The sequence below is a fragment of the Harmonia axyridis genome, chromosome X, assembly GCF_914767665.1.
Source record: "Harmonia axyridis chromosome X, icHarAxyr1.1, whole genome shotgun sequence".
Classification (NCBI taxonomy): domain Eukaryota; kingdom Metazoa; phylum Arthropoda; class Insecta; order Coleoptera; family Coccinellidae; genus Harmonia; species Harmonia axyridis.
The window spans coordinates 7,813,929-8,390,644 of record NC_059508.1 but is presented as its reverse complement, the minus strand read 5'-3'; the positions used below and the strand labels follow the sequence as shown (position 1 = coordinate 8,390,644).

The following is a 576,716-nucleotide window of genomic DNA, read 5'->3' as shown; positions in this document are numbered from 1 at the left end:
TTTCTGATTCATTCCCATGACTTTCAGGAGTTTTGAAATGGCTTGTTGTGTCATTTCCAATGATCCTGTCAATTCTTGTTGCGTTTGACACGAGTCTGGATCAAGTAATGCCTCCTGCATCTTTGAAAACCTTCTCTTTTCCATGTCAAAATCACCGTTCTTGATGCATTGAAACCACTTCCAGCGTGTTCTTTCACTAATAGCGGCCTCACCATAGGTATTATAGAGCATTCGATGAGGCTCAGCCGCAGATTTCTTCATATTAAAGCAGAAAATTAAAACCTCCCGCAAATGACGAGAATTTGGCTCGTTAGCTGATATGCTTAATAGAGAATAACTTTATGATGCAGACACAAATCGAGTAGTATTTCGATGGCGTTATGTTTACAAATATCTCAGCTTATTGTATGGCATCTACGATCTACTTATTTCGAGTACCACTTACCGCTACAATCTATTGCAACGGAGGAAGCAAAGTTGTACAAATATATGTCGGTTAAGCTTTTCAATTGGGTGAAATTCGTTAGATGTCTCAATAATTGATAAAATACGCATTTTATGGGATCGAATTCAGTTGCAAAATAGTGAAAATACAATGATTTTCATGAAATTGTGATATTTCAGTATGTATCGATAAGATTTCTCTGAAAATAGTGTTTCAGAAATTAAACGATAAAGTCAGTTATGTAGTTTTTACACGTGGAAAAATCTTCTGAATACAAAATATCTTTCGGAGAATGGAATTAATTGTTTTGAACTTTTCTATGTTCGCGTTCGACAATATTTCCACTATAAATGTTTTAAGGATATTAATTCAGTGCAGATCTCTCATCTGTTAAAGGAAGGCTTTCATGTTTTTCTAGGGTCTTTCTACATAGTTACAGTCTAATTATAGTCTACCTATTAAAATGTCTATTCGGAGATCCGTCATCTTATTCGAATTTTTTTTTGGTGTATATAACTCTTTATATTGTGGTGATTATTTCATATATCAAGATTTATACAATTTTTTGGTAAAAGCAACAGAATTAAAATTGTATTTTGTCGAATATGCAGTTTGCGCAAGCAATGGGTATAGAAAAAAACGAAATTGATTATTATTAATCAACATTCATACGATTATATATATTTTTACTAAATTACATGATATATTACAGAATAATCAAGAGAAGCAAGAGTTTTTGCCTAACTTGTGAAGGACAAATTTTCCATATATTGCACATTGAAAAAGAGATCATAGAATTCTTTAATGGCATTTGCCCCCTCATATAGGTCATAACAATTTCGATGAATAAACTGGCACAGGAGGACGTGAGGATGACGGCAGCAAAAAAGGGCTGATGAAATGGTGGATATCCCTATCTGCTCCATAAACAGAGCCTTGGGCGGGCCCTGCCGGTAGGAAGTCAGATTCATTGGTTGTTGATCCTTCGTGCAGCTTCCTCATGTGCTTCTTCAGATCGAAATTCCTGCAGAAACCCTTTCCGCAAACTCTACACGTGAAAGGTTTCTTATCATTGTGGGTGTGCATGTGGAAAGTGAGATTGTATATTTGGTGGAAAGCCTTGGAGCAAACCGTGCATTTGTATGCCTTCTCCCCACTGTGCGTTAACTTGTGGTTCTTGTAATTTCCCTTCTGGTGGAATCCTTTTCCACAATACTCGCATACGAAGGGTTTATACCCTGCGTGTATTCTAGCGTGGGTGTTCAGGGTTGAAGATCTGTTGAACGCCTTTCCACAAGTATGGCATTTGTGAGGCTTCTCCGATGTATGAATTATCTTATGTCTGCACAAGGTAGAAGCTTGCCTGAAACCTTTACCACATATCTTGCAAACGAAAGGTCTGGCTCCAGTATGGACCGGCATGTGCCTAGTAAGGTTGTAGTGCGCGTTGAACACTTTACCGCACTCTCCACACTCAAAACTCTTCTGTTTGGCTTGAGTCGGCGATGTGTTGGTCTTCTGCTCAATAGGGCTCGATCTCTTCATAGTCGATATTTTGGTGAGCTGTTGCGCAGTGGCAACTTCAGGAAATGAGCTTGAAGTCCTGACTTCAGAGCCAGGATATACTGATACTGATCCTAACATTAGCTGACTTGGGTGGTAATAGACTAGAGGGTATTGTTGAAGCAGCTCAGGTGATCTCAGTACGTTCGGTACGTATTTCTTGAAAGCGGACTCTAAAGGTGAAGAGTAAGGGATGTGGGCTTGCTTGATTCGCTCGTGGTCCGAAGTTTTCTTCAATAATTTTGCGTCGGGTTCCATTATTTTCGCAATTGAGAAGTTGAGACTCTTCGTTACTGGGTTCGGATCAGTAGATGGTGGATCTTGAGATAAGCTTGGTGATATTTCTGAAGCCATGGTTTCTTTTGGTTGTTGCTCTGGTAGTAACTGGAAGAAAAAGAAGGTTTTAGTTTGGATCAGTAATTGATCAGAAAATATCAATTGCCTTCTTGAGAAATCTTAACCATAAGAAGAGTTGTTGTGTCATTCAAACAACCGATTGGTGAAATAGGAGAAATATTTTATATTGGTTGCTTTTACTCATTGAGAAAAACAACACAATGTAAGGAATTTGAATCGTATGTATCCATTGAGTGTTCAAAAGCCAAAGTAACTTTCTGTTAGAATATTACTTCATCCGAACAGATTACGAGAGAGACAACCAACCCTACACTTGAAAGTATTATTACATGTCGTACGGTGGCGCTACGAGTCTGCGCGTGGCGAGGCCATCGAGGGCCATCGAGAGAGAAAACAAGAATGGATCTTCGATGATCGAGAGCGAATGTCAGGGACATAACCTTAGAATTTAAGTCCTTCCGTTCTGTCTTCTGAACTGTGCTTGTTAGAGATAGAGTTAGACTCACTAGAGTGTCTTGAGAATAAACGATTAATATCATCATCTGTGTATTAGTGAATACTCCGTATTTATATAATCCAAATATATATTCCAATACTTTCTTTAGTTGGAAACTTTTTTCTGGAGTATTGCGAATATTATGTGGATTATTGAAGGCCTCAATAATTAATAAGATAAACCTTTTGCGCATTTTTTCATTGAAAGAAGAACTCATTCAACAAGTATAAAAAATTAATTCCTTTAAGAATTTCGGAGGTATTGTTTTTTTCTTGGATGATTCCAAAGGTTTCTAATCGGATGTAGTCATTCAGTGAAACTGTTTACTGTCCAGCTCTCAACGAGTTCGTCGATGGAATAATTTGACATTTGGCGGGCAGATTGGGGGAAACATGTCCGAGTGGTGAAAATAGAAGGTAATTAATAAAGCTGCTCGAGCGTAAAGACGGGGCGTGCAATCCTGTGAAATTGGCAATAGTCCTGCTGCCAGCCTGGGTTCCATCCTGATTATTTTGATTAGCGGTGGTTGTTGGATCCGTATGATCCATGCTGAGCGAGGCACAGGTCTGGACTTGGATTATAATTCTCGTTCGACAGACACGAAATGTCTTTGAGCGAAGAAAATATTTATTGTTAATTTGGCAAATCATTGTTAATGTTACAGTTCAATTTATTATTCATAGCTTGGCTTGAATTTTGAGCTACTTGGCTTGAGCTTGGTTTGATTTCAAGTCAAGCTCAAGTCTGATTTTTAGCAGTTTTATTGTGTAGTGTCACATTAATAAAAAAATGATGAAATGAGAATGAACCTTGCAAAAACTCTTTTGTTCATTAAACTTATCGTGTAAAAGAACCATGAATATCAACTTTTTGAAATAGAAACATAAATTAAATCACTGTGAAATATAACAAAATAAAAGTTAATAAAAAATAAAGTTACTTAATATTGAGAAAACTACAGGCTTTGTTTGATCTCATAATTTTCCATCCAGGACCTAAGACACATGAGGCATTTTATAGATTTGTCGCCTAACCTATTGCGGATTTTTGTAACTGTAAGAGCAGCTCTGGAAAATTGTTTTTCAACAGGAGCTAAAGATGCTTGCGTTGATAAAAAATCTTTGGCTAAGATTTGTTTGGAAAGATATTTCTGAAACTACCTAAATCTACCAATAGATTTAATAGAAACGTGAGAAAATTACTAATAAAGTCATACTGGCGAATGCTTCAGTCTCTCGGCGCTCGAGGAATCCCCTTATTTAGTCTAAGCGCGCACGAGATTGCAAAAATATATGCCGTGCGACGTTTGCATATCAAGCTCAAGTAATATCAAGTCAAGCAATAAATATGTAAAATCAAGTCAAGTCAAGATCAAGTATGTAATTATTCACGATATTGATTTTCAAGTCAAGAAGTTGGTTGAAATGTCAAACTACTTGGCTTGATGAATCCCTATTCACAGGGTAAGGACCATTTTTATGGTCCTAACATTTCATTTGCAATGCGAAATTCATGAAGGATTCTATGTTTGGTATTTGTAGATATGTAAATAATTTAAATGACATATGCTGTTAAATTTCCGCATCAGAATATTTATAAGGGTTTAACAAATCGTTTCAACAACGATATTACCATCTTTATCGGAAAATAGAAGTTACTTCAATTCTTCAATTTCGGAAGATGATATTATTATTGATATAATATTATATATTATGATTGATATATGATGGTGAGAGTTTTGCTAGTTTTTACTTGATATTCTTGAGAATATTTTTTATTCGATGCTGCAAAAATGCACATTAGCTTCTCTTCAGTTTTGAATAAATTGATTGGAAATTTCGTTCGAATTTTTTTTTGGTGATTTTAAACCTGCATATTCGATCAAGATGAAAATTCTAATTGAGTTGTAGAATGAATTTTTGAAGCCGCGCGAGAAACTGCATGCCGATCCTTTGACTATAGTCTATAACCATAGAAAATTCAAGAGAAATGTAGAAAAAATTACCAAAAATTTCCGGGGTTTGGTTTAGCGTGTGTAGATATAAAATAGCAAGTTCAGCAAATTTCCTGTTATTACAAAATTCAAGCACAATTTCGAGAAAGAGAAAAGCACTAAGTTGAAGTAAGGAGCTTTCAATTGCTCCACATAACTGTATATATAGTATATATGTCTTCACTCAAAAGTTCTTGACTTCAGGTCAGTGATTTCTTCATTTTTTCAAACACAAACTTGAACAAATGTCAAAAATTTTTTTTTCGTCGGCTATTACGCTCCTGCAACTCGATCCTAAGGTCTCGACGTCGCGTACAATGCCATCGCCAGATCGCGCCACCAACAGATATCTCTCCAGATCAGTAGTTAATTGACCGTGATTAACTCCCTGCACTCCTCCTGGTCCCCCTTACCATGCCTTCTTCCGGGAGCTAAGCGCCCTCCCCCGGCAATAACCATTGTCATTTATTACTGCAATCTGGGGGGAAGGGAAGGTTTAAATCGGTTTTCACTTAGGATCAACACATCATTTCCATGTTTATACGTTTGTAATCGCCTTAGCGGGTTGGGGTCGGACGTCGGTTGACACTGACAATTTCAATTTCTTCGAGGGGCCATACAACAACCACGAGTGGTATATCAATTTGTCGTTTTAATTATATGTCGCTATGACAAAGAGGCTGAGATTGGGAGAACGCGTTTGCAGTTCTTTCCGATTGAAATTGGAATTCGTTTTGTTGGTTTTTCATCTCGATTGGAAAATTTGTTCTCATTTCTTTGCTTCTCTCTAAATCTCTAGGTATATGAAATTTGTTTGTGGCCGTCAAAATTGCACGATTTAAATTCGATGGACTTTTTTCTGTGTGCGGGTATGTGATTGGTTTAATGATTTAAAGTGAAATTGAAATTGTTGGTTTTCATCTCGATTCGGACAATTGTATTCATTTTTTTTGCTTCTCTCTCAATCTATATGACATTTGTTCGTAGCCGTCAAAATTATACGATTCAAATCCTATGGACTTTTCACTATGTGCGGGTATTGCTTCAATGATTTAAACTGCAATTGGAATTTGCTTGTTGACTTTTCATCTAGATTCGAAATTTTATATTCATCTCTTTGCTTGTCTCCAAACATATATCAACACATCATTTCCATGTTTATACGTTTGTAATCGCCTTAGCGGGTTGGGGTCGGACGTCGGTTGACACTGACAATTTCAATTTCTTCGAGGGGCCATACAACAACCACGAGTGGTATATCAATTTGTCGTTTTAATTATATGTCGCTATGACAAAGAGGCTGAGATTGGGAGAACGCGTTTGCAGTTCTTCCCGATTGAAATTGGAATTCGTTTTGTTGGTTTTTCATCTCGATTGGGAAATTTGTTTTCATTTCTTTGCTTCTCTCTAAATCTCTAAGTATATGAAATTTGTTCGTGGCCGTCAAAATTGCACGATTTAAATTCGATGGACTTTTTTCTGTGTGCGGGTATGTGATTGGTTTAATGATTTAAAGTGAAATTGAAATTCGGTTGTTCGTTTTCATCGCGATTGGGAAAATTGTACCTATTCATTTCTTTGCTTCTCTCTCAATCTATATGACATTTGTTCGTAGCCGTCAAAATTATATCTTTTAACTCCTATGAACTTTTTAGTGTGTGTGGATATGTGAAAGGATATGGCTTTAATGATTTGAAATGAAATTGAAATTCGGTTGTTGGTTTTCATGTCGATTCGGAAAATTGTATTCATTTCTTTGCTTCTCTCTCAATCTATATGATATTTGTTTGTAGCCTTCAAAATTATACGTTTTAACTCCTATGAACTTTTTAGTGTGTGCGGGTATGTGAAAGGAGATCGATTTAATGATTTGAAGTGAAATTGAAATTCAGTTTTTGGTTTTCATCTCGATTGGGAAAATTGTATTCATTTCTTTGCTTCTCTCTCAATCTATATGACATTTGTTCGTAGCCGTCAAAATTATATAATTTAACTCCTATGGACTTTTTTGTGTGTGGAATTCGCTTGTTGACTTTTCATCTAGATTGCTAAAATCTTTCAAACTACATTTTACCGGTGTGTATTTTGATATTTATTGTATACTTATAATTTTTCATTGGTGTGATTATTTTTGATGAAAGAGGCAAAAATAAGTCTTAGCGTAGAATTTGCAATTTTTCGTAAAAACACTTGGAGGTACAGCTGCTGGCTCACAATTAGAAAATGATAATTCATATTTAAGATGTTCATTTGGCTTTGGTTTTTATCAAAAATTATACGGGTGCAAACCCTCTTTGAGCTGATCGATATTTCATCTTCAATACCGGAATCGGAAGATTTTGAATACTTTTTATTGAAGCTTCAGCGTACCCAAATTTTCGAAATGCTTTCTTCATGTAGCATTGTTCTCTCAATGTTGAATTGACATTACAGAAATCCGTTCAATCGCCCTATACAAGGATTAAATTACGGGGTGTGATTGTAGGTGTTTCGGCCAGATCTAACAAGCGTCGAGTTATAAGAAATGAGGCACATCTGCAGTCGTCTTCCTGTAAGGACCTTTTCCGTTTACATTGTTCGTTGCGACACGCGCCTTAACAATAAACCTGATATACGATATCTCACGCATAGAATTAACTTCCTTCATATGTACTCAAGACGGTTATCAACATCTGCGACAGGGTAAATCACCTTATTATTAATTTTTTTTTTTAAGTTATTGGAGTTTGGAAAAACAGGAGACTTAAAGCGTATCTTTGGTTAGTAGGGATTCATCAAGCCAAGTAGTTCAAAAAGCAAATATGTATTTTTTTTTATTTTTTGTTTATATTTTTTTTTGTGTTCAGGGCATGTTTTCATTTTTGTATTTGTTTACTCAATTATAAACTTTATGGTGAATCATATTTGAATCATTCAAATGGTATATGCATCTTTGAAAAAATCCATCAAGTCATTGATATACTTATCAGAAAGTCATCTCTTGAATTGTCTTCCAAAGGTAGAGGAAAATTTTGCTCTATAATTTTCTACTCGCAAAATGCATATCAGACCTCCCTGAACAAATTTGGATTCATATATGTCTTATTGTGAGTTGGCTGTAGATTCCCGGGATTTCCATTAGGAATTCATCAAGCCAAGTAGCTTGACATTTTAACCAACTACTTGATTTGAAAATCAAGCTCGTGAAAAATTAAATACTTGAGCTTGACTTGACTTGATTTTAGATATTTATGGCTTAACTTGATATCAATCTATTTGTTATTAGTAGTTTCAGAAATATTTTTCCAAATTTGGCCAAAATGGCCAAGGATTTTTTATCAACGCCAGCATCTTCAGCTCCTGTTGAAATACAATTTTCCAGAGCCGACAAATCTATAAGATGCCCAATATGTCTTAGATCCTGGATGGAAAATTATGAAATCAAGCAAAGCCTGGAGGTTTTTCAATATTAAGAAACTTTATTTTTTCATAATTTTTTATTTTGTTATGATTTATACTGATTTAGTTTATGTTTCTATTTCAAAAAAGGTGATATTTTCGGTTCTTTTATACAATGAGTTCAATAAATAAGAGTGTTTTTTTCAAGTTTCCTTCTCATTTCATCAATTTTTCATTGATGTGACACTACACAATAAAACTGCGAAAAATCAAGTAGCTTGATATGACTCAAGTACTTGACTTGAGATTGACTTGAAATAAAGTCAAGCTCAAGCCAAGTAGCTTGAAAATCAAGCCAACCGTGAATCCCTAATGATTATTTATATTAAATGGTCATCTCGAATTCGTGGATGATTCAATTAATGAGAGAAAACGTAGGTTTTCGATTTTGTTAAATGACAAAGTGTGTATTTGGAAATGGACCGATTTTGACTGAAATGAGAAATTCATCTCGATTTGCATGCAAAACGAATCATTGGATCTGTAGTTGAATTTCTGCATCTGTTCCGGAACAAAGGCATCCCTTAATTGGAAATGACAATCCTAATAAATTTTTCGTCTTGGAAGTCTTCCGTCATCTCCGATACGAGGTTGTTCCGATGGAGGACGCCACTCGAGAAAATCAATTCGAACGAAATTTTACAACAGAAGAGAAGGAAATGAAGTTGTAATTCAAGAGCGCCACATCGGTACCCCAATGTTTAACCATCTTGATTGGGAAGTTGTTATCCAATGAACGAAAGCTTATAAGGATATTTCCTCTTGAATCTGTCTTACGGATTAAGTGATTTCGACAGTTTGAACGAATTACGGGGCCTGCTGTTATTTTTCGGGGATTTAATTTCAATATGAATTTTTGGCCCTCTGTTTCAATGAAGGATTATCATTTTTGACCACATCTGTGTGTACAACCGATAAAGATTTTGACAGTCGATTCCATTTTATAGGGTTTGGTCCAATCTGGTTTTTGATATAGATATATAAATTGTTAATTTTTATTACGATATAAAATTGGTTGAACAATTTTAATTGAATTTATTGCTAGTAAGTTTGGTAATTCATGGATCATATTCTAGAGCTGAGGTATAATAATATAAAAAATTACCCAATATGTTCGTGGCCACAAAACAGACGGAACTGAGATCCTAGGTTTTGATATGAAATAAAAAGTTTAAGCTGTGCTCAAAATTTCAAGCTGATCACATCATTGACAATATCGAAAAACTCGAAGAATATTAGAAAAGAAATACCCAATACTTCCATCATTGATGATTCGATCAGGTTGAGATTTCGCGTTTAGGTAAAAGAACAGTTCTGCGAACTTTCGTGTTGATAACGCAGTCAGAACATAGTAAATTCATAATAAATAATAACAATAAATAATACATAGGCGTTCAACTTTGCTTCCGCCTTTTTTTCCGAAATTCGAGGCTTTATTGTGAACAACTGGTTATACATTTATGATTTAAAGTATTGACCATCACTGGTCACTACTTTCTCACATCTTTCGGGCAGCATAGGAATCCTGTGTTGAAAAAAAACTGGTCATCTTCTGATGCGATCCACGAATCGATACAATATTTTTAGTTCTTCATGAGGCCGGAAGTGCTAATCAGCCAGGCGGTGTGCCATTGATCGAAACAAGTGATAGTCCAAGGGAGCAACGTCTGGAGAATACGGCGAGTGGGGTAGGACGACTTTCGCAACATGGTGTCGAGCATTGTCATGCTGTAAAATCACTTTATCATGTCTCTCGTTGTATTGTGTCCATTTGTCTTTCAATGCTCGGCTCAAATGCATTAATTGCGTTGGATAACGATCGCCTGAGATTATTACAGTCGGTTTTAACAACTCATAATACACTACGCCGACCTGGTACTACCAATTACTGAGCATGACCTTGGGACCGTGAATATTCGGTTTGGCCGTCGACGTGGAAGCATGGCCAGGATATCCCCATGATTCTCTGCGCTTGGGATTATCGTAATGAACCCATTTTTCGTTTCCAGTCACAATGCGATGCAGAAATCCTTTCCGTCTTTGCTTTGCAAGCAGCTGTTCACAAGCAAACAAACGCCGTTCAGCATCTTTCGGCTTCAACTCGTACGGCACCCAATTTCCTTGTTTCTTAATCATTCCCATGACTTTCAGACGTTTTGAAATGGCTTGTTGCGTCACTCCTAATGATCCTGCCAATTCTTGTTGCGTTTGACACCAGTCTTGATCAAGTAATGACTCAAATTCTGCATCTTCGAGAACCATCTCTCTTTGACCTCCATGCTGGTCTTCGACGTCAAAATCACCGTTTTCGAAGCGTTGAAACCACTCTCGACACCTTCTTTCGCCTCACCATAGGTATTTGAGAGCATTCGATGCGTCTCAGTCGCAGATTTCTTTAAATTAAAACAGAAAATTAAAATCTTTCCTGCAAATGACGAGAATTTGGCTCGTTAGCTTACACGTTCAATCGAGAATAACTTCATGATGCAGACACAAATCGACTAATATTTCTATGGCATTATGTTCACAAATACCTAAGCTTATGAATTCTACGGTATATTTATTTTGACTACCACTTACCGCTACAGCAATCTATTGCAAAACGGCGGAAGCAAAGTTGTACATTTCAGTGCCAACTGACCCGTTTCTCTTTGTTCAGAATTTCATATAAAATTACAATTTCAAGAGTTATGCAAAATTGCATGTTGATCGCGTCATAAGAAGAAAAAAAAATTCAAACAGATTATTGAAAAAAAATTAGGAAACCACCAAGTCAAAGCCAGGAGCTTTTGACCGCTTTTATATTCATGCACCAATCGCACCCTTGAAGACCATATATGTAGCGGGTTTTTCACCATAATTTGACCCCCCCCCCCCATTAACTTTGTTACTAAAAGAGGTACAAAAAAATGTTTTTCACAAAAGTTTCATGAAATCGACTAGTGTTTTCAAAAATGATTTCACAAAATAAAAAATATACAGAGTGGGCAACATATTGATTGCAACTTCATTTTTTCAAATGGAACGCCCTGCATATTTTTCTATATTTGACTAGCTCTTTTTCCCCTGATTTCGAATATATAACATATGTTTGGTCTATTTCTCTTATTCTGAGTACCACAGAGTTTCAAATTTTAAGAACCACCTGGCAAGCTAAGTAACCAGTTTTCAAGTGGAAGGCTGCGATAATTCAAAATGCTCTTTTTTGAGTTATCTCGTTGGCAACGATATACGTTTCATACACAGAAAGCGGAAAAATTTGAAATATTTCCACTTTATGTGAAGAACAATAAAAATAAGAAAGCTACAAGGGAAGCATATATGGAGTTGCATCCAAATCATCCAATTCCAATTTATAGTTAAAAACGTTTATCATATCGTTGAAAACGATATAACTAAAAAAAAAAGGATTTTGAGTTATCGCAGCCTACTACTTGAAAACTGATTACTGAGCATGCCATGTGGTTCTTGAAAATTTGAAACTATGTGGTACTCAGAATAAGAGAGATAGACCAAACATATGTTATATATTCGAAATCAGGGGAAGAAGAGCTAGTCAAATATAGAAAAATATATAGGGTGTTCCATTTGAGAAAATGAAGTTGCAATCAATATGTTACCCACTCTGAAATCATTTTAAAAAACACTAGTCGATTTCGTGAAACTTTTGTAGAAAACATTTTTTTGTACCTCTTTTAGTAACAAAGTTAAAGGGGGTCAAATTATGGTGAAAAACCCGGTACCTATATACAGTTATGTAGTTGACTAACAAATGAACGAACGCTCAAAAGTTCCATCACCCCCCCTCCCCCGAGTCAAACGTTTGTTGTGCAGCGGCGTCGGGACAACATGTACATTTAAAGCAATGTATTTTAATGATCGCAGATCCCTGGGATAATCAGAAAAACGGGTCGGGCGACGACTGCAGGGTTTCTTGAATAAAGTGGCAGAAGCGGGGAGAGAAAGAGGACGGAGCCGAGGGGTTAGTCGTTGTTTCTGGGCATTCTTTGATTCTTTCCGGTTCCGGAACAATGGGGGGCGGACTGGAAACGTTGACAGCCCGTAAGTCGTGTACTTAACGCAGTGCCAGAGCGGCCTTTCTGCCAACCACTATAATTTCGAGCGCACAATTATTCATTGTGTAGATGCGAGCACAGCCGCAGGATTTCTCCCCTGCGGTTTGCTACGATTTTCTGACATATGTCGTGATTATTGCTGACTCTGTATAAATACCACCGTTGTTTTCGGAAGCGTCGCCCTTTTTTGCGAAAATTCGATTTTATCGATCTGGTGTCCTGTGGGAATAAGTTTAGTCGAACGGTGTTTTAGCAGCTTATTAGGCGTTCCACAGGGATCCAAATTGGGACCCATTTTATTTGTTCTTTTTATCTTTTTGTGTGTTTAAAGGTCGGTTCATTGTTGACATCCATATATACCTACATAATATTGTTAGGGATTCATCAAGCCAAGTAGCTTAACATTTTATTCAACTACTTGACTTGAAAATCAAGCTCGTGAAAAATTACATACTTGAGCTTGACTTGACTTGATTTTAGATGTTTATTGCTTGACTTGATATCAAGCTACTTGATATTACTTGAGCTTGATATGCACGCGTCGCACGGCATATATTTCTGCAATCTCGTGCGCGCTTAGACTAATTAAAGGGATTCCTCGAGCGCCGAGAGACTGAAGCATTCGCCAGTGTGACTTTATTAGTAGTTTTCTCACATTTTTATAAAATCTATTGGTAGATTTTGGTAGTTTCAGAAATATCTTTCCAAACTTGGCCAAGGATTTTTTATCAACGCTAACATCTTTAGCTCCTGTTGAAAGACAATTTTCCACCATAGCTGCTCTTAAAGTTACAAAAACCCGCAATAGGTTAGGCGACAAATCTATAAGATGCCTCATGTGTCTTAGATCCTGGATGGAAAATTATAAAATCAAACAGAGCCTGGAGGTTTCCCAATATTAAGAAACTTACCTTTTCTTTTATTATTTTCCATTTCGTTATGCTCTCATTTTCTATTTCAAAAAAGTTGATATTTTCGGTTCTTTTTCACAATGAGTTCAATAAATAAATTTTTTTTTTGCAAGGTTCCTTCTCATTTCATCATTTTTTATTGATGTGACACTACACAATAAAACTGCTTAAAATCAAGTTGCTTGATATAATTCAAGTACTTGATAAATAAATACTTGATTTGACTTGAGATTGGAAAACTACTACTTGACTTGAGTTTCCTTGAAATCAAGTTGAGATCAAGCCGAGTAGCATGAAAATCAAGTCAATCCCTAAATATTGTAAAATTGCTAAATTGCACCTGAACAAAGACAGATCAAGCTATTCATTCTCTAGCTAAATAATTTAATCAGAAGTGAGATATTCAAAATGAAACTTTTTATTGGAAAACCCTTAATAAGAAATATTACTTCTACAGCCATGAAAAATCTGGGTTTTGTGATATGCTCTTGTAAGGAATTTTCTCCGTGTAAAGCGATTTCATCTGCATATTTAGCTCTTGTTGAAGGAAAACTGACATATTTGACAATTAAAACATGAAGTTTGTCTTACAATAATGCTCTAAGCCTATTCCAATTGAGTACAATGCATGATTTTAGATTATTACTGTTTCTTACTTCTCGAATTGAATGTCTCCTTTATTTCAGTGGTTATTAAGTTATAAAATTTAGGAACGTTGGTTAAATTTTGGGGCTATAATGTTTCTTTTTTGAACCTGTCTTGTTAGGAAAGCATGCTGGACAATATTTTTTTCCCATTTTAGTTTGATATAATAGGATCTTATAGGTGTAAAATTGTTGCATTGTTAGTTCTTCTGTGTGTATAAACAACAAATTAGATTGATACTTTTTTTTCCACTTTCTGAATAATTTTCACAACTGATTTTTGGACCACTTCAAGATGTTTTAGATAATAGTTATATACCTGAAAATCGACAAAATCAAAGCCTCTTATATCCAAAAGCCCGCCTTCCTAGGGAGAACATTTCTTGTATCATAAAATATCTAGTACACATTTTTCATCTAGAGATACATGGAACATTTTACGTATCACTTATTGAAGATCTATAAGGAAATGGAAATATCGTCCTGCTGTTTCCGTCATCTTTGTTTTGATATTATATTTTCTTTTTTGGCAATTTTGATTTCTTTTGGAATCTCGATGCCTATAATTATTCAAAATGAAATTAAATTCCTATCACGATGAGAAAATTCTGAAATATTTACGTGTAGAACTACGAAATGGAGTGAAATACTCTTCCCATGTTTCTACACGCTCAAAATACATGAGATCCCAAAAAATATCCATTTCATTTCTGACTCGGAGACTACACTCTTAAAATTTATTTTGAAGTTATAAACTCAACAATTGGATAGAAATTTTTAAAAATCTGAACTTTCTGTATGCCGTGACTCACGCGCTGTCATTTTCCCGTTGCTATGAATATTTTCCGGCTTTCATATTGTGATTCCGATTTGAATGAGCTGAGTAGCTGAGGAAATCGTGCATGCGAGAAATTATTTGTATGGAGTGCTTTACGGGACAACATAAAGGGAGTTTTTCAGGAAAACTTTACTTGGAAGCTGAGCGAGGCTTTAGACGAATTCCTTCGAAGGTTAGAAGGGAAAAATGGAAATTATTTTTGAGATGTATGGGAAGTGATATTTGAATTTTGATATAGTTGAAATTAGTGTCTTTCCATTTTACTTTCACGTGTCTGTGTATCCACACATTCTTGCACTTTAGACCTAATTCATGTTCGATTTTGAATAATTTTGTTAGATGCTTGTTCAGTTTGGACATCTTCAGCAGATAATTAAAAATGTGAAATAGCGGGGATATAAAGAGTTCGCGTTATACAAGTAAGATTTTGGTGGAATTTGGTACGGTTAGGATGTTGAAAATGAGAGTTAGTACCTAAACGATGGTGATGGAAATTAAATAATTATATTCCTATCCAAAGCGGAAAGATACATTCCGCGCAAGATAGAAACAATATTTTTTCTACAACCTTAGATATCATGAAATAAGAAAAAAATTTCTCTACGCCTGTTCAAAAAAGTGAGCATTTTGCTTCTCGTAGGTACCTCTCTTCAGATTTTCCAGGCAATAGATCTATAGTTGCTAAATTGACTACTTTTCAGAATATTTTCTGCTAGCTCCATCACATAAATACATTATTGAACAATCCAATAAGAAGGAACAACTTTGGCGTGTATTCATTTTGACAAAAGGTTTCTATGGAAAACCATAGACCATGAAGTAGAAATAAATACACAGATTCATGTGCGATAATCATATTTTTTTGAAGATTTTCAAGTTCTCTTTGAAAATGCGATAATTTCCAAAAGGGAAATTGTAATAATAATTGGTTCGACATGGATGAAAGCATAATTCAACTGAAGATATAAGTAAGTAGATTAGGAAAAAGGTTTTTTAACATGAAAGATAAGAGGACAGTAAAATATTCGAATTTTATCAATGTAAATTGATTCTGAAATCGAGAGCGTCGGCACCTATTTTTAAAGCTAGATTTACAGGGTGTATATCTGAATAACACCAAGAAAATGTAAGGGCTGATTCAATGGTGAAAATTAAGGTGGGTATTTGGTATAACATTTTTTGAAAAACCTTCTCCGAAAAAGTTACAACCCTCCGAAAATTAATAAGAAAAAATACACTCTTTTGACAACATACAGGTTTTTCTAACCGATATCGAGATTTAACAGGAATAGAATTTTTGCCGCCGAGTCATTCCAATAATTATTTTTTTTTATCGAAGCAAAAAAGCAACATGGCCGTCTAACCATTTCCAGTAGTATCGATAACAATGTGCTAATTGAACATAGAAACAGAGACGGAGAATATATAGCATGTTTCCAATGAAAAATTCATCGAATATTCGAGAACGAGCAGCGAATTTTTACCCCTCCGTGAATTGGACCAAACAAGAAATTGGCTGTATCCGAAAACTAGCCGGTTTGATCCGTACGACAGATGGAGTCGGTCTACTGGTGAGAGGGAGGAATAGAGCGAGAGCGCCTGTGAGCATCGTTTGGGGTGACGGAGGCGGCGGGGGGACGGCGGAGGGGACGGCGTCTGCCCCCAGAGACCCGGCGACGGCAGTCGCCGTTCCACGGCACGCCTCTCAGGCGCGGCTGTAATTATCTACGGCAAATATTTGCCCTGCATTTACCTTTTAACCATTCGAATCGGCTTTACCGATCGTGTACGTTACCCGGTGCTGCTGCTTCTGCTGCTGCTGATGTCGGTCGGATCTCTTCCAGTTCCTGCCGCAGAGAACAGGAGGGTATTATGGATTATTTCGCATGAACCGCCATTCGTTATTGTTTTACGGACGGTCATTTCGCTAGCCGATCACTAAATCCGGCTCTGGTCAATGAGGATTATAGAAGAAAGCGGAAAACGTGAACGTTTATTAATACTTAATTTTGACTTCTAAGGAGAGAAACGATCGAATGTTTCAAATTGACTTAGAATTGTTTCAATACGCTAACAAAATTATATTTTTGCAAGAAGCAAGACGATAATACAATTTTTGGCAATTCTCGAGCAGCATACATGGAAAATATTTAAAACTCGAAGATCTAAGTCATTTCTGTATTTTTCCAGGTGATATTGCATGTTTTAGACTGAACGTTTATTAACCTCCAAAAATAGTCCTGAACTGGTTCGGTCCAGGATTGAAGTGATCTAGTTCGAAACTAGTCTAAGGCTAACAGCACACTGCCAACTTTTTAGTTTCGGTGATTAAATCATTTAATCGCCCCAAAGTTGCTGGAATCAAGCGCCAACTGGACACTAAATAGTTGCTCCACAACACCGTTTTTAAAATAGTACGTTTGTGCTCAGTTCTTAGAGAGAGAAAGAAGTACTGAAAATATTGTAATTATGTATGGAAAATATTTGCCCTGCATTTACCTTTTAACCATTCTAATCGGCTTTACCGATCGTGTACGTTACTCGGTGCTGCTGCCTCTGCTGCTGCTGATGTCGGTCGGATCTCTTCCAGTTCCTGTCGCAGCCAACAGGAGGGTATTATGGATTATTTCGCATGACCCGCCATTTGTTTTTGTTTTGGGGCGGTCATTTCTCTAGCCGATCATTTAAACCGGCTCTGGTCAATTAGGATTATAAAGGAAAGCGGAAAACGTGAACGTTTATTAATACTACTTAACTTGTTAGGAACTGGATTGAATGCCGTCCAGTTCCGAACTGGTTTTTGACTTTTAAGAAGAGAAACGATCGAATTTTTTAAATTAACTCAGAATTGTTTCAGAACGCTAACAAGATTACGTTTTGGCGAAAACAGCTGATAATACTATTTTTGGCAATTCTCGAGCAGCATTTGAGGAAAATATTCAAAACTCAAAGTTTTATGTTATTTCAGTTTCAGTTTTTTTTTCAGGTTATATTGCATGTTTAAGACTGAACGTTTATTAACCTTTATAAATAGTCCTGAACTGGTTCTCAAGCAGTATTTCATCGGAAATATTCAAAACCCAAAGTTCTAAGTTATTTCTGTACTTTTTCAGGTTATATTCAATGCATCAGGCTGAACGTTTATTAACCTTCATGAATAGTCCTGAACTGGTTTGGAACAGCATTTAATTCAGTCTATCTGGGAACTGGTGTAAGACTTTCAAATGCAGAATTGATTGAATGTTTCGTTTGGTTTCAATCTGGTTTGGAACGGATTTAGGTTTCTAAATTGAAGGTTTTTGAAAACAGACAGCAGTTATTTCAATTTTCGGCGTGCGCCGAGTGTTACTTCGGTATAAGCTCGGGTATAAGTTCAAATAGAACGCTCTCACTTCAGATTTTACCTGACCTGTCAAATTATTCCAAGAGGCGGTCATTTCGATAACCGATCATTCAATCGAGGATTCAAACTGTTAGAGAGAAGCGGTGAAATGTATACCATGAACGTTCATTAACCTACATAAATAGTCCTGAACTGATTCGATACAGGATCATGTGATCTAGTGCGAAACTGGTCTAAAGCTAACCGCACACTGGCAACTTTTTAGTTTCGGTTATTAAATTATTTAATCGCCAGAAAGTTGTCTGTTGCTGGAACCAAGCGCCAATTGGCAACTGAACAGTTATAGTATATCCAAAGTCACTTGAACTAGTCCATAAAAACTCTTGGCCATAGATGTCCCTTCGAAGTGGATACCGCGATCCGCTAAATACTGGGGTTTATTTGAAAGTATTGTTAGGCAATAACAATAAGGAATTTCTGGAAACTTGGACAACCCTTGTATAATCGAAGTATTCAGCTTCCTCCAAGTGACTTTGGATATACTATACTTCACAACACCATTTCTAAAATCATACGTTTGTGCTCTTGTCCTTAGAGATGGAAAAAAGTAATGAAAATACTGTCATTATGTACGGCAAATATTTGTCCTGCATATTTACCTTTTGACCATTCGAATGGTCTTTGTCTAGCGTGTACGTTACCCTGTCTGCTGCTGCTGATGTCGTTCGGATTATTTCCAGTTCCAGCCGCAGAGAACAAGAGGGTATTATGGAACATTTCGCATGATCCGCCATTTGTTGCTGTTTTGTGGTGGGTCATTTCGCTAGTCGATCACTAAATCCGGCTCTGATAAATGAGGATTTTACAAAGTGAAAAAGGAAGCGGAAAACGTGGGTTAACCTTCTGAAATAATCCTCAAACAGTTCGAACTGTATTGATTTCAGCCTAGTTCCGAACTGGTTTTTGTCTTTCAAGAAAAGAAACGATCGAAAGTTTCAAATTGGCTTGGAAGTGTTTCACAACGCCGACAAGATAACCCAATAATTTCATAATCGTATGAATGAGGAAAGTTTTGTAAAAGATTTTTTTTTATCATCACGCTGGGTGTGATTTAATTGCTTCCATAAAAAATCCGATGTCTAGTGAGATGATTAAGAAAGGAAGAGACTGCAACTGAGGAACTGAGCTACTTCAAATCGCCAGTGTGAGGAGATAGTGGGCAACAATTGAGTTTCCTGGTGAATAGAGCGTGTTGGAATTTTTCAGTTGCGGCAACCTAAAAATACAAAAACGCTCCATTCGCCAGGTTATAGGCGCTTGGTTCCAGCAGCAGGCGACTAAATAATATAATCACCGAGATTAAAAAGTTGCCAGTTTGGCAACTTCAAAACTTTGAAAACAGATTATATTGAAAGTTTCGTTTGGTTTCAAACTAGTTTAAAACTGTTTCAGAAAGTTAAAAAGGTTCCCAGGGATCTCAGATAAATATCGTTATTGCTGTAAGAGATATTTAATACAATTTTCGACGAGCACTTCATATTAAATATTGACATCCAATAGTTTCAGTTGATTCTGTATTTTCCCATTAATTTTTATCAAATTGAACTTTCCAATTGAATTAATAAATAGTAACACTTGAACTGAGTACTAGTTTGGAATCCCATATATCTGGATTATGAAATTGTCCATTACTTATTGTCGTTTCAATATGATTCAGCTATCAGATTAGATTATGTACAATTAGGTAATATCTTCTATGAATTATGTTTGAAAGAATATCCAAGAAACTATTATTCTGAAAAATTATTAGATCAATTCGTTAAAAAAATTTTTCGTTTCACAATAACAAGTTTTCAATTTGGTTTTTTTGTTTTTGAAGTTTAAATATCTGACTAGTCCTTTTGTTCTTAATTTTGCTTTTGTTTCTAATCGTATCGAGAAGAATGAAAACTAATTTGGTTGTTTTGAAGACCAGAGCCGAAATCCGGTGTCATGTTCAAACATCTCGTATATCGGCCGTTGTGATCCCTTATCGGGAGCAGAGGAGGAGGGCATGAAAGTAAATATCTTATTATTCCCGATTTGATTGTCGGAGTCACCCCCGTAAGCACATCCGGGCACGTGTCTTATTTGCACCACAGCCAACTCATATCGTCATTTCCGACGGTGGCCGGAAAAAGAAAAGACCGCGGCGTACCTCGCTAATTATGCATTTACGCTTGCAGCCGGCACTCTGACATTGTTCGATCGACGGCCTTGTTTGGCGAGTTGAAAAAGGCCAAGTGGAATGTGTCTTAAACATCTGACGGACCCTTCAACATCTCAACGTAACGGACTGACTCTCGAGAAAAGAAAATAAGGGACACCCAGTAACATCAACTTTTAATAATTATATTCGTACAAATTGATTTGCCAACGGCCTTTTGTTTTTTGCGCGTCGATGAATTACACGATCAGTAGTTTAGTTGACGTGGTACATTCTAATATTCAGGACGTTTTGAGAAGACAAAGTTGGCACAGTGGCGGATTTACAAATTTGCCGCCTGTAGGCTCTTCAAATTTTGCCGCCTCTGAATTTTGATAACTTGCATCACAATTATATAATTTATATGATATCAATTTCATAACAGAATTTCCTTCAAAGAAAAATAAAATAGACAAAGCAGGGCGGCGAAATTTTATTTTAACGGGGCGCCAAAATGTCTGGTGGTGGCCCTGCATTTGAGTGCAGTAGCGGATTTACAGATTTATCGCCTGTAGGTTATTCAACATTTGCCGCCTCTGAATTTTGATACCTTAATTCACAATCATATTATTCATATCAATTACAAAACAGAATTTCTTTCAAAGAAAATTCAGATGAATTAGACGAAGCAAGGCGGCGAAATTTCATTTTGCCGGAGCGCCAAAATGTCTGGTGGCAGCCCTGAATTTGGATGCAGGGGGAATTTACAGTTTTGCCGCCTGTAGGCTTTTTCAACTTATGCCGCTTCTGAATTTTGATACCTCATTTCACAATCATATTATTTAGAGAAATTACATAACAGAATGCCCTTCAAATAAAAATGAATTGGACAGAGTAGGGCGGCGAAATTTTATTTTGCCGGGTCGTCAAAATATCAGGCGGCGGCCCTGCATTTGGGGTGCAGTGGCGGATTTAGAGATTTGCTGCCTGTAGGCTATTCAATTTTTGCCGCCTCTGTTTTTAATACCCTAGTTCACAATCATATCAACTAAATTTTCTATCAAAAAAATTCTAACTTTATGATTGGTGCTTCATCATCCTTGTTGCATTAGTTTCAATGAGAACTAAGGTACCGAGTCAGATCCTTGATTATTTTCACGGCAAAAATGATCAAAAAATAAAGTTTACACAGAAAATATACATTTCGCGAAGTTGGTATAGTAGGTATATCCAAAGTTATTTGAACTAGTCCATAAAAACTTCCCTTTTGAAGTGGATACCGCGATCCGTTAAATAGCGTGGTTTATTTGATTGATATTGTTAGATTATAAATTCAATGGCCCCAAAGGAATTTCATAGACAACCCTTGTATATACTATACATTACATGATTAATTACATCATCGTATAAAATCTTATGCATTAGTATATTTCACAAAGCGTGTAGCAATTGTTCATGTAGAGATCTGGAAATATTGAGTATTTGGCTCTGTACATGGGACTATATTTAGATTTTTGTTGAATATTCTAATTTTTCTCCAATATTCATATTTCTTACTATGTGTGTGTATAATATTCTTTTTTAATTCTGTAAATCAAAATAGAAATTGATAAACTCAATCTGCAGCCTCTTAAAATTTGCCGCTCTAAGCTTCAACCAACTCAGCCTGCTGGTAAATCCACCACATTGGCAATAAAACTGGCGTGAGGAGATATATAGGGTGATGGCCTATTAGACATTAATGTAAAACTGATTATAATTTTGTTCTGAAAATTTGCATATGCGGGTTTGAGCAAATGATCTTTCTAAAATCTTTTCAGACCTATATACAACTTCCGGTTATACCTAAAACAGACTACTACTTTCCTATTTCAAATGGCACACCCAGTATATTATTGCATCATTAGATAACTTATTTGATGACAATTTCAACAATATGCCATAAATTGGGTATAAACATAACGGTTCATGAGTTAATGATATTCTTATGAAGAAAATGGTTGCGAAAAGGACTCACATTTTTTTAATATTTCTGTAGAAAAAGTTTTTTCGAAATGCCCTTTTAATTTTCGATTCTACCAATACGTAGTATTACAAGATGGTTTGTTCTAAAAATGTACAGGTTTTTTATGAGAACATAAGGAACTTGGGCAATTCAAATCCATCAAAATTCAAGATTTTCAAATTATCTACAATCTATATTTTTGTGTGAAAAGTTTTCACGAATATTAATCAGATTTCAGCAAATAATTCATCGCGAAGAATCAAATTTTTGTATTTAAATAAACAAAATGATTCTGATGTTTTGATTATCGCACGAACTATGGAGTGTTAAGAATTTCAAAAATATAATCCTCGAACCAAGAGCTTCTGTGAGTACAATCGAGGAAAATGAAAATGCTCGACTCGATGTCAGTATCCCGTTTTCCATTTTCCAACGGCAGGGGTTCCAATTATCTCTGTCCGAGGGCAGGTTAAGCCGGACTTACACACGATAAATAAGCATGATCCTCGCGTGATCCTGCCAGAACCGACGGCCGTGTGTCCAGCCAAACACCGACGCTCAACTGTCAAGAGGCCGATATCTTGAAGATAAATGTTCACCTCGATGGTCAGCTCGCAATCCTCCACCGGACATAGATATTTTATCTTCAACTTTCGTATTCATTCTCGCGTGAGCTTCAAATCGGAATATTCATTTGGCTAGTAAATCACTCTGACTGCTCAAAACGATCCGAAAGGGCAAATTTGAATGTCTTTTAGACGATTTGATGCGGAACGAAGTTTCTGAAACGTGGAATTTTCACAGCCTTGGAAAAATTGAAAAATATAACCAGGATGCCTCAATATTTGATCCATTATTTTCTGTATTTTATCGTTAATATTCATTCTGCCATTTATATTCTTTTATACCTACCTTTGTATGAATTATTCACTTACTCATTACTTTTTCGTTATATTTTTTGCTTCAATAAACTTATTTATTTATTCATTTCATTTATTTGTTTATGGATGTTTCATTCAATTTTCATCTTATTTTTTGATCATTGCACTTCTAGTGTTTTCATCGCTGCATTGTTAGTTGGCGTGAATTAAAAAATGCGGCATTCCGTGTGAAAAATAATAAATAGGTATTTGAATGGATTTTGGTACGTTTCTCAATTGATATAGGTAGTTTCAGCCACATTATTATTGTATACAACTTAAAATTAGGACTCATTAAAAAAAAAAAAAGAAGACCAAGGTTTCACTTTCTTTTTTTGAAGTTTCACTGAAAAAGAAATGGTAATCAATTTGTGTGGTGCTCAATGCGCCACAGTGCAGCTTGTAGGAAATTATGCTGGTTACCCACACCAAACAAAAAGAAGTGCTAGACGCAAATGCAATTCATGAATGCCTTCAAGTCCTTCACACAGAAATCTATTATTGTTCGTTCCGATAACATGAATCATTTCAGTAGGGTGTTGTTGGTTGGGATCGAGAGAAAATGGCTACATTTGACCCCCGTATTTGGTACAAAATGGAGGCTGCAATATTGTCCAGTTCACCTCTCCTGTATCCTTGTGTACAGGCCAGGTCGATTTCACAACACAAGGGGGATAATTCGGATATTTCAAACCCTCGATATATCATGCAATTTATATGACGTCGGGTCAAATTTATATTGCCCAATATGAAGCCGAGCTTTCAACGGCCATTCAAACTTTTGACGGGTTGATGGATATAATAAACTTTTCAGCAGTGATTACAGCGATAGTCGGAACGAAATATCTACTAAATAAATACCGACTGAATATTTCAGGATAAATATGGATTTTGGAATGAAATTGGGCAGTTGGTTATTTCTGCTCTAATCGATATAGCAATTCCAAAATTGAAAACAATTTTGCTATTATTAAAACTCTATTCGAAGGTAATTGAAAATGAATTCATTGAAATGAACGCGAAATTCTGGTAATTAATACAGTTTACTGTTCGCTTGAACTTGGATTCAGTCATTTTTCTTCTTGAATTGAGAAATATTCAGTATGTTTGAAGATTTGATTGTATGGAACAAAGTTAATACTGGTTATATTCTAAAAGAAAATGTTTTATCTTTTTAATTTTTTGATCATATTTTTTTTTATATCTGTGGCTAGTGCACGTTTTCATTCTTGTATTTGTTTACTCATTTGCAGAATTGATATATGCATCTTCGAGAGAATCCATCAGAATCATTGTTATACTTATCAGAAAGTCATCTCTTGAACGGTCTTCCAAAGATAGGGGAAAATTTTACTTTATGATTTTCTGCTCGCAAAATGCATTTCAGACAACCCTGAACAAATTTGGATTAATGACTTTCTGCCTTAGTGTGAGTTGGCTGTAGATGGTCCCATACAAAATTCCAAGGATTACCATATCTCGAGTTCTACCAGTTCGATTTTGATAAAAATTGGTATAGATTAGTAGCAGTGAAGGGTTCCATAGACCAGCTCCTCCATAAATTCCTTATATACCTATACCTTGCACATGAGCAAACGTGAAATAACCAGGTTTCCAATATTTTCATACCAATTTGATATGGCTATTTGAGTTGGGACATTGAAAGCTCCAAAGGAATATACCTACGTTATCAGTTCCATATGAGTATGCATGGTGTTAGAAGAATTTACTGTGGAGTGTTGAATTTATAGGAGCGAAAGATATAGAATCATAGTGCCACATTTGTCAGAGTATTTTCACTGATTTTTCTTCTCAATAATTTTCAATTACCTTTCAACCTTACCTAATGCTATATTTTAGATCAATACTTATTCGATGAATATCTCATCCACCGGTATAAAGTCTTATTGTGGATTTAGATGATCAATGAAAACTGTTGAAATAGTCGGTTAGATGAACGGAGTAGAAAAATTTCCCTTGGAACGGTTTCCAATGTATACATAACCATAAAAACCGTTCGAACAGATGAAGTGTTTTGCCTGGATCGTTCAATTATAAACTTTTGTTTGGATATATACGTGGGAGGAGATAGGAATATAAAGATATTTGTAAACAGAGCCGCAAACTTGAGTGGAGGCAATCATATTCCCAGTTGAAAGACGGCATGTGTTCAGCCAAGCACAAGACAAAGCCGGGCTTTTGTGGGCTGAACTCCTGTGTATTTCGTCAAACTCCACCATCCCTCTCTGTGTGTACTAAAATCAGTAGGGGAAGCGTACTGCGATTTCGACAGTATAATAAAATCATTGAGGTAAAAGTTTTGTGATATCTCGTTTCACATCGTTATGAGAATGTAACTACAGTTTGATTCCAACGATTGTTTCAGTTAATAGTACCATTTTCTTATTTTACATAATAAACAAAAACTACTTTTTGAAAAATATAGATAGCATAAAATTTACTAGCACAAGAATCAGACCAATGAATAAAAAAAGAAGTATGCTTTTATTAGGGAAACGATTCCTTCATTATTTTTTCCTCAAAAAGCGAGGAAGTAAAAACTAGGAAATCTTTCTCCCTTAATACAGAACTTGGAAATTATTTTCGGATTCTTGAACTGTCTGTTCAATATCACCTTTTGACGTGTCAACCGTTGTACCAGAGCTCTTCTTGGAATTTAAATAATAGGCATTTGCATGAATTTTACAACAAAAATCTTTCGCCATACTTCCTTGATTTTTTCAGCTTTTAATCTCCTTTCCATAAATTTTGAAGTTCTAGCCCCAATTGCTTAGGAGTCATTGATTGAGATTTCGTGATCTCGTGGTAAGTGCAGTTCGAAGAGCGCATGGAGCTTTGAGTATTTTGTATCCGCATATAGGATGTATCTCCCAGTCCAAACTAAAAACGTACTGTGCGAGACTTTGCTCTAATCACAGTTCATTTATTGTTCATCAGTGTTTAGTTTTTGTCTTGATCAGGAAATCTATGGAATCAGGAAGTATGATCATGTATCATCATCATAAGCTGAAAGAACTGAGTTGGCTTTTGATGTTTTGAATTTCATGCTCTCTGTGTATTTCATAATATCATCTTGAAGATAAGCACACCTTATCTCTAATAGATTAGTATACGGAACTAATGTTCATAATATCAACATTCGTCGTAGAAATATATTATGGAGTCCTCAGCACAGGACATCTACTTTTAAGAGAAGTTTCAGTTGAAATATTTACAAGCTTCAAGGGTTTCTGATGAATGTTAGATCTAAATAGGTTCAAGAAAAAGATCAGAGATTATCTCCTCGATTCATCATCATCAGTATAATTTATTGATTCTCAGTGCGAATTGCGTTTGCTCACAAAAATAAAAATTTTTTTCGTTCTTTTAATTTCTTTGTACTTCTATTTTTGTTTTTTTTTATTTCCCCTTGAGATTTCTGGTGAAATAAATATATTAACTATTATTATTATTATACGCGAAATATCACATTAGTGAAATGTTATTCTACCGCATAATTGAAATGAAATCTCTTTTAGCGCATCCTCAGCTAATGCACTTCTAACAAGGGGCTCGTGTGTGTGCATTGAAGTGCCGGAAGTAGAAAATAACATAATTCATTTTAGGTCATTTGTCAGGGAGCTTCATTTATTCTATAATTCAATTCATGTTGCGGAAAATATTAGATCAGTAGATTACGCCACCCTCGTAATATGTAGGAGTTAATCGTTCATGGAAATTCTTGTTTAAACAATTAGTTGAATAAATTGGTCATTAGTGAACTTGGAGTTTTCCCACAGTTTGAGCTAATAAAGTGAGAAAGCACGCGAGGGTTGGAGGTAGGCAGTCGCCAGGTATTATGTGTTTTAATGCCCTCGATAAAATTAAACGAGTGGGTGCTAGACCTTAAGGGATAGGTATAACATTGTAGGCCGAGGGGTCTTACATGATAGTGAGTTGTTGCCATTGGCGTGTTTAATGACATTGGCTGAAGGTATCAGGCATAAGGAAATTCCCCCTATCTTATTTTCTTATTATTATTCTTCGTCTACTGAGAGGATAGGTCTATTAGATTGCAACTTAAAATACTTGCTACGATACAATCCTTTCAATTTATTGAAATTTTCAAAAGGTTGACTGAAGATTCGAAAAAAAATCTATTCATCTTTAGAGATTTTCATAAAATTTCAATTTTAATGTAACAAAAATCATAAAAACTAGCCATGAATTGAGGCTCCAAAATGTTAATACACTGAGCGATCGAGATTAGGTAGGTACATTTCTGGAACGGAATTCCCTAACGTGTCTCCCGATAAGGGTAAGTAGGCAGAAATCGTCACGTAAGGAATGAGCGTTATGGTCCCACCTTTTATTTCCTTCTGTTTTTTCTGCCTCTTTCTATTATATATACGAGTAAGTGTGCTTGAAAGTATCGAGATTGGCGTAGAAAGAATTGTGTGCAGCTATAAATCTCCAGCTGTCCATATAGCCTCTCGCTGCGCTTCCCGAAGCCCGTTCAGGCTCAATGGAGCTAGCAAAATTATTTATCAGACAGAACAGGAAAGGACTACACATCATGTAATGAATATGTCATTCGTTGTTACCACAAAACACATAAACCTTATGCACATTTTCCTATTTAGGAAAGTTCAATTATGATGATTGATTTCAAGTGAAGCTCAAGTCAAGTAGTAATTTTACAATCTCAATCAAGTATTCATTTATCAAGTACTTGAATCATATCAAGCTATTTGAGTTTTAGCAGTTTTATTGTGTAGTGTCATCAATGAAAAAATGATTAAATGAGAAGAAACCTCGCAAAAAACACTTTTATTTATTGAACTTATTGTATAAAATAACCGAAATCATCAACTCTTTTGAAATAGAAACATAAATTAAATTACAATAAATCATAAGAAAATAATAAAAAAATTTAGTTTCTCGATATTGAGAAACCTCCAGGCTTTGTTTAATTTCATAATTTTTCATACAGGACCTAAGACACATGAGGCATATTATAAATTTGTCGCCTAACCTATTGCGGTTAGGAAAATTGTCTTTCAACAGGAGCTGAAGATGCTGGCGTTGATGAAAAATCTTTGGCTATTTTGGCCAAGTTTGGAAAGATAGTTCTGAAACTACCAAAATCTACCTATATATTTCTTACAAATGTGAGAATACTATTAATAAAGTCTCACTGGCGAATGCTTCAGACTCTCGGCGCTCGAAGAATCCCCTTATTTAGTCTAAGCGCGCATGAGATTGCAGAAATATATGCCGTGCGACGCGTGCATATCAAGCTCAAGTAATATCAAGTAGCTTGACATCAAGTCAAGCGATAAATATCTGAAATCAAGTCAATTCGAGCTCAAATATGTAATTTTTCACGAGCTTGATTTTCAAGTCAAGTAGTTGGGTAAAATGTCAAGCTATACTTGGCTTGATGAATCTCTAGTAGAGCATCTTACAACCTCGCGAAACTATTCGATTAGAATCAGATGTGAAAATCCGTTTCAATATTTCACGTTTTGGTAGTTTTTTTCGATGTGAATTTCAGGGAATATTATATGTTTGGTTTCGTCTGCTTTATTCCACTTCCCATCCCAATATTTATTTTCGTTCTCATATACCTATCAGTATCCTATCAAAAATATACAAACATTTTTTGCCTATAAGCGATATATCTCCGTTTAAACCAACCCTTTTTTTTTATTTGCCAAAATATGGTTCGCTATTCCCAATATATTCCAAGGAGATATATTGCAGCGGAGGACATATTATTGATGTTGGTCCTGCTTTGGTATTTACGAATAGTTATGAATAAATTAGGTAAATAATTTAGAGTTTCCTTTGCAGTGGTGTAAGGATACTCAAGGAACATCGCGTTTGATTTAAGTTAATGTTTCATCTTCAATCATATTTTTCTGTTCTTTTTTCCTTATTTCTATTCAAATAATTATTCATAACAATTGAATTTTGAACTCACTTCAGATTTTTGTTCACAATTTCACAAAGCTGAATTAAACAACAAACAAAATTTTGTGGAAAAATTATCTGACTTCACACTTCAGTGTTTTTTAAAATTAATTTTAGATTTTACTATGTTTCTTCAGAGTGATGGAAAATTGTTGCTTATACATAAAATCATAACTATCAATGAGAACAGTTTCGATTTATATAAAAGACTCAGAGTTCTGATGGAAATTCATAAGGGCTAGGTCCTTGTGATCATGAACACTTAAAAATGTTGAATTATTCCTCTAATGTAACTGTTTCGAAACCTTTGCAACGTTTACATCATAACGGCTTAAGTTATTTTCTCCGGAGGGTTGTAAGTACCCTCACGTTACAGAAACAAAAGAATGTCTGGATTGAATCCCATTCGAACCCTCATAACAAACACCAAACACTCGAATAATTTTGAATCAATCAATACATATTTATATGAAGAACGTGTTTCCCCTTTCAACTGCTCATTGTTTTCGGTAAGCAAGAAGGTTAGTTTGCTTTTATAAACAGAAAAATACTTCACTATAATAACGTATATTTTGGTCGATATTTTTTCGAATTTTTTATACCATGCATACAAATCGATCGAAAATAGTAGTTCGAATTATGAATTTCCAATCTTAACTATGCATACAATACCTATGAAGGGCTTTCCAATGAGAGGTTTCATTTTGAATAGTCCGCTATCTGGGCAGCTGTCACTTTTGAAGCTGTAATCTTTTGACATTAGACAACTAGAGACTGCGCCATTTCTGAACGATTCAACGACGATGGTGAGTCAGTAATTTTTTTAAACTATAAGGCACCGATGAGAAAGAATTGTATTATTAAATACAAAAATTCCGAAACGCACGTATGTCTTTATGTTAATTTAGTTATTCAATTTGTTAATCGTTTACTCAATTTGTACAGTTTTAGTTATTTTGAAATTTTTTTTGGTTGGTTGATAATTTTGTAATTTTTAAAATTGGAATTGAATTCCAAGATAAAAATAAACCAAATATATCATAAAGATATATTATTGTTAAGGGAATGGACACAAAGTTGTCAATTTTTTGATATTCACTTTTGGGTCGTTGTGAAGCACCTTCTCAGCCGGCAAAAACATTTGAGCTCTTGGGGCAAGTTAGTGGAGCGAAGAATCGAAACCGTGTGCTTCACTCAAGAGCAACTGAGAATATCGCTGCTGTGGCCCGTAGAGTTGATTCTTGGCTTTTCCTTTGTTGATGGCATACCTTCTTCTTTGCAATCATATATTTGGATTAATAATTTGTTAATTTCCCTTAAAATACTTCTTTTTTTCAAATTAAAATGAAACCCTTCTTTGGAAAATCCTGTAGTATGAGTATGAATTCATGAGAAAGTCTCCGAAACTCTTTTATACAGAGGTCTCTGCATGAAGATGAACTTCTTAGAACAACATTGTTTTATCAGATTCGAATCAAATGAAAAAGAGAAATCGTCATTCAAAATGATACACAGGTTCCATTTAATGCCTCGAAATATTTTTGGATATAACAATTTTTGAGTATTGATAATGACTATTCCAAGAATAAGAAGCATTGTAGAAAAAAACAGGCCAAGTCCTGTCGTACGAAGAACCACATATTGTGGTTGAGAATATTCAATTTGTAAAGTTCCATGGATTATTGGGTATCAAATATAATAAAATGTGAACCATATCATTATCATCTATTGAAATCTCAATGATTTAATTCGGCAAATATCGAAAAACTATTTCAAATTCTTAGGTAGGTTAAATGCACTGGTTAGCCGACCGGTACTGGTTCTCGACCATTCCGTGATTTAAGATAAAATAATAATAAAAATATATCATGTAGTGCAAAATATTTTCGCGGTACGTGTTCTCGACCATTCTACCCTTCCAAGATAGTTTGCATAGTAGTGGTATAGGTCGAAGTTTTCGCGCTAAAAATTAGTTTATAATCGTCTATCATAGAAAAGGGTTCTTTCTCGTCCTCTCTTAGCAAAGTGCTTTGTGATATGTGACAAGAAAATAGTAATTATTTCTTATTTTAAATGAATTATGTGTGTATATTTTGTTCCATATCAACTATAAGATATATTTTCGAGTGTATTTCAATCAAAAAGCAAATAAATGTATATTTTTTTGTTCAATATTCGGCGGTCGCGAAGTGGTATTGGAAAATTTGTATCTTTTATTTCTCGACCAAAGTGGTCGAGATCATTTTCGTTTTTTTTCGATACCTCGATTCATTTATAAGTATATCTACTTCCTGAATATTATTTTGCTACCACCGAATTAACGTTGAAACACTTATTTTTTCCCTTTATTTATTCGCGGTCGAGAACCAATTTGATTGTACTTAATTCTCGACCACTGGTGGTCGGTGTTTTATATTTTATTTACTCATTAGTTTCTTAATAGATATTAAGAGAAAAATAACAAAATAATGTTGTATGAGTTGCTATTTTGAAATATTTATAGAAAGTGGAAACTTTTGCAAAATAATTTTTTTTTACGTTCCGAATGTTTCATACTTGATTACCTCATCTGAAACCCATCTGAGTGATAGGTAGTGATGTCGATGGTACGGTACGAAAGTAAGAACTAATCACTCAGCTCGCTCTAAAGTTTTTCATAAAATTTTTAAGTGGAGCGGCCACTATTATTAGTGGTCAAAAACTAACACAAAAATGATCGAGAACTCTGCGGCGTGGTCGAGAACCGAAGGTTATTGAGATTTTCTATAAATTTTCACATTTCAAAGGTTAAATGCGGAAAGAACGCTTAAAATTATAAGACAAATCATTTAAAACTCGCCAAAGAATCGATGAACACCAACACCATTAAAATTTGATAAGTTTATGTGTGAAAAAATCGTGCTCGAAATCGATGTTTCTGTTAACTGGTCGAGAACCAGTGCATTTACCCTATATAACTTAGTTTCAACGGATTTCGGAAGAGTTTTCCATCACCCAATGTTGAATACCTAAAATAAACTGAAAACTATATCTTCATGATCTCTTAATATTTTACAGAATTCAATTATTTCATTCTTGAATAATCAAGCGCCACTATCATGTCAAAATGTCCGGAAGTTCAATATAAAAACTGCAACACCTCATTCAGATCGAAGATAAGGGGGTGTTAATTTGTCAAGTCTATAGAACCGGAAAATGAGCATTTGATTTATGTCGAGTATATGACATTGTGTTCGATGAATGAATGTGATAATGTTTAACTCTTTCGTTTCCCAATTATCAGGAAAAACAAATCACAACAGGATTTGTATTATATTTTGTAGAAATTAGAGAATTGAAAAAAGAGACATTTAAATTAAAACAGTGGCTGTAAAATTCAATACAATGGACGAAATTTCTATCTGTTTCGGGATTTAGAACAGATTTGAGGCGTCTTTGTACACTGTGATTTTTTTTGTACTCGTGTAGTTGTTCATTTGTATGGTAAAAGATAATCTTGATGATTAATAAAGGTTTTTTACAGTTTATTGAATAAATATATGAATATTCATATGAAAACAAACCCTAGAATAACTGACATGAATAACGGAGTTTTTAAGCTCTCGTTTTTAATGCGCCAATTGCGCCCTTGGATACCACAGGACTATATGTATAGTTTCATCCGAGAGTGTAATTGACGCATGCATGACTTTACATCAGTGCTTTTTTTCATATTGTTCTTGAATTTTCTATGATTCCTAAAAAGCGATCAACACTTGCAAAATCTCAACTGAAAGAGTTCTGTTGTCACTGCAATATTAGGTTTATTTTCAGATTTTCTCCTTGAATATGCTATGGCTCTGATTGCGCTATTAAAACGAAATTTTGCATTAAGCTTGAAATTGATATTTCATACAAAATTCGAGAATTACGGATACCGTCACGAAGTTATAGAGCCATTTGTTTAGGGTAAGAACGCTAAAAAAAATTGTCGGGCTAAAAAATGTGAAGAAAAGGATGATCTTTCTATGTAGGTATTTGGCATTTTTTCAAAAAGAAATATTTAATTGGCAAATTGGATGCAAATAAATCAGATACATGTAGATTCAAAAGGGAGATTATTATCTTACAGGACATAAACTTTTAAAAGGAGGTATGAAAATACTTCTTGCCGCCGGATTTTCAAAGCCACATAGGTATAATGAACTGATTATTCAAACCCATAGCTCTAGAAGTGTATAACTAGGAAACTTCATAGTGAAATAACAAGATTAATTCCAGAAATGAAATTTTTCAATTTTATTGCTAATTTTCCAGTTCTTGAGATTGATAAAGAGCAAGTAGGAAAAGAAATGCAGTAAAGCAACTGATTTTGATACGAAATGTCATGCAATAAAGCCCTAACACCTCTGGACGGCCTTTGGTGATCCAGAACTTTGTGTACATTTGAAGCATTCTCATTTGAATTTAATGTTTAAAATCGCCACAAAGGTGATAAATAGGAAAAAATAGGGGTATATCTCAGAAATACGTAGATTTCGATATTAACAATGATGACATGGTATCAGTATTGTTAGTTTAGATCATGAATAAGCAGAAAAACATAAGTCGCTTTGTGTTTCAGAACCGACAAGGAAATTCTGGTAAAATTTTCTCAAGAAGGCAATATTATTCTTATAATAGGCTGACCCTTGTCCACTTTACGAAATATCTCAATGGGCCATACCAACAAAGAAAAAAACAGTCGCACCTACCTTTAAATGGAGGATTCTTTCATTAGTGTTTATCTTCAATCCGATATTTTCTGCTCTTCATCGCCAGGATCCTGTGGCCAATTTTCAACTATTTCACAATCGTACACCGAATCACCACTGGAGATTAACAGTTCTTATATTTGTTCACTAATGACTCCTAGATATCTCTCCTAGTTCCCGATGGATGCTGTAAGGGTGTAATTTTTTCGTTGCAAGCTGCGAGCCTCTTGGATTTGAACTGGCGTCAAAGGATGAGCCGAGGTGAAACTTCAAAGGGCCAGCAGTGACCGTACCTCTGTGCTATTGTGCAGTTTGCCCCCACTAGCATGGGCAAAAGCGCAAGCAAGAACTGATGATGGCAACAGTAGGTGAACCAAGCATGGCATTTGCATAATTATACGAATTTTGGCAGAGTACTCGGAAAGGAGGCTGTGTGATGCACCAATGACGACCTTGGCTTGTTGGCAGACCAATGGAAGATGAAGGGCGGGCCCTGCGAAGCCGCGGCAACAGAAGGACCCCCTGGGGAAGCAAAATAGTGACAGCTGCGATGTGCAAACGTAACGATTCCATCGACGTTAGACGAGAGGGTGCGCAGGCCCTTTCAAGGGAACAGCCTCAGTGTCCTGTTCGGAGCGCTCGCTCTCTCCAGTATCATTTCATCTAGTTTAGTTTATTAGGATGGTTCATTTACGTAATATTTAATGGGCCTGTTAATGAGGTTTAAAATGTCATAGTATTTTTCATTCCAAATCTAACTCCCTCAAATTTATTAGCAAACATTCTCATTGTGATGAAAATTAGCCTTTTAAAATATTTCGGAAAAAAATTATATAAATTGTAAAAAAAATTTCACGAAAATTGTATTGATCCTGACCGAATATGGCTACAATTTGAAATTTCAAATCCATAACTATAATTTCGGAAAATCAGCTTTTGCAAAATACATATAGAGCCGTCGCTAGATGGTAGGCATTCGATTAGGATGCCAAAATTTTGTTTGATCGACAAAAAGTATGAAATGAGAATGAATATAGACTGAAAAAACAGGAAGGAATACCGACAAATTTAATATCAAAAACCATCAAAGGTGCCTTTTATGCATTATACTATAAAGATAGTACTTTTTTACGTTAAAATTCTTGCACTCATTAGACTTTTCGGCTTTCTGTTTGATGAACTTTGTCGACTTTTATTGTGTATTTGCAGCTCCCCGATGTTTCAAAAATTATTTAAATTTTTATTTTCAATTTTCCAATCGAAATGTTAACTCCTCAGAGGAATGCAAATCAGAGAAAAAATTCTATTTCACCTTTTCCATGTTATCAATACATATAAATTTTTTACATTTTGCCGAGTTGACTTATTTTAGAGCGATAAATTTGGTCTGTGTCTAGGGCTGCAATTTATATAACGATGGCTCTGAAAATACTGTCGAAAAAAGTTTGTTTCGACTGAGATTCAGCACTGAAATTTTTAGGTATTATGATTCCAAAAAAATCATTATTCTCGCAGAAAAATTTATAGGGAAATCTGAAACTGAATGAAACATCGAAACTCATAAATTCTGAAGCAACTGAATCGGTCGGTCTTCATATTCTTTATATTTTGATTAAATCGTATGGTTTCTTTGTAATAACGTTTTATGTGGAGTTTATCTGATCGTTTTTCAATTTCAATTTTTCTGTAGAATGTGGACTGAGGTAAAAATAGATCATTCATCCAGACAAGAATTTCTCAACCCATATTTTTAATGTTAATCAGATCATCAGTAATGAAAGCTCAATTTGATAATTCTGTGAGATGAAACTGCATCCCCTATGTTCTAACCCTACATCGCTTTAGACGTCGATGATTTCGGCGCTTGCTCAGACACCGGGTGCCCCTCTATAGCCACTTGAGCACCTGCCGATGACTGCCATCCACCAAGCTAACTTTCCCTTAGCCATTTTCTGCTACTACTGCGCCATCTCCTCGGGTGTTTTGTCTACCTGGTTCCAAATGCAATTATTCCCACTCTTACATCCCCAAACTCATACAGCCTGTCGGCGTAACTTCCACTACCCCGAAGGTGCATCCCACGACAACATTTCTCTATCAATTAGAAAGGTTAACTCAACTGTTAATATTTCATATCATAATATAGGGCTCGTATTGATTCTTCGTCAATTTGATATGAAACAGATAAAAAACAGTATATAAATTGCTAAATCATAAGTCAGCCTCATAATAGAGCAAAATATATATTTCTCTAAGACCCTTTTCAACCGAGTAGATTAAAGGAATGGTTAAATCTTTTTCTCAAGTGTCGCAGGACATGTTCTCAAACATATATATTTGAAATTCAATAAAGGGTGTAAAAGGGTGACTCTCTATATGTACAACACAACACAAGTTTAATTTCCATACAACTCGGGAGTTCCACAAGGTGGTGTTATCGGATCACTAATATTTGGTTAGTTCAAGCTGAACCTCAGTTGGTCTGATCAATGCTATATCTCACTTTTCTCACTAAGAATTTGTCATTTTTTTCATATTTTTTATTGTGATGCCTATAACATGGTCGGTCTTCATCTTCGTGTCACAACTAAGTGATCTTTTGCCTCTTCTTAATCTCTTCAAAAATGTTTGTTTTTGTAATTATTTTTGTATTATTTTTTTTGTCAGAACCATCACTAAAGTTGCAATAAACTACATTGGTAAAATATAGAGATACAGAACGAATAAGATTGAAATCAGCTCTTGTCTTGTCATATGACATATGAAATTCCGGATAATTTCAAAACTCGTATCAATACAACTTTCTGTATCATTCTACAAATGTCTACAAATGGTTTGAAATCAGTTTCTTTCTGCTACGAGGTGCCAACCAGACATTTAGGTTTTGAGAAAAAATAAAGCCTTATTTTATACAATCGCATAATTGTTGAAGAAGACAAAAATGTTGAGTCTGGAGAGCAATGTATGCTTTCAAAATAAAGTCATTGGATGTGTTGACGAGTATGAACATCTTGGTCATACCATAAGGCTTGGCAAGGACAACAAACATGTGGAAATATCAAGGCGAATAAGGTTGGCTTGGCGGCTTTTGAAAATTTGGGACACATCCTGAAAAACAACAAAATCACAATAAATTTGAAATGGAAATAATACACACAAATTCATACTACCTGTGCAAATGTATAGTCTGGAAACGATGAAGTTAATTGACCAAAGCTTACGCAAATAAGCTCAGAACAACAGAAAGATCCCTGGTCGCTGCATGTTGGATATCTACTTACGTAACAGTATTAGTAATGAGAATATAAGGAAGCAAACTAAGGTAACGTTATGAAGGAGGTGGCTGATATAAGTGAAAATTGGGCTGGTCATGTGATTAGAATGACTGGAAAGAGATGGCTTTTTTGAATAACAGGGAACCCAAACCCAAAGGATGCGTAGGGCGTCCATAAATACGATTGGGTTCACGATATAAAAAAAAATTGGGTGATCTAGGCACAAGATAGGGAGGCCTATAAATGTTTGAGAGACCTATGTCCAGGAGTGGATGAATGAGAATGAGAAAGAAGGAGAAGAATAGATACGATCAATTAAGAATTACCCTTGTGATCTCTGTCAATCCTTTAAGTATCGAATTGGTTTGAAATGAGTTTGCAAATTATGTCTATCAGCTAGGCCTCTATATCTATCGGATAAAAAATATTTTTGATAGTGAAAAATTCCCCTATTTTAGTACCCCTAAGAAAATATTGCTGTGAAATTAAATTTTTTCAATTAAATATAACCATAATAAATAAATGTTTCCAGTCTATTTATAAATGTATATATCTCACAAAAAGGCTAAAAAATGTTATAAAAAAATCAACATGAAATAGATCCTAGTTTCCTATTTTGGGCCACAGGTTCCCTCAAATTGGACCATCACATTTTGCCATCATTCAAGAAAAAAAATTTTTATTGATATGATGCTACATAATTCTGAAATGAATTCATTGACATAATTTCACGTTATATTAAGTCCCAAACATCATATATGAGATCGCCGATGAATTTTCGTATGTTGAGCCAATGAATACATTCAGCGATGTGATGTATCATAGTATTAATATTTTCGCACATTTGGTAAATTGTCCCAACACAATGTATGAAAATTCGTTGGCCCAATGAACGCGTTCAACAGCTTTATTTCGATAAATAAAATCATTGTCTCAACGTACTTTCATTGTATTTACGTACACTCTTCGTTTAGTGTACTCTTCATAGCTACGGGATTGAAACCTTACCATAAAATATTCATTTCTGAAGGTTTTGGAAAAGAATAATAGATAGGAACATGAATAAAATATACACATATGAAGAAGAAAATTATTCATCAGAGAAAAAAGAGGTTAACAGCAAAATTTCATCATTTGGCATAAAAATATGTATAAGGCACGACCAGAAAACATATTCTATAAGCTATAACTATCACCATGGGCGCCCGCAGGGGGGAGCCAGGGGGGCCATGGCCCCCCTGAGATTTTGATTGCCTCATTTTTCAGCACAACACCCTCAATATTACTTTCTCAATCGAAAGGGCATGGAAAAAAGGAAACTGATGGATTCTCAACAATTTTCCGGTTTTCAAAGACAATCATGGACGCCTTATTGTTTTTCAATAATTCTCATTTTGCCCCCCCTGAGAAGAATGTCTGCGGGCGCCCATGACTATCACCCCACTGGCACAATTAATATTCTAAAAAAAGCGATGATCCAAATTCAAATTTGGTGCAGGTTTGGGTATTTTCCCCTACTAGTTTCTTACAACGGTAACCCGATATTTAAATGAAATCTCAATTGGTACACTATCAAACTAATAAATGATCTACGACAAACCTTAATTGATATGGAACTAGCATAGAATTCATTCAGATAAGTCTTCAAACAGTATCTAGTTGAACCAATACAAAATTCGTTTGATTTCGACCTGACAGTTTGCACCGATAACGTCCAAAAGGGTCCATCAGGGCTCCATTCTGCGGCCGGTTAATTTCCGAATCGATGTAGAGACCTGTTACCATGCCTGAAAATATTTGTTTCGAAGCGTCGAGGCGCTGGCATCGATTAGGTGGCAAATTGAATGGGGATGCGTGCGGGTGACGGTGCAAGCCATTCGGGAAATGAGGTTCTGTGGATTCCCTTTTAGTACGACCGTGTGCCATATAGGTCTGCTATGGTATCCTTTTATTCCGTGTTTAATCAAAGTTTGTGACTGCGCGTCACGCAACCCTGCTGAAGAGCCACCAGAAGAGGTGTGATCTTATCAATTGCGTATCACGGAGTTGATTATCCAACGTCGTGCGATGGGGGGAGGCAGTAGCGTCCGTCCGGAAGGGTGTCGGTTTATGATGCTAATTTATCTTACCATGAAAGTTTCAAATAGCGTATGATTTACAAATGATTTATAGTGTTTCATTTTTTTAATGGCAAACGTGGATTCAATAACTCCATCAAGTCATAAGAAGTTGATAAACTTTTATTTATTGTTATCATATCATAATTTTTTCCAAAGTATTCGCAAATTCGATTAGTCTGCCTGTTTTGCAATCTTAACTCTCTTATTGTCTTTGAGTGTTCACGTATATTTTTCTCTTTATCAAATCAATGGTAATCCTCAGTTAATAAAGGTTATAACAGGCCAATTGAAAAGTCCCTGGTCAACTATAGTAAAACACATTTTTTGTGACAAAATTCGATTTTATTATTCGACATAGTTGCCTTCAAGGACGATACAGCGATTATAGCGAGCTTCCAACTTTTCGATACCATTTTTGTAGTACGATTTGTCTTTCGCTTCAAAATAAGCCTCAGTTTCGGTGATTATTTTTTCATTGGCGCAAAATTTCTTTCCAGCTAGCATTCTTTTGAGATCTGAGACAGGAAAAAGTCGCTGGGGACCAGATCTGGCGAATACGGTGGACGCAGAAGTAATTCGAAGCCCAATTCATGCAATTTCGCCATTGTTTTAATTGATTTGTGATACGGTGCATTGTCTTGATGGAACAGCAATTTTTTTTTTTCAAATGGGGCCGTTTTTTAATGATTTCATCCTTTGAACAATCCAATAAATAACGCTTTATAATGATCGCTGTCGATGATCTGGCCCTTTTGGAGGTTATCAATGAAAATTATACTTTGAGCATCCCAGAATACTGATGCCATAACCTTGCCAGCTGACTGCTGTGTTTTCCTCGCTTTGGATTCGATTCATCGTGTGCAGTCCACTCAGCTGACTGTCGATCGGACTCCGGAGTGAAATGATGGAGCCATATCCATTGTCACATATCGATACAAAAATTTAGTTTTTTTGCACTTAAACAGCTTCAAACACTGCTCAGAATCATTAACACGTTGTTGGTTTTGATCGATTGTGAGCTCGCGCGGCACCCATTTTGCACATAGCTTTTTCATGTACAAATATTCGTGAATGATATGATGTACACGTTCAGATGGTATCTTCACAACGACTGCTATCTCGATCAACTTCATTCTACGGTCATTCAAAATTATTTTGTGGACTTTTTTGATTTGTTCGTCGGTTACAGCCTCTTTAGTGCGTCCACTGCGTTCGCCATCTTCGGTGCTCATTTCACCACGTTTAAACTCAGCATACCAATCAATGAAGGTTGATTTTCCAGGTACAGACCGCGGAAACTTCATCAAGCCAAGATTTTGATACAACTGTATTTTTTTCCTTCAAGAAGCAATATTTCATCAGCACACGAAATTTTTTTTCATTCTTTTTCAAAAGATTGTTTTGGCAATCATTAAGGCCGGCGCGAGTAATTTTGGCGCCTGAAACAAAGAATTTTTTGGTGCCCCTGCATAAAAACATCAATAACAATATGTGTTTCGCTGAAAACTGACAACATTTGGCAGTAACTAGGCCCTAATGCAAAATCGTAATAATTTTTGAATGTGTAAACATCGGCTTCCAAATAATTCGAAAGTAAAAGCAGTGTTGTTTTTCGTCTTTATGAAATACATGATAATTTTATCCTTCTTTCAATGAGCATAATAGAGAATTCTGTTTATATTGATTGGGCTGCCATATGTTATTTCGTATTCAGGTGGCTTAGTAAAGGCATTTTGAAGATTTTTATTGCAGGGAATATTGACAAACGCAGTAGAGCGGAACAACCTTATGTTGTTTTTAAAGATCAAGGATGTGATATGAAAAGGCAGCCAGCAAACTAGGCCGAATTGCCACCCCTCAAATAGAGGCGCCTGAATCGGTCGCTTCACTGTTTCACCCCTGATTCTATCTGTTATACCTATCTACTCAGTTCACTTCTCTTACAATCATCTGTTTTGTTTTCTTTGTTTTCGTGTACCCTCAATTCCGTTCAATTTTTCTATCATTGAAAAAAAAAATGACTAGTTTTTATTGTCTCTTATCAATCATTTCATTTTTCACTACTTATTTCACCTTCTCATTTCTTCACTTACGATTTTGATATTAGTTAGTTAGTTTCTTTAGATACCATCATATTGAGGGGATATAGCAGTCTAAAATAGCAGTTTCATGCAAAGAAAGTTTGAAAAATAGATAAAAATGAGACTTCTATTTCCTTCGAATCATTTAATTCAAAATAATTTTACATTAACTATTGTTGGATAAATGTTCACAAAATAGGCATAATAATTATAATCCCAATTGTTTAATGCAAAATTGTTCAGTCATTGTTGGAATTTTTCATGAATTCAGATATGTTGCTATGAGAAGAAGTTTATGAATAGCATAACAAAATAGTGCCTTCTGAGACGAAGTTCAACGTCAAAGTGAAGTTCGAATCAAAAGACATTTCTATTTATACGCTATTTCAGATATTATGTTATTGAAGTCAAGATTTGATTCACACATTTTTTTAAGTCGAATCAATTGAACAGATATTCCTCATTCCTGTAGATGAAGTTTATTACCCAATATTTTTCAGCGGAGTCGAAATGAAATTTTCATTTTTGAGGGTGGTGAGGCTCAAATGTGACGGCTTGAGAATGAGCATGTCTACGCCTCTGACAGTTGAATGCTCTTCCTCTGATTAGCTCGAGGATGAAATAAATACAGGGATTTTGGGTCCCTCTTATCCACTCCATCAGTATTGAATGCTTAAAATGCTGTTGGATTGAATATCTCAATGATGAAAGCATGTTTTTCATTTATTATCGAAGATCGCGTCGTATTATTGGAGAGAAATTCGGTATATTCAATTTTTCAACAACCCAAGCAGTATTTCAGTTAAATTAAGAGAAAAATTCCAATTTGGGATGGGAATCTGTAGAATTTGAAGTTAAAATTCAAATCTGGATACCGACTTGAACGTCCAATTTTACTGATAGATATATAAGGTGAAGTAAACAGAAATCCATTATTTTTGCATGAAAAACAAGGCTTCAAATAGCATAGTTAGAATTATCCGATTCAGGTCAATATAGGTCGATATCTTTGCCATTTTGAAAGTAATATCATTATGCCTCTCTCATAAAAGCACTTGTCCCTAAGTATTGGCAAAAATTGAGATAATCGATTTTCACAAGCCTCTGTGAAAGCCAATTTTCACCAGCAAAATTGTTCGCCATGGGCAGAAACAGATGGTAATAACTTGGTGCTAAGTCCCTGCCAATATCACCAAATACACAGCAAATCCTTCCTTGCCATCAATCCTAGCTTGGCCACCGCTTCCGCCGGATCACCGCGTTTCGACCACGACCGTTTTTGCTTGACGTTGTCGTAAGTGATCTACTTTTTATCACCAGTCACCAACCGCTTCAAAAATGGGTCGATTTTGTGGCGATTCAGCAGCGATTCGTAGATGGAAATTAGGTTCATGAGGTTTTTCGCGTGCTAATTCGTTTGGTATCCATTCATCGAGCTTTTCTTGAGACCAGCTTCATGCAAATAGTTTTATTCTATAGTTTATTTGTGCAATCTTTAACTGTTGGGCAATCTAAACAGTGCTCATATGATAGTTCATGGTTTTATCGCCATTTTCGACAATTGGCCTTCCAGTGCAAGGTGCATCTTCGACATCGAAATTCTCGAAACGGAATCGACGAAACCAGAATTGCGCATGATTGGCTGTTACAGTATCAGGATCATAAAGATTTTTTACATTTTCAGCCGCCTGACTTGCATTTTCGCCTTCAAAGAAAATCGATCGTGTCGATCTTTTTCGCGCGCTCAAACTGTAATGAGTCAACTAATCACAAAACTGTCAGGAAAGTTTTTGTATTACGAAATCTCATCTTTTAAACGTTATCTAGTGGATCCCGATCGGACTTATACAACGCGAGATACAGATTACTGAAGCCATTTATTGGAAAATAATGAATTTCTTTTTACCACACCTAATTTTATGTTAATTTGGTTAATACGGCTAAAAAAAAAAGTTTTGGGTATTCGTAGTGCGATTTGCATGTCAATCCACTGGGTAAAATATCAGTCCACATCGGAGGGAGTAGGAAGCAAAATGTCATGTTTTTTCATTTCTGAATTCCCCGCGTTTTCATTCATAACATTCGAACACAGTAGAATTATCCACCTCCAATATCCGACACTTAAAATATCGGGGAAGAACATAACATTGCTTTGGATGGAATTTTGTCGGATATTGAATTTAGCAATTTATTTCCATGTCTTGGGTTTGGAGTCGAGCTTTTGTAAAGAACAATATTTCAGGTTGAACGACCTATCGCCAGGTTGCGTATTTTGGACAAGCATGTAAGAAATTTTATACCTACTTTCTTCAAAAGATTGATTCTCCTTTTCATTCTGTTCGAGACAGACACGTTTTTGAAAAATATTCGTTATTCTTGTCTTAGTATTAATTTCCTGTTTACCAATCTTTTTTATGTTTTCTTGTATAGACATGGGAGAGCTGAATAATTGAAAATTACCCCTTCTGTGGAAACCCCAAGAGAAAGAAAATTAAAACACTCCATCTCATGAGGTTCCAACAGAAAAGTTAATCTCATCTTATTGGCATGAGGCTTATAAACATGTTGGATAAATAGTTATAACTAAAAAAAATCAATCAAATTATCGAAATATTGAACCCTTTCTACTACCTACTTCTACACACAACTAAAACTGGAATTTTCAATTGAATGCATACCAATTTGAAAATTTAAATGAATATTCAAAATGACGATATCATAGAAAAATATATTAAAACGCAAACAGAATATATTATAATGCAAAGTCACTTCTTGAAACATACTTTTATACACTCTTTATTTATTTCAATGAGGGCTTACAATACTCAATAAAAATGAACTGAAACAACACTTTTCTTTATGTAAGAGTAAAGTAAGTAAAGTATTGTCTCTTCCCTGAAGAAGATATAGCCGAAAGTTTAGAAGCATCATGTTTGATTAAACAATTTTTCCTCCAACTGGGTTTCAAGAAATATTTGTATCTTTTTTTCACTAATAATTCGGGTCTATTTTATTTCTATAGTAGCTACTTAGTTCATTCAATTTGAATTGTGCATGAAATTTTTCGATCAACTCAAAATCAGCAAACTTAATTTAGCAATTAATTGACTCAATCATTATGGTAAATCGAACTACATAATTATGTAGCGATCATGATGAGGGTGTACTCGATTAGAATCGAGTACGCATTACTACAATAATCCCTACAAGTTCATTTTGCATATACGCCCCAGGTTATATTATATGATTCAAACTCTCTCTCTTTCTAACTCGAGGGTTTAATAATTTCGAATGCTACGGCTATACGTTTCAAATTCTGCCCAATTTGTGGTACTCTCATTTTTGAAGGGGTGCATTATTGGAAAAATATGTGCTCATAATTGCGTCTTATTGAGTTGGAGCAACCCTTTTAATTACCTGAAAATTTAATAACAACATGAGAAGATGGTATTTTTCTTCACAGTTCGTTGAACGCATTTTTCATTATTCTGTTATTCAGACCATCGCTATTCATTTTCCATCAGGAGTTAATATGAATTGGTTATATGAACTGATAATCACAAATTTGAAATCATTTATAGTATCAGGTGTACAACTTTGCTTCCGCCGTTTTTCAAGAGATGGCTGTAGTGGTAAGTGGTAGTCGAAATAGATTGTAGATCTCATACAATAAGTTTAGGTATTCGTAAAGATAACGCCATCGAAATATTAGTCGATTTGTGTCTGCATCATTAAGTTATTCTCGATTAAAAATGTCAGCTCACGAGCCAACTTTTCGTCATTTTCGAGAGGTTTTAATTTTCTGCTTTAACATGAAGAAATCTGCGGCTGGGGCTCATCGAATGCTGTCAAAAACCTATGGTGAGAGCGCTATTAGTAAAATAACGTGCCGAGAGTGGTTTCACGGCTACAAGAAAGGTAAGTTTAACGTCGAAGACCAGGAAAAAAAAGGGAGAAGGTTTTCGAAGATGCAGAATTGGAGGCATTACTTGTCAATACTCGTGTCAAACGCAACAAGAATTGGGAGGATCATTGGAAGTGGCGCAACAAGCCATTTCAAAACGCCGGAAAGTCATGGGAATGATTCAGAAACAAGAAAATTGGGTGCCGTACGAGTTGAAGCCGAGAGATGTTGAACTACGTTTGTTTGCTTGTGAACAGCTGCTTGCAAGGCAAAGACGGAAGGGATTTCTGCATTGCATTGTGACTGTAGACGAAAAATGGGATAATTACGATAATCCCAAACGCAGAAAATCATAGGGATATCACGGCCATGTTTCCACGTCGATGACCAAACCGAAAATTAACGGTTTCAAGGTCATGTTCAGTATTTGGTGGGACCAGCTCGGCTTACTGTATTATGAGTTGTTGAAACCGATTGAAAAAATCACAGACGATCGTTATCGAACGCAATTAATGCGTTTGAGCTGAACATTGAAAGACAAACGGCCGCAATACAACGAGAGACATGATAATAAAGTGATTTCACAGCATGGCATGAGTGGTCAAGTCATACTTGGAAACGTTGAAATGGAAAGTCCTACCCCTCCCGCCGTATTCTCCAGACGTTGCTTCCATCACTTGTTCCGATCAATGGCACACGGCCGGGCTGACAAGCACTTCCGGTCTTATGAAGAAGCAAAAAATTGGATTGATTCCTGGATCGCTTCAAAAGATGACCAGTTTTTTCAACGTGGGATTCGTTCGGTGCCCGAAAGATGGGAAAAAGTAGAGGCCAGCGATGGACAATACATTGAATCATAATGTATATTACAATAAAGCCTCGAATTTCGGAAAAATAACGGCGGAATCAAAGTTGTACGCTTATGTATATCTTGAAGACTTTGTCAATTTTATGGTGTGATATTGTATAATCTGTCAGAAATACATTTCATCAAATTTCATCTCAAAGTCTGTTATTTTGGAATTTTGATTCGGTAATGCACCCTTGGAAACCATATAGGTACATATCTATATATAATTATGCGTTCTCCAAGAGGGCAATTTGCGAATGAATGAATGTGGCTCGAGAGCTCCTGACTCCACGGCAGAACTTTCGTTATTTTTAGTTCAAAATACCAAATTTTTCACCAAATACCAAAGTTCACAACTGTTCTGAACTATAAATTTTGAATATTATTAATATCTCTAATATTTTTGTTACAAAATCCAGCCAAGCTCCAACCATGATGTGTGTTTGATAAGAAAAGGTGAGTTCAAATTCAAATATAGTCATTTTTTTCTTTTATTTTGATGGAAAAATCTTGAAAGTTGTACTATTCGATGGGGAACTTGTCAGGCATGCAAATTTTCTCATTAATTTACTTCGTGGAATCAAATATCCTAATAATTTTCCGGGCATACAAAAGAGTTCTGACGCAGATCCTGAATTCTTTTGTGAAAAGATCGAGAGGATAACACTTCGGACCGAGAACTTTGATCCTTGGTTGGTTACCGACGCCAGACCGACGTCGTTATCTCGTCTATGTTTCCGTCGACTCTGGAAAGCGAATATGCTAATGCAGATGATTCTCGCAGAGTGACAGGGTAGGAGTCCAGGCAGATTATTCGATTTTAGTTCGTATTCGTGTAATTTTTTCGAATATTTTCTTCGATATACTTTATTCCGAGCTTTATTCAGTCTTCTGATCACGAAACTAAAGTCAAAACTTCCTGGTCCTTGATATACATTATGTAGATTTAGATTTAATTGAGGAGGTTCCGTTACACTGGGACCTAATGGTCTATTGTGCCCCTCATCAGAGCTATTCTCTTCATAATGTGATTTACTAATCAACTCCAATATCAAGGAGGCTAATTCCTCCCTTCTACAAGTTCCGTATCCGAAGCAGGTTTTGCATTGGCTAGTGATGGCGAGGCATTCCTTCACCAGGTGATCCGGGGTTTCTTCCTCCTCCCCACAGAATCTGCACTTGTCATTTTCTGTTAGACCCATTCTCATGAAGTGTTTCCTAAGACGACAATGCCCTGTGAGGAATCCAGTGAGAAGGTTTAGTATATTTTTACTTATAAGATCCAGATACTTCTTGAATCTCATAGAGTCAAAGTTTCGAAGGATTTTTTTGGAGTGATCCAAACCAGGAAGATTCCGTCAGAGTTTTTCTCTTTCGGTTTCTTCCTCCTCCTGAAAGTCTTTCTTGTAGGTACATTTGTCTACGCCACAGAAAAGTTCGGGCCGATGAAAGGAGTTTGTGCTCCTTTTATGGCAAGTGTGTGGGCCTCTTCATTCCCTGTTTTTTTCGGCACTCCAATACCATCTTAGAATCGATGATGAGTTCAGTGTTTTGATTGCAGCCTATACATCTTTCTATTGCAAGTATCTGAAAGCCTGAAAGACAGACAGCGGCCTAGCAATATTGAGCATTTGGTACCAGTCCCGAATACTCCAGTGTCAGTCCTCGTCGTGGTTTTGAAACCATTTGTGTAGTAACATTTGATGGTATTCTCTTCAAGAACTGGGATTGTGACTCCTTTTCCCAATCTTCTTTTTTACTTAGTATCGTAATGAAGGTTTTTCCGATGCTAATTTTCTTCTATCATCTTGTAACTGGGAAGGTTCGCTGATGGTATGTAATCAGTGAAGAAGGACCAGGCTCTCTTATTCCTAATTCCTCCATTGCCGGTTCCTTCCCTGAAAAGTCTTAGAGTGGCCTAATAGGCCACTCTCTCTATCAATAGATATGTACATATAATAACGTGAAAGTTTCAACATAATATCAAGCGTATTAAAATATATAGGCTTGTTTAGTAGGTTTTCCAATCTCGATAGAATCCAAAGATGAACCAAACTCCGGGTTCTCAAGGTTATTAAGAATGGAAGACAACGTTGAACGGGTTAATGGCTCTGTTCGTGATGTTCCCGACCTTTCCATTCGGAAACACGCAAGTGCTTTGAATGTGCTAAGATCATCGCTTCATCGCAGTTTGCACAACTTCAATTTAATCTCTCATTAATACATCGTTTCGAATCTTGCGTGTTTCTTTTTCAAGGCTGAAATGTCAAATAATGATTTTAATATAAATGAAACAGCCATAGAGTCGATTCGTCACTCACAAAACGTTGGCGATGTATTAATGAGAGATGAAATTGAAGTTGTCCAAATTCCTGTAATTTTTATTTAATTATTGAAAGCATGGACGTCCCCAATAATCAATACATTGACTTGGTATTTTTTTCGATATTCTAAAGTTATTTTTTTCACTTCGAAACTAATTGGACAAAATATTCTAAATTTCTCTACAAGAAATTGAATGTTGAGGATAGACTTTTCAAAGTGAACTTTTCGTGTACAAGAACTCAAATATTGCATAAATATCTGTAATTTTCGAATTATGAGCTGGGTGTGGCTTCAATCGATTTGGTTCAATGCACTGATGAATAATTTCTGAGTGAATGATCCTCAAATTGATGTACATTCACAAACATCTCTCATCTAGTAAGAATATGAAAAATATGTCTCCACTTGACCGATCCACTTATACAATAGTCTATCTTTGGAACAGAAATCGGATATTATTTTCATGAAATCTATAAGTACAATGTTATTCCTCTGTTTTCCCTAGAAAATCACAATTCGTGGAAAAGAATTCTCGTGAAATCGGATTATAACGAAACGACAAACCTCTTGAGAATTTACTACAACAATAATAAACATATGTAGATCCATGGAGTAACATTTTTGATGTAGGTTGGCGGATTAGCGAGAACAAAGTGTTATTTCCAGGTATTTTACAATCGTTCAGATTTTTTTTTTGCCAATACAATACTTTGTGAGGAATGAAATTTTCTTGGAAAACTATATATCCCAGCTTTTCTTGGAAAATTGGTGGCTGACATACATCTGGTACAAAAATCTATTGTTGACCGGTATAATTCTTTGAAATTCAATTGAATTGTGGAATAAGATTTTGAAACTGCAATAGTGATGGAAGTATTGAAATATTGAACAGAAAATAATTATATATACTGAATAATTTCAACTCCTCATAATATAATATATCTGCGACATTTTGGGAAGGCAAAGTGTGGGAAGGAATTAATCTGTTCATATATTTTCAGCGTATTTCCGTAAGAAAATTAACGAAGCAGGACATAGGTAAATGTTTAGGTATATATTTCGTGCCTTCAACTTTTAGTAGAATTGATGTCGTTATTGAAGTTTTTATAACCATACTCTAATCTACATAATGTATGTATGTATATCGAGAAAGGTGAAGATGAAAAAGTCGTTGACGAAACGTTCTTTGAACATTTGTAAAAGTTCTGTTGATTATAGAGTTGGATAACTACAATTTCAATAGAATGAAGGTAAACTGAGAGTTTCTCATTTCAAAAAGGAACTTAATAAACACGAAAGTTATGAAAATGTGAAAAAATGAAGTAGATACCTACTCTGATTTCCACTTTCCTGAACTCTCTTCATGACTCTTTATTTTGATATTAAAATTTACCGCATTCATGTTTGGCTTTCCGATAAAGCTGATCAGCTAGATGCCTGGTATTGCTTTTATATTCCTGCAAGCAGATGGGAACACCATATACGAATGATTAATTGTAAAACTTAATGGTATTATCAAAATTTATTTATGTATATTATGATTAGGGAACAGAAAAAATTGTCCTAATACATCTCTGTCGTAGAAGAAGTAGGAGAGACAGGGATGTAATATCGGCCCGATTGTTTCGTATAGTACAGGGTGGCGTCCAATTAGATCGGCGGTGCTAGCAAAGCTTCTGGAGGACACTCGAAAACCTCTTCGAGCCTGGAGGAAGTCAAAGCAGCCGACTCCATTCTCTTTGCCGTAGACCTGAAGCTCGTCCTCGTATTCATGTTCATTTCAGTACGCTTCGCTTATTTGGAAATTATACCAAGTTTATGTAAACTAATGTGATGTTAAGCTATGCAGAATTAAGTAGTTCCGTTTCACGGGGGATGGAGTTCTTCAATTCGGTATATTCTAACAAACGTGGCTACGGCAAATATTCTTTTGATCAACATCTATTCCGTTTCATTTTTATACTGAGTGTTTTTTATTTCGTGAGCAAATATGTCACCCTTCTTGATGAGGTGTTGAATCATTGAAGATGGCCGTTTTTATGTTAAGTAGGGACACTTTTATGGCTTTTCAAGAAGTGGAGGGCTTCAGACTTCTCTTCATTCCAAAACCTCAATAATGCTAGATGGTACTATCCGAAAATTTTGAAGAAATTATACATGGCACACCCATTCTAACGAAAGGTACCAACTTTTCGGTATTGACGGCTCCTAACCTAATAAAACTTGAACTTGCGATAGATTCCCAGAAAGTTGTAAATTTGTGTTGCTGTTGACTTGAGAAGTTCAGTTCCGAGGGGAATAATACTTATATGGTGAATTAGACTATCGATGAAAATATTGTAAACATAGAAATGATATTGAACTAGAACTACTGTCATGTATTTCGAATCGAAATGATAATCTAAATATTAGGTTTTTGGTTTTCAATATTCCCCCTCAATTTTCTATGGTTCTGGTTATGCTATCCACTCGAACAGATAAAAAATGATTTCTGCATTGCAATCATTCGAAAATAGGTATACAATAAACTTACCAGTTAAAAAATATGCTAATTTCCGATTTCCTCTATATAAATCGGACTTCAAATACTGTGTTTTTTTTGTATATCAATAAAATGATGCCACATGAAAGCCTCATTTGATTTATAAATTCCTTGAAATTGAATATTTTTGTAACTATGTATACTAATTTAATTTATAGATTACTTCAAATTGAATATTTTTTTTATCATATTTCAATATAAATTATGTATAGATGCCCTCCAAATTCGAATACTGCTGTTTTTAGCGATATCAATAGAATAGTTCACCATAAAACGGTTATTTGATTTATAAATCCATTGAATTTTAATTTATATCCTAGAGTACTTCAAAAGGTTCACCTATAAACTTCAAAGACAAAATAACTGGAAAAATATGAAATATTCGTTCGTATACAATTTCATTGAGTGAAATTCGTATTACAATCAATTGAAACTTTTTGTTGTAAAAAAAATTAAAAAAGGTTAATTAGAAATTAAAAATATCGGCCTCGTTATTTCATGAAACTATAATAGAAAATAAAATTCAACCAATTATGATTTTTTATGCAATAAGGATACCTGAATATAATCGAGGCTGCTTCATATAGTGCAGCCATCTATCATCAAAAGTTCGAATTATTCAGGTATTTTCCAAAATACCTGTACAAATCTGATTCCTAACCTATTACAGATACAGCTTTCGTAGCTTACGTCAGGGTTCTACTCTGTGGGTAAGGGTATCAAATACGACTAATAGAAATCTTTGCAAAGCTCAGCTTATCGCCGCAAGATGCCGCTAGTGAAAGCTCGGTGCACTTTGAACGTGCTATAGAATACCTCCGTTTAGTGTTCGGTCATTTTTTCGCCATCTCATTGAGATTCATATTTTGATTGATACATTCGAGGAGAAATATTCAATAGGTCTAGCAGGAGCAGAAAAAAAATAAACAAATACCTCTATATTTTGTATGAGTATGAAGGTTAAAATATTCTTATAATATTAGGTATAGTGAATGTGTTCAGATTTGTATTTTGTAGAATTTTTCAAATTACTCGAAATTTCGATTGTTTTGAAGTATCAATTCAAATAGGCCTTTCTGGAAACCAAAAACTATTCTAATGAATTCACTACAACGGAAAAATATTGAATCACCAAACAGAGGCGTACCCAAGGGGGGATAAGGGGGATATATCCCCCTCCCAAGAGGAATATCCATTATATGTAACAACCTTATATATCACAATCCTATTATGAGTAACCAAACTTCTTTGGAAAACTTCTTCAAAAGAATGGAAATTTGAATCTACAAAACAATTTGGCCAACACATGGTCAAAAATTTACTGTAGGAATATTAGACTGCCAAATAATTTGAAAAGCTCTTGTTTTTGTTGGGAGACAAAAAAACTTTGAACAGAGAGTTCCTTCGGGTGAATATAGTTTAACAACCGAATGAACTCGCCATTGCAAATTGTTCTTGTCTTAGAGGAATACCTAACTCAGGAAGTATTTCTGGATGTAAAATTCAACACAAGTTCGGTAATCGGTATCTTTTTTTAGTCTAATTGTAAGTCTTACATGAAAAGTTATTGAAATACAAGGCAACCCATTCTTTCATCAAACCATCACTTCAAATGTGTAATAACGTTATTGTTTTTTACTGATTTGATAAATACTTACAGAATTTTATTAGCGATAAAACTGTCATTTGAACCATAAATTCTTGCAAGAGAAAGAATACTTGAAGAAAGCACTCAGCCTTCTGAAGGTACCTTATTCGTCAAGAGAAAAAAATGACTCCTTAACGAAAAAAATACCAATGAGAAGAATGAGTTTACCCAATCATGATTTCTACTTTTCTCTCTTCAGTAACGTACAGAATACCTAATAGACGAAATTATTCTGTATTAATGTTGAAATGGGCATATCATCTGATGGTGCCTTGAGAGTGAGAGATAAATTATTCTGTCATCTTAAGGTACCAACTGAAGACATACCCTAACTTCTAGCATTGAGATCCACAATGATAATTAGTCTTCATCTTGAAACAGAGGTTGAAAGTGATATTTTTTTGTCGGTCTCTCAGATGGAATCTCATATATGAAGCACCAACGAAAAAAATAACACTTCACTCTATAAGTTCTGGGCCTAAACAGTAAATACACATAAGGAAAATAGTTTGTTGGCTTGCAGACAAAATTTCAATTCTGGAAAAGTACCTCCCCGAGCGGGACTTGAACCCGCAACCTCCGAATCACTAGTTCGTTGCTCTAGCCACTGAGCTACCGAGTCCCGCTTGGGGAGGTATTTTTTCCAGAATCGAAAGTTTGTCTGCACGCCAACAAACTATTTACCTTTTATGTATTACACAGACGCTATAATCAATTTCGAAGTAAATACACATTTATAGTTACCTATAATAGTGAAACATGAACTCCAAAAGCTCATCTGACTTTTCAGTATCTTTTAAGTAGAAATATTCATTTGTTTTCGAATTATGTATCAACCTCGGCAATCAACTTTTTTTCTGGAGCATTCTTTTGAAGTCTGCAAAAACCTGTAATCACTGGTGGACCAGATCTGAAGAACAAAAAATTGGAAGCCTAATTCTTTCAATTCGACCATAGTCTTCATCGATTTGTGATAAAAAGCATCGTCTTCGTGAAGGAGATTTTTTGTATTTGAGAATGTTTTTAATTAATTTTTAACGTCATGCCACAGTTGATGGTTTCACTTTTGTCGAGATAGTCTCTGCCATTACTTTGAGAGCTGATGTTTGAAATTTTTGTCGCTTTGGATGGCTTTGACCGACTGTTTTCCACTCATCTGACGATATGTTTGACTGAGGAAGTGATGAAGATGAATCCATGTTTTATCACTGTCACATTATGCGTTGTAGCTTTTGATAAGCGATTTTGAAGCGAGGTACCTATTTGGAGTAAAGCTATCTCATGGACACAAAATTTCGAATACACTGCCTTCTGATATCTTCAACTCCAACACTATCTCACGCAACTGTGATTTAAGATCGCTCAAAATCATTTCTTGGGCTTTTTTGATGTTTCCTCAAACATTTGCGGAATTCCATCGACCAGTAGGATATTGGAAATCATTATTGGTGATGGTACTGGAATGTCATCTTCTGCTGGCACCATCAGAGCGAAGGAGTGACTTCCTTTCCTCTGAAAGGTACCAACGGAAGACAACACCTTTGCTTTTTCCTGGAAAAAGTTGAACATAGATGACAGAAAGATGTCTGATTCCAAATGTTTTCAGAAGATTGATCATTCCGTTCTAATTTTAAGGGCTGAGGGACGCTGAGTATAATAAAGCATTAACTGGCTTCTTGATCAGATAATAATTTTTAACATATATTAACATATTTGTTAACTGGGTTTTGTAAATAAGTATATCCGTTTGAAATGGTGTCTTCCTGATAATATCAAACTATCAATTCGATTGAAAGGAAATATTAAAGGACAATGTTAAGCTTCTAAGTTCCATATTGTTGTTACTATAACCAGGAAAAATTGAAGGGGAAATCCGAAAAAAATGATCAAATATTTCAGTGACCACACATCCGACGGAATTGGGGCTTGATATGAAATAATAACTTCAAGTTCCGGCAAAATTTCAAGCTGATCACATTACAAGAACCATGGAAAATCCAAGGAGAATATTGGAAAAGAAATAACCAAAATTTTCGTAATTATAGATCCAATCTGGTTTCAATTTTGAATTGAAGCTTGATATTTTAGGAGTTTATATTTAGGTGTACAGTTTTTTGTACTTCAAGGACCCAATAGGTGCGTGAATGATGAAAGCTCAAAAGCTTCTTACGCCAAGTTAGTTCTTTCCTAGAATTTTTTGTTGGCCTTCTGGAATAATAGATCTGTGACCAACTTTTTATAATTTTTAAAATTTTCTATGAGAATAGACAAGCCCTGTCGAAAGAACATGGATGAAGATGACTCGAGAAAAATGTTCAAAAATATGAATATCAGAGCTAATGAGGTCCAATAAAAGCGGGTCCGTTTTTCGATTCACTTTTTCTGTCGGTCGAACAGAAACATATCTGGATCCTTGATTCGAAATTTTTAATGGTGCTCGTTAAGATTTCTTCACTGAACCGTTAGTGGGAGGATGGATTTTGTTCTGGGTTCAGTTCGTATTATATGTGAATTAGAAATCTAACGATCGGCCGTTGATATCGGTTATGGAATCTTAATCTGAAAGAAATGTAACAATTTAGGAGTGAAAAGTTTATCGGATGGAGTTTGGGCGTGCTCCATTTAGGTCACATGGGCAATACGATACGCGCAAGCAAAGCATAGCGCGGAGCAAATAAAGTACCGATACCATTGGCGTAACTTTCCTTCGGCATTATGATACACTGGAAATTAAATCTGTTCCCAAAAAAGTTTTTCTTAATTTTTTCGAAATTAACTTCTTATTTTATCACTAGACTTCAATAATTTTTTCGCCTATGTACATACATTTATGAAGTTTACGATCACAATATCAAATCAATCAAATCAATGGTCAAAGTTTCGAAGAAACTTTTTGGAGTGATCCAAACCAGCAAGATTCCGCCAGAGCTTTTTTCTTTCGGTTACCTCCTTTTCCTGAAACTTTTTGTTGTAGGTACATTCGTATACACCACAGAAAGGTTTCGAGCCGATGGAAGGAGTGTGTGCTCCTTTTCTGGAAATTGTGTTGGTCTCCTCATTCCCTCTAATGTTTTTTCGATGATAGATTTCTTCATCATCCCGTCACTGGAGAGGTTCGCTGATGGTATATAATTAGTCAAGGAGGACCAGGCTCTCTTATTCCTAATTTCCTCATTGCCGGTACCTTGCATGTAAATGTGTTTTTGTTCGAATGTTAACTTGTCAAATCCAACTTACCCTGTTATTACCTAGAACCAAGATCATTGTTTTTGGAGTCTTCAACATTTGATTCCCGTAATTTGTGTTTTATGAATACTCGAGGACCATTGCAAATCATAGAAAATTTAGGCTGGCAGAAAACTAGGAGAGTATTTGATTGCCAGCAACGTGATATGAGAATTCAAAGGTCATACTCGAGTCAAAACAACAACCCTGGATTTATAAAGTAGAAGTTGCCATTCGCAGTTGATGTTGCAGCTAAAATTCTTATTGTCCGTTCGCAGCATAGAATATCTCAAATGGTCAACATGCAAACGTCAACGTCAAGTTTATAAATCCAGTCTGATGGAGAAACTATGTCCTGGCCATTTTTATTGTTCCTATTGCATTTTTTACATCTCATTCATTCATTTCTCTTTTTCCCGAGGGAGAGTAGTTTTCAGCGAGATTTCCTAAGTAAATATTTGAATTTCACTGGAACGTATGACGTCATACTCGAGTACGAGTGAGACAGTTTCCTTCTGTCTAAAATTTTAACCTTTTATTCCTTATATTATGACCAGCAGCACCTCAAGTTTTCTCTTTAACGGTGACGTTGTTGATCAAAAGACCAACAAGATATGATTAAAGACAGAGATCTGTTTACATTATTTTTTGCACTTTACTTCTTGTTTCTTCAAAATGAGGAAATAATTGTATTTTCTGTTTGAAGTGAAGAAAAACATACAGGCTGGTCCTTATAGACTGATGAAATCGAATTTTTATTAGGGCTGGGAATCATGAATGAATGATTTGAATATTCGAATATTCATTGAATATTTATTCGAATAATTGCGTTTTGCATTATTCGATTATTCATGAATATTCACTGCATAGTCGAATTTTCAGTGAATAGTCGGGTATTCACTGAATAGTTGAATATTCAATGACTACTTTTCTATTCATGAATAATCAGTGAATATTCGAGTGTTCACTAATTATTCAGTGAATAGTTTTCTAATCAGTGAGTAGTTGGATATTTGTTTTGATGAAATTGATGTGGATGATATACATAGATAAACATAGATTTATTCACTTATTAGGGTTTCATCCATTTAGATAGAAATTAATATAAAAATCAAAAATAAAATAAAAAAAAGACAAGTGGCAATTACAATTGAAATTGCCATTTGTCTTTTTTTTATTTTCATTCAAATGAGACGACAGTAACAGTTACAGCCGTAAATACTTCTGTAATTTCAGTTTTGAAACATGAAACATATTTTGCCTGTTCTTTTTCCTATTTAAATCTCGAAAAAAATTTCAGAAAAATTTGCGCTTTCTTTACCAATAACAGCAACAACAAGGGTAATAAAATCTTCAAACATTCATACGTGCCGACAGTAACAGATATAGGTACAGCCGAAATTACATCTGCAATTTCAGTTGAAACACGTTCTTTAGGGACGGGGATTATAAACCTATTGATACGAACGATTCATTCATTTGTATGTAACCCTTATTTGTATTCTTATCTATTATGAAGATGGGAACTCGTTCAGATATAAATTCTTTTAAATAATCTGTCATATTTATGAAGTTACACGTTTGTGTACCAATTGAGTAATTTTTGTACACTTCGACGGAAAAGATGTGAAGTTTGTAATTCACAACTAATATTGTTATTGATTCATTATTGTACCTTGTCTACTTTAAACGCATATTAAGTGTTAGGTGGTTCCATTTTGGGAGGGTCATGACCCCCTTGATTATATATTGAATAATTACTGAATATTAACTGAATCTTCATTGAATAATCACTGAATACTCATTGAATAATCAATGAATAGTTGAATATTCATGAATAATCAAGCATGAATATTTGTTTGAATGAATTATTCGAATAAATTCAAGAATGAATATTCGAATACAAAAAAGGGGAAAGAGTCCCAGCCCTAATTTTTATCCGTTGAATGAATTTCGTCGTGTTGGCGAACCATCTGCGCCACTGTTTGCGGACAATGACCAAGCGAGCTGTTGGTAATAACAGGTTTTGTCTAGTGCGGGTGGATGGTCGACTGGACCACGCTGAAATGCGGCTACGCTATCCGCGCCACAACCGGACGAGATATTACGCTCATCTCCCCGCCCTAGACGGTACCGGAGTACTCCGGGTCCGTACCGTATCTATCCAAGTCGCCTTGGTGCGGTATGGAATGCGCTCTCATTCCACCAAGGAAAAAGTCCTAACTGGAGCACACCGACGTTGTTTGGTGTGGGAAACTTTCTTCATCAAATTCCGACCATCTCTATTATCTCTGATCTCTGCTTCAGCCCTTCGGTAATTAGTGGTTCTCCTTCGATCGATATATTTTTTGACGGCGGTGTCATAAGTTTATGACCTCGATGGCCCTAATGAACCGTTCGATAAATTGGATAAGAAATTATGACTTTCTCAATTACAAGATTGGAATTAGGGTAAATGCACTGGTTCTCGACTAGTTAACAGAAACATCGATTTCGAGCACGATTTTTTCACACATAAACTTATCAAATTTTAATGGTGATGGTGTTCATCGATTCTTTGTCGAGTTTTAAATGATTTGTCATATAATTTTAAGCGTTCTTTCCGCATTTAACCTTTGAAATGTGAAAATTTATAGAAAATCTCAATAACCTTCGGTTCTCGACCACGCCGCAGAGTTCTCGATCATTTTTGTGTTAGTTTTTGACCACTAATAATAGTGGCCGCTCCATTTAAAAATTTTATAAAAAACTTTAGAGCGAGTTGGGTGATTAGTTCTTACTTTCGTACCGTACCATCGACATCACTACCTATCACTCAGATGGGTTTCAGATGAGGTAATCAAGTAAGAAACACTCGGAACGTAAAAAAAAATTATTTTGTAAAAGTTTCCACTTTCTATAAATATTTCAAAATAGCAACTCATACAACATTATTTGGTTATTTTGCTCTTAATATCTATTTAGAAACTAATGAGTAAATAAAATATAAAACACCAGTGGTCGAGAATTAAGTACAATCAAATTGGTTCTCGACCGCGAATAAATAAATGGTAAAAATAAGTGTTTCAACGTTAATTCGGTGGTAGCAAACTAATATTCAGAAAGTAGATATATAAATGAATCAATGAATCGAAAAAAAACGAGAATGATCCAACAGAAATATATCAGTTGAAATAAACAATTATTGAAGTAACATATTGGTTCTCGACCACTTTGGTCGAGAAATAAAAGATACAAATTTTCCAATACCAGTTCGCGACCGCCGAATATTGAACAAAAAAATATACATTTATTTGCTTTTTGATTGAAATACACTCGAAAATATATCTTATAGTTGATATGGAACAAAATATACACACCTAATTCATTTAAAATAAGAAATAATTACTATTTTCTGGTCACATATCACAAAGCACTTTGCTAAAAGAGGACGAGAAAGAACCTTTTTCTATGATAGACGATTATAAACTGATTTTTAGCGCGAAAACTTTGACCTATACCACTACTATGCAAACTATCTTGGAAGGGTAGAATGGTTGAGAACACGTACCGCGAAAATATTTTGCACTACATGATATATTTTTATTATTATTTTATTTCAAATCACGGAATGGTCGAGAACCAGTGCCGGTCGGCTAACCAGTGCATTTACCCTATCTGATCTTGTGAGAAAACACAGAAGATTTGGAATGCATTAATTATATTGATAAAATACAATTCCATTGCGAAATATTGATTGTAGCTCGTTGGAAAGAGTTTGCTGAATATGTAAACGTGAAAAAAAAGTCGATAGATTCACGTATCAATCAGAAATGTTCCAAGAATCATGTGGCTAAATTCACAGATTGATCGTGATTCAAAATTTCAATCTAACCTTACTAAAATCTTCAATTAGGAAATTTGTCTCGATCCATGTTTAAAGCTTCAAACTAAAACAATCAAGGTGCTTACAACTAAGCAATACGAAATTCTCGTAAAATAAACGTAGAGAAACGAATAATATCTATTTTTTTCAAACGATTGACATTTCATCTTCGGTCACAAAATATCACTTTGTATGGAATTATTTTAGTTTGGTGTACTTATTTTGATATGTCCACATCATTATTAGATAATAACATGCATGCCTATTTCATCTTCCATTCAATGAATCTTGAATGAGCGGTTTCGTAAATTTTCCGCGATTTAACAGGCCAATTAAAAAGTCCCCAGTGTAACATTTTTTTTTTGGCAAAAATCGATTTTATTATTCAACATAGTAGCCTTCGAGGGCAATCCAGCGATTATAGCGAACTTCCAACTTTTCGATACCATTTTTGTAGTACGATTTGTCTTTCGCTTCAAAATAGGCCTCAGTTTCATGGGGCCGTTTTTCAAGGATTTCATCCTTTGAACTCAACGATCCAATAACACTATTTAATAATCGTTGTTGATGGTCTGGCCCTTTTGGGGGTAATCAATGAATATTATACCCTGCGCATCCCAGAATACTGATGCCATAACCTTGCCAGCTGACTGTTGTGTTTTTCCTCGCTTTGGATGCGGTTCATCGTGTGCAGTCTGCTCAACTGAATGTCTTGTGGACTCAGGAGTGAAATGACGGAACCATGTTTCATCCATTGTCACATATCGACGCAAAAATTCAGGTTTATTGCATTTGAACAGCTTCAAACATTGCTCAGAATCATTAACACGTTGTTGCTTTTGATCGATTATGAGCTTGCGCGGCACTCATTTTGCACACAGCTTTCTCATGTACAAATATTCGTGAATGATATGATGTACACGTTCAGATGATATCTTCACAATGTCTGCTATCTCGATCAACTTCACTCTACGGTCATTCAAAATTATTTTGTGAACTTTTTTGATTTTTTCGTCGATGACATCTTCTTTTGGGCGTCCACTGCGTTTGCCACCCACGTTTAAACTTAGCATTCCAATCAATGATGCCTAATTTTCCTGGTGCAGACCCCGGAAACTATTCATAATGCCAAGATTTTGCTTCAACTGTATTTTTCAGTATCAAGAAGCAATATTTTATCTGCACATTTTTTTCCATCTTTTTTCAAATAACAAAAGTAGCATCGCAATATCTCACAAACTAATGGTCGGACTGCTGTCAAATTTTGACACGTATCGTTTGAAGGTTGGTACTAACTAAAATTCATATGGATTCAATAATTTAGGACCGCCATCTCAGCCTCAGACCGGAGACTTTTCAATTGGCCTAATATACCGTCATTTTTCCGATGAGCAGAAACTAGTGTTCTTTACTATTGTGTTAGGAAACTTCATTTTAATCATCTTTCTTTCAATAGATATTTCAGTCAGGAAGGAAAATGAGTTATTGCCAAAATAAATGAAGAGAGGGTCTAATCTGTTGCATTTTTATTAGAGAAACCGTGAATTTTGAATAAATATTTTCTTTGAAATTACTTAGTATTTTTTAGTCACAAAATTGAATTATAAAACAAAATCCAATGTTTTGGGAGTATTGTGATATTCAATTTTTCGAAGGTGCCATATGGTTTAACATTGGAAATATAAATACATTAAAAAATTTTATCCCTTAGATTGCGATTTAAAAATTTGCTGATTTTTTTTATCTAAACGAATGGTAAACGAAATTATAAAATGGATCGAATCCTCCTCTGCCATAACGTTATAGGGGAAAATATCTCGTGCTAAGAGTCCGTCGAAGTAAATAACAAAATTTCCGAAGATTTATTATAAAGCTGCACGCCCAAGTTCCACCCCCCTCTAAAAGGTTTCAGACACCGTGTTGGACCCCACTTTTCAGTTCACATGAAGTCATTCTAATTACTATCTGTATAATTTGGTTTTTAATAAAGATCGACCTTCTTAATAACAAAAATTTTTACCTAGGAAGCAGACTCAATGATTCCGAGAATAAACACATATCTCATTCGATCAAAGAATTATGTTTTCCAATACGGAAAATATCGAAACAATGTGATACTTTGGAAATTCCGATAAATTCTCATCAAATTAACACTTACCACTGAACTTCATAAATGAATGAATCCATATCTATAATAAACAAAGCAAGAATTGTTTATAAACTAATCAATTAACATATTATTCCTATTATTCAGAGGTAAGTTAAGTTCTGTTAATCTTGGAAACTATAAAATGAAATTAGATTAGAACTGCCTTATCTTAATTTCAAAATGTTTCAGTTGGCATAAATTTTATATAAGATATGTTCAGGCCGTTTCTGCTTAGTGCATAAAAAAATAAATGAAAGGAATTGTTCTGAACTCGCATAATCGCCTGAAGATTCTAGGATTTTTCTGAGAAGATTGCAATTCATTCAAGTTATTTCTGACATCACCTAATAAGGTGATGTCAGAAATATCTTATTTGTCGCAATTTCGAAAATAAATATCTATTATTATAGATATTTATATCACAATTAACAAAATGAATGAGTCATAAGAACATCAGAAAAGAAGATATTCAACCTATAAAAACCATATTCTAAATTTTATTCTTGCAATAGGTACATTTCAAATTCTAATATCGAATATGGTTCATAGTCGATTGAAATTGGAGGTATAGTTTTTTGAACAAAGATTAATCTGAAATAGTTTTTATTCTTTCAGAAACATCATGATAGGTTTTAATGCTCCAATAAAATGTCCTAGTATGTTCAGTAACTTATGAGGAATATTAAAGTACCCATACATCCTTTTGGTAGCGTTCCTATTCATACAATTAAGCAAATGAAAAAATTACAAAATTCTGAATATACCTTTGAACTTATTGTGGTCATAATATAGATCCTACATGAAGATCTGTATGTCGTCTGATGAATCGATTATATGGTGTCTATTTTTTGTGGAAAACATAAATTGTATGTCGGTATATTCAAAATTTCATGAAAAGCCATACCATTTGAAGGTATTTTATGAAATCACTTTCAACCCGATCTTACAAAACGAATTCAATTGAAACTCGAACAAACAGCATGCTAGATTTGGGTATATCAGTATTTCATGTATGCTAATCTGGAAGGGCCTGAAATTTCTTTGGATTTACTTTCGGCCCAATATGAACAAACATCGGACGAGTGAGAATTTGACGTTTGCTCATTCTTTATGCGTATCCTATATCTTGAAATGTTGAAATTTCCATAGAATCATTTACAGCCCAAACTGAACACTCAAACAAATTTCCGTCAAAATTGGAGAAGAATTCTAGAAGTTGAGACTGTTACATGGGTTTACGAACACACACAGACAGACACTTAACCAATGTTGTTGAGAAATAGTATATTCTAAAACAAGTTGCAAAATTGGCTCCTATTCCAACACGAATGCGAAATTCGTGTTTCGAACGCATGAGTGTTGGAATTGCCTTCTGCAACGAGTATAGACGATATTTTCTCTATTTCAGTCAAATTTTGTGAAATATTGAGGGAATTGAATGCAAGATTGAGATTATACATCCTAGTGACTTTTGTATTGTATTTTGGCAGTTAGTGTGGCTGTTACGAAAATTGACAGATTACGGAATTTGAATTTGACTGGTACGTTTCGAATTTTGATATATTTTATAATTACGCATTGAATTCGTGATTTATGTGTGACGAAATCGATTTAACACAACCAGAATCAAGAGAAATTACGAATAATGTTGCGAATCATTTCACTATATCCAAATTATAGGTATTACTCATATTGACAATTATTGTAGTTAGTTGAAATTTGATAGAATCGGTCTGTATAGACAACCCCAAAACGAAGAATATATTTTAAAATAGGCAGCTGTAATGAGTTCATTACAGCACTGTTTTTAGTACCTTAATGAACTCATTACGATACTTAAATAGAGAAAGTTATTTTCTCTAATTCTGTGGTTATTCCTTTCATTCTTCCACATCTTGTAGAACAAAATCGTGCGAGAATATATCAGAAACGCACAGTTTTCATGGTTATATTTTATTATTCTATGTTGGCACTCCGAACTTTCCGCCACGGCTTTATCTGTCAATTCATCAATTTGCCTTAAAGAAATCAGTTCTGCCAACCAACATTTTTCAATGCTAAAAGCACTAAATTATATTTATGGAAATATTTCATTAATTTCAATGAAAATGCAATGAATTAGAGAAAATAATGTATAATACTCGTACAGAAGGCTCATTCTACCACTCGTTCATTCCAAAACTCGCCACTTCGTGGCTCGTTTTTGAATTTTGAACTCGTGGAAGAATATCAATGCCTTCTGCACTTGTATTATAAATAACTATTACGACCAAAATTATTTTTTATTACACAGAGAGAGTTCATTCAACAACCATGAATAACAACAAAAGGTAAAAATGTTTCGAAGAATATGTGAAGCATTGGAAGCTGACAACTTGAGTAATCAGTCAGCATATGAATGGCTAAAAAAATTGTCTAATTTAAATGAAATAATTTTTTTTGTCGTGGTACCTAATATTGGAAATGAATTCATTTCTTCAGGCACTCAGGAAACATAATATGAATATCTGGAGAATACTCGATTCCCAATAATAATTTTGTGTTCTGGATACTGTCCTGTCAGTGTGGTAAGAGTTATAAGTCGAATATGTCCATCCACTTTGGAATAATTCTCGAAGAACTTCATCTAGTCGGTTACGGATGAATGTTTTCTTCTATTCAAACAAATAGTTGAGGTCGCATATACATATCATTCCTCCCGATCAAACTAATTATATTTTCAGTTTCAATAAGTCGCGACTGGACTAGACTCATTATTTCTGTTGAATTGTTTGACAGCACCGGTTCGGAATGTCCATAATGATCTCTATGCTATTCGGAAAACGCCCCTAGGCAGAATACAAAGATATTTTTACGAGAAGCGGAGCTTTTCTGGTACAAATTACAGGAATTTTCTGTCTATTACCACCACCTGATAGTGTTAATTGCTCCGCAGCAAAACATATAATGTGAGAAGCGTATTGATTGATTTGAAGGATCAAATTAATATTTTAATACTCTCTTTCGTACCAAGTAGACTGTTGAATGAAATGGTAAAAAGGTTCGATTTTTTTTTCGACAGTATTGTGTTGATTTCATTTAGAATACTACCTTTACCTCAATGTTCATAAACATTTCTTTTAACTCCTAATAGGAGTAGAAGTTTTTGATCGTAATTAGGAAATTAGTAGATATTATCATCGTACTAATGCAATTTTCTAAGCGTCTTTGAAAGTTCCCTCTTATTTCAATTTGGTTTCTCAATTTTTGTACAGGGTGTTGCTAAATTGGAGGTATAAAAGAAAATAATAGTTACCTCGGATTATTTCAAGGAAAGAAAGTCGTATAAACATGGACCCACAAAGGCTTTGTTCTCAAGATACAAGGTGTTGAAGTTTCATTTTTTCCAGTTTTTCTCTCATAGCACATTCTCTTTGCAAGATATTCAACTTAAATTTGGCATAGATATTTTAATATAAGGATTTGATCATATGATATACTAATTTTGAATGCAAATCTTCAGGGTGATATTTTTTCTGGAGTACTGCCCAATTCTTTCCTCTAGAATTTTGTTTTGTTGGATCAAAATGTAAAAAGAAACTTTGGTACAGTACATACTACATTGTTTAGTTTCTTGCAGTGTTATCGTATCTGATTTCGAGATAAAAGTTCTCGGGTAATCCTCATATCAAAATTATTATGAAGATCCACTTGGTAAGCTGATGTGATGAATAACTCAATTATCAGTTTTGGTACTTATTTACTAAAATCTGTAGCGAAGATTTGAAAAGATTCTATAGACTAGTATAATCTTCACAAAAAATAAGAATACAAGAAACACCCTGTATCTTGAAAATAAAGCGTTTGCATGTTTTTAGGACTTTCTTTTCTTGAAATTATCCTAGGAATTTGTCATTTTCCTTTGTTCCTCCAATATAGGAACACCCTGTATATTTAAATTTATGAATAGCATTACCGTACAAGGAGGATCTATCCATCTACAGAATTCAAAATTTGTTATTATCAGGAAAATGTCTACGCGAAAGATTGAAAATTTGCATCCTTATCTACCGAATATTTACTTCCGGTTGTCTCCATTTCGACAATGATGATGGTAACAACATGTTGCCATCAAAACTAAAACTTCTAATTTTTTATCCAAATCAGAATATTTGGAAAGGAGTTTTGGATCTTTTATCAAAAAAGAACTCCTGGATAGTTAGTGGTATCCTAAACCCTAGAATAAATGATTTTTTTATACCTAACTCTTTCTTTCATTCATTTAATCCAAAGGTCTGTCGTTTTTGAATTTTGGGATGAGAATGTTCTCGACAACTCTCGAAAGTAATGTGCTAGACTCTGAAAAATTTCAGGGAAGATTAGAATTTTATATATGTAGGTATGGGTTCGTAAAGGGCAAAATTTGTTTGGTGGTTTTGGAGTTATTTATTTATACTGATGTGAATGTTTGTTCTCTCAATAAATGAGAAAATATCAATTCGATCAAACTAAAATTTAAAAATCGGTTGCAATTTCGTGAGAATTGTATGGTATAACACAATTTTGCTAGAAAACATGTTGAAATCTTGTAGCCTATCGGCCAGATTTTGTGTTTATTGAGTTTATCGATAGTTAATTATCCAAATATCCAGCTATGTATCATTTATACGAAAAGTAGGTTATTAATTTTTTTTATCCAATAACCCTCTGAGCCACTGAATATTTTCCGGAGAACGAACTAATTTATTTCTATGTTTTTCGATTATTTGCAGAGTGGGGGGAAGAAATGCCAATGTGGGAAGTTTATTGAAGGATTCAATTCTCGTAGAGTGTCGATATCATGGTAAGAAGACACAGGAGGCATTTCACCTCAAAAAATTTGAAATTTCAAAAGAGAGAATTGATTTCATCCGAAGTAACAAATTCAAATGCAGAAGGTTTTTCTTCCATTGCTAATATATTCATAATGGCATAAACTGACAGGGGAAATTTTGAAACTTGCAAGCATATTACCAATTGTGTTTTTTCGTATTTTGAAGAAAATTGTTCTGGAGTCACGTTAGGCTAGGTTTCTATATCATGTCGCAGACCTAGAAATTTTAAATTTGGGATTTATATTCAAAACATCGAAATAAATATATTGAAGCAAAAATGTAAATGCGAAGTTTCTTGAAAAAATTCACTGAACACGAATCTGAACAAAAGCGGAAAACCATTTCACTTTATGATTTTGCTTTTCTCAGTTTTTTATGAACATTTCTTTAATCTTCACGTATTGACAAAATATAATTAAGGATCTTCGATATAATAGGTACAATCCACAGAGGATTATGTGAAATATTTTCTCGAAGGTTTTAAGTCCTTTTCCATAACTATAGGACTTTCTGAATAACTAATTTTGGTAGCAACTTGAAACTTAGAAAGAAAAATTAAACATTTTCTCTCAAAATGAATCCTATCCACAGCTGAGTATATTACCTGTCGTTCAATTTATTCAATATCGTTAGCTTCACCACAAGAATATTTGAAAGCTGAAGGGAAATCCCAATTGAAATATTGTTGTCATAAAACCTATAAGCGGAAAAATAATATCGATTTTAGGGCCGACAGCTAGTTTCAAGACGTGCAAACCATCGATGGATCGAATTGTCTAGATGGCCGTTTTTAAAATCCGCTCGTGCAATGTAAAAATACTTTTTACGTTAAATTTATTTGAATATAGGGCGAAAACGCTATTCTTAGATGTTACGGCGTGCTCTCATGACATGAATTTCCACATAACCTTTGATTGTGTATTTCGTGTCTTTGCTCAAGTCAAATTCTGCTGCATCTCCAATAGGTGAGCCCAAGTTTTTCCTTAAGAAAGCAGGGAAGCAAAGAATAAAAAAAAAATCTCCTAATCTAACCCAAAGGGACACGAGGTAGGCTTATATCATATTTAGACATGAATGGAATATTATAACACATATAACAGTGACTACACTATATATGTTTATTAGCTATACTTAAAAATGACGTAATTCGCTGATTGATGTTTCAGATAACATGACTTATTTCTTATTAATCACAAGGTTCAAATTAAAACAGTCATTTTTCAAAATGCTCTCGAACACATATTATTCTCTAAGACCTCCAGTTCTTGGATTCTTCAAATACTGCCATCTATTATTCGGAAAAATCCATAGCGGTACCAGGGATGATCGCTCGCTGGCCCTCCATTGGTGGTAGATAATTTCATAAAATAACATGGTAAAAGGCATGGCGCACATCATCTAATAAGGCAATAGATAGGCAAGTGTAGCATCAGTTCATAGAAGGGGCTTGCGAAGTTAAAAGACGTTGGCTTAACCTTACGTTAGTCGAACCCGAACTCTTGCTTCTCAACCACGTGCTTACGTTCAACTCCTCACGGGACACACGTGCTGTTGTTTTGTTTTTCTTCGCGCCGATCTACTCATCTTATGTGTGATGTATGAATTGTGAATGTGTTACTCTATGACGCCACCTACAAACTACCATTATGTTTACACGGTAAATTTTGTCAATTATCACGGTTGTCAACCCTTTTTTTCTTACATAATTTCTTCGCCCAAAATTCGCACTGACAGCTCCAGTCGCTTCGAAGTCATACGAGCAATTGTAACCTACGATTCGTAAAGACTATTGAGGAACAGGGACATACGAAACTAGGTGATTTAGATGTGATCGAAAATTGGAAAATGTGAATTCTGTTTTGAACCATCGTTGAAGTCTCCCAGTTAATTACTATTAAATGACGTGTAATTATAGCTTTCCTATAACTAAACAAAGAATTATACACCATTATAATGCAGAGAATTGAATTGGTCATCTTGTGTTTTGTCTATTTGCGTATTCTATCGAAAATTTAAAGGTAGATCCATATGTTTATACCGGAGATATCGATGCGACGGTAAGACACTAACATACTCAGTGCAATTGTGGAACATTGAATGAGCCATAATTGATAATTTCGAAATTATTGAAATTTTTCCAATTAAATATCAGAAAGACGTTTCTTCGCTTGAGTATAATTTTGAAAGAATCACTATACGCAATCACTGTTTTGTTTTCGGAAACCTCTTTTCCCGCATATCCAGAAGGTTGTTTCTCCGTGGTTCCCATGAAAATCCTTCCTGGTGCCAAAACCCAGATGTAATCTTCCTCTCAAATTTCAAAGCACGTCTGCTTTACGAGTTCAAGTCCGCGTATCTCCAAAATTCGAAGAGATTAAGCGCTTAAATTAGGAACGAAGATTATCTCGTAATGATACGAGTAGAACTATGCGCATTTCTTGTTTGAGTTATTTTAAACGGCCGGACGAAATGTATTTATTTATGAAATGGAGAAAAAGATCGAACAAAAGGCATGTACAACTGAAATAATTCAGATGCCGAATTGAATATACGACACCTAAAGAATCGAATATATTTTGGATGGTATGTGCCATGCGACATTATGGCGAATGGCGATAGAATTGTTGCATTCCGATATTTTGCGCATATAGACTGTCCCGGAATTCACTCACGATTGTGTTTTAGCCGAATGCTATCTAGAAAATACTCTTGAAGTATATAGACAAATAATAATTCTTGCTGTGTTCATTCTGAGTTAAATTTGGTTTAGGGTTTTCTCAATTATGAATTCTCTCAAATTGACTTGTAGTTCTAAGTCTCAGATTCAACGGGACCTCCTTTTTCAAAACTGTATCGTTGATTAGGTGTAATTACATTCGCAAAAATCATATTTCAAACATCAATTAAAACTGCTAGCGAAATATTCATAGCTTTATTTTGAATACCTATACCTAAACTTGTTTGACATTTTTGCTTATAGTTCCGTTATTTTGTCTGAAATAAATCCACTTAGTTTTTTCATATATTGTTGTGATCTTCTGTTGTTTGATAACAACTAAAATCACTTCCCATAGAAAATAATTGTCTACAAAAGTGAACACATTGATCCTCCTTGTTTAATTCAAGAAATCAAATATGAAGAATGATTTTCTGGAAAAAGTTCAGAAGAATCGATCCTGTGATTGAAAATTAGTATTATATAGCACTTTATTCAATTTTTTCATTGCAAAATCAAGGATAATTGATAGGATAATCACCCGACGGTATGAACAGTATCACCTGTATTTTTTAAATAACTATAACCTTTACTAAGGAAATCTTTGGATCATTAAAATTACCAAATTCACAAGGTTTTTTCATTGAGGAAAATTTATCAATCGGCTCAAAAATCCCGAAACGTACGAAAAAAATAATTCAAAGCTTTCCACCTGATATAAACATAAAAATTTATGATTCTTTCAACGTTTTTTGTTTTGCAATCAATTCTTCGTAAGATGTTCCTGGTTTATTGACAATATTTACTGCAGATTACTCATTCTTCTTAGCTATCGTCAGTTCTAGGACCTATTCCAAAGAGGTCTGAGAAGAATGTTGAACGTACATCATTTCCGACCGTAACAAGTAATGTTATGAAATAAGAGATATAAATTCGATTGAATAAATTGAGTTTCAGCACGATATAAGCCAATTAAATGACTTCATCTCTTTTTCCAAGTAATCACATATTATGCTTTACTATGATCGAATGAAAACCGTTTTCTTTTCATCGCTCTATGTGAAATACATGATCGACCTGTTGAGGTCGAAGTTTGTACCTATCTAAACCTATACGTAGCTCATTTATTATTATTTTAATTAGTATAAATCTTTCCTCTTTAGAACTTACCGACTCATATTCGCTAGCCACGGTTTCTCAGTGCCAATAAATGATTTCAATACATTCATTTTTTTTTTTTAAAGATGGACGTAATTTACGACTAACGGTTTCAGTTCATTATGAAGATATGAAAAATTAAAAATTCGAATTATTCCAAATTAATATCAATCGATCTCCAAATATTTAAGACCTTTCACTGTATGTTCAACCAAAAAATATAAGCTAGTGCTAATTCTTTCTGAATTTTATAATATATTGTTTTCATTTCGATGGTAAACCTCATAAACCTGCTCTTCAATTGATATTCATCGATTTACTATTTACTCAATAATGGTAAGACCTTTTGAAAGTCGAGATACCCCAACTAGTTTTTCACCGAAATAAAGAATTCTGTAGTAGATTCATTTATTATTCATCTAGTTTTTGTCTTTCATTATGTGCTTGTACCATTAAAGTCGAAAACTATTTTCCTCGAAAAAATGTCATATGATTACTAGTTGTTATCTGACGTCACTTCCTTTGGTTTTATGTACCTATGACTATTGTCTTCCATTGTCTCATGTTAATTCTTCTCTTACATATACCTGCACATTTTCCATTATGGCATGTAAATGTATGACTGGTTTATCGATTACTATTTCCAATATCATCAGCTCAAAATATTCTGATTATCACTCATTTCCCGAATGTGATTTGCTGGCAAAAAAAGAAATTCTTTATGGATAGTTCTCAAGTTTCGAGAAGGCAGTTATAGACGTCCACTTTGAAGTATACGATAGCTCGACTATGCAGTGCTTTTTCGGTTTTAAAATACGAAATAAGCACTGAGTAGCCGAATCATCAGCTACTCTTGGTATATCTAACACTCTGATATTTTGATAATTCCAAATTGCAGTTTAGTGACAGTGAGCTGACAATCTTTTTTAAGAATTAATGTCTTTTTGTCATCTCCTGAAATGTATTGCAGACGAACATCATTTCTATTTGTGAGTGTACAATCAACATGGAAAAGTGTATGCTTGACAATGGACTCAGAACAACACTATCAAGACATACGCTTTTCCAAAATGATTGTAGGCTTCCATTCAAGAAAATTTTTCATCTCCTGAATTCTCCATTATTTCAGATCAATTGAATAAATGAAGATTGAAAAAATAAGGCCTTTCCATATCACTTCGCATGTTTCTTTAATTATTCCAAAAAGCAATCAACGCAATATCTTCCTCTATTTCGAATGAGTACCAGTGATATATTTTTATTACAAAACGTGGCTAATTTTATGTTTAAATTTCATACTTTATACGACGCGAATAGATAATCTTTACTGTGTTAGCTTCTGATAATGAATAATGGTGACCATTAAACGACCATAAAGACAGTAGTAAATAAAATACATCAACATCACTATGAATGATGGGCACTTGTCTTTCATTCAATTCTGTAGATAATCCAGATTCAATTTCATTCACTTTGCGTCGACTCAATATTCATTTGAATGATAATAAAACTGGGAAATTGACAAGAAAATGTAATCACGACTTCATGGGAAATACATTTTTCAGAAATTTTTTAAATTTGTGAGAATAGAAGTAGTTCAAAAAAGTATGATTGCTAACATCAGCTTTTGCTGTAATCCTGATTGACTGATCAATTTATATATTGATTAGATTGAATTATTTTCTAATTTACCGAGTTAGTCAATCATTCTCAATGATCATAAAATATACCTCGATAGTAATAATCAAACAGAATTGAATGATGAATGGCAAAAAGGTATACATCGTTTTGATAAAATCAACAGTGTAAACGTATGTGCGAATGAAACTATTTCGTTGTTCGAATCTGTGCCAGGTAAGAGGCTCTTCGTTTTTTCCTCTATCACTGACCGCCTGTGTGCATTTTGATTGATAATCTCAGTTGGTGGATGCATTGTTATAGCGCATGTTGTTGCCTTTACGGCACACGGTGGTTTCAATAGGCCTTCTGACTGTGAAGAATCAATTTTCAGGTCATAAAACAATATTACATTTCATGACGACTCGACAACGATTCATTTTCGATAGGATAGCACACACTTTTTGATTTTTTTTTTAATGATAATTGAAATTTATAGATCAGGTGAATATTCCTTCAGACAAAATTGAAACATTGAAAATCTATATTTTACTCAGTAAGAATACATGTTTTGCATTTTCTCAATAGATAATATTTAAACATCGCATTGTCACGTAATGTGAAACCAAATATAATTCTTAACTACAGAAAATTTTAAGTTTGTAGACTCCACCTTGAATAGAGTTGCAAAAGTTCGACTTGAATGTTTGAGATTCACTTGACTTGACTTGAAATTGAGTCAAATTCAAGTCAATATTTCTAACAAATGATTCAAGTCAAATCAAACTGGACAATGGTTACAGGTTTGAAAATTCAAACTGTTTGTCAAACTAGTTTGAAAGAGTTGAAGAATTATTCTATTTAGTAGATGTACCTTGAATACGTAAAATATTTATGTAAAATATAGTAAGTAGGTACAACAAATACCTACATTAAATTAAAACAAAAGTAAAATATATTAATTTAAACTTTTTTTTATCAACTTCAACTTGTCACCTGAAAATCTACGTGAAAAGTTAAGTTCTCACTTCCGTACTTCTTACAAGTAAAGTGAATGCTGTGAACAAGAAATCTGACACTAGGGCCCTCTGCTAATAAAAATTACGAGTGCAATAGAACAAACCGCATATTTTTATAAGAATAAAGGAGCTGTCGTGTTTGACAATTTCGGATCCTTCGTTTTATGTTGTTACTACCATAAATAATACTTGATATTGCTTCTTGCAAAAATTCTACTCCATACAATTTTTTGTACCTCTTCAAAGAATTAGTTCCACTTTTGGCATTTTATACCTTATATATACCTTATTTTATATCTTAATATTTACATAATTTTCTCTTTTCATTCATCATTGTTTTGGAATCGACTGCCGTAACATCAAAGAATCTGTATATTTCTTTTTCTTGTTGATTTATATTGCCTCGTTTATAGATTTTTTTCGTATAATTTTTGGAGGGGGGGGCTTCAAAATTAGACTCAATTTATTCTGGTACGTCTTCCGAGCTGCATTAGGTACATAAAAAAGTTCAGGTTCAGATATTTCGAGTTCAGACACAACGCACAACAAACACACTTAAAAAAAAACGAAACAAGCCAAGCGTATCTTTCTACATATTAACTATAACTAATTTGCGGAGTAGCAAAGTACAGGTTTAGACACGTTGCGCAATATGATATTCAAACTTCAAACTGTTTGAAGAAGTTTGATTTCAAGCCAAACCTTAAGACACAGAAGTCAAGTCAAAACTTTTTTTACATAAAAAGTTTTATTTTCAAGTAAAGTCAAGTTTGTGAGTAAATTCAAACTAGTTTGACTTGATCGCATCTCTAATTCTTTCATTTGGATGACAATGAAAAATTCCCGCTCCCAGATAAAAAGTATCTATACGAAAAAGTTCAAAACCTATATTCAACTCATCAGAAATATGTTTTATTTGCTGACCGATAAATTTTCCCAGCTGATTTCGGAATGCCACTCCATTGAAAATCAAGTACAGATTTCCCAACATAAAAAATTTAAAAAAGTGTACACATCCACCTTGTGAAGTATCAGCTGGGAAACTCTAAGAAATTTCAAATCGTAGAGCACTAGAAAAAAGAAAAACAATAACTTGTACTTCTGATTGTAATTGAAATTTCTATAACTCAAAATGTAATGCAAATCTGAATGATCGAAGAAATTCCGATTCAGTTAAGTCATGTACGCATATTCATTTATATTTATTCATATTCACAATAACAACATAATCTTAGGTTCCATCTTTCTCATTCCCTAGAAAGACATTCAATATAGCTTTCAGAATAAAGTCACATTCAACCCATTTCGAATGATATCATTATATTTCCTGACGTAAGAGCGCACGTAGCTCCCTGAGAACTCAACATTTCTAAATGAAATACTACAAGAAGAGACATTCCGGTTAGGCTCATTTAATAAATTGTCTCGTTGTCTTAATTTGTATGCAAGCTTTCAAGATCAATGGTTATTCCTGCTCATTCTGCCATATTGTAAGTAAGATGTAAACTGACTTACTTATTAGCCTTGTCTTTTTGTAGATTATTGTTATCTCATTAAGGTAAAAGGGCGATTCAGGATTAAGTGGATATACTATACAATGAGTAATACAAATACCTAAGTACAGTTTAAAAGTTCCATATAAGAACCTAAGTAAATGTTTCTACCGTTAACCCGATAGTCAATTTATTGTTGAGGACATTATTCTTCAGCAGGGAAATTTAAATTGAAATGCCGATAGACGTTTTTTGAAAATCGCGAAACGTTTCCTGTATCGTGATACTTAACGCTCATTAATTGGGGATCAGGTAAATTAGTAGTCCTTCTGATCATGTTCTCCACCTTTGGATGAGTCCTCTTCTGATGAGATTATCATCTAAAGTCCTCTGTGGATGTTTCCGCAGTAGATTCGTTATGACTACATCAATTTTATTTCGAAATATCTCGGAGAAGGTACTAATGAATTTTCATTGATATTGGAAAGTAATTATTGATATTTTTGTTCGTAGAGCGGAGGATTCCAAGTTGAACTTACGAAATATAAAAGAGAATTGCTTCAATAGTTATATTTCACATCAAGTTAATCAAATAATTGAGCTAACCTTCGTCTATTTATAAGTAATTACGTTACCGAAGTGCTTGTAATTATCAGATATGAATAATGTGAATTATGAAGAAACAATACTATTATCTCGTTCCAGAGGGGGGAAAAGTACCGCCCAATAAACCAACCAACGATCGAGATGAGTAATAATTTGAGTGTGCTTTCCTATAATTTAATTTGAATCTGCAGTATTTTTCGAGTCCTTGCAGTTTGTAATGTAATGGAATGCAATATTTATTCCTTCATTGAATCTTCCAGCACATAAATTGTCAATTCACCTGTCAGCTATTACTTAAGTGACGTTGCTTATCTAAAAATCGGCTGTTTCGCAACCGTACCCTTTGGCATTAGCACACTCAAATTCCATCTGATTGATCCGAATGAGATTAATTCTTTTGCAATTCTTCTTTTTTGCATTTGATCCAGAAGGATTCCAGTGACATTTTCGACTTATACTCACTGACCCAGAGGTTGAAATCGGTTCTGTCCGGTGGTCCAACGAATGTGAATTTATAAAAATATTGATTTTTGTTCCATGACCATGTTAAGCTTCGTGTAAAATTTTGCTTCATCAGAATCATAAAAAAATCAAGCAGAATATCGAACAAAGGAGTGAAGGACTGACGTGAAGTAATTAGCTTTTGTGTGTTTGTTATTCATGCGTCAATTACACCCTTGAAGACCATATCTATATTTTTATACCTTTATGCAGTTCTGTGTTCTTTAAGGGTGCAATTGGAGCATGGAAGATGAAGCTCTCCCGACTTTGTGACTTATCTAAGTAATATTGCGTATTCATTTAAAGAGAATAGGTATCAAAAAACTGCTGAACTATGAATAATAGAGTAGCTATTCCAATGAAATATGCTAGCTTGAAAATCCAAACCTCGTATAACGGAGATTGCGAATCAACAATCGAAATAATGCATCAATTGAAAATCACATGTATCATTCAAAAAATAACAATAACATTGAAAGAACTCTATATTGTTTGTCAACGACTCAGCAATTCGAGACGAGGAGAGTTAATCTTGAAAATGCATAACTGAGTTGCCATCATCAAAAACTACAGTGTACTCAGATGATGACAACTCAGTTGAAATATGTGTTAATCTGTTATCAAAATCCCGTGGACAAGAATGTGATACTTCAGCCGAGTTAAGTGCCGAGTCCACAGAGAACTACAAGGTTTCCAATGAAAGGTTTCGTAGCTGTCATCTTTGATATTTGAAAATTAATACTACTCCATTACTAAAAATAGAACGACAGCTTCAACCCATTGAAATTGTTAAAATTCCCTACAAAATGGTGAATTCACACAAAAAGCATTTTTGGATCGTCGTGAAGCGTCTTGGCCGGCAATAGTGAAACTGGTAGAAAAACTTGGGATGTTGGGACAAATTAGTGATGTGAAAAATCGAGACCGAGTGCGTCGCTCAAGAACAACTGAGAATATGACTGCTATAGCCTGTAGTGTTGATGAAAACCCAAGTTTGTCGATCTTCTTGTTCGATCTTGGAAATGAGGCTTTCCACAAACCACATTGCACCACATTTTGTATATAAAGAATTTAGTCTGAAGGATTCAAAAGTTCGGTTAATACAAGAAATCAAGCTGGTCTATAAAAAGCAACGTCGTATCTTCGCTGTTGTAAAGCCTCTCCACCCTCAACATGTCACTCTTTGGTTTGGTTTTTGGGCTGTTGGTGTGATTGAACCTTACTTATTCTAAAATAGGGCTGGTTCAACTAAGTGTTGCATTGAATGGATTTCGCTACCGACCTATGATTAAAGATTTTTAATGGCCGCCATTTGTTTTCAATAAGATGGTGCTACATGCCACACAAACAACGAAATAATCGCAATTTTGCCAGAAATCTTGTGATTTAACACCATTAGCGTTTGTATTTGGCGCCACGTTAAAGATAAGGTCTATCAAATGCTACCGAATCGATCCAAGAGCTTCAAAAGATGAAATTCGTGCAGTTATCGTGGATATTCAGCCTCAAATGTGCGAATTGGTCATGGAAAATTTCATGCAGCAACCGTATCCGTGGCGGCCATTTGTCTGATAGTGTTTTCAATCTTTGATGGCATACCTTCCTCTTTACAATGATATTTACATCCATTTATTCCTCTTGAAATATACTGTTTTGTTTTTCAATACTAAAATGAAACCTCTTGGTGGAAAACCTTTTATAATTATTGCATATCTTGACAATACGTTTCTACCAATATTTACCAATAACCTCCAATATTTGGGCATGAATTAAGAGCAGTTTTTGTCTTTATTCAATCGAAGCTGATCTAACCTTAATTGAAGACCAAAACATCGGCTGGATTCTTGACCAGCTTATCGATTCAGTAATCTAGAGAGTAATCGCTAACGAAATCCTTCTCCCACAATGAGCCAATTTCGCAAGAACCTTGTGAACTCACACCTCCTTTGGAGAACCTATTGATACGGGAACACGGACATTAACGTTGTACTTAATCGCTAGAAGCAGAGCACATACATAACTTAAAGCGAAAGGTCACGGTAGAGTCAGAAAAAAAAATCGAAAGTATATTGAAAATCATTCACTCTTTCGACAAAACGGATCGCTGAATAGCGCGTTGAAAAGCGAACATGAATCTTGTGCCTGTGAATGGGTGAATAGAAGAAAATAAATTTCGATAGGTGAGAACTGGTGGATGTACAATGTGTCCCATTGAAAATGGAACAGAGGTATTTCCGGATAGAAGATAATAATTTTAAAGAGGTCAGTTCGGTTCTTGAAGAGAGTTTTATTGGAAATTTATCATTTCATCGATATTTGAAAAGATTGTGGGATAAGTATACCACAATTTTTTTTCGAATGACAAAAAAAAGTAGAAAAAAGCATTGACTTGTCGGAGGAGCCATTGAGATGTGATTTATTGTCATTGTTGTCGATTGGTTCAGCTTATTTCTACTGCAATTAGGCATGAACATTCGAGTGATTCATCTGAAAACAGAATTTCATCCTCAGATACGTGAAATTTGGATAATATTTTTCTTGAGATTTTCTGCTCGAATTTTCTATTGTTATGGAGTAACGATAGATATAAAATTTTGCATCCAGCTTGTAATTGTTATAAGACATTTTCAGTTTCGACTGGGCCTTATCTGCTGTCAATGAGATATTAGTTTTTTCCCATATTCTGCTTGAAATTTCTATGGTTCTGATGAAGCAATCAACACATTTGACGATTGATTTAGTTAATGAGCAGAATCTGAGTAGGGGGTTTTGTAAATGTGGCGGTTCGAAATTTTGTTCTCTTGGCCCCTAAATATTTGCTGGTCCCTGATGATTGAAATATTTCATGAGTAAAAACATACAATATCAACTTAAAAATGGATATCTTGACTCCCCTTAGAAAATCCTGGCCCCTCCATGCTTCAATTCCCGTTTTATTCTTGCAAGAAACCAATTAACAAATTTAAACTCCGTACAAAATTGCAAGAAAATAATTAATAATGGAAACAAAAATATCTAATCTTTTGGTGATCACATATCCGATCGAATTGATTCTTCTTATGTTGATAAAGCCCTTCCGCTAAGAATCCAGGTATGTAGGTATACAAAATCACAGCCTAAATGGGACCATCTAGAGCAAAAATGACAAGAATAAGACTCCCCTCGAAATCGTCTCGAAGCCCCAGGAGAACTTCCAAACCTTCGCGGTTTTAGAGTATACTGGGCGGATTATTTGTGGGCAATTTGAAAGTACCACGACGAAAAATCTACTGAGGGTACAATCTCATATTTGATCAGTTATTATCTCGATATTTGAGGTTTGATGTTTTCCTTAATGATAGTAATTCTGGTACTCTTTCTTTCAACCATTTTTGTCATAATGAAAAGTTATTTGCATCAAATATTTTTATGTGCGACTATATTCATATAAACCTTCGTGCAAACTTTCTTGTTCATAGCATCATCAAAACAATAGAAAATTCAACTAGAATATCAAAAAATTCTAGCAAGCACTGACGTGGAAGCTTTTGAGCGCTCGTTAATTCATGCACCAATTGCACCCTTGGAGGTCACTAGACCTATATATACCCCAATGCTAAAATTGGCGAATGAATGACGAGTTTACGTCAGTGCTTTCCTCATTTTATGGAATGAGTAACATCTCAAATTCCATCTTAGGATGGTCAATGCCAATAGTTGCGGAAAGCCAAATGGAGGCCGTTCTATAAATTTAACACTGAAAATTTCAAGGCGATTGAGAAACATCTTTTCTTCGAACGATACCAGAACTGTTATCGCTGCAAATAAAAGAGAAAAAGCTTAGACAGTAAGAACAATGGAAGATCAAAAGACAAATCCTTCATAAAGTCCCAGGTCCAGAATGACGAAACCGAACGCTTTGAAAAATTGAACACATTTTATATTCGAAAAGTAGTCGATATATTGTCGTGTGTCAGCGAGACCGTGTCTGTTATTTACTGTATCGGTTTTTTGAACCGTGTAGCTAAAGCTCGGGTGGCGTTAACAAAAAGACACACGCATCGTCCAGGCTCATGATATAAATATCATTTGAAGTATCTTGAATGCAAATAGGTACGAGAAGGAAATAGCGCGGCGGTGGAGCAGCCGCAGGCCAGAAGCCGAACCCTGTGGCCGATTTCGATCGCATATTCATCTAAGGCTCGACATACACGATCCGTTTTACAGGTGGACTTGTCATCGATCCATTGTGTATATATGAGGACCGGAATACTTCCTCTATTTTATCTTTTGTGTTCTGAAGAAACATCCTCTAACTATGGTTCTCTCTGATTTTTTGTTTTGATTGTTATATTTGCATTTTCTTAGAATTTCCCTGAATGATTACTTTAATTTATTCTAATCTGTAGTTCTTTTTAAATGGTTTCTGATGAGAAGCCTATCGACGTTAGAAGGCGTCATTTAGTTGTCCAAGGACAATTAACTTTTCTAGCTTCTATTTGGTGTACAACTTTGCTTCCACCGTTTTGGAATAGATGGCTGTAGCGGTAAGTGGTAGTCGAAATCAATAGATAGTAGATGTCAGGCAATAAGCTTAGATATTTGTTGACATAACGCCATCGAAATATTAGTCGATTTGTGTCTGCATCATAAAGCTATTCTCGATTAAACATGTTAGCTCACGAGCTAAATTCTCGTTATTTGCGGGAGGTTTTAATTTTCTGCTCTAATATGAAGGAATCTGTGGCTGGTGCTCATCGAATGCTCTCCAATACCAATGGTGTGGCCCGCTATTGGAAGAACGAGCCGAGAGTGGTTTCAACACTTCAAGAACGGTGATTTTGACGTCGAAAGTAGGGAATTGAAGGCATTACTTGATCCAGACTCGTGTCAAACGCAACAAGAATTGGCAGATTCATTAGGAGTGACGCAACAAGCCATTTCATAACGCCTGAAAGTCATGGGAATGATTCAGAAACTAGGAAATTGGGATCACATCGGCGTAATATATTATGAGTTGTTTTAGCCGACTGAAACATTCACAGGTAATCGTTAACGAACGCAATGAATGCGTTTGAGTAGAGCATTGAAAGACAAATGGCCGTAATGGAATGAGAGACATGATAAAGTGATTATACAGCATGAAAATGCTCGACCCCATTTTGCGAAAGTGGTCAAGACATACTTGGAAACATTGAAATCAGAAGTCCTACCCCACCCGCCGTATTGTCCAGAGGTTGCACCTTCGGACTATTACTTGTTTCGATCAATGGCACACGGCTTGGCTGACCAGCATTTCCAGTCTTATTAAGAAGTAAAAAATTGGATCAATTCGTGGATCGCTCTAAAAGATGACCAGTTTTTTCAACGCGGGATTCGTACGCTGCCCGAAAGATGAGAGAAAGTAGTGGCCAGCGATGGACAATACCTTGAATCAAAAATTTTTAACCAGTTTTTCATAATAAAGCCTAGAATTTCGGAAAAAACGGCAGAAGCAAATGTAGTAAATGTACTTATAAGGTTGCGGTTTGTTCCAAACTAATTCTCTTAAAAATCGAGCCCGAAAGTATGACATTCATTTCTTTCAGCGATACAATATAATTTAACAGTGGACCCGTTACAGATCCTTGAAGCACCCTTGGTACTTAAATTATTTATATTTCGGTGACCATAAATCTTTTATTTTTCGAATAACATTGCGATTACTTTATAAAATTCGTAAAAATGTGTCTCATCTTCATTATGTATTTTGCGCGCGTTACATTTTATCATAGGTCTTTTGCATATCCAGAACGTTGGTGGATATTTCATATTTTCTTTCTCCTGTTATTCTAATCATCTGTCATAGGACAGACGAAGAATGCTTATATTTATTTGGATCCGAACAGAATGCTCTTGTAGTTTGCTCATATCGTCAAACATACAGATTTTTAACTGCTTGAATAACCAATTATTCGATTTCTCATTCGGAACCGTCATTTTGTTAAGCCTCAGATTCTTGTACCTGATTAAAACCAAAGCTTCTTAAATGAAAGTGAGAAGTAATATCTTAAAATCATCATGTTCTATGTTATCTTTATTGAAAATCATAATGCGTTGGACCTACTCAAATCTACCGGTATACTGTAATCAGGTACTGTTTGGGAATTCTAGCAAGTAAAATGTTGAAATGTATTTTCGATAACATCGTAATTATAATCGAAAATTTGTTGTGGATTCTGAAGAGCATGGGTATATTTATATAACGCTCAGTTTCAAACTTCTTCTCACCTTCAGAAGAAAGATTTAAGTTTTGACTGAATAGTATTGTTTACTTATTTTTGAAAAATTTTTTTGAAATTCTTATATTCAATAATCATCATTATTGCATTAATGAATCTCCGATGGAAACTAACTAATGATTTTGACAATTTAATTAGATTATAGGAAACATATATTTCTACATATACATTTCATTGGTCATACTTATAAGATGATTTAATTAGTGTAGATATGTGGAAATATGAAACTTAAAATTAAGTCTATAGAGAATAATAATTTATTAGATTTAGTTTGACAACAAGTTGAATATGCATTTGGACTAATCTAGATTTCTTAGTTCAAATATGTAGTGTTATCCTATTTATGACCGATACTGAATAGTTGTCAAGCAACATATTATCGAGGAAGCAATTTGATTAACCCATAAACAAGAGAAAAAGTTCTTCGTGGTTATATGTATGAGCAACTTTACTCGGTTTACGATGGTACGGCACATATCTCTTTAACTCCCCCGCTAAGCAGAACAGCGCATAGCGCATTGCGCATACTAGGTCACTTCCAAGCGCCAACTTTGCCATTGTAATAACATTACATCAGGATCCCTTATGAGCTTCGAAGACTCGAGATAAAACCACAAGAATAAGGATGAAGCCTGGCCCATTTTTAGGCTTGGAAATCGATGAGTCAATGATTCGATAGTTTCTTCTCAAACAGTAAATCAAAATTAATCACTACAATCGGTGTTTCTGAAACTTTTCCTCGATTATAACATCGGAGATCTGTATATAATGTCAATGACAGTAATTCCTGCGAAGATGTTCAACAAGGCTACATTCTAACATTGAATAACTTGTAGAGAACGAAGTTATTTATCGAGAATAAGGAAAAGTTAAACGTTGATTACAATCGAACCTTGATTTTTTTGGAATTTATAATAGACATCTATGGTATAGAGGATAAACTCTAGTGCAGCGTTAGGTAGTGAAATATACTCCCAAAATAACATAAAGAGTTTCCGATTCTAATAAGCTCTTGAAACGCTCAAAGAACCATACATACAAAATTTGATAAATCTGGAACTTTCAGATGGAAAATTAGAATATATCCATCGATTTTTTTTAAAAGCTGTAACAGAGCTATCTGCAACATTTTCAGAACATATTTATTCAAGTTACTTCCTCAAATGCTAGGTAAGGTACCCAAAATGCGAAAGCGTCATTTTTGGTACCCATCTAAGATACTATTGGCATCGATGGTACAATTTTTTGGAATAATAAAATATGTTCTTGCTGAAAAATAAACTTTTGACAAAAAATTGAGAAACTGAGAGACCGTAACTAGAGAGAAGTAATTACGTTACGTTAAGTTACGTGATATATTCTAAAGTAATTCAGATTCATTTTTCTAATAGCTCTGAAAAAAACCTAGTTCAAACCTCATTTCAATGACGAAAAATCGCGAAATTTGATTGTCTGGACCAATTGAAAAGTTAATAGTATTGAGATACCTTTACGATACTTTTTACCCTTTGAAATCAATCTGCTCTTGACTCTTTTATGCCACGTCCATGTAATTTCACGCTTCAGATTAAAGTAAACAAGTTAATTGAAGATTTAACCATGGCTTTTAACCAATTAGGGATGTTATACTGACTCGACAAATAATGCCCGGTATCGAATGTTATAGTCCAACACCGCATTAATGCATTTAGTAAACTGTTATTGCATGCGTTGAAGAAGTTTTTTAGTCTTCAATAAGATACGGATTTTTAAAACTCACTAATTTGCATGTTGACGATAAGTTTAAAAAAAATTGGAACATGAAATTTGAGTATGAGATTTTTCACATTCAATATCAAAACGCATGTTGAATGAATAGTAGTTGCTGGAAGCAATATAATTAAAGTTTACTCGAGAGAATCTGGATTACCTATAAATAATTCCGCGACGGAATGTGTTGGACATCTAGCAATGATTTATCATTTAATAGTTCTGAGGTTTCAACTTAACATTATTATATAACAATTTTCAAACAAAACACACATCCTTCATCCTGGTTTGTTGGTTTAAAAATTCTGATATTGTTGCCTTAAGAACTTATTCACAGCTAATAGATCTGTACGACCAATTTCTTTGATATATTTTCTCTAATTTGTTTAATCACCTGACGCCTGAGGATACGTGTATACCATGAAACGAAGATGGATCTAAAAGAAACACTATCGTGCCGACCAAAATTATCAAGGGACAACGCTATTATAATACCTACTCTGTTTTTCACACTGCGTTTTTATTTCATCCGTTAATTTATGTACAAAAACGATGTCTATTAGAGGAAAATAATGGACTCATCATTTACATTGTTACAACAGATCATTCCAGATGTGCTTTCTAGAAGAGCGCTATCAATATTTTATGAATTTCAAGGATTGCAACTAAATAAATAACATAATAAATTTTCCAAAGAGTATTATACAAAATTTGAACTCATTTTGGATTCGACAAAATTACATACAAAAAAACTCTCGTGAATTTGCACAACTTATGTCCTTCCGTCGAGTCGTCTGAAGCTCTTCTCAAAAACTTAGTAGTATTCACATGAAATTTGGAACAAAAATTGGTTATCCAGGAAACTAAATTAATAAATAATGATACTAACAATCATTTTTTGGCAAGCCTATCAACATTACCCTAGCTTCTATAGTTAAGTAGTTTATAACCTTTGAAATTCACATTCGAATTTCGGAATTGATGACCCCAGGTTCGAATCCTACTTTTTTGTCGAGATATTTCGTGTTGAAAGAGGAAATAATGAACAAATCTGTAAAATTTGTAATGTTTTTCTGGATGATCGGATAATGAAAAAATATTCCTTTGCTCTATTTGTGCATGTCTGAATAGATTTCATGTCACGTTTCAAATATGGTAGTTACAACTGTTGAGTGACATAAATGGCCAATTCAAGGTGCAATTTTGAAGCATAATTTAATGGTCTTTTTGAAATACAGCATTTAGGTGGTGCCAAATATATAGGTAGTTTGGAATTACCTTCGATACCAATATTCTCGTTTTTTTCTTGCCATATGTCTATGGGAATCGTGTAGGAAGAAGTCCATCTATGAGTTTTTTGCTCGGGAAGTTGATAAAATAGTAAAGCTGAGAATTTTTCGGAAAATTTATATCTATTTCTTTCATTTCATGCTTTTTCTGAACTTCACATTGTTAACTTTTTGAGAAAGGAGAATATTTATTGAAAAACTTTGCGAAAAAAAACTAGAAATGCTTATAATAAGAACAAAGAATTAATAGAAAAAAGCATAATAATTCTTAAACTACGAATATCGGGAAAAATACACGTGTAAATACTATTGGTGTAGGAGTTTTTTCATAGGATGAAAAATAATAACTGAACATTAATCTCTCTTGACTAATGTCTTATTGAATCTTCTATCCACCTTTCTGAGTGTTTCTGCTATAAATTCATGATTTTTCACAATTCGATCTCCATTTGCATTTCATTTTTTGGCGTTTGAAAATGGAATAATGATTAGGGAAACCGCATATTTCCTCAAGAAATAAGAATTCAGTTCATATCGAATATGACAGACAGCGAGACAGCTCTGATTGGTCTATCATTCTATTCTATAATATATAGAAATTAATTTAGTAGCTTGTCACGAAAAACTCCGAATAATAATCTGAAACACACCGTATATCGAAAACCGCGAGGTAAATCGAAGGTTTTGAAGTTTTCCCCAGGGTTTGAGACTATTTTGAGGGGGGTCATTTTTGCTCTAGGATGCCTCCTTCATGGCGAGAATTTGAATCTCTCGAAAAATCTTCCACGAGCGTGTTCATAATATATGTAGATGAAAAATAATTCAACTGAACATTAATCTGAAACTAATATCTTTCAATGAAAGCGCATGTTTCTTCCAAAATTTGTTTGGTGTCAAGTCTCCAATGCTTGACCTTAAGGCACATTTACTGTCCTTCCTCTGATGATCGTTTTTTCGTGACTTGGGAGCAGATCGGACTAGGTGTTCGTATTTGTAAGGCCATACCGTCTTACGGGTAGCATCGGGCTTTGTGGATATGTAACGAAACCCTAATAAATCCGCTTGTTAATTACTGAAAGCGTGTACCTGAGTTTCACAAGTTAGTACTTATGTTTTACCATGACAACCCTCAGACCGGCCGATACTGTTCGCTCTTCCTCTTAAAAAACCCAACTTGAACACGTTTTTCTAAAGCCGCGCCAACGTCTAAGTGACCTATAAATTCCCTTTACATTATAAATTAACAGGCCTTCGCAGTTCGCTCGTTACTTTCTTCGTCCACTTATCTCTTCCGCTGGGTTAGTTTTTTTTTTGGTTTATTTCGTCAGTGAGGTTCTTTGAGAGACGAATAATGTTTATTAGCGGTGCTTTGGAGAATCCTGCGATTTTGTTTTAGAATGAATGGATATCTATTCATTATTTTGTCACAGTATCATTCTTCTTCTCCAAGAAAGGAATGAACCAAAAAAAAAAAAAATAGGATAGCTGTTTGTATCACAATAATCAACTTCCCGAGGAAACTTTGAAGGATGAATTGATCAAATGATTGATTTGCTTGTGAAAATTTTGTTCAAAATATTCTTTTTTGCATAAACTAAATTATTCTTCAAAAAAACGCTGCACATAAATTCGAAATTTCATTATTTTGTCTATAATGCAATTGAAAGGCACCAAAGAAAATAAGAACTTCTTCGTCTGCTTATCTATTCCGCTGGATTAATTTTTTTTTTGGTTTAATTCGACTGTGTTTTCGTGTGTTTATTGGCAAGGCTTTGGATGATGCTGCGATTTTGCTTAAGAATGAATCAATATTTCGTCACAGTATTATTTTTCTTCTCCACAAAAAAAATTCAACATAAACAACCAAAAAATAGAATGGCTGTTTGTATCTCAATAGTCAACTTCCTAAGGAAACTTTGAAGGAAGATTTGATCAAATTATTGATTTGCTTGCGAAAATTTCGTACAAAATATTCATTATTGCATCATAAAGGAAATTATTCTTCATGAAAACCCTGCACATGAATTTGAAGTTTTATGATTTTTTTCTATGATGCAATTAAAATGCACAAAAAAAATTAAGATTCTGTTATTTCAGTATTTCATTATTTTTGCCGCAATATGCAATGAAGTAATACCCTCCAGATTCAGAAAACTTGCGATAATATTTATGTTCAAATTTTTCATAAAAGATATCTCATAAAAAAAATAATAAATGTGTTTCATTCAAGTTGAAAATGAACAGTTATACTTAATATAGCGATAATATTACGAAGTAATACCTGTTTAAAACACTACACAGTTCACTACCGTTCAATCAGAACAATGAGGAATTTATTCTTCCGCACTCACCAATAAGAGTTTAACAATTGAATTCTTATCAGTTATTGACGCCATTGGTTCAATATGAAGGCGTACGTACATTATTCTCTAGAAACACTGTTTGCAAATGGCGGATTTCTCATGATATTTTCTCACTTCAATAGAATAGATGTCTTAGAGACTGAAGAGTCAATGTTGAGAGAGAAGGGTACCTCTTCTGTTGACAGCATCAGATTTAGAGGAAAATAACTCTAAAATCCAAAGCCGTCAATAAAAGAAATCACTTCGAAGATTAACTTAATTACTAGGGATTTTGAACAAAAATGTCTTGGCGGAAACTTCTCCATCAATACAGAATATGCAGAAAAAATAGATGTTTTTTATTAGCAGCTAAATCTAACATAATCACCTTTTTTGTAGATCCGTTGTTTTAAATGATGAAAAGACTTCAACAACTCCTAAAAGTGGTAGTCATGAAGTTATGCACCACATATCGTTGAGGGGTGATCTCATGAATATCTGTATTATTTTTTGAACAGAGCAGGGAGCATTTGCTTTCAATCTAAATTGCATAAAATTAGCTCTCCAGTTTTTTGGTAATATACTCACTCCTGAATAAGGTTTGGATTTAAAGAATACTATATCAATTGAAAAATTTGAAATAGCATATAGGCATAGTAGAGATAATGAAGACGTTAAAAAGACAAGTTCATAAACGTTTCCAGATAAAATAACTGGGTTATCCTTATGGGGGGATAAATAATAATGGTGTTCGTATATTTCTGAATGTCTATTGAAGAGAGTGCGCCCATAGTCCTAGTACGGTTCCCATAACACGGCAATAAAGAATGGTCGGGTCTGAAAGAACATGAAAACGTGGGCATGGTGAACTGCTACCAAAATGAGAACAATAATAATAGGTGAACAAATCGGTTGGACTGTGATTATAAACAGTTATTGGTACAATTTTTTTATTTCGTCAGCTTTACCTTGAGTTATTGTGAATAACAGCTAAACTGCTTGTAGTCGATTGAACAATATCTATTGTTTCCGAGAATTCTCTAGAGCTGAATAAATAAGTAAATCACAAGTGGATAAAGCTTTCAAAACAAATAAATCAGTTTTTATACTTGTGATGTTATAAGTAACGAAACGATTGTGAATCCAAGTTTCGTAATCAACCATTGGATTATTCCTTAATGTCATTTCAGATATAAATCTATTATTCCTAGTCATCGGATGCAGATCAGACAAGAAGGTGTGAACCATATTAATTTCCTTATTGATTCAATCAAAGATTTCTGAGTCCAATCGTTCCAAATTCTTGAACATCCATGAAATGAAAAAAGTTTTTTAGTTATTTTAAAAATATTACTTATGGCAAGTCGGAAAACATTTACCGTAATCACTAATGAATTTCAAAAAATTGACGAGTTCCTTTCAATATCTCTGATCAGATCAAAACATTATGTATGATACAAAAGGAATTTCAAGACATGTATTGATAGATATGTTGCCCTTAATTCATTGATACTTAATTGATTATTACCCATCTTGTTCAATCGATTACATCATTCACTTTTCAATTATATCTCATTCAATAATAATATTTTCAAACCGGTTGACGATCATAAACATCTGAGGCATCCTTTTTTTCAATGGTTAGTTATTCCTTTGACTTGATGAAGAAGATAAGAATTTATGAATCGCTGCATCATTGATTCCAATACAATAAATCAGGTCATAAAATTTTTGATAACTTAAATTTGAGAGGAATTATTTCAAAGATATTATGCTAAATTATTTGAGTCATCGTGTTACATAAATTTATTTTATATATTCGGTTTATATGACAACTTACCGTCATTTTCATCCAGCATCATCTTCGTTTTTGCCGAAATAGTCTGAAAAATATTTTATTTATGTTCATAAAAAATATTTAAGAAAATAGGAAAATTTTCATAATGAGATTCATGAAAGTAAAAAATATAAAAATCGAGTCCATAACAAGATTTGAGAATAGAATAAGAGAATTACCTTATTTTCAATTCAATATCTATTTTTCAGTATTATTATACCAAATTTAGAAATTATAAAACAAAGGATAATTCTGCATAGTAAAAAGATTAAAAATAGGTAACAATAATAACTTCACTTCAATAAAATGACAGGAATGGAAGGTGTGATATCATAGAGCTAAGGCCACGTTCTGAATGAGTCCATTCTATCCACTTCAGGCCTTAAATATATGGCCATAAACGTGTATAATTGAAATGATCAAGATTTTTACAGTGGTCGAAACAGGATCCTCTCGTTAAAAATTCTAAATGGTACGAACCATTTTACAAAACAACAGTAGCTTTGTTATGGCTAGATGAAAAAGTCGTTATAAGGGTAGTATTATTATTTATGGCTTTGACACTTATGACCTCCAGAAAAATAGGTATGGGTGGAAGTGATTAAATATATCGCTAAAAGAGTCTCAAGTTGATAAATTGTGTTATGTCTCCAATCATCCACTAATTTGATGAGGCCCAAAAAGTTGCAATTTGAATTCTCTATACCGGTCCAAATTTTCGTTTTTTCTTACGGCCGGTTTCTGAAAGGCTAATCAACGTAAAATTCAACTCAACAGCTGTCAATTCTATGGTCAAACGTCATTTGGGTTGCTGAAAGTAAGGTTAACTCCTTTTATTTTAACATTCTGCCAGTTGCCACAGTGGTTTAATATTACACGTAAATTGTACGTCAAGCGTCATTTTGGGTTTCTGAAATGCAATTTGGCACATGGATTTGACAACGCTATTGAGTTGAATGTTGTATTAATTGAAAAAAGATTTGATCAGTCTTTCAGAAACCGGGGATTAATCTTTTAGTTATACCCACTATGAAGGCGTTAATTCGAGCTATATTTTTTTTGTAGTGGAAGAAACTTTGGTCAGATATTCAAAAATGATTTCGTTTCAGATTTGATGCGAACAAATCGACCAAAGGAGCTAGCAAACTTCGTAGAGACCTAATAAATGCCGAAATAGCAAATTTACGGGAGCTACTGCCGTTACCGCCTTCAACTAGACAGAGACTTTCTCAACTTCAGCTTATGGCGTTAGTCTGTGTGTATGTGAGGAAAGCTAATTACTTTCAACAAGGTGAGTGATCTATAATCTTCTTTCCCTCTGTACCCAAGATCTTACCAACGTCGTTAATGGTTTAGGGTCTATCCCGACACTGATACTGATGCAAGGGTGGAAAATCGAAATATTTTTAAGAATTGCTCAACAGTAGTCAATTTTGATCTTTCTTTTCGTTTTTTCTTGCAATGTTACATTCTCTCTTATGAATCCCTAGTAATAAGTCAGACCTTCAGTAATATCTTAACCAATATATGTAGTATGAAATGTTGGTGCGTGGTATGTTACGGATATATATTTTGGAAAGTAAATGAACTGTGCATGGACAACGACAAGTTCGGAAATTTCTCATTGATAAAACTATTAATAAGTGCGATGTAGCTATACTCATGTTGTTTATCTAAATTAGTGTATTTCCATCAGTTTTTTGTGTTGAATGGCATAGTCAAATACTGAAGGTTTCAAGAGACGAATTATTGAACAGAGTAAGATATTTCCGGGCTTTCTGATCATGGTAATAATCCTAGACTAACCACAGCTAGACTCCCAGAGTAATCTAACTCATTGTACATAGATTTAACGAGAAAAAAATTGTTGATTTTCATTTTTGTTAGCTGAATGATTCTATTTCGGGATGCCTACCCTCATGGGCTTTGGAGAAAAGTTGAATATTTTATCGAATGATCCAAGCGATGTTTTTCAGAATCACATAAACATAAACATCGTACGATCGCCCAATCGTCAATCGTTCATTTTCTATTTGACTAAAATCATTTTCACACGACCCAGTTTCGAGTGGAGTTAACATCGAATGTACCGTATTTTATCGAAAAAAAAATATATACGCACACATATCTTCCTCCTTCCTCTATATCATTTACAATCTGTTGAATAAGTCGAGACTCGCGACGTACATAAATATATGTATGTCTACGTATGTTCAGCACGATGAATATGAAATATAATTGATTAACTATTGTTATCTCATTTTTCTGTCGTACACCTTGCCCACTACATTGAAACCAGCGAATTTATCCCTTGAGGAAGAAAATTTTACTGTTCAATTATCCACATGCGATATGTAAGGTACGAGGTTGGCTTACGTTAGGATAGCTCATAACGATATGGTTAAGGGAGGAGTGTGCATTTTTTTTTGAGTTTACTTTCTCATCTTCATATTGCCGACTTTTTTATATTGTGAAATTCAATTTGAACTCTTAGGTCTTTAGGTCAACGTTGATCTCGGATTTTTGAGCAATGTTCTTTTCACTTCTTTCGCCAATCTGGTTGTATTAGGTATCTTCATTTCTTGGGGTAGTGTATTACAGAGTTTCAAACAATAAGTTTCGTCCTTGTTGGGGATTATCATAGGGATCAAAGTTTCTATTGGTTTTAAATTTTTCTGTATTATAATGGACATACTTTAAGCAGTATGAACACTGGTATAATATATCCAAAGTCACTTGAATTTGTCCATAAAAACGCTTTGGATGTCCCTCTGAAGTAGATACCGCGATGCACTAAACACCGGGATTTATTTGAAAGTATTTATTAGGCAATAAATTCACTGGCCCCAAAATAATCTCTAAAAACTTGGCCAACCCTTGTATTATCGAAATATTCTGGCTTCTTTCAAGTGAATTTGGATATACTTTATCACAACTCTCAGACTATTTCATTCTAAACATGGTTCTCAACGCTTTCTTTTATTGTCAAAAGACTTTCTTTTATCCCCACATTGACACCAAAGAATTAAACCATATATTGCTTTATAGTTTCATTCGAAATTGGGTAAAAAATTAACAGTGCAGTGTCTGATGGTGATGAGACACAGTAACAAAGCCTACAAGGCACATAACAGATTCTCATAATTCGTAGAAACTCTGGAGCTTCTAAGAGGTCCCACAAAGGACTAGGAAAGTCGAGATAGAAAACTTTGAAACATAGATTCTCAATATTCTAACATTAATCATTACGAGTGAAAAAAATATTGTATTCAGATTTCATTCCAGGCCATGTTCAAAATCATAGAAATCTATAGACAACAGATCTGACCAGGGTGAGTCTTTGACTTGTACATATATTTCAACCAAAGATTACTGAGGTCAAAGGAAACACTTTTTTTTTCACCATTTTTTCAGATTCAGCTCTGTTCGTTATATCTCGCAAATGAAATGAAATCGAAGGAAATGATTTTCGGAATATAGTTTTTCATTGATGTGATGAATCTTTTCCGAATATAAAATTCCATCGAAGACCGGTCAACTCCAAAATGCCTGCTATACTAAGTGAGAAAAAAATCGTATGGGATCGTAAAGGAGAAAAGTGTTTCTTTTGACCTCAGGAATCTTCACTTGAAATATATGTACGAGTCAAAGACTCACCATGTATATATACCATTATTTAGTTCTGTGGTTTCCAAGGTCGCAATAAGCGCATGAATAAATGAGAGCTCAATTGCTCCGGATGGCAAGTCCAGTACTTTCTTCAAAATTTTTCAAATCGTAAGAATTCTTACTTAAAAAGTAGAACCCTTATGAGCTGACTACATGGATGGCATACAGGAATAGATTCGAAAGGGTTGATCGTTGAATTTCTTGATAATTGATTTTCTTTTGAATAATTCACATTCCCCATAGTCCTTGGTCTTTAAAAACCCTTCTCTTTAGAGAATTATCAAAAATAAAATGGTATTGGCAAAACTTATATGGTTTTCGAATAGTTATTGAAATTGCTTCTGGTCTCTTATTAGTCAATTAGATCATTTTTACAGCAAAATCTTAATCATAATAGTTTTTACGATGAAGTGTTGGTGTTATCAGATTGAGTGTTAAATTAAAGAATGCTCTATCCACGAAATGTTAATTACTATCGTAAATAAAAAGTAAAACCTTTATGAGCAGACTACATGGCACACAGAAATGGTTTTTGAAAGGATTGATCGTTGAATTTCTTGATAATTGATTTTTTTTTGAATAACTCACATTTCCCACAGTAATTGGTCTTTAAGAAGCCTTTTCTTTAGAGAACTATCAAAAATTAAAATGGTATCGGCAAAACTTATATGGTTTTCGCATAGTCATTGAAATTTCTTCTGGCCTCTTATCACTCAATTTTTACAACAAAATCTTAATCATAATAGTTCTTACGATGAAGTGTTGGTGTTATCAGATTGAGTGTAAAATGAAAGAATTCTTCATCCTCGAAATGTTACTTACTATCGGGAATAATATAAAAGCGACTTATCAGTGAGAATCAAATAAATCGGTGGTATATAAAAAAAAAAACTGACAGAATTGTCACGCATATAAATTGACACTTGGTGGTTTAAATGGGAAATAATTCAAGTATTCAGCAGTCGGGAGTGTTGCATTGAAAGTAACTGTTAGGCCGAAGAGAAAATGCGTAAATTCCGTGGCGTATTTTGAGCGTTATCCAAACGTCAGTGATAGCGTCGGTAGTACCGTCAATGAAGCGCATAAAGCTGTCGAATAAGACGTTTAATTTAAATCTGGGAGGATTAAAAAAGAGCAATTGCGAATTGCAAGTAGATGACGCCAAGTAGACATATTCTTCAGTATTCCATAAACATTTCAGCGTCTGGCGCGGTGACGGACTGATCAGATAAGAAGCGTTTCCAAGCACGTATACATGTCTCCCAGAGAGTTAATTGACAGTCCAATCAATGGAGGATTTTGTCACTAGACTCGAAAACGACATTGATTGACTTAATATTCCCCTGTTCAATTTCTATAGACAATGGGCAATTTCAATCCTCTCCAAATATACGTGATCGAATGCGAGTCATTGTCGTCACACCGTTTCGGAAAATCCACGCTTTTACGCTATTTTGTTCCATTAAAGGGATCGACCGATGCGGATTTGCATTTTTTTTTTCTTCACTCCATCTATTTCTTCTTTTCTGTGTCTAATCTGTCGACGCTTTACCAATTTTCAATTCCGGTTCAATGAAGTTTTAATGAGCCTTATCCAGACCACCCATGCTCGCTCGCTTCTGATATTCCCAAGATTCAATCTACTTTCTAACTTCTTATTTATCTGATGCCATCTTTCCTTCTCTCAATAATTCAAACCGTACGACCAAAAAATCACGTTATTTAATGCCAATTAAACCGCACGGCACTGGAGCTATACGAAACTTTTTTATACAATCGGTTTTGGTACCTCTGAAACTGTCTTTTAGTTTTTATGTTTTTTGTAAGTATCCCTATAATACCTAAAAACGAATACTTACAAAAATATAAAAAGTACGAACTACAAGACAATTTCAGAGGTACGAAAAAGCGGTATATCTATTGGACGTTAATTTAAATGCCGCAGGGTTCCGTTATTGGGCCAATTTCATATTAGATATATATAACCAATTTTCCATCTACATTTTTCTGGATTTCGAAGGAAGTTTATCAACCATATGAAGAATAGTGTAAGAAAACTTATTTGTCAGTATCAAAGTATACGATGAACTTCTGAATTTACAATTTCGGAACTGTGAAAATATCGTCTTAGAAATTAGTGGAAGGGTATACATTTCTCATATTAGGTCAATTTCCCGGTCTGATGCACAGATGACGGTGCTAGTATTAAATCCATTGATTTTTAGTTAGTACCAACTTCCAAACTATACGTGTCAAAATTTGACACCAGTCCGACCATTAGTTAGATATTAAAATAAATAAAATAAATAAAAAATATTAAATAAATAATAGTATATTATTCAACGAGCGGTAATGTAGGTCATAACTCACGCAGATGAAGTTTGCAGCACGAGCCGCAGGCGAGTGCTGTAATTCATCAAGTGAGTTATGACCATTACCGCAAGTTGAATACTATACTTTATCTACGACTATATCAATAAATACTAAGAAAAAAATACAGACTAAGAATATAGACAGAAGGAACGGGAAATAAACATATGTGCTCCATCCCGACTACAAGAGAGATAAAATAAAATTTCAAAAGATTCAACTTGTAGCAACTTTCTTTTCTGCTTTGCCTTTTTTAGCAGGTTTCAAAGGTGATTCTGGTTCGCTTGAATTCTCTGTTAACCAAAGTTCTCTGTGGCAGGGGGAAGACCGGAAACTTAGTGTCACCAATCACAATCGAACTAGCTTCGGCTAGCTCGAATCCAGTACAGAGTACAGACATAGAACTATATTGAAAACTCTTAATAGTTGCCTATAAAAATGCATTAAAATATACCAAAAAACATTCCCTGTAAACGACGACTCAATGACCTTACTGCTACAAACTCTTTTAAATTTTTTTCGGGCAAGTAATTCTGTATGGTAACATTAGCTGTTTGTCTTTTGGAAATGTATAACTATATAATATTTCATCTTCACTATCTGAATCGTTTTCAGCAAAACATTCACAATAATTAGATATCAACTTAATTTGAAAACGTCAAAATTATTAAAGTGACATTCTCTCGGACATTCCTTCCCTCAATAACAATAATGGAATGTTCCCTTTCGGCCAATCGAATAGAAGCAGAGAAGTATAGAAGCACAGATCCATATTTTCCGATTATTTATAGTGAGTTATAGCAGTGAGTTATTATAACTCACGATGTTTGTTAATAGATACTATTAATTGCTCAAAAGCAGTTGAATAATGAATATATAATTCAATAGGAGTAGATAAAATAAATAAATGAATAAAATGAATGAATAAATAAATATTGCGTAGTGAGTGTATCTAGTTTTGTTATTTGAGAAAAGGAATTTCGTGATAAATGATAAAATATTACTTTTTGAAGGGAAAACATATAGTTGAAGCAAAATCTCGGCTTGATAAAGAGTTTCCGGGGTCTGCACCAGAAAAATCAACCATCATTGATTGGTATGCTAAGTTTAAAAGTGGTGAAATGAGCACCGAAGACGGCTAACGCACTGGACGCCCAAAGGAGGCTGTCACCGACGAAAAAATCAAAAACGTTCACGAAATAATTTTGAATGATCGTAAAGTGAAGTTGATCGAGATAGAAGAAATTGTGAACATATCATCTGAACGTGTATATCATATCATTCACGAATATTGGTACATGAGAGAGTTGTGTGCAAAATGAGTGCCGCACGAACTCACAGTCGATCAAAAGCGACAACGTGTTAATGATTCTGAGCAGTGTTTAAAGATGTTTAAGCGCAATAAACCTGAATTTTTGCGTCGATATGTGATAATGGATGAAACATGGCTCCATCATTTCACTCCGAAATCCAATCGACAGTCAGCTGAGTGGACTGCACACGATGAACCGAATCCAAAGCGAGGAAAAACACAACAGTCATCTGGCAAGGTTATGGCATTAGTATTCTAGTATGCGCAAGGTAAAATATTGATTACCTCCATTCGAAAAAATAAAAAGGTGCTGTTTCATCAAGACAATGCGCCGTGTAACAAATCGATGAAAACAAGGGCAACATTGCATGAATTGGGCTCCGAATTGTTTCTGCATCCACCGTATTCGCCAGATCTGGCCCCCAGCGACTTTTTCCTGTGCTCAGACCTCAAAAGAATGCTCGCTGGAAAGAAATTTAGCGCCGATGAAGAAGTAATCGCCGAAACTGAGGCCTGTTTGGAAGCGAAAGACAAATCGTACTACAAAAATTGGTATCGAAAAGTTGGAAGATCGCTATAATCGCTGTATCGCCCTCGAAGGCGATTGAATAATAAAATCGAATTTTGTCGAAAATATGTGTTTTACTATGGTAGACCGGGGGCTTTTCAATTGGCTTGTTAAAATTTATTTCTTCGATGATGTTTATGGTTTGCTGTATGGTATGCAAAAATATATGGATCTTGAAATTGCGAATTCTATCTGTAATATTTTTTCTATACGCCGTGTTTCCATGAGATAGTAATTGATTCGTCAAAAAGTGAGTTGTTCGAATGCTATAATTCAAAAGCAATATTCAAAGTATGTGACTTGATGAGATGTGTGATTATCAGCATTATTAACTGTTCGTTCCTTCGAAGAAGAAATCAATTTGAATTGCATCCCGATATTGTACCGAGAGACTAAAGACTCTATTTAAGCAAGAATATCGAAGCGTACTCGACGTTCCATGATTCTATCTATGTCATATGAGTAATGGACTTTCTGCGCCATCTCGCAAGTACTCATTTTGGTATGCATTGTTTTGATTAATCAGGTTTGCTCGCAACCTCTAGCTTTAGGCAGGTAATCGCCTTTTACCCAACCTTAAATGGAAACTAAATACAAGGGAATAACTGATTTTTGCTCATTTAGTAGCAGTCATTTTCATTTCCGTCAGTGGTATTAACGAGCATACACACATCGTCAAAAGTCTTGGCCCCCCTAGGTTTCTCAAGATATAAACAATCTATGTTCTGGAAATTAGATGAATAGGATAGGAAATCATTGTTGCTCTTTGTTTTATGCAGGATAAGGCAAAATAGGAAAAATGAGGAATAATCTCGATTTATCGATTATTTATTTTTGATTAATTATAGTTATTCCACAACTGAATCCAAATTCAATAATCCATATTACCACCTCTTCTTTCAATCAACTGCCCAATACGCCTAGGCATCTCACGAATCAAGTCATTAATGAAATTTTTAGGCATATCGTTCCATTCTTCCTGGGGGTATGGCAACCCAACATTATACCCTTCAGCACATTATTGATCCTCCTTGAAGGGCCACAACTTCTCGGGCGAAATTGAGTCGCTCAAGTCTGCCTGGACCTCTTCAAACCCTTTCTCGTCGACTATCACTTTGTGAACCGAATCGTGACTGGTCCGAAAAAAGTACATTGCGCAATTGTGGTGCAAGTCAGTCTTGGTGGTGTTCTGCTCATTGCCGACGGGTAGCTCTACGTCCAAGTGATAGCCAAGGTACTCTTAAAGGTCTTCTTGCTCTTAAATTCGAGAAATGCAACCGTCTCTTCATGGTACTGGTTGAGGCTGCCCGTCTATAGGTCCTCAAGAAATGACTTCGAAGGGGTGTTGCAGATTCCTTCGAGAAAAATTTGCGCTATGATGGTCTTCCCTTTCAGATGTTACTCTTGGTCGACCAGGCACTGGTATCCGGGCAACGCTGCCAGTTTCCAGAAATAGGGCCACTATGCGCCTTACTGAAGTCCGTGGAATATTCAAACGTTGCGCACTCTGGTGGTTCGACAAAGCTTCTTGATGTAGACTCTTCTTACCCGTTCAAACTGAGACATTGGATGTTCAGATATTTTCCACGGAATATTCTCAATATTACAACTCGCGTTATTCGCTGAAAACTGATTAATTTCGAATACACCTGTATTCTCCCGAACAAGAAACATTTTTTGCTAGTTTATTGTCTTCATTTAAGTGATAAGATAGTGAAGATTCCACACACAAAAAATTTTCAAGTTACATTCAACAAGTTGAGAGTTGATAGGGGAGGCCAAGACTTTTGACGATGTGTGTATATTGTAGTTTTCTCTGGGCCAAAAAAAATCCAGTGACAAATCGTATCCTTTTGGTGGTCATGGGACATTGCAAAATATATTTTTTTAATAAGGTTTATATTTTTAGGCTTATAGGATATTGTTGGCTTCTCTATTTCCACTATACTCTAATTTTTGCTATAGCTTAATTTGACGATATTTTATAATTTGACAGCATCAAGAAAAATCGAGTTTTTGTTGAAGTTTATCAGGTGTTTTCATTGTCAGTTTCAAAACGCCATAGAGCCTTACTAAGCATTAGAATGGGACCTGTATTGTCATTATCAACCGTATAAATGAGAAGAATGAACCTCGTAATGAAAGTCGAACAGAAATGGTTATATGCTTATACGTTAGGTTAATTAACCAGAAAATAATTCAAACTTATCATGCCTACTGCTCGAACTAAAAGGGCACAAGACAATATTAGGTAATTCAGCATTAACAGAGTCTGGCATTTGGCTTAGCATTCATGGAATAATCGACTTGAAACGCGACCGACTTCTTTGTTGTTCTTTGTTTCATCTCGCACTTCATCTACCCTCAAACGAGGCGTGGTGTGCCATAAAAAATTCATATGTTTATTTAATGTAGTCAAAACATTTAATTCAATCTTGGATGAATAATTATGTGGAGAGAAACAGTGAATGGAACTGTTCTCTGTATTAGAGAACTACGAATGTCGATGGACCACCATGATAGATAGACCAGACCTAGATTATCTCAATCAAGGATTTAACCACTCTCCTGAGATCTCAGAAATCGTGGTAAATTGTGTAATATACACTGTGTCCGTAAAGTATGGAACAAATTCATTTTTAGCTAAACAGACCATTTTAAGGAATAATCCTGTCTGTTTAGCCAAAAATGAATTTGTTCCATACTTTATGTACACAGTGTATAATATACATAATATTAAGAAATACAAAATAGTTCACATTTTGGAATGAATAGAATCTAAAAGATGAATACTTCGCTAAAAAATTGATCTGAAAAGTGAGTTATTACCAAAATTACAGAAAAGAGTGAAATGAGTTATGCATTTGATATTATGATAGTTCACAAGTTTAAATATTTCAAGTAAGGGAGGTCACTTCTTCTCCAACTGAAAAGTATGCCTTCCTTAACGATTCTATCAGTTGATAGTGTCAATATACTCAAGAGGAATATTCTTTTCCGTGGTAATTCAGATTGATGATTGGAAATACATAATTCGCAATGATTGCCTACCCTGAAACCACACAAAATGATTCCATTACACGTTATAACATCGAATTCGAACTTATCCTTCTCAAACGAACACCTGTAGCAAGAAATTAATTTTCTAATGTCTGTTTCAGCATTTAAATGCCACGATGTATCATTACACCAACCACCAACGCCCAATATTGGTTTCTCAAAGGTGAGTCCACCATTAAAACTGCTTTTCCGTATTTTTTCTAGCGCTGGTTTATTCCTTTCACATGTGTTTATAGACATTTGAATTCCGAATCGAACGGGATCAGAGAGCCTTAAAAATGTCATATTTTCTGTGGTGTGCAAAGTGGAGGATATAGAGAGTGTATTTCAAAACCTCGTTTCTTATTATTATCGTTAGTGAGATTCTCTTCAGGGAAAATTTAATATATTCAAGAAGTATCATCTGATTCAGCTCGATATTCACCTTCAGAATAAGAACTATTATGAATTACTAGTATTGAACTGGTATGAAAGGATTAAATAAATAGATTCATACGAATATTTTGTGAGAATCATCTGAATTAGTATTTAAGTTATTGAGCCGATCTATACAAAAATATTCAATTGCAGATTGAATTTTATTTTTGGTTAGGTACCCATCACCATTCCCTGAACAGATCATTGCGTTAAATTCTTTTCTGTCTGTCAGTCAGTAGGTAAATACGATAACTCACGAACGGATAGACCTAGAAGCTTGAAATTTTCTGGATAGGTTAGTATCTCGAACGACTCGGTGGAGATCTTCCTATCACGGATTCCGAAAATATAGACGTTCAAAATTTTGTTTTCCTCATAAATTAAAACTTCGGATTCAATCGGAAAGAAATATTGCGAAATTTCAAATTGATCGTATCCCCAGAGCCAGAGTGAATTCAAAAAGAATATAAATTTCTTTACCACAAAACCGACAGAATTGAGATTTCGAATGTATGTAGATATAAAATAACAATTTTAAACTGCATGCTGAATATTGGAAAAGAAATAACCAATAGGTAGTTCCGTTACAACAGATCCAATCAAGCTTTTATTTTGCGTGTATACAGGGTGGCCACTTTTTCAATGGGATTGTATTGGTAACTTTTAAACCATAAGAGTTAGAAGGTCGGTCAAATGGAGAAAAAGTTGCATGCATAGAAGCCTTATCAAGCAGTTCAAACAAATCGAGATTATCAGGGCCGGTTATTGAGATATCATAAAAAAAGTAAATTCTGTCATTTTGTTTTTTCTTTTTTCCCCACTTTATTTCAAATATTATCAAAAAATGTTACAGGAATTTTTTATTCGACAGTGAATTGTTCTCAATTTGACGTAATCAGATTTCCTATCCAACGTTTCGTACTCTCTGGGCCACCCTCAACCTCATTTTTTTCAATACGGACCTGTATATTTCATGACACTTTTCGAAATAACTTTTAACGCTGAATTCAACGATATATCATACAATGTCATTCAAAGTTGATTTTCAGGTGATTTTGACCCTTATCCAATTTTCTTTGGGTCGGATCTGTAGTGAATGCAATTCATCAAAAACTGCTGTTAATAAAATAGTCCAGAGACGCGAATACAATGAATTTAAATTTGAATACCAAGCCTTGCAAAACTTATATCGTAATTATATCAAAATAAAGTTCGATTCTGTAATTTGTTTCAACGGAACAAATGACAAATCCAACAATAGCGATTTCTCGCGAGAAGATTGAGAATGTATTGGAAGGTATTCAAGAAGACGAAATAAGCAAATGTATAAGAAGTATGGGTTCCAGAACCTTTAAATGCATTTTACAAAATGGTGGATATTTCGAACACTTACTTCATTCATTTTCATTTACTTTCGAATAATCATTCGATTTTTCTTTCATTAAATGATAATTCGTTTAAATATTATGAATTGAAATAAGTAAATAATTATTACTTGTTTCTTGATTTCATTCTGATATGCTCCATTTAGTTCAAGATGAGTAAGTTGATTTTCTCATCGAAATGTATTGCTTGTTGTTAATTAAACTAAAGGTACCGAAATGTAATACAGATCCGACCCAAAGAAATTTGGATGAGGGTAAAAATCACCTGAGAATCAACTTTGAATGACATTGTATGATATATCATTGAATTCAGCGTTAAAAGTTATTTCGAAAAGTGTCATAAAATATACAGGTCCGTATTGAAAAAAATGAGGTTGAGGGAGTACGAAACGTTGGATAGGAAATCTGATTACGTGAAATTGAGAACAATTTACTGTCGAATAAAAAATTACTGTAACATTTATTGATAATATTTGAAATAAAGTGGGAAAAAAAGAAAAATCAAAATGACAGAATTTACTTTTTTTATGATATCTCAATAACCGGCCCTGATAATCTCGATTTGTTTGAACTGCTTGATAAGGCTTCTATGCATGCAACTTTTTCTCCATTTGACCGACCTTCTAACTCTTATGGTTTAAAAGTTACCAATACAATCCCATTGAAAAAGTGGCCACCCTGTATATAGAATAACAATTTCAAGCTTCGTGCAAAATTTCGTGTTGATAGCGATCTCTAAACTAAACTATAGAAAATTCGAGCAGAATATCGCAAAAAATGAAAAAAGTACTGGCATTATCGCTCAGGTCATTAGCTTTTGATCCCTAGTTTATTCATGCGCCATTAACCCCCTTGGAGACCACAGAGTCTCTTGAAATGCCAAGTAGCTTCAACTGTATCTGCGATTGAGGTATTGTATTGCCTGTTGTTTTTATCGATATGTTGCATTCGAATTTTATTAAAAATTTATCGAAATGATTTAATTACATAGTAGATCGCCTATCGTGTCGAAATTTAGACGCCTCTCACAAATTATTACGTAAGTCCCGTTTCAAGCTGTGCGCAAATATTGGCCTCTTCTATCGTGGAATTAAGTATTCAGTGGTTGAAGTAATTGGTGTTTGCTCGATGGTTGATGCATTTTGTCTTTAAGACCGTCCGTGGGAAAAGACGAGTTCGGCCCTCAAATGAAACAATTACCCACTTGCGTGTTTGCATCATATTATTGAACCATTCTCGCAAGGTATCCGTTTTTATTTTTCTATACTTCATAAATTTCATATTTTAGATCATCCCGAGCGACTTCGATTTTTCACACGGTTCTGGAAGCTGCAATACTGAATTCTTGGCATTTCAACGGCATTATCGCCGATTTGCATATTGAATATTTTGAGGGTTATTCTGTTGCGATCCTTTTTTTTGCAGTTGCTAAGTATCCCAGATACGCTACTGGAACACGGAAGATTATAGTGCTCGGTCGAAATTTTCTTGTTTAAGGGTAATTCGTCAGTTATAATTTCAACAGATAGTTTAATGTTGAAGTACGCTACTATGAGAACAGGAATCTGCAATAGAAAGTTTGAAAAATGTTCACAGAAGCACTGGCGTTGGGCCAGAAGCTTTCTCGCGCTAGTTCAGAAATTGTTGAATAAGTTTAACGTTGAAGAATACGAGAATATTCGTTTTTATTTTTCTATACTTCATAAATTTCATATTTTAGATCATCCCGAGCGACTTCGATTTTTCACACGGTTCTGGAAGCTGCAATACTGAATTCTTGGCATTTCAACGGCATTATCGCCGATTTGCATATTGAATATTCTGAGGGTTATTCTGTTGCGATCCTTTTTTTTGCAGTTGCTAAGTATCCCAGATACGCTACTGGAACACAGAAGATTATAGTGCTCGGTCGAAATTTTCTTGTTTAAGGGTAATTCGTCAGTTATAATTTCAACAGAAAGTTTAATGTTGGAGTACGCTACTATGAGAACAGGTATCTGCAATAGAAAATTTGAAAAATGTTCACAAAAGCCCTGGCGTTGGGCCAGAAGCTTTCTCGCGGTAGTTCAGAAATCGTTGAATAAATTTAACGTTAAAGAATACGAGAATATTCTGAATTAGGTCAAAAAATTCCAGTGAACGTTGGCATATCAATAATGTGTTAATGATGTTGTTCTCAGAGAAAAAAATTTTTCTCTTGGCATTTCAACGGCATTATCGCCGATTTGCATACTGAATATTTTGAGGGTTATTCTGTTGCGATCCTTTTTTTTGCAGTTGCTAAGTATACCAGATACGCTACTGGAACACAGAAGATTATAGTGCTCGGTCGAAATTTTCTTGTTTAAGGGTAATTCGTCAGTTATAATTTCAACAGAAAGTTTAATGTTGAAGTACGCTACTATGAGAACAGGAATCTGCAATAGAAAATTTGAAAAATGTTCACAAAAGCCCTGGCGTTGGGCCAGAAGCTTTCTCGCGGTAGTTCAGAAATTGTTGAATAAATTTAACGTTAAAGAATACGAAAATATTCTGAATTAGGTCAAAAAATTCCAGTGAACGTTGGCATATCAATAATGTGTTAATGATGTTGTTCTCAGAGAAAAATTTTTTTCTCTTGTAATAATGCTATTATATAAGCTCATTTTTTCGATACCCCATACTCGAATCAAATTGTGGTGAATAATCTTGTTCAAATTTTTATTACAGAACTTCCTAATAAAATTTAATTCAGTCGAATCTGTATTGTTGGAGTTATTGGGAAATGATGGTTATATTCCAAATCGCCCGCCTTTTCTTTCGTCAATTATGAATTTTTCAAACAAATCAGACAGTGCAACAGAATACTAACACTTTGACGAAATTGATTAAAATGATCCAATTCTACAAGAATGTTAAAAATTGAAATTGCAATTAAAATTACATAGTCCAAGAAAATGGCCAATGAAATACGAATTTTGAGGTTAAAACTTGAATTTTGGATATAAGTTACTTTGAAGCATCTAAAAACGAACTGTGAAAGGTTTTTTCAAATTCACCCCCGGGAAGGGGTGAAAAAAAATTAAAAAAGGGGTTTTTTTGAAATTTTGGGGAAATGGTAAGTGTTAGAAAAAAAAGTTTCGAATAAAAGTTGTAGAGCGTAAAATTTTACATAAAAATGTTCTCACAACTTTTTTTCCTAAAATTGAAATTAACTGAGATATGGTAGCTAAAAGCTAGGGGATGATAACAGGAACTTTAAAAAATCATAAGTTGTTGAAAAATTGAAAAAACTCATAATTTTTTTTTTTAAATTACTTATATGATTATAAACTTTAATTCTAGAGAAAAATTTTTTTTTTTTAATTGTTTATAAAAAAGTTATAACAATTTAAAATTTTTATTTTCAAATTAAATCAACTTTAACTGATGAAAATATATATATATTTTTTTTAATAGATTAATATTTTAAGAAATTGACCATACGCGTTGAAATTTAATTTTTACCTGTTCTTTTCAAGCAGATATAAAATAATTTACCTGGTTAAAGATATTGTGTGGCGGCCATTTGCTTTCACTACCGACTTCGGTACCTCATGCGCATACGTCAGTTGTTCTCAATGCGCCAGTTGTTCTCTGTGTGTTTACAATATTCTCCATTTGTTTTGAGTGAATTGATTAGTGCTGTTAATTTGGAAAAGGTAATTATTTAAGTGATGTTCAATTTTATATTGAGAAACCGCATGGTCAAAACATAAACACATGCTTTTTATTTACTTTGTTATAAAAATCACCATCAATCATTTTATATTATTTAATTTTGTAAATACTATTGTTGAAGTATCTACCTAGATTAGTTGATAATGAATTAATTTTGTACTTTTCTTGTTTATATAGGTTGAAATTTCAACATGGATCAACAAGCATTATGCAGTATTTGTGACACAGTTTTGATCAATGACACCGACACTGTTGTTTCAGTGAAAGAGAGAGGATTAAAAAAGTTGATTGAGAAAAGCATTGAGAAGGAAGACAGAAAAAGAAGACAGAAAAAAAATTACTTATATGATTATAAACTTTAATTCTAGAGAAAAATTTTTTTTTTTTTAATAGATTACAAAATTGTATTACAATTAAAAAAATTTGAAGAAACTTCCTAAGAGTAATTGATTCTCTAATTATATAATAAATAAAAAAATATAGATTTTGCAATTCCAAAAATTATATTAAAATTTTTCAAAGTTAATATAAATTTCATCAAGTGGACTGCTGTCTCTAACAGTTGAGCTTCCTTCGTTTTCTTCTTCAGTAGGTGTTTCTTCGTCTTTATCGTTAGCTTTTGTATGTGTCTCATATTCACTATCTTCATTGGTATCAACGCCTGCATTTATACTGTTATTGCATGTATCACCATGACAAAACTTGCATAATTCATTACATTTGAGAGAACTTTTTCTACAACTACATCTTGCTGATGCACAATTGGTTCTACAACCACAAAAAATCTGTGAAGAATACAAGAAAAAAATTATCGTCCATAGCGTAAAAATTAACTAAAGAAGAATTTTATTTGATTGATATTATACCTTTTGTGTGGATACTTTTGAACGAGTGTTTTTAACAGTTTTACGTCCTGTACATATAGCTTCATTTTCTTGTTCTCCGTCTTCGACAGTAGTTTCTTCTTCACCATCATTTTCATCCTCATAAACATTTCCATCATCATCATTTTCATCATCACTATCATCTCTTTCTTCATCTTCTTTATCTTCATTTTCATCATCCTCAAGATTAAACGATCTTGCAGAAGCGTTATCACAGCTTTGGCCTTGGCAACTTTTACAAAATTTATTGCATTTTAAACCACTTTTTTTGCAACCACATCGAGCTGATAAACAATTCGTTTTACAGCTACAAGAAACCTGTTAAAATAAAATGCAAAATGAATAATTTATTATTACTATTGGATAACACTAAAATAAGATAAGTTGGTGTGAATTGTAACTTACTTTATCTATTAACTCCTTTGGTGCTGGTTCCGCGTTTGACATGATAGGTATCATCATAAATAAGGTTCTTCTCCAACCCCAATCGTCCGGATTTAGATTGTTGCCTAACCACTGTTGAATTTGATAATACACTCGTTTTGTATGTTCTCGTAGGGCTGATTCAGTCGGTGGTAAAGAAGCTAAGATAACTTCTTTTTTAAAAGCAGCAGCCGATAATGAAAATATCCTATATCTTAATTCACCAAGTGTCAGTTCATCTGTAATACTTTGACCATAGAGATGGAATATAATTTTTTCAGATACTGCGTATAATTCCTCAATTGAACGATTAGACTCATAGAAAACAGAAATTAGAGCTTGCAAATCAGGTTTTTTTTTCAATAAAGATATTATACTTTTTTTTCCTTTTTTAAAAATTGCACTTGTAGTGTCGCAACCTGCAAATGCATGCGCAAAAAGCAAAAAAGGCTTCAAATTTTTATCGTATTCCGTAGAATAAATAACATTAGCTTGTTTTCCTGGTGTCATTTTATAAAAGTATATTACCTCTTCGTCAGAGACAAGTGAAATCAAAATGATAAGTAAGTCAATATCATTACCAACTATCGTCACGGATTGATTTCTTCTTCTTTTTAAATCGATTGCAGTTTTGACAATTAAAAGATCCGCGTCTTCTGAAGCTATATTCGTGCTAATACCACGGTTTTGAAGATTATTACTCAGTAAGTTTACAAATTGTTTCTTATTTGCAATATTGGACAGGAACTTCTTTTGGGTCAAGGTCACGAGATTATCTTCAGAAATCTCAACATCTGCAGCAACACATTTTTCTTTTCTGCGATATCTTTCGTAGGACTTAATTCCTATTGTTTCCTTCGAGTAGCCATCGAATATGACTGTCACGTTAGATCCAAAATGTTTAATAAGATAAGAGTAGTAAAGGTTACAAATGTCTGAGTATTTCTTTCCATGCGGCCAAACATAGCTATGCAGAAGCCAGCCACCATCAATTACAAAAATTGATCCAGATCCAGATATTAAGGCAGGCGATTGAATGTATGGCTGGAAAACGTTATACAATTCTGATTTTGGTGTTTTTCTCATTAATCCATGTTCGTCGAATAAGCTCAGAGGAAACGGTGACAACTCGTACTTCAATGCATTGCGTGTTTCTTCAACATTGCCATGAAAAAATACTGATATTCTCTGAATTAACAAGAATGAGTCGACAGCAACAAAATCATCGCCAATATGCATACCACTTTTCGCATTTGCAAGTGTTTTCACTTTGAACGCGTTAGACAAAGAAACGTTATCAATATTTTTACCAACCATGGTAGCTATACCTTGCAATCCAACTTCTACTGCATTATGACAATTAATTGTTGGTCCACCTATGATTCCAGTAGAGAGTGATACTAATGAAGTTCTAACCTCAAATGGATTTCTTTCATCAAGCCAAAACAAAAATTTTTTAATTCCTACTTCATCTTTTGTGATTCTACTTCTTGAAATATCAACATGTTGTTCACTGTTGCTTGATTCAATCTTGCAATATGTCTCTAAACATTCCATGATATTGAATGCTGATGGCATTGCTACTAAATATCTTGTTACAACACTGGAAGTAACACCTCTTCCATGCTTCAAGTCAGTACCGAAGAAACGATTGAGGGTCTGTTCAATAACCATGTCTGACCAAATTCCAGCCCATGCTTTTTCGGATCTACGAATTGTAAAAAAACCTTCCTTCGTGAATTCGTCATATTCTCCTGGATCCATAATTAACTCGAGGTCAGCCATTTGTTGCAAATAAATTTGAGCGTATTTCGCATATGGATAATGTCCACTTGCATGGAAGAATGGTAACATCTCTTTGACGCTTTGTAAGTGTAGTTCCCAATTGCCTAATCGTTCCGCTTCTAAAAATTGCAATGCAATAATAATGCTTTTGAAATACTGGATCCATAATTTAGATGTTGGACCATTTTTTTCCATCACTGCCAGTTGCTGTACAAATCTTTCGCACATATCAGTTATTACTGGTTCGTCATCACAATCTGTTAGAAGTGGAGGTTCTGAATCCCACGTACCGAAAAACTTTTTAATAGAATCTTGGAATTCATCCGAAGGTTTCAAGCTTCTACAAATTATAATACCAAGTGCGGTGAACGACATGATATGAGCTCGCAACGCTCTAGCATAAGCATGACCAGTTAACATTTTCTTTACAGAATCACCTGCATAGACTGTTGTCCATAAATCTTCAATTCCACTCTCAGACATAATGTAACCGATTGCTCCCAGGTATGACATTAACAGGTGGAAGCCACCAAGACGAACGACAACATTTTTTAATTCTTCACTATTCGATTCTTGTACTATCGAAAGAGCTTTAGCATATAATGGCTGGTCATATGTGACAAAACATGTCTGTCTATTTAATTTACGAGTTTCAGCTGCTGCATAGTGTAAAGAACTATTTAATGTCGTCAAATTTGACGGTGGTCCATTTATAAATGGTAAGCAAACAATTTGCGACATTGTATAAGGAATCCCGGAAGACAAAACTTCCATATATCCTTTCCAAGATGGTACGTTTTTAACCTCGAAGAACTTGGCCCAAAGATACGCAGAATAATAAGTTGATATCACAGGTGATTTTCTCACTGGAATGTTTTTTATCGCAATGAATTCTAGTGATTGTAGAGCCTTAGTGTTAAAAGACCCGTAAGGTAATTGGGGAATAACGTGTTTTGATACTAATTCCTGAGGTTTTGGCATTTTCTTAAATTTAACAATATTTTCTTCGAAGCTTATAGACGATTCAGGCGTATACGCTACTATTCCACCAAGGCAATGAAAAGTCTCTTTACCATCTAATGTTTTAGCATTGTGATCAGTATTATCAAACACAAATTGTGCAAATGGCTTATCACTATTAATTTTAAGAGCTGGAGGATTAATAACTGTACAAGCTTCATGCAACTGAATGTGATAATATGAGGCACAAACACCTAATTTGCTCAACAGATCAACAATTAGTCTGGAACCAGTTTTTCTGTGGACATATGAACCAACTGCCAATTGGAGAGATGATATAAATTGTTTGGGACGTAAATAACTGACGATGGAATGTGCTATTGAATCTCTAACAATAAAATTATCACTGTATTGGTCACTGTTATCCTTGCATAGTAAATTTCCAAGGAACGAAGTTAATAATGGCGGAATTGATGACACAACATCGTCAAGAAAACTGGACGCAGGAGGGTACGATGTATTACGATAATCGTGTTTAATAATTTCATTACGGAGTATTTTGACAGCGACATTCAAAATTGTTTGCTTTTGTAAATCATCCATTTCATCGCCATCACCAGTGAACCAATCGCTACAAATTTTAGAAATATCGAATGTTTTATAATAGATCATTGGTTCCTTACCTCGATGATGAGATATGAAGATATCATCTTTATATTTTTCTTTCAACATTCGAAATAAAACAAAGTGACTCAAGGGATCATCTCCCATGATATCTTTTAGTTCCCGCAAACTAAATGTATACTGACAGCTTTCTTCAATGTGTTTGCAAATTTGATTAAAAATCCTAGCTGTTTGTTCTTTAAGGGTAGAGATTTTTGGTTCCTTCACGAGCTTATTAAAATTCACGTAGCATTTATGATGATAACTAGCTTTACAGTCAACTAGGTTGATGTCTTTAATGCGTTTAATCAATTCAGTACTAAACTCATCATTTTGCCTCCTGGCAATATCCAGTATCTGGTCTTGTGTGTACTTATTAGCTATCAAATGGACCCGTTTATGTTTGCGATCCAATGACATTTTACAAAAAAAACATAGATTTACAAAATCAAAATTCAAATTTGTTGAAGTTGACGCTGGTAGTATACTTGGTCCAACTACAGATGATGTAAAATGTGATGAAGATGGATCAGTAGATAATTTTGATTTTCTCTTAATTGAAGAGGTAGACATAGGATACGACTTCCTACATTTTTCATGAAAACTTACTTCAATCTTTCCGAGCCATAACTCGCTTTTTCTGTCTTCCTTCTCAATGCTTTTCTCAATCAACTTTTTTAATCCTCTCTCTTTCACTGAAACAACAGTGTCGGTGTCATTGATCAAAACTGTGTCACAAATACTGCATAATGCTTGTTGATCCATGTTGAAATTTCAACCTATATAAACAAGAAAAGTACAAAATTAATTCATTATCAACTAATCTAGGTAGATACTTCAACAATAGTATTTAAAAAATTAAATAATATAAAATGATTGATGGTGATTTTTATAACAAAGTAAATAAAAAGCATGTGTTTATGTTTTGACCATGCGGTTTCTCAATATAAAATTGAACATCACTTAAATAATTACCTTTTTCAAATTAACAGCACTAATCAATTCACTCAAAACAAATGGAGAATATTGTAAACACACAGAGATCAATTCACTCAAAACAAATGGAGAATATTGTAAACACACAGAGATCAATTCACTCAAAACAAATGGAGAATATTGTAAACACACAGAGAACAACTGGCGCATTGAGAACAACTGACGCATGCGCATGAGGTACCGAAGTCGGTAGTGAAAGCAAATGGCCGCCACACAATATCTTTAACCAGGTAAATTATTTTATATCTGCTTGAAAAGAACAGGTAAAAATTAAATTTCAACGCGTATGGTCAATTTCTTAAAATATTAATCTATTAAAAAAAATATATATATATTTTCATCAGTTAAAGTTGATTTAATTTGAAAATAAAAATTTTAAATTGTTATAACTTTTTTATAAACAATTAAAAAAAAAAAATTTTTCTCTAGAATTAAAGTTTATAATCATATAAGTAATTTAAAAAAAAAATTATGAGTTTTTTCAATTTTTCAACAACTTATGATTTTTTAAAGTTCCTGTTATCATCCCCTAGCTTTTAGCTACCATATCTCAGTTAATTTCAATTTTAGGAAAAAAAGTTGTGAGAACATTTTTATGTAAAATTTTACGCTCTACAACTTTTATTCGAAACTTTTTTTTCTAACACTTACCATTTCCCCAAAATTTCAAAAAAACCCCTTTTTTAATTTTTTTTCACCCCTTCCCGGGGGTGAATTTGAAAAAACCTTTCACAGTTCGTTTTTAGATGCTTCAAAGTAACTTATATCCAAAATTCAAGTTTTAACCTCAAAATTCGTATTTCATTGGCCATTTTCTTGGACTATACAGTACTCTCGATAATCTTCGACATTCAAAGAGAATATAAATATGGAAATAAATGAGCAGTTAAATCGATTATCTCTTCTTTTTTCATTTTGGCAATCTATAAATGCGACTGCTAACTCTAGATAATTTTTTATTTAACCTTTTGTATCGGTAATCGTAATAAGGAAAACTTTTCGTCATTCGACAAGTATTCGAGTGATATGGAAACAACTCCAAAATATGCATCATTAAATGAGTTAATAACAATTTTTGTTTATCAAACGTGCATGCTGCAGATTTCGCTAATAAAATTCCTGCTGAAATCAAGCTATTAGAGTTGAAAATACCGGAATTATTATGCACTTCGAGATAGGCATAATGTTTAATAACCTAGTATAAAAGCTGCTAATGAGTCGAGATATGGTAAAATTATGAATGATCGTAAAATTATAGCCTTTGAATCGAAATGAGCATAACAAATGTAGGAAACATTTCTATTGTTTTATGAAGAAATTACTCGATGATTGCTTATCAATAATTCGTAATAATGATAGAATTGCAATTTCAAATTATGACCTACAAATGAATGTTTATCCCGAAAATTCAAAGCAATCACAATCAGTGGATAGGATTTTCGATTTGAAAAGTAAATAAGCGAACTTCCACTATGAAAATGCCAGAGAATGTTCAAGTTCACACCTTACGTACATATTGAAAGCTGAAAATTAAATCCTGAATCTTCTATTGGGATCGCGTTAATGATAAAGGATATTTCAAGTAGGTATCATCAATAATATGCAAGTGACTCAAATGAAACCAGCAGTTATCGTCGAAGTATACCTGATATTATTCTTTATATTTATGTATGCATATGCTAGCAATTTTCTATGTATTGTTAGTTATCTTGGAGGATTTCAAATCTAGAGTTACGGTATTTCGTGAATGATATTTATGTTGAAGGCGTAACGATGTTGCAATTAATCAAGCATACAACATAAATTGCACTCAGTAATGACATATCGATTCCGTAAGATAGCATTTGATAAGGCAAACTATCAGAAATTCTGCTGTTGTGGAGAAATAAAGCAAAACGCTCAGCAATCATAATGCCCTTGATTCGTTATTCATATGGTAATTTATCTTGGAGTTTGAAGACATAATTCTGTATCTTTCCAACAAGATATCCATATGAGAAATACGTGTCGTGTATAAATCAAAGCGAAATAGGAATATGCACAATTTTCCTGGAAATGTGAAAAAGTACGAACTGAAGAGTTAGAATTCTGATACCCTCACCTTTAGATCTTTAATTTCATGTCGGTTGCCGATAAATCGGTCTGAACGAAGAATGTTAAACATTACGTGATTATTGGAAGGTACTTCAAACATCATATGCACGGTTCATTACCTCAACATGGTTCAATTCACTGAAAAACCACAAATCTTTCGTTATTGATGGTTACACGACATTTGTACGCCGTTCTTTAGCATAGACCCAGGGGCGTCACTTATGTATATCGATAATAATATAACGGGTCTCATAGATCGCCACATTTCTGAATTTGTCTCAATTCGAATCATTAAGATGTAACTATGTAGAAGGCTTGTGCTGACATTTTCGAAATTGGATAAATGAAGTCCAACTGTTAGCTTTCAATGTTTGGGCAGGAAACAATAGTTTAAAAATTGTAAAGAAAGAAATAGGTATCGACTTTGTAACTGGATAAGGGGAATAATATATCGGGTAGAAAGTCGCTTAAAGATCTTATTTAAGTTCTTTATTAAATTTAGCCAATCCTTAGACCATTCACATGGCCATCTTCAGGGGAATTCAATCCGAACCTAACAGTGCAAAGTCAGGCAGAAACATAATAATGAGAGTCAGATCTAAAAATAAAACATCTATAGGTCTCAAAATTAAAAATTATAAGGTAGCTATAATCCACAATTCAGGTACAAAAATTTGATTTGTGTACTTTAAAAGGTAATTGACGTATTGGATTTGACTAGCATAATTTCATAAATTTGTAGCTTTGACCTAAATTGTGGATTATACCTACCTTCTAATTTTTAGTTTTTTCTGGCTGTCTTGGCACTGTTAGATTCAGATTGATTTGCCCATTGATGGCCATTTGAATGGTCGAAAGCTTGACTGAATTTAATAATAATAAAGAACTCAAATAAGTTCTTCAAGCGACTTTCTACCCGATATATTATTCTTCTTTTTAAATAGTTTCATTTTTCTCATGCCTCTCTTTTCAAACAAATGACAAATTTCCAAAAAAAAATTTGTGTTAGATGCAATAAAAACCCTTCCGAATCCTACTGTTGAAAATACAAAATTCAAGTGCCACGTATTCCGAACAGATGTCTTTTCCACCCGCATTACTGCTTAATTTAATTTGTTAGAAAAATTTTCATTTTTAAGTCGTTAGGACGACTAACCATTATTCAAGTTTGTGATGAATTCCCTGTTTACATTAGGAAACTTAAATCAACAGTTAACCTGTTAATCATGCAATGTTGTTCACCCACCCTACAACTTAAACACATTCAAATTGCACATTCACTATATTTCCTGAAAAATTCGGTTTCAGATTGATGAATACAGTATTTATATCTTTCACGAAGAGTTAGATGCATTTAAGTTTTGAAACCTAAATAGTGCTTAATGGCTTGAACAACATGAAATGAGAATATTCATGTTCATTAATTATCCAAGTATCTTGAAATAGAGTTTGAAAGCAGATATGAATTATAATCTATTTAACACATTTCATTCAATCTTATTTATTGCATTCACTAACTGAGTGTTAGATGAAGTGATCAATCATAATGCATGGATTTTACTCAATTTTATTGATCTCTGCTCTTAATAAAATGTTCTCGGTATATTTTACGCTGTATTCGAATTCGAGTTGAATTTCATAACTTCCAAAACCTTGGACATTGTCGACAAAAGTTTTCTAGGGCAGATCATTGAACCATCGCTTGTTGAATTTTCTATGATTCTGAATGCACGAAGCTTGCAATGATTATTCTATATATATATACACACTGAATATCAACCGCATTGGATCTGTAGTCACGGAAATATTAGGTTCTTATTTTCCAATATTCTTCTTGAATTTTATGGGTTTGATGGTGATATCAGCTAGAAAGTTGGCACGGAGCTTTGAATTATCATATAAACACCCGTAATCTCAACACCATCCGTTTTGTGATCATAGAAATACATAGAAGAGCACTCCATCTGGATGATAAAACTGTTCTGAACAAACTAAATGGAGTTAAAACAAGAGTATGAGAACTGTTCAAGGATCATTGGGACAAGAAACTAGAGTATTGGAAATGGAAGACTTATTGTGGAGAATGGCTGCAATACTAACCGATAAAAGAGAAAAGTTTAACTTATCGCAAATTACTGATGAAAAAGTCGAATTGTTTGAAGATTCATTTGAAGGATAGCACGGTTCAAACAAAATCCAAATAACCAGGATAGGCAAGCAATTCGAATATGATGGACCGATCCAACAGAAGGGTTCCATTTATTTAATAAATTTAAGAGAGAAGAAATCACAGAGAAAGCTACTAAGGGGGCAATCGAAGAAATTCTAAGAAAAATGAAGAACAGAGAATTCCTGGAAATCATAACTCAATATACCATTTTGAATTTCGGAAAAAATACTCCACGGTTCCCGATTGGCGAGATTGATGAAGAATATAATGGAAGTTAATATATTGACATGCATAGGGGCCAAATTTTTGGACATAGAAAAAACCTTCGACAAGATATGGCACCTAGGATTGATGTGTAAAATGAAGAAACTCAAATACCCAACAAAGCTGGCGGAAAAAGTACTCGTGTATAGCAAAAAAGGAGTTCGTTGTCAACATACAAGGAGCCAGGTCGACAACAAGGTATACTGCAAGGATCTGTTAAAGGCCCCCTGCTATTTAATATTTTTAAGAGAAACATGAAAATTTAATTATACCTACTACAAGATGATGAAATCGGCTTAAAAAAAGAAGTCAACGTTTTACAAAACAATTAGGAGATAATACTAAAAGAACGAAAAGTCTGAAAACAAAGCATCAAAAGGAAAAAAAATTGTGTGGTATAGGATTGAAATTGGACAGCGTTGAGTTGATATTATGTCCGAACAGATTAGAATCACAAACATTCATTTGCATTACACTCAAATTACGGTCATTATTTTGTTTTTCGTTGCATTTGCAACTGTTCTGGATTTGTGAAAGATGAAATAACTCATTCCATAAACGATTTCGCGTTCAACTATTTTCTTCTTTATTATAATTATCACTCTATTGACAATGAGTTATTGTTTCATAATTTGACAGTACCATTAATTAATAAAAGTTTTTATTCGAAACATAAATTATGTTATAGAAGGATTTTTATTCAGGTCGAACTAATTATCGCCCGAAATCATATTTATGCGTTTTGAACACGAAACTATTATTAAACTGTCATTCTCTTTCGAAACTTACGTTGGGCGGTCTAGCACTATCTACCTCCCATTACTTTGCTCGAACTAGTCTAGTATCGTTTATCTATTACGGCTGTTGAACACTAACCTCCTGATCTTCCTAGGTTTTCGGTTGATTTAATTTTAATAAATAAGGTAAGAACTGAAGAAGTTGTTTGATTTAGAAAGTTCATACAATTCACATTTTGGCCAGAGTTAAATGTAATAATGTAAATGAAAAATTGATATTTCCTCTCCAAAATAATGTTGTTCAATGTTTGTGAAATATATAAAGGGAACATTTAAATAGAACAATTTTCCTTTGCTGTATTATGTAATACATTTGAACAGAAGAAACGATATCTACTAATGAAACTTCAATTTTCGTCACATGTCTCAACTTTTTCTTCAAAACACTATCAATTTCGTTTTCTGAATCAAAAAGGTTTAATTGTTTTCTGAAACGAAAAGCAAAAGGATCAAGGGCGTAGATGTTTTTTTCCTTGGGGGGGGAACAAAAAAAACTTTTTTCGACGACAACTTTTACTCATATTTGTAATGTGAGAAAAATAAGTTTGATTACGAAGTTTGAACCAAATTACTCGCACCAATTTTTTTTCATTACCAATTCGGTTGTTCTTACCTCATACTGGATGTTCCTAAATTAGAATTCCGGAGGAAAATGAGAAATTCCTTGGATAATTTTAAGAATAAAAAGTCCCATGAATATTTCTAGTGTGTCATAGTTTTTAATGATGCTTATATCAGTTTATCAAATCTTTATTAATCTTCGCTACAGAGTGGGTAAATAAGTACCAAAACTTATAGTAATATTCATTCATTACAACTTACTAGCTGGATCTTTATAATAATTTGGATTTTCCTGAGGATTAAAACAGAGCTGTTTGAACTTTTTTCTCGAAATCTATAGCAGGTACGATAAAACTATAACAAACCATTAATGTAGTGCTGGACCAGAGTTACTTTTTAACTTTTTCTGAACTACCAGCGGTTCACCAAAAATAGTGCTGAAGGAAAGAATCAGGCACCCTTCCAGAAAAAATATCACCCTGTGGATTTGCACTCTTAATTAGCATATAACATGATGAAAACTTTAAATTTGAATATCTATGGCCTATTCAAATTGAATATTTTGTGAAGGGATGGCTATGAGGAAAAATTTGAACTTCAACACCTGTATCTCAAAAACAAAGTGTTTGGGGACTCATGTCATAGGACTTTTTTCTTGAAATGGTCCGAGAAATCATTTTCATTTATACCTCCAATTGCGGAACACCGTGTAGGTATAGTCAATTCAAAACTGGTGTCTTTACAAATAAATTGTAATTTGAATGAAACACAATAAATGATGCAACACATTCCAATTCTGCAATTTTATATTTTTCAAATGTTGGGGGGAGTTGAGGGGTTGTAAAAACCCCCAGTACTCCCCTCATTTCTACGCCCTTGAATAAAATCGCATCATCTTGGTGACCATCGCATTTCTGGCCATTGCCAGGATATTTGTACAATGATTGGCTCTAGAAAAAAACAAATGTTTCTGATTCGATAAAAAATTGAGAAATTTGTTTTCGATAAAATTGGGGCATATCGATTAATACAGTATTGGCTTTTCAAATTCCCATCACTTGCCATCATTTCTGATAACCAATTCTAAAATTGTTTATGATTCATCTACCTACGGTACAGTAACCCCATCAGAACTTGCTCTCATGGCGTGATGAACTGAACGATTTCTTTGACCCCTGATTTATTCGTTGGATGCAAGTTGGCCATAGCGTCTTCGATGTACCTACCTGGCATTATACCAATTACGAGAGGTTATATGAAATAATCCAAGAATGCTCCTCAACTAACTTTTGTTAGGTTAAGTTTTTGTTGAATTTATAATATGAACACATTTTCTGTACCTACGATCGAAAATTTCAGAACCCAGAATATTTCAACAATAACATGAACTTGAAATTCACACATTATGAACATTAGTTCTTATAATATCTCTCATATTATTGCTTTATGAAAACTCAAATATTATTATTTTGTGAGACATTTTCATGGCTCTGAATGGTTAAAACATATTCTACTTCTTCAGTTTGAAATTTATTGTAATCAGTGCAAAAATTCCATAACATTGTGCGAATAATTTCTTATAAAATCGAGACAATAATTCACCCTCTGTTAAAATATTGTGCAGCATATTCTTTCGTTGTTCTCCTCTGCGCCACCGTTATCATCATTTGATTCTTCTGGCTCCTCGACAACAGTTTCCAGGATGGCACTTCCAAAGGGATTTCTACGTTGTTCTGGTTCTTCTTCTTGTTCTTCAACGTCATCGACTTCAGTGTTCACGCTAGGAACCCCATCAGATGAGTTCTCACCTTCCAAACTGCTACTTTTTTTCTCGTAAATCTTGTGCCAGATATCTTTAAATTTTTCCCTTATTGGTGTCAGTGAGATGCGGCTAATACCGTTGGAAGCTGTATCTTCAGGGATATCACAAGTACAGAATTTTGCATCCATTTCTGGAAACGCGAACACTTGGATGGTGTGTTTGGAAAGGTCTGGAGCAAGATCGGTCGACATATGCGTTAAGGTTTTGTTTCTGAATGGAACACACAAAAGAGCAAATTATGGTATCGGTCATTTTATAGCTCGTTTCGAATTGAAATCGAGCTGTAGTTGAATCATTTTATTTTCTCGATAAGGATTATTTTTCATTGTGATTCAACACTTTTCATACAGGCTGTTTCAAAATTTCTCCAATCACCATTACAAGATTCTACCAACCTGATGTCATAGATAGTCCCATGTCGTCTAAAAAAACTGTGGAATTGTTTATATAACATCAATTTTAATGATCTTCCTCATGGCATCGGAATGCATCAACATTTTTTAATCTGGATAACATTTAATTTCCTATATTTTAGCGTTGTAGAAGGTGATCTAATTAGTGCGTTGGTGTTCTCAAGTGATATAATAATAAGTTCAAGTGTCTGAGTGATCAGTGTTATATTTTCCTTATTCATTAAGCTAATAGAGTCACCACTTTAATGAATTGATACAACACCAAAGTTTTAACTGAACTAAGTAACTATGTTTCCACTCAATTTTAAAAACCAGCTATATGACTTTTGGATTATACAATTAACAATAATAATCTAAAAGTTATAGGGATCAAAGATGTCACTCTCACAACCTATATCTATATGAGTCATGTCTCTGTATGCGTCCGATTAGATCAATTAATAATGATGTAATCCTGGATTTTTTACATATTATTAGGGTAGACTTCATGCCTAAACCGTTTGATCAAAAATGAACATCATAGTCCAACTTGACAGTATGATGAAAAGGAAGATGCTCTTCACTAAATTGTTGGATCATATATAAGCAGGCAAGCAGCAAAATCCCGGATACCACAAAAAATACTGAGCTTTGAAAATCTTTCATGTTGATCCATATGTTACGTTTAATTGTTCATAACGATATTAATTGAATTTGGATGATCAAATCCACTTTCACAACTCTTATATCGTCTGCATTTTATTTTTTTTAACATTTCAAGTTGTTGTCTCAGTTTGTTGTTACTGTGCTTCTCACTGAATCTTTAATTACACTAAATGGATCACCAATTATCACCACTGTCATTGTACTGTATATTGTAGTGTTCATTCCACTTCATAGGATTTCATTAGTGTTTTTTTCATGATAAATTGAATTTTGGCAGTGAAGGTGGTGAGGCTTGGTATACAATTCATGATTATCGCTATATTCAATTCCTTTTCTCGACCTAGCAATCCAACATATTTTACGTAAACTGTCCTGATCTAAATCAAACTGATGTGATAAATCACAGTTGTTTCAAGTGGTATCCTCTCGATCCTGTTATAACTTCTACCGTTCTACCACCCAGTCGAAAACTATTCCGTGAGTGACCATCTCGAGACCGTCAAGGTATCGAAATTGCAGGCAACGGAAAGTTTATTGAACTAGGGGATCCAAACTCATTAATTTCGGTTGAAGAGAACGCCGTGGCGCCCTGCAGCATTCGAATTGTGGTCTTTTTGCACATGGACAACGGAATTGGGTCAAATGAGACACTCTTTCGTGTCTCGGTCATAGAATGGGGCCGCGTGCTATGGACAGATCGTTTACCATAAGTTTTTTTTTATGATTGCCACCGTTTTGAAGACTTGGAGGTAGTTTTGATTGCTTTGTCGTGGTGTTATATGTCGTTAGTTTGAAGAGTTAATGAATCCGGTGTCCATAACATCAACCTGACCTTGGGTGTTGAAGCTTCCTAGCCAAGATCAGAAATATTCTCTTGCTAATCCATTAAAAAGGGCTTTCTTCATATATTTAATGGAATTCAGTAGTGGTCATCTTCCCAATTTGGTTTATTACTCCAACTTAATTGATTACGGGTTTCATTCATGATTTTTACGAATCATCTTATGGCTGCACAAAGTATAACAACACTGCCTAGTAGGATATGCTGTACGAACAATCCAATGCAAAATAAAATAAAATAAATATGTGTCTTTAGTGCTTTCTTCACATCTGCCTCATCTATTTCAATGTTAATCCTCTTTTATTCCTTGGTCGTTGGGTCCTGCTCTAACGATAATTCATAACAAATACTTTACAAATTTTCGTTTAAAAGAGATTCCTCATTCCGATTGCTTTCCACCTAATACATATGGAAATCTTATTTTTGTGTTATCATCAGAGAAAGATCAGGTATATTTCAAGAAATTAGGACTATATTTAAATGAAAAACACTTATTGGAAAATGAGTTTCTTCTATTCGATATCAACATTGATGATACAAACCCCGCAAAGATTTTCCCGAGGATTTTCCATATTCTTTTCAATTCTAGTTCTATAAATGTCACTGATAACGTGAAATTAGCTGCCAGTTGCCGCAGACAGTTAAACCGCAGGAATTTTAGAGCACCGCATAGGTGACAGCTAACGTCATGTTGTCAATGAAATTTTAATCCGGAGGGGACAAAATTGGGTTTACATGTTTAACTGGACGATCCGAAGCAACCATAGGCTAGTCAAAAATTGAACCTATCGAAGTATATTATTCCTAGGAAATCCTCAATAGCATTGTATGTATGTTGGAACGTTTAAGAGTTTTTGGGCTGGAAATGGCTTCAAAGGAAGTTAGACTCACTGATGACGACTTCTTCCTCAAAGTCGATTATTTCTGTTCGACCGGCCTAAAAAAGGATAGATTCGGATCTCGCAATTAATTGGCGGTCGAGTTTGTTGATGGGCATAAAACGACTAAGGGTTCCGTGAATATGGCTGTACGAAATTTTGTTTTCCTGTTAATTTCAAAACAGCAGAATCGATTAACTCGTTAAGAATATTTTGGGAGGTGATTATATACGTCAAAGTAAGTAAAAAATTTCATATAAACATGTGTCCGCAAATGAGCCGTTTTGGAGATTTTTTTCGGTTTTCAAATGAACTACTAGCACTAGCGCACCCAAATACGATATTCGATTTATTTTCATCAAAAAATGTTTTCTACAAAAGTTTCACGAAATCGACTAGTGTTTTTTAAAATGATTTTACTAAATGAGATATATACAGAGTGGCCAACATTTTGATTGCAACTTCATTTTTTCAAATGGAACACCCTGTATATTTTTCTTTATTGGACTAGCCGTTTTTCCCCTGATTTCGAATATATAACAACTGTTTGGCCTATCTCTCTTATTCTGACTACCTCAGAGTTTCAAATTTTAAGAACCACCTGGCAAACTAAGTAATCAGTTTTCAAGTGGAAGGCTGCGATAATTCCAAATGCCCTTTTTTGAGTTATCTGGTTGGCAACGATATATCACATACGTTTGTGGAAAAAAAGTGGAAAAGTGGAAAAATAAGAAATACAAGGAGAGAATATATGGAGTTCCTCCAAATCATCCAATCCAATTGATAGTAAAAAACGTATATCATATCGTTGCCAACGAGATAACTCAAAAAAGGGCATTTTGAGTTATCGCAGCCTACCACATGAAAACTGATTACTGAGCATGCCAGTTGGTTTTGAAAATTTGAAATTCTGTGGTACTCAGAATAAGGTAGATAGGCCAAACATATACATTCGAAGTCAGGGAAAAAAGAGCTAGTCAAATATAGAAAAATATAGAGGGTGTTCCATTTGAAAAAATGAAGTTGCGATCAATATTTTAGCCACTCTGTATATATTTCATTTTGTGAAATCATTTTTAGAAACACTATTCGATTTCGTTAAACTTTTGTAGAAAACATTTTTTGTACCTCTTCTAAATTTAAAGGGGGGGTCAAATTATGGTGAAAAACCCTGTACTTCCTGCATTGAAATGGACAGTGGTCATTTGGAACATCTTCTGTAAAACACTAGAAGTCAAAAATGAATCGAATATCTTCTGTAATTTATAGTATTTGTCTCATATCTTCAAAACGGCTTATTTGCGGACCCATGTTTATATGGAACTTTTTACTTATTTTGAGGTCTAGAATTAGACCCCAGAATATTGAAACATTGGTTTTCAACGCAATTGGCGCATGAATGGACAAGCGCTCAAAAGCTTGCCTAATTTTATTTATTTAGATTTTCCCCTCGAAAAGTCTGCCGTTTGTGAAAAAAATACACGGCTATCGCCTGCATAATTTCTGAACTAAAGAGGAGGATCCGCGGGTACTTTCACCAATCTGAAAGTTATGATAATACCAAGTGACCAGCACATCTATAGGGGGATCGAGTGTTAAAACCACGTCCGCATAGCGGTATGGGGGTTAGAGTGCATAACATCCAGTCGAGTTTTAATCCCGTGCTAATGATTATTAAAGAGCGGACTGTATAATCTAATTTATATTTACCGATTGCGATTGTTCTAATTGGGATACAGCGTTGACTGAAGAATGCGAAGCATGGACTGTTCTCAAGGAAGTGTAGAGAATTGTAGACTATGCGTCTCCATGATTGGGCGCTCCATGGAGCCCGACGTCGGTGGGTGGATCTGTATCGCGGATAGTACTCCGAACGGGGGGCCAGGGGGGGCCGGAGGGGGGCAGGAGCGGGGTCAGCTCGTGACCTCAGGCCGAGGGGTACACGGCTACTTTCCCACGGATCCGCCCGCTATATCTAGCGCTCTTCATCTGACTCGGGCCTGTCATTAAATATGGCAATATGTGGTGAAGTAATCCAAATACATGTTCAACTGTATCGGTTATGACACCAATTGCTAAATTGCACTACTCCACGCCACCCATTCGAAAAGTAACAATAATTGCGATCGCCAGAAACGGATATATTCAAATAACTGAAATACGTTCATCCCGTGATTTTTTTTTTTTTTTAGAGTTCACCGAACAGATTGCTCTATCATTTCGTTACAATTGCTGTAATTTTCGAATTTTGAAACGGGAATGGTTCCAAAAATCTCAAACGATGAGGTTCAACTCAATAAAGACGAATGTGTCCTCAAATTCGATTCTGCCCGTCTGGTGGTAAACACGATAACTTTCAAATAGCAGATGCATCCGTTCCCAAGTTATCTTGTATACGGTATACGGTATTACCCAATATTTTCGAAACCACGAAACCGACGAAGTTTAGATTTAATAATATTTCAATTACAATACTTATATTTATTTATATATGTACTACATCATATTGTACACTATAAATATTCACCGTCAATAATTTTCACTGTTTGTCATAAAAATTCAGTCAAATTTAAAAACAAATTACATACACATACATTTTAATATTCGTTTAGGCTGTATATTGTGTTCTGCAGCAATAATTCCTTCACTCTTTTATTGAAACTTTGTTCATTCAAGCTTTTTATGTAATCGGGCAATTTATTGTATAATTTTATACATGTTAAATATGGGTCTTGACGAGTGAAGGCTGAAAAGTTATCCCTAAGTATGTTAAAGATGCATTAATCGACTTTTTGGTAGTAAAATTTAGCTTTCGAGTTTTTTCATTTGTATAGCTCCCTGGAGGATTCGTATTTATAATGTCATAACACAAAAATATAAAGCAAATTACCAAAAAATTACCCAATAATGCCATGACAACAGATGCGATCGCGTTGAGATTTTATAAGTAAATATAAAATAAGAATTTTGAAAGAGAATCATACCACGTGCTTTTTTCGTGATCTGCCAAAGTTTAACTCATGCACCCTCCTTAGCATTTTTGAAATTCCACTTTTTTAAGAAAGTGTGAAGCAATCTCAAACGTTCCTCTGATTTACCGTCCTTTTCTACAACATTTTTACATTCATTTTTGATTTTGGAGGAACTATTTTTTCAGGCTTCGACAAGACGTCTCGAATGATATTTTTATGTTAAAATATGTTTGTTCGGAAAGTTACATCATACATATTTTCATTCTGCAATAATAAATTCATCTAATTCTTTTTTTTTGCCATTCCAAAAATATTAATAAATAAGGACTTTCCGCAATGACGTACTCTTTTAAATGAATTATATTGAAAACCTCTTTTAAATCGATGATCTCTAGCCAAAAATAAAGCTTACTAATTTTTGAACTGATCGCTTAAACGGTAAAGATCCCTGTTAAGCTTCATTCAAAATTTAGTGATATTCATGCCGGGATTCCAAAGGATCGTATCATCAAAACACCTCATCTGCAATAACATCACAATAAATCACTTATACCAAAATCATACCAAATCATACCTATATTCAAAACAGTTCTGTGTGTTCTAAGGGCACATGCATGAATGAAGGCTCAAAAGCACCTGACGATTGTTCTTCACAAAGTCAAATCATCGCATATTTTACTTTGCAAGAGATAACTAAACTTGTACTTAGGTATAACATATCGAATTTCATATAATATTGTCTTACCTTGCATACTAAATACACTGCGCAAAAAAATTAACGCACATTATGGAAATCTCAAATTTACTCTACAACTGAAGGTGTTCCCAATGATAATTATTCTTATCAGAATTATGCATGCATATGTTATCCACTTTCAACGTTTTTCTTCAATACAGATGTTTTTCCCAGCAGGAATAAAAAAAAGATGAGATTATCAGATTTTGAATGTATTGGCTCCATTCTGAAATTAGTTGTTCACGATCAATTCTAGTGATCAATAGTTTTTCTTTCGTTTGATTTTCTACACTCGATCGCTATGCAACGCGAAACACTCAATTTGACCCAAGAGGAATGTGCCCAAGCGGTAGTTTTGCGAGAAGAAGGGTGGACATACACAAGAATTGCAGAAAGGTTTGGAGTTTCTCATACAAGTGTGTCCAGAATGTTGCAGCGATTCAGAAAGACAGGTATGAATGTCCGAAGACCAGGACAGGGTAGACCACGGGTTACAACTGCCATTCAAGAACGTTACTTAAGAGTTTCTTTGTTGAGACAACGGTTTGCAACCGCTCGCTACCTTCAAAATCAGCTTGAGCAAACTCATGGGGTGCAAATCAGCACTCAGATAACAAGAAATTGCCTCAGAGAATATGATTTAAGGCCTCGTGTCGCGGCAAGAGGCCCAGCTCTTACCCCAGCCCATCGAAGGGCGCATTTGGATTTTGCGAGAGAGCTTATCCATTGGGAAGAGGCTGATTGGGAAAGAGTTCTCTTCACAGATGAGTCTTGATTCTGCCTCTACCATTGTGATCGACGTTCCCTTGTATACAGACGTCCACATGAAAGATATGCTCAGTGCAATTTCCTGAATACTACTGGTTTCGGGGGAGGATCGATTATGGTATGGGGTGGAATATCTTTGACTGCGCGCTCAGACCTAGTGGTCGTTGATGATGGAGCTATGAATGCTGATAGGTATATAAGGAACATTCTTGAAGGGTATGTAGTGCCATTTGCCCCATACATTGGTGAAAATTTCATTTTTATGGACGATAATGCCAGACCCCATCGTGCGCGCATCGTTCAGGAGTACCTTGAAGAGGTTGAAGTCTCTCGAATGGAATGGCCAGCAAGAAGTCCAGATCTCGATCCGATTGAGCAGGTTTGGAACAACCTCAATAGAAGGCTGAGAAGTTCAGAAAATCATCCAGCTTACTCTTAATGACTTAGGAATCCAACTCAGAGAAAGCTGGGGAGGATTAATCAGAACATTTTAAGATCACTCATTTTGAGTATGAACTGTCGTTGTCGAGCTGTAATTAACGCAATGGGTGGAAATACCAAGTATTAAATCACTTATCAGCATTCCAGTATTTTGAAAATTGTTTATTTCTCTTCTTTCACATAAGATTCGGTGAAATCCTGAATTTTTATTCCATTCAATGTGTCTTGTTTCGTTCAAAACCTTCCCGAGAGAACATAAAAAATAAGTTATGAAGTCAATGTAGAGTTAACTTTCATTAAAATTGAGATTTTCAGAATGTGCGTTAATTTTTTTGCGCAGTGTAGTATTAATTTATTGTGACGAATTATTGTTAAACAATAATAAATGCAACAAGTGTGAATATCTTTAAGAGTAGAATATCTTTAATTCATCAGTTGTGACATAGCAGTCAATCGGTTTAACCGCCTACTGCAATGCAATAATAATAATAATCCTCTCATTTGTTTAGACATTTCAATAATGGGGCATACTTTTAGGATATATCCAATTATACATCATTATCACCTTTTTTCGGTTCAAAGTGGAACTTGTTCATTAGATATCCTGCAATAACTTTCCAAGAGGGGTTTTCTACATAAACTTATGGATTTTATACAATAAAAATATGTATTAAACATTTATAATTTCTCATCCATTGATTTGTTTCAAACGCGATTTCATTCTTTGCAATTCCAAGAACATTTGCTGAGGCACATTTTCAGTTTGCATCCGTATCCAAACTCAGACATATGCAAAGAAAATATTGTATTCATATTTCGGTTAGCAATGACTTACTCTCTGATTATTTGTTCTTTATCAACTGATATTTTCTAACAATATTAATATTAAATCCTAAATGCGACCATATTATTCGCAACTTTGTTAATGGAGACATTTCAATCTCACTTACTTGGTTCTTCACAAGTTTAAATCTTGAGATATTTCTGAGAGAAAAAAAAAATCGAAATATTTTTTTTTATTAATAGGTAAGTATTATCAATGTTTCCAATTATGTCATTACAAACTGAAGATCAATACGTTCATTTCTGATTAATGTGTTCATTTATTTGAAAAATTTCCAATGAATTCTGTCTCCGTATAATTAAAAATCAATTAAGTTTTCAACTTGACCACTAGCACAGGGAATCCAACAATAAAATTGATCTTCCAAGCCGGAACTCTGGTTTTCATATCTTATTTTCAATCATAATGAACTGAGCGAAAAACCAGAATATATTTGACGTGGAATTAGCTGTTAGAAGATCACTATGAAATCATAAAGTGATTGTCAGGAATGGAAGGCATATCAGTATCTCATAAATAATATAACAGGATACAGGCCCGTAACTAGCAGTTTATAAATAGCAAATGAAATCCATTGAATCAATTTTTTCCAATGGGTTATTAATCTGAAAATGTCGAATATTTTATTCGGTGTAAATCACATTTATTCATTTGATTGTCAGATAAAACCTTGTTGAAGTATACAAGAGTTTCTTTTTCCATTCTGATATAATTGATTACTTACTGAAAATATTTCCTTGGGTATATTTTTCTATGTATAATACAAATATTATTCCTATTTGATTTTTCATCTTTTTCATCATTATTTTATTTCGAGCACAAAAATTACTTCTCCACAATATAATAAGCGATGTAATATCAAAGAGTTGTCTTATATGGACTGAACTGGCAATATTCTTCGAAGAAATATTTTATAATCGTCTACAATCTGTTTTCTGGGTTAAACCAAAGCACGCTTCGCCTGCTGCAGTCATGTATCCGTACACTACTGCAGAGTACCTATACTTCGATAATATTGATAAACTATAACTTACATGGCCTTTTGTTTATTCTAACATAATTTGCTTTATTTTATAACAATGGTCAGGCTGTACTACCAGATAATGTCTGCAGTTGTTGCATTTTTATACAATATGACCCTCGTCTATAAATGAAATAGTTACAGAGATCAAGACCAGATATTATAGTAACGTCAATCTTCTCAGAAAAATTCTTTTAGGTTCGATTTTTATAGTCTCATCTTACGGCGCTACAATGAATAAAATTCCAACTCGAGTATAAGCTGTGCTCTATCCTTTTGTGAAGTCCAATCTGGTCCTAATTAGCATAGCCTTATAACCGGTAATCATCTATATTGAACATTTTCTAAGTATTAATGGACCAATTACTATTAGCTAAATTAAGATGTGTATAACTTGGGCATCACACCTCTTTCACGATTGCTGAAAAGAATCGAATCAATTAGTATCTAATCTCCATCGAACTGAAATGATTTCAAGGACGAACTTTCAGTTCGTAATTCATTACGAATTTCAATTAGGAGACGTTTTAAATGAACTACAGTAAGTGAACACCTTCCTATATCAATATTCGCTGAAAACGTTGAAGAACTGTTACGTGTAAAGTATGTGGGCTATTATTAATTTTCAGACACGCCTCTGCGCTTTCAGAACGTTTAATATTTGATATATACTTGTCAAAAGCGACAAGTCTTCAGCTTTAGCTGCTCATTCTCGTAAATGCATCGCCCTTGGTTCAAGGCTAGTGCCGGTGGCCTGTTTCATCTCGTATGTTCGAAATCATCAATAGTAAATAAGGCCTGAAACAGGTTGAATTTGATGAGTTCTCAAATCAAATTTGTCATCACAAGCAGGTCGACATTTTTCGAATCACTTTGGTATATGCATAAAAAGCAACTCCAACTCTGGTAGCCATCGACTTGACCCATTTAAACGTTGCTCTCAATGGTATTATGATGACATATTAGAGATCATAAATTTTTTGATAGGCTGTCAACAGAAAAGTATCCGATTTGATAACTAATTATGAAAAACTAATCCATCTTATACCTGTATATTATAGAGGTATTACGATTGATGTTGCTTTTTCCTTGTAAGCGTTGTATATTAATAATAGTGACTAAAGAAGAAATTGAAGAAATTATCAGAACATTGAAAAATAGAAAAACACCCTGAATACAAAATCAAATAATTAAAAACTGACCAGGGGAAACTCGAGATGGAATCGTTAAAATTGCCAGATTCATACTCCAAACAAATGGAAAACGGCGGATACAATATAAATTTGGAAGAAAGGAAAAAAAAGACCCAACGAACTATCGACTCATAAGCCTATTATCGGCAATGAGTAAAATAATAGAGAAATAAATTAACAGAAGTTTAACAGTTTTCGTAGACGAAAAGAAAATAATTCCAGATCACCAGTTTGGGTTTCGCAAAGAGCATTCAACGATCCACCAGCTTGTACGACTTACCGAAAATATTGAGTAGCAAATGAACCTCTCTACAAACACTGGTGCAATATTCTTGGACATTTGATGAAAAGTGACATCAAGGTACAAAATGAAGTTGATTAAATTAACTTACGAAATTAATACAATCGTACCTAGCAAATAGAAGGTCGACGATTAGAGAAATTGAAGCTGGAGTTCCCCAAGGATCCGTGATAGGACCGCTGCTGTTCAACTAATACATCGCAGACATACAAAAAATGAATAGATACAAGATAGACCAGATTGCAGATGACACCGCTATTTAGTATCAGTATAGAATGCGTACTGCACTAGGCTGTTACAGATAGACCTAGATAAACTGATGGAATACTTCAAGAAATGGAAATCCTAAGTGAATACGACGAAAACAATTGCAATGTACTTCGGAGGAACAACAGTGAAGAAAGAGAAAGTAGGAAACGTCAAAATAGAAAATCAGACGATGGAATGGAAAAAGGAAGCAAAATATCCGGGAGTAATTCTAGATAAAAGAATTGACATGGACAGATAAAAGAAAACTGAAAAAAGGCAATAAGAAAGACAGATAAGATGAAAAACCTTTTTCAAAGAACCAAATAGAAGAAAAAAAGTGATATGCAGAAGGGAGAAAAGACTCCCAATTAGACGACAGCATAAAATTGGAGAAATTATAGTAGAGTCGTAGGGAATAAAATTCCAGTCTTTATACGAAAAGAAGAATTGTGTGAAATAAAAGTCCAACCCTTTGTGTGCTCTTAAATTTCCGTCTATTTTTGGATTCACATCTAATTCGATTAGATAAGGGAGAATTGTTAGCCTGAATTCAATATTCAAAATATACCTTCTTTTTCGTTTTCCCCATCTCTTTATATTTCTGCAATGTCTTATTGATTCCATGAAATGTAGTGTGTTACATCTTTCTTCGTTGTTGCTCAGAGCATAAGATCTATTTCTTGAGTTTGGTCCATTGTTTTTTCTCAAACCATTGTTATTGTGAATCTTGAAAGAACGCGTCTAGTATATGACAAGGTTGTTTTCAAAATAAACACCGTTAATTCAAGAAATATTAGCCAGACAACAGCCGCGATCGAAAGATTAGTTGTATTTATGGTCTTTGTTGATGCTTATTATGATATTGAGATACTGACTACAGAGACAACAGTTTTGGTAAGTCTCTCTTATTATGATTCATTCAAGAGTCTAATGATGAATGGATATTCTTATTATGTCTTATCTAATCTGAGAAACTGAACTTCATATTAAAAGTGTTTAAAGCATATAATTAGGCACTATTTATTCTGATTCGGTGTTAAGATAACTAAGTGCGACGTGATGCTTGTGCAGGACGATATAACATTTCAAATCAGACCCGGATTAATATTCTTCATCCCGTATTATTTGGAACTTTACCACCCATATCCATTGAGCTGTTCGAGGAACAAGGTCAGTTTTCGATTCGATTATTGCTTATTAATTTGATTCATGAATATTTCAAAGCAATTTGCTGTGTCATCAACGGTGTCATAATTCTTGTGAATAGATTTCTAGTACGATATGAGAGAATAAAGGCTTAATTCTACGTAATCTACATTCTATATAATTTATTAAAGTGAGAGGGATGCCTTTATTCGAATCTTGGTGTTTTGGAGGTTGAGGAGAAGGCATTTTAAATAATCGCGCATTATTTCATTTACAAAATGAACCGTCAGAAACATGGAATATCCCTGATTATTTCAAAGTTTCGGAATAGAGACAGTTCAAATAAATGTCATCTATCTAATATAGAACTTCGACATTGTGATTGTAAATTGGTGTGGTAACTCAAGAGAAGTTGAGTTATTTTTAGATATCGCCTGCCAGGTGTGTCTTCCAATCAAACCATTCAGTCCCAAGGAAGTCTTCCAGGAAATAAGGAAAAGCTTTTTCATTTATCATAACTTTACTCAATAGAATTAACTAACTAATACTAGAACATCAACTAGGTTTTAGGGAGAACCACTCAGCAATACAACAGTAGTGAACACTATATCGACAAGCTTAGAAGACAATAAATATTGTACTGCTGTATTCTTGGATTCATCTCAAGCTTTCGACAATGTTTGGCATAGTGGTCTACTCTTTAAATTGAAAAAAACTTCTTCCTCAGCCGTATTATTCAATCTTGAAGTCATATTTGACGGATCGATACTTCGCAGTGAAATATGGTGAAGCTATATCAAGTCCTAATAAAAAAAGGAGGCGTTCCACAAGGTGGTATACTGGGCCCATTGCTCTACCTAATCTATACATCTGACATTCCAGAAAATCCAAACACCATATTAGCCTCTTTTGCAGACGATATAGCAATAGTAACATCTCATGAAAATGTACATATAGCCTCAGAAAATCTCCAAAATCACCTGAATGAGCTGGGAAAATGATATCGTAAATGGTGACTTATCATCAGTGGAACGAAGTCAGTACAAGTCACATTTGCCAATAAAAGAAACGTATATCCTCGAGTCAAAATGAGTTGAAATTATTCACCAATTAAAACAGAAGCAAAATACCTCAGCATCCATCTGGAGCAATGCCACTTGGAAACCACACATTCAAGTCAAAAAGAAACAAATAAACATGAAAATCTGACAGATGAATTGGCTCATAGGAAGAAAGCCAAGTTGTCCTTCAGAATAAGATACTGATCTATGAAGCAATATTTAAATATATATGGACATACGGTATCCAATTCTGGGGATGTGCTATGAAATCCAAAATTCAAATAATACAAAGATTTCAATCCAAAATACTACGCTTGATAGTAGATGCGCCATGGTATGTATCAAACTACACTATACATAATGAATTAATGATACAATTTGTCAATGATGAAATTAGAATACGTTCAATTAAATACAATCAAAACTTGGAAGGACATGACAACAGACTCATAAGCCAACTGGCTCGAAACCCCTTACAACGAACATGATTAATAACTTCTTCATGTTAATTTACAAGTAATCACATTTACTTAATACTTAAGAAAAGTAACTTGTAAATTTCAATAAAGGTGTCAAAAAAAACTAATTAAATGAAATGGGTACTAAAGGCACAGAAGAAAATGTGGCTTTCATCCTCGTTCTTCCCTATACGGCGACAGGCAGACGGATATATTCGAATTTGAGGACAGATTCGTCATCACTCTACCATTCGAGACCATTTCTGGTTCAAAATTCGAAAATTAGTGACATTTTAACGGAATGATAGAGCGATCTGTTCGAAGACGAACTATTAAAAGGTAGATTTAGTGCAAAACAAATGCTCAAATCGAACCGACGCGAAGATCGGTGGAATCTGGAATTTTTAACATCTCGAATCACGATTAACGATTCAGCCATTTGTAGACAAATGTAACTGTCATGCATAATGGGAATGGTACAGGATGAAGCAGAAAGGCAATCTTCGAGCCGCGAAGGAGCAGAAACAAGTTTCGTTTAAAATAATTTTTATTTATCAGGCTACAACATAATGGTGTTAAACATGTCATAACTCACGGCCTTTTAAATTGTATAAATATCGTTCATGGGAGGTGCTTAACTGAGTGACATAATAATGTAACTAGTTGAAAAGCAATTTTAATAATTCCCTCAGAGGCAGCATATTTCACTGTTATGAAAAGCCGGTTCATACCTTCAATCGTACCCGCTTGGCGCGATTTTCCATCAAGCTGCATTACACTTCATCTCATTTGAATTGGAGATATTTCAAGGCATGATAGCTTATGAGCCAATTTCATTTATCGCTGCAAGTGCTGTAATAGGTGATGCATTCATTGTGTTCACTGAATATCATTCTAACAGCACGCAGTTTTGCATTTTCACCGTAGGGCTCTTTTGCTCATAAAATGGAATCGTTTTCCGTTTTATTCATTATTTAATATTGGTTCATCAATTCAATTAATAGTAATTCGAAGTAGTATGAAAATTTTATCCTCCTTAAATTCTTACAGCTGAAAAAAATGTATTTAAATTGTTCTATCAATTCTTGCATTCGGTTAAAAAAATAACGATGAGGTTTAATATAGAAACTGGAAAGTCCTGAGTTTTTGGTTGGATGGCAAAGTCGGGAAGGACTAGATCCATTCTTTCTCGTTATAATGAATCAATATATTTAGTCTTTATCGCCATCATTGAGCTGTATTGATGATGACTCATCCTTGAAATGAATTTGGGATAGCGAAATGGGCACTTAAACTGAGACTTAATGATTCCGACTAATTTTATCAAAGCATTAAAAACCTTCATATCAACAACCAAACAAGAGTGTTGCCCAATTTATCATCACCTTTTATAATTGACATTTCCACTTCGAGTAATAATGTTAGAATTACAATTTCAAGATAAAGCATGATGGGTAGTGAGAATTAGTAGGCTGTTGATGATTCTTGATCTGAAATGTTAAAATTCATTTCATATTGGTGAATGGGATTTCCTCCATTTTATAATTTTTGATCTCTCAAAATCCAACTCTTAAGAAGGATTACCACCACGTGATTTTTGCGTATCAGTCACTTTGGTACCCATTCATCTCCTTTCTGGTGCTTTTTGGTGTTTTTTTTCCAGAAATATTTCAAAAATACATCAGTACTTTGTACAAACTACATATCATCAAGTGACCAAATTTTTTTTTTTATTTTTCATTCGCAAATTAAAAATATTAACTTACCACGTGGTGGTGTTCCTTCTTAAGACATTACAATATTTTTGAAAGAATAAATACATGTCACAGCACAATGAAAATACTAGATTTTTGAACTGGGGTATATTCTAGATTCTATTATTATATTGTACCTACTTCAAAACGTATTCTGTGGAATTATCTGGAAAAGTATAAATAAATATCGAACGGTTCCAACAATTTACAAATAATTGTAGATACTCGAATAATTCGATATAATTAACCAAAATCATTATGTGCACTTCCCCTCTATATATTTATTCAATTAGGACAATTTTAGATTCAAATGAGAGAGGATCACATAGTACCTACATACACATACAGGATGTGTGAACTCCCCGAAAGTAATCGATAGCTGCTTGCATAAAGGATCTAATAGAGTTGCGTCGACTGACATCTACATGCATGGATATAAACTTTGCAATCATATTGCAGTTTTGTGTAAGCAACTGTATGCTATAAATTCATAGCTGGTCGTTCTAGTTTCTATTGCGCATCAGTGCAGAGTATTCTATTTTAGAAATATTCTCGCCGAGTCATGAATATGGATTAAAAATATTATATACAGATTATTTATGTTTTCATTTGAATAATTATTACGGCTTTCGCTATTTTCCTTAGTATTTTCCCTTTAACAGAACATTGGATACAATACAGTAGGTATTAAACTGAATATTCTTCTGCTGTTTAATTCAATTTTAGATCAATCAAAGTTTGATTGATTGATCATAATAAGTATACAAAATATATGGATAAGTATGAATAATCAACAACTTAAAAAGTAGAACGATCACATGTAACAAAGTAAAGTAGTGTCGTGGCCATCTCGAACTCCAGATTTTCGCCAACTGAGCACTTTATGAATAAATGATTCCTCAATTCGAGAAAACTGGAACTGCCTAGAGGAATGAATGCTAAATGTATTCATGTTCTTCATTTTTTCTAAGATGAATTTTGGGGATTGTTTACGCAGCTTAGACTAAGAAACATATACACCCATAGTTGTTGAAGTTTAATATTTAATTCAACCATTATTGGATATTATAATTGAATCGTTATCCTGCATTCATATAGTTTCAATATTTTCAAAAATATTTGGTAGTATATTTTGACCAGTTGACCTGCAAGTTTAAAGATCGGTTACAGTATACGCTCTTTAATTTGCTCTTGATATCATAAAAAATTGAGAGTAGGTTTCAGCTTAAAGATTACCCTTCCTGATAGAGAATCATTAAAGAATATATTACTTGGTCAGCGCATTACTTTGGTTGGAGCACTCGGGCACACCACAATTCCACTACAGATAAAGTCTTCGAGAACTGGTTGATAATTACACCTAAACCGAGCTCGTCCTAACGTATTGTCTCCCAGGTTTATCAATTTAATTATAAACTCAATATTCCAACCATCGATTTGTATTATTAATTCCAATTACGAAATAAGATATTGGATGAAATTACGATGATTCAATTTCAGAAACAGATATTCTGTTCGTAATATCAATTTATATTTTCTTGATTGCTTTCACCGTATTCTCGAACGAATAAGAACTTGGTATCTATATCCCAGAATTGAAATGATGATGGGTTAATTTTTTTCGATAGTCATTCTTACCGTAATACCATTCGTAGAAAGAATACTGGTTATGGGATCTATCCGATCTTGGATCATAATTTTTTCTTGTTTCAGGCATTGAGTGGCTTTCTCATGATGATGACGCAAAATGGTAAACTGTTGTACATATCAGACAATGCCGCAGAATACCTAGGACATTCCATGGTGAGTGAAATCAAGGTGCGCATTTTTTTTCCAGGCAAAGAAAAATTTATACCCTTATAGCCAATTTTCTGTAGTAGACCCTAAAATGTTTAATATTTCTGCGACAATTCTTGTCAAACAAACTGCTAATTTCCAACGGAAACAATTACAATAATCCTATCCATGTATTTCGAGGGTTAAAATTCCAAACTCATGAAACAAAAAGATGTATCGATGGTATAGAGTTTATTCTTCTTCTAATAGTTTTTCGGTTATGAAATTTTGAAAATAAACACGATTTCAACTTATATAACGCTATCTATTTGAGATGATTAATGGTCTCTCAAACGAGATGATAGATCGCCTATTTGTAACTAGGAGATTCCGGGTTAGGTTCCAGAGAACGGATAACTGTTACAATTTTTCAGTTTCGCAATATTCGGAGATTCTGGTTCATTAATCTTGCACAGGGTAGTCTCATTAGCCAACCAGTTCGGCTGTATTGCAAAACGTATAAATATTAGCATCGAGGTTGAGATATTAAGGATAGAATGATGCTAGAATGAAGTACCTTCCGTTGAATTTTTGGACTTACTTTTTAAATAGGGTGAAATCAGTAACGTAGCTAAGAGGGCGCTCCGGGGTGCTCACTCTCAGTGGACCCTTCGGAACATCTTAACAAGGTTACTTAGATTTGCCGCTGGTGGAATATAAAATGATTGAGAACGCATTAATTGCGTTCGATAACGATCGTCTGTGATTGTTTCAGTCAGTTTTAACAACTCATAATACACTACGCCGAGCTGGTCCCACCAAATACTGAGCATGACCTTGGAATCGTTAATTTTCGGTTTGATCATCGACGTGGAAGCATGGCCGTGATATCCCCATGATTTTCTACGCTTAGGATTATCGTAATGAACCCATTTTTCGTCACCAGTCACAAAGCATTGCAGAAATACCCTCCGTATTTGCCCTGCAAGCAGCTTTTCACAAGCAAACAAACGCCGTTCATTATTCCTTGTTTCTGAATCATTCCCATGACTTTCAGTCGTTTTGAAAAGGCTTGTTGCGTCACTCCCAATGATCTTGCCGATTCTCATTGCGTTTGACGCGAGTCTTGATCAAGTAATGCTTATAATTCTGCATCTTCTAAAATCTTCTCTCTTCCACCGCCATGCAGGTCTTCGACGTCAAAATCACCGTTCTTGAAGCGTTGAAACCACTCTAGGCACGTTCGTTCACTAATGGCGGCCTCACCATAGGTATTTGAGAGCATTCGATGAGCCTCAGCCGCAGATTTAATCATATTCAATCAGAAAATCAGAACCTACCGCGAATGACAAGAATTTGGTAAGCTGACATGATTAATCGGGAATAATTTTATGATGCAGACACAAATCGACTAATATTTCGATGGCGTTATGTTTACCTAAACTTGTTGTATGACATCTACGATCTATTCATTTCGACTACCATTTACCACTACAGACATCCATTGCAAAACGGCGGAAGCAAAGTTGTACACCTAATATATTTAAAATTTTTCCTGGGAATTGATGTTTTTCAAAATGATATAAATATTGAATAGACTTCGCAATATCCTTTAATTACACGATTCAGTTTGAAACTTTGCATTCTTGTCAGTTGAAAAAGCTCGTAATAAATCTCCTCATGATTTTATTCCATCAATTTTCACCCTGAACTCTATGAATATTCCAAAACTATTCCAACGCATAATAATCGTATTAAGAGGCGTTGTACTATGTATAATCACTCAGCCGATGTTACATTTGACAGTTGTTCTGTATTGAGGAAAGCGTAAGTCCATCTGATCTCATGTCATCAACGTCAGTGATGCAGCACTTTTCGTTCCTCTTTTTAGTTATGTCTATGTGCACCTATGGTGAAGAGCCCCACCCACTGAAGGTCTTCAAAACAGCTTTTAATTCATTACTATAAATAGGAATACAAGGAACTGACGATATTCTGCTATATATAGCGGATTTCTTTACAGAAAAATTGAACTGGTTAGAAATGTGTTATTATAAAGGGTTTTCCAATAAAAGGTTTCATTTTGATATTGAAAAAACGATATTTTGTATCTTTCGAAAGCGACAGTTCCAAAGGCTATTCAAAATGAATCCTCCTATTCGAAAATCTTTTATATTTTAATATTTTGAGCTTAGCATTGAAAGATTTCAGCTCCAATTCAATTTCTCAAATGAGTATTTAGATCTGCGTTGCAACAGTTATTTCTAACACTGAAATCAGCCATAATAATCCCTGATAATCTCAATTTTCTTTGATATTTTAATCGTGTTCGTTGTATCTTATGACGAATTATAAAATTCCATTCGTTTGATTGTTGGCTGTTGAACAGAGTGAAGAACATCTGCATTCTGTGAGATATTTAAAATTAACTTTATACTGCTATTTTATGAAACCTGAAAAATACCGGTTATAAGGAGATAATTGCCTCATCCTACAAATAAAGACGCATCATCAGTTTAATTGTTTCACTGATTTCATCGGCTATTATGCGAGTGTAATTTACAATTTTCTTACCGAATTATTATATCACTTCATCAGAAGATAAGTCCACAAGGCATACCATGTTGGTACTGATTGAATTTTATTCGTATCTTTCGCGAAATTATTACAGTTGTGAGGAGGAGCAGATAATCATTAAACCAAACAACACATATCATATGATGGGTAATCTCAATCAAGATAGGACATGATTGGTCTCAATTGCCTTTTGATTCATCTCCACAGTTTTTTGAGTCCAGGTTTTATACTTCCTCCTCTTATTAGATACAAGAATAAAAAATTATGTAGACAACAATATTATGTATAAAATGAGATGAAATATAAATGTCTGTGAGATCAATGAGAAATTGTATATGTCAAAAAAACCTATATCTCATCTTTGGGCTATGTGAAGATTTAGAAAACGAAATATGTTTCCAGGAGGATCTACTCATCCATGGTGATAGTGTTTATGACATAATAGACAAACAGGATCATCAGGCAATACAAAGAGAACTAGGAAGGCCAGTAAATACGTCAAATTCTAGTGGTAGCGAAGAAATTAGATTATTCTTATGTAGAATGAATGTATCTAGAAATGCAAGGAGACAGATGAGATTCGGTGATCAGAAGGTATGAATATTTTAGTTATATTTTCATTTTGTTCCATGGTTTGAAATCTAGTTGGATACAATTGAAAGAGCCCAACATCTCATTTCATTTGCTGTCATTTGAAAATATCTATGTAAGTTCATGGATATAGGTACTTTATTTGACGATAAAGATTAAGCATATTGAACATGGAATTGTTGGTTGAAATTTAATTTGGGACAACTGACAAAAACATGTGATAATACCGACGAAAATGGTTAATTAAAGAATGAACTAATTGTAATTTATGAAAGGATATCTAGTTAACCAATCGGAAATGTTGAAATTAAATGATTCATTACTCCAATTATAATTATCTTTAAAAAAACCCTGATTATATGTACTGAACATATGTTTTGGGATTCATATATCCATCCATTGAGGAATGATCACATCAATTCGACTCTGGTTTCTAATACAGTTTGTTTTGTTGTAAGAATCGAGTATCGTGTCCTTTGTAGTTCAACAAGAAAACGCCTTGCTGTTGAGAAATTGCTCCAGATATGAATCGGAGGAGTATGTTGAATGCATGAGTTACAGATACGCATGTGGTCTTCTTCGTTTTGCTGCTCGTGCAGATTGTACCCCATTTTAGCGCTGATGGAGCATCTCCCCATGGGTGAGCCCCATTTAATATATGCATCCAAAGAAACGGCCATACCGGTAGCCGAGCAAATAACGATACCAATAATAAACTGTAATACGTGCTGCATTGTAAATGTAGGACTTGTATTTAGATAGATTCCTGCAGTATCTATGATAAGTATGCTTAAGGTGTGGGAGTAATCATTGCTTCTGCTGTACCTCTTTGCAAGGAGGGGCGACCTTAGCTTATACAAGAGAGTGAAAGGCAGATCCGGCATCCATATAGGAACAGGATAGGATCGAGAATTCGTCAATGGTCTTAGAACTGGCCATCACGAAAATCTATTCGGAGCTCAATAATTCCATAATTATTTACTCCATATCTCGTTTAGAATGCATATGATCACTCTCTGTCAAATGTCTTTATTTATATGTAAGATCTATTGAGTGTGACATGCACCACATCTCTTTATGTCTAGCATAAAGTAGGTACAAATATGATAGTTATCTGAACTATCACAAAATATTTGTTTTTCTTGTTACGTAATTTTTACTATTTCAAAAACTTTTATTCAAAGAAACAGATTGGCTTCCATGAAAATTATCACTATTCATCATGAAGAAAAATTTTGAATTCAGCAATTCAGATTTATAACGCAAAGCTTCCTCAGCACCACCCTGTCTTCAATTTACTAAGCTCTATCAGCGAACTGACTAATATATTTATTCAATTCATTAATTAACTACATATTCATAATCGAGGTATCATAAATTTCAAAATATCTTTCAAAGGTACTGCTTTTACCAATTTCATACCATCTAAAAAATGTTGGTACTATTCTTTGTCCAAAAAAAACTCAATGTTTCATTCAAGTACAAGAAATGAAAAAAAAATTCCATTCCTTCAATATAATATTATATAATAACTTAAAAAAACTTTTCATTTTGAATCTGAATTGAAAAAAATAGTTTGAATTAAATTTCCAAAAAAAGATTAAATTTCTCTCTTGAATTGAATGTATATATGTGTTTAGCGGAACTTTTGAGGACTGAATATCAATCAATTATTATTATTATTATAACTCCACTAGAAAGTAAGATAATTGTTTTTTTATGTTTTTCAATTTAACTGTATAATAAATAAAACACTCAGTCCACTGAACTGACTGAATTGAAAAAGGGACCAGTTGCACCTAACAGGTTTAAAATAGTGACTATTCCTGCTCTATTTCTCATTGGTTTTAGTCCTGAAGTTACGTAGTTCTGCTCAATAGCAATAGAAGCACCAATTTTCAATATTTTCATACTATGGTATTCTTAAGGATCAGAAATCCTAATTCTATCAAGTATTTCAGCTATATTTGGTCATATGATTTATGAAATAATTCAATGGATATCAAAAACCCAATTAGACCGTCCTTTTGGTTTGCACATCTTGCGTATTTTCTCACTAATAACTCATCTGGCAAGTAATCCCTGTGTGTTCAAGAAAAACACACCTCATCTACAATAAAATAAAAACTCGTATGATTAATCAGTAATGGAAGCCTGAAGGCTTCAAACAATCATCCTGACATAACATGCGTTCAAGTAAAGCGCAATCTTATAAATCGCCATTTACAATCCATGAATAATTTCGAATTCATCCTATGCTGTAACAGAACTCATAATTTCTTAACTATTGTATGCGACAGTAATGATGTCAGGTAATAATTCCATAATTTATCAAATTATTAAAGAAGGGGGAACAGGTTCCTGCAATTCTGGCACCTGCACGTTCAGATTTACCCCTAATAATTCAACATAATACCTGAAGTGCATACGAATTCATAATTTTCAAAATATTCCCATGTGTGGGCAATCGAATTTGTATCATATATATTTTTTTTATGAAATTTATTATCAGAAATGATTAACCCAATGGTACAAGAATAAGGAATATAATAATAAGATTCTTCTTGACTTCTTTCAAGGAGTGAAGGAAAATTATATGAATTTTTCCCATCAATTTTAATATAATGAAAAAAAATAATCCCTCTTAGAATTAAAAAAAAATCGATTTTCAGATGCTGACAAGAGAAATGAAAATCGTTTAAACTGAGATTCATTGTGTTACTTTTTTTGGACTTTATTATTAGAAAAATTAACCGAAGAAAATATGTTTAACCGATTCGATTTTTTGGGAAAAGGATATTTGATAGATTTTTCAAATCTCATATGTGAATATTGTCAATTTTCAAGATTATTGTTTAGAATTCCCTAAGTTTTGAATGACCTTTCTATGGGAAAATTAATCTGTAACTAATTTATCTTATGAAATGTCTAAATTCACGGAAAAATTTGAACGTTATACCTAATAGGTATGAGATATTCGAGTTTTCAGAGATTAACATTTTTCACCAAATGTGTATACCTATATCATTCTTGTATCAATGAAGGACAATTTTATCAATAAATAAGACACTTTCATGTAGCCTTTTGTAAAATATAATTAACGTCGAAGAAATCAAAGAAAGGAAAAAAGAAAAAGGGATAATCCATTCAAAAATTCTTCTTCTATATTATTGTAAAACATTGATATAATATCAATAGGCAAATTCAATTATTAACTTTTATGCTAATGTTAATAAGTGACCTTCTGAAATTTTCATTACTATGAAAGCCTCCTACTGTATTTCCCAAAAAACCAAAACAGTTCCGTATTTACAAAGAATAGCTGAGGGCACTGTTACAATAGTTATGTTATGTATGTAAAAAGATAAAGGTAGCTAAGTTGTATATATCATCCACCCACTCATCCATGCCGTATGGAAATAGCCTGATCAGAATACAGCCAAGACCTCTTAAGTAACTGTCACATAGTAGTGAAGTTCTCTCAGGGCCGGTCCCAATTCAGGGGTGTATTATTTTCATTTTCGTTGAAGGTATCAGTTGGAGAAGTCAAGAACGTGAAAGCACCGAATCTATTTCCATTGCATTCATTCATTTGTCATCCTTCTAAAAATAAATATCTCTAAAAATATTTAGAAACTTCAATTCTATACTCTTACCCCATAAATGCTCAAATCGAACGTACCCCTATGAATTGTGCTGAAATTTCAACTTGAATTAGGAAAAAATTTCGGGAGCACTATAATAAGACGAGCTCTTCTTCATTCATTATTTCTAATATTGTTCAGATTCGTTCGGGAAAAAGGTTTTTGATAATTTTACCCTTAAATGGGTGAGTTCGCGGTTTCCTTTGAAGCCAATGAAATCATAGAGACGGATGTGATTATTCCTTGAAAATGGTACTTGAATTTATTGTAATATAATATATTTTTTGTTTACTCCAAGTGACATATTCACGACTTCATATTTTATTTAGAGATACAGACTTTATTCATTGATAAATTAACCTAACCACTATAGATACTTTAATCCAACAATCATAAATTACACTAGATCGAGAACCACATATTTGGTCTATTTTTACATCAAACTAATCAATAATACATATATTGGTGTCGCCATCTATTAGGCCAATTGAAAAGTCCCTGGTCTGATGTACAGATTGCGATGCTGGTATTAAATCCATATGATTCGAACGATACGTGTCAAAATTTGAGATATTGCGTTGTGAGTTTAGCTACTTTTGTTATTTGAAAAAAGATGAAAAAGAAGAATTTCGTGTGCTGATGAAATATTGCTTTTTAAAGGGAAAAAATACAGTTGAAGCAAAAATTTTGGCTTGATGAAGAGTTTCCGGCGTCTGCTCCAGGAAAATCGACCAGAATTAGTGGGTATATGCTAAGTTTGAACGTGGTGAAATGAGCACCGAAGGCGGCGAGCGTGGTGGACGCCCAAAAGAGGCTGCCACCGACGAAAAAATCAAAAGTACACAAAGTAATTTTGAATGACCGTAAAGTGAAGATGATCGAGATAGCAGGCATTGTGAAGATATTATCTGAACGTGTACATCATATCATTCACGAATATTTGTACATGAGAAAGCTGTGTGCAAAATGGGTGCCGCGCGAGCTCACAATCGATCAAAATCAACAACGTGTTAATGATTCTGAGCAGTGTTTGGAGCTGTTCGAGTGCAATAAACCTGAATTTTTGCGTCGATATGTGACAATAGATGAAACTAACTCCATCATTTCTCTCCGGAGTCCAATCGATAGTCAGCTGAGTGGACTGCACACGATGAACCGAATACAAATCGAGGAAAACACAACAGTCAGCTAGCAAGGTTATGGCATCAGTATTCTGGGATGCGCAAGGTATAATATTCATTGATTACCTCCGAAAGGGCCAGACCATCAACAGCGATTATTATATAGCGTTATTGGATCGTTTAAAGGATGAAATCGTTGAAAAACGGCCCCATTTGAAGAAAAACAGGGGCTGTTTCATCAAGACAATGCGCCGTGTCACAAATCAATGAAAACAATGGCAACATTCCATGAATTGGGCTTCCAATTGCTTCTGCATCCAACGTATTCGCCAGATCTGGCCCCTAGCGACTTTTTCCTGTTCTCAGACCTCAAAAGAATGCTCGTTGGAAAGAAATGTAGCGCCAATGAAGAAGTAATCGCCGAAACTGAGGCCTATTTTGAAGCGAAAGACAAATCGTACTACAAAAATTAGTATCGAAAAGTTGAAAGATCGCTATAATCGATAATCGTTGCATCGCCCTCGAAGGCAACATGTTGAATAATAAAATCGAATTTTGCCAAAAAAAATGTGTTTTACTATGGTAGACCGGGGACTTTTCAATTAGCCTGTAATAATGGGAATAAAGAGTATGAAAATAAAATTATTGAATCGACATTATTATTCAAATTTTCACATAGGGAAACTCGTCGGTGCCATTTCGAGTTTTGCTGCATCAGAAAGCTATACTAGCACTTAACTCAGGACATACGACCCGGGTCTAACCAGTAAAAGCACCTTTTTCCTTAAAAATGTGACTTTATTCATCATGATAGTCACCTTCATATGTAATTCAACACTCTTCTAAATTTTCAATGACTTTTCCGTGGACATATTCGTCTTTTCTTTCAAAATAGGGTTCAACCTCGGCAGTCACTTCTTATTTGCACCAAATTTTTTCCCCTGGAGCACCTTTCAATTGTTGTTGTCGTTTGAGCAGAGTCTGAACTCTTATCAAGCCAATGCTCTGCTAGTAAATTATTTTTTTCGTATCCTAAATAATTATTTCATCAATACACGAAACTCGTTTTTATCCATTTTCGAAGAACAATATGTATAACCTTCATAATCACGATCTGGACTCTACGTTACGAAATTTTGACACGCTTATTTTGAAGCTTGGTACTAACGAGAAAAAAGTGGTATGGCACTGGCAGAGTCATCTATATTCCAAGCCCGGGATTTATTGAGTGACGTGTTACATCCTCGATAAACTCGTATAATAATTTATTAAAATTGTAATACTTTCCTTCGTTTCTTCAGTAATCCTTATCCTACAGGTTGTGCTGGTCCAGGGAAGATATTTGTCCTTCCTCCCACTGTGCAGCAGGAATGAACCAGTTTTCCTAGCTACATGTACCCCAGTAGCGATGCCGGAAACACGTGAATGTGTTGTTCAAGGTGCTACCAATGTCTTCACCTCGATTCATTCAATGGATATGAAGTTCATACACATTGACAATAAGTAAGTTAACATTTCTTTGAAATCTATCCTAGTATGAGCTCGTGGAGTATCGAATTTAGTAGGGTAGTGTAGATTTGAATTTTTGAATTATAATGAGATTAGGAAAGCACTGATGTGTGAAGTCTGACGCTTTTGAACGATTCTTCATTCAAGCGCCAATGGAGACCACAGAACTGGATGTGGAATATCCAAGCTCTCAAAAGCTTCAGACTTCACGTCTTTGCTTTCCTCATTTTTATACTGCTTGAATTATCTTTGAACATTCTGACGACTTTATCAACTCGAAATTTTGCGAAATTCCGAAAAATATCGTGGTCGCGAAAATATTGGGTATTTTCTTGGTTTCAACGTTCGGGAGTTATCCGCTAGACAGGCATTCTTGAGTTCGTCCACAAATTCGTCAACAGTGAGTCAAATCTTAACGTTTCTGATCAATCCAGTCTCAAAATTCCAATCTTTTGTGTCGAAATGATAGAGCGATCTGGTTAGGGAACGAGCGCTGAACGATGACTTTTACCCTCGGGGGTAACCCCCCCATGAGTCAACTTTAGTTTTACGCTATTGTATCTCTATACAATGGCGTAACTAAAGTTGACCGAAATCCATTCAGAAAATAGAAGATCTGCAGATTTTGTAAAAAAAAATAATTAATAGGAATCTATCTCTCTATAATCAACTAAACCTTTATCTCAACTCAGGAATTACATTTAAGTCGAAAAAATAATAAATTTCAGATCATCCTGTTCGTTGTGTGTGTGGACTTGATGCAATCTTGCAGTCTATCACCATCAAGATACTAGAGAATCGTGACTTACCTATATACTTATAATCTCGGTGGAGTAATCTAAATTTACATTTATCTGAATGCTGAATCTTTCTCATCATCAAAAGTCTGATGGGAAATAGGACAAATTATTTTTTCAGTAAATAAATTTGGTAAATTTGAAAAATTCACTCGATATACTTAGTTTGGCACGGCCGAATTTAAAAATTCTGCAAAATTATGAAAAAAAATAACGAAAGCACTGACGTCAGGGGAAAATTCTCATTTCTGTAATTTTTTGCGAAAATTTCGCATGAACTAGTTCAATTACTCAATTAACCATCAAACAATATGATAATCCTTTACAACAAAGTATAATACTTTCAACACAATGTCATTTTATCCTTTTTGAATTTGAAGCTCTGCTTTTTCTGAACTTCAATATCACTATCTTAATATCAGAAATCATATTATACTGGTTTTTTACTGTTTGTTTAATGTTTCTTCGGGAAACGGCTAGTAATTACTTTTTTATTTAGCATAGAACAGGATGATTTTGTAAATCAGAGTGAGTGCTGCTTCGTCCCTTACATGTAAAATCAATTAAGGAGTTCCTCATGGCTCTGTGCTGGGACCACTCCAATTTATTTTGTTTATAAACGATCTATCGGATTATATTGTCTTTATCATCCTGTCTATATTTGCTGATGACACGTCGATTGTGGTCTCAGCACAGAGTCTTGTTGAAAAAAAGCCATATGTAATGAACTTATTTGCAAACTTGTGGAGTGGTGTCGCTCAAATGGTTTAATTTTGAATATTGATAAACCTGAATGTTCATACTTTCACATTTGTAACTCTTATATGGATCGTTTGGTATTGGGATTTTTGGGTGAGCAAAAAACTTCCAGAGATACCGTTAAGTTTTCGGGAATATACTTGGACTGTTCTCTGAGATGGGATTACCAAGTCAAATCAGTTTGTAAAAAATTAGGTAGTTTTTATTACGCTCTCAGCAGGATTAAAGACTCGTTATCCATCATAGAGTCTATTTTAAGTATTTATTATAGTTTGGTTTATTGCTTTCTTGATTATAATGTCATGTTGTGGGGAATAAAGTTCAAGAAGTTGGTTAAATGTTAATTGCTTGAAATAGTATATTCTAAAACAAGTTGCAGTATGGGCTCCTATTCCAACACGAATGAGAAATTCGAAAACGAGCGACGAAGGAGCGAGTTTTGGAACGCATGAGTGTTGGCATTGCCTTCTGCAACGAGTATTAGACGATATTTTCTCTATTTCAGTCAAGTTCTGTGAAATATTGTCGAAATTCAATGAAAAATTCAGATTATACATCCTAGTGACTTTTGTATTGTATCTTGGCGCAGTTGGTTTGACTGTTACCAAAATTCACAGATAACGGAATTTTGAATCGTACGTTTCGAATTTTGAAATAATTTATAATTACGCATGAAACTCGTCAATTATGTCTGAAGAAATCGATTTAACACCAACAGAATTAAGAGAAATTGCGAATATAATGTCGCATATCATTTCACTAAATATAAATTATATTATATTGACAATTTAACTTGTGTTGAATTTTGATAGGATTGGAAGTCATAGATAGACAACCACAAAACGAAAAATATAACTGAAACCAATGCTGTAATGAGTACATTACAGCACTGTTTTTAGAACTGTCATGAACTCATTACGATACTGAAATAGAGAAAATACTCTTATTCCGTTGGTGAATATCTAGCCGATAAAAACTCATTTCTTGCTTAGTTATACGATTAGGGTTGATTTTTCTTTACTTTTTTCAGTTTGACTTATCTTATACATATTAGTATGTCTTATGGGATCAATGAAGGTTATTATTATTATTCAATTTGACAATTGATTTAGTCGATTCGTTACAAGGAGCATTGTCAATACACGACCATTTTTCAAACAACGAAAAATGTAGCGCCCCTCAATCTTCAATCTCGATCCAGACTCAATTATATATTTCGAAATATTGAGAAGCATCTTTTGAAGATTTTTAATGACAAAGAAAAAAGTGCTAAAGCATTGATGGTGTCATGTGTGCGCCAGGCATGAGTGACATGTTAGTATAGCAGCATATTTATATTATCTCTAATAAAAACGGCCGAATTTTGAAAATCACTCTGGATTTGGACGAGGTTAAGCGAAGAAATCGTCAGTTTCACTTCTTGAAGAGAGTTATGGGACGCATTCGAAATTTGCCCGAAGACAGGCTCGTTGTCGAAAGATGAAAGATCCTGCGTACCTTGCGATGGCGCGTAATGAAGACATAAATCAGGCTGTGGGTCGAAAGCTGGTGGTAACATCTTTGTAACACGGTGTCACCACACTAGCGGTGCAACAGGACCATTACAAAAGTGGTAATGATTATCAAATGAGGTCGTACGGTGTAGACCACATAGAATAGTACGGGGCATTGTTCAAGTTTCGTATAAATCAAGACAGTTCGTGATGGTGGGGCGGAGCGGGGTCATAGGGTCGTGGAGACCTAGTGACATCCAGTGCAGTAAATCACATTGACTGTTACACTTGTGTTGCAGCGGCGAATTCTACTTGGGCTTTCCGCGCTCAGAGCTGCAGGGGGTGAGCTGGTACAGGCTGCTGCATTGGGAATGCACGAGAGAGGCCCAGACCAAGCACAGGCTCAGTAAGTATGATGCTCGCGTATTTTATTTTTTATTTTTTTTTCAGGACGGACCACACCGATTTCGCTGCTAGTGTGATCTAATAGAATGACCAGCGGCCGTTTGTATCTTCTGCCGGTCGAAGAATATTTCGTTTTTATGTTTTTAGATCGGTACGGTAAAACGGTGTGACTTTGCCAACGGAGGTGACTTTGCCGAACTGCCTAATATTTTAAGTTTCACTTTGTTTTCGTAAAGTTAGCAAAATCTTACAGAAATCACGAATCGGAACCTTTAACCACACTATATACCCACATGTTGCAATCGTCGCAGTCGTCTGATGTACTTTGAATGGTGTGCTACGGTATGTTATGTGAGCGGGTAATTTTATAACGTGGGTATATATGCGAAATACTAGGAGTTGTGCAGAAAATATGGGGGACGGTACATCGAAATATATTTAGCAGCTTACTTTACATTCATTAAACGTAACGTTATAAAAAACTGAAAACATTTGGTTGCGAGGATTTCGACATTTCGGAAAATTTTTCTATTGTGTCCCTTTGGCGGGAGACATTGCCACATACCAAATTTGTTTCACCTGTTTTATTTTGAGGCACAATTATGGTTCGTCGATACAAAAAGGAGTTGGATGCAAGGAAATATAACAATTATACGGAAAAAACACTAATCCGAGCAATCAATGCAGTTTGAAATGAAAACATTTCAATACAGACAGTTTACAACATCCCAACAACAAATCAGAATTTGTGAAAACACTCAGATAGGTCGTTTTTTTATGAAAGGGGACATGATCTGGGATACAAAGCTTGTTTCTACTAGGAACCCCCTGGAGGGGGTTGCAACCCCATCAGGAATTTTAATTGGTAAAGCGGGTAGTTTTGTAGCGTAAATGTATGCATGGATTCAAATTTCTATGAACCTGCAGTTTGTGTTCTATAAAGTGAATATTCACAAAGTTACAGTTTTTTATGGAATTATGTTACCGATAGAACTAAATGAAACAGAGATGTTCTATAATTGATCGCATAATTTTTATTTAAAAAAAAATATTCTCAGCAAACAGTATTAGTAAAAATTTACCACAAATTCTCAAATTTCTCAACCATTAGATTGCATGCAGCGATAAAACCGTGATTATCTTTTGTTCGAAGACGAAGCAAAAACAAACAATAAGGTGATTGAAAAGTGTTAAATGCCGTTAAATGGCGAGCACTTTGAACATTTGCGGTAAATTTTTAGTTATACTGTTTGTTCGAAATATTTTTCTTTCAATAGAAATTATACCGTGCGCTCTTTCTTATTTCTTCAGTTCAATATTTGGAAAGATGGTGGAAAAAAATATGAATTTATCAATGTAAGTATTTTCTGATCATTCATGATCCCGGGATCATTTGTTCTGAAATCCGAAAGAAAATTTCGGAAAATTCATATTTCCAAAACTATACGAGTGCTAGGAATGTTTCTATTTCGGGTGAAATCGTTTTTTCTAATAAAATTAATATATTTTTTATATATTCTGTTTTTTTGCAATTACAACACCCCACGAAGCATTTTTTCGACCCACCCTGCAAAAAATCGATAGAAACTTCGGACAACTCTGTCCGTTTACCAAAACGTATTCTGTGCTTCATAGAATTTTCAAATCAAAATTGATTTTTTTTATCCGAAAGCAATACATAGCTGAATTTCTGCCGTTCAGAGTTTTTCTCGAAAACTATAAGAGCGAAGCGATTTCATTTAATTATTATGTTGCGCCCTCTCTTGGGGATTGCGGTGTTTCATTCAGGGACCACTGATGGAATCGTTAAAATAGCATTTTAGTGACCCCTGCCATATATACCTGTCAGCTCAATAGCGGAGTGTGTAACGATAGGGGTTCTGTCCCAAGTAAATACTAGGTGGTCCAACGATAACTTAACACCTCGATTTTCTGGCTTTAGAATGAAAACGTGGGAAATCGCTCGGACCTGTCAATTTTTGATTCGAGGGAGAACAAATTTTCAGCTCTTCGCATCCCTGTAACTGCAACCTCCATACGGGGGTGAATACAGCCCCTTGGTTTTGAATAGGGATGAGCAGTGTTGCGATACCTCATTTTGAAGATCTTATCGAGTACTATCTGATACTGCAATTGCGCTTCGAATTTTCCATCGATAACGAAATGATTGGTAAAATAGTGGAAGCGAGTTTTGAAATGTGTCGGATACGAATAATATTCTCAAGAAAAATTCCACATTGCCTCTTTCACTATTTTCGCTGTTATTTCATTATCGATGGATTTTTGGAAGCGAAATTTTAGGGTCAGATAGTACTTGACACGATCTACAATATTAGTTATCGCAACACCTCACGGGGGATGAAGTTAAGGGGACGAAGAAAGCGTAAAAGTTCTTCCCCCTCCATTTTAAAGTCTATAAATCAAGGTGTTAAGTTTTCGATGGACCACCTAATACATCCTAATCTTTATATAACTCTTAATGTTGGTCCGTTTCCGTCCAAATAATAAATATATATCAACTCGATCAATTCTCATCTAATACCTCGTCGAATTTTCAGTTACACAGTCCGAACAAGAAAGGTCCTGCATTTTACTAGCTCAATTCCAAAGAAGAACTGGAGAATGGCTCTGGATGCATTGTGTCCTTCAAGTGAAAGAAAGTTCAGAAAACAACCAACAGCCTGTAATCGTCTGCACCAATCAAGTTTTGAGCGACGCAGAAGCTGCTGTTATGCGAAGTAACAGTTGGCTTTACCACTACGTGTCAGTGCAGAACAAGCTACAGTATGGACTAGCTTACGACATTGGCCATCCTACCAGATTACTCTATTACCCAGAACATCCGCACCCGGTAAGATTCCCAGCAAGAATACAATACGATCTTAATCCTTCAGAACTTTCAGGGTCATGAATATACCACTGCTCACGATACAGGCGGATACTCCCATTTGGCCACTATACCCACGGCGATTCAACCCCACCTGAGTCACCATAGCCCTTTAACCTCCAGTCATCACAATCAGCACCATCACCACCACAGACGAGCAGATTCAGAACCTGTTGACTATTCTTACAGTAAGCGCAAGCCCAAAGATCTCCAAAATCTAGAGTTAGAGGTAGGAGAAATTGACGCACCGAGTACAAGGGGCAGTTGCGGACTTCTTGTGATATCGCATATTGCCGAAAGACCTAGGACGTTACTTAAGGTCGATCCAAGCGACATAATGGACCAGTGGAATCCCAGTCCTCCTTGGTCTGACACATTGCAGAAGGTTCGACTTGATAGTAGATAAGTTGAATATAAATTAACTCGAGTTTTCCAGGTTCCTGATTTATGCCATCAAGAATTGAGCCCTTATATTGGTAGTACGCCACCAACTCCAACAGCTACCCCTAGTACCCAGAGTGGAAATGCGTTTTCTTTTGACTGGATGCCAGAACAATATGTACCGTCCATAACAGCAGTTCCTAGCATTGAAGAAATAGAAAGGCCGGTATACTGGTCGAATGAACACAGATTATTCCCTCTGCAACCACCCCCTAAGAGGAACCATCCCCCTTCTGGTAGGTCAGAATCTGCAGACAGAGATACCCCTTAGTATTGAATATCATCGATATAAAAACCGCCAATATGTGCAATACATACAGTGCTTCTAAAATTGGGTTCGTCATTACTACAAATGGGGTCTTCTGATATGCCAAATAATATGTTTAGTTCAAATATGCTTTCTAGCATCACTGATTGCAATCCCCATCATGAAAAAAGGCAATGAACAATCCAATTTTTAATTTCTTCAGATCTTCAGTCGCATAATTGAAATATTCAAAAATATTGTCTGCAAAACTCTGCATAATAATCAGTAATATCCTGATATCCTTCCTTACTATGTATATGACATGAAAGAACCTCAATGACGATAACAGAAACAGAATTTGATTCGAAGTGGTAATGACATAGTTGGACGCGAAGTTGGCAAAAATGAAAATAAACGAATTTTTATATTTTAGTCTTGTGTACCAGTGAGAGAGATCGCATAAAACTGATAACTTACACACTTTTTTCATTGCGTATGAAAATAGCATGTCATTCCAATTTTTCATATTATTGTTGAAAATTTCGAAGAATTGTTTATGTGCCAATATAAGTTTAGCCATGATTTTTTTATTTCCACATGTTCCAAACAATATACGCTAGGTGTTTTAGGACATTTCCGAAAAAACGGAAAAATTATTAATCAATATTATAACACAGTTCCTTCAGCAACTAAATACAGGGCATTAAAATAGAATCAACAGTTTTAAGTGAATTTAATTCAGATAGCCCCTAATGTGTCTCAGAAATGTATGTTTCCCAGTGAAAAATTTATTATTTTATACTATGTGATCGTATTATATACGAAATCTGTATATATCATCTGAAATTCACAGTTTGTGAATATGTAATACATGTAAGTTCCTGATTTAAGTTAGAATTTATTTGAAGAATGTAAAAGCCACAGTTCTCTCACATATATTTTAAATAGTCAAATATAAATATTTTTTTAATTGAGTTAATGAATTAATTTATTGATTTGTTTATAATAGATATAGTAGCATTTAAGTTTATTATCCTAAAGGCATGTAAAAATATCAGTATTACTATGTCCTATTAAAAATAAGATTATTTTCGTCAATGTAATTTATTTCCACTGCAAATACAAAAATATTTTTTATTGAGAATCATAAAAAATATAATATCCTGATATAATTCAATTCCAATATTTCTTCAATTCTTCCATCTCTTGTCCTGAAAATGAAAGAATATTCTTAGGTAGACATTTTGCATTACATAAATTATTAGTTGGTATAGTATATCCAAAGTCACTTGAACTAGTCCATAAAAACGCTAGACCAGATGTCCCTTTGAAGCAGATACCGCGATCCGTTAAATACTTGGACAACCCTTGTATAATCGAAATATTCTGGCTTCCTCTAAGTGACTTTGGATATACTATACATTGATCTAAAAGTAGCAGAATCTAATATTGTCGTCGAAGAATTTTGAAAACATTCTTATTACCTGAGATTCTAAGGCTTTTTTGATAGTGAAATATTCTTCAGAATTTGCAACTACTTTTTCTAGGCACCTTAGTAGTCCCATTCTATCCTTTTGATTAATATAGTACTCAATCATAAACTTATAGCACTGAAATTTTTCTGCAAAGGCAAGAGATTTTTCAGAGTCATAAAGGCACGTCAATAGTTGTTCAATGACATTTTTGGGTGGATCATGTCTTGACACACCCCAAATAAAATTATCACTATTTATAGCAGATTTCAATACATTTCTCTTGGTAAACCAATTCTGCAAGAAAATTTAATTTTCACAACTTTCACAATATTCTCACCAATGATATTATTAATGACTCAAACTTCTTACTGGTTTCACAAACATTCCTATCAATTTCTTCCATAATCCTAAATGACATAAACAATTCAGAACAGTCCATTCGAATTGCGCATCATCTATTTTGAATAAATTTTTGAAATCATTCACTTGGTCATCATTAGCATTTTGTTCCCATTGCTTTTTGCAAACAATTGCTAATTGTTTAATTACTGAATCTTTATCTTCTCCATTAGTGATTTGCCATTCTGGAAACAGGTAACTAATGAAAAAATTAAAAAGAAAGCATGCATATTCACCTAAAAATCGAACATAATCTGATAAGAATTTGTTTTCATTGAAGCTATCCAAATATTGAGAATGACTAGATACGAAATATTTCAACCTATTCAAAGTTTCACGTTTATTTTTTTCACTTCTAGTTTTGAGAAAATATAGATCTTTCTGGAAAGAAAAAAAATTAAACTGTCGCTATAATATTTTTCCTTTTGATTTACTAACAATATTGGTCGTAAAACCAGTTGCCCTAAAAAACAATTAATTCAGTACATAAATTCCAAAAATACCATTAAAAAACACACATATAGAGATTTTCTAGTTCATCCGAGTTTCCCTGTAATTTTAAGAAATCTGAATAATGAACAAGAGCAACTCTTCGTTTAACAAGTATGTTACAGAACAAACTAAATTTAAGAGTACTTCTGAGGAAATCAGTCACCTAAAAATGATTAATGAATAATTAGGAATTAAATTTTCTTTTACTCATTCACCCTCAAAATAATATCTCCATTATATGTAGTAATTGCTTCATCTAAAAGTTGCAATTTATCTTTATAAGATTTGAATTGTTCTAGTACTACTTTATTGCCACGAACCAATTTCTTTATAGCTTCTCCAACAGTTGTAACCATATATACACTTTCAGTATCTGCATCTGCTAATACTGAAATGTTAATTTTAAGTTTTTAATTGGTTTTTAAAAAGAATAGAATCAATCATTCTAAAATATTACATCTTACATAAGTCTAAAGATTTTTTGGATATAATAAAATCTATAGCAAATATATTTATATTATTTTCTTGTTTACTACTGAATACATCATTAGCCACTGAATCAATTTGGCTAGCACATAGGTCCTAAAATAATATATTTTCAAAAATGATTTGGATACTGTAGGTTTAGTAAGATCCAACCTCATCATCAAAATTGAATTTGGATGTGGAAGAACTATTCCAGTAATCGTCGTTTACATTGGACATAATTCTTCAATTTTCAATTACTTTTCAGGTAACCCCTAGCTTCTTTTCATACTTGAAGTATTACAATTTAGCAATCCCTTATTTCAAATTGAGTTCATTCATTGAAATTGAAACTACCAAATTATTTCATGACATTACTAATATTATTACTGTTGTTGTGAAAATTCTTTGAATTCTGACGTTTATAATCGAGGTTAAAACAAGTGACAGAAAAACAAAAGCATAGAAATTCTCTCATAAGTTTTCATCCTGTTTACATCCAAAAATTAATAATAAATTGTCGAAATGTTACATTGAAGATCCTCGAGCCACCAATATTGAACTTCATTATCATCTAATGAAAATTAATGAAAATATGCCACAATAAATAAAACAATGATAAGATCTTTCTAACCGTGGCATTCGACGAGTTTGCGATATTCTCCTACAAACGTCAAAAAGCTAAGACAGGAAGAAGTTTGAAAAGAGCCGTATTCCTGTGTAATTCATGGTGATTCAAATGTAAAATAAAAAAAAACCTAAAATGCATTTTCCTTGAAAAATGTTTTAAATGTTGATTTGAATTTTCAATGTACAATAATCGTTAAGGCATGTCTTCCAAAAGGTTGGTTATTTTTTTGTTCAACCGCATCTTCCTCTTTCAACATCTGTACAAAGATAAATTTGATATTACTAACCTCAGTTTATTACATCCTTTTTGGCTGACCAGAATTAATAATGAAAAATTAACTTCGTTTCATCAGTTTATTCATTAGGTATTGAAAATTTGCAATAGTTATGATGTTCATATTTACATTCTAATATGTATAGATGTGATTTCAGTAAAATGATCAGTGATCATGAATCAAAGTTGTGAATGATCTGGATCTTTTTACATAACACAAGATATTTGTTTCAGTGAACTCAAGAAATTGTCAGAGGAAAGCTTAACTCGTCAACCAGAAGAAGTATTCGATATAATATGCAAACTTGGAGAAGGGTCATACGGCAGTGTCTACAAGGCACTGCACAAGGAATCTGGTCAAGTCTTAGCAATAAAGCAAGTTCCTGTAGATACAGATCTTCAGGAAATAATCAAAGAGATTTCAATAATGCAACAATGTGATAGCCCCTATGTCGTCAAATATTATGGAAGCTATTTCAAAAATACTGATCTCTGGATTGTGATGGAATATTGTGGTGCAGGTTCTGTGTCTGATATTATGCGCCTCAGGAAGAAGACTCTCACAGAAGATGAGATAGCTACAATTTTATCAGACACTCTGAAAGGTCTAGAATATTTGCATCTCCGTAGAAAAATTCACAGGGACATAAAAGCGGGCAATATACTCCTTAATTCGGAAGGACATGCTAAACTAGCAGACTTTGGTGTAGCTGGACAGCTTACAGACACAATGGCCAAAAGAAATACAGTAATAGGTGATTATTTTCAGGTTGAATAATGGTTTTCCTGATATTTTTTCTGTCTTCAATCCATGTTTTTATCATGTTCCAAACCATGTGTCCAATGGTTTTTGTAATTTTTTTAGAATGATTTAAAATAATTATGTTAAATGGAGCGCCTCATTTTGTTGAATCATGAAATACTGGAGATAACATTTTCATTGTATTATTGGACAATTAGTATTCTGGTATATATGAAAAAATTGATGATTCACTTAATTGATACCATATTATTACATTTAACTTCAATTATGTGATTAATTCCTTGATATCAATGTATATCTAGGTACACCTTTCTGGATGGCTCCTGAGGTTATTCAGGAAATAGGCTACGATTGTGTAGCAGATATATGGAGTCTTGGTATAACTGCTTTGGAAATGGCAGAAGGGAAGCCTCCATACGGAGATATTCACCCCATGAGAGCTATTTTTATGATACCTACCAAGCCGCCACCATCATTCAGAGAACCTGATAAATGGAGTGCTGAGTTTATAGATTTTGTTAGTGTGTGCCTTGTTAAAAACCCAGAGAAAAGAGCTAATGCAACTGACCTCTTGAATCATTTTTTCATAGGTAAAAATAATACTTATTCATACCATTTTGTTTCCATATTGAATTTCATCCAGTCTTTATAAGGGGTAGGGACTACTTGAATTGTAACAAGATTTATTTTATAGGTAATGCCAAAAATCCGAGTATCCTGAACCAGATGATTCAAGAGGCTCATGAAATACGAGAAACTCAAAATTATAGAAATATTTCAACATCTGCTAATGTAGCTGGTTTGAAACACAATATTACTGAAGAATCTGTAAGTGCAATTGAAGAAAAAAGGAATTTTTGAGAAATTCAAAGATATTTGTTTATTTTTTGGGAGCATTAAATTATTTTGAGAAAAACTTTATTTTTGAAGAGGGGAAAACTCGATAAAAATAAATCTTGTCTGAGGATTCTTCAAGAAACTGTTGATGCTGATTATATTGAATTGAATTGTTATTAAACATGGAGATATATCAGAACTGTAACTCAATATTTTAAGAGATATAATGATATCTAATCCACACTGGTGGGTTAAAGGAAACTGTAAAATTCTTTTTTTTTGTTATCTAGACTGACTTGAATAATTTTGTTCCAGGATGAAGATGTAGCTTTAGGAAACCAAACAATGGTGCAATGTACAGATGATGGCACTTTGGTACCTGGAAAGGGTGGTACCCTACCAGACCAAAGCGGTACTTTAGTCGAATTAGAATCTGAACTAGGAACAATGGTTATTAATAGTGATGTAGATGAACAAACAATGAAAAGTGAGGGGAATTTTTAATTTCTTAACTTGTGGCACAAAGTAATGGATTAAATATTTCCAGGGCATGCTACTGGTTCAGCCCAGGGAGCTGCAAACTACAGACCATTATTTCTAGCTCAGTTTGACAAGAAGGATGAATTGAAGGTATAAAGAAAAATTATAGAAATTTGTATATTTTCAGTGTATTTTGGTGGACTTTCCTCCTGTTATTTTATTTTCACTTTTTTTAGGGTAACGGTGTTGTGGGTCCAACAACTTTAGATGGTCCTGAAATGAGTGCCGAAGAACAACAGAAATTTCAAAGTCATTTTCACTTGCAGTTGAATCAGGCAAGCCCTGCTCCCCAGCATCAACAACCTCCGCATCAAGATTATAAGCCACAGTTCCATGGGCCTTTTCCTGATGGAGATTTTGAGTTTGTAAGTATATTCCACTACTTAAGAGTTGAGCTAATTTTTCCATACCTCTGACATTAATTCTGGTAACATATGGAAACCACAGCTTCATTTCAATACTCAACAATTTCATCAGAATGGAAAACAGCCTAGATAAGACGTTGAATTTGAGTAATTTATACGATTGTTCCTTTTGGAATTAAGGTATGAACTGACCGACACGGGATAGCGGGAGCGATGCGTTAGTTGCGATAGCGGGCAGATTGCATAGCATGCACACCTTAGCGAAAATAATGAGACACGATTATTAGTATGAATTAGGGGTGGGACTTTTTCGCCTTTTTGTATTCGATTATTCATTCTTGAATTTATTTGATTATTCGAATAATTCATTCAAAGAAATATTCATGCTTGATTATTCATGAGTATTCATGAATATTCAACTATTCATTAATTATTCAATGAATAATCAAGGGGGTCATGACCCTCCCAAAATGGAACCACCTAACACTAAATATGCGTTTAAAGTAGACAAGGTACAATGATGAATCCATAACAATATTAGTTGTGAATTACAAACTTCACATCTTTTCTGTCGAAGTGTACAAAAATTACTCAGTTGGTTCACAAACGTGTAACTTCATAAATATGACAGATTATTTCGAAGAATTTATATCTGAACGAGTTTCCATCTTCATAATAGATAAGAATACAAATAAGGGTTACATACAAATGAATGAATCGTTCGTATCAATAGGTTTATAATCACCGTCCCTAAAGAACATGTTTCAACTGAAATTGCAGATGTAATTTCGGGTGTACCTATATCTGTTACTGTCGGCACGTATGAATGTTTGAAGATTTTATTATCCTTGTTGTTGCTGTTATTGGTAAAGAAAGCGCAAATTTTTCTGAAATTTTTTTCGAGATTTAAATAGGAAAAAGAACAGGCAAAATATGTTTCCTGTTTCAAAACTGAAGTTACAGAAGTATTTACGGCTGTAACTGTTACTGTCGTCTCATTTGAATGGAAATAAAAAAAAAGACAAATGGCAATTTCAATTGTAATTGCCATTTGTCTTTTTTTCATTTTATTTTTGATTTTTATATTAATTTCTATCTGAATGGTTAAAACCCTAATAAGTGAATAAATCTATGTTTATCTATGTATACCATCCACATCAATTTCATCAAAACAAATATCCATCTACTCACTGAATAGAAAACTATTCACTGAATAATCAGTGAATACTCGACTATTCACTGATTATTCATGAATAGAAAAGTAGTCATTGAATATTCAACTATTCAGTGAATACCCGAATGAATAATCGAATAATGCAAAACGCAATTATTCGAATAAATATTCAATGAATATTCGAATATTCAAATCATTCATTCATGATTCCCAGCCCTAATAAAAATTCGATTTCATCAGTGTTCCTCTATAAGGACCAGCCTGTATGTTTTTCTTCACTTCAAACAAAAAATACAATTATTCCCTCATTTTGAAGAAACAAGAATCTAAAATTATGTATGAAAGTGACAGTTTTTCGGAAGAAAAGTTCCACTGCTCAACGCCGTTGATTTCCATCGCGCAAAAGTTTCTTTCCCGTAGTCCCACGTCGGTCTGTTCATACCTTTACTTTTCTCAAAGAAATATGACGAATCTATTTCTATGATTTTGGTATAGCTGTGGAACATAATGATACGGAAATTATGAAACTTATCTGAAATTTGCAGCGTTGTTTCTCCAAAAATAGTTACTTTGTTATTGAGATCTTGTTGACTTTTAGCTGAAATATCTTAGTTATGAAGAGTTGCAACAGAGAATGGTTACTCTAGATTCAGACATGGAGAGAGAAATAGATGAACTGAGAAGGCGTTATCTCATTAAGAGACAACCAATTTTAGATGCAATGGATACAAAAAGAAAGCGTCAACAAAATTTTTGAAACTAGATTTTGTTTCAACTTCATCTGCTCATATTAAGTACTTGCCATTCAGATTTGCTCGAATACAGGGTAGCGAAATAACTTTCAAAGAATTCTCATTCAGTTTGGAAAGGCCATTCAATTATTCGTAGAAAGAATGGAATCTTGCAACAGGAAAATATTTGGAATCTTCGAAATGTTGGTGATAGTTTTCAGAAGATGTAAAAATTTTGCATCAATGAATTAGAGGAAGTTGAAACATTTGTATGATATATTTTTTGAGCAAGATGTGTATAGATTGTATAGTGTTCCTAATCTGTACTTAATGAACTAAAATTAATTTTTACATTTCCTTCATATTGATTTGATATACATGATTCAAAATAGATTTTTTTATTGGGGAATCGTATGAATAGTTACTCACTTTCGTGTGTGTGATTTATTGAAATGTTTATTTTTTCTCTGATATATAGGGTGATTCATCAAAGGGATACCAAATATTGGACCTGATTCTTACAATAAAAGAAGGCATCTTCATCGAATAAAGTTTTCCTCAAGCATCATTCTATACACTCTCGTTTTTCTACTTTGTTTTCCTATAAACGACTCTCAAAATTTCTTTTCGATGGAGTGACTTGAATTAATCAAATTTAAAGAATTTTGTATGATGTACTTGCCTATATTTATTGGGGGATATTCATAAAATTTGGTCAATTTATTTGATGAATCATTCTGTTCCTTTCATGTATCTTTTCCCCATAAATCTGATCATTTATTTGGAATGATTTATATCAAGTCATCGTCTTATATGTAAATGATCTGTTAGAACGTATTTCTGCCATATAATCCAATTTTTCTTCGAAAATTTCTTAAGGATGAATGATGATGTGTAAATGCTCAAAATAAAAAACTAATTATTGTGAAGAGTTTCCTAGTAACTTAATTTTACGCACTAGTTATATATGCCAAAGTTATTTCAGCCCTCGAGGTAAGACTTTTGTACGGACATTTTCTTCTGAAATGGCGTTAATATTAAGGAGATAGTTGATTAGGGATCATGACAATTCGAAATTTTCAGTTTTTTGATTTAACTGTTGAAACAAAACCAAAATAAGATAATGTATTAACATTGGAAAATACTCGATAAGACAATAGGTATTGTGAAAGACCACAGTTGAATCTTATATTGAAATTTTCTTAAAAGTTCATCCTAGTCGTATTTTGTATATTCTTGAAAGTGCATATGTCCTTTTTTGGAAATATCAAGTCTTAATAAGTCGTCTACAAAAATATTTCAAAACCTTTAAGAAAAAATATATAATCGTATTAGCAATAATTAACTATTATTTTAATTTGTATTTTATATTCTTCCAAACAAATGTGTTCAGTAATATGAAAAGGTACCATATGTATATTGAAGAGGTATGAGTTCTAGACTGCCAAATATTTGATTATTTCAACATACAACAAGATATATTAATCGAAATGAAAATCTGATGTTTATTTCAATTGAAGATGACAATGTTCTCCCTTGAAGTTAATTGTTTGTTGATATATTGAGTCATATTTCAATGTTATTTTTCTAAAGGAAAACATATCACCTGAAAAAATTGAAAAATATGTTTGTATAAGTAAATGTCATCTTTTAATTTATAGATAAACATTTTTGGAGTTTTAATATTTTTGAGGCCAGATACAAGATGTACAAAGATAAATTTAAACATATTTTCATTATACCCTATGCTTATATTCTACTTGTGTACGGAAGGCCAGATGGCTAAAAGAGGCTTCAAGACCTTTCTACAAGAATAAGTTTATTGACAGAATGGTTCTGTTTAATCCTCATTTTCTGCAGATCTGAAGATAAAATGAAATTATTTGCATTGTTTAAATGGAATTTCGTTTCTCATTTTATGTATTTGAATTTTAAAATTTTTACTATGTATTATGTTTTTTAAACTAAACTGTTACTCGTGTTTTATTATATACAGTGATTTAATAATTTATATTGAACTGGAATTAACAAGTACGTAAGTACGCTTGCTGTGCCTTTTGTAGTGTAGTGTAGACCTAAGTAGGAATGTAATCAGATATTTTGAGAGTCCCAAATATATTCATAATTAAATTTATTATATTTCTTGAATACATCACCATTTCGAATTTCAAGGTTTGATTAACCTTTACTCTTCTGCAACAAATATTAGTAATTAGTGAACAAGAGTGAAATACTTAACCTTTTTTTATTCACCTAGTCAACAGTGAATAAATAAAATTGGTATAAGAAAAATTTTTGAGAATTCAATTACATTTTTTTATGCTCATGGGCGCCCGCAGAAATTTTTCTCAGGGGGGGCAAAAAATGAAAATTATTGAAAATTGATAAGGCGTTCATGATTGTCGTAAGCGATATTAGTATTCCGTTTCTTTCTATTTCTGTATTTATATTCATAAGTGGGGGGGAGGACTGTGCAAAATAAAAATTATGAAGTTTTCCACTTCAACATTTTTTTAAACATCAACAACATAGGGTGATGTAAAATAATACGGTAACTTTTTTCGAAAAGAGTCACATTCAATGGAAGAATTTACAAAAAAATAAATATAGAAATATGGACAACGAAATGAAATAATTATTATAATGCTGATAAATAAAGAAAAAACAACGAGTAATAACGAAATAAAAAATATATACATATATGCTCGATAAAACTATGTTCATGAAAATAATAATAGAATAATAATGAATTTTGAAATATACAGTGAATGACGCAAACAATGGAGTTTGAAACATGGTACTAAAATATGATTCAAAATAGCACAGAATTGCTCCAGAATGTAAAAACAACAAACAAGTATATTATCAAAATTAACAAATCATAAATTTCAAAAAACAACTCATAAAAACAATATTAATTCTGAAGACAAAATACTTGATCGCTATACAACAGAGTAGGCATATTTTATTCTGATCTAAAATTTAATTCTGCGCTGAAACTACGCTCTTTAGCACGAGTAGTACATGGAAATGTAAGGAGAAGAATAAGGCATTCTTTGATAGTAGGAAAAAATTTACATTGTCCGATAAGATCTTCAATTTTATGTTTTCATTCATTTGTGATTTAGATAAATACTCATTCCAAATGTTCAATTCACTTTCTAAATTTTCAATGTTATACATATTGCCGACCTTAGATGCGAAAGATACAATATCTAGTAATTTTGAATTCTTTGGCAAAAAATTGAAGAAAGAAAAAAGCATTACATGTTCTTTCGAGAATCTCGTTCCAAGGGCTGAAATAAAATGATCTAAATATGGGATGAATATAGATTTTTCGAAGTAATCTTCAGCTGAATCTGCTTCATAATTAGATCTGTATATTTGTCTACCGCAAATTCGTGGTTTTGCAATCTCTATATTGAGACTCTGAGCAATAGATGATGCTTTGGAAAAAATTTCTAAATTTATATGACGGTGAAAATCTAGAAAATTAATAGGAACACCTTGTAATGTATTTGCTATTGGTTCCAATATATTTGAATATTTACTTGCTACCGTCAAACAAATCACAAAAGTGAAAGAGTTTATTGCAGCCCATAACTGAGCAGCTCTTTTTGTTGATGAAGAATTCATTGAGATTTCTCCAGATTTTATAGCAAAAAGAGTTTTGAATATAGTATTGAAGTTTTCAGCGAAAACTCGCAAAGATTTATATTTAGCTGACCAACGAGTTTCACAAAACAAAGGAATATTTGGAATCAGATTTCTTCTTAAGGTACTCTCTCGAAAAAAGACTATAATGTCATTAACGGTGCCAATGCTATTACGAATCTCAGTTATTTTACTGATGTCATTTATTACTAAATTCAACCTAGTGGAGGCACAACGGAAATAAATTGCTTTCTTGTAATTTTCTCTTATGATATTTTGAACCCTGAGAATTTCACCAGCCATTGTTGAGCCTCCATCATAACCTTGTGCTACAAGTTTGTCAAAATTCAAACCAGCTGCGTTGAATGAATGTATCTCTAAATCTTTATCTCCAACGTCTACTCTGAATTTCAAAAGATCACTAAAATTTCCAGAGTTCTTGTTGCTCTCTCGTATAGGCATATCTTGAGTTCCGCAAAAAACTATTGTTTTTATAATCTGTAATTTTTTTTTTCTATTTTCTCCAATATGACAATAGGAGAGTATATATAAGATGGATTTTTTTTTTAAATTGACACGCATGGAATGCGTTCGGTTCCACGATTTTTCTTCAGCCAAGAAGTGCTCAACGCGTCTAAAAAAGTTTTCAATTCAACAAATACCTCTGCCGATTATGGATATGTGTATAGTTTATTATGGATGTATTTATAGTAATTCCATTGGAAACTGGAAAATTGTTGTGAATCCATTACTTTCTATTTTTCCTTGCCCTTTGGATTGAGAAAGTAATATTGAGGGTGTTGTGCTGAAAAATGAGCTAATCCAAATCTCAGGGGGGGCCATGGCCCCCCCTGGCCCCCCCCTGCGGGCGCCCATGTTTATGCTTCCACATAACCACCTGTGGTTGATCTTCCATAAACAGTTAATCGCGAAAAAACGACTAGATCATATATCCGTAAACGGTTAGTCGCGAAAAAACCACTAGACCATAGATCCATCTATAATATAATTTTATGCAGCTGTTTTTGACGGATGTCAAACTCAAATCAAAACATTTGTATTCTTCGTAGTTTTGTTCAAATAATTATTTAAGAAGAGAATTCCCTTACACCATGACTGACTCAGACGATGACTATATGTCTGATAAAATCCTTATGGAATGGTAAGCTAAATACCAATTACATCATTTCTTCAATATATGTTCAATAAACTGAATCTTAGTATGGAGGATATTATGGTCCTATATGATTGACGACATTTTTAGTCGTGATTCATTATCAAGTACGTTTCATTTGATTTATAGCAAACCATCCGGTTCAGAAGACATACGACCAGGTCTCTTATTCAATAGAGGTGCAAAAAGGGCTCATGAATTGATGAAAAAGCGAGATGAACGAGCTAAAAAGTTCAGACCTCTGAAGCAAATAGAAAAAGATATACGAGAAGAAGGACTCGGTAAAGCGATATCTTCTGATAATAAAGGTTTTAAATTACTGGAGAAAATGGGCTTCAAGCAAGGAGAAGGTTTGGGAAGGTCTGGTGCTGGTCTGAAGGAGCCCATAAACATTGTAGTAAGGCAGGGTACTTCGGGATTAGGAAGAGAAAGCCATCAACAGGAGATATTGATAAGAAGGAAAGAAATGAAATTTAAAAAAATTTGTGATCGTGAAAATAAGTTTCGAATTACCAATACAGAGAAAAAACGTTTACAAATTCTAAGAATCGATTTCTTAAAGGCTCAAAGAGTATGTGAAGAACTGGACTATAGAATTGTGAGTATTTTTTCGTGTTTAATCTTCATACTTATAATTAGTGAAGGAAACTACTGTTGTTGAATATGAGAATCTTTTTCATTCAGATATTTATTTTCAGCATCGTTCTGATCCTGTTGAAGACTTTTACTGGACTAAGAGCACTATAAAAAAAAAACGAAAAGAAGAGCGACAAAGTATTGATGATGATGAAGAAGAGGATGAAGATAGTGATGATGAAGAATTTGAATCTCAAATCACTGAAGAAAATCTTAACTGTATAATCAATTACCTAAGAAACAAACATTTATATTGCTTGTATTGTATAATGACAGGTACTAATGATGAAGATCTTAGGGAAAATTGTCCTGGACCATATAGAATAGATCATGATCCAGAATATGATTAAGTTATATTTCAGAATTTAGTGAAGTGAAAATTTATTTTGAATGAGGGCTTGTTTGGAAACTTATAATACAATTGAAAAAAAAGCAATATTACTTTTAAAGAGGTATTGTTATTCAAACAGAAATGGATTTCTATTTAAGTATTTGTTATTTTTTTGTTTCGAATCCTGTAAAGGCTTACTTTTTTCAATATTCATGTTTAGTAGTCTGAAAACAAGATAAATGTTGTCTGTACATTGTATCAATATGAAATTTTCAGAGGCAAGTTCTATTCAGTAGAAGCCCATATCTAATGAATTTTCTCATTTGTTAATTTTGTTCAAATTAATTTCTCCAGAATAATGTACATAATTATATATTTTTCTCTGCATATAAATAATTCTGTTTGTACCTGATAAAAATGGTAATAAACTTAAATGAATTTTTTTCAATCATTGGAACAGCATCAAGTATTTCAATTAGTCATACCACAATTATAAAATTGATTATAAAGGAAAATCAGTATTTTGTTCATTACCAAGGTTTAGATGAAGCTACGAAATCAATTTGAAATATACATTTTTATCGAAAATCAGGGATTGCACTGACATTATTTTCAGATAATAAGGATAAAAATAATACTAAAGAAACTTTGACCCAGTAGGAGTATTTATAGAGTTCAATATTGTACAAAAATTTAATATAATTTAATAATTGTTGATCAATTAAATAATAAATTGTTCATAGTCTTATTGTTTTCCTGTGGACAATAAAGCTAACAAACCAGCTGTTGAACTGATTGACAAGGCATAATTGAAGGTAGGTGTGAATGAACGTAGAACATAAAAACTTGCAACGATGACAATAGTCAAGAATAGGGCATTATTGTAGAAAATGGAGAAAGTGGTAGCTTCGAAATCTGCTACCTCATTCTTCTTCCACAAGATTCTCTCATCTTTCTCCTTCTTACTCATTTTTTTATCTTCTGCCAGTTTCTTTCCAAGCTCTCTGGTAACTGCTTCTTCTCTTTTAACAGCTATTTTGTGCTTCAGGGTGAATTTTGTATTTCTATATGCCATTGCCAATAAGAATGTAGAAACACCAGAAACAATAACAAAAAGGACTAATGAAGAATAAACATCTATCATATGAATCCTCCAGAATAACCATATTGGTATAACTGATACTATAAGTGCGTTACCATAAAATAAAGCGGATGATTTTGTTGATACATCTCTACTGAAATCTTGTAGAAGGAGCTCTTCTTCTTTCGTGAAACCTTTATTTAGAGTTTTAGACATTATGGAATACTTTTCACTCAATTCAGTAGACACTTAACTGACTAAACTGTACTCTTCCAGTCAAACCAAACTTCTGTCTTCAGTCAACAGAATCTTTCGACTTCAATTCAATGTATACTTGGCTGCCAAATCCTCCACGCTACTTCCACGTAGTTTTGAAAGTCGGCCGCATCAAACTTCAATATGCGTTGACATATGTGGAGTCTTTCTTCTTTTTTTTCAGAAGATTTATAATATGATTTTCGGGTGAAAAGATTTCAAAACGATTATTCTCTTATACCAAATAATCAGGTTACACCCAATAAGATGTACAAATGACGTCGTAACAATTACAACGAAGTATTTGAAGTTCCTCTTTCTGTAGTCGTAGGTGTAATGTGTGTTGCTGCACATTTCTGGAATACTTCAAATATAAGACTAATAAAATATAATATGTATTATATATCTCTGAGTTTCAATTTCCTTGATTAGTTGTCTTAAGCGTCGTTGATATTTGACTAGTTTGTAAACTGGTAAAAAATAATAGCGATTATAAAACTCGCCATATGTAAACAGTTCACCGCAAAAAATGTTTGCCTGTAAGTAGCAATTGCATTCTCTTGGCCTCTTGCGGTTTACAAATGACATGTTTAGCTGCTTGTAGTAAACAAGCCAAATTCAAACAAACGGTAATTCATTATTTCCCTATTTGTTCAACTAGTGTTCAATTTCTTTTTGAATCTATAAATTGAGAAAAAATAATCAGTGGTATGAAGCCACATACTAGTGAGGCAGAGTTGAAAATTTTGAAAGGTCATCCACTATTCTTAGGATATATGATTTTAACATGCTATATGAATTTCTGAAATATATTCTGAATCCCAAAATTTTGGGATCTATTCCGGATTCAAATATTCAAGGATAATTATTAGCAATGATTGAAAGTAATTTTTCAATCATTGAAAATCTTCCACCATTTTCCGATATTCAATTTATTCACATAATTTTACAAGAAGTTTTATTGCGTAAACATATTAAGCATTATTGGATTTATTCGGTCTTCACAAGTCACACTTCAAATGCTTTTCCATGCAGTATAACATATATCATATGATTTTTTTGTTAAATTTTTCCACGATATATATTTTTCAATAAGATTTTGTTTTTGTTTTCAGCTTCAAATAATGTATCTTATTTTGGAAGAGGAGGACGAACAGCAAGTAACAACTGATTTTTATGAAGTAATTCATTTGCTTCCGAGTCTACCAGCGAAGGTAGAAAAAGTTTTGTCTTTGATTTTGAATTTTTTCTCAAAAAATACATTTCAGATCAATATGAACGCCTTTGGTTTCTTCCATTCTGATGGCATATTTTAAGAAGAAAAAATATTGAAATCACCGAAATATACAAATATTGGAATAATATCAACAGAAGAGCAGAAACACTTATAGTTCATAGCTCCCAGTGGCGTAACTACAGTTGACTAATAGGGGAGGTTTACGGTTAACCCTACTTTGAAAAAGCAAATCTTTCAATTTTTCATAATTTGTTTTTTTGAAATTGTTACTTATATTTTTTTAAATTTCTTCTAATCAATGGGGATGATGAATATGTCCGCTGTTAGCGAATGATGGCTATCAACTATATACCGCGCTCAAACTAAATTTCAGCTTTCACAGAGACAACAACTTTGTTGTCACTAGCTTTCAGATTTACCCCAGGTTTCTGAAAGACTGATCAAATCTTTGTTCAACTAATACAACATTCAACATAACAGCGATGTCAAATTCATTTGGGTTCCTGGAATGTTGTACAGTGTAAAATTAACTAATATATGTTATCTGGAGCTTTCAACTTGAAAATTAAAATGCGTTTCAGAAACCCAAAATGACGCTTGACTTACAATTTACGTGTAAAATTAGACCACTGTTAACTAGCAGAATGTTCAAATGAAAGGAGTTAACCTTACTTTCAGCAACCCAAATGACGCTCGTTCATAGATTTGACAGCTGCAAAGTTGAATTTTACGTTGATTGGCCTTTCAGAAACCGACCGTAAGACGGTAAGTCCTAAGTAGAGCATGCGAAAACGTGAAATTCTATATTTCATGTTCTATTGGTCTAATTTTTATGAAATTCGCTAGGGGAATTGGGATTGTGTCGTAAGTGGTTCCATACAGGACATTTTGGCGCCCCGGCAAAATAAAATTTCGCCGCGCTGCTTGGCCTTATTCGTATGAATTTTCTTTGAAGGATCCTCTTTTATTCGTCCCACGCATCTTTTCAATTTCATATGAAATCGTCTTTTTCAACTCAAAATTACCTAGTCAAATTTATCAAAGGACGTTTTGTCTATTTCATCGAAAAACGTCCTGAATTGTTCAAAAGTACGCCGCTCTACAAGTCTATAGTAAAAAGACGACGTAGTTTTTGAAGTAGCATTTTAGTACCTATTTGTTTTTTCATAACTATATATTTGAGAGCGCCGATTTAATTAAAAAAAATTGGCTCCTGGAAATTTTATTATTTTACTACTAGGAAAACATTTTTGTGTCCACAGGAATGTCTTGTTTTATAAACTGACTTTGCGCCCCTGAAATTTGGCGCCCCGGCAAAATGTCCGGTTCCATAGAAATAAAAGCTCTTCTGAATATGCCATGCAGAGAATGAATTTCCGGGACCTCAATATTTCCAGCTCTGCTAGTCTGATTTCGATGATATTTAGTATGGGTATTCAAGTTAGGACTTAATTTTTCCAAAGGAATTTCAGTTCTTCCCATATACATAAAGCAAATGCTGAAATTTGAACTCCTCAGGAAGAAAATAGTGTTACAAGACCAAAAATAAGAAATTAATACTTGTCTGGAAACGTTTGATTTCATGTTTATTCTGAAAAGTATGTGCTTTATGTATCGTAGTAGCTTCTTACGTTTGATTCAATCGCTACTGAAAATATTTTTTTTCAAACCCCATGTAAGAGAATTTTATTGAAAAAACTTTACTCATATCTACTTATGAGTATTTCAAAAAAATATGTATTTTTTTTTGTATGTCATTAAACTAAATGATTTCTCATCTGTATTCACTGATTCTAAGCTTCAAGAATAAAATGAGAGGAACGAGACGCCATAAAGCTTTATACTTTTTGTCATCTTAGTTTTGTATAGTAAGTTACTCAGAAATTTCAGTACAAAAATGACGAAATATTGATTGAGTAGAAAATAAATATTCGAACTCTCTCCTAAAAACAGTTATCGAAAAATAAAATGACGCTGTTTATGTTTATCTCTCAAAGTAAAATTGAAACGAAATGAATCGTAGATACCTTGAGACAGACAAAAGCGATTGACTTTAAAATGTTATTGGAAAGTACCTATAGCTATAATCTAAGAGGAAACAATTTGTTGATTTTGTTTATGCCGTTTTCTTTTGTCGGACACCATTTACTCTGTTGTATAATTGGTATATGTTTGAGTATCATGGCTTTATGACTAGCTCTCAATTTCAAGCACTCGAAAACTGATTATTTTCTCATATTTGGTTGATCGAAATTGAATTGCCCTAACTACCTTAGAATTTCCAATAAGAACTTAAGCACCAATTACCAGTCCCATAGGAATGAAAGCTAGGTACTTGGAATTTATGAGCTTTGTGACGCTTTTAGGTATAAATCGAAAATATTACATTTTTCATATCTTTATACTTAAAAACCTAAATAATTTTGAGATATGAATTCAAAACTGAAATGATATTCAATATAAAATTCGACCAATAATCTTAATCATAATCAATAATAATGATAGCAGGTATATGGGACAAAATCGTGTTCTCTACGCCTATGGAATACGATAGGTACTTTCTGATTGAGTACTGTCGGATTTCAGTTCCGCCATAATCATTTACTTTTGATCTCAAGATAATCAACACTCTACATAGTGATTATTGAAAAAAATAATGAAATAAGATGATCTTCTCCTTGGTTTTATATGTTAATGTTTTACAATTCGGACTTGGAGTTGAGGCAATGACGCTCTTAAAGATGAGGCTATATCTTGGAAGGTGGCTATTGGGTATCTACAAATATATCCTTGGGAGATAAACCAATGTTGTCAGATGTTCAATTTGTAAGGTAGAATTTCCTTCAAATATTATCTGAAATATAATGTGCCACTTATCACTGAAATAATTATTCCTATCAATTCCTTATCCACAATAGTGATGAAGTAAACCTTTTTTTCAAACTTCACTTTGATGGTAAATATAAAAATCGAATGAAATTCAGGAATTTTCCATGAAAATATAAGGGTTTGTAGCATTGAATTTAGTGTCAAATTTAGTTTCTAATATTACTATTGAACACTAGTAATTTCAGTTTGAAAATCTCCTAGACTGTTGAATTCGAAAGTCAAAAATGGAGGAACTGTATTTAAAAAACCAGTCTTGAATTATACAAACAAAGCCAAATGGTTTCAAAGAATAAATGTTTTGAAAATCCACCAATTTTCTTTAGGGTCACCTTCAGATATTTGAAAATTTTTCAACTTCTTCCTGCTCAAGAAAAGGTAATGGAATCAAAAAATAATCATAAGGTATAGAAAGAGTATCAACTCTTTGTCATATCAAGTGAAAGTTTTATCACTTCTGATAATTTTGACCGGAAATTAAAAGTATTCCACTAATATACCTAGTAGATTCACCTCTTTTTTTATTAACGTCCGCTTATAGATTTTAATATAGTGTAATCTGAATATTAATGATTGTCACTCATAAATGAATGGTCAGTTTCCTATTCAATTCATTGTTCAACTTCAAGATTAATCCTTCTTCCAATGTGGTGTATACCTATTTCCCAGGATTTTTCGGAGTACTCTTCTATTATTGAATTTTTCTAATACATAAATGGAAAAATAAAAACGATGTCAATATTTATGTAAAAATAAACACATGCTCATTCAGATGCGAGTAACTATTGAATAATTAATGAATAATAATAATAATAATATTTTATTCTATCGAATAAATGACATTGATGCTCCTTTCAATTTTCTATTGCATAGAATGGTTCCTTCGAAATTGACCGGAATAGTAAATTCGATTTTCTACGTAGATTTTTCAAATAATAATGATTCTTTCATACAACAAACTTGGTTTTGTTCAGCCACAACCTTGCATTGCCAATAAAAAAAAAATATAATATAGGAGCATTTGCATTTATCGATTATTGAAATTCACATCATTCTACCCACGACATGTTAGAAAATATACAAGAGAGTAAAGGGATATATTTCACAAGAAATCAGAAAAATGTAATGAAATGGAAATTAAAAATATTTTTTTTAATTAATGAATAATAACAATAAATGGCAGAGACAAATACGTGAATATTATACAAAATTTGAGAAATATTCATCATAACTTAATAAATTGCATAGTCAAGTAAAAATTATATTTATTATTTTTAGGCTTGAAACTTGCAAGCCTCTACTCTGTATTAAATCATAATAATAATGTGTTTTTTAGGTCCTCGTCGTAAAGTAACAAAAAGAAAAGAATAATTTTCAGTAAATGCCGATTCATTTCGCCAATTCCCTTCATTTTTAACGAAATGTATTTATTCCCTTAAAGAAATTGAATATTAATAATTAATATTAAAAATTTCGTACTCGAAAAATTGCTCAATTTTTATTTCATTAACGAATTTAAAAAATTAGAAAAAGCCGTTTATACAAAGCTGTAATATTTTAAAATTTAAAGAATTCAAGGCTAGTGTGAAAACTTCGTTGTTAAAAAATTGTTATCATTTTGTTGGGAAATTTTCAAATCATACTTCTTATAATTGTTGTTATTGTTTTTTTTACTGGTGTTACATATAATTGCATGTCTCAAGAGATCAATTATTAATTTATTCATTTAATTAATTTAAATTTTTAAATGGAACTATTTAAGTGAGAAAATGGGAAGAATAATTTTCAGTAACAATGAAAATTCATTAAGCCAATTCTTATTGAAATTAATTGATTAATATTGAAAATTTCGTACTCGAGATATTGCTCATTTTTTAATTATCAATGGATTAAGAAAAATACAGAAAGCCGTTTATACAAAGCTATAATATATTGATTTTTAGATAATTCAAGGCGAGTGTGAAAGTTTTGTTGTTGAAAAATTGTTATAATTTTTTTGGGGAATTTTTGAATGATATTTTTTATAATTGTTTGTGTCGATTTTTTCTTCTGACTTAACTCAGACCTAATTTTATACCTCAAGAAATCAATAAATTATTTATTCATTTGATTAATTTAAATTTTCTGCATGAAAATATTTCAAGTGACAGAATTGAAAGAATGATTTTCAGTAACAATGAAAATTCATCTAACAAAATCTTATTATTTAATTATAATTATAAAAATATTAATTATTGAGTGTATCCATTCCCGATCAAAAAGAAATTGATTTATTAATAACGAATATTAAAAATTCTGTATGTACTTGAAAAATTGCTTATTTTCTATTAATTAACGAATATTTTGAAAAAAAAAATCGTATAAAGGAGTAGTAATATCACACATTTTCAATTTTCTATTTGAAATTATGTGTATATATTTAGACGCGAATTTTGAAAAAAATGACTACTGTGTTTTTCAAAATAATTCAAATTATAAGAATTATTTCCTACATCAAGTTGAGGGAATTTCTCAATGGGAACGCAGACTAAATATTTTTTTTGGAAACTGCGTTTTCAAAAAAAAAAAAGGTGCAATAACTGGCCGAAAGGAGGCAACACCGCCACATACATATATATATGTATAGGAACGATAGACAGCGGCGTATAACGAATCTCTGCGAACTAGCGTCTCACTATGTTGCGCTGCTGTGGTTGACCCGTCTGGGTTGACGTTGTACTTTCTTGTATTCAGCCTTCCCGCGTCCCCGTTCTCGAATCTGTTTGGTTCAGTCCGCCTCAATCAGTCTGTCATAACACGTTCGAGGTAGCAGTTGTGTGGTGTGTAGTGTGTGTAGTGCTAGTCCTGGTGCCCAACATGGCATTGAATCAGGATGAGGCCAAACAGGTGGTACGAGTCGACCAAGACTCCGAGACCGATCTGCAGGCCCTCTTTGACAGTGTCCTCAAACCGGACGCGAAAAGACCCCTTCAAGTACCGTGGAGCATGAGGAAATTGCCCGATTCATTTTTCAATCCACCCTCGACTGGCTCGAAAAGCATCAACCACTCACGTGAAAATTCTGTTGATTCGGCGTTCGGTTCTTCAACGGGAAATTCGACCACTGCCCCTGTTAACACTGTGCCCTTACAGACTGCTCATCACAGGGCACACAGTTCCCCAGCATCCCTTCAGCAGACTTACGCTGTCGGCCAACAATCGTCCGGTCATCATCATATCAAACAACGATCGTACGATGTTGCTAGCAAAACTGAAGATAACACCCCGTTACCACCAGGATGGGAACAGGCCAGAACTCCCGAAGGACAGGTGTATTATCTAAAGTGAGTACTGAATGAATAATCTACCTGGCCCCGCATCTACCTGTTTCGTCGTCTCTTGTATCTTTTAGTGCCTACCTGCCAGTCAGGTTGTATTGTTGAAATTCTGTTTACATTTAAATACATTTCTTGGGACCGATCCTTGACTCTGCCTTTCTCGCTCACTAGGCTACTTTCTATCCCGGAACCGTCTCAATTTACATATCAATAATAATCTACGATCTACATGATCATCTACCATTTAATTAACTAGTTACTTAATCGTTCTATGCTGACTGATTTTGGCCACCTTCGCAACAATGGAAAATTGTTTTTCAAAGATTTTTCTTCATCTCATTAATACATTTTCGCAAATCGCAATTTTTGGGTCAATTAAACGTATATCTCATCTGGCTGACAGCATATTCTTTCATTCGGTAACATCGTCTGGCTAACGGCGATATAATTGATTGTTAATGTCTATTGCATCAATTATGTTGTTATCCCTGATTCATTAATGGTGCATTTGGGAAACGCATTATCTACTTTCTTTAATTGCTTTTGCATGACCCTTTGACGTTCTTGGCACAACCAAAAACCCTAAGCGTTTCATCTATTTTCTGGCTTATTCGTAGAAACCTAAAACTGGTTCTTCGAATATTGCCGTTCGATGAAAATCGATCTATTCGATACGTATTCGCGTTTTGAAATAAAGATGAAACAACGTGACAATCCAAACATCGTTTGAATTTCTAGTCACCCACATATTGGTCAATTAAAAATAAAATGTTGAAATAACATCAATAACGCTTCGTTGCTTTGCCGAGCTAAAAAGAAAACGACACGCGATGGTATAAATAATCATTTTGGACCTGCAGCTTTCTTGAAAAAATCTACAATCTACGCCTCATCCCGTTTATCTGAATCGATTCGAAATTTTCGGACGTTCAAATTTAGCAAATGTTGTAAATTTTTCTTTTTTCGGAAAGGTTCATTGAAGAATTGTAATTCAACATTTTTTAATTCAATGATATCATATTACAACGATAAAATTCAAATGGAATTTATCTCATCACTTTTTATGATTCGGCAACTTTTGCGCAATATATATTTTTTTGTTGTTTATATCGATTTCATTGAAAGAATTGACAGGTTGATTTTATAATCTAAATTTTTTTCGTCGAAGTGAATGGTATAAAATTTTCATGGTATCATTCAGAATGTTTTATCATTTAATCAAAAATATTCAATATTATTAGTATTTTTGGTTTGAGCGGTAATTATTTCAATTAATAAAATTTATATTCCTGAAATTATATGAGAGATTTATAAATTGATATAAAGTTTCCCCTGATTTTTTTTTATTAAAAAACATGTAGAAATACTCAAATGTCAGAAATATGGTTCATATCTAATTCCAAACTTATCAGAAGAATTTTTCAATTTCTTTTCTGACACTGACATTTCTGGAAGATTTATAAGAATGAAACTTTTTTCGTACTGTCAACAGAGAACAAACCTCGAAATAAACAGAATTGAAAAACGTCCTTCCTGGATAAAATTGTCCGAGAAATGTTTTGGAGTAAATGTAGGTGCGTCACGTTAGGAGAAAAACGAGAGTTTCGTCTAATAGCGCTCAATATTGTTTTGTAACGGCGTTGCAAAACAAAAATAGCAATAAATCCATTCAATTTTCCATCTGGCATAGATTAGAGAATTACAAGTGTATTCGTTTGTCGTTCACATGGCGCCATTCAGATAATAAAATACATCTTCTCCCGGTCTCGATTTCACAACGACATACAGTTTTGTTTCGAGAAATATATAGTGGTCCTGCTAAATGTACCTGATTAATGAAAAAAAAAAAAAATCGCGAAAGTAATTTTGAACTTTTCGCCATGAAATATATTTTTTGATAATTCAATTCAATAACAAAAAAGGTGACTCAAATTCACTCTGTTATTCGAGCTTTGTCAATGCAGTTTTTTCTTATCACAGATTAGAAAAGTTTACAGTAATACATATTGTATTTATTAGTTCAATGGGTATTTTGGGAATGGTGTTCAAATAATAACTAGCTCTATCTAAATAAGCATTGTTCTGGACAAAGATGAAAATAAGAATTGTGTCAAAAGTTATTATGAATAAAAATACGTTTTCCGTTTCATAGAGAAATTCATACAAGGACGTAGTAACATGTGGCAGCCTATTTACTCTATAATTTTGTCACTTAGGAAACCAAATATGGCGTTTGGTGCCCTGTTGATAGAGGTTCCAAACTAGTTCATTTTGAACAGTATAAACATCATTGAATCAACAATTTTATCTGTGTATTCCTTGTATATGTGTTACATTTTATAGATTCTAATTATGTATTATCATACTATATAAATTCTCTATTCCAGATATCTCATGGAAATTTTGCTCCAATGAAAATATTCAAATTCAGTAAAATAACCTTCAGTTCATAGATAATTTTCGAAACAATCATCTCTATTGTTATGATAAAATATCTACAGAGAGAGTGCTTGAAACGAGAACTATTTTCGTGGAACCATGAATGATTAATTGTACCTACTATTCATAAGTGGTCGAATTCAAAGATAACACAGAAAAAATCGAAATATCATGTAATCCATTCTGTTGAACTAGCTTTTTTGTTTTCACACATAAATTGCCCAATGAATTCGTCAATTGTGAACATAATCATTTTCTTTAAAGTTCGAATCGAATCATATTTGTAACAACACTCTCGTTCGTAGTGTTGAATTCCTTTGGTATTGTTCTTCAAGAAATCCTATCTAAAACGGAATGGGAAATGGTGTTATGTTATATTATATTATATTTTGGTCATCCATGTTAGCAGTCTAGTTACTACTTATTAGGACTATTCTATCAACTGTTACCATTAATTTGTATGATTGTGTTTTTGGTTTTTATCATGTAACTGGAAAACGTAGTAGTTTTTATACGAAAATTATTATCATATCCACTTTACTTTGTTAAGTAGACTCATCTATTTCAATATTTTGATTCAATGTCAAAAATACATTAACTTCATCGAGTTTCATTTCTTCTTGTTGAAGTGACATATTTTATTTATTTTTTCATAATTATGTCTTGAAGAAAAGTGGATTAATTGAATAATCAATTCTATGTTATTTCTCTACATTCTCTAGATTCTGTTCATTTATACAGAAATATTCCGCTTCCTTGAAAACTTTCAGATCAGAGTAACTCAAGGATAAACTACGCATTATGGCGAATTTTTTCTCAAGAAAATACGGTGTTGAGTTTTCAATGTATTTGTATTGTTTAGTTGTTCAAACGGCTCATAATGCTGAGCTTGGTTTCAGTTCCTGCAGGCTTTGTAATACCAAATAGGAATTAAACACTATAGAGCCCTCAATGGGACCACAAATGATCTTATTAAGGCTGGCCCCTACGATAAATTGATCGTCACATATGGACTATGCTGTTTAGGGTCAATTTAAGTTTATACATTTCGTCTTCAACAGACTTGTGACCGATTCAAACATTCTACAGCGATATTATTTATAGTTGAATTACTCACATGTACTCATTTCTTATTTGTTCTCTTTTTCGAAAATATTATATTCACCACCATCTAACATATTCAATCGAGATTTTTTTATTTTAACATATTTGATTGAAATCTTTGTTGTTGTATCTTGCTCATTTCCTCTGAAACCATAAGGCGAATGATCAGCTAAGAATATAAGTTTACATCTACAAAGTGAAGTTGCTTCATTCATTTTATTCCATTTTCGAGTCTAGATTTCTTGTAGCTGGAAGTCGAGCCCTATTTCTGTCAAATTGGACCTTTTATAGCTGATCAGTAATTAGCAGACGAGACATTTATTTTTAGATTATAAAATTCTAGGCGCCATAGTCGGCCATCGAACTGCCAGCCATGCTTGGGAAGTAAAATAAATGTATTTATTTACACCACGTATCGTTATATTTATTGGTTTTGTTACTTCGACTTTTCGTTGTTTATAATATATATAAATATTAATAGTTGCATTACCAATCTTACAAATGAAATTGGAATATCGGACGGATACAAGACCATGTGACGTATTGGAAGGATATCATTGCTTTGAAAAGAATAAAGAGAACATGACATATTCAATTTTTGAGCGTCTAATCCAGAGAATTTCGATCTAATGTTTTTGTTTTTCGAGTTAATAATGATTTTAAATTAAGTTATGCACTGTTTAATAATTTGAGCTCAACATTAATTCTTTCCGTCCGTTTGGCACACGCTAACTCTCGAGCGCAATGTGCTAGAGACTAAAAACTTTCATGGTTCATCGATAAAGTTGAGAGATATAAAAGAGCAGAAAGAGAAACTTCCAAAAAAGTGATAACTGAAAGAATAATTCTATGTTTTCATGGTATGTTAATTTGCAGCTTAATTGAGAACCTAATTGAATTCGTTCATACGAAATTTTATGGAGACATGAATATTGAATACGAATTTCAACAAGTTTACAAAAGCTCCTTTGCTTTTTATAATAACTTATGCATCTGCAATTTTTTTCATTTTCCTATTCATTAATGAATAAGATCAATTTTGCTCTTGAAAAGCACCACCAGAAAACAATTTCATTTTCCATTTTTATTTGTCGAGAGTAGTTGTTCATCTCTTTAAATTGTGTGGAAAATTTCACGATTAGGAAGCTTTAAAAATTTTATTTTCTTATGATATGAGGCCTGTACATTTTCGTCCGCACAAACTCATTCAGTTTTCGGTATCTGTAACCAGATCAAATGTGGAACAACTGAATGGGAATGCTTTTAGATAAATCCTGCCGGAAATGGTTTGTTAGTGATCTCAGCTTCTTTGACAACAATAGTCAATTTTGAGATGTTAGTTTCCACAATACATATACCTTTGGTACCTGGGGAAAGACAAAACAATTGCACTTCTTGGAACTTGTCGGTGACAAACTAACAGATTGATTGGTTCTCCGAAATTTCCTACACGTATTTATTATTTGCACGTACCTCATATAGGGTGTGTCTGAATGAAATGAGAACATACTAGTTATAGTAGAAAAATATCTCGAACGTATAAATACTGCACTAATGCCATATTTTGAAATGAAAAACATGTCATTTACTCCTTTGTTCCTTGAAGATTGTGTCATGAACGGTTTTCGAATATGGAAAATTTACAAAATATGAAACGTACGGATTCTTGTTAAGGGCTAGTGATTGATAGCAATTGTTGACTTTCCTATTCTCAGTTTCTTTATTCTAGTTCTAAATATCAGATGCTGAAATCTAATATCGTTTATTTAGCCGTCCGAATTTGATAAGTTGCTCGTTGAAATTTCAGATCACCTCGTGAAAATCCATAATATGTTATTCATTAACATGTGATTCCTACGAAAACAGCTGACAATATCATGTGACGTTTATGAACCTCCTTTATGAATCAAAATACATGGGTGATTTAATAAATACGTATTTCCGGAAGCCAGGAGATATAAATGAGTTCAACTGAGCTTCCATTATTAATAACTCCACTAAAATACTTCGCTAGACCCCATATTCGTCTTTCACTCATATCAGATGTGTTCGCTCATTTACAATAGGTATTTCTTTCGGAATCATTCATTCAATTCGAAAATACTACATACCAACTGAGTTTTGTGTTTCTAGTTTTCATTTATGGAAAACTATAAAATACTAAAAGAAGAATTGTAAGTGTATGATGACAGGATGATACTTTACAGTATTTTTCATTTCAAATTTTTACACTTATTGGTACCCTGGTTATTACTATTTGAATAATAGAATCGGAAAATGGAATATAATAATTTTCGATATTTCATCATTGATATATCTTTCAGTATTTCAATTAATGTTTCGCAATTTGTCCGATGTTGAGAACGAAGGATTTTATAGGTTTAGGGATGATTGCTATTCTCATTTCTTAATTTTTTCCGAGTTTCTATCAATAAAACAATATACCGACCTAATGGAGTTGTAGGCATTCTAAGCAAGTTGTGCTGAAGACGTAATGGAACTAACTTCATTACTTACTTTCTGCACACTTGATTGATTCGAAATACGGTTCTTCAGCTTATAGACAATGGTAATAGCCTCTTATTGTGGAATTTTTTTTCGAAGCGGTGCTAGAATGACAGAGTGTATAGGCGGTGTTGCTTCAAGGCGAAGAATGTTTCGAAGAAGTTGAATTGTTCACTAGGAAGCCAATAATACGAACAGTCTTTCGGTGTTTAAATTGCTTGGAGAGCTAAAAATTGTTGGTTTAATGATTTTTATCTTTGTCGAATGTTAATTGATAATAATATACCTACCTACCTGATTGACAACCTAGAAAAAGTCGGAAATGTCTTTGGGAAATTAATCGTTTCCGCATAATCTAATTTATACTTATATCTATAAACAGAAGTTAGTATCAATATGGGTTTATGTTAATGAAGAGAAGTTTTCGATACCAAAAAATAATTTTTTATATTTGGTAATATGGTGAATATTTTAATGATAATAAGACCAGTAATAATGGATTTCAATAATAAGGATCTGTGCTTTATTCTTTGTGCAATTCCACAGTGAAAACATGTGATCATTATCTAAAATTTTCGATTGCAAGAACTCATTACATGAAATCAACTACCAGTAGGTGATATATGCAGAAATAGATAAACATACAAAATTGAAAGGTGTTCTTAGGAAGTAGTCCGTACGTATGATGTAATTTTCAAGGCATTTTCGTTCCATTATTTTCAAGCAAGATGCACTACTCCACGCAATAATAATGAACACAGTATTTATAGAACAAGTTAAATTGATTAAAATAATAACTGGAAAGAAGCAGATATCAATTTCCTCATCCCATTGTTGTCTTGCTGGACTTGATTGCTGTCATCAATTAGACATACAAAATTAGGATGAAGGATACATTCGAAAAGGTCCAAGAAATACGCACAAAATATCGATTTCCGTTGATCTAGTCAATATTTACATTTACGGGAAAGAGATATTGATTTGAATGAGTTGATAGATAGAGAAAAGTGCGTCTATCAAAAACATGCATAAGGATTGGTCATCAATCAGTCCACCATCAGAGAATTGAAATATAATATTCTAATATTGATGTATCGTCGGAAATGGCTACGTTTGTATGCAGGAAGTATACAATTTAATTGTCACTGCAGCGGAACTACTTCCGCAAGAAGAACTCTGCTGGCTAATTATCAATTTTGCCGCAATTGCTCCTAATTTTCAGGAATTATCACATATAATGTTCATGTGATTTGACATTTTGGAGTTCAAAAATATTTTCGGTTGGGTATACATAAAGTGCACTTTTTTTTCGACTCAAAACGGGGCAGCAGTTTATTTGAATAAAATCAGTGGCGTATCCAAGAGATTGACTTTGGTGGGTAGTAGATTGGTTGTTAGTGAATCTGTATTCAAGGATTTACAGGGCAAAATCAGTTAACTGTATTTATGGAAATATTCCATTAATTTCGATAAAAATTCAGTGAATTAGAGAAAATAATATATAATACTAATAAAGAATGCTCATTCAACAGACGATCATTTATTTTTGGAAGAATATCAATGCCTTCTGCAATTTTATTATAAATAACCATTCCACTATGATACTGAATACAATATTTCTTACCGTGAAGTTCTAGCACTAATATAGTTTCGGAATTTCTTGTGTTATCTTCAGAACCACCATATAGCATTATAGCTTTGAATTTTGGACAAAAAGAATGGTTTTGAAAAAAAAATTGAATAAAAGAATTTATTATTTATAAGGATTACAATAAGAATGACACATTGGCAACATCGTGAATTGATGGCATCAGTAAGGCGAGCAAATATCCCAATAACAAAAAGGTTGGTTGGTACCATAATTTCACTGGGTGTGATTTTCATGCCATTGCTAAAATAAATATAGTATAGGCAATATATAGCTTTACATCATTTCAATGAGCACTTCATGATAGTTTCAATGGATGGCTGCCAATGGAAGCTTAAAGCAAATATGTTATAGAGACTACTTTCATTAGTATTATTAGTACTAGGAAAGTTTTGAGTATAATAAACATTTACATATTTGAAAGTAAAAATAAATAACCGTATAGTGTAAATTCCCCCTCTCCATACCTAATTGAACCTACGCTTGACTTTTTTTAGTATTTCGAATATTTGATTCGAAATAAATTAACCCTATGTGACACTTATTTGTTCGAAAAATTTCTCGATAATAATAATATCATTATAGAGTCGGTATTTTTTTTATGTAAAAAGGAGTATCTAAGACATTGAGTTTGGTGGGTAGTAGATTGGTTGTTAGTGAATTTGTATTCAAGGATTTAGGGGGTAAAATCACATAGGTAGTCAACGGAAAAAATCACGTCCAAAGTTGTTGATTATTTTGATTTTCGCGCGGTTTCCGAAAACAGGATAATTTTGCGTCCCAGAGCTGGTCACCTTAGGTATACAGGAAAGTTCATCGTGCGAATTACAAATTTCAACCATACTAGATTTATAACGGTCTCAAATAACAAAATACAACGGTCACTCATTGGCGTAGCCAGGATTTTCATTTGAGGAAATCTACCTGTTTACGCCAATGGTGTCAATCATATTCCTTCTTTTTATGCACGGATAGAAAAAACTATGTAAGTAATGATAGAATCCACAAAAAATATTTTAAATTGAATTTAGGCAAGGTGTAGAACCTGATATCGAATACCTATAACGTTTTATACAACAGATTATAATACTAGAAATTCTGGGTAACTAATATTAGTTTTATTGATGAGGAAACAATAAATGTTTTCATTGTGAAAATTGTTCATTTTGCCTTTTCAAAAAGGCCGATGTACAAGGAAATACATTTTTTCAATTCGACAACGCAACAGTTTATCAAGGTTAGGCAAACTTCCGATCTGCTTTACGAATACAAATCCAATATGAAAATCGATGTAGAAGTAAACCCACCCACAAATGCGATTAAGCGATTAAACCTGTTTTATAGAAAATATCGAAGCTACTGTCTTTTGAGAGATATTTTTTCCCTCGAAATTCCTAGACTACTGATATTTGATTGCTTAGAAGGCAACAAGACTGTAACTTTTATTGACAATGGATGGACCATACAATTAGAGTAGTCATTTCATAAATACTCGAACATGTTGTTTTTTCAGTTGAATCGGTTTGTATTTTCGATAACGACTTGAACAGTCGTACCTACACGTATTGAAATGAGACATTGACCTGATCGATATTCATGATGGTGCTGTTGGAACTACCTATTGTTTATGATGACAACTCCTAACGTATCTCATTTTCAATAATAAACCTTTAACCATATTAACATTATCATCATTTAATTTTCAGTCAAAATTTTCGCCCATTTGATTCTTGGTATATTTAGCCATAATATGTAAAGAGCAACTGATTTAAAATTTACCTCTACATCATCTCGTACTGTAATATTACTAAGTGCAGAGAGTGATTACTTCACTGAGAAACATATGTTCGTTTATTGAATCAGGAAAAATACAATAATTCAAGTAGTTTTCTTCAGTTCATTAGCCAGATACATGTGAATCACATGTGATACACAGATTCATTTTATCAATTTCAAGTTCAAACATATACGTACTGTTTCACAAACAATACGTATTTCATTAATATCGGAAAGGCGCAAAAAATGAATGCGTTAATTTAAAATCGAACCAGACCTATTACTTCATTCTTATTTATACGCATCGTATAAAGATTTGTAAAATTTTCGTTGAAAAACCTAGGCGTAGAGATATGATTTTATTGTTTTTGTGTTTATTGATAAGTGGATCGAACAATCGTGATATGTTTTTAGTATTACACTTGGAAATTTCGCAATTATTTCTGCTTTAATTACAACGGTATCTCACGTCATGATACTGTATCTGTAATTGCCGGAATACAGGTAGAATTGAGAAAAAAACAGCTTTCACACTAATGCAATCACTAGAAATATTTGAAAATATCGATGCAATGCAGTAATTCTGACTCTTTTCTTTAGTTATTCTTCTTTATTGGAACTTACTTATTCCTTTGCCATAATGGTTCTTATTTTCAGATTTTTGGTTTCTTTTATGCGAAAACGAATTGATAAAACAGAATTATTTCTTCAAATGCTAGTCTGTGTTTTTTAATCTGCAAAACCTGTCAAACCTATTGATTTTTTGACCATTCAGTAACCAGATAAACCAATCCAGAGTATCAGTTTTGTAAATTCTCTTTTTTTTAATTATTTCTGGGAATAACAATCTAATTTCAACCCACATTTCAATGTATAGAATACAAAAATCGAATAAAAAAAAGACTGTCTGCTGTCCCTAGCTTTCTCGGAGACTTCAAGAGCTATTTGCATGAAATTTGGAGCAAAAGTCTGTTGCTAATCGATTTAATCTCCCTAGGTCGAGAACATGAAGGCAAAAAATTGGGTAACAAACTAAACAATTAAATTCTCGGAAGATTAACAATATATAATTATCTAAGTGATAACATATATCGGTATGGTGATACTAAATAAAATGTTTTTTGCACAAAGTTCTCCCACTCATCATTGTTCCATATTGAGGATTTTTTATTTTTAATAGGATGGTCCTGCAACATGAATAATTATTGAAATAACAATATTTTTTAAATTTTTTTTCTAGATATAGGTATTATTATAATCAACTTTATTATAATATACTGTCATCTAGACATTCTTGCCTGTTAACAAACGTAAATACGATAAGTATATTTCTTCAACAATATTTTTGGGATGAAACAGATAACAAATAAATTTTATCTGCGATTATTGGATAGTAAAAAAAACTGTTATATAGGTAATTTCCAAAATAGCCAAATCTTAGTCAACCTTGAGGATCCCCTCATCCAAACCAATAAGCGTTTCCTAATCGAATTTTAAAAATAATTTCTTCGATTCCAACCTTTGGACCACCACCAGTTGAATATGAATTGATATAATTATAATTACGCAGTCTCTATTTTTGTTTTGGACTGGTACAGTGGATTATCTTCAGAATTACACATAGATTTGTTTATGGTAAAACGCTTGTATGTTAAGTAGTTCATCTACTTCAATAAATCCGTTTGGACTTTGGACGTACCGAGAATACTCGTAGATTTGAACCGATTGTGAATCAATCGGTTCAGCGGCTTCGAGTATTTTTGTTTATGTTGCCTGAATCCCCGCTTTGTCCACACAGCTACATCAAATCTTCACAAGGTGATCGCACTGGGTCCTTCGCCAAGCCAAGAATTGATCGATTGTTCTAAGCTGACGATATACAGGTTGACCCTGAATGTATACGGATACTATTATGCACCGAAAGTCGGAACAATTATCACTTCTAATGATGACACAACAAAATTTTCCTACTATTTTACATTTATCATCTCAATATCCTGATCATCGTTTTCACGAAAATACTTCAACATGGTAGATTTTGGTAGATTCAGAAATATCTTTCCAAAATTGGCCAAAATGGCCAAGGATTTTTTTATCAACGCCAGCATTTTCAGCTCCTGTTGAAAGACAATTTTCCAGAGCTGTTCTTACAGTTACAAAAACCCGTAATGGGTTAGGCGACAAATCTATAGGATGCCTCATGTGTCTTAGATCCTGGATGGAAAATTATGAAATCAAACAAAACCTGGAGGTTTTTCAATATTGAGCAACATTTTTTTTAGTATTTTGGTATGATTTATAGTGATTTAATATTGTTTCTATTTCAAAAAAGTTGATAATTTTGGTTTTTTTATACAATAAGTTTAATGAATAAGAGTGTTTTTTGCAAGGTTCCTTGTCATTTCATCATTTTTTATTGATGTGACAGTACACAATAAAACTACTAAAAATCAAGTAGCTTGATATGATTCAAGTACTTGATAAATAAATACTTGACTTGAGATTGAAAAACTACTCGACTTGAGCTTGAAGTGAAACCAAGTCAGGCTCAAGGCATTCTTCCACGATATCCAAATTCAAAAACGTGCCAGTTTTTGAATGAACGAGCCTTCTGTACGAGTAATATACATTATTTTCTTCAATTTACTAACTTTTCATGGAAAATTAATGAAATATTTCAAACAATATTGTTTAGTGATTCTTTCATGATAATGTTGGTTGGCAGAATTGTTTTCTGTATCACAAATTTTACAGATTATGGATAAATTCGTGACAAGGGAGTTCTGAATACCAACATATAATAATGAAATATAACCATGAAATCTGTGTGAAACTGGGATATTCCCGCATATTTTGTTCTACAAGGTATGGCAGAATTTACCACAGAATTGGAGAAAACAAAATCTTAACTCCCAATGAAATTTTCACAGTTTATGTTTTGGAATGGGTAGAATAAAAAAAGATATATTGTATGGAATTGATTTTCCTAGCTCAAGATTTTTAAGGCACCGAACCAAGAAAACAACATTAGCAAAGATCATTTCTCGGAAACTTAAAGTCTGTGGGAAATCCGTTTATTATATAAAACAAAGCCGTGCGGTAACAACTCAGTTTCACACAGAGTCATGGTTATATTTCATTATTATTGGTTGGTACTCGGAAGTCTCCTGTCACAGAGATATCTATTATCTGTCAAATTTAAGACGCAGAAAACAGTTCTGTCAACCAACATTTTTCACTGCAAATATGACTAAATTGTATTTATGGAAATATTCCATTAATTTCGATAGAAATTCAGTGAGTTATATAAAATAATAACTAGTACAGAATGCTCATTTTAACAGACGATCATTTATTTTTGGAAGAATATATCAATGCCTTCTGCAATTTTATTATAAATAACCATTCTACTATGATACTGAATACAATGATTCTTCCCGTAAAATTCTAGCACTAATATAGTTTCGGAATTTCTTGTGTTATCTTCAGAACCACTATATAGCATTGCAGCTTTGAATTTTGGACAAAAAAGATGGTTTTGAAAAAAAACTGAATAAAAGAATTTATTATTTATAAGGATTACAATAAGAATGACACATTGGCAACATCGTGAATTGATGGCAATAGTAAGACGAGCAAATATTCCAATAACAAAAAGTATTTGGTTGGTACCATAATTTCACTGGGTGTGATTTTCATGCCATTGCTAAAATAAATATAGTATAGGCAATTTATAGCTTTACATCATTTCAATGAGCACTTCATGATAGTTTGAATGGATGGCTGTCAATGGAAGCTTAAAGCAAACATGTTATATAGACTACTTTCATGAGTATAATTAGTACTAGGAAAGTTTTGAGTATAACAAACATATAAATATTTGAAAGTAAAAATAAAGAACCGTATAGTGTAAATTCCCCCCCCCCCCCCCACTCCATACCTAATTGAACCTACGCTTGACTTTTATATCATTTCGAATATTTAATTCGGAATAAATTAACCCTATGTGACGCTTATTTGTTCGAAAAATTTCTGGATATAATAATATCATTATAGAGTCGGTATTTTTTGATGTGAAAAAGAGTATCGATTGATATACAAACTATCCAAATACCTGAAAGAGTTTTCATCATTATTATAGAGTTTTGCATCGTTTTGAAGCAATTAATTATTAACAGCATTATTATCCACATTGTGTGGTGAATTTTCGGGAGCTAGCTAGGGCGTTATTGTGATAGAGATAGGAGGCCCACACTGCTGCTATTAATGGTCTTCTTCGAATAGGTTTACTTATTCATACTTACGATATTCTTCGAACTTCTATTCATTCCAATAACGGTACCTAATTACCGGCCCCGTGTTATAACCGTGTGTAGTTAACATACCTGTTCAAATTGTATTTATAGGTTGCCAGTGAAAATTCTTTTCCTCCGTGGATATTTCATTTCGAAAATTTCAATTTGAGGAAAATTTAGTAATATTCTCTGAAATTCAACTGTTAAACCTCTATCCAATTACCATTCCTCTTCACAATCTTTTGTTTCAAATATCCTAAATAATTTTAACATTTTGCGTTACATAATTTGGTGAGAAGTCTTAAAAATCGAAATTTTTATCGGTGAAAATAGAAGAGGACTACACGAATCTTGCTCTATGGTTCATTATTTCCTATTACATCGCAAAATATCCATATGATCATGTAATAAATATAAATATAAAAAATACTCGAATAAAACATTCAGATATCCATAACCCAAAAACTGTACTGTGATAAAAAATATTGTGTTCAGTCGAATCAAATATATATTGTCAATTCTATGAATTCATGTCGCCAATTTTCGAATTCCTTGATTTTTGTATTAAAAACTTATGGATCACTTTTTCGAGCCAGGACGATTCATATCATACGGTAGCCAACTTTTGTACTAAGTTTGATTCAAATTAGTTTTCGAGAAAAGCTTTGAATGAATTTTTCGAACGATTTCAAATGTTTATTATTGGAAATAATAATTCAAACGTCGACTCCTGCTTCATTGATGGCAATCATATTTGAATGTCCTAAAAATGAAAAATTTCAACCTCTTTTGATCTTTTCAGCATTCCTTGGAGCAATTGTACGACAAGTCGCTTGTTGTGTCCCATTAATCCCCTTATCTGAGAATTTAATCGTCACTTCTGAAAACTATATATCATATGATCGAATAGAAAAAAAATGCATTTCTCGAAAATGTATAATCAGATTCCGACTACTAAGCGATAGGACGAAATAATAATCCATTGTATAAAATATTCGGTGTTTTTTCAACCATCAATTCTTATTTTGAGACATTCTGCGAATTCCATTTGCAGAATGGTATCGTAGTTTTGTCTTTCAATCGAATGAGTGCGTGCATCGTTCCAAGGAAAAATTCCACCTTCAATATGATAATGCGCAGTTATTTGTCTGCGACGGTGTTATTATAAGTAAATATACCTTTTATTTAGGCTATCAATGGGTAGCAATAATTAATAATTTAATGGCCGTGAATTCAATTGAATTTGATAAAAAAACAATCAAGATTCAGTTTCAAGAAATCAATAAATTTTGATGGAGTATTGTTTCCTTAGTTCTTAAGAATAACAGTAGCTAACAAGTCAACTCGACATAAAAAATTGATTCAGCTTTATAGCTGCTTCATCTATTGGTTTTGCTCAAAGGAAAGCTCTCAAATTATTCAATTGAATTATCTAGTTGATCATGTTTCTATAATCATAAGATTCATAAGTACAGTTTATGTGGATTGAAAGAAATCTTCCGAGATTTTCATTTTGTGATGTTGATGCTTCAATTATTTCATCTTTGCCATGTTAAACAAATTAATATTACAAAATAGGACACTTATAGAAATAATAATCGCTTGAAAATATCAATATTTTGTTCATCAAGAATATGGAAAATATTTCCATTTGGTGGTATGCTGTAGATACCTTTTCTAATTAATTATCTGGGAAGATAAAAGGTCAGGGTGAATATAATTATTAATTTCGATACTACCAAAAGTCCAAACAATAAATTGATTACATGGAATGTTTTGTTTTCATTTATCCCAAAAGGAAAGGATATAGCTCTCATTAATCATCTTTAATCTCTTCGTACCTTGATCTCAGTATTTTCTTCATGATTCATCTCGATTATGCTGTCTCGTATTTGCTCCAATATATTTGATAAAGTGTTGATTATAATAAACATAGTACTGTCTTGACCTAAGCGTGGGTTGATGCAAGGGTTTCTGAAATATCTAGTTTCAATTCAATGTGCGAACAAAGCTAACATTCTAGCTAGAATAATGCATTTTGTTCATAGATATGTGTTCAATGATTGCGAATATCATAGTGAAAATCTGTGATACCTGTTCTCTTTGAACGATAATGTTTTCTTCAAAATGAAATATGCACGTATTGTGAAAGTTCTTGAAGCAGCCTTCACTGATCATTATAACCAAGTCTGAGCTGGAATTGTTTTCCTATATCTATGGTGCAACAATCATCACATAAATGGATAGAGTCCATTGGCGGTTCTTACCAACTCGAAGGGGTCTAGTCTGCTTCAATTCTTGATTTACAACCAGAGGCATTCGAATGAGTGCAATAAATGTCTAGAATTGGTCATTTTGGTTATTGCAATTATTAGTTTTGTCAAAGAACACTCGAGACACAATTCTTAGTGGAATAATAAGGTGGTTTGCCTCTAATTGTTCACCTTACGCAACTAATTTTTCTGCAAGACATTGTCCAAACAAAACGGAGTCGTTTTGTTACCTTGGTAATCTCAATCTTCAGATCTTTCATTCATTGGCCATGTCTGGGACTTTGTTGGCAGGGATTACTCAATGGACCCAATCCCTCTGAATAGGTTTCATAGTCCTTCCTTCTAAGGTACAGGTAGCCTCGGATACTAGACCTCAAGAGGAAATAGATCACATCCTATTATGTATGTAGGCCAGACGGGTGAGGAATGGTAGATTGAGGAGTAAAGGTACCTTTTTCTCCATTTCCACTCAATCTTGACGTAATGTTCACTAATCTCTATAGCTATCGACGGTACATACACTAAGATCAACGTGGGGTTTGTTATCTCTTTCACATGACTTTTTGTTTTCAATGGAACAAAACAATGCGCACGGTGGGTGTATACAACGTCATCAGTTTTATTTTCGGAACCCATTACGATTCATTTATTTACTATCTAAATTGACGCCTAATCCTTTTTATTGGCGTTTCAGAAAAATGCCCACGCCAAATAAGCTTGTTCTAACAAACGCCAGTCTATTTCATTCATAAGTTCAGTTTATCCTTCCCTGATGTTCATTCCAATATAAATATGTCTTGCTCGCTCTTTTTTAGATCAGCGATCTAGTTTCAGTTGCATCTGTATTTGTTTCAATCACTTTTAATTGACTTATATCATATGGCTGTCGCTTACGGGTAGGTATCAAAAACCTGGTCATTTTATTTATATTTACACATCGATCATAACCGTTAGAGACACCTAGGCGAAAACCGAAAATATTGAATTCAGTATATTCCCTATTTTATCAATCTGTTTTTAATGAATCGTTCTGCGCAGACAGAAAATTGTGAAGACGGCCAAAACTAAAGGTATAAATACTTGTACGTGATGTTCCTCATTTTTTCTTGCGCCATTTAATTGTATTGTGTTCAGGGGCTTATCAATTTGAGACGATTCCAAAAAGTTATATGTGTGTTTCTGTAATTGCTTGCCTACAATGTCAACTCATTTGTTTTTATTTTCGAGTGAGAATTTCAAATGTTTATATGTTGAGTGCATCATTTGATATTTTAGATTAGAAATATAAATTCGAGCTTTTAGTTCATTATTTTCAATGATGCTTTGATAATTTGGGTTATTTTAATTGATTGGTTAATCGAATAGGATTTTTTCACTTGTAGTTTCACCAATATTGCTTCTATAATTTGTCAAAATCCGTTATATTATTGTCGATTGCCCAATATTGAAGACCACAAGAACTGATCCTTTCATTATTCTATGTTTTATTTCCTAATAAGACGATGTCTGGTTCCAAATTTACATAGTAAACGACCCGATCGGTTCTATACGTGATCGTTTATTCAAATTTACAAACTTCTCAACTTCATTTATTTATTTCCACATTGTTTATTCACAGTTATGTAAGATTATTCGTCTCTTCTAGGATTGTTTCTGAGCTATTTATCATTTATTTTTAAACTGCGAAGGATTATCAGTTTTGTCTAATTCATAATTGATGAAGGAATGTCCGTTATATTTTGTGGAATCATTGGAAAGAACCAAAGTTTTCGAACTTTGCAACCAAATGTTCCAAACATATCAAAATCATAAATTTCGAAAAAATCTTATGGTTCATTAGTAGTTGCGAGTAGGTCATCACATCCAATAAAGTTTGATCCGTTACACATTCCACATTTTATTATTTTCAAGTCGAACATTATAATGGGAATTTCTCTTTTAGATTGAAAAACTATTAATTTTGATTTCAGCTCAATTTTTCGCGAAGTAAATGATCGGAGAATATTTTATTTTAAAATTCTGAAACAGTCCGATATGAAAATGATAAACAAGATTTGAGTCTCTCCAATGAAATATGTTGAAATTAGAATATTAATATTAGGAAATACTCTACAATATGTTCAATTCTAGTAACCAATAATGAAAATGTGAACTGAAATCATAACACGTGTTATGAGAATATAAGTTCAATGACATTGACCGATCAAGGAAACTATCTGCGTTGATGTTCAAAGACAACTCTAGTTCAGTAATGAATCAAGATCTTGTTTTTATTCCAAATAATATTCCTTTGGAAAATTATGATTGATTTCGATTAATTCATAGGCAGAATGTTTTGTTATTTTCAATTTTTTATGAAGATATATATATATATATATATATATTCTAAACATTCGAATATATACATTTTCTGTTTCGTACAGATTTCATTCTACGCTTATAACATTGAACGAATATTAATCAAGCAATGTACTGAACGGAATTTATAATATTGTCTCTTTATTCTTACTCACACCGTGAATACATTTCTCTTCTAAGAAAAGTATTCAGTCGAAATTTTAAATTTCCACACAAAAGCTTTCAGCATTTCCTTTTGAATTCTAAAACACTCACGTTCAAAATTACTCTATTCAGTGTTTCTCATATGTGTAGTTCGAAAGATTTTTCTCTTACTGTATGTCTTTTCTTAGCAACATAACAAGGCGTCAAAGATTTTTTATTCATTTATCATTGACTGTTTTAGTGGTTAATAAATACGTAGTTGCAGGCTTATACTTCTGCGCCACTGTGTGAAAGTTGCATTATTCAATTTCATTATGCAACAAAGGCTTGAGTCTTATTTATCGTTGCTTATTTACTAATTGCCCATATAGAAATATGATGTATTATATAAGGTATGGAAGGAGAAAATGTCAAATATATTCATGTGAAAATAGTCACCACAATAAAAAGTATTTTATTGTGCCAAGGATAGATAATTGTCTATCTATGTTTAGTTAATTGGACAATAATGCCTTACTGGATTTCAATTCATGTGAAACTAAGTCTCAAAAACATTGAGGAATGTTTGAAAATTATAGGATGTTATAGCATTGATTATTTTATAAAGTAGGTAGGTACGTTGGATTGAGATTCATTGAACTTATTACCAATGAGGGAAACAGAAATAAATTTTCCTTATTTTTTTCATTGTTACAAGAAAGTTTTAATATTAGGTATACAATAAATTTTCCTGAAAAGCGAGAATTTTGAATTTGCGTTGAATTTTATGATCTATGTTCATTCTTGTTTTCCTCATTTCCCGAACAGTGTTCTTTATTAAATTCTTCTATATTATCAAAAAGATAGATGTTGAAAGGAAAACAATATCGAGTCTTTTTCAAAATCTCATGTCGGCTTCAAAACAGGAGAAAACTTAAGCAGAATATCAGTGTTAACAAATCTGATGGAAAATGTGTGTATAGATATGAAATAAGCTTCGAGTGAAATTTTGTGTTGATTATGTATGTCAGAAAATTCAAGTATTATTGAAAAAAAAAATCAGTGAACAAATTCGACCTAGTTGAAATTCTATACTTAGATATACAATAACCATTTCAAGCTTTATAGAAAATTGTTGGATGTTAATCTGGTAACCAGAACTATTGAAAATATGAGTAAAATAACTTTCTTTCGATTCTTCAAGCCAAATTTCAGCATGATGCATCCAGATAAACTCACCCACAACAATGACATAATCAACCATATCTCATAAGTTTTGTATTATCCAACAGGCAATAGGAGTATGAATGAACGACTCAGTACTTTCCTCGAATATGTTCCAATACTATAAAATACAATCTTTGCTAACTTTCCACTAGAATCATAACATTTATCTACCTGCGACTTCTATAGGCAGTAAACTTCCACTAAGATTACTGTTTATAATGGCAGTTGATATGATGTTTTATATAGTTCATTGCACTTACACAATAAAAGAACCTACATATTGTGAAAATATGAGTCCTGCTCGTGTGGGTACTATACGTTTATAAATCTTTTTGGTCATAAAGTGCGGTATATAGAACGGTCAATTTAAACTAGAAAGAATATGTGGCTACATACTGCTCACTATCTCGGTGAACAGTTGCCACAGAGGACGACAGAACTAGTCGTTGAACAATTTTCGCAAAAGTTTATACAGGGAGGCCCACGTAAAACAGTCTTGCTGAATATTACATTAATAGGTTCTGCAAGTTTTAGCGTAAAATGCCATTACAGGTTAATTTTATTTGGAGAGTTCATCTTGCAATTGCAACTTAGGGGTGACAAACCCCTCAAGTAACTCAAATGACAATTGGGGTTGTCTGACACACAATTTTGAAGGTTTTGCAATATGAGTATGTTTGACCTTCACTTCAAGATTTGAACATTTTAGGTATTAACATTAATCACGCCACTCTTCAAATGACCCTACAAAAATTTAAATATGTCAAATCAGGAGATCTCAGAGTCCATGCAGTATGAATGGTTGTCAATCAGAACTGGACCAAATAGCTCTTTTACACTGAAAGGAACTTCAAACAGATTTTATCCTTGATTCTTGAGGGGTTGTTAATCCGCTGAAGATGACCACTATCAAAATTGTCCCGTCTCGGCGTTACTTTTCGAATTATATATACCGGGTGAATTTTTCAATATGAATCAGTTTAACATCTCGAAAAAGGAGCATCTCACGGAAAAATGTTTCGAATAAAAAGTTTTTGAGGGGAAAATCCACCTATGCTACTACCTCTTCCAGTCTACCTTCATGGACGGCTCGACAGAAAATTTCTTCTATAGCTTTCAAATAAAAGATCCATTTCGTTTTTTCCTTTTCTCCCAGTGGATATATTTTAAAAAGAGAGTGAACAGCACTACGTGACTGCTCAGTTCAAAACGAAATTGGAGATATTTTTCTTACAGATCACAGATTTTTTTGGGGTTTTCACATTATTTCAATATTTTTAAATTACGGATGAAAAAATATAATGATTTTGGTAACTTTTCGTTTTTTACAAAAAAATTGATGATATGGTAGCCTTTCAAAGCACTGGTGTATTTCAAAAATTTTCGTAGAAAAATCCTACAAAAAATCATTACTCAGTACTTCCTTTCGACGAAAGTTGGATTTACTCATTGTAATATTTCAAACTTCTATTGATCATTCAATCGTTCTGGCATTACCGCACATTATTTTCGTCCCTCATCTGGGAAAATATTGACAGATCACGAAAATGCCACGTGGTGGTGTTCCCTCTTGAGTATTTTCAAGCAAAAACATCAAGAACAGATCATTTTGCCATTTCCAATTGAACAAAACAGTACAGGGTGGGCAAATTTCGATGTTTTAGCACTACAACTTTTGAACCAGATGAGATAGACAAAATCTGATACCCCATTCTCGGCCTCTTTTTCTGAGAAACTAACAAGGGTAGTATTCATTTTTGGCCACCTTCATTTGTTTTCGAGTTTCAAGCGAAAATTGGAAAAATGACGATATAGAAAAACATTTATATCTCCGCTAATACTGATGATAAAGCTCTGAAATTAAAACATTATAGAGGTACTTTTTTACGTAGAATCCAGTGGCGTGCTCGTATTTTCGAAAGTGTTTTCAATTACGAAGCTATAATGACCCAAAGTTATGTTTTTTCAAATGGGAACACTAGATTTTTGTGTCCTTTTCTGAAAGCTTGATTTTTCCTGATTTCAAAAATATATAACATCGTATGATTCGGATCAATATAAATAATAGAAAATTGCCAAAAACCTTTTTTTACCTAAGAGTCTCATTATTTCTATGGTTTCAACTGTTGATGAGCACAGAAAAATTGAGCTTTCTATATCAAAAGCAGTGTCCTTCCGTCAATCTGATTATTTTGCTTTTCACTTATTTCTACAAAATTCGAATCTATATGTAATGAAAACAAACAACTCAGCAGGAAAAGTCCGAATTTGACGTGAATGGTTCATTAACCATTCACGTCAACTTATACATTGAGGTAGTTCAGATGGAAAATTTAAATTCGATTGCAGAGCCATCAGTGACGTAAATGGAAGTAAATGGAAGAGGTTTTAGTATGAAAAACCACAAACTTTTAATTCTAAACATTTTTCCGTGAGATATTACCTTTTCGAGATTTTTGTCTGAATAAAATCAAAAAAATCACCTGACATATCGTAAAACCCTTACGAGCGGATCTTTGGATGATTGCCTTTCGGAAAGAAGTTTCTCACGAAAAGTCGACGATAATATCGATTGGTATCAGTGAAGTGTCAAAACGCAATTTGGATTAATGTGAAAATTATTATATTCTATTGTACCTTGGTGCAGCGGCATAAAAGGCGCCGAAGAAAAAAGACGAAATAAAAGAAACTCCATACTATAATGGCTCGCAACCAGTTCAGTTCGGCTTAGTGAGATGGTACACGGAGAATATATAAAGAAGAGATACGCGGAGCAGGTAGCCATTATTTTTGGGACCTTGAGAAACGGGCCAGAGTGAAATTTACCTCCCAGTTCTAAGAAAAGAACTATTAAAAGACGGCGGGACACAAACGACGCCGAATTCGTTAAAGAAATAAAATTTCCAGCGAAGCGCCGGACGAATGTATTCTCTTATCTATCCCATCAGCATGGTTTCTTCGCTTGGAAACTGGAAGTCATTACTCAAAAGCCTGGGGATACCACCGGTTCAATTAGAATAGGTGGTCCATTTTGGTGGGTTCGGGGATTCGCCCAGAAGATGTTATAATTTCTTTTTATGTTACAGGTTTATCGAAACACTCGCTGGGCTCGACCTATTATGCCCGACAATTTACTGATAATTTTTTTCCCGATAAAAATTATATCATCGATTTATATTCATTACAAAAACAAAAAAATAATGTAAAACATTTTCCCGTCAGATTTGAACTTGAATATTGACTATTCGCAAAAAAACAATTTCTGACTTTCCAAGTCCTTGTGTAATCCTCTTAATAACTTCTTTGAAGAGTGAGTTTCTTTTTCTCACGATACATTTTCCACCTTGATAGTCTGGAAATCTTAATTCTCCATTGGGAGTTTCTACAGACTTTTCAAGACAATAATTTTCCATCCTTGAAAAACCTTGGAGTTATAAACCAAAAATTGGTCACATCCAGGTTCTTATCCTTTCAAATAATGAAAGGAAATAGAGTTAAGTCTGGATTGAGATATTGAATTTTAAGTTCCGCTACATTTGTTGTTGATTGAAAAATGGATAAAAACAAGTTTAGTGTTTTCACAATGCTTCTTGTCATGAACTGATGAAAACCATGGCCAAATGGAACGAAATTTCAGCTTTTGCAGATCACAAAAGAATGTGCAGAGAAAAAAATTCAGCTCTAATGAAGCTAAAGACCAATCTTCCTAAAGAAAAGATATCGAAAACTTAGAGGAACGTTGGCAGTATACACTGTGTCCGTAAAGTATGGAACAAATTCATTTTTAGCTAAACAGACCATTTTTAGAAATAATCCTGAATTTTTGTTTTAATTTTCCGTATTTTAAAATAATAATCTAATATACAAGGTGAATTATTTTCGAGTAATGACGTCTAGGTCATTTTTTTCAAATGGATCACCCCCATCTTGTCTCAATTTTCCGATTACTCTAGCTGAGCTGATTCCAAAAATGTATCACATGTTGATTCCAATTGGTACAGGGTGAACAAAAATACAATAGTTTTGTGTGTGCTCATAAAGCAACGCGTAACATTTTTTATTATTTAAATTAACAATATTATCAAAAATACTTATTGTCTAGCGGCAATTGGTTTGAATGTAACACCCTGTAGTTTGTTACATTTTCAGATTAATAAAAATGAGCTGTTTTCAAACACGTTTGGTACTTGTGGTCAAGCAGACAGAATATGAAAGAAATTTTTTCTTATCAATTTAAAAAAAAATAGTCTCCTATTTTTTTGTGAAATGTCATTATTTGTTTATTGCCGCTAGACAATAAGTATTTTTGATAATATTGTTAATTTAATTAATAAAGAATGTTACGCATTACTTTGTGAGCACACACGAAACTATTGTATTTTTGTCCACCCTGTACCAATTGGAATCAACATGTGATACATTTTTGGAATCAGCTCAGCTAGAGTAATCGGAAAATTGAGACAAAATAGGGGTGTTCCATTTGAAAAAAATGACGGTGACGTCATAACTCGAAATTAATTCACCCTGTATATTAGATTATTTTTTTGAAATACGGTAAATTAAAATAAAAAATCGACGTGTTCCAGGATTATTTTTTGAAATGGTCTGTTTAGTAGAAAATGAATTTGTTCCATACTTTACGGACACAGTGTATGTATAACACTTGAATATACTGCATTGACGAACTAAGTCGAATATTCAAGGAAAAACACGCGAAATATAGCAAAATTAAATATTTTCAGAGCTATGAAATTCTCAACATTTAATTTGGAATCCGAACACCATACACACCCCACATAATATTGATTAACAGCCTTTAAGATTTTTACCATCTTGAAGAATATGCAAGATTTCTATTACTGTTTATCATTTTTTCGAGAAGCAGAATACAATTTTTTGGATGATATTTTGAGATAATTGTGTCTTCTCCATATATGTACACTATTTTAATGATGTTGAAAAAAGTTGGGGATAGAATCATAATTGACAGATGTATGATGAATTCAGACAATTTTTAATTCCGGAAAAAGTATCTCTTCGAGCGGGAATCGAACCCACAACCTCCGAATCAAAAGTCCAGCGCTCTCACCAATGAGCTTCCGAGGAAGCTGAATGTTTCAACCGCATATTTAGGAACCGCTTCTCCCAGAATCAAATGTTAGTAGGAAGTTAATGGAATCAAAAATCGTCTGTTATGCCAATATATATATTCTCTCAATTATTTTCAGGCCAAAAATCATTATTTCATAATGATTTCAATTCCACCAATCTTACTTGGTGGTATTGTTTTATTTTATGATCCCGTGGTAATATAACTGGACGAATGAAGTTGAGAGCGAGCAGAATTGAACAGCGTGATATACTTTACCGATTCAATCTGACCATATAGTTCTTGGTATGAAATACAATATACAACTTTTTATGGTTCATCCTGTTGGTAACAAGAGATCACCTTACGGAGTTCGAAGGTTGGAATATCATGTTTTGTGGGAATGAAAATTATAGATTAAATTAAAACATTTGGTACATACAGAATCATTATGATTTTTTCGATAAAATGCTGCAAATTTTACACGGATAATTCAAAATATTTGTTATTGAAAAAAACTTTCCATTTGGTGTCATTTCATGATATCAATTTGAATTTAAAATTGAAGCTGTTTAGATTGTCCCTCTGACAAGTGGAATTACTCATCCATGATGAAGTAATTGTTCTCCTAAAATTTGAGCGCTTAATTGTAGTAAAAGTAGACTAAGGCAAATGCCAATTAGCTACATTTCTCGCATTTTATTATTTCACGGGTAATATATTATTTATTTTTTCTTGCAAGGTTTGTTATGAAATCAATTCACCACTTAGAAAGTATATTTGTATGGTAATAAGATTTTAATCCTCAGTATCGAAAACAATAAATGAAGGTAGATGTTATCTAGTTTCGGACGTGTTGCATGCTACACAGAAAAATATCGTGTCACAAATGACCTGAAGGACATTTTCGAATTTCCGCTTTTTCGTTGTCACGTGCTTCGAATCGATTTAGGGGTGAAAGAAAAGCATTTTCCGAAGAATTCTTGTGGTATGACTCACCACAACTATATATTATGTAGTCGTATACCTAGCAACGACAACACAAACATTATAATCATTGTTTTGTTCAAGGAATTAGTGAATCAGTTCGAGGCATTAGGAAATTCCTTGTGTCAAGTCAAGGTTATAATAAATTTATTAAAAAAAAATTAAATATAGGTATAAGTACCTGTCAATGAAGCCTATATGTGGGTGAGATTGAATTGCTGTGGATTTTTCGGTTGATGTTTTAATTTTTTGAATTCCTGATAGTTAATTTGTTGTTTTTGGAGTTAAATTTTTGGTTTTTCCTCCACTTCAAGCTTTCCTTGTAGAACAAACTATGTGAGTTCAGTTAGCCAAGGATCTATTTGTCCTTTATAATGAAATAGTGAATATGAAAAGAGATTGTAAAGCAGCTGATTTAATTAATCAATATTCAATTGTTTTTCTATATCAAAGCACAAGTACATACCTTTTCATATCGATGAAAAAGTCTTCCTACTCTTTGAGATTTATCCTTCAATAATTGCAACAGATCTGATAGATACTGATACTGATAGACAATCAGTAAAAGTATCAAGTGAAAAAGGTTTTTATTGAAGTAACCGTTATGCTCTTAATTGTTGAAACATGGATGAAGTCTTGAGGTGACCTATCAATAAGAACTATCATTGCGAATATCGTCACTTTTCCCTGCACTACTCACGGTTTCAATCTTTCAGTTTTGATTGACAGGAAAAAGTTATCTGTCTAAACGAAAGTTCTGATTTTCGAACCGGTTTTTCGTTTTGTTAAAATGACCATTTTCCGAAATATGCAAGATCTGCCCTGAATGAATCACAAATTCACAGGTCTTCGATCGTCAGATTCAGGTCTTCATATTAGGTCGTTTTCCTCATCAGAAATTGACAGATCTGTTCGGATAGTGAGGCATCCAAGAAAATTTTGTATTATCTTTGATTTTCCGATTTTTTTTTGTTTTGATTTGATGCCTAAATTCCCTAGTTCTATCTGGTTATTAAAATAGTCTGCTAGAATTTTATGGAAAAGTTTCAGGTCTCCCTAAACAAAAATTTGGTGGAAAATTCCAATTTTATTATTGAAACTAACAATTGTAAATTTACGTACAAATGATTCATAGCGATTTGATTTAAAACATGGTATATTACAAGCTCTTATTTCATTGTGATGATTTGTCTAAAGAAAGGTTTAGAGGTTGTGTTTTCTTAAAAAATCTGGTTTGGTTGATGTGAAACACGTATCAATCCAATTATTTCGAATGATTTCGAAAATAGAAAAGTAACAAAATGTCGCATGCAATTTGTAGCAGTTTTGCAGTTCGTAATAGTTGTTCTGAAATGGACATCCTTTATATTGTGACGTCTGAATGTTTATGGTGTTAAAGGCCCCCCTCCTCTTCACTGGTTCAACATCGCCAACTCATGAACAAGTTTAAAAATCGCTGCAGGATCCATATGCGTAACATTCAGTTCTATAGAAAATGATCGAGAGATAAAATTTCCTGTCTGAACGCCTAACTCATGCACTGTTTCCGGCTATCCATTCTATGACCTTTAGAGGACGGCATCGTTTTCAATGAAAACAGGTAACGGCTATAAGCGAATGACTCAATTCGCTACTTCACTTTTTTTTTCTAGGAAACGAATTGTTTGTAGCTCCTTCGAAAAGCATCCTCATGATTTTTGGAAAGATCACTAGATTTCACTTCACGGAAGATCAGTCTTATGATTCGAAATTTCGTAACTTTTATATTATTTGGTGTAGATGAAATCAAACCTATAGATTATTATAAAAACAAATAAGAATTTTTTGATTATTGGAAACTTTGATATTTAAATTTTAAAATTCATTTGGCGATCAGATCTATTAATTTCGAAGGCTAAAAATCTAGGAACTCGGTTGTAATACAATATTCAGTCAGTTCCGGAGTTGAAAAAATTCTAAAATCCTCTAAAATGTGAAATGAAAACTCTAAGGGGTGGAATTATTTCCCCTCAGCTCTCCAAAAATAATCAATGAATATGTTAAATCATTAGCCAACCTGTTTTTTTGATCGCCTATTAATTCATCGGGTCCTTTTAATTATCCTTTTCGCTTGTCGCAAACCAGTTCAGTTCTACATAAATCTGGAAAAATTCGAATTTTGGCACCTTTTTCGAATCGAGTCAGTTTGTATTAGTCAGTGTCGTACCTTTTGATCGTCGCGGTCTACATTTCTTGATTGTTTGCCAGTCAGGAGATCTATTTTGGATAAACCTCAATGAGAACTGAATTTGCGTTAAGATTTGACGAATATTGATTGTCTGTAAATTGAGTTGTTATCATATTTTATACGTCATGGTGAAAAATACCACGTGAGGAAGAGAGGCTACTATTTCTTTTATTTTCTTCATTTCAAATGTTCAAAAATGAAGAGTATCTAGAATGAATTCGCTGTTTATGTTTTGCTGGGTGGAATGACCGCATCTGGATTTTTGTTGTGTGCTAAGAAACCTATTCTAGAGGAAAAAAGTGCATGGAAATTTTTATTCGTTTCCTTTGGGTCAAAACGTTGTAATTTTTTATTGTGAAATGTAACATTTGAAGGAGTTGGGAATTTTTGCAATTGAATGATGAAGATTATAGAAATAATCAACTGAAATACGCTCATTGATTTGGCAATTTGAGGAATTTCTTTTTCCAAGTAATCTGAATATCTGTTGGGCGTTTTCAGAACCTGATATTTGCCTCAACGCAGGAAAAAACATGTGAAGTTGCACATTTCTGAAAATCTTGTTGCAGAGTAGAGTTCCTTATGTTTATAATTCTCAAATCGTTTCCCATAGATATCAGTGTCACTGTTGACACTGCAGGCTAGATCTTATAAACAGGGTGTTGGGCAATAAATATAGTAAGACTACCATATTCTGATAACACGTATATAACCATACAAAATTTGACATTCACGTCATTGTGTATTGTTTGATTGATTTCGAATTTTTTTTTCCAATATAAATTCGTCATTTCCAATAAATAACTCCCTTGAAACATTTGGAGTTCAATTTTTGAATTAGGCGGAATTGCCAAAAAAATTTTTTCTATAACACATTGATTCCGAAAATTCTTTGTATCTTCAAATCTTTCAGATTGATTGTGATAATGAATATTTAGGTTTATTAACACACTTTCATCAGATCGAAGCATTTATATTGGAAGAAATAGATTATAAATAAAGTAAAAAAAGCATCACTCGGTATATAGGTATCTTGGTATTTTTCCACAACAGCCGCATTTCTATCTCCGAATATAATTCATATTTCCTCAGTGATGAAAAACTGTTTGAACATAAACAACTATCATCGCGTTGTTTTTAATCCAATTTGAAGGTGAGCGAAATATTTGTGAAGTGATATACGATTTATATGGCACTTGACAAAAATGATTTACGTTCACAAAGTCGTAAATTTCAATACCTATGTTGAACTTCGCCTTTTTCAACAGCAGACAAAAAAAAAACGTTTGGTGATCCTTCAACTAGGTACTTTCAATAAAAATATAGTCAAGTTTTGAGTGCGCGTTGACCACATTATGTCAATTGGAATAAACTTCCTTATTATTTCATTCACACCCACATATTTAATATCCTTCAACTCTGACAATAATTTTTGAAGTAAACAGAAATATGATATACAGATATCTCACTTGTAATCATTCCAGCCATCTGTATGAAATATTTCTAGGAAATTTTACATGATAATAAATGCAAGCGAAAGTTTATGCGGTGGAAAAAAAGCTTATTGTGTGAAATTTCCATTTTGCCTTGTTTTGAAATGATTCTAATATCCTGAGTCATTTATTCCTAAAAAGAATATCGTAGTTTTTTATTCTCTAAAATATATTTTTTTTTAGCCACATTACCCGCACTACCACTTGGGAGGATCCAAGGAAGTCCCTAGCAGCTCAAACAGCGGCTCAACATCAAAGTGCTGAGCAACTTCTTTCTACACACCAGTCCACATCTCCTACTTCTACAAGTAAGATTTTGAAAATGATTTCTAATTTCAATAAAAATAAGTTTAATATGGCATCAATGTGAATTTAACAAGTTTTTGAGTCACTGTGCACATAATATTATAATTGAATCCTGTCGGTTAGAGTTTGGTTAGTACAATATTTGCAATATTAATATAATAGATAATATTTACAAGAAATGTTTAGTTTTTCTCGGATATGATTATGTTTCTCTCCGTTTCCTATGTGTTTGGAAGGAAAAAATTAGGTATTGAGATTCAATTCCATAGGTAAAATCATTGAAACGGTTTTTTAACTGTTTTTAACTGTTTATTGATCATATATAAACGTAGTGGAACGTATTATACCTGTTGAATATTCAACGAATTCAGTCTCGCTTTACAACTATAAATGCTAAGTTGGGGAAAAATAGACACTCTAGTCAACTCACTTTGTTCATTCCTCAAAGTATTGAGTAGATATTAAATTCTCATGAAAGTGGTGGAACCGTCGATTTCGCTAAAACCTTCAAATTTTTAGGATTCATGATATCATTTTATGTGGTAAAAAGTACTAGAACGATGAGCACTGTAATTGAAAATTTATCCTATCGAAAATCAACCTTCACATGATAGAACAAAATCTTGTACTTTGAAGCAATGAATTAATCTATTTATATAATTCGATCAGATTTAAGACAATCAGAATTAGTTCGGTGATTCATTTAGGAAGGCAGATGATTTAACTCAATCGACCTCCTTTCTACCTGAAGGTCTTATTGATGGTACAAAGGCTGCAATCTTAGATAATTTTAAGGTTTGATGATATGAACCTAAATTTCTAAGGATTTCAGATTGATCCGTCAGGGATTTATTCTATAAGCTCAACTAAAGTGTTTTCTTGAAAATTGAGCCTGAGAGCTTTTCTTAAGTGACACTGGCTCTGAAATTATTTTTTTTGTGAATGTAGGATTTGGAAAACGAACCCAAATTTGTTTTACCTGTTTCATTTCATTGTTGATCATGTTTTTCGTCGCATTTTCTATATATACTTATATTTTTTCACATAATCATTGAATTTTGCTGGCCGATAAATTCAGATCCTTTATCTTTTTTTTTGTGTGAAGGATTAGTCGAAAAAGAAAATGATACCTTCTGCCGCTTGTTGGTTTTCGGTTGTTTATTCTTTTTATTTGTGTGGTCTAAAAATAACAGTCGTTAGGTAGTTGGAAAGGTGAAAATTGGTGCATCATATGAATTAGTAATAGTTGGTTGGTAAGTTATTTTCGGTTCCTACTACTATTTTCAGAGTCAGGCAAAGGTGAGTTAATTCTTGTTGGATCAAAGACTTAGGTTTTAATATTTCCGTTTCATAATAAATTAGTGAGAAGCTCGTGATAGTTGAAACAACAATTCATCTCAATCACTATGTTATTCAGAAATAGATTCCTAATTATGCATCGGATCTCAAAAGGGATCATATTAGACTGCGTTATCCAGAGTTTGCTTGATGAGAATGATGACGAAAATATACAAATCATAAATATAAACATCTTTCATGTGTATTGATCATTCATCAATGCTATTCATTGAGTGAATATCGAAGGATTAATTCAACTATTTGGCTATCTCCTTAATTTTTGATTTGACACAACTATTTTTTCTTCTAGCACCTGGAGAAAAAACTAAAATGGTTTTCTGTTCTGATTTGTTTCTTTTTTGATCGAGTTGATATTGAAATACTTTTCTGTGACGACTTTTGCAGCATCATCAAGAAATCAGTGACCGTGAACAGAACGGTATACACCCGAACTTTATAACAGTATCACATTTAAGTCTTTTTCGGGCTCATTTGTTCCAAAAATCTCCCAGAAATATTGGCTTTTTTATGCCATGTCTATTTCCATAGTTTGTTTTTGATATTTTTGTACGTATCAAACGTCGACCAAAATTTCAAAGTTCGTACCCTTGTTTTTTTATTGTTGGAGAGATTCGATTCACTTTCATGCAATATTGCATATTTATGCAATATTTATATTTATTAGAGAAATGTTCGGAAGAAAGCAATTTGTTGTTTTCATCATTTCTATTGGAAATCGAGATGGCAGAAATAAAAGAAACGTTGAAATTGATGATTACTTTTTTGTACGAACTAAATACATATTATGTTGTTTGGTATTTTTTTATTTATAAACTTAAAAATTACATAACCAGTACTAGGTACTGTAAAAAATAAAAGTTCTGTCAATTGACAATTTACTATTTTTTTAAAGCTGCGAAGGTCAGTGCAGATGTGGAAATAGGTCCACTACCAGAAGGATGGGAACAGGCACAAACTCCCGAAGGAGAAATATATTTTATTAACCACCAGACCAGGACAACTTCTTGGTTTGATCCTAGAATTCGTAAGTTTCAGCAATTTAAAATTTCATCTTATCGCTTTATTTACTCGTTGATTTAACAAAAACAGTCTTTCAATTTCTTCCGACGAAAAAATGATCCAATGAAAATAGAAAATAAATCTAAAAAAAAAAAAACTCCTGAATGTTCATTGTTGACGCACGTATTAAACGTCATAAATATTGGGGCAGGTAACTCATTCATTCATCTGTAAATTAGCACTTCGCTAGCACTTCAAATCTTCCATTATATTAATATTCTATCAATTTTATTTATGAATTTCGGTGGTTACAAATGAGAGTCGAATAAAAGTATGTAAAATTGTATAAAATTGAATCATGTATCTAAACACGTGTACTGGTATAAGAAACTAATTTTTTCACCGAAAAGTTATGATGCATCATTATTATAGAATATGAAAAGAAACATGAAATCTAAATTCGATCCAAGAAGCTGCCTTTTTTCAATGAGATGATATATTTCAGAGATTAGGAAGTATGAAATTTGGTGTTATTAGTTTATTATTTCCAATAATCATAACATTTGTTTTTCGAGGAATATTTTCGATTTGTTTTGTATTATTTCATCAAGGACGTATACATCCTTGATACTTTTATATAGATAACACGATTCATTAATTTTGAAGGCAATAAATTAAAGTTCGAAAAAATTATTTTCCAAAAACCTGAAATAGTAGTTTCGAGATGGGAAGATATGATAAACCTGTTGTAACATTTGCAGTTTTCAAAATAAATTGATCGAACTATGAGAATGAATTCCTAATAATAACCTGATTGGTAACTATAATCCGAGACATCCTTCGTACTTTTCTTGGATAGATTCGAAACAAAAATGTCAATTATGTAAGCTAAACAATAGCCGTTTGATTGCGGTATCTTTAAGTTGGTTTGCCAATACGACTGAACGCAAGTTACAATTACAACGAACTGATATTTCATTTCATAAAATGCCACATTGTTTGTTTTCATGTTGCTGAACCCAGCAAACTTATCTGATTTCGAATCGTATAAACAGGGATCTGAGAAATAAAAGTTACTGCAAACCTGTATACATGGGAAAGTTCTTTTTGGAGGACATCGGAACCCAAGGCTTCGAAGTCGTTCACACTGCAATTATTATTATATCTTATACCTCATCGTTATGTCGCACTTTCGAAAAGTGCGGTATGTTTTGATTCTGCAACGTTTTTGATTTATTATTCGCAATAATACACTTTTAAAATCGTTTGAAAATAGTGCCGTACTCCGTCCAGAAATATTATGCGTGTGATTCGTTGCAAAAATGCTGCAATTATCAAACATAAAATCATGAAAAAGAAAATTAGTACGACAGCAAAGTTTTCAGTTGTGAATTTTTGAAATTTTATTTCGGAACCAAAAAGTTTGGACTCTGCTATCCTTATTCAGGTTTTTTTTTTAGGAATTCAGTTTTTGAAACGATTGAAATTAAATTGCACCCTTAATTGATGGTGGATGCGCCTTATAATTTTTTCGATTACGTGAAACCTTTAAGAAATTGAATATGTTTTTGCAGCTGTTTGTTTCAATCGATTGTACTACAAATTAATCATCAAGATTTCTGCAGAGAATATGAATTAATGAATTACCTGTACCAAAATTTCGTTAGGTATAAAAAATGTATTTGGAATCATGAATTCATTCAGTCAATTATCTAAATTTGATGTCTCGGTTTTCATCAAGCTAGGAACATTAATGGTACGATATAATTGAAAGCTTCTGAAAAAATTCGAGAGTCGTTCAAATCCCTCTAGCTTGATTAATTGCCAAAAGTTTTTAAGAGTATTTAACGAAAAAACAACCTGTATATGTGTTAATTCATAATGAACAGAATTTCTAATCTAATTTTAAAGAAGTTGAAGGTAATCTTCAATTTTAACTAATAATGTTTAGGTTTATTCGTTTACTTTAAGATAAGTTTCTCAATTCGATTGGCTTATTGTAGAATTGTTGGGAGGCTGTTCAAACTGCAACCCTGTTTTTCGTTTGTGGATATTGTTGTAATTTATTTATATCGATTATCAATATGTATGTTTTATAAAAAAAATCATTTGGTACATAAAAGTGTAAGAATAACTGTCTTTCATTAATATTTCCATCCTTGAATCCACTTTAAAGGAAGATTGTATTCTTTGCCTCGTTCTTCTCCAGAAAGATACGAAGTCGAGAGATATTTCAAAAACCTTTTCAACGATGAGATTTTAATTACATCGTGAGACCGGTCTTGATTAGAATCAACCATAATTTTTCAGTTTTTCCGTCGACATCCATGTCGATTGTGTTTTTTATTTTTAATTTGTCCCACAAGTGACTTGAAATAATTGTCTGTTTCATAAATTTTGCATGTCTTCTATATACCGTAACATAAAAGTTACTCAATATTAATAATAAGGAGAGTAGCTTATATTAACGATTAAGTTATTTTTATTTTCACTTCACATTCTGTACTCTTCCAGCAGCACATTTACAACAGAGAACTCCGGGTACAGGTGTCATGTTGACGCCCTGGCAGAATACATCACAGTCAACACCGGTCAAACAGCAACAGCTACGACTTCAACTCCTGCAACTTGAACGCGATAGACTGAAACAACGTCAGCAGGAGATAAGAAGACAGCAGGAACTGATGCTGAGAGGAAGCAGTACGGATCTTCCTATAGATCCGTTTTTGTCCAGTCTGACTGATCATTCACGTCAGGAATCTGCCGATAGTGGCCTTGGTAAGTCGGGATATTTTGTTCTCCTCGCTAGAATCAGCTATAAAGAGTAATATCTTTGCAATACTGTTAGTTTAAGGTGGGTGCCCACTCAAGCATTACTCATCGTGTGGAATAACTGATATTCACCGATTGGTAGAGTAATAATAACATTAACTTTTACCGTAGTTTTGTTGTTTTCGTGATTCGTAACTTGGTCTACGAAATTTCCTATCGCATAATGCATTTAAGACCGAAAATTCTTGGTAACAGCTCTAACTTCTACAATTTTCATCCGAATTCAATAAAATTTGGTAAGGATAACCTGTTTGGTTCGAAGATTATCTCACGCAAATTTCAGTTTAGAAAGAAATGAGATGAGGGTTGAGCAAACTCAAACGTAATATTTCCGGGTTCTTCATATCTAGCGCATTTCCAAAAATTAATTTCCCAGGATCTTAATATTTCGCGTTCTACTATTAAGATTTTGATGATTTTTGGTAAAATTCGGGTTGAAACATAAATGGTTGAATTTTGCATTGAAATTATAGTTGTTTCGAATAAACGGTGCGTGTTACCGATGCCCAAATCAGAATTTACTGGGAGACAAGTGCTACTCAAATGAAAATAACGTATTTTGAAGGGTTGATTTTTTAGAAGCAAATGACGAGGAAGAATATTGTCACAGTCATTGACACAGTTTTTTGGTCAGCCGATGGTCAATATCTTTGCAATATTAATTTATGTCTACAATTATCACTGAATCTACCACTTATATTTTCATAAATATGCGCTTTGTAATCGGGACACGAATTATCTCCATTTATAATGAAATTGTTACTTTTTGGCGAACATCTGGTGGTGAGAATTAATCATTGTATGTACTAATTATTGTATATGTTTCAAGGTATGGGTACAACTTACTCGATGCCACACACACCTGAGGACTTCCTTTCTACTATGGACGACAGTATGGAAGTGGGCAGTGAAAGCCACACTATGGACACTCCAGACATATCAACACTCAGTGAAAACATCGATTCTACAGAGGACCTTGTGCCTTCCTTACAACTAGGAGAAGAATTTCCTAGTTTAGATGATGTTCAATCATTGATCAATCCACCCAATACCAAGCCTGACAATGTGCTCATCTGGTTGTAAATTAAGTGCCTATCTATACATTTTTATAATATGGCTAACTTCTTATAGTTATTAACTGAAAAAAAAATAGGGACAATATTTTCCCCACAACAAACATGGAAGTTTTTTCACCTGACCATTTTTAAAACATTCTGTAATTTTTTAATTATATTTGCGGTTCGCCGAAAGTGTTAGTTTTATGATGTATTCGCAGATTCACTAACTATAGCTTAATTTACCAATTTATTTTTTTATTGATTCATAGGAAAATTCTTTACGTGAAAGTAATAGAACAATTCCGTGTTTCCTTTTTTTTTTAATTCAAACAAGATAATTTCTTCAGACCACTTTCCATAATTGATGCATTCTTTTTTCAGATGGCATTAAAAACTACAGATAAATCGACTTGGTCAAAAGTAAAGAAAAAACTTCGTTCATTCTAGGATTTTCAACGCTCACAGTAACATGATTTTGAACTTCATCAGAAATCGAGTTGAAATAATTGCAATAAATTTACGTTATACGCTTCTACACGGCAATATTAATTAACTATATGTTCTAAAAGTAATTGTTGAATGTTGAATTTTAAGCATTTGTATTTCTTACAGTTTATGGGAACGTTATTACAATGTTGGGCGTGTTTTCAAGGAATATCTATAGTTTCTTATTCTAATTTAGTTGTTGTAGAATTAGAATTCGAAGTATAAAATTTCAGTGTATTCTTTTGGGGAAATAAGATTTGTTGTGAATTCAAATGAATCAATCTTTTATTTCCCTATCAGAAACTTAAACATAAAATGGAATCACTCATTTCGGAATTTGTACTATTTATTTATTGTTGTGTTCTCTAGATTATTTAATATTTTATTTACTTTTATATGTATTTAGGTCAGATTAAGAATTTTTATCGTTTGTGATAAATCATATTCTTTCATCAATTCCCACATCATTTTGGAATTACTTTGGACCAGTAACAATTTTACTGTTGCTGATTTTGACTCATGTAATTTCATGTACTTAAACATTGATATAATTATTTATAGCAGCAATATTAGACATACTGGAAATAATGAAAATTTCTAGCTCCAAATTTTTTATTTAGGCTTTCACGCCATTTGAGTAATTTGTAATAACCTGATTTATGAGTTCATAAATGATAGTAAGACCTCAAAAGTTGATCGGTGTATGTATGGTACACCCATTCAACTTGCTATAAAATTTTCCATATATTGAATAGCTGTTTTACATTAGTTGCCCTAATGTTAAAACATGATGCTCATGATTATTTAAAATGAATCCATCCATTTTTGGTGCCTTTAGTGTATTGTAAATACTTATATATATATTGAAAAATCAATTTTGCAGAAATAGATACAGTGATCTATATCTTTTATATACATTCTTTTACAATAATATTTCATCTTTTATGATGTTCTTCTCAAATAGCTTTTAGCTAATTTCAAAGCATCACCGCAGTTTAGAATTACTTCCTTTTATGGGCCTGTTTTATGAGTCTAAACCAAACTTTAATTCAAGGAAAAGTCTATCAACTTGTTAGCTCTCATATGAAGACCTGAGCTGGAATGCCTTAATTTTGTAGCACTGATCTTCTGGTGCATTAGAATTCACTTTTTCCAACTTACAAGCTAAATAAAAATATGGAAGCATATCTAAGGTTTATCAGATTTGTTGTTTAGCTTCAACAATATATAAAAAAGTGATATTTTTGATCCTTGCAATAAGTTTTATTGAACTTAATGGACTTTAAGATTCATAGAGCCAGCCCTGTATCTACCTCTGGAACTTGAATGCAGCTAATATTTAAAGATAAAACTTGACAAAATTTTTTTCATGATCTCCTTTTGAATGCTCAAATATACCTCATCCAAAAATTAATAAAAGATGAAACATGTGTGCCTTAAAATTATCCAACTTTTTTGAGGATATATGAACCTGCAGTGATGTTTTGCTGATATAACAATTTGTGATGCCTTCAAGAAAATTTGCGCATTATTTTTAATAGTAATGTTTTGTCCCTCTTCTCTTTTTATATGGAAAATGTGTTTTATTGTTGTGGCAAGATGCCATCTGTAATTGAGTGCCAAACGTTTGATTTCAATTTCAGGCAGTGTGAGTAGTTGAAGTTGAACTGCATATATCGTCTGTATTCGTATGAAATAATTCAGTGTAGTTAGCTATGCATCTGCAATGAATTATTTCATAAGTATTTCAGAGTTACAGGTTACATCATGTCTATGCTTTTTATGTATGTTTCCAAATAATTTCTTGATGCGAACTGATATTGAATTGAGGAAATATTTTTCCTAATATGAATTTAAAAAAAATTTTGTCTGATGGATACACATAGTATGAACTTTCCAGAAGAGAATTTATGTGAACTTTTTAGAAGTAACTGACAGACATACTCATCTGGATAATTATGAATTAAGTGTTTTACAGCTTTTACTAAGAATAAGTTCGAATGTATTTTTGAAATGAAGAGATCTCAATACTGGATTTATCATTGGAAACAATTTTTTGAAGCAATTCATTAACAATTTTGCAAAATAAATAAATGTTCAAATAATTTTCATGAATATATAAATTAGAAGATAATTTTCAACATTTGATCACAGAATTTTATATTCGTAAAATTTTTTCAAATTCATCTGGAACTTTGAACTAGAATTGAAAGCTCAATTAGAGAACAAACCCCACCAATCGGCTAGCTATGTCACTTCTTGTAGTGATTAGATCATAAATTATTTTGTAACAATGTACAGATCTTCATATTTCATTTTAAGATATTAATACTTCAGATTAGTTTGTAAACCTTATTATTCATCATTGTGAAACAACATTAGTTAAAAACTGTAAATATATAAACGACATATTCTATAATTAGGCATGATTCTTCATTACCTGCTCCTGTGTTTTTTATATTAAACATTCTTGTTTTCGGGCTTTTTCCAAACAGAGAAAAAGTATAAGGACACATATACCTCTAGGAGAAGCGCTAACCATAGCCTCTTGTTTCGAGCTTTCGGCCCTCATCTGTATGGTGAAAGTGTTGGGAAGAGCAAAAAATACTTATATATATTGAAAAATCTATTTTGCAGAAATAGGTACAGTAATCCATATCTTTTATACACATTTTTTTACAATAATATTACTTCTCTTATGATGTTCTTCACAACTAGCTTTTAGCTAATTTCAAAGCATCATCGCAGTTTGGAGTAACCTTTTATGGGCCTGTACTGATAAGGGCCGAAAGCCCAAAATACTGTTAGCGCTTCTCCTTGAGTGATGTGTCCCTGTACTTTTTCTCAGCTTTCGAACAATTCCCCTCATTATTCCTTCTATATATTATCTTCAATGATACCATCCCTGAAATTTCAGTTCACGTTTAAGTATGGGTAAAATCCCAAAAACGGAAATAAGCTTGAAACCTTTTTGAGGGTCTGCATATATTGGTTGAGTTTCTTGATGGGTAAAATCCGCCTGATAATTCTGAATTATATCTATGAATTCTTTTTTCCTCAATAATAGAAAAAATCACCATCTGCTCAAACTAAAATTTAGAAATCAGTCGCGAAGGAGTGAAATGAATGTTCATGCTAAATTATTTATGATTAAAATATTTGAGGAAATTGCTTCCTCTGATATTGACATCTCTGAATCTATTCCTCAGATTTCACTAAAATTTCGTGTAATGAAAGTTTATTGATGAAATCAGAATTGTTGCTATTACATGGGAAAAAATAAGCTTTTTGAGAGTTCGTCTCTATACAGATGGCTATTTGACTTCGTCACAATGCCTGGACTTTAGAGCAGAAAATGGTCTCAATAATAATGTTAGATTGTCTGATGACGAATCCATCCTCAAATTCAATTCTGTTCATACGTATACACGGACGATACTAGCGCACGGAAGAAATTTGTAATTTTGAGGGTAGTTTCGGATATTGAATGCTGGGCAAAAGCAGACAAGTGGTTCCGTTAATATAGCCGTTTAGAAATTTTGCTTTTGTGTTGATTTAAAAACTGCTAATTCCATCGGCGTTACAATTTGTATGAAGAATGACCACGAAACCGACACAGTTGAGATTTTGGATTTGGTATGAAATAACAACTTCAAGCGTGCGAAATTTCTAGCTGATCACATCATCTGAACTTTAAAAGTTTTGAGACGAATACCCAAATATTTGAGTACAAATCCGATCGGGTTGAGATTTTGCGTGTATATATATATATATACAGGGTGTTTCCTAAACATGCGGCAAAAATTCAGGGGGTTGTTCCTTGGACTATTCTAAGAATATTTTGTCCTTTGATGATTTTTGAAAAACCTATTTGTTTCGAAGATATAGGGGAAACAAAATTTCAGATAATAACATTTTATTATGAAAAATTACATGAAAATTCAACTCAACCTACAAAAACTGTTGAAAATGACCACCTCTAGCCAGCATACAAGCATCCAATCTTCTCCTCATTGACTGCCGAACCCTTTCAAAAACACCAGGATCATTTCTTATTAAGTTACACCCAGCAATGATCCGATTTCGCAAGTCTTCCACATTTTCTACTGGAGTGGTATAAACTAATGATTTTAGATGGCCCCATAGGAAATACTGGCCGTTTTTAGTAATTGGAATGTTGTTAAACAAATTTAAAAATAAATTGTACCTACTTAGTAAACACAGTGCGGTACGCATTTTCAATTAAACTATTATTAATTTTAAAAATATGAAAAATGTTGTTCGCCCTGTATAATAACAATTCCAAGCTTCGTATAGATTTTTGTGTAGATTTTTTAACAGAACGATAGAAAGGAGAATTTCGAAAAAATAAATAAGGAGAGTATCATGGGCGCCCGCAGAAATTTTTCTCAGAGGGGGGCAAAATGAAAATTATTGAAAAACGATAAGGCGTCATGATTTTCATTGAAAACCGGTAAATTGTTGAGAATCTATTACTTTCCTTTTTTCCATGCCCTCTGGATTGAGAAAGTAATATTGAGGGTGTTGTGCTGAAAAATGAGGCAATCAAAATCTCAGGGGGGACCGTGGCCCCCTCTGCGGGTGCCCATGGAGAGTATACTGAGTTGAAGTCAGGAGCTCTTCGCGCTAGTCATTCATGAACCATCCACCATAATGCTCTCACAAATGGCGAATGCGCGAACTAGTGCTCAGAAAGTCCTGACTTCTCGTCAGCGTCTTTTCCTCATTTTTAATCTGATAACTTTTTGAACCAAAGGATATTTTTCTAGGTGGCCATTATTGAAGGTGTGACCTCTCTCAAAGCAATTGCGGTGTTTCATTCCGGGATAACTAATGGAATCATCAGTTTGATACTCAGTGATCCCTGCCAAATACACCTTGCCTCTCGATAATAGAGCATGGTGACTTTGCCGTAGAACGGTCGGGTTTACCTATATCCCAAGCGGTTCCGATCTTCTGTAAGGATGCTTTGCCCATCGACATCAAGGGCGTAGATCTTTTTTTTTCGTAGGGGGGGGGACAATCGAAAATTTTTTTTGACGACAACGTTTACTCATATCTGTAATGTGGGAAAATGAGGTTGAATTTTGCACCAAATTACTCGAAATAATTTTTTTCTATTACCAAATCGATTTTTCTCATCTTGAACTGGGTGTTCCTAAATTGGAGTTACAAAAGAAAATGAGAGATTCCTTGGATAACTTTTAGAAATTAAAAGTCCCATAAACATGAGCCCGCAAACGATTTGTTATTGAGATACAAGGTGTTTCTTGTAGTCATACTTTTTTGTGATGATAAACCAGTTTATGGAATCTTCATTAATCTTCGCTACATAGTGGGTAAATAAGTACCAAAACAAAAATATCACCTTGTAGAGTTTCATTCAAAATTAGCATATCACATGATGAAAACTTTAAATTGGAATATCTATGCCAATTCAAGTTGAATATCTTGTGGAGGGAAGGTGCTATGAGAAAAAAACTTGAACTTCAATACTAGCATTTCAAAAACAAAGCGTTTGAAGACTCATGTTATAGGACTTTTTTTATTAAAATGATCCGAGAAATCTGTCATTCTCATTTGTACCTCCAATTTAGGAACAGCATGTAGATATATTCAATTCAAAAATGATGTCTTCACAAATAAATTGCAATTTGAATTTAACACAATAAATTGTACAACACAGCCCAGACAATTTTTCGATGCAAATTACTCAGTTCAGTTCTTTGGTAATCACAGTTTTGAAATGTTGTGACAAGAATGATCCAAAAAACAGAAAACAACAGGTAAGTACATACCGATGATGAATGCAAAAATTACAGATGGCAAATAAAGGCTGACAAAGCGGATAGGTAAAGGAAAATAATAAACTTCGGACATAGATGTGTACACCCCTATTTCTACGCCATTGATCGACATCTCTCGGGCAAGCGAAGAGTCATTTACGAGTTTTTGTAGGGAGAGTCGAAGAAATGCTAGAAGAAAATTCAAGTACATTCCTACGTACAATCATGGAATGGAAAATATTTGTTATTTTAAGGATACCTACTGTTCATTCAATTTTTTTTTTGTAGTTTCGGAGTTATGAATTTTTGATATTCAATTATATCGGTTATCGGTAAAAATGACCTAGGGTTTGAAAATCGTTATACTTGTTGTTTATAGATTTTTGGTGCAATTTTGTTTATTGATAGGTATTTCTAAATTTGAGATTTTATGATTGGGGATTGAATTGAGGAAAAGAAAATACAGCCTGCATTTTTCGACAATGTCTAATTAAGAATGAACTCTAAATTTGATTTTAGTAGAAAATGAAAAAACGAGCACAACATAGATATATCAGACTTCTATAGAATATACTAGAGAAAATTAAAGTACCTATCCTGATTGATAACAGAAGAATTCTTTCATAAGGAGTTTAAGGCTACTGAACTCAAACAATTTGGTTTTTTCGTCCACCAACAAGCTATATTCGAAGATGAACTACTCAGTTCTTCTGTATTATGAAATTAAATTATGATACCAGAATGATATGGCCTTTATAAAAAAGCCGTTAAATGCAATATTTATATATTTGTCTTGAAATTCATAGGGCCACAGTAACCTACTCCAATATCGTCTCTGATAAAGCTCCATTAATGATATGAGATATATCAAAGCTATAGTGCATTATTAGAACCCAAAATTCAAGAGATTTAATGAAAATAAATGACGTGGATGATAGAAAGAAGTTCTTCAGTTTCTTCTGGAAAAATCTCACACAAACTTTTGAAATCAACTGAAGACAGAAAAATATTTTTATTTTACAAGAATTTTACATTGGGAATGATAAATATGATAATCCGGCAGTTTGATGCAAATACTCATTTGGTAACAATTTCACGATCATGCAATAGTGTGATATTGGTATATGTTTTAAATATGTACACTTATATTATGGATTTTATTGACTAAAAAAATAAATAATTGGAATTGAATGATAATTTTTCTTTTTGGCTCTCTATAGAAATAAATAAAATTTATAAATTATTAACACTTATTATTTGATTTATCCATCCAATGAATGAAGAGACCTTAACATAAACACCAGGGACGTCTATTCTTCCGCAACCAAAACCCCATGAGACCAAACCAGCTAATTCATAGAAACCATCGTCTTGACAAACTAGCGGTCCACCACCATCACCCTGAAAAAAAAGGTTTTTTTATTGAGACTTTTCAATAAAATTCTAGTTCTTTCGTTTAAACATATTCCATTCTGTATCCAAGAATAATTCCATACAATAAGAAGCAAATTTTCATTGTTTAATCTTAGGGTAAGTAAATTTTTGATTCCTCAAGGCTCATTGTTAGGAACACTTTCTTTTAACTGGGCCCTTTTTGTTACAAATTGCCTACAATACTTATGCTAAAGCATATTTTCTACTCAACAATATGGGGTTTCTCATAGAGAAATGAACCATAGATAAAATTTTGCAAAACTTAGATGTAGTTTACCTGACACGCATCATTTCCTTCTTCTCCTCCAGCACAGAAACTGCTAGCAGGTAAAATGAATATTTTTTCCGTAACAGCGTTTACTTTTCGTATACATTCGGCATCACTAACAATTGGTATTTCAGCTTCCCTGACTCTCAAAGGTATGGGCCCTGCTTCTCCCATGTAACCATAACCTGTTACAGTGCACCTTTTTCCTGCAGCATGATTGACACCTCTTGCTGGTAAACATACAAGACAAACACCTTCTTTCAACTCGGCTTGACCGTGTAGTTTCAAAAGAGCTATGTCATTGTCTAGGGTTTGGCTATTGTGATTGTGATGAATGTATGTTGTGGCTACTCTAAGTGTTTGCGCTCCAGGACTACCATATTTCCTTGTGAGGTCATGATCTCCGACTCTTACATAAATAGCATCACCAGATCTCACGATACTTAAAGCAAAAAGGATAATTAGTGACGAATTTTGAAACCATTGTAATAATGCTTACTTGGTCACGCAGTGTGCAGCTGTTAAAACCCACTGTGTACCAATTAGGGCAGCGCCACACAAATATTGATTCAAAGAATTGATCAAAGCAACTTGCCAACACCATTCTCCTTCGTCACCATCTTCACCGCCAACTACCCTACCAACTCTTGAAGTACCTTTCACACCACATACGTATTTGGAGTACACCAATGGTTTACCTGTACTGGAGCTTGTCTTGGAGACTTCTGTCGCTGAAAAAAATCGATTTGGTCAGTAAATGAAATTTGAATTAATGATAATTCTCCAACTCACAAGTAACTTCAATGACAGGTTTCTGAGTAGTGTAGCTTATTTTGGGAGGAACAGTACTTTCTTTTTCAGTCGCCTCATCTTTACCACTTATTGCTTCTTTGATTAAAGACTTAGGAGCACAGCATTTGGTACCAGACTTCCTACATTTGAAGACGTCTGTCATCTCTGCATTTCCTATTGAAAAAATATTACTAATTGTGTCCTTGATGTTAATTTTTGAACTTACGGAAGCAAGTGAAGCTGAGGTATGAAACAATACATGATCCTGGACATTCAGGCCTGGGGTCGACTGTTGTTGTTGTGGTCGGAGTTGGATGATGAGGCCTCGGCTTGGGTTTTGTTGCAATTGTTCTTGTGTTGTCGCAACATACTGATCCTTTTTTACAATTCGAAGTGTGTGGTATCAAAACTGAAGGTCTTTCACAGAAAGCAGCCATAATGTTTACCAGACAATAACCAGGACATCTTGGCCTTGAATCGACTGTTGTAGTTCTCTGTGTTGTAGTAGTTACATGCGAGTTCTCTAATGGCGAAGCTACACAACATGTTCCCTCATTTGGACACTCAGCTTCTGCATCTATGTCATCACATATTATCGCTAGAATACCACTTATACATTCCCCTCTGCAGGGTTTTGGAGGTCTTGTAGGTCTGGTTGGGGAAGCAGTTATTTCTCTAACGGGATAAGATGTGGTAGTTAACTGTGGTCTACTTGTAGTTATTTCAGTCGTTGAATAATTATTTTTGGTTTTGCTTGGGATGATCAAGTTTGGTGGAGCTTTTTCACCATAAGAATCGCTCGAAACACAACACCTCAAACCTGGTTTGCATAGATCAGGGGCGTCAAGAATTGCTTCACAGTAATCTGATATTCTTTCTGCCATACAAAACCCTCTACATGTCTTAACACCTGTGAATTGGAAAAGATAATTTTGTTATTTTTTCATGTACTGCATATAGATATATGTGTGGTTTCGAAGGGTGCTATTGGCACATTCGTGAATGAGCGCTCAAAATATCTTGACTTCACGTCAATGATTTACTCATTTTTTTTTCGTATTTTTGTCGACTTTTTCATTATTCTGATTATAAGAAATTTTCCACGAAGCTTGGAATTCAAAATTCCAAAACTACAGACATTGTGACGGAATGATAGAGCTATAGGTTTGGAGAACGAATGCTGAGAAAGCTGTGGAAAAAAATTGAATTCACAGAATTCTTGGAGGCCAGAAACAAATATCTCCATAGGAATTCTGTAAAAAATATGATTTTGAAGGACAATACTCACTTTGATTTTTGTTATTACTCGTCTTGTTGTTAGAATTTTGTTTTAAAGCAGGTATCTGAAAAAAAAAAGTCTGTAATATTGTCTCTGATCGATATTCAAGAATAAAAATATTACCTTTTCTGTGGATTTTGTTACTACTACTGGAGTTGTCGTAGTTGTTATCAGTTCTGTAGTTGTTATTTCTGTAGTCGTTGTTATTGTTGTTGAATTGGAATAAATGTCAATTTTTTCAGTTGTGTTGGATGGCGGGACGTCAACACAACATTTCATTGAGGGCGAAGGGCAAGGAACGTCCTCTAGTACGTCATAACATATAAGGGTAGCTAATGCGTGCATACACACCCCTGGGCAGTCTTTCGAGTTGGCTGTGCTCGTGATAGTATCCAGTAAACCTTAAAACAAACATCGTCAGCTCTTAAATGGAAAAAAAGATTGTAGATATATGAAGTATGAACGAGGAGTTTTTTTGTGTCCTTATGATCTTCATGTTAGCTCTTTCCTCTGTTGATTTTTTATTCAACTGTAATGACTTGAAGCCATGGCTTAATTTATACTAAAGTTCAATTGTTTATTGAAGACGGTCATTTTGCAATTCCATTTTTTGTGTCCCAATTCAGTTACTACTATACTACTATCAATTATTATTATTTTGATGAGTTACTAATAAGTAAATGATGGATGGAATAATTACCAAACATTCTGGTGAATTTCGGATGCGCATAAAATTGAAATATTAGTTGCGAAAATCTTAATATTTTTATTTATTGGGAACTTACAGGAAACGTAGTGAAGTTTATATTTTCTGTTTATTTTGATTTACGAATACTAAAATATATTTTTTATTTCAGGTTCGACTCTTCCTATTATTCAGTAAAGGTGAGTTAATTTTCAATTGATAATAATAGAGTTCATACTGAAGAATTCTACAAATAAAATCAATTAATGGTCAAGTATTCTATATATTGGAAAGTTAGAATGTTCTTTCCACGGAATATTTCAATATTGATGGGAATGTACCTACTGCTCCTCATTCTCGGAGTTGTTAACTGCACATATATCCATTCGATTGTTTATTTTCGGACTATATTGATCTTGTTAATCGAGTTGATTGACGAGAATTTTTAATAATCCTTTTACCTCAGGAAAAAAAACAAAACGCAAACGTGGAATTCAATTTCGGTACAATCCAAAACATACTTCTGGACATTTCATCATTTTTCGATGAAAAAATATTGCCTTTGAGGCTTTACAACAACACTGTAGCGTCTATTTTAGTTTTCATGATTCTAGAATAGGGTTTTATGCGTTGATGATTAATTATTGAAAATGCTGTTTGATGTGACTTGTTCGATTCCCGTTTTGCTGATTGCTTCCTCTTTCAATTCGAAACATTTAAATTAATGGATAAACATTACATGTACACTTGCTCTATAATTTGTTATTTTTGTCATTAAAACTCAGATCGCTTCAATATCCAAATTGACATTCAACAAAATGTGTAAGGGAGGTTGATGAATAATAATATTGAATTGTATTCAGGTCTATTTAAAGAAACAGAATAAATAATTCAGATATATGAGTTGAAAAATAGAGAAGGGTTGATAATGAGAGCGAAACAGTTTTCATTTATCTTTCAATATACCGTTATTCTACAGTACAAAACTTCAACTAGACCTAAATACTTTGAGAGTTTTGATGGGAAATTCGTAAAAACAAATAATTAGGCATTCGAGAACAGAGTATTAAAAGATCTGAGTGCAAAATGAAGAATTTAATGGAAAGTGGAAAAAAATCATAGATAAACCCGAAACAGAAAATAATTGATGTGGTTTCAACCAACTTTAGGTTTGGTGTAATAATGCTAATAGATTTTTTTTATATACTATAAAAATTGGTTTTTGTTTGAAAATGTGTGCACAGTTCTGAATGAAAAAAAAATGCTGAAATTCCTTTCAAACTAGGAAACCTAATTATTTCAATACGGTATGATAATTGCTTATATTTCATTCGAGTAACCCCCGTATATCATCGTAGCTATTTAAATTTCAAAGCTTAATGTGTTCTGCTTAACTGTATATACAAGTTGTTGTGTGAATAAAATAATTGCTTAAAGAACGTCTCATATGTTATTCAGACAATTAACGGTGATTCTTAAATGGAGGAATGTTATTAATATGGATCCTATCCGTTCGGTAATAGTAAAAGAAATGATTCGACAGGAACCGCTGAGAATTTCATTATAATCTGACGGAATTAATTATTAATTTTGAATTTTGCTCTAGGCTGATTGCTTCAAGTGATTCGATGGGTTGTTGAGGTCTTAAGTAGTGATTGATAGATTTCTGGATTCGTCCTTGTTTAATCTCGATCCTGATCGAAATGAAAACATTTATTTCACTATAATCCTTCTCAGAACCACCCCTTCACTCACAAGGAACCAATGCAATTGGAATTTGGGAATTTGAGAATATAGGACGATTTAATAGTGGCGTGGCTAGGTAATAATGATCTTTGGTTAAATATAAAAAAGAGCCTCTATCTAAACAGGTTTGAATGAGCACCACTTTACTATTTAACAACTACGTTGCTGTGATCTAAGGGTGGGGGCTGCACCTTTTAGAATCTATAGAGGAAATACAGAAGCTTACGCACATGTTGATGGCTGTTGCTCTGTTATTGTCTCTAGTTCTAAAAAAATTGATTCTATTCGTATTTTATGTATATGTACTCCTGTTCAATTGAAAATAATGGTAGTGTCATAGGTACAGCCTTTTTTTTTCACTTTAGTTTAGTGTGTTGGTTTTTCACTATTCGCTTTTAACATGAGTGTAAAGCTTCAAAAAATCATAATTATAGATCCAATTTGAAACTATGAAAATGTCTGGAACGTTTTTAAATATAATTTCATGAAGTTGAGGTTTCCTCAACGGTGAATTGGATGAAAAGAAGTTTATTTATTGGAATAATCAGAACTCTGATGTTAATAATTCTGAAGTTGATAAACTTCACAAGCCTATAATGTCGTTGGTCAATAAAATTTTGATGTTTTGGTCCCTATGATTGCTTTCAGTAAACTTACACAGAAACTTGATATGTATGACCATTGGATGAATAGTGAAATTTTTCCCGTATTTCTGGATATAGCGACTTAATATTCATAGAAATCGAAATATCTCATGGTGGTATGAAGATATTATCTTCCCGCATTTTTTGGTACTTTCATGGAGGTCAAAGAATGAAATTCTCATTGTTTGTTGTTTTTATGATAACGGCATTGCAAATAACTGAAAATACTAAAGCATTCTCAGAAAGTTGGTATTACATTATAACTGAAGTCCTGAAATTTCGTCATTGACAAGAACTCACGTATCCTTTCCGATGAAAAAAACAATGTCAACACGTATTGAAATAATTATGATACCGTAATAACAACAGCTTTCGATCTGATTCATATCACGAGAATTTTGACCCATGCATTGGGTTTACCAAGTCTTAAGGCGCAGTCACATCCTATTCAAATTCGACAATAACAACTAGATATGTAATTTTCTTTCCACGTAACTTGTGACTTGAATTTTGGCTCAGATCGAGCCGAAAAAAATCTTCGATAACCTAACCTAGCAGGGATATTTAACATCACCATCTGAGAATATTTTGAATGTGTATAGAGATTTTTTAATGAAGCAATAGCAATCAAAACAACAATTATTGATTCAAAAAGAGTAATTTGAACAATCGACAGTTTATGGAATCAGATTTATGAAACTAACAAGGCGTGGCTATAGAAAATATCTACTTGAGCAGCTTTATCAAGATCTGAAATTGGAGGAAAGAAAGCTCCGGCAAATTTCTATAAAGAGAAGAACTAGTTTCTTGATATTATAGATCAAGTCTGTGTTTGATAGATCGTATGTTGTTACTGCTTCTTCTACTGAACTTGTTTAACATTAATATTTCCAAGATTCATTTCACAGTTAATTGTGGCAACCTTCTGATCATATTGAGAATTTACCGTTGTTTTTATCACTATTGAACTGAGCCGATATCGATGATTATTCTATCAATCGATCTGTAAGACATAACTGGGTAATCTGAATGGAAATGTCAGAGGAGATGACAAAATTGGATTAACAATGTTTTGATTTGTTGATTTATGATAAAGAGTTTTCAATTAGATCTACAATTTGAAATTGTTATGGTTTTGATTTGATCAGAACCGTTCAGATGACGAGTTGTTATGGTCCGGGGTGAAATTTGGTAATACCTGTGAAGAAATCTCCTGCCAGGGAGTCATCCTGAGCGAAAACCCTTGAGAGGAAGGCACTCCACCAAAGAAGCGGTGCCAGTTTGCACATAGTTCAACACTGTCACTATCACCTTCACTGGCACACTCCACTAAGCTTGGAGCACATTGCTTGTCCACCGGGTTCTACCAATTCATTCATATGCGGAGACGATGGGACGATAGCGTGCAATACTTCCACACTTCCAGAAATACCGTTGTTTCTTCGCAGTGCCGGCATAGGAAAAACATGTCATGGTTGACCCCAAAACTCAGGACCACATTCGTCGACGTAACGAGCGGACGTAGCTGTAAATGCTAGAAACACACAAAGTCAATCGGACCTCTACTGTTTACACGAGAACTTAGGGATTGTGCATTGGACGCTACAAACTTAACAGTTAGGCGACAAAAAAACGGAGAAGTGAATCTTCTGTAACAACTTGGTTCTTGGTCAAAAGGTTGCTAGGCATCTCCACGTTATCGATCTAGCACTTTCATCATTGTAAATAGACAGATTGGAACTCGTCATGGTTCCATTCCTTCTTCTATAGGAGTCCACCAAAGAGGTAGTGGAAGCGTTGTGATCACTTTTGGGATGAAAAATATTTTTTATATCCAAATTTCTACCCGCAATTTAGATCATCCCGGAATCACTTCTTTTCTGTCTGTCTATAGGTCTGTTTGTCAATATGTTCTTGTAATAGCCTTAACTTCTACAATTTTAATGATCGCATACAAAATTGAGCTTTTCGAGATATAGGGTGGGAGCCCAAAAGTTCTGGTATTTCCATATCTGTTGGTCAAAAAAACGATGAGAATATGAATGGATTTCCATATTGGATACTGAGTTGTTTCGTGGACCTTCAGCTCTTTCAGCCTTGTTCATGCGCAAAAATTTAATAACAGGGATCTCATTATTTCGAGAACTCGACCGATTTTGATGAAATTTGGAGAAATAAGGGTATACAAGTTGGAATATTGTATATTCTGTGGGAATATCAGCTTTTTTGATTAATAGGTGAGCGTTGTGCATACGTGACAACATTTTCGGGAGATATTTGTGGTTCAAGAAGAAAACTTCTGACTTGGGAGCAGAAGACGAAGAACTTCAGTGCCCAAAAATTGGTAGGAATTTCAATGCAGCATTATATATTAAAGGAGTTCGATAATGTGTATGCATTAAATTGGGAATTGTCGAGTCACTTTCTTGAGTTAAATGAGCAATATAATTTACTTTTGCATGGAAAGTGTTATTACAAACGTATTAATATTATATGCTTTGAAGCAACCAATACAGAATTTTCCCATTACAAAACCAGTATATGCATAGCACTCTATTTCAGGTATCTTGCGAAGCAGAAAAGAGATGCTCAAAGATGAATGACTTAGAAAAACGTCAGAAAACTTTTGTTTTTGCTAGGCGCATTTTGAAGTTTCAAATGTATCTACATAGATTCTGAAAAAAAAAATATTTTGAAATTTTATAGAATGTAAAAGGTATTTTGAATTAAGTCCTTGACTTGTACATATATTTCAACCGAAGATTTCTGAGGTCTAAGGAAACAATTCTTTCCATTGTTGAAAATCCTTACAAAATTGTAATTTTCAGTTATATCTCGCAAATGGAATGAAATCGAAAGAAATTATTTTCAGAATATAGTTTCTTATTGACGTGATGAATCTTTTCCGAACATAAAATTGTATCAAAGTCCGGCCAACTCTAGAATACCCGTTATACTAAGTGAGAAAAAAAATCCAATCGGAGAAAAATAGAAAAAGAAAAACAGTGTTTCTTTTGACCTCAGGAATCTTCGATTGAAATATATATGTATGTACAAGTCAAAGACTAACCCGTAGATGTAGAATGAAAAATTGAGAATGACTGGGATATCATTACCTTCCTATTATTCTATAGAATATAAAAAATTATATAAAAATGTATATTGGACTTTAATTTTACAATATTAAGTTGGCCACTTCTAAGAGGCCAAAGTCCCCAGTTTCATCATACTTATGACTTATGACTGTCATTACTTAACTCATTCACTAACTTCATTCATTTGATGTAGATGAATGCTTCTTCAGTTTTGAAGCTATTGATTTTTTCAATATGTTATCTCCACGAAAGAAAAACGCTATGCATTTTTCCTCTTTTCATTCAACTACCATCCCAAATTTTTAGTAATTGTAAGTTGGTCTGTTTCCCTTTGGGTTTTGATTAATCAATTTCCAGTTTTAAATTTGTACATTTAATTGATTTCATATCTACTTCTTTGCCTTATAAATTTATCCTGATTTTTCTTCATATTATACTATTCCATAAATGTATGAAGAAATGGAAGAATTGTGAAATGGAGAAATTATATTAGGTGCTTTTCTCTATTTTATTAATATGAAAATTATTACGGTTTAAGGAGTAAAAAAAAATTGAAAAATTGATGTGCAAAGGCTCAATGTTTCAAAATAGAAGCTTCCGTTTGTAGAAATATAATACTGTGTGAGTGAGCTTTTTATTTGATTTAATTAGAGAGTTCGAACAGTTGAATTCTTCCCCGCAACAAAATCAAACCCTTCTTTTTCTTTATTCCTGAGACATTGACTAGCCGGACCTGCCTTTTGTGTTGTTGCCTCACTTGGTCTCACACTCCTGTCCTTGACTATCAGTTGTGGTCAACGACCTTGTCTTTATGCCATCCTCTCTTACCTCAACATCTTCTGAACTTCTACTTCGGCCTTCTGGTTGACACCTACACCTGTAACCTGTTACCATTGATTGGTCCACTTAAACTAGCTGGTAGGGCTGCAACGAAAAGCGGTATATCGACTATCTCTTCGAAAGGGCTTCATCTAGTTGGTAACTGGAGGAATGCAACATTCGAGATGCTTCGTCGGTTAGATGTTCACTTTGTTTCATTCAGTCGAGAAAGGGTACGGAGAATACCATTTTACAGAGATATATCTGTGTTAGTATGCCAATGATTGGACCTTAATGAAAACTGTTGATTCGTTCATCCCCGAAGTTCATTTTTATGCAATATTTATTCGTAGTATTCAATGGTATTTATGTTAATTCATGTCATAGGAAAATTATTTCTTGAACGATATTATTCACAGTGTTCATAGGATAACATAAAAAATGAAATAAGTATCGACGTGAAATAAGTTTTTGAGCGCTTGGTCGAATTTTTTTACTATATTTCGCTGAATGTTACCAATTATTTTTAAAACCAATAGTAGCTGTCTGTTGAATCACATTAATTACTGAATTCGACCTGTGTAAATTTAGATCTAAACCAGCTCTATCGGGTATTAAAATACATATATTCCTTCTAAGATTATCGTATTTACGGTCCGCCGTTGCAATTTCTAGTATTGTAGAATTTGCCTTAATTTTCTGTGAAGTGAAAATTTTCTGATATTAATTTAGAAATATCTAGTCCTAAAATTCCCTCCCAGACAAACACAATAAACTACAGTTGTTAATCAACCTAAAGAGTGACATGTCATGAACACATTGAAATACGTGATACTCTCAACAAAATGTCATTTATCACTCTTTCGAAACAATTTCCTATGGGGAACGAAAAACCATAAAACAATAAATGCATGCTTGGGAGGTTCGTTTTTTGTAGGTTCGACACATGCCTTGAAATATCGACTCCGAATCATAGAAGAAGAACATTGTGTTTCAAATTTCGGATGAATTTGATCGTTTTAATGAAATCTACAAATTGAAAAAATAAAAGCTGTCTTTTGACATGAATCCGACACCCTACGGAAATTTTGTCTTTTTTGTATCTTTTTGCATCTTTCTCCGTTCCTTCGTCCTTCCTACAAAGCTAACACGTCATATCAGGCACACAAATCGTATAGCCAATGCTATACCACTTTTTTTCTTGTTAGTATCAATCTTCAGAATCGAGATATTGAAGGTTAGGTGATGCTACATTTGTACTTGCTTGAAAAATGGATAAAAACAAGTTTGGTGTATTGATGTGATGAAAAAAAATATTGCGCAAGCAAATCAATCGTTTGATGAGCGTTATTCGAACAACGGTTGAAAGGTGGCCCAGGAAAATAAATTTGACTCTAAGAATGAATGGAATGATTGCCGAAGCCTATTTCGAAAACAAAGACGAGTTCAACTACAGAAAAAATCTTAGAGCATTGGAGTATATGCATCCTTGAGTGCGACTATGTGGACCAATAAAGTCGATTTAAAAAAAAATTGTTTATACAAGTTAGGTCTGGGACTTCTTGAGTAGAGTGTTAATGGACTAGTTTTCATTTTTTTGTTAAGGATTAATTCTAAAAATTTAAGTAAAATGAAACAAAAATGTGGAAGAATCATTGAAATATTTCTAGAAATGAAAAAGTTATGGGACTTTGAAGTTGCGCTTGGAAGAATAATTTCATAGTACGTGTAGTGTCGTGACGTCACACACTAGACGACTGGTATTCGCAGAGTGCTTACGAATTCATTGGTGTACAATCACTTGTGCCGTTCGTGTCGTGTTTTGTTCGTTACACGATGGCTGAAATAACTTACTATATACATACATATAAATTACTTTTTCTCTTTTCTCTTTTTACTCCTCACATAAATATGTTTTGCCATTGATAGAGTTCAACAACCAGTACTCAACTACAAACTGTTTATGAAACGTTTATAAATAAATCATCGTTATAAGTTGAACCATGATGAAGCAAACTCAAAAGTAGATACTTACTTGAAAAGTTTAACTCCTTTTATTTCAGCACTGACATAAGATGGATTTGAAGAAAAAAACTCCATATCTATTTTAGGCAAATTGTCACTTTATCCTTTCACGAAGCCTTCTTCCATTATGGTGACATAAAAACAAAACTCGAGTTAAAACTACACTGTACAACTATAAACGGCGCGAGAGCCTTGGCGCGGCTAAGTATTTAAACGTAATTTATGGTGTAGCGATCACAGGCAAGTGCCGTGACGTCACAGACCAAAGACGTTCCGCGCTAAAATACGTAAATTTAAATAATCTATTTCTCAGTAATTTATTGATGGATTTTCAAATTTTTTTCACTGATTTATCAGTTTTGCTCTATATTTTAATTCTATCGTGTCAAATATAGTATTATCAACATCACTAAACTAGTAAATTTGCTGGAATACTCATTTTTTTAAGAACTTATTTTATAAATACATAATTTAAGTGAAATCTCATAAATAACTATCGAATTTTTACGTGATTTTTATTTGAACTTCCGTATGATACTGAATTCACGAAAGTTTGTATGAAGTTAGTTCTATCAAATGAGTTTTTGAACAGTTTATCAAATGGATTTCGCCCATTAAGGAAGTTAGCCGAGATATTTGGATGCCGAAAAACTTGACTACCCGTTATAGGGAGTCATCTTGAAGCCATTCCCTTTCCATGGAAACCATATCTGTGAATTTCGATTTCCTAAGAAAATCCCAGGACCCAGGTTTTGCCGGCCAATAGAAATGCTTCCGCCAAAAATCCACAAACTGTTAAGTTAGTAATTGATAGAAAGATTATGGGGAGACTGTGTAAATTTTGTGATCCCAATATTAATGGCTACAGATAAGAGGAGGGAACAGTGACTTTTTATCGATAGAGGTGTTTATACGAGTGAAATATTATCGTTACTTTCAACGTTGAAGGCACACATTTGGCTTACATAAAGGTCATTTCCGTAACAAATTCCTTCCTCTTCTTATAGAGATTTATCACCTGGATGTTTCGCTGAATCGACCCGTATTGATGAAATTTTACAATGATACGGACCATACCGGGTGTCACAAGTAATTATATACAGGCAGTATCTAGCTTATTTCACAAGAAAATAAAAGAATAAAAAAATTGCTTTGTATAACATCAAAGCACCTGTGGCAGCTATGCCTCACTTTTCATTTTCAAATGACACCCCCTGTATATTATCAGTGAAATTGTGTGTCATTCTTTTTGGAATACAACGATAGCACATACTTGGTATGTTTTTATTAATAACAACAAAAACATTAAAATTTTGTGAAGTATGAATTACAACCAAAATATCTACTATGCAATTCAAAGAACGAAGAAACATTTAAAGCAAGTTTTTCGTTATAAACAACATCGGTTTTTTGAAACAAAAACTTCATCTACTTCTCATATATCGAAATTGTTGGGTGGAGGCATTTCATTTTTATAAGGATAGTTGAAAAACGTAAAAGCAGTCATAAAATATTAATGTTGTTTGTTAATTACTGAAAGAATACCAAATATGTGTTATCGTTGTTTTCTAAATAGAATAACAAGCAATTTTCACTGACAATATTCGAAGGGTGCCATTTGAAAATGAAAAGTGAGGGGTAGCTACCACAGGTATGTCAAATGTACGAACCTTTTTTATATATCATTGGGAAGTTACTTTGATGTTATTCAAAGCAATTTTTTTATTTTTTATTATCCTCTCAAATGAGCTAAATACTGTCTGTATACGATAACTTGGGACACCTGGTATTATCCTCGTTTTTTATTCTTCAAGAAACCCTTCTACTTACCTTGTGGAGGCCTTCAAGCTAATTCTCACAAAATCTTCGAAAATCCACTATTGATCATTTGTCACTTTATGTGCAGGCGTATCTAAACGGATTCTTTGATTCTATTTGTTTTTATTTCAGTCCCTATACATAGAAAAGCGCAATTTTCCTGTGGAAACCAACAAAATTGATGAAATCTATCTTGCATTCAGTTTATATCTTTGACTAGTGAAAATTTGGATTTATTGATTGAGAATACTTGCATTTTTGTATTGCATTTTGTAATTTGTAGCTTGTTGCTGTGTTTCATCAGTGACAGCCTGATGATGGTATAAGTATTTTGCCAAAATCGAAATCTGATTAAAGATAATTTTTAAAACCAGTCTGTTTTTCTTTTCAAATTAGATTATATGTACACGCTGATAGAGAAATACATCTATTTCATTTCCATGTCTTGGTTCGATAGTTTTTCCAATAATATATTTGGATAGCCCATCTAAAATACTATTATATTGATGGGTCACTTTCCAATTTTGCTTGGAAGATATGTCGCAAAATCCAGTGACCCGCTTACATGAACCACCCTGTACATATTCTATGAAGTTCATTGATGGCTTTCCAAATGAAGCAGGTATGAGGCAAAGCAATATTCCATAGTGACGGTATTTCCAATGCATTTCCTGTTACTATAAATCAGGATCATAATACAAGAACAATGGAGCATCGACGTAGATGATTGATATTTGGTCCATAAACTCAGCTGCTCGACCAAGCTTTGCCAACAGGAAATTTATCTGATAAATCTGCAAAACTCCAAGATTTAGTTCTTGTCATTTATTACAGGCCTAATGTACTCCACGCCCAATAACGGATATTTGAGGCATTAATTATATTGATATGAATAGGAGGTCGAGTTCAAGTGCTGTCATTATCGTATAATAACAATGTGTGTTAGGGAAAATCGAGTGGAAATCTGCAAGGAAGCAGACATTCGAACGAGGGTTACCTCTTTTCTCTTATAAGATCGTCAGTTAGAAACAAAATGTAACAGTTTTCCTTAGGGTGGATGGTAACACATGAAAATGCAAATTTACACAGAGGCGATAAGGTTAAACTCTGAAAATATCTCGTCTGAATATACCATCGAGATAAAAATTTGCATTTGATATTTTCAATAAGCATCATGAAATATTTTATGTGGATCGCGTAACCGCATAACAATTGGAAATTCAAGAAGAATATGGAAAAAAATATTAATTTTGCCACAAAACCTACGGAGTTGATGATCTGATTGTTGATATGACATAACAATTTCAAGCTGATCAGTGATTAATTTATCAGAATCATAGAAAATTCTGGAAAATATCAGAAAAGAAATGCCTACCCAATATTTCGTGATTACAGATCCTAGGATCTCTTCTGTGCGTGTTTCCAGGACGTATCTATGATTCTTCTTGTCTGTGCAGAATGTCATATAATTAAGAGAAGTGAACATTTGAATTTTAGAATTATATTTCTGAAATAAATTGCCCATGCCGATAGAATATTAAAGACTTACGTGAGTGAATCATATTTACATATCTCTGAAGCTATTCCCTAGTGAAATTAGAAAAATAATTTTCTCCAGACTTCCAAGTTGAGGGTTAGATGGTTCTGTATCAATTTCATATATTTTTACCTGTAGTCAATTCATGTATATATTCTGAGTGTTCTTCAAGGTGGAATTATCTACTTTTAATGGTGGAATATGAAGAAAAAAACACGAACCTATAGAATTTAATTTGATTTAATTGTTCGAAAATCATTCAATTACCTAACTAGGAATATTTCAGTAATCTCATCGCTTTACATCAGTTTTTTCATCAATGAAATTGACAAGAAGGAATTGGCCATTATTAATTTTTTTGTGTTCTTGTTTCGCGACAAATCTATGATTTTTCTTTTCTGTGCAAGTTGTGATCTGATCGAGACAGGTGAAAATTTGAGTTTTAGAGATATATTTCGTGAATACATTGTCTATGCCGGTAGAATATTGAAGACTAAGGGTGAGTGAATTAATGTTTTATATTTAAATTTCTTCAACATACATACTTGAAGCTATAACTGGACCAATTTTGTAGAGACAAAATTATCTCCAGACCTCTGAGGTTATGAGCATAGGTTCCTGAGTCCTGAGTTAATTTAATTTTTTTTTTCATTAGGGTGAAATAATCCTCTCATGATTAGTTTTGATGTGGGTAGGTATATTAAATTTTGCATTCAGATGTAGGAAGACGATTTAAATTTTGTGATAATAGCGTCGTCGGAACCATAGAAAATGTTTGAACAGAATATCAAAGAAATAAGATGAAAGCACAGTTCTAAGGTCTTCAAGGTTGCAATTGATGGAAGAATGAACGAGCGCTCAAAAGCTCAAGACAGTGCTGTTTCTTTTTTTTTCATGAAGGAATGAATGAATTACATATTTTTTTCTGCAGTGTTTCGAGTCGTTTTGTTCTCCGTACTTTTATGTCTAAGATAAAATTTTAGGATGCATTCGGGACATTTGGCACAAAATGTTTATTTTTTGGTTATACTCACTAGTTCTTCAAGAGTTATCCTCAATTTAGTGGAGTGGTTAATTAATTTCATCCTGAGCTAGTGAGCTTGAAATTTTCAGCAGAAAATTGTCGATTTTCTTATTTTTTTCACGAAAAAATGTGTTCTAAAAGTAGTTCTACATGAAAAATATATCAATAATTCAAATTGAAATTTTTTGGATTTTAGTAGACCTAAAATATAGCGCAATATTTGCTTTATTTCCCATTTATAGGTGAAATACACTGTCTAAACGTGGATATCCCGAAAGCTCTTGAAAAACCAACAGTTGTTATTGAAAGCTCTAAAATATACAGTTTTGAAATGGATGATATTCCATCCTACAGACCTGGCACTTCGGATCTACGTCTTATGCGATCGAATTAGGTAGACGAAGGTTCAAATCCGGGTATAAATCGAAGAAAATTGTATTCGAGACGATGTCAAAATTTTCTCACGTGTTCAATCGGATACGGCAAGAGCCGGCAACATTCGCAGGTGCATAAAACATGTGGCTGGAATAAATGTGGTTCAAAATAGAATAAATCATCCATGCCCCCCTCTGTATGGGAGTAAAGTTTTAATGGAGTTCAAACAGTGTTACCACCCTTAAACTATAACGCCATAATTATAATACCTCGGTGAATTTTTAGTTCCGAAACTGCTTGAACTTCATGAGAATTCATAAACTTCCGATATTTCCATTAGGAAATGACTTTTTCATCGTTGAAAATTGAATAACTTCACGTAGGGCCCTGGGCGTAGCCAGGGGCAGTAGAATTCAATCAATTCGAGTAGCACTTTGTTCAAACACCCTCGCAGTGTCATTTCTGTGATGAATCCCTTCTACAAGAAGTTGAATGAGACTGGCGGAGCTTAAAAATGAATTTTTGTAGAACTCGACAAACAACCCTTTGACTCATTTTGACATTATTAATAAACCAAGTTTCAATTCAAAGTAAAAATATCCGACTGTAAGACTGCATAGAAAAAAGCTCGTTTATGCATTGAAGCAGCCAAATTAAACTGCCTTTTGAAGGTACACTACAAATTACGTTCTAAAGAAGCCTTCAATATGCAGTGGCGACGTCAGCTGTTAAAATAGGGGGGGCTAGGATTTTTCAAGGAAGGTTAAGATTTCTAGGTCCATCTAACAGGCCAATTAAAAAGTCTCCGGTCTACCATAGTAAAACACATTTTTTTGTCAAAATTCCATTTTATTATTCAACGTAGTTGCGATACAGCGATTAGAGCGATTTTCCAACTTTTCGATACCATTTTTGTAGTCTTTCGCTTCAAAATAGGTCTCAGTTTCGGCAATTACTTCTTCAGTGACGCTTGATTTCTTTTCAGCGAGCATTCTTTTGAGGTCTGGGTACTGGAAAAAGGCACTGGGGGCCAGATCTGGCGAATACGGTGGCCTCTGAAGCAATTCGAAGCCCAATTCATGCAATTTTGCCATTGTTTTCATTGATTTGTGACATGGCGCATTGTTTTGATAAAACAGCACCTTTTTTTTTCAAATGGGGCCATTTTTAACGATTTCATCCTTTGAACGATCCAATAACGCTATATAATAATCGCTGTTGATGATCTGGCCTTGTTGGAGGTAATCAATGAATATGATATGATCATATTCGTGAATGATATGATATACACGTTCGGATGATATCTTCACAATATGTGCTATGTCCATCAACTCCACTCTACTGTCAATCAAAATTGTTTTGTGAACTTTTTTGATTTTTTCGTCGTTGACAGCTTCTTTTGGGCGTCCATTGTGTTCGCCGCCTTCGATGCTCATTTCACCTCGTTTAAACTTAGCATACCAATCAATGATGGTTGATTTTCCTGGTTCAGACCCCGGAAACTCTTCATCAAGCCAAGAAATAATTTCTTTCCATCTTTTTTCAAATAACAAAAGTAGCTACACTCTCAACGCAATATCTCACAAACTAATGGTCGGACTGCTGTCAAATTTTGACACGTATCGTTTAAAGGTTGCTACTAACTAACTAACTAACTGAAAATCATATGGATTTAATACTAGCACCGCCATCTGTGCATCAGACCGGGGACTTTTCAATTGGCCTAATAGTTTACGTTGAATTCACATTTTTTAGCTCATGCCATATTTCAGTGGGCCCCTATCCCTTCTGCCAATATGCGTCAGCAATTTCGAATAGAATTTCATGCAAATATCTCCGTTATAGTGATATGGTAACGAGAAAAATATTAGTCTGACCAATATCAAAGCATACCAAACATTTCAAAATTGCCTGAAAAGCTTTTACATCATTCATGGCATTCATCATCCAGACCAACAAATGTACCGTGATTCTGCCACCAAATAAGTTATGTATTAATTATCGAAATACATTCAGTTCCAAATGTCTGCGTCATTCGTAATATATGCCCTGTAGTTTTGCGGACATCCGGCTGTATTCAGCTGGAAAGGACAACATCGATAACAAAACATTGTTTCAGTAACCGTTGAGAATTACAGTAATTGCCTTTCCTTTGGTCTGAAAATTGCACTTGTCCGAAAAAGCTTTATGTTTGACAACTTTGTTTATTATTTCCACCTGTATTTCTGATCAGAACCTAAATAAATAAACCAATCCATAATCGAGGAGTTTCGAACAAAACATCAAATAACCTGGCGTTCTTTAGTTGAAAATTCACCATTTAAAATCTTACTCATCAGATAAGGTCTGCAGTTTCCTTACTTTGAAGTGCAGTAGGTGAAGAAAATTAAATGTCATGAATTTGAATCTTAAATAAAGATGACTGTGTTGGCCAAAATGAAAATTGAAATTGAATGAAATTTATAATGAGTTCAAATCCTTTTGGTTCAAACTTCAATTCAAGAATATTTTCGCATAAATTTTGAGGGCTTATAAATAAATTCTTTTTTTGGATTGGATTGGAATATTCGTAGAACATGCATTCTGTATCAGAATGATTTTCTGTTTCAATGTATATGAACATAAAAAGAAATAGTTTTGTTATAGAAAACCACGCATTTTTTAAAAAAATATCGTTCGTTCTTGTAGAGCGTTATTTGAACTGTGTTCTCCGAGAAATGTCACGACTATATTTTTTTTCTCCTTCATTATCGTCACTCCCTATAGTGAGAACTCTTTACCCGTGACAGCTGACAGCAGAGGTAAGGAAGAGTATCCAATTTGCCGACCTAGTCAGAGTAGGCTTTATTCTCCTGAAATGTTTTCAACTGAATACGTCTTTCCATTTTTAACCATAACGGAGGTCTTATTTGGTGATATAACCATCCACTCGCACAAGATAGAAGTATGTTGAAAATAGGGTAGAATACACTTTTTCAATATGAATTGATATGTCAAATTTTGAAATAGTACATTGAATCTTATATGTACCTACTTCTGTCAGTCTATCTGACTATTTGCTTGGGACAAGATGAGAATCTATATTGATTTTTTGGATCTGAAGAAATTAGTCGTGCCCCTAGCTTTAAGGGGAAATACTCAACTACAAAAATTCGCTTGTATATTAGATAACTAACACTAGGGGTGAAATATATATTTTATTGAGAAAATTTAAGTTGTGTACATGGTTATGGAAAGTCAGTTATTGTAAATAACAATATTTATTTCCCAATTAATCATTACAGTAATACAAATAACACGCTAAAGTGTAATTTTTAGGTGTTCCACATAAAACAACTATGAATCTTATAACCAAACATATTTGTTGGTACAATCTTATATATTAATTTTTTTCGAATCTATTTTCATCATAATAGATACCAATATTTTAGGTAACGATTGCGCTGAGTCTAATCAACTGAAATCATCAATAGCTAGTGAGAAAAAACATATTTTCGAAGCATGCATAAACATCAAGCTGGTTTTACAGTGAGATGTCTAAAATATGTTCAGCTCGCTAAATCCTCCACTTTAAATGTTCATTTCATGAATTCTCATAAAATCATTTCAATTTTCGACCAATGAAGATTTATGCTTGGACATTTTTGCATTTGACTGTTCATTTTGACAGAAAAATGCTTTTTGTCCAGTGCATCAGCAACAATGAATCGACTAATGAAAATAGTTTGAGGTTATGTACAAACATTTACATCCAATTTTCTCAGCTGCTTTTAACAGCTGATTATACAGTTACCCAATATATCCAAGTTGCCTCAAAAAATCCGTATTTCAATTCTTTCATTGAGTTTCATACAAGAATTGTCTCAAGGCATCCGATTTCTGTGTGGATAGTGAATAAAATCAAAGTATATCAATCTACGTATAAGTACATTTCATTTTTCCAATACACATATCATTTGACATACATAAAACGTCCATAAAAGAAATACAGGTATCCGGATAGTGACATGAAATACATTTCATACATAAAACACATTTTGTGTTTTTTCAACGGATAATTCTATGAAACATTTATTATTTAGCCATTTTGAAGACACATTAAACATTGACAAGAAAAATATGACATACTGTCCTATGGTTTCATATCGATTTGGTTCAATTTGAGCATACATCGTGACAGAGGACTTAGTCCAGATTAATAATTGATGCCACTATATTGTTGATTCTGCTATCTATATTCTGAATAACTACACACTATCTCTCACCGACCATGCAGCACTAAAGATTTTCGGCTTCAAGAAAGTATTAGAATAATTAGGCAAAACTGTTGAAGTTGAATTATATCGAAAAAGTTTTGCCATCATAATAATTTTCTATTATTCCGTGATCCACTGCTCAATAATTGAAACGAATGATAATCCACTAAACTCGCTCTACCGCTGTGAGCTGATCAAAAATTCAATTTATTCCTTCGTAGTCTTGTAAATCAATCTGATCGCGATACATTCTGGATCAATATGTCTGTTCATCTTTTCAGACGCTCGGCTGATAAATGTTCTGGCTGAAATGAAATAGATAATTGAGTTCAAACGGCCGATTCGAATATCTGTCACTCCCAATTCCATTGTCGATTTCATTGGAATAAAGTGTGCTGTATGAAATCGCGCGATCTATCATGGCATACTTTCCATGACGTTTAGGTAATTGATGACGAGACCACTCCTCAGAAGTACTTTTCTTATATAACAGACAAATTATACCAGGATATTTTTCACAAAATATTTTATAGTATGCACTCCTCTAGAATCTTAAGAGAAAACATGGGCCAGGTGACAAATAATTTTGAAGGTTCTGCAATTCTGTTCATGAACATGTTGAATATTTTCGTTTGGTGTTTGTTTCAGTATAAAAAATTCGTTGGAAGTGATAGTTGGAAAGCAGTAAGTGTCTGTACACAAATTCTAATTAATCAGATGATCAAATTGTCAGTTCATTTCTAAACAGTGATATTGTCTTTGTTTTACACTCTATTTTTACATTCCTGGAGAAGATTTCTTAGGGAGAAACAAATTTCCAAGGTAAAGAATCAGAAGATTTTGCAGGCTATTAAGTAGAACCTCTCCTTCCAATCGAATTTTCTGGGAAATGATCACTTAGGAAGTCAAGCACTGGGCTAGACAGTGTGGCAGAAAACCAAACGTATTCTTTTCGAACATATTCTCTAGAATCTCCAGAATTTCAAATTTCATCCTGAATTAAACAGATTTTTACAGCTGAACTAAGGCCTACCAGAAATTGTTTTGCATATTCATAATTAGGACTACCAAACCCTCAAAATTGTTTTTCAGTTATTCAATTTTTTCAAGGATGCCACATCAGGGGATGATCGTACTTAATCAAAATTTGGTTGTCTTGGTGTTTTCAGGACAACTAATTAGGCAAGATTATCTTATGTAGGCCACTCGGTATGCATTGCGTTTTGATTTTAAGCAAAACTTCCTGGCATGTTAGGGGTTTATTTGTTGAATTCTCTACTTCTTCCATTTCCTCCTCAGCAGTTCAATCAAGTTAATAGGAAATAGATGTCGTTTTGTTTGTCCATTCGATTGTGTATTGCCCTTATATTTTCTGTCTCTATTGATCGATGTTCTCTTTTATACGTTCCAATTGATGAATGATACACATGTTCATCAATATGACGAAAGAAAAGACAAATTGTTTGATTTGGCAGGAAATACTTGGGAGGTTGCTGCACATTCCTTCAGATGAATAGTAGCAAATAATGTTATTCCCATAGGACCTTATGTTGGAAATAGATTATACCAGGAGAACGAGAAAAAACAATGGCGAAAAAGCAGATGAAATCGAATGAAAAATGAGAAACAACGACTGCGAGATTCTTCAATGTTACTACACGATGGAATTAAAGGTTTATTTATGGCCGTTCTATTTCCCGCTTTGCTTATCCAGTTGTCTGTCAGATGGCGATAGCTGTATCATTTCGCATCATCGCGTGAGATTTATTCTAAAGTTAAAGTGTCGATTAACAGTATTTGGGGTCTTGTTTCTCAAGTACCAGTAAAGGACCTTTTCCTCACGGTATAAAGTCCGGAAAAGTTTCTTGCCTATTCGATTATTAATTCAATACTAATATTATCGTAAAATTCCATTTGACCGTACAACGGTAATGTATATCGAGTTCAATTACTTTATAGCGAACTATATCGCATTGTTCAAGGAACAATTCGCATAGCTTGAGACAATGCGCTTCCTTTATGCAAGCATTGACTTCGTAATTGTTCACTTGTTGTAATTAATTTCCTGATCTGTGATGTTCCCCATTGTGTGTCCCTTCGAACGCTTATATAAGCCATGATTTGAACTGGATATCACCATTGTCTCCCTTTCTGTGTTCGATCGATTATTGCGTATTATATATTATTATATTCGATTATCATGATTTTTGGAAAATTTTTGGCTTTGAAATTTATCTTAATTCGGTTTGCATGGTCCCAGGAATCATGGGAAAAAATGAATCTCGCATTACTTTCGAAGGGCAAGAAACTACATACACATACATACTCACACTGAACAATCGCACATCCTGTTTTCAACAGTTTTCAAATCTATGGAATTTTATTACAACAATGTCTGTGAAATAGAAGTCTCATCCGGAAATGCAATAAAGAAAGTGTAAACCATTAGAGTATGGTTACAATCTCAAGAAAGGGCAGTACTTTTTTCTGGTAATATTTAGAATATTCCTCCTTTTTCTAGGAATCTAGGAATTATTTCTGACAGTTTCATGTGCCCGCATTGCCAAACTGTCTCACTCTGGATGACTGTTCCACTATGAAGGTTTTCCTCAAGTGTCAATTTCAATTAATTATCTATACTAAGTAATTGAAGAAATAATGCACTGGACAATTGCACAAACTGTTTTCAATAGTTTTCAAATATATGGATTTTTATCACAACAATGTCTGTGAAAAGATAGTCTCCCCCAGTAATTCTTCCAAAACTTAACAGTCTCAACCATTAAAGTGTGGTTACAATTTCAAGAACCGGCATTCCTTTATTTCTGCTAATATTTAGAATACTCCCTCTTTTTGATGAACTTCTAGGAATCCATATCAAGGGATGTTTACGATAATCGATAATCCAACATACATTTCTGAAAGTTTCATGTGCCCGCATTGCCAAACTGTCTCACTCTGGATGACACTATGAAGGTTTCCCCTAAGTGTCAGTTCCAATTCGGTGTGATTCAACGAGCGCTATATTTGCGGTATCGCCAAATCTACCAGTATCAGGATTCGCTCCTTTCTTTGGCTTGTAATTCCTTTCGCTACTTCTTACCGCAACTGCCAATCACGGATTATACGTTTTTTGGGGAAAGCGACTTTTTTCGGAATCTCACATAAACGATTCTGAAATACGTTAATCCACGGATGTTATTTCGTTAACGTTCTAATCTTCGGGGGATTTTCAATTCGTGCAGTTGCCCAATGCGACTGTCAGTGGTACACTTTGCAAAAAATCCATCCGCGAATATTCCGCTCTCTCGGATTCTACGAAATTTGTTTCTAGCCGAATATTTATGGTGTTCAGATAACTCCATATTGTATTTTCGTTTCCAACAAAAGGGAACAGGGTGTCAAAAGGGACTATAGGCCTGGTTGGTTCGCTAACAAACGATGGAATTGACCCCTATTGAACCAGAACGTTATGCTTTTCAGACTTGTTCATCATTAGAACAATTGCGATATTACTCCACAATATAACTACAGTTTAAATCTGAACAGGTGAAAAACTTTCACGTAAAAAGTTAACAATAAGTACCTATTACAAATTCAATCGTCGAGAAAAAAACGTCCGTTTCTTATGACAACTTCAACCAAATCGAGTATGAACCTTGACAGTTTTAGGGAACATAGGAAAGATTGTGATTTGTGAATGGAAATATTATTCACTTCTAAGGAGACAGGTTAATTCGGTAATGATAGTTATCATTTCATTTCAAGTGAATTCTACATTTAATCAAACAACTTATGAATTCATATGATTGAAGTGTAGCTAATATTAGATTACCAATGGATATTTACACTTATAAGTTCGTGAGTTTAATGTGATCAACGTATATCGATGATCGAAGTGTTCTATATATGACTAACAATTAACAATAAATATACTTCCATTGTATCTTCTCAATTCTTCACAAATGATCGCCTAACACTTTTAAAATAAACTCTTTACAAAATTGACATTTCAACTTTCAAATCTTATTGCCCCTGACATATGCAACAGTTCTTATTCTCCTACATATCACACATCTTACATTTCCTCGCAATCGAACATATACAAAACACTTCAAACAAATGTATTTACACATAACAGGTCATCTACCAAGACGTTGAGATAATACATCCCCAGTTTTATATACAAAAAACATCTTCTTCAGTACTGATCAAGCTCTTCAGGTTGCAAATTAGCAATGTGGACTACTCACCATGTCTGCTGGTAGCTACCTACCCACTGAAGACAGGAAACTCAGGCTTGTGCTATCGGAGATATCGAGATACCATGAAGAGCAAATATAAGATAGAACCATGAGGATGATAATGTTCAATGAGCTGTTTGATAACCCAGCAGAACCCGTTTGCATTGCTGCTGGCCTTTCTCCTGAAAAAAATTATAAATACTTATAAGGGTATCAGACCATGACGAAAAATGAGTAAACTCAATTGAGTAGTTTGCGCACTTCTTCAAATTGGTATTCATGTGATTTTTTCACGAAATTTCGCATGTATATTAGATTTAGTCTTCTGTATACAAAACTGCAATGAAATTTTCTTGGTGTATAGCATGCCCTGAAAAATATGATGTGATACTTTCAACACATCTATTGCTAATAGTAGGAAAACTGAAACGACAAACATTCTAAGAAGATTGAAAATATACACATATTAAACAAAATACACAGATTGAAATATACACATATCGTCAAGAGTTTTGTCCTCCACTAACGATTCTCAACTTGTTGAACGTAAACTAACAATTTTTTGTCAATCTTCACTATCTTATCACTTGAATGAAAACAATAAACCAGTAATAAATGTTTTTTGTTTGGGGGAAAACAGTTGTATTCAAGGTTAATCAGTTTTCAGCGAATAACGAGATTTGTAATATTGAGAATATTCCGTCGAAAATGCCGAGACATTCAATTTCTCAGTTTTATAGGGTCAAGAGTAGTAGCCCTACATCAGGAAGTTTTGTCGAACCACCAGATTGCGCAACGTTTGAATATTCCTCGGATTCAGTAAGGCGCACAGTAGCCTTTTTTCTGGAAATCGGCAACGTTGCCCGGAGCCTGGTCAACCCAGAGTACCATCTGCAAGAGAAGACCATCATATCTCAAATTTTTCCGAAAGAACCGAACGGTATCTATGTATAACAGCTCTTCGAAGTAATTTTTTGAAGACCTATAGAAGGATGGTCTCAACCAGTTGCCTAAGGAGAAGGTTTCATTTCTCGAAATTAAGGGCAAAAAGACCTTTAAGAGTACCTCGGCTATCACCTGGATATTGAGCTACCCGTCGGCAATGAGCAGAACACCACCAAGACCAGCTTTTGCCACAATGGCGCAACGTACATTTTCCGGACGAGTCAGGATTTTGTTTACAAAGTGATGGTCGATGAAAAAGGGTTTGGAGAGGTCTAGACAGACTAGAGATACTCAATTTCGCCCGGGAAGTGCCATTTCAAGGCGGATCAAGAATTTGCTGCGGGGGTATAATGTTCGCTGTATCCCTCTTGTTATCGTTGAATTAACAATGACTGGTGCCATATAAGTGGAAAACATCATTGAACCAATCATTGTTAATCTGCGAAACGAATTTGGGGGTAGTTTCATTTATCAGGATGATAACGCCACAATTCACCGCACAAGAAGGGTTCAAAACATTCTTCAAGAGAACAATATCCAGAGAATGAACTGGCCAGCAAACTCACGAGACATGAATCCAATTGAGCATGTATGGGATTACTTAGGGATAGCAATATCCCAATCGCCAAAACCCACCCATTTTTCAGGAATTGAGTTTAGCCCTTCAGGAACAATGGAACGATATGCCAGAAAATTTCAATAATGCCTAGGCGTATTGGGCAGCCTTGGCCTAGCGGGCCAAGACTTTTGACGATGTGTGTATGTAAATGTACGAGAACTAGCGACTCAAAATTTATTCAAGGAATGCCAATATTGATCTGCATTTAATGTGCATGATTTCATATATCTAACCTCAACTATCTGATCATTAATGTGGTTGGTGACTGTCCCATTAGCTTCCTGGTTCAAAATCTGATAATGGGATAACGAAAACGTTCAGAATAAATACATGGATAGCCACAATTCCGTCATGTTTAATGAGCAAAGTTATTAGAACTGGATCTGATTTCCTTTCGGATGATGAGTTATAATTAGTCATTGATTGATTTGAATTGTTTCGATCCCTCATCCTGGCCATTTCCTGCAGTTCGTTTCAGTTTCACCCACGGCCGTGTGGTTGGCTGCCCTTCCGTATATACCCTGATTGCGAATCAATCAGGCCAAATAGAAACTACCCATTCGTTTGCATGACTTCGACATATTTCCGGTTTGAGGCGTTGTTTTACCAAGCCCCAATGCGAAAGCATGAATCCCACTTGTCTTGGGACTAGTTTGGAGAAGAATACCGCACATTTCTGAATTTCGGAAATCGTTAATAACAGTTATTTCAACTTGATTGAAATTGATGTCTTTTCCAGTAATAATTTACAACAAACGAGGAACATATGTATTTATCCTCTACTATCAACACGGTATCATGAAAGTGGTCCTGGAACGAACATTTTTCTAAATTTATCAAGGTCCTTCAAGTTTCGAGAATACCATTTCATTTACGTGTTTCTGATTTCGATGATTATTGAGGAGTTATTTCATCATGAGGAACTTGAATTTCCACATTTATTTATCGAGTTTTTGAAAGGTCTTTTGAATTTATCATAATTCCTATTGTGTTTTTGCAAAGGGTTCTATCTCATCCATCACTCTATTAACGGATTACGATGTTTCATCCCGTGATAACTGAATAAATCGAAAGTAAGTCAGTGGTCCCTGCCTTATATACCCTGCACGTCTTTTTTTATTGAGCAGGGGAAATACTCATTAGTGAAGTACCTTATGAAAGGTGTGGGACTTCGAAGAACATGACCTACGACGTTTTTGAGATTTCGGGAATCTATTTGACTACTAACTACTAATTGATACATCTAGGGCTTGGCTTGATATTCAAGCTACTTGATTTGATATTCATGATACTTGACTTGAGCTTGACTTGAAGCCAAGACATTAGTAGTTTTTTAATATTGAATCAAGTACATAATGAATAAATACTTGACATTGAAAAACTATTACATATTTGACTTGAACTTGAGTTAACTTGACTTGAAGCCAACTTAAGTTTAAGTCACAAGTCAAGTAGTAGCTTTTTAATATTAAATCAAGTACCTAATGAATGAATACTTGACTTGAAATCGAAAAACTATTACATATTTGACTTGAATTTGAGTTGATTTCAAGTCGTGCTCAAGCTATGTATCTTGAATATCAAGCCAAGTCTAGAATCCCTACTACTAACATCTTTACCCTTTTTTAGTTTTCAACTCTTTCGCTATTTCTGAATTATCGTTTTTGTGTGTCATAGGAGAGTCTTTTCTTGTCGATATTTGAAATTGAGTTTTGCTCAATTTTTGTTGCTCTGGCGAGTTCAATGATTTATTATTTTATTCGTACTTTCAACTTGTGAACTGAAAATTATCATAATTCGATAAGCGTACGAGGGTGTTTACCTTCTCTTATTGTTCAGAATATAATATAAACCTGTACAATATACATACATTGTTGTTTCGCGATTATTGAAGCAATTGTGATGTTGCTGTTCACTTTCGAATGTCAATATGGAAATTCAAAGTTTGTTCATTCTGTATGAACGAGTTGTTCGAAGTTTTAAGTGTCGGAATTCGTTTTCGGCTCTTCATCCGACATAAAAACCAGTCTGCTCTCACAAACAAATCATGAGCCAGACATATTAAGATTCACTCTCCACATCGAGAACCTTTGGCTGTAATTCAGCACCCGAATGTAATCCTGATGGTCGTTATTCGTTTCTGCAGAGTGATGGATACGAACTTTTGAATAAAACATACGGTAAGACATAGGAAAACATCAGACTGCAAAAATAAGGATCGATATAATTCATATTGCAAACCTAAACCATCCCCACCTATTGTCCTGGTTTCTCTGATGGTAGGTTTTATATTCATCTCAGCAACAACCCTTATATGACGGATACTTCTTTTATTCAATAGGGGTAAGGCCAAATGATTACGAGTTGAGTGCAGGAACAGAGGAAAAGAAATTATAGATAGAGTGTGCAGCTTGGGCAATTCATAAATTTTAAATCAATCAATGGAGACCACTCAATCATTGGATCAGATCATTTACAGTGAGCCCAAACATTTGAACTGAGGAATATACAGGGTGTTCCTAAATTGGAGGTACAAACGAAAATGACAGAATCCTTGCATCATTATAGGAAAAAAATGACCTATAAACATAAAGATATTTCAATTTATTTATTTATTTAGTTTCGTTGTATCTGCTACTGATTTCGACAAAGAACGTTGAACAAATCTCTAGTAATCCTCAGGAAAATCCAAATTATTATAGAGGTTCAATTAGTAAGATGTAATAAATGAATTAATTATACGTTTGGTACTTATTTACCCAATTCGTAGCGAATATTAATAAAGATTCTATTAACTAGTATAATCATCACCAAAAGACAGCACTACAAGACACACCCTGTATCACGGTCCCATGTTTATAGCACTTTTTTCTTGAAATTATCCAAGAAATCTTCTCTCATTGATCTTTATACCTCCAAAATAAAATAAATTCAGATTAAGGGTAGAAAATTTCTTTAGAATTTTCCGCTCGAGTTAATTTTTTTCTTCAAGCAAATGCTTTTTGATGAATACTCAATCCTCAAAGAACAATACTTCTTGATCTATCTGAAATAATTGTGTAAATTACAAAAACAAATCATCTTCTGCCACTCCTGCTTTCTAGGGATTATAACGAACAAGAAATGTTAATTAAAGAAACGGGACTTAGATATTGAAGTAAATTGTAGTTGGTGAAAACATACAAGAAGTTTTAACGAAGTCGTTTCGACGGAATAAATTCTTCCTGCTTTAGTTCCACTTCTATTGAACATCAGAAATTATCACAGCTAGGTGGTGTCTGTTATTTGCTGCTCTAAATAAATGATTTCGCAATCTGATTCATTTACCCAACTTGAATGTCATTTTTTTCTGCCTATGATGCTCAATATTCACTACATGAAATCTCATAATCTGAAAAACACTCCATTTCCATATGTACTCACATCTATTGATGTTTACAAATCCCGTTATATTTCCTATCACACTCTGTATAGGTAACGAGATGGCCGAAAACGATACTATTATTGATATTATAGTAGGTACCCTTGAAAGTACCTTAGTTGTAAAATGCATAAATGTAGTCTAATTCTGTCGACGTCCTCTCTATATTTCATATCACATCCTGTATATCAACTAATACAATTGCTCTCGTGGTCGCAAATAATATAATATTTCCGCTTATTACACGAATGGAGGGAAATTCAGTAGAGTTTATATTTCTTACTATACCCTGTATATCAGGTGATGCAATAATTGTAGCAATAGAATGCAATTAGGTGAAATATATCAACACTTCGGAAAATTATTCCAATACCTAGGATCTTTATCCTTATCCTTATCAAATCAAATGTAACAGGGCTGATAACTGAAACAGCTCCCAATCAGATCAGAAGGACTTGGACTTGGACACGCCAGCAATTACAGACATTTTATTCAAATCTATTGCGATCAAACGATTCGGTTACTGAACAAATGATTTTATACTTCCTTTTTAATAATTGAATCATTCGATGACATATCACAGAAATTCAACCACAGTGTTGTATGTTTTCCACGGTATTAAATTTTCACTATTCTAGTTACTCTTGATCATAGATTGAAGAAATTCCAAAACTGTGACTACCAATCAATGATTGTTGGTGACTTGAATTATTATTAGTCTATGAGACTGACTTGCAAAAATACGAGATTCAAGTGAATCAATAGATTTTTCTCCGTATAGTTATTTGGAAGGTATTTTATGCAAGTTCCATTTGAGATTATGAATTATTAAATGGTGTTGATACTTAATATTTTCTGTTATAGATTCATGATGTCTCGTCAATTGCTAGGAAGTTCTAGGAAAATGAATCGAAGACGAAAAGCTCTTTTACATTAAGGAATAAACCCATCGGTGAGTACTCAGAAATTTAATTATAAGAAGTAAGTTCAAGTTCAAGGAGATCAATTCCTTCTAAATTCTAACTAACGTACTTAGATAATTTTAAAAATGGGAAAACGCAATTCTCTTCGCCCTTTTTTTGTATGAAATCTGGAATTCATGATATTGTGAAATTGACAGCTCTTGGAGGATTTCTTTCTACTGATGATTCTGATGAGAGAATTTGAACTCCTTCGGATATATGTTACGCCTTGTTCATACGGAAACGTTAAATTCCCTCAATATTTCGTGATCAACTGGTACGATGTTCATAAAATTTGATATGGGTCATATAGTTGCAATATGAATGATCCTATACGAATCTCAGCTTTTTAAAATATATGACGTGCGTTGCGCATATGTGAATTGGAATTTATCGCGAGGTATTAATGTCAACAAATAACATACTGTGGAGTGCTGATTTTTTTTGGACGAGAAAGCATAGTGCCTCTATGAATTGCAGCAAATGATACAATCAAAATTTTTAAGTTCCTAGGCGTTGGATGATTAATTTCAAGAACCAATTCGTCAATCTTTTTCATATAGGTATATAATATATTCTTTGAATGAAGTTCGTATCACATGACACATTTCGATTTCAATGAACATTGCAGTAAATTCACGTTCCTAAGTTCATTCTGAGAGATTGCCTTTAGAAGGTTACATCAATCCCCACATGTTTTGTTACAGTGAAAACAAAATCTAATTTCAAGCTCTAACGAGAACGGGAGAATTTTTTTGCAGATTATATCATATGAAACATTATGTGTATTTAAAGGGATGATAATAAGGAAATAATGTGGGTAGACACTTACTCATACAAACGCCAAAATGGGGAGCGAATTACCGCATTTCTCTGCAGAATAACGATGATAAAGAGCTCCAGTGTTGGTTTCTGATAAGTACCTCTTTTCTCTAGGGACAAAGTGAGTAATTAATCATCAAACTTCAACAGACACAAAACTCCAGTCACTCCATGTATGTTCAAGCTAGTCTGTTTAGTGATGTAAGTTACCAAAAGATGACACATATTCACGTCCGAAATATCTTCCAGGATACGCTTCTCATTGAGTTTATCAATCTCATATAAAGCTACTGAGATGGTCGATTCTATCTTCCTGTCACTTGTGAAGTGTCAACAATATGAAATTAAAGTCTATACCTACATGCGCACCAAGTATTGCGGTGAATATTTTCTCAAAAATACTTCAGGGTCGAGTCAGTCATCATTAAAATCTTCTAAAGCCTTCTTCATACTTGCAGCAATTCATCTAGGTCTTTACGTTTTTTTTCCTGTAAAATATCCTTCGAAGAGGTTTAGAAGAATCTTATTCTTCGTAATATATATTTAGTTTTCGTTTCTGCCATAGATTTATCTCTATATTACTTTATTTTTATTAATATCCTTCTGCTTCCCAATCTCATATTCATATTATACTTCAAAGCTGTGATATTGTTATTTTTTTCAAATGATTACCTTGAATTTTTCATTAGAGTTTACTTCAAGCTCTAGTTTGAACAAGCATTTTATTCATGTTCTGTTGAATTCTGCTGTATCGACTGTTGAGTAAATTGTTTTCGATAAGTTTTCAGTATGAAAATTATGGCTATTTAATTCCTGAATTACTTAATGTCACTCAATTCTATTCTACTGTCCAGAATAGAGGCTCTTCTTTTCTGAAGACTGAACTTTTTAATTGCCGGAAAAAGTAACTGAATGAAAGAATACCAGAAACCTGTGGAATTTTCAGTTCAGAAAACATTTATTGAGATAAGCTTTGCTAGGAAATGTCGATTGTAATGGAATCAGAGTGGTGAATATAACGGGTGTTTTTTTTCGAGGTATATAACTTTAAGTTGGCATTACTGTTCAAGATGGCGACCGATTTAATAGCTGTCAAGTGATTTATTCTCAGTTTGGTATGGAAAATCATCCTGAATATACTCACGCCTGAACAACGCTTGCAAATAGTGCAATTTTATTTCGAAAATAATGGTTCTGTGCGGAATACGTATCGCGCACTACGTCCAATTTATTTTGTTTAGCGATGAAGCTTACTTCTGGTTGAATGGCTACGTCAACAAACAAAACAGCCGCATTTGGAGTGAAGCTTATCCTCAAATGTATGTCGAAACACCGTTATATCCAGAAAAACTGACTGTTTGGTGCGCTTCATGGGCTGGTGGAAACATTGATCCGTACTTCTTCAAAAACGATGATGGCCAGAACGTTACAGTCAATGGTGATCGGTATAGAGCCATGATTACTAACTTTTTAATTCCTGAATTGAACAACCATGATGTCCAGGAGCTGTGGTTCCAACAAGACGGCGCAACATGTCACACAGCTCCTGCCACAATCGATTTATTGAAAGACACGTTTGGTGACCGCCTAATTTCACGTTTTGGACCTGTGAATTGGCCTCCAAGATCTTGTGATTTAACACCGCTAGACTACTTTCTTGTGGGACTATGTAAAGTCATTGGTCTATGAGGATAAGCCACAAACCCTTGACCATTTGGAAGAGAACATTCGCACAAATGTTGGAAAAAGTCATCGAAAATTGGACGTCCAGATTGGACTACATCCGAGCCAGCCATGGCGGTCATATGCCAGAAATCATATTCAAAATGTAATGCCACAAGATTATCTTGCGGATAAATAAAATTCATGTCAATCGAATAATCCATCGTTGTTTTATTGCAATTTAAAGTTCTATAGCACTAAGAAAAACAGCCTTTACATATATTCTTTCATGGGACTAATCCAGTGTAGATCATAAAAAGTTATTATAATAGGGGTTTGAAAAGCAACAATCTGGAATTCTATTCGGTTTTTCAGAATTTTGAATGAAGGTTGTTGAAAGAATTCAATAAAGATGTCGATTTCTTGATTTCCATGCACTGATAGTGAACATTCGTTCGAAGAAATGTTTCTATTATATCATTATCAATTCGATTGAAGACAAAATAATTGTGATTACCTTTGTAATACGCAGATTACATGTATTCATTGAAAAGTTATCAAAGACTCGATTGAAGAATTGAATGGCTTAGATATCAGGTGAATTGCTATATTATTGCACGCACTTATTCATAAAATCACATTTGAACGCTAGTCTTCTTTGAACCATTAGCCTGTAAAATGAGAAGCCGACATTTTTCCGAATACGAAGACGTATACCTTTGGGTGAACTATTCATTATCCGGTGGTGATTTCGACTATGTCGAAAAGTGTTTCCTGAGAACTAGGTCGAAGAAAATTTTGAAGAGGCGGTTCGAGAATCATGTTCGATATTTTCCATTCAAGTTGGGATACTGGTCCAAGTTGGAGGACAAGATGATAAGGCTGTGGGGTGACATAGAGACTTTCATGAGCCCATGGGAGAAACTTGCCATTAGATTTCGACGCAGACCAGCAGATGTTAAGGAAAGGTATAGGAGGTTGGTTAAGGGACCGAAATGTCTGATGTCTAGTAACAATCCCAATCCAAAGAGAGTGGAATCAGTTTACAGAAGGGGAAAAAGAGTGAGAGATGTCACGATGTATATCCTCAGCAGAAATGTGAATCCTTCACCTAAACTCGTCAAGAAACTTGTCGATACTCGACGGGCCATTGATAATGCATTTGGTGAAATACAGTAAGCAAACTGTCTAGTGTAATTAATCGGTGAAATAATTTTGTGGGAATCTCTGTTGGGGTAAATATAAAGTAACTAGGAACACGCGATCTATAAAATCAATTCTTCGAACGACTGAAATGAAGCATCCAAAAAATTATTTCCGAGAGTTTTCAATTCAAAATAATGCAATATCAGAATCCAAAATTGCGATAGTTTTCATAAAAAGCGAATCGGTTATATCTTGTATAGAAGTTCCTGGTAACTGTATTTACCCTCCTTTCTATTCCAATTTGTATCTCAAGTGATTTTCGATAAGCTAGTCTGATATTGAAGTGTCTAATGTATTTTTTGGGACTGACTGTGTTGGATATTCAAAAGTTTTACTTCCTTTATTGCTGAATAAAATCCATAAGTTCTTTTTTAATGGCTCCCATGATATTTTATTAAACCCAAAATTAATTCCATGCTCAATCAAATATTACGTTTTATTTATATCTATTGATGAATTATCATTCTACATAGGCGTTACCCATGAGGATTGCTGATAATTTGAATGAATAACATGAATCCATAATATCTATTTCCCGAATATTCGAATTCAATTTCGCGAAATGAAATATTTATTCCAAAAGTTTTATACCATTGTTTTTTTTCCGTTAATCGAACTTCAATTAGTGATGAATTGGTTGTGGTTACATTTGATGTGTATGACTTAATTCCTAATATGAATCCATATATGTGCTCTATTAAAATCGTCACTATTGAAATGAACAGGCAATTATTTTGCGTTTGGAAAATATTTTGTATTCATTCTAGAAATTCCTTTCATTCAAGTCAATTGGGGATTTTCCATTTTTATTTCGATGACTGAGCAAAAAATGAGGAAATCACTGGTGCGAATTCAGGGGCTTTTGTTTCAATCACTAATTGGACACCACATACCTCAATATAGGTATATGTGTGAACTCAAAGGGTCAATTGGTGCATGAATGACGAGAAAACAAAAGCTCCCGATTTCACGTCAGGGTTTTCTCCATTTTTTTCGATATCTTCATTGATTTTTTTTATTATAATTATAACGAAATCAGTATGAAATATCGTAGAAAGCTTGAAATTGCTATTCTCTATATAAATACATGCAAAATCTAAAGCTGATCGCATTTGTAATCATGAAAATATCGGGTATCTCTTCCATAATATTATTCTTTCATTTTCTAATATTCGGATGATGTGATCAGCTTGATAATTTGCAAAAAGTTTGGAATAGTCATTTTGTATTTCACGACACATGGTCAAGGATATATTGGGACTCCTGTATATCCGCTACATTTGCATGTCCTGTGTTCATCAACAGAGGTTCATCTGGCTTTCTCTTTAAATTTTCCGGTAGGGAGACATAAAATGGATATTTCTATTGTTGGTTTCGAATTGCTGCGGTTTTTCCGTTCGACCGACATGTCTAAATACTTTTTATACGTTTCGCATCTGTGAACATCAGACTAAAATAAATAGCACTACACAAATGGAAAAAAAGAGGGATGATTCTTCAGGTATATCGGGATGGTAAAGATTTATGCTTACTGACAAAGAATCTGCAACACCCAGAAGGAGCTGTTTAAATTCTAAATTTATTTTGGTTAGACATAGATAGTATAGCAAGTAGTGAATGATTGAATTTGGGAATAAAATCGTGAAAGTTTAATGCAAGTTTTTTAAATTTACAACAAACCAGCTGTTCGAGGAGATCCTAAGTCGATGTTTAGTTCTTGTTAAAATGCCTAGAGCACGTTTACGCGGGATTAATCGCCAGCTAAATGAATTTGAAACTACTGTTATAGGATGTTGTCAAACGAGGTTAGATATGCCCAAAATAGAAGAAGAGTAGGCACCGGACATCGAAGGTGCACAAATGAAGTTCAAGATCGACGTCTAAGATCTAATCTCTTTTCATCAGGAAGTTTTATTTCACCTTCTTGATATTGGCATAATTCTACAGGGGTTGTATGAAGTAGGTATATTTATATGAAGAAAAAAAACAGACTGGAAAAATTCTTCTTCACTCTTTGTGACCAAGAGTATATGTGTTATGTGGTTCAAGTAATCTCATAAAAAATAAGATTCCTATTCCTTTCTCAAGTAGAGATATGCAGCTCCTTGCCACTGTTGCAAGACCCTGTATAACGTCCTATTTTAGGGCTTCCTAACTCCACATAAGGTTGATGAATAACGCAACAATATTCCATCGTTGTTTCAGTATCCAAATGTCCATTTGGAAGTTCTGACAGTTCTGCCATCACTCTGTTTAGAATCTACCTCCACTATTTTTGCTGCTCATTGAGCATTTCTCATATTTCACATTTGGCCAACACAAACTCCGCATTTTGCTATCATGCATAAACTATTCGATTATGTTCGTCTCTTCCTCATTTTGAACGTCCTTTGTCCTGACTACAATGGCGCCTGTGTTTCCTTGAAACATCCGTTCAGTATGGGGTTTCATTTTATCTGTCCCCTCTGTACGCCGCTAATGTGGCTCGGCATACTGATATAATTAAACAATTGCTTACAAAGGACATCCTCGGTGAATGAGATAAAGCAAAATCACTGTGAACACGGCGTCTAGCTAGAGAAGAAACTTGATCCCGCTTACTAATTTACTTTGTCCCCATCCCTCGGTTCTACCGTATTGAATGTAGGTGATCCGTTAATTCTACAAATCATCTTCTTCGCTTGAGATGAAACAGCAAATGCTTTTGATACAAACTTAATATTCGAAGATAATCTGTCTAACATTTTACCTTGATCATAACAGGCCAATTGAAAAGTCTCCGGTCTTCCTCAGTAAAACAATTTTTTTTGGCAAAATTCGATTTCATTACAACATAGTTGCCTTCGAGGGCGATACAGCGATTATAGCGATCTTACAACTTTTCGATACCATTTTTGTAGTACGATTTGTCTTTCGCTTCAAAATAGGCCTCAGTTTCGACGATTACTTCTTCATTGGCGCTAAATTTCTTTCCAGCTAGCATTCTTTTGAGGTCTGAGAACAGGAAAAAGTGGCTGGGGGCCAGATCTGGCGAATACGGTGGATGCAAAAGCAATTCGAAGCCCAATTTATGCAATTTTGCATTCATTGATTTGTGACACGCCACATTGTCTTGATGAAACAGCACATTTTTTTCTTCAAATGGGGCCGTTTTTTAACGATTTCATCCTTTAAACGACCCAATAACGCTATATAATAATAACTGTTGATGGTCTGGCCCTTTCGGAGGTAATCAATGACTATTATACCTTGCGCATCCCAGAATACTGATTCCATAACTTTGCCAGCTGACTGTTGTGTTTTTCATTGCTTTGTATTAGCTTCATCGTGTGCAGTCCACTCATCTGACTGTCGATTGAACTCCGGAGTGAAATGATGTAGCCATGTTTCATCCATTGTCACATATCAACGCAAAAATTCAGGTTTACTGCACTTAAACAGCTTCAAGCACTGCTCAGAATCATAAACACGTTGTTGCTTTTGATCGATTGTGAGCTCGCGCGGCACCCATTTTGCACACAGCTTTCTCATGTACAAATATTCGTGAATGATATGATGTACACCATCAGATGATATCTTCACAATGTCTGCTATCTCGATCAACTTCACTTTACGGTCATTCAAAATTATTTTATGAACTTATTTATTCGTCATTGACAGATTCTTTTGGGCGTCCACTGCCTTCGCCGTCTTCGATGCTCATTTCACCACGTTTTAAGTCAGCCTACCAATCAATGATGGTTGATTTTCCTGGTGCAGACCCCGGAAACTCTTCATCAAGCCAATATTTTGCTTCAACTGTATTCTTTCCCTTCAAAAAGCAATATTTTATCATTTTTTTCCATCTTTCTTCAAATAACAAAAGTAGCTACACTCACAACGCAATATCTCACAAATTTAAAGTCGGACTGCTGTCAAATATTGACACATATCGTTTGAAGATTGGTACTAACTAAAAATCATATGGATTTAATACACTGCCGTCTGTGCATTAGACCGGGGACTTTTCAATTGGCCTAATACAAAAGTCGTCGTGTATTATACTCTTAAATAATTCAATTGAATGAGGTATCGGCTTTAAAATTAGAACAATCATGGTACTATCATACATCGAAGCGGTGTCTATTTTATGTTTGATAGTTGAAAAACCCTTTCATTTCATAGAAATTCAAACGCATGAACTCGATCCATGATGGATTAAAAATCGAATGAAAATTCTATCTCCTTCTGTGGATCAACTTGTACAAATACTATACATATGTTGTAAAATGACCAAATCTGATGGACAATCCTAAAAAAAAAATTAAAGCTCGAACTCGTGAAATGTGAATCATTTAAGAACGTATCTCGTTAATTTCAGATTCATGAAATTTGAAATTATTATACATACGAATTAACATCATTTCCATCGAACTATCAACTACATCAAAAGTTACCATATAATATATTGTAGATTATACAGGGTTATTCACTGCAATGACCTATTAGACGTTTATGAAAAACAAAGTATAATTTTGTGCTGAAAAAAATGGTGACGACGAGGACTCACATTTTTTTGATTTTTTTTGCAGAAAAAGTTTTTCTTCAGAACTTGGACAACTCGAATTCATCAAAACTCAAGATTTTCAAGGTAGAACCTATAATTTCTATAATAATAATTGATTCCAAAATTTTAAAAATTATTCATTTTCTATAACTTCAAAAGGTAGTGCCAGAGTTGCGATACGTGATATTTTCGAAGTCAGGTTTCAATTTCTCCTTTTCGTTATGTGGAAAGGGGAATACTGTGGACGAAGTATAAATCCCAGAGACTGACATATTTACTTGTTTGATATGCATACAGAATGAAATAAAAATGGATACCCTCAAGGGAAGAACGTTTACTTCCTTTCGAGAAATAGAAAAAAAATTTCAACATTCTCCTCTCTGGAGTTACCTACCTAGAATATTTATTTGATATATTCATTCTCGACGTTCTATTAATATTTCACGAGTACTAGAGATAAAAACGCTGCAAATTCGATACCATTTCTACTTTGTTCCTTTCTTTTGACTCTTTCAATTCAATATTTTATGTTTCTCATTAAGGTAATGCATATGAAGAATCATGTTCAGAATGTAGAATCAGAAATGAATAGGGGTTAAGGATAAATTCAATGGAGAGATAAAAATGGTTTCAGGCAAGTGTTTATCATGTATTATGATTCATCTTATTGTCTAGACTAGGATAGGAAGTATTCATTTCAAAACATATCATAATGAACAATCGAAACCTTCGTTGAGAATGAAAAGAGTTGTGATTTTTTAATTTTTCAATAAGAAAATCAAAAAGCAATATTTTTCTTGTTTTATTTCAGATACATCTTCGAACGCTTTCTTTTCCTGAAAATATTTCAAGGGTGAAAGGAAAAAAAGATATTTATTTTTCCTAAGGATTCCAAACCTGATTATTGAAATTTTATTCTGAAGAGTATGTTCAGATGAAAATTGCAAGCCGCTTGCAGCTAATTGTTTATTAAAATGATCGTTATTTTTTTTCCCCGAATGAGCTCATTCCTTATTCTTTTGCTGTATGAAAAAATATATTCCAAAATAGAAAGCTCGATTTCGTGGAAAAAAACAAGTCCTGCTATATTTAATCCGTGACTGAATATTTTGAATGCATTTCTATTTCGAATGTTCTATGCTCGTTCCGAGGAATGCGAAAAATGGCCATACATTCCGACATATGAATCCTTTTTTTGCCTTTTTATCATTAACTCTAATTATGAGAGGTAGTTCAATTCAAATACCACTGGAATATTTTCGATAAATTCAATACTGATCATTTCGAATTCCTGAAATTTTAAAATTACAGTACACACAAGAGTAATGAAATGTATGGAGTTCAAAACAGTAATTTTAGGTGCAATTTTCTCCTCCATATATCTCAAGTACCGCTGAACTTATTTTTTTTTGTTTACTTTTGATTGACCACTTTGCTAATATCCTGATCTGAGGGATTTACTTTGGATGAGGAATTAGGTGCAAATCTGTAATGTAAAAAAATAACCAACGTGAGTTTGCCATTCATTGATCAACCAGGAAAGCGTCTTAAATGGTATTGTCTCGACGGAGTTTTACCGTGGTTATTTTCTCCCAGAAATCCTTTCCTATGATCGATTTGTAGTCGAATAACAGTGATTTTTTTGGGTACAGATAATTCTGGAAATTGACACCGGACTATTGTGGCCACATCAAAGCTGTTTTTAACACGGCACCCTCTACAGCTCGCCTTTAAGTTCTACAGGGTGTCTGATTATAAAACAGTCAAAACTTATGGGTTTATACGAGCTGCCAATATGATTGTAAAATATATTAACTGAAAGAGAAATAGAAACACCCAAAAGCAGCTGTTTTAAATTTTAAATTTTTTTGGTAATACAAAGAAAGTGGAGCAAGGGGTAAATGATTGAAATTAGAGAAAAACTCTGAGTTTCGATTCGAAATTAACTGAAAATATCCGACAGAGACTTGGTGAAAACTTTTTGGTACCATTACTATTTTTATTAATAGTTCGATGAAGCACCATAAGAAACGGGTTTTTATAATAACCATAATATCATATAAATATCATATCTCGTATAAAGCGGCTTAATCCTGCTGAACTTCAATAGATAGCAACTGAATGCATTTTGGAGTTGGCCGAATGCAGTAAAATTCAGTTGATAGATGCATCTTCAAACGACAGTTACATAAACGATAACTGCTACTCTCGCATCTAATAAGATACGGGCTTACGGCCCATGTGCTGAAATAATCACCGGTTCTAACCAGACATTATACGCGACCCCAAATGATATTCGTAATTGAGAGAGATATGCGGTTTCCTGCAAAATTAATATTAATGAAACTCACCATTTAGTACGTGAACTCTAACGCTGGCGACATCTGCGTTGGATGGACTACATGAATACTTTCCTGAGTCCGAAATGTCTGCATGCTGGATCAGAAGGAAACTAGTCGTGACATCTCCTTTTTCGGTGATTACGCTAACCCCTCCACGGGTGGAATCGTAGCTGATAACCTGTAACGGTGAATTTAATGTTTCAAGTACTGCAAAACTCCAGAGATAAAATTGGGAACAGATGTCTCTTTGTTTGTGATTGCGATCTCAACGAATCGGACTCTTCATTGTAACTAAAACGCCTTCTACTCGAATTTTCACGATATCGTATCCCCATCATTATCCCCCCTAATCACACAATTATCTGAATTTTCGGGGGATAATTGAACGCAGTTTGGTCGAGTTTTTGGTCGGTTGATCTCAAGATGATAAAAATAAAAATTGATCACTTACAACTTACTGTAGAACAATGGCGCATTCGCCATTTTGCAAACGAACATTTATCCATTCAATTTTGCTTTATTATTTTGAATGAGTGGAAAAATCCACAGTTAGTGTAACAGCGCATCTTTCAACGAGTTCTGCTTATCATACGTCTTTTTGGATTAATTTATTTAATGAGATGGTGTAGTGAAAAAAATCCATTATTTTTGGATTTAGGTCAAATATGCTAATGTTTTGTTCGATAACTTGTTGTCATTTTGAAAGTAATATCATTATGACTCTCGTCCCTATTGGCTAAAATTTGAGACACAAGCCTCTGTTGAAGCGAATTTTTCACCAGCAAAATAGTTTGCCATGAACAGAAACAGATGATGATCACTTGGTGCCAGGTGGATACATAAGAACCTCCCAACCAAGCTCCTAGAGCTTCTGGCGTTGTCCTGATGGAATACACTTCCTCTTCTATTGGTCAAAGTTCTGATGTTCTGGATGATAGTTTCCTCAAGACGATCCAATTGTTGACAGTACAGTTCCGAGTTAACAGTTGCTTTCAGCTTAGGGTAGTCCCTGCCAATCTCACCAAAAACACAGTAAAACTTTCTGGACGTCAATCCTTTCTTCGCCACCGTTTCTGGCTGCTCTCTGCGTTTCGACCACAACCATTTTTGCTTGGCGTTGTCTAAGAGATCAACTTTCCATCACCAGTTACAAACCGCTTCCAAAAATGGATCGATTTTGTTGCGATTCTGCAGCGATTCGCAGATGGAAATTTGGTCTATGAGGTTTATTTGCGTTATCTCGTGTGGTACCCATTCATCGAGCTTCTTCTTGAGATCAGCCTTTTGCCAATGGTTTCAAACGGTTTTTGTGCAATCTTAAGCCCTTGGGAAATCGACATTTTCGACAATTGGCCTTTGATATCAATATATTGACGCGCGCTCAAACTAAACTAAGTCAGTTAATCACAAAACTGTCAGGAAAGTTTTTGTTGTACGAAATCTCATATTTCTAATGCCATCTAGTGAAATCCCATTGGATTCATACAACGCGAGATACAGATAACTGAATGGATTTTTTCAAATACACCCACTAATGAATCGTTGTGTTTTTATCGTAGATTGGAGAATTCCTTCCGAATATTTATACATATGTAGATCCTTGATTCTGCCACACGAGTGAGTTTCAAAGGGAAATGCTTTTCTCCAAATTTCATTTATAAAGTGCTGTTGAATGGCATATTCTGCTCGTTGGACTGAATTTCAAAATTAGAGGAAACAACGGCGGTGAAAAATTCGATTCCACCGGAAAGGAGGGAATTGGTTAACAAAGGAGCACTTTCCTTGTATTTGCGCATAACTTCTTTCAATCGTAATTTCTTATTTCAGGTGTCAGGTTCCGTAGACAAAATATCTTCACTTCTTGCAGCTTCTTGGAATCGTCATTGAAAAATTCCCCTATTGGTATGATTTAAACATTTCTAGAAAATATTATCCCCCACCGGGTTGAAGTAGTAGAAGCGAGGAAATTCGAGAAACATAAAGTTCACACATTTTCCGTATAAGGAGGGGAAATTATACACCTCATTTTTCAACACCGAATTCAATTTTGCACAATCTATTGTTTGCTGGCGATATCTTCCGAAAACCGAGTTCCAATATTAACTCCGAATTCCATTTAGGTGTAATATTTCATGTAACCTCGACGATTGGGATAATTTCAGAGAAATACCGAGTTATCTTATGCTCTCAAGCTAGCATGAATTATTCAGAAGAAATATTGTTCCAGGCTATTAGCCGAAGTTATTCCAGCTATGACATTAAGACACAAAAAGACATACAAACATGGTTCCACTATACAGGTTCACCATACGAAATTTTGGCATCGACATTGTTGCTCATAATGAAGTTATAAAAAAGAAATCGTGGGTGCCCATACTGCGTGTTCTTCAATACATTGATTGAAGAAAAAACAACACATCATTGAAAAAACATTCCAAGCACAGAACTTTGTGAAACTTTTTCATCTCGTATTCGGGATATGAATAAAAAAATTGAGCAGTTATTTCCGGTACAATGAGCATAAGGGTTGAACTTTTGATTTCCGAATATCAAACAAACATATTTCTGATATTTCCACTACAATGTTTTTCACTCGACAAATTATACAATTCAAAGCGAATTGGCTAATTGATACACCTTTGCCACATAGAGATTCGTTATTTCATACACCCACATTCACAACAACGTGAACATCTTTTTTCTTGATAACAATTCTCTCCTTCCTACGCGATTATTTCAACTACATAAGTAAAGCAAACTCCCTTCAAGGGCTCAATTCGAAACGACCACGGATTCGAAACTAATTTCATCTTCGGTAGATTTCCGGTTTTCTTTCATTCTGGGATACGTGGCTTCCATGGCTGCGATAAGATATATGAAAATATGTCATGCCAACATCTAAGCGACACACGGGTGTACCATATAATATATTTATGCAAAGTATGTCGACGACACATCTTGATATCATCTTGACTGTAATGAGGAGCTGAGTTTATGCTCATAAATATTATGAAAATGGTAGTTTTTTCATGCTCAAATCATATTACCCAGCCCTGTTCACTGCACGTCCGCTTGGAAATAAAAAGATTTTTCTTTCGGCTTTAGGGAAATATTTTTCTCCTGGGACGTGAATTCAATTGTTGTTTGTGGAAATCGTCTAGTTTTCATTCGATGGAAATCATTTCCATTCAGATGATTGATGTGTTGTTTGATTGGTGCGTTTTCGAATAAACAGTTCAATTAGTACATAGAATTTCTCTGTTTATATTTTGTTTTTTGTATGGGAAATCTCAAATCTAACCGGAAGCAAAAATGACACTTTCAAATATTTTGAAAAACGATATTGTTTACTAGATTAATATTAATTTTTCTTAATTGAGTTCTAGAAGGAGAACTGATCTTCGAAAGTTCAACTGAGAATGCCAGGAGTTTTTGTAAATATGAAACCGGCAGGATTTAGCGTTTTTGAATAGACTTCCATGAATATCCAAAAGAAGACACTTTTTATATAAATTATCTGAGGTCTTTTTGAAACGCCTAGTATCAGTTGAAATATTGTAATGAATATTAATGGTGATAAAATAAGTAAACGATAACAAATCGTTTAGTCAGAATTGGTGATTGATAGCTAGATTATTAATATTCAAACGTCTAAGCATACTTCTAAATTTTGCGAGAATTGCTCAAAGGATGAAGGATCCAGAAATTAGACTGGTCACGGCTAGGGATTCCTCAAGCCAAGTAGCTTAACATTTTAACCAACTACTTGACTTGAAAATCGAGCTTGTGAAAAATTACATACTTGAGCTTGACTTGATATTAGATATTTATTGCTTGACTTGATATCAAGCTACTTGATATTACTTGAGTTGATATGCACGCGTCGCACGGCATATATTTCTGCAATCTCGTGCGCGCTTGGACTAAATAAGGGGATTCCTCGAGCGCCGAGAGACTGAAGCATTCGCAAGTGTGACTTTATTAGTAGTTTTCCCACATTTCTATGTAATCAATTTAATGGTAGATTTTGATAGTTTCAGAAATATCACTCTAAAATAGCCAAGGATTTTTTATCAACGCCAGCATCTTCAGTTCCTGTTGAAAAACAATTTTCCAGAGCTGCTCTTACAATTACAAAAACCCACAATAGGTAGGGCGACAAATCTATAAGATGCCTAATGTGTCTTTGATCCTGGATGGTAAATTATGAAATCAAAAAAAGCCTGGACGTTTCTCAATATTTGGAAACTTTATTTATTCATTATTTTTTATTTTGTTATGATTTATAGTGATTTAATTATGTTTCTATTTCAAAAAAGTTAAAATTTTCGGTTCTTTTTTACAATGTTCCTTCTCATTTCATAATTTTTTTATTTATGTGACACTGCACAATAAAACTGCTAAAACTCAAGTAGCTTGATATGATTCAAGTACTTGATAAACTACTACTTGACTTGAGCTTGACTTGAAATCAAGTAAAGCTCAAGCCAAGTAGCTTGAAAATCAAGCCAAGCAACGAATAAGTCTTACATAACTGTAGCGGCATATGATTATCTGCTGGAAAAGTGTTTCACGGAATTACCGAAAAGAGAATAGAATATGAAGTTTCATTTTGTTTTGTACATAGGCAATCTCCTCGAACTGAACTCGCTTGACATGACATTTCCAATAATTTTTTTGGGGTGTGTAGTATTTTAGGAATATTTTCTTGTTATATTGAAATAAATTTTGTGGGATTAGTTCTGTTTCCATCCATCAGATAGACATAATAATTTGAAGAATAGAAAAGTCAGGCACTCGTTCAATAAGGTCTTATTGGAAATGAATAATCAGCTTTCTCCTGCATTGTCAATTCTAAGATCTGTATCTCCAGTAGAATTTTGAGGACAGAGTTCCTTCATATTGCCTTCCATTAAGATTATCCTATTGCATATTACATTAGGTAAGGAATGATTGGTCGTTAATGGTTCCGAATCCGAACATGGTGGCCATCGCTCCCTAAATATATTCCTCTAACTCAACATTATGCTTCCGCAGAACATTACAATACCAACATCCCATAAAATAACTTTGGGAACGAAATGCTGGCTTCAATTCATCAGACGCTTACAGTTCACGCATATAGCTGGCGTTGAAATTTCTTCACGATATTTCAATCTTGATCAGGAGTTATGTTTCCCGGCCATGAATTAATACTTTTTTCCTTGGGCACAACCTCGGGAAAATCACCCTGAACTTTGGCCATTATTCTCTATTCTCCAGAATATGATCTATCAATCTTTATTCTCAGAAGTGATCGATTTTCTGTTAGGGACTAATTAAACTTCTCAATTCATTATTTCAACCTTCTTATATCTATGCAGCTCAGAAAGTATGAATTTTAGTCTTATCTACTTATTGTAATCTCATAAAATCCCATTTTGAAGTGTTGAGTATAAAATATAATATAAAATATGTTAACAAACAACTTTAAAGACACGTATAAAATTTTATATTGATGCTCCTCAAGGACGCCACTGAGTCAACCTTGATTGGAAGAAGAGGAATCCGTCAACATGAACGTCAGTTTTGTTTTGTTTATGTTTTGTTTGTCATTTTATATCATTTGACTTTTCACAGTATGCCTTTTTGACCAGTGTATTTTTGATATTTATTTATTTATATTTTCACTTTGTGACTTATACTTATTTTATCAATGTTTCACCATATGACTATGGAACCTTAAAATCGTAAGTTTCAGTGAGCAATGAACGAAACTGTAGAATTATGTTATCCACCTTTTTTCACCTTTCCTTTAAGTTTTTCGCTCAACTTCATATGTTGTACCTAAGGGTATAATCTTTTTCAGAATCTTTGTTTTGATAATGGCGAATATGTCGAAACATGTAACCGGATGATTTAATATACAAGGTTCCAACAACAGAAATGTTTTATAGACTTTTTCCTTCAATTTTATCTACTTATCTTTGCGTTTTTTTCCGAAATTTGAGGCTTCATTGTAAAAAACTGGGCATTCATTTATAATTAATTCAAAGTATTGTCCATCACTGGCCACTATTTTCTCCCATCTTTCGGGCAGCGTACGAATCCCGGCTTGAAAAATCTTTTGAAGCTATCCACAAATCGATCCAATTTTCCACTTTTTCATCAGACCGGAAGTACGGCAACCAATTTCCTTGTTTCTGAATCATTTCCATGACTTTCAGGCGTGTTGAAATGGCTTGTTGCGTCACTCCCAATGAGCATACCACAAATCGACTAATGTTTCGATGGCGTTATGTTCACAAATAACTTATCTTATTGTATAACATCTACGATCCATTTATTTCGACAACAACTTACCGCTACAGCCATCTATTGCAAAACAGCGGATGCAATATAAATCAAATAAACCTACGAATACTTTAAACACGCATTTTTTGAAGATTGGTAGTATCTAGTAGAAGAAAAAGTGATAAGGCATTGGTGGGGCCATATGTGCCATAGGCTTGGAATTTATTGGGTGAAGTATTAATTAGCTAACAAAATCAATCAACGTTAAGCCCATTCCACTTTCGAACTGGTTTTGAACTCTACTTGAGCGCAGAGTTATAATCTCTTATAGAGATTACGGTAGTTGTGGTCTCATAGTTGATATAAAAGCCCAAAGTTTATCCTTATCTCTCATTATGGAATTTCAGTAGATATGATTCTACATTATTTCGTAATTTTCTAACAATTATCGTTCAAAAAATGATGAATTATTCTATTATGAATAAAAATTGGAATGTTGTAATGGATATTTAATGGACCCCTTGAATGAATATCGAATATCATTTATGAGAACATACTTAAAAGAAGAAATATACGGTTTATAATACTGAATAAAACAAAATAAGTTATTATTAGCTTTCATCCTGGTGTTAATATTAATGTTGGTAAACCATCATAACTAGAAGTACAGTACAATGTGGGCGTTTCTGGATAATAAGTAGGTACATACATGTGAATTTTTGACAAATATTTAATGTAGTAGGATCAATATTAATGCTTATTTTCAAATCAACAAAAATGATCATCCTAAACTAATGCTTGATGATATCAGTCGAAATGTAAAATTTACCTAAAAAGCCATAGTGTTGTTGTTTATACTTAGATTTGTGGAAATGAATTAAATTATTTATTAACGAATTTTTATCAAGTAAGGGACAAATCCATTCAAGAGAAATTTATTCATGAATTCAATTTTTTCGAAAACATATGGTTCTAAAAATTCAGAAATATATGTCAGTCTTCATTTATTGAAATATTCGTGTTTTGAAAATATCATTTCGCCTATCTATACCCATAATGTGATGGATGAGAATAAATTCAACTAAGTAAGTATTTATTGAGTAAGAACCTTAAATTATCTTTATCGTAAAGCTCGAATGATTAATGAGAAATGAATATTCAAATCTGGGAAGAATTCTTTTAGGAACGAATTGCCATTTCATCAAATCCATTCGAAATCAGATTATCTATTGGCGATGTATTTAAATCGACCAGTCTGGGAAATGCAATCATTTCGGTTTATATTGTGCCTCTATTCATGTTCTGTTATGCTTGTATGCCATACAAATATCGGAGAGCGAACTATTTAATCTCATTCCCATTTCAATCATGTGACGATTCGAGACCGTCATTATTGAATAAAATCACTTCACCCCACAGTTTATATTCTATTCACTATTCTCCACTCAGAAGAATAGTGATTTTATTGGCACTTAATTCCACAAAGAGCTATACAGGGTGGCCACTTTTTCAATGGGATTGTATTGGTAACTTTTAAACCATAAGAGTTAGAATGTCGGTCAAATGGAGAAAAAGTTGCATGCATAGAAGCATTATCAAGCAGTTCAAACAAATCGAGATTATCAGGGCCGGTTATTGAGATATCATAAGAAAAATAAATTCTGTCATTTTGATTTTCCTTTTTTTCCCACATTATTTCAAATATTATCAAAAAATGTTACAGGAATTTTTTATTCGACAGTAAATGGTTCTCAATTTGACGTAATCAGATTTCGTATCCAACGTTTCGTGCTCTCTGGGCCATCCCCAACCTCATTTTTTTCAATACGGACCTGTATATTTTATGACACATTTCGAAATAACTTTTAACGCTGAATTCAACGATATATCATACAATGTCATTCAAAGTTGATTTTCAGGTGATTTTGAGCCTTATCCAAATTTCTTTGGGTCATTTATATTCTATAGCAGTAGTGGAAAAAGAATCTTGTTCTTCATGTCACTTGTATATTCGATTACTTCGATTGTAAAGGAGAAGTAAAACATGGTTATAGATGTTAAGTTACGATTAATCGAATTTTATAGGTATAGCATTCAATTTTGAATATTTTGAGAATGGAGCGTTTTGAGAGGAGAGATGAAGAATAATTCAATTTTCTGAATTACCTGATTGATTTCTTTATACTGAATTTGTACAGTATCATGGATTGGCCAGGATAGAACTAATCCTATTGGGGTTTTAACAGCCTGTATCTTTTTACCCAATCGAGAAAAATAGTAAATGAAAAAAGTATTTTATTTGATGACAGGAATCTATGATTCAATTTGATGTATAGCTTAAAAACTCACCCTGTATATGTGAACTGAAGACTTATCTCGTGAATATGAAAAAAATGGTTGTTATTTCTCGAAAGCTTTATTAATGACACATGAGACTTTGATGAAATATATATTGACAAAAAGAACCCACTTGTGAAATGAAGTATTAATTTTCAGTCCTATCGGAATAAATTCACGTAATACCTTTATTAGAGGCTATGAAGTCATATTTTATGTTTTCAACCGTGTTTAAATATGAGCGGTTCCTCCATTGAATTAGAGAACACCTGAAACGTTCCCATCTTAAATTGCATGGAAGTTTGCACATTGCATGGAAAGTTTCAGGAGAACTTGCACGCCATTATACCCATTGAATAATGGTTTTTATGTGCATGCTAGAAGTCCGTAGTTAAAAACCGCAAAGCGAAACAAAGTGAATATTTTCGTGTTGGTATTTAAAGTTGAATGATTCCCGACATAAGGTGGATTGGAAGTAATCTATATGTCTTCCTTTGCGAAAAACCTCTAGCGCTTTCCAATAACTCATGTCACGATTCCAGTAGGAATATATACGCCCAACTATCGGCTCGTAAATAAAAACTCTTGGTTGGGTATACATCGGGTATTTTAACGTGAGTTTAAGACAAACAAGATCTGCAGTCAATGATAAATGGTCTTGTTTTCTACCCGAATACTACACAAGTGGAGAAAAATCCATTTACACAAATACATCGAGAAATGAAAGAGATGCAAAATTTATTGTTATCTGACACTATATCAACTTAACGGCGTGTAGCTGTTACCTGGAAAATGGAGCTTCTGGTTTTGGAACGCAGATGTTTCATCGGTAACGTCGAAATTTCCATTATTCTGCTTAGTATAATATTTACGTATTCAGTTGTCCAGAACGTGGAATAACAACAACGATCCTGTAGAATAATATCATAGGCTTCTATGGAAAAAATACAGTTGTCTGGAATTATAAAATTTTGAACTGTACATGTTCAATTACCGTACGTGATATCACGGTGACAGACGTCAAAAAAGGAATATCAATACATCATTGCTTGCTTTCCGATTTCTGCTGGGAATTTGATGCAGAGTGAATGACGTTTAGTTTTCTGTTTCGTTATTCATGACGTATCGTGAAATATGATAGAGCACGTCGATTCATTTTCCATCGACTTTTAGGATTGCCTAACTTGATAGGAATCATTTTATCTTATTCAATACAAAGGTTTTCATCAATCAAATAACGAAAGCTTTAATCTCATACAAAAATCGTACTGTACCGACTAACGTCTTTGTGTCAATGGACTAGTTTAGTGATGTTGATAATACTATATTTGACACGATAGAATTAAAATATAGAGCAAAACAGATAAATCAATGAAAAAATTTTGAAAATCCATCAATAAATGACTGAGAAATAGATTATTTAAATTTACGTGTTTTAGCGCGGAACGTCTTTGGTCTGTGACGTCACGGCACTTGCCTGTGATCGCTACACCATAAATTACGTTTAAATACTTAGCCGCGCCAAGGCTCTCGCGCCGTTTGTAGTTGTACAGTGTAGTTTTAACTCGAGTTTTGTTTTTATGTCACCATAATGGAAGAAGGCTTCGTGAAAGGACAAAGTGACAATTTGACTAAAATAGATATATTCGCAGTGATGGCGTTTTTTCTTCAAATCCATCTTATGTCAGTGCTGTAATAAAAGGAGTTAAACTTTTCAAGTAAGTATCTACTTTTGAGTTTGCTTCATCATGGTTCAGCTTATAACGATGATTTATTTAAAAAACGTTCCATAAACAGTTTGTAGTTGAGTACTGGTTGTTGAAGTCTATCAATGGCAAAACATATTTATGTGAGGAGTAAAAAGTAAAAAGAGAAAAAGGTAATTTATATGTATGTATATAAAGTTATTTCAGCCATCGTGTAACGAACAAAACACGACATGAACGGCACAAGTGATTGTACACCAATGAATTTGTAAGCACTCTGCGAATACCAGTCGTCTAGTGTGTGACGTCACGCCACTTACACGTACTAAGAAATTATTCTTCCAAGCGCAACTTCAAAGTCCCATAACTTTTTCATTTCTAGAGATATTTCAATGATTCTTCCACATTTTTGTTTCATTTTACTTAAATTTTTAGAATTAATCCTCAACAGAAAAATGAAAACTAGTCCATTATAGAACTGATAACTCAAAGGATATCGGGAAATTCCATTTGATATGAATAAATAACTTCGTGACGGGAACTTAGTGAGGGAGTACTTGAAAAACAACAGAATAAGCTTCAGAATTGAATGCGAGAAAATTCCCCGAGAAAAATCATTAAATCCCCAGATTGCTTCTTGTTTACCTGAGAGACTCAGAAAACTATGGCAATAATCAGGAAGGTCACGAGGTAATAGAAACCTAAGAAAACTACATCAGATGAACAGTGGGAAGGCAAGGTGGTTTAATTCCGAATGAAACTAATTCATGGCACAAGCTGATTGTGTTTGTAACCCTATTAGAGAAGTTGTATGGAAATTCACAGGAAATAATGCCAGGAGCTTTGTAATTTTAGATATTAGGAGGATTTTCAAAACATGGACAAGGTATTGAACTTAAAAGGGGTTTATTTTTCCTGATAGATTAACGCTATTTTTATGATAAATGTAGAGATTTTTCAGTTTGTTCTTAGATTTCTATTATAATAAATGGCGAATGTGCCGGTATTATTCAATTGAGAGATATTCATCCATGGGACGAGGATCAAGTGGTTTAGTTTCATTTTTCTGATGAATACATTTTGTTTAGATTATAGATAGTATGTTGATCTATGTATTGCTAACAATATTAAGCCATAGACATTCAAGCTCATAAATATTCATCCTTGAAACTGAATAAGACAATCCTCTTTTTGTCTATTTTATACAATATGAGCTGTAGTTAAAGGAAATCCATTATTTTTTGCATGAAGAACAAGGCTTTAATTACCATAGCTAAAATGAACGGATTCAGTTGACCGCTTCTGGGCCATTGCTTCCTCAAGACGATCCAATTGTTGACAGTACAGTTCCGAGTTAACAGTTGTGCCATAGGGGAGCAACTTATAGAAGATAAATCCCTGTCTATCACACCAAACCCACAGCAAATCCTTCCTGGTCGTCAATCCTACCTTGACCACCTTTTTCGCCGACTCACCGCGTTTCGACCACGGCCGTTTTCGCTTGACGTTGTCTTAAGTGATCCACTTTTTATCACCAGTTCAAAAATGGGTCGATTTTGTTGCGATTCAGCAGCCTTAAGCTGATGGAAATTCGCTCCATGAGGTTTTTTTACGTTAACTCGCGTGGTACCCTATATCGAGCTTCCTCTAGAGACCAACCTTATGCAAATGTTTCCAAACGGTTTTTTGTGCAATATTTAGTGCTTGGAAATTCGAAACAGTGCTTACATGTCGGTCGGACTCGACAATGTTCATAGTTTTATCGATGATTTGGACAAATGGATTTCCAGTGTGTGGTGCATCTTTGACATTGAAATTACCGGAATGGAATCGACGAAATCAAAATTGCACGTGATTGGCTGTTACACTATCAAGACCATTTTCAGCCTCCTAGTTGGCTGCGAAATCTACGCCAGTGGTTTGATATAAGAGAGGCCAGTACGATCATCCATTTGGCAAGAGACAGAGAGGAATTCCAGTTGATGGTCGCCAACCTCCGTTGAGGAGACGGCACTTAAAGAAGAAGAAGAAGTTTGCATTTTCGCCTTTATCGAATAATCTTTGACTCCCTCTCAAACTAAACCTAGTCAACTAATCACAAAACTTTAAAATATAGCTTATTTTCTATTTGATAGCGTCCCTCTGAGTCAACTAATCACAGAACTGTCTTAAAAGTTTTTGTAGTACGAAATCTCATCTTCCTAACGCCATTTAGTGGAACCCGATCCGACGCGATATACAGATAACTAAAGCCATATATTTTGAAAAATTAGCATTTCTTTTTACTACACCTAATATTACAATATTTCCTATATTATCTGGAATGACTAACTAAAATCATGAAAATATATTTTTTCAGACGTTCACGTCTATTATCTTCATCAAACGACGCTTTCATGCTGGGATAATCGTTCGGTATACTGCATCGTTTCAGGTTTTATTAATTTATTAGGACATGGATGTATTGCAGACCGCCAGTCCAATTCGTTCTCTTTTGTGACTTTAGTTACTTCAATTTTACAACCGAACAGCCGGAAGAGTTGATAAATTCTGACTAATGAAGGCAGTTGAGCAATGAATAAAGTGTATATACTCACGTCGTCATGATGATACCAGAATATGTAAGCTGGTGGTTCTGGACTGAATCGGATGGAGCAAGTGAGATTGATGGTGCTTCCTTTGTCCACGTGAAGGTCCGGCCCGCCTAGAATTTGTGCTGTCGGCACTGCAATTCAGATACAAATTACTCTTTTGTTGGATAGCAATTTCCAGATAACGTTTGATAGTTAAATACAACATAGATGGTTGGAATGCGGAGGATCTGTCAACGTGGCTATTCTGGAACGCATGGACGATTAAAATTCGAGATGAAGGGAGGAATTCGAGGTACTCGAGGCTGGCAGTTATGGGGAACTAATGATATCTCGTGATTCATGGGAAGACTCTAAGGATGCAAACATTTTGTTTCAATATACGAGGGTTTATATTTATGTATTGAGAATATAGAAAATAAACAAGCGATTTTGATGCAAAATAGTTTTACTGCTTTTCAAAATAATCGTCTTCAAGATCTATACATTTTTACATGCGATTGCACCATCATTCGAAATATTTTCTCCAGTCAGAAGATGGTGGCACTAAAACATGTGTTTCGAAGGCCTCAACCGCATCTTCCAGCGATGAGAATCGTTGTCCACGAAGTTCATTTTCAACTTATGGGAAGAGAAAGAAGTTAAATTAAATTAATTTTTTGTGTGTCCAAATACTCATTCGTTGCAGTTGATGTGTTTGAGCTCGCATTGTCATGATGCTTGATGATTTGTCGTTTTGGTTTTGTTTCTCTTAATTTACCAAAAACTTCAAGCAAACAAATGGTTTCATACCACTCTGAATAAACGATATTTTGATTTTCAAGAGCCACAAATGCCACAGGACCAGTTTTCGTGAAGAAAGACGCCATCATTTGCTTCTTAAAGCTTCGAGAACGAACAACTCTTTGTTTCACATTGAAACACCCTAACTGTCGACTGGCCTTTTCTTTCTGGCTCGTATGCATAAATCCACAACTCGTCACCTGTGACGATGTTGTATACCGCTTTGGAGGCACCACAGTTGTATTTCGAAGTCATTTTACGGTACCAATCGACACTAGTAATTTTTTTGAGCATCATTCAACAAATGTGGGATCTAACTTGCACAGAGCTACCGAACACACAAATATTCATGCAAAATCTTATGTATGCTAATCATACTAATGCTTAAACATTTCTCGATTTCCTGATTTTTCACATGACGATCTTCTCCAATTAGTTTTCGCACAGCTTCAATTTTTTCCGACACAACGACTGATTTTGGACGACCTTCTTTAACTTCGTCGTTGAGCGAACTACTTTCACGTTTGAATTCAGTGTGTCAGGGATATACGGTGGCTTTAAATAGTGCTTCATCGCCAAAAGTTGAATCTAGTTGATAGATGCATTTTTTTTGAGTCAGATTACGTCGAGAGTCATAATTTTCATAGTTCGAAAATCTTCACTAGTTAAATCGATATTCTGGCAGAGATGAAATTTTCAATTTACTGTAAACAACAAAAATTGTTCTCGTATGTCAAAACATTATGAGTACTTTTAACACAAAAAATGTAAAATTTTACGATGTTAATATCAGATTTCACCTGGCTATATCAGTGTTGACAGTTCTTAATACATAAATAGTAGTCCTCGTATTGTTTGAAATATCGTTAATTCAAATAATATCAAGAAATGAAGGATGTGGGACTATTACAATCTCTTAGGAATTAATTGACCAAGCTTTGATGAAATGAACTTATTAATGCACAAGCAATATTAAATTATACATATTTAGTTGAATGAAATATATAATATTAATAACAGAACATCCTTCTCTGCAAATCTCTAATATCTGTTTCCTTCAATTGATCCTATCAACATATTTGAAACAATATTTACTATTCTTTTATAGCACCAGTTCTCAAACGTCGTTATTTGATTACTTAGCATCTGCTAAGTAATCAAATGAAAGAGCTCAATAAGGTGAGCATTGCATTCTAGGAACCATTCTGCTTGAGTCCAAAGTCACAATTATGGGAATATAAGTTTGAGGTATAACGCTTTGGTTGAAAAATAAGGACTTCCAGGGAAATATTTCTGGTAGGTGATTCCACTGTCAGAACCTGTTCATTACAAAATAATCGACAAGTTCGGAGAAGACAGGAGAAATTTAAAATCCATAATAGATTACGTGATTGTTAGACAGTAATCTAGAATGGAGGTTCAGGTCGTTGGTGATTTTAGAGGAACAACCTAGACATTATGTTGTGAAAGCAAAAATTCTACACCTCAAACGGAAAGACAATAAGCAAACATCACAACAAGACAATGAACTAAAAATTAAAATTAAACGGATATCAGATACAACCTTTAGAACTTCAAAGCAACTGTGAAATATCCAGGATCAATAATAACTGCCGAAGTTTTGATTACACAATCAGCAGATAGGGATGAGCTTGCCGATTGAGAATGAATGGATATCATAGAATAGTCCTGAAGATGACCATGACATAGATATCAATGACAATTCGGAATACATTTCGAGATTCTCGAAATTCAATGACTAACAATCGAACTGTGGACTGAATAAGTTCCTTAATCAACTTGAACTTGCCCGAAGAGGCAGAATACACAAGGACCTGAGAAGTGAAATGATGAAATCATGCTGAGGAACTCGAATCCCAAATTAAGTTGCACTGAATCTCTAATTATTTCGTCATAAACTAGGCGGGAAAATTCATTATTAGTCACAGTCAAGTGGAGCTGGGAAAATTGGTAGATGTTTTACTTCATTTAATTAATGGTTCGCTTCGGGAGCAAGAGAATTATGGATAATCTTTCAAACTCGTTACGAAAATATACTCTATTTGGATTACTTCATTGTAATCTGTGCAATAAGATGTCGACTGTCCAGTTTGGATCAAGAAAGCGTAGGTCATACTAAAGAAAGTTTATGAATAAAGGGAGGTAATTTCACATCAAACTACTCAAAAAGTTAGTGCTTCATCTTTAGAATGCATTCTTGCTTGAATGGTGAATCAAGGAGGTGATGATTTGAAGATGAACATCGCATTTGCTTCGAAGTTGAAATAAGGTTTGTGTTACTTTGAATTGAGTCATTTTTTTCATCTCAATCAATCTGATATATTTTTTAATCTATTTTGGTTTATAATTTTTAATATTGAACTTTTGGAAACTTCCGAGATAAACAAAATTTTGAATATCTGACATTTTCATGTTTGGGAATATCCAAAAATCAGTTTGACAAACTGATCGTTCATCGCCCAAAGTCTCCTCGGGAACTATAGAAGCTTCTCGCATGGAATTTAGTACAAAAATCAATTGATATACCATATTAATCCTCCCAGCTCAAAAAAACGATTCATGCATTTTTGAAGCAAAAAATCAAGGAATAAAATCATTTCACGAAAACTCAACAACATAAAAACATGAAATTGAAAACAGGAATTGATACCACGATACTGAATATAATCTTTTTCATTGCAAAGTTTTATATCTTCGGAGTTTTTCTAGGGTTTGCGAATGAGTCTTTTGGCACCAACGACCTGGGTTCAAGTCCGCAGTCATCCAGCTTTTTCAGTTTTTTAAACACTTTTTTGATGATTTCAGTATTTTAGTAGAAGCAGTCTTACAGCGTGTTCCAAATTCGATGTTCACTGAAAGCATCTATAAGATGTTTCACTGAAAGCATCTATAAGAAAATCTTCAAGGACCTCGAAACTCTTTTTTGAAAAAATCAAATATCAGAAAGCAGATCATAGATATCTTAATTTGTTCTCAAGTCAAAGGGCGTTTCTGGAAAATGACAACTTCAAATATTTCGCTATATTATCGCTAGTTTTAGATTTTTTTTATCTCGAACAGAGACCAAGATATAGCGAATTATTTGAAATAGTCATTTTTCAGAAACGACCTGTAACTCGAGAATGTATTGGGAAATCTATGATCTGCTTTCTGATATCTTATTATTTCGAAAAAAGACCTCAGGGGTGCTTCAAGATTTTTTCTTTAAGATTATAGTTTTCGAGATGCTTTTGTGCGCATCGAATTTGGGTCCCTTGTACTGTATTGATGTTAATTGTAGGATTTATTCGGAGTGTTAATATAGAATTCACACACACAATTCAAAAGTTATTTAGTTAGTAATTCTCTAGTTGCAATGATGAAAAAAACCTGCATCGGCTGGCCAGTTTTTCTTTCGACAAGTGCACGTGCACGGTTTCTCCACAACAGCTTCAACTTCCTCGTCCTGATAGGTTCGCTCTTCATCGGAATTTTCTGCAATGAAAAAATCCGCGAGTTATTTGAATCGCGTCAAGAAGACTCCGCATTATTAATTATTTCACTGTTTTCCTCACTCCAAAACTCTTCCATTGTTTGGAATTAATGTCGTTCCTTGTTATACGCCTCGAACTTGCCGAAAACTTCTAGCACGTCCTCATTTCCTTGTACATTATGTAATCAGGTTCAAGAATTAATAATTAATTCGGACAACAATGTCGGACGAACAACAGTAAACCAGTATCTCCTTGCACTGTAGTCCTCCGCTCAGGCCATAAACTCGGACTTTATTGTAGCTTGCCTTTGGATCAAATAATCAAATAAACATACAACAATATCGTAAACAAGTTGCCAGACTAAATTAGGGACGAATGATCAAATTTGGAGCTCAGATGTGGAGAATAATAAAAGTCGGTATCTATCTGAGCTTCAGGAAATGAACGAATAGTACAGAAGGTCCTGGAGCAGCTTCTATATCGAATTAAAACTCTTACATTGTTAGTGATCTCTTTTAATAGTAGTAGCTGACCATTATACCGCAGGAAAGAGGATCTCCAGAACTTCAGATGGGGATTCCTGATTGTTACATGATTGTTATTTTTCCATTAACCCTCAATTTCATTTCCGACAGAAGAGGTAGACAACGTTATCTTAGGGTATGAATTGACGGGCTGATTTTTCGATAAGAAGTTTCTCGGCATTTTCATTGTTATAATGTTTCTGTATGATCCTTTTGCCAGTTACTCGGACCACTACTAGCAGAAATTTATCAAGAACATTCCTTCCATTATTCTGATACTAATTTCTGAACTTCGGTTCGAACAATGAACTTAATTGAGATATTGCAACTCTGAACGTATCCGGAAATTTTCGTTTGAAAGTTATTGTGTACCCTAGGAATAGTTCATAAAGATTTGAAGGCAATTATATGATATTTGAAAGACATATATATCGAGAATAAAAACAGTATTTACACTTACTATGGAATGAATAGAACATGAACAAACTCAATTTGAAAAGAGAAAATACAGAAAAGTGGAGAGTAACCAATCGAGCTTTCAACGAATTACTTCATCTGAGTTATTTCTAATTTCAGAACTCTGTTTGACTTTGCTCTCTTTGGAATTAAACTGCAGGTTACGATTGAAAAAAATCAAGCCTGATAACTTCCATTTCATTTCTGAGGGAAATCTCGAATTACGCGAAGCAATATCATTTTTCCTCTGCTTTCATTTGCCGAATGGAAGGTTTCGATACGATGGAGTTCACGAAATAAATTAGTGCTTATGGGCCTCTTCTACTGAAGCCTTGAAAGCCTACCTGCAAACACGTATTTTCCTCAGAAATTAATGATTCTGATGAATATTCAGAGACTTAGATGACAGATTGCAAATTTTTCACAGCAGGTAACCCTCATCGTCGCTAGTATCCTAATTGTTAATTAGGAGAAGGATTTACAGAGAATTATAGCGATATTTTCAACTTTTAACATTTTTTTGAGGTTGTTGAACATTTATAATATAATATAATATAATTTTCCACCAAGTAACATATTAGGAATAATTCATCTGAGATTCAATTATTAATGTATTGGACAATAATGATTCATAAATGTTTCACCTGCAGGTTTTGTTGCATGCTCAATTATATCTTGACACGAATTCAATTGAAGAGAATCACCTGTCTGAATTTCATCATTTGATATTGAAATAATAACCATAAATGTTCGACACTTTTAATGGATAACTTAATCGCTTTTCTATTCGTGTTCGACATAATTGAAATAAGTAGATAGAAGTCGTTGAATTATAGTCATTTGATTGAACTGAAATTATAATTACACTTTTATCGAAATATTCACAGCACTTTGAGCTAGTTGATAATTGTAATGAATTCTTCAGTCACTGATGAATCTTATATAACGGGTGTTTTTTTTTCGAGGTATATAACTTTAAGTTGGCATTACTGTTCAAGATGGCGACCGATTCAACAACTGTTAAGCAATTTATTCTCAGTTTGGTTTGGCAATTCATCATGAAAAGACTAACGCCTGAACAACGCTTGCAAATAGTGCAATTTAATTTCGAAAATAATGGTTCTGTGCGGAATACGTATTACGCACTTCGTCCATTTTATTTTGTTTAGCGATGAAGCGCACTTCTGGTTGAATGGCTACGTCAACAAACCAAACTGCTGCATTTGGAGTGAAGCTAATCCCCAAGTGTATGTCGAAACACCGTTACATCCAGAAAAACTGACTGTTTGGAGCGCTTTATGGGCTGGTGGAATCATTGGTCTGTACTTCTTCAAAAACGATGATGGCCAGAACGTTACAGTCAATGGTGATCGGTATAGAGCCATGATTACTAACTTCTTCATTCCTGAATGGAACAACCATGATGTCCAAGAGCTGTGGTTCCAACAAGACGGCGCAACATGTCACACAGCTCGTGCCACAATCGATTTATTGAAAGACACGTTTGGTGACCGCCTGATTCCACGTTTTGGACCTGTGAATTGGCCTCCAAGATCTTGTGATTTAACACCACTAGACTACTTTCTGTGGGGCTATTAAAGTCATTGGTCTATGCGGATAAGCCACAAACCCTTGACCATTTGAAAGGTAACATTCGCCGTGTTATTGTCGATATATGGCCACAAATGTTGGAAAAAGTCATCGAAAATTGGACGTCCAGATTGGACTACATCCATATGCCAGAAATCATATTTAAAATGTAATGCTACAAGATTATCTTGCGGATATATAAAATTCATTTCAATCGAATAATCCATCGTTGTTTTATTGCAATTTAAAGTTCTATAGCTCTAAAAAAAACACCCTTTAGATGTAGCCCTTCCGCTAAGAATCCAGATATGTAGCCATACAAAATTACAGCCTTGATGTTTTCTTCAATGATAGAAATTTTGAAACTCTTTCTTGCAACAATTTTTGTCAAAATGAAATAGTTATTTGTGCAACCAGTGGGAAAAAGCATTTTTCGTATTTCTGTCCAACGACCGAAGCGAGTAATTGAAATGAATTCTTTAATCGATGATGAAACAGGCATTCCTTTAGACGACATTAAAAAAATTTCTATCGAAACTCAAATGAAGATATTAATTTTGTTTTCTCGGATTGAACACTTCACTCGAATATTTTATGAGATTCTGAAAAATAATATATTCAGGAAAGAAACTTGATGAATCGAGAATTTTGGAGTTGGGAACTCAAAAAACGATACCAATATTTATTTCTTTTGATTGAATATATCTCTGATCTCGGACACATAAATATTTTGTAATTATACATTTAGAAAAGGAACTCAGAAATTGACAATTTTGGTGTTGAATACAGAAATAATGTTACAAATCATTATTTTCTCTGACTGAACATATTCTGAGTACTGTTCACAATTACAAGAAATTTTATATTAAGAAAAAGAATTCAGAGAATTGTGATTATGGTCATGGTTTTTTATGATTGAATATGATGGGACTACGAAAAATTAAACATTCAGGAAGAATAAACTGATCCTTTCCTGGAGGTTTACAAAACTTAAGATAATTGATACGATAAACGCCCGTAGAAAATATTTTCCTCAAAAGGTTCTGGAGAATTAAGTATTCCAAAAATTAAATCACAATCAACTTAAATGAGTTTCTCCTTAAAATCCAAACATTTTGCGGAATAATCAATGGGGAGAAAGTTTCGTGATCGAGGAGCTCAATCCCTAATTCAGCAGAGTTCGAGCGTATATATTCTGGCAGAGAACTCGGCAAGAATACAGTAGTTGCGAAAATATTTTCCATCCTGGAAAAGGGTTCAATGCCCATGGGGCTTGATCCCGTTTCATTACGCTATTTACTTACCTACAACCTCCAAATTAACGAAGTAACTCCTCACAGGCTGAGTGCTAATTTGACATTCATAGATTCCTGCGTCACGCTTTTGAGCCCACTTAATTTGCAAAGTCCACTCGTCTGTCTCAGCGTGATGATTCGCCTGGAACCGCTGGTCGCTGGTATAGGTGTAACTGCCCACAGTTAATATGTGTATATCCCTGTGTCGTATCCAGGATACCTGAAAATTAATTAACTGTAATGAGTTGGGGACCAAAATCGTTCGTAGCCTGAATTAGGCATGACGACATTGCCTTCGAGAGGGAAGTTCAACTATTCGGCAGGAAGTTTGTCATCCTCGACTTAGTGGTAAAAGCTCTTCAGTGCGTGTTATAACTCGTTTCGGAAAAGCGCTTCTCAGATATTCGAATGTACCAGTGTGGAATGAATCGCCTACGATCAATTATTAGAATGTGTTTATTGATTTATTTCAACATTTATGCAGTTATTACAATTTTCAAAAACTCCAGAGAAAATGTTTTCTATATGATTTTTCTTAATCCAAATATTCAATAGAGTTTATATTCTTTGAGCAATTCGGGAAAACAAGATCATGGGTACAAATTTTTTTTTTGATTGATGTAACAGCGTATGATGATTTTGTTAGGTGATCGGAAACGGGTTTTTCGGATAAAATTAATCGTTTCAAAGTCAAGAGTCCGAAGATCTTGATTATTCCTTGAAAAATTCAATTTACTGATTATAATATTTTTTCAAGCTTTGTGCAAAATTTCGTATTGGTATCATCATCGATTTTACCGAATGTTTCCCTCCTGTCAAAAATTCTATGTATATGGAGAACAATTATCGAAAATTACAGCGATAATTGCATTGTAGGAAGCGAAACTGCACTGCGATAATTGTTCTGTTGATAGATGCATAGTTTCTATGCATCTTACACAGTTCGAATCTATGGCAATTCCATTCTACATCAGTTTGACAAGTGATGTAACAGTTTATTCGGGAAATATTCCCCCGAATTACACTCGTGCATCAAAATGACCGGATAATTTCGCATTCCAGCGTGTTTTCTTTGAAAAACTGCAACTGAACTCATGCAGTTTTTATGACAACACGCTGTCATGCAAAATTATCGGTAATTTTGATGCACTTGTGCAATTACCTACGAAAATTTCTAATATTTCAGTGACAACCGATCCAGTTGAAATTATTAATGTACATTGAACAATTTAAAGCTCCTGTCTTTTTCCGAAATTCGAGGCTTTATTGTAAAAAACTGATTATACATTTGTGATCTAAAATATTCACCATAGCTGGCCACTACTTTTTCCCATCTTTCGACAACGTTCGAATCCCGCGTTGAAAAAACTGGTCATCTTTTGAAATCCATGAATCGATCCAATTTTTTACTTCTTCATAAAACCGGAAGTGCTGGTCAGCAAGGCTGTGTACCTTCGATCGAAACAGGTGATATTCCGAGGAAGCAACGTCAGGAGAATATGGCGGGTTGAGTAGGAATTCCCAATTCAACGAGTCCAAGTGCGTCTTAACCACTTTCGCAACATGGGGTCAAGCATTGTATAGCGGCCGTTTATCTTTCAATTCTCGGCTCAAACGCATTAATTGCGTTCGATAATGATCGCCTGTGATTGCTTCTGTCGGTTTTAACAACTCATAATACACTAAGTCCAGCTGGTTCCACAAAATACTGATCATGACCTTGGAGCTGTGAATATTGTGTTTGGCCGTCGACGTGGAAGCATACCCGGGAGATCCCTTTTATTTTTTTGCGCTTAGAATTATCGTAATGAACCCATTTCTCGTCTCCAGCTACAATGCGAACAGATATCCCTTCCGTCTTCTCCTCGCAAGCAGCTGTAGGTATACAAGCAAATAAACGCCGTTCAACATCTCACTGTCTCAACTAGTACTGCACCCAATATCCTTGTTTAATCATTCCCATGACTTCCAGGCGTTTTTAAATAGCTTGTTGCGTCCTCCTAATGATCCTGACAATTTTTATTGCGTTTGACACGAGTCTTGATCAAGTAATGCCTCCAATTCTGCATTTTCGAAAACCTTCTCTCTTCCACCGCTATGCTGGTCTTCGACGTCAAATTACCGTTCTTGAAGCGTTGAAACCACTCTCGGCACGTTCTCTCACTAATAGCGGCCTCATCATAGGTATTTGAGAGCATTCCATAAGCCTCAGCCGCAGATTTCTTTATATTGAAGCAGAAAATTGAAACTTCCCGCAAATTATGAAAATTTGGCTCGTAAGCTGACATGTTTAATCGAGAATAGTTTTTTAATGCAGACACAAATCGACTAATATTTCGATGGCTTAATAATAACAAATACCTAAACTCATTGTATGACATTTACGATCTATTTATTACGACTACCACTTATCGCTACAGCCATCTATTGCAAAACGGCTTATAAAATTCTTTGAGGAATTTAAAATCCTTAACCACAAACAACACGGCTAAAACGACGGAAGCGAATTTGTACTCATAATATAATTTTATATCGCAGATTCATTCCTTTGTCAAATCCCTGTCCAACCTTTGCAGAAGTCAAACGTTTCACATAATTCATTAACATTTCAAGGGTATGCTTGAAGTGAATTTATTTCTTGTTCTACCTTCAGAAACATCATGACTAATAGAAAACCATATACAAACGGAAAATTTCATTCGAATTCCAGTCTGACAATCCGCATACAATTCAAAATATAATGGCCACACCGTATTATTTTTTGACATTTTTATGTCATTTATTTTCAGTCCATTACCAAGTTTGTCTAAACTACAACGAATATTGAGTCGATTAATGAATGTCTCCAGGAATTCTTGAATTTCTCTCAGTATCAACAAATGAGCTCTGATTTTGATAATACAATTCAACAATTTCTAAAATTTGTTGATGGGTGTATCACTCTATAATTAAATGGGAAAATCTGCTGAACACAAATGAAATGAGGAACATCAAAAAACAATACACCGTGTAGCAATTACATTGGGGGTTTCCTATTGGAAACTGCCATTCAAATACATAGAAATGTAGAGTGATGGGATCGACGAATCTTGCAAATATTGAATGAGAGTAGCATTCAATGAATACTCTATTATTAACGTTGTACAATCGCAAATAATTACCTCTGTTAGAACCTCAGTTAATCAGGTTTAAACACTAGTTAAAACCTTTAACATTATTTAACAAAATTTAACATTGTATAATTCCTACTGCAACCTACTGGACAATATAGTTCCTGAGTTCGCCCCTATAGAATCCCTATATAGCTAAGAAAAAACGTACAGGTAAAATGCCGTCGTCAGCGTTGCTTTTTCCACCATTCTACATCATACTTCATCGTGTAATATGACAGCGGAAAGTATTGTTTGGACCACCTATTGGGCAAATTGTCGTTGGAGATGGAGAAGAATTTAAGTCGCCACCATTGTCTGTTAGCGAATTTTTTTTCCTTTCAGTTTCGATTTTGCTGGGCTTTCATTTCACGAATGTTCCAATAGTTGATTCAGGCTTTCCGGGATACAATTTTTTGTTGATTAATCTGTTCGAAATGTTCTCGATGAGTTTGTGCAAACATTCGTTGAGAATGGACTAGTTTAGTGATGTTGATAATACTATATTTGACACGCTAGAATTAAAATATAGAGCAAAACTGATAAATCAGTGAAAAAATTTGGAAAATCCATCAATAAATGACTGAGAAATAGATTATTTAAATTTACGTATTTTAGCGCGGAACGTCTTTGGTCTGTGACGTCACGGCACTTGCCTGTGATCGCTACACCATAACTAACGTTTGAATACTTAGCCGCGCCAAGACTCTCGCGTCGTTTGTAGTTGTACAGTGTAGTTTTAACTCGAGTTTTGTTTTTATATGACCATAATGGAAGATGGCTTCGTGAAAGGACAAAGTGACAATTTGCCTAAAATAGATATATTCGCAGTGATGGAGTTTTTTTCTTCAAATCCATCTTATGTCAGTGCTGAAATAAAAGGAGTTAAACTTTTCAAGTAAGTATCTACTTTTGAGTTTGCTTCATCATGGTTCAACTTATAACGATGATTTATTCAAAAATCGTTTGATAAACAGTTTGTAGTTGAGTACTGGTTGTTAAAGTCTATCAATGGCAAAACATATTTATGTGAGGAGTAAAAAGTAAAAAGAGAAAAAAGGAATTTATATGTATGTATATAGTAAGTTATTTCAGCCATCGTGTAACGAACAAAGCACGACACGAACGGCACAAGTGATTGTACACCAATGAATTCGTAAGCACTCTGCGAATACCAGTCGTCTAGTGTGTGACGTCACGCCACTTACACGTACTATGAAATTATTCTTCCAAACGCAACTTCAAAGTCCTATAACTTTTTCATTTCTGGAGATATTTCAATGATTCTTCCACATTTTTGTTTCATTTTACTTAAATTTTTAGAATTAATCCTTAACAAAAAAATGAAAACTAGTCCATTACTATTACTGTATTCTGTGATATCGAATGGAGAAGGAAAGCGGATATTGAATATTAAGTACACTGCACCTGCACAAATAGAAGAAATATCTTCATATATGACATGTGAAGTTGTTCTCGAATACATTTCCTTTTCATTTCATTTCTCTAGAAATTGTGGGATAGCACCCCTAACAGAATTTGGCGCCATAAATGTGTTTCGAAGAGTAGTAAATATAACTCCTTATTACTCGGGCGCTGGAAGGCCCCAGATTCCGAGATCCATTTCCCGCTAGGAACTCTAGCATCCCTTATGCTATGGATTCAATGTGTGTTCGACACAAAATTCGATCGGGTATTTCATTATCAGAACGAAATGAGCAGAATAAACAAGACCGGATTCTTTCCAATTTTTCGTATTGCTCCTTTTACATTTTTGCTGAACTCGAAGTTTCTCTCCAGTTGCGAAATTTCGTATTTGCCACATACGTGTTGACCGTTACTGGACTTTAAAGAATGGATGAGCAATGGCATCGAAAAGAAGTGTTTCGATTGTCGAAGTAGACACTCCGTCTCTTTTAACGCTGTTTGAATGGATGAGAATCTTCTTTGAAGGGTATCATAATAATAAAAGAGAACATCTTATATTATGGTGAGATGATTAACGATCATGTTTATTGTGCAGCATACGCATTGAATTTAATTTCAAACGATGCTGAGAAGTGTGTTCCTGAAGTGTCAAACATTTTCGGTAATTTGTTTGAATTATACTAACTGACAAAGAATCTGCAATACCCAGAAGGAGCTGTTTCAATTTTGATTTTTTTTTGGTAAAACATAGATAGTATAACAAGGAGTAAATGACTTAAGTTTGGAAAAAAAACGAAAGGTTTGCACTTTTTTTTTAATGAATTTGTTGATAATGTGTTTGTCCACCGCGATGATCTATACACTCCCAAGCTACTGGTACTATATGTCTCAGAGCCCCCAAAGTCAGTGGGGGCTGGGGTAAATTCCCAAGCCTTCTACCCATGATGTCCCAATCATGCTCTATGGCCTCTATGGGCGAAAGATCAGGGGATCTGGGCGGCCATGGCAAAAGATTCACATGGGTCGCTTCGAAAAAGTTCAAACTAACTCTGGCAACATGAGGTCGGGTATTATATTGCTAAAATATTGGATTTTCGAGCCGGTTGAGGTAAGGGAGAACATATGGCTCCACTATTTCTTGAAGGTAACGCAGCGCTGTCATGTAACCTCGACTAAAGGTGACCTACTTGCATGTACAATAGAACCTCATACCATAACGCCTACTGTCTGGTGTACATGACGCTCAACATCAAACTGAGGTTCACGTCTTTCTCTCCGACGTCGTCTAAACCTTCTTCGGCCATCATGTGTAACCAAGGAGAGTCGAGATTCATCAGAAAAGACGACCTGATGCCATTCCACGTTGCCGGCGATGCTCAACCGTAACATAAGATGGGGTCGATAATGCTGCAGTCCAAAAGACCTTATCCGGCGGTAAATTGTTCGGGCAGTTAGAGGATGGCCTTGTTCTCCTAACCACTCATCAGCTAAAGATCGAGTTGTTACGAATCGGTCTCTAATGGCCGTAAGTCTTAGACGTCCATCTTGCACATCATTTGTGAACCTTCGACATCCGGTGCCTACTCTTTTTCGATTTTTGTCAAATCACGCTTGACAACATCTCATAACAGTAGTTGGAATTTTGTTCGTACGCTTAGCGATTTCTTGAAATGACCTCTTTCAAATTCACTTAGCTGGCGATAAATCCCGCATATACATGCTCTAGACATTTTAACAACAACTAAACATCGACTTTGGATCTCCTCGAACAGCTGGTATGTTCTAAAATTCAAAAACTTGCAAAAAGCGACGACAATATTTAGGTAACAAAAATTGTTCACATGGAAAAACCTTCATGATTTTTTTCTCCAAATTCAATCATTTACTCCTTGCTATACTATCTATGTTCTACCAAAAAAAAATTAAAATTTAAACAGATTCTTCTAATTGTTGCAGTTTCTTTGTCAGTTAGTATATTATGGTTGGATGTTTCAGGATACGTTTATTGTGCAGCACACGCATTATCTTTAATTTCAAACAAGGCTGAGAATTATATACGTTTTCACGAAACTCTAGACAATGTTCAGTAATGATTCATTTGAGAAATAGAGATACACTCTAGCAATCTACGCCACTGATTCTTCAATATGATCCAGCTCGAGTGGACCATTGTGAATTGCAACCAATTGTATGCATTGTTTGAAATTATTATCAGGCAATAGTGTGCTGTAAATTTGAGAAATGTTTTCAACTCGATAAAACTTTTTCCATAGAATTACATCTGAATTAGGAAGGATAATTGTTACGAAATGTGCAATTCATAGGGAGCCTTTACATATTATGGTACCTTACGATTTCCATTTGAGAACGTATTAATTAACTTTTCCTCCCGCCATATAAATCCACAGATTTGAGGCGAACAACTCATTCTTGGAATTTCCATTTCGAATTTTGCTTTTTATTTTATAGACGGATGGAGATTGCATTCGTGGTAAATGAAGTGGTTAACAGACCTCGGTTCTTCGAGTTCATTTTACGTGGAAATTCCATATAATCCAAGTATTTTTTGTTATTAACCAATGCTTGAGAGCAATCAACCGAAAACAGCTTTTGCGATTTGGAAGAGGCATGCTCCTATGATTGCTGGTTTTCATAAAGGTTCTTTATAGCTTTCTGATTTCTTGAATACGAATGTCATGTTTCGCAGAATCATTAATTTTTGGCTTGTACGTTCTGATTACATCGAGGGTATAGGGTAACTTTGTGATGAAAAAATGTTTGATCTCCGATTCCAAAGTTTCCAACTGTAAAATAAATCTTCACTCAATGAGTCCCGGGTCTAACTGGTGAAAACATATTTTATCTCAAAAAATTCGTCAACTTCGAGAGTGATACATGTTTTCTACGTGAAATTACTGGGACCTCGATAGCTCCCATTTTAACGGTTTGATTCTGATGAAATTCATTATGGTTATCGGATAGGAATTCGAGTTCATCCGGATGTGTTGCATATGTTCAAATATGGAATTTTTATGAGTTTCATATCTCGCGTTCTGCAGGTCTAATTTTGATGGAAATTGATGAGTCTAGGGTCCATTAATGGTTCCACGTGAATTACAGTTAGCATGAAATTTTCTCAAAATACTTTTCAGTAATGAAACAGTATCAGTTTCATTCAATGGAAATAATCCAGAAATAAAATAATACAATTTTATTTCCGCAATTTGACTTGAATTTAATGTTTGACCGAATGGAATATTACTTTTTTTTGAAGAATATTTTATTTCTGTAGGGACGAAAAACTTTTCAGATCCTTTCGTTTTTTTAATTGGTTTCGTTGTTATTACAATGTCGAATTCATTTAATTTGATTATTTTATTTATTTATTTAGAATTCAAACAAACAGGTGATAACACATAAAAATCAGCGTCTACAAGAACAATATATAAGGTGAAGTAGTTAAAATGGTCAAATTTAGGTCGAATATGTGCCTTTTTGTTCGATATTTGTGGTAATTTCGAAGATATCATCATTATGCTTCTCTCGTAGAAGCCCTCGTCTTCATTAGCGAAAAATGGGGACAGTCGATTTTCACAAGCTTCTGTTGAAGCGATTTTCCACTAGCAAAGATGTTTGTCATGGATAGGAACAGATGATAATCATTTGGTACCATGGACTTTCTCTTCTATTGGTCAAAGTTGGCCACTTCTGGACGATTGCTTCCTTAAGAAGATCCAGTTGTTGACAGTACAGTTCCGAGTTTACAGTTGCGCAGTAGGGGAGCAGCTTAGGATAGATAATCACCTGCCAATCTCATCAAAACCTTCCTGGCCGTCAATCTTAGCTTGGCCATCGTTTCAGCATGCTCACCGCGTTGCAACGACGACCATTTTCAATTGATGTTGTCGAAAATGATTCACTTTTCGTTATTAGTCACAAACAGCTTCATCAATGGGTCGATTTTGTTGCGATTCGCAGATGGGAATTCGGTCCAGAAAGTTTTTTGTGTTATCTCGTGTGGTACCCTACATCGAGCTTCTTCTAGATATCAGCCTCATGCGAATGGTTCCAAATGTTTTTTTGCACAATCTTCAGCTATTGAGCAATCGAAACCGTGATTACTTGACGGGTAAACTTAACAATGTCCAAGATTATATTTTTTCCACAATTGGCCTTTCTGTGCGTGGTGCATCTTTGATATCGAAACTACTGGAACGGAATCGACCAAATCAAAATTGCGTAATATTGGCTGTTACAGTATTAGGGCCATAAACAATATTTGAATTTTTAACCGCCTGGTTTGCATTTTCACGCTTACCGAAGAATAACTGTAGAATATAGCGTATTTTCTCTTTGCTAGTGCGCATCTTTGACGCGCGCTCAAACTAAACTGAGTCAACTTATCACGAAACCGTCACAAAAATGTTTGTAGTAAAATATCTCATCTTTCTAACGCCATCCAGTGGAACCCGATGGGACTTATACAACGCGAGATGCAGATAAATTCTATCAGAAACATATTGGATTTCTTTTTACTAGACCTGATAAAATAGGAAGAGTAACAAAATATATATATATATTTTCATTAATGTAGGCTTGGTTAATCGATCGTCTAGAGGTATGATTCGATTACCTGGCCTTTCGTCTTTTTCTCCGTGACTTTGTTGGATTTGTAATAATTAAACTATTTTGAATTATTTACATCTATTTACAAAGCCACAATTATACAGTACAAACTCAGTATTGAGAAGATCTTAATTACGTCTTAATTACAAGTTTCTCACTACGGTACTGAATTTCGTCTTTAACTCTAGTTTTAATTACTCGAAACGTCTTGGATTATCACGTCTTCGTCGTACTTCAAGTTTTCGGTCGTCTTTAACTTGTTCGCGACTCGTCTTAATCTAGTCCGCGAAACGTCTTTTCGTCTTACGTCTTAAGTTGACCGACCGAATTTGACTCGTCTTAGACTTGCCTTGAACTTTGCCCGTCTTCGGCTTAAGTTGAACTGTCTTTCTGCCGATTTGAACTTACCCTGTCTCGAATATCGACCTCCCTCCTTTTGGCTTGACCACACCCTTAGGGAAAGTACCATCCCCCAGTCCAATAAGAATTTTGCCGTACCGCCCACAAAGATATTCGCGGATTCCCTGAAATCGAATATTCTCGAAGGACTAGTACCTGATACATAGATGTAACACATCTGGTACAACCGTCTTGTTCTCGAACTTTTCCAAACCCAGTAAATCTCTTAAGTTTTACAACCGACATGACACATCTTCGACACCCCGAAGAATTACACATCCTTTTTACATTATACGTACAATAACAATTCGTTCCCTGTAAATTGATTGAAACTGTCATGCCCTCGACACTTGAAAAACTAATAGGTCTCCAAGCATTCGGTTGACCATCGCAATTATTTACAGGGAACAATAACTGTATCCTACATTAATATAATAAAATATGGACCATATCTTAACTAAAATAATTTTAATATTAACTGAGAACTATAATCGACGTTGAAATTGTGATCAATTTCATTTTCGATATTCCGCTTCATTACATTAGAAATTTGCTTGATTTCCATTTGGTGAATTCAAAATTTCCTTGATTGGACGAAGATTATATAGATTGCAGAGTTGCTGCATTGGCGAAGAGTCGTTAATATCCATAGATTTCTCCAATTTCGGAATGATCACGGAGATAATGTGATTTGTTTTCGAATTCATGAATGCAAATATTCTGTATGTGTGTATGCGTCCTACTAACGCAAACCGATTTATTGACGACTCAGGTGGTGGACAAATTCAAATTAGATTGCATCCCCGGACGAAATTTCGGATGCGTTATCGCGTTTATTTTATTAAACCAGCTAACATTTCGTCCGTGCACTGCCAAATTTCATTTCTGAAACGGCATTAAATGGCCGCTCTGTGTTGCAGTTCAGCCCAGTTCCATTTTATCGCATTTTTGCATTGTCCCTACACAGACGGATATTTTTCTTCGTTTCATCAATTTTCAATTAAAACGTGAAAAGGCCAGATATCGATCTGGATCGCTCGGTCTACACTCTTTTCATCGAGTTTAAACTCGGATAGGAATATCTGAATGATTGAATAGCACTATTACGCGTTATCGTTTTGCATCGAAATGGATGGAATTGACAGTTCTTGATGGTCTCCATATACTGTTGCGTTGAGGTCAAACTAAAGGTCACGCTAGCAAGATAGCAAAGGGCTCAAAATTAATATATAAGCGATCGTTATACCACATTTTATCAATTTTTTTTTCCAAATATGCCTACAGGACTAAAACTGTCGATGGCCAATTGGACTTTGGTCAATAAATAGCGTTTGTTATTGTTGTTTGCATTTTATTTATACTAACTGACAGAAAAACTGCAACAACCAGAGGGAGTTGTTTAAATTTGAATTTTTTTTTGGTGAAACATAGGTAGTATAGCAAGGAATAAATGATTGAATTTGGAGGAAAATTCGTGAAGGTTTTTTCACGTCAACAATTTTTGTTACTTGAATATTGTAGTCGTTTTTTAGCAGTTTTTTGTATTTTACAACAAAGTCGATGTTTAGTTCTTGTTAAAATGCCTAGAGCATGTGTACGTGGAATTTATGGCCAGCTAAGTGCATTTGAAAAAGGTTGAATTATTGGTCTACGGGAGGAGATTTCGAAAAATCGCTAGATTTTTCGAAAATCCAGACAGAAAATCCAACAACTGTTATAAGATGTTGTCAAGAGTGGTTTGATAATGCCCAAAATCGAAGAAGAGTAGGCACTGGTCGTCGAAGGGACAGAAATGAAGTTCAACATCGACGTTTAAGACTTATGGCCATTAGAGAACGATTTGCGACAACTCGATCTTTGGCTGATGAGGATGGTAAGAAGAACAAGGCCATCCTGTAACTTAAAAAAAAACTTCAAGAAGAAGTTGAGCCATATGTTCTCCCTTAACTTTACCGGCTCGAGCATCAAATATTTCAGCAAGATAATGCCCAACTTTATGCTGCCAGAATTAGTTTAAACTTTTTCGAAGGGACTCATGTGAATCTTTTGCCATGGCCGCCCAGATTACCTGATCTTTCGCCCATAGAGCATGTTTGGGACAACATGGGTAAGAGTGTTTGAAATTTACCCCAGCCTCCACGGACCTTGGCGGCTCTGAGACATGAAGTACAGGTTGCTTTGGAAAGTATATTTCCCAAGAAGAAATAGACCATCTTATTACATCGATGTCGAGACGTGTTGGGGAGTGTAAAGGTAATCGCGGTAGACCTAATCATTATTAACAAATTTATTGAAGAAAAAATGTGAACTCTTGGCTTTTTTCTCCAAATTTCAATAATTTACCACTTGCGATACTATCTATGTTTCGGTTTCTTTGTCAGTTAGTTTATAATCCAAGGTGAAATTCTGTCATGACGAAAGATTTCTTTTTTTCATTCTTTTTTTATGAAAGAAAATCGTAGATGACAGTAAATTTATTCATCTTCTAGCTTATCAGAGTGTAATATTTTCTGGACAAAGTTAGATAACTAGGGAATAGAGAAACCGAATGACAAACTTCGGAGCGAAATTCCCAATATGTATTCACGGAATGCAGTTGTGGTAATTAATACAGAGTCGACAATTTTATACAACTCTGGATCTTATCGTTCATCTCATTACTTAGGAAATTCTCTACATCACTGAATTCTTAGGCAGAACTCTCTTGGAAATACATAACGTTGGCACGAAAGTTTGCCATACAGAATCCCCAACTCTTACGATTCAGACATTCAACTCACTTTCTCCCAACTTATTGTCTTCGTTCGACAAAAAAAAATTGAACCAGGTCATAAACTTGTCCATCTCACGTTTCCACCTGATTTCCCATTTCGCAATAGATTGAAAGGGATGTCAAACTGGTACGTGTTAGCTTTGTCCATGGAGTTTTCGATGATATGGGATATTTTGATTTCGCTAAGGGTTGTTTGAGGTCAGGAACTCAAGACGAAATAAGAAAGGATTTGCTGCGAAGAGGATTTGATTGAATCTCACGTCTTAAATTGAACATTCGACCATTTTCAGAAGGTTCCGGATGACTTAGCTCACGAAAAGAACGATTAGGACATTTTCACATCTACCACAGAATGAATAATAAGACTTGAGAACATTTCTTGATTATCAGTGTAGGTCGTTGTCCCAAAAGAAGGCTCTATTTTCCATCAGAAGAGTATAAGGAGGTGAAAAGAATTCTAAATATCTATCAGAAAATGACCAATATATGTGTAAAAATACAGGGTGCGACAAGATAAGTTCTTCATTTGAAGAAATTATGGTGGAAAAATGGGCGAATAATGAGTGTTGCGATTGGTCCCCCAAGGAGGAGTAGATAGTGTAGTTTTCATTACACTGTGGTCGAATGGGAATACTGATTTTTTTTGTCGTGCCTTCTATTGAGTGGGGATATTCTGCAACTACCACGGAGTGAGCAGACTTGGTTTAACTTCATCAAAGACTCTTTTAGAAACAGTTTGCTGAGCTGTCTCGTCCAAAAGCATTATTTGAACTAATATTTATGAAGAGGACGGCGACACCATCTGAAGAAATGCAAGGTGTTGCAATTTTGTTGGCAGAAAGCTCTACTAATTTCAAACAACAGTCGAGAACTCGAGAAATATAGTATGTAAATATTAGTGGAAAAAACAAAATCCATGTTCATATACCGAGAGATAATCAGTTGTAAACATCAAACGACAAACCCATTCAGCAAAGTTCAAAGTATTTGGCTGTAGAAATAACTAGTCACATAGACCTTATCAGAGAAACATCAATGCAAGACATCAAAACATGGAGGAACAATCACCGAGAGTGAAGTCAGAGCATACATAAGACAGTGGTGTGACCGGTATTAACATATGCTGCAGAAACAAGAGCATTATGGGGGTGCACTAAGAGATCAAATTAGAAGAGAGACCATAAGAGATGAACTCCAGGTACCAGGATGTGGTGCGGTTTGGTAGAATGGGAAGACAATGTCGAAGAGATCACGTAGACAGGATAAGTGAGAGCAGATGGACAAAATGAGCTAAAGACCAAAAACCCAACTCGAAAACACCTCCTGGAAGATCACCTAAAAGCTTCGAAACTAAGATTAAATTTACAAGAACAAGGTTGAAAAGCAGTTACAAACAAGACTAATTATTTTTTATAAACAAAAGAAAGACGAAGAAGATGACAGCTATTCCGTCATTGTGAGCTTTCACCGGTACTGTCACAGAAAGGTTCCAAAATGTGATTAGTATGGTCATGACAGTTTTTACACCAACAAAAAGGTCATTATTAGCGCTATTCCCTGGTCAGAAGATATCCTAGAATGAGCAGATTCAGTGGCCTTCAAGAGATTCAAATTTGAGCCCCATCAGTTTTTATTTGTGCGGTTATCTCAAAGTCTACGTTTTTAAACATCGTCCAAAAATGCCAATTCATCTAATTCTCTCTTCAACCTGTTCGAAATGAGATAAAAAGCCCTTAAATACTCTGAAGAATGATCAATCATAACTGCATAAAAAAGAGAAGACTCATTCCAGAAGAAAAACGGTAAGGCATTTGGAGATAAAAAATTGTAACACTTCTCAAACATCTGAGTTGGTTGAGAATGGAGAAGCTACATTAAACTTCAATAAAAAATTGCGCAATGATGTGAAAACGATGTGGAAATAATATCCTTTTTTTTTTCATTTTCCACGAAAGAGCATTACATTTTCTCGTAAACGCTCGATTGGCGTTCTGAGCGAGAAGAGACATCATCAGCGCGTGGATATAATTTTTATGTTCCAGGAACGGGTGTGCGGTTTCTCGGTCGCCAACTATTTCCTTTCCTGCCACATTAACGAATTGTTAAATTTCACTATGGTAGGCCGTAATGGCGTGTTCTAGCCATGAGAACAGTTTCATATAATCGATCTCCCTGCCACATCTAGAGATGTAATTTCGCAATTCGTCTTCGCAATGTCTGTGCGAAATTCGTCGACTTGATTGATGAAGAAATGTTGATTCAACCCTTGTTGTTTTTTGTTTAGATAGAGGCATCGCATAAAACGAGTTCTTGGTCTGATTAGATCGAAAACGTGGTTTTTATTTGTTCCTTTAAAAAAATCAGCAATGGCGACTGAAAAAAAACCTATCGAAATGTATTAGCAGCATGCTAAGTTCAAGAACTTTTTTCATTCATTTTTTCTATACACTAAACATGTGAATTAAATGAATATTTAAAAACTGGTTGTAGTAACAAATATAATCTGCCACTCTGCTAGAACATGGCTCGTTGGTGAAAACTTGTGACCCAGCACCAAAACTTTAAAGATGTCAAATCGAGAGTTGTCGCCAATACATCAAACGTCCTCTGAAACCACTAGTCGTCAATAACAATATCTATTATCACAAATTGAAGCTATATTTACGAGATGATGTAATAATATATGATGTGTCAATTTACATTAGCCAAAACTGTATGGGACTGACAGAATCACCTATTCTTATCGTACATGCTGAGTGACATGAGGCACATTCTCATGACAGGATCGAAGTGGGCTAATTACTGAATAACTAATTTTACATTCAGGCAAGATACGTTATTGATATCTTGCGAATTTATAATGACATCTACTGAACTCTCTCTGAATGATATTCTACAAATATATATACTAACTGATAAAGAAACTGAAACACCCAGGAGAAGCTGTTTAAATTTTTTTTGGTAAAACATAGATGGTATAGCAAGGAGTAAATGACACATTTCTTTTTGTTAATAATGTTTTTGTCAACCGTGATTATCTATACATTCCCCAAAAAGTGTCGACATTGATGCAATAGGTGGTTTATTTTTCTTGAGGGATATTATCCCATGCTACCTGTACTCCATGTCTCAGAGTCGCCAAAGTCAGTGGGGGCTGGGATAAATTTCCAAGCCTTCTACCCATGATGTCCGAAACATGCTCTATGGGCGAAAGATCGGGGAATCTGGGCGGCCATGGCAAAATATTCACATTAGTCGCTTCGAAAAAGTTTAAACTGAATCTGGCAACATGAGATAGGGCATTATCTTGGTGAAATATTGGATTCTCGAGCCGGTTAAGGTAAAGGAGAACATATGGCTCCAATTTTTCTAGAAGGTAATGCAGCGCTGTCATGTTCCCTCGAAAAAAGTCATTGCATTTGCATTAGCACCCTATACCATAATGCCTACTGTCCGGTTTGTTGTAAAATTTAAAAAACTTGCAAAACACGACTACAATAATTAAGTAACAAAAATTGTTAACATGAAAAAATCATCACGATTCTTTCTCCGAATTCAATCATTCACTACCAAAAAAAATTGAAATTTAATCTGCTCCTTCTGGGTATTGCAGTTTGTTGGTCAGTTAGTAAACTTATGTTTACATCAACATTAAATCAGAAATAGTTTATGTATACTCATTGAGGATATTCAACGAGTATTGGTTTAGAAAAGAATTGAATAATCTTTCGTGACAGAAAATTCCAAACTTTCGTCATTCACCATAATCAAATAGTGACGTTTTGCATACGATGCTTTCTCAGGAGTTGGAGATGGTTAATATCAGCTATCTATTTTAAGTGACAGTATATTTACCATTATGAAAACCAAAACGCTGTAATTGAAATATACCATTGCCAATAATTAGGATTCCTCAAATCTATTGGGTACATCAAGATCTGAATATGCGGAATAATTCTATTTACATGGCAAATAACTCATTAAGGGCTCAATGCTCACACTGTCTGACCATACTGGCCATGTTGGTTGATTCACGGAATGTGGTGCACCTTAGATCAACAAAGATTCAGACAGCGCTCGGTATCTCAAAGCCTGTTGAGTGTGAACTTCTCCTAAATAATCAGCCCTTGGAAGGATTACACTACAGAAAATATCGGATTGTTTGCTTGGGATGTTGAGGTATTCGAAGTCAATTACCAGTGAAGTAGTATTCGAACCATGGCAACAGGAAAGTTTTACCCACTCTGATATTCTTTAAGTCCGCATTTATACAATAAGGGTTGATATGTTCTAGGAAATTCATGGTATGCTGAGTTCTCGGCAATATGACTTCCGTTTTTCCGCAGAACGCATTGGACAAACCTAAGCCTTGCTTGTGTAGGTATTATATATTTTCCGATTTGTCGAAGGCTGACAAGTTGCGTTGTATTGGTTAAGGACTTTTTTGACTGAAAAGACACAATGTGTATTGAAGATACAATACAAAAAGTCGAGTGGATTTTAAATAGTCGCCAAATCCTCAGTTTTGAAAACATCCATCTGAAATCAGCAAATTTCAATGAGCATTTAATATGATACCAGGATCAGAGGTCAATTTTCTGTGATACCAATGAATAATCGGACGAGGCTCAGAAGAGATATTTTTTTTTGGCTCCTCGTGTACATATAAGAAATTATGGATGTCGAAACAATATATAGCAGGTGCAATGATTTTGTGGAGTGTTGTTTTTATCGCTCCTTCTGTTTGGGACTAAATGCTTGATATGTTTTCATATACCAAAAACCATAATAGCAATGATCATAAAACAGTTATACGCTAGCACTCGATTATTCTCAAACAAGGAATTTTCTTCCGAGAAATCATCTTCGAGAACATTTCTGTTTTTAAAATAGCGATCAATAATTTATATCTTGTTAATTTTTGTTTCTGTGTATTTTGGATGTGAATATTATTATTAAATACTATCTGAAGTTATGATAACTTTCAGAGTAGAAGTACATAAGAATGATCTTGCTTTCGATGACAATAGGTTGGCTTTTCAGTATTGTTTTAAAATTGTTCTTTATTGAATGTTCTGAAAGATAACGGGTGTTTTTTTTCGAGGTATATAACTTTAAGTTGGCATTACTGTTCAAGATGGCGACCGATTTAACAGCTGTCAAGTGATTTATTCTCAGTTTGGCTTGGCAATTCATCATGAATAGACTCACGCCTGAACAACGCTTGCAAATAGTGCAATTTTATTTCGAAAATAATGGTTCTGTACGGAATACGTATGGCGCACTACGTCCATTTTATTTTGTTTAGCGATGAAGCGCAGTTCTGGTTGAATGGCTAGGTCAACAAACAAAACTGTGAAGCTAATTCTCAAGTGTATGTCGAAACACTGTTACATCCAGAAAAACTGATTGTTTGGTGCGCTTTATGGGCTGGTGGAATCATTGGTCCGTACTTCTTCAAAAACGATGATGGCCAGAAGGTTACAGTCAATGGTGATCGGTATAGAGGCATGATTACTAACTTTTTCATTCCTGAATTGAACAACCATGATGTCCAGGAGCTGTGGTTCCAACAAGACGGCGCATCATGTCACACAGCTCGTGCCACAATCGATTTATTCAAAGACACGTTTGGTGACCGCCTAATTTCACGTTTTGGACCTGTGAATTGGCCTCCAAGATCTTGTGATTTAACACCGCTAGACTACTTTCTATGGGGCTATGTAAAGTCATTGGTCTATGCGGATATGCCACAAAACCTTGACCATTTGAAAGACAACATTCGCCGTGTTATTGCCGATATACGGCCACAAATGTTGGCAAAAGTCATCGACAATTGGACGTCCAGATTGGACTACATCCGAGCCAGCCGTGGCGGTCATATGTCAGATATCATATTTAAAATGTAATGCCACAAGATTATCTGCGGATAAATAAAATTTTATGTCAATCGAATAATCCATCGTTGTTTTCTTGCAATTTAATGTTCTATAGCTCTAAAAAAACACCCGTCACATTCAAACTTCTTGAACTGACAAGGTAACATTCCTGACCATCAGCATAAATTACTGGGTATCAACATTACACCTACACTATAATACATGTTTACGTATTCCAATATCTGTAATAATGAAAAAAATTTCCAAGCTTTTAGCATTAATATAAGACCTATCCTAGAAATCAGTTTTTCAATCTCGAAGTGATTAAAAATTACCTTCAAAAGCAACATGTGAGATGAACGACTGACTTGCGTTGATGAATGATCATCGTAATATTGCTTAATATAACAGGAATCCGAGAAAATAATACGTATGTTGGACAAAAGAAGCAGACTGCTTAATTGGATACTATGAAGGTTTCAAGTTATTTTTTCACTTTTGATTTTAGTATACCTATGCCATAATGAAAATATCCATTCATACTGGTATATAGAATACAAAGTACTACGTAAATTTTATATATGCATGTAGAAATAAGAAACCATTATAAGATTACTCATACTTTATTTGGCTTTTTGCCATAAAAGTTAGCTTCTTCAGAAGATAAATTGCCTATAGAATTTACTTAAGTGGCAGCTTGAGTTACTAACGCTCAGTTCACAAAACGAATCAATCAATTTGTCGCAAAATTGGTATGATTTGATTGGAATGGGAAAAACATGCTCTGTCGATTAAAACATCTATCGCAGAAAGTTTTGAAAATAATAATGTACTTATGTTTTTGCCACCTAATTCCAAATCGTGTAGTCCGAAGAATTTCAAATATTTCCGGCAATGACTCAAGTTCAAACGTGTACCTGATGATATCGGATCTATGCAGAGCCTCTAAACCGTTCTGAGGCTCTTTGTTTGGTATCTAGACTCATTGTTATCATATCGTGCGACCATTTAGGATGTTGAGGGTCTGAGATCGCCCACAACATCGTAAATCCACCTAGAACATCAAGTCGAGGATATCGTGTTGCTAAATTGATCACGTATGGGATACATTGACCAACAGATTATCGTTGAACCCAGAATGGTTAACGTGAATCCAAACACAATGACCCAAATATCACGAAGGTCTGAGGGGAAAATAGCGTTGGGTTCGTATAGATGAGGCATGTCAACAGGGTCCTCAATTTTTATCCTATTCCTATCCTAGAGTTCATGGCACGAATAACGAGGTGATGTAGGCTGTTCATATCTGATATGATCGAGGTGGGAACGCACTGAATATTTCGACCGAATCGATGAACGTTATTTTTTTATTTCGTCATTTCAAACTGTATTCAGATACGTGTTCCGAAATTAACTATGGGTATAGGTAATAGTCACTTATTAAAGCAAGATGAATTATTCGTTTCTGGTGAATTAATTAACGAACATTATCCCTGAAGTGTATATTTGATATTTGGCTTATACAGGGTGCTTCAAATAAAATCTCTAATGATGGGATCTCCGAAACTACACCGTATTTTTTTTTGAGATATGAACGAAACTTGTAACTTTGCACCCTTGAAGACAAAACAATATATTACTATAACAGGCCAATCGAAAAGTCGCCGGTCTACCCATAGTAAAATATATTTTTTTGGCAAAATTCGATTTTATTATTCAACATAGCTGCCTTCGAGGGCTATACAGCGATTATAGCGATCTTCCAACTTTTCGATGCCATTTTTGTAGTACGATTTGCCTTCCGCTTCGAAATAGGCCTCAGTTTCGGCGATCACTTCTTCAATGGCGCTAAATTTCTTTCCAGCGAGTATTCTTGTGAGGTCTGAGAATAGAAAAAAGTTGCTGGGGCCAGATCTGGCGAATACGGTGGATACAAAAGCAATTCGAAGCCCTATTCATCCAATTTTGCCATTGTTGTCATTGATTTGTGACACGACGCATTGTCTTGATGAAACAGCACCGTTTTTTTCTTCAAATGGGGCCGATTTTTAACGATTTCATCCTTTGAACGATCCAATTAGGCTATATAATGATCGCCGTTGATGGTCTGGCCTTCTGGATGTAATCAATGAATATTATACCTTGCGCATCCCAGAATACTGATGCCATAACCTTGCCAGCTGATTGTTGTATTTTTCCTCGCTTAAGATTCGGTTCATCGTGTGCAGTCCACTCAGCTGACTGTCGATTGGACTCCAGAGTGGAATGATGGATCTTTTGTCACATATCGACGCAAAAATTCAGGTTTATTGCACTTAAACAGTTTCAAACACTGCTCAGAATCATTAACACGTTGTTACTTTTGATCGATTGTGAGCTCGCGCGGCACCCATTTCGCACACAGATTTCTCATGTACAAATATTCGTGAATGATATGATGTACATGTTCAGATGATATCTTCACAATGTATGCTGTTTCGATCATCTTCACATTACAGTCATTCAAAATTATTTTGTGAACTTTTTTGATTTTTTCGTCGGTGACATCCTCTTTTGGGCGTCCACTGCATTCGCTGTCTTCGGTGCTCATTTCACTACGTTTAAACTCAGCATATCAATCAATAATGGTTGGTTTTCCTGGTGCAGACCCCGGAAACTCTTCATCAAGCCAAGATTTTGCTTCAACCGTATTTTTTCCCTTCAAAAAGCAATATTTCATCAGCACACGAAATTGTCTTTTTTTCACCTTTTTTCAAATAACAGAAGTAGCTACACTCACAACGCAATATCTCACAAACTAATGGCCGAACTGCTGTCAAATTTTGACACGTATCGTTTGAAGGTTGGCACTAACTAAAAATCATATGGATTTAATGATAGCACCGCCATCTGTGCATCAGACCGAGGACTTTTCAATTGGCCTAATATTCTGTTTAATGTTGAGTACCTGCTCTCTAATAATTATTGTGATTTTCATTTATTTGGACATGTGAGGTTTTTAATGCAGTTGGACAGTAATGTGCAACTGATACAATGTAGACCAACATTCATCGAAAAATTAATGAACATTGAAAAGGAACTTTACGGTTACAGTTAAAGATATTTAATAAGTCAACCTCTGTTTCGTTGGGTATACAGGGTGGCCACTTTTTCAATGGGATTGTATTGGTAACTTTTAAACTATAAGAGTTAGAAGGTCGGTCAAATGGAGAAAAAGTTGCATGCATAGAAGCATTATCAAGCAGTTCAAACAAATCCAGATTATCAGGGCCGCTTATTGAGATATCATAAGAAAAGTAAATTCTGTCATTTTGATTTTTCTTTTTTTCCCACTTCATTTCAAATATTATCAAAAAATGTTACAGGAATTTTTTATTCGACATTAAATTGTTCTCAATTTGACGTAATCAGATTTCGTATCCAACGTTTCGTGCTCTCTGGGCCACCCTCAACCTCAGTTTTTTCAATACGGACCTGTATATTTTATAACACTTTTCGAAATAACTTTTAACGCTGAATTCAACGATATATCATACAATGTCATTCAAAGTTGATTTTCAGGTGATTTTGACCCTTATCTAAATTTCTTTGGGTCGGATTTGATTACATTTAGGTACCTTCAGTTTAATCAACAACATGTAATACATTTCGATGAGAAAATCATCTTACTCATCTTGAACTAAATGGAACATATCAGAATCAAATCAAACAACAAGTAATAATTATTTACATATTTCAATTCAGAATGATTAAACGAATTATCATTTAATGAAAGAACAATCGAATGATTATTCGAAAGTAAATGAATATGAATGAAGTAAGTGTTCGAAATGTCCACCATTTTGTAAAATGCACTTAACGGTTCTGGAACCCATACTTCTTATACATTTGCTTATTTCGTCTTCTTGAATATCTTCCAATACATTCTCAATCTCGCGAGAAATCACTATTGTTGGATTTGTCATTTGTTCCGTTGATACAAATTACAGAATCGAACTTTATTTTGATATCATAACGATATAAGTTTTGCAAGGCTTGGTATTCAAATTTGAAATCATTGTATTCGCGTCTCTTGACTATTTTATTAACAGCAGTTTTTGATAAATTGCATTCACTACAGATCCGACCCAAAGAAAATTGGATAAGGATCAAAATCACCTGAAAATCAACTTTGAATGACATTGTATGATATATCGTTGAATTCGGCGTTAAAAGTTATTTCGAAAAGTGTCATAAAATATACAGGTCCGTATTGAAAAAACTGAGGTTGAGGGTGGCCCAGAGAGCACGAAACGTTAAATATAAAATCTGATTACTTCAAATTGAGAACAATTTACTGTCGAATAAAAAATTCCTGTAACATTTTTTGATAATATTTGAAATAAAGTGGGAAAAAAAGAAAAATCAAAATGACAAAATTTACTTTTCTTATGATATCTCAATAACCGGCCCTGATAATCTCGATTTGTTCGAACTGCTTGATAATGCTTCTTTGCATGCAACTTTTTCTCCATTTGACCGACCTTCTAACTCTTATGGTTTAAAAGTTACCAATACAATCCCATTGAAAAAGTGGCCACCCTGTAGAAACCTGAAATTTCTTGAATCTTAAAATCCTGGAAATGAAATAATGAGTTCTTCGAAAATAAGGATATTTCACATATAAATCTTCTTTTGTTAGTGCCTTCTCCGTCATCGGAGGTTAGCGGTCACGTCATTAAAATTCTCTCGATCTGTAGCAGCTCTAATAAGGTCCTCAAAGCTTAAGCCTGTCCAGTTCACGATATTTCGCATTCATTATTCTATGTCTACCTTTTATTTTTCCTTGCATTATCAGCTATAATAGGCAATACTTGTTATTTCTTAGAACGTGGCCAAGCTTAGCGGTCTTTCTCATTTTCATTGCGTGGAGCAGTTCCCTACCTTTGTGTATTTTTCTTAAAACAGCTTCATTAGTAGAGTATAATGTCCATGAAATTTTCAGAATTCTTAGATATGTCCCCATTTCGAATGCTTCTATACGATTCATGCTAACAGTTTTTATAGTCCACAATTCTATTCATTACAGTAATATAAATCAGACGTAACATTTTGTGAGTCTTAGGCGTAGGTCGATGTTTAACTTTTAATTGGTTAGGATATTCTTGAGCTTAATTAAATTTTGTGTTGCTTGCTCAATCCATGACTTTATTTTGATGTCATTATCTAGTTTTGAGTCAACCCAGCATATGAATAATACATATATACTGAAATGAAATTTCCAGTGAGATGTGATGTAAGAACACCAACATTTTCTATCCAATGTTTCGAGATATCAAACACCATATGCGTTCATATAGGTCAGGTTCCCAATACTCCGGTTTCTCCCCTCAATTTGCTGGATATAATTCACTTCCTACTCGACGGGTATTTCGTTGGTCCTCAGAATACATACTCGAAGAGAAATATTTCATCCTATTTTCTAGAAAAAAAATCGTTATTATATCGGATACGTCCTGTTCAAATTGGAGAATTCTTCCTATTCATGTAGAAATTTGGTAGTCTACAGCATCCTATCTTTCCTTCCCCCTACCGAATAAAGCAATTGCCCCAGTTTTCTGAATCGTTATGGAAAAAGATCTGACTGAGGACATGTTTTGATGGAGTCAAGAAGTTTCCGCATTTTTATGAAGTACTAATGTTGTTCAGAAGCCAATGATGAATGAGGTTAATAGAATGTGGAGATCAGACAAGGTCGGTAAACGATATTTCAAATTCTCTTTCATGTAGCTTTCGTATTTTCTATCCATGTTTATCAAACTTGCATTAGATAAAATAAACATTTCAGACGAAATTTATAAACATTTCTCATGAAAATTCAAGATATGTGGGAACCTGTACTTTCAAGTTTACATGAAAATTGTAGATGGATATCACTTTTTTGTTGTAAAAACAATGAAGATGATGTGAGATGATTTTTGGAGAAAAAAATTCAAAATATAACATAACAATATCCAATCCACAACTGAGAGATTTCTAACAGAAAATACAGTTTGAATTTGTAACTTGAGTTAGTTTTCAATGTGTTCATTGAAAAATATTATTTTTACTTCAGTTTTATATATTTTACTTCGAATTGGAACATTTGTGGGCATTTCAAAATGATAAAATCAAAGAAAATAATTTGTTTCATTGATTTGTTCCTATGAGGATTTTTCATTTGAAATGAAATAACGATCGAATATATTTTTCGAGTTTTGATGAAATACTATGAGGATATAGCGGAAATAATAGACATTCCAATGATCTGCAATATTTTCTGACAGCTGGATTGCTGAAACATAGTATTGGCTGACCAAATCGATACATAGATAGACTTGGAAAATATGTATTTATTCTCTGTTGTATTATTTGTTTTCCGCATACATGGGAAATCGATTGTGCCACATTGGAATTCAACCTGCTATGTTGTTTTCTGCTTTTGGAAATCACAAATTTTATTCTGGTCAGTGGTGTTTCTGTTGATATATGAAGCCTCATCAATATGCGCTTTTTAAGTTTTTTTATGCTTGTAAGTTACGTTTGCCTTTTGTTCATATGCACAATCTTAATTGAGTTTTTCATATTGACAGATTTGGGTCTGTTATTCGACAAATCTTCTCCTTATTTTTTCAATAGGTACACAACTTATTGTTTTAACGATCTCTTTTCATTTCGTATAAATAACTGCTGAAAGAATAACTTCGAATTGGTATGAAAATGAATAATTCAATTAAAATGAATCCTTGAAAAATGAAAGAGTTAGTCGACCCAACATAATAATGCGTTGGTTCTTTGTGATGGAATATTTGTTCCTGACACAGCTTTAAACTGGTATTTGATATAAAATACGTTATATGATGGCAGAAATGTATGCTATGGGAAAACATAAAGTGCATCATTGTATTGGAAATGACGACTTTTGCCGTTGGGCGCGTCTTTTGTGTATGAAATAACCGCAACGGAAGCTGCAATCTTTCTAGTGAGGTAGATGAAAGCCATTTGAAATCATATGAATGTGAAAGTTCTTGTCAACATTTTCTCTCAAACGACATAGGTTTAAGTTGATTTGTTTTTTTTTCTTGGTGATATATAAAATATTGTACTGTATTATATCAACTGAAAAAATACGATTATTCATTCTCTCCACAGAGCTTACAGTGATATAGAGAATGTGGTGTTATTCCAAAACGTCTCATTCCGATTATGAAAAATCATTGATTCGATCTTTTTTAGGAATCCACAACACACTTTCAGACATTCTAAAGTCCATTTTTATTCTCTCTTCACATGTTTTTTTCAAAGTGTCACAGAAAGAAGTTCGAAATGTGCAGTCGTTCGAAGTTGTCTGCTTCGAATAATACTGGCTACATTCGAGTGAACAACATTCAGTCTGTAGAATGATCTTGGCGAACTCCCACTTAATTTGAATGTTTCGAGAGTTGGTGGAGAAAATCCTGAATATTCAACAGCAAATTATACTTCCGGGACAGTTATTCAACTTCTTGTTGAGTGCCACTCAGGGAAATCCTTAATGCAAATGCGGGAAAAATTTACTCAGCATCGAACATTTGTTAATATTTATGGACGCTGTTTTTAGTGAGCTTGTATTGATTTTGAATGTGTACCTCGATGAAATATTGATAGAGGTAATCAGTATTTCCATATTTTTTGGTATTTCTAGTTCTTCCTCAAATATTTGAAATGAATTTCAAACATATTTTCAGATTCATCAATAATTCAGTATTTCCTAAGTGGATGATAGAGAAACATAGAAGTTCCCAATAAATTTCATGGGGAAATTACTCTTTTTATATGTATTTTGCTTAGGAAAAACTCTATGTGGACACTGTTGTTTGAAGTGAATGAGCGACAGAACATATTCTTGCAAAACACGACTTATTTATCTTAAACATTGAAAAATACTTGAAGAGCAAGTGTTATTCTACGTTATAAAATGGTTTGTCCACCGCGATTATCTATATATTCCACAACACGTCTCCCCATTGATGCAATAATATGGTCTATTTCTTCTTTAGGGATACAGTCCCAAGCTACCTGCACTTCTTGTCTCAAAGCCGCCAAAGTTTGTGATGACTGGGCTAAATTTCCCATGATGTCCCAAATATGCTCTATGGGCGAAAGATCGGGGGATCTGGGCCGGCATGGCGAAAGATTACATGGGTCGCTTCGAAAAAGTTCATGGCAATATGAGGTCGGGCATGATCTTGCTGAAATATTGGATACTCGAGCCGTTTAAGGTGAGGAAGAACATTAGTCTCCACTATTTCTTGAAGGTGACGCAGCGCTGTCACGTTACCTCGAATGAAGACTAGAGGTGACCTACTTGCATGTGCAATAGCACCTCATACCATAACGCCTACAGTCCGGTGTACTGTACGTGACGCTCAACATCAAACTGAGGTTCACGTATTGTTCTGCGTTGTCATCTAACCCTGCTTCGGCCATCATGTGCACCCAAGGAGAATCGAGATTCGGCAGAAAAGACGACCTGATGCTATTCCACATTCCAATGTTGATGTTCTTTGCGCCACTGTAATAGTTGCCGGCGATGCTCAACCGTCAGAGGTAACACAAGATGGGGTCGATAATGCTGCAGTCCAAAAGACCTAATCCGGCGGTAAACCTTGTGGACAGTTACAGGTTGGCCTCGTTCTCCTAACCACTCAGCAGCCAAAGATCGAGTTGTCGCAAATCAGTCTCTAATAAGTTTTAGACGTCTTCATTTATGCCACTTCGACGTACGGTGCCTACTCTTCTTCGATTTTGGGTATTATCAAACCACGCTTGACAACATCTCATAACAGTAGTTGGATTTCTGTTAGCAATTTTTCGAAATGAAAACTCCACCTCCTGTAGAACATTATTTCGATCGCTTTCAAATTCGCTTAGCTGGCGATAAATTCCGCTTACAACAACTAAACATCGACTTTGGATCGACTACAATATTTAAGTAACAAAAATTGTTTACATGAAAAAACATTCACGTTTTTTTTCTCCAAATTTAATCATTCACTCATTGCTATACTATTTATGTTTTTACCAAAAAAAAATGAATTTAAACAGGGGTTGCGTTTTCTTTGTCAGTTAGTATGTTTTCCTGGATTACTTTGAATTCTGCAATCATTTCTCAATGTTAGTTCTTTTTTCACGACTGAATGATCCTGATGCGTATATATCAAATTCAAAATAGCTTTTGAAATTAAGATCTCGTATGTGGAAAATAATGGGAAACTCTTATTTCGCTGGAAACCAATAACGTTGGAACAATACGATTAAAAAAAGTATTCGACATTCTTCGTGTGATATCTTACCGTTTTGTTGCCGAGGTTCCTGACTCTGCATGTCAAGTATGCTGATTTTCCCACCAGGGCTGTTACATTTTGGGGAACGAGGGCGTCAAAATACGGTTCGAAGCGATTCGAGGGTATCGGAGCTGCTATCGTACCAACAGTGCCAACTTCTGGGATAGCGTTCATGTTCCTTTCAGAATTTGACATTCCTCCTTTTGCAGGCCATACTGAAACAAAATTCTTCGATTGAAATAGTTTCCTGAGAAATGCAAAAATATATCATACGATAATTGGAAATATACATTGGATTTTGTGGAATTTCAATTTAGAATACCTCAAATATGGAGTTAATTTCTAGCACAAAGAATTCTTGAGTAGTTGGAAGTGTTATAACATAACTTCCAACTTCGTTTTCTAAGATATAGTTTGGAAGATAGTTACAAATTGGCGGATGCGGTGGGTTCATGTTTTTTGGAAGATATATTCGTTTTAATGTCCTTAATATGTCCCTCGTTGTCGAAAGTGTGGGATATTTTGAAATCTACGTAATATTGAATGTATTTTCGAGTTCCATAAATCTAGAGGGCGTCTCAAGTTCGAAGTTTTGAAGAATTGGACGGGTAATTTGAAATCTGAAAATTGGGGTTATGTTATGGTATGATATTCTCTACAAAGCTCAAATATTTTTGGGCCTGACCTCGTTATGAAAAAAAGGATATATATTTCTCATAATGAATTAATATTTCTGGTATTATTAAGTGTCCATTATTCGAAATTTTTTTCAAGATATCAATAAAAAAAACTCAATAAAACATTTCAACGTTCTTCTGTTTCGAAAATATGAAGACGCTAGACGCTAAGTATATTGAGAATAACCTAATCGACATAATAGTGGAATATTTACATTTTTTCAGTTTTTTATTGATATTCTTACTCTCTGAATTGATGTAACAGTTATAACAGAAAGCCATTTAGATTAAAATACTCTATCAGGTAAGTTCAGTTTTTTATTTACCATCATTTTCTGTATAATCAGTCCTCAGCTCGCAAAAAATTCAAGCTTAGTAGAGAATATCTAATAACACAAAAATTGAGATTTTAAGTTGTGCCAGTTTTCTATAGAAGCGACTTATAAGCATTCGAAATATTAATGAGAGAATATTCTGCAGTTCGCTGCTAATTTGTTCCATAATAATTATAGGAATATCTATGAACGATCGGAACTATAACATACTACTTCTGAGAAAGAAACACTGGAGGCAATTAGACGGTCTGGATCCATAGGAAACCAACAGATATGAGTTCGTAATGCCTTGCAGGTTTATAATCAGAAGTTGAGCAAGATATCAACGTCAAGCCCTAGAACACGGTTGTAGAATTACATAAGAGCTGAGTAATTAATCTGATCAAATGGCAACATTGTTCATGTGAAATTTGCGTATTATATGTCCACATCAGAGCTCCCAAAGTTCCCAGATGACAATCAGAGTTTCTCGATTAGACGTTTGATGCATGTAACTTGGCTTTGGATTCGTTGAACCCCTCTGATACTGTAACCGACTGAAGCTGGATTTTATTCATCGTTCCTTGAATTTCGAGAAGGATACCTATCACGAAATTTTTGGAAATGGTAATTTCTATCATAACTTATTAGACTGATCGTCGAGAGTTGAGGTTATTGATTTGATTTGTGGTTACTTGTTCTGCTTTGCATCTCCGGAAAATATCTACTACCAATCTATATGTTGCTGTTTTGAAATTTCATTATGACGAATTTATGTATTCCACGAAGAAACTATGAAATAAAAAATAAAGCTCTAATAAACTTAAACTTTATAGTCATCTGGAAACAAAGATATTGAATAGAAATTTTAGAGAGCTGACAACCTATCTTAGAATTGACGAAGAAATGTTAAAAAAAAATGTTAGAAATTGAGTGACTTCTTATAATCAACAACAAATATTTCAGTTGAGGTTCCATATCATTAATGAAAATACTGATAAACTTCTTCTCGTGAAAATTCAATCGGAATACATAAGGGTTTCTGCGAAAAGATATTGAATATTCTATTCCAATGAAACATATCTATAGAAATCCAGATCAAATATCTTCGATGAAGGAATACTCAAATCAACAATTATCTTTTTATCGAAGTTCATTATTCCGGATGGAGAGAAACTTCCATTCAGTATCGTGAATGCTTTTCCATTTTTTCTTTGGAGACTCATTTCCCAAGGGTGTCCTCTATATTTCACCCGTTAAATTCCAATCATACCTCATTCGAATCAGTTGCGATCGATGAACTTTAAATTCATCTGGCTGTGAATCTTAGCTGGCAATACACAGGGGGACCGAAGGATTCTGGCAAATTTACATTATCGAACTTCGATGGGAATTTATTGGAAGTCGAATTCTACCGCATCGTTTCTACTCTGGAGACAATATTCGATAGGTTATATATCAAATGAATATAGGATTTAACGTCAGTTGGGGATATTATAAGACGACAATGGAATGATATAACGCTCAATATTGTTTTTGTAGTGTTTCTGATCATTAAGCTGAATTCCTAGAGGACCTGATTTCCTGATTTCAGACAGTATTTGAAGATGAAATAAGTTAGAAACTGCGCGGTTACACGATATAATCCAAAATTGTCAATATCCAATTTGGTTAGTAAAAACAGAAAGTATATTCAATATTCAACTGAATTTACACAAGAATAATTGTGATTTCAATGAACGCTGCATGTTTCAGCTGTTCTAAATTTTATGGAATTTAAATTCAGAATACCTCATATATGGAGTTAATTTCCAGCACAAAGAATTCTTGAGTAGTTGAAAGTGTCATAACATAACAGTTTGGACATTAATTACAAATTGGCGGATGCGCTGGGTTCATTTTTTGGAAGATATATTCGTTTTAATGTCCTTAATATTTCCCACGTTGTCCACAGTATTGGATATTGTGAATTCTACCTAATATTGAACGTATTTTCGAGTTCCATGAATCTGAAAGGTCTCAAGTTCGAAGTTTGAATATGATGGGTAATTCGAAAATTGAAGTTATGCTATGATATTCTCTACAAAGCTCAAATATTTTTGGGCTTGTCCTCGTTATGAAAAAGAAGAAATATATTTCTCATAATAAATTAATATTTCTGGTATTATTAACTCTCCATTATTCGAAAGATTTTTCAAAATATCAATCAAAAAAACTGTATTATATGTCCAAATCTGTTCTAAATTTTTGTCCACTGTATTGCTGATGGATTTTCATTTTTTTTTTCGATAATTGAAAACTATCTCCTTTATGTATATTTTGATGGGATAATCACTAAAAGAAGTTTTTGTTGTGAAAAATCTGGAATTGATGAGACCCCCTTGAAACTGAACAATTCAATCAAATTGAAACAAAAACAATTCGACCTATGGTTTATTGAGATTCTCGAAAGTAACCATGCCCGAATCCCGTTTCTTGTAACCCGGTCTTCTCCGCATCCGCAATTATGTCTTGCAGATGTAACCCACACAAGAATTATTTTCTTTCGATTTGTTCTTGTTTGTCCCACTGTTTCCCAATCTAATTCCTTGCAGATTACTTCGTAAATCATTCAGACAAAGTTCCTAGACAACCGGTCTCCCTATTCTGTTTCTTTTTCAATATAGAAGTTGTCCATGTATTTATTGAATTGGAATGTTCGTCTTGTTCATAGACGACCTCCAAGTTTTACGAACATAAGGCAATTTGTGTTCGATATTCCCATTAATATAATGTACTCAGAAGGAAATATAAATAGAATATTCGTTGCAATCAGTATACATGTAGAAAGGTCAAGAAATATATCAATTCCTATGTAGGTCTATAATTTTCACGTCATTGTATTTTCATTAATTCTTATATACCTTCAATATTGCTGTTGATTTCAAGATGTTTTTACTAGAATTTGGCACTCCTCTTGTAGTCTATGAATATCACCCAATATTATTCGTTTGTATTTTCATCTCCTTGATCTGAAGCGTTTTCTCGTTGTACGTAAATCAATTAAAGGCTGCTAACACTGTAATTAGAAACTTTTAGAGAGTTCCAGGAGTTTTCGTCGATAGAAGTCATCAATGAAGTAAAAACTTTTCTTCTTAATTTCAATTCTAGTTATTGTGAAAGTTATTCGAGAAATCGTATACTTCAGAAGAAATGATTGGCTCGAATGGCTGAAACTGGAGAAGTTGTTCTTTTCCATCCGAAGATAAAAATCTATTGTAGCTTATAAATTTTGATCCGACCCGTCGTAGTATTGTCCCAAATATAAGCGCAGATGTTGGATACATTTCCCTGAATATAGATCATAACTCAGTTTAGATTGCTAAATTGTGAACACATATAGGAGGCACATTATGTGCAGTATTTCCAAATATTTCTTTTCTCTTCTCTTCTACCCCCGATCTTCTAAATGGGACGTATTTAAACGTGCTCCACTGAATACACCATGATTTATTAACAGACCAAGGAGAATGTTGGCAACAGAAATGGGTTATCGTTCAAAATATCCTTGCACTTTAGGAAAACCGAGCCATACGATAAATTGAAAATGACTACGAGGAACTTGATTTCCCATAAATCCAGCATTTTTCCTTCAGGAGTGGTGTTTACAGTTTGGCTCATGTAAACTAGAGGAGAGACGAATGTTGGAACGCTTTCAGGGTCGCTCCGTTCGACTGTATAATAAAATAGAATTTCTTGCGTTTCATTGATTTCGAAAATCATACCTGCATGCGGAATATATAAAGGTGTTTGCACAAAAATAAGTTGTTATTTGGAATCTTTACGCGAATTTTCTACGCTTCCATTGATTCGAAATGAAATTCTGATTTAACCAATAGGTATATCGTGTGGGTAAAATATTCGAAGAACTGACGAATATGAATTCTACAACATTTATTTGTTACAATACTTCGATTACGTGAGGAGTACCTCATAAGTTCTTCCTTTTTCAAAACTCCTGAAATTACGAAAAAGTTTATTCAGCTGTTGTTGAGGGTATTCAATTTTAACGACAATTTTCGACATCAATATCATTCTCTCTCAACCTCTCGAAGAAATCTCCGCGTTGTACAGGATGTCCCAAATTCAATGCTCACTGAAAGCATCTGGAGAATTATAAGCCTTAAATAAAAAATCTTCAATGACCCCGAATTTTTTTTCGAAATAATGAGGTATCAGAAAGCAGATCACAGATATCTTGATTCGTTCTCGACTTAGGGCGTTTATGAAAAATGACACGTTTCTATCAATAATAATAATAGTTTATATGATAATCGGTTAAGATTATTACCATTTAGGAGATATAGAGCAAAGTTGGTATTTCTTAAATGGGACACCTTATATTTTTCGACGCTATTTTTCCATAGATTTGTCGAAAATCCGTTTCAGAGATATTGAGTTTTTTTACTTCATTGTTTTGTCAAATTCAAATTTCGTAATAGTCACACCAATTGCCAAGATGAAATACAAAAGTCCCTAGGATGTATAATCTGAATTTTTCATTGAATTTCGACAATATTCCACAGAACTTGACTGAAATAGAGAAAATATTGTCTAATACTCGTTGCAGAAGGCAATTCCAACACTCATGCGTTTGAATTTCGCATTAGTGTAGGAATAGAAGCCCATTCTGCAACTTGATTTAAAATGTACTATTATGGTATATCATAAAAATATATTATTGTGAAGGAATAGACACAAAGTTGTCAATTTTTTGATATTTATGTTGAATATCCTTCATCAAGTAGACCCATTAAACGTTAATGATATTGTAATTTTGTCATATAAAGGGTGTTATCATTTTTTAATCAAAAATGAATTATCGATTCAGAGATACAGAGGAGTGCTGGTGTTTTTTAAATGGAACAGCCTATATGACTGAATTCCAATTCCAATTAAAACAAAATGAAGTAAATATCCAAATAAATAAGAATATTGATATATAGGGCGTCCCATAAAAATCAACTCGGAAAACTCACTATCTTCGAAACTGATGACATTTTTAAAAACTGATAATGGAATACTATTCGACAATTCTGCGATCGAAAAACTGCGTTGAAAAATATAGGGAGTCCCATTCAAAAAACATCAAGATAATTAATTCCTATGATTTGTTATGAGTATCATATAAACCATGAAAAATATTGAAAAAAACGTGTTAGAATTTTTTGAATATCTCGAACAGAAACGAAGATATATCGAAATATTTGAAACAGTCATATTTCAGAAACGACCTGTATCTCGAAAGCGAATCGAGATTTCTATAATCTGCTTTCTGATATCTTATTACTTCGAAAAAAGAACTTTGGAGATTTTTTCTCTAAGTCTTATAATTTTCGAGATGCTTTCAGTGAGCATCGAACTTAGGACAACCTGTACCATGGAGGATGTTGAATGGCGTCATTCCTCCATCACTAGTGGAACAAACTTCACTTGAAAGTGTATTCTGTCCACCACAATTATTGATTACAGTTGAAATGGCTTTATAATTAACAATAATATGTCACATCACAAACATGCCCATATGTATGCTGAAGAGTATGAAATATAACGTAGCACTTTGTTGTCAGAAATAAATATTCATTATGACGCGAATTAATCACTTCGTAGCTTCGTGTATCTGATTATTATTATTACCCCATCTGTATTGATGGATTTCAACCTTCGGGTTCCTGTCATTCTTATGTCATCTTCATCAGTTATCGCTTGCTTGTTTTTGAATGTCAATTTCATAAAGGCTTAGTTCACCAACATGAACACATCAGGTAGATTTCATTGGGATTGAATCGAAATTACTTATTGAGTTTGTAATCACTATTATTGATGTAAAGGTATCTATTAGAGTTAGATATTCCACCTCACTTATGTAATGAATAGTGGTCAATTAACTGATTAGCATAGTTTGAAATTGTACCTGCAATGAAATTGAATGCATAGGTAGCATAGGATTTGAAGTAGCACAATTGTTGCTAATGATCATGATACGTTAGGAAATTAATGAATCATTGATAAACGTTATTAATATCTAATTGTCATTAATATACTGCAATATAGGTCAAGTTCAAATATCAGTGTGAGTTAGTTATATCTTCACATGATGGATATTTGTTAAATTCATTGCTGAAGAACCAATACCTATTTCACTCGTATGTATGTAGGCTTGGTTAATCGATCGTCTAGAGGTATGATTCGAGTACCTGGCCTTTCGTCTTTTTCTCCGTGACTTTGTTGGATTTGTAATAATTGAACTCTTTTGAATTATTTACATCTATTTACAAAGTCACAATTATACAGTACAAACTCAGTATTGAGAAGATCCTAATTACGTCTTAATTACAAGTTTCTCAGTACGGTACTGAATTTCGTCTTTAACACTAGTTTTAATTACTCGAAACGTCTTGGATTATAACGTCTTCGTCGTACTTCAAGTTTTCGGTCGTCTCGTCTTTGATTTGTTCGCGACTCGTCTTAATCTAGTCCGCTAACCGTCTTTACGTCGTACGTCTTAAGTTGACCGACCGAACTTGTTCTGTCTCCCGTCTCAGACTTCAGTTAAACTGTACCGTCTGTACCCGTCTTCGGTTTAATCTTAACTGTGCTATCTGCCGATTGGAACTACCCTGTCTCGAATATCCCTTCTTTCGTCTTGGCCACACCCTTAGGGAAAAGCACCATCTCCTAGTCCAATAAAAGCTTTTGCCGTACCGCCCCCAAAGATCTTCGCGGGTTCCTGGAAATCGAATATTCTAGAAGGACTAGAACCCGAGAAAACAGATGTAACCATCTGGCACGACCGTGTTGTCTTCGAACCTTATCAACCCCCCAATAAATATCTTCAAGATTTACAACTCTTGACATATCTTCGACACCTCGAAGAATAACACATACTTTTTACATTATGTACAATAATGATTCGTTCCCTGTAAATCAATTGAAACTGTCATGCCCTCGACACTAAAAGAAACTAATAGGTCTCCAAGCATCCGGTTGACCATCACAATTATTTACAGGGAAACAATAAGTAACTGGATCCTACATGTATGCTGAAGTTATTATTGTATGTTCACGAGATTGGGACCTAGGTAGAACAACATATGACAATCCTGCCAGTCCCATCTCAATACTTTTTGAAAAGAATGCGATGTCGAATATCTGAATTATTCATAGAATAAAATTGTTTGCTCGCTTTATATTTTTAAGGCTGGATATATTTGAAAACTGGCTGAATAATGATCCGTATGATGGGTTATTATCATTTTATATTCCGAAAATTAATCATTCCTTTATTCTGGCTTTCCGTGAATGAACTAAGACCCCAATTATTCATTCTCTTTTTCCTTTTTCCCTCCGGGGACCATCGTTAAAAGCAATAACGTATTTGAATGTTTCAAACCACTAACTAATGAATATCAAGCCGTATTGCGACAAATATTCAAATTCATTCGTTATGATAGAGTTGGGCTCTTTTTTCTTGTTGAAACCGTTATAAATTCCACCCGTCATTTAATTATGGTATACCAAGGTTGCGTTACTTCACCTGACATTGAATATAAAATAACGTTTCTGCTATATTAATTCAATAGTCGGAATTTTCTAGTCTGATTTCCGTGATATTAAATTTCAACTGACCCTGATATTCAAATTGGATTGAAAAACGTCGGACTGCTTTATTCTCTAGTACGAAAAAGGGTCGCCACCTTTTCGTCGTATGCGAAAAGTCGGGCTCAGATATTTGAAAGGGCATCATTATCGGTTCAGAGTGTTCTCAGCCAGAAGCTATTCGAGAGGTTATTGAAGTGCCCAACAAATTTCACCCTCGGGTTGCTAATTTCATGAGGTTTGAGATTTGAATCGACATCGAATCCTTTGATCTCATAATTGACAACTGTATTACAATCTGTGGCACAAAAAAGCCTCAGTTATCCATCACCTTTATGGTCACAAATTTTTGACCAAGTTCTACAAACTCTTTTTCACCTTTTGCTTCATCAATATATATATTATAACCTTTTAATCTTGTCATTTATATCAATATTATAATATGTGAGTAAATAGAATATTTTGTTTCGTTATTTGCTTCATTGTAGATTCTCTCTCATTTCTCGCCTTGTTGTAGGCTTTTTATTTGTAAGGTATCTTTATTGCAGCATATAAACTTCTCTCTTACTACTATTTATCTTTGTTCAAATATGTTTTATTGTAGAGGTTATATTATTTATCTATTTTTACTGTGTGAGTTCACTTGGATAGTTTTTGAGTAACTTTTGATCATCTCTTCACATGTTAGATATTTTTTGGATGAAAATATTCATTTTATTTACCATTGTTTTTCTGATGGATGAAGATGTTATTACTATTGTGAATAAGGTTATTATTATTATTTGGATCAGTATAGGTAAACTTCGAGCTTATCTGACGTATTCTGTTTGCAACACACATATACTTTCTATTGTTATTCAAATAATCTAATAGAAATCTTAGCGATAAGGTGATTCGAGAAATCGATTTAATATCAGAATGGATATTCGTCGATTAAATTCTTCAGCGACCTGTCAGGAATACGTAAATGAATGTTACCTCAATTTGAATAGATTAGTTACAATTACTCCCTTTATTGAAATTTTACTGCTTACAAATGTATGAACATAATAAAATACGATAAGCCGCATTATTCCTCGTATTATGGAATAAATACAAGAAATCAGTTTTATATTGTTCGATCTAATAGATGTAACGGTTTCAGATATTATTCCTAATGACCACAGAACACGAATTCGCGGACAGATCAATGATAATTGGATTCTTTTATTTATCAGAATTACCATTCAATGCCATTGAAACTACAAATTGATGTTAATTTAATCTTTTCAGATTTCAAAACAAAATGATCAATGTTTTTATAGGTTAGGTTTGTCTGAGTTATATTGTTAACTATGACTGGTATGTTAGTTGAGGGATTTTTTGTATCTGAAAATAGATTTTCTGAGTAATCCAAGAGAAAGCTTCGAGCTGAAAACGACATCAAAATTAGATTTTCTCAATAAAGTCCTTGAAATGACTAAGTGAAATGGGTCATCCTTGGGATCTTCTATAGGCCAAAACTGTTGACAAATGAAGCCACTTAAATTAAGTCTATAGGGATTCCAGTACTGAATAAACATCAAAAACCACTTGACTAGATAGCTGAGGCTAGACGAAATTATTTCACTTGAAGAACAGAATCTCTTATGAAATATGAAGTGAAATTCTGTTTATATTATATCAATATTCTCAGGAATTATTGAAAGTTTTTGGATGAATCCAAAATATTTAAATGATCCGGGTTGCAAAATGGCGAAGGCGCCAGCGTAGGATAATCAATTTGGGGTATTTTGATCGTGTTCAAGATTCTTTCCATCCTCCATGCAGAGACTTCGGAGATGTATTACGTGTTTCTTTCTTCTCAATCCTAAAAGTATTTTCTTATCCAAACTTCAGTTTTCTATAATTCACAAAGCCTGCACAACATCTTGTAAGTATTAAATACATATACAATTTTTCTATTATAACATCATGATTTCGTTTCGCAAGAAGCTTTTATAATATACCTTTATACAATTACCTGCATATATAAGTATTCTTTTCTGTTTACTAATAGATGATGTTAAATATAGTAAAATCACGTGTCCACAAGATTATAAATTTCTTAGAACAGCCAGCCGTCGTAATATTTTCATCTTGATAAAACCAAACCCTACTCTTCACCATTAAATCTGGTGATAGATAAGGATTTGAGTCTCTAATTCTCAAGATATACTAACTGACAAAGGAAATCCAACACCCAGAAGGAGCTGTTCAGATTGCAAATTTTTTTTTTTTTTTGGCAGATCATAGATAGTATAGCAAGGAGTTAATTTTTTTTAATAAATTCGTTGATAATGTGTTTGTCCACCGCGATTATCTATACACTACCCAACACGTCTCGGTACTGATGTAATAAGATGGTTTATTTCTTATTGGGAAAAAGTATTCCAAGCTGTCTGTACTTCATATCTCTGAGCCACCAAAGTCTGCGGGGACTGGGGTGAATTTCCAAGCCTTCAGCACATGATGTCCCAAACATGCTCTATGGGCGAAAGATCGGGGGATCTGGGCGGCCATTATCTTGCTGAAATATTGGATTCTCGAGCCGGTTAAGGTGAGGGAGAACATATGGTTCTACTATTTCTTGAAGGTAACGCAGCGTTATCATGAATGAAGATTAAGGGTGACCTACTTGCATGTGCGATAGCACTCCATACCATAACGCCTATTATCCGGTGTACATGACGCTCAACATCAAACTGAGGTTCACGTCTTTCTCTTCTACGTCGTCTAACCCTTCTTCTGCCCTCAGTGCATCCAAGGAGAATCGAGATTCATCAGAAAAGACGACCTGATGTCATTCCACATTTCAATGTTGACGTTCTGTGCACCACTGTTATCATTGCCGGCTATGCTGAACCGTCTAGGGGACACAAGATGGGATCTATAATGCTGCAGTCCAAAAGACCTTATCCGGCGTTCGGACAGTTACAGAATGGCCCTTTTTTCCTAACCATATTTAAAAAACTTGCAAAGAACGACTACAATATTTAAGTAAAAAAATTGTTCACATGAAAAAACCTTCACGATTTTTTTTCTCAAAATTCAATCATTTACTCCTTGCTATTCTATCGATGTCCTGAGTATTGCAGTTTCTTTCTTGAACTTCCAAGCCGATTGATACTATTTTGTTTTTGAATTCCACTAAAACGGTCAGTGACAATCCACGAAAGTAACAATTAACACCCAAAACAACCGGCGTAGCGAGTCATAATAATCAATTTCACGTAATTGTCCATCCGTGATACTACGAGTTGAAACTTTCTCCCGCTGTCGAAATTTATGCCGCTTCTATTTTCACGGCATCTTGGCGTCTAGCACCAGGAGCCTCGAACACACACAGGGTTAAATGTATTAGAACTTGGGAAGTTGGTCTCAGTCCCCTGATTTGCGAGACAATAAGATTCCGCATTCCAATTCCCACTTGGATGATTTGTTAGGAATTAATGGAATAACGGAACTATTCGCGGATTACTTTTGAGCCGCTTGCCACCTCACCCCCTCTATTATTCGAATCAAACTGATGGGCCTACTTGATTGAAGGGAAAGTGATGGATTCCATTCGGTAACCGGAATTGCAACGTTTCAAGACTCTCCTATTCAATTAAACGGACTGGGGAAGATCAGTGAAATTCGTGTTTCTCTATTCGGCTCATTCCCATGTCTTCGGGATCGTTTCGAAGAAATGAACATATCCATTTCTTCTGCATCCGATGATCGGAATTGAATTTCCTGTCTTGATCGGTGAAATCTTTCGTGCTGTTCTGAAAACGGGGCGTTGAAAATATGGGAGTAGGGAAATGAATCACCTGTCAAACATCCAACTGTCATTTCGTTCCATTCGTTAGGAACTTTGGGATAGCTTTCTTTAGGAGTTCTCCCATACGGGGGCTACTATTTATGTATTGAGAATTGGCAACACTAATATTGCAAGGTGAAATCTGATATTGACATCGTAAAATTTGACATTTTTTGGATTATAAGTACTCATAACGTTTTGACGTTCGAGCACAATTTTCGTTGTTTACAGTTATTTGAAAATTTCATATCTGCCAAAATATGGATTCAACTCGTGAAAATTTTTGAGCTATGAATATTATGACTTTAGACGTGAGGAAAAATGCATCTATCAACTAAATTCTACACTTGACGATGAAGCACCATTTAAATCCACTGTATAACGATGGTACACTGAATTCAAACGTGGACATAGTTCGCTCACGGACAAAGTTAGAGAAGGTCGTCCAAAATACGTCGTTGTGCCGGAAAATATTGATGCTGTGCGAAAACTAATTGGAGAAGATCGTCATGTGACATATCAGGAAATCGAGAGATGTTTAAGCATTAGTATGACTAGCTCACATCAGATTTTGCACGAACTGTACTGTACTGTAGTTCCCATAGCATTTTTCATAGGAAAAGTAGGAATTACCCTCTTTTTATAAGGATTCAACGCAGACAGGGAAGCAAAAGTTCAAAAACTTAAGGAACTTACAGGATGCAATTTCTGAAATTTGTGACTAAAACATAGAGCGATTTGATTTGTCATTTGACCTGGAGAACTCATAAGCCGACAAGAGGAACATTGGTACATTCGATATGCTGTTGAGTGTTTCGCCTAATTCTAATATAATCCGGGTTTGAAACCTAGAATTACTGGCTTGATATTGAATGAATACTGAAAAGCTACTGGTTTGTCCCGCATTTAGGTATTATATCGAATTCGGTCATACCCATGTTTTTTGTAAGTTTGAATAGAACTAACGAGAAGAAAAAGTGATACCCTAGACTGAAGCATCAAATATTTTATCACATTCATCATTAACCATTCTGGAACCAGTTGCTATAGAGAGGTTTAGATCAGTTGATAAAACAGTTTGTTATTCTCTTCTCTAGAAGCCGTTCATTTCTGTATCATCCACATCTTTTGATTCCCTATATGCTGAATGGAATTGTGAATAATTCCCTTCATTTCCCCCATTTTCTTTGGATGCGATATCTCTCTTCAATTAGGAGTGAAAATATCCCAACTTTCATAAATACTCTGGAATGGCCCATTAGAGACGTGGAGACTTGAGATTATGGAACCGTAAATCTATACCAAATAAAAACTAATTGTTATTTCCTTCATACAAAATTGGTTGTAATGAAGTCGCTATCGATAAAAGTTAAATGGGAAACAAACAGACGTGGCATATTAACGTTGAATTCAAGTGGATGAATAGGCTTGTGAGATACAATTGGTGAAATGGATGGTAATGAATAAGATATGATCTAGGAAAGGACCGTTCTCGAATACTGCACAATGTAACCTTATTTCATGCCTTTCAAACTTGAAAAAAAATAAATTAGTTCTCTCAATTGCCCTATTTATTTCTTCATTTCCTCATACTAACCCGTATTTGCTCTTCATATTCATTTTTAAATTCTTACTGTATAATCTATCAGTTTTCACAAGAGATCAGTCGCTCCAATTATTGATTGTTTTTTTCTCTTCTTTTTATGTCAAAAATTTGAATGTTAGTTGCTGTTAAAAATGTTGGAATTCATCGTAGATTATCACACTCTCATTATGAATAAGGCTTCATGTTTTTAATTATTGTAGAAGGTTCTGTACTTTTTCAGGCTTGCTCTAATCTTATTTCGAGAAAAGGTAAAAGCGAAAGTTTTTTCTTCGAATTCTGTATACTTTTAATGCGGGTACTGCACTGTGAGAGCTTTGTTGCTGCACCATGACGCTACCCTGAAAAGTCTATTATCAATTCATCAACCTTATCAAACTACTTTTTTCAGTATTCTACCTTTTACCGAAGATTTGTATAACGTACGATGCATTTTGTTGATAAATATTGGAATTGAGATCCTCCTAAAACCCTTCTTTGAATTCCCTGAATGGTTATCGTCTAAAAGCTTTCCAGCCATTGAACAAATTTCAAGTCCTCGGGAATATGAAACTCTAACGGAAAATTTACTACATTTTAACCCCTAGTGTTATTGGTGTCACCTATCATGTCAGATCTCCACCCCACCACGTTCGAAAAAAAAACGAAAACGTCATTGCTATTCTAGCCCTTGCATACCCTTCTGAAATCCCTTAGACCATTCAATAAGCTGATAATGTTAACTCGATTTATTCAATTTATGGTCCTTTGGTGAAACCAAGCGACCACTTCCTTTTGCTTCCTCTATCTTTTCCACACGTTGAAACGTGAGATTTATTCAGAAGGGTGAAACTAACCTGTTTAAATGGTACTCTCGTAGGACGATTGAATTGACTCATTCTCGAGTGGATTTATTTTTAGAACTGATAAAATCGCATCGTGTGCCATTTGTCATTTTTGTACGGATGATAATGAAACTGTAGGTGAAAGATCGCTCAAAAATTTCAAAACGTACGACAGTTTTTATGTTTATTTAATTTTTCGATGTATTGTTTTGTCAAATTGTATATGATAACATTCTGTTTTTTCTTTTGGTTGATATGAATGAGATTTTGTCAACATTTTTTCTATATTTTTTTTTGTCAATGAATCAGAGGGTTAGATTGAACAGTACGCTCGATGCAGTGTGCTGGATCTCGCCCTTTCAATTATTTCTATAGTTGTAAGAGTTTTGTTATTGTTTTTCATGAAATAATCGAATAAAGACCTTTATTATTATTATTATTATTATTATTTCTATTCGAATAAATACGTATATTTCAGACATTTCAGGCTTGGTTAATCGATCGTCTAGAGGTATGATTCGATTACCTGGCCTTTCGTCTTTTTCTCCGTGACTTTATTGGATGTGTAATAATTGAACTCTTTCGAATTATTTACATCTATTTACAAAGCCACAATTATACAGTACAAACTCAGTATTAAGAAGATCCTAATAACGTCCAAATAACAAGTTTCTCACTACGGTACTGAATTTCGTCTTTAGCTCGAGTGTTAATTACTCGAAACGTCTTCGATTATCACGTCTTCGTCGTACTTCAAGTTTTCGGTCGTCTTGATCCAGTCCGCGATCCGTCTTTACGTCGTACGTCTTAAGTTGATCGACCGAGCTTTACTCGTCTTCGACTTAACTTCCACTGTCTCTCCGCTGATTGGAACTTACCCTGCCTCTAATATCGACCTCCCTTCTTCCGGTTTGACCACACCCTTAGGGAAAGTACTATCCCCTAGTCCAATAAGAATTTTTCCGTAACGGCCACAAAGATCTTCGCGGATTCCTGGAAATCGAATATTCTTGAAGGACTAGAACCTGTTACACAGATGTGACACATCTGGTACGACCGTATTGTCTTCGAACTTTCACAACCCCCCAGTAAATCTCTTCAAGATTCACAACTCCATGACATATCTTCGACACCTCGAAGAATAACACCTTCTTTTTACATTATATGTACAATAACAATTCGTTCCCTGTAAATTCATTGAAACTGTCATGCCCTCGACACTTGAAGAAACTAATAGGTCTCCAAGCATCCGGTTGACTATCTCAATTATTTACAGGGAACAATAACTGCATCCTACATGAATATAACAAACCAAAAGTTCTGGAAAATACTGTGCCAGAATTCCTTGAAGGTTTCGATCTCTTTCGAACAAAAAGTTTATTTAATTTCATAGAATGAACCGAGTAAGTAAGATTTTTCTTAGCTTAAATATTCCACGAAGAAAATGAATTGACGGAAAACGAATACTTAATTCTCTCGTGTAATTTAAAGCGTTTTTTTGCCTCTGAATCAATGTAAAGCCAGCTCGCATTCCATATCAAAACAGAATGAATAATTCCGAAGATAGACAAAGTAAAAAATTGAAAATGTTGAATTGATAATTAAATGCTATCTAAAGGGTCTTAGAGTATTTCGTTGAAGTCCCACAGCTATTATGAATTAGAATTTTAATTATGATATTTTAAACAAAATGGACGGCGATGACATAGCAAACACTAATCCTGGTCCACATGTTATCTGGATTCACGCCAGTTAGAACATGAATATGAGGATTACTTCCTGGCTATGTAATTCGTTCATATCATCCCTGTTCTGTCCGAGTTCTTTTTCATGTCTCAATTACGTTTTTTTCATGCCTGTTTATTAATGAACGTTATGTGGAATTTCGAATAGAACTGAGATACTATTTTACGAATTTACGACATTAGGTTATCATCTTACGCGTGAAATAATTCAGCAAAAAATTTGTAATGAATTTTTTTATGCTCATTGAAGCTCAATTTTTGATTTATTATGAAGAATTTTTTCTTAACTACATGAAAAATTCAATAATTCGTCGGAATAAATTTTTTTCGGGTAAAATTATATTTTTCCACCAACAACGAATATTTATATAATTGAAGTACATTTGAGCCTCAAAATATACTTATATTATCCACTAAAAACGATAATTTTTCCAATGTTATTCTCATATACTGCCACATACCCATTTCATCTAACCTACTTTTCTGCATGTTTTCCATACCGTCCTTACTTTGGACATCTATCTTCGAACTTTTACATCAACAATATCTCTTTTATTCTCTTATGGGCAAAGTTTTGCCCAATAACTATTGACCAGTGTAATCTGTAAGTTAGTGACTTCTTCATATAGCTTTTCGATTTAGTAGGAATCGATATTTCGGGAGAGAACATTTATATTTTTTCGAATAATGCGAGCACCATATTGTGATCATAACTAAGCTGGAGTCTTGTAACAATTTCCTGTTAAAAGGATGGAAAAATGAACCAACCACGTTAAGGAAATATCTGAAAGCTGTTACGTAAAATCGTGGCAACGACCGGAGATGAACCGAATTCGAGTTAATCAAGGGAATTTATCGAAGACGCCTTAAAAGGCATACTTCCATTATATTCGAGTCGAGTGAAAACTTCCCCTGGACCGATGAATTTTCCAAATGAAAATCCAACAACTTCTAGAGTTTACCTAATAGCGAGTTCATTATCTGGAACATTAGAATTAAAACGGCGGGCATTTTATTCCAATTACATCATTTTCCTCTTTTGTGATACTGAAATTTATACATTGGATGCGAATGAAGGCCTCTGGGGATGATGGCGAGGTATTTTTTCACGTACTGCTGATGGAGCAACAGCTCCAATTTAGTACTCCCAAATGTGCCCTTTTCCAGGCGATTTTCACACGGCTTTTTGCCAAATATGTTGAATTCTCGCCCCCCAGGATGTTTTGGTTAGTCCTTTCCTTTCAATGATTGTTTCTGTTTTTTTCGGTGGATTCAACATAGATTGCGATAGACTAGTAATCTATATTTTCTCTCTCGAACTTCCCTAATTGATCTCATGTAATCGTGCGTTCAAGGATTTTCTTTTGGTTAATAGTATCAAATATAAAACTTTCAGGACAGTTCTGGCACAATTTCATCAGTCTATGACAGATTGAAATGGCTCAAACGTCTCACACATGTTACATAGGTGTACAACTTTGCTTTCGCCGTTTTTTTTTTCCGAAATTCGAGGCTTTATTGTGAAAAATCACATTATCATGTCTCTCGCTGTATTGCGGCCATTTGTTTTTCAATGCTCGGCTCAAACGCATATTATTATTAATATTATAATTGCGTTCGATAACGATCGCCTTTGAATGTTTCAGTCGGTTTTAACAACTAATGATACACTATGCCGAGCTGGTTCAACTAAATACACATAATGACCTTAGAACCGTGATATTCGGTTAGGCCGTCGAAGTGGAAGTATGGCCGGGACATCCCCATCATTTTCTGCGCTTGGGATTATCCTAATGAATCCATTTTTTCAGTCAAATTGCGGTGCAGAAATCCCTTCCGTCTTTGCCTTGCAAGCAGCTGTTCACAAGCAAAGACACGCCGTTTAACATCTCTCGGCTTCAACTCGTACGGAACCTAATTTCCTTGTTTCTGAATCATTCTCATGACTTTCAGGCCTCTTGAAATGGCTTGTTGCGCGACTTCCAATGATTCTGCCAAATCTTGTTGCGTTTGACACGAGTCTAGATCAAATAATGCCTCCAATTCTGCATCTTCGAAAACCTCTCTTCCACCGCCAAGCTGCTCTTCGACCTCAAAATCTCCGTTCTTGAAGCGTTGAAATCACTCTCGGCACGTTCTCTCACTATTAGCGGCCTCATCATAGGTATTTGAGAGCATTCGATAAGCTCAGCCGCAGATTTCTTTATATTAAAGAAGAAAATTGAAACCTCCCGCAAATGATGAGAATTTGGCTCGTGAGCTAACATGTTTAATCGAGAATAATGATGCGGACACAAATCGACATATATTTCGATGGTGTTATATTCAAAAATACCTAAGCTCATGGTATGACATCTATGATCTATTTATTTCGACTACCACTTACCGCTACAGTCATCTATTGCGAAATGGCGGAAGCAAAGTTGTACATTTAATAAAATTTCATTATTCTAGGATAGATTGAAATGGGTGAAACTTCGCACACATGTTATTTTTTTCTTCTGTTGAAAATTGCAAATATACTGCTTTCGAATAGTACCTCTTCAACCGTAGTATTGCCTCCAAACTCAGAGTGGCTCTGTGGTGTTCTGATATTTCAATCTCTTATATTTCAAATTGAACAATATTAATTAGTCCAAATTCAAGTTTTAGCGTATTATGTCCTGCGGTCCCAACAGAATCGAATACGCGTCCACCCAAAACAAATCATCAGCATTAATTAATTGGTTACTATCGACTAATCAATCCTATCCGATCAGTTGAGCAGATTAGCTACGATTATTGGCGCTGGCTAATAATATGTGGTGCATAACGATCTATACATCTGATGAAAAGACTTCAAGAATCGTCCAACAAGAGCTATTGTTCTATGAAAATTGGTGCTGGGCTAGAAGAATAAGAGAAGGTGAACAAGGGATCCAAAATTTCATTCATCGATTGCTAAACGAACGGATTATCTCTTATATGACTAGAATTAGAGAATAGATTTGGAACAAGAATAATCCAGAAATTTTAGCGAAATGAATTATGTGGTATATATAGATTAGTGTCTTCGAAAAGTATTGAAGATCCCAAATTTTCTCCTTCCGGCTCTACTGTTTGGTTGAAATTGGTATAAAATATGTATCAAGTATCCTTCAAAATATATCGAATATCGAAGTTTTCTATGACGCCTTTTACGATTTTCAGGCTAAAGAAAATGCTGGAGACTTGCAGCACTCTAGTGATCAGATTTTATTAGCTGAGATACTGAAAAGACGAAAGTTATAATATATCATGCATTTTGTAATGCTCCTTTCAATTGAATTTTCTCATTTTAGGCATTCTATGGGAACACAGAGAAGTCTGAAAATGATAATTTGGGATTTTCAATATGTTCTTGAGGACCATCAATAGGACCAATTTTGAGCTTCACATAATTTGGTCTTGAGCTAGAAGTCATATAAACATATTTTTGAATCCTTTGCTATATCTATCATTTCAAAGGTTGTTTTTTTTTCATTAATTATATTCGCATTCGAATTCGTAGCCGCAGTAAGACTACAGTCTTCGAATCAAGGATATGTATTTCCTTCAGCTCAATGCCTCGCAGTATATTCTCTAAGCCCAAATTGACGTTCATAAAGAATATCCGTATTGAATTTCTCGTTCCAGATTTTCAGGAATGGAAATTAATCAGTTCAATGCAAACATATCAAGTTTTATGTACATAATTTTATATTGCTCGACTTTTCCGATAAACACAAATGGAGCATTTTATGAGTTTTTTTTTTTTAATTTTGATATGGATGAAAGACGTTCCTGTTAGTTGATTGTTTTTCATCGTTTTTATACAGGATGTCTCATTTAAAAGTGTCTTCCCTCAATAATTCAACCACGAATCAGAATTTATGAAAACACTCAGATAGGTCGATTTTTGATGACAAGGTGACATGATTTGGGATACAATGCTTGTTTCTACTAGCAACCCCCTGGAGAGGATTGCAACCCCATCAGGAATATGAATAGGGAAAGTGGGTAGTTTTGTAGCACAAATGTATGCATGGATTCAAATTTGTATGAACCTGCAGTTCGTGTTCTATGAAGTGAATATTCACAAAGTTACAGGGTGTTTTTCACGGAATTATGGTACCGATAAAACAAAATGAAACAGAGATGTTCTATTTGATTGTATAATTTCTATTGAAAGAAAAAGAAGAAACGAACAGAATTAATAAAAATTTGTCGCGAATGCTGAAAGTGCTCGACAATAGATTACATGCAGCAATAAAACCGTGATTATCTTTTGTTCGAAAAAGAAGCAAAAACAAACAATAAGGTGATAAAAAGTGTCAAATGCTTTTTTTTTCTTCATGCTTATCAGAATCTGCACTGCCAGGTGAAAGCAATACGCAAAGAGATTATTGCTATCAGAAAATTTTGGTATTCTGTATTGCATAATTATTAGATTAGAGGTGCTTTCTCTCAGTTTTTATGAAAATTACAAAATGGATTACACGTTGGAGGAGAGAAAGGAAATGTTGAGAATTTATTTCCAGAACAATGACTGTGCTACTGCGAGGTTATTTTATGAACGACGTAATTTCTCTCCTCCAATGGGTATCCATTTTGTAATTTTTATTAAAAACTGATAAAAAGCACCTCTAATGATTCTGTAATACAGAATACTGAAATGGAATTTTCTGAAAGCAATAATCTCTTTGCGTATCGCCTACACTTGGCAGTGCATATTCTGATGAGCATGAAGAGAAATAAGGCATTTAACACTTTTCTTTGTTTTTGATTCGTCTCTGAACGAAAGATAGTCACGGTTTTATCGCTGTATGTAATCTTATATCACTTTAAGCATTTGCGGTAAATTTTAACTAAAACTGTTCGTTAAAAATTTTTCTTTCAATAGAAATTTTACGATCAAATTGAACATCTCTGTTGCATTTAGTTTTATCGGTACCATAATACCATAAAAAACACCCTGTAACTTTGTGAATATTCACTTTATAGAACACACACTGCAGGTTCATACAAATAGTCCATGCCTACATTTGTGCTGCAACACTATCCACTTTCCCTAGTCAAATCATGTTATCAAAAATCGACCTGTCTGAGTGTTTTCACAAATTTCGATATGTTCTTGAGTTATTGAGGGTGGAACTTTTAAATGAGACACCCCGTATTTTGAACTGCTGAGAACGTTTTACTCAAATTTACAACTATATTTCCATACCATGCGTGGTCTGTCGAAAATTGATGCTTTGGTAGAGAATTCATTCTGGAGCAAACAATACCAACAGCAAATAAAGGAAATCTGAGCTGATGAAGGCATTGTTGATATTGTATCGTGGAAATTCAATAAGGTACTTCTATTGTGCCTAAATTACTGTATACAATTGATTAATTAATGCCTTCTCAATTAGGATTTAGTTTTTTTATTCTGACGTATATCAGCGTATTGATTATCTGCATTAACGCGCCTGACTTGTCGAGAGTTCGACCGTCTAAATTGATAACAATCAGGTTGAATGTGTTCTGATTCGGATATCAAGACGAAGATGCTCTCACAGCGTTAAACCGTTCTCCTCTGGCCAAGTCCACTGTGAGTAGTGAACCATGCTAGTTGGATTTCTCTATTCAGTTCACCCATGTTCCCCTACTGAATAGGTCCTTTTTACAGGTGTAACGGGGGCATGACCTCTTTACGGAGTGTACGATTGCAGGAATAGTCATTTCTCGACGATGGTAATCGATTCCAGCCACCTCACTGAAGGATCCAGTTCTGGAGATGTCTAATGGAACTGTTACTTTTTTATGTTTCTTCGTGGAACCACACGCCGCATCGGAGAAAGCACTCATTCATATAATCATGACTCCACCATTGTCCATGGATAAGAAAAATCAGTCATAAAATAACTTATTTCTGGCCTGAGAACGAATTCTGACCATAAAAGCAGGGAATGTCACACTATGGAGTAAGTATATAAAAATGAATCCTCTCGGACGAACTTTCATGAATTTCTTTATGAGAATTTTCTATCTTGGTTGAGGCATATCTGAAATTTGCGGACAACAACAGAAAGTTTATTGCGGATACGGACTCCCTATACGATATTTCCGGCTTCCCCTTTTTTTGCTGGATGAAAATGAAAGGGTTATGATTTCAGACCCGGAGGACATAATATTGGATACGATGGAGGAGCTTTTCTTATGAGCTTTATCATGACGCATTAGTTCTATTACTATTGACATGCGATATATGAGATTGGTTATTTGAGATTTGTAGAACAAATATTATCATCGATTACGTACAGATTTTTATCATAGAGTTCTCGGATTGATTTGATTCACAATGGTTAGACATTTCGGAATATTCAATTATTATTTTCATTCACAATACACCTAACTTATAGAAATCATTCGAGAAAATTGAATTTTTCCTTACAGAAGGAGCTGTTTAAATTTTAATTTTTTTTTAATGATTTTATTTATAATTTTCTCAATAAATGTGTTAATAATGTGTTTGTTCACCACGATTATCTATACACTCCCCAACACATCTCGGCATTGATGAAATAAGATGGTCGATTTCTTCTTGGGGTATACCATCCCAAGCTACCTGTACTTCATGTCTCAGAGAGTCCATTGGGGCTGGGGTAAATTTCCAAGCCTTCTACCCATGATGTCCCAAATATGCTCTATGGGCCAAAGATTGGAGGATCTGGGCTGCCATGGCAAAAGATTCACATGGGTTGCTTCGAAAATGTTTAAACTAACTCTGGTAACATGAGGTCGGGCATTATCTTGGTGAAATATTGGATTTTTGAGCCGGTTAAGGTAAGAGAGAACAAATGGCTCCAATATTTCTTGAAGGTACCACAGCGCTGTCATGTTTCCTCGAATAAAGACTGAAGGTGAACTACTTGCATGTGCAATAGCACTCCATACCATAACGCCTACTGTCCGGTGTACCTGACGCTCAACATCAAACTGAGGTTCACGTCTTTCTCCCCGACGTCGTCTAACCCTTCTTCGATCATCATGTGCACCCAAGGAGAATAGAGATTTATTAAAAAAGACGATGCTACCACATTCGAATGTTCTTTGCACCACTGTGATCGTTGCCGGCGATGCTCAACCGTCAGAGGTAACAACAAGATGTAGTCTAAAAGACCTTATCCGGCGGTAAACCGTTCGGACATGTCTTCTTACCTTATTCTCCTAACTACTCACCAGCCAAAGATTTAGTTGTCGCAAATCGGTCTATAATGAACATAGGTCTTAGACGTCTGTCTTGAACTTCATTTAAGCACCTTCGACGTCCGGTTCCTACTCATCTTCGATTTTAGGCATTATCAAACCACGCTTGACAACATCTCAAAACAGTAGTTGCAGTTCGTACGGTTAGCGATTTCTCGAAATGACAACCCCGCCTCCCGTAGACCAATAATTCGTCCTCTTTCAAATTCACTTAGCTGCCGGTAATTCCGCGTACACGTGCTCTAGGCATTTTAAAAACAACTAAACATCGACTTTGGATCTCCTCGAACAGCTGGTTTGTTGTTAAATTTAAAAAACTCTAAAAAAACGACTACAATATTTAAGTTACAAAAATTGTTCACATGAAAAAACCTTCACGAGAAAAACCCAGGAGAATACCAGTGGAAAAAATATCTCTCTAATTGTTAATTCTGGATATTTTTTGCGGAGAACGATTTGTCTGTGATGGAATTTCAAAATTCCTGGCTCCATGCTTTTCGTTAAATCATTACTCATTTAGAAATAATGAGCTTGTCAGCAGCAGGCATTATTTAGGTATTGGCCGTTGAACGAACTTTTTCATCTGCGATTTTGATAGAGGCCTTCATACTTATTTACCATTGTCGACGTGGTGTTCTCATTATTTTTATCTAAATGCATTTCCATACCACTATAACCTAGCAAAGCAGCAACATGCCTTTGAAACACGCGATGTTTCAATTTTTTTTCATTGCTAATGACCGTTAAAGGCGAATTGACTGACAGTTGTTTTTACACCCTCAATTTCATGACATTCATTTTTTTAATTCGAAAAATCTGAAGCTTTGAAATCTAGCCATCAGAATTATTAAACAATCGTTCATTCATACGCTCATAGAGACCACATAACTGTACATATATAGGTAAAAATCTGTTTTCCAAAGGCTTCGTTTCAGTGCTTTATTCAGTTTTCATGTTCATCAGTTTTCATTTGATTCAAATGGTGTCTCTGAAATTTATTCTAGTATTGTAATTTTTCAGAAATCCACTCAACATAATTCTGTTTATTATAACCGCGCACTAACAGTAACTGACACATAGATGGAAAATGAAATAATTTTTATATTAGGTGTACAACTTCGCTTCTGCCGTTCTGCAATAGATGGCTGTAGCGTGAAGTGGTAGTCGAAATAAATAAATCGTAGATGTCATACAATAAGCTTAGGTATTTGTAAACATAACACCATCGAAATATTAGTTGATTTGTGTCTGCGTCATAAAGTTATTCTCGATTAAACTTGTCAGGTTACGAGCGAAATTCTTGTAAATTGCCGGAAATTTTATTTTTTTGCTCTCATATGAAGAAATCTGCTGCTGAGGCTCATCGAATGCTCTTCAATGAGGACGCTATTAGTGAAAAAACGTGCCGAGAGAGGTTTTAACGAATCGGGAACGGTGATTTTGACGTCGAAGATCAGGTGGAAGAGAAAAGGTTTTCGAAGATGCAGAATTGGAAGCATTACTTGATCGAGACTCGTGTCAAACTCAACAAGAATTGTCAGGATCATTGGAAGTGACGCAACAGGCCATTTCAAAACTCCTGAAAGTCATGGGAATTATTCAGAAACAAGGAAATTGGTTGCCGTACGAGTTGAAACCGAGAGATGTTGAACGGCGTTCGTTTGCTTGTGAACAGTTGCTTGCAAAGCAAAGACGGAAAGAATTTCTGCATTCCTTTGTGACTGGAGACGAAGAATAGATTCATTGCGATATTCCCAAACGCAGAAAATCATGAAGATATCTCGACCATGCTTCCACGTCGACGGCCAAACCGAATATTCACGGTTCCAAGGTCATGCTCAGTATTTGGTGGGACCAGCTGACCATCTCGGCGTAGTGTAGGTATTATGAGTTGTTAAAACCGACTGAAACAATCACAGGCGATCGTTATCGAACGCAATCAATGCGTTTGAACAGAGCATTGAAATACAAACGGCCGCAATACATATAATAGACATAATAAAGTGATTTCACTGCATGACAATGCTCGACCCCATTTTCGAAAGTGGTAAAAATGGGAAGTCCTACCCCACCCGCCGTATTCTCCAGATGTTGCTCTCTCGGACTATCACTTGTTTCGATCACATGACACACGTCATATCTAAGATAGTTGAAAGAATTCTTTTCGATAAAATTATTTCATTCCTGACCAGTAACAATATCCTTCACAGTGCGCAACATGGATTCCTGAAAAATAGATCAACAACTACAGCCATTCACGACTTTTTGAGCAAACTGTATGACAGTGTAGATAATAACATGAAAACTCTAGGAATATTCATGGACTTGAGTAAAGCTTTCGACCTGGTTAATCATGAATTGCTTCTCGAAAAATTGATAGCCTATGGATTAAGAGGGCAAGTAAATAATTTGCTGAGATCCTACTTGACCAACAGAGCCCAGGTAGTGGAAATAGATGGTGTAAGATCTAAAGAAAAAAATATAGAGTTCGGTGTTCCTCAGGGTTCTGTATTGGGACCCCTATTGTTTTTACTATTTGTAAATGACCTACCAGATATAGATGAGAGAAATTCGATTGAAATGTTTGTCGATGATATCAGTTACCTATGTAGCCATAAAAATAAAGAAGAACTCATAATGTATGCACAAAAAATGTTAGATGGATTCGTTAAATGGTTTAAAGATAATAGATTGTACCTAAACATAGAAAAAACGGTATTTATCAACTTTACCCCTCGAACTAAACTCAGCATGGAATCATTTCTGATAAAAATTAATAGTAAAAGTATACAGCAGGTTTCAGAAACTAAATTCTTGGGGGTATGGCTTGAGAAGAACTTGGGATGGGAAAGCCATACTAGTACTGTATGTAAGAGCTTGGCATCTTCTTGCTATGCTTTGTATAGATTAAGGGAATTAACTAATGCGAATGTATTAATGACCTATTATTGTTCTCATTTTTATTCCAGAATAAAATATGGTATCATTTTCTGGGGATGTTCCTCTCTTAGTTTAAGAGTGTTTAAACTTCAAAAGCGAGCTGTACGCATAATAGCTGGTGTTCAAAGATATACTCCATGTAGGAACATATTTATTGAGTATAGATTGCTTACAGTACCCTGTATTTATATTTTAGAAACTCTTGTATTTTTTAAATCTAATTTGGATAAATTTCAGAGGAATAGCGATTATCATAAGTATTACACACGGCATTGTGAGAAATTTTGTATACCTAGGCATAATCTCAGTATTTGTGAACAGAATCCAGCTTACTTCGGTATATTACTATACAATAAGCTACCAAACTCCATTGGAGAACTGAAAAATATTTCTGCATTCAAAAAAAGCGTGAGAAATATGTTACTCGATAAATGTTATTATCATGTTAATGATTTCTTGAATGATAGTGAATTTAATTAATTGTGTACCACCTATAATATAATTGTTCAATGACTTGTCCTATATTGAATGTTCTCAATCTAAAGGATTAATAAAGATTACTTACTTACTTACTTACTTACGGCCTGGCTGACCAGCATTTCCGGTCTTATGAAGAAGTAAAAAATTGTATCGACTCGTGGATCGCCCCAAAAGATGTTTTTTCGAATTTCGGGATTCGTACGCTGCCCGAATAGTGGGAGAAAGTAGTGGCCAGTGATGAGCAATACTTTGAATCATAAATGTGAACCAGTTTTTCACAATAAAGCCTCGAATTTCGGAAAGAAGGCGGAAACAGAATTGTACGCCTATGTAAAAAAATCCTTATTGATAATTTCGAAAATCAATAGGTCTTATTAATGCGCTAGCTAATGATGGTTTGCCACTAGGCGCTTCCTTTCAAACTTCCGAAAACACGTGCCTACGAATAACAGTAAATTGAGAGGAGAACCTCTGATAATTCAAAATCGAAGCACGATCTAACAAGAACCAACTCGTCGAAAATGAAGGTGAACAAGTTCCTATTTGCTACGGTATTATCAGATTGGGTTCATGAGTTTTACAAGCTCGTCTCGATTATTTCAACGTACACAGAGTGTGCAACTACCGGGTATTTCGTTAACCCGATTTAATTAACGCATAGGTCTGTACTTGCCCCATTCTTAGTAGAGATCGGCGGTACTGGAGTTTTGAACTGTCGAAGAGGGATTTGATAACAGCTTCAAAGGGAAATCATACACTGAACTTTGTATTTTGCGGGATACTCCAAGGGAAAGTTGAATGTCTGATGAACTTAGGAATCTCGGAGCTTGTTTTGTTCATACTTAGGTCAGGGAAGTTTATAACATACTTCATCAAGAGGGCCACCAGGGCTGCTGGGTCCCAGCATATTGCGGTGAATTTTTCCATCTTCTTTTCGGAAAGTCACCACTGCTGCAATTTATAATTGTTCCGAACAATTCAATTATTTTGAAAACATAAGAACGATTTTTCTTTCGAGATAGTCTGTAATCTGTTTTCGTTATTCAAGGATACACTAAATCTAGTTCTTCAATAAATCAACTATTGCGCCAGTTTCATGAATATTTTCTAGCTCTTTTTCTAATAGATGTGTCTCCATTGTTCCCGCAACAAATACAGGGTAATAGGATGAACAAATAAAAGTATGAGCTATCTTGGATTTTAAGAAAACAAGTCCCATAAACATGGGCCCGAAAACGCTTTGTTTCCGACATACAGGGTGTTTCTTGTAGTCCTTTTTTTGTGATAATAATACCAGTTCATGAATTCTTTATTAATCTTCGCTACAGATTGCATAAATAAGAACTTAAACTTATAATTAATTTATTGATCACAGCTAATCTATTGGATCTTTATAATAATTTTGGATTTTCCTAAGGCTTACTAGAGAATTGTTTGAAATTTTTCCCTCGAAACCAGTAGCAGGTACAACAAAACTACAAAAAACCGAATTGTATAGTACTGAACCAAAGTTCCTTTTTGAATTTTTCTAAACTACCAGTTGTCCACCAAAAAAAAGGCCTGGAGGAAAAAAATGGGCACTGTTCCAGAAATAATATCACCCTCTAGATTTGCATTGAAAATTAGCTTATCACGTGATGAAAACTTTAGATTGAAATATATATGCCAAATTCAAGTTAAATTTCTTGTAAAGGAAAGGTGCTATGAGAAAAGAATGGAAAATAAGAACCAAACTTCAACACTCGAAAACAATAAGTATGCGAGCCCATGTTCATGTTATTTTCGTTTGTACCTTTTATTTAGGAACATCCTGTATATCAATTTGTGGGAATAATAAAAGTTATGTAGTTATTATCGAAGACAAAGATTGCAATACCAGTTTTCAATAACCAGGTTATACATAATTGATTTCAGTTCTGAAAACTTCTCGATGAGAAATTTTCATGAGGATCCATTGAGTTTAATCATTTAGAAACTTTTGAACTGTCAAACGAATTGTCAATTGGTATATTACATCAATATATCAAAGTGGCTTGGGATGTAATACCAAGAAACTTTTCTCCCTTATTCTTCATCGTACATATTGAGAACGTTGGGGGTTTACGGAAATAACAGTATAGCTTTTGTAGGACGGCGAACTGTTTACATCTTAGACTTATTTTATTTATACAACTGCTACGGACAGTCTATAAAATGAAGAATACGAAGGGAGATGATTAATTTAGCAGCTTGAAGCCTAGAGAGGCCACATAATTAAATGTGTGGTATTGGAAATTGACAGTCGCATTTTCGTAATGGAAAATGTCATGCATGGATCCATAGGAAAATATGACAAAAAACGTAAAGATGGATATGAATTGCTTGGAATAATCAAGTTTTTAAACACTCAGAAAATTGACTATCGAAGGTCAAAAGGCGATTTCCACGATAACCAGAATCATCTGAGCAGAATATGATGTTTCAATTTTAACATGACACCAACGGCCACGGGCGTAGCCAGGTTTCAGTTTCGGGGGGGGGTTTTACATATTATAAAAAAAATCTTATGTTTTTCTTCTTAAATATATCAACTTTAAAAGAGCCAACCCATTCAGTCTATTTTCACTAGTTTTATTTCTCAAGTATGTTTTGAGAAAAAAAGCATTTTCAAAATCACTTTTTGAAATTTAGTTTATTTCTTCACATCGATTCCTATAAATATATTCAGGAAATTTAGTATTTATACAACAGAGTACTCAAATTCAAATTTATGAGTAGAAAGTTTATATGCAAAAAACCGGTAAAAAATGATAGTTATTACCTTTTTTGCATTTTTTTCAATGTTTTATCATGAAATTTTGGTGGCAAACTTCAGATTCGAATTCTGTACCCCAGAAACAGAGATAATAAATCGAAGAAATTAAAACTACCTCATCAACTGAGTTTTAGCAGAGATAGATATAATACGCCAATTTTGAACTATCGTTTGAGCCAGGTTTTTCGGACAAAAAACTTTATGGAAGAAAACGTCAGAAGATTAAATTTTTTTTGTATTTTTTTTTAATGTTCCGTCACAGAATTTTGGTGCTAAATCTCAGATTCGGATTCAGAACCTAAAAAAATAAAGGGTGTTTTTTTTTAGAGCTATAGAACTTTAAATTGCAATAAAACAACGATGGATTATTCGATTGATATGAATTTTATTTATCCGCAAGATAATCTTGTGGCATTACATTTTAAATATGATTTCTGGCATATGACCGCCACGGCTGGCTCGAATGTAGTCCAATCTGGACGTCCAATTTTCGATGACTTTTCCAACATTTGTGGCCGTATATCGGCAATAACACGGCGAATGTTGTCTTCCAAATGGTCAAGGGTTTGTGGCTTATCCGCATAGACCAATGAATTTACATAGCCCCACAGAAAGTAGTCTAGCGGTGTTAAATCACAAGATCTTGGAGGCCAATTCACAGGTCCAAAACGTGAAATTAGGCGGTCACCAAACGTGTCTTCCAATAAATCGATTGTGGCCCGAGCTGTATGACATGTTGCGCCGTCTTGTTGGAACCACAGCTCCTGGACATCATGGTTGTTTCAGGAATGAAAAAGTTAGTAATCATGGCTCTATACCGATCATCATTGACTGTAACGTTCTGGCCATCATCGTTTTTGAAGAAGTACGAACCAATGATTCCACCAGCCCATAAAGCGCACCAAACAGTCAGTTTTTCTGGATGTAACGCTGTTTCGACATACACTTGAGGATTAGCTTCACTCCAAATGCGGCAGTTTTGTTTGTTGACGTAGCCGCTTCATCGCTAATGGAAGTAGTGCGCGATACATATTCCGCACAGAACCATTATTTTCGAAATAAAATTGCACTATTTTCAAGCGTTGTTCAAGTCTATTCGTGATGAATTGCCAAACCGAACTGAGAATAAATCACTTGACAGCTGTTAAATAGGTCGCCATCTTGAACAGTAATGCCAACTTAAAGTTATATACCTCGAAAAAAAAAACACCCGTTACATACGATCGAAAAAATCCCATAACTTTCCTTTGAGGGGCACATGTGAGCACAAATTGACCGGATTACGTAGAGGTAATTTAATTCAAATTTCACATTACAAATTAATTGAACTGAGAGTGATAATTTCATTCACTTTTTACAAATTCCATTAAAAAATATTTTCGAGATTTAAAAAAAAAAAAGTTTTTTTGACATCTTTAACATTTCGGGGGGGGTTTGAACTCCCAAAACCCTCCTCCTGGCTACGCCCGTGCCAACGGCAATCAATTATTATATCATTTCTATTCATCGTAACCCTGCCAATTCACTCTATGTTTGACGTCATTCTCGATTCCCTGAAAACTTAACCAAACTTAATGAATATTGGCATTGCCATTTGTAATTACCCGAATTCATCTCAAGTCATGTGAACACTCGATAATTTCGAAATTCTATGATGAATATGCATGTTAGCCATTATCACCTAATTACCTAATGGTGTTTGTTCTGCCAGCCCAGTTCGCAAATTCGGATGCTTAGCACGAAGCATGCAGAAATCTAATCTATAAATGCCTAGTTTACTTGAACGTGGAACAGCTCTAAATGTGGGTCGAAGCTTAATGAACAATGCTGTATTTGGACATCCTCTGGTATAAGAGCGGAGATTTATATACCTGCAAAAAGCTCATTGATTTGGCGCCGGTCAGATTTTTAAAAATTGAAAATGATCTCTATTGAGTTATTTTTTTTCGTGTCGCTGCCAAGGCAATTTCTTGATGATAGATTTCTGAAATGTCTCGAATATTAACGTGGTGATCTAGTTATCAATGTTGGAATATTATAATTAATAAATAAAAATTATTATATAGATGTATAAAACCTGATTTGACATATACCCATTGCCTAGAAATAAAAGAAGAAATTGGCTTATTCAAAACTATCCAATACAAAAGAATAACTAATGAATCGAATGAATACACATATCGTCAAAAGTATTAGCCCTCCTAGGTTTCTCAAGAAATAAACAATCTTTGTTTTAGAAATGAGATAAATTCAGCAATATATTTGAAAGGAAATTCTAGTCTGTTACTATTTGCTTTATGCAGGATCAGACAAAATAGACGAAATGAGAAGAATCTAAATTTATTGATTATTTATTTTTGATTAATTTTTTCGTTTTCGACAACTAGGTTGATATCTTCAGAAACAAAAAGCTACAGTGAATTAAATTTCCAAATATGACTACATCGTTGTCGAAATGCTCGTTAAACTCCTATAGATTCTGTGGATAAAAGTGAGGTTGCTACAACATCAGTATAGGTACCAACAGCGTGATTGAAATAATAGACATCGTTCATTTGAACGAGGTCTATCAAACATTTTATTCATAGGTATTTACCTGTCAATAAAATGCAAAAGCAAATTTTTCGACATTCAGTTGAATAATCCGAAATGCTAATCATTGTGACAATTGTGATTGCAAAAGGTTCATTAAGAGAGTATTACCTATTTGAATTTCGCTTTGTTCTAACCAGCGATGCGATTGACGAGTCCTGCAAATATTGAATGCGAATAGCAATAAAAAAATATCATTTAATTGATACCTCTGGCTGGAATACAAATATCAGTACCTTCATATAGAATATTGCAATGAAGGGAGAATCAAATTTATTGCTACGGTCATTTTTTCGGACATGGGGTGAAGTATGAATAGGAGTGCCAGATTCGAAGGTTTGATCAAACATAGTTTCCTGCAAGATAATGATAAAATCTAATAAGAAATTTCCAATTTTCAAGAGCACGCATAAGGCTGCTAGTCGTGGCTCACCCTGTATCTAATTCTTGAGCTGATGTTATAGGTACTCCTTTGAATTTCTTCTCTTATTATACATCACTTCCTGGGCTATATAGCTCAGTCCATACAATTAAGCTGTAAATTTACCATAACCGAAATCTTATTGCCCAACACTAAAAATCCCTCTGCTTTTTCGTTCCACCATTCCTGAAGTATACATTTCTAATGGCGTGCTAGGGTGGCCGCATATCCACAATGAAAATCAACGGTTGAACCATTCCAGAATATACGCAAGGTGGAGCAAACTGAATTTGATATTTTATGGTGATTGCGATGTGAATTTTTGATAACCTATCAAGTTCCTTTGAATACGGAAAGAATGAGCAGATTGTGGAATTTTCAGTTGGGCCTCAGGAAGTTGTTGGTTGGATCAAAAGAGCGGATTGTTAGGACTTTTTTTCACATTTTCAGTTTGATTGAAAAGCCAATTCCTGAGTGAATTAATGTATTTTGGTCCATGACTCCTGGGATGCTGTACAGCGTGTCCCACATTCGGTGCTCACTAGAAGCATCGAGAACTATATAACTTAAAGGAAAGATCTTCAATATTATCCGATGTAGTTCCATAGAACTATACTAACTGACAAAGAAACTGCAACACCAAGAAGGAGCTGTTCAAATTTTAAAACATAGATAGTATAACAAGGAGTAAATGATTGAATTTGAAGAAAAAAACCGTGAAGGTTTCTTCATGTAAACAATTTTTTTTACTTAAATATTGTAGTTGTTTTTCGCAACCTTTTTTTATTTTACAACAAAGCAGCTGTTCCAGGATATGCTGATGTTGGGCATCATGTACGCCGGACAGTAGTCGTTATGGTATGGGGTGCTATTGCACAAGCAAGTAGGTCACCTTTAGTATTCGAGGTAACATGACAGCGCTGTGTTACCTTCAAGAAATAGTGGAGCCATATGTTGTCCCTTACCTTCACCGGCTCGAGAATCCAATATTCCAGCAAGATAATGCCCAAACTCATGTTGCCAGAGTTAGTTTAAACTTTTCCAAAGCGATCCATGTGAATTTTTGCCATGGCAGCCCAGATCCCCCGATCTTTCGCCCATAGAGCATGTTATCGACATCATGGGTAGAAGGCTTGGAAATTTACCCCAGCCCTCACGGACTTTGGCGGCTGTGATACATGAAGTACAGGAAGCTTGGGATAGTATCCCTCAAGAAGAAAAAGAACATCTTATTGCATCAATGCTGAGACGTGTTGGAGAGTGTAAAGATAATCGCGGTGGACAAACATATTATTAACAAATTCATCAAAAACATTTGTGAACCCTTCGTTTTTTTCTTCAAATTTCAATTATTTACTACTTGCTATCGATGTTTCACCAAAAAAAAAATTGAAATTTAAACAGCTCCTTCTGGGTGTTGCAGTTTCTTTGTCAGTTAGTATAAATTCATTTCAGTATTTCGTTTTAGTATTGTTTCCGGTTAAGAGAACATTTAATCAAAACCGTTTATTATAGATGAAAATATATGTTTTATTTCAATATTCCTCAAAGTTCCTTCAGGTTGTATAACAAAACTAGTTCCTGATGAATGCATGTAAAATACATGTCAAATACATTGTAGAAGACTTGTTATTTCCTGTTTGCATGAAAAACATGGTAGGTGATTCGATTCGATAGTTCAATTCCAGGACCTTTGTCAAATTTCGTCGAGCGTTTTTTCAGATAAGAAAGAAATTCATTCTTCAATGATGTATTTGAAGATGTTGAATCAATAAAACTCTATTCAGGACCGTTGTGAATATATAGAGGAACATATACTGGAATAATATGCTATTAAACTAAGTCAGCAGCACCACCCTACTTCAGGAAAACAAGTTTATTCAACCTTTCTTCGAATCTTCGAAAATAATTATTCAATCTGTATGGCTACTAACAGAGCAGTTTTACTTATTCGATTTCGGATGGTATTGACAACTCGAGTACGTTAATGTCAACATATTTTATTCATTACGTATGGAGGATTTCCATTTTCCTCCATATTCTGAAGTGTGTTTCGAACCTATTTCAGGTGGATGAATTTCCGCACTCAAATGGTTTTCCACTGAAATTTTTCTGTTTGCTGTGCCGTGAGTGAGATAAATTTTTCACTCAATGGAGAAATATTCTATATATCCATGATTTGGTGCTGAGATATCCATTACTGTACGAATTGAAGCGTTTAACGCAACCGATAGCTCTCCAAGATATTGAAGGAAATGTCTGGACTAGGAAGTGAACGCAGAAGTTTGTACTTGAGAATTTCTCCACGAGAAAACGGCCATTTCTTAGTTGTTGAAAACGCGCCTTTTTAGCATCATTCAAGAGAGGTGGAAGCGGTTGAATTGTCAACTGTTTTCGTAAAAAAAAACATGGCATTTATCTATATAAAAAGGGTGACTTCAATGAGAGATTCATAATTCAATAGAACATGAAGTTTCAGAATTAAATGGCCTGCACGACTCTGTTGACACATACATAGTTTTAAGACATTTCCAATAACGGTAATGCAATCAATGACATATAGCTAATCAAACTGTTAAATAAATGAATAAATAGATCTCAGAGGCCACACAAAAATCGGTAAGGACTCCTTGAGGTATAAGATTCAAATATACGGCCTTATTTTAACGTCCAACCTATATCATCTAAATATCTATCATATTCAATCCGCCTGTCATTCTGACAGACAAATTAGAAACAGAATACAATCATTCCCTGAAATAATTGAAAAATACCTACATATCTGTTGGAACTTTCTCTATTTTTCCAACCCACGGTAGAAATGCAGGGATCAATTAATCATAAAACTCAGTATGGAAAAAATCATATATTTCGAACTCAAACAGGAGTCTAGCTTCAGAGTTATTTGATGTGTATCAACAAATGAAAATTTCGAAATTAATAGGGAATGCTCCTTTCATTAAACTATGAGTGGATTGTTCGAAATATTTAATGAAAGTCTATTAAATGAAAAGTTGAATACTATAAGCCAATTAGCTCTTTCCAATTTGCATCTGATGTAGCTTTCAGTCAACAAAAAAATGCGACATTAGTTCCTGATGGAAATTCACTGATATACGTTTATGTTGCTGGAACATTCGAGAAGTTATGCTTTGTTGAATTCACGTGGAATTTATATTGGAGTTCCTAAAAAGAATAGAAAATGCCTTGACCGTTCAAGATTGTCAGAATATCATTATTCCAGAATTTTTCAATCGGTATACGATTTTATCCAGACTATGCACAAAAAATTCTATCTGGCTTGTGGGAAGCAATATCGTTCAATTGGAAGAATTATTTGCCCCTAATATTGATGTTGCAGATTGATAAGAGTGCTGGTTCGGCAAAACTATCAATAATAGTAAAGAATCCAATAATTTTATATAGGATATTCTTTATGTGAAAAATCGTCCATTTAAAGTCTGACATCGTATGTATCATTTATACGAATTTTTCCATGATCAAATCCCTTTGGATACTTTTCCACCCATAATGTTCTTTTTGGTAAAAAGTAAGTTTTCATTCATGGAATTATAATTAATTCTTCGTGTGATTAATTTCTTGAGAAGTTTTCTTGAGCGAATTTTGACTATATCATACAAAATAAATATAAACAGAAGAAGCTTTTTTACTCATTTCAATATTAATAAAATTATAACATAATCAGACAGCTTTGACTTTCTTCAAAGCATTGTAGCCATCTGGTTTTCTCTAATCTTGAAAGGAATACTAAATCGGTCATCAAATGGAGTAATCTGCGGCTGAGGCTCATTGAATTATCTCAAATACCTATGGTGAGGCCGCTATTAGTGAAAAATCGTGCCGAGAGTGGTTTCAACGCTTCAAGAACGGTGATTTTGACGTCGAAGATGGCGATGGAAGAGACAAGGTTTTCGAAGATGCAGAATTGGAGGCATTACTTGATCAAGACTCGAGTCAAACACAACAAGAATTTGCAGGATCATCAGGGAGTGACGCAACAAGCAATTTCAAAACACCTGAAGGTCATGAAAATGATTCAGAAACAAGGAAATTGGGTGCCGTACGAGTTGAAGCCGAGAGATAACAGGCAATTAATGCGTTTGAGCCGAGCATTGAAAGACGAACGGCCGCAATACAACGAGAGACATTAGAGAGTGATTTCACAGCATGACAATTGTCGACCACATATTGCGAAAATGGTCAAGACATACATGGAAACGTTGAAATGGGAAGTCCTTTTTTTCAATGCGGGATCCGTACGCTGCCCGAAAGATGGGAGAAAGTAGTGGCCAGCGATGGAAAATACTTTTAGTTATAAATGTATACCTAGTTTTTTCACAATAAAGCCTTGAATTTCGGAAAAAAGGACGGAACCTACCCCTATGTCTATGAAAAAATTAAATGAAATCTGAAATTGTATTGGATTTATTGATAATCAAAAACAGAACTAATAAATACACATCAATAGGAAGCAATTTTCTCGAGATATCATTAACTATGAATTGATCAGATGGAATGAAATGCTATCCATACGTCACAGCAGTAATTCATGTTTCTCACAGCAATCTCCCTCATTACGTTTAGGAAGTGTGTAATTCCATATCGACAAAATCGTAAACCCATATTCAATCTTTCGACTGCAGCATCATCTATCACTATTCGACATAAGCTCTGCTCGAAAAAGCCGAGCCAAGTCATGCGGCAACATAAGTGCGTTAAGGGTTAATTATTGCGATTAATCTCTCCGATCAGTCTGCGCCTGGATCGACCACTAATTCTTCATCTCTCCTAACTCTGACTGATATGACAGTCAACACGTCACATCTGGCGTCCGTTTATCAGACACCTTCCGACCTATAGCTCGAACATTGACAGTTATATTGATATACCGGATTCCCATAGTAATCTAGATCTAAATGCGGCGAACCATTTAATCTGCTTTACCGAACCAATTATAACTTGCCGACAATGCACATATACTGGAAGATCTTACTACTCTGACATGGAACACTTTACTTGTCATTCATCATAGCTATCAGTCATTCCATCAGAGCTAATTTTTACATGAATGAATTATTTTGTGAAGCTAAGAACTGTCATAGATTATCTAATGGGTATCCTTAACAACATATTAAAAGTCCTAAAGTTTCTTTTGTCGACTTTTCCATGGTGGAGGAATAGTATATTGTGCAACAAGGGGGGAAAGTCCAACTTTTATCACGAGTGAGAAAAAAGGGGGGGAAGTCCAACTTTTCTAACGAGTGAGAAAAGGACTTTCTCCAGATGTTGCGCACGATACTTTTTCTACAACTGCACAAATTTAAATAATTCGAGTAATATACCTTTTCAATTCAAAATAGTGTCGTTGACAGTATCTGTTCATTTCTTGCGTTTCCATAGAAACGACTTTCCAAAAGCCCAATTTCATTGATCTACCAAGCGAGGTGGGAACAAAGTGCCGTGTGGAATAATATTTCTCACAGTATGAGCGATACATAGTTTCAAAATTGAGTAAGCTATGAAGAATACGCTATTTTTAATAGAAGTTCTAGGAAAAGTCCTTTTCCCACTCGTTTGTTTTCTTCAACACTAGTGAGGAAAGCTGTACTTTCTTCATTTGTTGGACAATATACTAATTTTCCACATGTTTTTTCAATTTTTTTTTTTTTTTTCAAATCAAATCAATCTTTATTCATCATTGTTGCATGTTGCACACTATACTTTTCCTACAACTGCACAAATTTAAATAATTCAAGTAATGTAGCTAATTTAATTCAAAATGGCTTTTGTTGAGCAATACATAGTTTTGATATTGAGTACGCTACTTTCCATGGCAGTTGTAGGAAAATTAGATTAAGCTTATATTTATTGTAGGATAAGGGAATATGAACATCGCAAACACTCTGATCCAAAGATCTATTGAGCTGACCCGCATTGTTTAGCAGTCGGGCAGTTAAATTTCAATAAACTCCAATAGCTTCCTAGGTGTTAAATCCACGAACAAAGGTATAATGGAAGGCTTCACAATAGTGAAACAAATATCAACTTTTCCATGTAGATGATAATTAAAGAATAATTTCCCGTTAATTTCTTCAGTCCTAGTTTAGTGAGTAAGTTTCCTTTTTTTCTGATCACTCACTTATCATCCACTGATGCCTAACATGAAGAAAGGCACTGGTCCTATAAAGGGAGTTGACCCGTCTTTTCTCGCCAGCTGATTTGTCATTTCGTTACCGTGCACCCTAGAGTGACCAGGAAACCAATAATTGGATTGAGGGGCCATATACTCTAGTCCCGGCTCGTTCATCCTCCGCAGATCCTACAAGAATAACCACCTCAGACATTAGCGCATTGATCGCGACACAGAAATTTCACGTAATTTTCCTGAAACTCTTGTCTCAGAGGTAAATGGTCTGATCCCACATCTATGAGCGTTTAAGAAAGAACCCTTTGTAGTCATTTTTTTTAACTTGGCTCTTTCACTATTCTGAGAGCTCATTTGGGTGCCTCACATTCCAGAAAAGGAAAGCAGGAGAATGTCTGAAACGCCGAAAATTTCAGCGCCTCATTTGAAAGTACATTGAAAATAAACTATTCATCCATTTCGTTCGTGGACGTACCAAACGAAAGAGATATTTATAATTGTCAACACTTTGATTAACCTTATGAGCATTTCCGGTTGACTTGCTAAACGCCTAACTAGGGAATTTGAAATTTCGAAATTTACCTGTTAAAATTTGAATTGTTTCATTAGAATTCGATTCATATTTCGTGAAAGTTTTTTTTCACAGAATATTCACTTGATTCACGTTTCATTACGCAAAGCTCTTTAATCCGTGGTCATTCAAAATAATGTGTCATCGTTTTTAATGAAATAATTTCATTAATTCATTCATTCTGCTACTGAGAAAACGGAAATTGGGTAATAAAAGATCTCAGCAATGAAAGAGAATGGAGATGCCCTCACTTCTACACAGTGTGACAAAGGAAGAGCTGAAACATTCAGATATTACCTTTTGAGGGGTGTATATACCCAAAAAATTCGCGTTTTTCACCGTCTACAGACCGGAATTTCAAGGGAACTGATCTGATATAGCTATTATTGTGAAAATAAAATGTCGTAATAGAAATTTTCATACGCTTTCAAGTAGAGTGATGGAGACTTCAAATTGAAACGGAAAAAATAACTCACAATAATTCCGTTCTTTTTTTTTTGCAGAATTGTCGACCATCATTTGGAAGAATTCTTCAGGAAACTCGCATATAGATTGCTCAATGCTGGTCATCAAAGTGGAGTTATCTGTTCAATTTTTGAAAAAAACAATTTTTTTATTTGAAATATTCTCAAATATTATAATATTTATATATATAATAAATAATATAAATATTATCAAATATTCGTTATATTTTCATTTTACTTCGCTCAATTGTAATGATGAATATAATTGTAATAATGAATATTTAATAAATGATGAACGATATGAGATGTATTATTTCCCCTCGATTGAAAAATTATTACTGAAAATCGAAAAAAAAAAAAAATCCTGATATGAATTTTCAAATTCGGATGTGATTTTTGTGTGTGAAAGAAAAATCAAGAATTTGGTGTACGAATTTGTCACAGGAACATATGAGATCGAGAAGGTATATCAGGAGCAGGAGTACAATGGTATAGGCAACACACAAAACGTTTCAGTGTATGATTGGTTGCCTATAGTGAGTCAGCGACCCGGATACCTTCTTATTCATCATATGTTCCTGATACGAATTTTTGTGTTTAAATGAGATTTTTGTGTGTGAAACGGGTAAATTCGAAAGAAAAATCGAAAATTTGATGTACGAATTTGTAACAGGAACATATAAGATCGAGGAGGTATATCAGGAGCAGGAGTACAATGGTATAGGCAACACACAAAACGTTTCAGTGTATGATTGGTTGCCTATAGTGAGTCAGCGACCCGGATACCATCTTATTCATCATATGCTCCTGATACGAATTTTTGTGTTAAGATTGGATTTTTGTGTGTGAAATGGGTAAATTCGAAAGAAAAATCAAAAATTTGATGTACGAATCTGTAACAGGAACATATAAGATCGAGAAGGTATATCAGGAGCAGGAGTACAATGGTATAGGCAACACACAAAACGTTTCAGTGTATGATTGGTTGCCTATAGTGAGTCAGCGACCCGGATACCTTCTTATTCATCATATGCTCCTGATACGAATTTTTGTGTTAAGATTGGATTTTTGTGTGTGAAATGGGTAAATTCGAAAGAAAAATCAAAAATTTGATGTACGAATTTGTAACAGGAACATATAAGATCGAGAAGGTATATCAGGAGCAGGAGTACAATGGTATAGGCAACACACAAAACGTTTCAGTGTATGATTGGTTGCCTATAGTGAGTCAGCGACCCGGATACCTTCTCATTCATCATATGCTCCTGATACGAATTTTTGTGTTTAAATGAGATTTTTGTGTGTGAAACGGGTAAATTCGAAAGAAAAATCGAAAATTTGATGTACGAATTTGTAACAGGAACATATAAGATCGAGAAGGTATATCAGGAGCAGGAGTACAATGATATAGGCAACACACAAAACGTTTCAGTGTATGATTGGTTGCCTATAGTGAGTCAGCGACCCGGATACCTTCTTATTCATCATATGCTCCTGATACGAATTTTTGTGTTGAGATTGGATTTTTGTGTGTGAAATGGGTAAATTCGAAAGAAAAATCAAAAATTTGATGTACGAATCTGTAACAGGAACATATAAGATCGAGAAGGTATATCAGGAGCAGGAGTACAATGGTATAGGCAACACACAAAACGTTTCAGTGTATGATTGGTTGCCTATAGTGAGTCAGCGACCCGGATACCTTCTTATTCATCATATGCTCCTGATACGAATTTTTGTGTTAAGATTGGATTTTTGTGTGTGAAATGGGTAAATTCGAAAGAAAAATCAAAAATTTGATGTACGAATTTGTAACAGGAACATATAAGATCGAGAAGGTATATCAGGAGCAGGAGTACAATGGTATAGGCAACACACAAAACGTTTCAGTGTATGATTGGTTGCCTATAGTGAGTCAGCGACCCGGATACCTTCTCATTCATCATATGCTCCTGATACGAATTTTTGTGTTTAAATGAGATTTTTGTGTGTGAAACGGGTAAATTCGAAAGAAAAATCGAAAATTTGATGTACGAATTTGTAACAGGAACATATAAGATCGAGAAGGTATATCAGGAGCAGGAGTACAATGATATAGGCAACACACAAAACGTTTCAGTGTATGATTGGTTGCCTATAGTGAGTCAGCGACCCGGATACCTTCTTATTCATCATATGCTCCTGATACGAATTTTTGTGTTAAGATTGGATTTTTGTGTGTGAAATGGGTAAATTCGAAAGAAAAATCAAGAATTTGGTGTACGAATCTGTAACAGGAACATATAAGATCGAGAAGGTATATCAGGAGCAGGAGTACAATGGTATAGGCAACACACAAAACGTGTCAGTGTATGATTGGTTGCCTATAGTAGGTCAGTGACCCGGATACCTTCTCTTTCATCATATGCTCCTGATACGAATTTCTGTGTTTTAAAGAGATTTTTGTGTGTGAAATGGGTAAATCAAATAAAATAATTTTGGTTTTTTTTTTATTTTGCCACTGAATACAACATTTGCTCATTCAGGTTCAACTTCTCAAATATAAATTCTTCATTTGGGCTTGAATTTTACATATGCAGACTACTTTCCATAGGACCTCCTTTCTGAAAATTGAAAAGTACTATTAATTTCATATTTGCAAGACGCATAATATAATGTGATTAGGAGCATTAAAATAATTGAACTGATCGATCAATAACACCGGAAATTAAGAATGAAATGTTTCCCGTTGTTATTTAACTTATGCGAATAAGCCGCGAAAGAATGTCAATATTTTACCAGCTGAATCAAAATTCCGATAGTAATTAGTAACCGACCTTAATTATAATTTGGATTGGTTCAATATAACGAAAGGCTTCTCTACATGATAACTCACATACCATGAAGCGAAAGCAGATTCTTTCATGGCTTAGTTATTTGCCATCAGATGTTAATTAGTTCACCAAGAAGAATGAAAATTCCCCTGAGAATATCTCGACTTCATGAACTTTTGAGGTACTTTGGATGAGTTTTCGAATTTTTCAGCTAAAAGGCTGCATATCCTAATGAAATATCCTCATCCATTCAATTTTCATTGTTGTTTAGCGAAAAAGATCACATTTCTCTTCGGCCTAATTTCTCTGATCAGATAACCAATTCTTATTGCAAATGAGAAAATTGAAGTCTGATGCACATATGGCGGTGCTACTATTAAATCCATATGATTTTTAATTAGTACTAACCTTCAAACGATACGTGTCAAAATTTGGAGCAGTTCGACCATTAGTTTGTAAGATATTGTGTTGTGAGTGTAGCTACTTTTGTTATTTGAAAAAAAATTATTTCATGTGCTGATGAGATATTGCTTTTAGAGGGAATAAACCTGAATTTTTACGTCGATTTGTGACAATGGATGAAACGTGGCTCGATCATTTCACTCCGGAGTCTAATCGACAGTCAGCTGAGTGGACTGCACACGGTGAACAGAATACAAAGCGAGGAAAAAAACAACAGTCAGCTGGCAAGGTTATGACATCAGTATTCTGGGATGCGCAAGGTATAATATTCATTGATTACATCCAGAAGGGCTAGACCACCAACGGCGATTATTATATATAGCGTAATGTGATCATTTGAAAGATGAAATCGTTAAAAACGGCCCCATTTAAAGAAAAAAAGGTACTGTTTCATCAAAACAATGCGCCGTGTCACAAATCAATGAAAACAATGGCAACATTGCATGAATTGGGCTCCGAATTGCTTCTGCATCTACCGTATTCGCCAGATCTGGCTCCCAGCGATTTTTTCCTGTTCTCAGACCTTGAGAGGATGCTCGCTGGAAAGAAATTTATCGCCAATGAAGAAGTAATCGCCGAGGCCTATTTTGAAGCGAAAGACAAATTGTACTACAAAAATGTTATCGAAAAGTTGGAAGATCGCTATAATGGATGTATTGCCTTCGCAAGCAACTATGTTGAATAATAAAATCGAATTTTGCCAAAAAAATATGTCTTACTATGATAGACCGGGGACTTTTCAATTGACTTGTTATATTATTCTAGAAAACTCCTAAATATATCTATGAATATCGAACACACAAAAGCCCCATTTGTTTCCGGAAAATCCAGTAAATTCAAGTTAAAACTCCCCCTGACTGAGTTCGTAGTTTACGTAACAGATTCTACACTCCAAAAAATGAATTATCTCCCTAACGACAAGGGATTCCCTTTGTTAATGGCCGAGTTGAGTTAGAGCTTCCTGATGGGTTTTCAATCAGTGAAAAATTAATTTTTCCGTAGAAAGGTGAACGGGCCGAACAAGTTACGAAATACGAGAGAGGGTGCTTTTTGGCTTAAGTAGAAGCTTGGAAAATTTCCAGTTCAACAAAATGATTGCGAGAGCCTTATCCGCCACCCTGATTGAATCATTCCAAAGGGGAGTTGCCAAAAAAGCGTACCAAAACACATACGTTACATAGCGTGATCCGCTTAACCGTTTTGCGAAGACATATATCAAGTGACTCTAATTACAGGGTCTTCGCTGATTACGGCTTGCTACCTCGTGAACTTGCGCGTCAAATACATAAGCAATCGCTAAGATATATAAGGGCGCACGCTGTCTAATGAATCACCTTTGTACGCCCCTTTCGTTGGGTCATCGCTCAGATCTGATCTTAGATTTATATCTTGATTAAATATTTCCCTATCGATCTACTCACTCAAGGAATTCACATTCTTCCCATATATTCTCATTCAAAATGTATTCTCCGATAAATCAGAATGAAGGAGGAAAGCCTATTAGCCTGGCAGCCACAACACGCAATCTTAATCAATAATCAATTGGCTGCCAGAAAATGAGAGCCCATCTGTATTGATTCAGAATATTACCTATTTGGTTCCAATAGATTCCTGATGTTCGAGACAAGACAGACATCTCCTCGTGGGTACCTTTGATTGAATTATTGAATAAGGATGAAACAGTTACATATATGTCTTCTAGGATTGTGTACTATCCTTAAGAGGATACCCAATGAGAAGATAATCAAATGAAAGCAAATTAGGACAAAGTATGTACATAGTCGTTTTTTTCCGAAATTCCAGGCTTCATTGTGAAAAACTGGTTATACATTTATGATCAAAAGTATTGTCCATCGCTGGCTCGCTTTCTCTCAGCCTTGGACAGCGTACAAATCCCACGTTGAAAAAACTGGTCATTTTTTGAAGCGATCTACGAATCGAGCCAATTTTTTGACTTCTTCATAAGAATAACAGAGCTGATCAGCCAGTCCGTATGCCTGATTGAAACAAGTGATAGTCCGAGGGAACAACGTCTGGAGAATACGTAGGGTGGGGTAGTACTTTCCATTTCAACGTTTCCAAGTATGTCTTGACCATTTTCGCAAAATGGGATCGAGCAATGTCATGCTGTATAGTCACTTTATCATGTCTCTCGATTTATTGCGACCGTTTGTCTTCCAATGCTCGGCCCAAACGCATTAATTGGTGATTTTTTCAGTCGGTTTTAGCCACTCATAATACACTACGCCGAGCTCGTCCCACCAAATACTGAGCATGACCTTGGAACCGTGAATATTTGGTTGGGCCGTCGACGTGGAAGCATGGCCGGGAAATCCCCATGATTTTCTGCGCTTGGGATTTTCGTGATGAACCCATTTTTCGTCTTCAGTCACAATGCGATGCAGAAATCCCAGAGAGCTGTTCACAAGCAAACAAACGCCGTTCAACATCTCTCGGCTTTGACTCGTACGACACCCAATTACCATGTTTCTGAATCATTCCCATGAATTTCAAGCTTTTTGAAATGGCTTTCTGCATCACTTCCAATGATCTGCCAATTCTTGTTGAGTTGGACATGGGTCTTGATCAAGTAATGCCTCCAATTCTGCATCTTCGAGAATTTTCTCTCTTCCACATCCATGCTCTTCTTCGACGTAAAAAACACCGTTCTTGAAGCGTTGAAACCACTCTCGGCACGTTTTTTCACTAAAAGCGGCCTCATTATAGGTTTTTAAGAGAATTCGATGAACCCCGCAGATTTCTTCATATTAAAACAGAAAATTAAAACCTCCTGCATATGACGAGAATTTGGTTCATTAGCTGATATCTTTAATAGATAGATAAATGTTTATTTTACATACAAATAAACATAATCGAGAATAACTCCATGATGCAGACCAACATCGACAAATATTTCGATGGCGTTATGTTTACAAATACCTAAGCTTATTGTATGACATCTACGTCTTATTATGATATGGCTCTTCTCTTCACTTAGCTACACTATTCAAATTTATCAACCAGTTTTTTTTTATTTTCTTCACCAGTTTAGGTACCACAGTTAAAATGTGAGTTACATGATTAGAATTTTGGAAGCAGGTTGGTATCCAGTTTGCATCAAGAACAATTATTGATGAGCCTTTGGTGAAAAGGAATATGCATATTTAAATGATCTTCAATGTGATCTTTCATGGTCGATTCTAAATGAATTGTCTTCATTCTTCAAACTTCATTGGATTTCCTTGAAATGCGATAGCATCCCACTATATTCTTACATTATAGAACCTGTTTTCCAATTTATGAAATCATGACTGTATATGCGTCCCTTTATAATTCCGAAAATTTAGGTTCTTCCGGATATACAAATTATGAAAAAAGTATGAACTAATTATTCCTATGATGGATCACATCAATTTTTAGTTTAGATATTTTTGGAACCGGAAATAAAGTCGTGACTAGACGTTCAAGGCCTACTTCGATGTCAATAATTTCTGAATGGACTATATAAGATATAAGCTATTGAGTGATATTTTTTCCCCATAAAATCTACTTCTCGAAGTGTTCAAAAATTCAAAGGGAAGAAAAATCCCGGGGAGACAAAGATTTATTTTCCTCTCTGATTGGCGGGTTGAAAATGATGTTTTTGAATCAAGATAGTCGAAAATAGTATATTCTAAAACAAGTTGCAGGATGGGCTCCTATTCCAACACGAATGCGAAATTCGCAAACGAGCCACGAAGGAGCTGTTTTAAGTGCTGTAATGAACTGATTACGATACTGAAAAAGAGAATAGATATTTTTAATTCCTAATTGATCAATAAATTACTGAATCCTTCAAGATTATCGGTAAGGAAATCTTTCATAATGAATATTAGCTACCTTGTGTTCATTGATCCCAAGAGGTGAAAAATGGTACGCAACGATGCATACCACGAAAAAAGGTTTTACAACAGTTATACGAGGGGTTTATGAAGGATACAAATGTTCCAAGAGGTGTGTGAAGCTATTGCGAGAGAAGCCGTCTCCTCCGTAAAGTAAAACGTCTCATTTGTTCTCATGGGAATGAATATGGGGTGGCATAAAAGGGAGATTTTATCATCCGCCGGTTCTTGAATAGAAGTCGGGGGATGTTTGAACTCAACGGAATTTCTACATTTTTCGTCATTTCACTTGGAATGTCGTACTCGAGTTGACGTACAATGAGGATACGAGGTTTGCAAGTAGAAATCTACCACTTTTGATGGTCATAGTCGAAAATCTACAATAAGCTAAGGAAGCTCATGAGATTTAAAGTTTCACTTGTCAAGTATAATTTTTCTTTCACATTCAATATCGCAAACACGATTGCAATAACTATTCTACGTCTTGAAAGATTCGAGGAAAGCAATGACGATTCGCCAGTAAGGTTGATCAGAGGCCCTGCGTTATACACCTTTCACACTTCCATAGGGTTATGGTCCTCAGCCAATGAATGGTTGTGTATATATCTCCAGCAGTGGAAAGTATTGCCGACTATTGCTTAGCTTTCGGTGTGATTCTAGATCACCAAAATGCATAAAATGTCCCCAAAAACTTATAAAAAGTCCCAAAGATCTCCGTTCAAAAAACTTGGTAGGAAGATATATTTCTACCTTGAGATTCGATAGAGAAGTTCTGAAATAGTGAGAAACCGAATTGAAGATATCATTGCTGAATTGTTTTGTAATATCCATCACGAATATAACTGTCAATACTCAAAAATCCATCAAAGTAATGATTTATTATGAAAGAAACAGATATACTAACTGATATAGAAAATACAGCACCCAGAGGAAGCTATTCAAATTAATTTTTTTTTTGTTGGAAAAATATAAATAGTATAGCGTGGAGTGAATGATTGGATTTGCTGAAAACAGGTTTTTTCATGTAAACAATTTTTGATACTTGTTTTTTAAATTTAACAACAAACCAGCTGTTCGAGGAGATCCAAAGTCGATGTTTAGTTGTTGTTTAAATGCCTAGTGCACGTGTACGCAGAATTCATAGCCAGCTAGGTGAATTTGAAGAGATCGAATTATTGGTCTACGGAAGGCCAGGTTGTCATTTCGAGAAATAGCTAACTGTACGAACAGAAATCCAACTAGTGTTATGAGATGTTGTCAAGCATGGTCTGAAAATGCCCAAAATCGAAGAAGGTTAGGCTCCGGACGTCGAAGGGGCACAAATGAAGTTCAAAGTTGACGTCTAAGACTTATGGCCGTTAGAGATCAATTTGCGACAACTCGATATTTGACTGGAGAGTGGTTAGGAGAACAAGGCCATTCTGTAACTGTCCGAACGGTTTATTGCAGGATAAGGTCTTTTGGACTGCGGCATTACTGAACCCCATCTTGTTTTACCTCTGACGGTTGAGCATCGCCGGCAACGATTACAGTGGTATAGGGAACATTGGAATGTGAAATGGCATCACGTTGTATTTTCTGATGAATCTCGATTCTCCTTGGGTGCACATGGAGAAAGACTTGAATCTCAGTTTGATTTTGAGCGTCATGTACACCGGACAGTATGCGTTACTGTATGATGTAGTATTGCACATGAAGGTCTCCTTTAGTATTTATTAAAGGTAACATGACAGCTCTGCGTTACCTTCAAGAAATAGTGAAGCCATATGTTCTCCCTTACCTTAACCAGCTTGAGAATCAAATATTTCAACAATATAATGCACGTCCTCATGTTGCCAGAGTTAGTTTAAACTTTTTCGAAGCGGCCCATGTGTATCTTTTGCCATGGCCGCCCAGATCCCCAGAACTTCCGCTCATAGAGCATGTTTTGGACATCATGGGTAGAAAGCTTGGAATTTTACCCCAGCCCCTACGGACTTTGGCGGCTCTGAGACATGAAGTACAGGTAGCTTGGGATAGTATTCCTCAAGAAGAAATAGACCATTTTTTGCATTAATGCCGAGATGTGTTGGGAAGTGTATAGATAATCGTGGTGGACGAAGACATTATTAACAAATTTATTGGAAAAAATTGTAAACCCTTCATTTTTTTTCCAAATTTCAATCATTTACGCCTTGCTGTACCATGTTCTCCAAAAAAAATTTATAATTTAAACATCGCCTTCTGGCTGTCGCAGTTTCTTTGTCAATTAGTATATTTGAGCTGGAAAATATCAATTAGACCACTCAATTAAGTTTTTTCTGGTTTTAAACGAACTACGTAGGACTGTTTTTGTCTAAATTGAGTTTTTATTTCAGTCCAATAATTCAGTGCATGCGTTTATGTTTTTTCATACCCGACTCCTAGGCCTCTCTGAGACCTTTCAGAATCTCAGAGCGTAGATTTGTATCATATTGTTTGTTGTAGTTATTTCATCCATAGTCTATCTGATTTTGAGAAGAAAAAGGAGACCAACTAAAAGTTTGAGTAGCTGTAATTTGAAACAACTTGCTGAATTCTGAACAAGGGAAATTTGTTTTAACCTATTTAAGGAAAGTGTTCGTTGGGTTGCCTTTGTATTTAATTCCTGATTTATTTTTTTTTGTTATACTTATGAAATTTTTTTAGTCGATTCTATATATTTTGTTGCATTTTTGACACTTTCTAAATGTGATTCATTCAATTTAGAGCCTTCAAAAATATTCTTTAAACGAATCGAAAGGATTTTTATCGAATTGAGTGTCTCATAAATCCAGATCATCACATCAAGAACTTCTGCTGATATTTCGAGAATATTTCTATCTACCAAGTTTGGTACTGGTTCGACAGCTCGAGTTGACCTCGTTTTACTTCAGTTCAAAGTGCTCTTATTGATGTCTGATCAAAGATTTGAGCATTCCCCACGTGATCTCTTCCGGTGTAAAAACTTCCGACTACCCCATTTCAAGCTCCACGGTGGCAAAATCTGTCCGACTCGAGCAGGTGATAATAAAGTCAAATGAACCGATATTCTGAAAAATGAGCATACTTGGCGTTTTTATGAGGCTTATAATGGGGCAGTATTTCAAGGGGCGCCGACTTACTGTTGCATAATGCTGTGGTTCCAACTCTCCGAGTTTCAATATAAATTATGTGGTTCGCCCTAAGCTCAGCAATTTGTGTAACGATTATCAATTTCTTCAGGCCGAAACTCCTGCCGTCCGCCGGCAAAGTAGTTTATATTTCCGTGAAATTGAAAAAACGACGCGATAGTGAAATCATTTTTTATGCAGATTTCTTTTACGAGAACGTCATTACAATTTTTAAATGGACCTACGTTATCCCATTCGCTCCGCATCTGTTTCTCGTTGAAGAGTGCAGCTTGGTTCATTATTTCCCTCAAAAAATAAAAAAAAATGAGATAAAAAGTTTCACAAGAAATCATCAAAACAGTTGAACTTTCAGAATGTGAAGAAATTGCTTGGCTACACAGCTCTTTCAGATTTCTCAATACCAGCGAAAAAATTGTTTTTCACATAGGTAATAGAATAGTAGAAATTAGAAGAAGTTTTATGTTATTCACATAAGCCTATAACAGGGATACAACCTTTTTTTCGGAATACGAGGTATTATTTTGAAAAGCTGGTTTTACATTTATGATTCAAAGTATTATTCATCGCTATCCACTGCTTTTTCTCATTTTTTTCTCAGCGTACGAATCCCGCGTTGACAAAACTGGTCATCTTTTGAAGTGATCCACGACTCGATCCAATTTTTTACTTTTTCATGAGACCAGGACTGCCATTGATCGAACAAGTGATAGTCCGAGGATGCAACCTCTGGAGAATACAGCCGGTGGGGTAAGACTTCCCATTTCGACGTTTCCAAAAATGTCTTGACCACTTTCGCAACATGGTGTCGAGTAATGCTGTAAAATCAATATATCATGTCTCTCGTTGTATTGCGACCGCTTGTCTTTCAATGCTCGGCACAAACCTAATGATTGCGTTCCATAACGATCGCCTGTGATTGTTTCAGTCGGTTTCAACAACTCATAAAACAATACGCCGAGCTGGTCCAACCTAATACTGAGCATAACCTTGGAGCCTTGAATATTCGATTTGGCCGTTGACGTGGAAGCATGGCCTGGATATCCCCATGATTTTATGCACTTGTGATTATCGAAATCAACCCATTTTTCGTCTCCAGTCACAATGCGATGCAGAAATCCCTTCCGTCTTTGCCTTACAAGCAGCTGTTCACAATCAAACAAACTCCGTTCAACATCTCGCGGCTTCAACTCATACGGATACCATTTTCCTTGTTTCTGAATCATTTCCATGACTTTCAGGCGCTTTGAAATGACTTGTTGCGTCACTCCCAATGATCCTGTCAATTCTTGTTATGTTTGACTTGAGTCTTGATCAAGTAATGCCTACAATACTGCATCTTCGAAAACCTTCTCTCTTCTACCGCCAGCTGGTCTTCGTCATCAAAATCACCGTTCGTGAAACATTGAAACCACTCTCAGCACGTACTTTCGATAAAAGCGGCCTCAACATAGGTATTTAAAAGCATTCGTTGAGCCTCATCCGCTGGTTTCTTCATATCAAGGCAGAAAATTAAAACCTCCGCCAAATAACGAGAATTTGGCTCGTAAGCTGACATGTTTAATCGAGAATACTTTATGATGCAGCCACAAATCGACTGATATTTCGATGGCGTTATATTTATAGATACCTAAGTTTATTCTATGACATCTACGATCTATTTATTTCGACTACCACTTACCGCCACAGCCATCTATTGCAAAACGGCGGTAGCAGTTCGATTCAATATCAATAATATCAAAGTTTTTTTTCGGCATTTTATTTCTGGTTCATCTTGTCTCATTGCATTCATCGAACAATTATCGTGTCGATAAATTTCACCCTACTGAAAGGAGTACAATAATATTGATGGCGATGATACTGATCCCAAACCAACAAAATTAGGTACGTCTCAATCTGTTACTCATTGATCCTGATGCATTGACGTTAAGATATCGGATGCTGAAGGGTGAGATTATGATACTTCCAATGTTCTCTATCGCTACTTAGAGAAGTTTCTACGAATTTCTCCGTCTGATTCACAACTCAGCGGTATTTCGAACAATAAGGATTAATGTTTGGATAGTTGAAAAAGTTCACCTTCTCGATTGTTGATGGATTGATAAAAATATCAATCAACTCATAACTAGCCCTATCTATGGCTTATTATCAGATTAGACGTGTATTCAATATCTAATTACTAAATGACTAGTTTTCTGATCATTATTTCTTTCTCAATATACTCTAAATAGAATAAGTTATTGGTACATTACCTAGACTAATCCATATTTGTTCTAACTTGATACTAATTACTTTCTCAAGTTTACTATTTGGTAACCAAGCTGGAACTTCATTTGAAAGCTTGGGCTTTATATTTTTATCCAAGCTGGCTCTTCTCAGATTGGATTATCACTCAAAACTTCATTTACCTGTAACAAATAAAAATTTGTTCAATGCGATATATCGTGAAAAGTAGAAAAAAATTTTCATTTAATGTTGTGTGTGTACATGTGGAAATAAATCATAAAGAATTCATTGTGCAAATATTGGGTTGGAGCAGAAACATGCTCGAAGAGCAGCATGAATCATACCCAATAAAATCAATAATTCGGCAGGATTCGATTGGAGATATCCACCAAAGCATTATGCTCTAGCCGAATATCGTAATATAAGAGCTAGATGCAGGAATTTTTGAGCACATAGTTGCGTTTTAATTCATCTCTGAACTGAATGGAAAATTGGAAAATTTGATTCATGATAGTAAAGATATTGAATACAAGACCGGTATTTTTTTTTTAAATATCGACAAAAAAAATAAAATTTTAAACTCTTCACTTCTGACGAAAATCTCTATCTGAATAAAAATTGCAGAATCCCCGGTCTACACACACAGTACAACACATTTTTTATCCAAATTCGATTTCATTATTCAGCATAGTTGCCGTCGAGGGCGATACAGCGATTTTAGCGATCTTCCAACTTTTCGATACCATTTTTGTAGTACGATTTGTCTTTCGCTTCCTAATAGACCTCAGTTTCGGCGATTACTTCTTCATTGGCGCTAAATTTCTTTCCAGTGGGCATTCTTTTGAGGTCTGAGAACAGGAAAAAGTCGCTGGGGGCGAAATCTGGCGAATACGGTGGATGCAGAAGCAATTTGAACACCAATTCATGCAATTTCGCCATTATTTTCATTGATTTGTGACACAGCGCATTGTCTTGATGAGACAGCCTTTTTTTCTTCAAATGGGGCCGTTTTTTAACGATTTCATTCTTTAAACGATCCAATAACGCTATACAATAATCGCTGTTGATGGTCTGGCATTTTTGGAGGTAATTAATGTAGTATTCATGCCATAACCTTGCGAGCTGACTGTTGTGTTTTTCCTCGCTTTTGATTCGGTTCATCGTGTGCAGTCCACTCAGCTGACTGTCGATTGGACTCCGAAGTGGAATGATGGTGCCATGTTTCATCCATTGTTACATATCGACGCAAAAATTCAGGTTTATTGCACTTAAACAACTTCAAACACTGCTCAGAATCATTAACACGTTGCTGCTTTTGATCGATTATGAGCTCGCGCGGCAACCATTTTGCACGCAGCTTTCTCATGTACAAATATTCGTGAATGATATGGTGTACACGTTCAGATGATATCTTCACAATGTCTTCTATCTCGATCAACTTCAATTTACCGTCATTCAAAATTATTTTGTGAACTTTTTTGATTTTTTCGTCGGTGACAGCCTCTTTTGGGCGTCCACTGCGTTCGTCGTCTTCGGTGCTCCTTTCACCACGTTTAAACTTAGATTACCAATCAATCTTCGGTGCTCCTTTCACCACGTTTAAACTTAGATTACCAATCAATGATGGTTGATTTTCCTGGTGCAGATCCCGGAAACTCTTCATCAAGCCAAGATTTTGCTTCAACTGTATTTTTTCCCTTTGAAAGGCAATATTTTATCAGCACACGAAATTCTTCTTTCCATTTTTTTTTCAAATAACAAAAGTGGCTATACTCACAACGCAATATCTCACAAACTAATGGTAGGACTGCTGTCAAATTTTGACACGTATTGTTTGAAGGTTGGTACTAACTAAAAATCATATGGATTTAATACTAGCACCGCCATCTGTGCATCAGACCGGGGACTTCTCAATCGGACCAATATGACTTGCAATTATATCATTCAATGAATGAATTTTGTTTTCGATGAAACCCATAAAATGTAGTTTTCCCAAACTCCACCGTTGTAAATCTCCAGAACTCGTTCTAGACGATTTCAAGACAAATATATTCCTGGGAGACCATTTCCATTTATTTATACTCATTGTTCCAAAGCCCGGAAAGCTTAATTTCAATTAATCACGTGATAGTCAATGTTGTGGGCCGCATAGACCTTCATGAATAAACATTCCCAAACAGATTCCTGAATGAAATTAAGATGACACTAGGATGTTTTTATTACAATTCCCTACTACAGGCTCGAACTTCATCAAACTTTCGAAATTCTAATTATAGCCATAAGTCATCCTTATTTATGTATACAAAACGTCATACGATGTCGGTTGAGAGGGAAAACTACCTTTGTTTGGCAGAATATTTATGATATCTGTTCAGGTGGATTGTCGACGATGGAAGTTTTGTATTATTATAATTTTTTCTAGGTTACTTTTGCTTTTGGATTGATTTTCAAGGTTACATTGTCTGAAAACTTGTAGGTTCAAACAGTAGTTATACACATTGTACTACAGTTATGGGAAATATTTTATTCCTGGAACGATTTTTGAATTGAGGTGATACTAGGATTATCATTCCCCATGTATATCAGTAACAAACTTAGTTCATCAAACTTTCAACTTTCTTATTATATCTATAATTTCGATTCAAGAATCACGGAAACTTCTTTTGTTGATCGTTTAGGTCGACTTTGAAAGACGAGACTTTTCCATTATTATACTAACTGACAAAGAAACTGCAACACCCAGGAGCTGTTTAAATTTTTATTTTTTTTGGATGAAACATAGATAGTATAACAAGAAGTAAATGATTGAAATTTGAAGAAAAAAACAAAGGATTTACAATTTTTTTTTATATTAGTTGATAATATGTTTATTCACCGTGATTATCTATACACTCCCCAACACGTCTCGGCATTGATGCAATAAGATGATCTATTTCTTCTTGAGGGATACTATCATGTCTCTGAGCCGCCAAAGACCGTGGGGACTGGGGTAAATTTCCAGGCCTTTTAAACAAGATATCCCGCACATGAGTGGATTCGAAAAAGTTCAAACTAACTCTGGTAACATCAGGTCAGCCATTATCTCGCTGAAATATTGGATTCTCGAGCCGGTTAAGGTAGGAGAGAACATATGGCTCCACTATTTCTTGGAGGTAACTAAGCGCTGTCATGTGACCTACTAGCATGTGTAGTAGTATTCCATAATGTCCAGTGTACATGACGCTAACATCAAACTGAGGTTCACGTCTTTCTCCCTGACGTCGTCTAACCCTTCTTCGGCCAACAGGTGCACCCAAGGAGAATCGAGATTCATCAGAAAAGATGACCTGATGCCATTCCACATTCCAATGTTGACGTTCTCTGCACCACTGTAATCGTTGCCGGTGATGCTCAACCGACAAAGGTAACACAAGATGGGTTCGATAATGCTGCAGTCCAAAAGACCTTATCCGGCAGTAAACCATTCGGACAGTTCCAGGATGGCCTTGTCCTCCTAACCACTCATCAACCAAAGATCGAGTTATTGCAAATCGGTCTCTTAGACGTCGATCTTAAAGTTCATTTGTGCCCCTTCAACGTCCGGTACCTAATTTTCTTCGATTTTGGACATTAACAAATCAAACTTGACAATATCTAATAACAGTATTTGGATTTCTGTTCGTAGGCTAAGCGATTTCTCGAGATGACAACCCCGCCTCCCGTAGACCAATAATTCGACCTCTTTGAAATTCACTTAGCTGACGATCAATTCCGTATACACGTGTCCTAGGCATTTTTAACAACAAATAAACATCGACTTTGGATCTCCACGTATAGCTGGTTTGTTTTAATATTCAAAAAACGAGCAACAACTACTATAATATTTCCAGATTCAATTATTTACTCCTTGCTTTATTATCTATGTTTTACAAATAAATTTCTACAGCTCCTTCTGGTGTTTCTTTGTCAGTTAGAGTATTTTTATTGGATTGGTTTCCCCTTGACTATTGACTTCCAAGTTGACCTTGTCTGGGTTACTCATAGAGTAAAAATGGTAGTTATACAGATTGTCTTAGTGTTCTGGGCAATGTGATTCCCAGATGCGTTGAAATTTATGCAGAATGATTCAACTCGGTAACGAGAAACATGCCGCAGTTTGAAGTTGGAAACAGCATAACGAGTTCGTTTCAGTATCTCCGAACACTTTTAGTTTTGTCACTTGAAGCCAGGAAATTGAGTTCGCCTCCATACATGAAGCAGCAGGTCAACCGAAGCTAACTGAATCAACCCTTCTCAGGAATTCCCTTGAACCTTCGTCATAACGGAAACTGTGACTGACTCCTTGTTCAATTAGTTGAATCACATAGCAGAAATTTGTGGTTTCTAAGCGATTGTATTTGAACAGAGGAATGTTTTCAGCACGTCCGGTTTTTGCGACGGCAAACTTAAATTAGTAGCCGAAGACTGATGAAGTGGCCCTTGTGTGACAAGTGCTGATCACATGAACCCTAAATTTCAAGTTCTTTACATAAAATATGCACTGAAAGACTGGAATGTTTGGAATAATTGAGCTGAAACATTGATTCTTGTGTGTAATGTTTTGAATGCTATAGACGAATATTGTTCAGAGTTCGCAGACACAGAATCTATTCCTACATTTGATGCAAATTTACAATGTATACAAATATATTTCATCCGAAGTCAAGCATCATAATTACAAATCAATCTCCAAAAAAGTATACTAACTGACAAAGAAACATATCAAAATAGTTTAGGTCTTATTTAACACACCGAGAACAGAGGGTATTGATACTAGAAAATGGAAAAGAAGTAAAATCAAACAAAAACTACATCAAACAGGATATACCAGAGAAAACACAAGATGGGGTCGCTAATGCTACAGTCCAAAAGACCTTATCCGGCGGTGAACCGTTCGGATAGTTACAGGATGGCCTTGTTCTCTTAAACAGTCATCAGCCAAAGATCGAGTTGTCGCAAATCGGTCTCTAATGACCAAAAGTCATGACATTATCTCATAACAGAAGTTGGATTTCTGTTCGTATGGTTAGCGATTTCTCGAAATGACAACCTCCCTATACTATATACGTTCTACCAAGAAAAAAATTCAATTTGAACAGCTTCTTCTGGGTGTTGAAGTCTATGTCAGTTAGTATATGGTATTCCAGAATAATCAAGACATAGTTTTTTTTTACTCCAGTCCTCAAAATCCCCCGATCAGCGCTAACGGAATTCAAAATCCCCTCTTCATGGAGTGGAACGAGATCAGACAAGAATAAGGATTGCCATTTTTGACACTGACGTTCCTTTAATAACGCCCACAAGACACTTCTATAAACCAGTAAACCAGAGAAAGGAGAATATCGATTATTTCCACTGTGAAGTTTTAATAACGATGGACTGGCCGTCTTGACATTTCGCCCTTCATCTTGTAGACAGGTATTTCATTAAAAGGCAGAGGAGTGAAGTTTTGCTGTGATGGAATAATAATTCTGTTGAAAGTTCATTGCCCCGTTTTGTGAATTTCGAATTTTATCTGATGATCTGATTCAATATCTCCCATCCTATTGAATAAGGTTCAGCTTTGAAGTCTCTCCCTCCTTTGGGGTGTGAATACAAATACAAATATGAATATTCTTTGATTGTTTCTCAGCAGAAGACATATTTTTTGTTATAGTTTCCAGTTGAATATTTGAATTGACTGGGTTCCAATTGAAAATTGAATATTGCGGAGCATAAGGTTATATTTCTACTAAAGTCCCTGAATCGCTTCAACAGCTCTCTCAAAACTCATTCTGGTTTCAGCATACTCCAATATCGTCTCATCAGACATAAATCCTGATTTCATCAGAGATAGTATTATTAATTATAGGGGATTTCACGTTGACTGCATAGAATTCAAATATTACGGCAGTAAATAAGATGATTGGACTATCTAGAAGTATTTATTTCGTTGTTTTACTCCTTTCGAGTGCTCTAGGTGATATAAACTTTTCATTAACATGCAAATGATTCACCCCACTGAACAATTTCATTTGAAACTGTGGTGTTGCTCGAACTGCATCAGATTACCCTTCACTTACTCTGATAAAGGGAGAAAACATGCAGTTCTACTGCATTTCTCTTCGAAGCGAACAAACAAGAACTTTATAAAGACAAAACAATTGCCATTACCAAAAGTTCCTTCCACTATACTAAAGTGAAATGAATTGATCGGAATTTCTTAAAGGTTAATGGCAAAATAATAATAAAATTGAATTATCTCATTTCAATGCAACCTAGAGTCTTTGCTATTCGAATATCTCTGAAAATTCGAGCTGATAATTCCTTTTATTTGAAGTTTTATATTGTAACACATACTTCAGTGATGTTTCAAGAACGTTTTTCAGAAATGATTATTAATTATTAAACTATCGATAGCATTCTAGATTCATGAGAATTATTAGCCTTGAGAAACTAAGAGAGTTATTATGGCATACTCATAGAATGTTACGTCAAATTATTCGGCTCATTGTCAAATAGGTGAATGCCATTCAGTATCTATATTTGTTGGGCCGAACATATCTCAAAGGTTATTTTCCATTTTAAATTTCCATCAGTAAATGTTCAGAAGATAGTATGTCTTATTTCATTCCTAAGAAACGTCTTCACCTGTGTTAGAGACAGAAAGCTATATTTACTATCGTAATATCCTTCCTATGGACTATACGTATATTAAGTTCGACGAGAGCGCTCCCGGATGCTCTTCTAGCTAAGCTGCAATCCCACAGAAGAAAAGACTTTTATTCATATCGATTTATAACATCTTTGAAACGTACTTTTGGATTGATTAAATTCAGAATATTAAGGATGAGAGCTCATGAGCTAATGTTTTCCTCATTATTTTTCCGAAAAGTTCTTGGATTCCTATGATTCTGAAAAAGCTGTAATTGTTATTCTTGATATCGATGCAAAAGTTCGATCTAGACCATTCCTGTCATAATATTTGAAAATACTTTGAGGATATGATAGAGTGATCGATTTGGATAATGATCGCAATCAAGAATTTTTATTAGGGCTGTTTCTGTTATTCAAATCGCAGCTGGGACTGTATGAAACAGACTAGTTTCCGATATCGGAATGCAATATCAATTTGTATTAGGAAGAATATAGTACTTCACGAATATACAGACTAATTCAGAAATATGCAATTAATGCCTATCCTTCATTTGGAGTCTGGATATATTGGGGGCAATTATGACCCCAAATATGTTTCATAATCAAATCACAGTGAAACATGTAATTAACGTATGATTTTAATTACATATTTCGACAATCATTCCACCATATTTCATCTTCAAATTGAAATATCTCAGTGAAATTCCGTACTTACTCGCTCTAATTCTGCAGTACCGAACTGATTCGAAACTGCATTTTGCAGTTTGCAATCGATTTTGAGCTTCTTCATCGAAATCAACTGGATTGGGAGGTGAAATGAAATAGGGTATAGTCTTCAATGAAAAATTTCGATTATGCTTGGAAATGCACTATGACGTAGACGTGGAGAATGTCACAATATTCAAATGTACCACACTGTAGAGGTTATGCTATTGAATATTAATACTTATGCAAGCAGGTCTCATCCGAAGTTATATGAAGCCAATCGATAAGTGGTAGAATGTAACGCACTCGATGAAGAGCTTCTGAAGAGGTTATGTCAATATCTTGCTTCGGACACACAGATTTCCCGAACTTTCACCAATCGAACATGTCTGGGTAGGTATTAATCAAGCTAAGTAGCTAGATATATTAATCAACTCAACTACGACCTTTATTTCCAAGTCACTTGACTGGATATCAAGCTACTTGATTTTACTTGAGTTTGATATGCACGAGTCGCACGGCATATATTTCAACAATATAAGGGGGTTCCCCGAGCTCCGAGATTGCTGAATCGATTTTTCAATAGTTTCCTCGCAATCTCGAAATTTTTCGTAGGTAGAAATCTGCTGGTGGATTTTGTTAGTTTCAGAAATCTAATACTTGGAGAACCTGCGACAGAGAAACGAAGGTACAGAGGCAGTTGGGACTTGGAAAGAATCATGGATCAATTAGCCCATAAAAGCTAGCAGAACTACTTTGGAAATTCAGATCGCGGTGGACAAACACATTATTAACAAATTCATCAAAAAAATTTGTGAGCCCTTATCCGATATACATCCATAGAACACCGAGAAGGAGCTGTTTAAATTTTAAAACATAGATAGTATAGCAAGGAGTAAATGATTGAAATTGAAGAAAAAAACCGTGAAGGTTTTTTCATGTAAACAATTTTTGTAACTTGAATATTGTAGTTGTTTTTCGCAACCTTTTTAAATTTTACAACAAACCAGCTGTTCGAGGAGATGTTGATGTTGGGTGTCATGTACGTCGGACAGTAGGCGTTATGGTATGGGGTGCTATTGCACAAGCAAGTAGGTCACCTTTAGTATCCGAGGTAACATGACAGCGCTGTGTTACCTTCAAGAAATAGTGGAGCCATATGTTGTCACTTACCTTAACCGGCTCGAGAATCCAATATTTCAGCAAGATAATGCCCAACCTCATGTTACCAGAGTCAGTTTAAACTTTTCCGAAGCGATCCATGTGAATTTTTTCCATGGTAGCCTAGTTGCTCGCCCATCTTTCGTCCATAGAGCATGTTTGGGACATCATGGGTAGAAGGCTTGGAGATTTACCCCAGCCCTCACGGACTTTGGCAGCTGTGAGACATGAAGTACAGGTAGCTTGGAATAGTATCCCTCAAGAAGAAATAGACCACCTTATCGCATTAATGCCGACGTGTTGGGGAGGGTATAAATAGTCACGGTGGACGAATACATTATTAACGAATTCATTGAGAAAATTGTGAACCCTTCGTTTTTTTCTACAAATTTCAATCATTTACTCCTTGTTGCGTCAAGTGAATTTCACGCAAACTTTACAGGCAGTTGAATATTCAGATAGACGCATTTAGGTCGGAAAACCAACCCCAGCAAGTACAGCGAGGGCTAAAAATAGAACAAGAACATCCTTGGCGCCACATTGTCGCTACATATGGTCATCCTGAAGTCACATCTAAGGGCAAGGAACGAGGACGTGGACCAATCAGGGACTTGGATTGCGCTTTGGTATGCAAAATCCAAAGCGACACTTAACATCCCCAGGAAATCGGGTTACCATATTCAGTACGCTCGTAGCTGTTACCTTGTAAACACATAACTTGTACAGCCAAATTCAATATATTAATTAAGAAATCCGGTGTTTCATTATCCCAATTTAATAGAATTAAAGTTGATAGATTCAACCGAAAACACTCCTTGCTATACTACCTTTGTTTTACAAAAAAAAAAAAAAAATAATAAAATAGCTCCTTCTGGGTGTTGCAGTTTCTTTGTCAGTTAGTATAACTTGTATGACCGCGCAGTAGAATCATTGAAGATATCATACTATGGAAGAACATACCAAATAGACGAGACAGTACGCATTGTATATCAATCATTTCGAAATGAACTTCTGGGAAATTTCCACCGATTTGATTGTATTTCACACATTTCTTCGTATAATTAGACATTGAAAACCCCTCGAGACGTTGGGGAAAAACCGTCTTGAAGCGACCCTTGTTAAACTCCACCAGTGACAAGACCACACCTAAGACCGCTCCTCAGCCAGATTAAACTGAGTGAGGATCTTAAATGGCAAAAAATTCCATGCGGCATCTGAGCATAATTTGTATGCAAATGGTGAAATTGAAATCCCCAAAGCTTGACTGTAGCGACACCCTGCACATATTCATCAAAAGCGCTGAAACCACCGTGAAATTCTTTCAGCTTTGACTACTGAGATGTGACGTGAATTGATGCAGCGTGTCCTAGATATAGCCAACATTTTTTCGTTCACTCAGATACTATTACAAGTAGAATAATTTTTCGGTTATATGTCGCTTAGAGATTCATCTCGTTCCGAAATGATTTTCCTCCTCTGAAATGAATTCGTTAAATGCAAATAAGAACATCAGAAAACGGAAAGGACGGTGAACATCTTTCTTTCAGAGGCTTATGGCTTCATGTTATAATATTCATATACAGGGTGTCTCATTTAAAATTGTTCACCCTCAATAACTCAACAACGTTTCAGAATTTGTGAAAATACTCGGACAGGTCGATTTTCGATGAGAGGGGGGCATGATCTGGGATACAGAGCTTGTTTCTACTAGGAACTCCCTGGAGAGGGTTGCAACCCCATCAGGAATTAGAATAGGGAAAGTGGGTAGTTTTATAGCCCAACTGTATGCATGGATTTGAGCACTTTGTGACAAAGTTATAGTATGTTTTTTATGGAATTATTGTACCGATGAAACTAAATGAAACAGAGATGTTCTCATTGTTCGTATAATTTCTATTGAAAGAAAATTTTTATTAAACAGTAAAATCAGTAAAAATTAACCAAAAATTCTCAAATTTCTCACCATTAGATTGCATGCAGCGATAAGGGCATATAAGAAGCTAGGGCTACTTATATTTGCTGATATCTAAGTGAGGACAATTAAGAAATTATGAAATATGTAGATGACAAGAACATCATCAATAATTCCAAGAGATACCCTGAAGCTGCTTTTAAGACTGAAATGGTCATGTGCAATGCTGGACATCGATTCAGAACAAATGGAGTACTTCTCAATTACAAAAACAACTGGGTAAATTTTATTCATAACAAGCCATTCCAGATTCATCACACCAGTGTGATGAATCTGGAATGGAGCCCCCTCCAATAATATTTTGTCCAGACAAAATATTATTGGAGGGGGCTCCAATAGAACATTGCACATCTACTAAATTCTTGGTGTTTATCTGGATGAAACATTGAACTGTACAAAACATATTGATGAGGTATATAAATCACTGTCAATGGTTTGTTTTTCAATTGAGGTGATAACAGGTCACTTGAATTTCTCTAATATGAAAACTAGGAACCAAGGAGTTCGAAATGGCATCATATTTTATGGTTCCTCGAAAAAGAATGATCATGTCATGGTTATGCAGAAAATAATCTTGAAGATAATGCTGAACATCATCATCATTATAGAAATATAAAGGGGCGGTTCTGGAATAATCGAATTCTGACAGTCTCAGAGATCCACAATCAAAAATGTCTATTGTTTCTCCAATCGAAAAGACATGTTTTCATTGACGATACACCCAAAAAACATACTCGTAATTTGGAAATAACGTACCCAAAACATCGTCTCTCATCCACTGCAAAAAGTACTCATTACTCCTTAAGGTAGGTACTTCATTAAGTTGCATCTACCATCAAAAAGAGAAACAAATACGAAATTCAAAAATCAGAATAATTTTCAAGTTGAAATTTATGAATTAACAGATTATTTCGACGATATTGATGATTATGGAATAAATAGGATTTATAATTATTACTTCTTATTAATAATTGATAAGTTCTCCAGTTTCTCTGGATATTTGTAGTTGGATTCGAAATGAGGGATAACAACTCTTGAAAAATGGTCTCATTCTGAGAAAAGTTGAGGCTTTTTCGAGCTGAAGGCGTAAGGCAAGCGCGATGTAATTGAGTGGTTCCTCGAATTCACGGAATAAAAATATCAGCTTATCACGTTTCACGTGAAAAGCAGTCAAACTCGAACTATTAATTCCGAATAAAGATACAATCAAATGTTTTCCAAAGTTACTGAATGACATAAATCTGAAAAGTTGAAACGAAAGCGGAAGGAAAACTAGAGCGCATAAAAGAATAAATTAAATGTACTAGGGAATGAAAAAGAGCCCGAAATTATTTAGGAAAATGTCTCTGGAGCAGTTCTGACATCATAATAAAATGAATTATATGGGTCTCGGTACTTAGGGTCCCTTTCCGTGATTTTTATTCCGTAATCCTCGTTTGTTTTTCTTTCGCGAATGGTGTTTTGGTCTGGGTTTTCTCTCGAAGGCAACGCTAGTTTCTGGACTGAACGCGCTATTTCCCAAACGTAGAATTATCGGATATCGAATTCTGCAAAATTCATCCGTTGTTCGAGAATTTTCCACGATATTATTTCCAACAAACGTGTTTCGGGATATTTTATAAATATGTAGAGTAACCAAGATAATGCATTTATTCTTTTCCACATTGTATGAATTCTGAATGGAGTTTATTCGAATTCAGTTTTTTTCTTGAGACTTGTTTCATAAACAAACAAAATTGAAAATTTCCAATATACCTACTAACTGACAATAAAAACTGAAACACCCAGAAAGAGCTGTTCGAATTTAAAATTTTTTATCAAAACATATATGTAGGATCCAGTTATTGTTTCCTGTAAATAATTGAGATGGTCAACAGGATGCTTGGAAACCTATTAGTTTCTTCAAGTGTCGAGGGCATGACAGTTTCAATGAATTTACAGGGAACGAATTGTTATTGTACATATAATGTAAAAAGGATGTGTAATTATTCGAGGTGTCGAAGATATGTCATGGAGTTGTAAATCTTGAAAAGATTTACTGGGGGGTTGGGAAAGTTCGAGAACAAGACGGTTGTACCAGATGTGTTACATCTGTGTATCAGGTACTAGTCCTTCGAGAATATTCGATTTCCAGGAATCCGCGAAGATCTTTGTGGGCTGTACGGCCAAATTCTTATTGGACTAGGGGATGGTACCTTCCCTAAGGATGTGGTCTAGCCGAGAGAAGTGATTTCGATATGCGAGACAGAGTAAGTTCCAATCAGACAGTTCAAGTTCGAGTCGAGAGACAGTTCAAGGCAAGTCTAAGACGAGTCAAGTTCGGTCGGTCAACTTAAGACGTAAGACGAAAAGACGGTTCGCGGACTAAATTAAGACGAGTCGCGAACGAGTTAGAGACGAGACGACCGAAAACTTGAAGTACGACGAGGACGTGATAAACGAAGACGTTTCGAGTAATCAACAAACGAGTTGAAGACGAAATTCAATACCGTAGTGAGAAACTTGTAATTAAGACGTAATTAGGATCTTCTCAATACTGAGTTTGTACTGTATAAGTGTGGCTTTGTAAATAGATGTAAGTAATTGAAAAGAGTTCAATTATTACAAATCCGACAAAGTAACTAAGAAGAAGACGAAAGGCCAGGAAATCGAATCATACCTCTAGACGATCGATTAACCAAGCCTACATATGTAGCATAGTAATGAGTAGATGATTGAAATTTGGATAAAAAACAGAGGTTTTACAATTTTTTTTTTATTGAATTTTTTCATATTAAATTGTGTTTGTCTACCACGATTATCTATACAGTCCCCAACACGTCTCGGTATTGATGCAATAAGATGGTCTATTTCTTCTTGAAGGATATTATCCCAAGCTACCTGTACTTGTCTCATAGCCACCACAGTCCGTGGGGGCTGGGGTGAATTTCCAAGCCTTTTATCCATGATGTCCCAAACATGCACTATGAGTGAAAGATAGGGGGATCTGGGCGGCCATGGCATAAGATTCACATGAGTTGCTTCGATAAAGTTTAAACTTACTCTGGCAACATGAGGTCGGGCATTATCTTGCTGAAATATTGGATTATCGAGCCGGTAAAGGTGAGGGAGAACATATGACTCCACTTTCTCTTGAAGGTAACGCAACACTCTCATGTTGACTCGAATAAAACTAAAGATGAGCTACTTGCATGTGAAATAGCACCTCTTACCAAAATGCATACTGTCCAGTGTACATGACGCTCAACATCAAACTGAGGATCACGTTTTTCTCCCCGGCCATCATGTGTACCCAAGGAGAATCGAGATTCATCAGAAAAGACGAACTGATGCCATTCCACATTCCAATGTTGACGTTCTCTGCACCACTGTAATCGTTACCGACGATGCTCAACCGTCAGAGGTAATACAAGATGGGGTCGGTAATGCTGCAGTCCAAAAGACATTATCCGGCGGTAAACCATTCGGACAGTTCCAGGATGGCCTTGTTCTCCTAACCGCTCATCAGCCAAAGATCGAGTTGTCGCAAATCGGTCTCTAATGGTCATAAGTCTTAAACGTCGATCTTCGATTCACTTAGCTGACGAAAAATTCCGCGTACACGAGATCTAGGCATTTCAACAACAACTAAACACTAAACTAACTACAATATTTAAGTATCAAAAATTTTCATATGAAAAACTTTCACGATTTTTTTCTCCAAATTCAATCATTTACTCCTTGCTGTACTTTCTATGTTTTACCAGAAAAAAATTAAAATTTAAACAGCTCCTTCTGGGTGTTCGAGTTCCTTTGTCAGTTAGTATAAAAGAGAAGGAGTTGTGCTCCTCATTAATATATTAAAACCAGGAGTTCTGACTTGAAATTAAGATATTCTTGCTCAATCCTTTGGGTATAGTATATTTATTTTAATTATAGCTTGACGTTCAAGATTTGAAGTAAAACAAGGGAAAGAAAACTTTGTGGTGAAATTTATTCTTCTCGAAAACCGAACAAACTCGCTGAAGGTGTTGTTAACAATTTGCTACTAAAGATAGATTTAAGTTCTCTTGATTACGTCGATTTCAACTTTTCCGTTCATTGAAATAGATACTTTACTATATTGCAGTCATAGTACTTACCATCTACCATTCCCCTCAGTTAATAACATGATAGCACGAACTTCTTCGATGCTTGGATGCAATTGTCACATTTTTTTTCTAGGGATCCGATTCTTTAAATGATCTCCTCTACATTGCGTTGTTCTCTTTGACATCCCGATTATGTCTGTCAATATTCGTATCGCTCGCTTCAAGTATCTTAATGAGAGAAATCCTCCTATAAGCAAGATAGTTAATTGTCTTTGACATACATTTCAATCTGAATCCCAGCATAACTTCTGGATAAATCAACACGACAAAGAAAATCAAACAAAACACAAACGAAAATATATCCCTGGGATTTGCAATCATTGAAGCTGGCGATTTGTATCGGAACCTAATTGGAAGAATCTTTGCAGATCCCCTAATAACCTGCAGTTATATAGAGAGCGTTGGAAATTTGTCGTTGAATGTGCGACTGAGTATTTTGAATTTCGAATATTGAATGCTTGATTCAATTTCCGTTCAGGGATTTCAAAGATTCACGCTGACAGGTTTTAGGTCCCGATATTTATTTCATGCAGGATAGAGAGAGATGGAGACAACAGAAAAAAAAACCAATCGAGAAACGTGAAAATGCGGGGATCTAAACGGAGCCATGACATATAGCTATGTAGATTGGTACGATAAAAACAGTTTCCAAGAGCAGAACAGTGGAGCAGAAAGAATTTATATATTTTCATATTCGACCTTCGGGTGACTTTAATTTGAATGCGAGAAACTACGCGAAGGACCCAAAAAAACATATTGATGTCGTGATGATATATTTCGAGAAACTTCTTTCCTATTTTATGGGCGGTTTGGTCAGTTCTACGCTTGTTGAGACGAGAAATTGTCCTGGATCAAACCGAGGCACTATCTTCCATATCTTCTGTCTTTGATCAAAGTTGATATCAATCAATCAAAATAACTGATACGAATTGGAGAATGCGCCTGTTCTAATTGTAATTCAGAATATAAAACATTGATAGTACACTGAAAACTGCATTGAGTGTCTTCAGGATCGTAAATAATTCAAGCAAAAAAAAAAGCTTTTGAGTTCAATTGAAGCAATTGGAGTTTGATTAATAATAGTTTATAATTATAATAGTTTATTCGCCCTTTTAGACAAATTGAAATTTGTATAGGATACAAAACTAAAAAGTGTAGTACTGGACCAAAGTTTCTTTCAACATTTTTTTAAACTACCAGAAGTCCATCGAAAGAAAATTCTGGAGGAAAGATGTGGGGACTGATAGATTCAAAGAAATCCGCAAATCATAAAAGTCTGATAGAAAAACTGGCAAGAATGCTCTTCACCTCCACGTTGGTTCTTGCTGAACAGCCACATAATACTCGTAATGATTTAAATATTCAGAGCAATGCTCAAAAATCATCTAGTGTTTACAGAAAAATAAATAATCAGATTTCGAAATTTGACTGGTACCCTGATTTTTTTTCTGGCAAAATATGCCTTCTTGATGTTAAATAGGTAACACCACTTAATAAAATTACCATCGATTGTCAAAGAGCGCGTATTCAACGAATAGATTCAGTGATAGCGAATTTCCAAAACAGAAACTTTTCCAATTCATCAATATAAAAAAAGAAAAATATAATAGCCAAACAAATAATTAAATAAGACAATAACTGAACTTGAATATTCATTTCTGTTATAAAAGCATATCTCCGCTGGAAGAGATTTCATATGTTTTCTGATTGTATTCATGGGACTAAGGTGGGGGCCCCACAAGACCATATTTTTATTCAAAATATATAGAAATTATTTCTCTTTCTCCACACGATATATTATTAGGTGAGAGATGCTGAACAGCGTTTGTTTGCTTGTGGACAGCTGCTTGCAAGGCAAATACAGAAGGGATTTCTGCGTCACATAGTTACTGGAGACCAAAAATAGGTTCATAGCGATAATCCTAGGCGCAGAAAATAATGGGAATATTCCGGCCATGCTTCCATATCGACAGCCAAATCGAATATTGACGGTTCCAAAGTCATGCTCTGTATTTGGTGGAACCAGCTCGGCGTAGTGTCTTGAGAGTTATTAGAACCGACTGAAACAATCACAGCCGATCCTTATCGAACGCAATTAATGAGTTCGAGCCGAGCATTGGAAGACAAACGGCCGCAATACACCGAGAGACATGATAAAGTGATTTTACAGTCAATGCTCGACTCCATGTCGCTAAAGTGGTCAAGATATACTTGGAAACGTTGAAATTGGAAGTCCTACCCCTCCTGACGTATTCTCCAGACGTTGCTTTTTTGGTTTATCACTTGTTTCGATCAATGGCACACGGTCTGACTGATCAGCACTTCCGTTGTTATAAAGAAAGAAAAAATTTGACTAATTCGTTGATTGCTTTAAAAGATGACAAGTTTTTTCAACGCGATACTTTGAATCGTGAATGTATAACCAGTTTTTTGAAATGAAGCCTCGAATTACTGAAAAAACGGCGGAAGCAAAGTCGTACGCCTATATATTTGGAATGGTCTTCTTGCTGAACAATAAATTCGATTAATTCATCACAAGAATTGCCAAGAGAACGACATTTGTCAGTTACAGAAATGGTATCTGGAAATGTCGACAAAGTTGCCATTTCAATAAAGATATCGACTCTGAAGGGCCCCTTCTTGCTGAAATAGATAGCTGGAATTCATTTGGGGATTATAAAAAGTGAAGTTTCTTATTTGACCGATGAAACTTCAGGAAGACACGGCAAGAAACGAACGTTTGAGATATAGAAAAATTATATTTCGAGAAGTTGGAGTATTCGAAGAATTCTCATTGAGATGATGAATTCGATAATATTTTCTAGGACGACAACAGCGGACAGATTCGAGAAAATCAATTGACATAACAAAAATGATGAAAGAAATTACTTGAATTCAGAAGCATGTGCATTCATATGTGGTCATCAATTGATGATGATTCTTTTATTCGGAAATGGGTTGGAAAAGTTCAAAGCGTTATGTGAAGATGTTGGAAGAGTTTCTGTTTCTTGACTGCAGAAATTTTCTGGTTATAACCAAAAAATATGGTTCCAGCAGAATTGGACGACATTATTCTCAAGAAATAAATTTGCAGATAGTATATTTTCACAATTAAAAAACACTTCTTGATGTTTTTCCACATATAAATACATCTATTACATTATATGAATTACATTCAATATTTTTGAGACACCTTCTATAGTTTATTCTCGTGTTAACTTACAGCATATAATGGCTCAATCGATTTCATTGCTTGGAAATATTTCGATGAAATGATGATAAAGAGGCATATCATGTAAATTGTATAATGTGGGGTGACTGGTACATTAACCAATCAATTGAAATTTTCTACCGTATTTGAAAGCTGTCATAAAGACCACTTGGGAAATATGTTTCTTGCATGCGTTCATGTTGGATATCAAGTCCATGAAATAAATACTGAAAGACGTTCAACATTCTGTCGTGCAGCATTACGGATTTCTCATATTAAATTTACGTCCTCGGCTAGAAACGAAGCAATGCATACTTGAAATGTGTAACATCTCTGCAATATTCCAGGGAAAAACTGTGGAAAAATTGGACACCGACGCTTTAATTCTAAACAGAACGAAAAAAATTTGAGTAGGTACAAGGGCTACAATTTATGTATTGAGAATTGGCAACACTGATATTTCCAGGTGAAATCTGATATTGACGTAATAAAATTTGACATTTTTTGTGTTATAAGTACTCATTACGTTTTGACGTACAGGCACAATTTTCGTTGTTTACACTCATTTGAAAATTTCATCTCTGTTGAAATATGGATTCAACTCGTGAAAATTTTCGAGCTATGAAAATGATGACTTTCGACGTGGTCAAACTTAAGAAAAATGTATCTTTCAACTAAATTCAATTTTTGGCGATGAAGCACCATTTAAAGCCACTGTATATCGCTTGTACACTAAATTCAAGTTAGTTCAAGTGGACGTAGTTCGTTCACGGACGAAGTTAAAGAAGGTCGTCCAAAATACGTCGTTGTGCCGAAAACTCTTGATGCTGTGCGAAAACTAATTGGAAAAGATCGTCATGTCACAAATCAAGAAATTGGGAGATGTTCAAGCATTAGTATGACTAGCATACATAAGATTTTGCACGAACATTTATGTGTTCGGTAGCTCTCTGCAAGTTGGATTCTACACTTTTGGATGACTCTTAAAAAATTGCTTCTGTCGATTGGTGCCGTAAAATGATTTCGAAATACGACTGTGGTGCATACAATATCTTTACATGCGACGAGTCGTGGATGTATGCATACGAGCCAGAACGAAAAGGCCAGTCGGCACTTTGGGTGTTTCAATGTGAAGCAAAGCCAACAAAAGTGGTTCGTTCTTGAAGCGTTAAGAAGCAAATGGTGGCGTCTTTCTTCACGAAAACTGGTCCTGTGGCAATTGTGGCACTTGAAAATCAAAGACCGGTAATTCAGAGTGGTATGAAACCATTTGTTTGCCTGAAACTTTCGGTAAATTGAGAGAAACAAACCCAAAACGACGAATCATCTTGCATTATGACAATGAGAGCTCACACACATCAAATGCAACGAACGAGTGTTTGGACACACAAAAATCAAATTAATGGGTTATCCGCCTTACAGCCCCGATTTGACACCGAATGATTTCTTCTTATTCCCAGAAATTAAAAATGAACTCTGTGGATAACGATATTCTTTGCTCGAAGTTGAGTCCCTCAAGACGTCTGTTTTAGATCTACCATCTTCTGATTGGAAAAAATGTTTCGATCTTAAAGGCGATTATTTTAAAGAGCAATAAAAATATTTTGCATCAAAATCGCTCGTTTGTTTTTTGTATTCTCAACACATAAATAGTAACCCACGTATCAAAAAAAGTAGGTATTTTCAGAATTATTGCAAATTGAATTTCGTTCGGGCAGCGATTGTTTTTTCCGTTCACAGCTGAAGTTGGTCCGAAGTGCAGCTATGTGTTCAAACTCCCGGGCATTTTCGATTCGAATACATTGATTCTGCACCACCCCAGGGACCAAACTCTCTTTACGCTAGAATTTTTCTTTGTAACTTTGAATACGTCCCAAATGCGGAAACTGAACGATAAATTAACGAGAGCGCCAAGCTACCATGTTAGGAAAGTTTATTCGAATTCCGGTCATTGCCGAACGAGATTTATATTATTGCGAAATCTATTTTCGATAAAATATAAATGGTTTCTCGATTCCTTGTTCTACTATCTATCATTTGGCAAAATTAGTCTAATCAATATTGGGGGAAAGCAATCTACTCTACCCTTCAATTTCTGCTTTACGTCACTGGAATTTATTGTATTGGGAAAGGTTCTTTCATGCTTTCAGCAGGCAAACCAACCCTTCGCACTGGATCATGAATATGAACGATCCGAAGAAAGAAATTTGTCATCCCACGCCCAACTTTATTTTGTGTCGACATTCTCGAATAAACGATACATCTTAGGTAATGTATTACTTTGATCACCATAAACCTAATTGAATACTATCCTACGTGAATGAACAATGTTATGATTATTTTTAAAATAAATCATTATTAGATCAAAAGACCATACAAACGCAAATATCTAGTATAAAGAGCTGTAGAAAAAATATTGAAAAAATGACCAAGGAGCAGGAAAATCATCAGAACACAATGCAAGCTGATGATACCCAAAAAGCACTATGGATAATAATTGATGAAATCAGAACAAATTTAAGACATACAAATAACCATCATTTTAGGCGATAAATTCCAATGAAGAAAGCTCTCAAATACATTGGTGTACAACTTTGCTTCCACGGTTTTTTTTCCGAAATTCAAGGCTTTACTGTGAAAAACTAATTATAAATTTATGATTCCAAGTGATGTTCATCGCTGACCACTACTTTCTTCCATCTTTCCGGCAGCGTACGAATCCCGCGTTGAAAAAACAGGTAATCTTCTGAATTGATCTATGAATCGATTCAATTTTTACTTCTTCAAAAGACCGAAAATGCTGGTCAGCCAGGCCGTGTGCTATTGAGCGAAACAAATGATAGTCCGAGGGAGCAACGTCTGGAGAATACGGCGAGGAGACTTCACATTTCAAATATGTCTTGACCACTTTCGCAACATGTGGTCGAGCATTGTCATGCTGTAAAATCCCTTTATCATGTCTCTCGCTGTATTGCGACCATTTGTCTTTCAATGCTCGGTTCAAACGCATCAATTGCGTTCGATAAGTATCGGCTGTGATTGTTTCAGTCAGTTTTAACAAGTCATAATACACTACGCCAGGCTTGTCCCACCAAATACTGAAACCGTGAATATTCGGTTTGGCCGTGGACGTGGTAGCATGGCCGGGATATACCCATTGAGATTATCGTAATGAACCCATTTTTCGTCCCTTGTAACAATGCATGCAAAAATCCCTTTCGTTTTTACCTTGCCAGCAGCTGTGTGACAAGCAAACAAACACCGTTCAACATTTCTCGACTTCAACTCGTACAGCACTCAATTTCCTTGTTTCTGAATCTTCCCATGACTTTCAGGCATTTTGGAATGGCTTGTTGCGTCACTAGCAATGATCGTGCCAATTCTTGTTAAGTTTGACACGAGTCTTGATCAAGTAATGCCTCCAATTCTGCATCTTCAAAAACCTTCTCTTATCCACCGACATGTAGGTCTTTGACGTCAATATCACTGTTCTTGAAGCATTGAAACCACTCTCGGCACGTTCTTTCGCTAATAGCAGCCTCACCATAAGTATTTGAGAGCATTCGATGAGCCTCAGCTGCAGATTTCTTCATATGAAGCAGAAATTCAAAACCTTCAGCAAATGACGAGAACTTGGCTCGTAAGCTGACACGTTTAATCGAAAATAACTTAATAATGCAGACACAAATCGACTTATATTTCGATGGCATTAAGTTCACAAATACCTGAGCTTGTTGTATGACATTTACGATCTATTCATTTTGATTAGCACTCACCGCTACAGCCATCTATTGCAAAACGGCGGAAGCAAAGTTTCAGACCAATACATCAACGGATATAGGACTTTGAATGTCAAGAAAAAACAACACCATAAATGAATGTTTAACTGAAGGAAGATTTTCAACAGCTATGAGAATCGGGGGAAAACTCCTATACCCCAAAAAAAAAGCAAAGATGACATACAAAATGTCAGATTATCTTTATTTTGCCAGCACTATCCGAAGTCTTCGAGTCTATAACTGATTTATGCTCAAAAAATTCCTTGAGAAATTCAAAATCCTCAATAACAAACAACACGGCTCAAGAATCAACTATACAAGAAAGAAATGAATCTTTTGAGATCACTACATTCGAAACTCTAAACTCGAAACAGAAATTTTCCTGCTTTTTTCCTAAAAAAAAAACACGCAAAAAAAAGGGAAACGAGAGCAATTCAAATCACACAACATGTTTGTTAGTCGCAACGCTCTCGGATGAGGAAATGTCAAAGTGAGGACACATTGCTTTCATTAAACTACGCTTATTTTGAACATCGATCCATGAGCACCAATACCTTTGAAAAAAACTCTTTTTGAATAGCTTGAATTGAGTTAATTTCAACGTTTCCACTGTTGATACACTGACCAACAATTGCTAGGGATCACATATGAACTTCTCTTCATTTGTATTTTTTTCAAGTTATCTCGTGAATATCTGTACATTATATGTTCTCTAAGGAAAAAGTAAGATGTTTTGAGTTGATTACATCAAAGTCTTCCTCACTTCATCGGCTCTTGTTCACACAATCGATTATTATCTGTAGGCTGTAACAGGTGGAGTGAAAAGCAATGTGGTATTTGTTATTAAATTGGTTTTTTTCTCTCGTTCAAACACATAAGGTGACAATAATTGAAGAAATGAGAACAATATCAGCTTATCAGTCATGCCGAGAAGACGTTTGGCTCCTGTGCAACTGGACCAAATCATACGGTGGATACAGGAAGGTTTGTCCCAGCGAGAAGTGTCCCGGCGGTTGAATGTTTCGCAAAGTATCGTGAGTCGGGCTTGGAACAGGTTCATCCAAAACGACTCAGTAGCTTATGTTCATGGGGGAGGTCAGCAGCGCAGTACAACAGCTGCCCAAGATCGTCTTTTGATCCTCAAAGTTAGGAGAAATCCCACTTACCCGGCGTCGCGGCTCAATAGATCACTGAGAGTTGCAACAGGAGTTCTAATTTCGAACCAGACTGTAAGACGACGACTACATGTTCGTGGTTTGAGAGCACGTAGGAGGGTACAACATCCCCGTTTGAATAGGGAACACCGGGTTCATCGACGGCAATGGGCTGAGGAGCACCGCAATTGGACACTTGAAGATTGGAGCCGATGTTTATTTACGGATGAGTCTAGATTTCGTTTGGTCAACTCCGATGGACGTATTCTTGCTTGGAGGGAAAGAGGTCGAAGGTATGCAGAACAGTTTATGGTACCCACAACAGCTTTTGGCGGAGGTTCTATATGTGTATGGGGAGGCATTTGTTTGAACCAAAGCACAGAGTTGGTTGTTCTGCAGAACACCACTATGACCAGCCAGAGATATCACGATATGATTATTGAACCCATAACTGTTCCGTTTGCGGCTGCCATGGGCGAGAATTTCATTTTAATTGACGATAATGCCCGTCCACACCGTAGTCGTCTGGTTTGAAGCGCTAGAAACTCATGTTATTGATAGGATGGACTGGCCAGCTCGCTCTCCAGACATGAATTGCATCGAACACGTCTGGTCTGACATGTCTAGATAATTGTCAACCTTAGAACAACCGATCAATAACCTGGAGGACCTTTTTAACGCTTAACGGGATATTTGGACGAATTTGCCCCAAAATTTTATAAATCGTTTGATCGAAAGTATGCCTCGTAGGGTAGAATGCTTGAGACGAGCTCGTGAGGGACCAACTAGGTACGAGCTTAACCGAAACTTCAGCCTTCTTGTGGTTTCATCATAAAATTTTTATGTTATGCAAACACAGAATTTTGAGTGTTCCTAATAAAGTCTTTTTTTCTCTCCAACTTTCCATTTTTTCATTCTTTTCTCAAGTGAACCATATTATCAACTGAAAATATTCTAATATCTGACTAAATTTATAATCTTGGAGCGAATATTTCAGAAATAAATTCAGAACAAGTAAGTAATCCTTATCAATTGTTGAGCAGTGTATATCGATATTTGAATTTCAATATTGATGTAACTGCGGTGTTGAAGCATAATGCAGTAACATTTTTATATCATATTGATGATATAAAAATGTTACTGCATTATGCTTCAATGTTCCATTTCCAACTGAAGATTTTTTGTTCATGATACGGTGTTTCGAGATCAGTAGCTTATGCGGCCTATCAGCGATAACATCCTTTTTGCATAGCCTCCGGCTGCCTATTTATAAAACATTCGCATAAAACACCGCATTTCCCTCTCCAATTGTACATACGGAAAAATGGCTTACGGAAATCCTTCATTTGAATAGCAGCAGATTTTGTCCATTTTTTCACATTGCACTTTCCCTTTCATCCTCCATTTCATCCATTCCCATCGCAACTGGAGTCTGTATTTTATTATTTTGTTTCAACAGAATCTCCGTCAGATTTGTCGTTCTGAGTATTATACTGTGTTCCAGAAATTGGAAAATGTTTCCCAACTGAAAACAAGGGCTGAAATATGAAACGATGTGGCAAAAATGACGCTCCCATAGGGTGCATAAATTTTTATCAATACGCACTTTAGGGATTCGGTCATGAGTTTCTTTGATTAAGAGAAAAAAAATTCGTTTGCTGGAGCTACATTCGAACTCGAGCCGCATCTGAACTCGAATCAAAGGCATTTGTTACTTCAACTTCGCGACGGAGGAAACAAATGAATTATGATCAATATAAAAAATTACCTCGATCATCCCTTACGAATGAATGAAAGTTACATCATCCTCCCTATTTGGAAACTAGAACGTACCTTTTACCCATTTCATACGTCCTTGAAATACCCTTGAACTGAACAAAATTATTTGGTCCTAAAAGGATATTGCAACTTTTTTCTGCACAATTTTAGATTTACTCAGTTCATCAACGAACCATCTTACAGGATGGCCTATATGGCCTGTATGGCAATTGAAAAAACCCTGGTCTGATGCACAGATGGTGGTGCTAATATTAAATCCATATGATTTTTAGTTAGCACCAACCTTCAAACGATACGTGTCAAAACCATTAGTTAGTGAGATATTGCGTTGTGAGTGTAGCTACTTTTGTTATTTGAAGAAAGATGAAAAAAAATTTCATGTGCTGATAAGATATTGCTTTTTGAAAGGAAAAAACTGCAGTTGAAGCAAAATCTTGGCTTCAACCACCATTGATTGGAATGCTGAGTTAAAACGTTATGAAATGAGCACCGAAAACGGCGAACGCAGTGGATGCGCAAAAGAGGCTGTCACCGACGAAACAATGAAAAAAGTTCACAAAATGACCTAAAGTGGAGTTGATCGAGATGGCAGTCATTGTGAAGATATTGTGTACATCATATCATTCGCGAAAATTTGTACATGAGAAAGCTGTGTGCAAAATGGGTGCCGTGCGAGCTCACAATCGATCAAAAGCAACAACGTGTTAATGATTTTAAGCAGTGTTTGAAGCTGTTTAAGTGCAATAAACCTGAATATCGATATGTGACAATGGATAAAACATGGCTCCATCATTTCACTCCGGAGTCAAATCGACAGTCAGCTGAGTGAAGAGCACACGATGAAACGAATTCAAAGCGAGGAAAAACACAACAGTCAGCTGGCAAGGTTATGGCATCAGTATTCTGGGATGCGCAAGGTATAATATCAATTGATAACCTCCAAAAGGGCCAGACTATCAACAGCGATTATTATATAGGGTTATTGGATCATTTAAAGAATGAAATCGTTGAAAAACGGCCCCATTTGAAGAAGAAAAAGGTGCTGTTTCATCAAGGGAAACAATGGAAAATTTGCATGAATTGGGCTTCGAAATGCTTCTGCATCCACCGTACTCGCCAGATCTGGCTCCCAGCGACTTTTTCCTGTTCTCAGACCCCAAAAGAATGCTCGCTAGAGAGAAATTTAGCGACAATGAAGAAGTAATCGCCGAAACTGAGGCCTATTTTGAAGGGAAAGACAAATCGTATCATAAAAATGGTATCGAAAAGTTGAAAGATCGCTATAATCGCTGTATCGCCCTCGAAGGCAACTATGTTGAATTTAAAAATCGAATTTTGACAAAAAAAATGTGTTTCACTATGGTTGACAGGGGACTTTTCAATTGACCTGTGACGAAACACTCCAGCCTAATATTTCTGTCATTTACGTACGAGTGTGTCTTAAACGCGACTGAGACAGGTCAATTTACATAAACAATAACAATAACAATAACAATAATTTATTCATATTTATTGTTACTGTTTATGTAAATTGACCTTTCATAAAGGGGGATATCTTGAGATTGTGACAATAACAATAACAATAATTTATTCATATTTATTGTTACTGTTTATGTAAATTGACCTTTCATAAAGGGGGATATCTTGAGATTGTGAATTCGTTGGTCTAAGACCATTTCCTCAAACGGTGTGTCAAGCTTGGATATCTTATATAGATAATATGAAAAAAATTCTGTTAGGAGTTCGTTTCATTGAATTAGAATAACTTTCTTGACGTAGTCTGAATTCGAATGCTCAAACACTACTATTCTTCAATGGAATTCATTTAGATTATTTCGTTGAAAATGATTTTCCGTCAATTCAGTAGATAGGATAATCCTTCCAGGTTGAATTATCGTTTCAAGAAGTTCATTCTAGATTGAAATCAGTATGAAAGAATATTAAAAAAAAATCGTTTAGGGAATATGTTAGGACTTACTAGTAGAGTCATATTACACTGACTTTGTCCACAAAAAACATGTAATAGATAGTCCTCTTACCACTGCAGCCACATATAACGGTGCATAAGATCTACCATATATTTACAGAATAAACTCTTAATTGCATTCCCTGCTCAGAGATTGTTAATTAAACACGCAATTATTCCGCATATATTATTTGTATTTGATAAAAGAACTGTGTTAATGTAATCAAATTCTCTGAGATACCTCTTATTATATTCCGTCAGTTCTAAAACATAAAAGGAGTGTTCTATTTTCGATGTGGAATTATGAGTTTAATGAGGAAACTGCGCTGAAGTGCTCGTGGAGAAACGGCTTAATAATTGAGAGTTTAGTTCATTCCGGAAGTTGGCATTTCCTCAGAATTCGAGTACGCGCCCTGCATATAGTATGAAAAAGTTGATGGCAGTCCTTGAGCCACTAGTTTCTAGTATATCTCATTTGGAAGCCTCAAAATGGGGATTTCAAAATACTTTGCCTGAAGCTGTGGCTAGACTTTAGCGGATCAGACAGATAGATGTTCACTGGATGGTTGACTATTGGATGATGAATTTAAAGTTGGAATTCGTACATTTCTGACGCACCCTAATGGAACAACAGGAAATTGCCACTGGGAATATTTAACGTTTCTCTGACACTATCACATTTAATAGAATGAAATTTATGAATAGAAAACTCGATATACCACATTCATCGATCTAACCTACAAAATCGAAATCAAAACTTTCTAGCAAGACATGCAGCATAAAACAATCAATACATCCTCTGATTTGATGTTTTTCTACATTTAATTTCTGTTTACAACATTGCACAGGTCTTCCTTGAACAGAACGATACTTGGGCGATCTAGACAAAGAACTTAATTGGAAACAACACCTGAACTGGCTTCTGGGAAAAAAATTAGATAACAAAAGCATAACATACAAAACAGTGATCAAACACAAATGAATTACGGAATTGTATGATGGAGATACGTCAGAAAATTAACATCATTCAAAGAGCTCATGGTATGTTACCATAAGTTACTGCAAGATGATCAGAATTCACCCTACATAAGCACGTAATAAAAACCGATGTGGTAAACACATCAGGCTGGAATCTCGCACAGAGCCTCTCGACTAACTAAAAAACCCGGCCAATTGACCTCAGATGAGGATAAAGAGTTCTCTTCACCGGAAGAGCCGTCCCAACGCTGAATCAGGTGTATTGAAAGCCTTGCCAAATAATTATCTTATAGAATACAATGTTTTTTCATTGATGATTCAATTTATGGAATATACACTGTGTCCGTAAAGTATGGAACAAATTCATTTTTAGCTAAACAGACCATTTAAAGAAAAAATCCAGAAACACGTCGATTTTTGCTTTTAATTTACCGTATTTTAATAGTTATTTATAATACAAGTGCAGAAGGTATTGATATTCTTCCACGAGTTCAAAATTCAAAAACGAGCCACGAAGTGGCGAGTTTTGGAATGAACGAGTGGTAGAATGAGCCTTCTGTACGAGTATTATACATTATTTTCTCTAATTCATTGCATTTTCATTGAAATTAATGAAATATTTCCATAAATATATTTTAGTGATTTTTGCATTGAAAAATGTTGGTTGGCAGAACTGATTTCTTTAAGGCAAATTGATGAATTGACAGATAAAGCCGTGGCGGAAAGTTCGGAGTACCAACATAGAATAATAAAATATAACCATGAAAACTGTGCGTTTCTGATATATTCTCGCACGATTTTGTTCTACAAGATGTGGAAGAATGAACGGAATAACCACAGAATTAGAGAAAATAATAATCTGATATAGAGCGTGAATAACTCTCTAGTAATGACGTCACCATCATTTTTTGTAAATGGAACATCCTATTTTGTCTCAATTTTCCGATTACTCTAGCTGAGCTGATTCCAAAAATGTATCAGATGTTGATTACAATTGGTACAGGGTGGAGAAAACTACAGCATGATAATAATAATAATATTTTACCAAAAATACCAAAAATATTGTAGTACTACACTGTCATTGAACATCAATGAATAACTAAATTTATAATGACATTTCACAACAAACTAGACGACCATGTTTTTTTAAATTGATAAGAAATAATTTCTGTCATATTCTGTCTGCTAGACCACAAGTACCAAACATGTTTGAAAACAGCTCATTTTTATTAATCTGAAAATGTAACAAACTACAGGGTGTTACATTCAAACCAATTGCCGCTAGACAATAAGTGTTTTTGATAATATTGTTAATTTGAATAATAAAGAATATTACGCGTTACTCTATGAGCACACACAAAACTATTGTATTTTTGTTCACCCTGTACCAATTGGAATCAACATGTGATACATTTTTGGCATCAGCTCAGTTAGAGTAATCGGAAAATTGAGACAAGATGGCGTTGTTCCATTTAAAAAAAATGACGGTGACGTCATTACTCGAAAATAATTCACCCTGTATATTAGATATAGTTTTGAAATACGGTAAATTGAAATCAAAAATCGACGTGTTTCAGGATAATTTCTTAAAATGGTCTGTTCAACTAAAAATGAATTCGTTCCATACTTTACGGACACAGTGCATATGTACCGGGTTTTTCACCATAATTTGATCCCCCCTTTAACTTTGTTACTAAACGAGGTACAAAAAAATGTTTTCTACAAAAGTTTCACGAAATCAACTCGTATTTTTTGAAATGATTTCACAAAACGAAATATATACACAGTGAGCAACATATTGATTGCAACTTCATTTTTTCAAATGAAACACCCTGTATATCTTTCTATATTTGACTAGCTCTTTTTCTCCTGATTTCAAATATATAACATATGTTTGGTCTATCTCTCTTATTCTGAGTACCACAGAGGTTCACATTTCAAGAATCACCTGGCATGCTCAATAATCAGTTTTCAATTGGTAGACTGCGATAACTCAAAATGTCTTTTTTTGAGTTGGCAACGATATGACATACGTTTTTCACTATAAATTAGAATTGGATGCAACTCCATATGTTCTCTCCTTGTAGCTTTCTTATTTTCCTTGTTCTCCACATAAAGTGAAAATATTTCAAATTTTTTCGCTTCTGTGTAGTGCATATACGATGAATAGTTTCATTCAATGACAAACGTATGTCGTAGCCAACGAGATAACTCAAAAAAGGGCATTTTGAGTTATCGCAGCCTACCGCTTGAAAACTGATTACTGAACATGCCAGGTGGTTCTTAAAATTTGAAACTCCATGGTACCATGAATATGAGAGATAGACCAAACATATGTTATATATTCGAAATCAGGGGAAAAAGAGCTAGTCAAATATACAAAAATATACAGGGTGTTCCATTTGAAAAAATGAATTTGCAATCAATATGTTGTTCACTCTGTATATATTTCGTTTTGTGAAATTTTTTTTAAAAAACACTAGCCGATTTCGTGAAACTTTTGTAGAAAACATTTTTTTGTACCTCTTTTAGTAACAAAGTCAAATTATGGTGATAAACCCGGTACACGTTAATTTCGAAAACTACTATTTTATTGTGGTTTTCACAGTTGGATTAAGAGTGAGTTTGGAGCGACGTTTAGGTAGTTATATTATTGAAAATGCTGTTGAAAATGAACAATATCTTCATGTGGGCGAAGTCGAGGGCTCCAACTAGTCGTAAATAAAAAACTTCGCGAAAAATCAACAGCGCCACGTCATGCAAACCCCTCTCCCAAAGCAGTGGCTAGATGTCTTCATCTTTTTCAGAGCTAACACTCAAGCATAATACGGATGTTTCATGAACTTTATGTCTCTCATTCCCTGACATATAGACAGGACGATGTTTGCATATAAATGCGATCCAAAACCGGTTGAATAAAATGCTGGGGAGAAGAATCTTCTCCAAGAAAGTCGGTGAGGATTGTCGACTGATCCATTGAACACGTCTTCTAAGCTACTGGGTGGGTCTCTCATAAATTTATGCGTAAACAAAAATAGACACATTTCATCGTAGAGAGAATCGTATTGTTAGTACTAGTTTAATATTAACTAACAGACAACAATGGCATTATGAAGTAAATCATAGCTCGTAGCTCAATAGCTTCCAAGAGCGAAGTAATATCTTTTCGCATTCTACAGTTTTCGCCTCATTATCTTCCTTTTCGAAGATGAAGATGAAAACTATCCTTTCTCCAAAAATACTTCCTCTCTAAATATGAATATCTGCATTTCATTTTGATGTTTCCGTATCTTCTCGATAATTTGGGACCAATTTGACAATTATACCTCGAAAATCAGTAATATGATAAAAACTCCAGTGCAAACTTTGGTACACATTTAATCCCCTCGAGAACATCAACAAAATTTCTGCATTCTTAGATTTCTGTTAAACGTGCAAAGATTTTGCACGCTTCAATTCATGTAGAGCTACTGCAATTCTCAAAGACTCGGTAATTTGTCAATTCATCGTATGCCATTGGTCGGGATGCGGATGCGCATATCTAGAGAAGAAAACAGAAAGATTTTTCTGAGAGATTTTCAATGATTATCGAGACTTCAGGAAAGATACGTACCAATTGTCTTAGATTTCAACTATGAATAGTCTAATTTGAGATTTAGAATTTAATTTATCGGCGAGGATTCTCGCACCTCCCGTGGGATTGGAACAACAGAAACCTCCCTTGGGATTGAAAAATATCAAAAAGTACTTCCTTGAGATTTAGGAGTTGGAATAGTACGTACGTTAAACCATTTTAGTTCCTGAAACTGAGAGAATACCTGCGTAATACCTGGCCTATTTACAACTTCGCTGAATGACAATTGGAGTACTATAGCTTCCTGCTAAGATCTGGTGTTTAGAAGGCTGAAAATAATCTAAAGAAGAGGTTCTATCCTAACAGCAGAGTAATTCATTACAAACTAATTCAAGTTAAGTAGATATTCATTTCAATATTATTTGTTTGAGTGAAAAGGATAGATCATTGTTTATTTCAAATTTATTAGGAGTTTTGTTGCCAAATAAGCCAAACCACCGCTAAAAATCAGTCTTTAGAGTCTCATGAGCAATCGTAACGTTACAAACGTAATCCACTTTTTCCAATCTTCCACTCCACCTACCTGGTATTTATTTTGCACAAAAAACATCAACGCCTACATAAGGAAAGTTCGTAAACGGACGCAACCACAGTTGTGCCTCTGTTCGTTTATCAAAATATTTTTCAGACTGTATGAAACGCACATTAAAATATTTTCAGGTTTGGATGTTAAGCCCACGATTGTGAAAAGTTTTATTTGAAATGGAATGGAACTCTCGAGTAAAAGGTTCAAAGCAAGAATTTCATTTACGTTCAACGGGAATTCATATTCTGTCGATTCCTTTTTTGTGGTTTACAATGACCAGCACTATTGAATCTTGTTTTTTTTCGTTTGTTTGACTTCAATTTTCGTTCGATTTTACCCTGCATTAGTATTGGGTGTCCCAAATACGTTGTCTAGTTAGGAGATCTCCGAATTCAAGAAGGATTTTTGACATAAATTCAATTGTTTTCAAAAGAAAATTGGAAATTACAAATAAAGATAATGAAATGTTGTTTTTTTATTGTAGCAGAAGCTTATAATGTAAGATGCAGTCCAAATGCTTTTCCAGATGGCATTCAAAAGCTGGTTTCACATTTCCTATATGATTCGGTAAATCAAATATCAAACAATATACTTAGGGATTCATCAAGCCAAGTAGCTTGAAATTTTAACCAACTACTTGATTTAAAAATCAAGCTCGTGAAAAATAAAATACTTGAGCTTGACTTGATTTTTATTATTTATTGCTTGACTTGATATCAAGCTACTTGATATTACCTGAGCTTGATATGCACGCGTCATACGGTATATATTTCTGCAATCTCGTGCGCGATTATACTGCATAAGGGGATTCCTCGAGAGCCGAGAGACTGAAGCATTCGCCAGTATGACTTTATAAGTAGTTTTTAAACATTCCTATGAAATCTATTGGTAGATTTTGGTAGTTTCAGAAATATCTTTTCAAACTTGTCCAAACTGGCTAAGGATTAATTATCAACGTCAGCATCTTCATCTCCTGTTGAAAAAAAATTTTCCAGAGCTGCTCTCACAGTTACAAAAACCAGCATAGGTAAGGCGACAAATCTATTAGATACCTCATGCGTCTGAGATCCTGGATGAAAAATTATGAAATCAAACAAAGCCTGGAGGTTTCTCAATATTAAGAAACTTCATTTTTCAAATATTTTTTATGGTTTATAGTGATTTAATTTATGTTTTTATTTTGAAATAGTTGTTATTTTCGGTTCTTTCAAACAATGAGTTCAATAAATAAAAGTGTTTTTTGCAAGGTTCCTTTCCATTTCATAATTTGTTTATTGATGTGATACTACACAATAAAACTGCTAAAAATCAAGTAGCTTGATATGATTCAAGTACTTGATGAATAAATACTTGACTCGACTTGAGACTGAAAAACAAGACGATTTTCATCCAATTCCATTCGAATAAAATCTATACAGAAAAAAAAAAGGTTTATATCGTCAATTTTGCGAGATAAATATTTCACTCAAACCATGAAACTTCGACACTACAATCTTGGCAAGTCATCTCTTTTGCATTCAGATCACTTTCAGATTATGTAATGTCGTTACGTCGTCACCCTCTGGGTAACGACAGGGTCATACTGGAAAAGTTCTAACGTCTTTAACAAGACCTCCGTTTGAATAGGCTGCCAGTTAGCCTGGCATCGGTGTCTCCAAGGACCAAAACTGTCACTTCGTTGGGGATTGCATCGCTGAATATTTAAACTTCGATTAGACGAGCTGATAAAATTTTCAGTCTGGTCCAGTTTCAACACAAAATAAGAAAATGACTTTTGTCCCTAAAAGAATGGAGTGTCCCTCAGTGAAATATATCCCTCCTATATTTTCCATCAGTTAAATGTGCCATAGGGCACCATTAAAGAGAATGAAGAAGTCAATAGGGACTGTATTAGCTCTGATAATTGTGGCGAAGGAAGGAGATTAAACGATTTCTTAAAAGAATGTTTAATTCCACATTCCGTTTGTTGGAAAGAATATAACCACGATTTGGTGGTTTGGGCACAATATAAGCTAACTTTTTAAAACAGATGGAATGAAGGAAATATTTATAAGATACATCTCAGACGATTCTCATATGAATAAATGATTTATACTATTTATCTATTGAGAATACAAAAAATAAACACGCGATTTTGATGCAAAATACACTGCGCAAAAAAATTAACGCACATTATGGAAATCTCAAATTTATTCTACAACTGAGGGTTTTCTCAATGATAATTATTTTTATTAGAATTATGCATATGTTATCCACTTTAAACGTTTCTCCTCAATACAGATGTTTTTTCCCAGCAGGAATAAAAAAAGATGAGATTATCAGATTTTGAATATATTGGCTCCATTCTGAAATCAGTTGTTCTCGATCAATTCTAGTGATAGTTTTTATCTCGTTTGATTTTCTACACTCGATCGCTATGCAACGCGAAACACGGACCCAAAGAGGAATGTGCCCAAGCGGTAGTTTAGCGAGAAGAAGGGTGGACAGTGGACATACACAAGAATTGCAGAAAGATTTGGAGATTCCCATACAAGTGTGTCCAGAATGTTGCAGCGATTCAGGGAGACAGGTATGAATGTCCGAAGACCAGGACAGGGTAGACCACGGGTAACAACTGCCATTCAAGAACGTTACTTGAGAGTTTCTTCGTTGAGACAACGGTTTGCAACCGCTCGCCTCCTTCAAAATCAGCTTGAGCAAATTCATGGGGTGCAAATTAGCACTCAGACAATAAGAAATCGCCTCAGAGAATATGATTTAAGGCCCCAGCCCATCGAAGGGCGCGTTTGGATTTTGCGAGAGAGCATATCCATTGGGAAGAGGCTGATTGGGAAAGAGTTCTCTTCACAGATGAGTCTAGATTTTGCCTTTACCATTGTGATCGACGTTGCCTTGTATACAGACGTCCACACGAAAGATATGCTCAGTGCAATTTCCTGAATACTACTGGTTTCGGGGGAGGATCGATTATGGTATGGGGTGGAATATCTTTGACTGCTCGCACATACCTAGTGGTCGTTGAATGCTATGAATGCTGATAGGTATACAGGGTGTTTCCTAAACATGCGGCAAAAATTCAGGGGGTTGTTCCTTGGACTATTCTAAGAATATTTTGTCCTTTGATGATTTTTGAAAAACCTATTTGTTTCGAAGATATAGGGGAAACAAAATTTCATATAATAACATTTTATTATGAAAAATTACATGAAAATTCAACTCAACCTACAGAAACTGTTGAAAATGACCACCTCTAGCCAGCATACAAGCATCCAATCTTCTCCTCATTGACTGCCGAACCCTTTCAAAAACACCAGGATCATTTCTTATTAAGTTACACCCAGCAATGATCCGATTTCGCAAGTCTTCCACATTTTCTACTGGAGTGGTATAAACTAATGATTTTTAGTCAAAAAACTGGCCGTTTTTAGTAATTGGAATGTTGTTAAACAAATTTAAAAATAAATTGTACCTACTAAGTAAACACAGTGCGGTACGCATTTTTATTTAAACTATTATTAATTTTAAAAATATGAAAAATGTTGTTCGCCCTGTATCTTCGAAACAAAGAGGTTTTTCAAAAATCATCCAAGGACAAAACATGCTTAAAATAGTCCAAGGAACAACCCCCTGAATTTTTGCCGCATGTTTAGGAAACACCCTGTATAAGGAACATTCTTGAAGAGCATGTAGTGCCATTTGCCCCATACATTGGTGAAAATTTCATTTTTATGGACGATAATGCCAGACCCCATCGTGCGCGCATCGTTCGGGAGTACCTTGAAGTGGTTGAAGTCTCTCGAATGGAATGGCCAGCAAGAAGTCCAGATCTCAATCCGATTCAGCAGGTTTGGAACAACCTCAATAGGAGGCTGAGAAGTTCAGAAAATCATCCAGCTACTCTTAATGACTTAGGAATCCAACTCAGAGAAATCTGGGAAGGATGAGATCAGAACATTTTAAGATCACTCATTTTGAGTATGAACCGTCGTTGCCGAGCTGTAATTAACGCAAGGGGTGGAAATACCAAGTATTAAATCACTTATCAGCATTGTCAATTCTCAATACAAAAATACTAGCTCTCGTAACAAGTTACCTTGATCCAAAAAAGGACGAGAAATGATCATAAAACCTAACCAATATATTCCAATACTGTAATGGAGACAAGTTGAATATCATAAACCATAAATCATGAAAACGCATCCAACTGTTACAAAGAAATATTTTGGATACAAACTATCTTTTATTGCTTTTGAGGTAGTGTAATAATTGTGATCTCGAAATTTCCACTGGTAAAATGCTTTTCAGATCATCCGGAACAACTTTCGTTTCTTGTCTGTCTATCAGTCTGTTGGTGTGTGTCCCCACATTCTTGACGTTTTACAAGTTTTAATTTACTGATTTTGATGTAATTTGGGAAAGAATTCAGTTTCGACCATAGATTTACCAATAAAAATCCAGCTCCTCTTAACGAAGGCATTGTGAACGCGCAAAGTCCTAGCACTTACAGTTCCGGAGATGAATTTTTGAAGTTTTCATTCGGATTTTGGAATTAATGAATCATACTGCTGGTTTTTCATTGATATTTTTTTGAACTGTTAATTTCACTTGAGATAAAAAGTTGAAAGAGGAAATAATAAACCATGGTATTAAATTTGCAGTTGAAGAAGAGGAAGAGGAAGAGTGCTAAACCCATTGCCAGAGAATTTTATTTTTATTCAATAAAGAATCAATTTTGATTCTCAAATCAAATCACAATATTGTCAATAAAAACCGAATTCAGTCTCTCACCATTCCTTAATAGAAATTGTCTCATCCAACAATTAGGAAATGAGGGAAAGTAGATAGTTCTGAGATGATGCTGATGAAAGTGCGATTGAATATGGTAAACGGTGACAGCGAATTCCTTAGAATCAATTGTCACAATTCTCTAGTTATACCTCCATCTGAATTGAATCGAAAACAAATTTCCCCTTTGCCATTTCCGCTACTTTTGACAGTGAAGATGTTAATTTCATTTACGAATTTCCTTTCCAGATCGAAGTTCGGTTCCCAGCTTATAAGGAATTGAAACTTTCAGTAACTGAATGCAAACAGAGGAGATTAAGCCATGTTTTTTCATCCCGGAAAGTTCGTTGGACCGGAAAGTGAAGGGAGAAAAAAAGAAATTTCGCAAGTTTTTCACGCTTCCCAGGAATACACTCAAACTTGAAAACATCTGCCTGGGTGACGACCGCAAAACTGTGTTTTTATCTCTATGCCATCGTGGAAAAAAAAATGCATCTGAATCTCAACTCTAGATACAACTGATATAACGAGTTTGATGAAATAATCCGCTTTATATCTCAGTTCAGGAATTTCCCAGTTTCTAGATTCTCATTTTGAAACAAAAATTCAATTTCCCTCGCAACTTCGTCTTTCAGATATATCTCGACTTAAAGCTACGTGTCTTTCAGTTAGAAGTCGTTCTTGGATGCATAAACCTTGGTTTAACCTCAAGTTTTGGGATGAATGATAAAGAAAAAATTTTTCAAAATTCAAAAAATGTAGATTATTTAAAATGTTAAGACAACTTTTTCCACTCTGTTTGAGCTAAAAATCGAGTTGTTACGATAAATCAGTGGAAAACCTTTCCTCTCAGATTTCCTGGATGAAATCAGAAAAGCACTGACGTGAAGTCAACAGATTTTGAAAGCTCGTTGATTCCAGAGTCAATCATACCCTTATACTAGTGAGTGGTTAGGAGAACAATCTTTTGTCAAGGCCGCAAAGATCCCCCGATCTTTCGCTCATAGAGCATGTTTGTGACATCATGAGTAGAAGGCTTGGAAATTTAGCCCAGCCCCCAAGGACTTTGGCGGCTCTGAGACATGAAGTGCAGGTAGCTTGGGATAGTATCCCTCAAGGAGAAATACACCATCTTATTGCATCAATGCCAAGAAGTGTTGGGGAGTGTATAGATAATCGCGGTGGACAAACACATTATTAACAAAATTATCAAATAAATATTGTGAACCCTTCGTTTTTTTCCTCCAAATTTCAATCATTTACGCCTTGTTATACCATGTTTCACAAAAAAAAAAAAATTCAAACAGCTCCTTCTGGGTGTTGCAGTTTCTTTGTCAGTGAGTATATATTTTCAATAAGAGCTAGAATTAATTATGTCGGTTACTAATACAGATGAATGAACAGATTAATAATTGTCGATTTATGTCAATATCGTTTTAACAAACGCTCTGAATGATGAGATCAATCAATTCGTAAACAATACTATAATTGAATTTCTCTGGTAATATCCATTCCCAATATAATTTCAAATAGTCAAATTGGGTATTGTAATAGCTCTGCATCTGTTAAAAGCTCGCATACAATCTAAAACCACACTTACATTCGAATAAGTATTTGTAATATCAGGGAATCGGTTAACCACATCATGGTTTCATATCGTAATAATAATATTCCTCGAATTCTATTTTCACAACGTTTCACCACTTCGTTACACACATAGCTGTGGTTTTATCTATTCATTGTTTGTTCAGAAATTGCAGCAGGTTACTTACATTGTAGTGCTTCCGTCTTTGTCAGGTAATTTATACTAATTAACGTACAGAGACTATATGAGTATGCCGTGATTATTTCACGAGAACAAATAAACTTGTTAATCTGTTAATCCCACAGCGTTATTTCGAACGTTTGTAAATTAGCATCTTATAATAACTAGAAAATCTGAAGCCTTCCTAAGTAACACATAGTATGGAACAAATTGATTTTTAGGTAAACAGACCATTTCAAGAAATAATCCTGAAACACGTCGATTTTTTATTTTAATTTACCGTATTTTGAAATAATAATCTTATTAGATTAACTCTCTATATTCACAGAGTGAATTACTTTCGGGTAATGACGTCATTTTTTTTTTTACATTTTCACATTTTTTTTAAATGTTACATCCCCATTTTGTCTACTTACTTTACGCACATAAGTAGAACATCTAATGCTGTATCAGCATTTGCCATCTGAGTTCGCGATCTGTCTCCATACCCAATCATCACAAGTATTTAAATTTTTTGTTTTACACTCAACCCCATTTCTACTTCAAATTAAATCTAAGCAATAATTAAAACATTCACGAATACCAAAAATATTGTAGTACTAAACTGTCATTGAACACCAATAAATTACTAAACAAATAAAGGCATTTCACAAACAACTACACGACTATGTTTTTTTTTCGAATTGATAAGAAAAAAATTCTTTCATATTCTGTCTGCTAGACCAGAAGTACCAAACATGTTTGGAAACAGCTCATTTTTATTTATCTAAAAATGTAACAAACTACAGGGTGTTACATTCAAACCAATTGCCGCTAGACAATAAGTATTTTTGATAATATTGGTAATTTAATTAATAATGAATGTTACGCGTTACTTTATGAGCACACACAAAACTATTGTATTTTTGTCCACCCTGTACCGATTGAAATCAACATGTGATACATTTGTGGAATCAGCTCAGCTAGAGTAATCCGAAAATTGAGACAAAATGGAGGTGTTCCATTTAAAAAAATGAAGGTGACGTCATTACTCGAAAGTAATTCACCCTGTATATTAGATTATAATTTTAGAATACGGTAAATTAAAATCGAAAATCGACGTGTTTCAGAATTATTTCTTAAAATGGTCTGTTTAGCTAAAAATGAATTTGTTCCATACTTGGACACAGTGTATATTTCACCATATAACGCAATGCTAGTAGATATTCAAAAATTATCAACTAATACAATTGTAAATTAAATATCAACAAAATAAATTGAGGCATTTCAGTAGATATTCGAAAATTAACTAAATAATAATTCAATTCGAAATGGAATATCAACAAACAAATAATCAACAAGAATTATTCAACGGAGTTGTGTTTGAATGAGGATTCATATTGAAATCAATTCAGCATAATTGTATATGAATTCCTCTCCGAAATGAATATTAGGAATTTAGTCCAGGAATTTCAGAAGATCCTTATGTCAATTTTCAGGAATAACAATTCAGAGGAAAATCAAAACGGCTATTCAGTAGGTATACTGATATGGGATTATGGTAATTACGATGAAATATTCGAAAACATTCTGGTTGTGGCCGAACCTGGCAATATTTTCTAAACGGATTTGCAACAGCGATAAATTTGAATGCATGTGAATGACTTTAAGCTGTGGCCCATTACATTTCCTGTTTCTATATTATAACAGCTATTCATCTTGTTGCTGGACTTGGTCTTATTTCCGAAATAATAACGAATATTGAAATCGTTTCATGATGATTTGATTCATCAGTAACCAATTGGAGAATGCGGGCATCTTCTAGATTTAATTTTTAGCACAGTTGTCTTCTGCTATATAATCCTTCAAATTAATTAAGTTCATCTTCTACATCTTGCTACATATAACAGGCCAATTTGAAAGTCCCCGGTCTTCCATAATAGAACACATTTTTTTGTGAAAAATTCGATTTTGATTCAACATAGTTGCCTCCGAGGGCGATACATCGATTATAGTGATCTTTCAACTTTTCGATACCATTTTTGTAGTACGATTTGTCATTCGCTTCAAAATAGACCTCAGTTTCGGCGATTACTTCTTCATTGGAGCTAAATTTCTTTCCAGCGAGTATTCTTTTGAGGTCTGAGAACAGGAAAAAGTCGCTAGGGGCCAGATCTGGCGAATACGATGGATCAAGCAATTCGAAACCCAATTCATGCAATTTTGCCATTGTTCCCATTGATTTGTGACACGGCGCATTGTTTTGATGAAACAGCACCATTTTATTCTTCTTTTTAACGATTTCATCCTTCAAACGATCTAATAACGCTATATAAAAATCGCTATTGATGGTCTGGCCCTTTTGGAGGTAATCAATGAATATTACATCTTGCACATCCCAGGTTACCGATGCCATAATCTTGCCAGCTGTCTGTTGTATTTTTCCCCGCTTTAGATTAGGTTCATCGTGTGCAGTCCACTCAGCTGACTGTCGTTTGGACTCCGGAGTGAAATGATGAAGCTGTGTTTCATCCATTGTTACATATCGACGCAAAAATTCAGGTTTATTGCACTTAAACACTGCTCAGAATCATTGACACGTTGCTTTTGATCGATTGTGTGTTCGCGCGGCACCCATTTTGCATATAGCTTTCTTATGTACAAATATTCGTGAATGATATGATGTAGACGTTCAGATGATATCTTCACAATGTCTGCCATTTCGATCAACTTCACTTCATTGCTACTATTGAATCCATATGATTTTTAGTTAGAACCTAAAAAAAATCTTATGGATTTAATACTAGCACCTCTATCTGTGTATCAGACCGGGGACTTTTCAATTGGTCAAATATTAACCGCATTGAAATTGTTCAAAATGTAGTTTTAAGATAATAAAAACGCCTTCATTGGATAGATGCATAGCTTTCCACTCTGGGGCTTCATATTTCAATATGACAACTGGAAGATGGTAGGAAAATGAAATACACCCCATTCATTTTCATATTTTTGAATGGTAAATATTAGTGTGAGCTTGAATGACAATTGGATACCAATATTCCAAGTAGGAGACTGGGATACTCGACATTATTTTTAACGAATGGTTCAGTTGGTCAGTTTTCGTCGATATGAGAGATGTAGGTAGGTATTTTGAGTCTGAAAAGGTTCTCGATGATAGTTTCTAATGTTTTTTTTCTGGAATCAAATGAATTTTTCCATTAGTTCGTTCACATCCCAACATGAAATGAATAAATAACTGAATGAGGTTAAACAGCAACGATTTTTTATGCGAATTCAACAATTTTTTTTTAATTCGAATTCGGTGGAATAGGAAACATGCTTTGAAGCAATGGCTCATCCAGACAAAGCATTGATAGCGGATGATATCCGATTAATACAAATATCAATGGTATTTCAAGGATTTCTGGTTTTTTCCCTTTTGTCATAAAAATCATGAAATCTATTGTTCGTTGAAAAAAAGACTGGTATATTTTCAGGCTTCAATAAAATATCATTGCACATATAGGTATTCATTTAGTTATTGTTCTATTTGAACAAGCATTACATTCGAATGAAATTAGAGTTATTCAACATCTCGTCTAATGAGAATTTCAGAGAGAATTTCATTTGCAGCATATTTGATTCCATTTGCTAATACCAAAGACAAATTTTCCATTGTCAGAATAAATCTAATGAAGTGCATTTCATTTGAATGTTAAATTCAATATTAAATTGTAATTTTGATTCTGCTATAATTGGTTTGATTTAGTTGTTAAATAATTTGATGAGTGAGTGATGAAAGGTCTCATTTGTTTGAATTCGTAATGCATTTTCGAATCAAAAATTAAATATATTACTGTTATTACTATTATTGACAAATAGAATTTGTGTTAGATGTTTTCCAAGCAAATATCATTACAGAAAGTGGGTTTTCGAAGAAATGCTTCATTTCTTCTACTACATTCGCATTCTTTAAATTCTCTTACATTGAAAATCTAATTCACTCACCGAACCGCATTGAATAAGCAAGGTTGAATACTTTCAGAAAAAAGTCAAACACAAGGAGAAAAATTCTCAACGAAATTGCATTTCAACTCTCAAACATAGGACTACTATGGAATTTTATATTTTGCGTCATTTAGTGGAATTCTCATAATACGAAATTCGACTTGAAATTTTTGCGACATCATACAAAACCTACTTTGGACAGATTACAGACAACAATGAATTCAGTGGAGCTCACACATTGTGTAAGTTGAAATTACCACATCGTAGATATATTATGTACTCTTTGCCTAGCACCTGCTCTTGGAAGGAAGATCTCTGAAGCGTTTGGGCGTTGATGTTAATGAAATAGCTTAATTCTGAGGGTAGGCGTGTATGATTAAAATTATTCCTGAAAGGGTTCCGTCACTTCCGAATCGTTGGACGATCATGGCGTTGAGTTCACTTTCTGATGGAACCGACAGACAGACATTCACAATGTTTCTATCGATCTTCTCTAGAGCGGGAATATACAGGATATTCCCAAATGTACAAACGAAAATGCATTATTTCTCGGATCATTTTAGGAAAAAGCTTTTGTTGTACAGGGTCCTGAAGTTTGATGTTTTTTAAAGTTTTTTTCCCATAAAATCATCCCTTCACAAGATATTCAACTACGATTTGGCATAGATATTTCAATCTGAAGTTTCATAATGTGCTATGGTAATTTTGTAAACAAATCTACAGGGTGATATTATTTCTGGAATAATGCCCACTTCATTCCTCCAGAACTTTTTTTGGTGGACAACTGGCAAATTAGAAAAATTTAAGAGAAACTTTGGTCAAATAGTATATTTTTTGTTTGTTTGTATCTTTTTTGGATATGCTACCGATTCAGAGGAAAAAAATTTCAAACAGTTCTCTAGTAATCCTCAGGAAAATCCTAATTATCATATACATCCAGTAAGTAAGCTGTAATGAATGAATTATTCAGAAGTTTTGGTCCATATTTACTCTATCTTACTCAATTACTGATAGAGTTTTTATTTTTGGCAATTATAGGGACAAAGTCTAGCCGAGGTTACTCCGTTAAACCCCTTAAATAAACTGGTAAAATCATCATAATGAAGTAGGACTACAAGAAACACCCTGTATCTCGAAAACAAAGCGTTTGCGGTTTAAAGGATTTTTCCTTAAAATCATCCAAGGAATCTCTCATTTTCCTTTGTACCTCCAATTTAGGAACACCCTGCATAAGTATCGGGTGTCCCAAATTTGTTGTCTAGTGAGCGATCTCAGAATCCCTTTGAACTAGAAAAAAATGAATGGCACATTTTTCGGCCCGCTATTTGAGAAACTCCAACCTCATAAGTTCAACTGTTTTCAAGCTATAAGGAGCTTGGAAATTGTAAATTGGCGTGATTGAAATTAATGAAATATTTCCATGAAAACAGTTATACGATATTTGCATTGGAAAATGTTGGTTGGCAAAACTGCTTTCTACTTCACAAATTTGTCAGATAATAAATGAATCCGTCATAAGAGAGTTTGGCAAGGGCGTAGATCTTTTTTTTGGGTGGGGGTAATCGAAAACATTTTTTCGACGACGTTGTTTACTCATATCTATAATGTTGGAGAAAGAGGTTTGATATCGAAGTTTGAACCAAACTACTCGAAATAATTTTTTTTTTGACCAATTCGATTGTTCTTATCTTATACAAGGTGTTCCTGAATTGAAGTATCGAAGGAAAATGAGAGATTCCTTGAATAATTTTAAAAATAAAATGTCCCATGAACATGAGCCCGCAAACGCTTTGTTTTCGTGATACAGTGTGTTTTTTGTAGTCGAATCTGTATTTATCTTCGCTACAGAGTTGATAGATAAGTACCAAAACTTATAATTTATTTATTTATCATAGCTAACTAACTGGATCTTTATAATAATTTGGATTTTCCTGAGAAAAACTATAGAGAGCTGTTTGAATTTTTTTCTCGAAATCGATTGCATATACGACAAAACTACAACAAACAAAAAAGTGTAGAACTGAACCAGAGTTTTTTCTTGAATTTTTTTGGACTACCAGCGGTCCACAAAAAATAATTCGGGAGGAAAGAAGCGAAAACCCTTGCAGAAAAAATTCACCCTGTAGATTTGGCTTCAAAATTAGGATATCACAAAAATGGGATCACACTTTAAATTGGAATATCTATGCCAATTCCAGTTGAATATTTTGTGAAAGGAAGGTGCTATGAGAAAAAACTTGAACTTTAACATCTGTATCTCAAAAACAAAGCATTTGCAGACTCATGTTATAGGACTATTATTCTTGAAATGATCCGAGAAATCTGTCATTTTCATTTGTACCTCCAATTTAGGAACACCCTGTAGATATAGTCAATTCAAATCTGATGTCTTCACAAAAAAATTGCAATTTGAATGAAACACAATAAATTGTACAATACGCCCAGAGAATTTTTCGATGCGAATTACCCAGTTCAGTTCTTTGATAACCACCTCTATATTGAAATGTTTTGACGAGAATGTTACAAAAAACCGAAAACAACAAGTAAATGTATACTGATGACGAATGCAAAAATTACAGATGGCGAATAAGGGGCGATACCGAAAAAGCGGTTAGATGAAGGAAAATAATAAACCTCGGAAAAAGAAGAGCTCGTAAGGCAATAAAAGTACTCATCTTGAAAGCGATAATAAACTCATAAACCGTCAAGGGGTTCGATTTTTTACTGACGTGTCTATTTCGGAGGAAAGTAAAATGATTATTATTGATTCATTTCATGAAGAAATTTTCGTTCTTCGTCTTTGCGAGATTTCTAAAATTTTATATTTTGAAAATATTAGGGTGGTAATTACCCCCAGTACCCCCATTCCTACGCCCATGGAGTTTGGAGTATCAACTAATAGTAATGAAATATAACATTCTCTCCTAGTATAAGATTCAGTCGAATCTATGAACATCTGCACACTCTTCTATTGTGAGAATCCAAATCGATGAAAATTTCGCAATAATTTCATCGATAATGCACTCAGTTCTCTCAAACTTCGGTATTCTCCGAACTTCCAAGGAAATTCAACAATTTCACATAGGCCACGTTCCGGTTATAGAATTGTCAGAATAACCAGAATACGGTTTTATTGCAAAATGTTCGCCGGCATATGGAGAAGGCTCATAATTCTACATTCTTTCCATGTTGGAATTTTGCGAGCTCATAAAACTTCGTTCAAGGGAAAATGGTCTAAAGATTTCCATAGTCGATTTTCCGCGAATTTATTCATGGAACACAAGACACGTATACGATATAGCTCCATCGTTTCAACAAGCGTTGCTCCATCCCCAAAAGTGCACCAGAATGCAAACAGAAGATACGGAGTCCTTAGCTGGGAGGATTTTCTCTTTCTGCAGGTGGCCCTGCACGTGAGAAATCGAATTTTCGGCATTCTTTGTGCTACGTTCAGATTCAATTCATGATCCTGTTTGATACATGCGGTGCATGTGCAGGTGCTTTCTGAGACACTGCCGAATACAACACATCGTCAAAAGTCTTGGCCCCCATAGGTTTCTCAAAAGTCTTTGTTTGTTACTCTATGCTTTATGCAGGATGAGAGAGAGAAATAGAGAGATAGAGAGAGAGAGAGAAATTTTATTTATTGGTGCGTAGGCATCATAGACCATTAAGCACCATTAGTACTTATCTCAGACTTAAAAAAAATACACTTACGCACAAATGGGTACATATACACACATATATACATACATATATATATATACACAAGGGTAAACATCTTTGGTATACTAGTACGGTATAGACATAAATGTAGATGACAATATATAAAAAAAAACAAACGAATGAGGAAACAAACAAAATTATCACAAAAGTGTCAATGACTAGACTTTTTTTTAGAATACCTATATCTCTAAGGAATGCCATCAAGGGTGAAGCATTTTCCTCCGAAAGTATCGCTTTTAAGCTTTTTTCCCACAAAAAGGCTGATCTCGTACCTTCATATTGTTTACAATCTGAGAGAATGTGTTCAACTGTGTTAGTAACCCTACAACGACTGCAGAATGGACTGTCCTCAGGCTTCAGCAGATATGCGGGATGAGACAAAATAGGAAAAATGAGAAAAAATCTGAATCTATCGATTATTCATTTTTGATTAATTATAGTTATTCCACAATTGAATAGAATTCAATAGTCCGTATAACCAATGATTCTTTCAATCAATTATACGCCTAGGCATCCCACGAATCAAGTCATTAATGTCCGTAAAGTATGGAACAAATTCATTTTTAGCTGAACAGACCATTTTAAGAAATAATCCTGAAACACGTCGATTTTTCATTTCAATTTACCACATTTTAAAATAATAATCTAATAAATAGGGTGAATTACTTTCGAGTAATGACGTCACCGTCATTTTTTTAAAAGGAACACCCCCATTTTGTCTAAATTTTCCGATTACTCTAGCTGAGCTGATTTAAAAAAATGAATCACATGTTGATTTCAATTAGCACAAAGTGGACAAAAATAATAAATTAAATCTAAGCCATAATTAAAACATTCACGAATACCAAAAATATTGTAGTACCTACTAAACTGTCATTGAACATCAATAAATTACTAAATAAATAATAACATTTCACAAAAAATTAGATGACTATGTTTTTTTTAAAGTGATAAGAAATAATTTCTTTCATATTCTGTCTGCTAGACCACAAGTATCAAACATGTTTGGAAACAGCTCATTTTTATTAATCTAAAAATGTAACAAACTACAGGGTGTTACATACATAGCAATTGCCGCTAGACAATGAGTATTTTTGATAATATTGTTATTTGACTAATAAAGAATATTACGCGTTACTTTATGAGCACACACAAAACTATTGTATTTTTGTCCACCCTCTACCAATTGAAATCAGCATGTGATACATTTTTGGAATCAGCTCAACTAGAGTAATCAGAAAATTGAGACGAAATGGGGGTGCTCCATTTGAAAAAAATGACGGTGACGTCATTACTCGAAAGTAATTCACCATGTATATTGAATTATCATTTCAAAATACGGTAAATTGAAATAAAAAATCGACGTGTTTCAGGATTATTTCTTAAAATGGTCTGTTGAGCTAAAAATGAATTTGTTCCATACTTTACGGACACAGTGCATATCGATATTAAAACAGAACAAGATAAAATAAAGGGGTGAGATCTGGAGTTCTTTCCTGACATTTTGAAGCAGATTTGATTGGGAAAATAAAATATTCAAAAAACGAATAGTTAGACGAATATTCCTGAGATCAATTCTGAAGAATAAAGATAAAAGTATTCGATTGAATAGTATTCATTATAGAAATATTCGATTTCTCAAACATTTTTTTCTCGGAAAACCTGGAGGAAGGATATAATTGAGATTTGCCGTTTTCCCGAATGAATGATGAGTGGAAAACCATCGGGTTCAGCCCACAACAGGAAATGTATCGGTTCAATTATTTTCAGTAACAGGACTCCAGTTCAAAATAATGATTGCCGGAACTTCAAAACCGACTACTGTTGGTAGTGATGACCTCGGAAGCTTTTAATTGTATACTTCGACGCTGCATGGAATCAATCACGAATCCATCAGGGAAAACAACAGCCAATTCATTTTGATATTTTTTCCACTAGGGGATAGTGATTTTTCGAATGACCATTATTACTTCGATCTGGATAGTTCGTCGTTTGCAATCGCTAATTTTCCAGAAACGTTCAAAATGTTTCGCGTCCAGCTTAATAAAAAATCGTTTCTTCATGGAAATAATAAACTGCTCCACATGAGTTAGGGATATTGACTCAAATTGCGAAAAATTATAGTTTAAATGAGATTTTTGTGATGAAAATCCATATTAATATGATTTCGAGTTGCAGAAAATGAAATTAATTTCAGGGTGGTTAAGAAAAATCGAGTAAAATAACGACATTTTATTTTCAGAGAATTCAAGCATTTTAAGACTATCAATACAATGTATGGCCTCCACGGGCATTACATACACGAGGTTGTTGAACATTTCTTCAGGAATTTGGTTCCATGAACGGGGCAGAAGCTCTCTCAGATCATTTAAAGATTCTGGGGTAGGTTGATGATTATCTAATCTTTTTTGGAGCATATCCCACGCATGTTCTATGCAATTCAAATTTGGTGAGTGCGGAGGTATTGGTAAATGTGGAATACCAAGCTCTTTGCGCGCATTCTCAACTATGGCTGCACGGTGCGGTCTAGTGTTATCGTCTAGAAATTGAAAAGTTTCACCAATAGTAGCGTGAAAATTTGGCACAACATTGTCGATGACATGCTCCCTATAGTGTGAGGCGGTCATATTCCCAGGACAAATGTGTAGATCTGTACGCCCGTTGAAACATATCCCAAACCATATCATAACACCACCCCCTCGGAATGGATGAACTTCTTAGACATAGCGACGATTACGGGGTATGCGTGGGATTGTTCATACCCTTATTCTTCGAGAATCTAGAAATAGTCCATATCTGGATTCATCAGTGAAAAGCACACTACGCCAATGATCGTTCCAATTGATATGTTGCCTTGCCCATTCCAGTCTTCGATGCTTATGGTCACGTGTTAATGGAACTCCTCTTAATGGACCTAGATTCACATCTCTCAAACGCCGTCTGATGGTTTCGATGGAAACTTGGACCCCATCTGCATTTTGAAGAGTATTCCGTAGCATTCACACGGTTTCTTCTCGCCGAAACGGTGATGAAACGATCCTGAGCAGGTGTTGTTTTTCGTCGCCCACCAAGCCTTGGTCTTTCCAACACGGAACTTGTCACCCTGAACCTATTCTAAAGTCGAGATATCACACTTTGTCTGACTTGGAGCCTCTCCGCTACAACAACCTGCCGTTGATAAACTGACTCCATTTCAAAATAAGAACATTAATGAAGCATATGCAAAAAACCAAACTTCAGAAAAAAGGCGACCAGATTGACGTTATGTTTCATACTGATTTTAATTGGATCGATTCAAGTTGTTATTGAGTTGTAAATGATTTTACAGCGATTTTCTCGAAGCTTACATACTTTTCAAAACGATTGAATACGTAATCCCTAACTCTTGTAGATCAGTATATTTTGTGCCCCATTTCTTTAGGTTCTTTAGGAGCCTTAGTGCAAATCGATGAAATTGGCAAGGGGGTTTCAACTTTAAAATGCCTAATCAAATTAATATCTGTTCGTGGTTGACGTGATCGAAAAAGTTGATTGTTGTTAAGGTAGTTTTTGGTAAGGACGTATGGTCTGAAGCCTTAGATTAAACAGTAACAAGATCTCCATTACGAATTGTGCCCTGGAGATGAGCAGCCAAAGTTCGAATGAAACTCAATTCATGAGACTGCTGAGCAAACGTCATCACAAGGTGGATCGAATGAACCAAAGGCGTATTTCGCCTGTTCGGGAACCCTCATTTTCTCCAGAATAGAGAGGAATTCGAATAATTGGCTGATTTTTTTCGGAAGTCTTGTTTCAGGTCAGTTTCATTCGGTAGGAATCGATGACTGGGAGATAAAATACCCATGCCAACCTTGAAGAAGTTCATGAAGGAGAAAGCAGAATATTCTTATCATATTTCCTTTCAGAGTTTCGGATGTTTCAATGGAAAAAACATGGCAGACTCTAACAGAACTATATCGGAGCGTTTGAGGACTAATATTTCATAGAACATGTGGATAAATTTTGGGAATAGCCATATAAAATACCTATTTTAGCTCTGTCAACGTCTTCGAATACTAATTACCCACGAAATACTTTTTCTTGAATATTCTGAAAATTTTTTGACCATGTGGGGTCAGGACTTTATATGTTATAATAATTATTATTTATATGATATTTTCATTCTGCTATACATCTGAAGGTAATCGATCACCTGAATACGAAGTAAGATCCTGATGAAGGACCTAATAAGAAAGGAACCGAATCAAAAAAATATTCTATTAAACGGTCTCATTTTCAACTACTTTCTCATACACATATTCCAGTTTTTTTATACTTATTCGCATTGTTAGCATTCTGAATGACTGAATATTTTTCTATCGAACAGTGTATTATTTCAATTGAGAATGAGTTCGACGGTGAAAACTAACAATTCAAAACAAACAATATTTTATCCTGTTGAAGTTGAAAAGTAGAAAAACTAAATCATCGATCGTTCTCATTAATATAGTAGCTTGATAGTTTATTCAACCTACTTTGCTGGCATTTTAATGTTGGAAATTATTAATCGCTACTTTAGTATGCAATGTTGGTTATAATATTTTTTCGTTGACCTCAGTTCTGATAAAATGAAAGAATTCTTTATTAGAGCATAAACTGATGTTGAGATAGGTACGTATTGTATTATATAATTTTCATTATAAACGAATACATGAGTTGAATGAACATTTGGTGTTGCTTCGATCATAGAGAATTCTTATATATTATCAGCTGATTCATCGTTTTTGAATTGTTGATATGTGCAATAAATCCAAAAATTTCTTGGATATATTTCTCTCATACGCTTCTTTAGAATTTTCTTTGATATCTCATGAAAGGAACATCGAATGGAAACAAGAGCTTATCAGAATACTTGTTTCTGAAGTAAATTCTTATATTTCACGATGAAATCATCGTTCAAATTATGATTACTGAGTTTTCAATCAATGAATCAATACTGTGGGAAACATATAATAACTCTTACCTTCGTTGAGTCAAGTACATATATCCTTGTTAAATTAGCTATTTGGTTCATTTCATTCGATTCAACAGTAAAAGATTTAACCATTCAATAAGTTTCTCGGTAATAAATTCAAAAATCTGGAAATGTCATTATGGAATATTACTAAAATAATGTGGAAATATTCAGGAAAGCAGAATACCTAAGTTGTTCATCACTTTACGTCGATTTTATCAATAAAAACCAGCAAACCTCTCAACTACGTCCCAATTAATTTCAATAAACGTCAGATAGTAAATAAAAATCTGTGCGTTAGATGTAAGAGAAATTTCTGTGGTTTGTATTGGGCTATTGTTGATAATATAATTTGAATTATAAATATTGAGTATTATTATTTCCAAATAACAAAGAAAAATGTATAAAAATACGTCTTACCTCGATTTCAGCAACAAATTTTTAGTTATTCAGATTATTGGTTCGTCTCATGCAAACCAACAAGAGATTCAATTCAATTTAATAATTTCTCTAAATACCTGAAAATATCATTATGGAACAATGTTATGAAAACATTTGGGATAGCAAAATACGAACGTTTCTCATCACAAAACGTGAATTTTATCAATATAATCATCAAACCTGACGTCTACGTCTGAATTAATTTAGGTACATGTATGTCAGACACAGAGTAAGTAACGATCTGTGTGTTGGACATAGAAGTGGGATGGTTTGAGGTTTGTTTCAGTTGATCGAAGATTTTGCGATTTCAATTAAAATGGTTGGGTAATAGTATTATTTATAATTACCACTTTGTAACAATGAAAAACATATAATTAGTGGTTCTTAACTTGTTTCAAACGAAAGGATTTTCATTTAATCCGATTAGGCGTTCTTTTCATTCGAATCGACAACAAAGGAAAAGCCACATCAATCTTTCTCATTATTCTCGGAAAAAACTGATAAATCTAAAAATATTATTACGAAGGGCTGAAAGAATTTTGTGGAAATATTTGAGAAATCAAAATACCTACGTCTTCCATCATTATACGTCGATTTTCTCAATAAAATCACAAGAGCAGACGTTTACGACTGAATTAATTTTAATAAACGTCAAAAAAGTGAATAACAATCTGTGCGTCTAATGTGAACGAAATTTCTGTGGAATGATTTGTAGTTTCAGTTCGAAGATCATTACTTTTTCGTAGATAATCAAGTTTGTGCTTTCAGGTTATTAATTTAGTTACGACTAAGGTTTTTCGAGTTTCTATGGTCATTCTTATCATCTTTGAAAATGCAGTGGATGCAAAGCTACCCTCATTTCAGCGAGATGATTTCCATAGATAGATAATATAAAATGGAGACTTCGATGAAAAGTAATGATGACTGAGGAAAAATAAAGTGTTTGTAAAATTATAAAATAGGAAATATCTGCAATTTGAAGATGAGATACTGCTTTATCATTTAGGATATCTGATAATGGAGTTGAATACAGGTAAAACACCTGAAATTGGCTAGTGATTAGCTGAAGGAAAATGGCCTTGATTACAGACCGATTCTGTGGTACAAATTCACTGATACAATCAATATATTGATTTCTCTCTAACCCTTTTTCCCCCAAGAGATATAGGAAGCTCTGTGATCACTTTGGGGATACAAAAAATAGTTTCCAATTGCAATATTATTCTATGGTACCTATTCGTCGATGAAATTCATATTTTAGAAGGAAAATATGTCAATTAAAATGCAAATATTTCAGTTCATATGTTCGATCTTGACATCCATGTGTTAATATATAAATTAATGATTAATTTCTTGTAAACTTCACAGACCTGTTGATATAGGGATATTGGAAAACAAAAATGTCATCATACGAGCTTTAATGAATGAGTAATTTGTGAATTATAAATAGGATATTGTATGATGCTCATTAGTTTTCATAATATGGTCCTACGAAATAGGCCAACTAAGCGAATGCATCATGCTAGTTTAATGTTTCGCCTGTATATCGAATATGGTATTATTTCAATGTATATAATAATTGGTTGGTACTCAATTAAGTTAATGAATCGAATTTCACACGTATTGAGTCTTTAGTCTCGATGGATTTTCATTATGATGAATTAATTAGGCTATGAGAGCTATTCAATATGAAGAGCATATTGGTTTCTTAACTTTCAGTTTCTGAAGATGAAGATTTAATTGTCGAAACGTACGCTAAACGCAGATTCGTTAGATTGAAGTGTGGTTACTAAAACAGTATCTCATTTTATATACTAACTGACAAAGAAACTGCAACACCCAGAAGATGCTGATTCAATTTGAAATTTTTTTGTTAAAACATAGATAGCACAGCAAGGAGTAAATGATTAAATTTGGAAAAAAAAATCATGAAAGTTTTTTCATTTGAACAATTTTTGTTACTTAAATATTGTAATCGTTTTTTGCCAGTTTTTTTTGAAATTTGACAACAAACCACCAGTTCGACGAAATCCAAAGTCGATCTTTAGTTGTTGTTAAAATGCCTAGAGCACGTGTACGCAGAATTTATCGCCAGCTATGTGAATTTGGAAGAGGTCGAATAATTGGTACCTACGAAAAGAAATCCAATTAATGTTATGAGATGTTGTCAAGCGTGGTTTGATAATGCTCAAAATCGAAGAAGAGTACCTTCGAGAGATAGTGGAGGCAACGATTACAGAGAACGTCAACACTGGAATGTGGAATGGCATCAGGTCGTCTGTTTTGATGAATCTCGATTCACCTTGGGTGCACAAGATGGCCGCAGAAGGGTTAGACAGGGAGAAAGACGTGCACTTCAGTTTGATGCTGAGCGTCATGTACACCGGACAGTAGGCGTTAGGGTATGGGGTGCTATTGCACATGCAAGTAGGTCACTTTTAGTTTTTACTCAAGGTGGTACGACAGCGCTGCGTTACCTTCAAGAAATAGTGGAGCCGTATGTTCTCCCTCACCTTGAGCGGCTCGAGAATTTAATATTTCAGCAAGATTATGCCCGACTTCATGTCTCCAGAGTTAGTTTAAACTTTCGCGACGCAACCCATGTAAATTTTTCGCCATAGCCACCCAGATTCCCCGATCATTCGCTCATAGAGAATGTTTAGAATATCATGGTTAGAAGGCTCGGGAATTCACCCCAGTCCCCACGGACTTTGGAGGCTCTGAGACATGAATTACAGGTAGCTTGGGATAGTATCCCTCAAGAAAAAATAGACCATCTTATTGCATCAATGCCTAGACGTGTCGGGGAGTGTATAGATTATCGCGGTGGATAAACACATTATCAACAAATGTATAGAAAATATTGTAAACCCTTCGTTTTTTTTCTACAAATTTCAATCACCTTGCTATACTATCTATGTTTTACCAAGAAGAATTTAAAACTTGTACAGCTCCTTCTGGGTGTTGCAGTTTTTTTGTCAGTTGGTATAGATCAACATGAGTTGCGTGAAAGAATTTTATTATCAGGAATTTCCAAGTTTCAAATTCGGATAACGTGAAATTAGGAAACCGAAAAGGGTTATCGATAACCTCAAACGTCCAAACTCTGTGGGACATACTCGACCAAAACTTTCAGATATATATATTCGGGACGTAATCCTCATGGCATTTTCCTGATTTCAGATTATCCTGTTGGATTTTTCCTCGTTCCCTACTCATGCATCGGGACGTGCTTGCAAAAACCAAGTGTTGGCTTGTGATTCATAGCCTTTATCAGCCATGTCTTGATGTAGGACTATTTTCAACAGCGGAATATCGCTTGTTGAACTGACGAACTGATAGAGTTCGATTTATATGTACATCTCGGCAAGTATTCAGCTTCAGTAATGGTAGGATGAGAATTGCTTTGAAATCACGGAAATGTTCCAATACATATTCTGAGGACAAACCTCTCGATTGATTTGTCACAGGATTAAAATTCAGTTCACATATGCGATTCATGTACAAAGGGTGCTTCAACAAAAACTTGACGGGGGTTTCAGGCAATAGATATTGTCGGGGCAGAGATACACCTCTTTGCATCAGAAATTCACATGATTTTTAGTCGTTTTCCTTCCAAATTGACAATAGAAGAATGAATTAACTCTTCAATCTTACATCACGAACAGCTCATTGATTGACGAATGAATCAAAAATGTTCATAAGATCGAAAAAAGATATGAAGAGGTCCATTCATGCACTAATTGCGCCCTTGGAGCTCACATATATATATATATATATATATATATATATATATATATATATATATATATATATATATATATATATATTAGGTGTATAACTTTGCTTTCGCTGCTTTGTAATAGATGGCTGTAGCTTTAAATCTTGGGGATTTGTTAACATAACGCCATCGACATATTAGTCGATTTGTGTCTGCATCATGACATTATTCTCGATTAAACATGTCAGCTTTCGAGCCAAATTCTTCTTCTGCTTCAATATGAGAAACTCTGTGTCTGAGGCACTTCGAATGCTCTCAGATACCTATGCTGTGGCCGCTATTAGAGAAAGAAGCGGTTTCAACGCTTCAAGAACGGTGGTTTTGAAGTCGAAGAGAGAAGGTTTGGAAAATGCAGAATTGGAGCCATTATTTGATCAATACTCGTGTCAAACGTAACAAGAATTGGCGGGATCATTGGGAGTGACACAACAAGCCATTATCAAAACGCCTGGAAGTTATGGGAATGATTCAAAAACAAGGAAATTGTTCACAGTACGAGTTGAAGCCGAGATATGTTGAACGGCATTTGTTTGCTTGTGAACAGCTGCTTGTAAGGTAAAGACTGAAGGGGTTTCTGCATCGCATTGTGTCTAAAGACGAACAATGAGTTTATTACGATAATCACAAGCGCAGAAAATCATGGGATATACTGTCCATGCTTCCACGTCGATCGAATATTCAAGGTTCCAAGGTCATTCTCACTATTTGGTGGAACTAGCTTGGTGTAGTGCATTAAGAGTTGTTAAAACCGACTAAAACAATCACATGCGATTGTTATCGAACGCAATTAATGCGTTTGAGCTGGGAAATGAAAGGCAAACGGCCACAATGCAACGAGAGACATGATAAAATGATGCATGACAATGCTCGACCTCAACGTTGAAATGGGAAGACTTACCCCATCCGACGAATTCTCCAGACGTTGCTCCTTCGGACTATCACTTTTTTCGATCAATGGCATACAGCCTGACTAACCATCACTTCCAGTCTTATGAAGAAGAAAAAAATTGGATCGATTCGTGGATCGCTTCGAAAGATGACCAGTTTTTTCGTACGGATTCGTACGCTGCCCGAAGGGAGAAAGTAGTGGCCAACGATGGACAATACTTGGAATCATAAATGAATAACCTGTTTTTCACAATAAAGCCTAGAATTTCGGAAAGAAATAGCGGAAGCAAGGATCTGTTCATGAAATGGGCGTAAAAAAACGACTTTGATTGAGATTAGGTCACCAAATTCAATTAATCCAAGAATGGATTCATTAATCCCTGATAAATCAGTCAATTGAAGCAAGTGAATGGCTTTGAAGGAAAGATGGCATGAATTCAACTCCAACATTTGAGAATTCAACACAAAATTAAGTTTTTCAATCGAATTGAAGTAAATTTTTTCTGAAGGTAATACTAATTTCTTTCGATATTCACGGATTCGAGTCAAAATCTCATTTCATTCAGAAATAATGGACGATAGAATGAATGACTTGAAGGACAGCAAGAATTGAGAATGAATTTCGATCGAAAAATTTACTTCAATAATTCTCCAAGAATTGTTTCGATTATTCATAAGATGGAACGTAAAGCTTTGGTAGCACAAATCGGGAAAAATCAAACTTCGTAGTTGTCGATGGAGAAAAAAGATTAATTGAATTTAATTAATCTCGAATCAATCGACCTCATTTCCTTTTAGATGCGTTAACATTCTGGAAAATTCAAATTAATTTTCCTCACTAACTAAATTAATTCTTAAATCGAAAAAGCGAAGAGCCTTTCGCGAGAATCGATGATTACCAAGCTCATGAATGGAAAAATGAGGGGTGGAAAGAATTCGTTCAGAAGGCTGGAAAACCTACGAAAAAATAAATGGCAAGAAACTCGCAATGGAAGGAAAATTTGAATGCGAAGCATGGATTTTCAAGTAAGTGTAATAAACAGACCACCACATGGCAACCTAGAAGCTTGCTTTGGGAAAATGAAGGAGCAGTTGACTATTGCCAATAGGGAGTTTTGAGGAATCTTTTTAACTCCTTCAATTCAACTCGGGCCATAAATGAATATAAAACAACAAGAGATAAATTTTAAACAGGGTTTATACCACGTGGCTTCCGCGTGATCTGCCAAATCCTCCTCTCTCCTCAGCGTTTTGCAGATCCCATCACTTTTCAGGATGAGTGAAACACTCTCAAACGTTCCTCTGATTAACCATCTTTTTCAACCACATGCAAGAATTTCAAATACGTTTTTACGTCTTCATTTTTAATTTTTAGCTTTCGACAAGACTTTTTGTCTCCTTTCCATTCCTTATACTATGCATATAGATATATTATTCCAGTATATCAGGCCATAACATTATTCAATCATCTGCCTAATACTGTTAAGTTGCTCAATAAAATAAAATTTACAAAAACTATCAAATGTATTTTACATAACAAATGTTATTATAATGTTAAGGAGTATCTGGATGACAAGTATGTTGTCACAGCTTAATTAAGTTTTTTGTTTGTAGAATTAGTTTCAGAAAATTTATTTTTCTCTTTTTCCAATTGACTTATCCTATGCATTTTGTATGTCTTAAGGGATCAATAAATATATTATATTATTATTATATTAGTTAATGTTATGTCAATGTTCGATCTATCAAGCTAAAATATTGATCTTACTCATAAAGCAGTTGGATTTATTACAAACTCCGATTTTTGATATAGTTGATTACTATTTCATTTGTATTTGTTTACATATTTTGAAAACTATAAAATCCGACAATTCAAATTATCAAATCGGTAAAAAAGCATCCTTCTGTACCAGTAACTCTCTCATAAATATGTATATCTTATGAACTCTGAGTTCAATCGAAAGTGTTGAAGTAATAAATATTTTCAAGTATAATTTCTCATTTTGTACTTTTGAACTCCTCCCTTTTCCGACTCATCACACTTTCATGGAATATAATTAAGGAATGAATATCTCAAACATTTGAAGTAAGAATCAGGGTATGAACTTCACAATAATATATAAATCGAGTTTCTTTTCTGTTAGGAAATAGAACCCGAAAAAAATTATCAGTTTGCTTATCCCATTGAACGAATTCTTACCTTCAGTCCATCCATTTCATTGCACTACTCCGTTACTGGCTCAATAAAAAAGACAATTCATTCAAAGGAGTGTTTTAGCAGAATGGCCCATCGAAGGATCTCATGCAAGAGCTCTAAAACACCGATATCATTCACAGTATTTTCCCATATCTGCTTGTTTAGTATACTGCCTGCCTTGTGTTCGCACTAAACGGATTACTACAAATATCTATAAATATTTGGTTTTATCGGCTATTTGTGTACATTAGGATGGGATCAAATCTACACATATATTCAAACAGAATCATATCTTCATAATGCGGTTCACCGATGAAGCATTCGAAATGAAGAGCTTCCATACGTATTTGAAATCAATTTTGCATATCGTCACCATTTTTACTGCTCTTGTTAAGCGAACAAGAATATTTCTTGGTGATAGAATGAAAATAGGCAGAGTTAACATCTACAGGGTCCTGCAATAGTGCGTTAGGCTTCCGTTGCTGCAAAACCGGACGTCTCAGAAATTTAGTTGAAAAGCATTCCCTTTGTACTTTCAATTCTGCATCTCCGGAAATTATTTTCTAATATACAGGGTGTTCCCAAATAAAATTACTCAGCAAATGAGTAGTATATATTAGAAAATAATTTCCTGAGATGCAGCATTGAAAGTACAAAGGGAATGCTTTTCAATTAAATTACTAAAACGTCAGGTTTGGCAGCAATGGAAGCCTAACGCACTGTATACATTAACAATTATCGATCACGAAAAAAAGACTGAAAATAACAGAAAATGCAATAAAATGAAACGATCCCACAAAAATGAATATTCAGTTAAATGAATTAGTTATTAGAAAATGGAAGTTTAAATGAAGTCCACTTTATGTTCGAATAAGAATCATTTGACAACGGAAAATTGTCCCTATTTTTGAAATAATCCAATTGTCATCAATAAAGTTTCTCGACGAAAATAACTTTGAACGTAATGGAAAAGTAATAGACTTCCATTCATATTCCTGCAGTAATGACATCGTTATAAAAATAAACCTCATTTCATAATTTAGTATTCAACCAAATGGAAATCATTGAATCTAATCGTTTTATTTATGAACTCTTTCTGAGGACGGTATAAAATGATAGTTGAATGAATTATGCACGTGATTCCTTATTTAACTGACCTATTATATTATTCAATTTCTTGGTACTTATGCACTGCACTTCACTGAGAGAAATCCATATTTTTTATTAATAAAGCACTTATTTGGAGGTTATTTATTCACAACTATTACGGCAGATTTATATTTGATATATTCATTATGAGTTAAATTATGCATTCAAGAAAATTTACCAATAGAGAATGAAATATTTGTTTCCAAAGGTATTTGATAATATTTAATATATTTCGGTTATAAATAATTTATATGAACCTACGTTAATTCCACAAATAACATAAATTCATTATCAACAAATTTTCAACTGGTAGTTAACGAACATTTGCTATTTATAAATAAACTCTTACAAGAATTCAATAATTTATTCACTCAGAATTTAGGATTTATGGATAATTAACAAACTAACATAATTCTAGTGATAAAATCTGTGGAAAAGTTTAAGGACATATCCCTCAAAGAGAAGCGCATCTCCTTGAAGGATCTGTCTCTGAACTTTTATTTGATTTGAATTTCCCTTTTAAAAATAAAATCTGTATTACTATGGGCTTATTGAACGCCGCTTAGCACATCTGTACTGAATATTGGGTTTAGATCGTTTGTACCTGCTTAGTTTTTAGTGATGTTGGCAGAACAGTGGTTAGAGGAAACAGATGCGATCAAGATGACTAGGGTTCAATCCCGGATACCCTCAATATGAACTCTAAAAAATTACCTAATTTGGCAAACGGTTCTTTTCAGACCCTAACAATTGATTGATAGTAACAACCAAAATAATTATCTAAGAAATACTTTAACCATTACTGAATTGAAATATTTTTTTTTATTCAGCATATTACATATAAATTACATATAAATAAGGTTTATTAATTATTACTCAATGATATATTAACCTCAACTATATTTATTTCCTTCAAATGGATATTTCTTCAGCGTTATTGATATAAGTTATGCGTAAATAAATGAAGTGTAATAATAAAAGATGATTATTGGTGGGATTTCAAATAAATTATTTATTTCCATGAAACTAATATTTGTTTGTCCATATATCTAATAAATGATTTATTAACTATAATGCATTTTCGATAATATCAAATAAACACTTCTCTCAGTGTGGCTGCTATAAAGAACGATTAGGTAGGTAATTTAAGATTACCTATTTTAAATGTGTCAAACTGTCGCAATTATGCAGTGAATTTCTCTGACTTAATGAACTCATTCGAATATCTCCCTCATAAACGAATGAAGGTATACTCTTGAAGCTCAGAATGCCCTACCACAAACCAACATTAAATCACATAGTTATAAAAATCATGCAGACCGTTAACGTCAGAAAACGAAAAATAATTTCTGCAGTAGAACATACGTCATAGTTAATTGACTATAAAAGAACAACATTTATTAAGGACCATGATCAAATCACAAATTGAGCAAAGCACTAGACTTTCAACGTTTATTTAAATTTACAACGGTGTTATGAACATAGAAACGTGTAATAGCTTTGATACACAGCTCATAGAACTAATAAACTGGAAATTAGGCAAGATATATTCATGTTTGTATAACTAAATCGATTTTTGTTGAACCGTTAAACTTCATGTATGATTCCGTTATGTGGTTTGGTGAATTGCATTGGGAATTCTGCTTTTTTTCGATTTTATGTTTGGAGCATTCGATTTCACGATGAATTCATACCAATTTTTAATTGGGTCTCTTGTAAATGAAAGGATTTGTAGTTATTTGAAAACAGAACTTTTCGTCATATTTACTGAGATCACCACACCGGAGATAAGTAGAGATTACATAATCTGACAAACTTGTGCGAAACTATTCAGTACTTTTCGTTTAATTTATTTTTAATGAGACAAAAATAGTGCTCTGCTTGTAGAATATACCGGAACAAACATGGCTGATAGTTCAGCATACTGAGATGGGAAAGTTTCCTCAACAGAGTTGTTCTTGAGTTTCCAGAGACTATAAATTCACTTGGGTGCGTTCCATGTTCCATTCGCTTGAACTTCATATTGCAGAAGTGTTCAATAAACAGTTTTACGTGCTAGATCATAATCCTACTTCGGTAAGGTTATTTCCTGAGTTACAAAATCACGAAGTGACAATGATGGTGAGTTCTCTCATTTTAACACATCTGGGGATATGTATGATTCAGAAGAGAAGCTAACAAAAATTTGTAGGCATATTGAAATTAAGAACGAATGTGGATATAGAAAGTGACTAAGTGACTAAGTGACCTAAATATGAACTCCAAAGGAGTGAGATCTGGAGTTCTATCAGGCCATTCTATAGCACTTATCTTACCTATCTATCGATGTTCAATATTGACCAGTTTTTTTTTCTCTAAGAGACTCCTGTTCTTTCTTTTTCATTGATCTTAACCCATCTAATGGATTTCCATTCGAAGTGAACTAAAAAACGAAAAGAAAACACCGAGTAGAACCATCCTTAAAATATCGTCCAAAGACCGAACTTGTTGTTTTACGCATTCTTGAGTCTTTTATTGTTCTGAAAAACGGGGAAAATCAATGAGGGAAACGGACTAGCAATGCTATTCACAACGCATTCTGGAAGTAAGTAGAACCCGCAGTCAGGCAACGAAAGAAGTCTCTTGTTTTTACAAACCATTGATGGAGGCATTCCCTTTCGTAGAAAATTCAATACGAATTTCGAAGTTCCGACCCAAACTACGATACGGGGAGAGATGTGTGATTTAGGTAAATTTCAGACCAAGAAAATGAAAGAATGGGGGAAACTCGATGGAATCCAAATGTATACTGTGAGGCAATATCAGACTGTAAACTAATATAAAGGAATGAGCAGATTTTGATGAACTTTTTCCATGAATGAACCCTCAGATGCTTCGAACGTTCTTTTCCTGAAAGTATTAAAAAAAAATAGCATATTTCATTTTAATTCGTATGAGTTCTGAATTTTTTCACATTTCCTAAAATCATTTGAATATCAGTTGTAAAGTTCCCTTCATCTTTTCTTCAAGGCTTCATCATCGCTAAGCAGTCAAATTTCATATTTCAAATTTATTTCCATGAATGAACCATCAGATGCTTCAAACGTTCTTTTCCTGGAAGTATTTAAGAAAAATAGCATATTCCACTTTAATTCATATGAGTTTTGAAATTCTCTACATTTCCTAGAATCCTAGAATCATTTGAATCTCAGTTATAGAGTCTCTACAAATCGTTCCTTTCATCTTTTCTTCAAGGCTTCAACATCGCTAAGCAGTCAAATTTCATATTTCAAATTTATTTCCATGAGTTATTCACAAATATGAATATATCATAGAAAATATCTTCTTAATTGTGTGCTACCTTTTCTATCTATTACGAATATACGCTACTGCATCGAAGTACATGGGGATCCAAAGTCGATGTTAAGTTGTTGTTGAAATGCCTAAAGCACGTGTACGCGGAATTTATCACCAGCTAAGTGAATTTGGAAGAAGTCGAATTATTTGATCTATGGGAGGCGGGGTTGTCATTTCGAGAAATCGCTAACCGTACAAACCGAAATCCAACTACTGTTATGAGATGTTGTTAAGCGTGGTTGAATAATGCCCAAAATCGAAGAAGAGTAGGCACCGGACGTCGAAGGGGCACGAATGAAGTTCAAAATCGACGTCTAAGACCCATGTACATTAGAGACCGATTTGCGACAACTCGATCTTTGGCTGATGAGTGATTAGGAGAACAAGGCCATCCTGTAACTGTTCGAACGATTTACCGCCAGATAAGGTCTTTTTGGACTACAGTATTATCGACCCCATCCTGTGTTACCTCTGACGGTTGAGCATTGCCAGCATCTATTACAGTGGTGCAAAGATCGTCAACATTGGAATGTTGACGCTTTATATATTTATTTCCACAACAATTGTTGTGGAAATAAATATATAAAGCGGAAATAAGTTATTTCACTTTTTAATCATCAAGATGAATTACCGACAAGTAAAGACTGAGAGAATCAAACACTACCTACATAGTATCATACATCATTTTGAAGGAAAAAAAATACGAATCCAACAAAGTAATAATATACAGGGTGTTCCATTAAAAAAAATATAGGTGTGTGTTGAATCTTCAAAACCATACCCCGAAAAAAAATTGAGTACGCCACTGGATTCTACGCAGAATTTTGATTCAGACGTAGTTTTTAGCTCAGCGTTATTTCTAATAATTTCGGAGTAAGGGAGGGGTCCGAAAAGTATCAATTTCCAAAATCGCCCTGTATCTCTTGAACGGAAACAGTTATGCAAAATCTGATTAGGCCAACTTAAGTTTAAAAAAAAAATAGGACAGGAACGTTAAAACCGCAAGGCTCTATCTTAAATAACAAGCGAGAAACCTGGCTGTCTCACCCAAAATGGGATGCACTGTACAGATAGTATTCCTCAAGAAGAAATATACCATCTTATTGCATCGATGTCGAGGCTTGTTGTGGAGTGTATACGTAATCGCGGTGGACAAACAAATTAATAACAATTTTTTTTTAAAAATTGTGAACCCTTCGTTATTTTTCTCCAAATTTCAATCATTCACTCATTGCTATACTATCTTTGTTTCACCAAAAAAATTTGAAATTTGAACAGCTCCTTTTAGGTGTTGCAGTTTCTTTGTCGGTTAGTATATTTATTCAGCTAGCTGAACTATAATTGAGTTAGATCATGGTGAGAAGAAGAAGTTGAAGCCGAAACTTTTTCTGTTGAATGTCAAACTTTGGACCATCCCATACCTTCGAATATCGTACTAAACTACAAACATAACATATGGGATCTCAAAAGAGAGGCTCTTTTGCTGGCCAAACTATCTCATTGCAAAACATCATCAACTCAAACCGAGGAATGTGCAGGTTTATGTCCTGCTACTGTTCAAACCTATGATCTTAAGGATCAAGGAGTGCAGACTAAGAGAGAACACGGAACCAATGTACCTAAACCTCTTCAATATCTTTATGGATTAAGAGGAAGAATGGATGACAAGCAAATGCAACTAGACCTCACAGAAACTATAGAGCATAGCTAAGGACCAGTGAAAAACATTCATTCAAAAATCATAATATATTCACAATTTTTACAACGAAATCCATAAATAGTTTATGGTCAGACATAATGTAATATCACAATACATGTATTCCTTGACTTTGTTTTGGATTAAAAAAAAATACATTAAGAAGACTAAACGGTGTTGCCAGGAAACATATTTGAATGGATAAAAAGCATGTATAAAAGCAAGAAGCTGCCATTAACTCTTGAAGTTTGTTCAGAAAAGTTCAACCCCTTGTTAGGGTTACTATTTCCGAGTATAAATTTTCTGCCTAGTCATCATCAAGTAAGTTTTCCTTTTGGTACATACCGAAAGCGACAAGCTGTAGAAAATTACTCATTAACAATTACCCCAGACCGCGTACCAAGTCAAGCTGTTCGCGAATTCCTGAAGGGAGAATGACACTAGAGTGGAGTATTTCTGAGCAATGAATACGTTAAGTAAGTGGAAATGAAAGAGCAATATATATGAGACCTAATTAGAGTTTAAGACGGAATAAGTTGGCTTGCGTCGGTCGTAGAAGTTTGGAGTCTAGGCTGGCAACATATGCTTCGACACGTTGCTGTGTTTTGCATCGATGAAATTAATGCCGAAATTCGTATAACGTTTCGGTGCGTACAAGCCCTTCGTACTCGCGGAATGTTTATGTAACATGGCTGGGATTTCGTAATGGTCTCAAATTGGCCTAGCATCCACCGGAAAATGGAAGTTTTGAGAGGTTTCCCAGTTTTGAACTACATCGACGCACTGATTGAATACGTCAATCTACTACATCATTTTAATGACCTAGTTATGAAATATTATACTCAAAACACAGCTGTTGAATTTCGTAGTTATACACTTGATTAATAACCAATTTAAAACTACACTGAAAAGCAGGTTTATGCTCTTTTTGTAGGTTTTTAGGAATAAAATGTCATTTCATCTATCTTTCAGCATGTGATCGGCTGCTCGCTATCTACACATTGTACAAGTCTAATCTTAGTTTTTCAAAACAATCACAAACTTATCCCAATAATTCTCTTTGAACGCACACTATTTTATATTATATGATAATAAATAAGTTTCAACAAATAACTATATATTTTATATCTCATTCCCAAAACTCAAACAAAACTTTTGAGCAATATCCAATGGACTAGTTTTCATTTTTTAGTTGAGGATTAATTCTAAAAATTTAAGTGAAATGAAACAAAAATGTGGAAGAATCATTGAAATATCTCTAAAAATGAAAAAGTTATGGGATTTTGAAATTGCGCTTGGAAGAATAATTTCATAATACGTCTAGTGTGTGACGTCACGCCACTTACACGAGGCGACTGGTCTTCGCAGACTACGTCAGATATCTTGTCAATGAAATATTGTTGTTTCTGTATATTTCCTTTGAAATTGTTATTTTTAACTCTGTCCGATCTCTTTTGTCACTGAGATTTCCTTTTCTCAATATATTGCTTCAATTTTGTGGTTTTGAAAAGTCATCAAAACGGAATTTCGCAATAAATTCGATATTATTTAATACTTACATACAAAAACTCAACTCGGTCGAATATATTATGATTTATATATTAGGTATATTCTTCACAATATTATGCTTGAATTTTAAGAGGATCAAAATAAGATCTTGAATGAGACTTGAAATTATTATTCCACATACAAATATAAAATTTTAATTTCTAAAATTATCCGGAAAGAAAGCCCATATTCACTTAACTACTTGTCTGATTTTGTTAATTGATAAATACAAGCGAGATACCCTGTAAATTTCTATTTTCTTGGTTTTTCTGTTCGAGAGTTATCGTGTTGATGGAAGGGTGGACGGGCATAATTGAAACTTACCACGGTTTTTCCACCAGGGCAGTGAACCTATCGATTTGATATTATGACCACCTCAAATTTAGTAGACGAAGCTATCATGAAATATATAGGTAGATTTTGAAGGGAACTGGGAGTGCCTGGTTAAAATTGATAAACTAAGGGCCACGTAGTGTTGAGCGCATTCATTCGGAAATTAATAAAGTGCAAATGGTCACGACTCGAGTTTATTGACGTTGAGCGAAAACTTTCCATTCACCATAAGGAAGACATAGCTGCGGTGAATATGTATTTCATATCAAACTTGATTAAATTCTATATGATGAAAAAAAAACTTGTTTTGTATAGAATATGCGAGAGCGTTATACTAGAAATATATATTTGAATCACGCTGTGGAACCAATATTCTGCAGCAATATCACACCAGAGCGGACTTCTGGAAAGAAGCTATTCTGTTTTTTTTTGTTGACACATTCATATTTTCCATTCAATTTATTAATTATAAAAGAACACCTTTTATATGAAATTGATTTTCATTTTCTGAACCTAGGGTTGTGATTCTGTCGTGTTCAATGTATGATTGAATTGCATAGTGAATATTCTTTCCTTTGTTTTTCTACAAATGCAATTCAAATTAGTGCACAAACTTCACACATGAAAGTAACGGGTGTTTTTTTTCGAGGTATATAACTTTAAGTTGGCATTACTGTTCAAGATGGCGACCGATTTAACAGCTGTCAAGTGATTTATTCTCAGTTTGGTTTGGCAATTCATCATGAATAGACTCACGCCTGAACATCGCTTGCAAATAGTGCAATGGGCCCAAAATGAGATTGTGTTCCCGATTTTCATAAGCGAATTATGTTTAGCGATGAAGCGCACTTCTGGTTGGATGGCTACGTCAATAAACAAAACGGCCGCATTTGAAGTGGAGCTAATCCTCAAGTGTATGTCGAAACACCGTTACATCCAGAAAAACTGACGCTTTATTGGCTGGTGGATTCATTGGTCCGTACTTCTTCAAAAACGATGATGGCCAGAACGTTACAGTCAATAGTGATCGGTATAGAGCCAGAATTACTAACTTTTCCATTCCTGAATGGAACAACCATGATGTCCAGGAGCTGTGGTTCCAACAAGACGGCGCAACATGTCACACAGCTCGTGCCACAATCGATTTATTGAAAGACACGTTTGGTGACGGCCTAATTTCACGTTTTGTACCTGGGAACTGGCCTCCAAGATCTTGTGATTTAACACCGCTAGACTACTTTCTGTGGGGATATGTAAAGTCATTAGTCTATGCGGATAAGCCACAAATCCTTGACCATTTGGAAGACAACATTCGCCGTGTTATTGCTTATATACGGCCACAAATGTTGGAAGAAGTCATCGAAAATTGGACGTCCAGATTGGACTACATCCGAGCCAACCGTGGCGGTCATATGCCAGAAATCATATTCAAAATGTAATGACACAAGATTATCTTGGGGATAAATAAAATTCATGTCAATCCAATAATCCATCGTTGTTTTATTGCAATTCAAAGTTCTATAGTTCTAAACAAACACCCTTTATATTAAGAAGAACGATGAAAAAGGCATTCATTCATCCGATTACAGTTGATATGATTAATCGCAAATTATATTAATAACGTAGCATAATAATCGTTCGAAAATCACGGTTTGCGATGGAAATACCAACAAATCATCTTTCATTGCTTTCAGGATCAGATTTGATTGATAAATGTGACACTCCGTACGTGCTTGATCGTCAAATGTAGTGATGGCTCTCGTTCATTCAACAGGTGGATGTGTACATTTCTTTCAATTTGCTCCAATGTTGATCTATCGAAGAAATGGTTATGGAGAAGCTCCAATGTTTGACTGAACTCGATATATCCTTGAGCGCGAGAAAATGAACTTTCAACACTCATGATAACAACAGAAGTGTGCTTCAGTTAGGGCAAGCTTCAACCCTTCAACCTTCCAACAGTCTGCGTACAAACATGAGAAAAACGTATGCTGTCTGATTAAAATTACAAAACCATGTCTCTAATCCGACTGAAAATTGTATTAGTCCAAGAAATCACACTCTTCCCAACTGTTAATATTTCCTTATTGTTGTTTGGTTATAAATTGCAATCCAAACAAACATATATGATTCAGATTTATCCAGCTGTTGGCATAGCAAACAAAAACTCGTACAGTCGTATACATAACAATACGCTCATATAGTCACAATTTATGTATTTCTCGAATTTTGAGCAGGAATATTCTCAAACGATGAGGTCCGTTCATTTAGCCCTCGTTTTGTGTAAACTTGAAATATTCAGATTAGGTTCAGATCTCCAATATTGTACCTACTTAATGTGCATAATAAAAATAGAGGTTCAGCAAATATGTTCAAGATGTTGTTTTTCAGTTAATTTCAAAACTGGAAATTCCATATACATAAAAATTCGTATTTGAATGTAAAATAACAATTTCAAGCTTCGTGCGAAATATTCGGCTAATTAATAAACAGTAATGAGAAATAATGACCAGAACAAGAAAAAATTCAAGAGGTATATCATTGAAAAAACTATTATCCGATTCTTCTAAGGCCACAATCACATTGGATTGGAGATTTTCAGTTTTGAGATAAAGCAACAATTTCATGTTCCTTGTTTTATTAGGTGTAAAACTTAAGAGAGAAGGTGTAGAATAGGAGCCATTACTTCATCAAGACTCGTGTCAAACGTAACAAGAATTGGCAGGATCATTGTCAGTGACGCAACAAGCCATTTCAGAACGCTTGAAAGTCATAGGAATGATTCAGAAACAAGGCAATTGGGTACCGTATCAGTTGAAGCCGAGAGATGTTGAACCGGCGTTTGTTTTCTTGTGAACATCTGTTTGCCAGGCAAAGACGGAAGAGATTTCTGCATCGAATTAAGACTGAAGACGGAAAATCGAATCCTTGAGATATGCCCGAGCGCAGAAAATCATGGGGATATCCCGGCCATACTTCTACGTCGATGGCGAAACCGAATATTCACGTTCCAAGATCATGCTCAGTATTTATGGGACCAGCTCCGCTTAGTGTATAATAAGTTGTTAAAACCGACTGAAATATAACAAGAGACATAATAAAGTCATTTAACAGCATGACAATGCTCGATCCCATGTTGCGAAATTGGTCGAGACATACTTAGAAATGTTGAAATGCGTCCCACCCCACCCGCCGTATTCTCCAGACGTTGCTCTTTCGGACTATCACTTGTTTTGACCATGGCACACGGCCTGGCTGAGCAGCACTTCCGCTCTTATGAAAAAGTAAAAATTGGATCGCTTCAAAAGATGACCTGTTTTTTCTACGCGGAATTCGTACGCTGCCCGAAAAATGGAAGGAAGTAGTAGTCACCGATGGACAATACTTTGAATCATAAATGTATAGTCAGTTCTTTATAATAAAGCCTCATTTTTCGGAAGAACACGGAGAAAGCAAAGTTGTACGCCTATGTAACCAAATGTATGTAATAAAATATCCTTTGATTGTTTTCGAAGATATAGGACGAAACAAATTTTTGCCGCATATTTACCTAACACCCTCTATAATGTAAAACAGAAGAGTATCCGTATCTAATATTGAAATTTGAAGTTGTTTCTTGTAAAGTTCAGGCCATCATCCCTTTGAAAAAGTCATTTACATTTCTTTCAACTCAATTATTCCTGACTAGGATTTTTCTTGAAGGAAACGTCTTATTTCCAATCCTTTACTATTCTAGAATACAAAGCACTCATACGTCCGGAGTTCAAACGAAGTTTGAGATTTTGGTGAGGCATTGTTAGAACTTCGAGTTCCCTCTGAACTGAGTCAGATACCGTCAATATGGTATATATCTGTATTTACCCTAAATCCGCCGCAGCGGCTCTATGCCTGTCAAAATATTACGTACATATCTCGGAGATTTTGGCTACATCTCCCGAATTCCGATATCCACATATCCTGAGCAGGAATTTCCGACCATTGAGATATGGCACACTGACGTGGATTTATTCCCTGAAAATTTGAGGTATGGCCCGCTTCAATCGCAGGGATCGATCATTTCCTAATGCTCTACAGCTTTATTTCACCCGCAAGATTTTTTTTTCATTCCTCTTCTAAACGAGAACCTTCCGTTCCCAGGTCCAATTGATATCGATTGTAATTATTGCGAATTGGGGGAAATCAAATGGGCCATTCAGCGTGAAATCATTTTGATTCGAAATCCAGCATCGCGTTTGATGAAGTTACAATTTTTCATGTGAAACTTGATAACTTGGTAAAATGAGGAATTATAAGACTCTTAATATCAATAATTACAAGATTTGTTCAAATTCTTGAAAATATGAGTGAAAAACTGCTCAGTAGCTTTTTTGCGCTCGTTTATTCATACAGAATGAGAGAAATCCATATTTTTTCATTAATGAAGAACTTATTTGGAGGTTATTTATTTACAACTATTACAGCAGATTCATATTTAATATATTCATTAACAGTTAAATTATGCATTCCGATAGCCCTATTAGCCTCAGCGTTTGTTAATTTACATCTTGGCATTTTCAGAAAACTCGTTTCAAATCGAAGCCGTTGATAAACTGACTCCATTTCAAAATAAGAAATTCATGAAGAATATTCAAAGAACCAAACTTCAGAAAAAGGCGACCAGATTGACGAAATGTCTCATACTGAGTTTTATTGGATCTATTCAAGTTGTTATTGAGGTTTGAATGATTTTACAGCGATTTTCTCGAAGATTACATACTTTTCAAAACGATTGAAAACGTAATCCCCAACTCTTGTGGAGCAGTATATTATCTTATATCAAATTCGAAACGATGCAAAATGGCGAATGTATAGGTGTCTCAACTGAATTTGAAACAGCAATATAACTATAATTAGAGCAGTAATTATCATCCTCCTCGAGAAGTTGTCTTCAGAGTACCTCACGCATGAACCGCAGGAATATAGATAGCTAATTAATTACTACATTATAAATAACTTATTGCCTCGTTATCTTCTGGATACCAGTTATTGTGCTAATAGCTTCATCAGAAGAATTGACTCTTTGACGAAGTCTAGAACCATATAAGGCATCTTTATTCATTTATCTCGATGATGTTCCATAATCAACTGTAATTCAAATTCCGAATAATGATTTTGTTTGGTTTATGCAAAATTAATATGAAACATAAAGTAGAGCAGATCTAAGAGCAGTCAGTGTTCAGAAGGATGACTACTCGTCGAAAACCCAGGCAGTGTTTTTCGAGCCAGATTCTGAGTGTTTGTGGCCGAATGAACCAGCGCGTATAAGCTCCTGTCATATAGTCTGTGCTTTGCCTGGAACTTTGTTCGAATTCTTGCAATTAGCTCTCATTGTTTCCGAGGAAACTCCTGACCATGGATACGCAGCGTTCTAGTAAAAGGGCCTGAATCAAATTAGAGAAGAATGAAAGGAAAAAACGTTTGGAAATTGTGAGCGACGCCTTTATATAAGTGAAATGAGTGGTTTATATCCCTTCATTGCACGGAACTGTTTCCAGGGCTGGCTAACACTTCACTTAAGCCCCATATAAATGCGTTGTTCAACCAAAGCTGGAGAAAAGCGGAAGATACGAATGACACCGGCACCGTGTCCAACTGTACTTGATCCCATCCACAAGGGTCTCCGCTTCATTATACGCGTTGGTACTCATTCGGGATTTTTTAAGATTGCATAGCACTTCATATTCTTCGATAAACTATTTTCATTAGTTGAAGTCTCACCGTTGCTTTCTTTGAAATTGCGTCCTAATAAAATAGGAAATGAGTAACTTACAGGAATTGAAACTTTCGAAAATTTTGAGCCAATAACAGATCATTTTGCCTAAATATATTTAACACTACTTCATCGATATATAATTACCCAGATGACTTTAGTATTATTTCAGGAGTGATTGGAAAACAGAGAATTACAAAAAAAAAAATTAAGGCCAGCTCTGACACTTCAAATTGCCCAAAAATCATCTAGGACATATTATCGAAAATACTGCACTCAATATTTGGCCAATTGAAAAGCCCCCGGTCTGATGCACAGATGGCGGTGCTAGTATTAAAACCATATGATTTTCAGTTAGTACCAACCTTCAAACGATACGTGTCGAAATTTGACAGCAGTCCAACCATTAGTTTCTGAGATATTTCGTTGTGAGTGTAGCTATTTTCGTTATTTGAAAAAAACCAAAAGGGCCAGATCATCAACAGCGATTGTTATATAGCGTTATTAAATCGTTCAAAGGATGAAATCGTTAAAAAACGGCCGCATTCGAAGAAAAAATAAGGTGCTGCTTCATCAAGTGAATGCGCCGTGTCACGAACCAATGAGAACAATGGCAAAATTGCATGAACTGGGCTTCTAATTGCTTCTGCATCCATCGAATTCGCCAGATCTGGTCCCTAGCGAATTTTTCCTGTTCTCAGACCTCAAAAGAATGCTCGCTGGAAAGGAATTTAGCGCCAATGAAAAAGTATTCGCCGAAACTGAGTCCTATTTTGAAGCGAAAGACAAATAGTACTACAAAAGTGGTATCGAAAAGTTGGAAGATCACTATAATCGCTGTTTCGCCCTCGAAGGCATTTATGTTGAATAATAAAATCGAATTTTGCCAAAAAAATGTGTTTTACTATGGAAAACTATGTGATGCCATAAAATATAAAGCTATATAATACTTTTTTTGAAGCGAAATTTTCGGAAACCTTCATCATCCAAATGAAAGCCATATGGACCAAAGCTCTCGAGTGTTGTCAGTTACCTAGTAGCGATAATTCGGCGCATAACCACAACTTGATAGATCAAAAGTGAGCTTAACGAATTCGCAATAGAAGGATTTTGTAGAGGGATAACCAGATGAAACTGAGGATGATGTCACCAATCCCTTTGGAATGATTCCAAGACAACCATGATTTTTAGGGGTGTATCTTGGGGTCAGTACAAAATGCGCCTCACGCTACTAGCTGAACTGGAGCAGAGTTATATGTTTCTGTACCAAATGCAGATGATTCAGAAGAACACCTCACTTTTGAGAAACTCTTGTTAGTTCTGGTAAAAGATGGAACTTGTTGTTTCGAGCTTGTGTAGGTGATTATTGACTGTATAGCATAGGGTACGTAGAAAGGTCCTTTCCGATATATGTCTCGATAAAAAAAGCACGCTACCTTCTCTTCGAATGAAATAAACCCCACCTCTCTGGGACCCCCCGGTGCCGTGATGCACTCTGTATCTGGAGATTCACCTTTTCATGAACTCATATCAATAAAAAAGAATGAGAAAGAGTTGTCTATCTCTACAACATTTATGTCATTGCATGATTTAAGACAAACACGTAACTGTTTTCCATTCGTTTAGAAACAGCCACGATTCCGAAAAATCCTTACGCCATTTCACTCCACCAATCCTATCAAAACCTCATCCCTCCTTCATCTATTTCCCGCAAAGTCGACAAGCCACGTTATTACGAAAAAAAAAACAAAGAAAACGCGCTTTCACCGTAATCGTGTAAGTTGTGAAAACGGAAAGAGCGATAGTTTTTTCCTCATCTAGGAAGAGTGGAAAACAATGGGGTGTTCGAGTAATCCAACATTGGTTTTCTCCTATTGTGAATTCGGTATAAACACGAAATTCGTGAACAAGTTAAAGCTTCGCGCTAGGGCAGCTTTACGTGACTCGAAAGCAATCGGCAGATTTTGGTTACGAAGTCATGACGCCCTTCTTGGAGCTTTCGGTATGTACTACCAAACCATTTTCGGTGATCGAATATGTGAGGCTCTACGAGTAACTAATATTATGAGGAAAGACGACAAAATGATGGCTTGCCATCTATATTCATGAGTGTCGAATACCAGAGGATAGAGGAAGTAGCCGGATTTCAACACTGCTGTGGATTCCTGCTTCGCATTAATCAATTTATTCAATATTCCCAATGTATATTTTGAATAGCGAATCAGAAGATAGTTAAACATTTTATATAGATCAGGTTAAGGCTCAATAGGAATTTGAACTTTTTGAACCTTCAGCAAATAGTTGCCTTCGAGAGCGATACAGCGATTGAAGCGATCTTTCAACTTAGGCCTCAGTTTCGGCGATTACTTCTTCATTGGTGCTAAATTTCTTTCCAGCGAGCATTCTTATGAGGTCTGAGAACCGGAAAAGTCGCTGGGGGTCATATCTGGCGAATACGGTGGATGCAGAAGCAATTCGAAGCCCAATTCATGCAATTTTGCCATTGTTTCCATTGATTTGTGACACGGCGCATTGTCTTGATGAAACAGCACCCTTTCTTATCAAATGGGGCTGTTTTTTCAACAATTTCATCCTTTAAACGATCCAATAACGCTATATAATAATCGATGTTAATGTTCTGGTCTTTTTGGAGGTAATCAATCAATGTTAGACTTTGCGAATCCCAGAAAACTCATGCCATAACCTTGCCAGCTGACTGTTGTGTTTTTCCTCGCTTTGGATTCGGTTCATCGTATGCAGTACACTATGCTGACTGTTGATTGGCTTCCGAAGTGAAATGAAGGAGCCATGATTATCCATTGTCACATATCGACGCAAAAATTCAGGTTTATTGCAACAGTTTCAAACACTGCTCAGAATCATTAACACGTTGTTGCTTTTGATCGATTGTGAGCTCGCGCGGCACCCATTTTGCACACAGCTTTCTCATGTACAAATATTCGTGAATGATATGATGTACACGTTCAGATGATATCCTCACAATGTCTGCTATCTCGATCAACTTCACTTCACGGTCATTCAAAATCATTTGGTGAACTTTTTTGATTTTTTTGTCGGTGACAGCCTCTTTTGGGCGTCCACTGTGTTCGCCAGCTTCGGTGCTCCTTTCACCACGTTTGAACTTAGCATACCAATTAATGATGGTTGATTCTCCTGGTGCAGACCCCGGAAACTCTTCATCAAGCCAAGATTTTGCTTCAACTTCATTTTTTCCCTTCAAATATTTCATCAGCACACGAAATTATTTTTTTCCATCTTTTTTCAAATAACAAAAGTAGCTACACTCACAACACAATATTAAACAAACTAATAGTCGGATTGCTGTCAAATTTCGACACGTATCATTTGAAGGTTGGTACCAACTAAAAATCATATGGATTTAATACTAGCACCGCCATCTGTGCATGAGACCGGGGACTTTTCATTTAGCCTAATATATGCTTTTCGAATGAATATTCAGGTTGTATTTAGGAAAGTGGCATATTTGGCTTTTTGCAATATCGATATTTATTAAAAGAAGAATTTCTGGAAGTGTATAACTTATTTCATTTCAATCTCTGCAATTGAAATCTTCAAAATAAGAAATATTACATGATTTTGCGGCTCTGTAGACCTCAGTTCTAGAAGTAGTGAAGCATTTTTGAAATGAATAACCAGTACATGGAAAAATATGATATTTTCGTGAATAAATATAGCAGCAGCCCAAATTGAATCTCGATATGAATGATGGAAGGAACTCAATGCAATCCTTGTTTTCTAAAATTCGCCGTATTTTTCATTTCAATCGTTCAAACGTTTCAGTTCAGCGTTTTGAAATTGCCGGATTAATATTCGAATGCAGGTGAATTATCTCCAATGAGAACGGTTTTTTATTGCTGACTATCGATAGAAGGCCTTAAGGGCTTACATCAATTCTATTGCTCTCAGCTATATATGCACCTGATGCCATTATAGTGGCGTGGTTAGATTTAATCTTACTCGGAATGGGTATTATTTACTCTTTAATATCATGGATTTCTGTTCGAAGCGGAACTGATTTGTGGAAGTTTCATTCATTCAATTTTCCAGGCTTTGACTGCCCTTTCAATAGATAGCGATTCGTTGAAATGAGATTTGGTGGTGGTTTTCATTCAACATTCCTTCCGAGAAATAAGTTGTACACTTGTTATTCATGAAATGTTCAATATTCTATTTATTATGAATTCCGAATTCAGCGAATGTATATAACTTTTTCAGCATAGTATTTCGCGTTTCGTATACATGTCTGTTATTTTCGAATTATTATAGTCGAGCGATTACTTTTGATTCAGTGATGAAGATTGCAAGGTCACAATTCTTCCTTCTCTTTAGATTTGAGAAGGGTTCCATTGCACCACGAACTTGTCGTCTATTGTGCTCAAATCTGTTCTCGCCATGAGTCGTCGTAGCTTTGAGCTCGTTCTCCAGTTCTACAGTTTTGATGAACTTCAGTATCTGGAATCGCTTCAACAAATTCTCTCTTTCTTCACAACGTTCCAGCCTCAATTAGTCTTTCTTCAGGTGTGTGAAAATAGAACAGAACAGAAAATAGTCATTCAAATTTTTAAACAAGAAAAACGATTTCCACTGAACTAAACTGAATGTTTATTGAAAAAACCAACAAACTTCGATTGTTGAGATCAGTGGACTCGTTTTTCTTGTTTTGTTTTTTGTTTTGACACCTGAAGAAGGCCTAACGAAGGCAAAGTTGAGAAGAATTAGAGTCAGACTCTTTTGTTCCTGAGACCGATATTGCCCAACTTTAAGTATTACTTAGAATGAAATTTTTTCTATCCATTTCATTATTTTGGTTCCATATACGGAAAGCGGAAAAATCGAACTCATGCATTCATGAATTTTATATGCTTTATAAGTTTTTTCTTTGTTCGAAAAATGTAATAAATGAAAAAGTGTTAAGGTATAATCAAATGTTATCACGGGATGTCACTTCATAGGTGAATTGAGTAATATTTTGTCGAAGATTTGACTTAGTTTCATTCAGAAGAATCAGGAATGTGGTTCATGATAAGTTCCATGAAGAGAATAACATGAATGCAAGCTCCCTTTTTTCAAGCTTTCATATAATGATTGCACACTTCAAATGATTCTTTCTAAATACCTTTGAATGAATATTGGTTTTTCTTTTATAAAAATATATCAAAAGGAAATCCAATTAGTTTGACCTCACAAAAGGTATTTAGAGTTCTTTAATTGGATAGAATTTTACATCTGAATTCTTCGAATTGAACTTTCATTTTCTAGCCAATTAACTTTTACCGCTCCTGAGAAAAATGCCAGGTTCTTTAAATTACATTCATGGATTTTCCAATTTCCGGAGAGTAAATTTCGAATATTTTCTTCTCAATGAAGATTCTAGATTCATTATCGCAACACGAATAATCTGGATTTTCCGAAATAACGAAGTGGCGATGAAAAAAGATTCGACGTTTATGAAGAGTGAAATCGCTCAATATGTTCCGCTAATAAATTGTTGCAGCATCATCTTCAACATCTGCGTCACTCTGATGGAATAATATGTGGGTAGATTTTGTGATGTCTGAAGTAACACGTAATATATATCATAAACTGACAGCTATATTCGAAATTTTTCGCATACGGGACACGACTCACAACGCCGTGTTGGATGTTCAACAACATGCTGTGAAAAATTTGAATTTGGTGTCTTCTTTCGAATTACAAACTCAATGACAACAAGGTGGTATTTGAAACATTTGGTTAGTAATCTATACTAGTATTGGTATCTTAAAGACTATGAGATCTCTATCTATACAGCCCTGGCAATTTATTATCTTAGAAAGTAATAATAATGTGGGAGAAAAAAATGCATAAACACAAAGAGTGGAAGTTCAATTAGAAAGAAAAGAAAAGTCTTCTTATCTCTGCATATCTTCATTTTTGGTGTCGACATAATACGTATTCATATTTAAAATTAACCTATCGAGAGCCTTAGGAAGAGTTAAAATTGTCATTTTGAAAGAATATATTCTCACGTGAATAGATAATTAATATTATTGACAAGTTTTTGAAAGCTGACACCGTGGATGAATTTGGTATTTTCAATTATCCTGGTCAACAACAAGTTGCGTCCGTTTATAAAGTTTTGAATATTTCTCATCGTCTTGAAAAATCCGGTTATCCAGTTATGTAGTGAATGCCATAAAATCAAATTAGCTGCCACGAATATTTGTGGAAATTATTTTGGTTTTATTCCATTTGATTACAGCATTATCAGCTGAGATTTTGGATTCTCGAGCCGGTTAAGGCAAGGAAGAACATATGGCTCCACTATTTCTTGAAGGTAACGCAGCGCTGACATGCCACCTTGAATAAAGACTGAAGATGACCTACTTGCCTGTGCAATAGCACTTTATACCATAACGCCTACTGTCCGGTGTACATGACGCTCAACATCAAACTGAGGTTCACGTTTTTCTCCCTGACGTCTTCTAACCCTTCTTCGGTCATCATGCGAACACAAGAAGAATCGAGATTCATCAGAAAAGAAGGCCTGATGACATTCCATATTTCAATGTTGACGTTCTCTGCACAACTGTAATCATTACCGGCGATGCTCAACCGTCAGAGGTAACACAAGATGGGGTCGATAATGCTGCAGTCAGAAAGACCTAATCCGCCAGAAAACCGTTCGGACAGTTACAGGATGGCCTTGTTCTCCTCATCAGCCAAAGATCGAGTTGACGCATATCGGTCTCTAATGGCCAATTCTAATTCTTAGACGTCGATCTTGAACTTCAGTTGTGCCCCTTAGACGTCCGGTGCCTACTCTTCTTCAGTTTCATTTTGAGTTATATCAAAACACGCTTGACACCATCTAATAACAGTAATTGGATTTCGTACCTTTAGCAATTTCCCGAAATGACTGCTGTAGACCAATAATTCGACCTCTTCCAAGTTCACATAGCTGCCGATAAATTCCGCGTACACGTGCTCTAGGCATTTTAACAACAACTAAACATAGCTTTGAATCTTCTCGATCAGCTAGTTTGTTGTAAAATTGAAAAAACTTGCAAAAAACGACTACTATATTTAAGTAAAAAAAATTGTTTACTTGAAAGAGCATCCACGATTTTTTTCTCCGAATTCAATCATTTACTCCTTGCTATGCTTTCTATGTTCTAACAAAAAAAAAATAAAATTGAAACAGCTCCTACTGTGTGTTGCAGTTTCTTTGTCAGTTATTATATCAGAATCTTTCAATTTCGTTTCCTATAGAATACTTACTTAGATAATTCAGATTATCTAGACCATATCATTTGGAATAAGCCTAAGAGTACTCCCTCTCTCATCAAAGTGATTCTGGAAACACAATTGTTCAAATGACCGCATCTACTACTTCAATATCAAGTCGAATCGTTGCAAATAATGTATACTATGTGTTTGTTCATTGTTTTATATTCCGACTGTTACATGGCCACTTCAGGCAAAGCACTGTTCATTGTTTACCCATTAACAGCGATGGGTTGAGCGGTCATCTGTAGGCAGATAGTTTGTTTTCTGTACCACTATACCAACCAACAGTTCCGATGCTGTACTCACATGCAATTGTTGTGTCATGAAGACTATTTCTGTTTTACTCGAAAAATCGAAAGGATTTCAGAGAATATGTCACGTTTTGCATTTGTTGGTTCCAATTATTTTCTTGAGTAGTGTGTATTGTTGAAGAAAACAATGTTCTTTGATCAGTGCAATACCTAACTCATCCATCCTACCCATTAGTCCCTATTGTTTATGGCAGCCTGTTTGATGTGGAACTTTCTCCCTTCTTAGTCTGCTATTGCCAGAAGCCAACTAAAATGAAGGTGATAATGAAGTTTAAAAGGTAATTATCACGTTATACCTTTGGATCCAGATGAAATTTGAATGGATAACCAACGCCGGATATGAAAACTGACAGAACCTGAGAGAGAGCAAATGGGATAGAAACATATGATCCAAATATACCGTAGGACCATCAGAATGTAATTAACTTGTGAATTCGCCCAGATGATGGTTCAGGTGGGAACACGAAGTTTGATCACATCCGTATTCGGATAATTGTTGTGATAGCAATATCATTCGACTCGCTTGAACCCGTTGGTCAGTAGCTAACCAGGGTCGAATCTAAGGATCCAGAAGATTGGAGGCTGTTTGAACGACAAATTCAATTTCGTCAATTGAGACAATCGTTTACATTACCCATTTCAGCGTAACATACCTCTCTGTATTACCAGGGATGATGAGGTCTGAGGTGGAAGGTGTACAAATAAAGATTATTGATCCATTTCATACACATATATGAACACGATAAACGTTTCTCTTAGAATAAATAGAAATATACTCGAAGGTGATCTCCCGGAAAAAAATCTATTATTATTTGTTGTTATTATTAGGTGTACAATTTTGCTCCCGCTGTTTTGCAATGGATGGCTGTAGCAGTAAGTGGTAGTCGAAATAAATACATCGTAGATGTCATATAATTAGTCCATTTGTGTCTGCATCAGAAAGTTATTCTCGATTGAACATGTCAACTAACGAGCCAAATCTTTTTTGATTTTCTGCTTCAATAAGAAGAAATCTGTGGCTGAGGCTCATCGAATGATCTCAAATACCTATGGTGAGGCCGCTATAAGTGGAAGAACATGAATGAAATTGGGTGCTGTACGAGTTGAAGTCGAGAGATGTTGAATGGCGTTTGTTCGCTTGTGAACAGCTGCTTGCAAGGTAAAGACGGAAGGGATTGCTGCATCGCATTGTGATTGGAGACGAAGAATTGGTTCATTACAATAATTCTAAGCGCATATCCTGGGGATATCCTGGCCATGCTTCCACGTCGACGGCCAAACTCATTATTAACAAGGTCATGCTCAGTACTTGGTGAAACCAGCTGGGCTTAGTGTATTATTACCTGTTGAAACCGACAAATCACAGGCGGTCGTTATCGAATGCAATTAATGCGTTTGAGCCGAGCATTGCTATAAAAACGGCCGCAATACAACGAGAGACATGATGAAGTGATTTTACAGCATGACAATGATCGACCCAATGTTGCGAAAGTGGTCAAGACATACTTGAAAACGTTGAAATGGAGAGTCCTACCCCACCCGCCATATTCTCCAGACGTTGCTTCCTCGGACTGTCACTTTTTTCGATCAATGGCATACGGCCTGGCTGACAAGCACTTCAGTTCTTATAGAGAAGTAAAAAATTGGATCGATTCGTAGATCGCTTCAAACGATGACGACTTTTTTCAATGCGGGATTCATACGCTGCTGGAAAGATGGGAGAAAGTGATGGCCAGCGATGGACAATACTTCGAGTCATATACAGGGTGGCCATTTGAAAACGAAACAGACGAGATTACAGACGAAATAAAGTTTTTCGATAGAAATGCTCGGACAGGTCGATTTCTGTTTCGAGGGGGACAACTTAAGATGTAGGTTACGGACGCATAGCGCTTCAACCCTTGCTACTACAACCCTCACCCCCAAATTTTGAATATGGAAGATGGGGTGAGTGATACCTCATTTGAAAGGTATTTTTATACTGATTTCAGCACAGTAATTGTTTTTTCATTTTATGCATTAGTTCTCGAAATATTCTTAACTAAGTATTTGAAAATGAAGTGGTGTTTTCATGGCACTTGTAGTGTTTTGTGAAAAATCGACATTTTGAGCTTCAAAACAACCATGACTGTGGCTTCCTTCCTAACTAACTTACGCATGAATATTTCGAGAACTAATGCATAAAATGAAAAAACAATTACTGTGCTGAAATCAGTATAAAAATACCTTTGAATTGAGGTATCACTCACCCCATCTTCCCTTTTCAAAAATTGGGGGTGGGGGTTGTAGCAGCAAGGGTTGCAGCGCTATGCGTCCGTAACCTACATCTTAAGTTGTCCCCCTCGAAACAGAAATCGACCTGTCCGAGCATTTCTATCGTCTGTTTCGTTTTCAAATGGCCACCCTGTATGTATAACCTGTTTTTAACAATGAAGTGTCTAATTACGGAAAAAAAATGCAGAAGCAAAGTTTTACGCCTATGTAAGAGCATCTTAAGGATTCAGTCCAAAAAAAAAGAAGCGATGACAACAACATTTCACAACATTATTGCACCTGCAATGGAGTTGTTCAAAATCACAGGCTTAAACCAGGCATACTAAATTGATAGAAAATGCGATTTTTCAATGAACAAGGACCTGAAATATGTCATTGAATTTGTGAATTATCATAATTTGATAATCAGCAACGATTTTAGAGTATTATAACCAAAATTTGTGTTTATAACTTTTTGCCTTCCATTTGAATCGCCTTTTTATTGATTATTTATTACAATTGGCAAAAAATAATGTTTTACAAGCGATGCCGATAGTCAAAGTATTATAATTCAGAAGTTCTATGACGGGTAATTCATACCCGAAATTTCAGCTATATAGGATCCCAAGTATCAAAGGGATGAATGTTTAATTGTTTTGTTCTGCACATAAAAAACAGTAAAACAATAAATTTCTCGAAAACCGCAAGAAAAAGAGACGAAGATGTTAATACATAATGAATCAAGAAGCAAACCAAAATAGAAAAAAAGATTCATAGAAACGAATAAATACAGTATTGACTCTACAGCCATTTTAACAAAATTCTTTGATAGATGAGCATCTTATGATGCCCATCAATTAGTCTCCATCTCCGTTTGAAATTCTGGTATCCGTCCTTCAGAATCAACCAGATGGAAAAAATTCAATTTGTCGGATTGTCAATTCCTTGTCAGATGGGTCGTTCGTGAATTAACGCAGATGCTTCATGGACTGTCTCCACCAATGGATTCCCAGTATATTGACAGGATGTTTCTGTTTCGCACGGAACACATACTCAATTAATTTCTTTCGGAGAGCTTTCCGCGATCCCGAGTTTCAAGAACTACGTTGCGGGGGATGAAATGAAAGAACAGAGAATGCCATCAATTCGAACCGGCTATCCGTTTGTGAACATGCGGAGAATAAATCGGAGAAACTTTGGAAGGATGAATTCGAATTATCAGAATATTCTGAATGTCGTCGTATTCTGAACTAACTATGCAGAAGAAGGAATGTTATAAAAGGTCCTGATGTCCTTTATAGACGCTTTTATACAAGAAAAATTATTATAAGATATTTTTTACCCGAGGCTTCAATTGAGTGTTCATCTCAGAAAAACAACCGATCTTCTTTTGGAGATTGAAAAATCTCTATTTTTAGTTGTCTTGTTGCTATGAAATGAAAATAAGCTTGAAATGTTATTCATTTCATAACGGATGTTTTTTTTCGAGGTATATAAATTTAAGTTGGCATTACTGTTCAAGATGGCGACCGATTTAACAGCTGTCAAGTGATTTATTCTCAGTTTGGTTTGGCAATTCATCATGAAAGGACTCACGCCTGAACAACGCTTGCAAATAATGCAATTTTATTTCGAAAATAATGGTTCTGTGCGGAATACGTATCGCGCACTACGTACATTTTATTTTGTTTATCGATGAAGCGCACTTCTGGTTGAATGGCTACGTCAACAAACAAAACTGTCGCATTTGGAGTGAAGCTAATCCTCAAGTGGATGTCGACACACCGTTACATCCAGAAAAACTGACTGTTTGGTGCGCTTTATGGGCTGGTGGAATCATTGGTCCGTACTTCTTCAAAAACGATGATGACCAGAACGTTACAGTCAATGATGATTGGTAAAGAGCCATGATTACTAACTTGTTCATTCCTGAATTGAACAACCATGATGTCCAGGAGCTGTGGTTCCAACAAGACAGCGCAACATGTCACACAGCTCGTGTCACAATCGTTTTATTGAAAGACACGTTTGGTGACCGCCTAATTTCACGTTTTGGACCTGTGAATTGTCCTCCAAGATATTGTGATTTAACACCGCTAGACTACTTTCTGTGAGGCTATGTAAAGTCATTGGTCTATGCGGATAAGCTATAAACCCTTGACTGTTTGGAAGACAACATTCGCCGTGTTATTGCCGATATACGGTCACAAATGTTGGAAAAAGTCATCGAAATTGGACATCCAGATTGGACTACATCCGAGCCAGCCGTTGCGGTCATATGCCAGAAATCATATTCAAAATGTAATGCCACAAGACAACCTTGCGGATAAATAAAATTCATATCAATCGAATAATCCATCGTTAATGTATTAAATAATAAAATGAATATACCTAACCTAACCTAAGTTAAAATCTCGAATCTAGTTGAAATTCTAACCCAACTGCAGATTCAGAGAATGACTATAAATCATTAAACAGCGCTGTGGTCATTAAGGGGTGCAGTAATGAGTATTCAAAATTTTCACGTATGTTTACGATGAAAGTTCTGACATAGGTCAGGTCTCACAAGACAAAGGGTCAGAAATTATGATGATCATTAAGTTGGAGACAATTCAAGAAATGTGTCAACCCTTGAACCATATTTGATGGGGAACTATATTAATTTTCACTGCTATACTGTTTCATTAAACAAGGTGACTAGACAGAAATAAAGCGGCGAAATAGATTTTTTTTTAAGATTATCATCATGATGGATTAATTGTGTTCTCATTTTAGATTAGAATATTCATTCACTTATACAACAGTATGAACATTAGTTACATATTTCAAACTTTATATACTGACAGTATGAGGCCACATTGTGGATAACCATGTTCCAGTGAATTATATACCGGGAGTCCCAAGTTATCGTATACGGGCAATATCTAGCTTTGACAAGATAATAAGAAAATTGCTTCGAATAACATCAAAGTACCTTTTCAATGATGTATAAAAAAGGTTCTCACATTTGACATCCCTGCGGTTGCTACTTTTCACTTTTTATTTTCAAATGACACCTCCTGTATATTGTCAGTGAAAATTTCATGTCATTCTATTTGGAATACTACATAGCACATACTTGGTTTTTTTCCAGTAATAACAATAAAAACATTGATATTTTGTGACTCCTTTTACGTTATTTAATTACCTTTAAAAAAATGAAATGCCTCCATCCATGTTTGTACAAACTTCACATATGAGAAGTCTTAGATGAGTTATTTGTTTTAAAAAACCGATATTTTTTATACCAAAAAGCTTGCTTTTGAATGTTTCTTCGTTTTCTGAATTGCATAGTAGGTATTTCGGTTGAAATTCATACTTCACAAAATGTTGATGTTTTTGTTGTAATTAATAAAAAATACCAAGTATATATTATAGTTGTATTCCGAATAGAATGACACGCAATTTTCACTGACAATATACAGGGGGTGCTATTTGAAATTGAAAATTCTGGGCTGTCAAATGTACGCATGTTATAAAAATCATTCTTTTTGTTTTTTATTATCTTGTCAAATAAGCTGAATATTACCTGTATACTATAACTTGGAACCTGGTATAAAAAGCTTTTTCCTTTTTTTATCCAAAAACCTTGTTTGGATTCCCTTGAAAATTATGAATCATGCATTTTTTATTTAATTATCTCAAGATATAATCAAGTCAAAATTTATCCACTGAATGATTGTTCTCAAATGTATCCTTTCCAACTGAAAAAAAAAACATTCACAACTCTATTGGCGTTTAGCCATCCTGCCTGTATGTATGAAGTTTAACACAAAATTGAATCTCTCTAAAAATAAATCATATTCGAGTCGCACTTTTTGCATTTGAAGTTAAAACTTCGGAAATATCAATATTCGAAGCTAATAGCTTGATGAAACTTTTAATCACTCAATTTTAATCACTTCTCCATCATTATAATGAAACTTGAAAACTTTAAAATGTGCTTTTCTTTATCAAACGGAATATTAATTTGATAAGAATTTTTAAGTATTATCTCTCTGTACATTATTCACGAAAATCTAGATGAAAAAAACTTGTCTGTGGAATACTTAGGAAATCATAATAATTTATGAAATGATCCTTTACATTACCTATTTCTGAGAGATGTTGGAACGAGATCACAGATTGCAGCAAGACTCACCTGAAAAGAAAAATGTTATTAGAAAAGAAAGATGATCTAATATTGTTGTTACTGTTGATGTTTTTCATATTTACTGTAGCAGGCATCTGTGAAAAGTTCATAGTTTGAACGAGATTGAATAAATGCAGACACCTTCATGAAAGCTTCTGAACGAATCCATAAAACTATCAACATGCAAAATGCCGTAATTAGTGGAATCAAGGGCGTAGTAGTGTTTTCTAGAAATACGTGGAATGAAGTTGGTTCACGGAAGGCTAAGGAGGAAAGTTTTCAATAAACAGATCTCGCAATCTGTATTTTCAAGGAAAACTTCATCGTTAACAAGAATTCGATTTTTTATTCGAAATCAAACATTTTCATATATCAAATAAAGTGAATGGTGCAGTTTTAGTCTTCTTTTATTATATTTACTTTCAGTTATGGCGCATTCAATACACTCCCTGGAGAAATAACCAGTAAGTGATGCTTCGTCACGGAAAATCTTGGATGGAGAGCAATGTACGTGTATATTACCTCTAAAAAGAGATTCATTCCGAAAAAAAAAAGTCTCGTTAACATATATTCGTGGACTGATTGCACAACTTAACAACTTTTTTTTTCTTGTGGTAGATTTTGTATTTGACACTTCAAGTTTAATATCAAGGCTATATTTGAAATCCTCCTGAACCCTTAGAGTTCTATAGTGGCCACTATCAACAAATGAATGATTTGAATCAGTTTCCTCTTTGAGGAAATCTAACATTTGGCATTCATTTTGCCAGTATTTGATTATTTCAGGCCTTTTTAAGGGAAGAAGTAACAAATAAGGGTAAACATCTTCTACTCGAACAATTTTCTTCATTGATCGAATTACTATTGAGTTTTTGGATGGTTACCAATGGATTTTTACGAACATTACCTAAAAATTTCATTGGACATTTCAAATGCTTGAAATAATAGCTAACGAATGGAATTCTAACATAAAAAATTCCGAGTTTCAAAACATATGACACTAGATTCAATTTTCTTAGTAATAATTATCCCATTAGGCCAATTGAAATGTCCCTGGTCTGATGCATAGATGGAGGTGCTAGTATTAAATCCATATGATTTTCAGTAAGTACCAACCTTCAAATGATACGTGTCGAAATTTGACAGCAGTCCGACCATTAGTTTGTGAGATATTACGTTGTGAGTGTACCTATTTTTGTTATTTGAAAAAAGATGGAAAGAAAAGAATTTCGTGTGCTGATAAAATATTGCTTTTTGAAGGAAAGAAAGTACAGCAGAATCTTGGCTCGGTGAAGAGTTTTTGCAGAATCTAAAAAGAAAAATATTTTCTCGAAAACAGCTTTTTCTGCTGAAATATTCAAAAAAATGTGTGTCCTCATCTCCAGCATTTTTTTCATAAGAATCCCAATAACTCATGAACCGTTGAGTTTTTACCCAAGGTATGGCATATTGCCAAAATTTCCATCAAAAAAGCTATCTAATAATGCAATAATATACTGGGTGTGCCATTTGAAATAAGGAAGTAGAAGTCTGTTTCCGGTATAACCGGAAGTTGCAGAGATCTAAAAATATTTTAGGGAGAAAGATCATTGCCTCAAACCCCAATATGCAAATTTTCAGTTGAAAATTATGGATAGTTTTCCATAAACGTCCAAAAGGCCATCCCGGTGAATCACGCTGTATATAAACGAGCCAATTGTATGGCAAATTTGCATGAACTATTACGTCACTGAAATAATCCATTCGGATTTCTCATCCCCAATTATCCCAGCTGACGAATTAATAATTCAAAGATAATTTTTGGATTCAGACATTTAGGGGTATTAATTGATTTTATTGATCGAACTGGCAAAAACCAGAAATGATAACATTATTTAATTTGATTCATTCGTGATTCGATTTGTGTGTTGAACACAAACATTACTAATGTTCGGAAGCAAGTATTCGAATTCACTATTGTTGTTGAGTGGAAATTTTTCAGACAACCAGATTTCCAAGAAAACATTAACGATTTATAATGAACTACAATTATTCTGGTATACTTCGTTCCTTAATTCACGAAGGGGCTCGAAGTTACTGTCCATTCTTTGTTAACACAATGAAATCTCATCATTTATTCCATTTTCTTCAACCCAAATCAAATCGAAATTCTCATGGAAAGCGGTAGATTTTCAGATACTGATGTTGGATGAAAGTATACAGAAGGATTATCTGCTCTTCCCAGCGCGAAGATGCAAGGTTTGCGGTGCCTATAAATTAAAATTTCCCCATTTCTATTGGTCAATTTCGATCGCGTCTTCATTTCAACGCCATCTGAGATGTAATTCCCGAATTATCCATCAGATTAGAATATCCGAGGGGATTTCCATGAGTTACGAATTCATTTTTTTAATGGATATTGAATGAGTTCAAAGGAAGTTCCAGATTTGCTGATCTAATTAGTTGAATTTCCCCGAGGGTCTTAGGTGAGATAAGGTCAAAATAAGGAAAATTGAGGCTCGAACTTTGCAGAAGCTGAGAACCTACAGGGAATTTTCATTCATTCACTTGAATTGTCATGGATTCTAGGCGGAACTAAAAATTTTTTGGAACCTATATGAAGAAATTAGAAAATACAGAAAGGTGATAATAACTTATTTGATAACTTCATCAATGGATGTGAATACAGGTGGCTTAATTATTACTAAGAGTGCATCTAGGTAGTACTATTTATCCAGAGCAAATAGCAATTCGTTACATTTTCATCGAATTTCTTTCTATGGAAGCCATTCAATAGTTCTTTTAGTACAACGCCATTTATCACTTTTTTTATAATTTTTCTTCAGGAAACGAGAAAGCGTGGATGTAAAATAATGAATGCATGCTTAGACCACTTCTCTCGACTTGAATTTATAGTCTATTGCTATATTCCCACAGCTAAACGACTTCACACTACACTTTTCAATATTCAGAGGAAGTGAGATCTCATGACACCAAAGATCCAATACATCGATATCACCCTGAAGATCCCAGCAATCCTCTACAGACGTTATTCGACGAAGCAATTTCTAGTCATCCACATGCAGAAGAGACAAAATTGACAAATACAAAGAATGAATCCTTTATGCAAATGATGAAAGCACAAAGGACAAGTATAGACCCCTGTGGAACACCAAAGGATACCATGAACCCAGCCAATCTGAAATCAAAACCCAAAACTCAAAGTGTCCTCTTCGTAAAATGAGACAATTGCACAAAACCGAGAGAGAGCCCAAATGAAGGAAGATTCATCTAGTACAATTAATAGTGATGTACTGAGTTATACAAGCTGAGTTGATGGTGGTGGATTGATGCTCAATAAAACAATACCGACTATCTGAAATTTGACATTGTAAATGTGCGTCAATAATATCATGTATAACTCTTTCAAATATACGATATAATCAAAGTTGCTCAAAACAAAAATAGGTCTATAATGTTCGACGTTGCTTCGTTTTGCCGTTTTTGAAAACATGATAAACTCTTTCTTTCCTTCAACAAAGATTTGAAAGAGATGTTGTATATCATATTAAGAGGTTTGGCAAAAAATGATCATTCTTGCCTAGCACTTTTTCAGGGATTTGAAGCCTGCTTTCTCAGGAATATCCAGTCTGCAGATATCAATAGTACTAGGGCTACTATTTATGTATTGAGAATTGGCGACACTGATATTGCCAGGTGAAATCTGATATTGACATCATAAAATTTGACATTTTTTGTGTGTCAAGATATGGATTTAACTCGTTAAAATTTTCGAGCTATGAAAATTATGACTAATTATCAACTAAATTCAACTTTTGACGATGAAGCACCATTTAATTCAAACGAGGACGTAGTTCACTCCAGGACGAAGTTAAGAAGGTCACTCAAAATATGTCGTTGTGCCGGGAAATATTCATGATGTGCGAAAACTAATTGGAGAAGATCGTCATGTGACATATTAGGAAATCGAGAGATGTTTAAGTATTAGTATGACTAGTAAACATCAGATTCTGCACGAACATTTATGTGTTTCGTAGTTCTTTGCAGGTTGGATTCCACATTTGTTGAATGATATTCAAAAATTGCTCGTGTGATTTGATGCCGTAAAATGATTTCGAAATACGACTGTGGTGCATCCGAAGCGATGCACAACATCATCACAGTTGACGTCGAGTCGTGGATTCATGCAAACGAGCCAGAAAGAAAAGGCCAGTCCGCAGTTTTGGTGTTTCAATGTGAAGCAAAGCCAACAAAAGTTGTTCGTTCTCGAAGCATTTAGAAGCAAATGGTGGCGTCTTTCTTCACGAAAACTAGTCCTGTGGCAATTGTGGCCCTTGAAAATCAATTAATCCTGAGTGGTGTGAAACCATTTGTTTGCCTGAAGTTTGAATTGAGAGAAACAAACCGAAAACGACGAATCATCTTGCATCATGACAAGGCGAGCTGACACACATCAAATGCAACGAAGGAGTATTTGGACACACGATAAATCAAATTGAAGGGTCATCCGCCTTACAACCCCGACTTGGCCTCGAATGATTCTTCTTCTTCCTAGAAATAAAAAAAAAACTTCATGGATAACGATATTTATTGCCCCGAGTGTAGGTTGAGGCCTTCTAAACGCATGTTTTAGAACTACCATCTTCTGATTGGAAAGAATGTTTCGAATGATGGTTCAATCGCATGCAATAGTGTATAGATCTTAAAGGAGATTATTTTGAAGAGCAATAAAATATTGTGCGTCAAAATCGCTTGTTTATTTTTTGACTTTTTTGAACGCTCGTATCGCTCAACCCAATGTTCAAGAATGTAATGAAATGGGAACATTCCTATGCTGTGACATGTGCCGGTCTGAAATGAATGTTTCGAAAATTGAAAAACACCAGCAAGATTCTTAGTGGATTCCTCATCGACATCATGGCCAAACATGATCCGGAAGAGAATTTATCACGACAAACATCACAGAAAACTGCAGATAACTTATATTGAATGAGAGAAGGGTTTTCTGCTCGCTGTACATTCCGATGAAAACATGTTAGAGCGCCTAAGTGTGTCAAATGTCTCTCTCAATTGGAAATAAATCATTGAGGAAAGTGTCAAAACAAATGTAGAGCCAAAGGGGCGGTCCTAACCGCCGCCAGAGGGTGACTATTGAAAACCTCCCCTTATTCGCCAACATTCGTTTCAGTTTGCTCGAACTACGACGATGTCTGATTCTAAGGCGAAAACTACAATCTGGCCTTCGGCCAAAGATTTTCTGGGTATCCGCTAGGACAACCGACAATTCGAGAATTCGATATTTAGTTCCCGATGTTTCCCAGAAGTCGATCGGCCAAGTACGAACTAGGATATCGATAATTAATTTCTACCCAAGGCCCATTCGCCAGTTTTGGGATACAGGGTGTTTCATTGGGAAACGGAAATACTTCACAGGTGCATAGGTGGCACCAAGGCGGTTCTGGAGATACCCCATTTATTGGGTCTTACTCTCTTCGCAGCCGAGATACAGGGTGTTTTATGAATCTTGTCCGTTTCTTTCTGAAACCATATCAAACGAACCACCCGGTATATTTTTTTCATATTTGGCAAATATGTTCCTGATTGAGAGCCCAAACGTATCATGCAATAACCGCCTTGAAAATCCAAGTCCGAGTAAACAAAAATTATGAATCGTTTGAATCCTCGTAACAACACCCTGTAGATCGGAATTTCGAAAATCTGATTTTATATTGGGAACACCACTAAAAACTAAACTGAGACGTGTACTTCAAATTTTCGCGCAGTCAGTTTTCAAGAACTTGGATACCTGAAAGTGGTTTGAAGTGACTTTTAACAATGAATTTTCAAAAATATTGAATCCATAATTATTTCAAGATTACTTTGTAATTCATTTTTACATTGGTTTTCCCGTTTATAGCTGTATACTATTTCAGTTTCTATTTATTGAGAATTGAGTTGCATTAGGTTGATATCGTATATTTCGAAACAATTATGAACAAAAAAATATAATAACAAAATAATTAATTAATCTGAATTATTCTAAACAACAATGGTCTTCTGTCAAAGTGATGGTTGTCAACCTACTTGATTGAATACGAAATTTTATGATTATTCGCAGTAGTGAAAGCTCTGCTGAAAAAAACAATAGACTTCACACACAAAAGAGGACTAAGATCTCAATAATTGACTCATAGATTAATCACTAAAAGTTACTTTAAACCACTTCCAGCAGACCAAATCCTTAAAAAATTCACGTTTTCGTTGAGAATTTGTGCAGTAATAAGAAACGACGAGAGACTGAGAGAGAAACTCAAAAATAAAAACTGAAATGGTATACAGCTATAAAAAGGAAAACCAATGTAAAAATGAATCACAAAGTAATCTTGAAATAATTATGGATTCAATATTTTTGATAATTCATTGTTAAAACTCATTCAAACCACTTTCAGGTATCCAAGTTCTTAAAAACTTCAGTTTTACGTTAAATTTGTGCAGAAAAACTGTCTGCGCGAAAATTTGAAGTACACGTCTCAGTTTAGTTATTAGTGGTGTTTGCGAATATAAAAACGGATTTTCAAAATTCCGATGTACAAAGTGTTGTTACAAGGATTGAAACGATTCAAAATTTTTTGTTAACCCGGACCTGGATTTTCAAGGAGGTTATTGCATGATACGTTTGGGCTTTCAATTAGGAACATATTTGCCAAATATGAAAAAAATATACCTGGTGGTTCGTTTGATATGGCCTCAGAAAAAACGGGCAAAATTCATAAAACATCCTGTATCTCGGCTACGAAGACAGTAAGACCCAATGAATAGGGTATCTCCAGAACCGCCTTGGTGCCACCTATGCACCTGTGAAGTATTTCCGTTTCCCAATGAAACACCCTGTATAAGAATAAGACCAATATTCGTGATACTCTTGGCTGTAACTTATTCGGGACCATTCTTTGGGAGTGAACATGGCTAAACTAAAGGATCTCGAATTGCGCTGGTGGTAGTTTAATTCTGTTTTGTTCGATCCATTTAACCAGGAAGTTCCCATTTAGGATTGCACAATTTTCGACCCGATATAGTTGGAGCACAGATGCGAGTTGTTTTAATTCCTACGGTGGTTTCTGGTCAGTATTTCAATAGCGGTGGGATATATTTTTTGTGAATTCACCGAGTATTTATTAGTCGAATCAGATCATAATTTCCACCAATTTCCTTTATTCCTATTCATTCACTTCATTTTCAAATAATAAAATTCGGAAATTTTCATGTAGAATTAATTAACGAATTTATTCTCGAATATTCGCCTCGGCATTGTTATATTAATAACAGAGTTATTTATAATCAATGGGCAATTACTATGAATTATAAATAATGTTGCATAAAATAATGGCAGCTCCATTTTCAATTTGATGTGAGGGAATAATGAAAAATAGTGAATTTTGCAAATGGTGGAATTCTGTTGTTATTGCACTTTATGCAATACATTTTGGATTTGCGAATTCGGGCTCAACCCAGAGCTCTTTATCCTTTCAAATTTCCCGCCATTCAAATAGGGGGATATTCAGCAAACAAATTCAGCCTATCGCTTCTACTTATGCGACCTCATGCAGCATTTTCCGGACAACGTTGTTTGGAAAAAGTTGGTATTATTGAATTTTCATGTAACCATCCATTCCAGCTATCTATTCGAAGCAAACCTGACATTTAGTAGTCGAAACCTTTCAATGGAAAAGAGCAACGTTGTCTGCTTATCGGTGAAACTTTTTAGTCAGGAAAAATGACAGTTATTCGGCTCTTTAATGCATGCAATATGTTGGATGAAATTGCAAGAATGGAGGTTCTACGGTCGACCGAATGAATTTTCACGATCTGTTGCATTAGAGTCTTATTCAAACATTTTTTTGACGTTTACCACACATTCTCCTATGGATTTTTTGTGTCTCTCAATCTGCAATAGCTCCATCTGGTTTGGATATCTATTACAAAAACAATTCTGAAGGCGTGAAAATCTTGAATGTTCGATAATTCATCTTGGTTACCTCCTCATTTTCATGCTTAGATGTCCTTAACTCAATTTTTTTTTGATACTTTGATAATTTGAGTTTTAGAAGTAGAAACAATCGAAAGCCATAGCCATATCATGGAAAAGATGATTTTTGGTTGACTACATCGTTTTTATTGATGCACAGCTTAACGTTTCTGTGAGAATTATTATCAGTAGAACTATCAGATCTACACCTTTATATCGGTTACCAGTGCTATCACATATACTTCGTCCTCATATTCGTGGACAGGTATAAATCAAGAAATCTTGGGAAAAATTTCATTTCTTCCCGAACTTCTTTCCATTTGTATCTTACCTCCTAGATACTAGAAAGTCCAGATTGAAATAACTCAAACCTTTATGGATTGATACCTTACTTCAATCTAATGAAAGTGACAAGGAAATTTGACGTTCGGAATGAAGTTCATATAATGTCTTCAACAAAAGTCCGATCGTTGATACTTCAGAGAAAGTTCTAGGTTCCAATTTCCAATTTTCCTAGGAAAATTCGGTGTATTTTAAATCGACTTATCATGATCGTATTCTCTTCAAATGGAATTCTATTGAAAGCCCACTATGTGAGTGTGGTGTAGAAAAAACCATTGATCACTCGGTGAATACTTGCCCAATTTATGAATGTTATGGTGGTTTCCAAGCTATCCATTCAGTTTCAGATTCTTCTTCAAAATTGGTCGCTAATTTCAAATCAATGGAAACTAAAACATTTATTACTCCTTTCTGGTTATTTTCTTTTTTGTTTTCAGATTTAATTATAAAGTCGTCAACCGTTGGTGAAGAGAAAGGATGAAAAATATTTTGTTTGGATTAAGAGCAAGCCCTTTAATATAAATATGTCAGCTCATTCTGTAAACAAATACACAAACCAGTCACCGCACATATACGGGGAGACAGAGTTTTTGCTGATGCCCCATTTAAATTTTCTCTGCTAACACTGAGATAACATGCTTTGTTGTTTGAAGTTGATAATTTGTTGTATTGCTCTACATCAAATGGAAATATGTTTATGTTATCTTTGTATAAATTAAAAAATAAATTTTGACGACCTTGTTCGGTGAATTATATAAAATTTACAAAACTTGGTCACTCGAAATTCTAGTTGCATAAAAGAATTTGAAATTTCAGATTTTGGAAGAACAGATGAAATGAGGATTTTCAAACAGACTCAAACTTCCTCACCTATAGAGAACAGTTGTCAGTTGTTGCAGCATGAGTTCTGAGAATAGAATGGAAAAATGGAGATCTTTACAACATTTTGAGACTTATTATTGCATATTGCTCAGAAAACCATATTATTGAATTTCGTAATTTTTATTACCATGTAATTATATCTGTCTTGATACGGTACAGCTCTATATTTGTGATGCGTTAGACCATGGGCTAACCATTGAATATGATCTCTTGTTATTAGATGGCTAACTTCAGCTGGCAGTACTTTATCCAAATTTGATTTATTTAGTTTTGTCTTGCAGTAAATTCATTTGACACTGACGAACTCTTTATTACGAAAGATAATAGTGTAATATGATTTCGAAGTATACGTCTAATTCACAGTATGAAAAGAGCGTTCTGAATTATTTCCTATTGTAGTTGCTCTCACTTATGCTCTGCTGCCGTTTAAAGTGCTGCCCACTAAAAGAATTTCGACCATTCTTTCATGAAAGCTTATTGAATTCTTCTCAGAAAATATTCTGACCCCAATCAATTTCTTATATCAATAGGAAATTTTTTTATTTTTCAATTTGACTTCTCCGTTTATTCCAAGAACATAATTCTCTGTACAATCCGAATAGCAGCCTTGATATGAAACTTACGACTGGAAAAAGAAAATACCAGCTGATAAATCTCCACCTTTGTGCTGGAACAAGCTATCGACTTTTCCACTATCCAGCATCGTTGGTATGCTCTGGAACATTTCATGAAAAACAAAAACGAAGAACCCTCGTATATCGTCGTATACAATGACAGTTTGAAACTGCATTCTGTCGGATATTCCAGACACGTAAATCAGTGAATAAGCAAGCAGTCGACAAAATAAACTAATCATTGCACAGAAAAAGGAAACAGCAAGCAGTATATTATTGCAAGGCTCACGGAAAGTTTTGACAGTTTTAAATGCGGAAAACTTCACAGATTAACTCTAGACTGACGCGAATCTCCAAATCGATTTTTTCAACCTACCCCTCCCCGGTACCTTGCTGTTTTTCTTCAGCTAAATGGAATCCCGGAGTGGTTCGTTCGACAATAGCCGGAAATATCTCAGATTTTGCGAGAACATTCAATATCGGCGAACCTAAAAGCCTAGTAAGGTCTGGAAAAACCATTCTTGTTATTGAACGATACATTTGAAAGAATTGGACAGAACCGAATTCGAGCATCCTTCACCGTCTAAAATAAAAGTAATGATCATCTGAAAACATTGGATTCTTTCAATTCATTTTTGATTGGGAATTTTTTTGGGGCATAGAATTTTTTTTATTGATGCACAGCTTAACGTTTCTCTGAGAATTATCAGTGGAACTATCAGATCTACACCTTTATATCGGTTACCAGTGCTATCACATATACGTCCTCCTCATATTCGTGGACAGGTATAAGTCAAGATATCTTGGGAAAAATTTCATTTCTACCCGAACTTCTTTCCAATTGTATCTTACCTCCCAGATACTAGAACTGCAAGATTTAAATAACGCCAACCTTTATGGATTTATACCTTATTTCAATCTAATGAAAGTGACAAGGAAATTTGACGTTCGGAATGAAGTTTTTATAATGTCTTCAACAAAAGTCTGATCGTTGATACTTCAGAGAAAGTTCTAGGTTCCAATTTTTCTAGGAAAATTTGGTGTATTTTAAATCGACTTAGGACTGGTCATGATCGTATGCTCTTCTATTGAAAGCCCACAATGTGAGTGTGGGGTAGAAGAAACCATTGACCACTTGGTGAATACTTGTCCAATTTATAAATGTTATGGTGGTTTCCAAGCTATCCATTCAGTTTCAGATTTTTTTTCAGAATGGGTCGCTAACTTCAAATCAAAATATAAGTAATGATCATCTAAAACATTGGATTTTTTCAATTCATTTTTGATCGGAAATTTTTTTTAGAGCATAAAAAAGCCTGGAAAAGCTCAATAAAATGATTTGTGTTAGTGAACGATATTTCAAAAACTACAAATGAAATTTATTATTCACCCTCTAAACTGTTTTAGTATACCTCGTAATGATTTCCCGAAATGAAAATTAAGAAATTTAATCAATTTTGAAGGCCACATGCAAAAAATTAATCGGAAAAATTCTGTTTTCAATAAATATCTATATCAAACGAGATTCTGTTATTCACAATACTTCATTTTGGCCGATCATGAGATAATATTAGGTGTACAACTCTGCTTCTACCGTTTTGCAATAGATGGCTGTAACAGTGTGACGTAGATGTATGTACAGTGCATCCCATTTTGGGTGAGACTGCCAGGTTTCTCGCTTGTTATTTAAGATAGAGCCTTGCGGTTTTCACGTTCCTGTCCTACTTTTTCGTGAAACTCAAGTTGGTCTAATCAGATTTTGCATAACTGTTTCCGTTCAAGAAATACAGGGTGATTTTGGAAATTGATACTTTTCGGACCCCTCCTTTATCTCCGAAGTTATTAGAAATAATGCTGAGGTGAAAACTACGTCTGAATCAGAATTCTGCGTAGAATCCAGTGGCGTACTCAATTTTTTTTTCGGGGTATGGTTTTGAATATTCAACACAAACCTATATTTTTTTCAATGGAACACCCTATATATCATAACTTCGTTGAATTCGTTATTTTTTTCCCTTCAAAATGATGTATGATACTATATAGGTAGAATGGTCAGAAATGTTAAAAAAACACTAAAACATCAAATAACGGTGATTTTTTGTTAATGAGCAATGGATTTCCCATATGAAAAGAAGGATTGATTGGATAATTTTCATTTGTGATTTTTATTTCTTGTAGAGTAAGCAAACAAATATAATACACTCATCACTAACATGAAAAACAAAACGTAGGTACCTACCTAATAGCAACAAATAAATAATACAAAAATTCATAAACATTGCATGATATCTTACAGCTTAAACCGTTCAAATTACTGTCCATTTTCCTCTAATACATAATTGACAAAACTTTTCAATACGCCTGAGTGCATTTAATATTATAAAAGGGCGGTTTTGTAAATCCTGGAAAACTGCCTCTCTTGATGCACGAAGTTCTTCGAAACTGTTATGTCTTTTATTGTAGTATATTATATGTATTAGGGAAAATGGACAGCAATTTGAACAGTGTAAGATATTATGCAATGTTTATGAATTTTTTTATTATTCATTTGTTGCTATTAGGTAGGTACCTACGTTTTGTTTTTCATATTAGCGATGAGTGTATTATATTTGTTTGCTTACTCTACAAGAAATAAAAATCACAAATGAAAATTATCCAATTGATCCTTCTTTTCATATGGAAAATCCATTGCTCATTAACAAAAAATCATCATTATTTGATGTTTTAGTGTTTTTTTGACATTTCTGACCATCCTACCTATATAGTATCATATATCATTTTGAAGGAAAAAAAATTAAGAATTCAACGAAGTAATGATATATAGGGTGTTCCATTAAAAAAAATATAGGTTTGTGTTGAATCTTCAAAACCATACCCCGAAAAAAAAAATTGAGTACGCCACTGGATTCTACGCAAAATTCTGATTCAGACGTAGTTTTTACCTCAGCATTATTTCTAATAACTTCGGAGATAAAGGAGGGGTCCGAAAAGTATCAATTTCCAAAATCACCCTGTATTTCTTGAACGGAAACAGTTATGCAAAATCTGATTAGACCAACTTGAGTTTCACGAAAAAGTAGGACAGGAACGTGAAAACCGCAAGGCTCTATCTTAAATAACAAGCGAGAAACCTGGCAGTCTCACCCAAAATGGGATGCACTGTACAATAAGCTTAGGTATTTGTAAACATAACACCATAAAAATTTTATTATCGATTTCTGTCTGCATCATTGAGTTATTCTCGATTAAAAATGTCAGCTCACGAGCCGAATTGTCGTCATCTTCAGTTGGTTTCAATTTTCTGCTTCAATATTAAGGAATCTGCGGCTGAGGCTCATCGAATGCTCTCAAATACCCATGGTGAGGCTGCTATTAATAAAACGAACGTGCTTTCAACGTTTCAATGATCAAGACTCGTGTCAAACGCAACAAGAATTTGCAGGATCATTGGGAGTGATGCAACAAGCCATTTTAAAACGCCTGAAAGTTATGGAAATGATTCAGAAACAAGAAAATTGGGTACCGTACTAGTTGAAGCCGATATATGTTAAACGGCGTTTGTGTGATTTTGGACAGGTAATTTCAAAGCAAAGACAGAAGGGATTTCAGGATCACATTGTGAATGGAGACGAAAAATGGGTTCATTACAATAATCCCAAGCACAGAAAATCATGAAGAAATCCCGGCCATGCATCCACGTCGACGACCAAACCGAATATTCACGGCTCCAAGGTCATGCTCAGTATTTGCTGGGACCAGCTCGGCGTAGTGTATTATGAGTTGTTGAAACCGACTGAAACAGTTCCAGGCGATTGCTATCGAACGAAAATAATGCATTCATAATTGACATAATAAAGTTTTACAGCATGACGATGCTCGACCCCATGTTGAGAAAGTGGTCGAGACATACTTGGAAACGTTGAGATGGGAAGTCCTATCCCACTCGCCGTATTCTTCAGTTTTTTTAACGCGGAATTCGTACGCTGCCCGAAAGATGGGAGAAAATAGTGGCCAGCGATAGACAATACTTTGAATCATAAATGTATAACCAATTTTTTACGATGAAGCTTCGAATTTCGAAAAAAAAACGGCGGAAGCAAAGTTGTACGCCTATGTAGATATTTTTTGTTTTTTCTATCAATACCCAGTGTTTTCTTGACAATGTTTCATGCTTTAAATTATTTTTTCGATTTCAACTACTTACTGCTGGTTCCAAAATCAGAAACAAATTGCACAATAAAATTAAAACTTCATGAGTAAGTTTAATTTATATTATTAAATCGAATTGTGTGAAGCGCAATGTCATATTCGAAGACCAGATATATTCCTGATAACCATTCGATGTTTCAGCTCATAACAGAATCTAGGGAAGTTGACTTCATCTGACGTCAACTGTCGAAAGAAAAACCTCTTCCAAATCAGATTCGTTCATCCTCTCCACATTTTTCTGGGAATTGCTTTAGGGTAGGGATATGAAAATGAATTTCATCTATATTCAGGCCAGGTACCTGAATAAGGCGAATGGAATGTCCCATCCACTCGTAGTAACATGAGTGAAGCCATGGGTTAGTGATTCGTTGAAAAAAAAATGTTTCGTGCTGAGATAGAATTTCGAAATAATATTTAACGGTGAGTTGCAACAGGTTCTCATCTCGAATCAACTCTAATAATCCAAACAAATGCGTGCTCATCTGGTTTCTACTCTCATGCCTGGATTTCCTGTAACAATTACAACATAGTTGATGCCCATTCATATGCCTGGAGGTGCACCATATTTGTAATAAAGGAGATAACAAACTTTCCTCTTCCATGGCTTCTGAGCTTATATGTATTATTCAGATGCTCCTATTCATTAGACTTGAAACGACTGCAGTCCACTACAGGCACACTATTATCTATGAGAGGCTATTCGGGTTTTGTACTTGAATGAAAAAGATTTCATATTCTATTTCCAGCTCGTTACTAGCATTATTCGAAATTCTTCAGTCGAACTCTATTTCATTATTTCATCCAACTCACTATCCAGTTAACTTTTTTATGAAATCTGCTCGTTATCCATACTAAAGATAAACCATACCGTATGTTAATATTCTCCAATTAATTTGTTATAATAATTGGAATAAGGCTTTGATTTGTCTTTGATGAGATATTGGTATTTACTCGCAATCAGTTCCATAAACCTATATACTCACCATGTTGAAGGGTCAACTGAGTCTGGGGACACAGGTAAATACAGTCTATCTGATAATACTCCTTCAAATACCGCACAGATCAAAAGAGATCATTCCTACATAACAACACATTCTTGGTCGAACTTTATGGAAAGTATTTTATTGAATTAGTGAACTTATATGAAGGTTCAATATACATATGCCGGGATCAAATTGTACACAAATTATGAATTTACCCATTAATTATCAGATTCCAGTGAAATGTTATAATTTCGATTCCTTTCCGAATATCTAGAAAGCTTTGTTATTTTATGTTAATTAGTGAAATATATTTCACTTCATCTGAATTCTTTGTTTATTATATTTGTGTTGATGATGTTCATTCCAATGCAAATGAAATTATTGCTTTCGAAATTGATATGAAGGTTCATATGATATTACAATAATTATAATGGACGTGATAATTTTTATCAAGCTTGAGTATAACCTAGATTTATATTGGTGCGTGATTTATTGAATTCTCTACCGAGTTTGAGGAATACCTGCCAACATAAACAGTCCTTATTGAGTTGATTGAATAGCGAGATAAACTGCAATTGTAATAGAACAGCTCATCACTCAACTTCACTTCACCCTCGTGAATTCTTGTTACTTACAAAACATTAGATAATTCTTCAAGAGCAACCTTTTTTATTCCTACTTGAACAGGAATGAATTATGTTCACGTCTTTTGGAATGATAGGGCAGTAGGTACGTGTCTTATCTCAAGGAGAGCTATTGATCAACATCTTCAAACGCAGCACATTGCAGCAAAAATGCAAGTTGCCGAGAACTTTCTGTTATGAAAACATCCAATGATGCTGGCCCAACTGTCGAAGTTATGCAGCAGATAAGAGGGTCACTGTGATATACGCTATTGTAATCATTTTATGAAAGCTGCACATTGCTGTCATAATTTTCAATTGATATTTCAACTGGTTGTGCTTTGTGAAATATAACTGACAAAGAAACTGCAACTCCCAGAAGGAGCTGTTTGAATTTTAGATTTTTATGGTGAAACATAGGGAGTATAGCAAGGAGTATATGATTGAATTTTGAGAAAAAAATCGTGAAGGTTTTTTCATGTAACCAATTTTTGCTTTTGAATATTGTAGTCGTTTTTTGCAAGATTTTTAAATTTCACAACAAATCAGCTGTTCGAGTAGATCCAGAGTCGATGTTTAGTTGTTGTTAAAATGCCTAGAGCAGGTGTACGCGAAATTTATCGGCAGCTCAATGAATCTGAAAGAGGTCGAATTTTTGGTCTAGGGAAGGCGAGGTTGTCATTTCGAGACATCACTAACCGTACGAACAGAAATCCAACAACTGTTATGAGATGTTGTCGAGCGTGGTTTGATAATGCCCAAAATCGAAGATGAACAGGCTCCGGAAGTCAAAGGGTCACAAATGAAGTTCAAGATCGACATCTAAGACTTATGGCCATTAGAGACCGATTTGCACAACTCGATAATGGGCAGATGAGTGGTAAGGAGAACAAGACCATCCTGTAACTGTCCGAAAGGCTTACCGATAAGGTATTTTGGACAGCAGCATTATCGACCCCATCTTGTGTTACCTCTGACGGTTGAGAATCGCCGGCATCGTTTACAGAGATGCAGAGAACGTCAACATTGGAATGTCGAATGGCATCAGGTCGACTTCTGATAAATCTTGATTCTCCTTGGGTGCACCTGATGGTCAAAGAAGGGTTAGACGACGTCAGTGAGAAAGACGTGAACCTCAGTTTGATGTTGAGTGTCATGTACACCGGACAGAACGCGTTATGCTATAGGGTGCTATTATTGCACATGCAAGTAGGTCACCATCAGTCTTTATTCGAGGTAACATGACAGCACTGCGTTACCTACAAGAAATAGTGGAGCCATATGTTCTTCTTCACCTTAACCGGTTTAAACTTTTTCGACGCGACCCATGTGAATATTTTGCCATGGCAGCCCAGATCCCCCGATGTCTCGCCCATAGAGTATGTTTGGGACATCATAGGTAGAAGGTTTGAAAATTCACTCCAGTCCCCACGGACATTGGCGGCTCTAAGACATGAAGTACAGGTAACTTGGGATAGTATCTCTCAAGAAAAAATAAACCATATTATTGCATCAATGCTGATACTTGTTGGGGAGTGTATAGATAATCGCGGTGGACAAGCACATTATTAACAAATTCATTGAAATTCACTGCCTGCTAAACTATATATGATTTAACAAAAAAACTTAAAATTTGAACAGCTCTATCTGGGTTTTGCAGTTTCTTTGTCAGTTAGTATATAATAAAATATTTTTTTCTTTATTTCAAAGCCAAATAAATACATTTTCTCAAGAAATGAACATGCCACTTAAAAAGTATGGTGTGTCGTTGTCAAAAAGTTATTCGTGCCAGAGTCGGAAGAAGTCGCTACTGACACTAAATTTAAAATTTTTTTCTTAAATGTTTCGTTGTTATAATCGGATCTTCATTTTCCGTTTCATCATGGCATGCTATAGCATTTGAAATTCAAAACAACCATGGAAATTTAAAATTTCTAGTTTCTTCGGGAGTTATCGTGTTTACGGAAGGAATAGAATTATTCAGAGAAGGATCAGTGAGTCGAATCGTTTGAGACTTTTTTCAGCTCAAAATTCGAAAATTACAGACGAAATAACAGTGCGATTTCATCCCACTCAGTAACTGCCTTTCTCGATATTAAAAGATACTTCATTAGTCAGCTGAATAGAATAAATGATATGGAGATTATTACTTCGGCTATTGGATTATGCCACATTTATATTTCTCTGTCATTTTCCTTGTCCCTGGGAATATCAAAAAGGGAAAAACAACCAGGGGAAACAACCGTGACCTTCTGAATATTTATAAGTGACATTTTCCCTTTGCCACTGACAGAAATACGCCGGCAGCAAATTGAAAAATGAGTCATTTGATTTTCAATGAAGCTGACATCGTCAGCTTAATCGAATCAGTGAATCAATTATTCGTAACAGAGAATATAAAGTTAAAGAAACGCCGGATTCCAAATCCGAATATCAATTCCGTCGGTTTATATTCATTTGGAAGGCTGAAAAGTCGGCAATTGTGAAATTTCCGAAGGAATTTCATTCACTGATCTTTCTCGTTATGTCGACATAGATTTCCAGTAACGAGATGCTATTAGATGTCTCAGAATGGTAGTCACTAGGTAGCAATTTTTCCACCAAGCGAGTAAATAGATTAGATCACTGAATAGGAGTTGAAGAAGCCAATATTTTTCTTTTAGTCCTCGTTTATCCATTTTTAACGATACTCTCATGGAAATAAATGCTATATTGAGAGGAAAAATCAGAAAATTCTTTCAAACGATCTTTTCACTTAGATCGAAATACATAATATCACGAAACCATCTCCGAGAGAAATAGAGATCAACAATTCAACAACAGAATCAGGAGAATAATTGGCATAAATCGATTTGATTCCATCTTTCATAGCAAGATTGCAACAGAAAATCTATTGTCAACTCAATTCCTATAATTTCTTCTTCATATTGAATACCTACCCAGGAAATATCGGAATGGATAAACCCTTTATTTTTCTAGAGAGATCCGACCTTCTTAGGGATAATAAGCTTTTTTGGAACCCGAGCTATTCAGTGTCCGTGCAAAGATCTTTGGGGATTTAGCGTAGTGACATCTGACAAGTCCGGAATGTGTATTCGGGAATAATTGAAAGATTCTGTCATGTCAATCTCGAAAAATCGGAATGACAATTCCTGTACCATTTGAGAGTGTATTTTCAATGCGAGAACTTTAAATCTAAGCTTATTATTTATTGTATCAGTTTCAAATTGGAAATCAACCAGAACTATTTCAATTTTTGGCTTTTAATTTGTCGATGAGCAGAATTTCTCAGGGATCGTTCTTTCATTTGTGTATTTTTCAATATTTTGGAATAAACATGATATTTTCATAAATATCATATGGTCAAGTGAACTATTTTCTTAGGGAAGGTTATTAATTTAACAGTAGACCACTGAAAGCTACAACTTCTACGGCGAAAACCGTAATTAGTTCAACGTAGACTGAATTAACTACGTGGAAAACCACACATTGACCTGAAAAAAACGTCCTAACCGAAATTTCACCTCCCTAATTGATTTCCTCTGGTTTAATAATCGATTATATATAGGGTGTTCTAAATTTGTTGTCTAGTGAGAGGAACTCAAAAGCTAGAAAAAAATGAATTTTCGGGTTCGAATTTTGAGCAAATGAATTTGGTTAAAACCGCAAACTTATAAGTTCCACAGTTTTCAAGAAAATTGATAAATGACGTGAAATGAAAAATTGTCATAACTTTTTCAATACTGGTGCAATACACATGAATCAATAAATCAAAATGAAAACAAGAAACAATAAATATCAAAATATAGATTCTCATTTGAAAATCTTGACTAAAATGTCCAAGTTCATCATTGGGCCAATTGAAAAGTCCCCGTTCTGATGCACAGATGACGGTGCTAGTATTGAATCCATATGATTTTGAGTTAGTACAAATCTTAAAACGATACGTGTGAAAATTTGACAGCAGTCCTACCATAAGTTTGTGAGAGTATTCGCCGAAACTGAGGTAGATTTAGAAGCGAAAGACAAATCGTACTACAAAACAAAAAAGCTTTCGAAAAATTGATCGCTATTATGTGTTTTACTAGATATGGTTTACCGGGGACTTTTCAATAGGCGTATTAGGTTTGCATTAAAATGCAACTGAACATTTTTGGTCCAATACTACGTATTGCCGAAATCGAAAATGAATTGTTATTTTCAAAAAAAAAAATCCTCAACAATATTGAACAAAATGTCAGACCTCTTCGCCACCGTCATTTCCCTAAGAATCTTATTCACTCGTGAACTGTTCATGTAAGGTATGTCATATTGATGAAATTATCATCACTAAGCAATAAAATATATGTTTCATTTGAAATAACAAAGTTGTGGACTGTTTCCGGTATAATCCGGTAAAGTAATTGAGCTCTGAAAATATTTTAGCAAGGAAGATCATTGTCTCAAATCCAAGTATGCAAATTTCCAGCGCAAAATTATGGTAAGTTTTCCATAAAAGTCTTATAGGCCATGATGATGAATCACCCTGTATATCGCCGAATGGTATCAGGTTAGTCGGACGGATATGTTGATCACAAACGCGTCATCAATGATTCGAACCTTATCTTTTGAGATTATTTAGAGCTAAATGTTAAAAAAATTACAGATATTGTGACAAAAAATTAGAGGTTATTTAGGGAACGAATGTTTAAAAAACGAAATGAGTCCCTGTTTTTTCAAACCTAGGCCGTCCCATCTCATACATATGTCATTCTTTGTTCAACCAGAGATTAATGTCCTTGATTGTTTATGGTCAAAGTTCATCGGACCGCATGCAAATTTCCAATAGCGAATATAATTGCAGATCTTCAAGAATTAGGACGACCTGGCCCGTTCATCTTGTTCACGACCTCTGGAACAATGCTCCTCCATTATTTTCCCGTTGTTCCCTGTGGTGCTCCCTCTATCACCATACATCTTCGCACATGTCCTTGTCATGTGCAACAAATTGGGCCACACAAAAATCTACGCCTCTGTTTAGATTATCTGTCGTCTTTCGCTACTACTGAATGGTATCGGTAAGTGAATTAATTGCATTATTTCTTCTTCAAACGTACAAAAACAACGTCTCTTTCTGACTGACTATCTGACATGACCAACGAAAAGTTGGTAACGAGGCGAATTTGGGATTGACCAATCAATTTAAAGATCGTTACCGATAATTTATATATCATTTAATGTTGGATCTCCAGATTTTTCTGAATTTCAAAACGTTCGAAACACAAATAACATACATAGGCGTACAACTTTGCTTCCACTGTTTTTTTCCGGAACTTGAGGCTTTATTGTGAAAAACTTGTAATACATTTATGATTCGAAGCATTATCCAACACTGGCCACTACTTCCTTTCATCTTTCGGGCAGCGTACGAATCCCGCGTTGAAAAAACTGGTCATCTTTTTTAGCTATCCACGAATCGATCCAATTTTTTACTTCTTCATGAGACTGGAAATGCTGGTCAGTCAGGCCGTATGCCATTGATCGAAACAAGTGATAGTCCGAGGGTGCAACGCCTGGAAAATTCAACGTTTCCAAGTATGTCTTGACCATTTCGCAACATGAGGAGCATTGTCATGCTGTAAAATCACTTTAACATTTCTCTCATTGTATTGCGGCCGTTCGTCATCCAATACTCGGCTCAAACGCATTCATTGCGTTCGATAATGATCACCTGTGATCGTTTCAGTCGGTTTCGATAACTCATTATAAACTACGCCGAGCTGGTCCCACCAACTACTGAGAATGATACTTGAACCGTGAATATTTGTTTAGGACGTCGACGTGTGAGCATGGCCGAGATATCCGCATGTTATTCTGCGCTTCGGATTATCATAATGAACCAATTTTTCGTCTTCAGTCACAATTCGATGCAGAAATTCCTTCCGTCCCTGCCTTGCAAAGTTGATCACAAGCAAACAAACGCCGTTTAACATCTCTCGGCTTCAACTCTCTCTCTTCCATCGTCTTCGAGGTCGAAATCACCATTCTTGAAGCGTTGAAACCACTCTCGGCACGTTCTTTCACCCATAACGGCCTCCCCATAGGTATTTTAGAGCATTCTATGAGCCTCAGCCTCTTATTTCCTCATATTAAAGTAGAAAATCAAAACTTCCCGCAAATGACGAGAAAATGGATCGCAAGTTGACATGTCTAACCGAGAATAACTTCATAATGCAGACACCAATCGACCAATATTTCGATGGCGTTATGTTTACAAACACCTACGATTATTTCATGACATCTACGATATATTTATTTCGACTTCCACTAACCACTACAGCCATCTATTGCAAAACGGCGAAGCAAAGTTGTACACCTTATAATTTATTAGGAGGAGAAATGATTTTTCAGACTCTCCATTCTTCTTCATTTCTCCTATCTCAGTCTTGCTTTGCTTATGCCTGACTTATTGTTTTTTCCTAATTTTTTGAGATATTTATACCCCTTATAACTTCGGATATATGTCAATGGTTACTTTTCGAAAATCTACATTGTATATGTTATATAAAATATAAATATATTTTATATAAAAATTAAACATTCCAGGAATTGTTACAGTCAGTTCAATTAGGTAATCAGTTTTTCGTACCTGTAGATTCAAGAGCCAGAAATCGTTCCACCCTGAAGTGCTGATACAAGGGCATCCCTTAGGCTAAGGGTGAGGTGATGAATGCGGATATAAATTGTTTATACACCGTTGCTATTATTAAATATTGAATTATAACATGGAGATCCCTTACCGGATACTTGGATATTAATTTAGCTTTATGTATGTATTAAACTAACCCACTGCCATCATTATTCCATGAGGAGCGCCCCAAACAATTTGCCCCTTCTCAGCATTTTCCTTCTCTATGCTTTCAACAAACATAACTTCAGTGCGGTTCTTATGAGCCAGTTTTATTGTCTAAATTACAAGCTTCATACTGGGATTAGGTGCCGACCTTATCCATATTGTCTGAGTTCTATTTATCCAGGTAATCATCGGGTTCTGGTATCTGTGAAGTGTCTACCGCTCCCTTTTGTGCTGTGATTTCAACAGGAAGACAAAGATCAATTTTCACACCACATGCCGTCTACCATCACCGCAAATTAGCTCTTGCACAAAGTGAGTTGTATCGTTTAAGATATAATTTTCTACAACCCTACGTGATTGAAGTGAGAGTAATTACTCCAAGATTGCACAGATGTGTTCAAATTTAGTATATATCGAAGTTATACAAGGGTTAATAAACCATCTGTCAAAAAACTATTAATTAATTCTGAAAGATTACTATTTGCGAATTCATTTCTTGAGATATTATCGTCCATATGATTTTCCATTTATTCTAACACTAAAATTCCTGATGACGGCTTGGAAAGTACCAATGCTCCATGATAACTCCCAATTTATGGCGAATATTTTGTTTTAACCGTCTTAGGAAACTTGGTTCACTAACGTAAACTTCGAATTTGAGGAAATCACACAAGTGAAAGTACATAGGCGTGAAATCAGGACAGCGAGAAGGCAATGAATCTTCTCCTGAAGATTAATCGAGAAAAATTTCTCGTAGTGTGAATTTGCTCCATCTTGTAGGAACGATATTACCGTCGATGATGTTTTTCATGATGGTAGTAATATTGTACTGAAGTTGTAGTAACTATACTCAAAAACTTCAGAATGACAACGTTCGTTCAGAGCTCGTAAAGATTAGGTAGATTACCTCCGAATCTTCACAAAAACTGAGAAACCTACATAAACCTAAAAAATTTTTGAAATTTCTGAAGTTTTGCTGTCTGAAGATGACAAAATTTTTATTGTTGAACGCTTATTGATATTCTGTGGATCAGAGTGATTACTACTTCTCAGTACAGTATAGCCTTCAAATTGGCAAAGGGTAACTGAGGGAAAAGCAAAAAAAAATTAATAATTTATAAATATTGTCATCAAACTTTCCATTACCATTCAATCTTCATATGAACATGTTGAATTGGCGCATTCGCCAATTTGGTTCTTGAGTTCAATTCAAGATATAAACAATATTACAGACAAAATTACTTTAGCGACAAAATAAAACATTACGCAGAAAAGGTTCTTTTGCTCTAGAGTTCTCGAATGTTTCAGATCTCTTCGGCGTAGAAATGAAATCGATATACTTCTCACGAATGAAAATTCGGGCTTTCTCATTTTTCAAATAAGTGAACAAATACTTACTATTGACGTTATTGCGGAAGCTCGGATTTATGGAGAGTTATCTCCATGGAAAATTATTCAGAATGATGGCCTGAATACAAACTGGTTATTTCATCTAATACAAAAAGAATTCCTTTCGCATTATTTCTTCATGGAAGCTCAGCAGGCTACTCATCTCAGACAGGAGAAGTTTTCTTCGATTTTTCAAATAAGCGGATGAATATTTTCTATAAGGGTTATTGTGAAAGCTTCGATCGTTGGAGAGTTATTTCTATGGAAAATAATTCGAAATGATGGACTGAACATTAACTGTTATTGTTCTAATAGAAAATGGATTTATTTCGTATTATTCCTTCACTCCTATCGGCAAGTGGCCTACCTTGAGTAAATCTATCTCATTAATAAAATATTTCTTTACTAAATAAGAAAAATTAACCACAGTTTCTTCAGATTGTTTTCATTTAGTTTGAAGTACACAATATATTATGTTGACAACCCTGCAAGTGGTTCTCTGAACGACAATTGGAAATGTATTTGAATTTTCATACCGTTTTCTGAGAGAATCTCTCAATTAACTGTAGTGCTACTTCACTTCCATTCAGCTCCTAGACATTAAGCTAACGATGTCAGAAGAAAACTGTAATGAAGTCTTCCCAGACCACCGTTTCTTCTTAATTCTTTTAAAAGATCCGAATGAATAAAAAAATGAACATGTGGAGTAAATTTCGATAACAAGATGAAGAAGAAGCAAGAGATCATTTAAATTTATCTCAGTAAAGTGCAACTATTTCATGAAAATGAATTTTTGTATGACGCATACAGCAATTTGCGGAAAATGGGGAAATTCCATTTCATTTTCAATTTCATGGCATGTGAATTCAACAATAGCTCGAATAATTGAAATATTGATAGCATATAAAACAAGATGGGCTAGAGCAAGAATATACTAGCGGTATGGAAACTGAGAACATATGATATTTCATCGATTTCAGACTCCGACAATCTCACGACTCAACGGTAGTCTTATAAAACGGAAAGAGGATGAATAACAGAAATGAGAATATGGATACCAGGTAGCCTACCAAATCATACAATCGTTGATATTGGTAGTATACTTACCCTATTCAAATATTTAACGTCACAAAGAATGTACTTAACATACTCCTATGAAATTCTTCAACGAAATACCTCTAAGATTTAGGCAAATTAAAGTTTAACTAGGCTGTTCCTCCAATATACTGAAAGTTCAAGTAGATGCATCTTTTCGTTGATACAAGGGTTAATTAAACTGTTCCTTCCCTGAAGGTTCCATTAATTTTTTCCAATCTCAATAGCATCTTTCTAGACCTTGTTGAAAGTTATTCTACATGGAAAGATAGGATATTACGATGGATATAAATTTGAAGACCTTATGCATGTTCCTTTCGCTGCATAAAGAACAAAGTAGATGAAATATGAAAAGCTCTTTTGCTCGAACATAATACTGACTGAAAATCTTTCGGGCCTTAGTTATACCAGTGAAAAGTTTTCAATATAGAACTATCGTGAAGTTTCATCACAATGTCAGTGTAAAACGTGAAGAGGGAGTTTTTATACGAGGCTTTTGAATCATTTCAGGTTATAATTAGATTTTTGCGTGATTCCTTTGTTGGGAATACGAATACAAATTTCTGAAAGCTGTCAGGTAGATTAGCTATCGCGTTTTTTTTTTGGGGATTGAAATTCATGGAACATTGGACCTTTCCAAGAGAACATTCACGGTTTATCCCTAATTGACTGAAGGTTAAAATAACTGACTATCCGATATTGAAAGTGATATAGAGATATTTGAATCAGAAAATGATTACAACGATTTTCTAGCTATAACTAAGAATCATTCAATTTATGCGCTCTACTTAAGTCTAAAACCCCACAGCAGAATCTACATGTCGAACTATATGATCTCGAAAAAAGTTTTTGAGTTGAGGAAAAAATTAGTGGCTCAAGTCCATTTTTTACTTCACATATTAATTTGCCCGTTGTTTATTTAGGGAGCATTAATAGTGTCGTTTTCATGTTGCTGAAGGCATCTAGAACTCTCATAACTGATTTTTCATTCAACTTGTCAGATTTCCAAAGGCATATATTCACATCGTCAAGAGTCTTTGAGCCTTTTCAAGGTGAATCAATAATGTGCTGGAGGGTATAATAATGACTTTGGGAATAATTTCATTCATCAGGATGATAAGGCTCCACCACACCGCACACGAAGGGTTCCAAACATTCTCAAGATAACAATATCCAGAGAATGAACTGGCCAGCAAACTCACCAGACATGAATCCAATTGACTACGTATGGGATTAGTTAGGAAAAGCAATATCCAATCGCCAAAACCCAACTTCAACATTTCAGGAATTGAGTTTAGCCCTTCAGGAAGAATGCAACGATATGCCTGAAAATTTCATTAATGACTTGATTCGTAAGATGCCTAGGCGTATTGGGCTGTTGTTTGAAAGAAGAGGTGGTAATACGGAGTATTTGAATTCGGATTCAGTCGTGGAAGAACTATAATCGATACTTCCAGATTCTTTTCTCATTTTTCCTATTTTGTCTCATCCTGCATAAAGCAAAGAGTAACAAACAAAAATTTTCTATCGAATATATTGTAGTTGGAATGGAGGAAAATATTCATCTCATTTCTAGAACATAGATTCTTCATTTCTTGAGAAACATAGGGGGGGCAAGACTTTTGACGACGTTTGTATGTGTCAAGTTAGAGCTTCGGAATACGCGAAATACAGCTGCTGTATTTGCTTTGACCTTCAAAACAGAAAATTAGATATCAATTTCTATAATTTCTTCCATTTATCAACTTATATTCTGATTGGTTTATTCGTTGTATTTTTGCTTTTGATTACTAAAAGAAATGAACTTCAATCGAAATCACTAAGCACTAAATAACTTGTATACACATATCAAAGGTTACAAGCAGTTGCTTATAGGTACTGGTATTCAACAAGGGTAAGCTATATTTTCTCAAATACCCCTGTAATCATACCTTATCCACTTGATCTCTGCGTAATTGATTGAAGTCATGTGGAATTACAGTGAACGATATATGAATCGAAATAAATGCTTGTTAATGCCGATAAGACATTATATGAACTACGTAATAACTGAGCTAAAGAAAACAAGATTGTGATATCACTTGTATCATAAATTAGTGAAACGGATAAAACAAATTTTCAAAATGATCTTGACAGAAATCGGAGGATTTTTTAGTCACACGTTCTTGATATAGTATAGATATAAAGCCCTTTTTATACTCGTAGAATGAGGAAAAGAGGGTTGACATTGCCTCAAAACTGAATTTGAACGAATAAATTCTACACATTTGCGTATACATATATTAAATCGAGTGAAGGTCAGTTGGGTCAATGATCAGAACAACCTTTGAAATTGTGTGACCTCCTCTTCAACCTTATTTTTAATACGCTTGCTAAAAGAATTGGAACATTTAAATAAAAAGGTTATTTGTTTGATTCTTCAAATGTCCTGTTATTTAAAGCTAATTCACATTCAAATGTTGAACCATTCGAATTTAATGTATAACCCAAGAGAGTTCGGAACTCCAGTGGAATATAAATAATCATAAATGATTAATAACTAATATTAACTCAATTATTCATATATACATTACATAAATGCTTAATCACCCTCCATTTATGGTAATAATTTTTAATACACTACAATTTGCAAAACAACACAATGCTATTGTTCTGTTATTTATATTGGATCACCTGTGTCGAAAATAAACCTGATTCTTCAGTTAACATGTTGCTTAATTCTTTTTTATAATATACCAATACATTATGAGTATTGGATAATTGGTAATTAGTGAAATACTTTTTACCACATGGCATAAAATTGTGTTAAGTTCCAGTGAAAGTTTGCAATCTCTTGAAATCACTTCTTTATACTTGATGATAATGTGGATTTGACTATCCCCTTTTTCTACCAACCCTTTTCTCGATCAAATTGATCCTTCTCAAGAACACTGATGACAGTCCGCGTTTGTAAGAATTCGTTTTTCAGTTCGATCTGAAGTCGAGGGGTCCCCCATGTTGAACACGAATAGAATCATTGTAACGGAACATTCCTTAATGGTTTATTGTTCCCTCGATTAACTCCATTCGTCACATAAATCCAACAATACCATTCTCGATATCATTTGCGGAGTAGGATGTCGAATCTTTCCACCATAAATTCGCTAGCTTTGTTGTTATAATCAAGATAAGTTCTTTCGTTTTGGTCGTTGTGAAGTGGTAGGTGGAGATGCACACGCCTACTTCTATGTGTTATTCAAGGATTGATAATTTGGCGATTTATCAAATTTTCTCTGTGGAATTGAATCGATAACATGCACTTGGAACACTACTACTTGTTTATAAAGGGTGTTTTTTATAGAGCTGTAGAACTTTAAATTGCAATAAAACAACGATGGATTATTCGATTGACATGAATTCTATTTATCCGCAAGATAATCTTGTGGCATTACATTTTGAATATGATTTCTGGCATATGACCACCACTGCTGGCTCGGATGTAGTCCAATCTGGACGTCCAATTCTCAATGACTTTTTCCAACATTTGTGGCCGTATATCGGCAATAACACGGCGAATGTTGTCTTCCAAATGGTCAAGGGTTTGCGGCTTATCCGCATAGACCAAGGACTTTACATAGCCCCACAGAAAGTAGTCTAGCGGTGTTCAATCACAAAATCTTGGAGGCCAATTCACAGGTCCAAAATGTGAAATTAGGCGGTCACCAAACGTGTCTTTCAATAAATCGATTGTGGCACGAGCTGTGTAACATGTTGCGCTGTCTTGTTGGAACCACAGCTCCTGGACATCATGGTCGTTCAATTCAGGAATGAAAAAGTTAGTAATCATGGCTCTATACCGATCACCATTGACTGTAACGTTCTGGCCATCATCGTTTTTGAAGAAATACGGACCAGTGATTCCACCAGCCCATAAAGCGCACCAAACAGTCAGTTTTTCTGGATGTAACGGTGTTTCGACACTTGAGGATTAGCTTCACTCCAAATGCGGCAGTTTTGTTTGTTGACGTAGCCATTCAACCAGAAGTGCGCTTCATCGCAAATGAACGAAGTGCGCGATACGTATTCCGCGCAGAACCATTATTTTCGAAATGAAATTGCACTATTTCCAAGCATTGTTCAGGCGTGAGTCTATTCATGATGAATTGCCAACCCAAACTGAGAATAAATCACTCGACAGCTGATAAATCGATCGCTATCTTGAACAGTAATGCCAACTTGAAGTTATATACCTCGAAAAAAAACACCCGTTACAAGTGAGAACAGAAAACCACACGAATTTCGATGATTTCGTTATTTACTGTAGCATAGAGGTTATAATTTACGGCCTAGAAATCTCTGAAGATGCTTACCGCAGTAGTGAGCGGAACGTCAGGTGAAAAACCGACTAGCCCACAGCTGAAAAGCATGTAATCTTCTAATCAAGTCGAATAATCCAAGTGTTGAAGCATTCAACATCATTATTACATCAATATTCATGTGAAAATTCGTGAATTTCTTATCTCAGTCACATATAAATTGTGTACAAATGTACACAGTGTACACATGTACAAATGTGTGTATAAAATGTGCATTCAGAAAGTTAGCTTCACAAAAGATATGCCTTTCACAAAAGAAAACATTATTAACTGATTCGATCGCATTCGCTACATTCATAAAAAAATTGTAAATTAAAGAAAACACTTCCATCAGAAAGAGACAAATTTAAATATCTGTCTTCCATCATTTGTTGTCGATATACACATATCGCAAAAATTCTTGGACCTCATTCAAAAAATGTAAAACGAATATTTAAAATGGATGGTTTTGTGTACTGGGTGGGCAAATTTCAATGTTTTAGCACTACAACTTTTAAACCAGAGAAGATAGACTACATCTGATACCTCATTTTTGTTCTTTTTTTCTGAGAAACCAACAAGAGAAGTATTCATTTTTGGCCACCTTCTTTTGTTTTCGAGTTATTAGCAAAAATTGGAGAAATTGCGATATCGAAAAAAATTTATATTCTCTATTGATACTGATAATAGAGCTTTGAAATTAAAATATTGTAGAGGCACTTTTTTAGGTAGAATCCAGTGGCGTGCTCGTATTTTTGACAGTGTTTCTATGTACGAAGCTTTGACTCAAATTTATGTTTTTTCACATGGAACTCTAGGTTTCTGTGCCATTTTTTGAAAGTTCAAATTTTCCTGATTAAAAAAATATATAATATTTTATAGTTTTTATCAATATGAATAATAGAACACGTTGTTGCTTTTGATCGATTGTGGGCTCGCGCGGCACCCATTTTGCACACAGCTTTCTCAAGTACAAATATCAGTAAATGATATAATGTACACGTTCAGATGATATTTTACAATCTCTGCTATCGCGATCAACTTGACACTTTTTGATTTTTTGTCAGTGACAGCCCTTTTTTGGGCGCCCACTGCGTTCGCCGTCCTCGGTGCTCATTTCACCACGTTCAAACTCAGCATACCAAATCAATGAACTCTTCATCAAGGAGAGATTTTGCTTCAACTATATTCTTTCCCTTCAAAAAGCAATATTTCATCATCATACGAAATCCTTTTTTCAAATAACAAAAGTAGCTACACTCACAACGCAATATCTCACAAACTAATCTGATCATATGGATTTAATACTAGCACCGCCATCTGTGTATCAGACTGGGGACTTTTCAATTGGCCTAATATAATCAAAAAATGAATACGCATTCAAAGAATCAATTCATGGTGATTTTTGCACTCGGTTGAGATAAAGCAGTGAAACAGCGAAATAAGAGATGTACGAATCTATCCATCCAAATACAAATTTTCTCGGTGAAACGCACAATAATTGAAGTGTAGCGGATTGACATCCTCAAATCGTAACGACTTCTGAAAGAAATAATGAAATGATAATGAGCTTTCTATTGGTCGTGCTCAGGAGAAGAGAGAAGAGACAACCGAACAAAGAATCACGGGAGTTCGTAAAACTCAACAAAACCACTCGGCGATTGAATTGAGCCCAGAGATCTCTCGAAATCGAACCGACAAAATACGCTTTGGAGTTAACAGTTCTCCCGAACATTCGTTACAACTTCTCGTTTCTCACTCAAATTAACCATTTCTATTAATAGCTTTCCGTGCCTCAACCAACCTAACCTGAACTGAGCAGGCCGTACTAAGTTACAAAGAAACATAGAAAGTAATCGCATAAATATTCATTTCTTTACTCCGTTTATATTTGTCACGGTTATCAGAAAGCCATTCCAACCCTGCCATTTTGCCCGTGTAGAATCCCTGAACCCTGTTTATGTTGGAACTTATTTGGCTTGCTCTTGAAAAAAATCCCCATCCCATATCGATCGATGTTTAATGTATTCCAAGAAGTTCCTCTGATAAATGTTTATTTGTTGATTTCAACACCATCCCATAATGCATTGTGCTGGCATTTGGTTGATCCAGAGCTCGGTGAGTAAGAGAAAAAACAACAAGTCTGGAGCGAAACGTATAAAAAATTAATTGGCGCAGAAATAGAATATGCGTATATTTAACGATACATTTTTTTTTTAATGATGAATTCTTTATTTGTGGTCTGCAATCTGAAATATTCCCTTGGTATTGATTTGAATAATCCACAACTTTTCGGTAGGAAGGATTTTTGCAAACTCTTTTTAGAAGATTTCCATTAGATTCTGTTTGTTAGATGTGAATATCGACCGCTTTTGCGTTTTGTATTATGTGTACAACGCTGATTCCGCCGTTTTGCACGTAGTGGTAAGTGATAGTCGAAATAAAACGATCGTAGATCTCATACAATAAGCTTAAGTATTTGTAAACATAACGCCATCAAAATATTAGTCGATTTGTGCTTGCATCATTAAGTTATTCTCGATTAGACATGTCAGCTTATGAGTCAATTTCTCGTCATTTGCGTTAGGTTTTGATTTTCTGCTTCAATATAGAGAAATCTGCGGCTGAGGCTCATCGAATGCTGTCAAATACATATGGTGAGGCCGCTATTAGAGAGAGAACGTGCCGAGTGTGATTTTGACGTCGAAGACCAGCATTCTGTTGGAATATGAGTTTTCGAAGATGCAGAGTTGGAAGCATTACTTGATCAAGACTCGTGTCAAACGCAACAAGAATTGCCAGAATCATTGGGAGTGACGCAACAAGTTATTTCAAAACGCCTGAAAGTCATGGATATGATTCATAAACAAGGGTGCCTTACGAGTTGAAGCTGAGAGATGTTGAAAGATGTTTGTTTGCTTGTGAACAACTGCTTGCAAGGCGAAGACGAAAGGGATTTCTGAATCGCATTGTGACTGGAAACGAAAAATGTGTTCATTACGATAATCCTAAGAGCAGAAAATCATGGGGATATCTCGGCCATGCTCTCACGTCGACGGCCTAACCAAATATTCACGATTCCAAGGTCATGCTCAGTATTTGATGGGACCAACTCAGCGTTGTGTATTATTAATTGTTGAAACCGACTGAAACAATCACAGGCGATCGTTATCGAATGCAATTAATGCATTTGAGCCGAGCATTGAAAGAGAAATGGCCATAATACAACGAGAGACATGATAAAGTGATTTTTACAGCATGACAATGCTGGACCCCATCTTGCGAAAGTGGTCAAGACATACTTGGAAACGTTGAAATGGGAAGTCCTACCTCACCCGCCGTTGCTCTCTCGAACTATCACATTTCGATCAATGGCACACGGCCTGGCTGACCAGCACTTCTGGTTCCGATGGGAGAAAGTAACGGCCAGCGATGGACAATACTCCGATTCATAAATGTATAATCATTTTCTTAGAATAAAACCCCGAATTTTGGAAAAAAAAAACACGGAAGCAAAGTTGTACGCCTGTGTATATGTAATTTTTTCCCGATAATTCTTTATCTCGCTATTATTTAACAACTAAGTAGTGTATTAGAGAGAGTTCGACAAGAGCGCAAAAATAGAATAGTGACATATATTGACGAGTACCAATTGACGTGTAAATACTAATATGTTTTGTTGAATTCGCTTGTGTTTTGCCTTCGAATGAAGGTGGTCCACTAAATCTTTTCGGCAATTTATTACCCAAATTATATCTAGCTAGGAAGCCATATGGATAAACAGTCACAATAGCCGCTGGATTTGACATATGAAACCATAAATTTTACATGATTAAAGAAGACGTGGTTCATCCTTTTTTTGTCATTGACGTGAAATATTCTTCGTCATAGGATAACCGTAGTACGTGTTTTCCTGTTCGTTGTTGTTCGCCCGACCAGCAGTATTTTCAGGGCCATCTCCCCCTAAATTAGCCCATCCATTATGCAACTGAGTTCACCCCGAAAGTGACATTTGCACGGATGTAGCATTGCCAATGGAAAAACCCACCTTTTGCTTATTTTCGACCGTGTTGAAGCTGAATAATATCCGGCAAAATTCGCCCTTTACACCTTCTAATTTCTATCTGGACAGAACAGTTTCTGCTAGGCAAACTACACCTTTTGTGGCTCTACGATGTATATTAAATTCGATTCAAAAACACACTGAGTGCATGGCTTCAATGTTCACTGTGTCACAACAAATGGCCGCAAAGCCGAGTTCTCTTCTGAATACATTAATACAGGTTATCCTCCTCCATAATTAGGATGAAAATATTCCATTTACAACTTGAACAACAGGGATTGGCTGTTGTATACCTATCGAATATTGGCATGTTGCCTACGCCTATGGTATTTTTTTTTCATTAGATGGTGGAAAGATAGATGCCTAATCACTTTTCCTGTTGACTTTTTTTATATCTCTACTCTGCTAGTAACTTTTAGCTTCATCCTGGAAAATTTCTCCCGAAGTCTTCTTGTGTTCGACGGACCTTGGTGTTAAATCGATATTTATAAATCTAATAATAATAATAATAACGTCAGAGGTCTACAAAGTACTGTGTGAAGCAGACGAATCAACACCTTTACAACTGCACAAGGAGCAATTGTCATATAACCACCAGACAATCCAAGAAAAACTGCAAAAATGGAGAGAAAAGCCCCTACTATTTAGACACTGGCGTTCAGAAAAATATAATCTGACATTAAAAAAAACAACTTGCAACTCGGACAAGTAGTGGTGCATTAATTTATTGGCGAAGTGTATTTCATTGTTCGAACAATTTTCGGAGCCAACGCCTTCCCTGGAAAAATCGAGACAACGATAGCTACCCTTGAGAAAAATGAGCAAAACTTGAATGATGTTGAGCAGAACGTCTTCAGCTGCAACCAGATAATCGGCTCCATAATCCTTGTTTCGCAACAATCTCAAAGTATATCGCGGAAAGTACGAACATTAATTTAATCCGATATAAATTTTTTACGGAATTTTCATTTAAAACCTGAAAAACGAATGACTGGTGGCTTTAGAGGAAAAAATTTTCTAGGGATTAAAGCCGGTATGAAAACATGAATTCGTTCCACTTTGGTGATTCAATTATAAGTCTGAATTATTCTTGGAAAAATAGACTACTTCAGATAACATCGTCCTTCTTTGTCGGTTGAGAATGGTATAGTATATCCAAAGTCACTTGGAGGAAGCCAGATTATTTGAATTATACAAGTTTTCAGAAATTCCTTTGGAATTTATGAAAATATTGCTAACAATACACTCAAATAAACCCCGGTATTTAGCAAATCGTCCTGAAAACAAGAATGTCCCGATTTGATTGTTCTTATTGGCTAAATATTCCCCTTTCCACTTCGGGGGCGTTTTTGGTTACAATCATTGACTGCATCTTTCACTTCTTAATTGCTTTCTATTGATTCGCATAGACCAGTGTGGTCCATAGGGTATTATTGAAATACACTTTTACATAGTTTTAGTTCGTTGTGAGACTGATGTTTTCGATAATTTCGACTTTGTATGGCTTATATAAAAAAAAATATGAATATTTCGCAATCAAATCTATTCCTCCATTTACTTTCAATGTCAGAATTGATATGACGAGTTCTGAAGAAAATGATTCCGCATCCTAAAGATCTTCATACCACTGAAAAAAAAATTTTTGATGAAATACGAAAAGGACTAGGTGAGATTAACCAACAGATTTTTCATTACATTTCCTGATTTTATCAATGTTATTACTGGTTTGAGTAATCATGTAGAATAGGCATGTGACCTTGAGGCTCCCTAATTTAGTCCGCCCGGGAACTTGTGCCCTTTCAAGGCAGATTAATAATGAGCTGTCGGCAATAACACGGCGAATATTGTCTCCCAAATGGTCAAGGGTTTGCGGCTTATCCGCATAGACCAATGACTTTACATAGCCCCACAGAAAGTAGTCTAGCGGTGTTAAATCATAAGATCTTGGAGGCCAATTCACAGGTCCAAGACGTGAAATTAGGCGGTCACCAAACGTGTCTTTCAATAAATCGATTGTGGCACGAGCTGTGTGACATGTTGCGCCGTCTTGTTGGAACCACAGCTCCTGGACATCATGGTTGTTCAATTCAGGAATGAAAAAGTTAGTAATCATGGCTCTATACCGATCACCATTGACTGTAACGTTCTGGCCATCATCGTTTTTGAAGAAGTACGGACCAATGATTCCACCAGCCCATAAAGCGCACCAAACAGTCAGTTTTTCTGGATGTACCGGTGTTTCGACATACACTTGAGAATTAGCTTCACTCTAAATGCGGCAGTTTTGTTTGTTGACGTAGCCATTCAACCAGAAGTGCGTTTCATCGCTAAACAAAATAAAATAGACGTAGTGCGCGCTACGTATTCCACACAGAACCATTATTTTCGAAATAAAATTGCACTATTGCAAGCGTTGTTCAGGCGTGAGTCTATTCGTGATGAATTGCCAAACCAAACTGAAGAGAAATCACTTAACAGCTGTTAAATCGTCTTGAACAGTAATGCCACTTTAAAGTTATATACCTCGAAAAAAAACACCCTATACTATATACGTAGTTTGAATCCGAAAATACTGTGGATTGAGGTGAATTCTCAATAATGACTGAAATAATTTGAGTTGATAGAACAAATAATTTGATGAGGACATCCTCAGACTTCAAACTAATTTATGAGAAAGGATACAGTGCTGCATTTCAACAGAGCTCTGGTTGGACATTTTGTTTTGTTTGGCATTAAGAATATTCCGTCTTCATCAAATTTACTTTGCGAGACCGGAATTTCATATTACCTGTTCCTCAAAGTTATGCACCTCCGAATAACCACTACATGTCTCGTATACTAGCAAAAATTTATTCGAGCCAAAGAGCCCCTTTCCACGCTCCCAGAACCCCACGCCTCTATGTAACCGAGATTCATTCCTCCAGAATTCATCGCGAATGTCTTACATGCATGAAATATCGTCTTCAACAAAGTGAGCAAATTTGGCGTGTGTAGCCTGATTTCCATACACAAAGCGTTATTTCCCCCCACAAATCGAGTATTCTACTCTATAATAAGATTATTATTGTAATCATAAGCCTAAACGAAGAGACATATATGAGATTTAATTGAAATATCTAATCAAAATTCATAGGGCCTCAATTCCTGGGACAACTCTCTTCTGAACTCCCTTCAAACTATTTAAGTAGACTATTTAGCAAATTGGAGAGCTTCTTGCCTTAATTTCCACACCGCACTAGGTTTGAGGAACTAAAAAGCCTAATAAAATAAATATTTTTCAGCAATATCTTCTGGATAGCGATTAAAATTATTTTCTTGCGAATTTTTCGAGAAATCTATTATTCATACTCGAACGTTAAGTGTGTTTCATAAATGAAACACGTTTTTGAAAAATAATTAAGTCACAATGGATATAGATAATATATTGAAGAAGACACTATGAGAGAGAGACAGCAATTGATTTGTTTTTAGTGTACGTATTTGGTCCTACGTTCAATTTGTTTCGGATATAACTAACTCTTCGTTGAAATGAAAGTCACTCAGATCTTCAGCTCCAGATTCACCTCGATGTAAATGGTAAGTACCTACTTCGTCTCACTTTGATTTAATGTGAGTTTATTTAGTTGAACCCATTTATTTATCTTCACAAAGAGCATTACTCTGTCCTTTATATGCGACCACGATTCTCCTTCGTATATAACCAAAGTATCATCAATGAATAAACTATCTCTCTCCCTAGTGAATATTTATTAGGCCAATTGAAAAGTCCCCGGTTGAAGCACAGATGGCTTCATGATAATCCATATTATTTTTAGTTAGAACCAACATTCAAACGATACGTGTCGAAATTTGACAGCAGTCCGACCATTAGGTTGTGAGATATTGCGTTATGACTGTAGCTACTTTTGTTATTTGAAAGAAGATGGAAAAAAAAATTTCGTGTGCTGATAAAATATTGCTTTTTAAAAGAAAAAAATACAGTTGAAGCAAAATTTTGGATTGATGAAAAGTTTCCGGGGTCTGCACCAGGAAAATCAACCATTATTTATTGGTATGCTGAGTTTAAAAGTGGTGAAATGAGCACCGAAGACGGCGAACGCAGTGGACGCCTAAAAGAGGCTGTCACTGACGAAAAAATGAAAAAAGTTCACAAAATAATTTTGAATGACCGTAGAATGAAGTTGATCGAGATAGCAGACATTGTGAAGATATCATCTGAACGTGTACATCATATCATTAACGAATATTTGTACATAGGAAAGCTGTGTGCAAAATGGGCGCCGCGGAAGCTCTCAATCGATCAACAGCAACAACGTGTTAATGATTCTGAACAGTGTTTGAAGCTGTTTGAGTGAAGTAAACCTGAATTTTTGCGTCGATATGTGACAATGGATGAAACATAGCTCCATCATTTCAGTCCGGAGTCAACTGAGTGGACTGCACACGATGAACATAATCCAAAGCGAGGAAAAACACAACAATCAGCTGGCAACGTTATGGCATAAGTATTCTGGGATGCGCAATATAATATTCATTGATTACCTCAAAAAGGGGCAGACTATCAACAGCAATCATTATATAGTGTTATTGGATCGTTTAAAGAATGAAATCGTTAAGAAACGGCCCCATTTGAAGAAAAAAGAAGTATTGTTTCATCAAGAAAATGCGTCGTGTCACAAATCCATTAAAAAAATTACAAAATTGCATGAATTGAGCTTCGAATTGCTTCTGCATCCACCGTATTCGCTGGATCTGGCCCCCAGCGAATTTTTCTTGTTCTCAGACCTCAAAAGAATGCTCGCTGGAAAGGAATTGAGCGCGATTGAAGAAGTAAGCGCCAAAACTGAGGCCTATGTTGATGCGAACGACAAATCGTACTACAAAAATGGTATCGAAAAGTTGGAAGATTGCTATAATCGCTGTATCGCCCTCGAAGGCAACTATTTTGCATAATAAATTCGAATTTTGCGAAAAAGAATGTTTTTTACTATGGTAGTCCGAGAACTTTTCAATTGGCCTGTTATCTCTATCTCTCTCCAGTATATTATTTGTATGATATGATATGAGAAAGAGAAGTGGTCCAAAAACTGTGCCTTGGGGAATTCCAAAGAAATCTCTTTTTTTTTACTTAGTTTATAATATACAATTACTACTTGCTTCATGTTGGTGAGCTTCTGACCAGGTCGTGGAAAGTAATAATTCTCAATAGCTCCTATCCAATTACTGGCTTTTAAAAAATGCATTGAAAGAAGAAGGGAATAATTCAAACTCGGCAAATTATTCTCTGAAATTACAGTCCTGTATCTGAACGAGTCAAGTATCCGGTGGGGTTTGCATTCTTTTCGTTGGATTAAAAGGAATTTACGACTTTTATTTTGAAAACTAGGCATCGGTGTACAGGCAAGAAAACAAAGTGGGATACTTCGTATCTTTTTCGAGGCTCAACCGTTTCCCAAGTGGTTGAAATGAATTGGATTATCCTGACTCGTCATGAATATGCTAATTCCAGTTGATACTCCGTTCATCCGCGTTCTGGACGTGATCTATCCAGCGAACAAATGTTTTAATTAGCGTCATTCACAATTGGAAATGCGGAATTACAGTTTGAGTATGGTGAGCCGGCATTATTGAATTAGATATCTACGTTTCATCTATCATAAATGTTCCCATCTCTTCGCTCAGCGTTTAAAGCAGACGAAGCCACTTGATATGCAACCCTTGTTCCCAAATCTCAACTATTCGCCTCAATACGTGTGGGCCTTGACATCCCCCTAAAGAAATGATCCATATTGATGAGAACGTAACATGATTTCATCTCTGAAGAATACACCAATAATTCTACAAACCAGTGGTTACTGCCGACCCAAGGTATCGAACTCGGATTCCACAACGTTGAAATTATCATCCAATTTCAATTCTACACCTAGTTCTGAAAGTCATTGAAAATATATTATATAGGGTGTTTTTTTTCGAGGTATATAACTTTAAGTTGGCATTCCTGTTCAAGATGGCGACCGATTTAACAGCTGTCGAGTGATTTATTCTCAGTTTGGTTTGTTTATTCATCATGAATAGACTCACGCCTGAACAATGTTTGCAAATAGTGCAATTTTATTTCGAAAATTATGGTTCTGTGCGGAAAACGTATCGCGCACTATGTCCATTAGCGATGAAGCGCACTTCTGGTTGAATGGCTACGTCAACAAACAAAACTGCCGCATTTGGAGTGAAGATAATCCTCATGTGTCTGTCGGAACACCGTTACATTCAGAAAAACTGACTGTTTGGTGCGCTTTATGGGCTGGTGGAATCATTGGTCCGTACTTCTTCAAAAACGATGATGGCCAGAACGTTACAGTCAATGGTGATAGATATAGAGCCATGATTACTAACTTTTTCATTCCTGAATTGAAAAACCATGATGTCCAAGAGCTGTGGTTCCAACAAGACGGCGCAACATGTCACACAGCTCGTGCCACAATCGATTTATTGAAAGATACGTTTGGTGACCGCCTAATTTCACGTTTTGGACCTGTTGATTGGCCTCCAAGATCTTGTGATTTAACACCGCTAGACTTTTTTCTGTGGGGCTATGTTAAGTCATTGGTCTGTGCGGATAAGTCACAAACCCTTGACCATTTGGAAGACATCATTCGCAATGTTATTACCGACAGCTCATTATTAATCTGCATTGAAAGGGCACACGTTCCCGGGCGAAATTGAGTCGCTATAGTCTGCCTGGACCACTCCAAACCCTTTCTCGTCGAATATCACTTTGTGAACGAAATCGTGATTCGTCCAAAAACAGTTCGTTGCGCCATTGTGGTAGAAGCCAGTTTTGGTGGTACTTTGCCCATTGCCGAAGATTAGTTCCAGGTGATAGCCGAAGTACTCTTAAAGGTCTTCTTGTCCTCAAATTTGAGGAATGCAACCGCATCTCTATGGTACTGGTTGAGACTACCCGTCTTTAGGTCCTCAATAAATGACTTCGCAGGGCTGTTACAGATACCGATCGATTACTTGAAGTAGAATTTTTGATATAATGCATTCTCCGATCAACGCTGCTGGTTTCCAGGAAAAAGGCCACTTTGCGCCTTACTGAAGTCCGTGGAATATTCAAACGTTGCGCAATCTGTTAGTTCGACAAATCTTTTTGATGTAAGGCTACTATTCTTGCCCGATCCAACTGATAATTTGGATGCCCCGGCATTTACAAAGGAATATTCTCAATATTACTAATCTTGTTATTTGCTAAAAACTGATAAACTTCGAATACACCTGTATTCTCCCGAGCGAGAAACATATTTGCTGGTTTATTATTTTCATTTGAGTAATAAGACAGGGAAGATTTCACACACAAAAAAATGACATGTTGCATTCAACAAGTTGAGAGTTGATAGGGATGGGAGCAAAACTTTTGTCGATGTGTGTATATGAAGGTTTTATTCACGAGAAATGAAGACGTTTCAGAATGGTTGACTGCACAATCCGATAACAAGATTTCGAAATTTCGAAACTTATCAGAACAATCGATATATGAATATCTTGCCAATCAATTAAAATGTTATAGAACAGGGTGTACCCTCTTGCATCGTAACCAAACTCCAACTTCATAGTTCAATAACTCCTGCCATCTCCCGAGCAAGTTGACAGTGACAAGGGGGTTGCATGGGTACCCTAGGGTGTGATTATTTGATTATCTGTTTCAAGTTACGGAAACATAGATGCTTTTCCTTTCATTAATTAGATTGTATTCCAGTTAGTGGAGTTGGATGAGCAGTGTCGGAAAGCTTAGCTTCTTGAGCGAATGCCTCTCTGTTTGATGAATATGTTAGTCCTCTGCTCTCTCCAGAGTTATCTTCACGAATGGCAGATTTCTCTGGAACTTTCTTTCATCCGTCTGCTCTCAAAAGGAGTGTTTAAATGATTATCTTCGTGACTGAGAAAGGGATGGTGGAGCAGGAACAATTGTTCTATGACCGGATCAGATATTTCTGGAGTTGACATTCCTCACGATGTCACTCGTTAATAAAAACAATATTATGAGAAATAACTATCTGGTTCATTAATATTTCCAGCGAATTTTCAGAAAGATTATTTCTAAAATTTCATGGAATTAATTGAAAATCTTCAACCTCCACTGCTGCACGATTCATTGAGACGAGGCTAATTTTTAGTGGTCGATTAGTCTGATACATTGTCTTCGAGCTATAAATCCTTATTTTCTATATCGCCATTCTTCACTGTCGTTATGTTTCATCATAAACGTTGAAATGTCGAGCTTGAACATTTACGACCATTTCTAAACTATGCTCCATCACATAATCCAAATTTGACGTTACTTAAACTCTTTTTATGTTCTTGATACGTACCTCTTACACCAATCAAATCTAGCCGTTGTTAAATTTTTCGTCTTAACCGATTAAGATTGAGGTTTGAAGTTTCATCTACTGCGATATGTCGGGAATATCTGATTTTGTCTACATCAATTGGATTTATAGCTGCCAGCAACTTGTCTGGAAATGAAGTATGATATATTTTGAGTGACTCGTGAAACAGAAGAGGGTTTCGCGGCAAAATGGATTCTTTTCTTTTTCTTTGATATTGACTAAAGTGAATCATACACGATATGGAACATAAGTATAAGGTATACATATAATGAGGAAAAGAAGTCTGATTACACTTTTTGGATGGCAATAAGTTTCATATAATGGCCACATCGAGGCAGAAAGTATCCTTTTTCTTTCTCTTTGATATTGGCTAAAGTGAACCATACACGGTAGATTCACCATAAAATGGACATCAGTATAAGGTATACATATAATGAGGGAAATAAGTCTGATTACACTTTTTGGAGTTTCATATAATGGTCACAACTGTGCTTAGATATGATAAAAAAAAGCATCTTGTTGTTTCAAAAACTAATTATCGAAGGTGTCAAAATTGCATCCTCATGCTTATATGTTATCTTCCTTTCAAAGAGCAACGGAATCGCCAGTAGCTGAATACAGGGTGCGGCAGAGCCGATTGATGAGTTTTGACAGATCATTGCTCGGGATGTGGTGGGGGCAGGTAGGTGCGAAAGGGCTCTTTGTGTTCCTTAGAGTCAGTAGTTTTTAGTCAACACCATGATTTCGACTAGAATGCTTCGAGGCTTTGCCGTTCAAACGTTTTACGAAAATAACCGTTCTGTGATCGCGACCCAGCGGACATTTCCGGTACTGGGCTGCAAATAATCTTCTTCAACTCTATGAAAAACCACTCCATTCACTAAAGTCACAGTTTGGTGTGCTGTATCTCAATTCGAAATGATAGTCCTTTATTTTTTTGAGGAGAGAAATGTCACCTACAACCTGAATTGGAAGAACTTGTTCAAGAACACGATCTGGGTGACATCTGGTTCCAGCAGAATGGCGCTACAGCCCACACATACCGAAGTTCATAAGCTGTTTTGAGACAAATGTTTCCAGGGAAACTGGTCTCACTGAGAGGGAATTTGGGTTGGCCAGCGCGCTCAGATTTGAGCATTTGCGACTTCTTCCTTCAGGGCCAATTTAAGGATAAAGTCTTCAAACATCGTCCACATCCTGCCAGAACTCAAGCAGCGAATAACCAAAGAAATCCGGACCATACCGCTAGAGATATGTCTAAGAGTGTGCGAAAGCTTCCAAAATCGATTACATCAGTATGTCGCTGCTGACGGCCGCCATCTTAGTGATATCGTTCTTAAAATTTGAGCGAAAAAACCATATTTCCTACTGGTCCGAATTGATGAAACTTTTTTCTCTAACTTTTACCTTTTTTTTTTCAAATAGCCCTTTGAAACTAGTCAGTCGGCTCTACGGCACCCTGTATATCTAGACGTTGTTGAAATTGAATCTGAATGAATGTTTCTGTGAACTCACCAATCTGTATCTCGTCTTCATTCCTCATTCTTTCCAACATGCGATGACAGAACTGAAGCGTTTTTTGTATGTTTTATTGGCAGAAGCTTTTGAACCACCGGCATTTTGTAGTGGTGGATTTTCAATTCAGAGTTGAGAATTTCTCAACTCTGAGCTCTACGTTTGGTTGAGCAACACCTTCCACATCCTCTGGTGTTCTTACTGTTGCATGGAATTTTCTCGTTCAGGAACAACACCTTAAAGAGGCATACTGAAATGACGGCGGACGGCGCGCATATTCAAAATTGAATCGCACAAACATCTAAACTTTCTTCAGGAATCTGAAACTTTTTCCCACCGAAGCCAACCACGTCAAGATATGAAACAAACCGTCTTGTTGTTTCAAAACTTCATTATCGAAGGTGTCGAAGATGTGAGCTTCCCGAGGCTAAATATCTTTTTATATATGATCTGGGCCTACTGTTCGCCGTCGACCCTAAATCAAAATAAGTTTTGCATATTCAACATCGAATCGTAAAAACATCGGGACTTTCTGTTTGGTTGACTTCTCTCATCCCTGTCCTGCTAACTCGGTCCTTTTTGATGATAACGCCGAGATAAGAGAATTAAAAAAAAATCCAAATCCCCGTCGGCATCAAGATGTAACATAAAAAATTCCGAATTATTCACAATGGATGAATCGAATTTTTCCGACATTGTCGAGCGGATTCCAGAGTAAATGTTCAGCGAGTGTGCGGAGCCTCAATAACTAAATTTTCAGGAATGCCGGAACGAGTACTCGAAATCCACTGGCTTGGCTCCCCCTCCATAATTAACTTTGCTGGTCGGTTTAATTTCTATGTCACTTGAAGTATAAATAATCATCCGTCGGGATCCTGAGGCCCCCTATACAACCGTATTTTTACCCACGCGTGAAGAATATTAGCCCGCAGAAGCGTAGCAGAGATTTCAGCACGCTGCTAATCACTGGGGAATGATTAGTGTGTGCGGAGTTGAAAAAACTGGCATCAGCAACTTTGCACACGCGAGTATCGCGAGTATCTTCCCTGTTGGCCATCCCTGTTGGGCTATTATTCTTCGCGAGCATGTGGATCCTTATCTATTTCACGGCACGTTTCACATTTCCCAACGTTCAACAAAATATCAAATGCAAAGATTATCCAATAGCCGAAACAGGCACGCCACTACTGGTCGCTTTTTGATTAAGCTTATTTACCCTGCCCGTTTGTGCTGCAGCTTAAAATGGCCAACACGAACGCAAAGCCACGGTCTCTCTGCCCCATGCAAGACATTAAAAACGGTCGTGATTTTTGTACGAGTCTTGCCTGGAACGGACATTTTTTTCCGTTACAGAAACGTATAATACGACGCATTTTTCAATTTGCCATGATGCTCATACGGTCTAATTGATTCATTCGAATTACATTGGACCCCTTGTCTGGAAATATTAGGCCTGCGAATGCCACCAAGTCATGTACAGATATTGTTTCTTCCTCGCTTTTCTGGTTCATGAAACTGAAAATATTAACGGTTCTTTCTAACGAGAATACATTCAATCATTGATATTCATAATGAACGGTCAATTCATTCATTTTTAATAATGATCAATTTCTAAAAAATTACGCTATTGTAATAAAAAAACCAAGAGATGAATTCTTTACTCTGTGTACTTATTGGCTTCTATGGCATGTTATGGCTTTTTTGGCTCATCGAGTCAGAAATAATTCGATAAATAACGAAAATTCTAAGGAAAATATGTATGAATTTTTACAATGATATAAGTTCAGATATATACATATTTATATATTTGCCTCGAAATACCCTATTCTTTATGATAAATATTATAATTGAGAAATAAGAAAAATGGAATTCTGGAAGCTACAATTCAACGAGAATGTTAAAATATCAATAAACTAAATCGACATAAAGACACATACTTCGGAATTTTCGAATTTACTCAATTCTTACTCGTACTAATCAGATTGTTTCAAGGATTAAAAATTTCAGTTTGTTTGATTTTCAAAATAGAACAGTTTTTTGAGGAAAAACACTGATTTCGTCTCTAATCATCATATGTGCAAAAACAAAATAAAATAAACGGACCTTATAACCTAGATACGTATTTTCATGACTAATATGCACACAAAAGTCTCACGTATATTGTGTTTACGTTATGTAACGATAAATTCTTTCATTGATAAAACGATTACTTATATGCCTCTTAAATTCACCAGAAAAGATTAACCAGAATAATTAGGGTGTCTCTAAATCAGACGTGAACTTTGAAGGAGGTGTAAGTATCACTCATTTGCTGTTGATTGAGCCATATTCACCGAAAATCAACAGAGATATCTGAGATCTTGTGTTTTTTCAAAGAATTTCTCACCTTACTTCATTTTTCGTCCATTTTTTTAAGTTGATCAAGTTTGAATTGAATTGTTGATTATTTTCATCAAAAAAGGATATGATATGTATGAAAAAAGCAAAGCAATGCTATCTTAGATCTTGAATAAGAATAAATGTGATTTGGTATATGAAGAAAAAAATAGTAAATTTCTAATAGGTATAAATTTATCTGCGAATTCTACAATTTATGTATGACAAAATTATTTAAAAAACTTGCAAAATTCCTCTTTCATCTCCTAAAAAAAATTCCGTCAAAATGCAGGCACTAGTTTTGTTTCAGCAGATTTTGATTTGAAAGGGGTAAGAGGCAAGGAAAGGAAAATAATGAACTAAATATTTTTTCATTGCAAATAAATTCGAAATTTCAGTAGAAATTTGTTCATAAATTATGTTTGAAATGACCTCCACCTATCTTATACAAGCACGTGCCCACTCATTTCTTCAGTTGTTACTTTCCTCCGGAAATCTACTCTCAATCTTCTCGCTGCTTCGGCTACTCTGACGGTGTTGAGTCTGGACTTCTCGCTGGCCACGAAAAGAGTCCAAAATTATAATCGAAGTTTATCAACGTAGAAAAATTGACGAAAAAGAAAGTAAGGATAGAAATCTTCTGAAAAAACAAGAACTCAAATATCTCGTAAACTGTTGATTTTTGGTTATCACTTAATATGACTTCAAGGTTCACGTCCAATTTGGAACCACCCTATATACAATCATATTAAATACTCATCAAACAAAAACATTAAATGAAGCGAAATTGTGGACATCATATACGACGAGTTTATCGAAAATAAACCAAATCAATTATTTACCACTCAATTGACGTTTGATAGAACCAATAAAATATATGGTTATAATTTCAATCTGGGAAATTTATTATTTCGAATCGAAATATTTATGTGATTGAATTCGTAGAATTATAAATACCACTTCGAATCTAACAAATATGCTTCGTTACAGACTTGCATAAAGAGCAAACTGTTTGAGAGTTATTCCAAAAAAAAAAATGAGATCAAGAAAACTTGAAATTGAACGATTATATTGATTTCAAAAAGAAAAGAATGAATACAGGTAGAAAATAAATCACATTACCGTAATAGCAAAATCAAATCAAACATAAATTAATGAATTCACAGATGAAAGTAAAAAAAAAATGTTTTTCAAAGCGCTAATTCAATTATTTCATCTTCTTGTATATTTGCACAGTTTTCCTCATTTTAGGATTATTCCTTCGGCCCTGGGAGACCTAGAGGATGATGAGCCGCCCATATGTTGATTTTCGCATTGTTTGCTACTATTAATAATTCATATATGATTATGTATAAATCCGAATTCTCGAATTCGAATCCGATTTCTGTTGTTCCTCTAACCCCAAGCGGTAAGAATTTGCATATCAGAGTTATTATAAATTTACGCCAAAAGAACAAGAATAATGTGGACGTTGGGAGTTAACCTACTTTCTTTCATTCTTTCCTTGTGCCCATTCCGAACTAGCTCCACTGTACAGAATTCAATAGCGGAAAAGTGTAATAACGGAAGAATCACTATCCCAGAAAAATGCCCAGCAAAAAGTTACCATAAATCAATTTTAATATCCCTCATTGCATGTGAGCCCGATGTACGTTGGCAATATTGTTTTTGGCTTTGCCGAATCAGAATTTTCATCAGGATATATTTCTTTGGCTCCAACCGCAGCTGCTCGTTTTAGAATTTTATATTGTTCCCCTTCAGATCTTGCTTCTGAAGTTCACGAGATAACGCTTCTAACTCAGCGCCATACATTGAATCTTATTAGAATGATTTGCTCATCCAAATTATCGCTTGGGTGTCTCAAATAAAGACACCTATTCAAGTTGATTTAACTCAGATAACAAAGGCTTTAAATCTAAAACAATTCAACATTGTTCATTTTTGAGCTTTCGTTCTTCGAACAAATCACAATTGCATTCACATCGCTACTCCATTATCTGTCATGTCTGTAATTTTCCAATTTTGAGCCTGGGAAAGTTCTCAAATAATATGGTTCGACTCGATGATGACAACTCTATCCTCAAATTCCATTCAATCCCTCTACTCGACCGACTATTTATATACGATAACATTCGAACACAGAATCTTTGAATTTGAAGGTTCAAATAATGAATTCTGTTAATGAGCGAAATCCGAAGAAGGGTTCCGTAAATATGATCCTTCGAAATGTTTTTTGTTCATATCAAATATGTACATTCAATGAATATTGGCATTTGGATATAGAATGACATTTTCAAACATCCTTCAAAATTTTATGTTGATCGCATCATTAGAACCTTAAAAATTTCAAGAAGAAGTTTGGAAGAGAAATATCTAGCATTTCCGTTATCGGAGATAATATTTTCTATGAATATAGGCGTACAATCAAGCTTCCATCATTTTTTTTTTTCGAAATTCGAGGCTTTATTGTAAAAACCTGGTTGAACATTTATGATCCAAAGTATTGTCAATCACTGGCCACCACTTTCTCCTATCTTTCGGGCAGCGTACGAGTCCCGCGTTGAAAAAACTGGTCAAATTTTGAAGCGATCCACGAATCGATCCAATTTTTACTTCTCCATAAGACCGCAAATGCTGGTTAGCCAGGCCGCGTGTCATTGATCGATACAAATGATAGTCGGAGGAGGCAACGTATGTCCACGTATGATCACTTTCGCAACATGGGGTTGAGCATTATTATACTGTAAAATCACTTTATCATGTGTCTCGTTGTATTGCCGCCGTTTTTCTTTCAATGCTCGGCTCAATCGCATTAATTGTGTTCGATAACGATCGCCTGTAATTGTTTCAGTAGGTTTCAAAAACTCATAATACAATACGCCGAGCTGGTCCCACCAAACACTGAGCATGACCTTGGAATCGTGAATATTCGGTTTGGCCGTTGAGGTGGAAGCATGGCCGGGATATCCCCATGATTTTCTTCGCTTGGAATTATAGTAATGAACCCAGTTTTCGTCTCCTGTCACAATGCGATACAGAAATTCTTTCCGTCTTTGCCTCGTAACATCTCTCGGCTTCAACTCGTACAGCACCCAATTTCCTCGTTTCTGAATCATTCCCATGACTTTCAGGCGTTTTGAAATGGCTTGTTGCATCACTTTCAATGATCCTTCCAATTCTTGTTGCGTTTGACACAAGTCTTGAACAAGTAATGCATCCAATGCTCTATCTTCGGAAACCTTCTCTCGTCCACCGCCATGCTAGTCTTCGACGTCAAAATCACAGTTCTTGAAGTGTTTTAACCACTCTCGCCATGATCTTCCACTAAAAGCATCCTCACCATAGGTATTTGAGAGCATGCATGAGCCTCAGCCGCGGATTTCTACATATTGATGCAAATGATGAGAATTTGGCTCGTACGCTGACATGTTCAATCCAGAATAACTCTTTGATGGAGACACAAATCGACTAATATTTCGATGGCGTTATGTTAACAAATACCTCAGCTTATTGTATGAAATCTACCTACTATTTATTTCGATCACCATTTACCGCTACAGTCATCTATTACAAAACGGCGGAAGCAAAGTTGTACACCAATAGAATAGTTTTTCCTGTAAAATACTGTATTGATAGCGTTTTCAGAAGCATAGCAACATATCGAATATCCAAAAAAAATGTTCTAATCACTGTGAGGAGCTCTTGAGCGCTCGCTTCATACAGTTATGTGGTCTGCTGGAGTATAATTCTCCCATAAATAAACATGTTCTCCAAAGTTTTTCTCATGTTTTCCCTTATAAGCTAGTGTACAAGAATTCAACTGTTTCTTTCTGAAGGCGCGAGATTCATTAATGCTATTTCTCATTATTCATGCTATTTTTGCTTCAGAAACTAGCATCCTCTTTTGTTCATACATTGTAGGAGACTGCCTTGTTGCTATGTTCGTAGGTGAATCTCGTAGTCTCTTGTCTCTTTATTTTTCAGGGAAGCAATCTTCGTCATCCCTCTGTTGGAAAATTTAGTCAACGGTCAGACTACTCCAAGCTGATTCGAAGCGTTCATTCCAATCAGATCGATGACTACCCTTCTGCAGAGATTCAGGAATGTAGGTATTGGTGCTCACCACGCTTGAAACGCCGATTCGAGAATCTCTAATTTTTCTGGAATCTTCAGTGAGACTTGAAGTAGAGACTAATTAGTCTGCCAGATGAGCAAGCTATCGGGAATCCGTTGTATTTATGGCCTTTCCTGAATTTATCGATTGTTTTTTTTTTAATTAAAATTTCAACAGATGTAGGTAAATGGAATTTATGTTTGTCCATAGGCGTAATTGATAGAATCGTAAGAGCAGGTGTCACTCTGGAAAATCAAAAAAATTTACTACCGAAAATGAGATTTTCATTAATTGTGAATACCAACGAATTAAAACAACAAAAATCTGAATATAGTTCAATCATACAATGCCACTTTTCCGCTTCGGAATGAGAGCTGTAATAGCTAACTTTATCCAGATTGTGATCATTATCGACAGATAACGATCAAAAGTCAAAAAAGTATTATACTGCCAAGTATTTTCCATTTCCTGATTAAAAGCTCACGTTTCGGATAACATCTATTCCGAAAAGTAGTAATCAAGTAACTGATGTCTAGGTTACCTGTTTCTTGTTGCTTCCGAAATTACTGAAAGTAATTGAAAGCTCTGTGACCACTTTTGGCATTGAAAAATGGTCCACGATTTAAAAGTTTCCGTCTGTGTTTTTGCATGAGCCGTAACTTCCACAATTTTATCCGTTTTCAATGAAATTTGGTCTGGGAAATATAAATTTCAGCTTCCTGATTTTCAAATTCCAACGAAATAGTATGAGAGTTAGAACATAAAAAGTTTAGCTGGTTTCAAATGAAAGATTCGCGCAGAGGTACGTACCTAAATTAAAAGTTCTCAGGAGATCATATCCTAACAAGATAGAAATAATGTAGTGCATCATTGGCATAGTATTTTATTCTCTTAGTGTATTCAGACATAAACAGATTTGTAACCAGAAATACGATCGACTTACTTCAAAATTACTATAAACCCTTACAATGTCAATTGTCAACTGGAATTATTCAATTCGAGAAAATTATTGGTTATTTAACTAGAACCTCAAAAACTCCTTGTTTCCATATATCGAAATTGAAAAATATATTAACTGATAAAACTGATAAAGAACTGCAACACCCAGAAGGAGCTGTTTGAATTTTAAACTTTTTTTAGTCAAACATGAATAGTACAACAAGGAGTAAATGATTGAATTTGGAGAGAGAAATCGTGAAGGTTTTTTCATGTGAACAATTTCTATTCAATATTGTAGTCGTTTTTTGCAAGTTCTTTAAATTTTACAACAAACCAGCTGTTCGAGGAGATCCAAAGTCTATGTTTAACTGTTGTTAAAATGCCTAGAGCACGTGTACGCCGAGTTTATCGCCAGCTAAGTGAATTTGAAAGAGGTCGAATTATTGGTCTACGGGAGGCGATGTTGTCATTTCGAGAATTCGCTAACCGTACGAACAGAAATCCAACTCTTTTCTGATGAATCTCGATTCTCCACATCGGTGCAAATAATGGCCGAAGAAGGGTTAGACGACGTCGGGGAGGAAGATGTGAACTTCAGTTTGATGTTGAGCGTCATGTACAACGGACAGTAGGCGTTATGGTATGGGGTGCTATTTCACATGCAAGTAGGTCTTCTTCAGTCTTTATTCGAGGTAAAATGACAGCGCTGCGAAACCTTCAAGAAATAATGAAGCCATATGTTCTCCCTCACCTTATCCGGCTCGAGAATTCAATATTTCAGCAAGATAATCCCCAACTCCATGTTGCTTGAGTTAGTTTAAACTTTTTCGAAGCGATCCATGTGAATCTTTTGCAATAGCCAACCAGATCATCCGATCTTTCGCTAATAGAGAATGTTTGGGACATCATGGGTAGAAGGCTTGGAAATTCACCCCAGCTCCACGGACTTTGGAGGCTCTAAGACATGAATTACAGAGGTAGCTCAAGAAGAAATAGACCATCTTATTGCATCAATGCCTAGACTTGTCGAGAAGTGTATAGATAATCGCGATGGACAAACACATTATTAAAAAATTTATTGAAAAAATTGTAAACCCTTCGTGTTTTTTTCCGAATTTTAACCCATGTGAATCTTTTTCCATAGCCGCCCAGATCCTCCGATCTTTCGTCCAAAGTCCCCCACGGACTTTGGCGGATCTGAGACAAGAAGTACATGCAGCTTGAGATAGTATCCCTCAAGAAGAAATAGATCATCTTTTGCATCAATGCCGAGACGTGTTGGGGAGTGTATAGGTAATCACAGTGGACAGAAACATTATTAACAAATTTATCGATAAAAATTGTAAACGCTTCGTTTATTTCTCCAAATTCCAATTATTTCTTCCTTGCCATATAGAATATCTGTTTTTCAACAAAAAAATAATGAAATTTAAAATAACTCCTTCTGGGTGTTGCAGTTTCTTTGTTATTTAGTATATTTTCGAAATTTTAAAATCGCTTTAAACCATCACAATGGAAAATCGTCATTTATAATCATTCAATTTATGAATACAATTGATTATTTGAGCATGACCTCAACTCCCAATTTTCATAGACGGAGAAGATGACTGTATGGATTCTTTCTCAAAAGATGATAATTTCTACTGCCAGATCACCTCATGCAGAGAACGAAGGAAAAGCTGTTATAATAATAAAATATAAATACATACCTTTGCGACCATATTAAGGATTTAATTCCATCAAATAAATCAAAAACGCTTACATCCTATGGCCGCCTGGTGTCCACCAATGGAAAACGAGGTTGTATTATGTGAGTGTATAACAAAATAATAACTAGGATCCAGTACAGTCCGCTGGATTACACTCCGAGAATAACATAGTTTTTTCGGGCGGATAAACCGGCCTGGAAGTCCGATATGGGATGGGACCCGGTGGACAGGGCGTAAATAAAATTTCAGCGCCTTGTGGGGATTTGACTCTTCCCTATATTTATTCCGAATTCAGCCACTCACGGTCTTTTTAGGAGCTGAAAAGGAAAAATTACGACCGTATTGAGGTCCGGATAAATCGACCGAAAAAATTATATTTTCAAGTGCTCAGCTGCTATCTCCTCCCACGTAAAACGGAGTCGAAATGGATAGAAACTCCCTTTTTTTTCACTGTAATCGTTCGACCAGACGCTCTTCCCCGCTTTTGCATGTTTTATGTGGAATTGGTCGACTGAAATAGGCTGCGTCTTTTGTCAACGAACGTTCCGTTGGTTTGGATTATTCTGGACAGTCCGAAAGGTCCACTGGAGTGAAAAACTGAGTTGAGACATGAGATGGAGCCACTTAAGGATGGAAAGGAATCTGGGTGATGGTATATTTATAGGAGCGAAGAGAATAAGGTTGGTAACAACATCGTTTTTATACAGATAACTTTTCAAGGATTTTTCAACCAACCATTGAGATGGGCCTGATGAAATTATCCTTCTCATGAAAATGTTTCTATATTAACAAGGATGTGCTTCACTTATGCATGTCGGAATGTAAGAGAGTGAAATTATACAGTATCATAACAAAACTACCCTGTTCATCATTTCATGATGAAACTTTCACTCTGAAATCGTTTGAGAAAAAAAATGGACTTCTGAAGGCGAAAAATCAAATTTCGATAATTTGCTCAACTATCCATTTCAAACGCGTAATGCTTTCATTATGCTGAAAAATTATCGCTAGTTCTATAAGCTTCGAAAAGGAATATTTAAACTCATTTTCATACTACAAATAAAAAAAACTACAAAAGAATAATTCTCTCAAACAACCTCTTGTGACGACAATATATCTTTTCCCTACCCCAATTAGAGTGCAGGCACCACGATACCCTTGCGCATGCATACAACTCAGAGAATAAGAAAAGGAAGAAGAAATTCACTGTGTACAATATGATTTTGTCTGTAACCCAGGTATAAACCTGGGAAAAGGAGAGTTCAGTGAGGTAAGTTACAAGGTTAGTAGAGTGTTCGAGGATATATTCAAATTCTGTATCACAATTAAGTTACCATCTGTGGTACATCAGTGTTTTAATAATCCCCACGAAAACGCTATACCCAAAACTCTTATTCGATCATTTTGAATAAAAAAAATAATTGGACTGTATGAACTTGACGTATTTGAACTCCATATTCAGCGAAGTATTCTGAACTTACTCTGAGTTCATGATTTGATATTAAAAAATTTTTCAGCAATTATATTATGTTGGACTTCCTGGTTTTGAGATCCTATAATTGGATTCGTTTGAAGGGAAAAACTGATTCTGGTTTATTGATTCTGACTCAACCTTTGTATCGTTCGTGAAAAGAATAAGTATATAAATTCTCCCCAATCCCCACAGTACACGTTTCGAAGGGGATGTAGAATATGAAACATGGAAAATTTGTAATTGATGAATTACCGTATAGGAAGATGAAGTAATTTCGAAAGATATTCGTTTGAAATTAGAAGTATTTCATATAGTATTTGAAGAATCTTCTTATGTGGAAACCTAAACACTAAAATTCAAATTCCATTTTAAACTGATTCTGCAGAATTAGGAGAAGTAGTCAATTTTCTAGTAACTTGAAAAAGCTGAATCTACAAATTCAATGATTTTGATTTCTTAGTTAAAAAAAAAACATCTGGAATCCTTCGAAGAAAGACAAATTTCAACTTTTCCTGATATTGAATCTGATAGACCAGATATATTACTACTACTATTACTATTACATCAAAAGACAGCATTACTGGTTGACGTAGCAATACCAAATAACAACAACCTGCGTCAAAAGGAGGTCGAAAAAATTTCAAAATATGGGGATCTCGAATTTCAGATAAAGCGTCAGTGGGGAATGATATCAATGAAAACTATTCCAATTATCATCTCAACAACTGGAATAGTGCACAAAAATCTCAAGAGGAATATCAAGCAACTGGGACTTAGTGAGTATATATGTAATATAATGCAAAGAGCTGTTCTTTCAGGTACTGCACGGACTGTGAGAAAATTCCTAGGAAGCGAAGGACAGGTGCAAGGATCACGTGTAAGAGGACCAAAAGTTCAACGAGAACCAGGGGGACCACAAGGACCGGACACGACCGAGCTCTAAACTTCTGTTATTTTAAATATCTAGGATTGAGTGAATGTTCCTTTTAGCGAGGAGTGAGAAGCCGACGGCGAGGAGAAATCCTACGCGTATAGGCAAAAGTCGAGGAATAATAAGTTTATTCAGGCTAATGACCATAGCAGTCGATGCCTTCATTCAAACTATAATAGAAGAACCGGATTTCTTTGTAGGCAATGCTGATCACTGGACCAAATGTCGATATAAAGTCAAAATTTTGAATTTTGTGAAGAATTTCAAGCTGATCACTTCATACGAACCATGGAATAATCGAGAAAAATATTAACCTAATACCATGTTTTTCACTGTTCTTGAAACACATATTCGATTCTTTTGATAGATGGTACTCTACGGTTTTCCATGAGATGGAATAAAGAAAATTATAAAAAAAAACCTTGTAAACTTCAATCCAAATTGAAGAGTCCACAACTTAACAAACCCCAGATCTGGTAGAGCAGAGCAAAACCAAATTATTCGTGATTAAAATGTGTAACTCATACCGTGGAAACTTGCACAAGGGAATAAAGTGTAAAACACAACGCCGTCCGTGTTTCTTCCGGTCGAGTGAAAAACCATTTCTTCATTCCCTGTCCAGATTCATCAGGGCGAATTACGCTGGTTCCTTCGAAAAATTACTGGTATTTAACGTCCACAATTCCTCGAAAATACTGAATGGAATGCATTACATTTTACTACAGCGTACATCAGCGCGAATGAGCTGAGAAACTGCCTTTGAGAGGGTGAACTGGTGTAATGGAGGTTAAACAACTTCACATTTTACTGGCCTTCCCTCCAATCCGTTCATCTGAGCAATCGGAATCTCCGCCTTGAAAATGATGGGAGCTTTGTATGGATTGGGGAATTCAGACAGTTCGACATCTAGCTGAAATAGTCCATAGTGTTGGATTTGTAAAAGTACGAAAATTTCACAATATAATTCTTTTCTTTTTCTACAGTATCTTGAATCATCGGTTCACTATGTATATGTATGGTGCAAATGTATGGATCAAATTCAATATCTCCCAAAAAACAAATTTTGTAAGAAATGCTGAAACGTTAAATTCATATTTCTGATTGTTCAATTTTTGACATTCATGCGAGAGAGATGACGTCAATGATATGGTCTTGATTACGTCATCATTTTTTTAAATGGGAAAATGTGACACCTCAATTTGATGGTTCTTCAATTAGGTACTCAATGGTACGAATCATTGTAAGATCCATTTATACAGGATGGATAGAAACATGTTTATTTGTTATGGTCTCATAGTTTCTTATTGCATTAGATACTTTCATTTATTATTATTATTATTATTTAAATTGAAATGAATACTTGAGTCCAGGATTTTCAACGACAATAAAATTCAAAATAAAAAATTGTTCACATCCACAACACCAACAAAATTTTTGGGTGCATTTTTATTTGCAACATGCAGCGGTCCGAATAACAAACAATCAAGATTGAAATCGTGAGTACATCAATCCAAATTGAAAATGAGATTGACAGAACAAGAACGAATCGAAGTTTTAATTATGATTGGCTATGGGGATAAAACAAGAACCCAAAAAGAAGTTTGTAATTTATTCAACCCGAAGTATCCAAACCGAGAACAACCCATTTCCCAATTAACTGTTAGTTAAAAACGGGTAGTGTCAACGATGGTCCTGAAATTGGTAGAAACCCAATTTCTGATACCTCATACTAGTTCGAGAAATGTCGCACTGGATAATGATTTACATCATTCCACAGTCCTTAGTACTTTACACAAAGCGAAGCTGCAACCTTACAAGGTACATCTGATGCAAGAGCTGATAGAAGACGACTTTGACAGGAGGATAGAATTCTGCGAGACTTTGATGAATATGAAAAATAGAAATGCAGATTTTTTAGGCAATGTTTTTTTTTCTGATGAGGCCATTTTTCTCTTGAACGGTCACGTAAATCACCAAAGTTATCGATACTGGTCAAGAGAGAATCCGCATTGGATGGAGGAGTGCCACACTAAGTATCCAGAAAAGATTAATGTTTGGGCTGGAATTAAAAACAACCAAATAATAGGAGCCTACTTTTTTTAAGAAACCCTGAATGGACACAGATACTTACAATTTCTTCAGGAATTCCTGTTACCAGAGCTAAATAGAATCTTTCCAGGTAGAGATGATTTATGATTTCCAACAAGAAATACATTTTGCTGTTGACGTACGAGCCTATAGAGATAAGGCCGAAGTTTAAGTTCATTTCCCATCTGATGATATAGTTACGAGTATAATTGTTACACACTACATAGTGCAACTTATGCATGAAGAACTCATCTCAATAAATTATTTCCAACAAATAAAACACATTCGTCATTTACCATTTTCCTACATCTGAGTAGAAAAGTTGAAGTTCAAAAAGCCTTTAATTATTTCACAATGTGAAGAACTATCTTTAAATATGATCAAAGAGAAATAATATAATATAAAAAATTCTCTTATTATACCGAAAACATAAATAAGCATAAATGAAAGATGGATCAAATAAATAGTTGGCGAAACTGCTTAGTTATGGATTATTCAATTCCTACAAGTCATATACTGATTGAGGAAGACCCAAATAACTTGAACAATGAAAGCCTACTCAGAGAAACAGAATACTCTGACATCAAAGTCAATGGCTATACATTATTCACTCAAATCCCCCAGAGTACGAATAAACGTAGCGAACGACGTGTTTTTCAAGTCTACGTTGACAAAAACATTTGTGACAATAGCTCCGAACTCGCAGCATCTATTCTCTCAATTATACTACAATGCGTTGAGACTTACCTACGTCAAATTACTAAAGTCTCGTCTGATACTAGCGTTTGTTGAAGAAGCTCACCTGGAACAAACGACAATATTTTAAATTTATGACAAACAAACAATTGAGGCAAGCATTCAACAGACATGATGTCCCATTGCATTTTAACGTGAAGAGCTTTTGTTTTGATTATTCTACTAGTAGAGACGAAAACAAGATTGATTAACTCCTTCAGTCATCTAAAATCAACTCATTAGGTGGAGTAAAAATATTTTGCAATATCCACGGTTTTTGAGACTCCAGTATAAGCAGAGGAAATGTAAGCGGGGTATTATACATTTGAAAGTATGATTGATACAAGGCTACAGAAAAAAACCTCAGGTTTGTGTATTTGCTTACAGAATAAGCTGACATATTTATATTGAAGGGCTCCTTCAATACGAAACCTTTTCTATATTATCTCTTCACCAACGGTTGATGACTTCATAATTATATCTGTAAACAAAAAATTAAAGAACCTGAAATAGAAGAACCACTTATAAATGTTAGTTTCCATTATATTGATTTGTAGTTAGCAATCCATTCTGAGAAAGAATCTGAAACTGAATGGATAGCTTGGAAACCACCATGAATTTTATAAATTGGACAATTGGTCAATGGTGTCTTCTCCACCACACTTACATAGTGGGCTTTAAATAGAATGCAATTTGAAGAGCATACCATTTCATCGACCATAATCAGTCCTATGTCGATTCAAAATACAACAAATTATCCTAGGAAGATTGAAACCTGGAACTTTCTCTGAAAGATCAACGATTAGATTTTCGACATTACAAGAACTCCATTCCTAATGCCAAATTTCCTTCTTACTTTCATTAGATTGTAGGAAAGTATTAATTCATGAAGGTTTGCCAGATTTTAATCTGGTTGTGGTTGACTGAGACTTGTCTACGAATATGAGACGGAAGTATATCTGATAACACTGGTAACCAATGTGAAGGTGTAGATCTAATAGTTCCACTGATAATTCTCATAGAAACGTTAAGCTGTGCATCAATTATATCAACATAAGGACAATTGAACCAAAAAGAATAACAGTATTCAGCAGCAAGAAAAACCAAGGCCAAAGCTGCCGTACGATGAGTAGTGGCATCAGCATTCCTTTTGAGATTACATCTACACAATCATGGTTTTTGTTTGACGTTGATAATTTTTTGTATTGATCTCAAAAGAATATTTACATATATTGAGTCGGTAACAGTAAATCCACTGCTCAACAATTGATAGGGATCACTTAGGTACTTGTTCTGAATTTATTTCTGAAATATTCGCTCCAAGATTATAAATTTAGTCAGATATCAGAGTATTTTCAGTTGATAATATGGTTCACTTGAGAAAAGAATGAAAAAATTAAAAGTTGGAGAGAAAAAAAGACTTTATTAGAAACACTCAAAATTCTGTGTTTGAATAACATGAAAATTTTATGATGATACCACAAGAAGGCTGAAGTTTCGGTTAAGCTAGTACCTAGTTGGTCCCCCACGAGCTCGTCTCAAGCATTCTACCTTACGAGGCATACTTTCGATCGAACGATTCATAAAATTTTGGGGCAAATTCGTCCAAATATCCCGTAAAGCGTTAGAAAGGTCCTCCAGGTTATTGATCGGTTGTTCTAAGGTTGACAATTGTCTAGACATCTCAGACCAGACATGTTCGATGCAATTCATGTCTGGAGAGCGAGCTGGCCAGTCCATCCTATCAATAGCATGAGTTTCTAGCGCTTCATTAACAAGACGACTACGGTGTGGACGGGCATTATGTCATTTAAAATGAAATTCTCGCCCACGGCAGCCGCAAACGGAACAATTATGGGTTCAATAATCATATCGTGATATCTCTGGCTGGTCATAGTGGTGTTCTGCAGAACAACCAACTCTGTGCGTTGATTCAAACAAATGTTTCCCCATACACATATAGAACCTCCGCCAAAAGCTGTTGTGGGTACCATAAACTGTTCTGCATACCTTCGACCTCTTTCCCTCCAAGCAAGAATACGTCCATCGGAGTTGACCAAACGAAATCTAGACTCATCCGTAAATAAACATCGGCTCCAATCTTCAAGTGTCCAATTGCGGTGCTCCTCAGCCCATTGGCGTCGATGAACCCGGTGTTCCCTATTCAAACGGGGATGTTGTATCCTCCTACGTGCTCTCAAACCACGAACATGTAGTCGTCGTCTTACAGTCTGGTTCGAAATTAGAACTCCTGTTGCAACTCTCAGTGAGCTATTGAGCCGCGTCGCCGGGTAAGTGGGATTTCTCCTAGCATTGAGGATCAAAAGACGATCTTGGGCAGCTGTTGTACTGCGCTGCCGACCTCCCCCATGAACAAAAGCTACTGAGTCGTTTTGGATGAACCTATTCCAAGCCCGACTCACGACACTTTGCGAAACATTCAACCACCGGGACACTTCTCGCTGGGACAAACCTTCCTGTATCCACCGTATGATTTGGTCCAGTTGCACAGGAGCCAAACGTCTTCTCGGCATGACTGATAAGCTGATATTGTTCTCATTTCTTCAATTATTGTCACCTTATGTGTTTGAACGCGAGAAAAAAACAGATTTAATAACAAATACCACATTGCTTTTCACTCTACCTGTAACAGCCTACAGATAATAATCGATTTTGTGAACAAGAGCAGATGAAGTGAGGAAGACTTTGATATAATCAACTCAAAACATCTTACTTTTTCCTTAGAGAACATATAATGTACAGATATTCAGGAGATAACTTGAAAAAAATACAAATGAAGAGAAGTTCATAAGTGATCCCTAGCAATTGTTGATCAGTGTATTTTCTTCATATAAAAAAGATAATATTGTACTTATTTGTTCACCACTTATAGTTGTTATTAAATCAATTGGCCTTCGAGCCATGCACATCTCAAACCAGTGGACAATTTTTGGGACGGTATTTTGAGCTGAAAATATCGAAATGATTCGGTGTGTTATTTTTTGTTGAAGATTACATGGTGGAAAATCAGATTATTCCGTGTTTCATAACAAATCGGTCAGCTTAATCCCATGTACCGAAGTTCGATTAAATAGTAAAGTACTCCAATTCTGTAAAACTGAAACACCAGAACTGAAAACAAGCCATTACCTCAATTAATCAATTTACCGTTCACTTTGAAAACTACAAACGGTGTAACCCATAATTCTCCTGTTCACGAATGAAAAAACCTAATGGCAAACAAAAAATTCATCCACTAAAATGTTTACCGCATCAAATCTCCAGTTAGGATGCATTAATCTCCATAACGAATTCAGCGAAACTAATTTCGGCCAACTGCGGAAAGGAAGGAATATGGGATGAATTCTGTTACAGATGATGCTCTAGACGAAATAAATTCATTATTACGTATCTTGTGCATCTTCACAGTCGATATTATTCAGTAGGCATTTTATATGGAGTATCACCGAAATGTATCCTGCTTTTCAGCAGTTGCGGTCTTTCCAATAGGAATGATACAATTTGAAAAGAATTTATAAAAGACATTATTCAGTTATTGCCGTTGTAGACAAATTTGAAAGGAGTTCGAAATGACTGCATATTTTCAGCTGGAAAATTCTGATCACTATCGCTCATACAATCTGCTCAGATGACTGAAAACTTTTTTAATAATTTCAACATGATTGAAATGAGGTGCGGTTTGATTTGAAAAAGTTTGCAGACATTTGAGCGAATCATATGACCGGTAGACATCGATGAGACTTTTTCAGATGAATTCCTCAAGAGAATTCAGACTATGTTTCTGTTTTTTCATGTAGTCTATTTTTCATTTCATCAAAATGAATGTTCCCAAATATTTTGACGATTTCTTTGATTTGGCTTATCAAGTAGGTATCAAGTAGAGTTGAGCAATATCATCCCTCAGAAATTATATGCTTGAAAAATATACATTCAGCCACAGTCCAAAATATGAAGTGCGAAGCATTTTGACAATTGTTCATGCTAGGCACAACATGTCTAAACAATCTAAAATTTCTAAAAGGACATGCCTTGTGAAAACATGAACTTATTGACAGTCTTTGAAGATCATTCGGACCACATATAGAGTGGTGAGTAAATTTGCAGAAGACGTGCAAACTTCTCGGGAATTTAATAAAAAAATTAATCGTACAATTATCTCGAATGGTTTTTGAAATATGATCTTCAGTTTAAGCCTTTATAACCATAAAATTTTTTGAAATTGATGATCTACGTCAAAAAGTACCACAGATTAATGATGACAAGTGGTGTATTTCGAAAGCAGAATTTCATGGAGATTATGAGTATGAAATGAAAATTGAGCATTACATTAAAAAAAAAATAAAGCAGGGTATTATGGTGTTTCACTACTTTCGGACCAGCTTGTAAAGTCAAAAATAATTTAAGCTTATGCTATATCATTATCCTAGCCCAAAATTCACAAGAATTATCGACTGATCGAGAACTATTGACTCACCCTGTATAATAAACGTCTTAAACTTGTATCGAGTTTTTCATCGCAATCTACTACTATCTTCCTCCTTTCCAACATAAAAAAAACTCATTTTACTCATTCTACGAATCAAGCCAACGTTCCACTTCACTCAAACAAAAAATGCCGATAAGTCTATACCTTCGCCATTGATCGAAATAGGTGATGGAGACAGAAAGTCCTGCAGAATCTGGCCTCAGGTAGGGAAGAACTTACCGTTTGAATGCTTCCAAGTAAGTATGCTCTAACAGGCCTAGTCACGCTGCAAAATCACTTTATCGTGTTGTGGTCCTCTCAATGCTTGACTGAAATGCATCAATTACTTACAATACAACCGTCCAGGATTGTTTCAGTCGGTTCAGTAGCTCATGATACAATGCATTGGGCCCCTCTCATGAAATGTAGAGCATTATCCCAAAGCAGAGAATTTGATTCGATCATCAATGCAGAAGCCTACCCTGATTTCCATTGCTGGAGATTATCGTAATGAACACAATATTTTTGCCTTTCTTGATGCAGTATTCTGGTCAAAAATGAATTATGTTTATAACACTCTGCAAGCGGTCTTCAATAACATATAGGAGCATTGGAACCTATGTTGCAACTACAAACACCTTCATCATTGACAATTGAGATCCATCGATGGGAGTTCCTTAAAAATTCCTTCTGATGAAGAGAATTCGGCTCACAAGCTGATACTTCCAATGAAGCGTATCTTCACCCAGAAATTTGATTATTCTGATTAAGTTGCTCTCCATCTCATTGTATGCTGTCCCCACAAAGGTATCAACACTTGCTGATAAACGTAACCTGATCAGATTTGAGCCCAAGTTAGTTTATTATGGACAGGGTCCCCTTTGATCTGTATTCAGTTTAATTGGTTCTCCATTCTTCATGTGTGTTAGTTAGTGTTAATTGATTCAGTTTGTACCAGTAGGCAGACCTGTTATAATCAGTGATCATTCAGTGGAACACGTGAAGTCTTGACGTTCTGTTATGTTCAGATGATGCACGGGAATGAAAGCAACATCTGAATGAAATGCTGAAGATATGTGCCTTTGAGAGTACACTAATATTGATTCGATTGACGGTTTCCAGTAAAAACTGAATTGTGTTTCTCAGAGAGAATTTGCCGAATTATATACTTTCGGCTCGAAATAACAGGCCACGGTATATATAATTTTGGTCCTAGATCCTTTCGACCTAGAACGAAATCAATACTACTCCTATCACTACTTTTCTTCTTTAGATCTTAACTGCTATCTACCATATTCACCTTCTCCCCCAGATTTTAATTCCATACAATATGAGTAGGTGTTATATTAATTTATCCATATTGTGTATTGTTGACTATGGTTGTGTACGATGTGAGTAATGTCTAGTAGAAAGGTTAATTAGTTTTTCTGCTGAGTATTTTGTTCGATTTGAAAATAATCTTGAGTAGATTTGTATTTGAGAATTGTTGTTAATGCTATTGAATTGCACAGTATTTTTTTCATCGAAAAACAGTGTTTTATCAATACACAAAACTCGTCTTTTTCTATTTTGCAAACAACAACAGATGTACAAAATAACTCTATGTTTCTAAATTTTGATAGGCTCTTTTTGGAACTGGTTTCAATGAAAAATAGTGGTATGGAACTCTCTGTACTTCTGCCTGAAACTTATTGTCTTATTGTCTATAATTTTCCTGATCCGTGATTTGAACCTCTATTGATTATTGTGAGGTGGTTGATTTTAGAAATGAAAACCCCTTACAAAAGGTTGACTATAGTCTGAACGGTTGTTTCCATAGGTATTTTTTCAAGTTTTTGTCTTAGATCCTTGAGCATTCATTACCTTCTATAACAGGTCAAATGAAAAGACCCTAGTCTACATAGTAGAACACATTTTTTTTGGCTAAATTCGATTTTATTATTCAACGTAGTTGCATTCGAGGGCGATACAGCGATTATAGCGATCTTCCAACTTTTCGATACCATTTTTGAAGTACAATTTGTCTTTCGCTTCATAATAGGATGCAGTTTCGGCGATTACTTCTTCATTAGCGCTAAATTTCTTTCCAGCGAGCATTATTTTGAGGTCTGAGAACAGGAAAAAGTCGCTGGGGGCCAGATCTGGCGAATACGGTGGATGTGGAAGCAATACGAAGCCCAATGTATGCAATTTTGCTATTGTTTTCATTGATTCGTGACATGGTGCATGGTCTTGATGACACAGCGCCTTTTTTTTCTTCAAATGGGTCCGTTTTTTAACGATTTCATCATTTGAACGATCCAGTAACGCTGTATAATAATCGCTGTTATTGGTCCGGCCCTTTTGGAGGTAATCAATGAATATTAGACCTTGTCCATCCCAGAATAGTGGTGCCATAACCTTACCAGCTGACTGTCGATTGGACTCCGGAGTGAAATGATGGAGCCATGTTTCATCCATTGTCACATATCGAAGCAAAATTTCACTTAAACAGCTTCCAACACTGCTCAGAATCATTGACATGTTGTCGCTTTAGATCGATTGTGAGCTCGCGCGGCTCCCATTTTGCACACAGTTTTCTCATGTCAAATATTCGTGAATGATATGATGTACACGTTCAAATTATATCTTCACAATGTCTTCTCGATCAACTCCACTTTACAGTTATTCGAAATTATTTTGTGAACATTTTTGGTTTTTTCGTCGGTGACAACCTCTTTTGGGCATCCACTGCTTTCATCGTCTTCGGTTCTCATTTCACCACGTTAAAACTCAGCATACCAATTGATTTTCCTGGTGCAGACCCCGGAAACTCTTCATCAAGCCAAGATTCTGCTTCAACTGTATTTTTTCCCTTCAAAAAGCAATATTTTATCATTACGCGAAATTCTCTTTTTCCATCTTTTTGCAAATAACAAAAGTAGCTACACTTACAACGCAATATCTCACAAACTAATGGTCGGACTGCTGTCAAATTTTGACACGTATCGTTTGAAGGTTAGTACTAATTAAAAATCATATGGATTTAATATTAGCACCGCCATCTGTGGATCAGTTCCGAGATTTATCATCAATATATAGTGAAATATTTTCACAGATTATCAATAATTATACAGATCAGTGATTTGTTCCTCTCTTGATTATTGTGTGAGATGGTTGAATACAAAAAATGAAGAACCCAAGCAATAGATTTGATATAGTTCGAACGTTTAACACATAATAAATGGTTTCTAACAGTAGGTCAGATAATGTAGGATATATTTGAATTTTTTAAGGTTTTTGTCTTAGATCCTTGAGTATCTATTACCTTCCATATGGGTTGTTCAGATTGTAGACTACCCCAACTCAATTTAATCTTAATTTGTACAGAAAACAGATGTCCTAGGACCATAAAATCTTGCGTTATTTTACGAAATCGCTGGATTTCTGCTGGGAAGAGAAATATTTGGTTCCAGAATAGATTCGGTCCTCTGTCGCTCTAAGAGATTCCCTTATTTCCACTCCTTTGAATCCTCTGAAATTTCTCCGATGGTAGAAACATGAAAAAGCACCCCCAGAAATTTCCCACAGAAAAACGTGAATACTCCAAGGAGATTGAATTTATCTTTCACTTGAATAATGGAAGAAGGTTGACGATCAACGAACCGTCTGTATAAATAATTTATCAAATATAAATCGTAGGAGAGTGTGTTGGCTACGGAGTTTAACTGCAGTTTTAATATCGAACTTTCGCGAAGCAAACAATACTAAAACTGAGCAGTTATACGGGATATTTCATTTCAATTCCAAGCAAGCATGGAAAATTCTAACTCGCTAAGTTCTGTAACGAGCATCCTTATGGGTTTTGTCGGTTTCCCATTGGAGGGTCAATACAGAAAATTGAATGACAGAAATTTTCATTGGCGACAGTTCAGTCGTTTTCGAATACAGCGAATTCAAATCATTCAAGCCTGAAAATCAAACTCACGAAATCAAAAAGCCAAAATCAAATCATCCAACTGAAATGAAAACCCGTCAAAAACTAAACCAAGTCAGAAATTCTTAATCTGCATAGTTTTAAACCAGGCAGCAATTTGATTGATGAAATGTTTTATAACAGTCCACAAATTCTTTTTATTGGTGCTAGTATTAAATCCATATCTACATGTCACAAGTCGGCCATAGTATTTTCTAAAGTGCAGGGTGGTGTGAAAATAAGACCCTACTATGCAGATTTTCGTCAAAATCCTAACGGGCAAGACCATCACTCTTGAGGTCGAGCCCTCAGATACTATTGAAAATGTCAAGGCTAAGATTCAACATAAGGAGGGAATTCCTCCAGATCAGCAAAGATTGATCTTTGCCTGTAAACAATTGGAAGATGGCAGAACTCTTTCAGACTACAACATTCAGAAGGAGTCGACCTTGCACTTGGTGCTTAGGTTGAGGGAAGGAGCTAAGAAACGCAAGAAGAAGAATTACTCCACTCCCAAAAAAATCAAACATAAGAAGAAGAAGGTCAAGATGCCCGTTCTTAACTTTTACAAAGTTGACTACAGTGGAAAGATTCCCAGACTTAGACGTGAATGCCCTAGTCAACAGTGTGGAGCTGGAGTCTTCATGGCAGCCATGGAAGACAGGCACTATTGTGGTAAATGTGGATACACCCTGGTTTTCTCTAAATCGAAATAGTTCTTATCGCTATGATTCAACAAATATGATTTTTAGTTAGTACCAACCTTCAAACGATACATGTCAAAATTTGACAGCAGTCCGACAATAAGTTTGTGAGATATGGCGTTGTGAGTGTAGCTACTTCTGTTATTTGAAAAGAGATGGAAAAAAAAACTTTCGTGTGATGATCAAATATAACTTTTCTAAGGAAAAAAAAAACTGTTGGAACAGAATCTCGGCTTGATGAAGAGTTTCTTGGGTCTGAACCAGGAAAATCAACCATCATTGATTAGTATGCTAAGTTTAAATGTGGTAAAATGAGCACTGAAGAGGATGAACGCAGTGGACGCCCAAAAGAGGCTGTCACCGACGAAAAAATCAAAAATAATCACAAAATTAATTTGAATGACCGTAAAGTGCAGTTGATCGAGATAGCAGAAGATATCATCTGAACATGTGTTTTTCACCTTAATTTGACCCCCCCTTTAACTTTGTAACTAAAAGAGGTACAAAAAAATGTTTTCAACTAAAGTTTCACGAAATCGAATAGTGTTTTCTAAAATGATTTCAAAAAATTAAATATATACAGAGTGGGCAACATATTGCATGCAACTTCATTTTTTCAAATGGAACACCCTGTATATTTTTCTATATTTGACTAGCCCTTTTTCCCCTGATTTCGAATATATAACATATGTTTCGTCTATCTCTCCTATTCTGAGTACCACAGAGTTTCAAATTTTAAGAACCACCTAGCATGCTCAGTAATCAGTTTTCAAGTGGTAGGCTGCAATAACTCAAAATGCCCTTTTTGTGAAAACATTATTTTGTACCTCTTTTAGTAACAAAGTTGAAGGGGGGTCAAATTATGGTGAAAACCCGCTACATCATATCATTCACGAATATTTGTACATGCAAAATGGGTGTCGCGCGAGCTCATAATCTTCCCTATTTGAAGAAAAAAAGGTGCTGTGTCATCAAGACAATGCGCCGTGTCACGAATCAATGTAAACAATGGCAGAATTGCATTAATTGTATCTGCATCCACCGTATTCGCCAGATCTGGCCCCTAGCGACTTTTTCCTGTTCTCAGACTTCAAAAGAATACTCACTGGAAAGGAATTTAGCGCCAATGAAGAAGTAATCGCAGGAACTGAGGCCTATTTCGAAGAGAACGACAAATCGTACTACAAAAATGGTATCGAAAAGTTGGAAGATAGCTGTAATCGCTGTATCGCCTTCGAGGGCAACTATGTTGAATAATAAAATCGAATTTTGCTAAAAAAATGTGTTTTATTATGGTAGACAGAGAATTTTCAATTGGCCTGTTATTGTTGTCCTGATCTATGTTTTCCAAATAAATGTTTATTGTTGATAAAAAATAACAAAGAGTCTCGAAGGAATATACCATACACAGAAAGTAAATCGTTTTCCCTAAAAACATTTCTACAGTTTTTCCGGTAAGGCAAGAAAAATATCGAATCAATCTCTTCTGCATTAGGAGAACTATTTCCAATTTTGATGACTTATTACTCAGTAATACCACACAATATATAAAACTGGATTCGACATAAGCCGAAAATTGTATCCTTCTTCTTCTTCAGCCCGTGTCCATCCATTGTCGGATATAGTCCTCTTCCAGGTTTTTCCATGCCACACGATCTGTTGCCAATCTCCTTATTGCATCCTCATTGCATATTATGTAATAATCAAGTAAGATGCTAAACTATAATTTGCCTTCATCATGTGATCAACGTATGAAAAAATTACACATATCGCTCAATTGAACCTATGCATTCCTATTCGTTTGAGCTAAATGAAATACAGCGGCCTGTTCAGGGCTCGGTTCAGGGTTATCCTACGTCTATTCGCATGTAACGTGATTTTTTTTTGGCAGTCCTAATGGCTAACTAGTAGCAACGTTCCATTACTTTTCATTCCTCTGTGCCATGTAAATTCGACTTGCAAAACGTAATAAGTATGTAAATTTTGCGTCAACCTCCTGAATGAATATTTCACGGTTGAATCCATCAATTTGGAACGGAGGTTCGAAGCTGAAAAGGTTACATATGTGCCACTTGCCAATTCCACCTGGTCTCCAACCTCCTGAATTGTTTCCACACCAAATATTTTTGCCTGCTACTTCCCTAATGACTGGCCAGGATAAGCGATCTCTAAAGCAATGGCTAATGCTTTTAGAGCAGAATACTCGTACACAGGATGGTTAAATTTGATGGAACAATTATTAACCAGGCAGTCTTTGTTGAGTTGAACAGATGTGGTTCAGGTGTTTGTCTCATCAATTCAAGTTTAAACGGATTAAAATCATTCCAAGATTAACAGTTTTGTGTTATAATTTGCAATAATGATCCTCTGGAGTAATGTCGCTCTCACTTAAAAAGCAATGACGTGAAAGGCTATTCGCACCTTTTCGAAACAAACTTGAATTGAACATTTTCTGGTATGTGTCATCCTGTCATGCTATAAAAACATTGAGTGATGTGGTAATTTAACAAAATATCATCGAAAACTATTTTGTGATTCGAAGAGATTCATATGTAAAATCTCATTTTTTTCTGGATACGCTTCATGAATACTTTTATGATGATTTAAAACACACATAAAATTCTGGTAAAATCCTTTTTTTCAAAGTGCCAATTATACAATTATCATTTGTTTTGCTATTTTGCTTTTGAAGAGCAGTTTATTTTAGGATTGTGGAAGAGGCACGAAAACGTTTTTCCAAATTTGGCTCAAATGGTCAAAGATTTTTCTCAACGCCAGCATCTTCAGCTCCTGTTGAAAAACAATTTCCAAGAGCAGCTCTGGCTGTTACAAAATCCGCAGTAGATAAATCATGCGAAAAATCCATGATATGCCTCTTGGTCTAGAGCCTGGATGTAAAATGATGTGCTTGGAGGATTCAAAATATTGAGAAACTATATTTTTCTCATATTTTATCATCTTTTATAGTCATTTTATTTGTGTTCCCTTTTTAAAATAGTTGATAGTTTCCGTTCTTGTATACAATAAGTTTTATATTCGACTTTTTCTTTGTAAGGTTCCTTCTTATTTCATATTTTTTTATTGATGTGCATACTACACCATATAACTGCTAAAACTCAAGTAGCTTGATAGAATGTACTTGATAAATGAAAAACTACTACTCGAAATGAACTCAACTTGATTTCAAGTCAAGTAGCTTGAATGGGGATTCACGGCTTGGCTTGATATTCAAGCTACTTGAATCAAGCTCAAGCTCAAGTAGCTTGAGCTTGACTTGAAATCAACTGAATTCAAGTCAAGTGGTTTTCAATATCAAGTCAAGTATTCATTCTTTATTTACTTGACTTAACATTGGAAAACTATCACTTGACTTGAACGTTTTGAGTTGATTTCAAGTCAAGCTCAAGCTACTTGAGCTTGAGCTAAGTAGCTTGAATATCAAGCCAAGCTGTGAATCCCCCCCTAAACTTGAATTTCAAGTCAAGTCATGAATTTCTAATTATCATGGTCATAATTCGATTAGTGTATAATTTTTTTTTTTTTGTTTAAATGCATTATAGTCCAATCTTATTATGGCGAAGTTGAAATATTTCTGTCGCTCTCAAAAACACACATAAAATATACACCGTGGGGAAATTCACAAAGAGTCCTCGAATGTCCTGCATCTGATAGTAAAACGAAATATTCACGGAGGGATCATTTTGCTGGCATAAGTTCAACTACTCTAATATCGACCTAATATAATGCGTACACAGTTACGCGTCTGAAAGACCAAAATATTGATGTGTAATGGGGGAATAAAATTGGAAATGGCCAATAGCGAAAAATTGTTACCATTCATCCAAATTTTATGGCTTATAAATATAAAAGTTTCACCTCAATGGCAAATATAAAGCAACACTTTATGAAGTGTTTCGGTGTCGTCTTGTGTACCGTAAGAAGTCTGGCGATAATATTTATTTGTTGATGTGCTGGAATTGAGAAGAATGGTTTTCCACTAATCGAGGACATTCTTCAGGAATTGAAGAATAATGTGCGAATTCAAATGGCTAGTCTAACAAGCAAATTAAACAGTTCCCGGTCTACCATAGTAAAACAAAATTCGATTTTATTATTCAACTTATAGTTGCCTTCGAGAGCGATACAGCGATTATAGCGCTCTTCCAACTTTTCGATACCATTTTTGTTGTACGATTTGTCTTTCGCTTCAAAATTGGCCTCAGTTTCAGCGATAACTTCTTCAGTGGCGCTAAATTTCTTTCCAGTAAGCATTCTTTTGAGTTCTGAGAACAGAAAAAAGTCGCTGGGAGCCAGATCAGGCAAATGCGGTGGAGGCAGAAGCAATTTGAAGCCCAATTCATGCAATTTTGCCATTGTTTTCATTAATTTGTGACATGGCGCATTATTTTGAAATAGCACCTTTTTTTTTCAAATGGGGCCATTTTTCACAGACTTCATCCTTCAAATGATCCAATAACACTATATAATAATCGCTGTTAATTGTCTGGCCAGTTTGGAGGTAATCAATGAATATTATACCTTGGGCATCCCAGATACTGCTGCCATAACCTTGCTAGCTGACTGTTGTGTTTTTCTCACTTTGGATTCGGTCGTCGTGTGCAGTCCACTCAGCTGACTGCCGATTGGACTCTGGAGGGAAATGATGGAGCTATGGGTCATCCATTTTCACACATATAGACGCAGAAATTCAGGTTTATTGCATTCAAACAGCTACAAGCACTGCTTAGATTCATTAACAGGTTGTTGCTTTTGATTGATTGTGAGCTCGCGCGGCACTCATTTTGCATATTATGTACATTTCTCATGTACAAATATTCTTGAATGATATGATGTTCACGTTCAGATTACATCTTCACAATGTCTGCTATATCGATCAACTTCACTTTATTCGGTGCTCATTTCACCACGTTTAAACTTAGCATACCAATCAATGATGGTTGATTTTCTTGGTGCAGACCCCGGAAACTCTTCATCAAGCCAAAATTTTGCTTCAACTATATTTTTTCTTTTCAAAAAGCAATATTTTATCAGCATACGAAATTCTTTTTTTCCATCTTCTTTCAAATAACAAAAGTAGCTTTACTCACAACGCAATATCTCACAAACTAATGGTCAGACTGCTGTCAAATTTTGACATGTATCTTTTGAACGTTGATACTAACTTAAACTCATATGGACTTTTCAATTGGGCTAATATCGATAATAGAAAGAGAAGTTTTAAATCCCTGGATTTTCCACGTTTGCTTATGAACAAGGTGCACTGTTTATTCGAAATAGCTCAATCGACCTAATCCATAAATACATGATGAATTTCAACTAAATCAAAAACACCAGTTGTGCGAAAAACAGGAATTTTACACAGGCTTAACGCATATCCTATATAATTTAAATGGAATTGCTTTCAACTTAATCCGAACATTTCCATCACATTGGTCAAGCCGAATGCCAGATATGAAAATATCAAGAATGCATGTTCAACTCATACACCATATCCGGTGATGCTGAAATTTCTATCAATTACTTTTGACCCAATTGGATCACACTATCCATGAAAATCAGACTAGCAGAACGCCGAGATGTGTAAATGACAGGAATTTTACAGAAATTTATTTGGAAGAGCCAAAATTGGTGTGGTTTGGTGTTACAAAGATGTGCCGGCACAAAGCTAGACAGACTAAAACAGAATAGTCTAAAATATACTAACTGACAGAGAAACTGCAACACCCAGTTAAAGCTGTTTGAGTTTAAAAAAAAACCTTCACGATTTTTTCTCCAAATTTCAATCATTTACTCCTTGCTATACTATCTATGTTTCACAAAAAAAAAATAATTTTTTTGCAGTCTCTTTGTCAGTTAATATACATTTTGCGACATTTATTCTCAACCTGAGATTTATTACAATTTTTCTTTCACCTTCAGCAAGCTTGACAGCTAAATATTCACTTCATCGACTAAAATAGGGGTAGCTACAAACTCCGCCACATGAAAGGAAAATGTCGATACACCTTCACTCACTCAAAGGATATATGATATATATCGAATTCACAGTGTTCACGTAGGAGTTTTCGAAGTCTTCTCTCTCAAACGTTCTATTACTCACCTCGAAATTGACATCTTTACCCATTATTGCATTCCACGAGGATTGAATAGAATTGATTTGATTCCTTTGATTACTCTACAAGGCTTGAAGTGGCCAGAGTATCGATTTACCAATTTTATCGTTTATACCTTCACTTTTCTCGTCCACCTGAGTAATTTTCTTCACAAGGTGGCTTCTCTCATCATAGAAAAAAAAATTACAAGCAATCATAATAATTCAATGAGTAATTTTTTGGTTTAGAGATAAACGCTCTCGCATGATGAGATCCTGTCCAGCAGAAGTTCCTCTCAGATCTGTTATCCATGTTCGTTTCAACCGTCGATTGCTTTTCAGTTCCTGGAACTCTTTCTTTGATTAAGTGCTTCATATCAGTTATTTTTAGATCTTCATGTTAGTTGGCTTGAAACGTATTAGGGTGAATTTGTTGTCATACTTTGTTTTTTGGAATGGCTTCTTTGAATCATTTTAATGTTAGACTTACTGTTGTATCCCTAGAGTTATTGGTTTATAGTTTTGTGGATATAGGGAGTGTATTTTCCAATGAAGGTTCAAATTTCCTTTCAATAGGCCATTGTAATTCGTTTCAAGTCTATTTTTTCGGTTCTTAATTACAAATTCTTTCCGTTTGAGGTTTTTTTCCGTATGAATATACTTTACTGTAGGAAGTTGATTTGACTTCTTAAGCTTCGTTGCCCGTATTTTTCAAGTTATTCATTCACTTTTGGGTCTAAGTGATTTTGCAGCAGGTGAGACGCCTACTAAGGATCACTGGTTAGTTAGTTGGTAAGGGTTAGTTGGTAGATCTGCTGTTTACAAGAGATACAATAAAGGGCTTAGCATTAACCATTGCTTTAAATCTTTTTCTTTATAGATATGATTTGAAGAGCTTCAAATACCTTGTGGGAAGGAATTCTTTAGTTTTGTATAGCAGAACAGAATGATGCTGCACATTATTTATTCTGTTACAGTGTTTGGTTCACCTTGTACTTCGTTCTGTAGTTTTGATGTACTGTTGGGTGAGCTGCTTGAATTCGAAACTGGTGATGTAGTACTCATTAATCCGATTTTGAGTCTGTGTTCATTCTTCTCTCGAAGATTGTCTGTCACATCGAACTAATTGGACTGTAGAACATTTGATTTACCTTATTTTGTAATGAGAATGATTTCTGCTGTTTAGATCTACCCTGGTTCATTATTTTGGTTCATTATTCCATCGTATGTATACTTGAGAAGAATTTTTGACCTGAACAAATTTATTTATATATTGAAGGACTCAGAACCGAACCATGACGGAAACCCCTCATCGAAAGTATGATTCTGTTCCATGAAGATGACTACGATCAAAGGCAATTGAGAATATTCGCAGATACTGATTAGGGTATGATTAATACAAATGTCCCAAAAAAAAAATTATATTTTGAAAGAAATATAACTGCTCTCATTATCAATATAATTTTTTTCGTGAGGATAATTGTGATCAAATTTGATTGGAAATATTCGTTAATCTACTGCGTATAGAATAATCAACACACGATGTCTTGGAAAAATAACATATACCACCCCAGAGGAAGATTTTACACTATTGAGTAATAAATCTGAGATAATAAAAATGAAATTCGAATAAATTCACTCCCAGTTCGACACTCTAGAAGCTGAATATTCTCCGAATAAGATACCAGTCCATTGTAAAATTCCTGAAACACTTCCCCTTATACATGCTACAACATTATACAATTTTCTTGTTATGGTAATACTTGTGCATAAAAACCTCGTAAGAAATTTTATGGTGTAATATAAAGGGAGTCACATTGTAAATTTCGCCACCATAACCAATGCTCGAATACTTGAAAATATATTAAAAGGAATAATCGTGTTTTCCACATGCTGTTATTATTTTTTCAATTAAACTTCCCTATAATTTACTCTAAAAGCATGGAATTTCCCTTGCAACTGAGTTGGCTATTATAATTTCGTGAACGATATGATTTCACCCTTGCCTATTTATTGCACAACCACCAATCGCTGAAAACGAATAGCTCAATTCAATGCAGTTATTTAAATAGATCGATTTTGTCAGCAGGACATCCAATCTGCTGGACAATTTTTTTTTCGAAATCATCATTCAAGTTCCGTAAAGCTGGTTTAATATATGGATATATTGTAGCATCTGCAAATATTTTTCCACATTTGAGTTGCTGTCAATTACGAAAGGTCCTTCAAATTGTCTCCCGAAAAACCAGTACATTTGTTTATTTAAGGATATTGCGTCCTTAATGATACGGTCGAATGTTTATTTTCTCGAGACCAATATCTAGATACTGTGGTAGCATGGAGAGAATGAGGATTCATCGGTAAACCAAATATTTTTTGTAAATTCGATATTTTCTGTAATTTTTTCTCTAATTATCTCACAAAATTATTTTGAGCTGATACAATCTTCTAGAAGTTTTCAGTTTATAAGATATGTATCAATGTTTTTTTCGTACGGTCAGGAATGTCAATTTCCAAAAAAGGTTTGTGCTGTACACACTTCCTTAGACTTTGAAATTGAAAATACAAAATTTTAAACGTTTTGTGGTAACTACCATAAGGGACTTCTCCCTGGAATGTGTTTTATAAATGAAATCAACAATTGCATGAATAAAATATATTAAAATTTCAAATAACATATATACTTATATACTGTTCCAAGACAAAAGGAACAACCCGGTACATATTCAGACAGTAAAATTTAAAATGTCAAAATTTCTGACATGAAGAATTGTCGAAGCCTTTACCTTTCTATGGTTGTCATATTTATATGATCTGAAATATGACAGTCCGTCAATTCCTAACGTGAGAATGAGATACGTGCAGATGTTTCATGTCTCTCCTATAATATTTGATTTCTTAAATTAACTTTAGTAGAAAGAGAGATGATATTAAAATATTTTCAAACAAATTGATATTACATGTGGTAGAAAAAGAAGTATATCAGAGGAACGTTCAAGATTGCTTCACTACTCGTGAAAAGTGTTGAGATCTCAAAAACACCAAGGAGAGAGAAGTAGTTAAACTTCTGGCAGATCACAAGAATGGCACTTCATTTAAACCCCTCTTAATGAAAGAAATAAGACACTATACCTCTCACAATATATGATATCTCAAAACTCAAACTGTTTTGAGAGTTTTGAGAGACTGTAGTTTGAGATGTAAGTATCTCTATAGACCCAATTTGCTGATATCATGGTTTCAACAAATGACCGATGAAGAGGTGTTTAACCTGATGGGTAAGCCACTTGAATTCCTCATTGGCATCAAAGAAAAACCAGATATATTGAGGATGTAATGAGTGCTGATGAATATGAGCTGCTGATATTAATAAATGTGGGAAAGACACAGGGCAGGAGATATTTTACATTTGATCATTCAGATGGTGACCTGGTCGAATGGTCTGAATAGCGTAAATATGTTGAACACCACAATATCAATATAGGAATAGCAGAAGAATGATGATCAAATAGCTGCATCTTATTATGAAGACCAATTTGTTGCTAATAAATCGAGAGTAAAATCGGCAGTAAATGACTAATAGGACAAGTTGAAGATGTGACGATAAAAAAAGTCGAATCAACTGCTACCAGAAGAGATCAATTTCAGCGTCTTCATAGTTTTCCTATCCGGAAATATAGACAAATATCGGCAAACTTCTGAACAACTCTCCTAAATAACTTGAGTTTCATCGGAATGAAATCGTCTAAAAGCGTCCGATCGCAGATAATTCCTAGCAATTATAATGTTGTCATGCAAAACTCAATACCATCAATTTCCGTACTGGCAGAATATTCGGGAGCGTGAAATTATATTAGGAAAGTTGGCCCCTAATAATCTTTTCAACTGTTGTCCTTGTTTCAAGCTCCAGAATATCCACTTTCTTCCTGTGGGGGAGCGCCAACTTTCCAGATTATCAATAACAGAGCACACTTTCTACCCTCCCACTTTTCTGCTTCTTTGATTGAATATACTCCGGGCCTGGAGTTTCAGCCCTCACCAAATAAAGTTCGAAGAATAACATCGGGAATTCCATGGGAAAAAACGATAATTACCATCTTCAACCTTCTCTTAAGGATTTAGGACAAACGGATCTTTGAAATCGAAACCTTAGCCTGTTCTATACAACTACTCGAATACTCTTGAACAACTTCAAATTAACTTCTACTAAATATGAATTATTGCACCCACCTCATTTTCTTTAACTGTCAATCGAATATCAAATTCTTTTTTACAGTACGTTACATTCGTCGAATTTGTATTCTACTGGCATCTGCAATTATTTCGTCTGATTGAACTCCGGAGTGAAATGATGGAGCCATGTTTCATCCACTTTCACATATCGACGCAAAAATTCAGCTTCAAAAATTGCTCAGAATCATTAACACGTTGTTGCTTTTGTCCGATTGTGAGCTCCCGCGGACCCATTTTGTACACAGCTTTCCTATGTACAAATATTAGTGAATGATACGATGTACAAGTTCAGATGATATCTTCACAATGTCTGCTTTCTCGATCAACTTCACTTTACGGTCATTCAAAATTATTTGGTGAATTCTTTTGAAGTTCGTCGGTGAGAGCCTCTTTTGGACGTCCAATGCGTTTTCCGTCTTCGGTGCTAATTTCATCACGTTTGAACTCACTATACCAATCAATGATGGTTGATTTTCCTGGTGCAAATTTTGACACGTATCGTTTGAAGGTTGGTACTAACTAAAAATTATATGGATTTAATACTAGCCCGCCATCTGTGTAGCAGACAAGGGACTTTTCAATTGCCTAATACAGTAATGTAGGTATTCATAGATATCGAACTCACGTTATGTCTACCTTCTCTTCCAGAAGTTTCATCTATCAAGCATATTCGAAAACTCTGTTGCAAGGGATAAGGAAATTCAAAAGTAATTCCTATGAGAGGAACATATCAAAATTGTTGAATATTTCTTGCATGAAGTTGAAGGAATTGATTTTATTCGGTATTACAACTTCTTCTTTCGGTCTTATTAGTGATTCGATTTCTATTTCACTGAGTATATGGAACGTTCCGTGAAAACCAGTTGGAATTTACCTGACATATTTCATGCCGATATTTCTAGTTACCTAGCCATCACAGTTATTGATAACTTCGAGTTATTTTGCCGAAAGTTATCGAATAGTTGAAAAACTTCTCAACTAATTCTGAATATTGGGCAACTCAAACTATTCGAAATGTTGTGTAATATGATACTAATATCCAGTCGAACTTCAGTTTGGAATTTTCAAATTGTACCGCTAATTGAAAACTCTCGAGTAATTTTGCAATGAAAAATGTGATGGAATTAAATCTTATTTTTCAAGATTATTCCGTGAGTTCAACAACAACAACAAAAACAAAAATATTCATTTCTAGAATTATCATCTACATGACAACAAAATGAAAGTTGTATAATGTAATGCACATACATATAAGTAGTGCTCCTTTCAGTTAACGTTAATTTATGACATGGAAAAAAGTATTCGTTCGTTGTTCTTGTGTTATTCTGATTTTTAAATCTTTGAAAGTAGTTGATATTTTTTCGAAAAAAAAAGAAGCCTTCTATAAATATACAGGGTGACCATTTGAAAACGAAACAGACGAGATTACAGACGAAATAAAGTTTTTCGATAGAAATGCTCGGACAGGTCGATTTCTGTTTCGAGGGGGACAACTTAAGATGTAGGTTACGGACGCATAGCGCTTCAACCCTTGCTACTACAACCCTCACGCCCAAATTTTGAATAGGGAAGATGGGGTGAGTGATACCTCATTTGAAAGGTATTTTTATACTGATTTCAGCACAGTAATTGTTTTTTCATTTTATGCATTAGTTCTCGAAATATTCTTAACTAAGTATTTGAAAATGAAGTGGTGTTTTCATGGCACTTGTAGTGTTTTGTGAAAAATCGACATTTTGAGCTTCAAAACAACCATGACTGTGGCTTCCTTCCTAACTAACTAACGCATGAATATTTCGAGAACTAATGCATAAAATGAAAAAACAATTACTGTGCTGAAATCAGTATAAAAATACCTTTAAATTGAGGTATCACTCACCCCATCTTCCCTATTCAAAAATTGGGGGTGGGGGTTGTAGCAGCAAGGGTTGAAGCGCTATGCGTCCGTAACCTACATCTTAAGTTGTCCCCCTCGAAACAGAAATCGACCTGTTCGAGCATTTCTATCGAAAAACTTTATTTCGTCTGTAATCTCGTCTGTTTCGTTTTCAAATGGCCCCCCTTTATAGTCCTGGTACAGTGAGAATATTGTTTCTTGTAAAAGTTCCTCTGCAAGATGTTCGAAATTTCATATGATCATAATTGCTAGCTTCTGTGCGATGCAAACTTATTTAGCATGTGAATTGGAGCCCCAAAAAATGTTTCCTTATGTTAGTAATCACTGGAAGTTGGCATTATAAATGATCTTGATAATACTATTGCTGACCTGGTTCCTAACAGCCCTCAATGTATAATAAACAGAATTCAATCTGGAAATTAGTTGTCCACAATGACATTTCCAGTTAAGATTCCTATCAATTGTGATTCCTAAAATCTTTAAATTTGAGCTTATTTCAACTTCCGTGTCATTGATGTTGATATTCATGGAAAAGGTTGTGTTCGATCTTTCACTGGGTAAATACATGAAGTTGGTCTTTTTCTATTTAATTTGAGATCATTCTTATCACACCAGACTGCAACTTTTGACATTGTTTCTTTCACTAGATCGGTCACTAAATCAACATTTTTGGAAGTTATGAGGATATTGGTATCATCTGCATACAAGTAGGTGTTAATACTAACTTCAGATTGGTTCTGAGCCATCAGACATGACTCTCTCATTACTTGGGAAACTTCCTCTGACATTATTTCATATTCCTTGATCATGGTTGGTATCTCATTCGGGATATCATCTGGCAGGTCATTTATGTATACAATAACAAAAATAATAATATTTATAATATTAATGACTAAGAATAATGGTATTTGAGACCCAGAAGATGACCACAGTATTGGAGCTATTTCTATGTTAATTCGAAGATATAACGGTGTTATTGCAAAGCCATATTCCTTCCCCATTGGAGTTCCTGGAGTGAGGTGACAGATTCTGCAAATTTACGTTCGCCAGCTGCTATTGTATGAAGAAAAATTGTCCATAAGGGTTCGAAAGAACACCGCAGTAGTTTATCACAATAGTTCAGTTCATCGTCGTTTACCACAATTCGTTGCTCTTCGAAAGCTCTTGCTATGTCGTACATTTATCTGAGGCGGTTCCTAGAAAGCAGAATTTATCGAGAAATATCGTGTCCTTCCAACGACGACTGGTGGATTTGGGAAATATCTGAAGAATTGTGATCATTCGAATGGTTTCCTCTTAGCCGTACTTTGAAATTATATTTCCGTTTGTCAATTGAAACACTTTGAAATATCTTGGAGGAAATTCAATGCAAATTTGATTGAAATTTCATGGGAGGGTATATAATACAATAATAAAATACGAGTGAAAACTACTAACTGAACAAGAAACTGCAACACCCAGAAGTAGCTGTTTGAATTTAATTTTTTTTTGGTAAAACATAGATAGTAAAGCAAGGGAAAAACGGAGAGTTCACAATTTTTTTTCACTAAATTTGTTAATGATGTGTTTGTCCACCGCGATTATCTATACACTCCCCAATAGGTCTCGTCATTGATGCAATAAGATGGCCTATTTCTTCTTGAGGGAAACTACCCCAAGCTACCTGTACTTCATGTCACGCCAAAGTCCGTATGGGCTGCGGTAAATTTCCAAGTCTTCTACCCATGATGTCCCAAACATGCTCTATGGGCGAAAGATCGGGGGATCTAGGCAGCCATGGCAAAATATTCACATGGGTCGCTTCGAAAAAGTTTAAACTAACTCTGGCAACATGAGGTCGGGCATTATCTTGCTGAAATTTTGGATTCTCGAGCCGGTTGTTATAAGGGAGAACATATGAATCCAGTATTCCTTGAAGGTAACGCAGCGCTGTTATGTTACCTCGAATAAAGACTAAAGGTGACCTACTTGCATAAGCAATAGCACCCCATACCATAACGCCTACTGTCCGGTGTATCATACATGATGCTCAACATCAAACTTCTTTCTCCCTGATGTCGTCTAACCCTTCTTTGGCCATCATGTGCACCCAATAAGAACGAGATTCATCAGGAAATACGACTTCATGTCATTTCACATTCCAATGTTGGCGTTCTCTGCACCACTGTAATTGTTTCCAGCGATGCTCAACCGTCAAAGGTAACACAAGATGGGGTCGATAATGCTGCAGTCCAAAAGACCTTATCCGGCGGTAAATCATTCGAACAGTTTCAAGATGGCTTGTTCTCCTCAAAGATTGAGAAGTTGCAAATCGGTTTCTAATGACCATATGTCTTAGACGTCGATCTTGAACTTGAACTTCATTTGTGCCCCTTCGACGTGTGGTGCCTATTCTTCTTCGAATTTGGGCATCATCAAACCACGCTTGACAACATTTCATAACAGTAGTTTATTTATTTAACCATAAATTTTCTGTTCTTACAGTTAGCGATTTCTCGAAATGACAACCCCGCCTCCCGTAGACCAATAATCCGGCCTCTTTCAAATTCACTCAGCTGGCGATAAATTCCGCGTACACGTGCTCTAGGTATTCCAACAACAACTAAACATCGACTTTGGATCTCCTCGAACACAGCTGGTTTGTTGTGAAATTTAAAAAACTTGCCAAAACGACTACAATATTTAAGAAACAAAAATTTTTTACACCTTAACAATTTTTTTCTCCAAATTTGATCATTCACTCCTTGCTATACTATCTTTTTCACCAAAAAAATTTAAAATTCAAACAGCTCCTTCTGGGTGTTTCTTTGTCAGTTAGTATATCTACACTGAGCATGACGCAACGAATATCATGGAAAGCTGAAATTGTACGTTACTCTGTACAGATCGAATGAGAAATTTGATCTTCAATTGGAAAATTTTCGAATGCAGAATGCATTTCACTCTATTCTGAATCATTCTGGTTGCATATCGGCCTAAACGTTCGCGAATTCCTGACTTCTACAATGTTAATCAATTTGAAAGGAATGTTGATGAAATTAGATACAGATATTGGGATTTAGTCATGAGTGATCTCCTAAAGGAATTTGAGCTGTTTCAAACGCTTCACTCTCATGAAAACGTGAAATCTCCACGATATGCATATTTCGCGGTTTAGTAGAACAATTTTGATGAAATTCGGTATAGGTATTTGGATTAGGTCATGACTAGTTGCAATGGAATTCCACCAACGATTCGAATAGTTATTTGCACTAGTCTATTGATGAAATTTGGTGTGGAAATTCTCAGTGAGATGCTTATCGTTCCATAGAAATTTCAGTTCATTCGAATATGCCGCTATGCGTATGCGTAACTTTTTTCAATTTTTTTTTGTCGAACGATACGGAACGTTCTTTGTTGGAAATACTTAAGGAAAATGCACACTGTGCGATAAATTTTTCAATTTAAAAATTTCAAAATTTCGTTGAAATTGGGTGTGGCGTACCTCAGGGTTCCATATTGGGGCCATTACTATTCCTGATATTTGTGAACGATCCTTCTGATGCTGCTGATGATCCATCTAAGCTGATAATGTTTGGCAAGATCATGTTACCAGACTCTGTTCCATTTTATTATCTGTATGCTTTGCTCTGTATAGACTCATTCATCAATAGTGAAATATGTCTCTCGTACTATTTCAGCCACTTTTCATCTAGGATAAAATATGAAATTATGCTTTGGGGTTGTTCGTCATGTACTGAAAGAGTTTTCAAACTCCAAAAGAGGGCAGTAAGGTCAATTCGTGGAGTATCTCATAGAACCTCTTGCAGATTACTCTTTGAAAAACTGAGAATATTACCCTTGGTCTGTGTACTGTGTATATATTTTAGAAATTGTGAAACACGTTAAAAAGAACATCAATACATTCCTGCCTCTGAATTTTAATCATGGATATTTCACACGACAATTGCACGATTTGGTAATTACAAATCACAATTTATCAAGATTCGAAAAATCACCAAGATATATGGGAATCAAAATTTATAATGCACTCCCCTTAGAATTGAAAAGAATTGAAAATATACGTGAGTTCAATAGGTCAGTTGAAAATTTTTTATTATCTAACTGTTTCTACTCTCTTCAGGAATACTTCTCAGATGCTACTTGATTGTATAATCATTTTGGACATATCCTATATCTTTTGTATATTTTTTTGTATTCATACATGTAAATATGTGATTTTAAAGGATAAATATATATTATTATTATTATCATTATAATAACCGACTGAGTTATTCGTGTGGAAAATATGATTGATGTTCCACAGGAATATCCAGATTAACTCGAATTCTGAAATGTTCGAACTGAAGCTAGGAAATGGACTACTTTATGTCACCGTAGTACTGATATAATTGAATTCCTCCTTCACGACAACAGGTCGCTAAGATTAAGTGGGACTGTTTTCATCTCTGAAGACGTTGAACTGAACAATATCTCCCCGATGATATTCAGGAACGGGAAGAAATGAGAAGCGCATTTTGCCTCGATAAAATACCAGATCAAAAGAATATCTTTTATGCGGACCACTAGACCGAGGGAAATCGCGTACTCAACTTCTTGTAATGCCAAGAATAAATCTAATTCTTGTTTAGAAGCGGCGGGATTGAATATTATTACGTGCCTTCATTTTTTTTTCTTTTTTTTTTGAGAAACCGAGAGAACCAGACTTTCGGAACGTACTTATAACGAAATTGAAATGAACATTAATTTCTTCTTTCCTCATAGTTTTCATATTTCACATCCTGATGAGTTGGGCCTGGATTGCTTTGTCGGTTCCACGTCGGTAAATTGAATTATTGCATGTTCTGCCTGGTCGATAGAAATAAAACGGATCTTTTTTTTTTATCGAAGAGAAGAGTGAAATATCGGAGGCGATGTAGAAAATTAGATTATTACTTTAGAGGAATTCTGGTTTCAGGAGATTGATACGCTTTTTCAAACAATCTAAGTGAAAAATAAACCGCCTTACTTTATACAGGGTGTAACATAAATGACTGGCCATAGCCTAGTGATAAATACAGGTCATCCAAACCTTAGAGAAGTAGCTTGTTTTATCTCCTAAGACTGTTAGTTCCGAAAATACAAGGTGATTTATGGAAAATGGCCTAAATTTCTGATCTATATAACTTGAGAAAGAACGGTCCGATTTTGTTCAAATTTTGTGGGTTTATTCGATCCAAAACGATTAATGTAATTTCAATATTTTCAGGGCAGTACTCAGATTATTGAGTTTTCTCCCTAAGACTTCGAAATCTATATTTCTTACAAATTTTAAAAACATATTATTGTTGCCATGAAAAATACATAATTCAGTCTAATGAATTCAACTTCTGCTTTGAATGGCACACACTTCAAAAGAGTAGCAAACGAAAGAATTCTTATGTTAGGTAACTTTTTCGAAATACAGCCCTGTTTTTATTTCTTTTGTGAGAATATTCTAGTTATCTCATAATTTTTTTGGATTTTATAGCTTTCTGGTCAATTTTTTTCCATTGACAGTTCTAAAATTATTATATATTCATTAATGTAGGTACAATGGTTTTTATTGTCAGTCTGTAATTGAGTATATTCCAAGTAAATCTATAAGTAATGGAACCATTGCCTATCAGGTACCAGAACTGACTTTTTTTAATCCCCTAACTCTGGTAAGTAAGAGAAAAAACGTACTTTCTCCGTTACATATAATGTTGGGCTTAATGAAGCAGTTTGTAAAGGCTCTTGATGAGAATGATGGGTCATGTTTTGCATATATAGGGGTAAAATGCATCAGTAGAGCACAGAAAACTCAGAGCAGGGATATTTGACGGCCCACAAATAGGAAAATTAATAAAGGATCATGCCTTCATAAATTCAATGAATCAAGTTGAACAAAAATCTTGGACATCATTTGTTGAAGTGTAGAAAATTTTCTAGGCAAACATAAAGCTCAAAACTATGTTGAAATGGTTCACAAGATGCTTAATAGTTTCAAATCCTTAGGGTGCAATATAAGTATTAAAATACACAATTTACACAAAAACTTAGACCGTTTTACATAAAATTTGAGAGACATAAGTGAGGAACAAGGTGAAAGATTTCACGAAGATATTAAAGTTATGGAGGACTGCTACCAAGGAAGATGGGACATGCACATGATGGCAGATTACTGCTGGAATTCAAGAAGGAACTGTTTAAAAAAACATTCAAGAATGTCGCGGAAAAGAAGCTTTCGAAGTGTTGAGTGACTATTTTATTTCTTCAATTTTTTGTTTGTTTGTAAGTAAGACATAATATTGTATTTTCTATAATCAAAATAAGAATTCCGTATATACTTTTGTTTACTACACTTACGGATTTGAGTTAAAATAAAGTACCTTATATTTCTCTATAATGGACTAGTTTAGTGATGTTCATAATACTATATTTGACACGATATAATTAAAATATAGAGCAAAACTGATAAATCAGTGAAAACATTTTGAAAATCCATCAATAAATGACTGAGAAATAGATTATTTAAATTTACGTTTTTTATCGCGGCATGTCTTTGGTCTGTGACGTCACGGCACTTGCCTGTGATCGCTTCACCATAAATTACGTTTAAATACTTAGCCGCGCCAAGGCTCTCGCGCCGTTTGTAGTTGTACAGTGTAGTTTTAACTCGAGTTTTGTTTTTATGTCACCATAATGGAAGAAGGCTTCATGAAAGGACAAAGTGACAATTTGCCTAAAATAGATATATTCGCAGTGATGGAGTTTTTTTCTTCAAATCCATTTTATGTCAGTGCTGAAATAAAAGGAGTTGAACTTTTCAAGTAAGTATCTACTTTTGAGTTTGCTTCATCATGGTTCAACTTGTAACGATGATTTATTTAAAAAACGTTTCATAAACAGTTTGTAGTTGATTACTGGTTGTTGAAGTCTATCAATGGCAAAACATATTTATGCGAGGAGTAAAAAGTAAAAAGAGAAAAAAGTAATTTATATGTATGTATATAGTAAGTTATTTCAGCCATCGTGTTACGAACAAAACACGACACGAACGGCACAAGTGATTGTACACCAATGAATTCGTAAGTACTCTGCGAATACCAGTCGTCTAGTGTGTGACGTCACGCCACTTACACGTACTATGAAATTATCCTTCCAAGCGCAACTTCAAAGTCCCATAACTTTTTCATTTTTAGAGATATTTCAATGATTCTGCCACATTTTTGTTTCATTTTACTTAAATTTTTAGAATTAATCCTTAACAAAAAAATGAAAACTAGTCCATTGTATATTCTAAAAATTTGAACTTCTAAATAAAAATGAATACGTTATTTGAATTCAAGATATCGAATTGATATACAATCAGCTCGAATAGCTTCGACAACAAAACAGCTGTTCCCCTGTGATAATAATTTGATGATTTTGAATACGAAATCTACTCCAACTTCAAAAATGGAAATGCAAAAATCGAAAATGATAAATCAGCGTCAGTTCTCATTAATTTCTGATGGAAAAAAAATTCCAACTCGTATCACGGGTCAACTGGGATGAAATTGATAGCCGCACTTGACTACGACCTCCTTCGGGCCAAAATAAACGTTTAACAGAGTTCATCGATGGGGAGTATTCTCGCTAATGATATTCGAAAATAGTTTCACCGACGGAGATCTAAATTTATTAAACAGAGTATAAATGCGTCTCGTTCCACGGTATGTGGCCAGCATTTGCGGTTTGCCATCACTTAACGTGAGTCCGAGATGAAATTTAGATATTTCTACTCGGTATTATTGAGAGAACGCTCCCGTTCTGTCTCTCTTCGATGTTCTCGAGCCGTGAATTATTGCGAGGTAAAGGAAAAATCCTGAAGGTACGATTCTTGAATCCGGCATTGTGAAAAGATATCCGCAGGATTAATTTATGATGAATTGGAGGAATTGCGAGGAAATATGAGCCAACAAGAGAGATCCTTGACATTTGTCAATCGAAGCATTGGATTTCCTAGGTCTGATCGAGTTGATATTGAACTCTGTTAACCAGGTCAAATCAGGATTGTCGCTAGTGGGTAGTTCGAGTACTTATAGCAGCAATTTTATACGCTGAATTTTCATTAAATAATTAATGAAGGATTATTATGTGATGACATGTTTGAAGTCTCCATTATTCACTTCTAGGACGTAATAAAATTCCATAGTTCATTTTTTTCAAACTATCAAGAGTTATCGCAAGATTGAATCACCATTAACAACTTTTCAAATGCCAGAAGTGTTTTTCATGATGAAATTCAAATTTTTAAAATGGTTTTGGATGTCAATGGACTAGTTTTCATTTTTTTTTTGTTAAGGATCAATTCTAAAAATATAAGTAAAATGTAACAAAAATGTACAAGAATCATTGAAATATGTCTAGAAATGAAAAAGTTATGGGACTTTGTTGCGCTTGGAGAATAATTTCATAGTACGTGTAAGTGGCGTGACGTCACACACTAGACGACTAGTTTTCGCAGAGTGCTCACGAATTCATTGGTGTACAATCACTTGTGCAGTTCGTGTCGTGTTTTGTTCGTTACACGATGGCTGAAATAACTTACTATATACATACATATAAATTACTTTTTTCTGTTTTTACTTTTTACTCCTCACATAAATATGTTTTGCCATTGATAGACTTCAACAACCAGTACTCAACTACAAACTGTTTATGAAACGTTTTTTAAATAAATCATCATTATAAGTTGAACCATGATGAAGCAAACTCAAAAGTAGATACTTATTTGAGAAGTTTAACTCCTTTTATTTCAGCACTGACATAAGATGGATTTGAAGAAAAAAACTCCATCACTGCGAATATATCTATTTTAGGCAAATTGTCACTTTGTCCTTTCACGAAGCCTTCTTCCATTATGGTGACATAAAAACAAAACTCGAGTTAAAACTACACTGTACAACTACAAACGGCTCGAGAGCCTTGGCGCGGCTTAGTATTTAAACGTAATTCATGGTGTAGCGATCACAGGCAAGTGCCGTGACGTCACAGACCAAAGACGTTCCGCGCTAAAATACGTAAATTTAAATAATCTATTTCTCAGTAATCTATTGATGGATTTTCAAAATTTTTTCACGGATTTATCAGTTTTGCTCTATATTTTAATTCTATCGTGTCAAATATAGTATTATCAACATCACTAAACTAGTTCATTTCGCCGATACTTGGACCTGTCCGTCGCCTCCTAGGAATTTTCTCACCGTCCTTGCAGTACCCCTAAAAGAACAGCTTTTTGCATTATATTACAAATATACTCAGTAAGTCCTAATTGCTTGATATTTCTGTTGAGATTTTTGGGTACTATTCCAGTTGATTAGATGATAATTTGAATAGTTCTCGTTGATATTGTTCCCCACTGCCTCTTTATCTGAAATTCGAGGTCCCTATGTTTTGAAATTTTTTCGACCATTTTTTGGCGCATGTTGTTGTTATTTGGTATTGCTACGACGATGAGTATTGCTGTATTTTGATGTTTCTGTTGTAAGGGACTGTTATATCAGTCAAAAATGAACGATCCCAGTAGAGTTTATAGCGATCGTTTTCCAAAAAGGTCTCCGGTAGTATGGCACTTGTTCAGATTGAATTAGTTCTAATATGGTTGCCAATTCTTGGTGTAGTATCTATCCTACTGCATCGTGTATCTCTTTATATTCATTTCCTGCAATCATTTGACATCCTCACGTGATATTTTGGATTGTCTCATTCGTTGGACACCCATAACGGCATCGATCGTCAGTAATAGTTTGATCCTTAATGACATGCTTGCAGTGATTTCTCGTTGAGATCACTTGATCTTGGATGGCTAAAAGAAAACCTTCCGTTTCTGGATACATCGCACCTGAGTGAGCTTCAAGTTCGACGCTTCAATGTCGACATGATCCTGGTTCACCTCGTTGAAATGTCTTCCATGCAGGGGCTCCTCTCTCCATCTTTGCAGTTTTTCTTGGTTTGTCTGGTGGTTGTATGAAAATTGCTCCTTGTGAAGTTGTAAAGGTGTTGATTCGTCTGCTTCACACAGTATTTTGTAGATGTCTGATCTTCTTGATTGATCTCTGAAGTATTCCCGTAGGCTTTCTATCTGCCCATTAGCAAGTTCCATGATGTCCGTCAAACCCATGCCTCCTTTATTTCTTGGAAGTGTATTTCTCTCAATTCTGCTTTTCAGTTATTTTTATTATTATTAATTGAATGAGATTTGTTGATAAGAGAGGCATACGTCAAAAAGGACCACAGATAAAGATTATAAGTATGATATAAAAATTGCGATGAGTGCTGTCAAATCCGTCGAAATTTGAGTCATTCTCCTAGCCCGAAATTCACAAGAATTATCGACCGATCGAGCAGTATTTCCTCACCCTGTATATTCATTCAATTGAATAATTTCGTTCATGAATTCTTTCTCTCAGAATTTAAAAATGAGCACTGATTTCGATAAAAACAATTTCGAAAAATTGTTGAAGCGTGTATCTTTTCATGATTGAATGGCAGAACTCACTAAACACAAATTTTTTGAAGATTTGTACCAACCAAGCTTCAAATGATGCTTGAGAGATATTGAAGATCAAGTAACACATCATTGCTGTTCCATTGATGGATGAAAAACGATTTTCTTGTATCTATAAAACAAAATTTTCAGAGGGAAAAATGTATTGTACAAGCGAATCAATGGCTTGAAAAGTGTTATTCAAACTCTGCTCTATCGATGACAACGGTTAAAAGGTAGTAAAGTCAAGAGGTATTTTAAATTTGGCTCTAATGATGAAGTGATTGCCGAGGTTGAAGCAACGCAGAATATTTTCACAGAAAAGGTATTGAAAACTTAGAGGAGTGTTGAAGTACATGTATCACCCTTGAAGGTGACTTTGTTGACAAATTTTCAAGTAAAAATGTGTTGTTACTGTTCAAGCCCTAGACTCAGTGAGTGAAGTGTTATTATAGTGTAATATTCAATTTCAAAATTATGATGAAACTGGTGACATATCATTACATCCATCTTTCAAGATATTGGTTTTAGATAAGTCGTCAAAACTGAGGACACTGGAGTTATAAATACTTCTATAATTCAGGGTTATAAAACTGGATAAAGCCATCTTGAATTCGGAATTTATCACACTCTTCAACGATTTTACTACTGACGTTTGATGTCCACATTGTGGATCCAATAAAACTGAATGATTTCAGAACTCCATATAGATCTGTGAGAATGACATTCGATGTTAGAGTCCACTTATAGGGTTAACCTGAAATTCATCTCATTCATTGACATGAAATTCTGAGGAATTCACATAATGTTTTGAATGAAAAAAAATGAGGAATTTAATTTTTCTTCGTTGGGTAATCCTCGAAGGATGAAGTTTGAAAGACCCAATGTAGTTTTCCAAATTGATTTTGAATGAAGAAATATGAAATCGTTAATAAAAATGCAAGTGTATTTATTCACAGTCTAGAGTCAATAATCAATATATTGTTGCAAGTCACAGAATGAGTAGAAGGTCTATTTTGATGTGACAATAATTGCCTCTCGATCAACCATTTGTCTTAGCAGGTCTTCCTAAATATAATATCAATTCATAAACAAGTATTAGTATATCAATTACATATATTCTAATAGGATACCAATGGATTAAAAGGTTAATATTCTAATGTTAGAGTAGCGAGAGGACTTCTAAGTTTCTTTCAAACCATGTAGGATTATTTTTAGATATAAAACTAATTATAATTTCACATCATGGACGTATGTTTATGCAATTTTTATTGAAAATGAAAACCAATTCATTAAAAAGAGGCAAATAAGATGCCATGCTAATATAAATGGAATTAAAAAAAATGTTTGTCATTGCTCATTCAAATAAGTATGAAAAATCAATTGAACTTTCTGAAATATTAGGGAAAATAGGAAGAAAAATTCTGAAGAATCATTTATTTCGAACAAAACAATATTATACGCAAATTCATGTTTGTCGTAGAGATAATATAATCGATAAAAGTTTCTATTTATGAATTGCGAAATTATAACCAATATTGATCAATTTAGAAATAATTAGACCTCCTCCGAACTGAGCAGCGTTTTACGAAATGGGTTCAGAGAATTAGAAATTAAAAATTCAAAAGCGAAAAGCACTGACGTGAATAAGTAACTTTTTCGAACTCGTTCGAATTTGTATTCAATTAATTTTTCACGGAATTTCGCATGAAGTTCATTCTTTTGAGCACAAATCAGGTGTCAAAACTTCATAATACGATTACTCAATTTGAGTGTCATGTCATGAAAATATAAGATTAAATGATACTTTCAACATTAGCTCTGATGGGGGGCACAATAGACCATTAGGTCACATTGAAACGTAACCTCCTTAATTAAATTGTTTGCTCGGCAGTTAAGATTTTTCGCATTTTGGTATAATTATGTTATTGTTATATCTTCACCAAATCATAAAAGAACATTCTATGTTCAAGTTTGTTGATTTCGAAATGAATGATCAATGAAATTTACTTTTTCTTTTAGAGCTTCTTCTAAAGATGATTGGCGAGCATCGCAAATTTGTCCTTTTTTGGGGGTAAGAACTAATGTTCTGATATTCATCTTCATCCAGTCCCATCCAGGATTGTTGTCTCTTTTCTGGTCCTCGTTTTTCTCTCTGTTTTGCCCTCTGTGATCAACTGGAGCAATTGGTACTGATCAGGCCTCAACGTATATCCGAAGTGGGTCGTTTTCCTCATTTCAGTTGGTGCTAAAAGCTCTCTATCTGCATTAACACTGTCTAGCGCTTTCTCATTCGACACTAAGAAATGTGGCGTACCATTATCAAATTCTGCTAGCTTTTCGGGAACTCAACTAGATAATAATTTGAATTGGAGAGGACAGATTGAAGGATTATGCTCCAAACTTAGTAGGATTTGCTATTCTTTTTGTATTTTAAGGAGATGTTTGCCATATGAACAGATGAGGGAAATTTATTTTTTCTGTTTTCAATCAATTTTCAATTATGGCATAATGTTTTGGGAATGTCCTTTCGTGAGTTTTATAGGGGTGTTTTCAGCAGTCGTGGTTTTCTAACTGTCACTGCTGTGTATATTTATGAATTACTTGCTTATTTTATAAAACATAGTTTAAGGGATGATTTTGTTTTCAAACATGAATACCATGCACGACGTTATAATTTGGGATATCCTCGACACAGACTTACTTTATATGAAAAGAGTCCAAAATATATGGGCATTAAGCTCTACAATGGGCTTCCTGTCTAGTTGAAAAATATCCAACAAACTGGCAATTTTAAAAGAGTTTTATATAATTATTTAATGTACATATAAGGAACCGTATAGTTTGAAGGAATATTTTGGGTTGGGTTAATGTCTTTAAATAGTGAGTAGGTAGATAATATGTGCTTGTTAGGAAGAGTAGGTTTTTCTGTTTTCTTTCTTTTTTGTAATATCATGTGTTGACACCATTTCCACTCAATTTGTGAAATTTTCATGAAAATTGTATTTGGAAATAAAGATTATTATTATTATCAATTATTCGCTGAAATATCGAAAAGAAAGATATCTCACGACGAGACAAAGGCGCAACAGTTCTGGAACAACAGAAAAACGTTCAGGGCCGTGATCCCCAAATGTTTTCACCTCCGTCATTGAAAGCGATCGCCTTCATCTCATTGTACGAAAATGAAAAAGAGGATTAAATTGATGCAAATGCTCGGAACATCATCTAAAACGTTGAAAGCTATAGAATTAATTTTCATTAAAAGATATAGCACATTGTTCTAGAACTCTTCAATTTTACGGCGACGTGGCTAAAGGATCATGAGAAAAAGAAGACGTTTCCTGCGTGGCACATCGTTGCTCCCTTAATGAAAGCAGGAAAGCTGGCTCCGAGAAAAGGCGAAAATGGCTGAGGAAATTAATAAACTGAAGGTGTGGGGCTGATACAACAGCTGCGAAACTTCGGGAGGAACTGAATAGAAACGTGGAATAGAAACCATACAATAACTTCGAAGTTTGCGGGTAAAGCTGTGTATACCCGAAATTTTCGGATCAACGCAGAAGGTTTCAAAATACTCGGGTAGACAATTTATTCATTCAATTAAAGATGGGGCCAGTATGGGGCTTGTTGTGATTGGGGTCGAACACTTAATCCAGTTAAATAACATTAAACCTCCCCAAGGATTTGAATTCAAAATAAATCTGTTCGCGATGTAGATTCTGGTCGGATTATTTAATAGGAATTTCAGATGCACAATACATAATTAAGGATGAAATCACGAATTAGCCATTATTTTTCATTTATTGCGTGAAATTCAAATAAATTGAACCTCCACTATGAGATATCTCATTGACCCCTAAGTGCTAACGTGAAATTTCAGAACAGAACTGATAACGTACCGTCAGAACAAAAAGCAATTGAACTTACAAATTTTTGTAGTGATTGCTCTGCAATGGAATCACATGTTATAAAAAAAATATATTTTTGTGGGAAAATTGTCAATCCAGCACAGGAAGATTGTACAGGATGGGCAAATAAGCGAGGTAAGCGGCTATATCACAGGATCCACTCATCGTAGAGACTTGCAGTAAAAATTTTTACGACTAAAGTGTACAAGAAAAAAAAAAAAAAAGATCGATTTCGTGAAATCGAAAGTGACAATTCAAAAAGATAGATAATTTTACAAGGATTACAGTGATGATATTTTTTCTTCAACTTCATATAAAACATTTTCGAGTAAAATTCATTCTGCTACTCGACGATAGCTATTACGCCCCCTAGCGTAGAGGTATGAACTCAAAAACAATTTTCAGTGTGTTTTCTTGTACACTTCAGTAATAAAAATTTTTACCGCAAGTCTCTACGATGAGTGGATCCTGAGATATATCCGCTTACCTCTCTTATTTGCCCACCCTGTACATATTTATTTGAGAGCCCAAAAAGAAACATGGAAGGTTCAAGAGTAGAAGTGATATTAATATATTATCTCAGATAGAAGCCTACATTGAACGAGAATTAAAAAAAAACTTCCCTAAAAATCTACCAGCACAAATCAATCAAATTCAGTCATCTGATGTGTAGTTTCATAACACAAAAAGCATGCTTTTTGCTTCTTCAGCAGTAAATTTTTGAATGGTCTTCAGATGATACGAGAAACAATGAAACGTAATTTGAGAGAAATACATGGATTTTGTGGATTCTATGATATATTTTTCTGAACGAGTTGTCCATCCAATTTCTTCGTAAAAACAGATATTACTTCATTTTTTCATTATTTTCAAAACATTGAATCAAAATATACAAGACAGACTCGGAAAAACTATCGTCCATAGCTCAGTATTATCTTACCGGAGAGGGCGCAAATAAGACCATAATAAGAAAATGTTGAAGTAGAAAGTACCATTCCATAATAAACCATAGAATAATTTTAACACGGCACGTTACCACTTGAGGGTTAATTTTCTATGAGCATTGCGTTCTCCGAATCAATCACATTTCATCACAAGCTGTATTATTTCTAAACACGATAACTCTCATACGGAAAGATTTGGAAACTAGGACTTTTCAAGGTACATTCAGATCTCGAATGCCCCCGTTAAGTTCGTGACATTCTGAAATCTGTCAATATCTGCCCATAAGAGGAGGGACAAATATAATGGACGGTGTTGCCAGTACGATTAAATGATCAATAGAAGTTAGGAATATTACAATTGTTTCAACTTTCATTGGAAGGAAGTACTTTATGAGTCTTTCCATAAGCCTTCACAAGATTACAGTGTGGCCTCTTTCGTAATGATTTTTTGTAGGAATTTTTTATGAATATTCTCAAAATACATAAGTGCTTTCTAGAGAAACCGTATCTTAATTTTTTTTTTGCGAAAAACGAAAAGCTACCAGAATTATTTTTTTTCATTTGCGAACTGAAGATATTGAAATACTACAATGTAGATTATTGTTTGAAGTAATTAAGTGGAAACCTCATACAAATCGGTGATTTGCAAGAAAAAATATATCTAATTTCTTTTTGAAATGAGCAGTCACGTGGTGGTGTTGCCTCTCAATGGGCAAATTTTGAATAGGGGTTCCGTAAGTATGGCGGAAATAATGTTTCCCTAATAATTTCGAAACGACATATTCAATTCAGGGTAAAATTTGCATTTGGCTGCAACATTTCATGGAGATCGCCTAACCAGAACCATGGAAAATGCAAGCAGCAATATAAACAGATGCTACAGAGTTGAGATTTCGCAAGTAAATATGAAATAATAATAATACGACTGCACAATTCTACTTTGAATGATTCCGTTCAATATAATTTCAATTCTTAGCTCCTTGTGTTATTGCAGAATAATTTACAATTCTGCAAACTTTTTCTAGAACAACAAGATGATTATCTGTTTATTGTATTCGTCGACCTAGCGGATATATTTCGTGAAAGTTCAATATTCAAAAAAATTCAAATCACGTAACGCGAAGAATTATGGGGAAAGCGAAGCGGAATTCTTTGGTGAGTGTGAAGGCAACGAACTTCGTACGTATTCATTTCTACGGCGGGGAAAACACTTCTGACAATAGCTTCGAACTTACAGCAACCACTCTCTTCCATCGAGATTAATTAGGCGACAATATACTGAAACTTACCGTAGTAAAATAACAGAACGTCTTGTCTTATGTCTACATTTGTTAGAGAAGCTTACCTGGAACAAATGGGAAAATTTTAATCTCACGACAAATAATACTTGGATACTTCAGAAAGTCTTCGTGAGAAACAGTATTCATTATATTTGTTATAATTATAAGTCTTTTAATTTACTGCGAGTCATTGTTTTTCCTTCGTTTTGAAACATCGCAAAACATTGAAAAAATTTAAAAACACAGGCGTTTTAGGACATGATTATCAATGGAAACAAAATTAAGCTATAAACTATCTGAAAAATGGTTATATGCCACATCCAGTCAGGGGAGGTAGAAAAGAATTAATTTAGGCCAATTGAAAAGTCACCGGTCTGATGCACAGATGGCGGTGCTAGTAATAAATCTATATGATTTTTAGTGAGTTCAAACCTTCAAACGATACGTGTCAAAATTTGAAAGCAATCCGACCATTAGTTTGTGATATATTGCGTTGCGAGTGTAGCTACTTTTGTTATTTGAAAAAAGATGGAAAAAAATAATTTCGTGTGCTGATGAAATATTGCCTATTGAAGGGACAAAATACAGTTGAAGCGGAATCTTGGATTGATGGAGAGTTTCCGGGGTCAAGTTTAAACATGTTGAAATGAACACCGAAGACGACGAACGCAGTGGACGCCCAAAAGAGGCTGTCAACGACGAAAAAATCAAAAAAGTTCACAAAATGATTTTGACTGACCGTAAAGGGAAGTTGATTGAGATAGCAGACATTGTGAAGATATCATCTGAACCTATACATCATATCATTCACAAATATTTGTATATGAGAAAGGTGTGTGCAAAATTGTTGCCGCGCGAGCTCACAATCGATCAAAAGCAACAACGTGTTAATGATTCTGAGTAATGTTTGTAGCTGTTTAAGTGCAATAAAACTGAATTTTTGCGTCGATATGTGACAATGTATGAAACATGGCTCCATTATTCCACTCCGGAGTCCAATCGACAGTCAGCTGAGTGAAATGCACACGATGAACCGAATCCAAAGCGAGGAAAACACAACAGTCAGCTGGCAAGGTTATGGCATCAGTATTCTAGGATGCGCAAGGTATAATATTCATTGATTACCTCCAAAAGGGCCAGACCATCCACAGCGATTATTATATATCGTCACTGGATCGTTCAAAGGATGAAATCGTAAAAAACGGCCCTATTGGAAGAAAAAAACAATTGCAAAATTGCGTGAATTGGTCTTCAAATTGCTTCTGCATCCACCGTATTCGCCAGATCTGCCCGAGCGACTTTTTTCTGTTCTCAGACCTCAAAAGAATGCTCGCCAATGAAGAAGTTATCGCCAAACTGAGGCCTATTTTGAAGCGAAAGTCAAATCGTAATACAAAAATGGTATCGAAAAGTTGGAAGATCGCTATAATCGCTTTATCGCCCTCTAAGGCAATTACAATCAAATTTTGCTAAAAAAACGTGTTTTACTATTGAAGACCGGGGATTTTTCAATTGGCCTGTTATTTATTATTTCCTACAAAAAAATACGAAAGAATGGGTAAGAACTTGAGAGAGTCGAATCGAATATTGCCATAAGTATGTGTTCATCCGGAAAATACTAAATTTATTGAAAAAAAGACATCTTGTGAGTATACGATCATCCTCTTGAGCGACGCTGTCACCCACTCAATGAACTTATTACTACGATTAATTTCTGAATGGTTATAGTGTGTTTGTTCGATATTATTCCCAGATTCAATACAATATGTGCTAACACCATCCTTTGGCGAAGAAAATTGAATTGAAGAGAAAGGTGCTGATAAATGATACCTAGATTTCCTGATTTGATATTTTGTGGAGTCGTCATTCATTTTCATCAATATTCCTCTTGAAATATTCCATAAGGTGGAGAACAAAGTGCATCACCGCTTTAAATTTCCACTTGAAGAAATCTGGAGTTCTCGAAAGAAACCATAAAAATCATGATTAACAACTTCTCCACCCAAAACTGCTTTATGGAATTAATCAATTAAAAGGTGATGGCGGTTTGGAGCCAGATTGTGTGGCGTATTGAATTTCTGCGGTTTGGAAACTCCATTTCCGAAATGTTTCAGAGTGTTGAGAGGAACTTGTAGCAATTTTCTATCTTTTTTTCTGACTCTGTTTTATTTCATGTAACTTTTTGTTGAACATACTGTATTTTTATTATTCAAATTATACCAAATTCTCATTCGTAGACCTGAATATTGACCCTGATATTATCAGCCAAACCAATATGCAATGCGAACTTGACAAGGCTGAAGAGTCTCTCAAGGTGTTACTTCCCTAAAAGGTCACATATAAGATTTCCTCACTCCAAATAATTGACAAAGGATATCATAGACTAATATCATTTCACTTGAAAATTAATTCTCTATAAAAGCAAGCATAAAGATCTGGATCTAAGACAATATACAGGGTGAGTCGTCATTCATTTTCATTAATATTCCTCTTGAAATATTCCATAAGGTGGAGAGCAAAGTGGATCACCGCTTCAAATTTCCACTTGAAGAAATCTGGAGTTCTCGAAAGAAACCATAAAAATCATGATTAACAACTTCTCCACCCAAAACTGCTTTATGGAATTAATCAATTAAAAGGTGATGGCGGTTTGGAGCCAGATTGTGTGGCGTATTGAATTTCCGCGGTTTGGAAACTCCATTTCCGAAAGGTTTCAGAGTGTTTATAGACACACACACGAATGCCATTTATCCGTTCTTATAAATATTAACCGGAAGCCCTTAAATTCCGAATTCAATAATGGTTGGAATGCCGAGACTCTAAATTTTGGCATGAATGAATATGGAACTCGAGATTACTTAAGATTCGATTTCGTGGATAATGAAACTCCTAGGTATAGGGCTGGTGTTCGTGCCGTTTTCTGGCTATGCCCGTGATACAGGTGAGATTCAGTAAATTCCCTTGTTCACTGGCTAATTCCATTCGAGGGTAGTTGTAAATATTGCTTTCATTAATAGGTTGAATAAACATCGTCGGAGTAAACCGCTTAAGAATGGCCCCATTTCGGGGCTGTTCAAACCCTAAGAATGGTACAGAAAACGGATTACCCTCCTTGGGGATCTGTAAGGGAATCACTGCTACAGGAAACACAAGATCAAAACCCGAATTGTTTAAAATTCATTAGTATGAAATATTACTTACACTCCGCGAGTATAGGCAGAAGCTTAATCAATTGAAATATTGGTATAAAACTTCAATGGCCATACTTCGACGAATAATAGTAAACTAATTAAAAAATAAAAATAACTCGAAGGATCTCCCACTCAAAGGGAATACCAAAAAAATTTCCAATGATATGAATGACATATTCGTGAACAATGCATCCAAGCTGACAAATAATACAATAAAAAATAATGTTACTCAACATAAGGAGATAAAGAAACCAGAAAAGATATTTGAACCAGAAGTGTTGTAAACCGAGGAACTGAGATCAATAATTAGGAACATGATTAACAAACACAGCTGTGGAATAGATGGCATTTCAAACAGTATAATCAAGCAAACATCTGAGGCAATTATGGAACCCTTGAGATATATTATAAATTAAACTTGACAAGACCGAAGAGTCTCTTAAGGTGTTACTTCCCTAAAAAGTCACATATAAGATTTCTTTACTCTAAATAATTGACAAGGGATATCATAGACTAATATCATTTCACTTGAAAATTAATTCTCTAGTGAAGCAAGCATGAAGATCTGGATCTGAGACAACATACAGGGTGAGTCTTTGACTTGTAGATATACATCAACCGAAGATTTCTGGGGTGAAAAAAATCACTCTTTTCCTTTACTATTTTTTCTTTCATTTAGTATAGCGGCCATTCTGGAGCTGACGAAATAAAATTTCATGTTCGGTAAAGATTCAGCACATCAATTGAAAACTATATTCCGAAAATCATTTCCTTCTATTCCATTTGCGAGATATAACTGAAAATTACATTTTTCAATGAATTTTCAACAGCCTATTTCAATTCAACTGAGACGAATCGGGAAAATAGTGAGGAGAGATAGAGTTTCCTTAGACCTCAGGAATCTTTGGTTGGAATATATGTACAAGTCAAAGCCTCACCCTGTATATTGTCTCAGATCTTCATGCTTGTTCAATAGAGAAATAATTTTCACGTGAAATGACATATGAGCCTATGATATCCCTTGTCAATTGTTTAGACTGAGGAAATCTTATCTGTGGCCTTTTAGGGAAGTAACACCTTGAGAGACTCTTCAGCCTTGTCAAGTTCGCTTTGTATATTAGTTTTTCTAATAATATCAGGGTTAATATTCAAGTCTATGAAGAAGAATTCAATAATTTGCATAAAACTGACGTCGAATAAGCATGTTGGAATTGAATAATCATATTGATTAGCCATATTAGTCGGACGCATGGGGACGACGGCAAGATGAGAATTTTCACACAAAAAAATTAGTATCACTACAATCTTGACTAGTTGACTTCCAAAAAAGGGTAAAATAAGTTTCGTGAAATATAAGGCAACAGAGAGCTATGTGAAAGATAAAAATTGAGGAAAGCACTGACGTGAAGCTGACAGATTTTTAGCGCTCGTCATTTACACGCCCATATTAGTTTTGTGATCTGTAAAAGAGCATTTGCAACATGAATAAACGAGCAATCAATATCTCTTGACTCTTCAGTGCTCCTTATTTTTTTTGATATTGTTATTAAATAACATTGAAGTCTTTACGAGACTTTAAATTGTCATTCTTCATCGAAATGCTACTTTTTATCCAAATCGAATCTGGATATTTGAAATCACCAAAAATAAGATATTATAATACCCTGCACATTTCAAATTCCTAGTTCTTTCATTTGAATCTCATCGTGTATACAGGTGCACGAATAAAATTGTATTTGAAGACATATGTGTCGATTGTGTAACAAACTTCCTCATTTGAGGACATGCCTGGTTTGAAATTCGAAATTTGCAGACCATGTGACGAAATGATAGAGCTATCGATTCAAAATACGAGCATTTAAGAATGAAATATCGGTAGTATGGACCTGAGCAGACCATGTGACGAAATGATAGAGCTATCGATTCAAAATACGAGCATTTAAGAATGAAATATCGGTAGTATGGACCTGAGCAGGCTGTGTCATCATAATTGAATCAATGCAGAGGATTTTTCAGATAGTAATTATGTGTCATTTGCTTAAATCACTTGGAAACCTCACAGGTTGTAACTTTTTTTGGTAAGTTTTTATATTAACTTCAAAGGCTAAATATTTCCTCATGTTTTAATAATACATTCCTATGTCAGTCATCTGTAGCTAAAGGAATTATTCCCATTTGTGAGGGAATTATTTTCTTTGTTCGAGTTCATAATAACCGAGGCAGGATATAAATTTCCCTAGAAATTATTCACCATCATAGAACATAATTCGCTTTACGAGAAGCACTAATCGCCGACTTCGGTTAGTCTCATTTGTTTTCCAAGTGATCTCCTACGGCTTCTTTAAACTACGATCCTCAACCCCTCAAGGAAGAAAACTTCGCGAAATATGATATTACGTTAGTAGGGGTATGGAACATAACCCTTGGTAGTTCCATTACATTTCAATTAGGAGAGTCTAGATCATTCTTATTATAGAGAAAATTACTACTTTTAGTGGAATTGAGTGCACTCAAGGTGGAGGGTGAAGAATAATTGGAGAAATGAGGAATTTTTTATCTCCTAGATATCGATTCAACATAACCTAATATTTCACTCCAAACACCGCTTCCATCAAAAAGTTAGATGAAAAAAACTAGCAAAAAAAAACACTCGAAGTTGCCGGAAGGGTTGAAGAATGAAATGGACCTATTAAGAATAAATGCAATCAAGCATCTTCTGTTACTCTTGAACTGAATTCTGTCCTATCTACTTTTTCATTGTGCACCTAATCGAAATAGATGTTCACTGCAATACTGTGAGGACAGTGAAACAAAGTAGCACAGACGATACAATATTTGAGAGCTAACCTAATAAAAATCTCGATTTTATTGACACAATATAAGCTGTATCCTTCTCTATGATATATAGACCTAAGGGTTATTGTACAAAATCATTGATTGTGAATTACTTGGGAGCTACTTAGAAGATTGAATCAAACAACTCAATTCCATTCAATTCGTTTATATAGGATCGCACAAACAAAGGGATTTTATATGATAATTATTGAAAGAGGAGAAGTTTGTTTGTGTCATAGAATACTTATTGCAATGTGAAATTATAATTGAAGTGTCATTACACTCGATAGTAGGAACACGTTTCATAAACTGAAGAATTTGTTGCACAAGAAATTCTTGTAATTTTCCCCTACTTGAATTTTTTGGGCTTAATAGCAGCTGTATGTTTTTTCAAAATATCATACAATTTTCTGTAATTATCAGAAAAATGAATAAAACCAAATTTAATTATGTGGCGAAATATGAATTTAGTCTTACCTTCTCCATTCCAATTTAACGGGTGAATTCCTACAATATTTCCATCTTAGGTTTTCCAACATTTCATGAAATCACTGAGCCGGCGTACTCAACTAATGACTGGCATTTACCTTTTCAAATAAACTTTCGATTGAACAATATTTTTGTTGTTGTTTTCTCAGAACTCATTATTTTATGGTTGAAAAATTTGTGAGGTATTTCAACTACATTTAAATAAGGAATATTCAACTAACAGTGAACGGAATAGGTAATACTGTGAGGACATCGAAACAAAGTAGCACAGACGATACAATATTTGAGAGCTAACCTAATAAAAATCTCGATTTTATTGACACAATATAAGCTGTATCCTTTTCTATGATATATAGACCTAAGGGTTATTGTACAAAATCATTGATTGTGAATAACTTAGGAGCTACTTAGAAGATTGAATCAAACAACTCAATTTCATTCAATTCGTTTACATAGGATCGCAAAAACAAAGGAATTCTATATGAAAATTGTTGAAAGAGGAGAAGTTTGTTTGTCTCATAGAATACTTATTGCAATGTGAAATTATAATTGAAGTGTCACAACACTCGATAGTTCTCGTTTCATAAAGTGAAAACATTCGTTGCACAAGAAATTCTTGTAATTTTCCCCCACTTGAATTTTTCAGGCTTAATAGCGACTGTATGTTTTTTCGAAATATCATACAATTTTCCGTAATTATCAGAAAAATGAATAAACACAAATTCAATTATTGGTGAAATATGAATTTAGTCTTACCTATTGCATTCCAATTTAATGGGTGAATTCCTACAATATTTCCATCATAGGCTTTCCAACATTCCATGAAATCACTGAGCCGGCTTACTCCACTAATGATTGAACAATATTCTTGTTGTTGTTTTCTCAGAACTCATTATTTTATGGTTGAAATATTTGTGAGGTATTTCAACTACATTTAAATAAGGAATATTCAACTAATTATTCGAAATTAACGAAATTATCCAGTCATTCTGATGCACGAGTGTAATTCGGGGGAATATTTCCCGAATAAACTGTTCACTACTTGTCAAACTGATGTAGAATGGAATTGCCATAGATTCGACTGTGTAAGATGCATAGAAACTATGTATCTATGAACAGTGCAATTATCGCAGGGCTATTTCGCTTCCTATAATGCAATTATCGCTGTAATTTTCGATAATTGTTCTCCATTTACATAGAATTTTTGACAGGAGGTAAATATTCTTTATTACAGCTTTCGTCACAGAAAATACGCTATCCAAAATGAATAAGATGTTCAATTAATTAATTCAACCTACTTGAAGCACTCTTATCTTCTAGAAAAAATATTTATTCATTCGATATCTCGATTTAGTACAGCGTCTGTTTCAACTGTTTCCTTCGTCACACAGTTTACTTCAGAGATATGAATCCTTAAATATAAATGAATTAAAACTGTTCCTCCGGCGTTCAGATCTTTTCTTGGAAACTTTCTTGAAAAATATGCAGACTAAACTAATGAAAGAGAAAATTTTCACTTTAAATTAAAACCATTGAAAAACTCAGAACTTCTTCCTACTTTGCACGTTTGTTCCGAGGGAATTCCTGTCTGTAATTTTCGAATTTTGAGTCACGGTTCGATTATCTTATGCACAAAATATGTAAAAACTATATTCTTACTAACTGACAAAGAAAGTCTGAAGTCTGAAGGATCTATTTAAATTCCAAGTTTTTATCTTGGTAAAATATAGATATTATAGCAAAGAGTAAATGATTGAATTTGGAGAAAAAAATTATGAAGGTTTTTTCATGTGAACAATTTTGGTTACTTGAATATTGTAGGAGATGAGGGATTGTCATTTCGAGAAATCGCTAACTGTACGAACAGAAATTCAACTACTTTTATGAGATGTTGTCCAGCGTGGTTTGATAACACTCAAAATCAAAGAAGAGTAGGCACCGGACGTCGAAGGGGCACAAATGAAGTTCAAGATCGACGTCTAAGACTTATGGCCATTAGAGACCGATTTGCGACAATTCGATCTTTGACTGATGAGTGGTTAGGAGAACAAGGCCATCCTGCAGCATTATCGACCCCATCTTGTGTTACCTTTGACGGTTGAGCATCGCCGGCAACGATTACAGTGGTGTAGAGAACGTCAAAATTGGAATGTGGAATGGCATCAGGTAGTCGTTTTTCTCTTTGGGTACACATGATGACCGAAGAAGAGTTAGACGACGTCGGGGAGAAAGACATGAACCTCAGTTTGATGTTGAGCGTCATGTAAACCGGATAGTAGGCGTTATGGTATGGAGTGCTTTTGCACATGTAAATAGGCCACCTTCAGTCTTTATTCGAGGTTACATGACAGCGCTGCGTTACTTTCAAGAAATAGTGGAGCCATATGTTTTCCCTTACCTTAACCGGTTCGAGAATCCCATATTTCAGCAAGGTGATACCTGACCTTGTGTTGCCAGAGTGAGTTCAAATTTTTTGAGCGACCAATGTGAATCTTTCGTCCATAGAACATGTTTGAGACATCATATGTAGAAGACTTGGAAATTCACCCCAGCTTCCATGGACTTTGGCGGCTCTGAGATATGAAGTACAGGTAGCTTGGGATAGTATCCCTCAAGAAGAAATAGACCATTTTATTGCATCAATGCCGAGACGTGTTGGGGAGTGTATACATGAAAGGGGTAGACAAAATATCATTCACAAATTCACCAAAAAATTGTGAACAACTTGTTTTTTTCTCCAAATTTCAATCATTTACTCCTTGCTATACTATCTATGTTTGACCAAAAAAAAATTTAAATTTAAACAGCCTCTTTTGGGTGTTACAGTTTCTTTGTCAGTTAGTAGAGTATTTAGTACTTGTATTATTGTGGAAGATAATAGTATAACATGTGGCGAGATGCGTACCAAGACATACAGCAGCAAAAAATACTTTTTTTCGAAATCCTTGAAAAGTTACATATCGGCTACAATGATGTTTAGGTTCGATTAACGTTTCCTAAAAAGTTGGGGATTATTGTGAGCTCATCCATTTATAAAAGTAGATATCTCAAATAGTTTCAAAGGCTTTAAAATATGTCCGCAAAGTCTTTAACGAGTCCAGTATGTATAATTCATCTGATGAAAGAAAAAATCCTAGAATAATATCGCAGTAGACGCACACAAAGGATTTTATACGTTGAGCAACATTATGTACATGTATTTAAATTTGCCGTTGTATTTCATGAAAATCCATGCATCATGGAATTCACCGCGCAGAACTAGTCGCGTGCATTCCAGTAATCAGGATAAATTAAAAATAGAAACTTCCACCACTTTTCAACTCAGCCACGGTATTCGGGTAATTTTTTTATCTTCACGTGTGCGAATAATCACGAAAAATATATCCATTTGTTTTTATTGCGATTTTGCCACGGAAACATGTATTAGCTGATTCCATTAGGGGCACATTTTTCCAGTTTTCCCCCAACACCTGGAAAGCGAATGCAGAAAGGGGGTGAGCATTAAGGGTGCGTATCAATTCGGCTTAACGGATTAATTTTAGTATTACTCCTACAGTCCGATGGCCTGGAGAAACAACTGTTCTGGAGCGGTGGAAAATATAAACGTTTCATATCAAGCGCTGGAAAAATACAACGCGATAAATTGAGCGTATCTGTTTGACAGTTCAATGAAGGAACTGAAAGATTTGAATCAACTATGTTTCTATATCACCAAATGAAATATTTCGAACTTTCTTCTACTAAGAATCCGAACTATTTTCCATTCATATATTCTAAGTCACATGGAAACTGCAACACCCAGGAAGAGCTGTTTAAATTTAATTTTTTTTTGTAAAACATAGATAGTATAGCAAGGAGTAAATCATAGAGAGTAAGGGAGAACTTATGGCTCCAGTATTTCTTGAAGGTAACACAGCGCTGTCGTGGAACCTCGAATAAAGACTAAAGGTGACCTACTTGCATGTGCAATAGCACCCCATACCATAATGCCTACTGTCCGGTGTACATGACACTCAACATCCAACTGAGGTTCACGTCTTTCTCCCCGACGGCGTCTAACCCTTCTTCGGCCATTATGTGCGCCCTAGGAGAATCGAGATTCATCAGAAAAGACGACCTGATGCCTTTTCACATTCCAATGTTGACATTCTCTGCACCACTATAATCGTTGCCGGCGATGCTCTACTATCAGACGCAACACAAGATGGGGTGAATAATGCTGCAGTCGAAAATACCTTATCCGGCGGTTAACCGTTCGGACAGTTACATTTTCTCCTAACCACTCATCAGCCAAAGATCCTAATCCTAATGGCCATAAGACTTAGACGTCGATCTTGAACTTCATTTGTGCCTCTTCTTCGATTTTGGTTATTATAAAACCACGCTTGACACCATCTCATAACAGTAGTTGGATTTCTGTTCGTACGGTTAGTGATATCTCGAAATGACGACACCGACTCCTGTAGACCAATAATTCGACCTCTTTCAAATTCACTTAGCTGGCGATAAATTCAGCGATAATGTGCTCTAAGCATTTCAACAACAACTAAACATCAATTTTGGATCTCCTCGAATAGCTGGTTTGTTGTCAAATTTAAAAAAATTGCAAAAAACGACTACGATTTTCAAGTAACAAAAATTGTTAACATGAAAGAACCCAACGATTTTTTTCTCCAAATTAAATCATTTACTCCCTGCTATTCTATCTATGTTTTACCAAAAAAATTTAAAATTTAAACAGCTCCTTCTGGGTATAGTTTCTTTGACAGTTAGTATATTTACTGATCAAACACCGAACTGGTTCTAAATCGATTCCTGGCGAAATGCTAACTAATTTCATAATTTATGAAGGAGTAATTGACCTCAATCGAAGAAATATGTGATAACAAGCTCACAAATTTAACATTTTTTTACACTTGGGAAAACATTACTTGATGATTGAAGAAATATTTTTTCTCCTCGAAATCATATTCGGCCTATTATCGAATATAGATACCAAAAAACAAATTCAATCCACTAAGAGTTCACAAAAGATCAAGCTAACCCTATCAACAACTTCCAAGTCTCCTGGGAGTTGAACAATCTCTTAACAAAACGGAATCCTCTAGCGTGAGATATGAAAAGTAAGTCAAAGACATAATATAATTCAAAAGTTGGAAGGAATCGAGGAGACTATTCTATCCAATAGAATTCCAGTTTGTCTCAGGAGATTTCTGCCAACTTACCAGGTTTGCTTGAGACAGGGATAAAGTATATATCATGACGAAAATGAATCGACGAAAAATTGCCGATGAAAACAATATTATTCATACAAGCTATTGAATATTCCAGGGAGATTCTCGTTGAATCATTGTTCTTCATCTCCTTCGAGATCCATAAGGTGTGCTCCAATGACTAATATTGTCAACTTATAATTTGACACATGGATATTTCAGAACCGTTTGAGATTGTAGAGTAGAAAGGGGGTGCATATATGTCATGAAAATTGTTTTCTAATCATGAATGTTCGGAGGGAAAACCATTTTTCAATTACCTGTCAGAATCTGACATTTTATAGTCACAGGTTGATCATTTTGATGAAAAATATTTGAGGACTCCTGTCTAACATCTAATAACAATATACAGGCTGACCCATATGAAACAGTATAGACGCATATTTCTACAAGTATGAGTTTTACCAGAAAATATTGAAACAGTGCAATTTTTGATTGTAGAGTTACATCTTGTGTTTGCAAATTCCTGAGAGTTTGAACTTTGACCTAAGCGAAGTGGAAACTTCATTTATGGGTTCAGGTGACATAACTCTGAAATTCTGCATCTGCTACGACTATTGTAGCAAGTCATATTTTGCTGAGAACTTTCTGAATGCTCATTTTCTCGACAGTTGAATTAAAAAAAGAATATATTGAATGGCCTTAAGTCATTTGAAGAGGATTTGAGACAGTACCTATATTTCTCGAGAAGATCTTCGCCAGAGAATAATGACATTATATCCAAAATATCACAGAATGTTGAATATCGTCAGAGATTGCCGAATAGAAGAATACCTAATAAAGGAACATTCACAAATGTGAGTTCTTCCTACGACAACATGGAAGGATTCACTTTCAACATGATGGTGCAAGACCACATCGATACAAGGAAGAAACCCAATTTCTTTTTCAGGGCTAAAATATGTATAGAAATGGAAGGGCTTCATTTCAAATATCTTATGATACATCTCTTTCAATACTATATATGTTGTGAACTGAAATAAATAGGCATATATTTTCTCAAAAAAACAAACTTTGCTATCAAGCAAATATTATAACGTCATTTTTCAAATTTAATATTAAGTTACTGAAGAATTAACAGTTTGATCAAGCATACTTCCCATATATTGCACAGGTTGTTACAACACTCAGTAGGTGTTTAGGTTTTACAATGAATGAAAGTTGGACAGAAAGTTATAAAATCCAAAATCTCAGCTGATAATATCGAATATCATCATGAAAGACATAAGAACAAGACCATATTTCAAAGAAGTTACATGATATTTCTCTAAAACGTGTGAAAAATAGTGATTTCGAAGTGTATAGGAAAAAATAAATAATCTGAGTACTGCCCTGAAAATATTGAAATTATATTTGAGGCTTCTATGAATTAAATAAACCCACAAAATTTGAACGAAATCTGACAGTTGATTCCCAAGTTAAATAGCAGAATTTCAGGCCAATTTTCATAAATCACCCTGTATCTCTGAAACTAACTTAGGATACAAAACAAGCTACTTTTCTGAATGGCCTGGATGACCTGCATTCACAACTAGGCTATGGCCAGTCGTGTTACACCCTGTATACAACATTTATATCTAGAAATGCACGGTAGGAATTTGGAACATCTTATTTGTTGAAATTCGTTCAAAATCTCGACCACACAAACTGATGTGCCATCCAAATCCTTGTTCCATTTGAGATCCTTACGTTGTTGTCACCTCAATCAAATCACTAATTAACCTCCTCGTAATAAAAATTGACTTCTCTATGAAAACTGAAAAACTTACTTTCCTTGCTTTGATTTCCTGATGTGAATCACTTCAATTCAAATTAGTAAAATCGAACAATTTCAAGTATTAGGGGCATCTTCTTCTTTTGAAGAGAATTCATTTTAGCACGAAGGTAGCATCGATAACGAAAAAACTTCAGACTTGGAAGGCTTTGAAGTTATATTTCAAACTTACGTAATTAAAAAATCAATAGACGTTATTAAAATGAAAAGAGCATCTAGCACCTAGATGCAAGAAGAAAATGAACGTACCACACCTCAAAAATGGCTTTTACATCCGATGGTAGGTAGTTCAAAGGAGCGTCGTCATCATGCCATCATTACAGGACGCCAGACTGTAGTAATACCGCATAATGCAGAATCCGAATCGGAGTTCTCATACATTAATTCAACAGAAAAATGCTTTCACGCTAATCTAGCCTTGATGCTATGGTTCTACTCTAGGACCTAAATGTTGATGATAGCCGTCAAGCTCAAGCTTTTGGATTATTATTTCCAATCATGAACCTTTGGAATATTTCGAGAAGAAAGAATATACTGAAATTACCTCAATTTGAATATATACAAATCAAAAATAGAATGAAAAACACTGCAAAAGCTACCTAAATTTTTTGGAGTGGAGGTCTACGGGGTGGTCCAAATACGATGCTCACTGAAAGCATCTCGAGAACTTTGAGACATAGAGTAAAATTCAAGGATTGCTGATTCGACTTTAATATTTGCATTAAAAATACTTGAACGACCATTGGTAATCCATAAATATAAACCATCCCATTTTGATTACTGACACTCTAAAATTGGCTTATTTGCTTTAATATCAGTAGCAATCACTTTAATAGCGAATCTATTGTATGGAGCAGTTTATAAGAGTCTCAAAACGATTTCTCATCCTTGAAGAATCACGAAGCTTTCCTTTGTTCATTTACTCGACTTCCTCATACATGTTTGCCAATATTAAAAAGCAGGAAGTATGTTTGTCTCTTTTCCACGTCTACAAATAGCATTTGATCAATGTTGTTCTCAACTGAGTAGAAGTTGGAAGTTTTTTTCAAAATATAGGCCGTTTCGTTTTACCCAGCAATAAAGTTAGTTAAATAGGCACTTTAAGTTCAGGATGAAAATAATCTTATATGTGTTAGGGTTAAGCTCCTTTAATTGTTTCGATGAACAAGCAAACGATGTTGTTGATAGAAACTTCTATAGATTCCAGTTAACTGACTATACTTGTAACATGATACCTTTTCCGAAGTTCAAGATATAAATAACTAGGTTGAAATTGCAATTCAATCCCTTCTCGAATATATGAGAGAATCTACACTTTCGAGTTCAGTTGCAACCATAATAATGGTATCTTTGAAATACTGAAACATGCGTCATAATCATAAGAGAAGTAAAAGTGCTCCAACATTATAATAACTTTCAGTTTCATCATATTGGTATTATATTCAGTTATAAAAATACTGCTTAATTCACAAATACCATTCGATCCTTCCTTTCAAAGCACAAAAGACTTTAATCCTGATCAGCATCAAAGTTAGATTGGAATATCAATTTTATAATTAAGAAATTTTATTACAGTTGAAATAGTTTTGGCAGCGAAAGAGTAGATGGCGCTTGATGATTGTTGTAACTAAAATTTCAATGCGTTCATTTAATTGAACAACTGAAATCAACTGCTTTGCAGTGACGATATAATCGAATATGTATCAAATTATCAATGGCAATGTTGAATCAATTTTCCTCTGTAGTTCAATTGTTTAGCTTTTCAACTATAATCTTCGATGCTCTTCGATAATATAGTTCATAACAAGTTCAACAATCCCTATTAATTGATTGTTGGAAAAAAATTACTTCATACGCTATAAAAGAGATTAAATCTACCGATTATCGACGTGACAAAAAAAGCGTGAAAATATATGATATACATTACTCCTAAGCGATTCATTGAATAAAGAATTCTATTGAAAATATAATCAACTTCATCGTGACATTGCGTGACTTGAAATGAGTGATAATGCTTATACTATGTGTCGGACAAAATGTCGAAAAAGATTTTTCACAACAAAAAATCGTCTATCATTATATTTAGTCCATTTGTCCTGGGGAACTTTGAATAGAATGTGTGTACATATGTGATTTCGTCATTTCAAGTAATGGAAGTTGTACAAATATAAATATATATGTATATCCGAAAAGAAGTTGCATAAGAATTTATGTATTTTTTGGGGATTATCTGTAAGAATGTCCAAAAATGGATATTATCTGCTTATCTGCGGAAGTAGGTAGTTACAGATTCAAACTCATTTTCTCTGAGAATAACTGAAATGAAAACATTTTGAACACATTCACAAGATGGACCTAGAGTATTTTCTCCCTCTTCTGTTTGTTCAATCAATTCAATCATTGTTCAATCAACTTTTCGAATTGAATCAAATTTGATTGAAACATTCCATTTGTTTTGTTTTCTGCATTGAAAACTTCAGCCGAAAAATTATTAGTACAAAAAAGTTATGAAGTTTTTTTGAGTGTCAATTGAATAACCTGACTTATTCTTAAATCATACGCATTCACGTTGTTGAAATATTTCTGCAATATCGGTTGATATTATCCTCGATATTATCTTTGACCCGTCTTCCTTCAAGTCTTGATCACGAGCCTTCCCAACATCGAGAAAACTATTTCAATTAAAACAAGCAATTTACCTGTGTTGACGATTAAACGACGAAACATCGAGAATGTAAGCTGTTGGGTTCGAAACACGATATAAATTATACTTATATTCATTCACATCGATCAGGAAAAAAAAAATTTTTTTCTAAGTTCAAAAATTGTCCGTGAAATTTCCTCATTGAAACAATTAAAGCTGCTTAAAACTTTTTGTGAGCGCAGGTATAACACTGAAAAGTCAGTGTTTTGCTACTGGATTATATGGAAGTGGCTGAAAAACTTTCGGTGATATGTTTGATTTGCGCTTAAAAACTTACAAGATTCTTACGAGAATTAACGCGAAACTTTTATCTGCAATACGCAACTATTTTCTTATCATAAAACTAAATTTACCTGTATTAGTGATGAGAAGATACAACATCAAGAAGTTGTGATTCCAAGTGCGAAACATGATAAAACTTGTATTTTATTTCATTCACATCAGTTAAAAAAAATCACAAAATTTTTTTTTTCTTCGAATATTAGGAACTCGAGAAAATACGTGGAAATCTCCTTAAATCGACAAAATTCGATGAAACTTTTCGTATTAGCAGAAAAAAAAGCCGTGAAGGCAAGATGCTCTCTTGTCACAACCGCGTGCACGAACGTCAGATTTGTTTGTGCAACTTCCGCTTGCGTTTAGTAGTGTAACTCTAACGCGTCTCCTCGCCACACTGACGTATATTCAGAAAGAGCGTCGCCGTCTCGATGCCACAGGCTGACTGTTCGGCAGCGACATCTACATTTTCTGTTCCCTTACCCCACACGGATTGATATCGACCTTTGAGAGCAGCTTGAACGGCCGCGCTATCTGGTAAAAATTCAAAATTTTCATTGGTCACCTCTAACGGAAACTCGTAATTTTCAATATAAAAAATCGGCAAATATTATTCAATATAAATATCGAAAAATTTACAACTTTGTGTCTATTCCTTCACAATAATATCTTTTTGATATATTCGGTTCATTTTTGTCTTGAAATATAATTCCAATACTGAAAATGACTAAATTAATAATCAACCAAAAGAAAATTCTAAACAACTAAAACTATACGAAATGAGTAAACAAATTAAATATCTAAATAAACATAAAGACAGACGTACGTTTCGGAATTTTTGTATTTAGTAATATTAGTGTGAAGGAATAGACACAAAGAGCATAAATGTAGCTTCAATATGCGGTGTCACTTGAAGTTGTCACATCTAACATTCTTTCTTTATAAGTTTTTGAAATTGGAGAATTCGAAAAATGTAATTAATTCAAGGTTGAGGTATCTCGTAAAAAGAATAAAAAGTTTTTTGAAAACACAATGGAAGTCTAGTAGATGATAAGAATTTGTCACTATATAAAGAAAATTGATTAGTGAAACAACAATAAGAAACAGAAAAAAAATGCCCTAAGGTAAATATGAATTCCTGAAACACATTTTCTATGCTGAAAACATGCTGACAACTGAAATTTCATTTAGTTATTACTTATCGGTTGTGTTCTATATTGTTGTAAAATTTTGGGGTTATCAAAATGACTTATTTGATAAATAGACAATATTTATTTACATACCTAGATGTACACATGACAGAAATATCTAAGATATACGTACAGTGAACAATCTATTTGTAGTATTTCTTCAAAGTTTGCCTAAAACAATTCAAGGAACAATTGAAGATGTCGATCTTTCTTGAATGTAAGTTATTCATCCAACACATTCTTCAACGGGGTGTCTCCTCCTGAATTCATCCTGTAATTTTGGACCCTGAAAAGAGGTTGATCTTTCAAATAAAATGTAGGAACGTGGAATTTCAGCTGATTAAGAAGATCTGGGGAATCTATCTATTCCCGGACGAGTTTGAAAAGAAACACTAGACCTCTGCGAGTTCTTGATAATTCAAGTGTATCAAGAGAATATTTTATCCTCAGATGTGAAATGTCCCCTAAAGGGTAGATGTTCGTACTTTTGTATTCTACGAATCTAACGAATTTATTTTGAACATGTTTTAGACGTTTTATATACACATTTGTATTTAGGATTCCAGGCACAACTGTAAAAACTCATTCGGCTGAAAAAAAAACAGGCATAATAAGACTAAGAGGTTCAGTTGATCTGAAAGATTTGCAGGTTCTTATAATGGAGCCCATTAGCCTGTTACATTTCTTTACTCTATTGGAGATGTACTCTTCAAAAGTCATCTTGGAATCGAATAAAATGCCCAAATCTTTCACAGAGGATACCCTACACAAAGTGAAGACGCCGAGGGAGTAGTTTTAGTTGAAGATATCGATATTTCTAGTGGAAGTTATGGACTGATACTTGGTAAAATTAAGATGAAGCTTGTTCAATTTACATTATTCAACAAAGGAATTCCCTCTGAAAGAGTAACCAGTCTGATGAACATCTGACGGAAGAGAAGAATTATCATCTGCGTATAAAAGGAACATAATAAACTATGCTGTGAGGGAAGTAAACGAGGCTCAGTAAGCAAATTATTTTGTGTCAAATTTCAAAAATTCATGAAAAAATAGTATATTGTGCAACAAAAAGGGAAAGTCCAACTTTTCTCGCGAGTGTGGAAGTTTGTGGCACGAGCCTAAAAGGCGAGTGCCGCAAACACACGAGTGAGAAAAGGACTTTCTCCACATGTTGCATACTATACTTTTCCCACAACTGCACAAATTTCAATAATTCAAGTAATGGACCTGATCCAAATCAAAATGGTCTTCGTTGACAGCATGTGCTAATTTATTTCGTTTCCATAGAAACGCCTCAAAAGCCCAATTTCATAGTTCTACCAAGCGAGGTGTGGGCAAAGTGCCGTGAGAAATAATATTTCCCACAGTATGAGCAAAACATAGTTTTGATATTGAGTAAGCTATGAAGAATACGCTACTTTTCATAGCAGTCGTAGGAAAAAAATGTAAGATGTTGCAATTTTCATTGATACCGCGATTTAAAGCTGAATCCAAGCTCCTTTTGGGAATCTAACACAATAATATTTTTAACCTGAACAATTCAAATGAGGAAGAATGAGTCCGGTTCTGGAATATTGTAATAATTAATATCCCTCTGGATCCATTTCAGTATGTGTCAATAATATCCAAAGTTTCAATGGATCCATACACACAAAATATATACGAATCTTCGGGTGGAAAATCGAACGAACTTTTCTGGGAATCACTTATAGGTAAACGTGAACTATGAGGATTCCAAGAAGTTTCATTTTTTTTTCGCTTCACTATTCAAAGGTTAATAATGTAAATAATCAACCAAAAGTTCACCGCAAATTTTGAATATTGCCTTAATTGAAGTGGAAATAGGAAACCTTTTTGTAGAGTTTGCAGCATTTTTCACTCCCTGACGTGCTCCCATCAATTAATCCAACTCAAATCGGGGATTCTTGTCGGCCTGAAAAATGAACGTTGGAAATTTTTTTTTTCCATCACGATTTCTTAATTTTGGCCATTTCTCTCCATGTCGCCTCCGGCCAATGAAATCTTGCTTGGGTAATCTTCGGTGTTCTTTTTTCATATCTCCAGTTTCCTGATACCTCATCTTTACGAAAGCTTTTATGGGAGCTGCTCACACAACACATTATTATCCGACATCAACAATATATTGTTGTGATTAAATTTTTGTAAGAACGTGAGATCGATAATGAAATATTCAACGGAGTTTCCACAACAAACGAAAAAACATGTTCTTCATGCACTATATGCTTTACCAATCCGGTTCTACTATCATAATTCTTTTTGTTCACTCAACATGTCTTGGGCTCAACCAAAAAACACACTTTTTCTCAATAATTGAATTTTTTATCCTTTTCTGTAGAAAGATTCATCTTTGTTTTCGAAATATACTAAATGACCTTTGTCTTGTCAGTTAGTAACTGCAACACCCAGAAGGAGCAGTTCAAATTTTAATTTTTTTTTTTCGGTAAAACATTGATAGTATAGCAATAGGAATTTGAAACAGGTTGAATTATTGGTCTACTTGAGGCGGAGTTGTCATGTCGAGAAATCGCTAACCGTACGAACAGAAATCCAACTTCTATTATGATTTGTTGTCAAGCACGGTTTGATAATGCCCAAATTCGAAGAAGAGTAGGCACTGGACGTCGAAGGGGCTCAAACGAAGTTCAAGATCGACGTCTCAGACTTATGGCCATTAGAGACCGATTTGCGACAACTAGATCTTTGGCTGGTGAGTGGTTGAGAGAACAAGGCCATCCTGTAACTTAGCTCAGCAGTGCAAAAAGTAGTTCATGAGCAGTACTCGTCACTACGCTTATGGACATTCACATCATTGCTGTCCGGGGAAGAAGAATCTCAGATTAGGCCGAATGCCAGGAGTTGAGGCGACATATAACGTCAGCCACAAATGCAGATAAAGGGCCAAAATTATTTCGAGATGAACAGAAATCGTCTATCCTGAAATCCGTCGACTCGAGAAGTCTTTGGAAGTTTACTCGTATAGATAATCGTGATGGATAAACACATTATTGATAAATTCATTGAATAATATTGTGAACCATCCGTTTTTTACTCCAAATTTCAATCATTCACTCCTTGCAAGAGGCATATCCTTGTTTCACCAAAAATAATTAAAATTTAAACATTTCCTTCTGGGTGTTGCATCTTTTTTGTCAGTTGGTATAGGTAGTAGATGCATAATCTGTTGAGGTAATCATTCGCATTGAATGACAGAATATAATCGATTCATTTGAAATATAAAGAAATGCTCTTTCCATACATTTTCTATCGGATATTATCCGATTCAATCCTTCAGGAAATATACAAAATCCTCATTTCATCGTTGAATGAATTAATATTTCTCTATGACAACTTTCGGTCAAACATAACGTTTTCCCTAAAGAGATGACCCTTTGCAACCTCAATCTAGCAGTAATTGCAAATATATGTCGGACATATGATACTGAACATGACCTATGTTTGTCAAAATTCACATTATATTTGCATAGGATAAAGCTCAGGTTGTTTCGGAAATATGATAATTCCATGAGTTCGAAATTCAGATGTCATTCGACTCCAGAAATGGATATATTTACATTTTCTGTAGGAAATACGAAGATTAATCTTAATGTGAAATTGTAACTTTCAAGGGTAAGGCAAGCATTTTCAGCATACGAATGGTATTGTCTTTCAAATATGCTCCTTATTCTCATATGGCGGAATTTTTCATTATCAAACAATTTTCATGCGTTTCTGCAGAAATGTTTTTCTTTCCAAATCGTTACTTATTTTTTCTCGAGTTTTGAGTTTTACGATTTTGACTGCCCATATTAATCGTAGAGTCATAAATGCGATTAACCGTGCAAGTTTTGGTTTTAATTGGAAATGGTCAGATTCAAAGGTGTGTGGCTAGTAGAAGCTTATATTATGGAAGATTAGATTCTGTCATTCGATGGGAATGATAAACTCAACAGATTATGCATCTACTAACCATACAAACTGACAAAGAAACTTTAACAGCCAGAAAGAGCTGTTTAATTTCAAGTATATGTTGTATAAGTATCGGGTCAAAACGTTCTCCGACGTCTTCCGATTTCTAATCGCCATTGTTGTTGAAATGCAGTCAAAAAGCCATCCTGTAACTGTCCGAACGGTTTACCGCCGGATAAGGTCTTTTGGAGTGCAGCATAATCGACCCCATCTTGTGTTACCTCTGACCCTTGAGTAGCCAGCAACGATTTTACAGTGGTGCAGAGAATGTCAACATTGGAATGTGGAATGGCATCAGGTCGTCTTTTCTGATGAATCTCAATTCTGCTTGGGAGCACATGATGGCCGAAGAAGAGTTATACAACGTCGGTGAGAAAGGCGTGAACCTCAGTTTCATGTTGAGCGTCATGTACACCGGACAGTAGGCGTTATGGTATGGGGTGCTATTGCACATGCAAGTTTAGGTCAACTCTAGTTTTTATTCGAGGTAACATGAAAGCACTGCGTTTCCTTCAAGAAAAAGTGGAGCCATATGTTCTTCCTTACTCTAACCGGCTCCTGAATCCAATGTTTCAGCAAGATAATGCCCGACCCTATGTTGTCAGAATCAGTTTAAACTTTTTCGAAGCGACCCATGTGAATCTTTTACCAAGGCCGCCCAGATCCCTCGATCTTTGCCCATAGAGCATGTTTGGGACATCATGGGTAAAGGACTTGGAAATTTACTCTAGCATCCACGAACTCTGGCGGCTCTGAGACATGAACTACAGGTAGCTTGGGATATTTTCCCTCAAGAAGAAATAGATCATCTTATTGCATCAATGCTGAGACGTGTTTGGGAGTGAGTTGACAACCACATTATTAACAAATTAAAAAAAAAAACAAACCCTCCGTTTTTTTCTTTGCAATCATTTACTCCCTTCTATACTATCTTTGTTTTACCAAAAAAAAATTGAAAATTTAAACAGCTCCTTTTGGGTGTTGCAGTTTGTTTGTAAGTTAACATACCAGGATTCGAAGAGATATTAGACATGTCTTAGGAGTTTAGTATCATTCTCACGGAGACGAATAGTTGCAACAGGTTTGAAGTATAGACGGTATTGTCAACCGCTGAGGGTACCTCAACTACAACCTTAGCAAAGAACTCTACGTCTACCTTGGAACAAGAATCTGTTTCATATAGATCGAACTCAAGTCTGCATAGATGTTGTTAAGGGAAATACTCATTCTTAGACGAATTCACATCGAAAAGTTTTTTGTGAATTCTATTTTTTCGAGAGAAAGGTTGATAGTGGATCTCAAAGTATATAATAAATTGGACAGATGTTTTTACACTTTGAAAAAACCAATTGAATGAAATATCCTCCATTTTTTATTAAATAAAAAAAATTTCGAATTTTTGAATTTATTGGTAATATATGAAACAAGACCCGTAACAGACTCCCCCTGTGAACTTCCTCTTGTAGGAACAGATGTCACATCATTACAGAATTTCACAACGAGGCATTTCCTAGCCAAACATATTCGTGTCAGGAACGTTAATTTTTGTTGAAACCGTAAGAATGAAAACAAACTAACAAAGTAAAGCGATTATGCTTTAAAACCAAATTTGCGAATAAATAAAGCTAGCTCTGTATGCCGGAGTTGCTACGAAGATTAGAATAATTAGATAGTGTGTAAGGGGTCCCTTAACTGGGGAATTAATGGTACCTAGCACCATTGCATGTTCACGTTAACCACTATTCGACCTTGATTAACATAGTTATCAAGGATATTTAGCTTTCTTTGATGGATAGGGTTATTTGACTAATTACTTTAGGATTCACTTTACTTCGAAACTTTTCAGCTACGAACTTCCACTAATGAATCAATCAAAATGAAAAATAATCCCATATTGCAATGCCTTAGGGCTAGCAAGTATCATTAAGCTAGATTTATTCTCTACGGTGCAATTAAATTTTAGACCATTTGCATTCTAATGTAAGAACGGAACTTCAATTCATTGAATTATTCGATCAAAATATCCTTGAACGATATCCATTATTAATTTATATGGAAGGAGTATAGCTGGGTTGTGGTTGGGAGCTTGAAATCATAATTACCACTAACTGACAATAAATATTGTCAACGAATGAACGTTCCCCTGATTGAGATATTCGAATATAAGGCACTAATGATAGCTTATATAAACTTTACAAAGTTATCAAAATACTGATTGCTAGGAGTGGTTTGGCGACAAAACTCCTACCTAGGGTTTTACAAATTTAATAAAATTAAAATATACAAAGATGGGGCAAATAATATTGAAATAAGAACTTAACTGAAATCGATTTTCAATGAATAACTGTGCTATTAGGATGGAACCTCTTCTGTAGATTATTTTCAGCCTTCTTAACACCAGATCTTTGAAGGAAGCTATACTAGTCTAATTCCCCTTCAGCGAAGTTGATGTAATATCGCCAAGTACTACGCAGGTGTTCTCTCAGTTTCAGGAACTAAAGTGGTTCAACGTACGTACTCTTCCAACTTCTATATCTCAAGGAAGTACTTCTTGATATTTTCCAATCCCAAGAGAGGTTTCTGTCGTTCCAATCCCACGGGAGGTGCGAGAATCCCGACACAATTCTCGCCAATAAATTAAAGTCTAAATCTCAAATTGAACATGGCTCAAATCTAAAACAAGTTACGTATCTTTCCTGAAGTCTCGATAAATTTTGAAGATCTTCCAGAAAATTCTCTCTGTTTCTTTCTCTAGATACGCGCATCCGTTGGCGCTTCATCGGCGACCAATCGCCACGACGAATGGACAAATTACCACGTCTTTGAAAATTCGAGTAGCGTAACATGAATTGAATCGTGCAAAATCGTTGCAGTTTTCGGAATATACCAACTGACTTTTGTCAGTTAGTAACTGCAACACCCAGAAGGAGCAGTCGAAATTTTAATTTATATTTTAAGCTATTATAGCTAGGAATGAATGATTGCATTTGAGAAAAAAATCGTGAAGGTTTTTCCATGTAAACAATTTTGGTTACCTAAATATTGTAGTCAATTTTTGTAAGTTTTTCAAATATAACAACAAGCCAGCAATTAAATTTTATACCTTTTGTATTCTAATGTAAGAACGGAAAATCACTTCATTGAATTATTCGATCAAAATATCCTTGAGTGATATCCATTATTAATTTCTATGGAAGAAATGTAGCTGGGTTGTGGTTAGGAGTTTGAAATCTTAATTACCACCAACTGGCAATAAATATTGTCAACGAATGAAAGTTCTCCTGATTAAGAGATTCGAATATAAAGCACTAATGAAAGCTTATATAAACTCTCCAAAGTTATCAAAATACTGAATGATTCTCTTGCGGGGCCTTACGATGAAAAATCCGCCAACCAGCGTTTTTCATCAGCACAGAAAAGATGCGGCAATAAATTTCCCAGAAGAATTCTGAATGAACGAGAGCGAAGCTCGTTCAATTCGGTTCGTAATTTCCACTGTAGTCTCTTCGAATGCGTTTAAAGTCGAGAAAAATTACAGGCCCGTTTGTCAAAATAAACCGTGGGATGAACGCTTCAACCGTCAAACATCTGACAATAAATGTCCCAATCAACTATTATCCTTGACGTCCATCGGATCTTGATGATGAACGTTGGACGTTACATCATCGCATTCGCCAATTTGCAACCATGGCTCCATCGTTATATACATATAAGCTGTAGTAAAAAGAAATCCGTTATTTTTGCATGAAGAACAAGGCTTTGATTAGCATAGTCAGAATGATACGATTCAGGTCAAATATGTATCGTTTTGTTCCATTACTTTTTGCCAATTTGAAGGTAATATCAGAATGCTGTTTTCACAGAACCTTCGATCCCGATAACGACTCTTGAACAGAGATAAAATTTTTACTGTTTTTCCCGAAATTTCGATTTTAGATTTCCTCAAAACTGTGAGGTCGATGAAAAATCGGTGAGCATTGTCAGAATTGACGATTCTTCATAAGCCGAATTTTTAACTTCTTCGAAATATTTTTTGTCGAAAAACTATTGTAGAATTTTCCATACCTATCTTACCTTAAAAAATTTAGGAGAAATTGAAAGTTCGTACCTTTTTATTGATTGATTCGATTACGTAGACCACGAAAATGCTTGCAGTGGAGCTATTAGTCCTTTACTCTGAGAATTAAAGGTTCAAATCTGAAACTTTCAACAAATATTTGACAATTTTCTCGAAGCTGTCACTTCTTATGGAGATGAGCTACGCATTTGAAACCTCACTGTGATACAGATTAGAACTCGATCCCTGAAAAACGTTTCATTTGAGCGGTCTGTGACGAATAGTTTAGGAGATATAACGATTCTCGAATAGAGATTCAATTTTAACAGTTTTTTCCCAAATTTCGAATTCAAATTTACTCAAAACTGTAATGCCCATGGAAAATCGGTGAATTGACGATCCTAAATGAGACGAATTTCTAACTTCTCCGAAAAATTTTCTGTCGAAAAGCTATTGCAGAATTTTCCATACCTATCTTACCTTAGAAAATTTAAAATCAAAAGATCTTTCATGGGAATATCTTACCTTTTTATTGATTGATTCGATAACGTAGATCACGAAAATGCTACAGTGGAGCTATAAGTCCATCACTTGAAGAATTATAGGTTTAAATCTGAAATTTTTAACGAAAATTTGACAATTTTCTAGAGGCTGCCACTTCTTCTGATTGAGCTACGCACTTGAAACCCCACTATGATACAGTCAAAACTCGATCCCTGAAAAATATTTTCATTAGAGCGGACTGTGACAAATATTTTAGGAGATATGACGATTTTTGAATAGAGATTTCTTTTTTACTGTTTTTTCAAAAATTTCCTTGAAATTTTCGTGTCGAAAATTTTCTCTAGGAATTAAAAAATTAAAAACAAATTTGAAAGTTCCCTCATGTGGAAATCGTAACTTTTTATTGATTGATTCGATTACGAAGATCAGGAAAATGCTTGCAGTGGAGCTATTAGTCCATTACTTGATGTATTATAGGTATAAATCTGAAATTTTTCAAAAATATTTGACGATTTTCTCGAAGCTACCACTTCTTCTGGTCATAAGCTACGATCTTGAAACCTTACTATGTTACAGATCAGGACTCTATCTCTGAAAAACGTTTTCATTTTAGGAGATATAAACATTCTTGAATAGAGATTGAGTTTTCACTGTTTTTTCCCAAATTTCGAGTAAAATTTCCCAAAAAGTTTTTTGTCCAAAAATATTTCTAGAATTTTCCATATCGGAAAAATCTCCATATCTTGAAGAACTAAAAAAAAAACTGAAACTGCCTTCAAGGGAGAATCGTACCTTTCAATCGACTGATTCAACGTAGATCACGAAAATGCTTTCAGTTGTGCAATTTGTCCATTATTTCATGAATCATTGGTAATAATCTGAAATTTTCAGAAAAAAATTAATTCATAATTTTCTCGACACTGAGACTTCATGTGGGCATGTGCTACGCACTTGAAACCTCACTATGTTTTAGATGACGTACCTTTGCCAATGTTATAATAATGAAGATATCAAACATTTGACGAGGAAAAAATTGAGAATTGTAGATGTGTTAATTTCCTAGGATCCCCAACTTTACGGTATACTGATCCGATTTTTGTAAACATAGATGTGAATATACGAAGTTTGTCTTAAGTGGTTCCGTAGAAATTTATGCTCTTTCAAATTCCCAGTGTAATATGCTCATATAGAAACATTAAATTCCCGGAAACTCAATATTTGGCTTTCTGTTGTTGATGAAATTCAGTCGTAAAGAATTTTATTACAATTTTAGCACTTCCCGATATACATTGTGCTACCGCAAATGTGAAGTTTTCAGTCTTACGTTTAACTAACCAGTCCAGCTTCGATAGAATTCGGTACAGATATTAGGGTAGGTATATAAGAAATTTTCAGGAGATAATAGCACAACAAGACCGTAAATATTGTCCAAGTATTCCTAATTTTTTTGTTTATATGATATAAATTAAGAAAACATAATATATTCTTAGTGATTCCGACACATCTTTTTTCAAAGCAATTTCTTAATAGGAATGTCCCAAAGTCACTTATTCAACTGGGTAATCTTATACTCTGTCTTAGTGTCAGAGGCTATTAGGCCAATTGAAAAGTCCCCGGTCTGATGCACAGATGGTGGTTCTGGTATTAAATACATATGATTTTTAGTTAGTACCAACCTTCAAACGATACGTGTCAGAATTTGACAGCAGTCCGACCATAAGTTTTTCGGATATTGCGTTGTGAGTGTGGCTACGTTCGTTATTTGAAAAAGATCAGAAACAAAAGAATTTCGTGTGCTGATCAAATATTGCTTTTTGAAGGGAAAAAATACATTTGAAGCAAAATCTTGGCTTGATGAAGAGTTTCCGGGGACTGCACTGGGAAAACCAACAATTATTGATTGGTATGCTTAGTTTAAACGTGGTGAAATGAGCACTGAAGACGGTGAACGCAGTATACGCCCAAAAGAGGCTGTCATCGACGAAAAAATCGAAAAAGTTCACAAAATAATTTTGAATGACCGTAAAGTGAATTTGATCGAAATAGCAAACATTGTGAAAATATCATCTGAAAGTGTACATCATTTCATTCACGTGTTAAAGATTGTGTGCAGTGTTTGAAGCTGTTTAATTGCAATAAACCTGAATTTTTGCGTCGATATGTGACAATGGATGAAACATGACTTCATCATTTCACTCCGGAGTCCAATCGATAGTCAGCTGAGTGGACTGCACACGATGAACCGAATCCAAAACGAGGAAAAACACAACAGTCAGCTGGCAAGGTCAATGCATCAGTAGGTATTCTGGGATGCGCAAAGTATAATCTTCATTGTTTACCTCCAACAGGGCCAGACTATCGACAGCGATCATAATAAAGAGTTATTGGATCGTTTAGAGGAGGAAAAAAGGTTTTGTTTCATCAAGACAATGAGCCGTATCACAAATCAATGAAAACAATGGCAAAATTGCATGAATTGAGCTTCGAATTGCTTTTGCATCCACCGTATTTGCCAGATCAGGCCCCCAGCAACTTTTACCTGTTCTCAGACCTCAAAATAATACTCATTGGAAAGAAATTTAGCGCCAATAAAGAAGTAATCGCCAAAATCGAAGTAATCGTACTACAAAAATGATATCGAAAATTTGGAAGATCGTTATAATCGCTGTTACGTCCTCGAAGGCAACTATGTTGAATAATAAAATCAAATTTTGCCAAAAAGATGTGTTTCACTATGGCAGACCGGAGACTTTTCAATTGGCCTGTTGAAGAGACCACACATGACAAGTTTTATTAATAGTTTTCACAATAAAACAACGCATCCTACTTATTGAACGATATCAACACTTTAGCGCTCTGGTTATTATCAGGGGAGGCATCAAATTACTTCTCGTGCTTCCAGGTCACGTGTCATATCCAAAATGGAAATCATTCATGTATATCGATGCTATCTAACTAAGCGCTGAATAAACACTGAACAATTCTAGACAACACGCACCACCCCCAAAATCTACGCTGGTGCTCCTCAAAACTGGTATTTCGTGAATAGAGACCGTATTTCTTTCTGCCAATTTACAATGCTGAAATTAAGCCCTAGCAATTTCATCATATCGCCATTGTTGCTCGAGGTTATAAAATCGCGCTATTATATGTTTTCTACGGAACATTTATTTCCTGAGTGATTTTACCGCGTAGCTAGAAGAAAAAAAAAATACTCTGAATTCTGCACCGAGGTTCTATCCAATCCCGTTTATGTTTCATGATAGTTATTTATGCAACAAGTATGTAAAGTGGGTGTTTACTTCACGAAAATCCAAGGGTTGAAAGAACTCACCTGACACGCAAGTTGACAAACAAGACTGATCGACAAGAAGTTTTTTTCAGTGCGGCATACATATGAATAACATATATTAACTAACAAAAAAACTTCAACACCCAGAAGGAGTTTGAATTTCAATTTTTCTTTGGGTGAAATCCTGAATGTTTTTTAACGTGAACAATTTTTGTTACTTGAATATTGTAGTCATTTATTGCAAGTTTTTTGAATTTGATAACAAACCAGCTGTTCCAGGGGATCCAAAGTATTATTCAGTTGTTGTTGAAATGCCTAGAGCACGTGTACGCGGAATTTATCACCAGCTAAGTGATTCTGAAAGAGGTCGAATTATTTGGTCAACGGGAGGCGAGGTTGTCAATTCGAGAAATCGCTAACCGTATGAACTGAAATCCAACTACTGTTATGAAATGTTGTCAAGCGTTGTTTGAAAATGCCCAAAATCTGGATGTCGAAGTGGCACAAATGAAGTTCAAGATCGACATCTAAGATTTATGGCCATTAGAGACCGATTTGCGACAACTCGATCTTTGGCTGATGAGTGGTTAGGAAAACAAGGCCATCTTGTAACTGTCCGAATGGTTTAACGCCGGACTTTGCTTTTTAACTGCAGCATTATCGACCCCAACTTGTGTTACCTCTGACGGTTGAGCATCGCCGGCAATTATTACAGTGGTGCAGAGAACGTCAATATTGGAATGTGGAATGGCATCAGATCGTCTTCTCTGATCCCTATTCTCCCTGGCTGCACATGATGGCAGAAGAAGGGTTAGAAGACATCGGGGAGAAAGACGTGAACCTCAGTTTGATGTTGAGCGACATGTACACCGGACAGTAGGCGTTATAGTATGGGGTGGTGCTATTGCACATGCAAGTAGATCACCTAAGTCTTTATTCGAGGTAACATGATAACATTGCGTTACCTTCAACGAATAGTGAAGCAATATGTTTTCTCTTACCTTAACCGGTTCGAGAACACAATATTTCAGAAAGATAATACCCGACCTCATGTTGCCAGAGTTAGTTCAAACTTTTTCGAAGCAACCCATGTGAATCTTTTGCCATGGCCGCCCAGATTCACCGATCTTTCGCCCATAGATCATGTTTGGGTCATCATGGGTAGAATGATTGAAAATTTACCAAGCCCCCACGGAGTTTGACGGCTCTGAGCCATGAAGTACTTGTAGCTTGGGGTAGTATTCCTCAAGAAGAAATAGACCATCTTACTGCATCAATGCCGAGACGTGTTGGGGAGTGTATAGATAATCGCGGAGGACAAACACAATATTAACAAATTTATGAAAAAGTCTACCAAAAATGATAATCAAATGAAAGTGTGTTTTCTTGAATGCTTGCATCTGCATGAAGTACTGAACATACTGATGTGACACCTAGTCTTCAAAAACTCTATTAAACAATCCCTATAATAACAAGATAGTAGGTATCATTGAATTTTCTTTTGAAAATTGCGTTTCCGAAACATTCAACTACTCAGTTTTGAAATAAATTTGAGCGTATATCTCATATATCAATCAATATCAATATAGGAGTTTATTTGGAAAAGAAATAGATAATTATTTGAAATTTTCCATGGCTCATCATTATTTATTTACATATAATTTTTGGTGGTCGAATTTTAACGTTTTACTCAACGATTCTGATTTCTATACCAATCACAATATTATTTTCCATAACCACCTATCAACAAAACATTGAGGTGTCTGTGCAAGATGCTCAAGGAATCCAATTCTACTACGTTATTGAAATGTCGGTTACTAGCGAACAACAAAACTAAATCGATTGGGGGTTGTTTCTATAATACTGAGCGCAACCATTGTCAACTTTATCTAAGTTATGCCTGCGATGTCGGTTTGGCCACTAAAATTGGACAAAATTAATTGGACTAGCTCAGATCATTTGCATAACTCGACCTCAGTTTCATTCGATTCGATACTCGAGGTAACAATAGCTTCGTTTATATGATATCCATTGGAAAGGACCACTTGATATCTCCTCCCCTATCCTACGAATTCCACTCCCATCACGCAAATTACCACATTTTTTCACTTCCTGTGAAATTCTCAATTTACGAAAAAATTGTATTTTCTATAATTTGAATCAATTATGAAGAACGAGAGAATGGACTAGTTTTCATTTTTTTGTTAAGGATCAATTCTAAGAATTTAAGTAAAATGAAACAAAAATGTGGAAGAATCATTGAAATATCTCTAGAAATGAAAAAGTTATGGGAAGTGGCGCTTGGAAGAATAATTTCATACTACCTGTAAGTGTCATTACGTCACACGCTAGACGACTGGTATTCGCAGTGTGCTTAAGAATTCATTGGTGTACAATCACTTGTGCCGTTCGTGTCGTGTTTTGTTTGTTACACGATGGCTGAAATAACTTACTATATACATACATATAAATTACTTTTTTCTCTTTTTACTTTTTACTCCTCACATAAATATGTTTTGCCATTGATAGACTTCAACAACCAGTACTCAACTACAAACTGTTTATGAAACGTTTTTTAAATAAATCATCGTTATAAGTTGAACCATGATGAAGCAAACTCAAAAGTAGATACTTACTTGAAAAGTTTAATCCCTTTTATTTCTGCACTGACATAAGATGGATTTGAAGAAAAAAACTCCATCACTGCGAATATATCTATTTTAGGCAAATTGTCACTTTGCCCTTTCACGAAGCCTTCTTCCATTATGGTGACATAAAAACAAAACTAGAGTTAAAACAACACTGTACAACTACAAACGGCGCGAGAGCCTTGGCGCGGCTAAGTATTTAAACGTAATTTATGGTGTAGCGATCACAGGCAAGAGCCGTGACGTCACAGACCAAAGACGTTCCGCGCTAAAATACGTAAATTTAAATAATCTATTTCTCAGTCATTTATTGATGGTTTTTCGAAATTTTTTAACTGATTTATTAGTTTTGATCTAT

The 576,716-nt window shown here is 34.8% G+C and overlaps 10 protein-coding genes and 2 long non-coding RNA genes across 22 annotated transcripts in view; 5 read left to right on the top strand and 7 right to left on the bottom strand.

Annotated features, from left to right (window-relative positions):
- LOC123686401 (neuronal PAS domain-containing protein 4) overlaps positions 1 to 154,193 on the top strand; it is a 157,498-nt gene extending 3,305 nt beyond the window's left edge. The window contains exons 1-10 of one of the 5 annotated variants that reach the window (XM_045626487.1): positions 68,137 to 68,417; positions 90,457 to 90,638; positions 100,428 to 100,489; positions 136,681 to 136,785; positions 139,723 to 139,914; positions 145,995 to 146,179; positions 149,534 to 149,640; positions 152,198 to 152,490; positions 152,534 to 152,911; positions 152,963 to 154,193. In XM_045626487.1, coding sequence (XP_045482443.1) covers positions 68,407 to 68,417; positions 90,457 to 90,638; positions 100,428 to 100,489; positions 136,681 to 136,785; positions 139,723 to 139,914; positions 145,995 to 146,179; positions 149,534 to 149,640; positions 152,198 to 152,490; positions 152,534 to 152,911; positions 152,963 to 153,238 — 1,791 coding nt within the window. In that variant the 5' untranslated portion in view covers positions 68,137 to 68,406 and the 3' untranslated portion in view covers positions 153,239 to 154,193. Of the gene's footprint in view, positions 1 to 68,136; positions 68,418 to 90,456; positions 90,639 to 100,427; positions 100,490 to 136,680; positions 136,786 to 139,722; positions 139,915 to 145,994; positions 146,180 to 149,533; positions 149,641 to 152,197; positions 152,491 to 152,533; positions 152,912 to 152,962 lie in introns of those variants that run through there. The other 4 variants (XM_045626488.1, XM_045626489.1, XM_045626490.1 and 1 more) reach the window with 4 other exon arrangements.
- On the bottom strand, positions 1,184 to 34,223 carry LOC123686404 (fez family zinc finger protein erm-like). Its single transcript, XM_045626495.1, has 2 exons — positions 33,924 to 34,223; positions 1,184 to 2,392 (listed from the first exon to the last, which is right to left on the bottom strand). Exon 2 carries the CDS (start codon positions 2,360 to 2,362, stop codon positions 1,274 to 1,276), a length of 1,089 nt encoding a protein of 362 aa, XP_045482451.1. The 5' UTR covers positions 2,363 to 2,392; positions 33,924 to 34,223; the 3' UTR covers positions 1,184 to 1,273.
- Positions 106,210 to 111,321, bottom strand: LOC123686399. Of its 2 annotated transcripts, none has more exons than XM_045626485.1 (3): positions 107,117 to 111,321; positions 106,694 to 107,029; positions 106,210 to 106,612 (listed from the first exon to the last, which is right to left on the bottom strand). In XM_045626485.1, the coding sequence occupies exons 1-3, from the start codon at positions 111,305 to 111,307 to the stop codon at positions 106,334 to 106,336; spliced, it is 4,806 nt and encodes a 1,601-aa protein (XP_045482441.1). In that variant the 5' UTR covers positions 111,308 to 111,321; the 3' UTR covers positions 106,210 to 106,333. The 2 variants fall into 2 exon arrangements, with proteins under 2 accessions (XP_045482441.1, XP_045482442.1); XM_045626486.1 differs by having other exon boundaries at positions 106,432 to 106,595.
- A 109-nt stretch (positions 154,194 to 154,302) lies between the features above and the next one.
- Positions 154,303 to 156,476, bottom strand: LOC123686403 (spermatogenesis-defective protein 39 homolog). Its single transcript, XM_045626494.1, has 9 exons — positions 156,220 to 156,476; positions 156,045 to 156,162; positions 155,796 to 155,968; positions 155,607 to 155,743; positions 155,527 to 155,551; positions 155,325 to 155,469; positions 155,059 to 155,273; positions 154,699 to 154,983; positions 154,303 to 154,425 (listed from the first exon to the last, which is right to left on the bottom strand). Exons 1-9 carry the CDS (start codon positions 156,283 to 156,285, stop codon positions 154,405 to 154,407), a joined length of 1,185 nt encoding a protein of 394 aa, XP_045482450.1. The 5' UTR covers positions 156,286 to 156,476; the 3' UTR covers positions 154,303 to 154,404.
- A 208-nt stretch (positions 156,477 to 156,684) lies between these two features.
- LOC123686402 (serine/threonine-protein kinase 3) lies at positions 156,685 to 163,493 on the top strand. Its single transcript, XM_045626493.1, has 8 exons — positions 156,685 to 156,889; positions 157,184 to 157,704; positions 158,015 to 158,302; positions 158,407 to 158,540; positions 158,865 to 159,036; positions 159,097 to 159,179; positions 159,266 to 159,454; positions 161,227 to 163,493. Exons 1-8 carry the CDS (start codon positions 156,876 to 156,878, stop codon positions 161,383 to 161,385), a joined length of 1,560 nt encoding a protein of 519 aa, XP_045482449.1. The 5' UTR covers positions 156,685 to 156,875; the 3' UTR covers positions 161,386 to 163,493.
- A 2,498-nt stretch (positions 163,494 to 165,991) lies between these two features.
- LOC123686396 (G patch domain-containing protein 11) lies at positions 165,992 to 167,616 on the top strand. Its single transcript, XM_045626483.1, has 3 exons — positions 165,992 to 166,175; positions 166,317 to 166,785; positions 166,886 to 167,616. Exons 1-3 carry the CDS (start codon positions 166,126 to 166,128, stop codon positions 167,171 to 167,173), a joined length of 807 nt encoding a protein of 268 aa, XP_045482439.1. The 5' UTR covers positions 165,992 to 166,125; the 3' UTR covers positions 167,174 to 167,616.
- Positions 167,617 to 167,800: 184 nt separating this feature from the next.
- Positions 167,801 to 168,645, bottom strand: LOC123686397 (translocon-associated protein subunit gamma). The gene has a single exon (XM_045626484.1). The coding sequence runs from the start codon at positions 168,449 to 168,451 to the stop codon at positions 167,900 to 167,902; it is 552 nt and encodes a 183-aa protein (XP_045482440.1). The 5' UTR covers positions 168,452 to 168,645; the 3' UTR covers positions 167,801 to 167,899.
- Positions 168,646 to 168,691: 46 nt separating this feature from the next.
- On the top strand, positions 168,692 to 172,917 carry LOC123686398. Its single transcript, XR_006748464.1, has 3 exons — positions 168,692 to 169,029; positions 169,606 to 169,704; positions 169,759 to 172,917. It is a non-coding gene; the product is annotated as an uncharacterized LOC123686398 (long non-coding RNA).
- A 2,346-nt stretch (positions 172,918 to 175,263) lies between these two features.
- Positions 175,264 to 214,933, top strand: LOC123685630 (transcriptional coactivator YAP1-A-like). 4 transcript variants are annotated; one of them, XM_045625382.1, is made up of 6 exons: positions 175,268 to 175,936; positions 205,658 to 205,782; positions 208,032 to 208,163; positions 210,653 to 210,916; positions 211,800 to 212,046; positions 212,410 to 214,933. In XM_045625382.1, coding segments are annotated over exons 1-6 (1,236 nt in total). In that variant the 5' UTR covers positions 175,268 to 175,469; the 3' UTR covers positions 212,411 to 214,933. The 4 variants fall into 4 exon arrangements, with proteins under 4 accessions (XP_045481336.1, XP_045481338.1, XP_045481335.1 ...); XM_045625379.1 differs by having other exon boundaries at positions 211,800 to 212,054; XM_045625380.1 differs by having other exon boundaries at positions 175,264 to 175,936; positions 210,656 to 210,916; positions 211,800 to 214,933.
- Positions 214,934 to 219,318: 4,385 nt separating this feature from the next.
- LOC123686106 (protein masquerade) lies at positions 219,319 to 226,783 on the bottom strand. Its single transcript, XM_045626089.1, has 8 exons — positions 226,368 to 226,783; positions 222,218 to 222,495; positions 222,104 to 222,158; positions 221,042 to 221,725; positions 220,816 to 220,989; positions 220,523 to 220,754; positions 220,033 to 220,465; positions 219,319 to 219,722 (listed from the first exon to the last, which is right to left on the bottom strand). The coding sequence occupies exons 1-8, from the start codon at positions 226,456 to 226,458 to the stop codon at positions 219,555 to 219,557; spliced, it is 2,115 nt and encodes a 704-aa protein (XP_045482045.1). The 5' UTR covers positions 226,459 to 226,783; the 3' UTR covers positions 219,319 to 219,554.
- A 15,667-nt stretch (positions 226,784 to 242,450) lies between these two features.
- On the bottom strand, positions 242,451 to 561,099 carry LOC123685865 (hemicentin-1-like). 3 transcript variants are annotated; one of them, XM_045625724.1, is made up of 7 exons: positions 560,758 to 561,099; positions 309,544 to 309,749; positions 281,946 to 282,156; positions 277,968 to 278,072; positions 273,801 to 273,928; positions 260,897 to 261,065; positions 242,451 to 244,541 (listed from the first exon to the last, which is right to left on the bottom strand). In XM_045625724.1, exons 1-7 carry the CDS (start codon positions 560,813 to 560,815, stop codon positions 244,387 to 244,389), a joined length of 1,032 nt encoding a protein of 343 aa, XP_045481680.1. In that variant the 5' UTR covers positions 560,816 to 561,099; the 3' UTR covers positions 242,451 to 244,386. The 3 variants fall into 3 exon arrangements, with proteins under 3 accessions (XP_045481680.1, XP_045481679.1, XP_045481682.1); XM_045625723.1 differs by having other exon boundaries at positions 242,451 to 244,544; positions 560,758 to 561,097; XM_045625726.1 differs by lacking the exon at positions 277,968 to 278,072 and having other exon boundaries at positions 242,451 to 244,544; positions 560,758 to 561,098.
- LOC123685866 lies at positions 352,318 to 420,711 on the bottom strand. Its single transcript, XR_006748360.1, has 3 exons — positions 420,563 to 420,711; positions 362,374 to 362,529; positions 352,318 to 352,440 (listed from the first exon to the last, which is right to left on the bottom strand). It is a non-coding gene; the product is annotated as an uncharacterized LOC123685866 (long non-coding RNA).
- Positions 561,100 to 576,716: the final 15,617 nt, after the last annotated feature.

Coding starts and splice junctions, on each gene's coding strand:
- LOC123686404 (XM_045626495.1), bottom strand. CDS start 2,362: ATGGCTTCAGAAATATCACCAAGCTTATCTCAAGATCCACCATCTACT.
- LOC123685865 (XM_045625723.1), bottom strand. CDS start 560,815: ATGTTTCGCACTTGGAATCACAACTTCTTGATGTTGTATCTTCTCATC. Junction 309,750..560,757: donor TCTTCTCATCACTAATACAG/GTAAATTTAGTT, acceptor ATTTTGTTTCAG/TATGGCCTGCAAAAGGAGGA. Junction 282,157..309,543: donor GGAACCTCGGCAACAAAACG/GTAAGATATCAC, acceptor ATTAATTTTCAG/GTATCCTGGATACGACACAG.
- LOC123686399 (XM_045626485.1), bottom strand. CDS start 111,307: ATGGATCAACAAGCATTATGCAGTATTTGTGACACAGTTTTGATCAAT. Junction 107,030..107,116: donor CAAAGGAGTTAATAGATAAA/GTAAGTTACAAT, acceptor TTATTTTAACAG/GTTTCTTGTAGCTGTAAAAC. Junction 106,613..106,693: donor CAAAAGTATCCACACAAAAG/GTATAATATCAA, acceptor TATTCTTCACAG/ATTTTTTGTGGTTGTAGAAC.
- LOC123686396 (XM_045626483.1), top strand. CDS start 166,126: ATGACTGACTCAGACGATGACTATATGTCTGATAAAATCCTTATGGAA. Junction 166,176..166,316: donor GATAAAATCCTTATGGAATG/GTAAGCTAAATA, acceptor TTTGATTTATAG/CAAACCATCCGGTTCAGAAG. Junction 166,786..166,885: donor AAGAACTGGACTATAGAATT/GTGAGTATTTTT, acceptor ATTTATTTTCAG/CATCGTTCTGATCCTGTTGA.
- LOC123686397 (XM_045626484.1), bottom strand. CDS start 168,451: ATGTCTAAAACTCTAAATAAAGGTTTCACGAAAGAAGAAGAGCTCCTT.
- LOC123686106 (XM_045626089.1), bottom strand. CDS start 226,458: ATGTGCAAACTGGCACCGCTTCTTTGGTGGAGTGCCTTCCTCTCAAGG. Junction 221,726..222,103: donor GAGTAATAACAAAAATCAAA/GTGAGTATTGTC, acceptor TCCAATTCACAG/GTGTTAAGACATGTAGAGGG. Junction 220,466..220,522: donor GCTGCACACTGCGTGACCAA/GTAAGCATTATT, acceptor TTTTGCTTTAAG/TATCGTGAGATCTGGTGATG.
- LOC123685630 (XM_045625379.1), top strand. CDS start 175,470: ATGGCATTGAATCAGGATGAGGCCAAACAGGTGGTACGAGTCGACCAA. Junction 175,937..205,657: donor GGACAGGTGTATTATCTAAA/GTGAGTACTGAA, acceptor ATTTTTTTTTAG/CCACATTACCCGCACTACCA. Junction 210,917..211,799: donor ATCTGCCGATAGTGGCCTTG/GTAAGTCGGGAT, acceptor ATATGTTTCAAG/GTATGGGTACAACTTACTCG.
- LOC123686403 (XM_045626494.1), bottom strand. CDS start 156,285: ATGTCCAATGTAAACGACGATTACTGGAATAGTTCTTCCACATCCAAA. Junction 155,470..155,526: donor CTGGTTTTACGACCAATATT/GTTAGTAAATCA, acceptor TTTTCTTTCCAG/AAAGATCTATATTTTCTCAA. Junction 154,426..154,698: donor AAAAAGCCTTAGAATCTCAG/GTAATAAGAATG, acceptor TTTCATTTTCAG/GACAAGAGATGGAAGAATTG.
- LOC123686402 (XM_045626493.1), top strand. Junction 159,180..159,265: donor ACAAGAAGGATGAATTGAAG/GTATAAAGAAAA, acceptor CACTTTTTTTAG/GGTAACGGTGTTGTGGGTCC. Junction 159,455..161,226: donor CTGATGGAGATTTTGAGTTT/GTAAGTATATTC, acceptor GTTGACTTTTAG/CTGAAATATCTTAGTTATGA.